Consider the following 530728-nt stretch of genomic DNA (forward strand, 5'->3'; position numbering starts at 1 on the left):
ATTATGACGTCAAGAATTTGGCATTACCCAAAATAGGCCATGTACTAGAAAATCTGAATTGGAAGATTGTCAGAAGCATGCTTGAAGTATTCTTCCGAGAAACCGGCGTACAAATTACTGTGTGTTGCATTAACCCAATGAAATCGTATTCTTCAAAGTCAGTAGATTATTATTTCTCTCTGAGGAGTTCATGCAGAGCTGGAGAGTCCTATAGATTCCGCCATCCTGAGCCTACATATAGAGTTGTTGATCGGGACGCTCAGATCTAAGAGGAGAGCAGTGTTACGAACATGCAATCGGCGTGGCCCATGTAACGGTTGCATCTCGAAAGCGCAAAGAACTTTTCACAGATGTATCGAGCGCGGGAGAGGTCGATCCGTCAAACAACGAATTAGAGGTGGAACTACTCCAGATGATTCTAGAACAATACTTTTGGTATATATATGTAACGATGTTATGAGTAGAATGGAGTTGATAAGATATTTTCGTGCTGTAAACTTATAAATAAATATATTTATATAAATTCGAACCGCTTGTTTTATTTAATCTCGCTACAATTCAAACTCGTTTTTCTTCCTACTTCGCTGAAACAGTGCAGCAGAGAATATTGAGGTCTTTCAGATTATCGCATAAAATTACAGTATCATCAGCATATTATTGATTAGTTCCCCGTTTATTTTATGTCACGTGGTTTGTCTTCTACAACTTGTTTAAATATTTTTTCAGTATATAAATTTAACAATAATGACAAAAAGCATAACTGCCTTACTCGTTTTATTTGAGATTCCATACTGCCAACTAATCTCGATTATCAACTCTGGTTTTTAATACCATTATCTGGTTTTAGTAAACCAGAACAATAACAGAAAGAACCACTAATAAAATTTTAAATAAACGCAAAGCTACAAAGAATATTCAAAATGTTTTCCCTGAAACGTAACAGAATATTCCACTCTTAGCCTCATTGGTTATCGTAGTCATGCGAATATTTCTAGTGTATTTCTTGTTTACATAATTTGTAAAAGTATTTTCAGTTAAATTGAATGAAATGTTTCAGAGAGGTAGCTTTGGTCATGCTTATCAAAAATTCTTATGATACCGAGACATTAATTGTTTCTGAGTTACAGAGCTACAAATGATCGGTTTTTAGTCTATTTTTCAAAATCATTAAGTTGGAAACGTGCAGTCCCACACGTTTAATATGCAACGTCTAAATCTCAATAAACTCTATTACCATTATTATTATACTAACACCCTATGTATTATACAAATATGTATTATTCAAATCAACTTAAAACCGACACTTGGAACATTCGTAACTCAGAAAAAATTAATTTCCCTTGTGGCAGTGAGAAATTTTTATCAGCATGATCAAAGCTACAATGTTTCAGCCAATTTAACTGAAACGGCCCTATACGTGTCCTTCAGTGCTTTACGTGTATTGGTTGATTTGGACTTCGATTTGCCACCAATATCTTTTTTTTAACGTTGCAGGAATTCCGTACTTCTTCAATTATAACTGTGTCATCTGCGATTCTTAAATTATTTATTATTATGCTATTTACTTTTATGCTTGTAAATAATTAACAGATTATTTAGTGCAAAATAGGTTCAAAATATTGTACATACCTCAAATTCCTAATCTGAAATTTAATGACTATCATATACTGCCTAAAGCGGGCGCATTATATCACCCCTTAATGTCTGGCCTTGACCATTATTGTTATTTACGAGTTATCCAACGGCACATTCAAAAACCTAGCTTAATCATCTTCTTACCTTCTCTCCTTTGTTGATAAGGTCGTGTATGCGAAAAGTATTCCTAATTTAGTTCAACAATTTTTTTAAACAAATTATAAAAATCAATTTTTTCGCCCCGGACAAAGTTTTTTTAGGCTTTTTGAATTATTCTGAATCCAAAAAGAGAATCTTGTAATTTTCCTCTAAAGATAATCGTTTTCGTGTTCTAAACAATTTAAAACTGGAATAACCAAAAATGACGATTTTAAAGGCTCAAAATCACAATTTAAAAATATTGCTTAACCGCTTCATTATTAATTTAAAAATAATGTTTTAAAAATAAAATAAGCCCACGCTTTTCATCAGAGCTAATAGAGAAAGATTTGAGCTTAAATTTACGTAATTGATGATTTCAAAGATAATATATTTTGCTTGAATTTTTAAACCTTGAAAATAAACATTTTTGGTTTTTTTCAGTGTTAAATTATTTATAGCTCGAAAACTCTCAAAAAAACTTTTTTTTTCACAAAAACTCGCAAGAGAAAAAATTGTTTAAATCAATTAGGACCACTTTTTGCATGGGTCACCTATTTAACTTTATTCTGAGATATCTCATAAAAGTGACTGTGTCTCATGGACATATTTTTCCGAAGAAACCCGAGCTTTTGCCTTATCTATCTGTATTTTTGTTTTTAATTTAACGTTTGTAGTCTAAATCTCGCGCGCAGTAATATATGGTTAAAGTCCTCATCTGCTCCTCGCAATCTTTGTAAGACTAAATAAATATTACTATAGTATGTTACATCTACATTGATTTTGAGTCTTTCCATCATTATATATCCATTTTGTTTGTGTTTTTATGTGCAAACGGTATATTGTAAGTCTCTTTGTCTAGGATTATATTTGCCACCAAAAAAATAAGCACTGTAGGTTAACCCTGTTCACCAAGGAAATTTGTCCATTTATTCTCATCTATAGTGCCCTGCGATTCAGATTTAATTAATTTTGTTTGTCATTACACTGCGTGACTGTCAAAGAAAATCCTGCCAATGAAGACCATATTCATCGTCCAGTGAGCGTATACTAACGTTTCTAAGACCTCCGACTTGATTTAAATCTGATCCACGCCTGTATACTTCATCACTACCACGCTTGTCCATTTTAGACCCATTTGGTCATAGGTCTCCCATGACTCTTGCCATCTGTCTTATGCGGCTTGCATGCAGTTAATGCTAACACGTTTCAGGTCATCAGTCCATCTAGTTGGTGGGCGTCCTCTGCTCCGTATTGCTTCTTGTCTTGGTTTCCACTCGAGAATACGTTTTGCCCATCGGTTGCCTATTTATTAAACGACGTGCCCTGCCCAATTCCATTTAAGCGACGCGATTTTTTCGATGACGTCTATTGTTTTTGTTTTACGACGTATTTCTTCGTTTAGGATTCGGTCACTTAAAGAGACACCCAACATCTGGCGCCCCATGAGTCTCGCGAAGCTTATTCACTACCTTTTTTGTGAGTGTTAATGCTTCCGCTCCATAAGTGAGTACAGGTAACACACATTGGTCACAGATTTTATTTTTGAAGCATATGGGTAGATACCATTTAAATAAATAGTTTAATTTACCAAACGCTGCCCAGGCTAATCCTATGCGACATAGGAGCTCACATGTCTGGTTATCCCTGCCCAATCGAATTTCATGTCCTAAGTACTTATAGGATGTACTCTGCACAATATCCCTTCCATCAGTAGCAATATTTCCATCAATTTAGCACCACATTAGTCATTATTTGCGTCTTGTTCATATTAATCTTTAGTCCGATCTTCAAGGAAACGTGATATAATTTTTCAAACATTATTATTACATTATCCATACGATCGGCTATAAGAACGATGTCATCTGTAAATCTTAAATGACTGAGCTTCTCTCCATTTATGTTGATACCATGCTCATTTAGATGTACCTTCTTACTTCTTCTTCTTCTTAGTCGTTAACCTGATGCAGGTATCGTGATATCATGAAGCTATTAACTAAATTTCCCAATGTTCCTCCACGTTTTTCTATCCTCTGCCATTCTAGCACATTCTGACAATGGAGCGCCAATGGTAGCAACAATATGGTCCGTGTATCGTGTGGGAGATCTACCTCTATTTCTTTTGCCTTCTACTTTTCCCTGGATGGTAAGTTTTTCAAGACCATTTCTTCGAAGGACATGTCCAAAATAGCTTATTATTTGTTCTGATATTTGTGTTCTTAGTCTTTTCTTTATGTTTAGCTGGTCCAGTATGGATTCATTTGTTCTTCGGGCCACCCATGGTATTCTCAGCATTCGTCTCCAGCAGTACATCTCAAATACATCTATGTTCTTCTGTACCTCCTGCATATACATCTGTACCTTCTTACAAGTATGTTCTAAGAGCGTCGTGAATAGCTTTGGGGAGACGGTGTCGGAGGACACCGGCGGTGTTCGGTGGACGGAGAATTTATTTATTTCTTGTTCAGATAGTCTTACGCTGGCTGTGGCATTTTGGTAGATATATTTGATTATGTTAGTATATCGATGGTCTATTCGGCATTCTGTCAATGCTTTTAACATTTTCTGATGGCTTATTATATCAAATGATTTCTTGTAGTCAACAAATATCAGTGCCAATAGTTTGTTATGTTCTACAGACTTCTCTATCAGGTTCTTTATTACTAGTAAGTGGTCGTTAGTGCTGTATCCCGATCTAAATTCAGCTTATTCTCTAGGCTAATAAAAGTTTAATTTAGCGTCCAGTCTTATTTTAATAATTTTTGTAAAAAGTTTATATATGTGTTTAAGCAGACTGATAGGACGGTAGTGTTTTAGATCTGTTATGTCTTCTTGTTCGAATAATAAAATAATGACTGCATTGTTCCATTGAGAAGGAGTTTTTCCTTGGTAGATGCATTGGGTGAAAAGACCCACAAGACAAATAGACCCACCAAAAGAAAGGATCACTACTTCGACATCGCAAGGGGATTTGCTATTTTTTATTTCTAAAAATGCCGTTTTTTTTTTGTATGGAGTTATTTCTGGCATTAATATTGATCCCTGGTTTGTGATATTGGACAGGGGCTGATCTTGCCTTTCGTCGGTGATCCCATACATTTTGCGATAAAAGGAATCGACAACCTCAAGGATTTTGGTTCTATCAGCAGTAATGTTTCCATCTTTGTTTTTTAATTTTGTACATATTTTTGTGGCCTATGGTGTTCGTATTTTGCCGCAAAACTTTTAAACTTCTGTTTTCTGGAATTATTTCAGTTATTTCTCTTGTATTGTTTTCTCTTACGCCTTTTCGGATTGAGCGCTGGATATCTTCATTCAGTTTCTTCATTGTTGTGTAGTTTAAGACGCAGAATGGTAGGGCAGCACTCCCTTTCCGTTTCTTTTAGAGCCTTCGTTATGCCACCATTTGCTTGATCTACATATTCTATTTCATCTTGCAAGTCTTGTATATGTCTGGTTGGTGTATCTTCATATAGGTCGTTGTTTTCTGGGGAAATCCATTTCTGTTTTCTTGTTTTTAGTATCATCTTTGTTCTTTCCTATTTGACATTTAATAGTATCTTAGCTCGAATTTTAATTTGTGGTCGCTTTCTATTGAAAATTTGTTGTTGAGTACTTCGATGTCTTTAAATATTTTTTTTATGTTTGTTATGATATAATCTATTTCATCTTTGACACTGCCATCTGGGCTGATCCATGTCCATTTACGACAAGGCTTTTTATTAAAAAAATAGTTCATCATAGATAAATTTTCTTGATGTAAGAAGTTTAGCAATCTTTGCCCTCGTACATTGCTTTCGCCATATCCATACTTACCCATTACTACTTATGCATCATCTTGTTTAATCCCTATTTTCGCATTGATGTCGCCCATAATTATTGTGTAATATGGTGGTGTGGTATGTAACGCTGTTTCTAGGTCCTCATAAAATTCTTCAATTTCTTCATCCGAGTGGTTAGTCGTTGGAGCATATGTTTGGAATACCTTAGGATTATATCTTGCATTTAGTTTAAAAATGAGATATACAATCCTGGGGCTTATGCTGATAATTTCAACTATATTTTGTGCTTTCTATGTATAATGAATCATACTCCACGATTTGAAGTGCCTTCTTTATCTATAGAATGAAATACGTGTCCTGATTTAAAAGTAATTTGAGCTTCTCTTCTTCGTCTTATTTCGCTGAGGCTGATGATGTCCCATTTTATTCTTTTCAGCTCTTGCTCCAGTTGCATCATTTTCTGGTCTGATAAAAGAGTTCTAATATTTTATGAAGTGATATGCATTTGTCGCTCTTTTTAGTAGCCTGCTTTTTTCCTGGGATTTTTAGCATCCTCTTCTCCAAACCTGTTCCAATCGCTACTTTGGTTGAGGGTGTTGGAGCCTCTAGAGACCGAGAGCCGTTCAGTAGTTTTTTTTTTTTCATGGAAAATCACTTTTGGGGTTTTAAGCCATTAAAACGTTACGCTTGGCTAGTGCGTGTTGGCGAGTTGGTTTAAAAGTAGAGGGAGAAAAGGGTGGAGATGCGAATGCTTTGGGTTTGGACATGATTTCCTCGGGGATGAAAGGCTAGGAAAATCCATGAGCTCGCGTGGGAAGGTGTGCTAATCCTGAAGTAGATCTATCCCCTGCTAAGATCGCAGATAGGTATCCATCTGCTACCCATACAAATAAATGGCTGCAACCCGCAGCCATAAAATATTTGGCAGCACCATAATCAGTAGAATAACATATCCCCTATTTACCTTCTTTATTGTGCCGCTAATTATTTTGCTATCGTTCCATTTTCCGACTTCTATCACTCATTCCTACATTTTTTAACAATGTCCGTTTATTTTCTCTATTTGTTACTAGTTATTGTGTAAGTAGTGTATTATCTGTGTACTATGTTTATTTCGACTAGGTATTGCCTTTCACTGTATACCATAAACATAGCGTATTTTTTTCTTTTTGCTTCTCTTGCCAAAAAAGCAGTTTATACTATTCCTGTTTCAAGTGCATTCAACAATTTCATACTCTTGCCTGTCCTTTAATTTTATTAATACTTAATTTCCAGTTTAAAATAATACTCTGTATTACTGAAAAATTTAATCCATTTCAACAAATATTCCTTTATTAAAATAAACTGATTTGTAAGTAGTATTTTTGACGTAAACTCAAGGTTTCCCACGCAGTGGAACTACAAAAATCTAATAAATTGCCTTTTCATACATCATCTATATGCATCATTTAAAGTAAGGCTATTTATTTTTATGTTACAGGTAATATTTTGTGTGTTTGACAAGTTGAAACAGCTTTCTGTAAATATTATCACCCACAACTTTTTAATTTTTTATTATATCTAAAGCGCCGTAGACATAGTAAAGAGAAACTTATAAATCTTTTTAAAACATTTTTTGCACAAATTACGAATCTTTAATAAATTATTTTTAAAATAAAAACAACATAAATTGATACAAAAAAGAAGGAAAAAAAGCCTAAAAAAACAGAATGCAAATATTAAATAAAAATACAGTTTGCCAATACTTCTTCGTCCATTTGGTGACTTATCTCGTGCTATTCGTACTATCCTATCCTCTGCCATTCTAGTAATGTGTTCGTTCCATTCCTGTTTCCGTTTTGTTAGCCATCCATTTATGTCTTTTTTATTGCATGCTCTTCTTATGTTTTCTCTTCTCTCCCTATCCAACAGATTTCTTCTCTCCCTTCCCTGATATTCGTCGGAGTATTTTCATTTCTGTTGTTTCTAGTAGTCGTCTCGTTTTAGATGTGTCAGGTTTTGTCTCCGCCGTGTATGTTAATATTGGTCTAATTTCTGCTTTAAGGATTCTTGTTTTTTAGTCTTATCTTAGGTGTTTGTTCTTCCAGATTGTGTCATTAAGAGATCCTGCGATCCAGGGTTACGGATGAAGATCACAACGGCAGACCACGGCGGAGAAGCAAACCTTCGGTACAGTGTGGATAGCGGAAGTGGCAATCCCGTGGTTTTAGGGCTGGTATAGGATCAAGTAGCGTCTGATCCAGAATGGACGGTTGCAAACAGCGTCTGGCTCCAGGTTAGGGGAAGCTGAAATCTAAACTCGCCAACCCGCTCGGCAAGCGTGGCGTTTTAATTGCCATTTATCCTTTAATATATTCATGCATAAATCGAAATATAAAAATATAGTACACCAGGTGGGTAGAGTTTATAACTCAGAATCCCACTCCAATATGGACTGCATTACGGATTCTGAGGAAGGCAGAAGATCGAAATTACATGACAATAATAAACAAATTAATACTCAAAAATATAAAATTGCTACATAAAACATTAAAACCATGAGAACGAACGACCATCTAGAAGAATTAGAGCAGGAACTAGGGGCTATTAAATGGGATATTGTAAGCTTATGTGAAACGAGACTTCAAGGAGAGAAAATGACCATTCTGAGCACACTCTATACCAATATAATTCAGAAGAGAATCACGGCCAATGAAGGGGTGGGGTTTAATGTTCAACCGAAGAATAGAACACGAGATTGTGAAATACTCAGCAGTGTCGGAAAGAGTAATATATCTTGTATTAAAACTGAATAAACGATACAGCTAACAGATAATACACTGCTATGTTCCAACTTCCACTGCGAATGACGAGTCAATAAAACAACCCTACGAAGATATAAAGCGAGCTAAAGACCTAGAAAAAACACAGTATGTTATCCTCACCGGAGATTTTAATACAAAAATAGGGCGGCGAATACCAGGCGATTCAGACTACATAGGAAATTTCGATCTAGGCACAGAAACACCATAGGAGAGACATTAGCAAATTATATAAGCTCCGAAAAAATGTTTTGCCCGAATACGTTATCTAAAATACAAATACAAAGAAAATGAACATGGCGTAGCCCTGACGGCCAGGTTAAAAATGAAATAGATTTTATCCTTTCCAGTGATAGATCAATATGTAAAAACATCGAGGTGCTGAACAAATTTAACACCGGCAGTGACCATAGACTAGTTCGTGCCGATATACGTATTATCGTAAAGAGAAAAAGACGAAAACTATTAACAACAAACCCTTTACCGACGGCAGACATCCTAGCCAGTAATAAAGAGAAATACCAAGAGGAAGTAGCACGGAAACTAGTAGCAAATACCTTTGAGCACAAGAATATAGATGAACTAGCTGAGAAAATAACTAAAGACATACAAACAGCCACTAAGAAACTTGTTTGCAGAATAAGAAAACAAAAAGAAGTTAAACTAAAACCCGAGACTCTAGAACAGACAGAGAAAAGAAGAAGGACGAACAGAGATAACCTGGACTATAAAGCGCTCAACAGAAGCGTTAAGAAAAATATTCGAAAAGACCTCAGAGCTTATAGAACAAACCAGATTCTTGAAACATAGAGAACAATAAGAACACGAAAATAGTAAAAACATGTAAATCCACTGGCAGGAATAAAATCATAAAGATAAAAGACGATTGTAAAACATTGTGCTCACATAAGGAAGAGATCGTTAGAGAAATCTGAAAATTTTATAAGAAGCTGTATACTTCTACTTTTCCAAACTCCGGTATACCAACCAAACCTATCTTAAATGTGGGCTCAGAGGATCTCCCTGAAATAATAACATCAGAAATTAGAGCCGCCCTAAAACAAATGAAAAATGGGGAAACACCAGGAGAAGATAAAATTACTTCAGAGATGCTAAAAATGGGAGGCAATGCATTAGAACAGGCAATGAGAGCATTACTGAATAAATGCCTATTGGAAGGACAAATACCAAAAGCATGGAAAAATGCGGAAGTCATTCTACTTCATAAAAAAGGGGACGCCGCAAATATAGAAAACTACCGACCAGTAAGCTTATTGTCACACCTTTACAAACTACTAACCCAAATAATAACAAATAGATTGACAACTAAGCTACATGTATACCAACCAGTGGAGCAAGCAGCTGCTTTTGGTAAGTTGAGCTTCATTTTAAAAGACAGAAAAATCCCAATACACCTAAAACGAAAAACCTATGACACTTGTATACTACCAGTTGCAACTTATGGATTGGAAACTATGGCAATAATAAGAAAAATGGCAGAACAATTCAGAGTAACTCAACGGGCCATAGAGAGGGCCACGTTAAATATAAGCCTCAGAGACAAAATTCCTAACACCGAAATACGTCGAAGTACTAAAGTAATCGACATCATCGAAAAAATAGCGACATTGAGATAGCAATGGGTAGCACATATAGCAAGACAAGACACCAACAGATGGTCTCATAAAGTGACATTCTGGAGACCTCGACAAGCGTGGGAAGACCCAAAAAGAGATGGATAGACGATATAACAGCTGTAGCTGGAAAGCAGTGTATGAGAATTGCAAAAGATAGAAAAGCGTGGAAGCAATTGGAGGAGGCCTATGTTTAACAATGGATAAATGAAGGCCGAAGAAGAAGAAGAAGAACGGATTTTTACCCAAATACTTAGTGGCTCAAAACATGTACACATATAAGTATTAACCACATTTTGTATCAACCTTGGTCAAAATTTTAAATTTTATGTTTTCTTTAATTAAAGTGGTTATAAGCTTGTAACTATAAGCTACCGGCTTATAAGCTTGATCAATCATGTCACTAAAGCGTTCACTAAGATCATTCATAGAAGAATATATGATAAATGTGAGTCAAATATTGATAGATCGCAGTTTGGCTTTCGGAAAGCACTTGGAACTAGAGAAGCAATTTTCGCTCTCCAGGTGCTTATAAAGCAGTGTAGAGACGTTGATAAGGACGTGTATTTGTGCTTTGTGGATTTTAGAAAAGCATTTGACAATGTCAATCATGAACAATTGATAGATATTCTGCGAAAGACAGGTATTGATGACAAGGACATTCGAATTGTGGCAAACCTATACTGGGGTCAAACAGCAAGAGCAAACATTGGCAACGAACTCACTGAAAGTGTGTAGATCAAAAGAGGTGTCCGTCAGGGGTATATATTATCCCCACTACTATTCAATATTTATTCCGAAGAAATATTTAACAAATGTATGGAAAATGCAAATGAGGGCATAAAAATAAACGGCGAGTTACCGAACAATATAGGATATGCCGACGACACGGTGATCTTTGCCAGTACCATAGACGAATTACAGCAGGTAATGGAAAGAGTTTATTTAGTTAGTGGGGAATACGGCCTGAGCCTCAACTTCAAGAAGACAAAGTGGATGCTGATAAGCAGGAAGCAACAGCCTGCTCGACAGTTACGGATAAGTAACATACTAATTGACAATGTAGAATCTTATGTGTACCTTGGCACCAACGTAAATGCAAAATGGGAACAGGCCACAGAAATTAAGGCGAGAATAGAACGAGCTAGAGCAGTATTTAGCAATATGAAAAAGCTCCTCATAAGCAGGGATTTGTCATTTCCCCTAAAACTACGTCTAGTTAAAGGCTACATTTTTCCGATCTTACTGTATGGTGTGGAGGCCTGGACGCTGACGGAGACGCTCACGAGAAAACTAGAAGCATTCGAAATGTGGGTGTACCGACGCACTCTTCGTATATCCTGGACCGAACATGTCACCAACATAGAGGTAATCCAAAGAATCGGAAAGGAGAAAGAAATCGTGAATACAATTAAACAAAGAAAGCTTGAATATCTAGGCCACATATTGAGACACTGAGACATTGAGGAAGTGGTTCGGGCTCACATCGGTCGAACTATTCAGAAGCGCCGCAAACAAGATCAGAATTGCCATGTTAATAGCCAAAGTTCGCAACGGACAGGGCACTTGAAGAAGAAGAAGAAAGTGGTTATATGCTTTCAGGAAACACTGATGATGGAATATAGATTCCCAAAAAGTTTTGTGATGTAGCCCGATTGGGTGTTTTAATTATATACCTTTTATAAAGGATTTTTAAATAAATTTTTTGTGATATATGGTATACAGCCAGGTACAGGAACTTAGTTTCCTTGTGGATTTTAATTTGTTAGTAGTCGGTTAGATTGGAGAAAAAAGATTGTTTAATCAATGCTGATCAGATTATAATATCCATAAACATCTTCATAAGTGTTTGTAAAATATCAACTAACATTTTTAGTTTTTATTACACTTACTAATAATTACTAAATTATTAATATATTAATATTATGTAAACGTTTTTTATCTTTCTGAATTAAAAAATGTCTTCTCAAAAGTTGGTAGTTTGTCTAAACAACAGCCGAAAAATATCTTGAATTACAAGAATTGTTTTATTTGAACAGTACAAATTCCTAAACGTCTTGACGTGACTATTAAGACACTAAAAGATTTATTGCTGGAAAGTGGTCTAAAAATAATTTTCCCTTCTTACATCTATTCTCATCGTTATTATTGCAGCATTTCCGCAGTTATAAATAACAGGGTTACATTCCATTTCATCTAGGTACCTGTAGAAACTAAAATATATACCTTCGAAAATATTAGTTTATTTTTTAAGAACCAGCTTTAAGCATATTATTGATATGTATTTAAATTTATTGCTGTTATCGTAACAATAATGTATATTTTTTCGTTAAATTCAAATAAACATTTAAATAATATTAGAATGCATGACTAACGAGTAAAACGCTGTATTTGACCCACGATTTTGATTCTAGTAATTGCAAAAATGTGAATTAATAAAAATTATCAAATAAGGTATAAATATTTTAAATATTGTATTTATATTGGATTAAACAATAATTGATTATAATAAACATTAGAATTAGAATTGGATTATAATAAGATTTAGAATTTTACATTTTATATTTATTTTTGACGTTTAAACTTTCACTCCGGAAATCGTTTTCAAAAAAGATTATATAATAGTTGGTATATATTACAATTCAATGAAGGACTAATTAATAGAGAATAGTAATAAATAATAAATATTTAAATAGACTTTTATTACCAACTGCAACATTTCTTGAATTTACTGCAGTTAATATCATGTACTCACATTTGTGTCACATTATTTATTAAAATTAAAATTAATGTATTTTTGTAAGAGCGCATATGTAACTATCTATTTATATTTATACATTTGCTAAATAGTTCTTTGTTTGAATATATATTTTTACGTCTCACGCACAAGGGTGCTACTTTTATGTTAGCTCTACTTCAGTGACTTTTTATGTTTATTTAATATTTAATATGCTTTTTCTTTCTTGTAACCAATATTATATATCATAGGAAAATATCCCGTGTTTTAGCTTTCAGCCAGTAAACTTTAGTGAAGTTGACTTAGCTATTACAGAAATAAAAAATAATAACAGCAAAGATCCTAATAGATTTAACACAAAAATTATTAAAACAATTAGAAATATAATTGTTCAACCTCTAACAACTTTAATAAACCAATCAATATCTTGTAATACTTATCCTTAAGTTTTCAAAACTGCAAAGGTAGTACCTCTGTTTAAGAATAAAGGCTCTATTGATGATTATAACAATTATCGACCCATTTCTTTGTTGCCCATCTTATCGAAAGTTTATGAACGAATTTTAAAAAATCAAATTAATCTACATTTTGAATCTAATAAACTGTTTGCCGTAAACCAGTACGGATTCCGAAAAAATAAAACTTTAGCTATTGATCATTTCACTAGAAATATTTTGGAAGGGTTTGAAAAATATCTTGATACTCTTGCATCGTTTTTAGATCTTACTAAGGCTTTCGATTGTGTCACACATAGTATTCTGCTTAGAAAACTTCCTTATTATAATTTTCATAGTAATGCTATTCAACTAATTGATTCATATCTATCAAATCGTGATCAATATGTTCACTTCAACCAGTGTGATTCTCAAAAACAATATCTGTTGTTTGGTGTCCCTCAAGGCTTGGTTTTTGGTCCAGTATTATTTCTTATCTATAATAATGATCTAGTGTACTCACAAAATGAAACAGTTAACACTGTTTTATTTGCTGATCACACTACTGTCTATGCAAGCTATCACCCTTCTGAATTCGACACCCTTGATTACCAAACATCCGAAAAAAACTTATTTAATTGGTTTTTAACTAACCGTCTCTCTTTGAACAACTCTAAATCACAAAGTGTTAATTTTACTTTAATAAATAACACTTGTGTTGAAAACGTTGCTCTACCACAATGTGTAACCGGAGCGAAGTTTCTGGGGATATATTTGGATGCCGGATTAACCTGGGAACAACAGTTAATAGTTAATAATCGATAGTTAATCTATTGAAAAAGCTTTCCAGACAACTTTTCCTCTTCAAGAACCTTGTACAAGTGACTTCCAGGGAAACTATTTTAACAGCTTATCATAGTACATTTCATTCTCACCTGACATATGCTATTCTCTCCTTGGGTCACTCTTGTCATATTGATAAAGTGTTTGCACAACAAAGAAAGTGTGTTCGTATTATTTCTGGACTCTGTTATAGAGCAGACTGTAGAAACTCCTTTAGATCTTTTAAAATTTTAACTTTACCTTGTGTATACATTATGCAGTGTCTGTTGCACATTATACAAAATCTTAGCAAATATAATGCGCATGTATATTTTCATAATTATCCCACCAGATTTAACAATAACCTTATACCAAAATTTGGCCGACTTGAGACATCCAGAAATGGTTCAAGGTATTTAGCTATAAAATTCTACAACTTAGTGCCAGCTAGAATAAAAGCTCTTAATTTTCACCTGTTTAAGGCAAAAATTAAGATTTACTTTATAGTGAATGCCTTTTTTACACATGAGGAGTATTTTACTACCGATTTTAATTTATTGTAATTGTCAGCAGTATAAGTTAAAACACTGTATCTATGTTTTATGTTTTATATTTATATTTACATATGTGTATATTAACTATATTGACATATATTTTTTTTCCTTTCACTTGTAAAAAATATTTTCTATTCATTTATTACCAATAAACCATCTGTCTATCTATCTATAATGTAAGCTTCCTAAATGAAAATTATTGTTAATATTATTAAAAATAAACTCAACATTCTTTTAGAAAACAACAATAACACCAAATTCAACGACCAAATAAGATACTATGTAAATACCACAACAGTTGTCAATTTATTCAAAAGACATTAAACCCAACGAAAAAGCTTATGCTCTTAAAACGTCCAAATTTTACTATAATCAGCCCATTAGTTTCTAAATTAGGCATAATTAGTACTGTTAAAAAAACGTATAAAGGACTATCAACACATAAAAAAAAAATATGAGGTGATGTTTAAAAGGGAACTCAAAAAAGCACAAAATCAAATGCAAATGTTAGTGAATAAGAACTTAAAGCTATCAAAACTCTAGAAGAAGCTCAGTCCGTAAAGATATTACCAGGTGACAGGGACAACGCAACTGTAATCACGGACAAAATTCACTACCAGACGAAAATCCAAGAATATATAAAATACTACACAAACAAGGAATCAGTAACAGACTTCTATATAAGAACACTAGCACCCCATTACATCAGAACACCACACCTATACGGAGTCCCAAAAATATAAAGAAAACGTAATTCTCTTACCAATTTGCAGCAGCTTGGCTTTCCCTTGCAAAATAGTCAAAGTTTCTCCAAGTTATAATACAGCCATTAGTACATAACGAAATAACAGATATAAAGAATTTACAGCTTTTTCTGCAAAAACTAACAGAAATGGAGTGAAATCTTAATAATATCCTAGTCACTTTTGATATTACCAGCGTTTTCACTAGATAGGGATAATATACTGATAACAAAAACCAACCTGAATGTATCAGCCATAATGGATCTATTAACTGTATGCACAGACAATACCTATTTTGAACTAGATAATGATTACTATAAACAAGATTTTGGATTAACCATGGGCTCTTCATGTTCAACCATTATTTTCAGATATTTTTATGGAGAAATTTGAGTATACCATTATACAAACAGCATTACAAAATTTTATAGTACGGTATAAATAAGCGGCTGATGTGTTCTTCATTTAGCCTCAGGTATCAGACGAAATAAATAAATATAGTTAGCCATATAGGCCAAGTAAGTCACTCGTTAAATTTAGCAAACAAAAGCGCAAAAATAACCAAAATATCATCAAAAACAAATGTAAATTGTAATTTATTATAATCATTTTTGGTTTAATCTATATATATTTGTATTTTTAAGTTTTAGATCGAACGCTCTTTTCAAAATGCTCTATTTTGATAAGAGTTGTCGATGTAAAAACTTTCAATTTTAGATTTGTTTTAAACAGTAATTGGTTAATTTCATACCAAAACAAAATTAAAAACAAAACAATCTACGTTAAAGGAGAAGCTTTAGAGAAAGTACACAGATAAATTTACTTGGGATGTAAGCTAAATAAACAATGGGACCCGAGCCTTAAAATAAAACGACGCATTGAAATAGCCAGAAGCGCTTTCAATAAGAGGTAAACTTTTTCTTCTTTAATTTTCTTTTATGGAAGGTTATAAATCATCATAGCTATGTGAAACCTGTTGACTGCCGCTCTAAATATTTCTATACTATTGCATTTAAACTATTTCCTCAACTTCTTAAGCCAGGATATTCTTCGTCTCCACACCTTTCGCTTTCATCGAATTTTGCCTTGCATAATAAGCTGCAATAATGAGTATATTTACCCTTTCATAACATGGCCTAAGTACTTAAGTTTTCTTTGATATTCGTAGGATTCTTCTGTAACACCAAACTTATTCAGGTGCAATTTTTTAATGTCCAAGCCATTAAAAAGAGTAGTGAATACGTAACACCGAAGCATTCTTAGGCGTAGTTCTAACCTTATATCCCGACAACAAAGAATTTTTTTAAGTTTAGCGAATGATGCACGTGCTATTTCAATACGTGTCTTAATTTCTTTGGTTTGGTCAATATTTGATGTTATCCATGTTTCTAAGTATTTGTAGGTATCCACACTTCTCAAGTATCTTCACAGGTATCCTGAACAATCAATTGGATGTTTGCATCTGATGATTTAGTCATGATCATGCATTTAGTTTTTTCAAATTCATCCTTAGTCCGTATTCATGACAGCATTCATTATGTTGTTGCATTACGTTCTGTAAATCATTGTTGTTATCCGTCATTATTACTGTATCGTCTGCAAAACGCAAGTTATTAAAAACTTCTCCATTGACATACCTTCTATTGAATCTGAGAGGGCTTCTTTAAATACTGCTTCACTGTAGACATTGAGAAGTAGTGGTGACAGCACGCAACCCTGGCGGACTCCTCGCTGTATTTTGATATCTCAGGTGTTCTGGTGGTCAACTTTTATCTCGACAGTTTGATTCCAATATAGATTAGATATAATTTTCATATCATGACTGTCAAGATTTTTGCTTTTTAATATATCTACAAGCTTTTTATGTTAAACCTTTCCAATTCCTTTTCAAAATCTACAAAACATAAGTATATGTCCTGATTCATATTCACGCATCTCTAAGCCAGCGCATTCAAGCCGAACAGATCTTCTATTTCCTTGCATATGTCGGAGATCCACCTTCCTTTTGCCTCTCGAATTTCCTTTCTGATGTTTTATTTTTAAATTTCTGTGTATTTATTCCGGTCTTTTGCTTTATATTTTCTTCATTCTTCAATAAGTTCAAGAATTTCTACTGTCATCAAAGATTTTGTATTTTCCCCAAATGGTTTAATGGTTTCTTTTGCAACTGACACAAGGCTATGTTGAAGTTTTCTCTATTTTTGGTCAATAGTTAGAGTTTCTGCATTATCTTTTTTGACTCTCTATAAGTTTTCGTTTATTTTAAATTTTGTTTCAGCATATGTGTGGTCTTGTTTGAGCCGCCTTGTATCTATGATTTCTTGGAGCTGGGGGTGCTTTACATTCTTAAGTTTCACTCTTATCGACAAAACAACCGGATTGAGGTCAAAGAATATGTTCGCTCCTGGATAAGTTTTGGATGATATTATAGAGTTTATATATCTTTTGTTGGCGGTAATGTAATCTATTTGATTTCTGATTATTTTGTTATTATTGTCAGCTAGTGATCTTTTTGTATATAATCTACATTTAGGAAGTTTGAACAAGGTATTTGCAATTATGACTTCATGATTAATACAGAAATGAAAAAGCCGATCGCCACATTTATTCCTCTTCCCGAGTCCATATCGCCTCATATAATTCGTCACTTCCCCTTGGAAGAAGCATTTTCAGCGTTCAACCTTATCTTAGCTGGTTTATCACAAGGTAGCGTTTTGGGACTCCTCCTGTAACTTATTTTTACTTCAAATATTGCAACAACCAATGAAAGAATAATCGGCACATTTTCGGATGTCATGGTTGTTATGGAAAAAGACGCCGCTTAAAAAACAGCAACACAGAGTTAAAATTATAAGTTGCTATTGACAATTTTGAATGGACCAAGGATTAAAAGGGGATATAATAATTCGAAGTCAGTCGTAGTAAATTTTATGTTACGAAGAAATAAAGATTTCTCTATATCTCTTGGAGGACGTCAGTTTTCTCAAGCAGACTCAAGAAAATATTTCGGTCTCCACTTTAATAAAGGAATAAATTAAAAACATCATGTGAGGGAAAAAACTAAATAGGTTAGGCTCAAAACTAGACAAATGTGTTAGTTAATCGGAAACATTCTAAACTTGGTTATAGTCCAAGGTATAAAAGCTGCTTTATCAGTCTATAATAAAACCAATTTTTTGGGGTTTTATTAAGAGAACAAATGTACTGATAATACAACAAAGTCAAAATAAATTTCTCCGAACGATTACAAAAGCTTACAGCTAAGATTTGTTCATTAAATGGGTAGATGACGTCATCCAAGTATACGTGAAGAACACGAGAGAAAACTTTTCACTCATACCAACGTAAAACTCATTCAACTCCCTGGATAACAAGCAGAAACTTTAAAGATTAAAACGTACCAAGCCATATGAATTTGTTTATATGTATGAACAAGTTTATGCCTAATAATTGTGTATTAAGTTAGATTAAGTCTTATCTTGGAATGTGCATATTAACGCATCAAACCCCAGTGTTAGTTTCAAGTATAATTCAAAAATAGTATTAAATTAATTTTTAATTAACATTATACTAACAATATCCAATAAAGTATGGTTGCCAAAATATATTCTAGCTAACAGAAAACATATATAGGTAGCAGATGTAGGTAGCGACCATAGCGTAGGTAGTATTATGTAAAATAAAATTCCGGAAATTTATTACAGAGGAATTAATTTATTAAACACAACACTAAAATTAACAACCAACTAAATTATAACACTAGCAGAAGAACAACAATCTTTTAGGTCGGGAAGATCATGCACCGACGCTATATTTATAATGAGGCAAGTGCAAGAAAAATTAGTAGAATACAACAAACCGGTATATCTATATTTCGTGGACCTTAAGAAGGCATTTGACCGGATCAAATTTAAAGACGTTATCCACTTACTATACGTAAGAGAGATACCTCTAGGAATAATCAAAACGATCTAAAATATTTACCACAACAACACAATAAAAGCAAAAGTAGAAGAAAAGCTAACCGAAGCTTTTGAAGCTGGCTATGGGATAAGACAGGAAGATTCCCTGAGTCCTCTATTGTTCAACCTGATTATGGATAAAATAATAAACAAATAAGAACTAAAAAAGGATACCAAATGGAAGAAAAACAACTTAAAATAATCTGCATGCAGACGACGCAATACTACTCTCTCAAAGTGAAGATGATTTACAACGTATGCTGCACCAATTTAATATATCCGCCAGAAAATTCGTTAATTTCCCCAAAAAAGACAAAATGCATGGTTACAACAGCAAATTTACTAAGATGTAAATTGGAGCTGGAAGGTCAGATAATAGAACAAGTGATGGAGTTTAAAAATCTAGGCATCACATTATCTATCTACGGAAAGCTCAAAACTGAAGTGGAAGATCAAGCAAATAGAGTAAACAGAGCCGCAGGCTGCCTGAATGAAACAATATGGAGAAATAAAAATATCGGGAAAGAAACGAAAGGCAGAATTTACAAAACAGTCATCAGACTAATAATTACATACGCGGCAGAAACAAGACCTGACACAGACAGGACAAGTAAGGTAAGACACTATGGGACAGACCTAGAAGTACAGATACACGACCTAGATGCAAGGTGGAGAACATCAAGAGTGGAATGCAACGATCATATAAGCCGAATGACAACAAATAAAGTAGTAAAGACAGCAAGAGACAGTTCCCCAATAGGAAGACGATCAGTAGAAAGACCACGAAAACGATGGAACGACCACTTACTGGAGGCACATTGAAAAACAGACAGTCATGTCTATATAAAAAGAAGAAGAAGAAGAAGAAATTCTTGAATAAAGCTCATGTTGATTGAGACTGCCTGAATGACAATTGTGCAAGCCAAAGGAAAAAAAATGTCTTATATTCTCTGATAATAGGGCATGAGGTATATTCTCAGACTCACGACAGTGGCCCAAAAATTAACAAAACAAATGTACTGGCTGATTATTCAGTAGAATAAAAGTCAAAGAAGAAGAAGAATAAATTTATTATATGTTTAAGGTTTGTTAACCAAAAACAATTTCGTTTTTTTTTTAATATTGTTTGTTAAATAGACTTCAATTTCAAAGCCAGATTTAAAATGTCAAATAAAGATTTTATTTTATAGAATGTTGCTTATTTTTAACAGGATATTTAATAAAAAGCATTAAACAAGTGTGGTCAAAAATAAGTAAGTGAACAGTTGAAAGTGTCTTAAAAATATGCATAAAAGATTTAAATAAACAATGGTACCTAATAATCTTATTCGATAAACATTATAAAGTCATATGCAAGGGGAGGTTATGCTCAGGTTAGACGAGAAAAATGCAAAGGCTGGAGGAAGAAGAAAGTATAAAAACACAAATATAGTTTTATAAAATTAATACTATGAAAAAACATATATTTTGCAAATTTCTTGACGGATATTAAAAGGCAAACTTAAGAATAAACGGTTTTATAGAAAAATTTAAATAAATATCTGTCATTTCAATTTTACTACACTTTAGTACTATTTTACTACAATTTATCAAAATTGATAAATATAGATAATAATGTAACCTTGAAGTAAAAAGATAAAACATAATATAATATGAATTTGTTATACGGAAATAGTTAGATCATTATTCATTAATGATAAAACATTGTAAAAATAAAGAGTTATCTACCAAGATGTTTTGGTTTTACGTTTGTTGTGAATATTGTGGAAATATCTTAGACGATAATGCCGCCCTTAGTACAACCCACGAAACCGACAAGTAGATATCAAATTTCTGAAAAAGGTACGAATTCTAACGAATATGTATATCTACTTCATCGTTAAACTTGCATCTCCACAAAAATAGAACAGTAAAAAGCTTATTCAGAGGTATTGGTGTGTCACAGCCCCTCCTTTTATGGGGGCCGTGTGCAAATCAGTTTATAGACTAAGTCTCTCCAACAGCCGGCAGCAGACACTCCGAATAGTGGTTGTAGTGAGGACACTAAGCCCTTATCCACCACACTTACTCGATTCCGAAAAGGTACACCAATTACCAACCTAATTTTCTTTTTTAAATAACGCGAGTGCTTTTACCAACGTTACGAAAATTACAGTGCTGATTGTGCTTTTAGTGTTTACCTGCATGAGCTGCTGCCATATTTGGTATCTGATAATATGAGAGTAGCGCTGGCGCCGCGCCAGGAAAATTATTTTTAACATCACCATCTGTGTTTGTGTAATATTATGCCTTTGGCTGGTGGCCAAGTGACCTACTAGAAGCTGCTTAGTAACCCAAGACTGTGCATAATTTGTGATTAAAAAATCCGCTTTTTTAGTGTGCATTTGTGACCATAGTTTTTTCGCTAGGAAGGCAAATGTTTTTCAATCATAAAAATGTTTTCTTTCTAAACTGTTGCATTTTTAACCAATTTGTTTACATAAAAATCTATTTTTAAAAACAATAGTTAAATCACAAAATAACTTTTATTAATCAAATATAAATTAATGGAGAAATATAATATAATTTCTACAAACATTGTTTATATTTTGATTATTTATTACTTTTTTCAAGCTTTTTGAAATCTTTAGTCACAACAAATACTAAAACAAAATAAAACTGCTTTTACAACTAACAACAACTGTCCATATTTTTAACTCCATTAAATAATTTATCATAACCGTTTTTTTAATTGTAAAAACGTATTGTAATTAATAACTGCATATATGCATAATACGAGTATGATAAATAACAAATCCACATACCTCGAATGCATTAATTATTTTTCGTAAATTTAAATTGTTTAGTTATCTTTTTTTTTAATGTTTTGCGTAAAATAATATCAATCTTTAGATTAATAGATGTTTGCTTTAACTTATTCGATATAAAGTTACGATACTTTTTAAATTTTTTTCTGATTTTAAAATAAATTCAAACTTTAATTTAAAAATAAAATACAGATTTCGTTAAAAAGTTTTTTAACATTTTTTCTCGTTCAGGAAACCTTGACCACAAAAATTCACCACCTTGATTTTTTAGTTTGAACTTTTGCAATTCTTACATATCGTTAATTTAATTTTTCTTACTCCTTACACTTGATTATTCCAACATTCGTTTCAACCTGGTGATAAAACATAAAGTTCTGACGAAGTTTTTTGGCTTCGAGTATCTCTTCTTTCTCCATTTTTCATTTATTATAACACAAAATGGTTTTCCTCTGAATTTAGGTATGTGTTCTGTATCGCTTTTGTTTTAATATTTCATAGATTTCATGATTTATAATTTTCTTTTACATATTTCTTTAGTGTTTATCGTTTTACACTAGTCTGGTATGTGGCTTATAAAATATCTCCAGTTTTTCATACAAAAAAATATATTTTTTTAATATTTCCGTACGTTCATGGACTTGCCTGACTAATTGCAAAAGGCACTAGCTTTTTTGGTCGTAATTTTTTATTCATATTTAATGAATTCAACGTTGAACGTTCTTATCCAATCTTAACTTATGGCAGTTTTATTGGAATCTGCATGACCTCCATAGCATTGCTCTACTGCAATCATCTCCTGTTGTTTGTCCATTGCTGTAATACTGATTCTAGATATTTAAAATTATTACTCTTTACAACGATCTTCTTCTTTTTTTCTTTATATAAGCAATTTTGCTTATTCTAAGACAGGTCATTGCCTTTGTGCAAGATTACAATTCCATTTCTTGCGCGCTCGGCCACCACTTCTTCTACCTTGCTATTTTATTAACTTATGTGTCCGCCATTTTGTTACTGATGTGATTGTTTCATTCTTTTTTCGGCCGAGCGTCCACTCGTTTATACCCTGTATAATCCATTTTGTTATGATCTCGTCACTCATTATTCAGTGTCTCAGCGTATTTCCTGTAATTCTTCTGAGTATTCTCATTTCTGCTGTTTCCATCAAATCTTCTTTTTGATGGGCACCTCATTATTTGTCTTATACTAGCTTTACAGATTCTTTGTTCCCTCTCAATGTTAGTGTATTGAATACGCCATGTAGTGTTATTAAAGAATCTTGCTAATCTATTCTAATCTATTTGCTCTTTGTACTTGATCTCTTACTTCTTTTCCAAAGTCTTTATAGCTGGACAATGTAATCTCAAGGTACTTTATTTTCATTACTGGTACAACACTAACTCTATCGATTTCTAGTTTACGTATTATTGGTTTTTTACTGATTACTATTGTTCCAGTTTGCTGAGTTGAAGTCAACATGTTAAACTAAAGTGAACTAGTCTTTGAAGCCTATCCTTATTTTGGGCTATTAATATTGTATCGTCTGCGTAAAAAAAATTTTAATTTCTTCGTGACGCTTTATCCACTTATTTAAGTATTCACAATCATGTGATTACCAAAGATATCATCTTATTTGTAAAAGTAACTAAGAACTCACTACCTGCCAAGGACCCGAGGTACCCAACCATACGCTTTCTCAAGATCGATGGATACCAAATGATTTTCTTCATTTCCATGTTTTTCAATAGCTGCGTTGATATGCCTTATATAAACCCAAATTTATTTTCGGGTATTTGGCTTTCCGCACGATACGTCTATCCATTATTCTCTCCCATATTTTCATCGCGTGACTAAATAGCTTTATGGTCGTCTAATTAGTGCTTTGGTAAACATCTACTTCATTTTTGGGCAAAGGAACTAACATAGTATTTCTTCATTGATCTGGAATTTTTCGTAGCTCCTTAATCCTATTAAATAAACCTGAAGTCAACTTCTTTCTGTCTTTTGTATTGTTGTTCATACTTCTCCAATATAATTTGTTCCAACTAGTTCAGCTTTCTTTATTGTTTGTAGTCACTTTTTAAGAAACCTCTTGTTATTTTGTTGGCCATTGCTTTTACTTCATTATCAATATATAGTTTTTTCTACTCTTCTGCTTTAGCTTTTTCTACAGCTACTTTCTTTTGGCCCCTTATATTTTGTAGATTTTTATCATACCTCTATGTTAGTTTTATCTTCTTTTTTATTTTTTGTTATACTTCGTTTGACCACGACTAAGTATTTTTACTTTAATTTTTTTTTCTGATGTTATCATATTCTATGCATCAATAAATAGTTGTTTTGTGCTCTTTTTTGCGCCCAAAATAAAACAAATTTTTTAAAACATTGCTGTGCTTTATTCTGTATTGAGTAAATTATCTTTGTATTCAATTCCCAACATTCTGGTCATATAACCTCTGGTTTGTTTGGTCACAGTTTAGGTTAAGTTAGGTTTAATATGAGTGGGCGCTTTACCAACCTTCCACTAGACATTAGCGGCATATTGTGGCTCATCCCTGATAAAAAAGTCCTTTCACCAGGGATAAACAGCCTTTTTAACAAAGTCTGTTATGCTCTTTGAGGCAAGTAACTTGTTGAGAGACCTACGATAATTCGCAGATCATTTCTATTTATATCTAGTAGATATTTGGATCTCTTCTACGAAGGTTCATGTATAAAAATCATCGAATGTTTGAGATTCAGATATGACGTTTATTCATTCCAGTGGTTACGATTCATCCATAATGATTCTTTTGACTGTGCTTCTTGCTGTGTCGAGGTAATGATATGGGCCTATAAATATCTCTCCTTAACAAGTAGGTCCACTTTTTCACTCCCTTCAGTACCAGTATATCCAGGCACCTAGAACAAACTTACTTTCTTACTTTTTCAGATCCGAATCGGATTATAAAAGATAGTTTTAATCCAACTGGAAGTCAATTCGAGTCTATTTCAATAAATTTAATGTCAAATGGCTATCTTTCTAATTTTTATAGATCTTTCCCTGAAGTTCCTCTATATTAGTTTCTGCAGGTACATTTTTGTAGCATAAATTTTTGCTTACAAAGTAGTAAAGTGATTATCTAGGTTTGTATTAGGTATAGCCTTGGTTTTCCTTTGTGTACTTCATCTCCATTGATTTTGGAGCCATCAGCATACCAGCATTGATCTTCCACTAAGAAGTTTCGTTTTATATGACTCCCATTCATCCCTTCATAAAAACAAGATACTAAACGGCTTTTCGAAATTAAATTTAGGTTGAATTGCATCTGGTACCATTTACAACTCTGGATGATTTTTTTTGGTTAAGATTTAAAATAATTGATATTTTGCAATAGACAATTTGTTCTATAGTAGGTATAAACGCCTAGTTATTCTTAATAGTTTTTAAAATAAGGTTCTCGCCCAACCAAGCGTGGTAAAAATCGTTTTTTGTTTAGCTAGTAGTCTACTAATTAACTTTTAATGTTCCCTTAATCATAAAAACCTTTAATATTTTAATTTAATATTTTCTTTAAAATGTAAACAATTATAAATCATATAGTTTAATACAGTTTTCGAACATCTACTTTAATTAATAGTCACGTTTATTTAGAGCAAAGAAAATACTGTTATAATACGTGCTAGGACTCCTAGAAAATGTTAAACAGTTTTTTGGTGAAAAACTAATATATTTGATACCTTACAAGTAGTTGTATTCATTTTTATGTTTTATTGCTTCAGAACGACCATCAACTAAATCAAAATGCCTTTCAAACCAGCAGACAACCCAAAATGCCCAAAATGCGGCAAATCCGTATACGCCGCTGAAGAAAAAGTAGCTGGAGGTTACAAATACCACAAATCCTGCTTCAAATGCGGTAAATATAAATATTTAATTACGTATAAATGGGTAAAACTATGATATTTTATTACTTTCTTCTTAAACATTTATAATGTCGAAAAATATAACTTCTGAATATATCAGTATTTTGACTTTTGTTCTTTTTTTCGAAGTCTATCTAACTTTTTTTATTTCTTAGACCATATTGTATTCTTCATCAACACTATTTATTATCATGTTCTCTATTGACTTGATATTAAAATGTTTAAAAGTTATTTTAAAAGTTTTTCAAAACTAGATCTGATATGAACGATGTCCGAAGAATTACTTAGTATCAAAGAAAGAAGACAATAATTTAGAAGATCTAATAGTTTGGTGTCTAGTTTCGTAGATATATATTTTATCTTCTCTTCTGAATAATGTTCTTTAATTGGTCAACTTTGACCAATTGATTAACTCACAGAATTGAAAGTAAAATATCAACATAAAGAACTATATTTCAAAATAAAAATAAATCCTTACGTAGTCATTTTGTGCAGTAATAATATTAATCTGTTGTTGAAGTACAGACTACCAAGTTTTCAAAAACAGAAAATAAACAAATACGAATATACACTTCAGAAGAGTTTAAATTAAAAGAGCGGTACGACAGGGATGTGTATTGTTGCCACTACTGTTCAACGCAGACTGTGAAGAATTTATTGAAAGAGCTCTCAAGGAAAAATTGAGGTTAATAGAATACCAATTAATAACATTAAATATGAGGACGATATTGTCATGATAGCGGACAACCTTCTTGACCTCCAGAGGCTAATGAACAAAATAGTTTAGTATGGAGAGAACTATTGACTACCAACAAACATCAGGAAAACTTAATTTTTTAGGTTTTCAAAAACCCAAAATAATGATGAAAACCTTGATACTGAGTAATACTTTAAAACAAATAGATACCTACGACTATCTTGGCACAATAATTAATCGCACTCACGATTCCTAAAAACAAATCAAAGTTCGAATAGAAAAAGCACGAACAAACTTACAATAATTATAATATTTATATTAAATACTTGCCACCTTTATTAATTATACTGTTAATATGCTTATTTGCATAGGTATGTGCAATAAAATGCTCGACTCCACCAACGTAACTGAACACGAAGCTGAATTGTACTGCAAAAATTGCCATGGACGTAAATACGGACCCAAAGGCTACGGATTCGGTGGTGGAGCTGGGTGCTTAAGTATGGACGATGGAGCCCAATTTAAGGGGTAAGTACCGCTAAGTTCTGCCCTTTATCTTTTCATATACACCAACACAAATACCATTCGCCCAAGAAGTATACACGTCAAAGAAGTTTTAGTCACGAAGACTGCGAATTGAAGATCAAACTTAAACTGATTTGTATAAAAAAAAAACTTCTTTGATGGACGATACTTCTGAAACAACCATATCTGGAGGCAAAAATCAAAAACAATTCCCATTTTTTCTAATAGTTGCTTATAAATTTAAGTCACATTGCCGTAGACGAAATTGCATAGTAGTTATTTAAAAATATGTATCTAACTGCTTCCCGCCAGCTTTAGACCTCAAAATACTATACAAACACACATTAGCTATGTTATTTATAGTTATTTGAGATCTATAAGACCGGTGGATACTGTAGTTTAAAAAATACTAGGTGCTGGGGAAAGAAACTATTTCGTTTATATATTTTCTTCTGGTGGACTGAGGGCTTTCCTTATCTCTCGTATTCCTTAGTGTTTAAATGTGCTTGTGCTACAAGAATTATTAGTCATATATATCAGAAATATTAGACGAACTCTATCGTAGCCTTGAGAAATAGTTAAACATATATTTTTTTTAATTATTAAAATTTTATTTAGCTGTGTCTCAGTAAAACTTTTTAAACTAAGATACATCGCTTTTATTCAAAAATAGAAACTAAAATTATATTATTTATCTAAAAGTTAGTAAATTTCATCTTTAAACGAACGACGCATTCTGCATCGACGAAAAGACGAAATATAAAAATAACAATAAATTGCAAGACCTGCACATGTTAATGTTTAAATCTAGTTCTTTTTCGGACAGTAGCTTTCGGAAATATAATATACTTTCTATGACACATTGTTTTCGAGTTGTGTTGGCAGTAATTTCAAAATATTGTATTCTGTCGTTGATAATGATTGCAAGAAAAAAATAATTCCATACCACAGTCTACAAACCCCGAAATCAATGTACCATTAATAAATACTAGCCGTGAAAGCCTAGTCTGTTTAACTATATGCTTTCATCGAATTTATAAATATTAATTAAAATTTTTTGTGGCATGATAGAGTCCGTTTAAAGCACTATTTACTTTTCTGATAATATACTGGAACAAAAATATTAAGTAAAGTCAAAAAATAACTGCAGTTTAAGAATGTTATGCAAAATTTATTTGATTACTTTTGGAAAATTGAAAAAAATATTTCACTGACATGACTTTAGAGTATGTATGGAACATTAGTGATTTAAGATTGTTGTAAAAATATTGCTTTTAAGAATTTTAGAAATTTACTTGCAAACATAGCTAGATATACAGATAGGCAAACATAGATAAAGGTAACCACAATCTTGTTTTGGCAGATAAGTAACTTAAATCAGTATCAGTATTAAACAAGTAATGTAAATATTATACCTAGGAATTACACTGTCTAGCTATGGAGACCTGGACAAAGAAGTGAGAGATCCACTAGAAAAAGCAAATAGACTGGCAGGATGCCTCAATAAAACTATATGGCGAAACAGACACATTAACACTGAGATGAAGTCAAGAATTTATAAAGCCAGTGTAAGATCAATAATGATATATACCTCAGAAACAAGACCTAACACAGCAACAACGCAAAGGCTACTGGAAACTGCAGATATAAGAGTACTGAGAAGAATTACAGAAAATACACTATGAGATCGAAAGAGAAGTGAAGACATTAGAAGAAAATGTAACGTACAGTGTATAAATGAATGGACACAAAATAGAAAAAAAAATGGAATAACCACGAAAGCAGAATGGAGGTGACCTGTGTCGTCCAAATAGCAAGAGATATTCACCAATCGGCAGAAGAAGTATCGGGTGATCGCGCAAAAGATTGAGTGACAACCTTATATAGAGGTATTAATCCTCCAATGAACAAGAAATATAATATATATATATATATATATATATATATATATATATATATATATATATATATATATATATATATATATAAAGAAAAAGAAGAAGAAGAAGAAACTCAAACTAAAGAAAATAAAAACAGCCTCCAAAACACCTAGAATTAATCTAAGAAGGCTAAAAGAAGCTGATTTCTGCCAATAGATCAAAGAACAAATACACAAGAAAGTCCAGTAAGTAGAAAGACAAGGACAACTTAACCCTACAGAAAAATGGGGAGAGTTAGAGAAGATCCTAAGGAACATCATACAATGACAACTGAAGGACGATACGTCTCCTAAAAGCGAACAATGGATCACAAAAAATAAAGTCATTGATGTCGAAAAAGAGAAAAGGCGAGAACAAAACGAACAACAATATAAAAACCTAAATAAAACAATCAAACAAAAAATCAAAGAAGCCAAGGAATTGTGGCTATCAGAAAAATATGCAAAAATAGAAAAATTAGCAGAACAATATGACATCTTTATACAGAAAAATTGGAAACATATTATACAAAAACCAGAAAATAATAGAAAATAAAGCAAAAGGAAATTGGAAACATATTGTACAAAAACCAGAAAATAACAATTAAAAGTGCAGAGAAAATAAATAGATAGGAAGAACATATAAAGAAGCTATTTGAAGACGACGAATGAATGGAGACAATAGAACCAAGAGGTAGACATGGATCTACAATTACCAAAGTGGAAATTAAAAAAAGCACTAAAACGTATAAAAAATGGATGAAGCCATCGGACATGATGAAATAGCTACAGAAATCTTAACTATTTTAGAGACTATTAACAGAGAACCACATTGATAAACTATCACACACAACAATGAAATTTATTATACCTGGGAAAATCCGAAAGAATGGCTAATATCTGAATTCATCCCAATATGCAAAAACCCAATTTAATGAAGTGTGAAGAATATAGAACGATCAGCTTGAAGCATGTTTTAAAGGTCTTGCGAGGAATACATGAACGTGACTACAAAACACTAAACGATAGGACAACAGGAATCTAAGTGCGATTTAGAAAAGGCTTAGGCACTAGAAAGACACTATTTACTATACAAATGCTCATAGAATAGTTTCGAGATATCAACTGTGACGTATTCATATCTCTAATTGACTTTGAGAAAGCCTTCGACAAAATACAACACAGAAGGCTGGAAAACATATTACAGAACAGAGAAATATATGATCAGGATATGAGAATCATTACAAATTTATACCTATATAAGAAAACCATAATACGAGTAGACCAACAAAAATCTAAAGAGATACCTAAAAGAAACGGTTTACGACAAGGATGTGTACTATCCCCCTACTTTCAAGTATGTGTTCAGAAAGTGCCCAAATACAAGTACATTGGATGTTAGCTAAATGAACAATGAGACCGCAGCCTGGAAATAAAACGACGCATAGCCAAAAGCGCTTTTAATAAGACAAAAGCAGTATTATGCAATGGATAACTGGGAATATAAATTAGAACTAGGGTATTGAGATGGTACGTATTTTCTACCCTTTTATATGGAGTCTAGAGTGAAGCTTGGATAATTACGGACACAATTAAAATATACTTGCCAGCTTTGAGATGTGGTGTCATCGAAGAATGTGGAAAATATCATGGTTGTACAAGGGAAAATGGAAGGAAAAAGAGCACCAGGTAAACGACGCACATCTTGGTTGCAAAATTTAAAGCACTGGAGTGGAAAAACAACAATAGAACTCTCAGAGCTGCTGCAGATACAGTAAAATATGCCGTGATGATCGCAAATATTCTTTAAACTATGAGGCAAATGAAGAACAAGAAGATAAAGTTATTTTAAGGTATCATTCCGGGCGAATCACACATCTCTTTATTATCATATTTGTTTTGTCAAACTAGTTTTTCTGATAAACCTAAGTTTTCCACTTAAACCCTCATTTTTCTTTTTAATAGACAAGTAAACAAATTATTTATTTGGAAATAAAAAACCATTAAATAAGGCACTTGTTACCATAATATCAACATCCTCATTAACTAAAGGTGCAAAAAGCAAAGAGGTCCTAAATTATGAGAGAATAAATTGCAATATCTGAAGGAAGCATTTCAGCATACCTGCAAGTATAAATAAATTTGAAATTGAGAGCCAAAAATCTTCAATTGATACTATCTCAGAGAAGCAAGAATAAAAATAAAATAGAGAGAACCAAGCATTGGGAATTATGTAACAAGGTCTAACAATTCATCTACATATTTGTATTGACCGAAAGTTACCGTTACGAGTATGTGATTCAGAAATAACGATACATTCCAACTTCAGTAATGTTCTCGATTAATATTTTTTCTATATTTTTGACTTTACTTTATAAAAACAATATAACTATAAGATCCTCTGATTTTATAAAACTAAATAAAAAAATTGTTTTGTATACTGTTTTTGTTAAGTTACGTTATTTTTTGCTATTTGGCTGAAGAGTAAAATTCAGAGAATTTTATAGTTTGCTTATGATGAAAGCCTGTGCTAATACAGCCCCAAGAAGACTTGGACTTGATTTTTATTTGTCTCTTTTTTGCCTCCCTAGACAACAATAATTTTAAGAAGGAATCAATGCGAAGATGGCGGCCAAAACCACACCAACTGTCAGCGGTCGTCAATTCTACCCTTTTCCATCCCCCACTATATACACTAATGTAATATTTTTAGATCTTAAATTACAGACTTAGTTTTAATTTATAAATTTTCGTATGACACGTTATAAATAATAATTCGGTTATTTTGTAATAATTGAATTAAAATAAATCTTATTTAAGACCAGTTTTATGTTTCAAATAACAATATTCAAAGAACAGAATGCTCTAAGAGAACTTAATCTATGTTTATCTTTGCGATCAAAGTGACACACTAACACTACACATTCTTCTTTATTAAAACAGTCTATTTTTTAAAGTTTAGAACAATTCTAGACAAATGAAGACTATATAGACAAAAATTATGGTAATAAATTGATTTACATTAACTGTAGAAATCCAATTTCCATAATATATGGGTACTTACTGAAGATTCATGATTTTTCTTCAGATATTCCGTAAAATTCGACTACTTCATTGCATGTTGGTAGATACCGAATTTTCTGTAAGTTTGTCCTTATTTGTAGCCCTTTCCTTATGTTGTGATGTATAAAGAGAATAATTTCTAAAAGTCCTTTGTAGGGATGATAGGCACTATTTTACTACCATATTTACTGTTTTTAAAGCATTGTTAATTTTCATTTAATTACTTTCTTTCCCAACTATTAATATTCGTATATTTGGGATTTAAAGTTTTATGACAAAACTTTATAAATACAATTCAACTTAAACCCAGACAACCATTTAGTGTGCTAAACCTTACACTTTCTATATTTTCTTAACTTCATGATTAACTGATAAAAACCTAAAAACTGAGAACCTTTTTAACCATTGTTTTAGAAGATATTGTTTACAAGACTTTTATAAAATCACTTCCCACAATATTACTTCCCGCAATACTCTGTTATGTAATATTGATATTAAGAAACTTTTTCGTTTAATTCCATCTTGGAAAGTTGACAAATGCTCTATCGGCTTTTGAAACGGCATTAAATAATAATTTGAGTTATACGCAAATTCTAAGTGTTAGTCTCCTTGACTATAAAAATTCTACCAATTTGCATTTACATTTAGGTTTCAGGAAATTTATCTTTGCTGTAGATTTAATATGTCCCTAATACATTTTGATTTTATTATCTTAATAAGTAAAAGAAGATTAAAATTTTACTACTATCCCTTTAACTAGATTTCAAAATTATTTTTTTTCTGTGCAAGGTTATCATTAGGCTTTAGTATTCAATTCAATCAATTCAAATCACTTTGAATGCCTCTTACAACTATGAATACTATGAATAGACAGTCAAAATAAAAAATGATAAAAGTAAAAAATGTGTGTAGTTAAATAATTAGATTATATTGGTTTTTTTGTGACATTTACAGAACTAATTAGAAAATTTATGTCATGACATAAAAACAGAATAAATCCTAAGAATTGAAATTATTGTGTTGTGGTGTGTTTTCGTTAAGATAAATGTAGTTACCCAAACAACCAAGTAGTATTTGTTAATCATGAGTATTTTAGTTTTTTGTTTATTGTCACAAACCTGCCCTTTTCCTATTCCAAAACTGTGTTGTGGTAGCGTTTATTGTCAATATTGTGAAGACGTTGGAATGTCAAAAACCAAAATTATCAAAAACCAGAAACGGTGAGAACATATTTTTTTAAAATTATCAGCATGGCTGGCAAATTGCTGTACATTGCCTATTAACATGTAGTTACCCTCTTTTCTCCTTCTAACCATATCCTAACCTACTCGTAGTGGGATAAGGAGAGTTCCCTCAATTTTGTTAATGTTGAAGGACAATTATGTATAATAGAAATTCATGTTTTTAATCGAGAAACACAATTCACCTTCTCCTGTTACTTTATTTCAGTTTCTTTAGTTTTCTTTTTCAGCACAGCAGCTTTTAGCAGCACAATCTGCATTTACATAAGTTTGATTTTGATGCTTTTGTTTGTTTTCAGATATTTTGGCTTGTATATAATTTTTTCGCTAAATTTGAATATAAAACTACATTTAAATATATTTAAATAGGAACCAAAGGCAAACCATATACAACGTAATGAATGGGTAATCAACTCATTACCTAAACATTCAATTGTTGCATCTATCTTGAAAAAATCATTGATTTAATGTTAAAATCTTATACAGATATTTGAAGGTTCTTAAAGGTATATGAGAGGAAACTGATGAAAAATCCGTGAAGACGCACAGTTGTTTGCTTTGTTTTTGTTTTAAATAATCTTTCTTCACTTCACTAAAAAATGAAAAAGTCTTCTTTTGCATATAAAATGTTTTTTATGCAGTTTAAAGAAAAATAGTGCAAATAAAAATTGTAGATCTTAAAATGTTCTTCAATTTGCGAGTTTCCTTAAAATATATGAAGAATTCATCAAGATAGTTGCAAAAAACCCTTAATATTGCAGTAATTTAAAATTAGTAATGACTTTGTTTTGTGCATAATAGCATGTAATATAACTACTTAAAATTATGGCTGTTATTAAAGTTTGCTAAATTTAAAGTAAATTTTAAATTAAACTAAAATTTAAAATAAAAAAAAAGGTATAACCCGTTAAAATGAAGGTACTCGTAAAATATAGCCACGGAAAAGTGGAGGGGTGAACTACAAAAATATTATTTAAAGTTACTACCTACTTATCTTCATTAAATGCATTTCTAATACAATGTTGTTAAAAGAAAAAACTATAAAATTAAATAAAAGAAATTAATTTATTTTAATAATTAATAATTATTATTATATTTTTATATCAAAAATATACACTTATCAATAAAATTTAAATATTTCTTACCAAATAATAATAAAATTTGACAACTTTTTTATAAAAAAAAATTAATTAATTATTTATTTTTCCGAGATTTTCCGACAGGTGAAAATAGCACAATTCTTATTATTTTGTAGAGCTACTTCAGTGTAAAAAAAGTGTTCTACGTGCGACAAAATCCAAGATATTGCAAATTTTGCCAGCGTACTTCACTTTGAAGTTACAATAAAAAAAAACGGAGTCATAGTTCTTCAATCCACTTTTCCATGTCGGAAGAGTGCCATCAATTTAACGGAATATAACATTTTACTTTAATTAATATTTAAATGGGAATAAGCCACAATTAAAGGTTAAAATACATTTATTGACGTTTCAATTTCCACTTCGGAAATCGTTCTCAAAATACAAACATTAGTAAATTAAACAAATTTTGTTTTTGTTACTTAGTGAAAAATTCTTCTAATAATTTAATTTTATCTGACTCATCTATATTGACAATTCAGACATACATTATACATTTTAAAGTAGACGACTTTAAAATGATATTGCCAATATTGTTGAGTTGCGTTCCTGGGACGACTTTACTTATAAGATAGTTCATTCGATTACATGAAATCAACTTTAACGTGAGAATATCCGTCAGAAAAAATCATAACATGTAATTCGTCTTTAAAAAGACAAATACATGCCACGATGACAGTAAAATTCTCCCGTTAGTGATTCCATAGTAAATTATGAGGGAAAAACCAGGAAAAAACCTCATAATACTATCCCGACATGGTAAGTATTTGATCTTGCATTTAGTTTACCTTCAATAAATACCAAATTCCGATTTTATATGTTTGTTATTTAAAAAATATAAATGATGTATTCTCTATATGTTACTGACTTACCAATACTGGTATTTTCCTTTTAATAACTTCCTCTTTCAATATGGGTAACCAGATCCTACTACATTCTGCCGAGGAATTCGCGACGCAATTAGTCTCATTTAGCATAATTAGAGCCGCTTCTTTGATTTTTCTCTTTTTACCATCAGTTTCTTTTAGGACTATATTTGAATCATTCCATTGAACCCTATGTTCATTATCCCATGCATGTTTACATATTTGAGATCTATCAAATTCTCTATTTTTAATATAGGATTGATGTTCACTTATTCTAACATTTAATGGCCTTGATGTTTCACCTAAATAAAACTGATCGCATTCACAAGGTATTTTATAAATGCAATTCTTTGTCCTTTCTTGTTCATTGTTAGGTTTGGTTTTGGACAAAATAGATCTCAACGTGTTTGTTGTTTTGAATGTTGTTGAAATGTTGAATTTATTTCCTATCCTTTTAAGCTTTTCCGATAATCCTTTTATGTATGGTATTGTTATAACTCAACAATATTGGCAATATCATTTTAAAATGTATAATGTATGTCTGAATTGTCAATATAGATGAGTCAGATAAAATTAAATTATAAGAAGAACGCCATTAAATGTTAGAATAAGTGAACATCAATCCTATATTAAAAATAGAGAATTTGATAGATCTCAAATATGTAAACATGCATGGGATAATGAACATAGGGTTCAATGGAATGATTCAAATATAGTCCTAAAAGAAACTGATGGTAAAAAGAGAAAAATCAAAGAAGCGGCTCTAATTATGCTAAATGAGACCAATTGCGTCGCGAATTCCTCGGCAGAATGTAGTAGGATCTGGTTACCCATATTGAAAGAGGAAGTTATTAAAAGGAAAATACCAGTATTGGTAAGTCAGTAACATATAGAGAATACATCATTTATATTTTTTAAATAACAAACATATAAAATCGGAATTTGGTATTTATTGAAGGTAAACTAAATGCAAGATCAAATACTTACCATGTCGGGATAGTATTATGAGGTTTTTTCCTGGTTTTTCCCTCATAATTTACTATGGAATCACTAACGGGAGAATTTTACTGTCATCATGGCATGTATTTGTCTTTTTAAAGACGAATTACATGTTATGATTTTTTCTGACGGATATTCTCACGTTAAAGTTGATTTCATGTAATCGAATGAACTATCTTATAAGTAAAGTCGTCCCAGGAACGCAACTCAACAATATTGGCAATATCATTTTAAAGTCGTCTACTTTAAAATGTATAATGTATGTCTGAATTGTCAATATAGATGAGTCAGATAAAATTAAATTATTAGAAGAATTTTTCACTAAGTAACAAAAACAAAATTTGTTTAATTTACTAATGTTTGTATTTTGAGAACGATTTCCGAAGTGGAAATTGAAACGTCAATAAATGTATTTTAACCTTTAATTGTGGCTTATTCCCATTTAAATATTAATTAATTTAAAATGCCACAAGAAAATAGCTTCAGAACAATAATAACATTTTGCTCCTTCACTGTATATGCCTTCTATAAGTTGTATCACAAAATTTAGATTTTAATTTAGAATACTTTCATACTGAACCTTTTAATATTAATAATGTAAGTATGATTTTAAGAATAAAACGCTATGATAATCAAATTGAATGCTCTATCTGGGTGATATTTAGCACACTTTTATAACTTATTTATTCCCATAATTTTAAGTAGCTCTATAACATGTCGTTATGCAGAAAACAAGTTATTAACATTTATAAATTATTACAAAAATAATGGTTGTCTGCAAATATCTCGCTCAATGATTTATATATTTTAATTTGGATACTCTTAAAACTGCATAATTTTTTATGGTCCACAACTTTTATTTAAACCATTTTACTGTAAAATGTATAGGAAACATTTTTTGTAAAATACAACAACAAGGTAAATTTTTTTTCACTTAAGTTACAAAAAAAAAGAAGAAAAACCAGCAGCAAAAACGTCTTCACGGATTTCTGATCAGATACCCTTCATATAGCTTTTAGAAGCTTCAAAATATCTGTATAAAATTTAAACGTGATTTTTTCACAATTTTTTACATTAGGCTGGTCTACCCCCAGTCAGGAAAAAAAAGTTGACAAAATCTTACACAGGTATTTAAAGGTTCTAGAGCTAGAGGGTATATGAGGGGTAGCTGATGACAATTATGTGGTAGTGACGCTAATTATTTTGCTTTGTTTTTTTTATTTAAGAATAGTAAAACTAGTTTAAATAAAAGTTATAAATCATAAACAGTTCTTTTTTATTGAGAGGTTCAAAATTAAAATACGTAAAGAATTAACCGAGATAATTTCAAAAACCCTTTCTGCGCCTTTTAAGAATTGCAAGGCAAACAGACGTTGATAAAGGTGTAATTAGAGAAAATGAGGAATCTAAAATTGCATTCCACAACATATCTCCTTAACTAAGCAAAAGTCCTTAGCGAATTGGTTTCCCGCACTCATAAAGAGTATATCGAAGTAAAAAGGAAAGACAGTTAAGATTTGATTTCACGTAATAGTGCCTCTGTATATCCGCTTATACCTATTTCATCCTAAAAGGAATCTTTGAAGCGACTATTCACATAAGCTCTGAACGTGAAACCAATTGTTCCTGTCGAAAAGGAAGCAGCGATAAAATGGCTTCGGTATAGACGCAATAGCGACATCGACCAATTTGCTATGGATTTTTGCTTAGTTGAGGAGATGTGTTGTGGAATGCAATTTTAGATTCCCCATTTTCTCTAATTACACCTTTATCAACGTCTGTTTGCCTTGCAATTCTTAGAGGGCACAGATTAAAGCAACAATATGGATTTTGGTTTCGTCAAATAGGTTTGCGGTTTGGATTCTGTCGTTTATTTCTTTAGTAACATCGTTGTCAGCTGAGATTACGGCCCCCAGATACTTAAAACGTTGTACTCTTTCGAAATTGAAGGTATTGATCGTCACATTTTGTCCTCTTCTGTCTCTTCGTGTCGTTCTATTTATACACATATATTTCGTCTTCTTTTCAATAATCTTCAGCCCTACTTCACTTGTTGCTCCTTCCACCTTGTTGAAAATGTCTTTCGTGGATAGGATGGAGTCTCCAACGAGACCTATGTCATCTGCATATGCAAGTAATAGCTTGGGACCTTGAACCGATAGCAATTCTGTTTTTATTTCGGCCGACCTCATGGCTTTCTCTAATACAAGGTTAAAAAGTAGTGGAGATAACGCATCACCCTGTTTGAGTCCACTGTTGATTTCAAAGCTCCCAGAGAGTTTATTATTTACACGTACTTTAGATATTCCACCCTCCATACAGACTTTGGTCATCCGAATGAGTTTCTTTGGTATTGAGAACTATGCCATGGCATTTCATACTTGGCTTCTTTCTTGGCTATCATATGCCTGTCGCCTGTCGAAAATCTATGAAAAGATTGTGTGTGGGTCTGTTATACTCCCGTCCCTTTTCTAGAAGTTGTCTCAGCGTGCACAGTTCATCTATGGTTGATCTGTTTGTCCTAAAACCGGCTTGATATTCGCCTAGGACATTTTCAGCATAAGGGATTAGTCTACTAAGAATGATATTTGAGAGGGTTTTATATGCCGTGTTTGGAAGTGAAATTCCTCTATAATTCGCGCATTTTGTTTTGTTCCCTTATAGCATTATATAGCTGCAAGGAATTGTCATTAATTTTCACATTTTTGCGGTACAATACAAAAAATTTATATTAATTCAGTAATTACATCTATGCAATGATAATTTTTCAAGGACTTATCTTTGACCTTAACCACATGTCCACACACTTTCTTCTAGTTGTCTACAGGTACTTTGGCAAATTCTTGGTTCACCAACACTTTTACAGCTCCTAGTTTTAACATGTTGTTTTGCAATTCCATTTTCTTATTTGCGCCCAAACTATATCTATGGGGCTTAAGTCAGAATGATATGATGAAAGATTTAAGGAAATTTGTTCACATTCTTATAGTAACTTGCAAATTTATATTAAATGTAATATTTTTTATGTCCATTGATGATTTTATAGAATTGTGGTTTTAACTTTGATATTACACAGGGAATATTTTTATCAACAAGTATAACGTCCCGCTTTATTAGAAATACTGGTATTTAATCGATTAATTTGTAATAATAATATGAAGCAATATCAATGACAATACGAGATTCTACAGTTAAATTGGGGATTAACTATTTTTTCAACCACTTTTCGTAATTTTCTGCATTAGTTTCATCATGATAATCTCCTGACTTGGCACCTGTTGTAAAAATCAATGAGGCATTTAGTATGAGACCAATTTGCACACTACCGTGTATGATAACGAACCTTCTTTCTTTAAAATGTTTTTAACCAATCCTTTAAAACTATCATCTGACCAGCCATTCAGAGTATTGGATCCTGCATTTACATAGATTTCTGCAACACACAACTGGCTTACCTTCACTTTTGTAGTATTTAGTATTGTACATTCGTAAGATGTAGAGCACAAATGTGCACATAGAGCACTCGTACGCATTTTCAAGCGTTTCAAATCTGCCAGAGTTCCTTTTCGTTTAGCAGGTGTGTTAGCTAGAAACTCTTGTGAATTATTTGAATCTGCGTTTCTAAATAATGGGCGATTTTTAGAGGTATAGAACTTTGAAATAGAATACAACAAAGATGATTTTTTAAATTACATGAAATTGACTTGTTTTAAAAGATAAAGTTTTGGCATTATAATTTAAATATGATTTCTGGCATATGACCAGCACTGCTGGCTTTAACGTAGTCTAATCTAGAGGTTCAATTTTTGATGACGGCAAACGTTGTTCTCCAAGTGGTCAATCGTTTTAAGCTTATCAGCGTTGACTAGCGATTTCACATATCCTCACAAAAAATAGTCTGACGGTGTTAAATCGCACGATCTTGGAGGCCAATTCACGTGTCCGAAATGTCAAACTATGCGGTTACTAAACCTTTCTTTCAATAAATCAATTGTGACACGAGCTGTGTGATATATTGCGCCGTCTTGTGGAAACAACAGCGTCTGCACATTATGGTTGTTCAAATATGGAATCAAAAATTCAGTAATCATGGTTCTATAGCAGTCACCATTGACTGAAACGTTCTGGCCAGCATCATTTTTGATGAAGTACGGACCAATGATTCCACCAGCCCATAAAGCACACCAAAGAGTCAGATTTTTTGGATGTAATGGTGTCTCAACATACACTTGAGGAGTATCTTCACTCCAAATATGGCAGTTTTGTTTATTGGCATCATCATCATTGGTGCTACAGCCCTATAAAAGAGCCTCGACCTTCCCAAGTCTATTACGCCAGTCAGTTCTATCCATTGCCAACTGTTGCCAGTTTGCTGCGCCTGTTTGTCTACCATCCTCATCTACACCATCCCTCCATCTGAGTTTTGGCCTACCCCTACTTTTACTTCCCACAGGTTGCGACATAGGGATTTCTTCTAGGAGGGTTGTTCTGTTGTGATCTTGCCAGATGTCCTGCCCATCTTAGTCTTACTATTTTTATAAAGGATACTACGTCTTTACCACCAAATATATGTTTATATCTGTGATATATCTCGTAGTTGTACCTCCTTCTCTAAACACCATTTTCACAGATGCCACCGAATATTTTTCTCAGGATCCTTCGTTTAAATGTAAGCAGGAGATTTTCATATGCCTTGGAAATGGTCCATATCTCCGACCCATATGTCAACACTGGTTGTATAAGGGTTTTGTATATGGTTATTTTTGTTTTTTGGCTTAAGTTTCTGCTTCTCATATGTCTACTCAGTCCAAAATAGCATTTGTTTGCTAGGATTATTCTTCGCTTGATTTCTTCCGTCATGACGTTCTCTTTGGTGATCAGGGAGCCTAAGTATGTGAATTTGTCCACCACTTCAAAGGTAGAATTATCAACCGTGAATTGGTGGCCGATGTTTCTTGCTCTATTGTTGGGTGTTGATGCCATTATCTTAGTTTTATCTTCATTTACTTGCAGGCCCATATTTTTTGAGGCGTTTGACAAGGTGGTATACATTTCTTCTAGCTTGCGTGTTGTGCGGGCAACTAGGTCGACATCATCTGCATATGCCAAAATTTGGGATGATTTATTAAAAATGTTTCCTCTGTTGTCTATTTGGGCATCTCCGACCGCCTATTCCAGAGCTATGTTGAAAAGGAGACACGCCAGCGCATCTCCCTCTTGCAGCCCAACATGCGTTTCAAATGCCTGTGATTGTTCGCCCTGTATTTCGACTTTGCAAACAACTTTACGCATTGTAGCCTTAACCATATGTTTTTACGTGTTTATTGACATAGCCATTTAATTAAAAGTGAGTTTCTTCGCTAAACAATATTCGCTTATGAAAATCAGGTTCAACGACAATCTCGTTTTGGGCCCATTCACAAAATCAACAGCTTGCTAGGTGATCGTGCAGCTTCAATTCTTGCATAAGTTGGATTTTGTAATCACGCAAACCAAGATCTTTTTAAAAAATCTTCCATAAAGTGAATGGACACATAATATCCAACCGCTGTGCACGATGTCGGATAGGCTGATTCGGATCTTCCTCTATGCTACGCTCTTAATCAGCAACAACTTCTTCTTTTCGCATTATATGACGTCTTTGTGAATGCCTATTATCATTTAGAGTAAACGTGGTGCGAAAACATTTCATAGTTAATCGAATTAATGGCTCTGATGGACGATTATGTTGACCATAAAATGGACGTAGTACGCGATACGTATTTTGAACTGAACCATGATTTTCAAAATAAATTTGCACAATTTGAGAACGTTGTTCAGGTATTAGTCTATGCATGCTGAAATGCCAAACCAAACTTAACATAAATCACTTGACAGCTGTCAAAATGGCCGCCAGTTAAAAAAGTGTTGCCAACTTACATTTCTATACTTCTAAAAAAAACACCCTTTATATTAGCTTATTGAATTATCTTTCTACTATTTGTAGAACTGTGTGTCACTTCATTTGAAACCTTGTCAAACAAACATGCGCTAATGGACTATCTCTTGTAAATTACTAACTTGCAGATCACTTAGGTATAAAAGCTTAAAATTAGTTGGTTTGATTTTTTTTTAAGCCCATACCTCTTGTAGTTCCCATACGTAAATAAATTTTTGTAAATCCCTCTACTTCGTCCAAACAACAAGTGTTTAACATAATTGAACCTGATCCTCTTGTGTAACTTTAATACATTTATATAGAATCCGTAAAATAGAGAGTTATTAAAGAGATATTGGACGTGGTTTTTTAATAAAAGCTACTGTAATTTGACATGTACCTATGCGCAGTTTTGCTTCCTTTGCTAATGTCCTTTATCAAAATAAAGGTCGCATGTATTTAAATTAAATAATGTCTGAAAAACTTTTTTTATTTTCACATATGGCATGTGAATGCGATTTCTCACGGCAAATGAGGTGTCGAAATAGAGCTTATAACCCAAAGATAGTATTAATGGTGAAATTCTGACTTCCGGTTCCAGAGTTGTAATCAGAAGTACTATTTTTCAGTCGTTGAACTAGTACAAGCGATATATTATTCAACGCGCCTTAGCGAGACGAGACAAGCAATATATACTTACGGTATTTATATCACTTGTAATTAAAAAGTTATGGCCCGAAGTTTAGCAACATTACTTAAAATTAGTAAAACTGTATATCAATTGACGAAAAGGTACAACAAGTCTTCAAATATCAATATCCAGTTCTACTTTCGGTTAGAGTGAAAATCTAGGTATATTTACCTGAGTGAAAATCCAAAAAAAATCTTGTATAACATTTTTGTTTGTTTTTTTATGTAAAAATGCGAAAACATGTCGAAACGTCTTTAAAAATCGGCCCTTTCAAGTATCAATTATTAACTTCAACACAATTTTGTGAAAATGTGAAAAAAAAACATATATAGTATAAACTCATAAAGTAATTATTAAAATATGGCACGTTTGAAGCGTTTGATATGTAATAGCATTAAAACACCTGTTCACATTTTTCTTTTTATCGCAATTTTTAATTCAGTTTACTCAACTTTAGAGGTAAAATAATTCCAGTTTCTTATTCAGCGATTTCGAAAAAATAGAAAACAGCTAAAACCATAATACCGTGATCACACTGATGTTTCTATAAGAAATATTTGGAGCTGTTGCACTTGCCTATTTGTGCACAAATAAAATCTCTTGTTGCCACTAAAAAATCATAAAAATAAAATTAAAGCTGAAGGTCTAAATTTAGTAAAGGTTATGGTTATAAAAATGTAATGCATTTCAAAAAGGGGTTCTATTAGCGACAAAATAGAATTTACCATTAACAATAGACAATATTGTTAGGTATAATAAAGTATACACATATCCAAGTGCAATAAAACAATAAATAAAATTATTCTAAGGTTTTTAAAAATGTAATTTTAAATTACAAAAATTACACTGTCCAACAGTGAAATTTCGTCCAATGCGTTATTAGCAGATTTATTAATTTTTTATACAGAAAACACGAAAATAACACAGGTTTGGTATATCACTTACCGGAAGTACTATAACTGGCTTTAAAAAACCCACAAATCGGTGCGAATCATATAGAGAAAACAAAAAACCACACAACAGACTGCTACTTTTTCCTTACCAATGTAAATATGGTATTGTTTGTTTCAATTTGGAGTCCACTATTCGGCCGTTTACATATAAACCTCCAGAGAAATGGACGACTCCAGATGAACCCTTAATTGTGCCAAATACATCGAGTTCTTCTGAAGATACACATGATTTCATTTCAAGGATTTTAGAAGGCGAGTTAAATGACCTTGTATGGGATTTGAAACTGACCAGAGATTAATCTGAACCCTTAGTTTCTCGACTAAGCGGCTGTCATCTTTTACAATCCGACGTAAAAATGATGTAATATAGAAAACGTACTTTGCAGCTTTCATCCTTCTTTTCACAAAGTATGACCATCTAGGATATCGTGTATTACAACACAATGTTAGTGGCTTAATATCTTAACTGGAAAGAGAACGCATGCCCCAGGAAATATCATTTATTCATGAATTCGGTTGGCAAATCTGAATCGATATTAAATTTATAAGAATGTTAACGAAAATCTAGCCTGATTTTATTAAGTATTGTTGCTTCTCATGTGACAAAGAACAGCATTATAAAGTAAAGTATTCTCCTGTAAGCATTACACAAAGTAATATTACCATAATTGATGGATTCGACCGTTACTTGATGGAAATTCATTTTATGTAACAATAAAACACTGAAAACTTTGTTTTCAAAACTTTCACAAAATTTATTTTAAATTCTTATCACTACAGCTGTTTCGGCTAATTGCCTTTCTCAAGTGATCTGTTTTTGGCATGGGTTTACACTTTATAGTCTCTAATGAAATAGGTTGAGGAGGGGAGAACTGTTTGTCTCAAGCTGGTCATACAGAATTATATCTGTGTTTTTTAATTTGTTGATTTCCATAGATTCTAACAAAGATAGCTTAAGGCCTTTATTTTGAATGTGTAGAATTTTAAATTCGTCATTAAAAGAATGATTATGATCTAGAAGGTGAAGTGCGTATGTAGAATCTGTTTTTCTATTATTGAAAGCCCTTTTATGTTCTGCTATTCGTTTATTAAAATTTCTACCTGTTTGACCAATGTAAGTTTTTGGGCAGTCGCCACATTTAAGTTTGTACACACCACTATGTAAGTGTTTTTTATGTTGGCTCTTGTTGTTTTTAATATATTTGCCTAGGTTGTTATTTGTTCTGAAAGCTGGTGTTATTCCTTTCTTTTTTATGTGTTTGGCTATTTTTGTTGATATTTTGCCTGTATATGTAATCGAGCAGAAGGTACTGGGTTTTTTCTCTGGTGGTGGAAATACTAAGTTCAGGGCTTTCTTGTGTAGTTTTTGATTTAACATTTTATTAATTGTTTGTTCGTTGTATCCATTGTTTACTGCTATTTGCTTAATGATATTTAATTCTGTCTCAAAATTGTATTTTGACATAGGAATTGCTGTTAATCTATGTAACATACTATGATAGGCTGCCAGTTTATGTTGTGTGGGATGGGATGATGAATTGTGAATAGTCGTGTCAGTATGGGTAGGTTTATGAAATATGGAGAAGTCATGTTTGTTTTTAAGTCTGGTAATTTTTAAATCTAAAAAATTTATGGATTGATTTTGTTCTGTTTCTATTGTAAATTCAATATGACTATGAAGAGAATTAATATACGATAAAAATTGGTCGAGTTGCCTGTTAGTTCCTGTGAAATATACCAGTACGTCGTCTACGTATCTCCACCAATATAAAAACTGTTTGAATATGGAATGTTTTGAAATCTTTGTCTCTAGATGATCCATAAAAATATCTGATAGCAATGGGCTTAGAGGATTGCCCATTATAAGTCCTGTACTGTTATTTGTATATAATTCATTATTAAATTCAAAGTAGTCCTGGTTTATGCAAACTTCAAGAAGATGTAAAATTTCAGATGTAATGATTGGATTTGTACTATTTTGGTCTAAAAGGTTTTTTACTAGAATAAAAGTTTCTGTAGGAGCCATACTAGGAAAAAGATTTTTTACGTCAAATGAAATTAATCTGGAGTTGTTAGGTAACTGAAAATGTTGTATTTTATTAACTAGTTCTATTGTATTTTTATGGTAAATTTAGGTGAAAATTTAGTGTGTTCTAAAATAATCTCTAACAGTTTTTTTGAAAGTTTATATGACGGAGCTGTATAAAAAGACACTACAGGTTTTATTGGGTGATCCGGTTTGTGTAGTTTAATGAAAGAGTATAATTTAGGAGGCTGTGGGTTCATGATACGGGTACACGTAAACTCATCACCAATTACCATAAATACCCTCGTACATAGTACAAACTGATCACCGCCATAAAAGTGGGGTTTTTAAAATAGACCCTAAGAGATTGGTAAACTGATCACTGGCCTACCTGCACCCCGGATCAGGTATAGACCATAAAATCCCAGCAAACGGCTAGTTTTTGGTAATTTCACAGTATAATCCAAATCCAGATGTCTTAAATGCAACTGCAATTTATTGGTTTTTATTTGGGAATTCCACAAAATTCTATTGATAGCTACCTAAAATCATGCGAAAAGAAAAATTTCTCTTCGTTTGTCCTTGTTTCTTCAACATGGATAGTGAACTGCTAATTGATTACGTCTTGAGCCAACGTGAACAAAAAATAATGATTATCAATAATATCAAATTTCAATTGCGAAAGACTCTAAAAAAATCGAATTGCCTTTTGTGGACTTGTGCGACGAAAGGGTGTAAGGCTAAATGTCATACAACTGGTGAGTAGAAATTTTATACCGTTTTTGTTTAGTTGTTTTGCACTGGTTTTCGCGAATCATCCTGATCAAACACAAAAAAATCAGCGTAATTAAGTTCTTTAAGTTAACTGTATACGATGTTTCTTGTAGGCAAGGCATAATATCACTTTGTTGCTGTAGATTTCTAATTAAATTGTTAAAGTCACACATTGTTATATATATATATATATATATACATATATATATATACATATATATATATATATATACATATATATATATATATATATATATATATATATATATATATTATATATATATATATATATATTATATACAGGGTATCCAATTAAGTCGGCACCATATGTGAAACCTTTTTAATTTTAGTTTTATGAATTTTGTTATATAAAATATTTATGTTACACAAAAAGTTTTGAAGGATCTAAAACCTAGAATACAATGATCAGATATTAAATTTTTCTAGTTGTATACGCGGTTTGTTAAAAAAAAGTCTTAATAAAATTCATGTTGTTTAACGAACCGCGTAAATGACTGAAGAATACTAATATCTGATTCTGATGATTGAAGTTCTATGTAGATCAAATAAATTTTTTTTCATAAAGCTAAAAATAAAAAAAATTTCCATATGGTACCGACTTAATTGGACTCATATATATATATATATATATATATATATATATATATATATATGAAAAAGCGATAAATGCTTGTAGTCAACGCTGATCAGTTAGACTTCAAAACATAACTATTTGGGTGTGCAGCTGAAGATAGGACAAAGAAGTACTCTGTTTAGTCTACCAAGCTTTCGCAAATCTTTATTTGTATCATCAGGGTGCTACAATAAACAAAATAAGTATAAATTACAGAATAAAAATTATTTTGTATCTTACACTAATTGAGGTTAATTGTCATGATGTTTATAAAATGAAATGAACAACTCATCTGACTCCTACAAATAATGGCGAAAACTAACCAAAAAATGTAAAAAAATTGCTTTTAAAAGCACAATTGTGGGATCTTTGTACAAGTCGAAGTTTCCTTCGACTTCAATGCACTAATAGCACACTCAAGTTTTTAGCTTTTCCTATTTTTTAGACATTTTATATTTACTTCCTCTCCAAAATCGTCTATTATTTTTAAGATCAAATTTTTAAGTCAAATAACGCCAAAACAATAAGACTTAGACCGAATATATGCTTAACAAATTATTTCGAGAATTCAATGAGGAATATAAAAATGCAATGAAAATCAAATAACGAAGTTAGGACTACTTCCGATATAAACAAAAATAGCAAATGTTGACAAATATTTTCATTTTAAAGTTCACTATCGAAATCCTATGTAACTAAATTTTTAGATCTCAAATCCATTTAGATTGGCAGATACGTCTAATAGGCCACACCGTGTGACATATTAATATCTCAGTTAAATTTTAAACAACTTGCTTAAAATAATTTCTGATTTTATTAAATTATTACATAAACGAATAGTTTAACAGGTAAGAGGCAATTTTCGCATTAGAAACCAGGCAAAAATCCCGGTGATGAGTTTACCTATCTGCGGTGATGAGTTTACCAATCTCCAAGGATGCCGGTGATCAGTTTACTATATCTCCGAGGGTCTAATAATTTTATGGGGGGCTATATAGTGATGAGTTCGCACACGTCCCATGATACTGAGGTATTTCTGTTCTATTCGATTTACTATTGATTTTGAATTTTAATGCTAGCTTAATTTGTTTTTGATACTTTTCTGTTGGATCTTTGTGTAACGTTTCAATGTTTTGATTATTTAAAAATTCTATTGTTTTGTTATTATATTCTATTTTATCTATAGCAATAGTAGCAGTAATATTGCTTACTTATATCAGAAATGAAAAAATTGCAGCTAGGAAAAAATATACTGAATATTCTTGCTGAATACTGCTGGTAACTAATTAAAGATGTTCCAGAAGCTAACTGTACCTGCAATATGTCAAGAAAGTTTTTTTTTATTATTTTAGTTTATATATTTTTGTAAATTTTTCAACTTTAACACATTTCAATACAACTATACATCTCTAAATAGTAGTACTTAATCAACATACTTTACATATTTAGAACACTCATTTTTATTTCAGAGAGCAACAAAAATATTGATTGTTGTACAGTGTTAATTCAACATTTGGGCTAATCATAGCTGTTTTACTTTTTATATTGCTTATTAACACACTACAAATAATTTCTTAATAATAGCATTTGGCTTACTGATAAAATTAGTACTACTAACTCCTTGTCTTTTCAGCGAGGACGACTTTGTAAAAAGCCGTGCTCCTTTGCTGCCAAGAGCTATCGCTAAAGCTCCTGACGGTGAAGGATGTCCCCGATGTGGAGGCTTCGTCTATGCTGCCGAGCAAATGCTTGCGCGTGGAAGAGTAAGTATTGATACTGTTTGTTAGGTCCCACAATATTTATTGATTAATATTAAAGATAATTAAATAGTAATATTATTTAAAAAACTGAAATTTTAAGAACTCGACAAAATTCAACCTAGATGTTGAAAGAAGAATAATCACAGTTAATGCTAACGCATTCCGATTGATGATTTCATTCATTTTTTGTTAAAGAATATGTGTCAATTAAAAATATTCGACAATAAATGTGAATATATTATGTCGATCAATAATACATGCAATTTTTATTATAAAGCAGCTAACGAAAAAATTTAAGAATAAAAAACCAAATGGTCCTATGATTTTTATTCATCTTGCAAATAAAAAGCATATTATAGAGTACTTTGAGAAGATTTGTAATATGAACCAAATAAAAATGATATACCTAAAATCGTGATACTTGTGAGATGAGATAATAACTAACATTACAATATATTTAGGGTAGGCTGATAAAATGTATGTAATAGTACTGTACAAGAGCTCAGTGTTAAGTACTAACCTTTTTTTCATTATTTAAGATTTAATTTATTGAGGCATTAAAAAAGGAAAATCAAACAAGAAAATTCTATAAAAATCTAAATAGAGCAAGAAAAGAATTTAAACCAAGGATCGGACTATGTAAGGATAAGGAGAGGCATATACTCAATACAAAAGAAGAAGTATTGAAAAGGTGGGTGGAACACTATAAAGAACTGCTTACTACCGAAGTAGAAGATCCAAATCAACCACACCCAGGAGCAAACAACAATACACCATTGGAGCCTCCATCAATTCAGGAAGTACGGGATGCAATAAAACACCTGAAAAATAATAAATCTCCAGGAAGTGATGGTATACCCGCGGAACTTATGAAATGTGGAGGTGCTACTCTGACTAATCATATATATAAAATCATACTGAGAGCCTGGAATGAGGAACAAATCCCAGAAGAGTGGTGTATTGGGATCGTTTGCCCGCTACACAAAAAGGGCGATGAATTAGAATGTAGAAACTATAGGGGAATAACCCTCCTTAATACAGCATACAAAATATTTTCGAGTATTTTATATGGTCGCCTGAGTGAATATTCAGAGAAGCTTCTTGGCGAATATCAAAGTGGTTTTAGGCCTGGTCGGTCAACAACAGACCAGATCTTTGTGCTAAGGCAAATACTGGAAAAAAAAATGAATTTAATATCGACACATACCATCTTTACGTAGATTTTAAATCGGCCTATGATAGTGTCCTAAGAAATAAATTGTATGAAGCCATGGATGAATTCCACAACCCTGATAAACTGATAAGATTGGTTAAGGCTACAATGCGTAAAGTTGTTAGCAAAGTCGAAATACAGGGCGAACAATCACAGGCATTTGAAACGCATGTTGGGCTGCGACAGGGAGATGCGCTGACGTGTCTCCTTTTCAACATAGCTTTGGAAAAGGCGGTCAGGGATGCCCAAATAGACAGCAGAGGAAACATTTTTAATAAATCATCACAAATTTTGGCATATGCAGATGATGTTGATCTAGTTGCCCGCACAACACGCAAGCTAGAAGAAATGTATACCACCTTGTCACACGCCTCAAAAAATATGGGCCTGCAAGTAAATGAAAATAAAACTAAGATAATGGCATCAACACCCAAAAATAGAGCCAGAAACATCGGCCACCAATTGACGGTTGATAATTCTACCTTTGAAGTGGTGGACAAATTCACATACTTAGGCTCCCTGATCACCAAGGAGAACGTCATGACGGAAGAAATCAAGCGAAGAATAATCCTAGCAAACAAATGCTATTTTGGACTGAGTAGACATATGAGAAGCAGAAACATAATCCAAAAAACAAAAATAACCATATACAAAACCCTTATACAACCAGTCTTGACATATGGGTCGGAGGCATGGACTATTTCCAAGGCAGATGAAAATCTCCTGCTTATATTTGAACGAAAGATCCTGAGAAGAATATTTGGTGGCATCTGTGAAAATGATGTTTGGAGAAGGAGGTACAACTACGAGATATATCACAGATATAAACATATATTTGGTGGTAAAGACGTAGTATCCTTTATAAAAATAGGAAGACTAAGATGGGCAGGACATCTGGCAAGATCACAGCAGAACAACCCTCCTAGAAGAATCCTTATGTCACAACCTGTGGGAAGTAGAAAAAGGGGTAGACCAAAACTCAGATGGAGGGATGGTGTAGATGAGGATGGTAGACAAATAGGCTGGCAACAGTTGGCAATGGATAGAACTGACTGGCGTAATAGACTTGGGAAGGTCAAGGCTCTTTTATAGGGTTGTAGCACCAATGATGATGATGATGATTAATTTATAGTGTAGTATTAGTAAAAAACATTGAACATGAATGCGAGTAAAGACTAAACAGAGCCTAATTTTTAATGAAAAAAATTTGAAAGTTAGAACGAGAAAACTTAAAATATCCAGAATATAGGTACTGCTAGTAGATAAATGGATCATTTGGCATCTAACCCCATTTCTAAAACGCCCTACACACGTAATGATTTATTGTACTGCGTGTTTATACTGCAGGTCGTAGAGAAAATCGTAAGGTTTGCAGTACTGTCATTTTCTGTACATACGATGCAACACATATCGTACTACAGTAGTTCACATTTATCGTATTTGTGGTGTTGTTATTAAAAGAGTGAGGATTATGTCATCAAGATTTTCAAAAAGAAAAGTTGCGGCCCTTATAACCGCGGTATTAATTGATGAAGATGATGAAACATCAGTGAAAAAGACAAAAATGGGGTAAACAGTGGTTGTTAATGGATCTTACCTTCTTCAGTTCACGCCTAAAAGATGTTCTTATATTATTTATTTTCTTTTTCATTACATCTTTTGTCCCTTCTGGAAACAGTTCCTGAAATTTCTTAAATAAAATATCATAACTTGAGTTTCTCTTTATTTTATTTGCATATTCTTTTGATTTTACATTCCATAGACAGCTGTTTTGTCTATATATTTCAATAAACTCTTCCCAGAATTTTTTTTGTTTACTGTCCATGATTAATGTTCCAATAACTGGCTATCAACAATAATACTGTCGTAGTCAAGACTCCACACATGTTACAACTTGCGTTCAAACACGATCGTTGTTACGATATTTTATGGAAGCTCCGTACTGCGAACGACACGACTACTACGTACTACGCAGCATCCAATTTGCCTACGCACGTGACGATTTATCGTTACTGCGGCAGTTTTAACCGATGCAGTACTGCATGCAGTTTGATAAATCGTTAGGTGTATAGGCCGTTTAACTGTAATCTCAAAGGTTTTAAAAGCCCACCTGATATCGATAGTACTGGCTTTCGCATAGTTTTAGCGACTACTGTCCAGCTTTTTTGGATCGATACCTTCCTTCAATAGATACTTAAACCTTTTTAATTAACTGATGGTCCTCTTTAGATACTTAATGAGTTTTATGGCGGTTTTCTGATTACTTTTTGAAAGTATCTTTTCGTGTTCGGAGTTTTAGCCTGCAAATGGATCCAGTTCCATAGTTTTAGGATAAATAAGGTCGCGTTGGTTTTTTTTCTTATTTGCATATGGATCCAGTTCCAAAGGTTTAGGATCAATAAGGCCGCGTTGGTTCTCTTCCTTATTTTCTTTAGTTGTTTTTTTGTTGATCTTCTTGTGCCGTATGAGAAATTATTTTGGCAATAATAGTTTTAGTTATGTGGGTTCGGTATTAGTAAATCAGTGAAGAAATAAATAAATGGGTAGATGTAGATTAGAATATGTACCCAATATTCTATAAGTTATTTAACCTCTCTGTACCTGGATATAAGAAGGTCTTCTGTACATAATCTTAATTTAGTTAAAGTGTAGAAGATTTTAAGTAAAGTGTATTTTATATTATTTTACCTTTATTCTTCTAGGTAAGTTGATCTGATTTTTTATTAGCTTGTATTACATGACAATCTAGCACCTATATAACTGTGGCAATGCTTTGTAGCGCCATTCTGCGAGTTTTTTTAAGACATTTCTACACTATCTTTGACTATTTGTGGGTATATTTATTCTCTTATGTAGATCCAGAAGCTTGTTTCGTGTAATCCTTATAGGTAAATCGCTTTTGTATTTGTATAGTTGTAGGTCGAATGCTCAATCTATATAGAGAAATGCTCCCAGCTTCATCTTTTTATTTTTGAAAACGCACTTTATCTCTTGTACGAGTTGACGCAGTATCGTATTTGAAGAGATACCTACTTTATACGCATAATATGTATATTGTCCTTCTTCTTATGAGTCTCTATGCTTTTGGTATGTACCTTAGCTAGCCTCTATTATCATACATATATTTTTGCACAGAAAGTTATTTTTCTTTTGTAGAAGTATTGGATAAATTCCGTTCGGACCCGACGATTTATATGACTCAAATGAGTCTATTGCCTATTTGGTTTTGGTCTGATCTACTTCTTGTTTTGCCATACGCCAGTTTTTTATTAAAATATAAGTTGTGGTCTTCAGTCTAGAGTGTGCCATATGTCTAGTGATACTTATATATATTTAGGGATTCTACAGTATTCACTGCCTTCCCTCGCTCAACCGTTTCCATCTCTCTCTGTTGTTCCATTCTCCATCGTTTAGTCCTCTCTTACTCATGGCGTCGTCTACTTCGTTCCTCCAGGATTTTCGGGGTCGTCCTCTTTTCCTCCTTCCTATGGGGCTCCATTCGGTTATTCTTTTTATCCATCTGCTGTCGCTAGCTCTTCTTACATGTCCATACCACTTTAGTCTTTTTTGTTCTATATATGTTAGTATGTCTGTTTCTATTGATGTTCTTTGCTTTATTTCGTCATTACTTCTCCTATCCATTCTTGTTACTCTGCAGCATCTTCGCAGGCATTCCATCTCTGTTGCTATTATCTTACTGCTGTTTTTCTTGTTTATGATCCAATTTTCGGCCCCATATGTCATAATACTTCGCACTAATGTTTTATAAATCTGCGTTTTTGTCTTCATATTTAGGTGTCTATCCCACCATACTGAGTTAAGTTGTCGGATTGCTGTTCTTGTTTGTCCTAATCTTTGTGTAATTTCTTCCTCTGTTGTTGCCTTTTTCGTGATTATAAACCCCAGGTATTTGAATTTATCCTTTCCTTTGATTGTTACGTTGTCATCAATCTGTAGATCTTCTATGTCTTCTTCACTTGTAGATAGGTACTCTGTTTTCGCTAGGTTAATATCTAGGCCAGCCTTGGTATAATCTTCTTGTAGTTTCTTCATCATGTAGCTGAGGTCGTCTTGGTCTTGTGCAATCACTACTTGATCGTCTGCAAAACTTAACGTATATAGGTATTCGTTCCGTACCGGTACTCCCATGCCTTCGCATTTTCTTTTCCATGTAGTCAAGGCTTTCTCTAAGTATATTTTGAATAGGGTTGGAGATGTGGAACCACCCTGCAGGAGCCCTTTTGTTGTGGTGAAGTGGTAGTGATACTTACTAGTTTTATTTCAGATTGAAGACAGTTCACCTTAAAAAGTTCTTTTAAGGATTATTTACCTTTCTGAGTGTATTCATCTAATTTTTTATGGAATGAAGGTATAATTATACCTAGCGGGAACTTTATATAACCTTGATATTTCTGCATTGTGTTATATTTCCTCCTAATGTTACTGTTACTATCCTAATGAACTATTACTCTTATCAGTTCCTTATTGTATGAAGTCGAGGATTTGTGATAATTGTCCCAATCCCCTAACCTTTTGACGAAACTCTTCTCTGTTAAGGTCGTGGCATATTATCGTGCACGTTGCGTTTCCAGCACATAGCGTTTAGTTTCCGAAAAATATAATTTAAATGGTTTTAAATATGAACAACGCACACTGTCCGGAACATAGTGTTTCAGACACTTAATGTTTCCGTTCAGTATATTCGAAAACAATATTTTACTGATGCCAACGGCTACGTAACGAGTTGTAACCGGTTGGTAAGGATAATATGAATTAGATGTCCGTCATTTTCCGCTTGTTGTTTATTTAGGTATTTGTTTGATTTTGATAAAGAGTATTTAAAAAAATAATTTTTGAGGCTATTTTGTCATTTATGCATGTGTTTTTATTGCTTTGTGACAATTAATCACGGAAGTGATAAACAATTAGGACTTTTGTACCGAAGTGATACCTCTTCTTTTTAAAAATACTTTTTGGTTTGATATGTATGGCTTCGTTAAATGTAGTATTTTGTTTTTTAACTGAAGGTGAAATTAAATTTAAAACATATTTAAACTGAATCCTATTCATTCCAAAATAATTGGTAAACCTATTAATTATTATTAAATTCCTAATTGTTTATCGCTTCCGTGATTAATTGTCACAACGCAATAAAAACACATGCATAAATGGCAAAACAGCCTCGAAAATTATTTTTTTAAATACTCTGTATCAAAATCAAACAAAGACCTAAATAAATAACAAGGGGAAAACGACGGACATCTAATTAACATTATCCTTACAAACCGGTTACGACTCGTTACGTAGCCGTCGGCATCCGTAACATATTGTTTTCGAATACACTGAACGGAAACGTTAATTGTCTGAAACGCTATGATCCAGACAGTGTGCGTTGTTCATATTTAAAAACATTTAAAATATATTTTTCGGAAACGCTATGTGATGGAAACGCAACGTGCACGATAATATGCCACGACCTTTACTCTTATCAGTTCCTTATTGTATGAAGTCGAAGATTTGTGATAATTGCCCTAAATTTTCGATTAATTGTTAACTATTTCTGGTTATACTTCTAGATCTAGTGTATACCTTATCGTTCGTGTAATATTCCTAAACAATATTCCAAGTCAGCATGTTATGCTTCTCAGTCTGTTTTCTTCTGCTTCTTCTTGTTGGTTGCTATACGAAATAGCTGTGTTAAGGTCTTTCTATACCATGCTATCAGGTTAGTAAGCCAGAATATTCTTTTTCATCCTGGGGGTCTTTTCCCTTTAATTTTACCTTGAAAAATGCATTGGAGCAGCTCATACCTGCCTTGGTTTTTCATTATATGTCCCAAGTACTGCAGCTTACGGCCCTTCATGATGTTAACCAAATCCTCGGTTGTGTTCATCCTACGTAGAACTACTTTGTCTGTCCACGGTATCTTCAGGATCCTTCTGTATAATCATTGCTCAAAAGCCTGACGTTTTGATAGATTTTCCGCCTTCAATGTCTACTTTTCTACTCCGTACAGAAGCACTGAGTACACGTAATATTTAAGAAGCCTTATTTTTGTTTCTAGGGTGAGGTCGTGGCTCCTGAGCACAGAGCTCATAGTCTGTTTTACTAGGACTACTCTTATATCACTCTACTTGATAGACTCCTTAATTTATATTTTAAAACAAATATGTCGATGGTCTGAACAAGACACTTCATCTGACACATGCTATTTTTTAGCAGTTCTGGCTACATGAGTCGTGGACATTCCTGTTTGGAGAAACCTAACATAGGATTTGCATAATTTAAGCTAGGAAATGCAATCAATTTATTTTAAAGTAATCATAGATAAAGTCATTAGGGCCTTAAAATCCTTTCAGCACTTCAATTTGTAGCTATCCGATTGCAAACCGACGTATTAGAGAAAGTCAATCAGAAGATAAAGCAGCTTAAGTAAGACAATCGTATTGATAACTCAGAGGTTTCATTTAAAATAAACAATATGCACTATGCTAAACTTGAGTGAGTGAGTATATTTAAATATCTGTTTAAAAAGAGCAAATTTATATTTTGAAAGTTGACGCGTCTCAGCGTTTTTTATAATTTTCTAAAATAAGGACACAAGCAATTCTATTCCATAAGCGGTTTCCACACTGTATGTTTACTATTCATTTTAACTGTAGGAATATATTGTCGGGTAATGTCTAATACTAAAATTAAAGCATTGAATATTAAGGTATAGGTAATACTAATTATTAAATATCTGGAAGTATATATTTAGATTATCATACTACTTAAAGCAATTTAAAAAATATCTACTTGAAATAGTGTTTTTTAGCCGTTCCTTCAAGTATTAATTAACTCGATTTATATACATTAAAAAAATACTATGAAAGAAAACGCATTATAATTTCATTTTGATTTCATAACACTAAATGAAGATAATAATTAAAATAAAATCCAAAACTTTTATAATTTCCCACTTAACTTTGGACAGCAATCAAGACATTGGACACTAACCAATTAACCAACTATTTTCTATATTTAGTCACATATTTATTTATTTACAAATTAAATTTTTTTAACATAAATTTTACATAGGGCTGGCACAAAATATGCTTCCGATGTAACAATTGTGAGAAATGGTTAGATTCAACATCACACTGTGATGGACCAGACGGGATGGTATATTGCAGAGGTACAAAATAGAAATGTTTTTTACATTTCAAGCATGCAGGTCCCATGTAAAGTTTTGAAACTGTACTGTACACTGTTTTATGTTACTTTGCTCCCGTTTTGTTTTTTGATTTTGTTTATTTTTTAAGATTTTGTTAACTTTTATTTAAGGCCTTCCACAAAACTTGCTTCAAATGTGCTGACTGTAACAAAGGTTTGGACTCCGTCAATGTTGCTGAAGGTCCTGACAAGGATATTTACTGTAAAGGTGTGTTTTAGTAACATTTGCATCTATCTCTGGAAATATATTAAGATCAATTTTTGTTTAATAAGTACATTTTTTATTATAAGAACTAAAAAGTAAATATTGGAAGGTTAAAATCAATCAACAAAATAAAATCCATTAATAAAATACCAAAATGGAACATATCATATCCAAGTGACCAAGTATATATTAAAAATCAAGAAAAACATAGCTCCTGGCTCTTACACCAATATATAACTATTGGGCATTCCATCCAACCTTACTAAAATGATAATAATAGAATTAATAAAGCCACTAACAGAAATTAGGAACCAACAGCTTCTTATTAAAATACCTAGGCGGTATCCAGACATCTAACTAGCGTTTTATAAACGATATAACGTTTTAGCCTCTATTTCAGAAGAAATCACTACTTTATTAAAAAACACGAGGTAGAAAGTCTTAACTTTAGACTCTTAGATAACTACAATAAAATTAAAACCATAGTTATTGATCGCCAATAACACTATCCTAAAACACGAGCTACTGCGGGGTGTGAAGTAGTGTCTTCTATGGCATACCTTGGAGCTCTAGTTAACGACACAGGCAGTTGTGAACTTGAAATTCGAAGACCCATGCAACTAGCAAGGGCAGCAATGACTGAACTCTGTGGACTTCAACTCTGGTCTTTTATACACGCTTTAAAAATGTGGACATAAAAACGACTATTTTGAATTTGATGGACGGCTCGCCGCACGAATGTCTTGGTTCTAGATGAAATTAAATCCAGTCAACGTCCCTCTAGTACTTTGTACTCTTAAAAACGTTATCTGGTGATATCCATCGATATGATCACAAAATGTAGCAGTTGGTGGTTCAAGGAAGATTACAGATCAACGTCAACGAGGCAGATCTCCACAGCGCTGAGCATTACGCTTCACAACAAACAGTATATTGAGCTAGTACATGTAACAGATGACCGCGACCAGTAGAGTATCATTATTTAAACTATCTGCGCTTTTGAAGTTCAATAATGCACCACAACACATCGGACAAGATGTTCATGACTGTGATGATGAGCTCCAAATACCAAACTTAGACACATTATCAAAGAAGACATGCCAAAAATAACAATTTAACCACATGTTCTTAGAAATTTCATCCCTAAACTGGGAAGCTGGAAGGGCTGCAAAATAGCCTTCCATAGTTGTTATGACCTCATCATTTAATGAAAAATGCTTTCCACGCATATTTTTTTAAAAAATAACACAGATGAAAGTCGTAAGGGACCAAATTTAGTGAATACGGTAGATGCTTCGACAATTCGAATTTTAATTCATGGATTTTAGCCATTGTCAAAATGCTTATATTACATGATGCAGCATCCTGATAGAAAAAGATTTTTTTTCCACAAACCTACAAACCAAATATAGATTACATAACGATAATGACTTTGAAATAAAAAGAAGAATATAAGCATGCAACGTATGGGCTGGCCTCACTACTAAAGTCATAGTGTACCAGTAAAAATACAAACTTTAAATATATAAAACATTGAACTAGGTCATCTTAACATACGTGACAGAAATACTCGTGTCGTCAAAGGCTAAAATGCCTCTAAACCTCTAAAAATCATACAAACAAGCTGAATTTTGCTGAGAATGCCAAATCTGGATTGTAAAGCCAGAATGATGATGATAAAGCTCTAAGGAGTGGACTAAAAGGTGCATAATGAAAATAAAAAGGATGAGAAAATGATAATTTGATACAATAACCTAACATTGTACATCGTACATTGTACATTAAATCATAGACTTATAACACAAATGGACTGATCGCTGCAGTATATTATCGTTCCTCCAAAGCGACAGAAAAAACTGACGCAAAGCATTTCCTGTATCTCTTTCTAATGGGCCAGGTCTATCGACCACGTGACCTTCCCATTGGTTATTCAGGTCAAGTGGTCAAAAAATCCAGCCCATTAGAAAGAGATGTAGGGACTGCTTTGCGTCAGTTTTTTCTGTCGCACTGGGGGAACGACGCTGTATTGCAACGCTCAGTGTATTTGTAATATATTTCTATTCATTAAACTGACGTGCCAAGGATGGCTAAGCCGAGTAATTCGAATGGAATAAATGTTCTTAATAAAAGTGGCACCAAATTATCCCTAGATAACATCATAAAAGACTTGCAAAACAAGCATTGTCACATAGTGATGACTTGGTTTAAATGGATAAAAATAGAATAAAGTTTTAGAGGAGCCCAGGGCTACCATGAGCTGTATCGGAGACATGAGTCTTGACTAAAATAATAGCCAAATTTCAATAATCAAGAATACAACTTATAAGGCTGATATGTAAGCTTCTTATTGTGTTTTTAAGAATAGTTTAATTAAGTCTCTTTTCTGATTGAGATTTAAGATTATGTTGTTAAAAGTAAAATTAAAATTCTTTAATATCGAGAAGATACTTGGCTATCTATATTATTTTATTATAATACGAGAATATGTCTTTATTAGAACATCTTTTGATCTATATCAATACAAAAGTAAACAAAAATTGATTTTTCTACAATATTTTCTAAATTACCTAAGCACTCTACGTTTTTTAAGTAAATGTTGTGTCTTAGTGTGTTACGGAAAACGATTTGGACCTAAAGGTTACGGATATGGTCAAGGAGGTGGCACTCTTCAGAGCGACTGTTTTGCCGTCAGGTACTTTTTATTGCTTTTCTTAACTTACCAAATCGCTTTAAGAGTGTCGTAGTACATAGCTAATATTATCTAATATATTTGCCGTAATGGTGCTTCAGGTGTATATTACAAAAATAAAAAAGGCAATACGGTGAATAACTGCGGGATAATATATAGCATATTATCGATAATTAATTGTATTTTAAACCATGTTATTAAAAATAGATCAATATTATATTTTGATACGTTAAACGAAATAAAAAAGGGGTTGTATGATATAAAAATTCTAACGAAAGTAAAGTTAAAATTCTACAAGGCTCTATTAGATGTTAACTATGACATATGGGAATAAATATGCTTTGAACTGTTCAAAATTTAGTCCACTTAAAAATAAAGAAGAACTACGAGAAAATGTTTCAGAAAATAATACTTTGATAAATGACTAAAATGATAAAAATAAAATTAATATTAAATATTTAGCGTTATATTGCCTACCACAAAGGGTATTATTTATAGTGGGTTGAAAACTCGGGACAGAAATTGCTGGGCTGGAGATAGGATCAGCAAAACAAAGCGGAACGGAGAGCTGGGTCGTAGGTAAGTGAATAAAAAAGGAACTAGAAAGGAGTAACTACAAACTATTTAAATTTGGACGCCGTTTACAAGAATCTTCCTGCTGGATTGAAAAAAAAGACTTTTCTTTCCTAAAAAATACAAAAGGTTTAGAATCTTTTTAAAGGAAATAATATTACTCTTGGTTTAGGGAGAAACATTGCATATTTATTTTTTTTTTCACCGTAAACAGTTACAAATACAAATAATAATAACGAAATGGAAAAACAACTTACGATGGTGCTATCGGATTACAACACACTCTAGACGTTAGGGACACTATAAGAATTTAAATTATTATTAAATTGAAAATATCTAGATCTTTCACTGGAGCTTACATAACCTTTGTTTTAAATAAAATTAAGGACGCGTTTATTGAGAAAACAGCCCTGGAAAAATGGCTATGTTGCTAACGTCATAGGAAACATTACAAACTACACAATTAAAACTCAAAAAAATAGTTAATAAAAGGTTATTAAAAAGTCCCAAAACGTCCAATAGTTCTAATATTGGTGCCATTTTAAAAAAATATTCGCCTGACGGTACTTTTAAGTTCTGTGTAAAAAATAGGACTTTTTCATTAGTAACCAGTTCAAGCCAAATTAATGTTTTGTTATTATAAAAAACCTATTTCACTTTTATTTGCTCATCAAAATCAGACAACAAAATCCGACTGATCAGTTATGTTATACACTAAGGCGGTGATCCTTAATAAAGCTATACGCGGCCTTACACCGCCTAGAGCGTTACGTCTAAATGCTGTATATTATAATAAATTTAATACTTTATGCGGTCTCTTATTGTATGTCTAAAGCAGCATGTAAGAGCTATACGCGGCTTCAGATGTTGGACTGAACTAAAACTGCCACCATCGAAGTCCGATATCTGAAGTTGCGTACATCAGTTAGCATACAGAGGCGACGTAGGGCGTAATGCTATAGGCGGCGTATGACGTTTGATGGAGACCACCGCTTCTATAAAGCATACACAGGCGACGGATGGCATAACTCTATACGCGGCGTTATGGCTATTATTGGCGATCATCACTTATTATTTAGATTTTGATGCTAGAGCAGTATTGCCAGTATTTTAATGTACAACAATATAAATCTGTAAATTGTACTTCAGGTCAAAGCCAATATAAATAAAAATATGTAATGTACACGACTATCTGATTCAGCGGTACCCGTCAACAAATGCTTAGGATCATATTCTATAAAATTATCTATTGGTATCCTGTTCACTTTTATTTTTGTATTATTATTTTATTAATAATATTGACAAAAATGAAAAACACTATTTAGAGCTATTAAATATTAAATAAGTAACTGCTTTTATAATACTTGGTTTAAAATATGATTAACTAAAACGCAAAAATTGATTTAAATAACCATAATGATTTAAAACGAATGCAAAATAAATTTGTATTATTAATTCATATTAAAAGGTAAAACTACTTTCTTCTTGTAAGGTTATCTTGGGTTATTTTAAAATAAAAAGTAAGTATTAGCCTGTTTTGCCAATTGTTAATTAATATTACAAAAATTCCAAAAAAGTTTTTATGTATATTAGCTAACTTATGTTTTAATATATTTTTACAATCCTACCACAAATCGTTTATGTAGAAGAAACAATAAACATAAGAATAAAGTTATATAATAGACATAACATTATGAAAAGACTATAACAAACCAACCCCTGACGCTGCGCCTCTAGGGGGCGATCTTATTATTATTATTTTCAAACCCCAACATGTGGCAGTGCATCTCTTTCTCATTTGGCAGGTTTAACGACCACGTAAAGTTAATGACCAATGAGACCAAGTCACGTGGTACCGGCCCATTAGAAAGAGATGCAGGGACCGCTTTGGGTCAATTTTCTGTCGCACTAAGGAAACGGGCTGGTATTGCAACCATCAGTCTATCTTGTATTATATGTCTATGAATATGTCTATGTATATAACTTTTAAGATTGTTGACAAGGTTATATGTCAGCAAAATTGAGGTAGATTTACTTTTGCCTACGAGGTTGTAGGCAACAGCCTCATTTGGCTAAAATGTTTTGCCACATAGAAAATTCAAACCCTGATTATCTAATTGTTCAGGATTGTTAATACATGTGCCGTTAATGTTTGTATGTGTGTAGAATATTCCTGTTGAATGAACGTGTATTGTATGTTGCATATGTAATGAGTATGATAGAGAATGATGTGTGTACTGGGTTTCTTATTCTGATATTGTTGGTATATTCTTGTTGGTGACTTTTTCTTTAAGTCTTGGTAACCAAAGCCTTGCTTCATTCTGCTGATGAATTTGCCACACATGTTTCATTGACTTGGATGAAGGCTGCTTCTTTCATTTTTTTCTTTTTTGTGTCTGTTTCTTTCATGACTATTGTTCATCTTTCCATTGTACTTTATGTTCATTGTCCCAGGTATGTCTGCATATCTCTGATCTGTCGAAGTCAGTTTTTGATGTATGTTCCATGGTCATTTATCCTCACACTTAGTAGACTTGCGGTTTCTCCTAATATAATCACCTGTTTATGAACAGGACGGTGAATAAATTTGATTTGAATTTACGCTGTAAATGATATTAGTTACGAAGCAAGAGTGTTGATAACTGAATTGAGTTGGGTGGGGTGATGATGTGACTGGGCATTGAGATAACGGTTTGTATGAGTGGGTTTTCGATACACGGAAAAACAAAAACTGTAAGGTGGGTTTTTCTAAATAAGAACATCAAAGAATGGCAAGCACGCTTTAGACTCAACTTCCATCTGGGACCAATATACATCCCAATACTGGGGTGTATTCCATTCAGGTGGGAGAGGAAGAGATCTAATGTATCTTTACCATGAGGCCAAATGACAAAGGTGTCATCAACGTACCGTAACCAGCAGGTGGGATTGAGATTTGATGAGGAAAGGGCTGTTGTTTCAAAATGTTCCATGTAGATATCAGCTATTACATAAGAGAGAATGGATTCCATTAGGTCACCTTTGATTTAACTATAAAAATGATTTTAGAATGAAAAGTATGTATTAGACATGCAGTTTGTTATAAGAGATAATGTGTCTTAGGGGATTTAATGTTTACTTTCCAAGATCGAAATAGTTTCGTCGATAGGAATGTGAATAAAGATACAATATCAAGACTAACTAGTATATCTGAGGGTAAAATAGAAATGTTTTTCAGAAAATCAATTTACTAAAAAGAGTTTTTGAAAACGGACAAGTGGTTTTCGGCTAATGGTTGTAAGTATAAAGCGAGATGATTTGCCAATTTCTGAGTGGGGCAGTTGTATGTACTGACGATGGGTCTTAGGCAAACATTGGGCTTATGGATTTTTGACAGGCCGTATATCCTTGGAATTTGGGATGATTTTTTCTGGGTATAAGAGATTTTTTGATGTCTGGAGGTAGAGAAGACTTACTTATGATGAATTTGGTCGTTGTTTCTAGATAGGTGGTGGGATCGTTCCAAACAATCCCACCACCGACTAAGAATTTTGGAAATGGATGAAGAACTCCCGACACTGAGGAGTAGGAAGATTGAGACCTCAGTGCCGTTTGACGGTTCTTGTAGTTCTACAGAACACGATACTGGTACGTTACGAGTAAGGAACTCGAACGGAACTGTATACCTTTTGATAATGGCTCCAAAATGGATGCTATTATCAAACGAACAATAAATTCGTATTCGAAACGCCGAATAATAAATTCTCAAAGCGGTTATTTCTGAGAACTTAGTAATTTTCATATATATATATATATATATATATATATATATATATATATATATATATATATATATAAAATTATATATATTTAATATATATATATATATATATATATATATATATATATGATTGTACTACAAAAACTTACAAATAAAGTCACAAATAAAAAACATGAGTTTGGAAAATTAAATTTTTTTTATAAAGCTATCAACTGTGTTTCTTCTACGTAAACAATGTCAAAATCTAATATCCCATAGCAGCACAATCTAAACATTTTAAATATTTTGTATAATACAGCTTGCTATGCTCAGCGCTACGGGCCTCGAGGAATTGGACATGCCGGGGGACTTTTCCTGGGGCTTATGTCAGATGCTTTGGATCTTGAATGGCAGAGGTACATTTTAGAAGTGATTATCACTGTTCTTCGTGTTTTTATATTTGTCGTTTTCACGTGAATGTCGATGTTACCCCTCTGTCACTCACAATAGCAGTCACTTCGATATAAAGCGACTATTTATTACAATAAAGGTACATCACTTTAGGTATCTTCTTTCTTGTATTAAATAGCAGCTTTATATCTGATATGTGACAGCTGTTTTTAATAATACAATCTCCTTACTTTATATTTTGTTTTGAAAACAATGCCTACATCAATAAATAAAAAACCAAAACACAATATAATGATAGAAAGTAAGAACTAACAAAAGCATTTCGCAATGCTCTCTTAATTATACAGGCAGATTATTTAAAATTACAGAAAATTATTTTAATTTATGAAAGTTGATATATTTATGTAGTTCTAGGCTTTATGATTTTATTAAAAGTTGAAAGATAACACTTAAAATTTGTTTTATAGATAAAAGAGTGAAAACTGAGTTTTTTGAATTTTCATACAATCTATTAACTCGATAGTAGCTGTTTTAATGCCGACACGTAGTCACAAAAGATATTTTTTATTTTATTTTGAATTTTGCAATTAAGTTGTCAGATTTTTTATATTTTTATGTAGTAGGAATAGGGAGAATAAAACCCATCAGAATGTCAGAGTGGGAAGAATATAACAAATGCATATTGACGGAAGCAGGACCACATTGCGAAATACATTACAGAGACTTTAGAAGAGATCCAATAGATAAAAACGAAGTACAATCAATCAGCCTGGACGAGATAAGACGAACCTTAAAAGAAATGAAAAATGAGAGCCACAGGACGTGGAATATCCCCATTGAATTAATAAAACTCGGCGGAGTTTTGGCGGAGATCTTTAATAAATGTCTAATCAAACAAGAAAATATTCCAGAAGATTAAAGCTTGGTCCGTATAAGCTCTATCTACAAAAAGGAAACAAAAATAAAAATAAAAATTACAGGGGATAAGCGTTGTTAGCTCATTGGAAGGTTGTACAGTCAGTTGATAAAAGAACGAATCGAAAATCAGTATGAAGAAATTGAAGACCAGAGTGGATTCCGTGCTGGCAGATCTTGTGTTGATAATATATTTATACTTCAACAAATTATACAGAAAAAAACAGCCAGCAATTTATCTACTTATTTAGTGACGAACGCAGGCCTAAGTAATGCATACAATCAACTGCAGAAGACAATGCACAGGGATCAATGCACAAATGGTTCTCATTCTAACGAATGCAGCTTTTGCTTTTATTATTCGCTGTTTAATTTCTGTTGAGTGGTCCCATATATATATATATATATATATATATATATATATATATTTATATATATATATATATATATATATATATATATATTTATATATATATATATATATATATATATATATATATATATATATATATATATATCTTATATTGTATTCATTATATGTCTTATTTTCATACTTTCCTAACTTTCCTACAAGTCGTACAGTGTCGTATAAGTTTTTAATATTACTAAATTTATTATATGGATTTATTTAAAGGATTATTTTTCTGCATGTCTGGTTCTGACCGATATTTGCTTCACAAATCGTCTGTGGTAGCTTTCGCCACAAGTCCAAATGCTCAGTAGCCTTTGGTGAGTCATTTTAAAAGTTACTGTTGTTTGAAGCGACTATTGATTATTCTTTATCTTATATTACATCATTTGAAAGCTTTTTTTTTTTTTGATATCGCAATTCTGTTTAGAGAATCTAAAATCTGTCGTATTTTACAGTTTTCGATAATACGGAATTAATATTGATGCATACATTATAAATTGAACCGTTTGCATGAGTTTTTTTACTTTTGACGGAAGGTCAAACGAATTGGATGGACTGTAACATATACATTATTATTTATCGGAAATAAAGGACATTGTGAGAACACCTTTTTTTTTTAAATTTAAAATTAAGAGATAATGTATCGCATAAATATATTTCTGGCTTTAAAAGACGACCTTGACCTATTTTTTAATTGAAAAGGTCGAACATTTTTTATAAAAGGTTAACTAATAGCATTTTATATAAATACACAAAGATTTTCTGTTATATTAATATTTTCTAGGCCAGATATATTTTAAGATTGTTTACTGGACAATGTTTAAATCTATAGCGGTTTTAGTAACAATCTATTGCGTTACAAGTTGCAATGATTTTGGTGAAGTATTTTGTAGTATCATATTTAGTTATAACTTTTTAAATATTTTTCATTCCCTTCATTCTAACTGTATTAAATGTGCTCAAATTTTTATAACGTATTTTCTCAAAATTTCTGATAAAGTGAAAAATATTTTTTGTGGAAATGTAGGTAATGTGTTTCTTTAAATTGTATTGGATGGCAAATAATATTTGAAAAATATATAAATATACATATTTTAAGAATAATTTTTTAAAAATTAAAGAAAATTTTCTGTAATTCAACCAATTTTAATATTATCTTGAGATCGTGACACTATTTTGTAACCTTCAGAGGTATTTTTAATTACAAACTTTTTTATATAAGAATTAATGAGACCTCTGCTTGATGAAAATTCATTGTTGTTTACAATAAATAAATAAATAACATATTTTTTTCTACTGTATTTACTTCTAATCGTCTACATACTATTTATGTATGATACTGTCTCTCATTCCAGAATTCTGGATCTCTATACCAGTATGTACAGGTCTAGTGGATAGTGTACCATATGCTTTTGGTAGTTTTTGGAAGTCCAAAACTCCTCTTAGAGTTCTTTACTCGCCAAAATGTGTTTACCGCCTGCACTTTAATGCCTCGCTGTCATGCAAGATATGATTGACTGCTTCTCTGCTACAAAGTCTCCATAAAATAGCAATAGTATGCAGGTATCCCTTGACAGGCGCATGTCCAGTAAAAAGTCTATTACGACTATGTACCAATTCTGCTTGTTTTTCGTTTCGTAAAAAACCATTTTGCCATGGTTTTAAATCAGTGAGAGTTATGTTGTATTCGGATAAAGTCTTTTTTCCGATCGGGAATGATGCTCTTACGGCCGGCTGTAGTGGTCTTGTGGTGTTAGTTTTATTTTAGACAGAAAAATGCACCCTAAAGAGTGGTTTCGCGTACTAAAGTGTAATCATAGAATACTCCCCTATGGAAGGAGAGTATATTTATCCGAGGATCCTTGGAGAGAACTTTATGGAGCCCTGACATATCAGCAGTATGTTCCATCTTCTCGCAGTCCATTTTCCATGATTCTTTTGAACCTGATCCTTTACCTGATCAGATAATTGTCTTTGAACGCCGACATGATAACTACTAGAAATTGTTTGGCAGCCATGCCTAGCTCCAGTTTATGCCTTATCGTTCATTTAATCCTGCTTAAACAATATTCCAGATCTGCTTGATATGCCAGGCAATTTTACTAGTATTACGATGCGTTTTCTTGATAGGCTTATTACCTGTTATTTTAAAACAGATGTGTCGATGGTCTGAATACGATACCTCATCTGACATGCCATTTTTTAACAATTATAGTCAGATGAGTCGTGGTCACTAATATATATCAATTACCTTCTTTTATCAGGTGGTAGTGTACAATCTAATTCGAAATTGATAATAAATGGTTATTACAATGTTATAATTGGAAGGATCAATCAAAAAAATTTAAATACGAAAATATCCAGACACTGTATATTTATACTAAAACTATAACAATAGTAAATTATTGATACATAGCTGACCTTTAAAAATATTGTTTGAGATTTTAAATATTTAAAAGAAGATTTAATAACAACAGAATATATTTTGTATAGAGCTATTACATAATACAATGAAAACCAAAATTTTAAGTATAATGTCGAATGGAATATTTTTCATAAATATTATCTCAATTTATTTATCTTATATAAAAACTTTTGTTTAATGTTAAAAGTATATCTTAATATTGCAAGACTAAAAAATATGTCACAATCTCCTGAAAAACCCACACGTACTAAATAAAATTATACAAATACAGCGATCAAGCCCCCAAGACAACTCTTATCGATACCACCAGCATCAAGGCTAAACCCGGTCAAGGTTGTCCTCGTTGCGGTGGGGTAGTGTTCGCTGCTGAAGAGGTCCTCGCCAAGGGACGCCAATGGCATCGCAAATGTTTCAAGTGCAAGGATTGTACCAAGACCTTAGATTCTATCAATGCCTGCGATGGTCCAGATAAAGATGTGTATTGTAAGACCTGTTACGGCAAGAAATGGGGACCGCACGGTTACGGATTCGCTTGTGGATCCGGTTTCTTACAAACTGATGGCCTAACGTAAGTATCAACTCATATTTTATTAACACAATATTTTATTTTCCTTCATCTTTATGCCAAAGTAACTTGTCTAATTAAATATTTTTATATAGAACAATTTATATCTTGTTTAAGTCTATTTTAGTAGATATTTTTCCCTCCCACAGACGTTTCTTGACCATCCTTACAAGATGTTTTGATACCCTGTTGTTCCTCTTAAAATTTAAATATTTCGTTACTCTTCACTTCTATACTTGATTCGGATACCAATGCAAATTGGTATACAATGTTTACTGTTACATAGGCTGACACATACCATTTACCGAAGAAAATCCCTTAATTTATTAAAACAGATTCTCAGAGCGTATCCTGACCCGAATTCTCCTATTAACAAATTTCCTTTTACTAACAACTATGATAATATTCCTGTAGATTTAGTCCATCGTGGATAACAATGACATTGATTAATTAATAATTAATTTCCAATAATACCATTCATCAAAATACCTTACAGGATGTTCCTATCTTCTATAATTCACAGATAAACTCACTAAATTGTTTAATAATTTATCACTTAAAACTGTAGCTGAATTGTTCTCTAAAACTAATATTTCATTATCTTTTTACAACAAATTAATGTTGTTTATTATATACTATACTGCAATTTAAGTCTCAAGATTTAAACTTGTCGTCTCTATAAAGGGAACCTGACTTCTCATATAGGCAACATCAGTATGTCCTAACATTCTTGTGCTTTATCACAACATGCCATTATTATTAAACAGAAAGCAGAAGATCCTATGTACAGCAAAAATCTGTCCAAGAGGCAATTCCTTGAAATGTCTGAAATATTTGCCGTCGATTATCATTTGTACATTATAACTGTGTATAAAAGCTCGTTCTTTCAGCTAGACATAATACATAAAATCCTATTACTTTCTTCATTTTTTATCCTCCAAAACCCCTAAAAAACATTGCACCATAAAGACATGCGTGTGAATTTTTTGAAATTTTAAAATTATTGTAATAATAATAATAATATAAAAACTAAAATATAATAAAAACCAAAAACCTAAAACATACAACATACCTAAAATATTATAAACAAAACAAAATACCTAAAATATTATAAAAACGCCACACAATGGTCAAGTGCTAGATATGGTCCATCTTGCTTTATGGCATGGAAACGTGGACTTTGAAAAAAACATCTATTAACAAACTTGAAGCATTTGAAATGTGGCCATTGAGAAGAATGATGCGCATACCTTGGGTGGATAGAGTTCGAAACGATGACGTCCTTAAGAGAGCCGGCGTGGAAAGAGAACTTTGAATTAATTAAAAAACGCAAGATTGGGCACATATTGAGAGGAGCAAAATATGAAATACCACACTTAATCCTACAAGGGAAGATCGAAGGTAGGAGAGGAGCCGGCCGCAAACAATTATCCTGGTTAAGGAATATTAAAGAATGGACAGGAATACACAATACAGGCGAGCTGTGTCACGCCGCCAAGAACAGAATTCCAGTAATGAGATAGTCGCCTACGCACTGTGGTGTATGGCATGTTAAAAAGAAGAAGAATTATAAAAACAAAAAATTTACGTTTTTTTATGGTACGGTTAGGGAGGGGGGAGGCTAAAATTGCGCCGAGCCTTATTTTTTAATCAGATAGGACTTAAAAATGAAAAAAATTGAGATCTGGGAATGAAAACATTTTGCCTATCTTAACGGGGGGGTACCCTTTGTGATTTTGACATTAGATATTGGGATAATGTGGTACTATTTGAAATTATAAAACTCATTGACACCTGTTTAGTACTTTATACGTTAATTTAAAAAATATTTTGTAATTACGGTTAAGTTGGTTTGTAATTTTATATTCTTCTCTTACTTTATATCACACTGATCACTATTATGTCACTTTTAGTCTGAACAAAACTTTCTTAGAAACCCAATATTGGAAAATTGTACGGAACCATTTTTAAAGACTTTTTACTACCTCTACCTCTTGGAGGTGGGGTGTTATAAAACATCTTGAATTTACAATTAAAAACAATATCATTCATCTAGATAAAAAATATCACATCACTTAAGTTCCACCAAAAAATACACTTTTACAAAATTTCATTGGAATCGGTTGAGTAGTTGCGAGGACTAGCGTAAACTTTTTTCCATACTTCTATGAAACAAACCTAATTATTCCTGTACTGTAACATTATCCTAATGTAGCGGTTTTTTGCTTATTATTAGATGTAATAGTACTTACAATAAATAAAATTAATCGTAAACGAGAATCATCTACTTTTTACTTTAAAATTCTAACGTGAAACCTTTTAAGCAATCGAAAAATAATCGTTTATACTTAAACAGCGAAGAAGAAATTTCTGCTAGCCGACCTTTCTACAACCCAGATACGACCTCGATTAAGGCTCCTCCTGGTCAAGGTTGCCCAAGATGTGGAGGAATGGTTTTCGCCGCCGAGCAACAGCTGGCTAAAGGAACGGTATGTATTTTTCTCGATTAGTGACATTATAGATATGTATAGCTGTTTTAATTTCGCCGATATGAATTTTATCAAATTTGTTCGATGACAAATGGAAAGATATTTAGTTACCAATAAAGGTTTTGTGTTATATTTTCAGATGTGGCACAAGAAATGTTTTAACTGCGCCGAATGTCATCGACCACTCGATTCTGTTCTCGCTTGTGACGGTCCCGACAAGGAAATCCATTGCCGTGCCTGTTATGGAAAACTATTTGGACCCAAAGGATTCGGTTTTGGCCATGCTCCAACTTTGGTATGCTCCGATGGAACTGCTCCCGCAGTTCACGATCCAAGGCCCAACAGTGGACCTAAAGCTGCACCTGGTCAAGGTAAGATTTGGTGAATTATCGAAAAGTCATTGACAAAACTAGAATAGAACTAGGTAATAAGACAAAATTATATATTATTCATGGAATTTACGTAGGGAAAAGTCTTTATAAAAACTAAGTGCATATTTAAGATAACCAATATTTTAGTCGAATACTAAACAAGATTCTTCACGTACATTCTCCAATATTAAATAATTATATATATATATATATATATATATATATATATATATATATATTATATATATATATATATATTATATATATATATATATATATATATATATATATATATATTATATTTGAGTTACTATCTATATCATTGGGTGCTAATTGTTCAACAATAAAATGACACCTCAGTCGTGTAACTATGAAGAGACACTTTAGATGCCAATTTAATTTAATTTAATTAAGCCACAACAATTTAATTGTTGTGGGTTCGACTCAAGTGTCTCAAGTAAATCTGATTTAGCGGGAGTTTTGGATGGGAGTAAATGTTAGCAGAAACGGGGTGAATGGCAGTATGCTGCTAGCGGAGCGGGGAAGCAGAAGGTGGTAGGGATTTTTTTGAGGAAGGAAAGGTCAGTCATGTTTGGTTGAGAGGGTGCCCTATCTGTCATCAAATAAACAAAAGGAACGGCTCTAATAATGCTCCTTAAATCTTATGTGTACTCAGTGCTTTTGTACGGAGTAGAAACGTAGAAACATTGAAGGCGGAAACTCCAGGCTTTTGAGCTATGGTTATAAAGAAGGATCCTGAAGATACCATGGATAGACAAAGTCATCAATGAAGAAGTACTGTGGAGGATGACCACAACCGCGGATTTTTTCAACATCGTGAAGGGCCGTAAGCTGCAGTAATTGTGACATATAATGGGAAATCAAGGCAGATACGAACTACTTCAATGCATTTTGCAAGGTAAAATTGAAGGAAAAAGTGCCCCAGGACGAAGTAGAATATCCTGGCTTGCTAACGCGAGAGCATGGTATAGAAAGACCTCAACACAGCTATTTCGTATAGGAACCAACAAAGTCATCATAGCCAGAATGATCACGAACGTTCGGAACGGACAGGCACCCTAAGAAAAAGAACGGCTGTTGCGTTAGCGTTTTTGGCTTGCAGCTTATTTTATAGTTGCAAGTGGGAATAGGTTGTAGTAGTTTATAGCTAGTGGGAAAGGAATTTTTTAGTATTTCTGGTAAGTATGTGCCCTCTGCGATGGCAAGAAGTTTTGAGGGTCAGCTTAGCTATGTAGTTCAGGCTATTTCTAGTTCCTACTACATATCTCTTGCTGAGAGAATGGATTCTATTTGCTATTGTATACATATTAGCAAGTGGACGGATTAATCTAGAGGAATAGTATGCATGTTTTCTCATACATTTCCGCAGTATTTTCCTCTCGGTGGTTAGCAGTTTCTTGGTTTGCTTATTGTTGAGTGACGCATAGATACAAGCCTTATAGTTTATGAATGTTTTGTAATTATGAATTATTGTTTTGGAACTGGTGCCTGCTTTGTTACCCCATAAAGCACCCAGGAGATTAGCTCTCTTCCTAACTCTATATATTGTGAGTTGGAGATCTGTGTCCCAATTGAGAGTGGCTGAATTACTCTTCCAAGTCGGACACAGAAGAAATATGATCTAGCCTTTCACCTACGAGAGTTATCCGGTTCCCTTCCTCTATTATAGAGTAGGGGGACCTGAATATAATGACTTGGGTTTTGGATGGGTTTAAGGTAACCCTCCATCTATTGCACCAGTTAACTATTTTGTTCAATTGTACCTCTAAAAGTACATGCGGAGAGTAATGCCGTGTCATCGGCAAACAGCAAGACGGTTTTTGACCTGTTCAGACAATGAGAAATCTCACTGTTATAGATTGTGTATAAAATTGGAGTTAAGATTGAGCCCTGTGGTACTCCTGCTATTGGAGTAGATGGCTTTAAAATTTTGTTGGCTACCTTTTCTCGGATCAATTTTGGTACGTCTTGTTTTAAAAGCAAATCTGAACAATGAGAGAGTTTGGCGGGCACAAAAAAAAATTATATTAACTAATCATATTTAGTCAAAGTCAAAAAGTCTATTCCGCTGAAAATTATATTTGTCAGATTAAAAATTGTCTCCTATCGCACAATAGAAACGCAATATAATTTAAATTATTTTAATTTTGATATATCTTAAAGCCACCCCAACCAACATAACTTTGATCTAAGGTTAGGTACCTAAACTTAGCCGAAAATTTACAACCTTAACGTTTATAAAGATAAGTTTATTACTTCCAGGTTGCAGACGTTGTGGATATGCTGTGTATGCTGCTGAACAAATGATTAGCAAGCACGGACAGTGGCATAAGAGGTGTTTCAGCTGTGCTGACTGCAACCGTTCTTTAGATTCTACCATCCTTAATGATGGACCCAATGGAGAAATTTATTGTAGAGGTAAGATAGCCATTATACACTTAATTTGATGGTGGATTTGTTTTTTTTAAGAATTTACCGAATGGTGTTGGCATATGTTTTTTGTAAGGGTTTCGTTCTGTTAAAACATTGTCCTATTTTTTTATTGTGATATTTTATTTATCATTTCTATTACTGTCTTTTCTCGGTATTTTAGTTAACAATTAAATGACAAACATGAACCAAAGGACCAACTTCGTAGGTTATCGCAATAAGTTCTATTCACTCAGCGATTCACTCCTATTTAAAAGTGCGTTCTTACGAGTCTAGTTTAGTTGACCAATTTTAGTTGATAACAAAAGTTAGAAGCAACTTGAATTAATTATTGTTCACATATTTCAATTACTATTGAAGCAACGAGTCGATTTAAAAATGGCGTGCTATTGTGCGTTAATGTGTACATACTGTTGCAGTTTTGTTAAAAAAGAAGAATTGTTAATAATATAAACAAAAGTCGTAACAAACGTTATTTTTGAAAGAGACAGTGGATTTTAAGAAGAAATACATTAGGAGTATCAGAAACATTGTATAAAGAGCTAGCGTTAGAGGATAAAGAAGAAGAGTATAAAAACCATTTGAGAATGTCCGAAGAAAAATTCGACGAAAGTGCTGGCAAAAATGCAGGATGTCATAAAAAAAAACCAATTATGCGACAAGCAATATCGGCAAAATTAAAGCTGCAAATTATTTTGAAGATATTTAGCTACACGAGATTCATTTGCAACGCTTGCTTCATTATCATCATCATAGTCATTACCATCTAGGCATATGTGTTGTGGTTTATCATTGAGCTTTAGCAGCTGCAATAAGCTTCCGTTTACCGAGTACCTAAAAATAACACTTCAAATTTTGTGGAAGGAATATGTAGATACAACAATATACGATATGTCACAAGATTGAATGAGTGTGGATGATTTCATTTACATCTACTATAAAACAATTGCATTTAGTTTTAATTGTCATGGATAGAGGGTACTTTCAAATAGAAAAATTGATAGCTTTTGTCGAACTCGAGATATGAATAAAAACGCATAAACATAAGTAAGTATAGGATTGACTCACCCTTTATTATAACTTAAAATTAAATATTTGAAAGATCATACTTACAAATATCTCATCATTAAAACTTAATGTCCAATTAAATGTTCAAATTGGTTTCCATCGTTGTCCACACCGATGTAATCTTTCGCACGTAGACATGACAGCTGTTTCAATCTAAGCCTTCCAATCTATTTATTTGGATAACTTGCATACAAATATTCACGAACTCGTCTGGAAAAGTGCGCAGGACACCCGTCATGTTGTAATATCATATCTCTTCTTGTTTGTATGGAAATATCTTCCAATAAAACAGGCAACTGATTTTCCAGAAAACCCAAATATGTTTCGCTATTTAAAGTTCTATCAAAGAAATACGGACCTACGATCTTTCCATCAACTATACCACACCAAACATTAAGACTCGATCTACTTTAAACTTGCACCTCATGTATCCAGTGCGGATTTTCTTCAGCCCAATAATGCATATTATGCAGATTAACACCAACCGCACTATTAAACGTAGCCTCGTCTGTCCACAAAATCTTTGACATGATATGCGGTTGTTCTTCTAGCAGACCTAACATCCAATTGCAGTAATCTAACCTTGCATCAAAATCTCTCTCATCTAAAGCTTGATGTGGAGAACTACATGATAAGGATGCAGTCTAAAAAACAAAACAACAAATATTGGTGAAAAAGAAACCATTATATTTACTAAAAATCAAAAAACCTTGAAAAATCCACAAGATAAATCGTGCATAAGTATTTTTACGAAACGGATAAAATTGCCGTTTTTACCGGAATAATAAAATAACAGTTGAATCTAAAGTTTAAAGGGAATTCCAAGTTTCTGACCTAAACGTTTACTTTATAATATGAAAAACCAACCTGTGATGTTTTAAAATCCTTAGAACAGTAGTTTTGGGTATGTTTAATTCTATAGATATTTGCCGACTACTTATATGTGGATTCTGTTGAATTAAAGCAAGAACATTGATTAAATTATCTTCGGTCATACCTCTACTACGTCGTTTAAAACAAGGATGATGAAAACTACCAGTTTCTCTTAATCTGCTTTCCTTTCTTTCAAATACTTATTTGCCATAATGTCTCCTGTCAGGATATGTTACAGAATATATACGTGAGGCAATAGCGGCATTTTGGTGAATCATATAATACAATTCTGCATTTGATATACTCATCACGAATTATTAGTACTGATAATTGATTACTAATTTTACCAATATTAATATCTATTAAAAAAAGTGCAATCTTCAATTCGAATTATAATACAACACTTCTTAACAATGTTTTGACTGCTGTCGATAAATAAACAATATGAACTCTCCGTCAAATTCATTGTCGTAGCCTACTTAGTTTCGAAAAAACTATTTTTAATTATATGAAATAACAATGATCAAAATAGGTATTAACATTAAGATTCTTCTGCTATAAAAAAATTTGAAAGTACCTACTGACTTATTTTTTAATTTAATTTATAATACAGGGTGAGTCAATACTATACTTACTTATGTTTATGCGTTTTTATTCATATCTCGAGTTCGACAAAAGCTATTAACATGAGGTTTGCGCCATTTTGTTATGAATTTAATTCATTTCCATTATAATTTACAATAAATAGGTGTTTCTCTTAAACATTTTGAAGAAACAACAAATTTTAATTTTTTCTATTCGAAAGTACCCTCTACCTACGACAATTAAAACTAAATGCAATTATTTTATAGTAGACGTAAATTAATTTATCCACACTCTTTCTAATGACAATAATTTCGTTAAAATCGGTTGATCCAAACCAAAGATATAGGTATTTATCCACAAATACTTTCCCACTCACCCACACCCTTTATTTGAAAAAATAAAAAAAAGTACTTGAACAACTTTGTGCGAAGTTAAGGCCTTTTTCCAGTTTACTTATTTAACACTTGGTATAATTGGGCATATTTCCCAAAAAACTGGTTTTCAAATTTTTCTTCACAGGTTACGCCCCCTAGCGGTTAACCCAGAAACTTGAAAGTTATTTCCAGCGATTTCTCTTGGCCACTTTTGCTAAGGAATTTTTTCTCCTTAAGTTATAACATGAATAGTTTCTGATATATAGCCGAGAGATCGGCTTATTGGACCACCCGGTACAAAACAGAATATTCTAAGTACATAAGATCTATTTGAGCTGTAGTAACTATAACCAGATGACTTCTGCGAATTATTCCTGCATTTTTGTCTGCAGTTTGATTGATTTGAAATGGAAGATGATAATTATTCTCCGTCCGTGTTGTTTAAGAGTGCTGGTGATAGAGATTGAAAGTCAGAAGTTAAAAACGCTAATGAAGAAATTATGTCATAATTATACTTAAGACGGTGACCGCACCGGTCATTGACGATACTCGGACTGTCTCCCTGATAAGAACTGTAATCCTTTTTTCGTACTATACTCTGAAAGTCTTCTTGGTACGTAAACGCATCCTAAAGAAGCTGAACAGCGATATTTTTGACAAATATGTTAAATTTAGGTCCTCCAAAAGGGGGTTTTGGCGTCAGGCGTTAGCAACCTGGCACATAGAAAAAACCTTAAGGGCTGAAAAACAAAGGGCAAAATGAAAAAAACAAAGATTAATCCCCGGGTGGTAACCCACACCTCTGAAGGAGGGAGCCCCATCGGATACGGGGGGGGCTGTTTTGCTTTAAGTGAAAGAAGCCCAGCTTCAAAACTCAACCAAACAACAACAACAAAAAGAAAGAAAAGCCAAAGAAAACTCGCACTCGGCACATGGAACGTACAAGGATGGCGAACAAAGGACAAAGAGGTGATAGCGGAATTCGAAAGAATGAAACTAGATATAATGATAATGACTTAGACGAAAAAGAAAGGAAACGGTACCGAAAAAATGGGAGAAGTCATTTACTGTTGGAGCGGAATAGATAAGAAAGAAAGGGCAAAAGCAGGAATTGCAATTATACTAAAAAAGAAATGGGAACACGCAATCGAAAACTGGGAACCAATAAACGAAAGAATTGCCAAGCTTAACTTAAAAGTATACGGAAGGCAAATTATCTTACTAGCAGTATACGGTCCAACAGAAGACAGCTCAATTGCAGAAAAAGAACAATTCATAGAACAACTGCAAGAAGAAATCGAAAAGAGAAAGAAGAACCAAGACATAATTATCGCCGGTGACCTAAATGGAAGAACAGGAAGAAAAGAAAACGACAGAACAGTTGGTAGATTTGGAGAAGATATAATGAACGATAACGGGGAGAGATTGATTGAGCTATGCGAAATAAACAACTTAAAGATCACAAACGGCTTCTACAAACATAAAGACATACACAAATACACTTGGACACAAGAAACAAGAAAATTGAGGTCTATTATTGATTATGTTATAAAGCTCGATAAAAATAAAAGACGTAAGAGTAAAGCGAGGCGCAGAATGCGGCACAGATCACAAACTAGTAATCGCTTGGATGGAATTCCCCTTCATATGGACCCAACAGAAACCGACCCAGGGAGAGTCTGACCAAGTTACGGCTCCGGCTACACCTGTCAATACGTGCTCAATACAAGAAAAGAAATTCAAAATCAATTTATTAGAAGAAGACTCAATAAAAGACCTATATAAGCGAAGATTGGACCAAAAGCTAGAAGAGTTTCGGTATGAATCATTAGAACAAACATACGAACACATAAAAACCTGCATGAAGACAGCAGCCCTAGAAGCTCTTGGAGAAGTGGACCAAAAATACACCCAACAAACTACGAAATTAACCGAAGACACACTAACATGCATAAAAGAGAAAAAAGAACTTCATATAAAATACCTGAACACAAAAAACTATGAGGACTTGGAACTATACAGAAAAAAAAATAAAGAAGTGAAAAGAAAAGTAGCAAATGAAAAAAATGAAAGATGGGAAAAAACATGCACAGAGATAAAACAGCACATAGGAGGAACGAGAAATTCAGAGTCATGGCGCATCTTAAAGTCGCTCCAAAGAAATAAGACAGAGAAAATCAAGATCGGTCAAATCAAAGAAAACGAATATACGAAACGAAGAATACTATAAAAAATTGCTAACCGAAGACCGCCCCGAATTCAAACAATCAGAAATAGACGGAATAGAAATCTACACACATGACGAAATCGAATTAAGCCTAGCTGAGGTAAAAAGAACGATCAAAACTTTAAAGAACAAAAAAGCAGAAGGTCCCGGCGGAATACCAAATAAATTGATAAAAAACGGATCGGAAAAGTTATTCCGTATGATACATAAAATGTTTGAGAGAGCACTGAATGGAGAAGACTTACCGGCAGAATGGACCCAAGCATATATGACATCAATATACAAGAAAGGAAATAGAAAAAACTGCGAAAACTATCGGGGAATCAGCATTATATCGTCTATAGGCAGACTGTATGGAAAGACCATAAAGGAAAAATTAGAAATATATATACAAGATAAAATCGGAGAAGACCAGGCAGGTTTCACAGCGGGGAAAGCATGCTTAGATCACATTTACACGGTCGAACAACTAATAGAAAAAAGAATGGCCAAAAATAGATCCGTCCATCTGGCTTTTGTTGATCTTAAGAAGGCATATGACTCAATACCTAGAACCAAGCTATGGGAAGCAATGGAAGACATCGAAGTTCCACGAAGATTAATAAACGCGGTAAAAGCACTCTACAAGAATAACGAAGTAGCTATCAAAACGGACAATAGAATATGCAGGCCATTTAAGACGACAAAGGGACTACTACAGGGTTGCTCCACATCCCCCACCTTGTTCAAAATATTCCTGGAAAAAACCCTGAAACCATGGAAAAGAAAGTGCGAAGGAATGGGTATACCAGTAAGGAACGAATATCTATATACGCTAAGTTTTGCCGACGACCAAATAGTGATCGCACAAGACGAGGATGACCTCAGTTTTATGATGAGAAAACTGAAGCAGGAATATACAAAGAATGGGATGAAAATAAACCTAAAGAAAACTGAATACCTAACAACGGAGAATACAGAAATAAAACAGCTGGAAATAGACGAAGGTAAACAAATCAAAGGAACAGACAAGTATAAGTATTTAGGTTTCATAATATCAAACAAAGGAACAACGGAGGAAGAGATAAAAAATAGACTAGGACAAACAAGAGACTGCATACGAAAATTGAACCCGGTACTATGGGATAAGAACATCAGCATGAAAACAAAGAAAAAAATATATAATACCATGACAAGAAGTATCCTCACTTATGGGTGTGAAAATTGGACAATAAATAAGAAAACCAAAAACAAAATAAGAGCAACAGAGATGGAATTCCTAAGGAGAAGCTGCAGAGTAACAAGAAGAGACAGAATAAATAACATGGAGATTAAGAGGAGAATGGGAATGAACTCCGACATAATAGACTACATCGAACAGAAGAGATTAACCTGGTACGGACATGTCAGAAGAGCAGACCAAAATCGGTGGATAAATAGAATAACAGAGTGGAGCCCGATAGGAAGAAGAAAGAGAGACAGACCCCGAAGATCTTTCAGAGATGAGGTGGACGAAGCAATGAGTAGAAGAAACCTACAGGAAGGGGACTGGCTAAACAGGAAAAATTGGAGAAAACGGTTGAGTGAAGGAATACAGTGAAAACTGTGGAAATCCTTGTATATATATATATGTTAAATTCATTATCCGTATTACTTGTATTTTTTTTGCACTACTTCATTAAGTTTACAAATTGCGTGCTTATATTTGAAATATTATCATTTTTCGTTGGCGATTCTAAAACACTGAAATTATTAATTTACAATTAATTTTATTTATCAGTACTAAAGTAAAATACATAATTTTTTATTTGTTTCAGGTTGCTATGGTAGGAACTTTGGTCCTAGGGGTGTAGGTTTTGGTATGGGCGCTGGAACCCTCACTATGGCTTGATCTAAACACTTTATCAGCAAACTTTCTTAATCAATGCCACCTAAGGGATCAGTGACAATATAGCAGCAATTCGTCCTCCACAGAAATCGTATATTTTGGGTCGTGTTTGAAAACAGGGACAGAAATAAAAAATATTATAAAAAAACAAAAAAAATCGTCAACATCGTGTCCCAAGAGTGAATTCCTTTTTGTGCAAATAGACAGAAGTCTTGAAACATTCCAATGTATATGATTTCTGTTATTTTAAAATATTGGTTAAGACTGTATTCAAAGTCGAGTTGATTTGCAATTATATTTATGCTTTGGAGCGCATATTTTTGACATATTTTTTGAAAGAGATAATTTTTATTCCATTTTTTGAAGAAAGGATGTAAGACGTAGATGGATCGGTTCCAAATGCCAGCGAAAATCCGATTTTTATATTCGTTTCGACCATTTTTATATACACACTAAGTAACATTTTGTAAATAAATCGTTAAAAACTAAAAATAAAACTTTGGATTGGAGCAAGATGGTTGGCGAATATAGAAATTGGTTGAATTTTTGGACGAACGACCAGGGAATCCTGGGATTTTTTTTATATATCTACATCGGCCACGTTGTTGGTCTATCGATAGCTTCGCGCTTTTGCCATATTAATGTTAGTTAAGTTTTCCGCTGATATATTGATTATACCAAAATTTTTGTCTAGTTGTAATTAATAAAGTTTTAATAAAAAGGCATTTGATTTCCTAATTGTTTATTGATGTTTTCCCATTTTGACCCTAGTATAGAAAATGATAACAATTTTTGATAAAAGATAACTAATTAGCTTTACTGATATTGCTCTTCAAATCATTTATTCACTCCGCAAAGTCTATATTTAAAATTTTTTATATAAATTTAATAGAAATTTTCTAACTGTCGAATTTTTGTCAGTAACACCTCCAGCAGGTATGGAGATCACAAAACAAAATATTAGTGTGAAAGTATAATGTTAAAGCAGTTGTTTAAATATTTAATAATCATGTTGTAGTGTGACTGTGGTCAACCGATCAGTATAATGACACAAATCGCTGAAACGTCATTTGTGCCGCAAATCAAATTGAGTAGGCTCAGTACGATATTCTACTCAATAGTCTTAATATCCATTTAAAAAGTATTTAATACAAAATCAGTTGATTTGCGTCATTTTGAAAGAGTTGTGAGTTCTTGTAAAGCGTATAGATCTAATAAACAAAACCAAAAAGTAGAAATCCAAAGATTTCTTGGTTGTCGAAACCAAACTTCAGATTTTTGCTTAAATCTGCGCTTTCTATAAATTACAAGACAAAACAGACGATAAAAGAAAACGACACGACGAATCTAAAATAGCATTTTTACAACGTATCGGTTCATCTAAGCTAAAATCTTTCGTGAAGTGGTTTCTTATACTCATAAAAAACAAATGAAGATAAGTAAAAGTCAGTTAAGATTTAGTTTCACGTAAAGTGCCTTTGCATATACGCTTTTACGTATTTTATCCGAGCAGTAATCATCGGAGCAACTGGTACAGAAGCTCTAAACGTGAAATAAAATCTTTTCTTATCTTTTCTTCTCTTTTCCTTATCTTTATTTACTCTTTATGAATCCCGAGGGTTATGTCGCTATTTTGAAAATAAGCACAATACAACAGTAACTTGACCAATGGAACCAATATGCATCTTTGGAGGAGACAGCCTTCTTTCCTACCTAGACATAACAATTTTACACAACGTGGGTCAACAATAGGAAGTACAAACTGTCAACGCAGTGGAGTCAACACATAACCCAATTGTACTGACCCTGGATGCAGTAGTAAAAAGCTACCTGCAACCCCACAAAAGAAAACATACTAGTAGCCTAACTACAAAAGAGTAGTAAGCGAAACAATAAAAACAATTTCTACAATAAACTCCAAACAACAACTCTAAACTAGAAAAAACCATACAAAACGCCCTAAAGGCCAGAACGATGAAGAAAACAACACCAACCATCAAAAAAAGATTCAGGGACATCAGCAATGAGCTGAAAGAATTTATAACAGAAAAAAAAACGTAAAAAGTAGAAGAGATAAGCGGACAAAGAATTGAAAAGATAAAAAAACTGCTAAAGAACTAAATAGGGAAGCCAAAAAACAACTGATGGTGAACAAAAACTAAAACCGGGACATCTACATCCAGTAGCTAAATCCCAACAAATCTTCTGGAATCTATCACAAATACTAAGGAAATACAAGAAACCAATTGCGACAAAACATGAAGAGAACGTAATAGTATATACTAAAAAAGATAAAGCAGAAGTCATGAAAGACATATTGAAAAGCGAATGTAAAAATAATAACCACCCTCACGAGGACTTCACGAAAAAAATAAAAAGAAGAAGCCGAATTATAAAAAAAAGAAGGAGAGTTATAAGACTTATACATACCTCCCCAGAAGAGATTGAACGTCTGTACAAAATGACGAATGCAAAAAAGGTTCCAGGACCAACTAAATTTAACTAACACAGCTTTAAAAAATCTGTCAGTGAAGGCAATCGTACACTTTACAAACCTAATCAACTACTGAGGTTAAGATACTTTCCTGACAGATGAAAAGAGGCACACATAATAATGATAGGAAAACTGGGAAAAACCAAACATTCTTACAAAACTACTGGTCAATAAGCTTATTACTAGCAATAATCAAAATTGCAGACGTGTTATCTTAGCCAAGTTAAAAGAGGAGTCAAAGAAGGTTGGGATAATAACCAAAGCGCAGTTCGGGTTCAAAAGTGAACATTCATGCATTCTTCCAGTACTGAGACTAGTCAAATACATCTACAAAGGCTTTAATAAGCGGAAATATACAGCATCCTCTTTTTTAGATGTCAGCAAAGCGTTTGACAGAGTCTGGTACGAAGGTTTGCTGTATAAAATAAATGAATAGCGAGGCGATTACATGCCTTCTCTCATCGTACCTGGCCAACAGAAGGTTTAGGTTTCAGATAGGGCCAACCTTATTTGAAGTCGGAACCATGGCGGCTATAGTACCATAGGGAGCGGTGTTGTTGCCATACCTAGACACAATTTTCAAATCGAATACACCAACAAAACCCAGAACAATACTAAGCCTTTATGCTGATAATACTGGAATAGCAGAACCACCTGGCAATAAGATACTTACAAACGGCACTCTACCGGATGCGATCCTGGTGTAGTAAGTAAAAAATAGAACCCGGAGAAAACACAGACCGTAATGTACAAAAAAAGTGTAGGACAACCTAACAATGTACTAACCCTGTTCAAAACTCCAATTGAATGAGCAGATAATGCCAAATACCTTGGCAATACATTAGATAAAAAACTAACAATTACCGAAAATGTTAATCAAACGGTGCACAGGGCCAAGATCCTTAAGAGTTAACTTTCGTCATTAATCGGACGGAAAATCAAATTAAAATTTAAAACTAATATCAAAATGGCAAATATTACAATTCTACCAAGCGCTGAATGTATCTAGAGGTAATCTATATATCTATAAAATCTAAGGTATCTATTTAGGGACTTTCAATAAACAAGAATCCTAAAAACGATGGATAAACGTGCACAAGACATCTTCAAGAACCTCAGGAATCATTCGAGCCGAACACTAAGAGAGTTGACACGCAATGATTCAAATGTGAGGACGGTACATAGACGGACCAGAGAATAGCTAGGTGGATACATGGAGAACCCAGATGACCTATAATAAACGAGATAGCCACTTAGCCACACGACACCCTAACGACGCGGTAAGAGGAGGCCCCAAAAAAACATATAAAGGTTATACTCACAAAAAATAACCTTATCCTCTCCTAATTATTTTTATTTACTAATGTTTATTTTATATAATTGATGAATTCGATCGCTACTTGATGGAAATTCATTTTATGTAACAATCTTATATACTAAAACGCTAAGCCCTTTTCTTGTCCATCACTTTACTTAAAAACAATATTAGATAATTAAAATATTTTTTCGAAATATTATTAGTATTACGTATGAGATTGTCAAGATATACTTTTGGTACAAAAATTCACTTCCGGTTTTGAGATGACCGGAAGTTAAAATTTACTTTAAGTTTTAGACCCCACAATGTATATATGGATCGAAAGGTCTCATCGAGACGAATCTAAATATGTACTTCCGGTTGCGATCCGACACCGGAAGTGACCCGAAACGCGCATAAAACGTCAAGATAGAGCAAATCTGACACCGGATTCGTGATCAGCATGCAAAATTAAATGCTAAATGATATCCGTGTCAACATTTGATGAACTAAAAATTGCATTCCAATTTTGAGGTCGACTTCCGGTTTCGTTTTTATTAGTCAAATCAATAGAGAATTCAACGTAGAGTTCAAAAATGTAAGTTCACGAAATTATCATTTATAGTTTTTAAGTTATTGATAAAAATATTTTTACTTCCGGTCATTGTATATATTGTATATTTTTCTGGCAAAATTAAAATTTCATTTAAAAAACTCGATGTTGAAAATGAAAATTCATAGATTCCATACTATGAAATTTTCATAGATTCTAACAAAGATAGCTTAAGGCCTTTATTTTGAATGTGAAGAATTTGAAATTCGTCATTAAAAGAATGATTATGATCTAGAAGGTGAAGTGCGTATGTAGAATATATTTTTCTATTATTAAAGGCCCTTATATGTTCTGCTATTCGTTTATTAAAATTTCTACCAGTTTGACCGATGTAAGTTTTTGGGCAGTAGCAACATTTAAGTTTTGTATTCACCACTGTGTAAGTGCCTTTTATTTTGGCTCTTGTTGTTTTTAATATATTTGCCTAAGTTGTTTTTTGTTCTGAAAGTTGGTGTTATTCCTTTCTTTTTTATGTGTTCAGCTATTTTTGTTGATATTTTGCCTCTATATGTAATCAAGCAGAAGGTAGGTACTGGGTTTTTTCTCTGGTGGTGGAAATACTAATTTCAGGGCTCTATTGTGTAGTTTTTGATTTAAAATTTTATTAATTGTTTGTTCGTTGTATCCACTGTTTACTGCTATTTGCTTAATGATAGTTAATTCTGCCTCAAAGTTGTATTTTGACATCGGAATTTCTGTTAATCTATGTAACATACTATGATAGGCTGCCAGTTTATGTTGTGTGGGATACGATGATGAATTGTGTATAATCGTGTCAGTATAGGTCGGTAGGTTTATGAAATATGGAGAAGTCATGTTTGTTTTCAAGTCTGATCTTTAAATCTAAAAAAATTATGGATTGATTTTGTTCTGTTTCTATTGTAAATTCAATATTACTATGAAGTGAATTAATATTAATTCACTTTTAATTCAATATTAATTCAGTATTAATTCACAATTAATTAGTATTAATTCACTTTGTATTGTAATAAAAATATCAAGTGAGCACTGTAATTAGGAAGAAAAGCCAAGTTTTATTATTTTTACCCAGGGCATCCAAAGTAACGATCAGTTCATAAGATTCGCCATCGTAAATCACACGTTATAGGGGGGTGGAGGAATAGCTTATGGGTCAGGTAGGTACCACTTCATAATGAAGTGTGACGTGACCGGTTTGATCCTCGGACATGTGGGTCCCACTGTACAATAGTACAAACATATTCCTAGGTTCTGGGTTGAATACGCGCGCGCTTGTGTGTGTGTGTGAGTGTTTGTATGTGTGTGTATGCTTAGAAATCACTTCTCCTTGAACATAATAAAATTCATCTTTTTCTTCTAAATAGTAATCGGTCTCTGAGTTATTAAAAAAATAATATTTTACTACTATTTCTAGTCTATCTTATTAATTATATGTTCGTTGTGTTATGTTATTGGATGTAAATAAAACAGAAATTTATTATGTATTTTAATAATGATTGGCACACATTTTTTTACAACAGAAAGTTATGGCAATATTTGTACAAAAAATATTTTTATAAATATATAAATAAACGTTGAAATTTACAGTAAAATTAACAACCGAATAAATTTAGGAAAGTAAAACAATACAACTACAAATAAGAATAACATCCGAAGACAAATATCCATTAAACTAGTAAGATCTCAACAAGAATCTAAAGTTTGAAATTTTTTATCAAATTTTAATTAAATTTATATTAATTTTTAAAATCTTTTTTCTATATTCTTAAAATTGTATCTTATTTAGGATATTTATCTTCGTATGGTTTTTCGCGAAAGCCAACAGATGCTATATTTTAGTACAAATTTTATTTTAAAATCCTGGTGTAAGACTACGTGTCTCTCTGATATACAAACAAGAAAAAAATATAGTAGGGTAAATCATAAACGAATATTTTTAATTACGAACTTTTCTTAGTTTGAGGTCCAGTAAAAATAAAAACGGCTGCTTTAAGATGTTAACAGATTTTGAAGACAAACAAATTTTCTACAACCCAATTTTAATAATTTATTGAGTAAGTAGAAGAAAAATCATTCCAGATTAATTCACATTATTCTTCTTCTTTATGTGCCGTCTTCTACCGAAGGTTGGCGACCATCAAACGATAGGTTTCTCTGTTTTGTGCCGGATGTATTATGTTCGCAGCTTCTGGTATTTGAAACCATTTTCTCAAGTTTCTCAGCCAGGATTTCTTCTTTCTGCCTAAACCTATTCTACCTTCCATATTGCCTTTCACGATAAGCTGTAGCAGACTGTACTTATCATTACGGAACACATGGCTCAGGTATGACGCTTTCCTCCTGTTAACAGTTGTTAACAATTTCACCCCTTTACCCATTCGTCTTAATACCTCTGTGTTGGTCACTCTGTCTGTCCAAGGTATTATCAGTATGCGTCGATACAGCCACATTTCTAGAGCCGCTAACTTCTTTATAGTTGCTGCTGTTAACGTCCACCCTTCAACTCCGTAAAGTAGCGTAAAGAGTACGTAGCATTTCGTGGCGCGCCATCGGAGGTTAATGCTTAGGTGGCGATTGCTTAAGAGCTTTCTCATTTCGATGAATTTAGGTCTTACTATTTCAATTCGGATTTTAATCTCTACGTCTGGGTCCCACTTATCATTTACTGTATATCTCAGATATTTAAATCGGTGTACTCTTTCAATACGTTCGGCTTCAATATTCAGGTCGATATGTTGAATGTTCTTTTTATTTTTTTCTTCTTCTCTCACATTATTCAGATTTTCAAACTGTTGATTTACACACATCATATGCACATCTGCATACACAAGACTTAAATCATGCGCTGAACGAATATTAGAAGAAAGATTCAGACCAAAGGATTCAGACCAGGAAGATTAACAGTTAATTCCTTATATACACTGGAGCAAATAATTCAAAAATTTAGAGAATACAACAGAGAAATGCGCGTAATACTCATGAATTTCAAGACCGCTTTTGATACAATTAATCGGACGAAAATGATGAAAAAGCTAGAGCATCTTGGAATCTAAGAAAAAATGAGACATATGCTAAGTGAGTCTAAAGAACACCACAGTAAAGATAAATTTCAACGAAACAACTTCTTAGGAGATCAAAGTAAACAAAGGTGTGAAACAAGGTGACTCTATCTCCCCGACGCTATTTAACCTGATACTAGAAGCAATAATAAGGAGAACAAACTTCGTAAATAAAAACATTACACAAGATCAACTCTAACTAATAGTATATTCAGATGATCTAGTCTTAATAGCAAATACGAAGAAGACACTTATAAGAGCAATTAAAAAATTAGATAAAGAAGTAAAGAAAATAGGGCTAGAGATAAATCAGCACAAAACAACATACATTACGATAGGGAAGGACGACACAACAACCCAGAAATATCTAATAACACAGAACCACAAATTTGAAACTGTATCCACCTGTAGCTACTTGGGAGTAGCAGTAGGGGAAAACCAAAAACGAAAGAACAAAGGGCAGAATTCTGAAAGACAAAAACATGTATTATGGAATGAATAGAACCCTGTTGAGAAGCAAGATTCTAAGTAAGAGTTTGAAAAAACTTAAAGAGACGAAAACAATGACGGTTAACAAGAAAGAAGTAGATAGCCTACTAAAATTTGAAAGAAAAATAACGAGAACGTTACTAGGCCCCAATGTAGTAAAAGAAAGTGAAAGAAGAATAAAAACAAATGATGATTTTGAATAAGTATTAAGGGATAAAAATATAACTCGGTTTGAATTCGGTTTCGCCAGGTAGAAATCGTTTGATTTCTCTTTTTGATAAAAATATAGTTAGATACATACAATCTCTTCGCTTAGAATGGATAGGATATATAGAGAGACGCCCACACTTAGATATGCCAAGACGGATAACTAATTGGACACCACTATAGCCCAGGTGTAGAGGAAGGCCTAGAAGAAGATGACTGGATGATGTAGAAGATGATATAAGAAGAACAAATGTTAAAGACTGGAAAGTTCAGTGCAAGGAGGACAGAAAGCAATGGAAAAAAATCACAACAGCAGCAAAGACGCACAGCAAGCTATAAATGACATAGAGGAATAACCCGGCTCGCCCAAGAATAGGATTTTAAACGCCATGGCGTTAGCTATAATCCCTAGGGATTATAAAGCTTAACAAATAAATGAACATGCACATTACAGTCCACCAAATGTTGGAACAGAGAAATTAAATTGGTCAGCATTTACTTGGATGAAAATCCTGTTGAGCATATTAGGAATTGTATAGGTAAATGTGTAAGATCATGTGACACCACCGACAAGTAAAACTCATCTTCATGTTGCGCTTCTGGAGAAGTTGTGTAAAACAATTATTTTAAAATGTTAATTCATAGAATGACTCGGATAACGCTATGTGGTTAACGTTAGAACGTGCAATATCTGGCCTCGCCAAATGGGTTCCTTATGCTTTCGTTTAATTGATAATAGTTTTATATTTATTGTTAAGATTTCTATCATTTTTACATTATATTTAGGTTAAACTGTATAAAATATATTTGATTTATTATAGATATATTTTTTTTAGGAATTGATAAAAATAATAATATTTAATCTAGCGTTAATGTAAATTTGAAAATATCAAATAATACCAATACATACATAAGATCCATGTAGATTCAGAGATTCATATTATTTTGTCATTATAAATAAAAAAGTTATAGTAGTTTATAGTAAAAATTTTCGTTAAGAATAGCTGAATTAATTTGTTTATAAGAGTTTTAAACATAATTGAGCCGTTAACGTTGGCAGTTTGGTTAAGGAAAGTTAAAGAACAATTCAAAACAAACATGACTCCTTTGTAAAGTTTTCTATGTTAATTTTTTTGCAGAGATATTGAAAATTGATTTATGCCCGCGGTTTACGCGCGCCCGCATTCGCTGCGAGCTAATCGTGCGCCTCAGAGCGAGTCTCTTTACGAAATTTGTTATAACTCTGGTTCTAACAATCCGATCAAAGTTTACCAAACGCCATTTTGTTGATTTTTTAAAAGTAACAATTTTCATTTTAGTAAAATTAAATAGCTCCAATAGTTTAGGAGATACAATCATTTAAAGAATTAAATTGATAATAACAAATTATCTGACGGGATTTAAACCTAATATCCTCGAAAAATCGAAGCTACGCACCAAAAAACATAAACAAACGTCAAGAAACCAAGAAACAAAAAAGTGCATAATCAACCCCCCCTTGGCTCCTTGACTATTTAGAATACTGGTAACATCGGCAAAATGTAACAAAAATACTTGTCGCATGCCAGTATATACCATGAGGTCCATATGTATGGAATAAATTCAATTTTAGCGTTATTATGTACTATCTGAAAAAAACCTGAAACAGGTTGATTTTTATTCTTAAATTCACAATTTACAGTATCAAAATATTATCCCCTTCCAGCACCCCCTTTGAATTATAAGCACCCCCTCGAAAATTTTAAATAACAAAGAGGGTCGTGTGATACCTTGATAGAAAGGGATTTTAGTCCTCTGTTCAGCAATATAAAGTTTTTTGAATTTTGTGCTATCATAACTTAGAAAATTGATTTTTACGATTAAATTTAATGTTCAATTTGACAACCATTAATCACTTCTTGACAATAACCGAGGCGATTTTGGAATTCTCGTACATTTTGTATCACCCCGGGGGTTATTTTGTTAGTATCTTCCGTTATCATAACTTTTAAATCAGCAATATTGGAAATAATCAGGTATTTTCGTATCTGTTCTGCTAAACATTAGAGAAAAAACTTTGAAGAGATAATAAAATATTAGTCAAAAAGCCAAATAAACAATTGATATGAATCTAGTAGGCTGCTGTCATTTAGGTATTTAAAGTTACTAAAAGACGGCAGTATAATATTTTTGCGCGTATTAAATTTAATTATGGCTCATTTGTCCGATACTCAAAGAATAGACATTTTAATTATGATTTATTTTGGTAATAAAACAAGAACTCAAAAGAAGGTTTGTGAAATGTTTAATAATAAATACCCTGGTCAAAAAGTTTCGCAGTCTACAGTTAGAAAAATTGAAAAGAAGTTTCGTTATACTGAACATGTAAAAAATGTTGAAAAACAAGGTAGAAATGTTAAATTTACTGATGAAAAAAAGTTAGATGTACTTTTAGAGATTGAGAAAAATACGCATAAGACAACTCGAAAACTGGCCGTCGTCATTGATGTAAGTAAATTTGAGAGTTTTGAGAGAGTCATTTTGAGAGTTTTGCATAAAGAAAAATACTACCCTTACAAGTTCAGTTAGTTCAGGAAATAAATGAAGATGATCCCGATAGAAGGCAAGAATTCTGTGAAATAATGATGGGCAGAATGAACGCAGATTTGCAGTTCATAAACAAAATAGTTTTTCTTTGATGAAGCGACGTTTCATTTAAACTAAACGGTTAACAAACTCAAAGAAAAGCCTTACTGGGTGTATGAGACTCACGCAATATCCTAAAAAAATTAACATTTGGGCTGGTATTAGTAACAATAAAATTATTGGTCCTTATTTTTTTGAGGGCACAGTTGATGGTGAGGTTTATCTAGATTTTTTGATTAACTTTTTAGTGCCTACATTACGAAGATTTTTTCCTGATGTCAATCATCCAAATAAGATAGATCGATCTATTTATTACTAACAAGACAGAGCTCTTCCGCATTTTGCACGTATAGTTAGAAATTATTTAAACGAGGTTTTTCCCAATAGGTGGATTGGAAGACGTGGAACGATCGAATGGCCGGCTAGATCCCCGATTTGACTCCTCTCGATCACTTTTTATGGGGTTATTTAAAATCTAAAGTATATTTTAATAGACCAAACAGTATTGCTGATGTTAAAGTTAGGATAACGGAAGAAATTAACAAAATAACCCCCGAGGTCGTACAAAATGTTGTGCGAGAATTCCAAAATCGCCTCGGCTATTGTCAAGAAGTGAATGGTGGTCATTTTAAACATTTAATTTAATTGAAAATTACAATGAAAAATACATTCTACATATTATGTGACATTATTATCTTTATTCAACCTAAAGTTTTGTGAAAGAGACATTATCAAAATTTTACATCTTCAAAATCAATTTTCTCAGTTATGATTGCACCAAACTTAAAAAATTTACTAAATTGAAACTGAGACTGAAATTGCTTTCTAACAAGGTGCCACACGACCCCCTTTGTTATTTAAAATTTTCGAGGGTGTGCTTATAACTCAAAGGGGGTGCTGGAAGCGGATAATATTTTCATACTGTAAATTGTCAATTTAAAAATAAAAATCGACCTGATTTAGGTTTTTTTCAGATAGTACATAATAACGCCAAAAATGAATTTATTCCATACATATGGACCGCATGGTATAGCTGATTTAGGTAAAGATGAAAACTTTTACATGCGAAAAATAATTTAACTCATAAAAGTAACTATCTGTTAAGAAAGTTATTTTGTAAATTTGTTTTAAAATTAGAAACAATACGTCAGAATTCGCAATAAAAAGTTTCACTTTAGCGTTATTTAAAAAGCTATACCAAGATGTTTAATAATTTTAATGCCACAAGGAGAATTTTTTTATCAAGCAAAAAGTTCTGGGAATTCAAGTTACATTGATTAATTACAATGATAAAATAAACTCCAATATAAAAAAAATCCGTAAAAGTCAAACTAAGAAAAACTTCATCTATATTTATATTATTATGTTTATCGACTTTTACCCTACTAATATCATGTGTGACAATATTTTACGGTATGTGCTCTAGTTGAAAAACTTGTATTAGCTCTTTTTCTCAACTACTATTTTTTTCTAACAGATTTACTTCCAGCGATGGTATTTACATTTACAACAGTGACCTCTTTGGTAAAAAATTAAAGAAGATATAGAAAGCGATATATCATGCCAGCAATGAACAAACATTTATAGGTAATTTCTTTAAACAAATTTACAAACTTTTCCTACCTATTGCTATAAAGTAAATATAAAAAATTTGGTTTTTACTCTTTAGTTCATTTGTTCTTGAGCAATATGAAAAGTTATGAGGAAATAATTAACGACAAGTTTTTAAAATAAGGAAAAAATGTTACTAAAAATGTTTGACTTCATGTTTTACTATGTGGTTTTTATTAAAGTACTAGACTTTCTAACCAAAAAAAGCTACGAGCTGTACTAATACTATACAACGATTTACAATAAATTGTTTGCCGACAAAGCTAAATTTATTAGAAAGATATAGCGAATTAGGAGAACGCGCACATCTGGGCGAAAGAAAACTCTAGGCAAAATTATTTAATGTTCTTAAGGCGCGTACAGACTAGCACACGCATGCGGTGAGAAGCCACGCATATGCGTGCGTATTCAGACCATTTGCGCTCAGAGCATTCTTTGAAATTAGAAATCATCTCATATGTTTGCGTGATCAAGGCGCTCCATCCATTCGTGAAAAAATTTGTGAGGAGCTGCTTAAGGGTAGTGCCGCGTTTGTGGTTATTAGTTCATTAAAAAAGAAAAAGTAAAGAAAAATAGGCGATGGTGGACGACGCATTTATTTAAAAGAAGAACCTCACAAATGAAGCCCGATTTACTAGTAGATTTGGCGTTAGAACCTAATACTAATAAAGACAATTTCAAAATTTTACACGTATGTCAGTAGAAGACTTTGAACGCCTTTTAAATGATATAGGCCCCGTAATAAAGAAAAACAACACAGTCTTAAGAAAAGCCATACCTGTTAAGGAACGTTTACTGATAACATTAAGATTTCTGGCCACAGGGGATTTAATGATGTACCACATTTGTATATTTATACACTTATTTTTATTTTCAACTGGCATCTCAAAAACCTTGGTAGCCCATTTTTGTTTGCAGCATTAAAATTTTGACGAAAAAGTAGAAAAAGTTCGTTAAAACCGCAATGATTTATCTTCCATAACAACCTAAATAACCTATGAAAGTGTCCGAATTGGGACACCCTGTACTTACTGTAAAAACACAATACCTTTGCCTGTACCCACAGACCTCTTGCAGTTGCTCCTTTGAGCTAAGCTACTCATTTTCTTCACAACTGCTGAATTTATATCAAGATTTCTTGAAATCGACTCCCATGCATCTTCTTTTTTTGTTTTTGAATAATAAAACTTATTTTTTGGATCCCATAATATAGTGTTTTCTTCATACAAATCTATTAATTGCAAACATTGTTCATTTGACCACTCCATTTTACACATAAATCAATAAAATGAATAAAACTCAATAAATCCGAACTTGTCTTGCAAATTAAACAAATCTCCACGCTATCCGTCTAAACTGAGCGCGAACGCACACGTATGTTTCTTTGATGTGTGCAAAAAAACCGACACCACTCTGGCTCGCAGCATGTGTGCTCAAGTCATTCGCAAGAAGCAACGCATGCGGCGAGAGGTTACGAAAGCGCCGTCCACATTTACACATGTATGTGTATTCGTGGCTGCTCACCGCATGCGTTTGTAGGTCTGTACGCGCCTTTAAGACGCATTCTTAGAGTACATAGACGTGGTAAATATTCCAATTTGGGTAACCGTGTGGTTTTTGCAGGATGACGCTCGTGCGAATTACAATAAATAAGTAAGGAAATACCTTTTCGTACTACTCTAGACATTGGATTGGAAACAGCCCTGATGCGTGTATTTCTCGGCGAACCGGAGATTCAGATCTAAACCATAAAAACTTTTGCTTCCAAGGTTTATTGGAAATTTATTAGAAATTATGAAAGATCAACAACTGAACAATAGAATCATTAGACCTAGAAATCGATTTTATCAAAAAGCAATTATTTTATAGTTTCAATACCAACCATTCGTAAAATTTACCAACACTGATTATTTTGTTAAGATTTGGCAACCTTGAATAAATTGTAGAAGCGTGGGTAATTGAGTAGCTTCGGTAATCAGTTTGTCGAGTACATTCATAGTGTAGTTGCCTTTCTTTGTGCTGTTAACCGCAAGATCGCAGTTGCTTCGTATTTTTTACGAAAGGTTAGTGTTAACATAAGTTTTTTTATCTTGGTATTATTATTTTCTTTTCTCATTCAAAGACAATTTAATTAAAAAAAGGCTAGAAAATTTAACCCTTAACCCAATTAGAATTGGAATTGGAGGCCGAAAAAATATTAATTGTTGAATTAGATGATGGTAGCCTACAATCAAATGACGAAACTTCTAGTAATTCAGAAAGTGAAGACAGAGTGCAAAATTGTTTCAGCCCGTCTGAATCAGACAACGAGCCTGAATTTTCTGGTGACTAGCACTTCATGTAGAGTTCAATATGAGATTTCTTCTGTGGAAACTAACATTCAACAAGACCATTCATTTTAGCAAATAATAACTCAGCCTCATCAAAACGAAAAAGGTAATGAAGACGTGTGTTTTCAACAAGTTGAGGAGCGAGAAACCAAAAACATTGTGGACGAATCTGAACCGCATACTTCCAATTTGAGTATGAGTCTTAAGAAATGAGTATGAGTCTACTTATAATCTTAGGAATAATCAGAACGATCGAAAATGTCTATCAAAATAACACAATAAAAGTAAAAGTAAAAGAAGAACTAACTGACCATATTGAAGCTGGCAATGGGAGAAAACAAGGAGATTGTTCTATTGTTCAAGCTGATTATGGATAAAATAATAAAAAAAAGTAAGAACTAAAAAAGGATACCAAAAGGAAGAAAAACACCTTTTAAATAATCTGCTATACAGACGACGCAATACTACATTCTCAAAATGAAGATGATTTACAATGTATGCTGCACCAATTAAATATAAATGCCAGAAAATTAAACATGTTAATTTCCTTAAAAAAGACAAAATGCATAGTTATAACAACAAATTTACTAAGATGTAAATTGGAGCTTGAAGGTCAGATAATAGAACAAGTAAAGGAGTTTAAATATCTAGACCTCACATTATCTTGCTACGAAAAGCTAGAAGTAGAAGATCAAGTGGATAGAGCAAACAGAGCCGCAGGCTGCCTAAATGAAACAATACAGAGAAATAAAAATATCGGGAAAGAAATGAAAGGCAGAATTTACAAAACAGTCATCAGATCAATAAAGGCACCGGCCCCTAAAAGCTAATAACTGCTCGACAATAGTTACATACAAATTCCTCCCATATTTCCCGGATAGGGGCAAACCTATCTATATTTTTTCTTTCAGTTCTTGTGGTTTTATCATCGAACTTTAGATTATGTAAAAGAAAATCAAATCTTTCACAACTCATTGTTACTCTATAAACAGAGTCAGACATTTTAGAATCAAACATCTCTCTACTATGAAGAGATCTTTTTGTGCTCCAGAAAATATAATTAGTCCAACAAGAGCATTTAATTCATCTCTTGTTACGAGAAAATTAGTATGTTTAAAAACTTTTAGAAATTTTAGTTAAAACATTTTTAGACTTTAGGCTGATTTGAGTATTGGTGTGCAACAGAATTTTTTCGAACATAGAATCGTTCATTAAACACTGACATATATCTAATGGTATATTAGCATTCCGATGGTATATTGCCTGTCCAGATGGTCCTTAAACAATATGCAAAATATTCCTTTTTGTAGTATATTTTCGAAGATTAGATACAGTACACCAGCTATGACCATTTATAACCACCAATTAGTGGATAACGTCCTTTAAGACTTCTAATGCCATATAACCAATTATGGTATAGATAGGCTTGTCTTAGAGACGCACTTATATTTAATTTTTTGGGTATTTACTTTTAACCCCAATTTTAGTGCAAATAACCTTCCTTAACAAAGCTTTCGTCAGGGACCTGTCAACCGCTAAAATATCGATTTTACCTACATATCCGACGACTTATACAGATTTATCCTACTTATTTCTTTTACAATATCTGTAACTTTTCTTCTTCGAATTTTCCGATTCTCAGGAAGACATTGAGCATTGCTCGTTCGATAGCTCTGTGTTGTTTTGGGTTTGTGCATTGGCCTTTGTCAGTGTCGTACTTTCAAGACCGTACGTGTTGACTGGTAGAATGTTTACAAAGACCTTTAAGATGTATGGGTACTTTTTTATTTTTTGTTATAAAGCCCATCTTTGCGAATGCCGCACATGTTAATTAGCCTTACACCTCTTGCCATTCCTGTTTTTTTTGGTTTTCTTTGTGGAATTTGATAGTATGGCCTAAATATGTCCTCATTAACTTTTTTAATGTGATGGTTATATATCAGTTGCCAGTGTCCCTATATAAAGCCCTATATTTTTAGAATTTTCATTTAATTCTTAAGTATATATATTCAGACAGATCTTCTATATTTTTTTTATTAGAACTATGTCGTGTCCGGACTTCAGATGGTTTAAGTATGAGTCGTAATACTTATTTCTCTCGTGTGCCACTCTAGTTTTTCGAGGACATCTTCGAGTGCTAACGTGAATAAGTAGAATTAAGGTGGTACACAGAACAAAGATAGACTAAGAAAATTATAGAATAAAGACCAACAATGACGAAGAGAAGTGTAAGGTGTCCTTAACAGAGGTATATAGATGACTGAAGAAAGATTGCAGGTAAACAGTGGATATGAATCGCGCAATATGAAAATCAGTGGAAGGAAACGGAAGACGCTTATGTCCAGAAATGGATACATCTAGGCTAAAGAAGAAGAAGATGATACAGATTTATTTAAGGATATATTCACATTAATCTGGAACACTCTAATTGCTTTTGCAAGAACTAGATTGTATGAGTTACTCTTCTTGTCTATTTTTACAATGGAAGGCATTGGAGATCTCGTTCTGGATTCTAACACTACTTTGCTCTAGTTTCGTTATTTGATTAAGCTGAAGCATTATTTGAAATTTTATTGTTGCCTGAAATAGCTTTTTCTATTTAATGAGTAATATGGATGAATGACTTTGAAATGCATAAATATGCAATTGGTATTGAAGTCGACCACTAGTCGAAGATTTGGTCGGTTGTTAATTTATTGGACCGAAAGCCTCAGGGTAGTACACATTTCTTTGTATTAATATCTTAATATTGTTTTACTGAGGTAAGAATGAGGCTAGTGAGCTAATTTCTTCTAAATTATAAGTTTAATCAATGTTTACATAAATGCAAGGAGCGTATTCTTTGATTAAATGATTTTAAAGTTAGACAAAGGCGGACTACGTTGGATATAAATTACAAGTTGAAGATTTTAAATACCATGTATAATCAACATCATCATTCTGATTATACAACCCTGCGTGGGTCCTAGCATTCTCAAGAATTTCTCCCTAGTCGTCTCTATCCATCGTCTTTCTCTGCCAAGAACATATTCCTATATTTCTCATGTCTTCATCGATGTTTTTAAGGAGCCTTGTTCTGCGTCTTCCTCTTCACTGACCCATGGGTCTATCAAGGAGCGTTTTTCTAACTGGGTCATTTTGTTCCATCCGCATTACATGTCCTATCCACCTCAGACGTCCTATCTTAATATGTTTTACGTTATCAGGTTCCTGGTATATCCTATAAAGTTCGAAGTTGTATCGTCTTCTCCACACTCCATTGTCATTCACTGCTGCATAGATTCGCCCCAGTACTTTTTTTTTTCGAAACATCCTAACATGTTTTTTCATTATTTTTTGTTAGAGTCCAGGTCTCTGAACCATATATTAGGACTGGCCGTAGTATTGATTTGTAGAGTTTTATTTTTATATTTCTCGATATAATTGTGGATTTAAAGAGGAGATTGAGCCAAATGTAGTATCTGTTGGCCGTGCAAATTCTGCGGTTTATCTCTTACTTAGTCCTAAGCCTTTCTACCGTTAGGTGTAAGGCTGGTGGGGTTAAGATTTGCACTGTTGTCTCCATGCTATCCGGTCTTGTGTTAGATTTCGTACACTTTCCCATGTCAATCCTTTCTTCTCAACTTCTTTCCTGATTTCGTCTACCCACCTAATTCTTGGTCTTCCTCGTTTGTTTTTCCCTTGCATTCTCGTTTCAAACACTCGTTTTGTTAATCTTTCATTCGACATTCTACACACGTGCCCGAACCATCTTAGTTGCCCCTCTACTATTTTTTCGTTTATTGGTTCTAGTTTTAGGTTTTGTCTGATTGTTTCGTTTCGTATTTTTTCTGTCCTCTTTCTGTTTGCTATTTTCCTCAGGAACCTCATTTCCATAGCATTGACTCGAGATTTTTGTCTCCCAGTCAATGTCCATGAGTCGCTATTATAGATGATTGTAGGTCTAACTACTGATTTAACGACTGCCGTTTTTACCTTCTCTGGTATTTCTTTTTTCCCCAAAAATGTTGTTTTCATAGTGTTAAATAAGCTTCCTGTTCGTCCCATTCTCTCATTTATTTCCATGTCTTGTTTACCGTTTGATTCAATTATTGCTCCTAGGTATTTAAAATGTTCCACTTGTTCTAGTTGTTTTCCGTTTAATTGTATTGCGTGTGTCTTTCTCTTATTTGAAATTATCATTGTTTTTATTTTCTCTGTATTTATTTTCATATTTATGTTTGACAGTTCTTCTTCTAGGATTTCAAGGTTGTTCTGTAGGTCTTCGCTGTTTTCTGCTATCAGGTTTATCTCTGCGGTAGTATTATTTTCAGTGTTAAGGAGCGCTCCCAGGTATACAAATTCTTTCACTCATTCGATGACGTCGTTTTCTATAACAGGTGGCCGTAGGATTTGTGGTTGCGTGCTTATTTTCATAAACTTCGTCCGGTTGGTGTTTATTATTAAATCCATTTTTGTAGCTGATTCTTTTAATGCTACATACGCCTTTCGTACAGCGTTTTCCGTTCTCCCAACAATATTGATATCATCAGCATAGGCCAGGATTTGCACTAATTTATTATATATTGAACCAGTGGTTGTGATTTGCGACATACGTATTATTATCTCCAGATCCAGATTGAACAATATACAGGAGAGAGGGTTTTCCTGGCGCAGCCCGTTATTTGTTTTAAAAGGTTCAGACAGTTCCCACTAAATTTGTACTCCACATTCATTTTTTTCAAGAGTTAGTTTTGTTAAATTTACCAACTGATTTGATATTCCTAGCTCTTTCCTTGCTTTGAACATTTCTCTTCTATTTACAGAGTCGTAGGCTGCTTTGTAGTCTATAAATATGTGATAAGTATCGATGCCATATTGCAGTGTTTTTTCCAAAATTTGTTTCAGGGTGGCAATCTGATGATATGTCGATTTACCACCTCTGAAACCAGCCTGGTATTTTCCTACTATACGTTCTGCATATGGTGCCATACGGTGATATAGTACTGTGAACCATATTTTATACGCTGCATTTAGAGGCATCATTGCTCTGTGGTTAGAGCATTAAAAGATATCTCCTTTTTTGTGTATGGTGCAAAGTATTTCAATATTCCAATCATTGGGGAGTAATTTCTGTATCCATATCTCTTTTATAAGCTGCTGTAATGCCATTATGGTATCATGGCCACCTTCTTTATATAGTTCAGATCATAAAACAATCTGACGACTATATTTATGTTTGACAAATAGATATTATCACAAATGTGGTTGGGAATTTACACAAAAAAGTTAACAACAAACTTTGGCACCAAAGTTATGTATCCTTGCAGAGGAAAATTAGACAAAGGCGGACTACGGATATAAATTGCAAGTTGAAGATTTTAAATAGAATGTATAATAAAAAAAATTAAGAGCAAGGATGGCGGTAATGTAGGCTTTTAAATCGCTCAGTTTTTATGTCATCATATAATTACTATGGAACCATACAAAAATGGGATTAGAGTATGCAATAAAAATTTTTAAACAATACAAGTTTGGTAGGTAAACACCTTTACACAAAGACAAAATACACAGACTTTAGTCTCTTTCATTTTCTTTTATTTTATTTCAGTTTACTTATCGCTTACGACAAAAATATCAAAAGAGAAAATAAAATGTTATATTCTGAATATAACAGGATAATAGAGAACTTCTAAGCATCATATATTTGCAAAAATCCAGCTATGTAATACATTACTAATTTTTTAAAGAGTTTAATAAATTGTATAGAAAGAATTATAGTCCAGTCGTCATAGATTTAGCATCTACAAATCATACGAACAGCAAACACAAAACAAAATACGGCGACAAATTCTTTTAGCAAAAGAAAATTGGTTAAAAAAAATGTGATGAAATAGAAATGATACAAAATAAACAAGACAGCTTTAATTTACACAGGAAAATAAAAGAATTAACTAGAAGACTAGAATACAAACAAAATATACTAGTTGATGAAAAAGGAGACACAGTAATGGATACAGAAAACAAATTGATGGTAAGGCCAACCTATATAGAACAGCTGTTTAACGACAAAAGAGACAAAATAGATAACGAATATTTCGTTGAAGAGACTGGACCAGAAATAACAGAAAGCGAAGTAAAACACACAATTAAAGAAATGAAAACTGGGAAAGCAGTAGGACCAGACGAAATAGAGATAATGAAACAAACGATTATACCAAAGAAATTAGAGTTAGAATAGAAAAGGCTATAAGTACATTCAATAATATGAAACAAATATTATGTTGTACAGACCTCAGCCTAAATCTTAGAAAACGAATACTAAAGTGTTATGTATTTTCTATTCTTTTGTATGGTGTGGAGACATAGATTTTAAATAAACAATGTCTCAATAAATTAGAAGTATTTGAAATGTGGACATATCGAAGAATGCTGAGAATCTCCTGGACAGACAGAATAACCAATGAAGAAGTACCTACTAAAAAGAATAGAGAACAGCAGGGAGATACTTGATTCCATCAAAATAAGAAAACTACAATATCTATCATATTACACGTGGTGACAGATATGAATTTCTAAAACTAATAATGCAGGGAAAGATTCGAGGACAGCTCAGCATAGGTAGAAGAAGAATATCCTGGCTGAGAAACCTCAGAGAATGGTTTGGATGTAGCTTAACTGTACTCTTTCGGGCTGTTGTGTCAGAAGCTAGAATAGCAGTGATGATTGCCAACCTTCGTCGCGGAGATGGCACGAAAAGAAAAAGAAATCATACAAACAAGCTGAATTTTGCTGAGAATGTCAATTTTAAGATCCCAAAAATCGGCTTCCCCCAAAATCCTCTCTCGTAGGGTGGCAAAACGGAAAAAATCGATTTGCCGATAATAAACAATGTTTAAAACTATCTGAGCTACATTTTTTATTTGAAACATTTTTTTCTACGGCGTAGAGATTCTTGGCAAATCTTTTTTTTTTTCGTTTTTCGTCTCCTACGACTGGGGTTTGAGGAGAAGGCGGGGGGTAGGAGTAGTAAACTTTTTTGTGCATTTTTTTGGATCCTACAATTGGCATTCTCAGCAAAATTCAGCTTGTTGGTATGATTTTTATAGGATTAATAGCATTTTCCTCTCTGACTACTAGAATGTTAAATATGAAACATTAAACACTTTCCTAGCGGATAACCATGCATAAATGTTGCCAATATATTTGCTGATTTTTAGTTCAACTACCTAACAAATAATTATAATATGTTTTATGATATTTATAATTATTTTAACGAAATTATATTTTATTATAATTATTATAATAATTATAATATGTTTTATGATATTTATATATTATTTTAACGAGTCTGTTTATAGTCAAGTCTTTTTTTATTAAAAACCAAGTTTTTTAGTCATTTAGATTACAACAATTTACATAAAACTAACACATGTCTATACCAAAATTGTTAATTTTTCGTCATAAATAATTCCTGTCGCCCTATATTTAATTTTTCATATTCATAAACATTATAATATGATATTTACAAATAGTGGCGATATTTTATTGAAAATTTAAGAAATTGACACAGAAAGCTTATTGTGTATTATGTTATATAAAATATCTAGATGGTCAACGATCGTTTAGCTAGAACATACCAAAAAAAAGTTAATCTGATTAACTAAAAGCCTAAATTGCTTTAATACATTACTACGTAATTATTTTTTGATATATAAAACATGTAATCAATAAAATTTTATATTTCATGTCTAGCTATGTTGAGTGGTAATTATGTTTCAAACAAAGGACATGTTTCCTTTGTCGTAGGGTTAATTATTTGATTTACCATAAACAATAGACCGTACTTTACAACTTTGGAATTACCACTAATTAGGTAATGAAATTATGTAATTATAGCAGGAGTAAAGTAATTGGTTTAAACATAAACTTCCCAAATCCTGCGAAATGATTTTTGCGAAGTACTACAGGTCCAGACGCCTCTTAAACGGCCCACAGACGATACTATTGATCGTACATGTTGTAAAACTCAAGTCGATTTGACCGTTTGAACGATTATCGCAAGATGTATTCTGTTGTACGTAAACCAGTCGTACGATGTAGTTGAGTCGTACAGAAGTATGGCATGCTTAAAAATCTGTCGTACAACTCAGTTGGATATTCGATATCTTTTCGAAACGGTAGGTGCCATGGTGATCAACAAACTGAACTAGACTGATCGGTTGATCGCTTGGAACCTTTTCACATCTGTGGACAAAACGTTCTACGATCTGTCTTTAATTTAACTTATTGTACCGATTGGTAGTACAACAAATTGCATCGTCTGTGGGTTGTACTAAAGTCTGACAGAATTTGAAAAAAACTAAGTGTAGTTGGTTTAGCTCGCGTAGCAGTGTTGCGTCGTTCAGAATGGAGAGTCGTGTAAATCTTAATAAAAGTAAAAATTTTGTTGTGAATAAATTATACTATAAATTATTGTTAGTTATTATTGCTTTAACAAAATATGTAACTGAAAATATTCCCCAAAGCTGGTTAAAGTTGACCTTCGTAACTATACCAAAAAAATTTAATGCAAAAACATGCGAAGATTACAAGAATAATTAGCCTAATGAGCCACATACTTAAAACGTTTTTAAAAGTGATACATAACAGAATATATAAAAAATGTGAAGAACAAGTATCATGGACATAATTTGGATTCCACGATACCTTAGGCATCCAAAAAGCTCTATTCGCTATACAAGTGCTTATCCAGAGGTGCAGGGATGTCAACTGTGATCTATATATTTGTTTTATTGACTACAAAAAGGGACGAAAGAGATGAGGTAAGGGGAAAAGACGAGAGGAAAGATGCACCACCAACGATTCTTGAAGTTAAAGATGCAGTTAAAAAACTAGCCAGAAACAAATCACCCTAAATAGATAATCTTTCAGCTGAATTATATAAAGAAGGTGGTCATGATACCATAATGGCATTACAGCAGCTTATAAAAGAAATATGGATACAGAAATCCCTCCCCAATGATTGGAATATTAAAATACTTTGCACCATACAAAAAAAGGCGATATCTTTAAATGCTCTAACCACAGAGGAATAAGGTTTTTAAATGCAGCTTACAAAATATTCTCCACAGTACTATGTCACCGTATGGCACCATATACAGAAAGGATAGTAGAAAAATACCAGGCTGATTTCAGAGGTAAGAAATCGACAATTCATCAGATTGCAACCATGAATCAAATTTTGGAAAAAACACTGGAATATGGCGTTGATACTCATCCCATATTTATAGACTACAAAGCAGCCTACGACTCTGTGAATAGAAGAGAAATGCTCAAAGCAATGAAAGAGCTAGTAATACCAAATCAGTTGGTAAATTTAACAAAACTAACTCTTGAAAAAGTTGAGTGTAGAGAACGAATTCAGGGGGAACTGTCTAAACCTTTTAAAACAAATAACGGGCTGCACCAGGGAGACCCTCTCTCCTGTATAATGTTCAATCTGGCTCTGAAAAAAGTTATCACAAATCACAACCACTAGTTCAATATATAATAAATACGTGCAAATCCTAGCCTATACTGATGATATCAATATTGTTGGGAGAACGGAAAACGATATACGGGAGGCGTATGTGGCATTAAAAGAATCAGCTGCAAAACACCAACAAAACGAAGTATATGAAAATAATTACGCAGCCACAGATCCTTCGAACACTTATTATAGTAAACGACGTCATCAAGGCAGTGAACGAATTTGTATACCTGGAAACGCTCCTTAACACTGAAAATAACACTACCGCAGAGATAAACCACAGAATTTGCAAGGCCAACAGATGCTATTTTGGGCTCAATCTCTCCTCCTTAAATCCACAATTATATCGAGAAATAAAAAAATAAAACTAATATGGTTTAGAGACCTGGACTTTAACAAAAAATAATGAAAACATGTTATGATAATTCGAAAGAAAATATATTAATTAATAATAATATATTAATAACTAATAATTGTATAGAAAGTAGGACATATAATAATACAAATATAAGCAACTTTTAAAAAAACACCTGAATAAAAACTTGTTATTTCACTGCACTATGACATTACACTCTGCTTTCCCATATTTACTAGAGGTCCAAAAGGTATGGTTTTTTTAATGTTATTAATGAAATATTTAGCCGATTTATGGCGAGCAGATTTGAATGGCAAGTTATTCTGATCTAACTGCTGATACCTGTAAATTGTCGTGTATACTATAGTTCGTAACATACCAAGGAGCATTGCAGATCTATCGCGGTACTTGTGATTGGAATTGTTGAAGTTTTTGTATTTTAGAATTTCTTGATGTAGCTCAGATTTTAGTTTTAAGATACCATTAAAGATCAAAGTTTTTTCTCCAGACTAAGATTTGAGTTTCTACTCACGTATGAATAGATATTCCTGTAGATCAAGCTAAATTGAGGGAGGATCTCCAACTCAAAACAAGAGAACGTGAAGTAAATAGCTGGGAAGATTTGGCAGATGTTTTGACAGAAATAGCTGAAGATAAACTGGATAAAAAAGAGAAACATAGAAAAGAATGGATGTCAGATAAAACTTATCTTATCGAAGAAAGAAAACAGCAAAAGAAAGATATTTTGCAAGCAAGAACTGTAGAAGAAAGAGCGAACCGACAACAAGAATATGAAACAATAAATAAAGCAGTTAAAAGAAATACAAGAAGAGACAAAAGAAGGTGGGCTGAAGAACTGGCAAAACAAGTTGAAATAGCTGCACAACACAACAGAACTATGGAGCTATACCAAATTACTAGACGACTAACAAAAAATGTGCTCAACTGTTCAAACATTAGACCTAACACAGGCGAATTACTTACTACAATAAATGACCAAGTAGAGAGATGGAAAGAGCATTTTCAGGAAATGCTATTCACGCCCATGCAAAACGCAGATGAAATTGTTAAAAACCCGCAGAATGTAGACTTGCGTATATCTTGCGAGACCCCATCCAAAACTGAGATAATAACAGCTATCAAATCTCTGAGAAATAACAAGTCTCCGGGAATCGATAACATTGCTGCCGAAATACTTAAAACTGATCCACATCTAACTGCTGAACTTTTGCTCCCCATAATCCGAGAGGTGTGGGAAACAAACCGCATTTCAGCGGGCTGGAATAATAGGCAACAAACTAGTTGGGCAATATAAAGAAACTTCTACGTGATCCTGATTTGGTTTTAAAATAAAAATAACTTAAGCTAGTTTTTATTGTGGTCAAAAGTAACCTTCTCTTTCTTTTTTTGTCATTTTATTATAATGAGTTTGTCATTTTCAACACTCTACACATTTCTATCCCCAGACACCTTTTCTTTATAATCGCATTCCTTATACATGTTTTCCATCTCACAGCTGGTCTTACTTTCTGTCTTTTTTCAGGTTCCCATTTCATTACTTCCTTTGGCGACTTATCGCCTGGCATTCTTTGACAATGACCGTACCATTGTAGTTTGTTTGTAGCTCTGTTTTTTTAATTTTTTTGTTATTAATAATTCTACTTTCATTCTCTGTCCCTTCTGGAAATTTAAAGACATCTTACCATAAAGTTCAATTCGACTGTTTTTATTTTATATTGTATGTTGTTGACACTGGACATACTTCCCCTCCGTATAGGGTTATGTTTTCCACGATGCATTAAAATATGCTTTTTTTGTTTGATTTGGTGAGAGTGTTGTTGCATATTAAGCCATGAATTGCTTTTATAGCTTGTTTTCCCTTGACATGTACATGTGTAATACCGATCCAAAATACTTATGGCACCCTGTCACCTTTTGATAATCTCGTCTTATAAGCTTAAGTTTAAACTTGCAACCTTTCCTTTTATACAGAGCTATTTCATCTTACTTATATTTATCTTTAGACCCCATAATTCTTACCTTATAGTTTTTTATCATATAGGTACATATTCCACGTTGAAATCTATGTTTTCCACATGCCCAATGGAATATTGAAAAGTGTTAATATGTTACTAACTATATACATAATTAAACTTACTGTTTCATTTGATGGATTTTTTAGTACCAAACAAGATATTTATATCATATTCAGGCGACTTCTTAATTTGCACATTATGACGTTTCAATTTCTCTTAAATTTAAAACCTTTGACATATTGTATGTATTTTCACGTTATCCCTTTGTTTAGAAATTATTGTTATGGTTGTGAATACGTATAAGTATGTGTACTTAAAAGTTCCCCTTTTCTTAATAAATTTTGTTTGGGTTAGAATAGTATAAGTTTCTACGAGCGAGCACAGTTCTTTCTTTAACTACTTTATTTAAATAATAAACATGCATAATCATTAAAATGTTATTAGGTTTGACTTATAATTAAAACTAAAAGTGGAAAGATATTCTTATGGGAACTGAACCACCCCCTGTTTCAATTGTCTTTGGCGAACTTATAAGAGAACAAAACCCAATTTGAGTTGTCAGTCAGTTTCTTAAGTCTTTTATCGAAGATGCATTCAGACCTTAATATAGTTTAGTTGTTATCAAGAAATCTCATATTATGATGTGGTATTTCAATATTAAGAGATTCTTTTTTCGTATATTATAAAGTCCCACTGGCAATTAATTTTTACTGGCGCCTAGCACATGAAATGCTGGTTTGGGCCTTTTATGTTGCCGACAACCCTAAAAATATTGAAGGTGTTACACTCTGATTTTTTCGACATCTGGCCCACCTGTTTTGTTCGTATCAGCTTTCTTCGAATGTCAACGAACTTTTACGTGGGTGCAATATTTCATATTAATAATTTGTTTTTTTTTCGGTTTATTAGAGACATTAGGTTTTATAATTAAATTTGCTTATTTTTATTGCCAATAAGCCACGTTTTTTAGAGTACTATTTTAGTTTTTGGTGTATATTACGTTGTATGATTTAGTTATGCAGAAACCACGTAATGTCGTTATTTTTTTAGTATGTTACTAGGTGTAACATGTAATTTTGTAACGTTAATTTTGGTATCGAATTATTATCTACACTTGAGAGCAAAAAAATCGACTCACTTGATTAATAGTAGTTTATGCTTAGTAATTTTATATTGTGTTACTTTGAATTAAAACAACTAATACAAAAAAAATATTGTCTATTATTGAACCTTCAAAAAATAATTGTTTTATGCAAATTGGCAACGTGTAAAATTTGCCTACTTCTGTATGACACAAGGAATGCAACAAATATTGTAACGGGCATGTATTAAGCAATGTAGACCTCTATGAATTTGCTGGTGGTTGTCTTAGCCGCTTTTTAAACGTTGACGTGTGTGTACACTTCAAAGTACAGTAGGTGAATATTTTACAAATGGATACTTCACCAGTGAAGGCAGGCCAAGTAATTGCAATATTACGAGAGGGCTTTAGTTAGAAAACTGTCGCCACTCGCCTACTTATGACGCAGTCTGCAGTCTGAAGGACGTACCGTCGATACCAGGAGAAGACCGGTAGATACAGTAGACGGACAGGTTCGGGTCTGCGATGTGTAATGACACAGAGCGACGATCGATTTATTGTCCTGAGTGCCGTGCGTATTCGGTACGCGACAGGAGTTGAGCTTCAAGAATCCTTGAGGAATGTATGAGGTGTCACCGTCACTCAGTGGATACTTTGCAGAGAACTTAAGGCAGCCAGCTTGACTACCAGATGAGCTAACACAGTGCCCAAATTGAATGCAAGTGAGAAACAAGCTAGACTTCAGTTTGCCGGAGAACATGTCAAATGGGACCTTGGCCAATGGAACAGAGTTTTATTCTCCGATGAGAGTCGAATGTGCTTGTATAACAATGGCAGAAGACGACACGGCTATCGGAGGCCCGACAAACGATTTGCTCAGTGCGACAGTGTCGAAACAGTGAGTTATGGAGGTCGTTCGTGTATTTTTATATCATTAGAAGGAAAAACAGAGCTTGCGTTCGTGCTCAGTGGTAGTCGCGGAGGAGGTTTGACAGCGGATCGTTACATTACGGATATTCTCCAAGAACATGTTATTAGATGAAGAGTGGGAAGCGATTCCTCATAAATCACCCAGAACCGTAATCAGGACCTTAAGAGATCGCATTAAAAGTGTAACATAACTCAAAGAAGAAAATACTCAGTATTAATTTTGATTTTTTATGTTAATTTACTTTTATATTCATTACATAATGACTTTCATTCATAACATAATTTCTTAGATATAGTATTAAGTTATCTTTGTTTTTTTATTTACTTGGTAACTTTAGAAATATTGATATCATTGCTATAAAAATGACTGCTGTTCACGATATTTTAGTTTTAATTTTAAATACTTATATGGATATACACTGGCCTAACAGCGTAGTCAAAAAATATAACTTATTTTGCTTTTGAGTCTAGTTAATCTCTCTGACTTTGATCTGTTATTTCGGCATCATCTATATTCTTACTCACCCCCAATGCCGACTTGAGCAACGTGGTCTTCGCTAACTTTTGGTCTTTCTTTTAACTGAAACTTTTCTCTATTACAGGTGATTGCAATTGCGACAAATCATCTTTGCGATAATAGTCAAAGTATATGTCAGTTTTAGCCTAAGTGCCATTTTGTTTCCTGATTGGTATATTCATTTTTAAGAATAGTATTTAATTAAGTTATTTAAGTCATTTATTAAAGGGGAAGGATCTGATGAGAGGTCAAATATTGTTAATTCCTTCCATGGTAATGAGTGGTTAGGCCATTGGCACATTTTAAAAGCTCATCTTTAGTTTATCGTTAATAAATCGTTAATAATTCAGTTTAGATATCAAAGACATCAAACATCTTATCGATTCTTTCCATTAACTTGTGTACTACTAGTTCTAATTTTTTTTGTATATGTTAAGTAGTTATTGTTTTTATCTTCATGATGAAGTCTCATCTGTTGTAGATATATTTCTATTATATTTTTCTGCAAACAATTTGCAAAGCTGCTAGTTGGTTACTGTTTAACAAATATGCAAAACGGAGTGATTGGCATACGTCTTTTTCACGAAGTGGTGAATTTTCTTTTCTTAACCTTTTTATATACTGAAAATCTCTTTTAGCTAGCAAAATAATATTAGCAAGATGATTTTCCAGTCATTTACACATTAAAACTCTATTATATTGTTTTGTTTTGAACATTTAGATGACAGGTTATCGCATACGAATTTTACACAGCGTGGAGTCCTTGGGCAATAATGTTTACAGTTTTGATATTGGGATAGTTCTCTCTTCGGATGCGTTGGTTCAACTTTGACAATGGACTTAAGTAGTTTCTATTCATCTGGATATTACTATGAAGACATAGGTCTGTATTAAATAGTGGCAGATCTTTTTTTGTTTCGTTTTTTGCTTAATGTTTGAGTGTTTAATGCTTTATGTCTGAGCACTTTTTTAATGGCTTCTCGATCTACTGAAGGTTATATTATAATACGTATGAAAACTACGAATTAGCTGTTTCGTCATATTAGGTATCATACTAAGTATTTGCTCTCGCTAGTGCTTCTGCTATTAATGAATAGGTTTTAGATGAGTAGGCTTGCACTTTAATTTGGTTGTTAGCAACATATTTAAAATATATATTTTACTCTAACATTACTTGTCTTCATACACATTGACCATAATTTGTTACCGCATATATATGTGCTAATAATCTTAAAGTGTAGTTTGTTTGGTGTTTTTTAATTAAGGACGGGAATCGTTACTTTGACATTTCTTTTAATGAACTGATACCTATTCACCATATTTTTTTACAGCATCTGCACCTGGGAAATCTTCTTATGGCTTATCTATTTGAAAATTTGTTAAATGCATACGTAGATATTATTGCGGGTTTCGATTATTTTATGCTGTTTATCTAGTAAATATGGATTTTGGATTTCTTCCAGTTGAAGATGTTCGGGCTGGGCAGGTTCTTCTAATGGATAGATTTATGTCCTCACTAAATCGATAACTAGATGGCTCTTGGTTATCCGTTTATTAATTCATAGTTTCCTACTTAATACAACTAGTAATTTTTAATATAGTTGGATTTATTTTGTTAATATACCTAACTATCAGATTTATATTTATGTTAATAAATTTGTAGTTTTTCCTTACTGTATAATCATTTTAACATTTAACATAAACACTTCTTCCGGTTGTTGTGTTTAAGTTACTAAATATTGAATTGATTACCATACAATAAGGCCGATAAGGTAATTATACTGACTAATCCTTCGATTATTGTTTTCAGTTCGAAAGTTAGAACGAGACCGACCAACATAAAATAAATAAAAAATCCACATTTCGCAGATAAAATTGCTATATAAAAAATTATAATGTCTATTGGTTTGATAGTCATAACGCAAATTCACAAGTTTGTTATATTTTTAAACGAAGAGATCTAGATATTTTATATAGAAATGAGCACGCATTTGATAGTCAAACTGTTGTAAAATTTTCAAAATGTTGCAAGCAAAAAACTATCGAAAATTGTCGTTCGTTTATCGACATCTTTCGATAAATTTGTAAACCATTTTGAACAGCGTCATGCAGTACGTATAAAAAAATTCCAGGCTAAATGTCTATAACCAAGTACTTACTTACATATTATTGTCTATAGTTATTACAATATCCTTAATTTTTGATCAGTTTCTGCCTTTTTTCACTTAAGGCCAAAAGAAATTAGATTACTTGCTATAAGAAAATTAGAAAAATGAGATTTGACATATTTTGCCAGATATTTTGTATTCAATAAATAGGAGAAGGAATTTTAAAGTTCTTAGTTCCTATTAAATAGAATTAAAACTATTAAAAAACATATAAGATTTTGTACTGGACTAACAGCAAAACAATATAACACTTAAATTAGCTTCCTCTTGAGTCTTCGTACAAAGCTTGTGTTTTTATCAGTAATGTTGATATGAGTTTAAAACCATTTACCTCTTTAGTTCTATTATTAGTTTATTTAGTGTACGAAATGTCCCAAATAATAGTGCACACTTACCGAAAAGATCTTATTCCACGCTATAACCAGCAAAACGAAATATGGCATATATTCAATAATTTGATTGCGTCTTAATAAATTATTAAAGTTTTTTATGCAATTACAAACTGCATCTCTTAACACGAGCAAAACAAAGCATTCGTGATCTAATATAAAGCATTTATTCCTCGCGGTTTAAAGTCAGAAACGGTTCACAGCTAATATATCCAAGTAACAGGTAATGATTATCTACAAAGCCAACGAAAACAAGTTGTGCACTCAAAACCTTGCCAGATATGAAGTAGTCGATAATTTTATATAACTGGTTAGTACTTTCGTTAACCAAGAGAACGTATCCAGATAAGAAGAATAGCAATTCCCAACCTTACGAATCTATGCAAAATAATGTTATACCAAATGTACCAAGATCAATCTTATAATGTTGTTCCAATATTCAGTTATGCTTCCAATACCTGAACCATTAGGACTGCAGATAGGAATATATTAGACACATTAGAGATATGGTTTTAAAAACGAATGATTTGAATATCTTGGATAGACATTGGAAGGTACATCAGTTCTTGAGAGTGTCAAAAACTCATGGCGTCTCTTTAACTTCTTATTTACAAGGATAGTAATATTTTTTGGTCATATCACCTGTACTAATAATAACTAGTGACTAATGGTTTTGCAGGATCTACAGACTAGAATAATAAACATTAGATTAATTAAAAATATTTATACTTTAACTGTATATTTTAAACAAATCCTAATATCACATAAATATATTCATCTAGAAAAAAATAAAGATTTAAAACCACAGAGTCTTTCCCAAACTATTAAGACTATTATAAGTGAAAAGGATGATGAAAATAAAAGAATCGTGAAATAGACAAGGTTTAGTGTATAATCTCTTGCAAATACGTAGAAAATGTCATCTAACAAACTGATTAAGAACAAAAGTATAGGTAGCAGGCATGTATAAAAATCCTAAAAATAAACGAAAGTGTTTTGAGGAAAATTTCAAATAACACGTAACAATTTGAATAACAACAATCAACCTGTGCGACTATTAAATATTTCAATAATAATATTTGTTTATGTAGTGGAATTAAAGGTACAAAATAGTCAGACTACGTACAGCCCTCTATGTCAATAAGTACACGTTCTTAAACATGTAGGTGGAAAACAAAAAACAATTAATTTGCAAAGCATCAACTCTTCTAAATGCAATAATACAATGAAGAGCAACGGTAAGATATACCGTTTTAATTTTCTTAATATATATATTTTCGTATCTCACCAACAGCTCTGTGGTCAAAGTGAAGAAATAAGGTTTGTTAAATTAAAAAGCAAATTCCAGTATTTTCTCTATTTATTAATAAATCATCTCATTTCTCCAAATTTCTCGTAAAATAAAGTATGCGTCGTCTGTTCATGACAATCAATTCATTTATACAGAGGAAACGAATGGTGCTGGCTTAATAAACATTTTATTCACACTAAAATTCTTAAGTACAAAGTCACAAAACTGATAAATATTTCTAAACTTTTAAGATGTTAACAATCATTGATATTTTCATCTCTAAAACGAGACTTCGATTAATTACAGCAGCTATGGAACTTTAAAAATCTAGGTATGTACATCTTGCAAAAATTACATTTCCTATTAGAAATGTAAAGGTCATGCCTAAGTTAGAAAATTGGTGTTGTAGGAGACGAATTGAACGAAGCAATTATCTAGAGAGGATAGCTGTCACCATGAAATGATATATGAAAGAATAAATCAAAAGTTTTTCAAGCCCAATTTTCAATAACTAATTCATTAGATGTCTGTAAGTGATATATCGTTTATACCTAGTTTTTCATTATTATAATATCATATAAAGGCAAAATTTTAAACCAAATGTTAAGTACAGGATGTCGGATGAGATCTAGATGATTTAAAGCTAGACTGCTCCGTAAATATAAACCTCCTGCAGTAAAGTGGAGATATCGACAAATTAGAAACATAGTATAGGCGATATTTCTCTGGTAAAATATTTTATTATCTACAGTGATAATTAGAACAGTTATTAATAGAATTATAGTTATTAAGAATATAGTTACTATTTATTCATTTTATTAGACATTATAAAGTTGACAGATGCCTATAATTTTTTGTTAATATGATAGCCCAATATGAGTGATAATAGATCAATAAAAACCAGAGTAGGAAATCCAGAAAATTATAACTAAAGTCTAATTTGACGAAACCAAAGTCATGATAAACCAAACACAATATTCTACCCGTTGTTACATACGTTTACCACATATGCGCGCTGACATATGTATTCTTTATCTAGAGAACAAAAAGTTCCAAACATTAATAGGGGTAGATCTAAAACTGCTCGTGGTATTTGATCTGTAGTCTTTGGGCAAACAAGTAATTATAACAAATCTTACAGTCTAGGTCAATATATAACTGTGTTCCAGGCTAAATTTTTGCTTTGATGGCCTGCATTGGTGAAATCATAGATGGAAACCTCAAAGCAAAAAGCGTTCGTCGCTTTTCATCATTTGTTGTCAGCTCTTACTATCATTGCGAAGAAGAATTCGTCAAGTGTTGTATTATTCATCCATAGACAAATAACGTGAGCTGAGTTTAGACCGTCATGAGACAGGTTAGTTTTACTCTACTGATGACTCGTCGTTGCGATAGTAACCCTGCTCAGTACGAGGAAGTGCAGGTCTGGACTTTTGTTTGAAGTACTTACTCAAGCGGGAAATGGTGCGAAGCTGCCATTCGTGGGATTGTGCCTGAACATCTTTTAGGCTGTATCCTTTCTAGTCAAAGGTAACAACCATATATCTTGGAGTTCCGAAAGTCAAAAGGCTCAAAACAATGTGACTTCACTAAGCAATTGTAGTTCGCTACGATTGTCGCATGAGCCCTTATTTCCGTTGAGATTTTAGGTTTACGGTGAGATCTATTTTTGCCAGTAGACCATATCTTTAGACGGACGAACATGGGTATTATACTGTTTTCGATGTTGGAACTCGGAATTGTCTGTAAACGATGTACGTACCTGACAGTCATTTGTAACTGGTAGAGCAGCTTCCACGCTGCGATCTGTTGAAACTCAGCCCTCAAGTTGAGGATTTGTCTCATCGTTTAGTCAAGACACCTAACTTTTTTACTTACCCCATCAAAACTGACAAGGAACTTCAAAAATCTCCTCAACATCCTAGCACAAGACAAAAGACAATAAAATGTCTTTAACATGGGTGATGGGTCATGAATAGTTGCATGAGAATGCACAAGCAGAACACAAAAAAACTCTCCGAAGATTTATTAAAGCTAAATAAACGAGAGAATAAAAGGGTTTTGGAAATGATGACGGGATATTTTTGTTTAAGAAAACACCTGTCATAGGTAAGGCGAATAAACTATGGTGCAGACAATGCGAAATTAAAGAAGAGACGGCAGTACACATTCTATGTTAACTTTCTTTCATTTCTAAGCTAAATAAAAGTGCCATCAAGTTGTACACAGATGGCTCTAAAACAGCAGAAGATACTAAGACAGGACATGTAAGGTAAAAAGTAGTTTACTTTTAGATGTACTAAACATCCTAAGAAGAATCGGACTAGGTGAGCTAGTCTAATTACTAAGAAATCATTAAAAAAAGCATGAACAGAAGGACGCAATAGATCTTAAAGAACATAATACGACTTTTTTTTTAAAGAAGTAATATTATTAACAAAGAAAATGCATAAAAACAGTAAGCTCGTCTGGATTCTTCTGCTTCTTGATGTGCCTATCCGTTACGAATGTGGGCAATCATCATTGCAATCTTTATCTTATCTGCAGCAGCGCGAAAAAGCTGCACAGATGTTGTATTGAACCAGATTCTGAGGTTCTTTAACCAAGATGTTTTTCTTCTTCCTGGACCTCGTTTTCCAAATATTTTTCCTTGCAGGATGGCTTGAAGGAGATTATACCTGGATTCATTTCACATAATATGTCCGAAGAACTGTAACTTTCGGGATTTGATGGTGGTCAGTACTTCTCGGTTCTTATTCATTCTTCTGAGGACCTCCTCATTTGTGACTCGATCAGTCCACGGGATCTTAAGCATTCTCCGATATAGCCACATCTCAAATGCTTCCAGTTTTCTGCACATATCTTCGTTTAAGGTACACGATTCGACACCATAAAAAAGGACAGAGAAGACGTAACATCGTAGCATTCTTACTTTTGTATCAAAAGAGAGGTTGTGAAGGCCCCCATTCGATTGAAGGTGGATCTGACTTTTCCGATGCGTGCTCTAATCTCCTGGGTGTTGATCCATTCTTCATTTATTATGGTGGCGAGGTAGTTGTAGTGCGTCACTCTTTCTACAGGGGATTGTTTGACGTAAAGTTGACCTTCTGTTATTCTTTTCTTGCTAATTATCATAAGATTTGTCTTCTTAACGTTTATATTGAGTCCATATTGTTGACTGTAATACGTGATTTTGTTCATAAGAACTTGTAGGTCTTCTAAGTTGTCCGCAAATACTATGGTGTCATCTGCATATCTGATGTTGTTTAGCCGGTAACCATTTAGTAGAATACCTTTTTCAGTTTCGTGCAAAGCTGCGATAAATATTCTTTCAGGGTACAGATTGAAGATTAGAGGAGACAAAATACAGCCTTGCCTCACTCCACTCATGATTTTCACATAGTCAGTGTGTTCCTTGTCTGGATAGAATATATAAAAAATACACAATATCTACACACTCATTCCCAAACATACTTGATGTAAAGCATCGGAAAAGAAATAGAAATAAAGAGATGGCATCAGAAAATTTTTAAGTAAAGTGACATTTTGCAAGAATAGATAATTGCTTGCTATTTTATCCTAAAATTGATATATTATAATACGCAATAAACTAAGGTATAACTTGCTTTAAATCATACAAAGCTAGATGGACAAAAGAAGACGCCCAGAAAGAAGTATATCCTTGCTGCACAATCTATGAAAATGGTTCCATTTACTACTGCCATAACATAAACAGCCATGAGAGTATCCGACATACGTAGCAAATAGGTATTACAAACACAAATGTAAATTATATAGAATAGACCAAAATTAAAAACAACTATGACAATTGATCAAAAACTGATCAGTAGGAGCTAAAGCCGATTACAAGTTAATTACTGAAGTTAAAAAATATCTGTGAAGTATATTTTAATGACAGCTACACTCTGGTTAATAAATAAAGAACAACAGCTTGACATAATCAACTAGTAAATTCGACTCCCACAAAACTATTTAAAAAAGCAACTACAACTAACACTTAAATAAAACAAAAAACATTTTTTAAACAAAATTTTCCCCTGTATAACTGAAAACAGATACCGACATACTTTCGATATTTTTTTTGTTTCGTAAATATTATAGATATTTACAATTTACTATAATTTTTTAATAGTTAAAGGAGAAAATATGTTAAGGAGACTATGACTTAAAGGGATGATATTATTCTCGTGGAAAGTACTGTCAGAATGACTTGATGACAGATGAGAATATCTAAATGCTGATATATGTATCTTCGTAATATCTATAACAATTATTACATTTATTTACCTTGTGTAACATCACAAATATGTATGTATACATTGTGACTGGGATATAAATATGGTACCATCTGTTAATCTCAAGACTGGAGTTTAAACAACAAAAAATTGCAAACATTTTTACTGTTTTATAGCTCAGCTCATGCAATATTTAAATCAGACCATTTGTGTTTATAATCAAGGAGAAAATGGTCGTCATTATTATTATTATTTTTTTTTTTTTGGCTTCGACTCAGTCTCTCAACGTGTCACAATATAGTGGTCATTTGTTCGTTAGTAAATGGGGATAACGTAAAAAGATCACTATGTAAACAATAATGTAGGTAACACAGTGTAGTTTTATATATAATCATAAAAAATTAACACAATAAATAAATCAATTGAATTCATCATCACACATCAATGAAAAAGACTCATAGGTATAAAATTTTTTTTCCCAGGAGTCCTAAGATTTAAAAAAAAATATACATATAATATACATCGTTAGAAATTTCATAAGTTTCAGGACAATCGATATAACATTAAAAAGCAGAAGTGTCTTGCTATGAAAGAGCATCATGACATTACTTGCAATATAAGCAAAAATTAAGGGAAGGAAAACAAAAGACTCCAACTAGAGTCCAACTAAAAGACGTAATCCAAATTTTAAAGCAGAAAAACGTTAATAAGAACATAGCAATACTTAGGGCACTTAACCGTCCCAATAAACTAAGAAAAAAACGTAAGATGGACTGACCGAAGAGTAAAACGTGTCCATATAATACAGTTCAATCCAAATGTTAACATAATTAAAAGCAGGATAAGAGAAAGCATAAACGAAATTAACATTGGCTACGGAATAGGAAACTATGCAGCTGATGCAGTAATGATATCAGAAAATGAAAATGACCTCCAGCGCCTACTTAAAAAATTCAATATAACAGGACGCAAGATAAATATGTTAATATCTCACGAAAAGACCCAGTTAATTGTTATACCCAAGAGCCCCATCAGTTACATAATAGAACAAGTCATGATTTGAGAGAACCTAAAGAAAAGATATATTATATGACAGATATACTGCAGAGGAAGTGGAAAAACAAGTCAACAAGGCCAGAATATCGGGATACCATATGGAGGAAAAATATATATGAGCGTAGATAGCAAAATCGGGATATATAAAGCCAGTAAGGCCAGTATTAACATACGCAACGGAAACAAGAGCTAAAACGTCGCTTACAAAAATATTGATGAGAACTACAGAAATGAAAGTGTTGGTGAAGAACCATTAGAGGAATTTTTGTAAGAGATAGAATAACAAATAAGGAGACATTAAGAAAAACTGGAGTCCCAGATGTGGTACGATGGACACGAGCATGATGTCGCAAATTAAGAGATCATGTACACATGATCTCTTACAAAAAGACCACTAGAAGGACTTTCGAAAAGTTGGTATGACAGCTGAATATCAACATCACAAGAGCTGGGATGATTGAATTAACAGGACCATGTCCTACAAAGAGAGGAAGAAAAGAAAGAAACATTGATTGAAAAGTTAATACTATTACTTCTCATTAATCATGAAACAAAATAAAGAGCGAGAGAGAGAGAGAGAGAGAGCGAGAGAGAGATACAAACGAAAAAAAAGTAATAGTAATTATAATTTAATAGAATAGGATTCTTAATGTATGAGAGGTGGATACGAAGAAAGATATTTAACAAAATCTTGGTTATTTGACATTTTTTTAGAATTTTTAAGGTGTTCTAAACGAGTCCACTACTCATGTTGCGTAGGAAATGTCATTTTAAAATAAATAGTAATCAAGCAGCACGGATATGGAACCACTATAATATTTTTTTTCCTAGATCTGGGGAACAATAGAGCATTTTTCATCATTTTTACAAGAATGTATTTGGTAAATTAATTTTCAATGTTTTTCTAGTCATTGGGGAAATTTTAAAAATAATTCCAAGGTTCATTTTGGTCATTTTTGACGCTTTTTGTAGTGGAGGTAGAACGGCTCGTCGGATCGTGACGTATGAAAGGAGCTCAAAAAGTAAATAACGAAGGGTAACATCAAAACGTCTTAACGTACAAGAATGTGCGAGGTGTCATGTAACAGGATTTAGAGAATAAAAAAATCAAAGATCATATGTCATAAAAGCATAAGATATGGGATATATATTATTATATATGGGAGCTAAGTAAAATAATTAGGTATTGGAGTCACTTTCAGTATCCAGTTGGTTTGTGGGTGAAGTTAAAGTTTAGTTACTGCCAGAAATATGATGCAAGACCTAGTAAATCGAATAAATAATGTAGAAGCTGTACAGTGACTATCTAAACGTTCAAAAATGGGAAACATTTTAACGGAGACATATTCAAAATCGATTACTTATTAAAAGAAATACTAAGGCGTGACATAAATACTTGTTACTTCAGGAACGAGTACAATTTAAAAATTACAAAATATATTAATGAAGATAAGAAATATCTCCAATTCTCTAAAATATCATTTTCGAATTTTTTGTAGAATTATTTACGAAAGACTAGACAAGTCAGGACAAAACATTGGTATAACATGCAAAACTGCAGATTCTAGATACTGACAAGACGAAAAGATTACAAGTAAAACAAAGAGATTTAGAAGCGATGTTGACAGGTCTGAATTCGCCATTAGATAAAAGAAAAAGACTTGGAAATTCATAATAGCAGTTCTGGAAGTTTTGTAGGAGATGAAATATTACCATCACCACGCTAGTGAGTAATACTTCAAGCAGCAACGTTGCAGCAAAATTATTGGCGTAAGAAAAGGGCTTTAGAATATTTTTAAAAGGCACAAAAATATAAATAGAAATGTTGTACACCATACGTTGCAAAAAAACAGCGACCTCGAGTCTTATACCAATATTTCGACTTTATCTTTAATAATGTCAACTACTTTCAAAATAGACGTTAACGAACTGTCTCAAAGTGCCAAAAAACATCATGATGTCAAAGAAAGAGTGAATATGACAACACCTATGAAGATTTTATTGAATTATTCATTATTAACCCAAACACCGTTTCGAAAAGCAAATAGTTCTGTCGGATTTAAAATAAATCGTGGTCGGCGCTTCAAACTAGTAAACCAAAATTTCATAATTTTTTTTGTGTATTCCCAAATTCACGCCACTACGTTAAGAGTTTATAATTTATATAATAGATGTTGAAAGATTCATCATACCGCAGAATAAAAAGAATACATTGGTATACAGAAGATCCAAATTCTTATGTTTGATCGAGTTAAAAAAGAATTTGACAGAGTAAGACTTAAGGATTTATACATCTTTTATATAATAAAGAGATCCAGTTGGATAATGTGAAAACAATTAAAAACCTTTATCAAAGCAACATCATCGAACTCAGAATATATGGACAACTTACGGAATCTATTGATACAGGCAATGGAATAAAACAGGAAAAGGAATTCACTAAGTCCTATGCTATTCAATCTAATCGTGGATAAAGTCATAAAGAACGTCAACAAAAGAAGAGAATAGAGAATGCGGAACAATGACATTCAATTTCTCTGTTACACATATGATAAAATATTGATAGCCAAAAACGAAGATAGCTTTCAAAGAGTAGTTCATAGATTTAACACGAGAGAACAACAGTAATCAATAAAGAACCAATAAGATATAAACTTACAAGAAGTGTGATTTTAAGATGAGTGACACTTAATTCAGATTTCGAAACAGATTGGGAATACGGAAAGCTCTTTTTGCCTTAAATGTGTAAATGTAATGATGCAGAGTAATGAATGTTGATTATCAAAAATTGGACTGTTTTAACCATCAAAAAATGATCGGAATTCTGAGAAAAACTGAAATTGACGAACAAGACAGAGTTGCGTCTTATCACCGCTATTATTTAATCTTTTTCTAAACAAGAAAAACAACCATGTAAAGAGGTAAGAAAACCATGTAAACACAAAGCTGACATAGAAGATAATGATATTTACATGTAATAGCTTTAACCACACATATTGTATTTTACTAAACCTTTAAGTAGGTAAAAATATTGATTGATAGTTGTTTATTATCTTCTTTATGTAATGAGAATTATCCACAATTCTAATTCAAAATATGTTCAATTTAAGGTTACGATTTTCAGTTCGAAAATTTTTCTCAAAACCTGTACGAAATGGAAATCAAAACGTTAAAATAAACGTATTTTTAATTCAAATTGTAGTCAAATCCCATTAATAATAGTAGATAACATAAAAGTGCCATAGGAAAATAAGTTCAAAACCATATAAACCTGTTTATACAATATAAATAATAAGTACAGTAGCTAATAAGAAATTTAACAATACAACCACAAAATATAAATATATTATTTTCATAACGCCTTATAACAATCTTTTATTAAATGAATAAAAAGAGATTAATAAACGGTACCACTTTTATTATAAACTTTTCTAATGTCGATTAAACAGGCAGCAGCTAATTTTTTAACATTTCGCTTACTAAAGAAATTGACGATCATAAATAATTAATATTGCTATTGAAAAATATGCACAAAAATATTTAGCTAAAAATAATTGACATCCATCTTTTGCCCACTCTGTACAACTTACTCAGTCCACTACTATTTGTTTTTAGTATTCTATGTTAATTTAAATTAAATTAATAAATGGTAATATTATTCAAATTAGCTGAAACATATTTTAGCTGCCTATAAAATTGAAGATTGAGTGTAATCGGTAACAAAATTACCAATAAAACTTGTTAAGTTAGCTTAAAATAAGTTTTCTACACAAATTTCATTACTGGCTAAAAGCGAATCTTAAGAAAACAGCAAATAAAATAGAGCTGGGTAAAGTAACTACCTCAAAATAGAATTCCGTCGAGTGAAAATATCATGAGATAAAAAGTAAACGGTGCCTAAAGTTCGACAAGGTTAATAAGCAGTCAAGTAATTTGAACAGATAATAGAAGAACATTTTATTATTAATAAAATTGACCAACACAATATTAATAAATATTGTGTTGGTTTTTTTATATTAATTAATGAATATGTAGAACTATCACAAAATAATTTCAAGGGCAGTCATTAAGAACAGTATTTCATTCCACAATATTTAGTCATTAATAGTTTATTTATTTTGGCTATTCATTTGTAAAATATAAAAGATCATCTAGATAGTTTCAGCATCGATTAACAAAAAAAAGTATAACATTTGAGGGGGGGCTCCATCATTGTACTAGATGAATTATTAAGCTAAAACTAATTTAAAGCCAATGTAAGTTGTTATGTTAAAAGTATAAATGAGCTAAAAAGTCGGATCAAAAGGTAGTGGAGTATAGTGAAAGAAAATTAATTATAAATATTGGGAAATTAAATAGGCAATAAAAGACAGGGAAAGGCAGCAGAACCAGATAAAATATTCATAGAAGTAATAAAATTGCTAAATGATGAGCAAATGGATGCACTGTTAGAAATATTCAACAGCATCTATGAGACTGGCGAAATACTGTAGGACTGGCTACAATTTAAATTTGTACCTATGATAAGGAAACCTTAAACAGATCATTCACGTTCTGATTTTTGGTCCGACTAGTGGTCCAATTTCCGCAGTTGGATCTGAAATCGGACCGTGAGTGGGCTCGTTGGATTTGTTGAACAACTAGTGGTATGAGTCGGAACATCTAGAGGGACGACTTGATGATCCGACTTCCGACTGGCGACGAAGTGGGAGCGTGAATGGTGAAGTTGGAAGTCGGATCACAGGTCGGATCGAAAAATTTCCTCAGTCAGTTGACCTTGGCACCTGTTATGTATGAGATTTCTATGAATTACTTTACGCAAAGATCCCTAGTTCACAAATATTTAATAGAAAATAAACTTTCAATTGCACGAAAATTACCCCTATTAAAATACACGATTCTTCATCATCTACTTTTTGTTAGGGCAAATCATTTTCCTTTCTGATCTATTTCGGACACTACCACACAGGTACAATTTCCAACACTCCGGATTGGCTACAGAAAAATTTTCAAAAAACAACGAAAATTAAATCCTAGCTGTACTGAAATTTGAAGTAACTGTTTCTTTCTTTTGTAGTTATTTTCTTGTGTCGTCTTATGCAAATTTACTATTTTAATTGAAAATAAGAATATTAGTTAGAAATTAAATTTATTTGACGTTCTCTCAGCTCCAAACAAAATCTCAATTGGTGCTGTCTGTCCGACATCGCTGAGCAAATAATCCCTAATTCGCAAGTAAATAATAGAAAATAACTTTCAATTTCACGAAAAATTATTATAGTCCTGCAAGTTTCTGGTATCACCTTTCCCAATAGTTGTGGAAATATTTTATAGCTGAACTTCAGATCTGCAAATGACCTTCCAGTGGCCAGAAAGAGTAAAGTTGCTACAAGGCGTTGTTCAGTACACATTCACGCATAACGGTATCTTTTTTGGAAATGAGTAGACCAACTTTTTCCAGCAACAGCGAAAAAGTGAAGTTGTCCATTCTGAGGTAGTTTTTGTAATCATCCTCATCAATGACATTAGGATAACAAGCACAATGCTGCCATTTTCCTCCTCCTAATTATATTTTGCGTAGTGTTTACTCGATAAATTTTTTGGTTAAGCGATGTAAACCGTCGTGAAAACAAACTAGAACTGAAGTTGGACCGCTAGTTGGATAGCAAGTCGGAGCGTCAGTGGAGACGAATATCCAACTAGTAGTCCTACTAAGTAGGACCGCAAGTCGGAACGTGAATGCTCAGCTTTACGCAAACAGTTGTGGCCAGTTCCGAATGATTAGTCTATTAAATCAGGTTCTAAATTACATTTTCCTATGCTTCATTGATTACCAGTAAGCGTTCGACTGTGTTAAATATTCATAGCTAATAAAACTACTACAAGGCAAAACGATAGACCACAATGACTTAATATTCATTAAGAAACCTCTACTTAAATCAAACAGTATTGGTAAGATGTTAGAGAGGGTTGCGTTTTGTCTCCGTTTTTGAAAGAGCACGACATAACAATGGATAGCCAGGAGGTACTACAAAGTCTTATCGACAATATAAATACAGAAGGGGATCAATTTGGTTTAAAAATTAACCCAGATAAAAAGAAAGTAATAGTGGTTAGCAGACATTTTAATATAAACGTGAACAGCAATAATACATATTCAGGGCCGCTTTATCCATTAGGCAATATAGGCAATTGCCTAGGGCGGCAAATTATGAGAGGGTGGCAAACATACCGCACAAAAAAATATTTGTATATAAAAATTAAAATGGAATAACATTTAAGTACATCCATCCATGGAATAGAATTGGGCCATCATTTCTAGAAAAAAAAAAATTGCATTCTCTTAACACTATTCATTGAAAAAGAAAGGAAGTCATAAATTTAGGGATTATTGGAGTGCCGGTAGCATCACAAAGGCGGTGAACCATTTAACACTTCAATGTAAATGTATTTTGCACATTTAGCAGAAACTAAAGACTTGATTTGGTTTGATTTATACTGAAACTTGGAAGTATCATTGTAGATACATGTTTATTATAAACACTATAAGCGAGGAACTAATAATTTTGATAAAAAGAAAAGTAAGACGAACGATTGTTTTCGAATTAAAGCAAGAAAAATACTATTCTATAATAGTTGATTTGTCACCAGTGTCTCATGTTGATCAGGTAGCGTTTTTAATTGGCTATGTTTCTGGTGATGGTATGCCGACTGAAAGATTTATTAAATATATTCCATCTGTTGTCACAAATCTGCTGCTTTGGATTAGACAGTGATTTCAACTTTAGAGAAATGTACCATTGATTTAAGTGATTGTCGCGGCCAGTTTTTTTTTACAAGAATTATATAAATTTTTCTCGGCTTCCACATATTGAAAAGAGTGAACCTATCCAATGAGTAAGTCCAGAGTCCTGCAATGGATCTGGGTTCTGTCGTTAACGAGTACGAAGCTCTTTCAAGTTACTTTACCTCAATCAGAAATAATTTTGCCATTTATGAAGAGGAACCCAAAAAATTGTTCCCAAATAAAACATATAAAGAAATGAGAAAGAGAAAAAGAAAAATTCAATTTGACGAGGGGGCCGATGATGAACTAAACTTTTCAGCTAGTGATGAGATGAAAATCCACACATTGTATATTATAATCGACACTTTAAAAGACCTGAATAGACGTCATCTTATCGACTTATTTATCAACGTTTTCGTGTTATAACAGATTTGGGAAAATTAAACAATGAAGAAATTATTAAAGAAGCTGAAAATCTGATATAAAATTATAAAAACGACCTAGATACATCATTCATACATCAATGTATTCAGTTAAAGGGTCATTTGGACACCACAATAAAATCACCAATTGACATCTGTAAATATTTAAAGAAGAGTAGATTGAAAGATATTTTCCCTAATTTTGACATTCCTTTGCTCATTTATTTGTGCATACCAGTTGCCAACGTGTCCACTGAAAGGTTATTTTCGAAAATTTCAAGAATTAATACTGATTTTCGATCAATTTTAACGCAAGAACGTCTTAACAATTTGTCAATTTTGTCCATCGAAAGTGACGTAACAAATGCTATACATTATGACGACATTATAGATGATTTTGCCAAAGAAAAATCAAGGAAGAAATAAATAAATAAAATAAATGAGGCCCTGTCTCCATTAAGTCTCCAAGTTCAGTTATCCCGGAACCTGTATATTTGAGGACCTTGACTCATACACAAAAATACGTAGCAGAATTGAACAGGAAAACGCAATATCTATGCATATAATAACTCTGCTCAGCAACAAGTATCTTAATTTAATGAACGGTACGGTTTTGCCCAATGATATATTTACTCAGTGCTACTGTATAGAGTGGAGACTCTGGATTAATGTCTAGGAGAAACCTTAAAATTGCCAGGACGATTCATATAATCAATGCCAAGGTATTATGCCGAACAGTGGGAGAAAAATAACTGCTGCAAATAGTAAAGCGAAAAAAAACAGCCTACCTGAGTCACATATTTAGAAATTCCAAATTTTTAAAATTGATTACGGATGAAAAGATTGAAAAAAGAGGCATCAGATGGAAGAAATACTCGTGAATAAAAGACATAAGGGAATGGACTAATCTAGACGCCCATGCACTTTTCAGAGCAGCACAAGATCGAAAAATGTGTGCCAGAATAGTCGCCAACATTCAGTGAATAAGGCACCTTAAGAATAATATAAATTTTAGTAAATCTCAATAAATAATACGTCAAAATACTTCAAAATTTCGTATGTGATTATATATATATATCCTAGATATTTAAGCAATTACTTTAAATCTATCAATAATTTTTTCTGAAAAAAATTTACGTTCAGGTCAAAATATTTTATAAGTTTTCATCACGCGCTGACCGTATTCCTTCGACTTTAAGGAATCATTCTTCTTCTCATGACGCCGTCTCCTTTCGAAGGTTGGCGATCCAAATGGCAATTGTAGTTCTGGAAACTGCTGCACGAAAGATTTCTCGGATGAGCGGTCGAACCAACTACTCAGGACTTTCAGCCACGAGTTCTGGCGTCTTCCTACTGATCTTTTGCCCTGTACTTTTCCTTCCAGTACTACTTACTAACTTGAAGTAATTCATATCTTTCGCCTCTCAACACATGACCCAAGTATTGCATTTTCCTCTCTTTGATTATTCTTAGTAATTTTTTTTGTTTACACATGCGACGAAGTACCTCAACATTAGTAACTCTTTGTACCCACGGAATTCTAAGGAGGGATAAGTGATCAAAAATATAAGCCATTAACGATTTCCAAGCAGGAGCACAGAAGACGTTTCTAAAGTAGGTGCCACAAAATAAAACAAAATATTTTATCTGCAGCTGTAATCGAAATATATAACACGAGTTAAATGGAGCAGAATTTAAAAAGTAAAAAAAGTAGAATATGCGCTACTTTGGCCAGACGCCAAAAATCCAATTTTGACGTCATTGGCGCCAATGTCGGTAAGAGTTGGATCTGCATTACCAGCTGAGCTCGGTCAAAACATGAACCTTAGCCAAGATCGGAACCATTTGTCAACTGAATATCTGGCAGCTGCTGTATTACAGGTTTGATATACAGGGTGTAGTCAGAATTTTTTTTTCATTTGCGACATTTTAGGATTTAAGGAATATGATGATACAAAAAAATTAAAACATGATATCACGCCAGAAAAGCACATCAATTACAATATTATACAGGGTATAGTGAGAAAATTCTTTTCATTTGCGTTATTTTAGGTTTTAACAAATATGATGATATACAGAAACCAAACATGATGTCAGAACAGAAAATCATGGCCCGGCCTCATGTTTGATTTCTGATTTTTAGTGAAGAAATTAAACAGGAAACAGAAAAGCTCCAATACAAAGAAAACTTAATATACAAAAATAATTATTCCGTAATTCTGAAATCTATTTTACTTATAATTTATTTATTAATAGTAGGGACTTCTGTAAGTTGTACAGTACAAAAGGACAATTGGTTTATTTATAAATATTGAGTTAAGACAATTTGCAAAATTAAAAACATACATCGACAAATTCGTTTGATATAATTACATTTATACTATGATATTGTTTTCCTGTTCGACAATGATAACTTCTATTGGAAACATTGAAAACGAGTTAAAAATCGAACCGAAAACACTTCTTACCTGTTCTTACAATATTATTAAACGTCATATATAAAATACTGCAGACCTTTCCGCTTGAGATATTACACAAATCTTGTATTTCCAATTATTTCGTAGCGGAAGGATTTGCAAACGATTCTGCGCAAGTAAGAAGTGATTTCGTTTTTCTTGTTATATGTAACAAACATTTTAATATCGTTAGCAGGCCAAGCTGCACAGTTGGACAATATTTCATTTAGAGTATACTTACAAAACAAGACATTGTCGTAGCCCGTAAGATAAAAGTATCTATGCAGCAGCGTCCCATAAAAATGATACTAGAGGTGTTATATATACTGTCTAACGGGAGTTATTGATATAACCTCCCTGATTACCTCATTAATATTTATTGACAAATTTATTAAAATTGAAGTAGGTACATGGAAACAGGAAAAATACGTATCATACAGATCTTGAAATAATTAATTATTATACTTCATCTTTTAACCGATAACTTTGTTTTAATAAAATACTTTGTTTATACTTCTAACAAAAGTTACAGTCTTTATATATTGCCACCAACATGCTCTTTTATTAAAACAGCAATATTTACTATAATAGCAAAATGTAGATCTAGAAAGAAGTGTTTAAAAACCTAGATGCACCTAGCTTGACTGTTGGTAAAAAATATTCAGAACTGAAAACTATGGTAATGTATGAATTTGAAGGGTAACCTCTTAATAATTCTAGATCCAGATGACGACATAATATAAAGCAACAAAGGGAAACAGAAACTAGTAGAAAAAAATGAGATCTGTAAAATTAATGTTAGCGAAATATAAAAAAAGATATGGACATGGATCGCGAAATCATCAAATACTGGTGTAATCTACAATTATTAAGACAACTAAAAATCCTTTTGAAGAATTATATTGGAGTTAAAGAATCAAAAAGTCAAAAGAATTTAAAGATTCTACCTTTCTAAGATAACCTTGAGCAAAATTGTAGAGTACCACCTATAATACGATGTAATCTAAAAAAAACGGAAATTTTAGGATAGGAAAATGTATAAGGATAAAATAGATTTTTAGGATTTGTTTTGATTTCTCCCCAATAAGTGTATTAATATTTGATTTCATTTTGTTTTATTTATGGATAAACTATTAAAGTTTGTGTTACTTCATCAGGGTAAAGGATAGTTATAAGAGGTTTTTTATATTGTTGTCTTTAAGAATCATTCTTTAACGACAATTAATTGAAATATTAAAATAACAAATTTTATCAGTAAATATCAAAACTATGCCAGTAAAACCAGACCACATAATTACGCTAATTTTACCACAAAGGTAGTTTATTTCACTTTCGTTTGTTTTGTTCGTTGTTTGTAAATAACTGCATTGAATAGAATCATATAGTATCATTTATATAAAATTCGTTGTCAGTTTGATTAGTCATTTTCTTTAGAAGGATCCTTATAGTCTAAGCAATATTGGTCCTTATTTTTTTATTTATTTTTCTTATTATATTAACAAAGAATTAGAAATATTGTCAGAAGGCATCAGAAATTATTAGATGATATAATTTTTTGGAAACTATTGTTTTAAAAATAAAGTTTATAAAAAACATCTAATATTAAAAAATGTGGTTAAACATAGAAAATAATTATGTTCGATGTAGATGCGGCTAAAAAGAGGAACACATTAATTTCATGTCAAAGAAATATAGTTTAATTTAATATATTTAAAATATAAAACAATATAGTGTTTTAATTTTATAGTGTACATGACCTTTAATTACCTATTGCAAGTTTTTCATTTAAATATCTTTATATAAGAAGCTTCTCTTTAGTAACAGTTCTATGAGACAGTGCGCAGAACTTTTGGATATAACATCGTAACAAACGTAAGCTGCCGAAGCGCAATTGGAGACACAATATTCTCCTCTAAACATCTAGGAAGACACTTGAGTTTAGGCAAGCCAAATAATAATAATAATAATATTTCCTTTTCCATTATTTCTTATGAGTCACTGGTATATTGGACCAGTCTTTAGCTCGACAATCTTCCACATTTTCGAGTTGTTTTGCTTTGACTGATTGAAATGGCTATAAAAAGGCTATAAAAAGGCTATAATGTTAAAATAATTGACACAGGCGCAGGCCTAGTGAGTTTAATATTAATTTTTATAATAATATTCATCTTTATATATATATACATATACAGTAGAATCTCACTAATCCTGTACTTATGGGTAACGTCACGTCAAAAAGTCTAACCTCAAAACTAAACTAAGTCAACGTACATACATTTTACCTGCTGTTTTAAGTAAGAAATATTGTAGTTAAAAATGTCACGTAAAAGGAAACATAAGACTCTAACTTTTTGAGATAAAATAAACATTTTAAAGACGTTAGACAATTAAGAAAACATAAGCAAAGTGGAAAAAGAATATAGAATTAGTCGTGCTACTATACACGATCTTAAAAAAAAACAAAAGTTAAAGGACCATGGATATATATCTATATCTGGAAAAATTCTTAAAGCAAAAGAATCGAATTGTATAAAACAATTACTAAGCAAAATGATTTTCGTACCAGTGTTGGGGGACTAGACAAATTTAAAAAGCTGTCGGTTAAAAATATCGGGTAAAACATCGCCGAGTAGAAAAACTGGGTCTTCCTCCCTACAAACTCTGAAAAGAAGAGTGGACTATTTTGGAAACTGTTGCCCGGCAAAACATTTGTATCCTTTAATGTAGCTAACATATCAAGTCGTGCCAAGTAAGTACAGATAGAATTACATTTACGCCGTGCTTAAATGATATTATAACACATAAATTGGATGTGTTAGTGATTGGCAAGCCTTAAAAAGTCACAGAGCTTTTAAAAGCGTTTGTCTACCAGTCTGCTACAAGAAACAAGTTAAGCATTGGGTAATAAGAGAGGTATTTATTGAATAGTCCCACACAGAGTTAGTTCCAGACATGAAGAAGTTTACGAAAAAATCCAGCTTGCCCATAAAAGCTTTACTCGTGGTTGACAATGCTCCAGGCCACCGAAATAAACGAGAACTTAGATCAAGTGATGGAAATATTTAAACCATCTTCCTACCACCAAACTGCATACCTTTAATGCAGTTGATGATGGATCAAAATGTTATCCAAAAGGTAAAGTCCGTTTATTTATATCATCCATATTATTTCTCAGGATAGTGACATAACGTAAAGTCTCAAAAAATTGAATTTGGAAGATGTTGTATTTTCCTTGTCTGACACATGGATCTACGTTTCACAAAAAACAGAAATATGTGATCCTGAGGATTCTCTACTTTTTAAAATTTATCGAAAGAGACTTCGAGACAAGCGAAGAAAATTAAAATTTTTTGTTTGAACGGAACGAAGAAACAGAGCAAAGTGAAACAGTACAAGTAGAAGGAGCCTGGTAGAAATACTGAAACCACCATTTACTACAACCAGTAAGAGTGAAACCAGTTACAGCATTTAATTGTTTTAATATCTGCACACGATTGGATAAAAAAATGACGTATCTGTTCAAGATATTATAATTCTCCAAAACATCAGAAAAAAGGTTTTTTAACAAGAACTACAAGTTGCCCAAAAATAAACCTCAGTTAAGAATTTTGGCAAAATTAATATAATTATTTGAAAGTTATTATTATAGAAAATAGAGTGCTGGATAGAATAAATCCAATTTTTAAAATAAAAATAATCCAATTAACAGCAGGCTAAAACGAGTCAAATTAAATTAATTTAGTCCAAAGCTTATATATACCTACTATATTTATGATTTTTACAAAACGATCATTAAGTAACTGAAAATATTTCTTACAATTTGAGCGTGATATATTCCATACATCCTAAGCCTTTCCATGACCATAATCAATGAGTAAAACCAAAGCAGCAAAATGTTTCTACCCACGTTACAATCTTTTACTATTAAAAGTACGGAACAACGGTAAATTTTGTGACCTAAAATGGATCTTTGTCTAAATCCTTAGAAACCTTTTGGTTTAAAAATATATAAAGAGGCAGAGGCATTTTTAAGCTATCATGCATCGCATTAAAATTTGATATTGATTTTCAACGTTATACCAAAATTCGAAGTTTGACATACATAGAAAACGTTGCTGATACGCTCATCAATTAAAACACGACCCGGTGTGACGCATTAACAGTGACTATCATTAGTTATATTCCTTTACAGCCAACAAATTGTCATAAGACATTCTAGGATCTGTTCGGAAGCCCTGATCGTGCGTAGTAAATAAATGTGAACATACGTGTCATTATTTCATAAAGAAGCATATCCATTAAAACACGAGTTACGTATAAAATGTATCCAATCTATACTTGCTTCTAAAGGGATTACCCAATGTAAAACAATGTACAGTTTTATTTCATATATATATTTTTTTTTAATTTGAATAACTTTACCACCGTGTGAAAGTTCTTTTTTAGTAAAATTCCATAATTTTATAAATTGATATCAAGACACATGATTTTAGCATATTTGAAAAAAGAAACTGCACACCATAAATAAGGCTTAACAGATATTATATATATATATATATATATATATATATATATATATATATATATATATATATATATATATATATATATATATATATATATATATATATATAGAATACCAGGCGGATCTTGGGCAAGGAAGAAGCACAACAGAACAGATCTTCTTGCTAAAATAGACACTAGAGGAAAGCTACTAATACCAAAAATCGACCATGATATTATTTACAGACTTTAAACAAGTATTTGATAAAGGAAAAGGGAGGGAACTGTATAAATCACTTTAGAAGAACAAAAAATAAACAGAAGAATTGTTAGAATGATGCAACTAACACTAGAACAGAATACCAAGTAAAAGTATATATTGAAATATCAGACAAGTTTCTAGTAAATGAAGGAGTAAGTTGATTCACTTTCATTTTTATTCTCTTTAGTCGCATCCTGGAAAATGTGCTGCGAAAATCCAATGTTTATATAAAAGGAATTAAATATCATAAAAAGCATAAATGTCTGGCTGATGCTATAGTAATAGTAGCGAGAAACAAAAAGAAAAAGCCATAAAATTAATGACATAAAACAAAATATATGGAATGCATAGACAAAGAATATGCAAGAGGAAGTATTTAATAGTACAAACAAATAATAATACATATAGATTTGAGGAAGTTGAGAGGCTCAAATATCTAGGAATGATTATAACACGCAAACCAAATATAGAAGCAGAAATCCAAAATAGACTAATATAACCGAGTTTGTTCGTTAATGCATATTAAGAGGTGCCAAATTATTAATCATTGGGTCTTTAGTAACTTATAAACCAGAGACATGAATATTAAATAAAAAATATCAAGAATTGATGCGTATATGGCAATGAAAAGTACTAAGGAAAATATTTGGAAGGAAAATGGAAAACGGCGTTTGAATCAAAAGGATGAATGAAAATCTGAGAGAGTAATAAGAATGACTCTGACTAAGATGGCTAGGACACATACAAAGGATGCCAGAGGGTGGACTACCAAAAATGCTACTGTCAAGTACAACAGGAGGACAGAACAACTTGGAAAATAGATGTAGAAGATGATCTATAAAGCCTGAATGTAACAAATTGGAGGAGTAGGAGGAGAATTGAAGTAACAAGCCATGTGCCTGCTACCAGCGAGCTAGGCTGGACGCGCTAATTATTATTATTTATATATCTGAAAATATATATAGACATATTTATAGAACAAATATAGAATATATATAAAAGAATCGAGGGAACACAATATACGAATTTTGCTCTGTTACTTAGATTACACAAAGGCTTACCTAATAAGAAATCTGTATGAAAAAATTTCAGCCAAAGTTAAAATACATGGAATATATTTAGATGAGTTCAAAATAAAGATTGGGTTGCATGCTATCACCATTATTATATAACATATATTCTAAATATATTATAAGAAAAGTATTAGACAAATGGAAAGGAGGAATCACTATCTGAGGTAGAAAAATCAGTAACCTGCGATAGGCAGATGACACACTTATACTAGTAACGAATGAAATCGAAATTATTTTTATTACCGAACGGCTAAGTTGGATAAGAAAAGAATTCTGGCTTTAGATCAACACCAGAAAAATAAAAATTTTGATTGTATACAGAACAACTAATAATCTATCGCACATACATTAAGTGACATACATTAAGAGACAGATTTGTATACTTGGGCACCTGATAAACAACAACGGTGATTGCTCCTCAGAAATCAAGTGTAGAAAATTAATGAAAATATGGAAAGACCGAACAATAATCAGGAATACTAAGCTCAGGCTGGTCAATGCCCTTATGTTTCCCATTGCTACATACGCAGTTGAAACATGGACTCTAAACAAAATCGATAGGAGTAGGACCGAAGCGTTCGAAATGAAGGTCTATATAAGAGCTCTACGCGTATCTTAGACAAAATCAACCTGTCAATTCTGGAAGAGCTTCATATAAAAGTCAGGTTATTTAAAAAACGTAAACCGATATTACCTAAATTACGTCGGCTACATAGCTAGAAGAACGAGGTCCTTGGCATTATTGATAGAAGAAGAAAAGATAGAAGGCCAAAGACCAAAAGGACGAATTTCAACTCGATGGGCAGACCAAATGAAGATTCTAGAGGGAAAATAACTACATGAAGCCGTCTATATGGCACAGGATCGCAGCCAATAGAGACAGCATGCTAACAATATTCAGAGTGTGACCACACCCTGGCAAGAGCTCAAGCAATGGAGAGGATTTATCTGAAATATAATTTACTAAAAACAAAGGGATGTTTATTGTATGTATAACCATAATAACTGAAATCCTATGGAAAACGAAATTTATAAGTTCAGCTTGAAGTGTACTTACTCTGAATGCATTTGAATGATGGTATAGAAGAAAATAAAGAACACCAAACCGAATTTTACAATTAAAAAAAGAGTTATTGGGCTAGTTTAAAACTTTCTTACATATAAAGCAAGTTTGAATAGTTAAAAAATTATTGAAAACAGCTAATGATAGGCATTGTTTTCTGGAAACCTTATTTCATTACCTATTTCATGATATTAGTTAGAACTGGAGTAATAGTATTTACTGTATAACTGTTCTATATATAGTATATTACTGAAAAATAGAGAAAATATTTCTGTAAATTATGGACAAATTAATCAATTTTTTTTGCTACAACATTCCAATAAATAATAATATCAATGAAAAATAAATCAAATCACTTAAACGTTTACGGATGAGAATATAGTTAAACAGTAATTTATAAATATGGAATTCACAGTAGAGATGTTATTATGACAATAATTGTGTGTTAATAAATATTACAATAATGAATTATTCATTGAAGCAAATTAAGATTGGCAGGGCAGCTTATGTTGAGGTACTATAGGTACTACGGAACCCTTGCCAAATACCACAGCATGAAAAACTATGATGAACCAAATCTCCAATTTCTATATGGTGTAAAAATGGATACAAAGATAAGATCATCTAGTAGAACAGATTCTAAGAAAATGACATAAAAAACGTTTATTTTTATTACTCTATGTTTAAAATGTCGATAACCAATTTTGTTTTATAAAAAGAACATGAAGTAATCTTTATAAAAGTAAGTATAAATTCAGCTTTTTTTGAAATACATTAAACAAAAGTATAAAACCAAACTACGCTATAGTCCTAAGGGAAGTTCTATTATGTATAACAAAATTTACCGTTGTTCTTTGGCCTACTGTACATAAAATACCTCGTATAAAACTATTTTCAGACTGGCCACTTTGCAAAATTCAGGAAATTATTATTATTATTACTATGATTGAGTACCAGCTATTGCACGCAAGTGTCAAGGAATGTAAGACCAGTTTTAAAAATGAGAGGGTTTTCAACCCGTACCTGGTGCCCTCTTGGGGCGACTACCACTTTTGCTACCTTTCGTATTATTGATAAATGGTCCAACACGATGAGTAGCCAATTGAAGATAACTAGACTGTTTAATAATGTCACTGTCATTTGATGAATGTATATTTTGAGACGCCACCATACCGTCGTACCCCACTGCTCGTTGATGACCACCGCAAAGGATATTATAATTGCAGCATAACGTCCCGTCCTACAAAAAGATATAATATTTATTTATTAATTCATAAGAGAAATGAAAATTTTAATATAAAAAATGGAAACTCAATTCATATAGAGTTACGTATGTTCCAATAAATTATATCAGAGTAAATCACAAGGAAAAAACAATGTTTACTTATAAAAAAATTATTTCGATCAGTAACATTATCCAATTTCAGCATTTCATTTCTGATCTGGTACTTTTTCAAGAATTATACAGAGTGAAATATAGTTTAATAATCTTAATCTTTATTAAGATTTTTGTATAGTCTTTTATTCCATTTTGATAATCTTTTAATGGTTTTTATAATGATGTGTGGATGAATATTGAATTAATATCTTAAGGATTTTTGCATAAAACGTTGACAATATTCCAAAGACATTTACAAACCTCTAAGTAAAAGAAAATTGTGGCTAAACTGAGTAAATAAAGGTTAAAAATACAACAAAGAATTTAAAAATAAAAAACAAAAGCAAAATTAGACAAAAAAAAACGAAATTTTTCATCGAAACAACGTTTAGCAAAAATTTAAAAAAAATGTCTGCATAAGATAACCATAATAGATAAATAAATTAAAAAAGATGAATTTTGCAGAACAAAATACTGCAGAAAATGCTGTAAACCCATAAAAATCGCAATACTACAAATAGAAATGAACAAAATGTTTTACTAACAAAACAAACTATGGTGCCCATACACACACGTTGTAGATTGCCAAACGCATTGTATAATTTGATTATAAGTTGGTTTTAGGTCGAGAAGATTATGCACCGATAGTATATTTATAACGAGGCAAGTGCAAGAAAAATCGTTAGAATACAACAAACCGGCTTATCTATGTTTTGTGGACCTTAAGAAGGCACTTACTGGGTTAAATTAAAAGGCGTTATCCACATATTGTACGCAGCAAGAGAGATATCTCTAGGAATAAACCTAGGATTATTATTATTATTATTATTAAAATGATCGAAAATATCTACCAAAACAACACAATAAAAGTAAAAGTAGAAAAAGATCTAATTGATCCCATTGAAGCTGACAATGGGGTAACACAGGGAGATTCCGTGAGTCCTCTATTGTTTAACCTGATTATGGATGAAACAATAAAAAAAGTAAGAACTAAAAACGGATACCAAATGGGAGAAAAACAACTTAAAATGATCTGCTATGCAGACGACGCAATACTACTATCTCAAAGTGAAGATGATTTACAACGTATGCTGTACCAATTTAATATAACCGCTAGAAAATTTAATATGTTACCCAACAAGGACAAAATGCATGGTTATAACAGCAAATTTACTAAGATGTAAATTGAAGCTAGAAGGTCAGATAATAGAACAAGTGATGAAGTTTAAATATCTAGTCATCAATTTATCTAGCTACGGAAAGCTCGAAACTGAAGTGGAAGATTTGTGGTAGGTTGCCTAAATAAAACAATATAGTGAAATTAAAATATCGGGAAAGAAATGAAAGGCAGAATTTCCAAAACAGTCATCAGATCAATAATGACATACGCGGCAGAAACACGACCTACACAGAGAGGACAAAAAGGATGTTAGAAACAGTAAAGATAAAAACACTTAGAAAAATTGATAATAAGACACTATGGGACAGAGCTAGAAGCAAAGATATACGACGTAGATGCAAGGTGGAGAACACTAAGAACTGGAAAGAAATAGAAGAGTAAAATGGAACGATCATATAAGCCGAATGACAACAAATAGAAAAGTAACGACGACAAGAGACGGTACTTCAATGGAAAGACGATCACTAAAAAGACCACGAAAACGATGGAACGGCAACTTACAGGAGGCTCATTGAAAAACAGACAAAGTCATGCATACAAAAAAATAAGAAGAAGAAGATTATCAGAAGATAAGTCGTTTTTGCTGAATAAATCATGACTAAGACAAAGGAAGAAGCAACGAATATAGTTTATCAGAATATTCACTATGGGAAGAGTTTTCGGCCGGTTTTAAATAACCTGAGATTGTAAAGATTCTCCGGTAAGAAACTACCCAATTTAGAAAGATTACGAATAGGTACATAAAATACACGAACATTTTTTGAAGATAAAACTTAGAAACTCATTTTAGAAAATGAAACAACTGATTGGCTGAATGTGAAACAAGATGACAAAATACTAGATAAGTCACAAATTACTCGGGAACATGATACCAGAGATGATTAACACTATAATCACTAATTGGAACTTAGGAATATTCTCATCATCATCGTCCAGCCTCAAGAGTCCACTGCTGAACATAGGCCTCTACCTCATGTTTCCAACCCCGTCTATCTTGCGCCACTCTTATCCAGTTTTTATTGAGTCTTCTTAAATCGTCAGTCCATCTTGTAGGTGGTCGACCGACGCTTCTCTTGTCTTCCCTTGGCCTCCATTCCAATAACCTCATTGTCCATCGCCCATCTGTCATTCTGGCTATGTGTCCTGCCCATCTTCATTGTAGTCTGGCTATCTTCTCGATGATGTCAGTCACTCCGGTTCTTCTCCTGATGTCTTCGTTGGTTATTCTGTCTCGCAGAGTTATTCCTAACATGGACCGCTCCATTCTTCTCTGCGTGACTCTCAGTTTGGTAGCTGCTGCTTTTGTTAAGGTAAGTGTTTCTGCTTCGTACGTCAAGACTGGGAGGACGCACTGATCAAATACCTTTCTCTTTAGGCATGTGGGCAGCTCACTTTTAAAGGTTTCTCTCAGTTTTCCAAATGCTGCCCACCCAAGGCCGATTCTTCTCTTCAGTTCATTAGTCTGGTTATCCCTGCCAATCATAATTTCATGTCCCAGGTATTTATATCTATCTACGAGTTCTATTTCTTTCCCATCAATACTGATGTTCTGGTTGGGTACCAAATTGGTCATGATTTTTGTTTTCGAGATATTTATATTTAAACCTACATTTTCTGTAGCCACAACGAGTTACTGTACCATCTCTCTTGCCATACCTAGATCTTCAGCTATTATAAGTATATCATCGGCGAAACGTAAGTTGTTAAGATATTCTCCATCTATTTTTATTCCCTTTGTTATCCAATCCAAATTCTTAAAAGCATGTTCTAGCACCGTATTAAAAAAGTTTAGGTGATATTGAGTCTCCTTGTCTAACCCCCCGTTCTATTTTTATGCGATTACGCATAAATAAAATACTATTTTATGTAATCTGACAGTGGTTGTTACCTGCAGGTATATTTTGTATAATAATTTAGTATATCTATAATCTAGCCTGCATTCTTTAAGCGCCTGTAATATTTTGCTTAGCTCAACTGTGTCAAAGGCTTTGTGAAAATCGATAAATATTAGAACTAGAGGTTTATTGTATTCCACTGCTTTCTCTATTAGGGTTTTTATACTTTGTAGATGGTCATTTGTTCCGTAACTTTTTCGGAATCCTGCCTGTTCCCTTGGTTGATAAGTCTCTAATTTTCTTTCCATTCTCTTAACTAGTATTCGCGTAAACAACTTATTTGTGTAATAGAATCATAGTAGCGTTGTTCCAGTCTGTTGAAATATTGGCGCTGTGAAGGCAGATATTGAAAAGTTGTTTAATTTTGTCAATTATTACATCCCCTCCAATTATTAGTGCTTCTGATACTATTCCATCTTCACCCGGGGTTCGATTATTTTTCATTTTCTTCAGGGCTTCATTGATTTCTGATTTTGGAATATTCTAATGCACAAATATGAGAATGTTGTAAATAAATCAGAGCTGGTTGAAATCAACAAAACTAATAAAATGTAATCATCATAAGATAATAATAATGCAAAGATTGGAAAAGGAAGCATAATGACCATTTTTGATCAATCAGCTAGATCAAAATAATAGAACAGTCGATGAACCAACCGAATTATGTGGATAATTTAAAGGTAGTTACAAAAATCTAATTTAAACATGTTTGTCCATAAAGAGGTACAATGAAGATGACATTAATTCTGACGATAATCCTGCTATTATTGACATTTTGGTTAGTCTGTAGGAGATCAACAAAGGAGGAAGGAAATCCTAGGAACCTACAGTGGTAGACGTGAATTTATTCTACATAACTATTAAGATCTCTTTATAAGAAAAGTTTGCTAGAAAGACACTAGACTCAAAATTCGATAACATCAATATCATATCATATTATCATCGATGATCAAAAAAAAAGTTAAAGTTCCATAAAAAAAATTCAATATCATGAATATGAAAAAGGTAGGAATTATATGCAAAAGTTAACGAAGCAACAACAACAGCTAAAAACAAAATCTGTAGAAACCAAAAGACATTACGAGACAAGAATAGGCGACAGACAAAATTCTAGAGTTAATAAATCCGCAAATAAAAAAAATATAACTCTATGTCAAGACTATAACACATTAATAAAAATAAAAATAAAGCAAGTCGAAAAAGAATTGACGAAAACGAAATGTGCAAATAAACTAAAATATGTAAATCAGCGGACCGACCTTTTATGAGCTTGACCGTAATATAGAGAAAAAAATGTTTAAAGAAATTTAAGAGAAACCTAATTAAATATGAAAAGAATATGGTAACAAACAACTAAACAATAACAGGACACCGTGTACAGATAGAATCAATGCAAACATTCCAAAATTAATCAGTGAGGTCAACACTGACAACTTAGTAACATTGTATACTACAGTATATAAATCAGCTAGGGTAAGAGTGGCTGAGATAAATATGTATTAATATCAACGAACATGTGACGAGTGCATCGGTCCAGAAAAGTTTGAAGTAAAAAAGGGGATTCATACTACAGATCTGTCTACAAGTTATGGCACAAAAATGAGTGATCAAAAGAAAGATATATGGATAATTATATTTCATTTATATCTGAAGGTTAACTATAATTACTTAACCAAATGCCTCGATGAAACTGGTTTTAATAAGAGAGACAAAATTGACGCTCCTCTCTTGCGGAATCTGGTCATGAATGGGCTGATATCTAGACTTAGCAATAACGGCCATCAAGTGCTGGGCTATGCATATGAAGTAGTCATCTCAGCTCACGGCAAATCTAATAGTATAGTTAAAGATAGAATGCAGCAGGCTCTGGCTATAATTAACAAAAAATACTTCAAATGTAGGGTTTAACATAAGTCGACAGAAGTCCAAAATCATGAAATTGAGCAAAAGGAGAAATTAAGAGGAATTGGGTCCTCTAAGTCTACCGATTCACAACTAAATCTGGTGTATAAAGTACAGTATCTTGAGGTAATATTATAGTCGAGACCTACCTGAAATCAAAAGATAGGACAAATAACCAAGAGAGCGGTAAGGTACTGGTAGCCTGACGAATTCTTGGAAAAATGTGAAATTTAAAACAGACATAAAATATGGGATTTATAATATGGTGGTAAAACTAAAAATTAGTTACTATATATGTTATGTAGTAAATATGTTACTATAAGTGCCCTCCTCAAACTAAGCAAGGTACAAAGACTTGCTTGCCTCGAAATTACAATGGCTATAAGGGTCACACCTACAGCAGTTATGGAGACTCTACTTAGACTTACTCTTACTTATAAGGGGGAAGACGAGAATGGAACATTATAGACTGCGAGAAAACTTGAGCAACGTACCAGGTAGATTAGGACATACCTAGTAATATTATAAATGAAATTAGGGATATCGAATGGATGATGATTTCTAAATCGGCGACAAAAACGTTTGGGAAAATAAAGGTGACACAACTGTCATTAGAGTAACTAAAAATAAGGTAAAATAAACAAAACAGAAAAAAGAAAAATAATACAATGTCATTAAAATATCTATTGGACATAGTTACATAGTTTCATATTATGAGTAAATCTGTGTATTATGTAATAGTGAAGAGAACACTAATTTCGTAGAAGAAAGTGTTGCTTCAAATCACTTCAATGAATTAACGCATTTTTAGAACATACATCATTTGCAGCTTCCATTTTGATATTAAAATTCTCTTTTACATGTTATATTTTTAAGGTATAAAGATCTAACAAAAAAATTGTTGAAAGTAAGAAAGCTAAATTAAAAAATATATAAAAACAACTCGTTTGTTAGGTTTTTATATGAAAACAATTTTGCACCAATATTAATTAAAAAATCTGTGCCGTAATAAATTCAAGGGTGCGTTTGTAGATATAGTGAAATTGTGCAAAATTTCTAATTTTAAAAATGAGTGTGAGTATTAGTTTAAAGGATAATTTTCTATTGATTTAAAAAGTGAATTACTGGTTTAAAAATGCTTAAATACAATTCCTTCGTTTTGACGCATTTTTTGAATATATAATACACATTTATTATTTTTAATAAAATACTAATATGCATTACCCGTAATATATATAAAATACTATTACCCCATTTTTTTAAACTGTGAATACGTAACAGTTGATGTAGTATCTACTATATAGTAGTACGAAGAAGAAGCATAACAAAATACATTTTAATGTGCTGTTGAAAAAGTTGTTGGTTTATGCTTGCTATTAACTTGTCAGCCTTATGCTTATTCTGTAGTACTTTATAGTCCCTATTTTATTACTTTTTTTTATTAGAATCTACAATTATCTTTTAATTCCCGCCAATTCCGTAGTAGTCCAAGGAAATACCTTTAATACAGACCTATAGTAAGAAAACCTTTACGTTCCCTGCAAAAATTTCGGCGATGTCTTTCAATTAATAATAATTTAGTGCGAAAATGTCATTTTTTAATTTTTGCTTACCTTTAAAAGGTCTATTTTTATATTTAAATAAAAACGTTTTATCTGTTAATGTTAATGACCTTCCCATGTGTAACAAGATCACTGATCTGTTTCATTATATATAACCATTATAAATTAAACTCAAAAATTAAGAAATATATTAGTCCAGTCGTCAGAGAGTTGACCTCTAAAAACCATAAGGACAAGCTGAAATTTGCTGAAAATATTAATTTTGGGACTTCAAAACAGATGCAAAAAAGTTTACCACTTTTACCCCCGTGTTTCCCTAAAACCCTCCTCGTAGGGCGGTAAACATGAAAAAAATCGATTTACCAAGAATCCGTACGCCGTACAAAAAATGTTGAAAATAAAAAATGAAGCTGAGAGAATTTTAAACAAAAATGTTTATTAGCACTTTTTATATAGAATAAAACGTTCTCTTAGAAACAAGGCTTGAAGTGACCATCGATTTTAAATGTTAGTCACGTGCGAGCAATCAATGTTCAATAAAATTTGTATCAGCTCGACGGTAAAAATTCGATATCTTTTGATGTAAGTGTCCCATCGACAAAAATCAAGATGCATTTTAAAGATAAAGAGTGCAGCTTGCTCATGCAGTTTTTATATTTTGCCGCGAATAAAATCAGTTTCTACAAAGGTGTTAAATAAATAAACGTGGCGCGATTTTTGCCATTTTTTCTGATTCTTGTGAGATCAATAAAATTAATCACTTTCATTGACTAGTGGTAGTGAAATTTCCATTTTTAAAAATCAATCTTTCAAACATATGACATAAAATTTTCCTTTTAAGTTGTGGCAACAAAGATGAAGCATTTGAAATATGAATAAAAAACGCAGAATTTAATGTTTTACATTTCAAACGATCGCACGTCACGGGAAATGTGTCCAAGAAGACGGTTTTAGGTATAGTTTATAACAGAAATTTGGTTTTTTTGAAAAACGAACTAGTTTAATTAAAAAAAAGTTTTAAACGTTTTACAATGTTTGTTTTTTGAAATTTTATATCCAATGTTTTTTAAGCATATTTCAAATGCCTCACATTTGTTGCCAAAACGCAAAACTGAAATTTCATACTATAGGTTTTAAAGGTTAGGCTCTAGCAATCGAAACTTCATAGTGGCCAGTCAATAAAAGGTATAGATTTAATTGATGCCATGAGAATCATAAAAAATGACAAAAATCGCACCACGTTTGTAGCATTTGCAAATTCTTTGACATATATATTAAAATCCCCTCGTACTTATTAAAAGACGAAGTAATTTTTTTAATTCCTCTTAGCGTCGCCGAATAAAATAAACCATTTTTAGTTGTTTATATATCTTCGGTATTTTTTGATCATAAAACCGCTCGAAATATGCGTTTCAAATAAACATTTATTTAGATCGCTGAGAAGTTTTTGCCGGAAAGATCATTGCTTACTCTCGCTTTGGTCGCTGTCAGAGGCAGTGGCCTACAGTGTGGGTCCAAATTGTTCGTCAAATTTGTATTGTTCTTGTGTTTCTTCCTTTTTTTATTAAAATCTAGTGTGTAGTGGCAGTTAATTGTGCAGTATGTGTAGTTACAAAGGAGGTTTGCAACTAAGTCGGTGTTGAACGGACGTGTGGCAGTTAAGCTGGTCAAAACCGAAGAATTTGTTGAAATTAGTGGAAATTTACTCTCTGTTATTATGGCAGATTAGAAAAGAGTAATCACTATATTGTTAAGTATCTAAGAGATTTGTGCCGTGTACGAGAGTTTTGAAAATGGTTCCAATATTGTAAAAAGCTGCTTATAGGGTGTGTCCAATGTGACGCTGATTTTGTTCCAACCTCACTTTTACTTGTCTCTGGTCGTCTTTCCAGACCAGTTGAAGCAGTCCTTTTTGTTTATGCATAGCAGAAATTCCAGTTTAACCCCAGAAGAGTTAGTGCATTGTTTTTTGTGAAACCAAGGTAACTTTTTTGTTTTAAACTTTCAAAAGAAAAAAAATAAACATTAAAATAATAATTGCTTTCATAATTTAAATAATAAAAATAAAGGTTTTAATAATTAATATTGTAAATCTTAGGGTGTGGCTATGATGTCATTTTAATTGTTCTCGGTTATAAAATCCAATGTTGACATATGACAGCTAGATTCATATTTTTGTGACATTAGCTTGTTTTGTTTTTAGAAAAGGTTAATCTTTATTAATAATTTTATTTAAAAAGATAATTCTTTACTTATAATAATTTTTTATTTGCCACAGTTTATAGCCCATTAACATTTGTAAGTTTTTGTAGCATCTCCCGAGTTTGTAAAAGGATAATGACATGTAAGTTTTCTTTGTTATTTTTGGTATAAATTTTTGTAACTATTTATGTCATATATATTTTGTACCATTTAATATCTGTAACTGTTTGTGGTGAGACACTAATAAATGTTTAATTTATTTCTCTGAACCATTTTGTCTTTTTATTTTAAGAAAGTCTCCTAACCTTTTTTTGTATTCTTTATTTTAGGAAAGAAGAGCCTTTTTTTCCTTTATCCAGCAAGATTAGGATTCTTCGAAGCGGCGTCCTTTTTTAAATAGCTAGAGGTCTTTCTTTTTGTTTTTATTTGCTTATTTGTCCAGGAGATTTATGTAAGTACCCTCTTTTTGTTTCATTTTTGTAGTTGTTTTAATCCAACCCCATTACCATTCAACTTATCCACGACACAGCTCTCCAAACGAACCCTAAGTGCCGTTCGCACAGTTTCGTTTATTTTTCTTGCCCTATCTCTGTCCAGTAACTTCTGTCCCAATTTTCAAACCCCTATAATTAAACCCTGTGGTAGGCAAAATATTACGTTACACGTTTATATATTTAACACCTTTATAAAAACTCAGTTTATTCGCGGCAAAATAAAAAATTCAATATGAAAGCTGCACTCTTTTCCTTTAAAACACATTTTGATTTTTGTCGATGAGACACTTGGATCAAAAGATATCGAATTTTTACCGTTGAGCTGATACAAATTTTATTGAACATTGATTTAGCGCACCTTACTGACATTCAAAATCGACGGTCGCTTCAAGCATTGTTTTTTAAGAGAACAATTTATTTTACACAAAAAATGCTAATAAACATTTTTGTTTAAAATTATCTCAGCTACATTTTTTTTTTGAAACATTTTTTTCTACGGTGTACAGATTCTTGGTAAATCGATTTTTTTTTCGTTTTTACCCCCTTATAAGTGGGATTTCAGGGGGAAGGCCGAGAGTAAAAGTAGTAAAGTTTTTCGCATCTTTTTGGGGTCCTAAAGTTAATATTATCGGCAAAATTCAGCTTGTTCGTATGATTTTCAGAGGTTGAGTGTCATTTTCGTCTCTAACGACTGGAGTATTGTTGCCAAGTGCTCGGTCAGAATGACCAATGAGCATCCTTGGCGCGCATCGCCCCGCGTTCCCTACCAATTTCCAATTTTACCATTGGTCTTTTGGCTTGGAATCTTGTAAACTATTATGTATAAATATTAGTTGAATTCCAAGCCAAAGGCAGTACAGTCTTCACCTCAGTCTCTCCTAGAGCCCTAAAGCCTCTAGGGAGCCGATCAATTGGGCTCTGCTTCAACTTCCTAAGCTAAGATTCTGAGGTTGTCTTTGTATTTTTTACAAATCTGAGTTTTATTTCTAACAACCGTACACATTAGTTGTTCATGTAAGAAACTTATACGAAGTCTTTATCAAGACTTAGTAATAATTAAATCTATAATAAAGGGAAAGAATCAACGAACAACTAAATCAGTGTTTTGTATACTGCATTCACAGCAAATGAATATCATACTTTCTGTATGTTTCCTGCAAATCGATTTGCTATAATCTCTGCAATGGTGTTATGTAAAACGATTTTTTCTTACTGGACAGTATGCACATTTTGGTTTCATTTCTGCTGTTGCTCGCTGTACTTCAACCTTTGCTGTGACATCTGTTATAGTTTGAATCTTTAGACGAAGACTGCAAAATACTATAAATGGCCATCGGTTGTTTTATTTTGGTTACTGAATATTCTGTTTTTAGACAATCGTCAACTCTCCTTTTACGAAATGATAGAGTTTTATGATATCATGTTTATGTTGTTGTCCAGAAAGTGTATCTATAGAACCAATAACGTGGAAGGTTGACCATATCAAAACGTTCTTATTTTTATTAGAAACATAGGACACTAAGAGGCAGTGGTTAACGTCCAAGAATTTTGGAGGTATTTCTCTCTTATTTTTACGGAGAGTATCCAATACAGTTAATGTATGATTTAGAAATAGATTATTGGCAAGATCAACTAAAGTGTAGTAATTTTTCATGGTAATATTTCTTCCTGAATTATCTTTTGGGTATATTAGCCTTTTTACTACACTTTTGGCGTCATTTGGAAATTGAAATGGTCCGTTTGGTTGTTTCACTGCGTAAATTTTTATATTTGCAACTTAAAACATTCTAGCATCCACTAACGCGTTTATTTTAATCCCGTATATTTCGGGCTTATTGGCTATGTATTGCCTAAATTTACACCTACCGCGAAATCCAATAAACATTTATTTAATAGTTGGGTATTCTCCAATTGTGAGTATTATATATATTTTACTTTTTTGTACAAAGCCTTCGAATATCTCTCGAATTGGACCTAAATTATCCTCTTTTAATGTTTCTTGTCTCACTTATAATAAATATAATTGCCTGCAAAAGTGTATGAAAGCGCATTTTCGACATAGTGGCAGAAAAAAAAGCAGGTGCAGTTCCAATATTATACCATAGTTCTTCGGTATTCAAATGATGAGCTTTTTTACACCGTCGTGACACACTAATCCTATGAAGGCACTGATTTCTGTAAAATCTGTAAAATCTTGATAGGACCTTAGCATTTTCTTAAGCCATTGGTTTATGTAGTCGAGAACATGGGAAATAGTTTTATCGGGAAAAAAGAGTTTCCAATACTCTGGCACAGTTTTGCAGTTTTTGACACCTGGCAATTTTGTATTGATATTTTAACAAGTCTTGCCTTTGGACAGTGAAATTCTATTACGTAACCACATAGTTTTTGGTCTTTTCTTAAAACTTTCGGTAAAGCGGTCCAGCTGTTTAAGCTTGTACTTACATCAGATGGTGGAAAAATTTGAACTTGAACTCCACTTATTTCTTCAGTTTTACTTTGAGCTTCAACTTTACTCATTTCCTAAGTTTTTCTTTGAGCACCTCTAAATCTGGCATCTGTTCAATTTTTGGTTCAATATCAATCTCTTCGTACCATAGTAACAATTGCTCTTCTGTTTTTGTATCCATGTTCGATAAAACAAGAAAAAACCACAATATTTTCAATATTTTATGTTAATACAATAGAAAAGCGCTCACTGTTGTCTGTATAAATTTTCTAACAATGTTTCGAACGTCATAATTAACGTGTTAGATTAAATTTAAAACTGGCTCTTTTCAGCCTATCGCACACCCAGAATGAAATAAGTGCTGTTAACACAAGTGGCATGTGGTAGAGAAAACATTCTTAAAAGTGCGCTGTTGCCAATTTTCCGAAAAAATAGTTTTTTTCTAACATGTTCGGTGACCGCGTGACCGCGGGTAGAAGAAAAGATGTTACAGTAAGTGCTATAGTAGACTAGAAGAAGTAATTTCATTATTTATACTTTAAACATGTTATAAAATGATATTAAAATAATCTAATACATTATTACGTTTGCTCCTAACGCCACTTGGTAAGGTGCCACAAGATAAAAAGTTAACTCTGATAAGTTATTACTGTCCATTTGGCTGTTACGTAGATTACCTGTGTTTGAATATTTATACATAAAGTATAAATGCACCGATAATCTCCTTAACGACCAAAGCTACCAATAATATTACTTTTGAAATATGTTTTCATAAAAGTGCAATCTGTAAGTTCTGTATTTACTTGTTTTTAATTCAGCGTACCAAACATCAAATTAAGATAAAATCAGTTTAACATTTTTTAATTTATTTAATAATCTACTGGCCCAAGTTCAGTTCCACACAGTTCTATATTTAAATATATAAATAATAACAAATTACAAAAATAAATGAGATCGCCAATGTGCATAAACATGAATAGTCATAAGGTAAAGTACGAAGTTAGTTTGTAAGATTTAAGAATTGTTTTTCTTGCTGTTTCCTATATTTTTTTATCGCATTCATAGCATCTTATTCTTTAATTCTCATACAAGAATTCTGTTCATAATTTTCATTGTGAATAATTAATACAAACTTTTAATAAAAAGTGAAGTCCTTGTATTTAAGCATTATTTTATGGATGCAGGAAAAATCTTTAAGAATCTTTCATGCCCATTCGACAGTACAAGAAGGTTCGTGGAATATTTCGGAACAAAACATCCATGAGAAACACAACTAAAAAGAGAAAACTATCCCTAATACAGTAGAGAGAAAACAATGCAATGAAAATATAGCAAGGATCTGGTCAGTGAATTTTTTAGTAGTTTTCTGTAGATTCTTGTTCTGTTTATTAAACTTATTTTGTTTTAAAACAAGCATTTCGTTTTTGCAGAATTATAAAATTTTATTGACTTTTCATTTCTTCAGATTATAATTTCATATTATATTTTTTTCTCCAATTAGTTTTTTATTTTTCTTTGTTTCTTTGTTTCCTGAATATATATATATATATATATATATATATATATATATATATATATATATATATATATTATATTATATTATATTATTATATATATATATATATATATATATATATATATATATATATATATATTCATCATCGGCATCATCATTTTTGGCGTATTCTACCGATTATGATGCAGCAGCCTTCCTTACCTGTCGTTTTTCATCTCTGCCCACGATTGTATAATATTCGCTTTTTCGTGCCATGTTGTACCGGCTTGTTTCCTTATGTCATAGTCCAATCTTAAATTTGTACGTCCTCTTGGTTTTTTGATGTCTCTTGGATACCACAGTGTAATTCTAGTGGACCATCTATTGTGAGTTCTTCTCGTTAAACGTTTCGCCTTGTTACCGCTGTTACCTTGGTATATTTATATATACAGGGATTCTACAGTATTCACTGCCTTCCCTCGCTCAACCGTTTCCATCTCTCTCTGTTGTCCCATTCTCCATCGTTTAGGCCTCTTTTACTCATGGCGTCGTCTACTTCGTTCCTCTAGGATTTTCGGGATTGTCCTCTTTTCCTCCTTCCTATGTGGCTCCATTCGGTTACTCTCTTTATCAATCTGCCTACGCTAGTTCTTCTTACATGTCCATACCACTTTAGTCTTTTTTGTTCTATATATGTTAGTATGCCTGTTTCTATGGATGTTCTCTGCTTTATTTCGTCATTACTTCTCCTATCCATTCTTGTTACTCTGCAGCATCTTCGCAGGCATTCCATCTCTGTTGCTACTATGTTACTGCTGTTTTTCTTATTTATGATCCAATTTTCAGCCCTATATGTCATAATACTTCGCACTAATGTTTTATAAATCTGTGTTTTTGCCTTCATATTTAGGTGTCTATCCCACCATACTGAGTTAAGTTGTCGGATTGCTGTTCTTGTTTGTCCTAATCTTTGTGTAATTTCTTCCTTTGTTGTTGCCTTTTTCGTGATTATAAACCCCAAGTGTTTGAATTTATACTTTCCTTTGATTGTTACGTTGTCATCAATCTGTAGATCTTCTATGTCTTCTTCACTTGTAGATAGGTACTCTGTTTTCGTGAGGTTAATATCTAGGCCAGCTTTGGTATATTCTTCATGTAGTTTCTTTATCATGTAGCTGAGGTCGTCTTGATCTTGTGCAATCACTACTTGATCGTCTGCAAAGCTTAACGTATATAGGTATTCGTTCCGTACCAGTACTCTCATGCCTTCGCATTTTCTGTTCCATGTAGTCAAGGCTCTCTCTAAGTATATTTTGAATAGGGTTGGCGATGTGGAACAACCCTGCAGGAGCCCTTTTGTTGTGGTAAAGTCTCCTATGATTCTTGTTCCCATTTTAATGGACATTTTATTTTCTTTATACAGAGTTTTTGTAGCTTCGATGGTTTTCTGTCACCTTGGTTTTCTGTTTAATTCAATCTATTCTTTTTTGATCTATCTTCATTATACCTAGCATGCATCGCTACACTGACCTTTGAGTAACTTTGATTTTCACTATTATCTCGTTCTTTAGTGTCCAAGTTACGCAACCGTATGTCATTATTGGTAGTATACACTGATCGAATGCTTTTTTCTTCAGGTTAAGTGGCATTTTAGATTTAAATATAACTGAATTTCTATCAAAACCAAAATATTTCCCAGCCAGTTTCATTCTTTTGTTGATTTTTGATCCCGAAAGCTACCCAGTTCAGGGCATACGGAGAGTCAGGGTCATAATTTGAAGGGTTTATTAAATAAATATATTTTTTTATTTTGTAACAAATTTGAAAATATCATTTCAATGTGTTTTCATTAGCTTGATACTGTGTTAATAAAATTCACATATAATCTATAAAAACTGCTTTTTGTATAAAATCCACAATTTTTTTCTCAAACTAAATAAAAACGTATTCATATCTAACGATTCGTTAGGAATGCTCGAAAACTCTTTCTTTTTTTCTATATTTCTTGGCAATAATTAAAGTCTTTTTCTGATTTACGATATTTTGATCTATTGTTACCGATTCATGGCTGTGATATATCTTGAAAGGTAGATTACCAAGTGTTCGTACGTCTCTTCAGCGGGCATTCTATGCAAACTGTCCAACTGGTTTTTCTTTTGACGCAATTTTGGGTAGTCTGTCTCTTTTCATTCTCTTCACTTGACTATACTATTATCGTCACGGTCATTGTGACATCTGTTTTCATTATCTTAACATTCAATGTTGCAAAAAAACCATTAAACACTGTAATTTTGCAATGTACTACAAAGAACATTGTTTGAAACTAAAAGGCAAACTGTCAACTAGAAGCATTATTTTCTGCAGGCTTGTAAACTAAATATGGGCTGCTGATCCTTCCTCTTTTATAACATCGATGTTTGCTAGTACGGGAAGCATCCGAACACGCTATACACGTACATGTAGATGTAGCTATCAACGATCAAGCAAGAATCATCAGTTGGTGTTTGAGACCCACACCCATTCATAAGCTGTACTCTATCGTGGGTATCAGTCCCCGTGATATCCGAAGAGAAGTAGCTAGAGTGGTGTGAAAAAAACAAACTCTAAATTTGCGACATCCACTCCACGATTACCAGTCTACCACACGGATACCCAAATCGAAGAAAAGCTTTATAACTAGAATAACCGCCATCTGAATCCTCGAGAGAAATTTTTGTCTGGTAGCCATCTTACTTACTCTGTATGGAGGACTGAGAAACCTTGCACTAAACACAATTTACTGAACGCAACTGATACGGCTATTCAAACCATTATTTTCTGGATGAACTCGATTTAATTGTTTGAACTGGACACGTAAAGTGAGTAAGGTTAAATTGAAAAAAATAACGGAACTAACAGTCTTCTATCCCTTATAAAAGTTTGTCTGTAATATTATCTGGGATGAGCTTTTACTTATAAAATGAGTCCTTTGTTTATTATATCTGTTCTGTGCATCCTCAGCTATCCCGTCACCTAAAAAATGCTCACTGTCTTTATTCCTTTGTAGTCAAAAACTGTTTTTGCTCTACTATCAACTGTATAAAAAATAATTATATTCATCGAAGATAATTCGATCTTATAAATCACTACATGCTATCTACTGCACCAAATACAAACCTACTCATACTTTTTAGAGAATTTCAGATTGACTGAGTTAGAGGCCAATTAGAGAAAAATGTCTACTTAAATCTAATAATGGCATGCAAAAGCGTACACAACTATAGAGTGCTCGGTAGTACAACAAATTTAATCAAAATTTTGTTTAGGTTTCTCTGTCACAAAATAACTTAATTAAATAAAAATTAAAACCTTTAAACCAAAAATAAAACGAAAATTTAGTTATTTTCTTATTTTTAAAATATTTCTTGATACATTTAAAAAACATTTTAAATTTTGTTTGTTTAGACCATTATTTTGAACCAACTTGTGCCTTACAAATAAGGTCACTATGTAAAATTTTCTTATTTATTTAAAAAACCAGTCATTTTTTTTATTATTACTTTCTAAAAGACTTTTAGATTTAAATATCACACAATTTACATCTGTCGCTCGTTTGTAATTTTGCTTATAGATCAGTCAGTAAAAAAACCAACGATTTTACGTAACAAGTTTTAAAAGGTTATGAGGGGTAGTTTATGACAAATCCGTGGAGACGTACGGCCTATTTTGCTTTGTTTTTTTTTTGTAGAATGACACATAATATAATGAAATTGTGGCAATTAATGAGTTATTAAAGTAAGCTATATTTTAACCAGATCGGCCAAATAGTTAGTAGATAGCGCTTATTTAAACAAATAAACTTGCCCAAACAGTGACTCTAAATCGCAATCGATCGCAATCGATTCCATGAGGCTTTAATTTTAAGAGATATCAAAAAAACTTTAATATTTTATGATAATTATTGTTATTAAAAAATTTGTTTGAAAAGGGGCTGGCTTTTTTTAAAAGAACCTATGACCAATAGGAACTAAGATAGCATTTTTTTTCATTCAATCATATTAAAAGATTATAATTGAAGATTTAAATTTTAGTATCCAATTTATGGATGGCATATACAGAGAAAGTGTAAATAAGTTATAACCCGTTAATGTGATTGTACTCGTAAAATACCGCCACACAACTTTCGAGCTCTGTTTTTTTAGAATGGAACTTCAAATTGAAGCACGCTGGAAAAATTGGCAATATCTTTGCTTCTATGACACGCGTACCTCTCATTTTTGTTTAAATTGGGGTAGCCCGGAAAAATAATAAGAACTGGACTATGTGCCTCTCTCGGAAAAATCGTAAAATTCCGGAGAATAAACAAATCAATTTTTTTCATAGTAAATTTTACAAGAAATATTAAAATTTTATTAATTAATGTATTATATATATATATATATATATATATATATATATATATATATATGTATATATATATTCAATAGTCTTCCGAGTCGAACCGCGTCCATTATCATTGCGCAGAGCTTTCGACATCCTCTTTGATATCTTCTTTAGGGCTTCTGAGGTCTCAGTCTCCCGAAGTCTTTTACTCGGAAGCCCTAAAGAATATATATAATATAGATATATATATAATATATATATATATATATATATATAATATATATATATATATATATATATATATATATATATATATATATATATTAATTTTCATGCCACAGTGTTTATGAAATTTTATATGTGTATTCGGCAGGTCTAAGAATAGGTTTTTATCTATTTTTCATACCCCTACTGAGGGGTAATTTTTAATCGTGTTTTACATAGCTATATATAAAAAAACAAAACATAAAAGTTTTTGTGCTAGAGAATCTGTTAGTGTCAAAAACGTGTTATTCAATTTGGTCTAATTTTCTACGTTACAGGCAAAACAGGCACTACTAGAGGTGTGTATGTTGTTTTGTGTTACAAAGTTTATACTGTTAGTTCATTAGAGACCTTTATTATATAGGACAGTGACAGAAAATACGCGACTTTCTCGTTATTTAAATACACTGAAACAAATATCGATATTTTTAAAATTAATAGACTCACTAAAAATCTAGAATAAGAAATTAAAAATATATTTTATAGATTTAAGCTACAGGATGATGTACTAAATAAAATAGGATTTAAATAGAAATACAAAGACAAGAATTTATATTGTTCAAATAGTAAGATTATTTTCTTTTGGCAATTTTTCTGGATACTTATGCTTAAACTCAAATTTATTTAAAATTTATTTAATATGCAATGCTGTTTTTGATTTTCATAGAAAACAGTCAACTTGTCATTGACTCAGACTAGGCGGTATCTGCTATAAAACACAACCATTTGGATTGATCGTGTAGATTCTATTTTTTGCTTAAATCTCTTTAAACTATAAGAAATGATAACTTTACTAGGCGGACACTTAAAAAAATGTGCAAATTTGTTTTATTAAACAATTTGTAAAAAAAATTTAAAAATTCAATTTTTTTCTATTTTTCTTTGCTATATCTCAGCAGCTGTGTATTTAAGAAAAATTGTATGTGAACCAAAAAGTTTCGCAATTAAATTTGCTACAAAATAATATACATTGCAAATAATAAAAAAATATTTTTATTGAAAAATTAGCAAAAAGCATTAAAAAAGGGTCAACAATCAATTATTTTTTCAATAATCTTCTTTAATTATCTTAAAGCCACATAGAATCTTTAAAATTTATACAGAAAATATATTTAGAAATAATAACACAGAAAATAGTTTTGGTATAAAAACTCTACACAAAATTTCAGCACAATCGATCAAGTAGTTTTATCAAAATAATTTTGCAATTTAAATTTTTGAGAAAAATTAATAATTTTTAAAATTATGCAGAGCCAACAAAAAGAGGTTTTAATATTTAAAATGATATTTAAAATATAAAAGGGCATTCATGCTTTTGAATAAAATTCGAACCCTTAAAATTCGTTGAATAGAAGAGCCTAGGGATTTTTTTAAACTGTACAATTTTTAAGATAATAAGCAAATAGAATAATTTTGTCAATTTCCAATTAACATTTTTTTTTCTAAACTTACATCGAAAATTCCGCGAAGAAAATATTGATTAAAGTCTTAAATTATAATAGATATCATAGTTGTCACTTATAAAATTATTTAATTTCTTGTCTTTTGTAGGTATATTTTTGTATTTAACACAAATAAAATTATATTTTTTGCATTTAAATAGTTTCAAAAATGACTCAATAAGTAATCAGTCCGGGATTTAATAAATTAACTTATTTAACGATTTTTTGTTTATTTAAAAAAAAATTCTCTTTTTGTTTAAATAACTTAAAACTATAAAAATATACAGAAAAAAAAACACAATAAAAACACCATTTTTTACTAAAGATTTTTTTTATTTTTATTTCTGTAGACTAAAAAATAAACGAAATATAAATGTTTAAAGGTTTTATTCGCATGCGTTTAGTACCATCTTCAAAACCTTTCAGCCCAATTTTCTTTATAACGGAGGACTTAACAACAATATAATAATATACATTTTATAAACAATTTATAGCTTTTGAAACTACAAAGTGGAGTATATTTAATTTTTTTTCTTTTTTTATTTAAAAAAAAAAAGATTTGCACTGAAAGGGCTTAAAGATTGTACTAAACTCATGCGAATACAACCTTTAACGATCAAGTTGGTTTAGTTTTTAGTATATAAACATAAAAATAAATTTAAACCTTTAATAAAAAAAAGTTGTTATTTTCTATTTTTATATTTTTTCTGTATATTTTTTAGTTGTTGAGATATTTTGAAAACAGGGATTTTGACAAATTCCGAAAAAAGTGTTTTTAATTTAAACTCGGATTTTGTCTAAATTAAAGCTTTTAAGCCAGTTAAATTTCCAGAATATAATATCTGTATACAAATTTAGTAAACTGTAAATGAACAACGAATAGTTTTAATCAGGGTAGTTTTGGCGGGGGTATGATTTTTACTTTTTATGTCACAAAAAATATAAGCGGACTTTATTTCAGTTATGACTTAGCTTAATTTTCGTGCAAATTCGTGCAAATTACTTATACCGGTAGTGATTTTATTAAATTATTAAAGGTTATTTTTAAGATCTCTGAAAAAGTTTTTATAAGTTTTACATGAAAAATTTACTCTTTTCCTGGTTATACAACATCATATGTTTGGATTTTTGTATTCGATGAAAAAAGTCTATTTTTGAACTTTATTATTATCTAGTTTACGGTAATAATAAAAAACAAGTCTTTTTATTTTATTCATTTAATATTTTTGAAGTTTTCTCGATAAATTTTGAATTTTTGTACTTTTTCGTAAAAACCCGTTTAAAAATAAACTTTTTTGACATGTAATTTGTGAAGTTTCAGTCATGAATAATTCCAAACATATCGACTTCTCGAAAAAACTCTAAGGAACATTTTTGTCTTGAAATTTACTATTCTAGCGACTACCACGATTTTTTTTATTAACTATTTCCACCTCTGAGTTGGCATGGTATCCACCTTCCGAAAGAAAAGCACATATGTGCATAGATGTTTGAGGTACTTTCTACCTACTGTTAAAATTTCAAGAAAATTCTTGTTTATAAAAAGAATTCGGAGCAGAAAACCGTCATATCATGGAATAATTTTCCAGCATTTAAAACTTTTTTGCCGCTTTGCATAATTTTAAAAATTAAATTAATTAACTTTGATTAATAAAAATTTGGATTGCAACATTATTTTGCAAAAATACTTGATCTGCTTGATATTTTCTGGGCAAGGTTTCATGTTGCTTTTAAATACCTGAACAAAATTATTGAAGAAACATTGATTTTTCACCCTTTTTAATTGCTTTTTGCCAATTTTTCAACAATAATTTGAATTTCAAATTAATTTTTTCTTGTAGGAAATTTAATAGCAAGGCTGAGATATAGCAACAAAAAAAAAGAAACAAATTTATTTCTTCTAATTTTGGTTTTGGAAAAACAAATTGTTTAATAAAAAGGTTAGCTCACAATTAAATTATCATCCACAAGGAAACTAAGTTCCAGTAGCTGGCTGTATACCATGTATCATAAAATTTTTTTAAGTAAAAATCCTTTATAAAAGATATACAGGGTGTTTCAAAAAAAGGTAACCCCGTCTCTAGGGTAGGTAAAAAACTGTAAAATAGTAAAAGTAAAATAGTAAATTATTAAAAAATTTTTGTAACAAAAATTTTTGTTTTGTTTTCAAGATATAGGGCGTTGAAGAAAAAAAATTTTACGGACTTTTTACGATTTTGTCGAAACTACTGGCAACATTGTAATGAAATTTTATACGAATATATTTTGGAAGCTTATACATCCCATGCATTTGTTTTTATATCTGATTCTCATAGAGGGCGCTAGTTACACAGATCGTACTAAGTATTAGACAATATAACTTTTTTAAGAGTATATTTATTAATCAAAATTTCAACTTAAACATCATTCAATTTTACACGAAAAGGGTAATCTTGGTAAAACTCGATACTGTGTACCGTTTTCGGAATATTTTAATTTGAAAAATTATGAAGTAATAATTGATGCTGGTAGTAATGATAAAGTTCTAATAGGTATACCACTATTTTCTCCAAGTGTGTCATGGAAATCTGACATTTATTATTATACAATAATAATTATTAAATAATTATTAGTTTTAGTTATTTATTAAACAATAATTAGAGTTTTAAAACCGTGTTATTTGTAAAATCAAATCAAAATGTACTCAAATGTTGAATACACTGACATTTTATTAACCTTATGCGAATGTTTAGGATGTTCTAGTGCAGCTGTGACACGTTATGCAGAAAAGTTTCCTAGAAGAAACTTACCAAGTAAAAAAACATTTATAGCCGTTGAACGACGTTGTCGAGAAACTGGGAATGTGATACCAAATAAAATAAATTCTGGTAGACCAAGAACAATTAATAAAGAAAATAATATTTTTTTAATTTACCTGATCAAGATCTAACAGTAAGCGTAAGGAATATAGCAAGACAAACAAATACTTCTTCTTCAAGTACTTGGCGGATACTGAAAGAACAGCAATTACATTCTTATCATTACAGACAAGTACAAGAGCTCGTGCCAGATGATCTACCGGTTAGAGTATATTTTTGTGAAACATTGCAACAAAGGACAGCCCACAATCCAAATTTTTTAAAATGCATTCTTTTTACGGACGAGGCCACCTTTACGCGACAAGGTATTTTTAACTCCCATAATGCACACTACTGATGTGATGAGAATCCACGAGTCAAAAGAGTATCACATTACCAACACTCATTTAAAGTTAATGTTTGTTCAGCAACTTTAGGTAACACATTAATAGGTTATCATATTCTACCTGGAAATTTAAATGGTGATATGTATCTTGATTTTTTAAACAATTCATTATTCGAGATATTAGAAGATTTAACGCTAAACGAGCGAAGATCTTTATTTTTTCGACACAGAAGGTGTCGCAATTGATTGAGTAATCATTTTCCGAATCGATGGATTGGTAGAGGTGCAGAAGCTCCGATTCATTTACCTCCTCGGTCATGCGATTTTAACCCTTTCGACTACGCAGTTTGGTCGTATATTAGGGAAAAAGTCAACGTCAATTTAATGACATCATAGCTGATCCCCTACCGTTTAGAAGGTTAATGGAATATTTAGAAAAAAGAATAGACTTGTGTATTCGCAAAAGCAGAGGGCATTTTGAACACTTACTGTAATTGAATTTTATTTTATGTTCTTAGTCATTAATTTAATTTTCTTCTTGTGAGTTTTGTTTAATTACTAACTATTTTATACCAGCATCAATTATTAATTCATAATTTTCAAATCAAAATATTCCGAAAACGGTACACAGTATCGAGTTTTACCAAGAGTGCCTTTTTCGTGTAAAATTGAATGATGTTTAAGTTTACTTAAAATTTTGATTAATAATTATACTCTTAAAAAAGTTATATTGACTAATACTTAGTAAGATCCGTGTAACTAGCGCCCTCTATGAGAATCAGATATAAAAACAAATTCGTGGGATGTATCAGCTTCCAAAACATATTCGTATAAAATTTCATTACAATGTTGCCAGTAGTTTCGGCAAAATCGTAAAAAATGCGTAATTTTTTTTTCTTCAACGCCCTGTATCTTGAAAACGGATGGCGTTACAAAAATTTTTTACTAAGCAAACCCCAATTATTTTTGAGTTTTTTACTTACCCTAGAGACGGGGTTACCTTTTTTTGAAACACCCTGTATATAAATTAAAAACCCAAATGAGCTATGTCATGAAGACCGTGTTCCATCCATGGTTTCCGAAAACGTTTTGTCTTCATGACAGCCCGTTTGGGTTTTTAATGTATATATACCTTTTATAAAGGGTTTTTACTTAAATTTTTTAATTAAATTAGCATTTCTAATATTTTAAAGCGATTAAAGTAAAAAATTAGGATCATATACGATTTACCCAACCCGAAACAGATACCACTTGGACTAATAGTTTGCTGTGGCAAACTAAAATCAGTTTAAAATTGTAATTCTGCTAAAGAAGAAATTTCATTGAAATATGACAAATTGGCTGTAATCTGTGAAAATTAAAAACAATGTTGTGTTTTATATTACAATATTGAACAGTGAAATCATGTAACCACCAATTGGTGGATAATTGCTTAATTTAATCATTTATTAACCAAAAGATTTTATTAAACCATATGTTCTATATTGAACTCAACGTTTTATTGAACTAACAATATTAAACTTATCGCCGACTCGAACTTATCGTTCAAGTATAGAGTGTAGTTAGGAGTGTGAGAGAGTGATTACCGATGCACACAACACGCGACATTGCTCACCAGTTCTGCGCAGTACGGCACCTGTAAGGGAATCCAGTGTTAATTGTTAGTAACGCCTAGCTTAGTTTCATTCTAGCCTAGCAAGCCAGCCTAAGCTCTATGCGGATAGGCTAGCCATGCCTTACAATGTGGAAGAAAGCGTTAAAAGTATCGTGTAAAATTTTAATGAAAAATTTAAGGCAACGTTTATTAGCTATTGCCTATTATCTAAATTATGAATATTATGTCTTTAGACTACTTATAAAGATATATTTATATAAAAATAGAATTAACATAAAAATAGTTGTTTTAGCGCTTGAACTTTGGTGAAAATATCTAAACAGCGCAAGAATTTTTTTTCGTTAATTTTGACTACTACTTGTAGCGCGTAGAAGGAGTCTTGTTTAGACCATCAATATATCTGTTTTGATATAACAGGTAATAAGCCTATCAAGAAAACTTATCTCGCAAAGCTTGCAAAACAAACTAGGAAGTATATCACGCAGACCTGGAATATTGTTTAGGCATGGTTAAAGGGACGATCAGGCATCTACATTTCAAGTGGTTGTCACGTCAGTGTTCTAAGACAATTATACAAAGATGGTCAGGAATTTTCCCAGTCTCCAGGTCGTAGATCTCTCTAACATTATCTTTTGAGCTACCTCAAGCAATGTTGATTTCAGCCTTCCTCGCTTTTTTTCGCTCAGGTGGCTGCAAATCTACTATTAATTTCGGTAGGCGATGATTTGTCATTTTCTGTCCATGTTCGTACCAAATCAGCTGTTTTTGCTTTATTTCTTCTACGATAGTGGTTGTTCTCTTTATGATTTGTCGTTTTCTTTTATTTGTTACGATTATTTTCGGTATATCTGCCGATCTGCGCCAAAAATCCATTTTCAGAGCAAGAAGTCTTTGTTCTATTCTCTTTATGTGTTACCGGGTTTCGCATCCATAAAGTACAACGTTTTTACAAATGTTGTTATATAGCTGTATCTTTTTCTGTTTAGAGATAGTTTTTGACAAAATTAGTGAATTTGGTACGCCTATCTTTTTTCCATTTTATGATTCGTTCTTCGATTTCTGTTTCAGTACATCTATCTCTTTTCATCGTTACCTTCAAATAGATATATACAAAACATGACGAAATTACATTTCCATCTTCTAAGTTTAGTTCATCGTTTTCCTCTCCTATGCACATGTATTTCGTTTTTGTAGAGTTAACATTTATTCCTGTATTAATCACTTTGTCATGAATTGCAGATCTTCCTGGTCCTTTGCGATGACTACTTGCTGATCCGTCAAATGAAGCGTATATATATATATATAGTTGTTTAATGGTATACAGAAAAATAACCTGGTAGAAACAACCTTCCAAATCAAAGGACAGCAGTCAGACGAACATTTTATTTCGCCAAAAAATCAGGTAAGTGGGGCAATTATCCCAAAATCTGAGTAAATATATAACACAGAAGAGGAAAACTGAATCGTGTAGAAAGCACTGCAAGGAGATAGAACAGACCCCATAAAGTTCTCTCAAGGGATCCTTAGATAAATATTTCCTCATTCCAAAAGGAGTCAATTGAATACACTCAGGGTGCCCTGTCCGAAGTCTAAAACTAAACTGATACCACTAGGCACATAACAGCAGACTGGACTGGATTCGTTTTAGAAAAATCTGGTGTGTGGCGTAAGAAGCAGTAAACCGGGAGAATATTAAATAATCAAACTCATTTGGGCCATATAAATTACCAAGTCTGGACGTAATTTATGTAATACTTCTACAAAACGGAAATAACCTTTTGTACAAATAAAAATAAATGATACTACAGGCTAGCTTTGGACTGTAATATATACCAAAAGTACAGAGACTCATAAGAGTGGCTTTTATACTCAAACCTGGGTGGCAAAACCGGATAGAACAAAAATAAGGCACTGAGGCCGATAAGTCTGATTTTATACTGGAGTCATTTAAACTTAAGACTTCAGAAAAATATGCTCGATAGGCATATTTAAGATAATGTATAAGTAGAAAGTCCGATACATCAGGGGCAGTATGTACCGTACTGAGCAGGACTCTACTAAAAAAGCGTTGCACCATCTCGTACAGAGGATCGACTACATTCTGTATTCCAGAAAAGAGGTGATGTTGGGTGTATTTCTCGATATAGAGGGAGCATTCGCAACACCTACGGATCAATTTCAAGGCCAATTCATTTAAGACGAATATATTTATGAAACAAGCTACAGATAGATATACTGAATACTGAGAAGCTTTGTAATATACGCAACAGTACTGAGGGAGACAGGGTCAAGTAGCCGGAGGCGGCTCCCAATGGGATTAGTATTTGCTCCCTTGTAGAATCTGGTCAAATGGGCTGATAGCTGGACTCATATCCCATGAACAGGCATCATATCCCAGAAATTCATCAGAAGGAAAAAATTTAAAAGGATTGGGTCCTTTAGGTCTAAATCTGCGGAGCTGTCTGAACTGCAGACACAGGCACTTAGACTACAGTCTAACGCAGGTGCTTACCGGACACGGAAGCTTTCGTGTCATAAAGCCATAAAGGCAGAGCGGATAGTTACCTGTACTGTGTGGTTTCGGACACTGTATCACATACCCTTTTGGAGTGTGTCAGATGGGTAAAAGAAATAAATGAGGTAGATAGAGTATTTTAGTCAGTGAGAGAGATTTTAGAGAAGATAATGACGGATGAGCGGTGTTAGATGCATTTCTAGCAGGTATCGAGAAGGCAGAACTGAGCCCGCAGAGGCATTAAAAAAGAATGGTTGACAATACAGGGGTAAGATAGTAGGTGAAGCAGAAATGGCGGCAGCATAAGGGAGCGACAGGTAATTGAAATGGGGTGAGCGTCGACTGTCGTGAGACTGAAACAACGACGGTCGAGATGTATATATGTATGTATGCAGAGAAATAAAAGCGCAGTAGAAAATATAGATAGGCAGATGCGGACATAGAGGCCGCATAAGTGCGAGAGACGAAAGCTGATGGCTGAAATTACGAGGGCGAGCGACTGCGAATCGGGCAAAAAAGAAAATTGTGCGAAGTTATGTTCTTACGGATGGTTCTGCCCCGATGCCCAAGTATAAGAGGGGTGGCGTATAGCTGCTCCCAGCCATATAGGAGTTACAAAGGACAGGAAAGTCCAACTCAGGGTCAAGCTGGTTAAAGTGACTCTGAAGGTGTATTTCTTTTAGTTTAGGAATCTGCTTGCATATTCCCCACCTAGTGATGAAAAAAAAAAGATAACCTAAAACAGTCAATCATATCTTGTATGACTGCGTGCCATCAGATGGCATAAACTCGTTGAAAACTACCAAAAACATATGATCCCCATATAGTAGACCAGTATCATCTTGTACAGAGTCCTGGAATGTGTATCATGAAGAAATGGAAGATATACGATAAGCCAACTGGCTGAAGTACGACCAGTTTACAACAGACTGCTTGAGTGGTTTACCCAGCAAAATAAAGAGTGCACAATAATAAATAAAAATAATTAATTCAAAAAATTAAACAAAAGTATGTATTGAACTATAGCTTCAGCAATGGTTTTTAGACGAATGTCACAACAATCTGAATGGATTTTCACACGATACACAAATCAATTTCTTGGATTTGAACAACCAGATATCATGGCAGAGAAACCCCTATACGTTGTTTTGAAGCTATTTTCTTGTGGCATTTTAAAGTAAGTAAAGTTGGGAATAAGCCACAATTAAAGGTTTATTAATGTTAATAAAGTACATGTAATGGATAATTAGTTCCTTGCTGCCTGTAAAACGGTGTAAAAAGTAGTTTTAAACCAGGTGAGCTATACATAATTCATTTTAACAGAATTTTTAATTGATATTTAACAATTCTGCTTGACCAGAAACATTCAATATAATATCAAATGGTTCTAACATGATAAGTTTCCTTGTCGGTCCACGAGAGCATCCTTGGCTTTAAGTACGTGATCTTACATAACATTTAGCTTCATCCCATTATCATTCACCTGATTTATCATCCCGAATCTTAATGGGAAACACATTGAATGCATTTTTTATTTTTATTTTTATTTATCATCTTTTAATTTTTCATTAAAATTTATTACACTAGAGTTTTATGTGTAGAAAGTTCAACGATTAAATTATGTACAATAAAAGTTTGTATTATACGAGCTTACTCCGCATGTTTATTAAGGCCTTTATAAAAATACCTATATGTACTATAGTTCGCTCTATATACAGTTCTATAGATGTTTATCTTTAAAATTTTTAGACTTTAATGATATAAATATAGTATCAACTTGCAGATCAATAACTAATAACTTATTTAAAGTTATTAGTTTAAAATCGTAAAAAAGTTTCGCTTTCAAGGTTGTTATTTATTTGGATGTTTGATAATTGGCGATGGAAAAAAATTTATAGAAAATATTAGAGAATTATTTAAGTCATATAGAGGTAATGCTTGAACAGGAAGACAGGAAAAATCTTAACTAAAATTAAAATGGCACGTGATATTATTACACGCTCTACACGTATATAATAAATTAAAAGTTGGAAATTTGGTGTAAAGTATATTGCCTTACTTTTTCTGTGTGTGTCTTTGGCTTCGACCACTAGCTCTTGTTTCTTCTTTGTGTGTCGTGCTTGTTTCCAAGCGTTAGCTATCGTCGTATTAACAAGCTGATAAAATATTTCTGTATCAGCAGCTAGATGAAACAATTCCTTGACCGGTTGACCTATCCATTGTCTAATCTAACGAAGCCAGGACAGTTGTTTTCTTCCGAACCTGCGTTTTTCTTCGATTTTGCCCTGAATGATTAACCGGAGTAAGCGATATTTAGGTCCTCTCATTATATGGCCGAAATATTGGACCTTTCTTATTTTGATTCTTGCTTTTCTGCATGGTCTCTAGCACACGTTCGTTAGATATGTATCCTGTCTACGGGATTCTGAGCATGCGATGGTAACATTACAACTCAAACGCTTCTAATTTGTTAAGATTTTCTATTTTTGTTATCCAGGTTTCACATCCCTAGAACAAAGCGGACCAGACGTAGGTCACTTCAATACTCTTAGACGTGTGGTCAATCACAGGCTTCTACTGCACAGTACACAACGCCAGTTAATTAAGCTTTTTCGTGTAAGTTCTATTCTGGTTGAAATTTCCTCGTTACTTTCAACCCTGCAGTCAATCCAACTACCCAGATATCTAAAGAGTTCCACCCTTTTCAAGATTTTGTTGTCTTATTTTAGTACTGAGTCGTCGATATTAATTTTTCCGACCATTATCCATTTTGTTTTCTTTGCGTTGATTGTTAAGCCCTTTTCAGTGCATTCGTTGTTTACAGCGTTCAACAGGGTTTGAATTTCTTCTAGACTCTCTGCCATTATAGCGGTGTCCAGTCAGTCAGTCAAGTCCAAAAACTGGTCCAGTGTTGGCATTAAACAACATAGGTGACATAATATATCTCTGTCTGACACCGCACTTAATAGTAACTTAAGCTAAATATTCTTTATCCACCTTAATATCAGCGGTCTGATTGTAGTAAAGATTTTTGAGCAATCTAATATCATACGTGTTCAGACCAACTCCGTCCAAGCATTGAAATAGTAGTGTATGGGGTACTCTCTATTAAAGGCTTACTCAAAATCTATAAAATACAAGTAAATATATTTTCTAAACTCAATGCTGTTTTGTAAGAGTATTCACAGGCAAAGAAGTGCCTTCAGAGTACCCATACCATTTCAGAAACCAAACTGCTCAACTGATCAACAGTTATCCCCTCAAAAAGTTTATAATATATGCGAAAATGCAACATTTTTATACAAATTTTGAGCGTGTGACTCATTAAACTGAAAAGTCGATAGTCGCTACACTGTCTGGCCCTTATTTTCTTGGGAATAGTTAAAAATATTGATTCTGACTAGTTGTCTGGTAATTTACCGCTACTTTATATCTTGTTACAGAAGGAGATAGTAATTGCAATACTTTCATCAGCTATAGTTGAAACAATTCTGCAGGTATTTCGTTAGGACCAGGAGCCTTCCTTCGTTTCGCTTGGACGATGGCCTTCTGAACTCTTGAAGTTAGAAACGGTGGGCCAGCATTTTGGTTAGATGGTATTTCTTGGTAGACTCTTTGGTAATCCTTAAATAATTGTATAATAATCATATAATTTTTTCATTTAATACAGCGCTCTTTAATATTACTTAAAATTCTACACCCAGAGTCTTGTAATATATTTTGCCTGTAAATTCTGATTAACTCCTCTAGTTTTTTATGCAAATAGAAGCTGTTATGTCGTTACTCTAGTTTCTCAATTTTTAAACAGAATTTTTGTAGCCATCGGTCTTTGGCTACTTTAATTGTATTTCGAATTTCTTTTTGTATTTCATTGTATTTTTCTCTGTATGGATTTGTACTGCCTCTCAACGTCTATTAGATCTAAGATAAGATGTCTTGTGTCATCCAGTCATTTTTAAATGTTGGTTGTCTTAAAATATTTTCTCGAGATGCAGTGATTATTGTTGTTTTCATTTGTTCGCAGCAATCATCTACCTTGTTTAGATCTTCTAGTCTAACTTTGTGGAACTTATTGTTAATTTCTTTAGAAACCTTATTAAGAGTGAAAGAGATTGAGAGTGGATAGGTCTTAGAGCGTATCCATTGATATTTCTAGAGAATTTATAATTTTACAGACTCTTTTTAGCCTGACTGTAATTGTAGAGCACACTAGAGTATGGTCTGATCGAATATTTGCACCTGGGTAAGTCTTGATCAGATTGAAACCAATTGAAACCTATTCAAGTTGCAAACGCAAAAGCGCCAATTGAAACCTAACCAAATTGCAAACGCAAAAGCGCCAATTGAAACCTAAATAAAATTTAGGGGTGGTATATGGAGAAGGAGATGATCAATTAGAGAAGAACTAGCAAAGAAGTTATAATAAAAAGAATGGCTTAGCTCAAAAGAACACAGAGACACAAAACCTCAAGCACGAATTCGGGCTAGCCTCACTACACTAGAATTTGGCTTTGAGATAAGGGGAAAAGAGATCTTTTAACCAAAAGAATACAATATAATAATGCACCGGAAAATCTGGAACTATAAAAGGGGTAAGATAAGAGAATATACGGAGATGCCTAGGAAAATACTAAAATGGGCGCCAGCTAATTTCTGAAGGAAATTAACAAAAAAAATAAATGAAGTTATGAACAACAAGGAATAAAGTACTATTGATTTAATACCCTGTAATAATGTTTAAAAACCGAAAAGACACTATTGACCTTGTTCTGCTATATTATAACTGTAAGCAGGAACTGAAATAAAAGCAAAACTATTTGTAACAAATATATTTATAATATTAACAACTAACAAAACTCACCTATATATATATATATATATATATATATATATATATATATATATATATATATATATATATATATATATAGAAAATATAATTACATTAGGAGGCTCTGTTTGCAATGAACGTTCTCTCACAGAGATGCTTAGACATGAACCAAGAAATTTACACCTGCTTTATTGATTTCGAAAAGGCCTTTGACAAAGTACAACATGAACCACTAAGACAAATTCTAATAAAGAAAAATATAGACAGCCGAGATATTCGAATTATATGCAACCTATATTGGAATCAAACAGCAAATGTGAAGGTTGAGGGTAGGCTAACAGAAGAAATTCAAATCCGTCGAGGAGTCCGGCAGGGATGCATCTTGTCGCCACTTTTATTTAATCTGTATAGTGAAGCTATTTGTGAACAAGCACTCGAGGAAGAAGATCTTGGTCTGATAATAAATGGTGAGACGATCAACAATATAAGGTATGCTGACGATACGGTTCTCCTAACGGGAACGCTAGTAGAACTACAACATCTCGTTCAAAGTCTCAATATATACTGTAACAGTTACGGCTTGAAAATTAATTTGAAAAAAACTAAATTTATGGTAATCACGAAAACAAAGAACATCAGAGCTAATCTTGTAATAGACAATACAACGATTGAGCGGATGTCCTGTTATAAATATCTAGGTGCTTGGATCACAGACGATACTGATCAAACAAAAGAGATTAGATGTAGAATAGAAATCGCTAGATCAGTCTTTAATAGAATGCGCAAACTCTTTTGCAATCGTGATATCAATATAAAGTTACGAATACGAATGCTGCGGTGTTATGTCTTTTCTACCCTGTTGTATGGAGTAGAGGCTTGGACACTAAAACAGTTGACCACAAAAAATATCGAAGCTTTCGAGATGTGGTGCTATAGGCGCATTCTCAGAATATCATGGATGGACCGCGTCACTAACACGCAAGTACTCCAAACTTTAGACCAAAGATGCGAAATTCTAAATGAGATAAAAACTAGAAAGATGGAATACTTGGGGCACATTGTGAGAGGTGAAAAGAACGAACTTTTAAGAAATATCATGCAGGGCAAAATTAAGGGCAAAAGAAGTGTGGGAAGAAGAAAAATATCGTGGCTTCGTAATCTACGTGAATGGTTCGGGTGTAATTCGATTGAACTTTTTAGGCGCGCTGCTAACAAAGTCGCAGTGGCCATGATGATTTCCAATCTCCGCTAGGAGTGGCACGAGAAGAAGAAGAAGAAGTCTTCATCAATTTTAAGCAGTTTGTAAATCGTTCATTGACTGTTATATAATCAATTTGATTTCTTACAATATTGTCTCCTCGATCACTTGGAGACTTTTAAGTATAATAGTCTACATTTTGGTAGACAAAACCATTTATTTACAATTACAAATTTTTTCTCTTGGCAGAACTGCACCAACCGTTCTACTTTGTAACATTAAGAGAACTTTCTGATTCCACTTTTGCATTGAAGGGTATGTTCGTTTTTTTTTGGTTTTTTTGTTGTCATCGCTAATTCTTCTGATACAATTGGCAGAATGTTTTAATTACGATATTTTCTTTGACTGTAGTTGGTACGTAAAATTGTATTATATTTATATTCACTGGGAATGCAGCTGATTGAACTAGCATTACCCGATCTGATAATGGGACAGATTTTCTTACGGACTTTGCAAACCATTTTTTTATATCACCGCTACACCGTTTATCCCAGAGTAATATATATGCTTGAGTACTGTCCGTTGTTTGGTCACCTTGTTTCGCACAGTTCTAATACAGAGATATTGAGTCTGAGCATTTAAAGTAAGAGGTTTCTAGGCTTTCCTGTTTCATTTAATATTTTAACAGTCCAGGTGTATATTTTAATTCTTTTATGTTTATTTAATTTTAGTAAATTTTATAGGAATTTCGTTCATTGGCAAACTGGGAAGCCCTATGATCTTCTTCTATTGGAACTTGAGGTTCAAATCGATAATTAGTAACTGTTGTTTCGTCGCTATTGCTTGACATGACGATTGTTTTTACAATATCCTTAGGGGTCTTTAATAATAGTGGTTTTCCGTTGTCTTCCATATCTCCATGCCGTTGGCCGTTTATCGGCTTATTCGCCTTTTGGGACTATTTGTTATTCCAGGGTCAAGGGGGGCCCTTATTCTCACATCAGTTTGTCGACTTGAAGCTGGTGACTAATAAGAGAGAGACTGAGTATCCCGGCAGACAGTCGGTAATGTAAATGGGAGTTACCACTAGCTAAAGAAACATAATATAGATAGAAATTGGTGGCATTCATGCTTTCTGCTGCATAATACGCAGCCCTCTATACAAAGCAAAATAGAAGGTATTTGAGAAGATAAGGGTATTTCCAAATATCTAATAAACGTTAGTATTTATAGAATCTGAAATAATTTAACGGGAAATATAAATATGTAAGTGCAAATGAAACTTATCCACCCAGACGAACCCTAGTAGCGACACTAGAAGGAAATAGGAGTAAAGGTAGATCAAGACTGAGATGGAGGGATAGTGTGGAAAAAGACGTGAGGAAGATCGGAGCAGCAAACTGGCAACGGTTGGCAATGAAAATAAACGTCTGGCGAAGTAGACCTGGGAAGGTCGAGCCTCAACTAGGGCTGTAGCATCACTAATGATCATGATGATAAATATATAAGTATTAAAGAGTAAGTGAAAGGGAAATTAAAAGAAACACAAGCAAATAAAGCAAGTGACAAAACAAATTACCTATAAATGGTAATATATTAAAGCATAACTGATATTTTATAAGTTTTTACAAAAGATAATATTTAAATATTTAACTTTCCGTATATGACAGAAGTATACAAATAATTATAAGAGATTTATAATAAAAAAAAGCATGTAGAAGGAATAAACAAGGAACAACCACAATTTATGTATCTAAAAAATAATAATTGCCGAGCAAAAAGTAAAGATTCCATACAGAATTCCTAATCCAGAAAATTTTTTAAGAAAACTTCACAGGAGGCAGACTTTTTGGATTTGTTCTACTACAAGTCGAAATATTTAAGTGTGTTTATTTGTTAATTTGAATTTGATTGTGATTTATTTGTTTATTAATTGATGTTTAATACAAAATATTTTAAAATCATTACCTCTGTTTATTTAGTTATTAATTATCAAGAGTACGTAGTTTATACATAGTTTATACAAACGATATTTGAAAATCAATAAGTGGCATACTTTAAGGCTCCTTCCACATTTATACAAAAATTGTTAAAATAAAAGTATTAGGAAACATGAATGTTATGAAATGAAAGAGGGACAACACAAAGGCACTATTTGTCTGCAATCTAATGCAATCAAGCCACATCTTAAAATACCACTGTACCTTCCTGTTGATTTTTTATAAACAAGACAAAACAGACCAGTCAGTTCAGTCGTTTAGTTGATAAGAGAAAACACAAAAACAATACCAACTGTAATAAATAAACTATATGGCACCAACCTTACAATTGCAAGTAGTGCAACTGTCTTTGGGGTCTGAAAACTGCGACCCCGACTGGTAGATGCGACCTCTATAGGAGCATGATTGGCCTGAGGCCGAGGAGTTCCCTGTAGGCAGGGAACAAGGGTTATCTTCACAATGGCCGCAGCAATCTTCTGGATTCTTCACTGGGTTGTCACAAAACGTCGGTGGACACCTTGGAAAGAACAAAAAAACTTAAGAACGTATATTTATCCACATTCATACATAATATCATTGACACCTTTACCAACTAAAAAGTTGTTTCAAAATATTTGAAATACTGACCTACATGTCTAACAATATATTTTTTATTGAAATAGATCATTAATTATTTCGCTTTCAACTAAACATATAAATTACGATGTTTTTTTAAATCTTACCAGAAGATATTATAAAGATTTTTGAAATTTTAAAAAATATCTTTAGTACCTAATATTATCTTTTAATCTAAACTAATTTCGATGTCCTAGGCCTGCGAGGTTCATTGTTCACTGTAATTAAATTAACAGTATTAATCATGGTGTACTAATCTATATATTTATTTAACCCTTTACGTTTGCAGGAACTGAAGCAGTGCTACAGCGGATCTTAATGGCCACAGTCTTATGGATCATAAACAATAATTGAGGTAAGCCTTAAGTGGTCTAATGTTTTATGTAGTTATTGTAATCTTAAACAATTAGATGTTAAATACAGTAGAACCTCGTTAAATTAAAGTCCAAGTACACAATTAAAGTCCAACGCAAAATACTCTGGATTATAAAGTTTTTTATTTATCAAGAATTTATGTCAGATAGGGGGGGAGTAATGCATGCACAGGTTACACAAAAATTAAATTTTATTTAATGTTTAACTAGTCCAACAGCAGCTATGTAGGCTCTATTAAGCCTGCCTCCCTTGCATTTGACATTATAGGGACAAGCAAGATTGGGAGCCCACAGGGTAAACAATGACTGAAACTTTGCACTGAAGGGACAGGGCATATAAGTATTACAAGGGCGGTTAAGAAGAACATTTTTAATTAGAAACCAGATCATATGCTAAAAAAAACACAATTTTAAGAATTTATATAGGATGACTATTCCAGATAGAAATGTATGGAGAAACAAGGAGTACCGTAACCAACAAGGTAAGATTTGGTATACAGATGGATCCAAAACTACAGAAGGTGTGAGGGCAGGAATATACTCCAATAATCCAAGAATTAGTAAAAGCTTTGGCTTGGAGAGGAACGTTTTTCAAGCGGAGTGAAGCGGATTTATGCGATTGTGCAATGTGCAAAAGGAAATAATGAGAAAATGCTCTTGAAAAAGAGTAGAACCAAATATTGGCTGACAATCAAGCGGCACTAAAGGCACTAGCGTGTGAAGCAGTGACGTCTAAGCTGGTTTGGGACTGCATCAAAGAACTGAATGAACTGGTAGACCGGAACAAGGTTAAACTTGTCTGGATACCAAGACATCAGTGCATCGGAGGTAACTAAAAATCAGATCAACTCGCAAAAAAAAACGAGCGAAACAAACGAACCGGCTGTCTTTCTGGGAGTACCAAAGGCAGCAGTTTATAAGGCTGTAAAGTACTAGATCAGAGAGAGTTATGAGCGATATTGTGAGAGAATCCCGAAACAAACACATGGAAAAATCTTTATTGCCCATTTACATCTTATTACGCCGTCTCCTTCTAAAGGTTGGCGACCCAAATAACAATTGTAGCTTAGGAAACTGCTGCACGAAAGATTTCTGTGGATGAGCGGTCAAACCATCTCCTGACAAGGAACAAGAATCTGTAAACATGTATGATACGACTGCGAGGTGCTGGACCATAAAAGATAAAAAATGTATGGGCAACCAAAATTAGACCCTAATATTTTTAGGACACACCAAGCAAAAGACCTGTACAAACTTCTACAGTGATATCGCAGATCTTTTGGATAAGACGGGTCTAGGAAAAAAAAGTTTAAGCAACTGAAAAAATTTATCCTAAAAATATTATAGAACCTTTTGCTTCATTCATCGATACGCTCGCATATAGAATTTGTAGCTTAAACAAAATTATTTTATTTATCACCTTCAATATCCGCTGTTACTAATTCATCATCGCAAGTGACGAAGTCTTGAAAAGTAATGTTTGACCCAGATGTGTGCTTATTCCATTCGGCAGGCGTTTTATTGTGTTCTCCTTGAATGATCTTTTGAGATTCTGGAGATAAACCACAGGCTTTAAATCAATTATTTATTGCAAGGATTGTCACGTTTCGCTAAACTTCCTAAACCATCCTCATTTTTTGAAGAATCCTCATAAGAGGAATGGAATTTGCTCCACATCAATTATTGATATTAAACTTAAATTTATCTTTCATATAACATTTTCTTATAACAACCAGGTATGTTTATTTCTAAGTTATATAGTAACTTGATAATACAGTTATCAAGTTGCACAGGTGTTGAAGAAAGAAAAAACAACTTTTTCAAATAATTGTATTTTAAAAACCAAAAGTTTATTTTGTATAAAATTTGAACACAGAAAATTTAGCATTTGAAAAAGTTGTTAAAAAATGTTTAGCTAAAAATATTAAAAATTGTCCATTGTTTCCTGCACTTCTCCTCGTCCAGTCTTTTTTCTCTAAGAAAAATATTTCGGTGCAGGTTCATATGAATTCAAAAATTCGAAAATTTTCTTATAGTTTATGCAGGGAACTAAGAAAAAATAAGATTTGAAGTTTTGAAATAAGTTTAAATGAATTTTTGTATAATATTTTTTAGCGTTTTTCTCGTTTTTAAAATATTTTTTTTGTACAAAGCAAGAACGAGTCGACCGATTGAAAATCCCTTTCTTTAGTCACAAAACAATAGTATAAAGATGAACTGTGTAAAGTTTCACCAAAATCGGTAGATTCGTACTCCAAAAATCATGCTTACCGCATGGAAAACCAAATTTTCGAGGAAAACGCGTTTAAAGTTTTTAAACTGACCGCGCGGTCGGCACGTGGCCAGGGTGCATGTACTGACCGCGCGGTATTCACATACCGCGTAATACCTCCATAAGTCCGGTAATCTTGCTCAAAATAAGTTCAAATTTGGTGTAAATACTCTTGATTTTTGAAAATACAAGACTAAGACCGTTAAGACAATAGTAAACAATCTGTTCTTTTTATATTACCTCATGGGCCAGCAATCTATTTCGCCATGCTGACATTCGCACGTTTGACACTGAAATGACCACTTATCACCGTGCTTCAGTATGACCCCAGAGAGTTCTTGATGGCGACAAGAATGCTTGGAGTTGCATTGTGGACAACAGGGGTTCTCGTCCATGTATGGCAGACTGCAATTGCACCTAAATCAAATAAATTAACTTTGGTAAATTTTTCCCAATATATTTTTTAGTCTAGATTGTAATATATTTATTTTAATATTTTGGAAATATGAAGTTAAATGTGTCGATTTTCGTATATTTTGGAAATATGTACAATCTTATAGAGTCATTAAAGATTTACTTAATAATGATTTATATCCATTAATATCCATATATTTTAAATTAATATAAAGCCTTGGTTAGTTGATACAGCGCAAGGAATGCGCACACAGACTATCAAGGTATACTATAGATTTTTGGACCCAGTAAACTTCGTTGTATAATTGGTTGTATGACAGTGACAGAGGTTATTGTAGTTTTAACGGTAAAATTACAATTTCAACGGTAGAATTAGAATTTCAACGGTAGTACAATTGTGTGTACTTTTTAGGAAAATACGTGTTTAGGGGATATTGTAGATGCTAATAGTCAGAAAAATATAAAATCCAGATATTTTGCCAAAAATACAAAAAAAAGTCAACATTAGATCAAATATCAACGGTGAGAAAATTGTAATTGAAAATCCGATAAGAAATAAATCAGTTTAAGTTTTGGGCCACATTGAAATGGAACCTACCTCGAGCTTAAAAAAAGGTATATGTCTCAGGAGTTTACAAACTAGATGAGGATGATTCTGTTCGGCGTTTAGAGTTATGTGACATCATCACTAAACGAATTATTGACAATCGTAATAATATTTTAATATTTTCTTTTTAATGATTACTCCTTTTACCAAAATTGTAGCTAAAAGTTAACCGTTATATTTGGCGTTATTATATCTAAAACAATCTGAAAATATTTCATAAGGCACCTACTAAAAATCCAGAAAAAACTTAACGTTTGGGCAGAAATTTTTAGGTATCATATTGTTGGGCCATTCTTTTTATCTGAAACCTTAAATGGCAAAATGTATCTAAAGTGGTTGTAGAATGGCATTTATCTCTTTTAAACAGCTCTGTAATTCAGCAAAATACTGAGATCCTGAAGAAAACCAAAGATGGGGTTTACGGGAAATACCTCCCGTATTTCCCAGTACCTGCGAGACAATTTTCAAAACAAGATTTTAAGAATGAGTCAGACAGAGAGAAACTACTGAATATCTGCACGTTTATCAGATTTGGGGAGGTGTCTACTTTGAAAAAATTTGACATTACTGCATGGAGGTTTTTGGAGGTCCTTTCGAATATCTATTAAAATGAATAGATTTCACAAACACACACACACACACACACACACACACACATACACTCACACATACATAAGGTAACCTTTATCATGGAGACCTCTCATAAAGAAAATATCGTCCGCTCCACCAGCCAATCACTGTCAGAAATGTTCGCGCCAACCCCCACGTCAATTTTCACGCCTATCCCCACGCTAACCCCCCAGCCGCCAACCTTCATCCAAACCACGTCGCCATCGACAGTATAAATGAACCGTCCTCTGTTCTCAGTACCAGTAATGCGTTGGTTAGTTATCAGTGTAGTAGTGTCTGGGAGCTCGGGAAACTGAGACCACGAAAGCCCTGAAAAAGACATCATAAAGGATGTCGAAAGCTCGGCGCAATGATAATCGGCCCGGTTTAACCCGGAAGACTGTTGGATTTAATATTAATTCTTGTAAAAGTATTAGCTCTAGGTTCACAAATATATATATATATATATATATATATATATATATATATATATATATACATATATATATATAGATATATATATATATATATATATATATATATACATATATATATATATATATATATATATATATATATAGATATAGATATATATATATATATATACATATATATATAGATATATATATATATATATATATATATATATATATTATATACATATATATATATATATATATATATATATATATATATATATAATATATAATATATTTATATTTATATTTAAAAAATCACTTACTTGATTGATTCGCATGTCATAACACCCCTTTCGCATTTACATTCTCGACAGGGATGGTCTCTCGGTGAAGTGATCATGCCGTGAGGTATTTCCCTATCTTCGAACATACAACTTAACTTACAGTTAGGTCTGTTGGGAGAACATTCACACCGAAACCCTCCGTCTGTATTTAGACATTGAGCTGAAGGGTGGCACGTGTGAAGATCACTATTACATTCATTAATATCTAAAAACAAAACAGCACATCAGTTCAAGTAAAAAACAAATATTATAAAGTTTTATAATTTCAGAGTATAGCTGATGTGCTTAGTCGATGTTTAACAAAAAAATATGAAAACATTTATTAAAATACGTATGAAAATACTAATATGAATAATAAGTCAAATAATAGGGTTACTTAACCATTACCAGAAATTTTTTAATGAAATAATTATAATAGCTTGAGCTAAGACACTAAATCACTTACCTTTACAAATTATTCCTAAATTATTGTCTTTAGAAGGATTCTGATATCCGTTTTTACATTCACAGTAATACCAGCCTATCATATTTACACACATTGAAGTATTTGTACATCTATGCGTATCTGTAGCGCATTCGTCCAAGTCCAGCTCGCAGCTGTGGCCCGTGTAGCCATTGGGACACGTGCATTTGCCTGGACTACTGCAAATGCCTCCGTTGAGGCATTTTTGTCTACAAATGGCTAAAAATAATAAAACCAAATTAATGTTTAAACTTATTATCACAATACTTGGAAGGACCAAAATAGTAATATTAATAATAAGAGTATCTACTAACACAATGCTCTAAACAATATCATAGAGCCTCAACAGAATGGACGCGCTAAGGGTTCCATGGGTTGCAAAGAACAACTTATCATCGACTTTGTCATTTCTAACAAGGCATACATGCATGAATGGCTTATAGATATATTAAAAATATATAAAGTCGATGATAATATAGTGACCTTTTTAAGGCATACAATGACATATTAAAAGACTAAAATTCACCTCAAAAATTTCTGGTAAAAATAAGATCAAAACGGAAATTATCGCAATCAACCGCGGTCTCTTCCAGGGAGACTCGTTGAGCCCATTGTGATTCTGTTTAGCGATGAACCCCTTATCCGAACTATGGAACTCGACTGACTCAGGTTTTAGCATTAAAAACAACAATACTGTAGTGGCGAAACTTAATCATTTGTTGTATATAGATGATTTGAAATTAATGGCCTCCACTTGAAACCACATAGATCAGATGCTGAAAACTGTAAAAACTTTCTCTACCTAGAAGATGATATTAGTATGCACTTCGATCTAGATAAGTGCCATATTGAAAACACCTCTGCATGGGCGGCATATCAATGGAATCAGCCAGAACAATGTTAACAGTACAACGTCAAACTATTAGTTGACAGCAAGTAGGGTATTTCCCAAAACAGAACATTTCCTACTAACTATTTAGGATCAGGCAATCCCAACAAAACGTAAAAAACTGCATGACTCACTAAGACAGAAACTACATCAAGAGATAACTCAAAAACTTTAAAGTGTTTAAACCAACGATGCCCTGTACGTTGCCCATTACTAACTCTCGCAGGGTTATCAGGTCTACTGATTTTTTAGTATATCTACTGATATCATTTTTAATTTACTGATTTACTTGAACACTATATCGATCTACTAAAAAATATGTAATGATAAAATTATGTTCAAAAATTGATCATTATGTCAGTGTTCAATTATAAATTAAAAAATTCCATTTATTGATATATATGTTCATTATTCTCAATCTACTGAAGAAATAAAATATGACCTGGCAACCTTTCTGGTGCCGGTTTGGCTTCAGTCAATTCCATAGGATTACGTTTTCCCTCTCTTTTCTTGTCTAAGATACTCACAGATAAACCAGTGTCACATAATGAACCGGATCATATGTTAGTAATGGACTAACTTGATAAACAATACTAATTGATGTAATGCTACCCTAGCAACAACAATCATCATGTTAAATAACACGGCTATATTGCCAAGTGAAGAGATTCCCACAGGCAAAAGACCACTCGGACGTCCCAGAATACGATGGAAAGATAACATCCAAGCAGATCTCCGGAAAATGAATATTCCATTTGACCCTAGGTTGATGGAAGACCGAACAAATTGGAAAAAAGTTGTACAGTCAGCCAAGACCCACCAGGGTTGTAGCGCTACGTGATGATGATGATATTGCCAAGTACATAGATCTTGAACTATGAATAAGAAGAAAACAAATAATGTAAAATATTCAGAAAATATTTATTATTCGCTCTACTACTCGTGTCATTCCAAGGAACCTTCCAGAGAACAAAAAATATATGTGCTTTTGTGAACACGTCTATAAGACCATGCAGAAAGTGGTACTGCTATCAATATCCAGATGGTATGAAAATTTTTGGAATGTACTCCGGCATACCACGTTACCTAGGGCTACAAACGCGGGAAAAAACCCTCCTAGAGCTTAATTTCTGTGATACCACAGGTGCCTAAGATGTAATTAAGAATTACTTACGTTGACAAGAATACCCATCGCCGGTGTAGCCTTGCTTGCACACGCAATGGTAACTTCCTTGAGTATTAATGCATTCAGCATTTACATCACAGTTATGTTCTCCCGTGCTACATTCGTCCAATTCGGCGCAATTGAACTTGTCTATCCTTCTGTAGCCAGAAAGGCATTCGCACACGTACGAGCCGGGAGTGTTGACACATCTTGTGTTCTGGTGACAGTGGTGACCGTAGAGGCCGCCTTCTTGTTGGCATTCGTCGATATCTAAATGTAAATAAGGTACATAATTAAACGTACATATATAAAATATAGTTGTGTAAAAAAATTAAAAATATTTACAAATGACAGAAAGAATGAGTTATAAAAATGAATAAAGAAAATATTTTTGAGCTAAAGAAAAATAGAAAAGCAAACACATAATTCTTCTTGTTGCCACATTTTCCTAAATTTCGTTTCTGATCTTGTCTTTTCTTGTTATTCCTTCCATTAAACGCTCCATACTGCTCTGTGATATACTTAGTTTTGAGTCATCGGATTTTGTTAGGGACAGTATTTTCGCACCGTATGTCATTAGTGACATACTCACTGATTAAATACTTTCCGCTTCCGATTAATCAATATGGTACCGTCTTTAAATACGTTTTTAAGAGCTTTATATTTGCTGCCTATCCATGTGCTCATCATCATCATCAACACCTCACCTGTTTGGTTATCCTCGCATATTCTAATTTAGTGTTCAAGGTATATATATATATATATATATATATATATATATATATATATATATATACGAAGCAGAACTTGGTGATAAATATATATATATATATATATATATATATATATATATATATATTTATCACCAAGTTCTGCTTCGTCTTCCTGACACCAAGTGGTTACTTGGCATGAGGTTTATCATGTGTTTTGTTATGGAAATATTTATTTTTAAACCGATTTCTCCTGCAGGCTCTTTCCAGTTCTTCTAACATAGTGTTAATTTCGCCAGGTTATGGTCATCTCCTATCAAAACAATATCATCAGCATAACTCAGGTGATGCAGCCTTTTTCCGTTGACACTTATCCCATTATGATCCCAATTAAGGGATAAGAGCACTTTGTAGGTCAGTTATAAAAAGCTATCTATCGATATTGTCTCTTAGAGCTTCGTCAAAGTAATTTATTAGTTTTTCTAAATATTAAATTAAATTTAGTTATATAATTTTCAAGTTATCCAGTTATTCCATGATGTGGTGCCGCTCCAGTGGGAAATATATTTCTGATTCGGTTTCTTTACGGGTTTCTGTTCAAAAATGTTTCCTTTAAATACATCTGAAGGGCGCGGGTGAAATTTTTGGGCAGACATTTTTTAAATAAATTCCAAAACTTTTTTTGTCCCCAAAAATATATTCTTTAATTTTTAAAGTTATTTTAAACAAAAGAGGTCTCCTGTTATTTTTCTCTAAAGTTCATCTAGTTGAAGAGATTTAATATCTGAAAAATGTGAAAATACGTATTTTCGAGGCTGGAAAACTCATGTGTAAATTATTACTTTTGAGGTTACCCAGTGCCTAAATTCAAGTATAAATATTTAATTTTAAGATTCCGAAGAGTAATAGAGGGTTATTTCAATTTAGATCTTTGTTTTTTAATTGTTAATTATGGAGGTCGACTCGATTTTTAAGCCGCCGGCGCCGCTCACGCCGCACTATATGGGGCGTCTCTGTCACACTTATAATATGTACTTATACGAAAAATTACCAACAGATACTTGATTCATTAATTTATTTGTAATTTGTTATTAACATTGTTTTTTTAATAATTTATTTATTTATTAAATTAGTTATCTTCTGTACAATAATTATCTTGTGTAATTATTATTAGATTTTTAACTAAAATAATACCTTTTGAAGTTTATTATGTACTATAATTTTCACTTTCAATTCACGGCAAAAGTCAATTATGTTTAAATAATTTCTGACCAAAACTTCGCCCGGCACCCTTCAGATTTGTTTAAAGGGACATTTTTGGACAGGAATCCCCAAAGAAACCGAATTCGAAATATATTTACTACGCGGGCGGCCTCACAACGTGGAACCTTAAAAACTAAAATCATTTTATGTTCATTTTTGTATATCTACACTACGAAAATATTCGAAAAAAAAAACATAAACTATATACATTTATAGCATACCAATACATGTTTTGCCATCTCCTTGAAAACCCTGGTCACATTGGCAAGCGTAAGTTGTTTGTAAGTTAAGGCAAGAAGCATTAGCATGACAATAGTTTCCTTTGGCGCAGTAGTCAATACCTGTTAGAAATGAAAATTGCAAAGACACCACTGTTAGTTATGAAGTTAGTAAAAGCATAGAAAGAAAATGAACGTGATTTCCGATCGAATCATTCAAAAAAAACTTTTTATAAAGTCAAGTAATTTATTTTGTCAGTCATATATAAAAACGACGACTCGAATTCACTTCACTGCACTTAATCTAATATATCGATGGTTCAAACCTTGGCTAGAAAAAAAGGCTAACGTTATAGTATAACATCTAAGTAGATCTGCTACTTATACTAAAATACGCTGATGTATAGAATCGATCTATGGATGAGTAGTATGGCAAGAGATAGGAGCTTGTGGTACGGTGTTACTCACTTCATAGATCACTACCTATTATAGAAGTAATAACATTTACGTGCAAAATTAAGCTTTATAATATATCTTACACTTTATAAGTTTTTTTTGAATGATCCATCGTTAATCTAATATTAGTTATTAAAGATTACTAATGAAATATTTGAGTATATTATTAAAAAGAATTCTCATATAGTTAGTTTTATTATTGCTGGTTGTGTATTTTAGAATACAACTAAAGTATTAAATAATAAATTTACATTAAAAATGATGTAGTAGAATTGGGATCAGTGTATGTAAAAATGAAAGGTACAATAAAGTAATATATTAAAATAATAATGTTTAATAGTAGATTTGTTTATATTTTAACAGTAAAAATTCTTTTAAGGCACTAAACACCTTCTCATGTTCTGTGCTTAGTTACTCATTTGGTATTGTTAAGTAGATAAAAATAGACAGAATATCTTAAGCGAAAAGTACCACGACTTCTCACAAAGGCACAACAAATTATTCTTGTAGTGCAGTATAATTAACGGTGGTATCTAGTAGAAAGAGCTGAGATAAATAAAGGGGATCAATTAGAAAAAAAAATACCAAATTTAAGATTTTATTGTCAGAAACAAGCTGAAAAATTTTTTTATGTCGCGCAGTATGCGCTGTAGGTGACATGATATCGTTTAAACGGTGGGAACGAAAACTGCACATAGACTATCTTTCTAAAGAAGAAAAAATACGTATTTGGATGGGTAAACCTCTGCATGGGCGAATCCCCAATAAAATTAGCCAAGACTAACTCTACAATACAGCGTCGAACTATTTGTTGACATTAGTAAAGATTTTACCTGAAACAGAAAATTCCCTACCCGCCATTTAGAATCAGGTTATACAAATCAAAAATAACCTAAAATATATCATCAAATATAATCAGTTACAAAACGACAAATGTCCATATGGACTTAAAACCATTCAACATCTTACCGGGGGTACCAGGCATTTCCTGCATCTGACAAGACGGACAGCAACATATCTCTTATTATCTCTTTTATTAATGGCACATAATAAACCAGAGCTAATACCTAATAAACGAAATCAACAAAAACACCAATTCATGTATAATCTACGTAATAAATAGAAAAAAAAAGATCACTTATCATTCTCCCTACTACTGCGGTTATTTCGGAAAACCTAGAAAATATAAAACAGCTGGATCTGAGTGACTTTCTCCCTACTAGCTTGATTAAAATATTTCTAGAAGTGGCAAAATCTTTAAAATATTTGTAATATAAAACCGAATAAATAAAATTGAATAAAGTGTTATGCAGATAATGAGCTTAACAAAATATTAAAGGTAATGAAAGAAAAAAAGAAAGAATAAAAAGCACTGATGGATTCGACCGTTACTTGATGGAAATTCATTTCATATAACAATAAAACATGTGGAAATTTTTTTTCAAAACTTCCCCACAATTAATTATAATATCTTATCACTACAGTTGTTTCGCCAGAGAGCCTTTCTCAAGTGATCTATTTTTGGTATGTGTTTACCCTTTATAGTCTTTAACTAAATAGGTTGGGGAGGGGAGAACTGTTTGTCTCAAGTTGGTCGATCAGAATTAGGTCTGTATTCTTTGTTGATTTCCATAGATTCTAATAAAGAGAACATAAGGCATTTATTTTGGATGTGAAAAATTTGAAATTTGTCATTAAAAGAATGATTTTCATTAAAAAATGAAAGAAAAATCGACGATATGCAAAATGGCCAAAACATCGAAGCTATGGTCGAAAATGACACGTATAAATATCTAGAAGTAAAGCAAGCGCGAAAAATTGACCATAAACAAATGAAAATCGAATTAACATGAGAGTTCATACGAAGAGTAAAACAACTACTCCGATCATATCTTAATAGTAAAAATTTGTTTAAGGCATTGAACACCTACGCATTTTTCGCACTTAGCTACTCATTTAGAATCATTAAGTGGACTAAATCGGATATAGAAACTCTTCAGCGAAAAGTACGAACACACCTCACAAAGGCACAAAAACACTGGAGTCATCCCGAAGAACCTCCTAGAAAACATAAAAAAGCTGGATCTAAATAAACATCTATATAAGATCATGCAGAAAGCTGTGCTACTTTCGACGTCCAGATGCGTGCGGAAATTTTTGGGAGATACACCAACGTATCGTAAATCTTGAATGACGTGCACGCATTTTTATATGAAAAATACTATATATACTTGCATTTCGAAATTATGACATATTGAAGCATTTCAGGGGTTACTAGATACAGAATTTAGCTCTTGCGATCAATAGATACAGAATATAATACTTCGTTGTATCGGTTTATCAAGCTGTTATCTTATCTGTATTAAATAACTTTTTTCTTAATATTCAAATGTTTTCAAAACAATACTACAGCGATGTTTTACATCTGCAGGATGTCCCGAAACGGCTACAATATTGGTGTTTTTTTAACTATAACTATTTAAAAAAATGTACCTATTTTATATGAGATTAAATTAAATATTAAAGATTGTAAATTATAAACGTAATTTTTTATTTTAAAGCAAAAGATATCGATATGAGAACTCTTTTCATATTACTGTTTTTTTTTTATCAGAGTATATTGTATTACACTCAGTTGAAACAAATAATGTACCTGGACAAAACATGCAACATTGATCAGTTACGTTGAACTGCTCTTCGGGAGGACAATTTAATTTTGGACACGCTGTAGCTGGATTTATTCTATTGCACTTCATATTTCCGTCATTGCAAGCGCATTCGGTGCACTTCTTTATCGTGACCACCTCCCCATGGTCATAAAACACTCCAAGAAACATGCATTCCTCTAAAACATAAATATGTTATTTGTAGAGAATGTAGCAGTAGATAAAAAGTTTATTCACAAATGGTTAAATGTATTTAAATAACAATAATCTAAAAGTAAAAATTGAATAAGTAATAAACGGATTAAATAAATTGGAATCAAAAAAATAAAGAGAAGTAAACAACAATTTTGGCAAAAAAATGTAAATATAGAAATAGCTTAATGAAAAGCTTAAAAGCAAGGGAGGCATAGAAAAGATACTTTAATAATTGATTATAATATGATAAAATCGTTAAAGCTTTAGAAGCTTTGGTGAAACTTGAGAAAAGAAATACCCAACACAAAGTAAAAATAAACAAAGAAACCAAAAAATGTATTGAGGAGAAGAAAATTCTATATATGAAAAGTATGGGCACCCAATCCCCAGAAGACACACAGAAGTACAAAGAGAAAAACAGAGAAGTAAAACGAAGAAGGGCAAAAGAAAAGAATAAAGAATGGGAAGAAACATGTGCACAAATTGAACAATATATTGGAGAAACAAGGAATTCGGAATCCTGGAAAATACTGAAATCTTTAAGGAAGAATAACAACGAAAAGGTCCAAATAAAATACATATCAGAAAAAGAGTGGAAAGACTACTATAAAGAACTACAGAAAACCGCCCAGATTTGATAGAGACAGACACAGAACATGAACAACAACAAAATCAGAATGAAGAACAAATTAAGATAACAATAATCATGGTAAAGAATGCCATAAAGACTTTAAAGAACAAAAAATACAAACAAACAACAAGAACAAACTACACAGAATTATACACGAAATGTTCAGTAACGCTATAAACCTGAACGAAATACCAGAAGAATGGTCCAAAGCATATATAACCTCGATACATAAAAAGGAAGATAAGAAGAAATGCGGAAACTACAGAGGCATCAGAGTGATAGCATGTATGGGCAGGTTATATGGAAAAATACTGAAGGAAAAACTGGAAAAATCTATCTCAAATAAAATCGGAGAAGATGAGGCGGGTTCACGGCAGGAAGATCTTGCATAGACCACATTTATACACTCCAACAATTAATTGAAAAAAAAATGGCAAAAAATAGACCAGTATACATGGCCTTCATAGATTTAAAAAGCATATGACACGGTCCCCAGAAAATAACTATGGAACACGATGAAGGAAATCGTAATAACTCAGAGGTTAATAGAAGCCGTAAAAAACCTTTACAACAACAACAAGTTAAGAGTTAAAACCGGCAATAAATACTCCAACGAATTTAAGACCATAAAAGGCTTATTGCAGGGATGCTCTACATCTCCGACACTGTTCAAGATATTCCCCGAACAAATATTAAAATCATGGAAAAGGAAATGTGAAGGCATGGGAATACCAATCCGGGACAACTTCTTGTACACATTAAGCTTTGCAGATGACCAAGTGGTAACGGCTCAAGATGAAGAAGATCTGTGCTATATGCTCCGAAAATTAGAAAAGGAATACACAAAAAATGGACTGGAAATAAATCTAGAAAAGACCTAATATTTAACAACAGAGCAAGAACCAGTGAGAAACTTGGAAATGGACGATAATAGGGAAGTTAACGGCACTGACAAATTCAAATATTTAGGATTTATACTCTTAAAAAATTGAACCACCGAGCAAGAAATAACCAGCAGATTAGCACAGACAAGGACATGTATTAAAAAAATGAACGGGGTATTGTGGGATAGACAGATTACCAGAAATACAAAGAAAAGAATTTATAACACCTTGGTACGCAGTATAGTGACCTATGGAGCAAAGAATTGAATAATAAATATACGAAACAGGTCCAAAATCACAGCAACTGAAATGGAGTTCATGAGAAGAAGCTGCAGAGTGACAAAAATGGATCGCATCAGAAATGAGGAGATAAAACGAAGAATGACAGTAGAACAAGACATACTCAGCTACATCGAAGAAAAACGTTTAATTTGGTATGGACATGTGAGAAGAACAGATCATACAAGGTGGATAACAAAGATTTTGGATTGGAGCCCAATAGGAAGGAGGAAAAGAGGTAGACCGCGAAGATCATGAAGGGATGAAGTGGACGAGGCCATGGAAAGACGAGACCTTAGAGATAGAGAATGGCAGAACAGAAAGGACTGGAGACGTTGGCTGAAAGAAAGAAGGCGGCGACAGCTGTAAAAATCCTTTCGTAGATAGATAGAAAATCGTTAAAGAAAGTATAGAGGAACAGATGCGAACTTCAAAAGAATATAGTGGTTTTCGTCCCGGACGCTCATGTACTGACATGAAACATACATGAAACAATAGCATTTAACGCTGAATTGCACATTGTGTCCGTGGACCTTCGAAGCGCCTATGACAGGGTCCTTTTAAGCAACCTGTAAAAAGCAATGAAAAATCACGGAATAGATTCATTGTCATCATTCTGACTTTACAACTCTGCGTGGGTCCTGGCCTCCTCAACAATTTCTCTCCAGTCGTCCCTATCCATCGCCTTTCTCCGCCAAGCACGTATTCCCATATTTCTCATGTCTTTATTGATGTTATCAAGGAACTTTGTTGTGGGTCTTTCTCTTCTTTCCTGACCAAGGGGTCTATGGAGTCTATACCTACATAAATTTCGTAAAATCACTTGAAGAAGAATTAGTGTGGAATAAAAATCGGACACAACTACTTAGAAGATTTTAAAGTCATAAAAGACTTCGATTAGGATACTGCCTGTTACCAACCTTATTTTAACTTTATATAATTGAAACACTAAAAAACTGAAACAAGAAATATGGACAGATGGGAGTAAAAATTGAAGACAACTGTATCCATAGCCTTTTGTTTGCCGATAATCAATTAATTTTAGCAAAAGACAAAGGCGACATCGTCTACGTGATAAAAAAGATAATAGAAAAATTTAGAAGCTAGAGTTTGGAAACTAATTATGATTAAATGCAATACATGGCAATTGGAAACATCGAAGAAGACCTGGAGATAAATAATAATTTAATAAAACAAACAAATGAATATAAATACTTAAGGTTAACTTTAAAAAAATGCAGGATCAGATGCAATGGATATAATAAATAAAACGAAAAAACGAAAGACAATAACTTGACAATGACACTCGATTATTATGAAGGGGCGATATTACAAACTAAAATAAACACCAAATCTTTAAAACAATAGTGGAAAGCTGCTCACTTTATGGTTCAGAGGCGTCGGTGACAAAAAAAAAATAATCGAGAAGAAAATAAATGCAATGAAAATTATGATTTAGAAAAGAATGTGCAGATTAATACTAATGGACAAAATGATAAATGAATTAGTTAAAGAAATAATGAGTGTAAATGACGTACTCTGGTAAGATAGACGAGACACGAATACTGTTGAGAACTTGGAAATATAAACCAAATATAAGAAGGAAAAGAGGACGTCCTAAATTACAGTGAAACGGACAAATAAAGACGGCAATGGAAATAGAGACCACTGAAGACAATATACATAACAGAAAGATATTGTGATTGAGATGAATATGCTGTGTAAAGCCACGGATAAGTAAGTAAGTAGTAAGCGGACTAATATAAACAGACGGATTAAAACAAACATCACCCTCGCAGTGCTGTAGAAAGTGCAGCATTAGGACTTATAGATATTAAGTAAAAATAGCAAATAGACTGGCAGGATGCCTTAATAACACTATATGACGAAAGAGACACATTAAAACTGAGGTGAAGTTAAGAATTTGAAAAGCCAGTGTAAGACCGATAAATGACATATGCCTAATAAACAAGACCCAAAACAGCCACAACACACAGGCTATTGGAAACGGCAGAGATGAGAGTACTAGGAAGAATTACAGGAAATACGCTAAGAGACCGAAAGTGAAGTAAAGAAATTAGAAGAAAATATATCGTACAGTGTATAAACGAATAGACACTAAATAGAAAAAAAGAATGGAATAAGCACATATAAGCAGAATGTGGGGGACCCGTGTCGTCAAAATAGCAAAAGATAAGTCACCAATCGATAGAAGAAGTATCGGACGACCGCGCAAAAGATGCAGTGATAACCTTTAATAGAGGTATTAATCCGCCAATGAACGAGCAGAATTGCTTATAAAGAGGAATAAGAAGAAAAACAAGTAAAGCAATTAGAAATACAGGTCTCTAGTTTGCAAACTTATTTTTAGAACCAATAGAAGACATTTACTTTACCTCGCGCAATTTGCTAAGTATATGACACAACAACTCTTAAACTTAGTAATCCAAAACTTTTCACAGACCATCTAAAATAAGAACAAGAAATACGCATCTGTTGACATTAGGAAAGACGTTTCTTTATGCAAACGGAATATTTTTTAGCTACCATTCAGAATCAGTTAATTTCAATACAAACCAACACAAAACGTATCATTGAACCTAAGGTGGTTCTTAGATCTTAATTCATCCAAAATTTTGCAGACAAACGTAAAGAAAACTCATTAACTAGAGATTTAGGCAATCTTCGTCAAGCCCCAAACAAAATTCCTCATCAATTCCATGAAAAAGGTATGAGTCTTTTAAAAACTAATTTAAATCACAATGAATTGCACACAGAACATAAGTAAGTTAAAAGAAGTAAAAAAGAATTTTTCCAACAATAAGCTCCAACCACAGTTTTGGCAGGTCTAAGAGAACCCCTAGGAATTCAATACATGAGACCACCGAATCTCGCTCTTGCTATCCGATATATTTAGGAAAAAAATTATATTAGATATCTCCAAAAATCTCATAATTATTCCTTATCATCTTCTAACAAATCATCTGCCACTTCACAAACGCACAATTCAACTCATACACCTACACCTACACGATGGCAGCCTGATGTGCTCAGGCCGGAATGGCCACAGCCATTCTTTAGGCCAAATTAAATGCCTTTGCAACAACAGCCATTTAACAATAGTCCAAGGGGGGCATTCCAACTCCCGAGTTTCCAACAAAATCAACAAATCACTCCATATGTACAAAATTTCAGAGCTAACCACCCAATTTTCATAAACCAGTTCCATCTCAATTATATAAGCCAACACCTATGAGCGTATCCACATGCCAAACCGGCTTTAATAGACCTCAATATCAAAGAAACTTCTACTTTCAACAAACAGCCAGCCCTTAATTCACCATAGAAGAGCTCTTTAATATTGAACAACTAGAGAAATTACAAAAAAGGTATATACAATGACAATACCCAGATTACTCTTATTATGAACAAGAAAGCCAAGAATATGAGAAATAAGACGTAAATTTTCAGAGATTTCAAGAATAAAAAGAAGAAACGTAGTTGAATTGTATTCCTATGCTAACCAAAGAGAGCTTCCTTACGTTAAAATTCAAAATTTCCATCTTAAACTTCTTATTGATACAAGAACTTTCCTTAATCCTGATATAGCCAATAAATTCTACAGAAATATTATTAAATATAAACCATTTATATTTACATCAATTCTACAGAATCATTCACAAGATTATGGTGTAGAAATTTCAATTTTTCCTGAATTTAACTCAGAGATTAACTTAAAATTTTATTTGATATTTGATGGTCTTATCGGCCTCGAAAATCTCAAACTTCTGAAAGCAAATCTTGATTTTACCCAAGCTACTCTTTGCTAGTAAAAGAAGCATCAGGTACAATCGCCATCCCAACACAAGAAGTCGAAGGTGCCATCCTAAATGAAACTCTCACCGTCGCATGTAATCCACTGGCCTGAACCGAGTTAATTAATAACACCGATGAATATATTCAAGTAGCATTAACTGATCCCATCAAAAGCCAACCAATAAATCTCCAAGAATATCATTTATACACATCAGATATCATACCTACCGAAGACAATAATCTAAGAGAAATTGATCCTCTCCTTAGAACCGATCATAATCAAGAAAAAGAATCTCACCTAAGACGACTATGCAGGAAGTTGGCAAAAATATTTGATCATCCAGACGATCCGTTAACATTTACTAACCAAATAAAGCACCATATATGAACCAGAGATAAAGTTCCAGTTTATACCGCGGATTTCATCAAATTGAAGTGACCAAAGAAGATATTAAGATGACTTCATTTAATGTTCAAAATTGCCACTATGAAGACCTGAGAAATATCTATATAAGAATGTGGTACTGCTCACGACGTATATATGTGTCACACATTTCTGGAAGATACTCCAACGTACTAGGACCTCGATAATATAGAAACAGTATATAGCTGCTAACGTTCAAAAAAAACAAAGTATTTGCGAATGTATACGTATATCATTGATTTTACCATTGTTCATAATAGTTTAATTAATTTGTTTAATATAAGGATTGTCTAACTTAACCTAATTATTAAAAATTATTTTACCTGATAGTCCCGTTGCTTTTCTTTCAAATTTAAACTAAAGTATAAATACATAAATAAAACTTACTTAAACAACTCGGACAACATTCCCCACTCTTATTTACTGGATGTTTACAACTTATCTTAGGACATTCCACATGCTGACACTTTACTTCACCATGCTAAAATAAAAATCAAAGCAGTAATTTTAATTAGAGTACATCGAATAGATAGTATGATAAACAGACACAAAATTAAAAAATTACTGTTTTTAGTATTAAAATTTTTACGCTTTATAAACCTCAGAAGTGCTTTTGATTGTATTTCAATAAAGGATTTAGCTGTTGCGAAATATATGACATATGACATGAAATTATGAATAAAAATGAAATGCTTCCTTTAAAAATTAAATGCAAGTAAGTATAATTAGAAAAATTACGTAGAAGAAAGTAAAAATTCTAGCAATCTAAAGTTGTAAAATTTAAAGTGTCTTTCTGATCCTATTGTTATTTAATATAGAAATAAATGAAGCAATACAAAAGTATGGCAATGTAAATATTGTTTTTTTATTTATTTAAAATGCTATTAAAAGTTTTAATACACTTACCACACACGAACACAAATCACAGCCAGTTTGCCATTTTGCTCCATCTTCATAAACGGAATCATTATAATGGCAAGATTTATGACAATCACATTCTTCTACTTTAGTTATACGACTTTCAGCTTGCACTAACTATAAAATAAATAAAACCAGTTTATAATATGTATAACATAATCTAGATCAAAAGTAATGTTAAAAAGATACTTATAAATTGTTTAGAGCCCATATGCTACAGGATCTGGTAAAAATTTAAAGAATTTAAATAAAAACGATCTTAAGCTCAATACCTTTTTGATACTGTCAAATTCGTAGAAATATGTACATGTGAAATACTAGACGAAACATTAAGTCAATACATAGGATAGTTTGAGAAAAAAACTTAAAATACAATATGTCCGTTGAAACTTTGTATAAGTATTACATGATTCACGAATTATTTGTTATATCACGTCTCTTTTCTACTGAACTTAAAATCATGAAATTTAAACGGTTGTGAACGCACTCAAGGAAAGATAAGAGGAGAAAAGAGTATAGAAAGAAGCAGAGTGTCATGATTGAAAAATGTAAGAGACTGGTTTAGATGCAGTTTAATAGAACTCTTCAGAGCAGCGTAAGATACAGTGAAGATAGTGATGATAATATTCAACCTGAGATTGGGAGACGGAACTTAAAAAAGAAAAATCGCTCAGTACGAATGTCTTATCTTTTATTAAGAAGATTGTTTACTTAAAAGTCACCACAGGCAAACCGGGCACATTGTTAGAAATCATATAGGTTTTATAACAATAAACAAACGATTCCATACCATTGATATCGAAAGGGACTGGATCAACGTAAGGAACGCTATACTCAACGGTACGAAAGAAGTGATTGGTTACTGAGAACAAAAGAAGAACGAGTAGATCACCGGCGATATATTACATCATTGTACAGAAAGAGAGGAAATAAGAATATTCCGAACAATATAAAGAACTAGATCGAACCATCAGCAGAAAGATAAAAATGGCTAATTAGAAATGGTTACGAGAAAAATATCAATATATATATATATATATATATATATATATATATATATATATATATATATATATATATATATATATATATATGTATAGATATATAGCTTGGGTATATATAATAGCTAGAACTAAGACACAATGGCTTTTACATTAATAAAAAGAGCAAAGAGTTTACTTATACTTATACAAGAAAAGACAGATTCAAGGTAAGTAGATGATAACAACAAACTTATTCTAGACAAAAAAGAACAGTTACAGTTACAGAATTAAAAACATTTGTTTACAGAATGTAGTCATGTAACGAGCACTCTTAAACTGAAAGGACCACAGATATTAAAAAGTGAGTTGATGAACGCTACAGATCAAATAAAAGATAAAAAATCAATAGGTTAAGATAAAATATTAGTTTGTAATGAGAACCATCTTAATGTCATATTAAAACTTCAATAAGATATATGATACTGCTAAAATTCCCTCGGACTGGTTAAAGTATACATTTTTGACACTTCCCAAGAAATCCAGTTCTAGCACGTGCAATGAATATCGCCTTAATGAATAAGTTTAATAAATTACACCATTAAAGTATTATCCATTCGATAAAACGAATAAAATTAGAGCAAAGTATAAGTAAAACACAATTCGACTTTTGACAGGCAACCAATTTGAATTTAAGATCAACAGAAAAAAACCTACATTTTTGGTAATTAATAATAAAGAGACCAATATTTATATTATAATTGCAAGAGGAGTCTTACAATTATTATACAAAAAACCGACTAGGTACTTAGTTGCAGGAGAAAAACCAGAAAGTCTACAAATTAAAATGGGAACTATAAAATCTATTGAAACCTTTAAATACTTGGAAGGCCAAATAACATCAACATCAGAGAGTAACGAAGAAATACATTATAAAATTGGTCAAGCAAGATTAGCTACTGGACAGCTACACGGACTATTGTGGAATAATAAAATAAAAAATGAAAATAAAAGAAGAATTTATAAAACAATAATTGAAAGTATTGGGTTTTACGCTGCTGAACTCTGGGAAATAAATTACAGAATGAAACAGATACCTGCAAATAATTTTTAAAAATAGATGGCCAAAAAAGATAGAAAAATAAACTCCGCCCACTAGAAGAACAGGAGGTAGACCATGACGGTCATGGAGAGAAGATGTCGAAGATGAAATGACCGCCAGAGATTGAAAAACTGAAGATTGCTTCGACAGAAAACGCTGGAAATTAGGATGCGAGAAACTATAGATATTTATATTTATAAACAGTGTACAAAATAAATTTAAAGAGCACAGAATATAATAAATAAAAATTGAAAATAATCAATATCGGTAAGAAGTAAAGAATAAAGACAAAAACATTTTAATTGAGTAGGGGGCTCTTGATCATACTTTCTAAGAAAACTGATTCATAACGACAATCTACACTACAGTGCTTCAACGAATTAGTATAATATTGAAACGAAAAAAATATATGACAAGATGTCGCGATACACCAAACAGATGTGAAATACCGAAAATATTTTATTTAGAATATATTCATGAATGGATATTTCATTAAAGTAAATAGATATGACATATGAAAAACAAATATTCAGTATTTAAACAAATAATGCATTGCTTTTTAGTGTCATCCACAGCTTGGTGGCCAAGACACTAGCCTTCTAAGCCAAAGCACACGAAATCAATTATCGGCACCAACAACGGCATTTTTATTTTTAATCACGTCACGTAAAGCCGCCGGTCCCCCTGCGCTAATGCACTGACACTATAAACCTAACACAGGGTTAAAGATTGGGGCCGGAACAACCCGAAAGGATCTTCCTGGGAAAAATGACACGCGATATTATTATTATATTATTCCTTTTTAAAAATGAACAGGGTGCATTAATATAAAAATTTAATTTAAAAATAATAAATATTATGTCCTTAGCTACTTCATGTACGGTTATACTCATGTACAATTAAATAAAACCGGCAACATGTTCCAAAGATGCACAATACTGTTTATGCTAGAGAATTAAATAGTCACGAGCGCGTGGAACCTTTCACGATACGAAGCGGTAGCTGCCAGTGAAACCCGCAACATTAGATGTTTTACATTAACCCTTAACTGGAGACGTGCCGTCTGACAGACTACAGCATAAAGACTTTTGAACACCCTGTACAAATAACTCCGCCCATCGGCACATCACTTCATCTATTCTTTATATTATTCGTTGACTATTAGTGACCCGACTTAGGTAAAGAAACACGCATATTTGAAAAAGTTATAACCGAGAATCAGTTTTAGTTAGTCCCGTATTTGTTACAATCATTGCCGGTCTATCAAAAAAAATCCGTTTTACCGAAGCTGATTTTGAAGATACAGCTTTGAAGTGGTTTGACGAATTAGACAGTGACGCTAGTGATGTTGATCAAGTACAAGATTATGTTTATTTAGAATCTGATAGCATATAAATAGCATCTGATAGCATAAATGCATACATACTACACCAAAGTTAGAAAAATAATTCTAAAATTCAAGAAAAATCTGCTTTTGCTAAAATATTAGCAAAACAATTAGTAGAAGGTCATATGAAGCGAAAAATGGGTAATTTTCATGTACCGCAGCTAATTCGTGCTAGTATAGCGAGTATTCTTGGAATTCCTGAGAATAACCAAGTAGATGATAACGAGCCATTAGTACTAGAGAAGCAAAAAATATGTTATTTGTGACCTCGCAAGAAGAACCGTATGACAAAATATCTTTGTGGTCGATGAAGAAAACCTGTGTGTCTTCAGTGTACGAAACCAATTTCTACCAATTGTATGTAACTTTTACAGTTGTTGGACATTTTTTTCCACATCAAAATAATTACGCGAGTTAATTTTTACGTAATTCAGTATCTGTTGGTGCCTTTCATATAAAAAACTTACTTGATGTATATTTATTTTTTCACTGTAATGAAAATTAAAAAATGTAACTGTCACGAACTGTAAATGATTAGCTGTTAGAAAGTCATAGTTATTTTTTTATTTTCTGACAATATTTTGAGTTTCTTTACTGTGTTCAATTGCAAATACAAACAGCTTTTAGAGTACTATTAAATATATTAAAAAAGTTTGTAAGTTTAGTTCGTATCCCCTCTCCTACATTGTAGTTTGTCAGACGGCATGTTTCTCTGTGTGTATTAAAATAGGGTCTCTCCAGTTAAGGGTTAAAACGCTGGTTTATATAGTTAAAAGAAATTAAAAAACAACATAACCAACAAAAGAAAATAGATTGTTCCAAATTTTCACCAGATTCTTGTATCTTGTAGTTAAAAATTTCGTTTATGCTTTTAGGGCTTAGAGTACTGTACGCATTATTTATGTGAATTACATGGTAGTCCATATACCCTTTCGGAAAGTTCCTGAAGATGCCTTGTTAGCTCCTGAACGGTATTCTGCAACAAGACGAATTGGCCGCAGGTGGGACACATCGAATCCACGTGCGGGCATGACGACAGATAACCGTGGGGGCCTCGAATTAGTTTCAGTTCATCTAGAATACCCTAAAACAATAAAATATATAATTTTATCTAATCAGCGTAGAATTACTAAGGTTGTGTCATTCATAAAAAGTATACATTATAGTACCAATAATTATATATTTTTTGGTTGGGTTTAATTGTAAGATATTAAGTTACGTATTTTTAATTAAAATTGTAGTTAATTTCCATTAAAGATAGTAAATAATATTAACACTTAGTATAATGTAATACTCTTATTTAAGTTTTTAAAAATTCACTTACATTTACATTTACTTACAAACATTAACATCATAGTTTTTATTACAATGCCAACACGAACGCATTTGAAATATGCTTATTTCTTTATATATACTGATGAAAATAAGCTGATAATACCCCAAATATAGCGATAATATCAGAGCCACTCGCATTTTTTGAAATAAAACAAATATAATGAGAGCGGATATTATTTGCGTTTATGGGTAAATAAAAATAAAAGAATTTGGAATCAGCTTAGGTAATTATTTCAAAGAAACTTTAATAGCTACGAACCACGAAAATAAAAGGTATCTGTAGATGGTGGGTGGAGTCCAAGAATGAGCAACTTCCTGCGTAGACGATCTTTTCGTGTTAAAGCGATTGATAAAAACGTTTTCGTAAGGGTTGAAATTGAATATAATTGGGCAGTTAGAATAGATACGTGATAAGTAGTAATATCATCTTTAGTAATTTAAATATTCAATTTTAATATAGCAATATTTTCCATACCATTGCGATCTCACGCAACATCATTATTTTCTATTTGGTGTAGGATATCTGTATAATTTTTTCAATATCGATTGGACAAGAATAAAAACGGTGGGTTTGCAATGCGTTGATGCAGTTTTTTTATAAATTATTCTACAATATTTGATTACCATTTAGAGATGTTTAATTATTTTATTCATGTTAAAGAGTTACAATGATTAGAATATTTGGGTTACTTGTCCAAAGCAAATTTATTTATACATAAATAAATTTATTAACTAATTTTGTGCTATATTGGTTAAATTTTGACTAAAAGTGGCTGGAAGTTTATATACAACCATGCACATGTACTCATAGACAATATTAATTGAAACTTAATTGTAATTATTGTAACTTAACTTTAAAAAAAAATATTCATTATGCAATTCATTGTCAGGATATAAAAAATGTACTATATGTATATATATACAGAGTGGCCCAAAAGTCTGTAAACGACCAATTATCTCGTAAATTACTAGTTTACAAAATTTGAGGTACACTTATTTTGGGATACGGAGATTCCATATTTGATATTTGCAATGTTGTCAGATTTGCCGTTTCTCTTATATTATTAGTAACTTTGGTTTTTCAAATTCATCACTCTGTATATTCAGTCATTATTGGAATCTTATATTCAATACGAGTTCAACCATATGTTGTGATTGAGATATTACGCCTTTACATAACTAAGAAAGTTGCTTTGCTATAAGACTGTCGAAGAGCTTAGGGATTGCAGATTGTATACAAATGCTACGATAATTTTCAACATTGTCTTTCTGGCCATTTTTAAATATAGGAACAACATAACTTTCTTTCCATGAAGAAGGAAACACAGAGGTTTCCAGAGATCTAATGAACAATATAACAATGTACAATAATAAACAACAATAATAAACAATATAACAATATACAAACCATATGTAACACCTAGGATTTTATGTAGTTTGGAAGCTCTTAAATACATAAAACAGTGCAAAATATGTAAAGTTCTGCAAGATAAAATGGTTCTTATCGAAAAAAAAACGAATTACTATCCTAATGATGAGAGGGTACGGTGACAGAAAAAGATCTTATTGTGAAGTAGCCAACTTGTTCAATGATACTTTCCCAAACCGTACTCCTATTCATAAGGCGACGGTACAAAAAATTGTCAAGCGATTTGAGGAATCTGGAGAAGTAAAAGATAGATACCGATCAGGTAGACCGAAAAGAGTTATGAATGACAACAAAACTTTAGATATATTACAAAGCTTTGTTGAAGATCCACAACATCCTCAGGGAGGGTTGCACAATGATGTAGGTCTTTCTTCAGTCTTACGTACGTAAAAATAAATTTAAACCATACAAAATTAACTTATTGCAAGAATTAAAAGAAGATGACTTCGATCGTAGAGTAGAGTTTACTGAGGTAATGATGGATAAAATTGAAAATGATGAAAATTTTTTTGGTGTTAATGTTCGGCATTATGTAGATGAGATATTTCCCGTACGATGGATTGGTAGACGAGGTAGAATTGAATGGCCTTCACGTTCACCTGATTTCAATCCTAAAGATTATTTTTATTGGGGATACTTGAAAACTTCAGTTTACAAAACTAAACAAGCAAATCTTGCAGAGCTAAGGCAGCGAATTATCGATGAATCTCGAATAATTTTTAGACAATCATGGAGAACTGTCAACTCACAAATGGAGCACATTTTGAATACTTGACAAAGTAACCATTATGTTATGAGATAATTATGCGTTGCCAGACTTCTGTTTTATGTATTTAAGACCTTCCAGACTACATAAAATCATAAGTGTTACATATGGTTAAACTCGTATTGAATATGAGATTCTAATAATGACTGAATATACAGGGTGATGAATTTGAAAAACCAAAGTTAACCCTTCAGTAGTCGCTAGGAATTTTTGAAAATTAGTAGTCGCGCGCAGTCGAAACGACCGTTTGGTCTTTTACTTCTTAGTTTGTGTTAATAAAAGTATTTGGAACCAGTTTAAGTAAAAGACGATTTTATTAAGGTTTAATAAGTAGAGTAACATATTACAAAATAATATAAAAAGTAAACTAATGTTAAAAACACTGAACAGAACATTAAAAAAACTATTTTCTACTCCGATAAAAAAAGGAAACTTTTAGTTAATCCGAATAAGTTCAGTTTGGTACTCTTCGCATACTGCACGTGTATGTTCTCTGCATAAAAACTTTTTACATTTACAGCAGGAAACAGTCGTTTTCCGATTCTTTTTACGGTCGCAAAAGTAGCATCTACCATGTACTCCTTCATTCGTTGGAGTGCCGTCTGTGTTAGGAATATTACATATGGCCTTAATACGTAACTTCAGATCTTTATTTAAATTGTCTACTGTTGCTCGGACCCGTAGATGTTCATCCATAAGAGAAAATGCTAAATGCTTCAAAAATTTTCTTCTAAGCATTTTATCATCAGCAAGGTTGTTACTTGCATGAATCACTAGCGAATTAATGCCTGCGATATTTAGTCTGGTGTTAAAAATTACCATGGGCCAACGTCTTGTTTTTCGCGAAACATCATAAGAGGAGCATAGCTGATCAACGACGTCAACCCCGCTTTTTGTTTTGTTATAAAACGTCAGAATTTCTGGTTTATAATGTTCAAATGTTTCTCTATCTATAGCGTCGTCATCATGTAGACTTGAAACAAGCAATACAACTTTCTTCTTTTTGGGGACATATGACACTAAGGTACATGTATCGCTAAAGGCGAACATACTTGATTTTAGAGGACAAGATCCTTGAAGTAATTCAGGGGCAGTTTCCTTTTGTTCTTTCTAATGGTCCCCACAACAGTCAATCCAAATTCTTTTTTTAAAACATCTATTAGAGGTATGCTAATGAATCAATTATCTAGAGTAATGTTGCGCCCAGAATTCTTTATTGGCGCACCCATTCTTTTTACAACTTCTTTCGGGGAATTGTCTACAGTAAATGGGCCATCTGGTTGACGACCCACATAAACCACCATATTTATGGTATAATACATTTCAGCATCACATAAACTAAAAATTTTGAGCCCATACTTTGAGCGTTTGCTTGGAATATATTGTATCCAAGGGCAAATGTCCTAAAAATCCAGAAAGCATTTCATCGCATGTTAAATTTTGCGAAGAGTTATATCCCGATTTACACATTTCTACGAATTTGTAAAAAAATACTCGGATGGCGGCCATCTTATCCAGTCTCCTACGTTCTTCACGATCGACCTTATCATCAAATCTAATGCATCTTAGAAGAAACCGAAATCGGGATAAGGACATAACTAGTCTAAATAATTCAACACCTTCGCCATTAGTTTGCCACATATCTTCTATATTCAGGTGATGGGCTTTATATTTCCCTGCCAAATATAAAAGGCCTATAAGAGCGCGAATTTCAGATGGGTTTGTAAGCTTTGCATCCCTCTTCCTAGAGAAATTGCTTGCTATACTTTTAATGTATTTATTAGTGCATACAATGAAATAACTCCATATTTCATAAATGTCTTTTAACTTTTTCGTAAACCTATTAGTCCCAGGTGATTATTTTACTAAATTAGGCTTGCTCATACGTACCCTTTTGTTTTTTCTTTGACGCTTTCTCCACACTGTACCATCTTTTCCCCTAAAGACACTTTCTTCTTGTACATTATTCAGTAAAACTTCTCCTATTTCCTCTAAATCGTGTTTTTGTTCGCTTTCCGAATCTTACGACCTCTCATCAATAACTTATAGTATAATATTTAAAAAAAACTAGCATTTATACATACCTTAAGGTGATAAGAAACACAATAAAACGATTTATAAAAACTTTTTAGCTGACTAGACGCGCGCGGAAATTATGACCTTTGCGCTGTAACTCCTAATCAACAAACCTCCCGCTACTCTGATTTAGTACTGAGGCTCCTTGTATCGAATGAGTAAGCTACTGAAGGCCGTGGTTGCCAAATGTAATTTTTTTCCGAAATATTAGCAATTTTTAATACGTGCGGTCTTTTTGACCATGTAGCGACTAGTTAAGGGTTAATAATAATATAAGAGAAACGGCAAATCTGGCAACATTGCAAATATTAAATATTGAATCTTTGTATCCCAAAATAGGTGTACCTCAAAATTTGTACAATTATGAAACTCTATTTGTTCTAGGTCTCAATATTTCGTCACGATTTTGTGATTTCTTCAGGAGAAAACTGTAAATTTATTATAATAAATATTATATGTAAAAAAGTGAATATTTCAATATTTACAACTAAGAGTAAAAATTTAAATTTTTTTAACATATCTACATAAATGACATTTTGTTTGATTTTAATTTATTTAGGAGTTATGGTAATAGCAATATTTTATAGAGTTTATTCCCATTGTACAATTTTTAGGGAATAAGTTAAAATACACAATTATTATGACAGAATTATAAAGTGGAAAGATGGAATTAATAGTAGAGAATTGAGAAAGAATCAGGAACATGGTAAATTGATCTATAAAATGTAATTGATGGTACGTAGTCAGTTATTGTAATACTGATGGAATAAAACTGATTAGAAATGGAATAAAATTGTAGGTAGAGTTACTAGAGGATTACTGAGTTTGTTTTTAAAGGTTAAGATCTATCATATCATATATTGTTTAGTATGTTGCAGTAGATATTACTTAAATGGTTGGTGTCTGTCTTATAATTGATAGGATCTATAGAAAACTCTTTCAAATTCAGCATAATTTTTTGTACAATCTTAATCACTATTTTCTTTTTAAAACAATATTATTGTTTTCTGATTATATTTCCAATATATCTTTATTTAAACAAACAACAATAAGTAACATCGAATAATAAAACCATTGGTACTACTGAAATAATGACACTTGATTTAAAAATTTATTTGAAGTCACAGAAACTTTAACGTCCAAAATATTCACGAATTTATTGTCACAGAAATTGATTAATAAATTCATTAATTTCGTCGTGAATTTATTGTTGGTGTGAAGCCCGCATTGGCAGATAAAGACCCCAAACTTGAACGGAACAATACCCCTCTTGATAATGGCTCCAAAATAGACGCAGAAACGTCGACTTTTAAATTCTAAACGCGGGTCACCCCGAGAACTTAATAATTTTCATATATATATATATATATATATATATATATATATTATAAATATAAATATTTAATTTTGTTTATCCTTTAAAAATTTTTTTAGATGTTAAAAAACTTACCTTAAAATAACTTTGGCTAACCCCTTGTCCAATCCACAGATGCGGCGGCTTAGGGAAACTCTTATCCTGCATAACTGGTTTTAACATCCTCTTAAATAACGATCTACAATCTACTAAAACTTCGACTTGCAAGCCGCTTATCGAAACAGCGACTTTGTGCCAGTTGTCGTCGGCCAAGTAGTATGGAAACGTTTCAACGTACACTTTGGACCCGTTTGTATAATATAACCTAAGCTGATTGTGTCTTCCGCTGGATTGGAGTTCTAGAGAGCTACAAACATCAAAAGCGAATTTAGGTGATCGATTTTCATTGAGAATAGTTTAGTGAACTGGTGGTTTTTTTAATCTGCCGGTTTATTGGAACGAGTCCATTTTAATTTTAAATTGTTGGAAAACCTCTGGTTTATTGAAAATCGAAAAGCGCATTATAAATAATCTATGCTAATACATGTTTATATTATATCAAGTACAGTATTTAGGAGAAAATGTATAGATTTAAGATGTTTTTCAAGTATTTTACAAAACAAGTAAAACAAATGATAATTTATTAATAAAATTACATGCAATTTAATAACTTTAAAAAAAAGAAAAGATCGAAATAGATATGTCTTAAAATATATTGAAGTGTATAACAGTTTAAGATTGTGGAATATTTAGAGCAATTTTCAAAATTACTTTTTATGTCTAGATAACCTAGGATTTAACAGTAATTACTATTTTAATAGAAATCGTTCTCCTTAAAAAAAAAAACGATTTCCGAAGTGGAAATTGAAACGTCAATAAACTTCTTTTTAACTTCAATTGTGGCTCATTCCCATTAAAATAGTAATTGCTTTAAGATACCACAAGAAAATAGCTTCAGAACAATATTAAATAACAGTAATGCTACTCTCTAATGAGTTGAATAGTTCAATTCAATTTCTTTATGTTTATGTTCTTTATTCTGGCGTCACTGTCGGTAAGCGTTGAATCTGCATTACCTGCCAAGCAAGAACCTGTCAACTGTCAGTTCTTCTTTTGTGCGTAGCTAATGACAAGAAAGTCCCGTCCACAACAAAGACCGGTACGCCAACGCGGGGGATATGACAGACATATTTTGCTGTATACTGTATTTTATCTACGACGAACACTGTTCGAAAAGCTGTTCGCTGAATCGCAGCTGTATTGTAAGCTCTTACAGGTTTAATTCTGATCTTGGTACGTTATGGTACTCCCCTTCGTCTATAAAGGAGGTGTGTGTGTTTTTCTATCAAAGGTCGCTTTTTTGCGATTTGTTGTATAGTAAAGAGATTGCCAACACAGAACCTTCCAGATTTGAAACCACTTTGGCCTTCACTTTTTTTTGTGGCGGTACTATTTCAATCCTTTTTGTTATTTCAATAACTTGTTTAATTCTTTTAAGTAATGCTACTCTCTAGTTGAATAGTTCAATTTAATTTCTTTATGTTTATTATCGACTGTGTACAATTACGAAAAAATTATGCGTACAGTACACGTAATCCATGATAATAATGGATTCTGCAAGCTGACTAGCAAAATTATTGGGCAGTGAATTTGTGCACCATAATAATAAATTTTAATTCCTCTTTTCGACAATTAATATTTTTAATAATATTTTTTATTTCATATTTGTGATTTTGAGCACTTTATCGATTGTGGAGTGCTTATTCCGCCGGAGCCGGTTAAAATATCATTATATATTGTAATATAATAAAGCAGAGGATAAGGCGCTTAATACAGATGGTCAAAGTCCATTCTGGCGTCACTGTCGGTAAGCGTTGAATCTGCATTACCTGCCGAGCATGAACCTTGGCCAAGACCGGAACCATTTGTCAACTGGCCATTCTTCTTCGTCTGTAAACTGTCAATTCCTTTTCGTCTATCAACTGTCAGTTCTTCTTTTGTGCGTAGCTAAGAGAACAAGAGATTGCCAACACAGAACCTCCCAGATTTGAAACCACTTTGGCCTTCACTTTTTTTTGTGGCGGTACTATTTCAAACCTATTTGTTGTTTCAATAACTTGTTTAATTCTTTTAAGTAGAAGTATCTCAAACAATTTCGATATTGCCGGAACCAGAGTTTCTTCATCCTCCTGACATATATTGCTTTTGGCCCAATTTTTATTTTTCATTAGTTTATTGGACAGAAAGTGAATAATCAGTCTTTTTAGTTTTTTAGTAGCTGTTTATAAGTAATAACCAGCACTAAAAATTTATGTTAATAACTCTTTGGAATAAAAATTAATTAAATAATTATTTATTGTAAGATTGTCCTTTTCAGCTGTTAACTTGCTGTTCTTAGTTTAGTTATATTTTGAGGAGCCCTTGTTGCCATATTCTCATCAGCTTTCTTTTCGCTGTTAGTGTATTTTTTACTTTAGTTGATTAGTCATTATGGCATTATTTTCATTTTTACTGATCTCACCACTTACGGTAGTACTATGGGTAAATGATCGAAAATCATGTCTCAAAAATCGTCAATGTCTAGGAAACTATATGAAGTGTTCTTAATGATAAAACTATAAGGTCAGGAACATTGTTTTTATCTGTAGGCCAATATTTTCGGCTACAAATTAATATTGATTTATACCTGTTTTATCTTAGAGTTTCAGTGTGTATTCTTTTTACTGAAGTCTCCTCCCATAATTAATCACAATACTAAGTCAATGGCATGACTTAGAGAGAAATATGTATCTTTGGAAAAGTTATAATAGAAGATTAATTTGGGCTAGTCTGTTATATAGGACATTTTTGCCTAATAAAATAACAAAACTTGGATCTGGTATCTATGGATTTAGAGAAGAGTACACAACGGTGTCTTATGTGATACGGAAAATAAAATCTATGACAATAATAACATCAATGAACGATAAACCAATCAACAAGTGATCCTATGTAGAGTCCCACGATAATATATTATAATAACAATAGAGGATCTATAAATTATGTGGTCTTGCTTGATGTATTTGATGTCAAATGTCAAAAATCTTGAAATATCTATTTTTGTAATAGTGTGAGAAAAATAATTAGTAAAAAATCAAGTAGAACAGAAGATAAGTGCTAATGTAGCTCATATATTTGGAATTTGCCATTTTGAAATAATCAGATAATAACGAGCCACTAATAATACAGAAGGCAAAAAATATGGTAGTTATATCTTTGGAAGAAAAACAGAATAGCAAAATATCTTTGTAGCCGACGATACAAAGAATAAAACCTAATTTCTTCTACTTTCTTCTTTATTTTATGTAAATCACCTATTCAAATGTCATCCACGTGCATTATTGTTCAGATTCTCGCCCCACCTTTTTCGGGCTCGGCCTATACTTCTCCATCCCGTTGACGATACAATTACCTTAAGCAATTTTCATCGTTCTTCTTCATTCTGTTCTACTAATATGTTTCTTAACTCTTTTGTTGTCTACCTCACATGTACTTTTTATGTTTTCACTTGTTTACTTGTCTAAAGGAATCTTTCCAGCTATGTCATGAAGTACCTTTATTTCTGTTGTTTTTAGCAATATTTTAGATTTTGTTTCGATATTATATTCTTGACTAAACTTAGCCTAAACGCCAATAATTGTATGACACTATATTATTTAATTGTTTAGACAGCCAGTTATTTTTGTTGCTTTCGTTGTTTGTTTCCTTACTTCTGCTTGAACGTCCCCATAGCCTATTAGCCTGAGTATTTAAACCAAATATCTTTAATCGAGTGGACTAGCGTTTGACGTAACTTTAACATATATTGAACATCTTTTTGAAAAGCAATATAAATATATATTGTATGTATATATATTTTTATTATTTATTTTAAACCAAAATGATACGATGTATTTTTCTTTCCTGGACAAAAAGGTGTATAAACAATGAAATTTGTACTAAATAGATACGTGAACAAATAATTCCCAATTTAAAAGAGCCATCATTAATTGTGATGGGTAATGCTCCATACCACAGTGTGTTTTTAGAAAAGCAACCTTCCGCTATTTCAACTACAATGGAAATTATTACCTGGTTGACAACACACAAGATCAAGTATGAGGCAAAGCTCACAAAACCTGACTTATTACAAATTGCAAAAATGAACAGAAAAGAGAATGTGTATATAACTGACGAGCTACTAAGTAAACACGGCCATGATGTGTTTTTTTTTTGCTTAAACTATCGTCATACAGCCAGACACAAAAGGACTAAGACAGTCATCATTATAATTATCTACCTAAATGCCCTATCAAAATAAAAGATTACATCTATATTAGGAGAACAGGGACACACTCTTCTCGCCTAGAAACCTATCAAGGCATTTATTTATATAAGACACCACAACACTAGGTCACGGAGAGGAGGAGGTTATACAAATAATTTAAAACAAAGGTAACAAGATTAACTAAATAATTTTTAGAGAATTATAATGATAATTTGGCCATGAAGTGTTGAGACTACCTCTTTATCACTGCTAATTCAACGCTATTGAATTAATTTGTGTAAACTGCAAGTCATATTACAATAAGCGTATTGGTAAAGATGGACATTCTGATAGTGCTGGTGTTAATATGTGTAAAGAGGCACTAAACCAATGTAACAAAGAAATTTATGAAAAATGTGTGAGACATACACATGGATTAAAAAAAAGTGGTCGAGAAAAAACATGGTTGACAAAAACATTCAACCAATTATAATAGACACTAGTAATATGAGTAGCTCAGTTTCTGACAGTGAAAAAATCTTAAATTTATGATGGTATACGATGTTTTAATAAATATTTAGAATAAATATTTTTTTACCCAGCTCAAAAAATTTCTATTTTTCTATTAATGATACATATGTAGATTTCTTTATTTAAATTTTGTTTTATAACATTACAGCTGACGTCTCTACATTTTTGAAGCAATACCTGCACGCTAAATAAAGCTTCCTTCGTACCAGCGGCGTTCACAAATCCAAACTGATTGGGCGCAATGTGTTCCTCGCATTTGCGATAAATTGTTTTGTGGATGACTTTTAAAAACAGCTTCAGTAGATGGCTCACTAGGCTTATGGTCCTATAGTCTTTACAAACTTTTGCTCCTTGTTTTTTTGGGCAATGTTACGAACTCCGATTTGAGTCACTCTACTGGTATTTTTTCTGCCTTATATATTTCATTAAATATTTCATTTATTATTTTTGTTTGTTCTGCATCTAATAGCTTCAGCAGTTCCGCAGGAATCTCATCAAGTCCCGGTGCCTTTCCATCCTTCATTTGTTTGACGGCTGCCTCATGATATGTTTTTAATGTTGTTAACAGCTCTTTTTGTATTTACATTCTTAATAAAACGTCCTGATTAGTAACGTGATCGATGTAAGATTCCTAGGAGTCGACAAAGGCACATTTCGAAAACCTTAGTTTTTCTGCAAGTAGTGTCTGTGAAAGTCCATGACTCAACTCCTTACAACAGTATAGGAAAGATACAACATCATTAATTATATACCTTTTATAAAGGATTTTAAATAATTTTTTTATATAACATCGTAGTAACCTGATTTTTATAAGTATTGATAAATTATGACGGTTAAAAAGCTTAGCTATTTTTAAAATTCAGATTTCGCTTTCTCTATCCTATATTTGATTTCTAGGGAATAGTCCCAATTTTCATTGGCGTTAGTACCTAGGTATGTGTATGCTTTTACTCTTTCTATTCATTGATCCTCCACACAGATTCGTTTAAATTGCTATTCCTTCTTAGATATACATTTTGTTTTTTTTTTTAATGTTAAGTGAAATATCATATCTCTGACCTACTTCTGTGATTAATATTTATTAATTCCAGGAGAGCTTCATCACTGTCAGCGAATACCACCGTATCGTCCGCGTATTTTATATTAATGATACATTCTCCGTTAATTCGAATTCCAGCTTCAACATCCTCTACTGCTTCTTGACAGATTTTCTCAGGGTATATGTTGAACATTAGAAGTGATAGTATAATATATCCCTGTCGGACCTCACATTTGATTCCAGTAAATATTGCTAATAAACATCGCAATTTACGTCTCGAAATAGCACTTGTATGCTAAAGAAAGCCTGTCACGTACCCACTGCATTCCGATACTGCATGCAGTTTAAAGCTATATTCTTTTTTGTATGATTTTAGAAATAACTTTAAAAAGATCGCTCATTAAGCTAATGGTCCGGAAATCACTGCAGAATACAGATTTTGTTTTCTTCGGTAAAGCAATAAACGTCGCTTCAGCCATGTTCTTGGTTTTTTTTTTATTTACAAATTCGCATCAACTCGAAGGTTATTAGCGAGAATCAGATTTACAATATTAAATGTATTATATATTAACAAAATTAATAGCTTTTAAGTAGTTTAACATATTTGTGAATGAACAATTTGCACCAAGTGCTTTCTCTAAGTTTATTGAGATACCATAATTGATTCTTGCTGTGGAGAAAACTGGACATTCTACAACAACATGTTTCACCGAGAGTTTAACGTTACACTGCTTACATTTTGGTTCGGATTCTTTAGTAATTAAGAACTTGTGCGTGGCACTGGTATGACCTAATCTAAGACGAGTTATTGTCACTTGATCCTTTCTTTTAGTGGGGAAACATCTCCATGGTCTAATGTCCGGTTTAATATTCCGAAGATTGGACACTGAAAATTCCCACCGGTTTTGCCACTCACTTAGGATCCGCGATTTGATAACACTTGAAACATCACTAGCTATCACGTATTTCACAATAATAGGGTCAGCTGAATTGACAGGTTCACGCGCACACTTATCTGCTTCTTTATTACCTCTAATACCATTATGTGATGGGATCCAAATAAAGATTACCTCCTTATTACAATTTTCTATCTCTATCATATTTTGATTTTGTTTAAAATTGATCTCTTGTAAACATACAAAATCTGGATTTTATTCTGAAAGAATGATCTGTAGCATATGTAGGTAAATTATTGTAATAGCCGTTGATATTCCACTGTATTAATTTATTGAACTCTATTTTATTAAATAAATTTATTTAATGATTGGTTTGTGAGCAGTCACTGTCTGTATCGGATACTAGGTCGTGTGGGATTTGCATCTCTAAGTGTTTTAGAAGAATTTTTCTTAATTTGGTATTTCGTGTCTTTGTAGATCTATCTTGAGTATAGGGATATATTTTGCTTAACATATCGATGAGATCTGTAAACTTGTTTGTATAATTTTCAACGGTAGTAAGTGGATCGGGTGAATGCTTTATGTTGTCGAATAGGTCTTTTATCTGAACATAGTTTAAAATAAATGGTGGTAACTGCTGGTTTATAAATGCTTTTAGAGATTTACCTTTATTTTGTTTTTTCTATTAAATGGTATTTCTGCTGGACTGGTAAACTTCGGTTTATTAGAGGGACTTAAGGTATCGTCAATAGTTATTTTTGAACTGTTCTGTGAAGATTCAATTTTCATATGTAAGGTAGTTGTTTCGTTCGCAGTTTGTTTTATATTTAGTTGATTTTCTGTAGTTCGGGTGTCTGTTTGAAGTAGATGTCGGTGTGATGGTTGATATTTCTGGAGGGCTACATGTTGAGATTTCTTCTGCTGTGGTTGGAGAAGTAGGATTTGGGTTTAGATTGATAAGGTTTTTGCAGTTAGTTGCCGTATACCCATTTTGTTTACAGTTGTAACACGTTAGGTTGCCGCTTAATAAAAAGATTCTATATGAAGTATTATCGTATTTCCACTCCACGTCGTATTTCCACTGATTCCGTCGTCTTCCATTAGTTGCAGAATATTGTCATTTATCCAACTTACCTCTTCTCTTTGTTTCTATTATATATTCTTTACTGATCTTGTTTGAGGTTTTACATATATTCTGGTTTAATTCTTTTGTATTATATGTTTACTCCATGTGACTTCGCTTCTCTGAAAGAAATCCTGCGACTGTCTTTTTTGTTTCCTTACATTTTAGTCTTTTCATATCCCATTTTTTGTTACTATTGTTTTTTGTAACTTTCTTAAATTTAATCCTAAATTTAACAACAACAGGAACATGATCTTACGATATGTCAGCACCATATATTTGCTAATATTTAATAAAAACAATTTATTTCTAAATGTTACGGTTCAAATATTTATTTACTGTGAATGTTATTGGACAACCTATAGGTCTCTAAAAATTGGAAAATCCCGTTCATAAATGTATAGCCAGTTTTCCAAATGCAATAAATGAAATAAAAGGGAAGTTTAAAAAGATCAATATACAATACTAGTGTCAAAAAAATAGCTTAGAGCGTTTACGAATATTTACCGATAAATGTCTGCCTAATAATGATACCTTTTAACATAAAACCTAAAAAACTACAGATATACACATATTTATAGTGTAGTGGAGGAAATATATAAAAATATATAATACTGGAAGAGACTATCCAGAATATTTCAAAGAAACGTGTTGTCATGGTTATGGGAGACTTTAATGAAAAGATCGGTGAGTCAGTCAACGAAGATAACTTGTTGGTTGATGTAAATAAAGCAACTAACTCAACAGAATACTACCATGAAAACATTTTTGTATCAGAAAATACCAATAAATATTTAAATGCAACTTATTATGCATTTGAATGTTATAATTATTCAAATTTTCGACTATTTGGAGTCAGTGGGTACAATATTTATATTTTTCGTATATTTTGAATATACTTAGCAACAGATTACATATAATTGAAATTAGTGTACGGGAAAACCAATAAGCTGCTGACAAGTTTGTAGAACGATCAGAACCATTGAACAATTGTGGCGACTACCCACTAGAAGTAAAATACCGATTACAAATAATCCAAAAGAGGCCATAGAAACATTACTTTAATCAAAGCATAAAAGACAAGAACAATATGACACAAAGACAAATTAGATACTCAGAGGTTTATAAACTGGGTGATAAATTTAGTAAGGAAATAAATTCAAGACTTATCCCATTTTCAAAGTCTCCTCTACAGTAATAGAGAATAAGGAAATCAACAATATTATTAATAAGGAAAGGGGGGAATTAGTAACCCTTCATAGTAACCAAACCAAAATGTATAATATTTGAAGTCTTTGATAAAAATTGAATTAAAAAATGAAGTGTGGGACACTCACAAATTTTCTGTGGGAGAGTTGATTTAGACATAAGTAAAATAGTAAATATTTTTTTCTTTTTGCTGAAATATGGTGCTGCAATTCTAAGCAAACCTTGGTTTTATCACTTGGCCGTAGTAGATCTAGTATAGGGTGTAAACAAGTAGTTCGGTTCAGTAAGTAAAATGTTTAATAATATTCAAATTAAAATTTTTGTAAGTAAGTGTATAAAATCGAGAAGCTACTTGCCGGGTGAACCAAAACAATAAACTCACATGAGTTTATTGTTTTGTCACACAGGAATATAAATACATATTAGCAAAATAAGATGAATCTTTATTGTTGGCGATACTTGACTATGTAGATTTTTTAATGGTATGTTGTGGTAGGATAACATTAACGCGGGTCGAAATATGTAAATAGTTTGGAAGAGAATTAATTGTTCAAATTTCAAATGATGTCATTTCTTCTTCCTGTTGTTGGAATCAAACATCACAACAAGAACAATTTGATTAACCTAGTTGTTAGCCAAAAATTTATAAAAGTGGGACAAATTCCAGATGAATACATTTAAATAACTGGAAAAAAAGTCAAAACACTCAAATTGTAAACATAAATATATTATTTACGAAAATCAATCAGGGATTATTATAAAATCTATTAACGTCTCTGTAGAGTAAATTATAAACCATGTATAAATGCAATATTTAAATTTTAAATAAATATATCTAGTTCTTTTAGCGGATACTGTTAGTTTTGGCAAAAACCTTTTAAAGAAAGAAATTCGCTCGATACCTATATTAGTTCTATATTTTTTTCTGATATTAAGTTGTAATAATTTTAGTCTCCTTACGTGCAGCATCTTATTATAAAATAATGACATACTAAGTTTGATATTCTAACAACTTATTTAAGAGTATAGTTCTTACCTATTAACACCGTGCGAAAATGAAATGATGGTTCCGGGGTTCCCAGGGACTTGTTTTAACATAGCAACGATTGTGAATTCTGTAGAAGAAATTAAAAAGTCGGAAGCCTGCCTAAAAGCTGATGGAGGTAATCTAAGATCTCGATTGTCACCTGCAATCAAAATAAAATGATGGAATATTTACACTTTTTTAATATGAAAAAAAAAACATAATAAAATATACTTGCTTTTAATTAGCATATTAGTAAATCTATACATTATTAAAATGACACTGACTCATTTAAACGGAGTTAAAATTGACATGACGAATTTTCTTTTGTTTTTTTTTTCATAAGTCATGACATGTACGTTGATTACGTATATGACATTCTTCTTCATTGAAAATGAACGTCTTCTTTGTATAAAATATTAGCTAATATTTCGAACTAATTTCTTTTTAAAAAGTACATGTTCTTGCTTAATGAATTTCATTATGAGTCTTTTTTTTATTATATATGTTTATTTACAATCTACATCATTACAGAGTATTAAGTAAATGTGTTACAGGTTTTGCGCGTGAAGGAGAGACTTCCAATGATGTCTCACCTTATTCTATTTTGGTTTAGTTTTGAAGTAGGTCTTAGGGCCAGGTTCTATCTGGTCTTCTTGTGGCTGGACCATTGTTGAATAGTTCCCTTTTATGGTGAATGGTAAGTTCATTTTGTGACTCCGTGGCTTGATGGATTTCTTCTCTGATGAAAGGAATCTTAAGTCGTAGTGAAGTGTTTGATTATTTATGTACCATGGTGCATCCACTATCGATCTTAGCACTTTAGGCTGAGACCTTTGGATATTATTCAGCTAAGTTGGCTTTGCACAGCCCCATAGGTGTAGTCCGTAGAACCAGATAGGTTTGAGTATGGCTTTGTATAGAAGAATTTTGTTTTGGATGTTAAGTTTTGATTTACGTCCAAGAAGCCAATACATTTGCCGGAATTTTAAGTCGAGCTGCCTTCTTTTGGTCTGGATATGTTTCTTCCAAGTGAGACGTTGGTCAAGATGGAGGCCAAGGTATCTAGCGTCTGTTACTGTTGGTATTCTCACATTTTCCATCCTTACAGGTGGGCATATGTTGTGACGGTTGGTAAATGTTATTTGAGCTGATTTTGTTTTATTTACTTCTGTTCTCCATTTTGTATACCAATCACTGAGTATGTTCAGATGATGTTGCAGGTTTGGTGAGGCTTGTATAGGATCTTCATTTACAGCTAGTATTGCTACGTCGTCAGCAAAGGAAGCGATTGTAGTATTATTAGTCTCTGGTATATCGGCTGTGTAGAGTGAGAAAAGCAGCGGCCCTAGAACACTACCCTGCGGGACTCCGGAGTTGATAGGGCAGAGGTTGGATTGTTGGTCTTTGAATTTTACAGAGAAATATCTATTTGATATATAGGATTTAAGTAGGATGAAATAGTTACTGGATAGTGCTATTTTTACTTTGTAAAGCAGACCTCTGTGCCAGACTTTGTCAAACGCTTGTGAAATGTCTAGAAATACAACGTTGCAGTATTTCTTTTCTTCAAGACTTTTTTATATTTCATTTAACATTCGATGAACTTGTTGGGTAGTGGAGTGATTTTCCCGAAAACCAAACTGTTAGCAAAGTAACGGTCTTGCGAGGAAGTTGTTTTAGTACTTGTGGCCGAGATTAAATCATAACCTGGGGCCTTTCGTGAGTTGAGTTTGTTTATTTCTTGCCTGACTTCTATAGGAGTAAAATTTCTGATTGGGAGGGACATTTGACATGCTGCGCTAATTAGTTCTTCGATTTCTTCATCGGGGTCTACTGGCTTTGTTTGAAATACGTTTGTAAGATGTTCAGCAAAGACGTCCGCTTTTTATTTGTTGGAACAGGCCCATTCGCCATTTGGATTACGGATGAGAGGAACAGTTGTGTATGGTTTCTTAAGCTTCTTAGTCGCCTTCCATAACGTCTAATCATTTGCTGTAAGATTTGTAATGTAATGTTCGAAGGTTTCGTTGTTTGCGGCTTTAATGGCTACTCCAAGTTGCCTACGTAGTCTATTGAATATATGTAGGTCTATGTTGTTTCTAGATCTTTGCCAAGTTCTCCTTGCACGACGTTTTTCAACAATGAGTTGGCGAATGTGCAGAGGAACATTTGTGGTATGTGTTAATTATGAGTCTGTAAGGATTTTTGTGATTTGTCTTTCAAGCACCAAGATATCGGCTATCAAAATTTGATTGTTTTGTGTTTAAAATTGGTACAACCAAATACTAACTTTTTTAAATATTTGCTTAATCGGCTATAAAAAAAAATAGGTTTTGAGGTATAAAAAAATCTACTCATAGTTTTGGTTATTTTAGGCTATGGTGGGCTATAGTAAGGCTTGTAGGGAAAAGTTAGATATATTTGATTAAGTTAGCTTTGGTTAGCTTTGGTTGACACCAACAAATTTTTATAGTTTTTTGAAAATTCTTGTCCATCCATCTCTGTCCTGGCCTAATTAACAGACAGCAAAAACGCATACTATCAAAAAACTTTTGAAGCAGGTTGTACAGGAGAAAATAAAACAGGGTATAGACGCTTCAGAAGAGAGGAAAAGCGTAACCATCAACCATAAAGTACAAGTTTATTTGATAAAAATAAAACAAGAAAATATTACAAATCCCTAAATAGTGGCTGACAAGAATTTAAGCCTAGAATGAAAAGTTGTAGTGATATTTATAAATGGTGAAAGTTCTGTTCTGGCGATCACCTCTACTTAGATTATGTTGAGGTAGCGACAAAATAGAAAATGAACCAAATCTACATCAACAACTACACAATGAAGCATCAACAAAAGAAAAATTGTTAAATACCATTCAAAAACTTAAAATTATATTACCTCAGAAATTAAAGAAATCTGCTTTGAAATGTATAAGGAAGATGGTGTCCATCTTGTGGCAGTAATCCATAAACTGATAGTACTTATACGACAGATCAAATTGATACCAATGTGGTTTTACTGTCGGAGAAGTCAAATATACCTACATTAAATGCACGCACATACGCAAATTTAAGAAAAGTCGCTAAAATATAATATAGATACACACTATCTCATCGTCGACTTCAAAACAGCCTATAACAGTGTTACAAAAGTTGCACTAAATATTGTTCTGAAGCTATTTTCTTGTGGCATTTTAAATTAATTACTATTTAAATGGGAATAAACCACAATTAAAGGTTAAAATACGTTAAAATGTTTGTATTTTGAGAACGATTTCCGAAGTGGAAATTAAAACGTCAATAAACGTATTTTAACCTTTACTTGTGGTTTATTCCCATTTAAATAGTAATTAAGAATTGCACTATATAATTTAATATTATACTTTGGGATCCCACCTAAGTTGCAAATGTAAATGTTAGGCTGTTGCGTTATAATTCAAGAAGAAAACTCTACGTTCTCTAATATTAACAATGGTTTGGAGGTCCTTGCTGGATATAATACGATTACGCCGATTTTACCTGAGGTTAAACCTTTTTACCAGCTAAAGGCACAATTGCGCCGAACTAACTCAGAATGTTCCTAATTCCTGGGTATGATCGCGCCACCTCCCGTAGCGACTTAATATCATAATGAGATTTTTTTAGAAGCTTTTATTTCCATGTTTAAGTTTTTGAACCTATATTGTGTACAGCCAGCTTCCGGTTATTATTCTTTTTAAGCGAATACTTGGTACTTCAAGGTGCCAAGTACCTCGGTGTTTTGAGGTTTAAGGTATAATTGTCGAGAGGTTATAAAAATGTAGTTCTAAAAGATGGGTAAACATACTGTATATATCAAACACATTTTTCATCTCTAAAATAATAAGACTGGATTGTATTAGTTTGTCCAAACTACTTCAGAAGATTAATTAAGTCATAGATTCTGTGATTTACTAATGCTATTTATAAACTGTCTCTTTACGCTCGAGTCCCAACAAGCAGTACACGAAGAGCAAATGACAGATAGGTTAATTTATCTGTTATTTTCTTTACAAACTTTTTTAAAAGCTAGTTTTTTGTTTTTTTTTTATTTTCATTGAATATCTAGTATATAATATGAAGTATGATTTTTATTGTTTATGAATTTCATTCTTGATAAAATACGCCAGTATCTAAATGACGTATTTGCTTAAAAATTTGGATGTAGGTTCCTCTTAAGCTTTACTTTACTTCTTGAGCCCAGGGTTCATTTTAATTATGAGGTGAAAGCCACGCCTTCTCGGTTCCATAGAATTTTTTTATTCAGTTTAAGTCAATAATTTTTGAATTATTTGCGAGTGAAAATATTCATTAAAAAAATATGATTTTAAACTGTTAAAAAATAATTCAAAAAGTAAATATTTTTTAGACAAAAAATAATCTTAACAAAAATGTTGCTTATAAAAAAAACAAAAGAAATAGTGTATTTATTAAGTATGTAGACCCAGACGAAGCAGAGTTGTAGCTTAAAAAAACAGTTTCTTATTTGTCAAATTTCAAATCGAATATTTCAAGGTGAAATAACCAAAAAATAAAGCACTATTCGCAAAAACCTCATTAAAATCATTTTATAATGTTTCATAAAAGCTATATTTTTGTGTTTTAAAAAAGTTTCTAGCATCGAATCTAAGCGACACGTTAAAAATAACGTTTGTATCTTTTTTCTGTTAAAAAAATCGTGAAAATTTAGATAATTAACATCCCACATGAAATTTTTGTTTAGAGTGAAATTTCAGTTTAGAGTGCTTTTTTGAAAAAATTGTAAAAGAAAGTTTTTGAAATTTGGCAAATTTTTTTTTTTTCAAAACATTTTAAAAATTATTAGTAATATGAAAAATCTCAAGGGGTAAAGAAATTTAGGTTTTGCTTTTCTGAGCATTTTATTTTTATTTCAGACAAAAATTGTTTACAATATCTGTTTAAAGTTTGCATATACTCATGATTAGTGACTCGTTCAAGCCCTTTCAACTACAAACCTTTTAAATATAAGTGTTTAACAAAATTAAGCAAAAAGATCCTCTTGCCCCTAAAATAACCTACGAAATCGTTTTTTGACCATTAGTTTTTGGTTATGAGTAAATAATCAATCACAAGTTTTAGAAGATATTAGAACACGTATACTGGAGCATTGTAAGATATACATAATGTGCTATTAAGGCACAGACATACTTTCTTCCATCCTTACAAACTAATAAGGGTTATTTTTTGTTGAAAAAAAAAATTTTGATTAAAAAAATTATTGTATTTATAGTTGCAATGAAAATAGAAAATACTACAACCATTCAAATTTATTTGCAAGGTGTGGTTTTATAAGAAAATAAATGATGTAGGGAAAATTGTAAATTAAAAATTGAAAAATGTATAGATAAATAATTCCAAATTGCTTGAATTTACAACTATACGATATTTTTCTAATCGGGTAGTTTTCACCGCTAAAAAATAAAAGTCAACTGACGGCACAAGTCTAGTTTTAAAGTGTAGGCTAAGTACAACCTAAATCGAAATCTATAATACAAGTCAGTGAAGATAAGGTATTCGATAACATTGTTTTAATTATAACTATCCTATAAGGTGGAATTTAGGGGTTAAACTGTGATTAATATCTTATATATCTTAACTTATGTTATTTATTGTTAATTGACATTGAACAACATGGGAATAAAATGTGAAGTGATGGGTAAGTAGAACCTGAATCTAAATTTTCATGCAATTCGGTGATGACACGAAAAATTACACGGTATCAATGTATTGCACGTTTATTTACTGGCCTAAAAGTAAAATTTTAATGTTAATAGAAATCATAATTTCATACTACATATTGTTTTTTTCTGAAGCTATTTTCTTGTGGCATTTACTCTTTAAACTCGAAAAAAACCACAATTTCTACTTTAGAAATCATTCTTAAAATCCAAAGTGGAAATTAAAACGTCAAAATGAACTTATTTTAAAGTAAAATTGTGACTAGATTCTAGCAATATGAATAATTGTACATTAGGTAATATTACAATTTTCCTTTAAATATGTCGAGGAATATGTAGGAATTTCTAGTGTATGGAACTCAAAAAGAAGTGCTGGCTATTTATGACTATGGTCATACTTACTATTACGTATAAACCACTAGTATGGTAGTCAAGATCAAAAGACCATTAGAAAGAAGTTAAATAAGCTTCAAAAATAAGTATGCTTAAACATAACAAAAGCAATGTCAACTACCCCAATCACCACCATTGTTGAGGTCTTACTTTAGCTTCCTCTCTTACATATCTGGATACTCGATGGAGTAGGAATGGCGGTTGTTAACAAAACACCGGTTTTCGGTTATGCCGGTTTTTTTTTTACTTGCGGTTTAACCTAGCGGTTATAACCGGTCAAAAACACCGGTTAGTTAAAAAACCGGTGTTTGGTTTTTTTTTTAATATTACCAATACCCAATAAGTTACAATGTTACATTTACATTGCACGTTAGTTTGCGGTATTTCATTCGAAACGATATAAATATTATCGATATCGATAATATCAAAAGAATTTATCCATACCAAGATAATCAATCCATATAATATAAACAGCAACTTTTTACTAGCAAATTTTGCATCCTGTTGGAGCTATAGTTCCGAATTACAATCTAGCAAAGATAATGCAAGTCAGGAATAAAAATTTTAATAAAATTATTTGTAAAAAAAACAAGTTTTAATTAACCAGTTTTATTTTAATGAATATATTTATTTATCATTCAGTATATTATAGAGTAAATATAATAGGATCGGTAAAACATATAAGTAAAATTATTAATTTAAATAAAAAAAGTGACAAATAGGTTACAAGGTTACAAATAGGGCACATCATATAAAATATGATTTGGTATTATGCTTTCTAGTATTTTTAATAAATCCTATTGAGAAAAACTCGTTCATATATATGTTGGTTGTTTAAGAGGCTTTTCTTATCCTACACCATATCGTTCAATAATGACACTAGTCTCTCTGATGCCACTTCTTTTGCTCTAAAAGCCAAGCCTGGTATACAGGTTCTGCTCTGCTCTCAAAACATAAATGATCCACTCAATCTCGGCAGCAAAGGCTGCTACAGGTAAAAAGTGAGTTTATTGTGTAAAGAACTTTTAATCTGTGTTTACAGAAAACCTGAGCTGGAACCACTGTTCGTCTACTTTAGGTCGTGAAAAGACAAAATAGGGTTTGATTTTAAACTCACTTTAACCCCTTTAGTCTGTAAAGAGAAAGTTCTTAAACTTCGGCAAGGTACCTACGTCCTGAGTTCTGCGCCTAAATTGACCGATTCGTAAATATTTTTTTAAACCTTGGGTCCATTTGTTTAGCATGGCAGAGCAGAGGGTTTTGTAAAAGCTTGGTGCCTCTTTCTTAAAGGCTAGTTACAAGTTTTTGGCATCGCCTTTGGGATTTACTATGTTTTGAGGAGATCTTTTCTAACGACTTTTCAATGATAATCACAATGGAGATTACAAGGTTCGCAGTATTGTACTGGGAACCTAAAATCTCACTTGTGGTCTTATCGACAAGCAATCAACGACTTACATTTCCATTAATTAATTTTATGTCTGTACCAGAAAGCCTTGCTAGTACTGTTATAATTAAGGGATCAGCAAATATTGTAACTATGTAAGGGGGCATTAGTGCTAACTTTTGAATGTAGAATGTAGTAGACGGGATTCCAACTAGTTAGTACGGATTGTACTAAAAGTTTTTTATACCGCATCGTTTACATCCTCTAGGCCATCTGTAACAACTAAATTTATTATTTGTGCAAAACAATGCAGGTTTTTGCCTCTCCGAGCAACTTTCTCACTTTAACCACCATGTTTTTGCTGTTATATGGTTTGGCAGATATAATCCCCAGTATAACTTTCCCGAAGGCATCGAACCTTTAAGATCATTGTATCAAGACTATTATTTTCTTGAGGATCTGCTCTTAATCAGTTTAAACCGGTAAGTTTTTCCCACCCCTAGGATGAAAAAGGGGGTAAAGGTAGGAATATACAGAAGGCAGAAAATACGCTAGTAAGTCGGCCAAAAGAATACCGGGATTAAATCAGAAATAACACCAGATGAAATTCAACCTAAAAATAAATTAGAAACTTCATTTACCATCGTTTGTCAGGAATAGATAAATGGGAGTCGAAAAAAAATGATAAACCTTAAACGTTAAATAGCATAAATTTTCATACGTTTATAACATTTTATAACCGGAGCATTTTACCAACGCAAAAATATTGAGAGCAATAGGCACAAAAAAAACAGATTTGAAATATTGTAAAATAAAGAAACGTCTTGTATTTTAGCTACTTGTTGGGAGGTTTACGATGATTTATACCAAGTTTTATACTTCAATTTAAAATAAAATGAAAAAAGAAGGGAAAAAGATGTTGGTTATGGTTATAGTTACACAATATCCAAGACTGGTGTGAAACTTTTAACACAATCCATATTTGTCTCCAGGTAAAATAACATCCTCATATTGTTAAAGCCCAACATGTCATCTTAATCTGGTACTTTAGTGCGTGTATTTTGGTTAACAGAAGCCTACAGATAGTAGGTTACAGATTAGTGTAATTAGGTCACCAAAATAAGAAATTCGGTTATGTCACCTAGTTCATTTAAATCACAAAGGTTTCTACGGCATCCAGATTCAAGAACAACAGTGTAATAGCATGCAAAATTGTTATTCCATCTTATTCTGTGGCTGTTTTTTTTTTTCATTTTTATGACAGATAGAACGAGTTTACTTTTATATGACACTAAATAATCAGTATCTATTATAATATTTGTATATACAAAAATCTGTGTTAAACTAAATAAATTGGTGCAGCGAATGATCTATGTAGACACAAATAATAACGGCAAATTAATTGCTTTTATGGTATATTTATGCCCAGTTGCACCAACAGACTGTAAATCAACTGATTTGCTAACCGTCAATTCGACGATTTAAATCAACGATCAATAGTTATTTTTCAAACGAGTTGCACCATTCTAAAAAACTATTGGTTTATAAACCGACAATTTATACGTGACAACATTGCATGAGTACAGATTATTTTGATTATTTCATTCGAATCGGAGTGTAATCTGTCAAAAAGATTGTCAACAAAGAAAGTTTTGTAAGGAACATTGAACCAAAGTATATAGACGTTTATCTATCATAATCTTATATTATATACATATCTTATATTTGGTAACATAATATGCATTATATCTTCCAAATCGTCAGAAGATGAACTCGACGACGACGATGATGATAAATCCATTTTTTTAAATTTTAATCTATAATACTTTAAATAAAATCTTTGCTAAAACACTTTAATAATATAAACAGTGTAAAAGTGAGGTTAAAAACAGTCGATTTTTTAAATAACCGTAGAAAATCGGTTGGTTACTTTTGACAGATCAAAAACAGTCGGTTCCAATCGAGTAATGGTTGGTGCAACATATTCTAAAATAAACGGGCAATCCAAATCAAAAAATCAATCGTTTATTTGTTGGTGCAACTGGACATTAATCTCTTATTTTTTGCCTTACACTAAATTAAATTGCCTTACACTAACGTCAGAATACGACAAATATAAATAGATTAGTGTGGCACAAAAATTAAATTATTCCGTTTTCCGAATGAATTTTTCTCACCTGATAAATGAAAAGTTGCCAGTATATATCAATATTTAAAGTAATCTATATTAGTTATACAGGTATGTTCTACAAGAAAGCAATTAAACAAAAATTAGATACCTTTAATAAATGTTATGAGTACTCCCCTGAAAATTTTCGGCCTTTTCTTCTCACTAGCTCCAATTGCAAAAGCCCCATAATATAAATTCATTTGATATTGACCTTTATTCAAGTTTAACAATTGTGCCAATAATTCTCAAAGTTGAGAGCAGTCACCAGATATGTAGCGTTACTATAGATCTGTCTGGAAAATTACAGATTTGGTCCATGTATGTACAGAGCCAAAAATGAATGAAACTGGAGAATGTCCAACTTCATCATAAAGTGTTATGTATAAATCTATTACTTGTTTTTTCTCTGTTGCTGTAGTTTGCTAAATCAGGACCACAACTTAAAAATATACTGTAAATTATAAACATGTGTAAATCATAATGCGTAATTCTGGCGGAGGCGAATTCGCCAAAAGTTTGACTAATTCAACATTTTGGTGAATACCCTTCCGTTAAAAATAGTTATTTAGGAATTTGTGTTTTTAATGACTGTGCTGAGTTTTTATTTCTCTTACATTTTCGTGTTTTTTTGGTCTAACTATATCATTACACAGAAACTTTTTATTATACTTCATTCGTTACTTAGTCCATCTTATTATTCTTGAATCTGACACGCTGTAATCCAATTTTGAATTCTTTAAAAATTTTTCATAGGCTCTGTACAGATCTTAATTATTATGTTTTTATTAGCGGTTTTATTAAATGTAACCTTATTTAATGGTTATAATGATGTATTTTTTTGACTTTATTTGAAAATTTTCGAAATTGCCCGTTGTCTTCTTATCGTATTCTCTTGGTGTTAACGATTTGCTAGATCAGGATATAAATTTACCGAAGTTGATAAGACAATATTTTGTTAAACACTTATAGTATTGTTAAATGAATGCGTATTTTCACTCAAATTGCCGTCAATAAGAGATAATCTATAGTCTGATTACGAGCACTAACAACTAAATGTTCGGACAAACGAAAATTTATTGAAAATGTTCATCTTCACGATCTTTCTTATTGAATCTAAGAACGAGATCAATAATACATTAAACTCTATCATTAATAACAAAATATTGAAATAGCTTGGTCTTTATAAATTTTAAATAGCAGCCTAGGCGGCAAAATATACGAAAATGTCGCGTAACATCGTGACAACTAAATGTACGGACAATTCAAAAAATTACTATTTTAATATGGAATTACATCGTCACGAATCTTTCACCCGCAGCAATCCTATCTGGCATTGTTCGTACGAAGGATTTACATAAGTCAGGGTTAAAACAATCCCATAATTCACCTAATTTACGGTTTAAATCGACGACTGTTCTCTTGGGATCATTACGCAATTTTTGTTTCATCCTATGCCACAATGTCTTGATAACATTAAGGTTAATAACATTAAGGTATGGACTGTTCGAAAGACATGAGAAGACTTTATTGTTTCCAAACCGGTTTTTAGTTGTTTTAGCTGTATGACATGCAGCATGGTCCTGCTAGAATATAAAATTCAATTCCTGGCAGAGATTTTTAGCACCTGGTACAAGACTATTTTTTAAAAATGTTTGATACTTTGCTACGCTAATTGTGCCTTGTCCACCTCATATCTTCCTAGACCCGCTGATGACATGCAGCTCCAAATCATAATTCGTTTGGGAAACTTTATAATTCTTTTGAGGCAATCTTTATGGAATGCTTCATTTTGACTTCTGATAATCCATTTTCGACAGTCTTCCACAGCAAATTTTGATTCGTCACTGAATATTACTCTAAACCAGTCATCAACGGTCCATGTAAACTTGGCTAATGGCTTGAATTGGGCTAGATCGAAGATTTCATAGACCGTTGTTGACTGAATCATATTCAGTGACGAATCGAAAATTGATGTCTGCGTGAGACTCTCGAAAACTGGTTATCAGAAATAAAAATGAAGCATTCCATAAAGATTGCCTCAAAAGAAATGTAGAGTTTATAAAGAATCTAGAAAGATATATGGTGGTAGAAGGCACAATTAACGCAGCAAAGTATCAAGAAATTTTGAAAAATAGTCTTGTACCAAGTGCTCACGATCTCTACAGGTCTTAAATTTTATATTCCAGCAGGAGGGTGCTACTTGCCATACAACTAAGACAACTAAAAAATGGTTTAAAGACAATAACATTAAAGTCCTCTCATGGCTTTCGAACAGTCATAAGATGAAGCAAGTATTGCGTAATGATCCCCAGAGAACCGTCGCCGATTTGAAGAGTAAATTAGGTAAATTATGGGATAGTTTTGACCCTGACTTATGTAAATCCTTAGTACAAACAATGCCAGACAGGATTGCCCCGGTTGTAAAGATGCGTGGCAAAATAACCCCATATTAAAGTAGTAATTTCTTAAATTGTCCAAATATTTTCGTTTATTTTACCGCCAACGCTGCAATTTAAAGTTTGTAGAGGCCAAACCATTTTAAAATTTTGTTATTAATAATAGAGTTTAATCTATTTTTGATCCAGTTCTTTGGTTTAATAAGCAAAGTTGCGAAGATGCACGTTTTCGATAAATTTTCGTTTGTCCGAACATTTAGATGTTAGGGCTCATATAAATCTACTAGTATTCGCAATTTTTACGAGTATCATATTGGAAAGGATAAAAGTGCACTCGTCTAAAAAACATGTAATTGGATTACACTATTGTCTTGACAAGATTTAATTATTTGTTAACAGTAAAAACTTTTTTGATAAAAGTTTTCTTCTTTAAGCTCCTAAATTAGTATGGTTTTGTAGGAATAGATTCCCTTCCCACTTGAAATGTGTATTATTTTCCGTGAACTGAAATTTAAATTTATATCAGTATGTAGTACGTTGAAAAGTCATTTTTGTCTATCTCTTATACCTAAGATTATAAAACTTCTTTATTGGCGTAAACATTACCCTTGGTTTTAGTGTAAAAGTCGAAAGTGTTCCTGAAATATCTGATTAACTATGTTGCGGTCTTTGTCTTGCACAAGTATTTATGCTGGGTGGTTACCTTTATATCTCTATTAGATATCTGTTTTAAATTATATTTTTTTATTCAGTTTCATTTTTTTATTTATCATATGGATACATTACAGTTTTTCACAAATTCAACACATTTTCAATACTTTTAATAAGCACATACAATTTACTTTGGAGATTAAAAGTGACTGTTCGATATCATTTCTAGACACAAAATTAATAAGAACTGAACAAAACAAAATAATGATAGTATGGTATCAAAAGCCAACACAATTTGGAAGATATTTAAACTATTTTTTAAATCACCCTATTTATCCAAAGTTTAATACAGTAGGTAATTGAAATGAAAAATAAAGTAAGGCATATTAGTGACGAAAAGTTTATGAACAGAAACTTAAACTTGCTAGTAAACATTTTAAAAAATAATGGATGTCCAAATCATATGATCAAAAAACTGTTATTTAACTCGAACATTTTTGACGGTCCTACTGATATTGAAACAGTACATTCAATTCAATATAAAAATTGCTATCGATCAAGCATTGAACCAATTCCGTGACTAGATTATTTAAACAATTTAATTATATAAATATTGTTAAATATAATGAATTAGAAAACGGACAACTGTTTCCAAAAGCAAAAGACAAGACTCCAACTCTTTATAAAACTAATGTTATCTGCAAGTTGCCTTGTTCGGATTGCCAGAGTTGCTATGGCGGTCAAACTTCACAATGGCTCAAACAGAGAATAGCACAACACAAAAGTGACTCTACAAAAAAGAAAAATATGTGTGCGGCAGTTGACCACCATTTAAAAACTGGGCACCATTGTAATTACCCAAATAGATAAAAACAAGACAGTTAACCAATATCTATTGGAATATGCTAAATAATTTAAATTAGTTTTACTATAAAAACAATAAAACATTTTAACAATCCTGTACATTTTTACCCTGTATAAAATTGACTATTTCTATTGTTTGTTAAATATGCACTTTTTTTGCTTTTTGTATTTACCAAGAAATGGGGGGAGGGGCTAGCTGAGGCAGCCTGTAAAAAAATAACTGCAATATTTACTACAGTGGACATCCTACCCGATACGATTTTTGTAATCAATTTCAAAGCTATTGATCAAAGGATATGTCGAATAAGACTTAAAGGGAAGTTCGGTAATATTAGCATTATTAGCGCCCATGCTCCAATGGAAGAAAAAGAGGATGATGAAAAAGACATGTTCTATGAAGCACTAGAAATAATAGCAGGAGACTTAATGCCAAAGTCGGAAGGGAGAATATATTTTCGCCCACCATCGGAAAAGAGAGCCTACACGTAGACACTAATGATAACGGTCTCAGAATCATAAACTTTGCGATGTCTAAGAACATGGTGAAAATTGAACTTAACATAAAGAAAACCAAATTTATGACAATTAGTAAAAACCAATACTAAACGCACCAATTTACATCTACATATCTAGGCACCAATTTAAATAGCCAATGGGACCACTCAACAGAAATTAAACAGCGAATAATAAAAGCAAAAGCAGCATTCGTTAGAATGAGAACTATTTTCAACAGTCGAGACATCATTAAAAACAAAATGCCGTCTATTGAACTGCTACATATTCACAGTTCTGCTCTACGGAATGGAAGCATGGACACTGACTGTTGCATCTATGAATCGGCTCGAAGCTTTCGAAATGTGGTGTTATAGGCGCATCTTACGTATATCCTGGGTTGACAGAGTTACTAATGTGGAGGTCCTGCGTAGAATGGAAAGAATGTGAAATTCTCATGACCGTCAAAACTAAAAAGTTGGAATATCTAGGACATGTAATGAGAAATCAAGAACGTTACGGCCTTCTCCAGCTGATTCTCCAAGGGAAAGTAAATGGTAAGAGAGGACCGGGAAGAAGACGCATTTCTTGGCTTCAAAATTTACGAAAGTGGTATAACACGACTACCACTGAACTGTTCCGCGCTGCAATAAACAAAGTAAAGATAGCCGTGATGATCGCCAACATCCGGAACGGATAGGCACTTTAAGAAGAAGAAGAAGAACATGGTAATACCTGGGACACGATTTCCTCATGAAGATATACAAGGGAACTTGGAAATCTCCTGATATTAACCAAATAGATCATATAATCATCGATGTAAGACACTGCTCTAACTTATTAGATGTTAGGTCTTTTAAAGGAGCAAACATATATAGTGATCACTATTTAGTTAAAGCACGATATAAAGAAAGAATATCCAATTTAAAAAAGGAGATCGGGAAAAGGAGAAAAAATCGACATTAATAAACTAAAAGATCCCGACATTAGGAATGTATACAAACAGTAAATAGAAGATCAAATAAGGACAAAAAAAACTTAGAAGAAGAAGACATTAACCATCTATGCGCAAATATACGAGAAATTGTGTTACAGAAATCGGTTGAAATATTAACATTGAAATAAATACAGTCAAGAACCCTAGCCGTGCCGTTGTTTATATAACAATTCAAAATTGACAATTATATTTTTTGATAGATTTAATCAATCAATGTTTTCAAAAGTGAAATTTAAAACAAATTAGTTAAATTGGGAATCTTCCAGCGTTCTGTGTTTCTATATTTTTTGCTGTTATATTTATTATATTAATTTTTTGATGTTTCTTTGCAATAACAACATTGTAATGCTACAGATCTTTTAAAGGTAAGATCATTTACTTAATTGTTTTTCATATTAGATGTATCGCTAATAACACTCTTTTAGATGAACTGATGATGCTTATTGAACAATAGGCGAAACGTCTTCAATAAATAGATAAAGTAGCACAACTCTTGTCTTTTTTATCTCCAAATTGACCGAAAACATCCCATTTACTTACGAGTGCACATTTTTTTATATTAAATTAAACGGTCATATACCTTAAAGATATATATATATATATATATATATATATATATATATATATATATATATATATATATATATATATATATATATATATATATATATATATATATACAAAATACCTAAATCACCTACCAATTATCAGTTTTTTATAAATACTCAATTGAACTAAACTCGTAATAAAACTAATTTTAGGCCACAAACATTGAACTAAAAATACTTTAGAAATAAAAAGATCATTATTTCAGTTTATTACTCTGGCATATTTTATCCTTCCCACGTAATTACACAATAAACAATTTACTGACTCTACGGTAAATAATATAAAATTTTCATTAAACGATCGTTTATACTTTGCTCCAGTAAGAATCCTACTGTATTATTAATCCCTAACGCAACATCTGGGATATTAACAAGTATATGAAAATAATTTGTTTACTTTTAGCGGGTAATAATATTGTCACATTCTAACAGATTCCTTCAATATTAACCTTATAAAGCGTTATTGGGGTTGTGATCCTCTAATGTAACTAGACCAAAGCGGTTTGTATCGATTTTGCGGTCATTTATGCTATTTTATACTTGATTGACACCTCTCAAAGCTCTTTAGGAAACTCAAAGGCGTACTAAAAATCACTATACGTAGATTGTTATTTTGTATATTTCCAGTAGTAATTTTTTTAGGATGATTATATTTATTAAAAAGTCTACAATAAATTTTTTTTTTTTTTTTTATTTAAACAAATATACCCGCATCAACCACTAAGGGTTATTAGCGGGGGGACATACACAAACAGTAAGATACATATTGTTGCATAAAAAAAAAATATTTTTTACAATCTGGTATATAGTTTAGTCATTTTAAGATAACTTAATAAAGACTGTAAATTTGACGTTAGTATACTTTTTAAATTATCACTAAGGGCACACGCGATTCTTTCGTTCTGGTACACTGGACACTCAACAATTATATGTTTCACTGACAACTGAGTATTGCACTTGGTACACAACGGAGCAGCCTCCTGGTTGAAGATATGCTTGTGTGTAAGGAAAGTATGTCCTATTCGGAGTCGGTTAATGATGACTTGGTCTTTTCTATTATTTGGTAAGATGAGTTTGGTTCCTACTTGACTTAGACATTCTTTGAGTTTATTAGCAGTGTGATCCCAAGTAGTTTGCCACGCTCTGTATACGTGGGCTTTGATATTTACTTTGTGATCAGTCCAAGGCATTTGATTTATGATAGCAATACTTTGGTCGGTGGTTGCATTGCTTGCCAGAGAGTCCACTTCCTCATTACCACTTATTCCCATATGGGAAGGTACCCAGATAAAGGAAATATCTTTTTGTTGAGTCTGTAGATAAGATAACTCTTCTTTGATCTTGAGAAGTATGGCGTGAGTTGTATATAGCTGTTTTATTCCAAGTAATGAGCTCATTGAATCGGTGATGATAACAAATTTGCTTTCATTGATAGAACAACATTTTTTCACGGCCTGATGAATTGCCGTAAGTTCTCCGGTATATATACAACAATTTGTTGGGATTCGTATGGTAGACTTGACGTTTTCGTAGATGTAGGCTGCAGCATATCCTTCATGACATTTGGAAGCATCAGTGAAGATTTGATGGGTTGTTGGGTATTTGGATATTACATTTTTATAAGCTTGCTGTATAAGGAAAGGATGTGTGGAATGTTTCGGGAGTTCTTTTAAAGACGTGTCTATTTTTGGATGTTTAATCATCCAAGGAGGAACATTTACATGAATAGGCATAGTAAGACTGAACTGTTCTAAATTAAGACCAATACGTTTTATTCGTTCGGGAAATGGTAGTTTTTTTATTGCAATGTTTCTGTAAAGATCGGACGTTATATTTGTTCTGCAAAGTATTGTTGAGTAGGTTACGTTGCTGTTGTTTGCTGAAATTCTGGCAACGTAATTTAGTGATAGGAGTTGCCTTCGTTGGCTTAAGGACAGTTCATTAGCCAAAACTTGTAAGCTACTTACTGGACTAGTTCTTGTGGCACCTAAAACTAATCTCAAGCACATATTTTGAATGTAGTCAAGTTTTTTTAAAGATGTTTTGTTAGCAGTATCGTAGCATAAACAGCCGTAGTCTAGTTTACTTCGTATTAGTGATCTATATAGAGTAAGTAAGGTTGTTGTATCTGCCCCCCAAGAGGTATTTGACAGCATCTTTAGTAGATTAATTCTGGATTGGCAAGAACGTTGCAGATTGGTGATGTGGGTTTCCCAGTTTAAGTTACGTTCAAAAGAAAGTCCTAAGAAATTTATTTCTTCTGCTTGTTTCAAAACAACTCCATTTAGTGTTAATTGAACATTAGGATAATTTTTTCTTTTGCTAAAAATTAAATAACGTGTCTTTTCACTAGAGAATATAAAACCCGTGTTTTGCGACCAGCTTTCAATTGTGTGTAAGGTAGTTTGCAGTATATGTGTTCCCAGAGTTAGATTGTTTGTTCTTAGATAAATGACTAAGTCATCTGCATATAGGCTAGTAAATACAGGTAGTTTTATTTGATGTATAATACTATTTATTGCAACTAGAAAAAGAGTAGGACTTAGAGTAGATCCTTGTGGAGTGCCGTTTTGAAGTACTCGTCTGGAGGATGTAAATCCATTGGTTCTGACTCGAAAAGTTCGTGTTTCTAGAAAATTCTTAATAAAGGACAACATGTGCCCTTGAACATCCCATTCTTGAAGTGTTTTTAGTATAAGATGTCTCCATGTTGTGTCAAACGCTTTTCTTATGTCAAAAAACACGGCAATAAGTTTTTGGTTGTGCAGAAAGGATTCATGTATACTTGATTCAAGTGTTATTAGATTGTCTGTTGTGGATCTACCCGTACGAAATCCACTTTGTCTGATACTTATTAGGTTATTGTTTTCGAGGTACCATTTAAGACGATAATTAAGGATTTTTTCTAAAAGTTTGCAGGTACAACACGTAAGTGATATTGGACGATAGGAATTTGGATCGTCTTTTGGTTTATTATATTTAAGGATTGGAATTATAGTTGCTTGCGACCATAGATCAGGAAAGTCATGATGAATAAAAATATTATTAAAAATATCAACTAATATTAGCTTTGCATTCAGAGGAAGATTTCGTAAGAAAAGAGGGTGGATATCATCAGGTCCTGGACTCGAATTTTTAGCACTTAAACAAAATTCTAATTCTTGAAGACTTACTGGTTTGTTTATTGGATTGCCACTCTCTGTGATTTGTATATTTGAAGACTCCGTTAGTTTTTTGTGCTCTAGAAAGGAAAGGCTGTAATTAGAATCACTAGAATTACGTTCATATATATCTGCTAGTATTTCTGGAATATCTTCTTTGTTTGAATGCATTTGGTTATTATATGATAGAGTATCTATACCTCGAAAGTATTTTGTACCTTTTATTCTACGGACTTTGTTCCATATGTTGCCTAAGGGAGTGGAAGGATTTATTGAAGAAACGTACTTTTTCCAACTTTCTCGTTTTGCTTTTTTGATTAATTGTCTGCTTTGAGCTCTGAGATTTTTAAACCTTAAAAGGTTTTCGATAGTTTTATGTTTCTTGTAAACGTTAAAAGCGTGTTTAGACAAAGTGAGTGCTTGTGCAATTTCGTTATTCCACCAAGGAACTGGCTGCCTTTGACTCGATTTTGTTTTTCCCACTGCGATTGTTGCTGCAGAAATAATAATGTTATTAAATATTTCCAGGTTTTGGTTTGCGTTATTGGTTAAATTATATTTGTTTGTTTGTTCTTCTATCAGTGTTCGATATAAATTCCAGTCAGCTGACTTTATTTTCCATGTCTGGTGAATTGGAAAAGTTGATTTATCATTAGTGTTTATGGTTATCGTGATAGGGAAGTGATCACTATCATATAAATACCCCAATGTGTCCCAATATAATAAAGGAGCTAGCGACGGACTGCATAAAGAGAGATCTATGGCAGAAAATGTACCATTGTATGAATTGAACCTAGTAGATTTGCCAGTGTTTAGTAAGACTAAATTTAAATTATCAATGAGATTATTTAGGAGATTGCCACATTTGTCGGTTTTGTTACTTCCCCAAGTACTGTTGTGACAGTTAAAATCGCCTAATATTATTTTTGGGTGTGGAATTTGGTTTAAAACATTGCTTAGTTCAGTTATGTCTAAATCAGTAGGATGAGGTAAGTATACATTGCAAATATTGATTTTCATTTTGTGGGTGACTGACACTGCAACTATTTCGAGATTTGTTTGTAGTTGTATTTCAGTTGACTCTATGTCATCCCTTACAAAAATTGCTGTTCCGCCGCTTGAGTGATCTGCAACTCGGTTTCTTAGAAAAGGAACATAATTTTTTAATGTCACACTTTGGTGCTTGAAATGGGTCTCTTCTAGGCATATGACTAAAGGAAGATATTCGTGTATAAGAAGCTTAATGGATTCTATATGTGTAAAATAACCGTTGGGGTTCCACTGTAATATGAATGTGCTGGCCATTAACTCTTTATGTGTTAACTATTTATTGTTGAGAACTTGATTCTTGGTCAGTTTCGTCAGTAGAAGAAGGACTGTTGAAAAGCAGTTTCTTCTTCAATCTGGTGATATTGTTTTTTAAAGTTTTATTTTGTATTTGGGAATATATAAAGTTTAAAATTTCTTTTATTTCTTGGCTTTCATTTGAATAATTTTTAACAATGACTTCAGGATGTTTTGAGTGAAGGGAATTTGCCAGAAAATCACATATTTCATGAAAAGTAAGTGTAAAGGAAGGGTTTCTATTTTCAATTTTTTCTTTAATTTGATTTAGAATAATTGAAATATCTTCTTGGGTTTTAGGCTTTTTCTTAGGTTTTTGAGTATCGGGAGGAGGTAGGTCATTTTCAAGAATTTCAGGAGAGGATATTTGTCTTTTAGTTGCAGGAGTAATTTTAGTGCTTTTTCTATCGCTTTCAATTACTAAGGAATTATCTTGGAATATTTTTGGTTGATTCAAGATTTGTAATTCATTGTTTGTTTGTGAGGAAGTGGTTTGGTCTTTTGTAGCTGATGCGTGATTTTGTATGGTATTGGGTTCTGGTTCCATTAATGTTTCGGTATCTTCTTGGTATTGGTTTAGTGGTTGATCTTGTAGCTGATTATATTTTTCATTGGTAGAGTTATGTATATTCACGTGGTGGTCAGTTTCCATTTGATTAATTGAGTTGCTTGATGATGATAAAGAAGGACAGTCAGAATCTTGATGTCCGACAATCTTGCATCTGGAGCAGTTTAAACCATCTATGGAAATGTATAGTCGATATGATGTATTGTCGAATGAGATTAGAAATGAGTCAGGAATTGATGCATTTTCTAAAGGACTTATGAACATTTGCCTCCTAAAGCTGAGTACGTGGCTGTATTCTGAGTCTTGCATGCCTACTCGTAGAAACGTCATATTGGAGGCGGATTTTATACCCATAGTTTTTAAGTGCTCTTCAATTAAGCTATTAGGTATAGTAGGACATACATTAGATATGATGAGTCTCTGGGCGGGGGTTATAAGTCTTCTTACTTCAATCTGGTTACCATCAATATTTATATATTTGTGGGAGCTAAGAAATTGATCAACTACATATTTAGAGGAGAGGTAGATGCAGATGCGGTTGTTTGATATTTTGGATGCCCAAACAACATTTTTGGGCTGTACTATTGATCCAACAGCTTTTATATATTCGAAAACTTTTATTCCTTGTATGGTTGAAAGTATAATACCTTGGTCTTTTGAAGGATATTTGAAACTATTTAATGCATTGGAGTAAGATATATGTGACGTAGTGGGTATATTTCGTGAGGTAGCAGCTGATTCCGGTTCATCCATCTTCCCGCTGAGAATTTACGTACATTGGCACAGAGGATCTAAAGCCGGACTTGGCCACTTAATAAAATTAAACAGCAGCCTAGCCTAATTACTTGTTAGTAGCAAGAACCAGCAAAAAGTTGTTGTCAATAATCGATAAGTTGAATTGAAATCGATAAAATATTTTGCCTTTTAAACTTCTGATTTTAAGGTTATTAATAATGCAGTTTTGTACTCACAGAATTCTACGATTTTCAGTACACTGTCACATTTAACTTTGAACAGGATTTTGATTTTAATATTATTCACTATTTACACGTTCAGAACTAAAGAAATAATAGTTTAAATATTTAAATTTTTAAGAGAAACTTTGAAATGCGTCTAAACACTTTGACAGTTTTTTGACAATACAATAAATTTAATTTAAAAAATAACCAGATTTGAAATACCTTCGCTCAAACCGTTCCTATGTATTTTTGAAGTAACATTAAACTTAACTAATTATATTAGGAATCCAAGTTGAATTCTAAGTTATCTATGGAAAAATGAAAAATGTCAAATGAATGTCAAAATCGGAATACATATTAAGTTAGAACTCTTTCAACAATACTCAATATTAATTAATAATAAAGTCTTTTTCACAGTTTCATTTAGTAAAACTGTTTAAAAACTAAGTATTGTGTGAATTTCGGCAGTAAAAAGGTAGTAAACTTATTGGAGAAAATCTTTATAGTGCTACCTTCAAGTCAACCGAGTAAACGTTATTGGAGTACCAAAAATCACTTCATATTATTTATATTAATATTAATATAATCTATAACGTTCCGAAGAGATAGATATAAATCCAGTTTTGGATCAAAATCCATACCGGTTTTCGAACCGGTGATAGGGCCGGACTTATAATTAATCAACCATGACTTCGAATAAAACTATGAATACTACTCAAACTTCATCTCACGTCTCATATTCCAGTGTTGTTAACACATATAAAGATCCAACAAAAGAACAAGCTATAATAATTTCCAGTATTGGTTGTTGGTTCACTAGTTGGTCCACGTAACGTATCCTTCGCTTCCAGAATTGCCAACAATAGAATATGTCTATATCTATTATCTAAAAATGCAGTCGATTCACTACTACATTCCCACAAATATGTTAATATAAAAGAAACTCAATTAGAAATAAGAAGACTTATCTCTCCAGCTCAAAGACTAGTCATATCAAATGCTTGTCCTACTGTTCCAAACTCGTTAGTTGAACAAGAACTACATCAGATGGGTATAAACTCCGTCTCAAAAATGACTTTTCTAAGAGTAGGTATACCTGAAAGCGAATACAATCATGTCTTAAGTTTAAGAAGGCAAATATTTATTAAACCTTTAGACAATATCTATTCCTGATTCTTTCATTATCTCTTATGATAATACCAATTATCGTTTATACCTTTCTATAGAAGGATTTAACTGTACAAAATGCAAGACTATTGGTCATCAGGAAGCTGAATGCTCTAACCAAGCAAACCCCACTACTTCTAATGTATACTCAGAAACTTCTCAAAACATATTACCTACACTAAATACATCTAATAACCAAACACAACTACAAAGTTCTGACAAAGCTAATTCATCCACTGCTAGTGCACACCCAGAAACTTTTCAAAACACAGTAATTACAATAAAATCCTTTAATAACCAAATAGAGCAAATTATGGAAACTGACAATAACCTGACAGGATCCATAAGTAATAAAAGTGAAACATCTTCCTTAAAAACTCCAACATCATCAACCTCAAACAACATCAGAAATCCTACTCCAGTAGAAAAACCACAAAATCCAATTAATACAAACGTCTCTAATCAACTAAAAAGGTTCATCTTATCTTCTTCAGACACTAACGAAAATACCCCACAGACCGATTAACAGATATTTACTTCTCCTGTAGTAAGCAAACCAAAAAAAAAGTCAAAAAAGTCAACCAGAAATTCCCGCAAAGAACTTTTACTTTCACTAGAGTCAATTAAAGACAAAATAGAAAACAGATCACCACCGTTTATCCTAAATTATAATGAAATATGTGACTCTCTAGAAAATACAATATATGCCAAACACCCTAAAATAATTTCAAAAGTTTACTCGAATGAAAATACCGAGCTAATTGAGATCCTTAATTTTGTTCACGTTTATACCCACAATTCAAAATTAAAAAATAATATTACTAGATTAAAAAAGAAACTAAAGCCCAATAATATTTCTTCCACAGAAGAAACAGATGAACAATTATCTCAGGCAGAATCCTAACATGTCCAATTACTTTATTTTACAGTGGAATCTTAATGGGTTTCATACCCATTTGGAACAGTTAAAACTATTAATATCTGAATTATGCCCAAAGATCTTATGTCTTCAAGAAACTCATTTTAAACAAGTTAATATAAATCTTAGAAATTATCAATGTTTTCCAAAAAACAGAGTAGCACAACAGGCCAGTAGCGGAGTAGCTATCTTCATGCTCTAACCCACTGACTGTGAAACACATCCTGCTTGATTTTCCTCAATTCAAGGAAAAAAGAAGATCCCACGGATTCACAGATGATGATCTCAAGACAGTTCTCACCAAAAAAATTTCGACAGCGTTAAGCAATTTAAAAGACATCAAGTTATTCAATTTTATTTAATGTAATATTTCATGAATTTGTTATATCCACTAATAACCCTGCGCGGTTGATGTGGTTTTGTATTTAAATAAAAAAAAAGTTATCTATGACTTTATTATTTTTTTATTAGAATTATCACAATTGTATACTTTTCTGTTTATTTATAATTCTTCTTTTACTGCATGTTTTTTAAAAGGGGAATATCCCAAAGCAAAAAGAAAAAAAATAAATATTGTTGTGCTTTTTTGGCCTACATAGTTGTTTATTCTCCACCCTTTTCTAAGGCAAAATTTTATATATATATATATATATATATATATATATATATATATATATATATATATATATAAATATATATATATATATATATATATATATATATATATATATATATATATATATATATATATATATATATATATATATATATATATATATATATATATATATATATATATATATATTCAATAGTCTTCCGAGTCGCACCGCGTTTATTATCATTGCGCAGAGCTTTGGACATCCTCTTTGATATTTTCTTCAAGGCTTCCGAGGTCTCAGTCTTCCGAAGTCTTTTACTCGGAAGCCCTAAAGAAGACATAAAAGAGGATATCGAAAGCTTGGCGCAATGGTAACCGACGCAGTTCAACCGGAAAGACTATTGAGTTTAATGTTAATTCTTTTAATAGTATTAATCTTAGTTTTAGATTTAATGATACTAACCGCAGAAATCTTTAATAGGCAAGGCAAGGCAGTAATAGAAGCTTTAACTAACCAAGGCATTGACAAACCGTACATAGAGACTTCAGAAAATATATACAGACAAGCAGTAGCTAAGGTAAAAATTTATGAAAATAATCGAGAATCTATAGAAAATATATTCAACAAAATGAACATGCAGAATAAAGGCCTATCCATGGATGGAAAATACTTCAGCCATCTAAGATTTGCTATGGTGGAATTTCAAATGCCGCTTCATCTTGTTCAACTAACGGAACTTACACTCACAGGAGTAGAGAGTGTAGTCAGAATCCAAAACGACTTTTCCAGACCCATTGTAAAAATGGACTGAGACAGGGAGATGGACTGTCGTGTCTCTTATTTAACCTTACACTAGAAAAAGTAATTCGAAAATGGCATATTAATACGAATGGCACCATCTTTAATAAATCTGTACAAGTGGTCGGGTATGCAGATGACATAGACATTATTGCTAGGTCCACAGAAACTCTGATCGAAGCATTTCGATCACTAAGGGCGTCTGCGCTTAGAATGGGATTAAAAATAAACGCACAGAAAACCAAGTATATGTATTGTACTAGATCAGGTAACCAGATACCTAGACTATTAATTGATGATTTGGAACTGGAAGGTGTGGACACCTTCGTCTACCTGGGCTTGCTGCTGACCAAAGACAACAATGTCAGCGAAAAAATTAAAAGAAGAATAGTGCTTGCCAATAAGTGCTATTATGGCTTGAGGAAACATATGGCCCCAAAACTACCCAACAAAATTAAAGTTACCATATATAAAACACTAATAAGGACAGTGTTAACATACGGATCTGAAACGTGGTCACTTACACAGAACGACCAAGAATTGCTTAAACGTTTCGAGAGAAAAATTCTAAGAAAAATATATGGAGGAATCCAAGAACAGGGTTTGTGGCGTAGGCGCTACAACTTTGAGTTATATAGAAGTTTTGGAGAACCTGACGTTGTAAAATATATTAAATTAGCACGCCTTCGATGGGTAGGACATGTAATTAGGCGAGATGAAGATGCAACGATCAGAAAAATTTTCGACCGAAGAGGACCAGTGGGAAGACCAGCCAGACGAAGACCAAAACTTAGGTATCAAGATAACATAGAGGATGATATAAAATCCATCGGAGTAAAAGCATGAAGAAGAGTTGCCAGAGACAGGGGCGAATGGAAGATTGTTCTGAAGAAGCCTTTGGCTCATAACGAGCTGTAATGCCACTGATGATGATCTAAGATTTGCAGACGACATTGTTTTGATTGCTAATAATTCTGCAGACTACAGGCGACTTATAAGTAGAGAACTACAAGAACTTATAAGCGACCTAAATGCGGCTAGTAATAAAGTTGGCTTAAAAATGAACTTGACAAAAACAAAAAAACTAGTACAAGCTAGTGGATGTCCAGGATATAATTAAAAACAACACTGCACTTAAAACAGTAAACGAGTATGTATACCTTATACCTAGTACAGTTAATACATAAATCTGGTTCCATACCAGAAATCAACAGATGAATGAAACTGTCGTGGGAATCTTTTGGTAAAAATGAAGTTATATTCAAATCTAGGATACCACTCCACCTTAAGAAAAAATATTCGATTAATGTATACCACCAATCATGACACACGGCTTCGAAATTTGGACACTAAAGAAAGAGATAATATCGAAACTCAAAGTCACTCAAAGTTTAATGGAGCGATACTAGTAGAGCGATCAGACAGAAAACAAAAGTCACTGATGTAATCCACAGAATTAAATCTTAAAAATGGCAGTGGGCAGGACACTTAGCGAGAAGAACTGATGATAGATGGTCCAATAGAATTACACTGTAGCATTCAAGAGGCGTCAAAACACCACGTAGACATCCAAATTTAAGATGGAACTATGACTCAAGTAAACAAGCCGGTACAACATGGTACAGAATAGCGAATATTAGACAATCGTGGTTAAAATTGAAGAACGACTATGTACGGAAGGCTGAACCATAATAGTAAAATACGCTGAGAATGATGATGATGATGATAAAATGGTAAGTATGTTTACTTAGATACACATATAAATTAAAAGACTAAGTAAATATACAATCACTTAAATTATGTGACAATGCCACCAAAAAATCGAGACTTCAAATGCTCCGCGATCGGTTCACAGCGATTGATCTACCTTAATCTGCCATTATTGCAATGTTGCTAATTTTAATAGCATGGCTTCTAAAGTAAAAGTGGCTCTACTGTACAAGCCGTTCTTCAAATATTCAAGAAAAATATATATTGATTAGAGATTTGTAATAATTTACTCATAGTTCTTATTTTTTTTTTTAATTAATTTCGCATATTAACTAATTATTTAGTTTCTATAAATGGTGTGAAATTAAAAAATATATGAATTTTTTTATGGTTTTTTTTTTCAATTATGCTTGAATTGAAAAACAGAATAAGTAATACCCTCATTTAAGTAGTTCTAATAAAACTGTAATATTATTATCAGTATTTAAAAATAAACTCCCTTTAGAAGATCTTTTCGTACATCTCTGAGTTGATGTTTCCGACGTACACCCTTTAATTTATCACTTTGGAGTGGAGCGATCCTCGAAAATGTGGATCAATGGACTGGATTCATGACAGTTTTTGCGGTTGAGTAAGCATTTCCTTTAAACTTAAACGGCCGAGAGAAAAGGGCAAATCATGAAATATTTAATTAGAGCAAAATCTCTATATTTTTATTATTAAAGGAACTGTCGTCATTAAAGATTCTGACATGATGAATTTAAATTTATTAGATATATATATATATATATATATATATATATATAATATATTATTTGAATATATATATATATATATATATATATATATAAATATATATTTCATTAAATATTACTGGTTATAAATTACAGGAGGAAAATAGAAGAGTAGAATGGTAATTAGTGCTTGTAAAGAACGAGATAAATTAAAGACTACAAAAATTGCAGGTGATTGTAATACGTTCTGTAGCAAGGCTTTATGGGCAAATAATGGTTCTTCTTTTTCTTGTAGGACATGATCTTGACTATTTTATCATCCCAGCTCTTGTAATGTTGATATGCAGTGTCTTGTATGTAGGTCTTGATAGTGGCCTCCTGTTTGTATTGGGTTTGTGCTATCGACATGATTGCTTCATGTGCGGCGTCGTGCATGTGTCTATCTCACTGCATCCTAGGCTCCAGTTTCTCTTAACTTACCCTAATTCCTTATTCTATCTCCGAGAGAAATTATTTTTATGGTTCTTAATAATTTCATTTCTGCAGTTTTTATCAATCTTTTCTATGTCACGTTTCAGCACTTATTTCCGCTGCGTATGGTATTACTGGCCTTGCACATGCTTTATATATATATATATATATATTTATTTTAACGACCGTTAATCCAATATACATAAGGAATAAATAATATTACTATAATAAACTCCTAATCTTTTCAATAATGTTACCTAAAGTAAAAATTAAATTAAATTAATATCATACTGTTGGAAGTGTGATCTTATGATCTTGTTAGTTTTCGGCAAATACTTATTTGTTACATAAGTGTTTTGCATACTTTTTAAATTATATGTACAATAACCACATCGTCTTTTGCTGTGCTATGTTTGAATCAAATTGTAAACTGTATTTAGTTTCAATTGATTGTTTATACAACTTAATTAATTAATGTCCAGTAACTTAAACTTCTTTACATTTTACACCACTGACTGCTACATGTCTTTTTGAGGTAACACATTTATATTGACTTTTCAATGGATGTTTGGTTTTTCATATTGTGCTTTTTAGATGAACTGATAATGCTTTCTGATTAGAGAGCGAAACGTCTTCAAATAAATGGATAAGGTAGCCAACTTCTTTTTCTTTTTTCTCCACCTTTTGACCGAAAAACGCACCACTCTTCGAGTGATCCTTATATATATATATATATATATATATATATATATATATATATATATAGATATATATATATATATATATATATATATATATATATATAGATATATATATATATATATATATATATATATATATATATATATATATATCCGAATTTGGCTATCTAAGCTTATATATATATATATATATATATATATATATATATATATATATATATATATATATATATATATATATATATATATATATATGTCTCTTCATATAATATCGCTCAAGTATCAGAATATTTTGGCTAACTTGTTGACTTGTTTTTTCACTTTTTCTGAAGTTTATCTATCAGACAATACATCTATTTCGAGGAAGTTACAATTCATGACATGTTCTATTATGTGTTCGTTAGTCGTTAGTTTACATCGGATGGGACTATTAGCTGCAGCCATTGACTGGGTCTTTTCGTGAGATGTTGAAATATTTTGCTGTTATATTGAATCTGTCAAGTAGGCGACGGAGGTCATCTTTATTTTCATTTATCATTACTGGATCATTCGCATAGCAGAGGATTCTCACTTAGTTTTATTTACGTTTTCTATTATCTTGTCCATCATCATGTTAAAAGAATTTGGATCTCCCTGTCTGAATCCTGCCGATACGTTTACTTCTTGGGTAAGTCCATGTTCAGTTTTTATTTTTGTTTTATTGTTACTATTAAGTTCTCTGACAATTTTCTGCTTCGTTATTTAGATTACGTTTTTCAGTTGGACTCTATCAAACTCTTTTATGAGATTCACAAAGCACAGAAAAAGGAGTTTGTTGAACTCTGTGAATTTCTCTACTAGATACCCTAGTATAAAATAGTATGAACAAGTAATTTACTATTAAACGGCTTATAGAGAACCACATAGAAAGAAGGTGAACTGTCTATTTGACCTGTGTCGTCCTTGAGAAAGCCTACAATACCCTACCATTAAATATTTTATGGTTTTGCATAAAAACAATGGTGTCAGTAAAGGTGTAAAAGCCCTATACTTAGGATGAATCAGCACAGTCAAAGTAGATACGATGACGTTTAAAAAATTTTGGATTAATAAAGGCTTAATACAGCGATGTTCCTTAGTGCAGCTATTGTTTAAAATATGACTGGAACAAGCACTTAAAAAAAGGTGACGGAAATGTGGCAAAAACAGGAATAACGGTGGGTAATGACACAATATGCTTTCTTCTGTCCGCGGATGATCAAGTATTAATAGCTGCTAATAATGACAACTTAAGCTATATGCTAAGGAAACTGAGGAATATGGGAAATGTGTAAGATCTCGTTACTGCAAAATTTATTATTAGCAAGAATTATTAGCAAGGAAAACAACTGGAGCAAATCTGTATGTGAACCAAATGAGAATTGAACGTGTCTCACAGTACAACCACTTGGGAACTATAATCAATAAGTCGTGGGACAATACTCAAGAGATTAAAAGTCGCATCGGAAAGGCAAAAAGTGCATTCTTGACTATAAGCTCTGTGTGCAAGTGCCATGACCTCAGCCTAGAAACAAAAATAAGACACTTTAAATCATCATGTTAAAAGAATTTGGATCTCCCTGTCTGAATCCTGCCGATACGTTTACTTCTTGGGTAAGTCCATGTTCAGTTTTTATTTTTGTTTTATTGTTACTATTAAGTTCTCTGACAATTTTCTGCTTCGTTATTTAGATTACGTTTTTCAGTTGGACTCTATCAAACTCTTTTATGAGATTCACAAAGCACAGGAAAAGGAGTTTGTTGAACTCTGTGAATTTCTCTACTAGATACCCTAGTATAAAATAGTATGAACAAGTAATTTACTATTAAACGGCTTATAGAGAACCACATAGAAAGAAGGTGAACTGTCTATTTGACCTGTGTCGTCCTTGAGAAAGCCTACAATACCCTACCATTAAATATTTTATGGTTTTGCATAAAAACAATGGTGTCAGTAAAGGTGTAAAAGCCCTATACTTAGGATGAATCAGCACAGTCAAAGTAGATACGATGACGTTTAAAAAATTTTGGATTAATAAAGGCTTAATACAGCGATGTTCCTTAGTGCAGCTATTGTTTAAAATATGACTGGAACAAGCACTTAAAAAAAGGTGACGGAAATGTGGCAAAAACAGGAATAACGGTGGGTAATGACACAATATGCTTTCTTCTGTCCGCGGATGATCAAGTATTAATAGCTGCTAATAATGACAACTTAAGCTATATGCTAAGGAAACTGAGGAATATGGGAAATGTGTAAGATCTCGTTACTGCAAAATTTATTATTAGCAAGAATTATTAGCAAGGAAAACAACTGGAGCAAATCTGTATGTGAACCAAATGAGAATTGAACGTGTCTCACAGTACAACCACTTGGGAACTATAATCAATAAGTCGTGGGACAATACTCAAGAGATTAAAAGTCGCATCGGAAAGGCAAAAAGTGCATTCTTGACTATAAGCTCTGTGTGCAAGTGCCATGACCTCAGCCTAGAAACAAAAATAAGACACTTTAAATGTTACGTGTACTCAGTGCTTCTGTACGGAGTAGAAACGTAGACATTTAAGGCGGAAACTCTATTAAATCTATGGTTATACAGAAGGATCTTGAAGATACCGTGGATAGACACAATCACCAATGAAGAAGTACTACGGAGGATGAACACAACCGCGTATTTGGTCAACATCGTGAAGGGCCATAAGCTGCAGTATTTGAGACATATAATGAGAAATCAAGGCAGATATAAGCTAATCTAATGCATTTTGTAAGGTAAAATTGAAGGAAAAAGGGCCGAGGAAAAAAAGTATTATCCTGGCTTGCTAAACTGAGCATGGTATAGAAAGACCTCAACACAGCTATTTCATATAGCAACCAACAAAGTCATCATAGCCAGAATGATCGCCAACGTTCGGAACGGGCAGGCATCCTAAGAAGAAGATTGCTCATCCTTTAAACTTTGGGCGAATGAGAGAGAAAACGGCATCCGATTACCCTCGACATGGCGACCTCTCATAAAGAAAGTATATCCGTTCCACTCTTCAATCAACATCCATCCATCAGAAATGTTCGCGCCAACCCTTTCCACGCCAACATCTACCCAAACCACATTATCGTCGGCGGTATAAATAAACCGTTCGCTATTTGCCATAGCAGTAATTCATTGATTAGTGACGAGTGTAGTAGTGTCTGGGGGCTCGGGAGACTAAGACCTCGAAAGCCCTGAAGAAGACATCGTAGAGGACGTCGAAAATTTGGCGCAGTGATAATAAACGCGGTTTAACCCGGAATACCTGTTGAGTTTAATATTAATTCTTGTAATAGTATTAATCGTTGCTGTAGGTTTAATTGTAATAACCGCGGAAATCTGTAGCAAACTCAACAACAGAAAATAACAGGCTTTGGTTATCAATACTGAAATTTATAAACACATAAAAATTAAAATTTTATATAAAGCCGAGGGAACAACATTACCCTTAGAATTTCAACTCAAAACAAGTCTATTTGCCTATAAGATCGAGGCCAACTATCAAATTGGCTATCACAAAGCGCCATTTAATAAATATTATAAATTAACATAATTCCCTAATTCAAAAAACTGTTTTGAAAACGAATTTCGGATTGGAAATCGAAATGTCATAATCAAATGTAAAATGGAATTTTCATTACCATCAATTGTTTTAGAATTTTACATAAATATAATATTTTACTTAAATTTAATCGTTATTTAATCATTTTATTTTTTTTTACTTTTGTAATACAATTGTGATCCTATAATGTATAGAATATAAAAAGATATAGTCTTTCTTACATTGTACACATACATATTAAAAATATATACTAAACTTTTTTGTGTTTTCAATAAAAATTACCTTCTAATACATAGGCCAACCTTGTATGCGTGAAGGTGTTGATCAGGTCGAGGGGGGCCGGACTGTCTATCCTTTCCACTCCCAACCAACTCTTGTTGTATTCTCCCAGAGCAACCAGCAGGTCTATGGATTGATTCGGAATGTAAAATGGTTTAGTCGGGTCAAATCCAGTTGCTGAAACAAATAAATGGTATAATTTAATAATAAAAATGTATGATAGAATAATAAATATAAATTATTGTCGTATTAAAATAAATTATATCGCATAGGGAATATACTAATTCCTAGAGTCAGGGTTTCTAAGTATAAAGCTTATGATAAATAATAAAGGCAGGCATATTTCTATTTATAGGTGAACAAAATATGCAAAAATAAGTCTTTTGACACCAATTTTTTATGCTTTTTTTCTTTTTTTTTATTTTAATGCGTTTTTTGAATTTTCTGCATATTTTTTTGGCAGTTAACAAAACGGCGTTTAGTTAACTTAGATCCGATTATCAGAACCAAATTTATAACAAATTTCATGAAAAACAATTACAAAATAGGCATTCGATGGGGCGTTTTCTAAATATAACTCAGCTTTAATAAGTACGAAAAACATCCAACCAAATTTTATTTTAAAGCTAATTGTTTTAGCGTTAAAATTAACTTTGCAAATGACTTTATCTTTATTAATAAAAAATTTCTAATAATTAAACATTAAAAAGTTCACTAAAAAGTTGGAAAGTAATTTGTTTATAATAAACTTAAATAAAATTAAGCTATAAATTTTGAAAATCTGGCTAATAGAAGTTATAGAGCAATTTAAAACAAACATTTTAAGCTTTAGTAAATATTTCCATGTTAATTTTTGACCATGGTATGAACTTTTAATAACGCACTCTAAGACACACAATCAGCTCACAGCGAATAAAAACCAATATATACGTAAAATCCATGTAGATTCAGTTTATAATTTTTGTAAAGTTATAGCAGATTATAATTAAATTTTTCGTAAAGAGTGGTGAATTGATTTGTTTATAAGAGTTTTAAACAAAATTGAGCCATAAACGTTGGCAGTTTGGTTAATGGAAGTTATAGAACAATTCAAAACGAACATTTAAAGCTTTGGTAAATGTTTCTATGATAATTTTTTACCGAGATACTGAAAATTTATCAAGCTGACCGTCCGCCTAAGTACGCGCTTATAACGAGGCGCCGACCCTCGCTCGGACCATAGGATGGTATCATGTTATCATCACCAGGTAAAATAAATGCATTATTTTAAAAATGATAGCGTTAACTGTCAAAGCGCAGCATCCAGTCTCGAGCCAGGTATCGGACTATAGACTTGGACTATAGTATTTTTTCGACCCTCGACCCTAGTACTCTACGATCTACACTACGAGACGCCGACCACCGACCCTCGCTCCGACTATCGTATCGATCGCCAGGTAAAATAAATGCATTATTTTAAATGCGAGCGTTCACTGTCACTGCTATGATCTAGGCGAGGATACGATGCGATGGTCTCCGTTATGAACGCACCCTAAGAGCGCGTTATTAAAAGTTCCATATCTTGGTCAAAAATTAATATAGAAACGTTTACCAAACCTTAAACTATTCATTTTGAGTTGTTCTATAACCAGATTTTAAAAGTTTTTAGCTTAATTTTGTTTGAATTTATAAAAATGTTTAAAGTTAAATTGTTATAAATTGTTTATTAATTAAAATAAAGTAATTATTTAAACTTTTTAAGGGTAAAACAGCTTAATTTTGTTTAAATTTCTTAAAAACAAATCACTTTGCAACTTTTTAATGAAACTTTTAATGAATAATTGTTACAACTTTTTTTTGTTAACAAAGAAGTAATTATGCAAAGTTTTTAAGGCTAAAAAAATTATCTTTCAATTGAAGAGTTTGGGAAAGTTAATCGCACGTATAAAAGCTGAGTTCTTCTTTTAAAAGCCCATAGAATGCCAATTTTGCAAATATATATATATATATATATATATATATATATATATATATATATATATATATATACATATATATATATATATATATATATACATATATATATATATATATATATATATATATATATATACATATATATTTTATATATAGTTATATATATATATATATATATATATATATATATATATATATATATATATATATATATATATATATATATATAACCCATATACATATTAGTATAAGGAATTACCATTATATTTTTGTATTAGAAATATATAAACAACTAGGCAACTATACCAGATAACATCACATTGAAGCTGGTTTTTTAAAACACACTTCTTATTATAAAGCTAACTACGGTTGTATCGATTTTATCCTAGACTTTTATACTATATTTTGGTGTCAATTGATATTGTATAGAGTGATTCATTTAGAGGTAGTTTTTTTGGTAGGGATTTGATTGGAGATGGTGCATGCAATACTGTCAAAGTGACATTTAGCTTTTGTTTAGTATTGTTTGTTATTTCATGATGGAAATACTTAGCCCGGCACAGCGTCTAGAAATTATTAGGTTGTATTTTGAAAATGGGAGTTCTGTGAGGAATGTGTTTCGTGCGCGTAGAGCAATTTATGGTCCACATAATCGGCCTGCCAAATGTACAATTGGCTTTACGATTAGTAAGTTTGAAACCCAGTTTTTATTATTGGATTGGATTTTCGAGAAAAATTTTGTTTTCAGATGAGGCCAATTTTCGGCTTAATGGGCACCTTAATAAACAAAGTAACAGTATTTGGGATGATAAATAATGATGAAGAGGTTCAAGAGTTGCCATTACACCTTGAAAAAACAACAAGATGGCGCCACTTGCCGTACAGCTCGTGAAAGCATGGCTTCGCTGCGAGAACGATTCGGTGAACAAATTATTGCAATCTTTGGACCAATGAATTGGCCGCTTAAATCCTGTGACATCTGACATCTAGACCCTTTTTTTGGGGCTACCTAAGTCCAAAGTCTACATGAATAAACCAAACACGATTGAGGCATTAGAGGCCAATATTACTCGAGTCATTTGTGAAATACCAATCGAAATGCTGGAACGAGTTATCGAGAATTGGAACTTCAGAATGAACCAACTTAATCGTAGTCATGTTTTTTCTTGTTGAAAAAAGTACCTCTAAATGAATCACCCTTTATATTGCTGACTACCTTTTATATTTTTTATATTTTTATATAACTGACTGTTGACTATATATATTCTTATTACTACGTTTAAGAAATTTTTTTGGTTGTATACATATTGGCTTACATACATCATCTATTTCAGCCTTTATTTTCTTTAGGGCCTGATGATGCTATATAACTTGTAAACAGTGGAACCGCCCAATCGCTCTTAATAAATGTCTACAACTTAAGACGGTTGTCAGTATAAGACCCTAGTCTCTAACATTGAGCAAAATAATTAATTTAGAACACTTGGAATATAGCCCTTATTAAAGGTAATTCAAATAGTCTCTTAGTAGTTTACCATATAAAATATTATCTATCTATGTATAAAGGTAACATGGTTTATCTATTGCATGTCATAAAAAATAAAGCTAACATGATTTTCACCATGTTGTCATTGTTTTTTCTCAACCTAAAATTAGTAAGATTTGGCTTACGAAACGAAGGAAAAATTAAAAAGGATGTAGAGCGGTGATATAGAGATAATACTGTATACACAGATATCATCAATATCATTTAAACGTAATCTTAATTATATAAATTGACGAAATAAAGTGAAAACAAAGACGTTCCGACACTGGGTCTAATTAGCCAGTTAGGCATCACCCGAGAATTATAGAGTGGATTATATTTAAACAGCAAAACACAATGTAACACACCAAATTTTACAAAACATTATTTTGTAAACGTTGTCGTGATATATATTGGATAATAAACTGAACTGAAATGACAAGTTTAGTCTATCCGGCAAATGAGATTAAAATCCATTAATTCTCAATGTTTATGTAGTAATTTGGAACTGTGCCAAATGCTGTTAAATCAAGCTGATACTTTACCTGTACAACCATAATTTCAAATTTTCATGACTCCTTTCCAAAATACTAGGCAGTTATTTTATAAAATTAAAAATTCACAAAAATATGATTTGAAATCTACAATTTCTTCTTTTTCTGACAAATAATTAAAAAATATAGTGTTTAATATATGACATATCAATTTTTTGTTTTATTTAAAAACTAAATAGCAAAGAATAGGTATAAATTATGCTTCTGTTCAGCTTGGTTGTGATTGGTTGAATAATGCTGTGTCTTACATGACACTTTACATTACACTTCTTAAAAATAACTTTGTTTAACACCAACTTGTTTACAATACTAGAATACAATACCAAATATAAACTTTAAAATACTATTGTTATTGAATTGTCAACTTTCTCTGTAGCAGCAGTTACAATCTACATAGGGTATGTGATAGACAACATTAGTATGTTAAATAGAGGTTAATGGAGTTTTGGTCTTCGAAAACAACTGTTCTACAGTTCTGGTGTTTTTTAGGGCTATTGTGACGGGTAAGTGTCTGAAGAGTTTCGTGAGTTTATTAGTGATTTGTGGAAAGTACGGGAGAGAAACGTATTTTGTGGATTGTTCTGGGGTGGTTAGTTTTCCACACAATATCTTTAAAAAAAACCGGAACTATGGAAAAGTTGTTTTCGAAGACCAAAATTCCGTTGACCCCTTTTGAACATACTAATATTGTCTATCACATACCCTATTCAGAGTGTAACTCATGCTACATTGGCCAGACCAGAAGCTTTCTTCAAGCTCCTCTACCTTCTCATAAAAGCGACATTAGCATGTAGAATACTTCTTGTACCTTAGCACAACATGCCATCTTAACCAAACATGAAATCGACTTTAGTAACTTCAAAATACTGGCCAAACAACTAAATTATCATGAGAGAACCCTTCTAGAAATGTGCCATATTCTTAAATATCACATCACATCCATCTCCATATCCAAGCTCAACTAATAGTCGGATATATTCCGCCATTCACAAGCTCCCTTCTAGCAAATTGTTCCACGAAATCCGTATATTTTTTTTACCAATTCCTTTCCAACAATTTCGCTCAGGTACAATCACCCACTAAGAAATAGAATAAAGACATGTGCTAATGCTTCTATTTTCTATACAAGCGAGACACAGTCCCTTTTTAGTTGTCACCACAAGAAAACCAAATGAAGCCGTCGGTAAAATTTATATTCACCGGAAAAATAGAGTAATGAATTTTAGTGTTTTGTAGTTAGTTATGTTTTTTATTAAGATATTTGCTCTATATGTTGAATAGCTTTACAGTTTCTTTAACATCCGAAAGACTACAAATTATTTTGTAAGTATAGTAATCTAATATTGTAGGCGTTTACTTATAACCTTTTTCATTATAGTTGTAGTGAACTTAAGCTTTTAAAAATTAAAAAATAAAGCAAATCGTATTTAATAAACCAATGAAGTAGCTGACTTCTCTTTATTTTGTATTCAGACAGTCGTAGTCCTTGGTGCAAATCAGCCCTAACGTTATTGTACCAAATAAGTCGAAACGAAATATCTCTTATCCAAAACCAAATAAAAAAAGGTTTGTCAGCGCCGGACTTAGACAGACGGGGCAAGCGTAACAAGAGGCATACTAATTTCGATCAAGATGTAAAAAAATATATTACGGAATATTGCTTCGTTTCCTTCTGGGTTGTCTCATTATTCTAGAGCTAAAAATCCTATCAAAAATATTTATCACCGTTGTTGTCGGTACCTAAAATATATAAGCTTTATATTGAGTAATGCAGACTAGACCAAGTTTCTATGCAGACCAACCAAGACAAATTTTTAGTCAAAGAGTCCATGTACATATTTATTTATGAAAATGAGTTAAATGTATCCATTGGACAACCTAAGAGTGATGCATGTAAAAAATGTGATAGTAAGAAATGTTCAGAAGACTATGATGATTTTTATAAATCTGCATTGAGTCTCAAAAAGCTGACAGGGAAAGTGCCAATGTTGCAGATGTTGTATATGATAATATGTTTCTGCAACAGACTATACTATTGCCTCGTTTTTTCACATCAAAAGCTTTTTATAAAAGACAGATATGATTTTACAACCTCGGCCTGCATATAATTAAAAAAAAAATACCACAATATGCCGTTCAAGACACTGGACATTCAACGTTATAGGTCTACCCCTAAGACAAACAAAACTATGTGTGTTATATCCCCAAAGTTTTTAGTTCTATGGGTAAACATGAAGATTGGCAGCTTATCTGCAGAGAAAAAAGAAGACATCAAACGGATGGTATTACGAAGCAATTTTGCAAGGCAATTAAAAAGGGTAGCGTCTTACATTCTTACATGTTTGTGTTCTATATTTGCATTGACTAACAGAACGAAATTTTGATTTGTTTTAAATAAAATATAGCTTTAAAGTGTTACTTTGGTTTATGTTCTGATTTACACATAGCGCCATGTACTTGTTTTCATGTAGCCTACAACATAATAAGTTGGTGGTCAAAGGTGCTATGTACATATTTTTATTTTTTTAAGAGTAAAATGTATATTTTCGAAAAATGTTTGCTTTCGAGAACTTTCGATATCTAAAATATTGTAGATTCAAAATTTGAGTCTTTTGAACATGTTATTTTGAAAATGCAATAAACTTTAAGCTAGGTTATTTGTAACATAGCACCTTTACCTTTTAAGCCCGTCAATTAGAATTAATAAAGATGAAATAAGATCAAACTCTACAAAAAATATAAGTCTACACTAAAAAAGACTGATTGTCCAATTATTTCCATTTTCGGAATAACGTACTTAAGCTAATCATTTTATTTCACTTTAAAATTCGTGAAATCCAAACACCCATCAGTATTAACTAATTAGCATCTAATTACTAAAAAGAAAAAGTACAAATTTTGTACTTTTATTTATGTTTCCAATTAATACGTATTTAATTGCGGCTCGCGAAAAATTTTAAGTTTTGAAAAATGGCTCATAATATCAAGGCGCTTGGCCACCCCTGCAATGGAATACCTAAGCATCATCTTTAGATGTGTACATAAAAATATGTTTACTCCTTACCAAATAGTCAATTCTTTTTAATTTTTATACGTGAATGTTTTGTGCGTTATTAAATTGTTTCTATTATTCGTAGTTCATGATATAACTGTATATAATTTGCTGTAATAATATGTACATACTTTATCCGAGGTAACCATGATATAAATCGTTTCACAACTAGGTTGAAAAGGAAGAGATTCTCAGTATGTTTTATTCGAGGACTGGTAGCTATATTGTGTGGTTGCAGTTTTATATCTATCACATGCAACATGTTGCCAGACGATTTATTAGCAGAATCTAGTAAATTCGCCAAGAACTATGTTTAAAATTTGTTTGTCTCTAAAAAGACATAGACATGTAATGAGGAGATTTATGAAGGTCGGCGTATTAATGAGATTAATTATTCATTTTATACTAAAATAAAAATAGAGATATGGTTATATTAAAAGAAATATATTTAAGAGAAAAGAAACTACTCATAGCAATGTAGTAGAATTTATACCCCAACTTCATGAAAATTTTAGAACAGGTACCAGAATTGCTACGACCACGTTTCTCTTTGTTTTTAATTGCTTCAGTATACGTATCAAATATTAAACAAAGGTGACAGAAGTAAGTGCTCCATCTATAGAGGAATAAGTAGTGTAACAAACTCTGTCTTAGATTTTACAATAAGCTTATAAAAGACCGAATACAGAATCAACGTACGTATAAGGAGGAGCAAAGTGATTTCCGTGTAGGAAGATCTCGACAAACTCTTTGTTTAAAAATACTATTAACCAACTGCCAGGAATATAAGTTCTTGCGTGCGAGCCAGAAATTTAAAACAAACAAAATATTGGAAATATCTGAAAAAAGTTTATGATAGCATATTACTACTATAATGACACTGATCAATAATAACTTCACTACTATTGATCATGATTTTGTATATTGATCATTGTTTACTATTGATATTGATTATTGATTAGTGTAGTAGTGTCTGGGGGCTCGGGAGATTGAGACTTCGGAAGTTCTGAAGAAGACATAAGAGAGGATGTCAAAAGCTAGGCGCAAATGAAAACCAATGCTGTTTAACCTGGAAGACTGGTGTGTTTAATTACACCTAGTGCTAAGATTTATATTATTATAAAAATTAATATTAAACTCACCAGTCTTTCGGGTCGAACTGCGTTGATTTTCATTGAGCCGAGCTTTCGACATCCTTTCTGATGTCTTTTTCAGGGCTTCCGAGGTCTCAGTCTCTCGAGCCCCCAGATACTACTAGACTGATCAATAACAACTTCACTACTATTGATCATTCTTGTGTTCATTGATCATTGTTTACTATTGATATTAATTATTGATTAGTGTAGTAGTGTCTGGGGGCATGGGAGATTGAGACTTAGGAAGTCCTGAAGAAGACATAAGAGAGGATGTCGAAAGCTACGTGCAAATTAAAATCAATGCGGTTTAACCCGGAAGACTGGTGAGTTTAATATTAATTTTTATAATAGTATTAATCTTAGCTCTAGGTTTAATTGTACCAACCGCGGAAATATTTCGGTACAATATATAAATATATATATAATATAATAATAATATATATATATATATATATGTATATATATATATATATATATATATATATATATGTATATATATATATATATATATATATATATATATATATATATATATATATATATATATGTATATATATATATATATATATATATATATATATATATATATATATATATATATATGTATATATATATATATATATATATATATATATATATATATATATATATATATATATGTGCGACTGTCTATATAAATTCGTCTTTAAAAAGACAACCATATACCATGATGCCAGTAAAATTCCCCTGTTAATGATTCCATCATAGTACATCATGAGGGAAAAACCAGAAAAAAAAACCTCCTAATACTATCCCGATATGGTGAGTATTTGGTCTTACATTTAGTTTGCTCTGTGTAAAAACTTTATAGCAGCATTTCAGGAGGATATTTCCAAGTCAAAAGATAGATAAATTTAACTGGTGCAAGAAATGTGATTTATGTAAATGTAGAAGAGGTTCAAGATCAAAAATGTTTGATAAAACGGCAGAATATCTTTTCGGATAGCCTTTTAAACGAATTGCGATAGATATTTTTTGTCCACTTCCAATGATAGGGACACGAAACAAGCCCTTGATGGTTTCAATGAACTATTTTTTAAAATAATCTGAAATTGCACATATTCGTAATCAAAAAGCTTACATAATACAACTCTTATAAAGACATGGAGTTCCTTTAGAGATACATTCAAATCAAGGCTGAAATTGTGAATTAGAATTATGGCAAAAAGATAATGATTAAGAAAACTCGCACTCTCCCTCTGTAATCAGATGGAATGACCAAAAGATATAATAGAACTATTTTTTTCAATTTTCGATAATAATTAAAAAGATTGGATTGGCATAATTTATTTCCTCTATTTCTGCTAGCCTACAGATGTTCCGAATATGAAGTATTATTCTCCATCCGTGATGATCACCGGAAGAAAATAAAGCTTCTTCATGAGCTTACTTTGGAAGATTGTCTCCCTTGTGAAGATGAAAGTTCATCGAAAATTTGAAAAATAATGCCAATGCCAGGTCTACACATGCATGCTACCGAAACATTTTTCGAAACAGGTGACCCAGTATGGTTACACAATCCAAAACGTAAGAAAGGACTTTGTCCAAAACTTTCACAATACTGGAAGGACCTACAACATCCTGCAGAAAATAAATTATCTAAGCTACCGCATCTAGTTTTCGGCTAGAAGTAAACCCAAAGTAGTTCACATCCAGAGATTTGCTCCATACCATCAAACTGATCCACTATGTTGGCTTCAGTTGGTCCCGGATAGCCCAGTTATTTGAGGCAAATAACTATATAAGAAGGAGCAGGGATGCAAGAGTTCTGTTTTGGAAGATATATTCCATATATAAAAAGTCCTATGATGAAAATGAAAAACGAAAACTAGAATATTCTAGACGTCATAGAAATATCATAAAATGTCTTCTAAGGTTTGGAAGATCAGAAAATGTATATAATCTGAAAGTTGACAGTACAAGTAGTTCAAGTAGTAGTACAAGATTGAAAGGTGGATCAATCAAGGTGAAACAGAAAAATTGCATAAAACCATTCCATTAATTGAAGGACTAAGGGGAATTAGTTAAGAAACCAAAAGATAAATCCCCAGTTAAAGGAAGATCCACTGAAAGACCTTAAAAATGGTAAGCAGATATTTTCTAAAGTCAAGGAATAACCAGAAGAATGATCAGGGATATATAAATATAAAGAACAGCAAAGTCCGTGTCAGACGGTCAAATATTTGATCAAACTAGTTTGAGCAAACTGACGTAATGACTCAGTTCATTCATAATTAAAGTTTGTTCAAATTTTAAAAATCTACCTGTCACACGATCATTCAAATTTGATCAAATTGACGTATGTTGATGAAATTAATCGTCTTTTTTGCCTATGTTTTAGTTGCTTGTGCTTTAATTACAATTCAATTTTTTTATCCACAATAAAAATAAAAAGACTAAAAGGATTTTTTTATAATAATGTGCATGCTCGAGATTAACAGCTTCTTTCTCGATATAAATCAATTATGTAGAAACTTATTCCAGTCTCCAAGAAATTTTAAAATTTTATTTTTATTTTATAACAAAATAGAAAGACAAATAAACCACAAATTATCAACCAAAGAAAAAAAGAAAATGAATTTCATGTTATGCCTAACTGCTGATTTTCATTTGTCTCAAATATTTCTCGATCGATCAAAATTAAAGTTTGATCAAACTGACCTTGACAAATAGAAGATCAAACTCAGCATGTGACATCATATGCTGTCAATTTTTTGGTTTGGTCAAACTAGTTTGATCAAATATTTGACCGTCTGACACGGACATAAGACTAAGAGAAGTAAGAATCAGAAGAATAAGGAAAAAAGAGCTTCATGTTTAGTTTGTATCATCTAAATCTCTGATTCATTTTATAGGATTACAATGTTTGTAAACGAGCAAACCCAACCCTGTCATATAATGATTGATGTTTCGAGATCAACGGAATTCCTCAGTTGTTCTCTTTAAACCTGCAACTTGCGGCGTCCTAAGAAGTAACAATAGACGCCGTTCCGCAATTTCAGCACAATTTCAGCGTGCTTTTGTTACCCGCTATAATAGCATAGCAACTATTATTTGAGAGCTCCAAAGCAATGGTGGCGTTACTGAAAAGTAATTGATTATTTAGTATGCATTTGGGGCAATATTTTGTGCCCTCTCCGCTTAAATTCTTTCGAGCATAAAAGATCTATTCGATATAATGCGGGGGAATGTTAGATATTTTAGAACCTGTCGAGGGTTACGACTTGCAGGAATTTATGTTTATGGTAAAATGTTTTGGATTTAACTTTAAATGTGGACTCTACATTTTTGCAAGCGTATATTTTACTGACAGCTAATCAATAAAAATATAAAATATATTGCATAGTATTAATACGATTTATAATTTAGTTAAACTAATTGTTTTATAATTGATTTTATTCTCATTTTTTCTACTGATCCTTACCGTAAAGTGCTTTTAGATATCAAATTAAAATTATGAATATCTACTTTCCGGTGTTTTAAAAATATTATAATGCAAAAATTGAAATAGGAAACAAAATTGACCTAAAATCGGGCCTCAGAAATAAATAGATCTGACGTTAAAATATAACTAAAATAAAAAAATAAAGTAGTGTGAGAACTATAGATATCTCCAAGGAATAATAAATAAAAAGGGAACCGATGGACAGAAAATTTGTAAAAAATATCACTAGAGAGAAGATCGTTAATATGTGTTCAATCAAAAAATTTATCAATTGTATTTATTTAATTAAACCATACCCATATCCCTGCCGTGTCTGGGTTAAGAACATCCCCATATATTGTGTATTCAGATCTAAACTGATATATATGGTACGCTCAAACTCCGAATTCGGATAATTGTCTGAAATTTTTACTCACTTCGCGATGTGGACAACATGAATTACCCACGTCGCGGAGTGGGCATTTTATTTGGACATTGGCCGAAGTGAAATACCCAGAATGTGTTGTGGGTAAACGAAATTACTCAATTGCTGAAATGAACACGTTCACCTGAGATTGAGGAAAACCATAATACCATTAACAAAACCATTAACCAAACAAATTAAACAAATTTTGTTTTTTGTTACGTGGTGAAAAATTCTTTTAATAACTTAATTTTATCTGACTCAGTCATATTGACAATTTAGACATAAATATATATATATATATATATATATATATATATATATATATATATATATAATACATTTTAAAGTAGACGACTTTAAAATAATATTGCCAATATTGCCGAGTTGTGTCCCTAGGACGACTTTATTGTACATAAAATCAACTTTAACTTGAGAATATCCATCAGAAAAATCATAGCATGTGATTCGCCTTTAAAAAGACAACAACGTGCAATAATGACAGTCAAATTCTCCTGTTAGTGATTCCATAGTAAATCTTGAGAAAAAAACCTGGGAAAAAACCTCATAATACTATCCCGACACGGTAAGTATTTGGTCTTACATTTAGTTTACTCTCAATAAACACAAAACTCTGATTTTATATGTATGTTATTTACAAAACATAAATGATGTATCCTTCGATATGTTACTGATTTACTAATAGCGGTACAGTTCGTCCCAAACCCTTCTTTCAGTGCGTCATAGTTGATCGAATTCTCTCTAACGCTTTAAGCTAGAAGTGACAGAAAAAACGTGAGTCTGTAATTATTATAAGTAGAACTTAGAAAATTATATATCGTTCACGGGTATTTGCATATTAAAGCGAATTCTACTTACCGATATACAATTGGTAGATATCCAATTAATGATGCGCATAAATATGATTTGACATGGCAGATGATCTCGATCGTGACAATGTCAACTGATAAAATGATAATTGTCATTCCAGGTTAGTATTATCAGACATTTTATAGTGAAAATTTAATTTTGTATTTATTGTCATAAATATATTTTAAATATGCCGAGATATACCGAGAAAAAACAAAGACTAAGATTAAAATTATTAAATTATTTTCAATTAAAAAAAGAGGCTGGGACAACTTCATTACCAGTTTCTGGCGTTCGTGAAGTAAGTTTTAAATTATTCTAAAAAATATTAATAGTATTTTAAATACTCTACATTTTAGTGTGTTGCCGAGGCGTTAGGAGTTTCGTTACCAACAGTAAGACGATTGGCAAAATGAAGGCATTCAAGCAGATGCTAGCTATTCTGTGGCAATGAGTACTTCAGTATGTGATAATCTAGCACTTTCATTAACCAATAAATATGAACATGTTATTAGAACTCGAATGTTTAGTAAAGTTTTGTATCAAAATATAGTTTGCCATAACCTACTGAAATATCACTAGCGTCTTTACATTTTTTCTTGTTCATTTTAGGCCAACATGTTACCCTCCATACCCTTCAAGAAAAACTGAAGGACATAGTTCTCTGAGACTACTAGACTATATCAAATCAAAAATATCTAATATAACAATCACATGAGGCATATAAAAGACTACAATTTTTAAAAGTATACAAAAAAATCAACATGATTTACACCCGTTACAACCTGTTTTCTTGGATGAGACCTGGATATATAGCAAGGGAGGATTCTGCAAGAGTTGGCAAGATAGCAGCATTAATGCTGCTAGAAAGGACCGGAGAAGGTGTACGATATATTGTAATCCATTATAAAAATGAATTTATTGATAATTGCAGTCTAATTTTCAAAAGTGGAAAAAAACTGGAGATTATCATGATTTGATGAATGCAAAAAATTGTAAAAAATGGTTTGAATACCAACTTTTGCCAAATTTAGAAAAACCGTCTTTAATAATTATGGACAATGCACCTTACCACTCCAGTATAGTGGAAAAAATACCAAATTCAAGTTGGACTAAACACTCTAGTAGAATGGTTAAAAGGGGGATATACGTGTTTCAATAACCATGATGAAACTTGAATTATTGGAGATGGTTAAAAAACATTTACCAGATAAAGTTTTCAAGTCTGTATTAAGAGATATTTAATAAATAAGGTTATATTTGTTTTATTCTACATATTAGATGTACTGGCATTTCAACATGGTCATAGAGTATTGAGATTGCCTCCATAGTATTGCCAGTTTAACCCAAATAAGAATGTTTGCAGAGACTAAAAGATATTATGATGCAAAAATAAGTTCTGCAGCATTAGAACAGGTAATTCCAGTGTACTAAAATTCGTAGACAATAATTGGATAATAATTGTGGTTCAATTTGAGGTTACACCAGAAAAATGGTAGGAATATGTAAGACATGCAGAAGATATCACAAATGAATACTGGAAGATAGCCAAAAAAATAATTGATGCCAGCCACATATCTCCTATAATTATTGATGTTAACGAATCAAATACTAAAACAGATTGTGGATTCAGGAATGATATTGAGAAAATATCTAAAACTATTACCGTTATGGATATTTATATGTATTTAAATGGTTCTTTTTAGAACCACGACATTTTCTTGAAATGTAAGATATAATTAATGCCAGCTACATATTCCCTGTAATCATTGATTTTAATTAATCAGATTCTGAATCGGATTGTGGATTGTTTGAAATATAATATTCATTTTCGTTATTCATAAAAAAAGGAGGTAAACTTACATTCGGTATCTTGTTTTTTAACTAAACTCCATTAACACTATTTCATCTGCATACCGGAACTGGTAGATTAACTTAAAAATCAACTGCTTCACTATTTAAACTATTTTCACTAGTTAATGATAAATCTTCACAAAATTAAACTATTGGCTGCCACAGAAACTTATCGGAAAATTACTTATCCGAATATGAATGATTTCAATCGATGCTATTTTATCGCATGAATGTTTGCCTTGATGCCTTGATGCCTTGCAATTGCCAGTAAAATTTTTTATCTCGCAGTCAACTCTTAAAAGATTCTAGAAAGAAGCGTTATTTTAAATAAACAAATATTCCAATTCCATAGTGTTTGTAATAAATAATCACCACTTTCCTTAGAATGTATAGAATAGGAATTATGACTGCCGTTCCAATATAATGCGCAATTAAAATTTATATACAGGACGGGACCTCTAATAATATGAAAATTAAAAAAAAAATATGAATTGTTTTATTTATTCCATATTTAAAAAAAAAACCTTTTCACATTTAGCCGATTACGATCTTGCAACTGTCAGGTTTAACTAAAATATCATGCAATAATTCTAGACATTCTTAAAATCCTATATGACGTCAAAATTAGAGACGCACTGAAAGAAGGGACAGACTGTATTTTCTTTTTATTGACTTCCTCTTTTAATATGGGTAACCACAACCGACTGCATTCTGCCAAGGAATTTGCGACGCGATTGCTCCCATTCCCATTTAGCATAACTAAAGCCACTTCTTTGATTTTTTTCTTTTTACAATATGTTTCTTTTATTTCTATACCTGCATCGTCCCATTGAACACTATGTTCATTTTTCCATGCGTATTTACATATTTGAGATTTATTAAATTCTCTATTTTTAATATAAGTAGGCAGTCCGATAAGTACTTAGCCTCATCGTCCAATGGCACCATCTCAAAAAGGAAATCTACTATTGTGTAATACATTCTCGTAGATGGCTAATGATAAAATTTCAGCCGAATCGGACTCGCAGTTGTTTTGACTTTTGGAAGGGAAATCGCCCAGGAAGACCAAAAAGCTCTTGGACGCTTTGTACAATGACTCTTCTCCTTTGATGGTAACTATCAAAAGTTGGTTTAACGAGTTTCAACATGGTTGCACGTCGGTTTTTAACAAGCCACGCCTCTTAGCGTCAAAAATGGCTACCACGAAGAATAACGTGACAAAAATCCACGATCTCGTATTGACAGACCGCCGACTGAAGATACCCGAGATAGCTGGGATAGTAGGCATTTCAAAAAACCTCGTATGTCATATACTGCATAAAATTTTGGGCATTGCGTTTTCTCACTCCGGCTAACAATCGCAACCATGAGACCACTTGAGGTGTTAGACGCTAATTTAAGCGTAATTCGAAAAAGTTTCTACTTGGTTTCGTAAACGTCAATATAACATGGATTTACTGGTACGCACCAGAGACTAACGAACAGTCAAAAGAGTGGACAGCACCCGGCAGAAGAAGGAGGAGACAGTCCTATCGACCGGAAAGATGATGGCTAACATTTTCTGGGATTCATGGTGATCTACATTGACTACCTGAAGAAGGGCAAAACGGTCACAGGGTTTTACTACGCTAAACTGTTATGCCGATTCGATGTCGAACTGCAGAAAAGACGACCCCATTTGGCAAAGAAAAAAGTGCTCTTTCACCATGACAACGCCCTGGCTTTTTCCTCCGCTGTCGCCATGACGAAATTGGTTAAATTGGGCTACGAACTGTTGTCCCTTCCACCGTATTTTCCATATTTGGTCTTGTGCGACTTCTTTTTGTTTCTAAACTTAAAAAAGGCACACTAAGTTTTGTAAACATTAAACTTCAAACTCTTCGATTTTATTTAATTTTCTAATACCGGATCTAAGTCTCTCACCCACATAAACAACAATATATAAAATAGGTTACATTTTTAATATCGTGATAAGCTACAACATAACAGACTACAATAAAAACAATTTATTTTTCAGATAACTTCTAATTAGGTACTTTATTTGGCATTTGGCAAATAAATATTATTTAAAAATTAGAACAACTAATATCTTTGGCAATTTTGTAAAAAAATTAATCGTAATATTAATTATACTAATATCTAATTAATATTAGATAGTATTGTTAATTAAACGTATCGAAACGAAAATCAAGATATATAAATCGACAATAAGACCGAAAATGACGTACACAGCGGAAACAGCGGAGCAGATACGGCGAAAACACAAAGACTACTGGAAACAACAGAAATGAAAGTCCTACGAAAAATAACAAACCAAACTCTAAAAGACAGAGTAAGAAGTGAGGAAATACGAGCGAGATGTGGTATAGAGGAAATAAACGCGTAAACCAAAAGAAGAAAAGTGAAATGGAATCAACACATCGAAAGAATGACAGAAAATAGAATAGTACGAATAGCAAAAGACAAATCGCCAAATGGAAGAAGATCATTGGGACGGCCGAGGAAAGGATGGTCAGACAACGTCAATTGAGGCTAAAAACCGAAGTAAAACAGGCATTTTGTCTATTTATAAAGTAGGAAGAAGAAGAAGAAGAAGAATTAAACGTATCGTTTCAAAAACAACAAATGATTTACTCAGTAGATTGACTTGTTAGTTGGTAGTTCAGTTCAGTCCTTTCCTGTTTGGCGTAGTTACCCTAGCTGACAAATAGTGTAACTTCTAGTCTAACCTTTTATACAGATAGATAAATATGTCTATAAAAGCCAAATATATATGGCACAAGAGCACAATTCGTCAAACGATCCTTGTATGAATCGGTATCATTAGAGTCTTATAACGCGTTATTTCTGCATAACCTTACGTTGTCAGAGACTCAGATATATACAAATACAAACAAAGAACGGCCAGCGAATGTCCCCCACCTGTAGTGCTAGCTGCAATTGGGCGAAAAATTAAATCAATAAATTAAATTTTAAATCAAATCTTCAAAGCAAAAATTATGAAAAGTTTCTTAAAAAACGTTTTAAATTTGTTCTAAAAAAATTTTAAACAATTTGAGAAACTAACTTTAACATTAACATAAACAAATAGTAATTCCTGTATTATTATATGAAATTTTTAAAATGTATACCTCCAAAATGTTCTAAATTTTCCCTTGTATTTGAATCGAAGTAAAGTGATTCAATCATCTACAACACATTATGTACCTAACCTCGTTTTGCTCGGTTTCCAATGGGCTATTTCGCAATGTTCCGAGTTCAGGAACCTGTAGCCCATTAAGGGAAACACGGCAACTCTAACCGGGTTTTCAGGACGTTTATAAAAATATCTCAAAGACAGTAATTAATGAGCTCTCTTCTGCCATTAAAAAGCCATTTATGGAATTTGTAGCAGCTATTGCGAAGACAGGATGGAATTTTATGTGTTTGTCACACTGGTTGTATGGATAATTTTGTTATTCATTTAGAAATATGAATATGTTTGTATATTATATTTGTCTAAGTAATCTATTTAGTGATATAATTGAATAATTTGGTTAAATGCCGAAAACAACTGATATAGACTAGTAGGAGTGTAAAAAAGAGTTTTATATAATAATGATATGATTTAAAAATGGATAGATAAATAATTGGTAGTCATGATTATCATAGTTAAATATTATGTTTGTATACGATTTAGCCACAAGTAATTGTAATGATAATTTTTTATTCCATGGAAGTATTACATTGTTTATGCCTTAGCGTCCATTTATTAGAGGACGCTATTTTATTTTTATTGATGGGTTGGGAGGATAAATATAAGCTTTATATATATTATAAGTTTATATTATATATAATATATATATATATTATATTTAATATAAAGTTTATATTATATATATTATATTTATATTATAAGTTTACGCTTGTGAGGTCGCCACCCTTTTCCCCCGGCCTTCATCTTGCATAAAGGGGGGAGGAAAGGAAAGTTTTCACACTACATCTCGTAAACTAGCAACCTGACAAAAAAGTTTATCAGGCATTATTTGTAACATTACAATAAAATGACATCAAAGCAGTATCATAGAGGGTTTTACGTAGAATAAGTTTTACTACAAATTTGTTAAATTCCAATAACTTTGCTAGATTTTACAGCGCTTCGAAGTTGGCAAGCACTATCAAAATAACTGTAAAAGTTAAGTTACACATTTTAAAGTTCTCCGCGAATTTTTGTGATTTTAGAAGTCCTAAACACAGTTTACAGTAACATTCCATTACTATAGTTTAATACATATACTTACTACTAGTTTAGTCGTAGTCATGGCATAGGGCAGCAGCTTTGTCATTACAGAATCAGAGCGGTAGAGAAAATCTCTTTACCAGTCTGATACTGAATAATCACAGGCGGTAATTATGATTGAGGGCGGAGCAAACCCTCACTTACTGACCAGCGGCTTCGGGCAGATGAGTTGGTAAGTGGGAGGGCACTCTTTTGTCCTGAGGTTGAGAAATCGATCTCAAAAGCGGATGAACCAAGATCAACGGCATAAGGATGCAGAAGTCAAGGTGAATCCACTGCATTATAGATCCCTAAGGATTCTCAAGAACAACCACAAATGGACGTAAATCACACAGTGGCCCCGAGTGCCCGGCGTCCCTTTAATGGGACAGGGGTGTGAAGAATCCCCGGGCGGAAAAACTAATTTAGTGTAAACGATTTAAAACGCATAGCAACGTGGAATATAAGAACACTTTATGAAGCAGGAAAATTAACAACAGTCATGCTAGAAATGGAGAGATTAGACATACAAGTATTGGGCCTTTCCGAAGTGCGATATCCAAATTCTGGAAACTATACCAAGGATAGTAATACTATTTTTTACTCAGGCAAAAGCACTGGAGAACACAGCCATGGTGTTGGTATTATTATCAACAATAATTTAAAAGAGTTTGTGACAAATGTCATTCCCTTTAACGAACGTATGATGCTACTTCAGCTGAAAGCCAAACCTCTAAACATAAATCTAATTCAAGTGTATGCTCTAACATCCGATAGCAATGATGCTGAGGTCGAAAAATTCTACGCGGACTTGGAGCTGTTAACAAAAAACATAAAGAAGCGGGAGGTAAAAATAATTATGGGCGACTTTAATGCTAAATTCGGTCGAGGAAAAACTGGAAATAGAGTAGGAAATTTTGGGTTGGGTAAAAGACACGAAAGAGGTAGTAGACTAGTCCAGTACTGCCAGGAGAAAGAATCAGTCATAACAAATACGTACTGCGACCTACCCTCACAAAGATTATACACGTGGACTTCTTCAAAAGATAACACCAACAATATAATCAGAAACCAAATAGATTTTATAACGATTGTGCAAAAACCTATCCAAGCGCAGATGCAGATACGGACCATAATCTATTACTAGCAAACGTCAACATTAAACCCAGAAAACCAGAGAAAAAACTTAAAACCACTAAAATAAACATCAAAAACTTAAAAGACGACAACTTTCGACAGCAACTAACCGCAGAGATAAATAAATCAACTGAAGGAAGCGTGGAATGGACAGATATGAAAAAAGCCATACTAAAAGCGATAAAAGAGGTCATAGGCGAAGAAGAGAAAACCGCTAAAAAAGACTGGATGACACCGGAAATAGTTGAGCTAATAACTGAAAAAATAAAGATAAAAATAAATATAAAACCATAATATATGAAGTCAGAAATGCTAAGGAGGAATGGATGAACAAGGAATGCCAGGAACTTGAAGAACTCAGTAACAAACATGACACCTCAAACTAACATAAAAAAATGGAAGAACTTACAGGCAACACCAGCCAAAGAAGAACACATAACAAAAGATAATAATGAAGGAATACTTACTGAAGAGAGCAAAATAAAGGAAATAAAGGAAATAAAGGAATATATAATCCATCTGTTCCATGACGAGAGAGAAAATGAACAAGATATAGGTCAAGAAGAACAATACCTACAAATTTTACCCTCAGAAGTAAAGAATGCCCTACACAATGCAAAACAAGGAAAAGCACCGGGTCCTGATCAAATTCCAGTTGAACTGTTAAAAGCCTTAGACGATGGTAATATAAAGAGACTCACCCGAATTCTCAACCGCATATATGTGGAGTGCAATATCCCAGAGGAATGGCTTAAAGCGATATTTTTACGTCTACCAAAAAACAACAATCCTGAATCATGTAATGACTATAGATTGATAACCTTAATGTGCCACCCTTTAAAGATTCTCTTAAAAATTGTTCAAAACCGAATTTATAAGAAATGTGAGGAGCAGATAGATCAAACGCAATTTGGGTTCAGGGGAGGCAGAGGCAGCAATAGAGGCATTATTTGCGTTGTCGGTAGGTACTCTTGCAGAAATGTCGGGAATATAACAAGAGTGCATATGTGTGCTTCATAGATTTTAGGAAGGCCTTTGACCGAGTGCAGCATATGAAGTTAATAGATGAATTAAAAAACATCAATTTAGACAAAAAAGACATTGAGTTTATTAAGGCTATATACTGGAACCAGAAAGCAGTAGTTAAGGTGAACGATATAGAAACAAATAATATACCGATTGCGAGAGGGGTCAGGCAAGGATGCGTCTTGTCTCCGACGCTTTTCAACGTGTACTCGCAGGTCATATTCAGAAAAGCCCTATGGGAAAGAAAAGAGGGAATAAGAATTGGTGGAGAAATCGTAAACACCATGAGATTTGCAGATGACATGGTAATTATGGCTGAGAGTATAGAAGAACTACAAACTTTACTAGATGCAATAAATAGTGAATGCATTTAAATGGGACTTGAATCAACACAGATAAGACCAAATTTATGATAGTATCAAGGAGTCCAATAAATAATGAACAACTAACCCTTCGTGGACAGCGAATAGAGAGAGTGACAAAATATAAATATCTGGTAGCTTACATCAAGACAGAATTAGATCCAGACCAAGAGATCAGGGTACAAATAGAAATGGCAAGGGCAGCGTTCTTAAAATTCAAGCGATTGTTCTGTGACAAAAATCTGAATACTGCACTGAGACAGGTTTGTTGAATGTTACATCTGGTTCCAACTATTGTACGGGGTAGAAACATGGACGTTAAAAGCGCAAATAGTTAAGAAGCTTGAAGCCTTTAAACTTTGGATATACCGGAGAATGTTGAGAATTCCATGGACTGCCAGGGTCACCAATGAGGAAGTGCTGAGAAGGATGGGTCGAGACAAAAGAGTGTTGAGAACAATAAAAATACGCAAGACTGCATACCTTGGGCACATACTGAGAAATGATAAATATAGTCTTCTGCAGGTCATCATGGAGGGTAGAGTCGATGGCAAAAAGGGAAAAGGTAGAAAGAGGAAGTCATGGCTGCGAAATATTCGAAATTGAACAAACATGACTGTAGATGAATTATTCCACGTTGCAAAAGACAGAGAAACTTTTAAAAATATGGTCGCCAACCTCCTTTAAGGGGGACGGCATAGAAAGAAGAAGAAGTTTAGTCGTCGAAGCGATCGGTTAAAATAAATTAGACTTGGGCTGATTATACCAAACACATTTATTCGGTGTTGTTGATTTTTTCTTTTTTCATTTTGTTTTTGAAAGTTCAAAATTATTTGAGTGATGGATTTCCATCCAGTACGCTAGAAAACTCGATAAGTAGTCTTAATAATATTAATAATTTAAAAACAGATAAACAAATTAACCCACCAAATTCTAATGAGCCAGAAAAAAGCAGACTTGTATATTTATATGATAAAACTGATTTAGGGCCATTTCACATTTTTATTGAAAACAATGATACAAATTTTACAGGCAAATTAAATGCAGTTAAGGTGAAATATTATTAACCTTACACCCAAAAATTGATAATGATATTAAAAAATTTATTCAATTGGACTCAACCGGTTTAGGATAACATGGAAAAACTATGCTGGTGCAAATATCTTAATTACTTCTAAATTGCTTATTCCAAAAAGTCTAATCGCCTATATTCCGAAATTTCAATTATTTAAATTAGTTGTAGTTAGGGATATAGAATCAGATATATCGGAAGAATATCTTAAATATAAAATAAAATAATTTGATCACCATTGTAAATTCTCGGTGGATTATGTGAAAAGAATAAAGAGAAAAATAGTAACAGATGATGATAAAGTAGTTTTTAACCTTACAAAATCGCTAATTGTATAATTTAAATGTCAAAGCATAACAAAATATATCGCAGTTAACCATGTTTTACATAATGTAGAAAAATACCAGCAAAAAGTAATTATTTGCTACTGTTATAGGTGGACACACGTGAAGTTGGCGGGGTTCTTGAATACTCGCCATCTGAAATAAGAGGTATTTTTCAAGGGTTTTCAAGCTGTATTTCGTAAAATAGCAACTCTACTGAAAATTTTATCAGACATTATTTGATGTAAAATGAAAAATAAAAAAGTTATTAAAAAAATACCTAAAAATTTTTGAACAAATTTCGGCCTTGACTTTTTTCTATTCATTTTACAATAAAATGATGTCAAAGCAATGTTATAGAGGGTTTTGCAACGAATAATTTTCACCACAAATTGTTATCATTCAAAAGCACTAATGGATAGAGATAAAGTTTAATAACTAATAAGTAAGAGCACCATACCAACATTATTTCAAGATAAATTTCTTGGTAATGAAAAGAACAAAACTTATAAACCTTCTCAAAGCTGCTCTATCAGAAATAAGTTTTAGTGTCGACCAGGCTAAATCTGATGCAGGTATAGTCATTATCCGTTCTGTGCTTGCTGCATTTCAAGCCTATGATTCCGTGACAGTCGCAGCAGAGGACATTGATATTCTTGACTTGCTCACGGCATTAGGAAGGGAGCAGTCCAATGTTATGTGTTCAAAGTGTCCAATTTTTTAAACCTTTAAAAGGTGTAAGTCGCATCAGTTATATTATCTTTTAAGTTTTATAGATGGCGACGTCATTGCAGAGAATTTTCTCTTTTTTTGGTGCTTTTTTAGGATGCGACACAACATTACTAGCTTACAAGATCGGCAAAATTAAATTTATGAAAATATTAAAGAAACATCGTGAGTTAGATAATGGAACAGTAATATTTCTCAGTGAAAAAGCCGAGCCATATTTGCCCACTGTCGTTGACGACCGTTTCGTCGTCTTTTTATATGATGGAAATAAAGATGATTCTCGTACATCATGAGATACAAACAATTCGCCAAGGCAGTGACCAAAATTACATTTAACTTACCGTCGCTTGCGCCAACACAAGATGCAGCTCGTTTACACAGTGTTAGAATTTATCACCAGGAAACACTGCGATCCTGAAGATTGAGGCTGAAAAAATTTGAATACCAATCAAAACTTTCAAAACTCCAGCAAACCCAAACTTCTGAAAATAATTTTCTACATATGCAAGGAATATTGCTCTGATGTATTTTTATTGTAAAATGACCACAAAAAAAGACTAAAAAGAAAAATTGTTCAAAAATTTTTAGGTATTCTTGTTAATAACTTTTTATTTTCCATTTAACGGTAAAAGTAATAGGAATAAAGTTGTAGACAATTTAATTTGCCACAAATAATGTTATTAGTTACGAGATCATTATCATCATTATCATTCAGCCTTCATTTATCACGTCCACTGCTGGGCATAGGGCTCCCTTAAACTCCTCCATTCTTTACGATTTCGTGCTCTTTGTTGCCAATTTTTGGGATACGCCTGATGTCCTAAGCCACGTGTAGGTGGTCTTCCTCTACTACGTTTGTCTGCTCTTTGCCTCCAATTTGTAATTTTGCTTGTCCATCTTGAGTCGTGCATTCTCGCTACATGGCCTGCTCAGTTCCATTTCAGTTCCGCTATGCGTTCCACAACATCAGCAATACTCGTCGTTCTTTTCGAAAAAAAAAAGTTTACGAGATACAGAGAATCCAAAAAAATTAATGAATTTAAAAAAGTAAAAGGGCAACAAGAGTACGGCGTATTTTCCCATGTAAAATCCCATAAGACAAGTGGTGAAGGCGCGACGGTTCATCGGATCGTGACGTGTGGGGTATCGCCGCTAAGGGGAGGGTGTGACGAATACGTTAACACTTTGTGTAAAGTACAAAAAAACAAAGACTAAGACATTCTCAAAACGGCACTATACATTGGTCCGATCTTTGCGAATGAGAGCTTGTTGGAAAGAGGAGGAAATATCAAATATTTTCACACAAAAAAAAACAAAGGTTTCTTATGGGATTTTACATAGTAAAATACGCCGAACTCTTGTTGCCCTTTTACTTAAGCAAAGTCAAAATAAGTCCCATTATTTTTGTTTAGAACTTTTTTATTTTTAATTTTAAGATAAAAAGTACAAGATATAAAGTTGTAGAAAATTTAATTTGCTACAAATAATGTTTCACAAAATTTTTCGTAGGGTTACTAATTAACGAGATACAGCGTGAAAACCCTTTGCACCCTTTTTCCAAGATGCTGGCTGGAGGACAAGGGTGGCGATCACACAAACTTAAACTTAGCCCCCTTTCAGACGAGGATACTGTATCCGAGATACGCGTATCCGAGACGCAGATATTACATAGACTCAAATGGAGCTTTTCACACGAGACGCGCGAGAGATACAGTATGCGAGATACCGAATTCAGTATCTCGGACTTTCCTGTCGCCGACGACTGAATGCGTATCCCAGATACAGAAGAAACATTACGTTAAATGAACGCTTTCAGACACGAATACTTTTGCACCACATTCCATAGACGCGCGATTTTCTGTCGAATAATTGTGAATGAGCAATGAAAGAAAGACGGTGTTTTCTGAATATAGTTAAATAATGGAGCGTACTGTATTTGATAGTGACAAATTTATTTGTTTGGTACAATCAAATCCCTGTCTATGGGATACTGGGTCGAAAATTCTAAGCGACAATTTTGAGGCCATGACTGCAGTACAGCAAAATGAATATGGTAAGAAATAAACATGTTTTTATTATAAATACATAGTAGAATAGTTTAATATTTTGTTTCATGCGTATACAGTTTAGTTTTAAAAGTTTGCTTTTAAGCAAAAATTGGAGATAAGTACACATATTTATTTTAAATTTAAGTCATAGACTTTAACTTTAAAAAGTCATAGGAAGCCGTTCTTTTGATGAAATAATTCTACGCATAGTTGTGTCTTTTTTACTCAATTGAATTTCCAAAATTTTGTGAAGTTCTTCAAATGACTTCACAGACATTCGAAAATAATTAAAAAACTTCGATGGATCTTGCAATAAATCTTGATACAGCAAACTATACGTTCCCTTGGTTTCTCTTAATTCTACAATAGGATGAACCCACAAATTACGTCGTCTTTTCAGTTTCTTTTTCTTTTTATTTAATATGTACCACAGCATAACACACTCTTCTACATCCATAATCCAAAAATATAACCGCACTGCACTGCTACTATTTTCATACTGACGAGCATGCCCGTGAATCCGATACAGCCGCCATCGAAAATTCTGTATCTCGCATACAGTATCTCGGATACAGTATCCTCGTCTGAAAGGGGGCTTAAGCTTATATAAGTCACTCTATTAATCAAAAAAGAAAAATTTCGTCCTTTCAAAAATATAATCTTAATGTAACTTTTCAGTGGACTAATAACATTAACTAACTAATGTTGGACGATTTGATTTTTACTCCAGAAATGGTTTTCAAATATTATTTTAAAAAATTACGGCTAAGGAAACGGTTGGATTTTTTAAATGTTTAATTAATTTTTGTTTCTTATTATTACCCTTTGGATTTTGTTTGTTTAAAAGTTTTTTCTTTCAGTTTTTGTTGTACTTTCCGCCTTTTTATATTTTTGATTCAGCAGTGCCTTACTTTGTTGTTTTTTGTACATTGTTGAAAATGTTCATGATGTTTTTTTATTATAAATGATTTTTCGTCTTATATGGAAATAGATAAAGCAATAAAATAATTTTAGATACACATAATATTTATATATTTTTTTAGATTTTATATACATTTTTTTTAATTTTTGCCAAAAAATGACCCATTCAGTTTCTTATTGCTTAAAAGGTATAATCAAAGTAAAATCGCGATAATAGGGCCGCAGTCTATCGCTATAAGCCCTTAGGGCGGTCTGCAAGATGCGGCGGAAATCAATAACAAGAAAGCCCTGGTCGTGTTCCACTATACTATTATTTGACGAAGTTCTATGCTCTAGTTTGGTGGATGTGTATCTGCCGACGTTGCACTTTTATAACTTCGACAGCGAGCGATTGGTTTTCATCAAGAGTAGAGGATTTTTTTTAGAAACTTCGTTATGAGAATAAATCACAAATTCTTCATGTATTCTTTACTTGATTTCGAGATCAAAATCTGATGTCTGAATATTTTTTATTATACAAACTATTTCTTGTGTATTTATTCCTTTAAATATTTACTTAAACAAATACACTATATTTTAAGACCATATACTTAAAAATGTGTTATTATTTATCTGTAAAATTTTTAGTGCAGGTGGGACAGTTAAGATTAAAGCATGATATAAATTTATCAACCATTTCTTTCCATTTTGTGTATAAAAGCGAAGCTTCTATTCTGGCGTTGTACTACTTTTTTCTCTATAGTAAACTGGTGAGGTAAATGTCACGGAACTAGCGCCACAAGATGACGTGGTCACGGATAGCCTCACAAAATAACAGTTCTTCACATCGATCAGATCGATATATTTATTCTAAGAAGGTTTAAATTAAAAACTAAAAACTTGAGAAAATACAGACATTAAATGAGAAGTAAAAAATTAAACGAATATCTGTCAATAAAAGAGTCGAATCGCAACGATTGTCAAAATTTAAACGTCATAAATGTCATTTATATTTATATCATTTTTTAATAAATCATTTAAACCATCTGTTTAATTTTTTATGACATTTCTCGCTTTAAATAATTTCATATAAATACAATTATTATTTTTAAACATATTCAGTTTATAAAATAATTAAATTTACTATTAAATGATAGTTAATTCTATTTTATTATTAATTTAATATTTCGTCTGAACTTTACAGATTTGTCAGAAGTAAATAACGTATGCTTTGTTAATACGTTACCACGTGGCGTTAGACGCAAACGTTGCAAACAACGCAAAGTTATTTTAATATGTTACAACTTTTTTTAAAATGTAGATGATAAATAAATAATAAATAAATTTATTGAATTTTAAAAATACTACACTTGAGTGCAAAACAATCGACTCAAAAGCGATATTTAAGATAACACTTTCTGTTTCAATGTAAAAAGTATGAAAATAAAAAGATGTAATGTGCTAACAATAACTGAACTTACAAAAACTGCTATTGCATTATTTGGAAGACGCATATTAAAAACATTATGCAATACGAACAGAGTTTCCTAAATATTCATCATTGGAACTAACGCAAGAAAGATGTTATGAACAGAGAAGTCATCAATTACAAAATTAATTTCTTTATTTTTCAATATTTGATATTACCACGCCTACTTTTAATTACACTTTCTAATCAATTTCGCATATCTCGAATGAGTTTTCTAATAAATTCTTGAGGCATTGCTTACCATTCATCATTAAGCGCAGCTCTCAATTCCATTATGCTCCTTGGTGCATGATTTCTGTCCCGTATCCTTCGTGGGCTTACCGACGTATATTACGTATATCCTGGACTGAGCACGTGACCAACGAAGAGGTACTACGCCGGATAGGTAAAGAGAGAGAGGTAGGAATAAGTATAAAGAAAAGAAAGTTGGAATACTTGGGTCACGTTATGAGACATAATAAATATAGAGTACTACAACTGATCGTTCAAGGGAAAATAGACAGCAGAAGGGGTCCAGGGAGGAGAAGACACTCGTGGCTCCAAAACTTGCGGCAATGGTTCGGATTGTCATCTGCTGAACTATTCAGATCGGCCGTAAACAAAGTCAGAGTAGCCATGTTGATTGCCAACGTTCGGAACGGACAGGGCACATGAAGAAGAAGATCCTTCGTTTAAGCTCATACCAAACATGCTCTATTGGATTTATCTCTGAGCTCAACGTAGGCCAATTTATTTTAGGTATAACGATCTCAGTCAGATAGGTGGTGGTGAATCGTACGGTATAGCATCATGCATTATCGCACAGTAAAATAAAGGCATCACCAATAAATCTTGCGTATGTAACCACATGTTCCTCTAAAATGTCTATGTTGTAACGATCCGCCGTTAAACCTCCTCCAGGTTTATCCACCAGGCATAAAAACTTACTCGGTTTTCCCATCCATGGAAATGTCTGCCCAAAACATACAAGACACAATTTCTCGTATATAACATTAAACAAATCGCTCTCCTGGCTTTCTATAGACTCGACGCCTTTTGTCGTTGCCATGTAGCAGATTCTACTTTCATCGGAGAATAATACCTGAGTCCATTGCTAGTCGTCCCAATCCAGATATTCGCGAGCAAATTCTAATCGTCTTTGCTTCTGGGTAGCAGTTAGCTTGGGACCCTTTTTGGTGTCAGGTTGGCTGCCTCCAGTCTCTTTCTGACTGTCCAAATGCTGCTAACCACACCTCGGACCTCTCTAAGCTCTTCTTTAAGTCCCAAATGTCGATTTCTTAGAGTTTTCGATACAAGACATCGATCATCTCTCTCCACTGTTATTCGTTTACGGCCTCCTCCTTGTCGACGGACATAATCACCAGTATCTTGCTACCGACATTACACTCGGGACACAGCACATTGGCTTAAATTTAGTCGATTTGCCACGGCTCTCTGGCTCAGGTCTTCTCTCAATAATGCTACTGCTTGAGTTGTTTTGAGGGATGTGGTATCCATTTGTTATGCAGTTTCGAACTTAATTGACTGATGTAGTAGTGGGTTGCTATAGAAACTGATGCATACGATGTTAACCGAACGCGTTGAGTCATTGCGTGTAGATTTTTATGATTATACACTAAATATTTTTAAATTTACACTTTTTAAATTGAAACAGGAGACGTATTTTCGCAAAATAATTTTGAGTCGATTATTTTGCACAAAGTGTATTTAAATTTTAAAACTACAACAAACACAGTATAAAGCTTCGCACTAATCTACTGTACCGCCTACTGTAACATCTTTTTTTCCAAGCTGTAGAGCTGATATAGAAAAGATTTGAAACACAGAATATCTTGATTAATGATCAAAGTAGTTTCCGTATGGAAAGATCTATTATACGACAAAGATAGTGTCGACTGTAAAATATGTAAAATGGGAACATAAACACAATATCATAAATTTGGAAACCAAAATGAAGAGCTACATATTTATTTGTTGTATGTTTGGATGTGTTATTTATGTTTTATAGGATTTAGGTATAAGGGAACCAATTTTTCAGTGCTTCAAAAATGTTAACTGTGATATATACATATTGTCCTGTTTTTACTTGAAACTCTAGCAAGAGAAGTACATGGGTTTTATTAAAAACATAGTTTAACGGTTAACCCCACTTTATTAATAATCACTAAAAATTATTTCACTTCCTTAATCGGTTAACAGGATCGCTTTTGTATTAATCCCCACTCTCCGGAAACAGGGATGTTTAAATGTCTTAAATTTATTTTTCTTCAATGTTCTCTCATGCTCTGGGGGGCGAATACTAATATAACTTTCTTAATTCTTCTAAAATCAAGAAGAATCTTTAACTTTATTTCATATAACAATATGACTATATATACAATATATATATATATATATATATATATATATATATATATATATATATATATATATATATATATATATATATATATATAAACAGGATGTAGCAAAAAGGTAGGTCATAAACTAAATTACGTATTCTAGGACCAAAAATATACCTCAGTACAAATTTGCACATAAAAAAAGTTCGAAAACTACTTCGAGTATCTTTAAAAAAAATAACAGTGAAATTTGTAGACCCAATAAAAATTTTATGAGAGTTTTATTTCCATAAACTCCTTCAAATGTTTCTATAAGTTCCAATTAAATTATTATTGTGATACCATTAGTTAACCACAATGTTGTTTGTAAAACTGTTTTGCCTCTTTGTACTTTTTCGATAAGATAGTTCTTATCGAGAGGCGGCTTCTTTTTAATAGATTAAAAATTCCTGAATACCTAACAAAATTTAAAATATAAATAAATTTTCATATTATTACCAGGTCTCTATATTCTTACTTAACCATTTACAAATATGTGGTGGATTCCAAATGTTCAAAATGACTCCATTTTCTTGAATAAACATATTCGACACCATTTTAGAAGGGAAAATCAAATATTTTGGAAAATCATAGGCTTCTGACAAAATCGATTTGCAGCTTCCATGATTCTATTTTTTAGTTGTTGTTCGTTTATAATTGGTACGGAATATACGTACCTCTTCATAAAACCCCAGAAGCAAAAGTCACTTTAGTTAAGATCTGCACCTCTTCCAAACGAAAATATATTCGTTTATTATGGTAATGGGCTGGAGCGCTATCATGTAAAAACCACGTCTCTTTCCTGACTGCGAGATTGAGCTCGTTTAAGTACTCTGGTAATACGTTCTGTAGAAAGTGTAAATAATGTTGAATGTTTAAATTGTTTGGAAAAAATACTGGCCCTATTAGGTTATTATCCACAATTCCTATCCAAACATTGATTGTAAAATTTCTTTGACAATGACAGGCCTTTTTGCGTGGGGGTTTTCTTCGGCCCAGATGTGCGTGTTATGATGGTTTGTAATGCCATTTTTGTTAAAGGCAGCTTCGTCAGTAAACAAAATATAATTAATAAAATTTACATTATGTGTGTTTACCGTTTAAAACCAATCGCAAAATAATATTCTTTAAGGATAAACTTCACCCAGTAATTCTTGAACGGGTGTTAAGTGATAAGGATGAAACTGCTGTTTCTTGAATCTTTTCCAAATCATCATGTGAGAAACATCTAATTGCGCCTCTACTACTCTTGTACTACTTCCAAGGATTTCTTCAATTGCTTCCAAAATCTCTTCATCGTTTGTATCTACTTTTGGTCTACCATTATTACCAACAAATTGCGGTCGCAATGTGCCTCTCTCTCGTAAACGACGATCAATGGAAAGAAAACTAATCATCTGCCTGGTGTATTTCGATTAAACGCCTTGCAGCTGCTGCACTATTCTCTTGGCATTCACCTATAATTACCAAATTACCAATAATTATCTAAAACCCCAATTTGGCCTGCTCAAACTTACCCAGAATTAAATGCATATCTGCCATTTCTGAAAACGTGTGCACCATTGTAATAGAAACTTTAGTTTTTCTTAATAATCTTAAATATACAACAATTTAAATATTTATTACTGACAATAAGTATTGCTGATGCTATTATTTAATACATAGTAACCATAGCAACAAGTGTTCTACAGCCGACTAGTGAATTTTTAAAACATAATAAAAAAGTAGCCCCATCTCAATAAAAACTGGCTTATAAAAAAAGTACTAAGAAACAACAAAGTTTTAAAAACATTGTGTTTAACTAATGGTATTACAATATTAATTTAATTGGAACGTTTACAAACATTTGAAGGGTTTTAGGGGAACAAAACCTTCATAAAATTGTTATCTTCTTATTCTCATGGCGCCGTCTTCTTTCGAAGGTTGGTGATCTAAATGGCAATTGTAGTTTTGGAAACTGCTGCGCGAAAGATCGCTCCTCAGGTCTTTCAGCCACGAGTTCCGGCGCCTTCCTACTGATCCTTTGCCCTGTACTTTTCCTTCCAGTATAAAATTTTTATGGGATGTACAAATTTCACTGTTATTTTTTTAAAGATACTCCCGCCATAAGACTGCTACATGTCCATTTTCAATATAAAATCTCTAACAGTTTTCGACATTTGGAACTTCATAGAGTTTTAACTTTTTTATGTGCATATTTGTACTACTAAGTTAGGTTTATTTGAACTACTTTTGGTCTCAGAACACGCGATTTAATTCATGACCTACCTTTTTGTTGCACCCTGTAACAGATATATTATATATAGACCGAAATAAGAAAAAAATTGAACAACAGATGATATATTCAACCTGAGCCAAACCACAAACATAAACGAAAAATGGCAAGAATTGAAAAGCAAAATAAATAAAACAACAAGTGAAGTAAAGTAAGTACTGATACGATCAAGACTCTAAAATAAAGAGAACAATTAAAAATTTCAACCAGTCCAGAATGACATGGATCAACAATTTATCAGAACAAAACTGGGAAGAACACAACACAACAATTGCTAGAAACAAAGCCAACGTAACATATAAAAATATAAAAATGACTGGTGAAATAAAAAGCTAGAGGATACTGAAAAAGACAGAAAAAATCATAAAATAAAACAATTTTACAAAAAAGTCAGAGCAACAAAAAATACGCCCAACTTTAAAACAAAAGAACTAAAAACAAAAAGGAGAAATTATATTTGAAGACAAAGAGATCAGCAGAATATGGAAAGAATAATACTATTCACTACGGGGGAAATACACTGTGATGAAGAAGTAAATGGTACAAGATAACGACGAAAGAGAAATTCCCAAAGACGGAGAGAAAAGAGGAAAAGGTGAAATAGCAGTAAAACTAATAAAATACGGAAGAAGAGAATTACATAAAGAAAAAAGTTAAATATGGACACAAAACACACTACCACATGATTGGAACAGAGATGTTATAGTCTTTATCCATAAAAAAGAAGATCGGGAGAAGTGCGAGAATTACAGAGCAATAACCCTATTAAATACCAATACCACATACAAAATTCTAGCAAACATATTAAACATGAGACATAAATTATACACTGAACAATTATAATTGGGAGAATATCAGAACGGGTTCAAACCAGGGAGATTGACAATAAATCAATACATACAGCGCAGCAAATAATTCAAAAATCGAGAGGATACAACATAAAATGCACATAATAGATATCAACAGATTTTCAGAATAGATTTCAAGAGCGTTTATGATACAATTAATCGGACGAAAATTATGGAAGAGCTAGAGCATCTTGAAATCCCAGAAGAGTTAATACATGCTAATAGTGAGTGTAAAAAATATCACAGCAAAGATAAGTTCCAACGAAACAACTTCTAAGAAGATCAGAGTAAATAAAGGCATGAAACAAGGTGACTATCTCCCCGATACTGTTTAATCTAATATTAGAAGCAATAATAAGAAATACAAACTTCGTAAACAAAAACATTATTACAGATCAACTTTTAGTAACAGCATATACAAATGATCTAGTCAGCATAGCATACTTATATGAAGATGGCACATAAGAGCAATTAAAAAATTAGATAAGCAAGTAAAGGCAATAGAGCTAGGCTAGATAGGGAAGAGTGACACTCTTAGTTACTTGGAAATATCAATAGGGAAAACTGGAAAAGAGAGACCAGAAGAAAAGAACTCTGAAAGGCAAAAAATTTATAGAATGAATATAAACCTGTTGAGAAGCAAGACTCTAGTAAGAGAACGAAGATTACCCTATATAAGACCTGTCGTTACATACGGGATAGAAACAACGACGATTAACAAGGAAAAGGAAGGTACTGGGCCCCAATCTAACAAGACGGAGAAAAAAGGATAAAAACAAATGCTGAAATTGAAAAAGAACTTAAGGAAGAAAATGTAGTCAGATATATAAAATCTCTTTGCTTAGAATGGATAGCGCATATACAGACACGTCCACACACAGATGAATAATTGAATTGAATCAGAAAAATAACTAACTGGACACCACTATGGCCCAGGTGAAGAGGAAGGCCTAGAAGAAGATTGTTGGATAAAGTAGAAGATGATATAAGAACAATTAATGTTAAAGACTGAAAAGTTCAGTGCAGTGACAGGAATAAATGGAACAGAGTCATGACAAGAGCAAAGACACAAAGCAAGCTATAAAAAACATAAAAGGAATAATCCACCTCACCCAAGAATTTTGAACGCCAGAGCGTTAGCTATAATTCCTAGAGATTGTAAAGCTTAATAATGATGATCAAATAAAGTCCAATTTGTATTCAGAACAAGACTCGGAACGATGGAAGCACTTTTCAGTTTGCCAATTCTAATGCAGCAAGCCAAGGGTGTGATTTGCGGTGTGTTTGCATGTTTAAATGATTTTTAGAAGACATTTGATAAAGTACCACAAGGTAAACTGATTAATATCCTAAAAACATCAGGACTCGATGGATATAAACTGATCTGAAAGCTATATCTACAACAAATAGCAACAGTGCGATTCGAAAATGAACTGTCCGAGATCTTTACACTACTTGTTCGGAATAGAATTTTGACAGGGTTGCATACTGTCACCAGCACTATTTAACGTAAACTCTCGTTTACGTTATCGTTAGTAAGACCATCAATAATAACGCCCAAATTACAATGAACGGTACACTGCTAGAAAGAGTGGAGAAAATGCTATCTGTAATGCAATATTAATTTCACCTGCGATCATAAAAAACTCATTGTCTCCAAGTAAGAGATGTAGTTCTTTTAAAATCCTTCCCCTTTAAATTTAATGTCTGTTTCGTCCTACCGTTTTTAAGTGTTTTCTGTGTGTTTTCTGTGTGTCTTAAAGTGTCTCAATTTTAAATTTTAACTTTATAATTTGGACTTTACAACAATTTGCCACATATTGTAACATAACTTTATCAAAGAAATTTGATAATTACAAGCTGATCTAATTGCACACCCACACAATTTGTACATCTATTCTTATTCATTGTCTCACAACTGTCACCTTCCAAAACAAAAATAAAAATCTCAATAAATAACACACATTTCATAAATATACCTCCAAAATAAATATAAATAACTTTAAAGAACTTAATGGTATAGAACATTACTTTCATCAAACAAACAATTACATTTACCTATCTCTACTTCATTGGATAAAATCTGTCATCTCAAGAACTTCCCCGTTTACTGTTAAACAATTACAATAGTTGACTTGAGTTCTCCAATCAACAATACAAGATAGTTTGGACCATGTTCTTTCAACCATCAATTAATAGAGTACCGGCATGTAAGTAATGTTTTATTTATTTGTTTATTTATTAATTCATTATAGTTTAATAGACTATTTCACCAATTTGTGGGTCTTACCTTGTCTGCTTAAACATTTTATTCATTTTTAGAAACCACATACATGTAATATTGGCATAATTACTGTAATTTATATAATTTATATCACCTATCTTTGTTTTACCTTTATTAGACAACAACCTAATATGGGTTTATTCTTTTTAGCATTTAATTAACTTTGTATCGTGACCTGAAGATGCTTTGTATATTGTAGAAAGCGAAACCGGTCGTCTGATAGTTAAATTAAATTGATTGTGAGTAAGTCTAATTTATTATTTCTTTTACCTTTTGAAATGGACTCACACAAGCAACACATTCATGATAAGGATAATGTATTTTATTTTTTTTTATTTATTGAATAAATATCCTAATTCATAAATAAAGGTTTCATAAATTACTGTTTCTTAAATAATTAAACTTTGATCAAATGAAAGGCAGATATCGAGCACAGTTTTATTAATTAAATCTTGCCCAAGTACTTCCGCTTCCTAGATCATCTTCAGGGGCATTTCGTCAATAAAGATGCTCTAGGAAGCGAAAGTACTTAGGCAAGATTTAATTAATAAAACTGTGCCCGAGATCTGCCTTTCATTTGATCAAACTTCATTTATTCGAGCATTCAATCTTATATCAATTTCGTAAATAATTGTTGTGTAACAAACAACACACAACAATATTTGTATTGTAACGAAACTGGTGTTCTTTTAAAAATAAGCACTTGTAATTACTTATTACTAATTGCAAATTTATATTTTCGTCAGTTTATCAAAATTTTCAATTAGACTAGCTAAACAGCGGTCAAGGAATTTGCTCTTTTTTCTAATTTTCCTTTTTAGGGAAGAAGACAAATAAAAATCTCAATAGTGAAAGCGAACCTTAAATATTTTGCACAGTATATTTAAAACAATATTTGATTATAAAACTTAATTTAGTCATAGCTTAATTTTTTCGAACTAAATGCGACATTTGTTCAAAATCGATATCAACAACGAACGATATATACCTGGAGTCGACTATATAAAGTGTGTTTTCCTGTAGGCCTTATTTCTTTTTTTTTTTTTAATTTGGCCCAGTTTCCGATCACCCAACATATTTTATCCTCACCTGTAGCACATTTGGGATCAATCCCAATATCAATAATCCATAAATATACCACTCCCTGCGGCTCAATTGACAACCTAATAGCTCTATTAATTATAATAAATCGTTCTAATAGTTAAAACAAAACCCAAAAATAAAACAACAAAACCATGTTCCAGACGTTAGGATGCTCGGTCATTTTCAGCAGTTTGTTATTAATTAACCGTTTTTTTGTCGGATACTGTTCGTGTTTGTTTATTTGACAGTTTTTGGCAGAGAGTTAAACGGCGGAACGACTTAATTTATTAACGGAGTTGTCAACGACGAGACCCACCAGGTGGGCATCTATCCTCGTCTGACTTTTTCTTTTCTGGCTGTATTTAGACCAGGTTCATAAAGACAGTGGCTTTTAGTTAAAATAAAATAAATGAATGAGATGAATTGTTGTAATTAACATTTTTTATGTAGGGTAAAGTGGCACAGTATATTAAAATGATTGTGAAATAGTTTTTTTTGAATATTATTAATCTATTTTTTCAAGAGTCTTTCTACCTCTTGATTTTTTAATATTTTTGTGTTCGTATTATTTTATTTTTTTAAATACTATAACATTGGGAACACACTCTTTTTTCACCGTATCATCATCCAGCTTGAAAGCTTAAATAAACTATCTTGTTTTGTAACGTTAACAAAAAACGTCGGAAACAAAACAAATTATTTTCTGGCATAAATTTATTTATAGCGAAGGTAGACATCGAAACAGTAAGGAAGGCTGTAATGACCCTAAAGAATGGTAAATCCGCTGGACCTGAGGGAATCTATGCTGAAATGCTTAAGAATGGAACTCATAAACTATTTGAAATATTAACTTATGTGATCAATCAGTGTCTAAATGGACACCCAGTACCAGAACAATGGAGAACGGCATACATGTCCTCAATACACAAAAAGGGGGACAAAAGGAATTGTAATAATTATAGAGGTATATCGGTAACCAGCACCCTGAGCAGACTGTATGGACGAATTTTGAGAAATATGATCGAGGAAGAATATAAGCACAGTGAAGAGGAAGAACAAAGCGGGTTCCGTGCAGGAAGGTCGTGCACCGATAACGTATTTTGTTTTAAACAAATAATAGAAAAAAGATCGGCTAAGAATCTAGAAACTCATATTACTTTTGTAGACCTGCAAAAAGCATATGACAACATCCCCTTAACAAAACTGTGGACAACGTTGAAAAGATCTAACATCAACCACACATTGATAAATGCTGTACGAGAACCATATAGAGACTCAAAGGCACAGATAAAAACAGGAAAATATCTAACGGAAGAATTCCTGGTTACAAAAGGCTTGCGACAGGGATGCTGTATCTCACCAACCTTATTCAAGATATATGTTGCAGCGGCATTGGAAAGATGGAAACGAAAGGTACATAGGATGGGTATAGAGCTTAGCAATGAATGTATATATACACTCCAGTTTGCTGATGACCAGGTAGTGCTAGCGACCGACAGGGAAGACATGCAGTACATGCTAAGAAAACTGATAAAAGAATATAACGACTGGGGAATGAATGTCAATACAACAAAAACCAAATATCTTTGTATTGGAAACGAGTCAGATAACATAGACCTCGAAAACGGACAACATATTTCCTGCTGTCAGAGCTATGACTACTTGGGTGTTGCCTTTGACAATACAGGAACTGATACACGGGAAATAGAAAAACGAATCACTCAAGCAAAGAAAGTCTTAGGATGTCTCAATGGTATACTTTGGAGTAAAGAGATAACGAAAGGAAGAAAATTTAATATATATGAGACCATGATTAAAACTACTCTTCTTTATGGCGCTGGAACATGGAGAATTAGTGAAAAGAACAAAAAGCGAATAGAAGCAGTAGAGATGGATGCAATGAGAAGATCTTTAGGTATTTCCAGACGAGACCGAATCAGAAATGATGTAATAAAACAACGTATGGGAATAGAAGGAAATATAACTCAAGATATAAAGAAAAAACAATTAAGGTGGTATGGGCATGTTCAACGGATGCCAGCATCAAGACTCCCCAAAATAGTAATAGAATGGCAACCGATAGGTCGACGGAAAAGAGGAAAACCCAGATTAGAATGGCAACACGGCGTAAACAAGTCCATGAGCGAAAGAAATTTAACAACAAACGACTGCGAAGATGGGAAGAGATGGTGTTTAGGTATCGAACAACGTCGAAAGACGTTCTAAACCGATGTATATATATATATATATAAATTTATTTTATCTGCCATTTTAAAATGGCAACTTAGACATGTTATGTACATACTAAGTCAAAGACTTTAAAGTGGTATTGTCATATGATTAATAGCTTAAGAATCCTTAAGCGGGTTACACATTATATAGAGTACACTTATAGAGGATTATTTTTAAAATTATTTAATAGTACATAAACATTATTTAAAACATCAAAAACCTGTCAAAGTGTTTAGATGCATTTCAAAGCTTCTCTTGAATGTTTAAATATCCAAAGGATTCTTTCTAGTTCTGAACGTGTAAATACTGAATAGTGATAAAATCAAAAGCTATTCATTTACATATTAGTCTTCATCGAGTACAAGTCGCAAGTTAATAGCAATTTAATACGAGTTTTTATCAGCTTTCATGCACAAAAATGTGATTGCAAAAAGTACGTTGCAGACTGTGATCGGAGCTTAAATTTACTTTAATTTAACCTATTCCTAATTTATCCAGTTGTTTGTGATTTTGGTAACCAGGATCATAACAATATGTCAAACCAAACTTCACATACAAATAATACTGACGCATCCAGATCTTATGCAGCTGCTACCTCTGAAAGTTACCTCCACCTGCTGTGCCTTCTTGAGACCAGGCAATTATCATGCCTTCTCTGCCCAATACTCTACTGTTTATTATATTAATGTATTGTATTGTTGCTCCCAAAAACGTACACTTCGTATCTAGAATCTCCCATCCTCGTATCTGTATTTACTTATCTTCTTCAACGCAAGTTGACAATCTTCTGCGCTACGACTTATTTCACCTACCAAAAGAATATTAATTTCTAATATAAGCCCATCCATTCCTCACCCTATAATTGAAAAAGCACTCCAGGATCTAGGATTAACACCTACCTCTCCTGTTTTTTATGTTCTATGTAGATCAACTGATGATGAATGCGCTCATGTTTTAAGTTTTTGAAGCGTAACTGATATTTTACCCAACAGTTATAATTTTTTTCTGCAAACATCGACTACCATTTCTTCTGAAAAACTAATTCACAGAATATTTATTTTATTTGAATAACTAGAATGCTTTCTTTGCAAACAGGTTGGACATACTGCAGAGTCATGTCCCAATATCCAAAATAGTATCCCTTCCCACGACCTCCCTTCAATTTATATCGACTCATCAAATATGGAACAATCATCTAGTGTCATTTTAACCGACAGTAATACAATTCTTAATATTCCTAATTAATCCTTCATAGAAACAACTACACCTTCCTCCCGTCCCATGCTTACTAACAAAAAAATTTACGAAAAAAGGCCTCGTTCTACTGGCAGTACACTCGACTCACCTCAGTTCCTATCACCCACTAATACTTCTCCTCCAATGCCTAATCCAATGCCTTTACTTGAATTATATCCAACTAGCAAATAAAAACCTGCCAAAAAGAAATCAAGATAATCTAAATCAACTTATTATGACTGTCACTCTATTAATCAAGAATCTCTCTTCATTATTAATAAACTTTACGAAGATGCACCAGAAACGTTTTCACTCAATATAACCCAAATTACTGTATTCCTCGAAAATTCCTTTGGCACCAACGACCCTCTAACTTAAGCCAGTAAATTTACCAATTTACCACTGACGTAGCCTCGTTAATGAAAGATCTCCCAATCTATACTAAGTTAAAAAAAGATCATTAAAAAAATTATATAACACGTCTGTTTAATAAAATTAAGCTAAAGCTTTATCCCGATCAAAAAGAATTCACAGAACAACTGCTCACTTACGATAGTAACACAAGTGACTCCTATGTTCCTTCTCAATAGCTTTACTCTCCTTTCTGCTACATTATTTTTAAAATTAATACTATTCAGTCTAATACATTAGAATTGCGATGGATTTTATCCTCGCCTAGAAAGAATTTAAAAGATAATTTCCTCTCACAATCCCGACATCTATTGCCTTTAGGAAACAAATTTTAAAATCGACCATCAAAGCAAACTCCGTAATTTTTCTAAAAACAAAGGTATTAAAAACATCTTAAATTGTGTAGACACTTTTCTGTTAAATACTGGAATTAATACCCATTTTAATATCTATTTAGGATCGTTTTCAGCCATTAATCTTAGCTTTTGTGGCTCCAAAATTGCACCTTCCCTCTTCTAGGATGTTTCTGATGACCTACATTATAGAAACTACATCCATATCATCATACCCAACTCCTCCAATAAGCAAACCATTACTAGAAGTTTCTGAAATGTTAAAACGCTGATTGGTCAAAATTTAATTCTAAAACCAAAACATTATTATCTTCCTTAGCTATTACAGAGGATAATAACATTACTCTAAATTTGTTTAACGAATGCTTACTTACTGCTGCCGAATCACATATCGGTAAAAGAACCATGTCCTCTACTAACAAAATGGTACGCTGATTGTAATACTGCCATCCGTTTATCTAAGAAGGCTTTAAATAAATATCGGCGAAAGAAAAACAAAAGGAAAAAAACAAAATCTTTTTATAAACAAATAACTTAAAGCCAAAACCAAATTCATTATTAAACAAAGCAAAAGATCTTCATGGCAAAATTACACTTTCTTCCTAACACCCACTGTAAACCCCACTCAACTACGGAAAAAAATTTCTAAAATGCAAGGCAGTAAAACTAACCTTAAGGTTTCTCCTCTCATCTTCAACAACACAGTTATCTCTGACAGCCAATTAATTTCCGACACATTCGCTAATTATTTTAAAGACAAATTCAATAAAAGTATTATGACTTCCCCTTCCAGTCTCTTACACACTGAATCTTTCTCCACCTTCTTTTCAACTCCACACGATGTCACGTTTATGAACGCCCATTTTACCCTACATGAACTTAAATTTGACTTGTCTTCGTGTAGAAAGACTGCTGGTCCCGATGATATCCCTTATATATTTAAAAAAAATATACGTCATCGGTCTACTCTTGATAACCTGGTTCTTTTTCAAACACACATTTACAAACTTTATTTGACATTGAAGAGGCATTTGATTTAATCTCCAGAAAAGCAATAATTGACAAACTCTCCTACTATAATTTAGATGGTAATATTCTCTCATTTGTAAAAAACTTTCCAACTGGAAGAACCTTTAAAGTCCTTGCCAATAGTAAAGTTTATCATTCTCTTCCTTAAACTCAGGGTGTCCCTCAAGGATCTGTAATAAATTCGACTCTATTTATTCTCGCAATTAACGAAATTTGCCGGTCCTTTCCTGCTCATATCAAATATATTTAAAACACTGATGACCTAATCATTTACTGTCATAATAAATCTGTTCCCATCACATGTAAATTTATATAAAGTGCAGTAAATCTACTTCAAGATAGATCTAACGAACTAGGGTTATCACTATCTCAGAGCAAAACTAAATTAATAAAATTTTTTAGAAGGACCTTCACTAACTTTCCCCAAATTTTATTTAACAATTCTTGACTAATATGTTGTTAATCAATGTAAAACTCTCGGTTTGATATTCAACTCCAGATTAAATTAGAAGAATCACATCTCCGAACTTAAAGCCAATTATTTTAAAAGGCTGAACGTTCTTAAAAGCCTCAGTTATCTTAGAAACTACATTATTAAGAGTCTACAGATTTCTTATTCGATCTAAGCTCGACTACGGTAGCTTAATCTATTCTTTTGCCTCTCGACCTGACATAGATTCATTAAACTATGTTTACAATAGCGCGTTCCGTCTATGTCTAGGTGCTTTTCGCTCCAGTGCTATCGACAGCATGTACCGTAAATCCAATGAACCTTCTCTCACCCTAAGATGACAATATCTTCTACTTTCATATGCTGCATCAACATTCGCAAATCCCTTTAATCCAGTTCATTCCCTAATTACCACAATACAGTCTTTTTCCAATAACAACATCCAACACCTTAGCATAAAACCTATTTCTCAATTAATTTCTCCACTACTTAAAAAATTGACCTTTCTCACCTGATCATCTCGGTTACACGTAATATGCAGCGTTTACACAATTGAACTATATAGTATTCTGTTGACTTTTAAATGCATCTCCCATCAAAACAGACATTTTGCCATTTCTTCAGATTCCCTTTCATTTATCCATTCAATCAAAATAATTTTTACCGACTACCCATTAGTTAAAAATATTTATGACTTAAACCAAAATCTCTTTGCTCACGATATAACAATCTCTCTCATTGGCTGCCTTTTCATACTGGAATTTCTAGTAATGAAACAGCAGATCATTTTGGCAAAAAAGCTCATTTTGCCAACCATAGTACTGGAGACACGCCAATTCAACTAGCTAACGATCTCAAACTTGTTTTCAAAAAGTCAGTAGAGCATGCTTGGCAAAACTTATGTCAAAAGAGCAGAACAGGTCTTCATGAACTTCAACCGTTCATTGGTCATCTCTCCTTGGACTTCTTAACTAAAAGCAAAGAATGGGTTTATAGGAAGACTCCGAATCAACCACACAAAACTTACCCATGGTTTCTTGATGTCCTCAAGAAGTCGTCCAACTTGCCACGATTATAATTTTTACCTGACTGTAAATTGCCAGAAACCCTACAGAGATCACAAAAACTGTAGAGTTTCTAAAAACCGCTCTTAACTCTATCACAAGGTTTAACCTAATAGACATTAGTTCCTCCTCCTCAGTCCTAATCCCTTTTGGGATGTGGTGACACCATCAGGCCTTTACTTTAATCAGGATTTTTTTTTTATCTACCCAACGGCTTGGAGATTTTCCCCTAGGTCTCTTTCCTTCAACTCTACCCTCGACTATCAGTTTTCCCATCGTGCCTGTTCTTCTAGCAATGTGTCCAAAATACTGCAAATATCTATGTTGTATTTGTTTAAGCAATCTATCCTTTACTTTAAGTTGTTCTAATATCGATACGTTAGTGCGATGATCACTTCAGGATATTCTCAACATGCGGCGGTATACCCACATTTCAAAAGGGTCCAGTTTATTTTTATCCGCTTTCTTTAAGGTCCACGTTTCGGATGCATATGTCGCTATGGGAAAAATGAGCTCCCTTACCAGCCTTGATTTTGTGTGTATTGTTATGCTAGAATTTTTCCAAATTGCTACCAGTTTTATCATTAGTTAAGACAGACAGACAGACATTAGTTAAAGTGATATAATTATTATTTATTTTCCGAAAACGTTACAGTTTTTAAAAACCGCTTAACTCTAAGATTTAACCTAATAGACATTAGTTAAAGTAATATAATTATTATTTGTTTTCATTATTTATGATATATTTAATATTATTGTTCCTGTACCAGTGGCCATAGTTCAAGAGAGAACATTTTACTTCTTCTTCTTCAGATACCATCTCCGTTACGGAGGTTGGCAATCATCATAGCTATTTTAATTTTTGAGGCAGTAGCTCTAAAAAGTTGTTTTGAGCTGCATCCAAACCATTCTCTCAGGTTCTTGAGCCATGAAATTCGTCTTCTTCCGATGCTTCTTCTTTCATCTATCTTTCCTTGCATTATGAGTCGCAGGATGCCATACTTCTCGCCCCGCATCACATACTGTCCGAGATACTGTAGCTTTCTTTCTTTAATAGTTAGTTCAACTTCCTTCTCTTTATCTATTCTTCTCAGTACTTCATTGTTCGTAACTCTATCTACCCAGAAAATCCTCATAATTCTTCTATAGGTCTACATTTCAAAGGCGTTAAGTCGTCTCATTATGTATAGATTTAACGTCCATGATTCCACTTCATAGTATAGTACACTGTATACGTAACATTTTGTTAGGCGTACTTTAAGAGCTAATGTTAAATCTTTGCCACATAGGACCTTTTTCATTTTCATAAAATTAGAACGTGCTTTTTCGATTTCGACTTTGATTTCTGCAGTGTAGTCATTATTTTCTGTTATAAGTGTTCCTAAGTAAGTGTACTTTTTACTCTTTCGTTCTGCTGGCCTTCTACTGTCAAGATTTCGTTAGTATTATGGTTGTTTTTACAAATTTTCATAAACTTCGTCTTTTTGATATTGAGCGAGAGTCCGTACTCCCTACTACACATTACTTTTTTACTTATGAATCTTTCCAGGTCTTGTAAACTATCGGCTATTATTACTGTATCATCTGCATATCTGATGTTGTTAACTAAGACTCAATTTACTCTTATGTCGACTGTTTCATCTTCCAGAGTTTCTCGAATTACCTCTTCAGAATAAGCGTTAAATAATAGAGGTGATAGTATGCAGCCTTGCCTGACTCCTCTCTTTATTTCCATTTCTTCCGATGTCTCTTTTTCAATTCGTACTATTGCTCGCTAATTGTAATAAAGGTTTGTGATTAGCCTTAAATCTCTTTCATCTAGGTTTTTATTTTTTAAAATTTTCACGAGTCGGTCATGTTTTACTTTATCAAACGCTTTATTGTAGTCTATAAAACAGACGTAAAGAGGACGGTTAACATCCAAACATCTCTGCGTCAGCACGTTGAAGGAGAATAGTGCCTCTCTGGTACCCAGACCATTGCGGAACCCATATTGTGTGTCACTAACATTTTACTAGGCGGGTATATTTATTTTTTGGTTTTCTAACAGCTGTTTTATTATTTGGTTTATTTTAGATTGTTAATATAGTCAAGAGTTGCTAGTTACCACTTAGTGAATAGTATTTCCTATTAAAATATGTTTTCAATTATAAAAACAGGTAATGCATACTCTTAAATATTTGTTGGTCATTAAGTGTAGGTAAAGTACAATAAACCCCGGTCAATATTTCATTAGCGCATTTCGTGTGCAGGAAAAATTATAGACATAGTTAAGGGTTTGTAATAGTGTTTGTCGACAACGGTAATAACATAGTAAGGGAAATTAAGGTTAAGTTAGAAAGCACATATAAATTTTTAAATTTTACAGAATGGAACAAAAATAAGAAAGATATTTATATTATTTTAACCAAAAAAATTCGCACGAAAGGTATCTTAAACTTAATAAAAAGCAAGTGATTGGGGGAAGTTAAATTTTATTATTTTTATTATTTTATCAAAATTATTATTTACAATTCAACCCCCTACCATTATCAATAAATTAATGAAGTTATTTATTTATGAGCTACCCTTATGTGAAATACGAACCTCGCAAATATTTGCAGTAGGGCAACAATGACTGGAGATGCGGTCGAAAAAAAACATGGGAGTTTGTATAAAATATTATATTGTTTATATATTACGGGCTTCAGATCCTTATGCGTAGCTGGTTAGGTAAAACAACACAACGCAACAAACGATAACATAGTTGCAAAAATCGCAAAGAGCTACTGGCATGAAAATCACGATACACGAAAATCGATCTAAGGTTAATATATGCTCAATATTTAAAATCCTGCACCTGACTGGACCTGATCACAAAATACATTACAGCTAACAGAAATACAAGGAAATCTAACGTATGATAAGAGCAATAATTAAAACCACAAAGAAAACTGCATAAAAGAACGCTGTGAAGAATTGGAATCACTAGAAAAAAGGAATGACAGCTTTGGACTACATAAAAAGGTTAAATAAATTTCTAGTATATACAAGGAATAAGATGAGACTCGCCTAAAGAATGATCAAGCACACTACATACATATCCAGCAAGAACTAGCTAAAATCTGGACAGACTATGCTTTGTCCCTCTTTAATTATAATAGACCGAATATGCCAACTACTAACTTACCCACTGAAAATTTATCCAGCCCTTCAATTATACGTGCCGAGGTGGAGTACGCTACAAAAGTAGCAAAACTGGGCAAGGCCTCTGTACGGGTTGGTATTACTAGGAAAGTCATAAAACTGTTAGAAGATGACGATATCGACATGCTGGTAACAATTTTCAATGCCATATATAACACCGGCCACATTTTTGTGGATTGTCTTGATTCATAATGATCCCTAAATCACAAAAAGTGGCAAAACGCAAAGACCACAGACTGATTATTTTAATGAGTCATTTGCTCAAAGTATTTCTTCGCATCCTTCACACAAAAATGTCCAAAAAGCTGGAAGAGCTAAGCGGCGAGACACAATTTGGGTTCAAGAGCACACTGGGTACACGTTAAGCAGCTTTCTGCTTAAATACGCTTATACAAAACTGCATTGATCAACTAAAGGATATACTAATTCAAAAACCTATAAAAGGTTGAGCGTGGCTTAAAGGAAGCAAAGGAAGCAAGACAGAAGCAGATGGAGAAGTTTAGTCAAAAAATTCAGTGAAAAAATAACTCAAAGTGATAAAAATATAACATTTTACATTGGGAATACCAGGCTTATTGTCCACTATTTATTATTACCTCTGTGATATTGCTAGTAATCTTCTAAATGTCTACTTAGGATCTTAGGACGTTCTTTGTTATCAAGTAAAAATAATATTTTCTTGAATTCATATCATCATCATTCTCTTTGCCTTTATCCCTATGCGGAGTCGGCTTCATATATATTCAGTCGGCATCTATCTTGGGTCATATCAATACTAATACCCTTTACCGACGTGTCCTGCCTCTTCTTTAATTTTTGAGCAATTCTTCATATTGGGTGTTTAAGGTCTCTATGTTGAACATGACCAAACCATCTTAACCTATGCTCTCTTATCTTGGCAACAATTGGTGCCACCCCTAGATTTCCCCTAATATACCCATTCCCAATTTTATCTTTTTTAGTCTTTACACTCATCCATCTAAGCATTCTCGTTCCGCCATATACATTCGTTGTTCCTCTTTCTTTTTAACTGCCCAACATTTAGCTCCGTACATCATAGCTGGTCTTAGGGCTGTTTTATAGAATTTTCCTTTCAGCTTCATTGGAGTTTTTCTGTCACACAACATACCACTCGCTTCCTTCCACTTCATCCATACAACCCTAATTCTACTACATGCATCTTCATCTATTCCCCCGTTACTCTGTATCACCGATCCTAGGTACTTAAATTTATTACTTTTCACAATCATTTTACCATCCAAATATATCATTTTATTTGTACTAACTCCATCTTTAAATGAACATTCCAAATACTCTGTTTTGTCCTACTAAGTGATAAGCCTTTTTTCTCAAGAGCTTGTCTCCAGTGTTCCAGTTTTTGTTCTAAGTCACTTTCACTATTTCCTACTACACTACATCATCATCATACATTAAGCTACGGAATATTACCCTGTAGTTTCGCTGTTATTTGATCCAGAACTAATGAGAATAAATAAGGACTTAGCATTAGCACCGAGCCTTGGTGCGATGCTACTTTCATATGAAATTTATCAGTCTCTTCCACACCTGTTCTAACACTAGTTGTTACCCCCTCATATATGTCTCTCACAATCTTTACATATTCACCGGGGACTCCTTTCCTTTTGAGTGTCCACCACAGAATCTCCAGAGGCACTCTATCATATGCTGTCTCAAGATCAATGAATACCATATAAGCGTTTGTTTCTTTATTCCTGTATTTTTCCATTAACTGCCTTATATTTTCTTGAATTCATATACGTATACAGTAATTACATTTCACACTGTATCACCTTTGGAAACTGTTTTCTTGTAGCATGTCTTAAGTTTAACATTATATTTATATGGGACTAAACTATGGGACTAAACCACAGTTGATTGTAATGAAAATTACAGTTTATAATTGTTTTTGTCGTTTCGATTTCCATTCAGAAACCGTTATCAAAAAGATTATTTTAAAATAAGTAGAGTAATAAAAGGCGTAAATCCTAAATAAAATAAATTTTTGTAAACTTTACACAAACATTTTCTATAATTTTTTAAAAAATTAACTACTACATGGATGTTAGGATGTAGATTGATATCCAAAACTATTGTTATTACGGACCTGGATCCATTTCAAAGGGATTGGTCTATGATGACAAGCAGAATACTGAAGTTCTGAAAGTCAATTAGAAATATTAAAACGAACTACTAATGATTAGGAAAAAAGAAATATTAAAAAGTTTCCTTTTATGGTTTTAAATTACTACCAATACACTGTGCGTTTGTGCGATTAAGAAATCGATGTTAGTTCTCCATTACATAACTTTTTACTAAAACTCGTAGGCGTCTAGACTTTAATGAAATGAGTTTAAAAATTATTATGTTTTAAAAGTCATTTTTATAGCGTAGCAATTTGCTGATCTTTTTCATAATATTAAAAATAATAATAATAATTGCGTTTATTGTCCAACAGAATCCATTTATAGGACAAAATACAATACTAAAGTGACATGAAATATTAATAATTCATAAGTACTAACTAAATAACACATTTTTCGAGTATTTTACCTTAACATAAAGAAACTACTCAATCACCTAGGTAGATCTCAGCCATCCTAGTAAGCTGCTTTAAACTGCAGTGAAATATATCGCAGTAAGCACTTAAGGAATTATAATAGTTGCACATGAGAAATAGAGGAGAATTTAACATAAGATTAGTTCTAGCTTGTGTATTTCTGAATGTAATCGAATTTCTCACTTGATAAGATGGAACGTTAAAATTTATTTGTCGAAGAATATCAGGGCAGTCAATGAGATTATGTAGTAGCTTGTACAGGAATATTAGGGAGGCATTAATTCGTTTAGATTCTAATGATACTACGTCCAAACCGCTACACAACTCACTATTACTGATGCCCCTCTTGGGATATATGCCATTAATTTTGAAAGACAAAATTTTTTAAAATTTACGCTGCACCTGCTCTATAATTTGGATATGTACATCATAAAAAGGTGACCAAATGACAGAGGCATATTCCTGTTTACAGCGTACAAAGGTGTAATAAAGTAATTTAATTGCCTTAGTATTAGTGAGATTTCGACTATTTCTAATTATGAATCCATAAGATTTAAGTGCTTCTTTAACCTTTAAATTAACATGTTCAACAAAGGTGAGTTTATAATCAAATATAACTCTAAGGTCTTTAATTTTATTCAAACGTTCAAGTTCATTGCCGTCGATAATATAAGGATGGTATATATTAGACTATTTCCTAGAATTACTAACTACTTTGCACTTATTGGCATTAAGATTCAAATGATTTGCATTACACTATTCATGTACACGATTCAGTTCACTCTGCAAAAAATGACAATCATTAAGGTCCGCTTATCAATGAATAAATCTTTAAATCATCGGCATAACATAAACATGATGCAGAAATTGATTTACACATATCGTTAATAAATAACAAGAATAATAATGGACCAAGATTAAAACCTTGTGGAACCCCTGAAGAAGCTAGGTACTTTTCCGATTTGTAACCATTATAAGCAACAAACTGCGCTCTATTTGACAAGTAAGACCACATAACAGTCACGGCATCCTCAGAAAGACTAAAGAGACACAATTTAGAAAGTAATACGCCGTGGTGAATTCTGTCGAACGCCTTCGTAATGTCAGTATATATGACGTCAACTTGACTTCTATTATCTAGGGCTGCTGAGATATATTGTGTGACCATTAATAAGTTTGTCGCAGTGGACCGATTGGAGACAAAACCATGTTGATATTGAGACAGCTGATTACGAGTGCGTGAGTAAATACGATTATACAAAACTATTTCAAAGACTTTCGATAGATTGCAGATAATGCAAATTGGTTTGTAGTTTTCTACCTGACCCTTTTCACCAGTTTTGAATATTGGGCATACTTTTGACTCCTTCCAGAGACACGGATATTCCTTGTTAAGAAGATATAAATTAAAAATTTTCAATAGTGGCACAGTTAAGGCATCTATGCAATCCTTAACCAAAAAGGATGGAATATTATCAGGTCCACACGTCATTTTGTCTTTCAATTTCTTACTAGCAAAAATTATCTCAGACTCCAACATTGGATAAAAATTTAAGTAATCTGCGTTAACTGAGGAAGAGTGAGCCTTAAAATTAATATCTGATGACAGAAAAACACTCTTGAAAAATTCTGCAAACACATTCACAACATTTTGTGGGTCGGAGGTAGTAATGTTATTATATTTCATCATACCAGGAATTCTTGAACTATTATTTTTCGAATTTACGTACGACCAAAACTTCTTGGAGTTGATGGATAATGCAATTTGGATATTCTCGACATATACATTGTAGGCCAAACTGATTTTTGATTTGACAAGGTATCTTAACCGTTGAAACTCAAGCAAATCACATTTGATGTTGTGAATGATATCAGCATCGAACCAGGGTGGGTATTTATGGCTAAAGTTTTTGTAAACTGGAATATACTTATTAAACACAGAAAAAATCTTATCATAGAAGTTATTTAAAGTTTCATTAACGTCATTAGAAGTATCCAGAGAGTTCCAATCCGTTTCATACAGTTCTCGATATAAAGCAGGAAAATTTGTTTTTTTAAAGTTGTAAGTTAATTGCTCCAAACCATACCAGGCTCTTTTACAAATATATCAGTTTGTTTTTATAATTTTTATGGAAGTCCAGTCATGTATTTATACTTTTTTACTAGCTTAAGTTTTATTTCATTTTGTAAAGTTCAAAACCAATATAGTAAACCTGATCTTAAATGCAGCTGGTATAAATATTTTATTTGGCAATAGAATACGTTTCAAATGTCCAATTCCCAGGGTCGGACAAGCTAACTCAGGAAAGAAGTGCATTTAAACTATAGCCCAACCAGAGCTGACTAGATGACTACTGACTACAAACTAAAGGAAAGGTTCTTCCAGAATAACTCCTTGACATTATTCGCATGATGAAAATATTTAAACCTGGAAAAATTAACTACCTATGCCCATTAAACATTACAGGGACTAAAAAGATTAAAATGATTTAGGTTAAAGCCGGATATACATCGGTAAAACTACATAGTATTGAACCAAGAAAATTTCAAAAACTATAGGCCAGTAAATTAACGTGAAGTACGGCGATACCGTGTAATTTTGCGTGTCACCATAGAATTGCATAAAAATTTGTTTGATGTATTAGTTTCTACTTACCCTCGACTTCATTTTTGGACTTGTGCTGCTGGTTGCTTTTTATTTTTTAGAGGTAAAAATTATCCCTATTATAAAAAAAGTCGTATAATTGTAAATTCAAGCAATTTGAAATTATTTAATTAAAAAGTGACATTAAATTGCGAAGAAATTCGAATAGTTGTAGTATTTAGTTGTCATTGAAACTGTAAATAAAATAATGTTATGAATTTATTTTTATTTAACCTAAAAATAACCCTTATTAGTTTTTAAGAATGGATGAAAGTATTTATGTGCCCTAATAGCACATTATGTGTATAACGCTGCAGCACAATGCTTCAGTATACTTGTTTTGATATCTTTTTCATTGTGATTAGTTTTTTACTCATAACTCGGTTAGCTTTTAAGCTATGAAGTGCTTAAAAAACAATTTTTTAGGTTTTTTATGGGCAATAAGATCGTTTAATATATACTTCGAAGAGGTATATACACTATCACATGAAAACTGTACAGAAGGAATCAAGAAAAATGGTAAAAATATAAATACCATTACGCATACACATTACGCGATACAGTCAATATCGTTGAAAGTGCGAAAGACCTGCAGACGCTACTAAACACATTTTGTGATACTGAGGAACAGTTTGGTTTAACAATAAACATAAAAAAAGCAAAAAACCATGGTTATCAGTAAGAGGGGTAAAGTGGTAACAAAGATCCAGATAAAAAATGAAAATATTGAACACTTGGACAAAATGAAGTACTTGGGAGTCTTGATTAGTAAAGATCTAAATCCAAAATTAGAAATTCGATCAAGAATAGACCAATTAAAAGCAGCCTTTTTGACTATAAGGAAATTTCTGAGTAACCAAAGACTTAATATGTAAATTCGATATGAGATGATCAAATGTTATATCCACTCTATTCTTTTTTATGGTGGGGAAGCTTGGACTGTTAATGTTGACTTAATGAGAAGGCTGGAAACTTTTGAGATGTGGATTCTTAAAAGAATTTTAAAAATACCATTGACCGATCATATTCCGAACGAAATTGTTTTGCACAGAATGGGAAGAGACAGAGAACTTTTGACCACCATTAAAAGGAGAAAGGCAGCCTATTTGGGGCGCATACTTAAATGAGAAGTACTAGTTGTTGCAGCTGATTATGAAGGGTAAAATCGAAGGAAAAAGTGTTCCTGGTAGACGACAAATATCCCGGCTGAAAAACATTCGCGACTGGAGAGGGTTGAACACACACACGATTTTAAGAACAGCAGCAGATAGAGACGAATTTGCAATGGTTAGAGCCATCCTTCATTAGTGGAATTGGAACTAGAAAAAAAGATCACTTAAATTCATTTTTTTTAAACTATTTTAAAGTAACAAAATTTCAAAAATTTTCTTTTACTATAAAATCAATTTTTTTTCAAAAATAAGCAGTTTAAACCCATTTAATTTACAGATCTTATAAACAACATATAAATAAAGTAAATTGAGAAGCGGTAAGGATTAATTTCTTTTAGGATACTAATTGGGGGTGATTTTCACGATGTTTTTATCAAAAAAAGGGACCAACTTTATTTTGAGCGCAACTCGCTTGGGTTTGATGCTAGAAACAAAAAAAAAACAACAAAAATAAAACTTCTTTTAAATACTATAAAAATGTTTTGATGAGTTTTCCCCAAAAAGTGCTTTTTTGGTTATCTCAAGTTGAGATATTCGATTTTAAATTTGAAAAATAAGAACCTACTATTCATCAACTACAACCCTGCTTACATACATCAATTCTTTTATTTTTTATAAAATACATTTTTCCAAAAATATTTTTTTTTTGGTAAAGTACTGACTTTTTGAGTTATTTCACACATCCAAAAACGTGTTTTTTTTCTTTAAAAAATAATTATTATCACCTTATTTAAGTAAATAATCTAAATCCAAATTTTTAAGCAAATCGGTCGTGACGAGGAAAATCACACTCCACAATGATCATTAAAGCTCGGATTTATAGGCAACAAAAATTGAAGAAAAAGGCGCCTATATAGGCAAAGATTTTTATTAAAAAAGGCAGGAATATTAACATTTAGGGAAAATATAAGCAATAAAGTAATATAACTTATTATTTATTGTACAAAGTGAATTAACGTAATATTAACTTAAGGCAGGTATATTTACACATCATAATCATAACATTAGTATAAATAAACTAGTAACTAAATAATTGTAAATTAATAATTAAACATTGTAACCACTTAAAATTTTATCATTAATAGAAACAACTAAATGTTTTTCAATATTTTCGGTCTTAAAACTATGTCTTCGATCACTTAAAATTAATTTGTACATTGAAAACGAAGGTTCGACATCGACAGATGTAATTGGAGAATATTTCAGAGCGGATAATAAATCTGGCATAATTTGAAATTCCTCGGAAAATGTCCCATTCAAAACTTTAGCAACATTAGATAAAAACGAAAAACCTTCATTCTTGTCGAAAACATATTTCATTTTTTTTTAAATTAATTGACCGTTACTTCCAGGTGCCGATTTAATTTTCGTATCTATTAATTTTACTGACTCACATAAATTTATCTCTTGTTTTTCTAATGAGGTAATTGTGGTAACTATTAATTTATAATTGTCATTGGTATAAGCGAGTTCCTGTTTCAATTTGGGATTTTTTAATATTTTTTTTGCTTCTCGAATGGCTTCGGAAATATCATCATCAAATTCTGACATAACTAATTCTATTTCATTGCAGTGTTCAAAGTAAAAAAAACTGCTTCGAGCCAGGTTCCCCACCTTGTAATTACTGGTTTAGGTGGCAAAGGGACACCGGGAAGTCTTTCTTTATATATTTTCACCCTTAACGGAGCCTTTACAAAAACTTTTTTCATAAAATTTATAAAATTATTTACCAACGGTATATCTGTTTTTCTTATTTCTTCAGAAATTCTATTTACCCCGTGGGCTACACAAGTGCAATGAATTAAATTAGGATAAAAAATCTTTAAATTAACAGCAGCTTTTAACATATATTATGCCGCAGCATCTGAAAGCATTTAAACTATTTTATTCACTGGTATAGCGTTGGGTAAAAAGAGGTTTGTTAAACTATCTTGTATAAATCGACTTATTGTTAAATTGTTTGTTTTTTTCAATTCTTTAACGGCAACTAATAAGGTTTTCTCGCAAAGTTTTCGTTCAAAATTCCAATCATTAAATTAGCTATATACCTGCCGCATACATCTGTCGTTTCATCCACGATAATATACAAAAAATTTCCCTCTAACTCCCGCTTAATTTTGAAATACATTCCACATAACATTTTTCCACAGTATGTTTTCTCAATGTACTCTCGTCCGGTAAGGATTTATTAAGAATATTTTTCGAAAAAGCATTTAAAACTAGGGTTATTAACTTTATATAGAGGAATGTTGGTTGCAATCATCATCTGGCATAAATCAAATTTAAATGCGTCTTCCTCCTTTTTTTTGAACTGCTTAAACTAACCCGCAGAGATATTTAGGCTAACTTAGAGGAATTTAATTTTTTAAATTACGTTTATGAAGTGGGGTTCCACAATGCTGATCAATAAATTATTTTTTTCTACTTGAAATCTGAGAATTTAAAAAAAATTATTAGAATTCTAAAACCGCTTTAGAATTTAGTTATGTTGTGGGACGAGAAAAAAAGAGAAAAATAAAACTTACCGATTTGCCGCATGGTTTACAAAATGCTCCTTCTCCTTCTAGCGAAAGTTACAAATAAGGTGCGATCCATAGCCTTAATTTAGATGTCATCTTTTCACACAAATGTCTATAACGTTTTAAAACGTGTTCTTTGCTTTTCGGTATACGCAACAAAACTAACTAGGATATAGCAATTTGTGACTAAACTCTGATACAGTAACCGACTGTACAACTGATAATAAACTAATAAAGCATAGGGATTTCCAAATACTTAACCCTTAAGTCTAAATCAGGTACATTTTCCTTGATATCTGTTTAATAAACAATCCATTGATATTTTATTATTGACCCAAAATTTTTTATAGAATGGTTTAGTAATAGTATAATATCATGGGGTAGTACCATGAAATTTTAAAAAAGGCACAAATAGGCGGAATTTACGATAAAAAGGCAAATAGTGGGCAAAAAACAATTATAATTGGCAAAATAGGCATAAAAGGCATTTGCCTATAATCCGAGCTTTAATGATCATTTACTGGCTTATTGCTCATTTTAATTAGAGATATAGGCTAAAAGGGCTGAAGTACTGTGAAAATTAAGCAAGAATCAACTGTGAATATCATTAGAATTCATTGCAGGAAATGCGCGAGTCAAGGCTCAACTTCACACAAATAAGCTGTTTATTGTAGACTCTACCGTATGTAGACCTTATTTTGCGTAGCTGCGTGACACTACCCCACATCGGCAAACACTTTTGGAGTTGGAGCTTTTTGGAACATTAAACGGCTATTACTCAGGCTTGCGCAAAGCACAAATTTACGCTTCGGCTATACATTTGGATGACCCGTCGCGCAGATATTTTTAAGATCATAGCCGTTTGAAAATACACAACCTCTAAATATTTACTAGATTTGTACAAGCTGTTACAGGGTTCCAGAATCCTGGAACAGGTATCATGAATAATGCAAGATTCAAAATAATTTAATTGACTACAATACGACTGGTTTATAACAGGATTCTTACGGATAAAAGTTCCAGACACGTTTGGTATTTTACCTGTATCAAGTATAAGAAGAGACTAGATTTATTTTCATTTATTTTTAATTCAAACCAATTACTTATACATTTAAGAAAAGAGCAATCCTTGTTTCTTGTCTCCTGTCTTGTAATTTATCTTTCTTTTTTTTTTCGTACATTTTTTCAACATTTTCCAAATTTTAAGTCTTTCTACTTGGATTATTTATTGTAAATTATTTTTCATTCCTCTGACTTCTAATACAAGTCTATACCTAGACTTGCGTGATGCTTGTAAAAATTATCTGAAAATGTTCTGAAAAGTAATTCGATCAGCCAGTTACTTGTTGTTCAATGTCAGTCTTTAGCTGCCTTAGTCTTTTTGATTATCTTATGTGCTAAGCGTCTTTTTTAATGTTGTTTATTGTCTTACTGGACCTATAACCTGCTGGAATGCTTCCCGGCGGTAGCTACATGAAACACTTCCTCGACCATTCGACCTTTTTATAGTCTAATGTTATGGAGCCAAGAGGGTTGTTTCCTTCCGACTTAGCATTATCCTTCTATTTATCCCTAAATGACCAACTGGTGTAAGCGATAAGCGATATGTAGGTCCCCTCATTAATGACCGAAGCCTTGATCTTTCTGATGTTGAAAATGTTAATCAATTCTCGTTCTTTGTGCATGGTTTCTAGCAGATGTTCGCTGGATATGTGTACTGTCGATAGGATTTTGAGCATGCGACGGTAACATAACAATTCGAACGCTTCAATCTATTTAGATTTTTGACTTTTGTTGTCCACGTTTCACATCCATAAAGCAAAGTAGGCAGACATAGTACTTTAGGACTCTTGACGCGCGTTCAATGAAAGACTCCTATTGAATAGTAGAGAACGCTAGCTAATGTAGTTTTTTCCAGTCAGTTCTTTGTGGTTAAAATTTTCTCGTCACTTTTAACCGTGCAGTCAATCTAACTTCCCAGATAATAAAATGTTCCAGCCCGTCCACGGATTTTATGTAGTTTCCGAGTACCGAGTTATCAGTTATAATTTTTCTGGTCACCATTCGTTTTGTTTTCTTTAAGTTGATGGCTAAACCCTTTTATTACATTCGTTGTTTACTAAGTTTAACAGAGTTTAAAGGTTTTCTACATCTCTTGCCATTATGGCGGTATCATATGCGTAACTGATATTAATAATTTCACCACTGACTTAACACGTTTGTTATGATTGTTTAGCGCTATTTCAAACACTGACATCAGATTGTACCTAGATAGATTTTTGTACAATCTGATGTCGTGCGTATACAGACCGACTAAGTCTAATCATTAAAATAGTACTATGTAAGGGAATAAACCACAATTGATTGTAATTACAATTAAAATTTACCTAAAAATTTGACGTTTCGATTTCCATTCCATTGTACTTAAATAAATTAATAAACAATTTTGTCAACAAACGGTGTATAACTGTCAAGATTCTTGACAAGGTTATGTCATGTCACAAAATTGAAGGTTGATTTACTTTCAGCCACTGTTATAGATAACAGCCACATTTGACTGAAAAATCTGATCTATAAAATATCTTAGTGTTCGGTATTGGGAAAATGTGCTCTAACGTTTTATGTGTGTAGAATGTTCCTTTAGTTAACGTGTGTTGTATGTTGCATATGTATGATATATGATAGAGGTTGACGTGTATACAGAGTTTCTTATTCCGCTATTGCTGGTATATTCTTGTTCCGGACTTCTTTTTTAGTATTGGCAAAAATTGTTGGTTCACCAAGACAATGCATTGTGTCATAAGTAAATGAAAACAATGGCACAAATGCACAAATTGTGAACTGAATTGCTTCCGCATCCACCGTATAGTCCAAATCTGACTCCCAGCCACTACCACCTTTTTTTCTTATCTTAAAAAAAACGCGTGTGGCATTGGGTAGTGCCGACAGAAGTGAATAATTTTTATATCTGCTTATTACTGAATTTTTAATATTGTTTTATAATCACACCACACATTTATGTACTTTAAAATTGAAAAATTTAAATTTAAAAATTTGAAAATTTTGTTTAAAGATTGTAGTAATTTTGAAGATTTGATAAATATAATATAAAGTTTATTCATCACTAACATTCTCATTATTATCTTGTGTTTGTCTTTAATTACTTTATTTTTATTACCATTATATTTCATTATAATGGATTTAAAAAAAAAATAAATTTCTCTTCGGCATGGAATCGAATTCCAGTCATTCACGTGAAAATGAAAAAAAAAATAAACAAACATGAAGAGATAGACACGGTTTTAGTAATGTCAATTCAAAGGAATATACGTAACATATACATAACGACTTATTAAAAATAGGTTAGAACATTGGCTGAAAAAAAAATCAGTTATTACCAACAGTTCAGTATGCATTCAGAAGAGGACGCTCGACTCAAGAAGATACAGCATCATTGGTTACTGATGTACAATTAGCATTTACTCGAAACAATTCAGTATCCTGCTTATTTTAGACATTAAGTGAGCTTATGATGTTAATCTTAAATTACTAACAGATAAATTATATGCCATAGGAATTCCAGAAGGGGTTATTGCGAATTTAATGAAATTTTACGGAGATAGAAAAGTGTATATAAAAATCAATGGAATGATAGGTATGCCTAAATCAACATCAGTTGGATTGCCACAAGGAAGCATCCTTAGTTCATTAATATTTATGTTATATACTGCGGATGTTACCAGTTCTGTTACTGAAGAAACCAGATTACTTCAATACGCAGATGACTTTTGCATTTATACGTAAAATAAGTCAATCGAAGCTTTCATAAATGAAAGAATGGAAAGAAATGGATTCTGAATCTCTCAAGAAATATCAGTCATGTGTTTATTTACAAGAAGATGATATCAGCTACCAAATTATTATAGGACCATTGACATTTCCATACAAAACATCAGTTAAATACCTTGTCATAATCTTAAATTAGAAGCTTTCTTCACTATCACTAATCTTCTACAGAGCGCTAATACATTCAGTAATGGACTCTATGCATGTATCTCATATGGAATTGCAAGTTTGACTCAACTGGAGATATTGGAAAAAATAAAAAATAAGTGTTTACGACTTTGTCTTGGATGTTTAAAAAGCACACCAACAAATGTTTTAGAAATCGAAGCAGCAGAGCCTCCCTTGTATATTAGACGATAATTTTTGTGTGATGTTTTTATGTCAAAACTCCTAGCACAAAAAAGATCTGACAAAATGCAGGAACTCAATTCCAAAATAAATAGTTATTTCTGGCAACGTAAAAATCATCCAAAAGTGATAAACAGTTATCAGACCTAATTCAATTTAGTAGCGAGTTTTACAGAAATGACATTCTTCTCTCCTATAATTGTGCTTATAACCTATTAGAATTACATATCCCTTACTATTATCTAAATATTGAATCACAAATACATTTAATATAAATACGTTTATTAACCAAACAATTCTAAAAAAGATGGCCCGAATCAGATTGTATCTATACAGACGGATCCAAATTTGACGAATCTACTTGATGCGCTTTTTACCATTCAAATTAAAATATATGCAAAAAATTCAAACTCTCAAATCAAATGTCTATTTACACAGCAGAGCTCATCGCAATTATTCAGGCTTTGAGGCATATTAATGCCCATCACAAGAGTAAGTTTGTTATATTAACAGATAGCAAAAGTTCGGTAGACACAATAATACAAACTAAATTATCAAGCTCTTCATCAGTAGTGATTATAAGAATTTTAGAAGCGGTCCAGTTACTTACAAATAAAGATAAACAAATTTCTTTGGTTTGGATTAAGGTCCAATATGGAATTAACGAAAATGAAATAGTGGATAGACTAGCAAAGGATGCTACTACAACAGGGGAAACGTTTGAAGAACCATTAATGCCAGTGACTGATTTACGACAATGATTTAAGAAAAAACAAATGGACCACAGTGGCAACAGGAATATGACATCTCACAGGTATAAGATTTCATGATATCCAACCAAAAATTCATAGAAAACCGTGGTTTTACGGTATTACAAATCGGCACTTCATTAAGTTTATATCTATCCCACAAAATTAAACTAGGATTGGTCAATTCTCAAAACTGCACTTGCGGAGAATTGGGTACATTAGAACATGTGATTTTCGATTGTGCAAACTTCCAGATGCTAAACCAAACGTTATACAAAAATCTACAAACAGGAGCTACTCCCCCTACCCCCCAATTTAATTGCCATTCTATGTCACGTAATATAAATTTTACATAATTGTTTATAAACATCTAAAAAATATGAAAATTGATATTTAAAAAAAAACAAACAAAAATAAATACAAAATTTAAAAATAAATAAAAAAAATTAAAAAAAAATAATAAAAAACATTAAAAAAAGAATAAGAATAAAATAATTATATACAATAAAAAAATTTTTTAAAAAATAGATATAAAAAAAATACATATATAAAAAACAAAACACAAAGAGGGCTTAAACCTCAGAGGTGTTGAATCGGGTTTAGGTCTTAGCGCTGTGGGAAAAAATATATTTACATATAGTTAGTATTAGTATTTAGTTTAAGCATTTATTATTAGTATTTATTAAAATATAATGCATCTCAGCTAAAGCTAGGAGATTGTATCTATGGAAATGATAATTTTAATAAAATTTTAAGCTGGCCAAGTGTATATGTTTATATTATGTATATTACTGTATACCGCAAGATTTCTGTACGCGTCTCAATATTACGCGTTAGGCTATGGCTCCACGAGCGACAGATTGTCGCTAGCAGTAGCAGTAAAATGTAGCTTGATAAATGAAAACAACAGCAGTGATACTGCTGTTGTCGCTTCGGTCGCTTCGTTTCGAGACCGAGACGCATCGTCAAGGTCGTGTCGCGTTCGAATAGATCCGGACCTACTTTTTAGCAGTAATTTGCAGCGCGTTTGTGGCTCCACTAGCAGTAATTTGTCGTTTGTAGCGGTAATTGACATTTAATTGGATATTTTTGTTCTTGTTTGTTTATTTCTCTGTGTTTGTTAAGTTGTTTCTTTGTTTTTATAAATTACTTTAAAGTTTTTTTATACAATTTTGTGTCTCAAATCATAACAAAAAATTATAAGTTCTAAGAAAGAAATGAATCCAATATTTTCTTTATCGGTATTCTAGATAACAAAAATCAATGGATGGTTTTTTTTCAATCCCAATTAACCGTATCAAACTGTACTTTATAATAGATGCCATTATTAAACAAGAAAAAGTTGAATAGAGAGAATAAACAGTTTTTATTAATTTCCCGAAAACCTATTTTTTGGATTTCCTTCTTCGAACTGGTGATTCATTTCTATATAAGTGGTTGTCTAATCATGTCATATAAATAAAATTTTAATAATTATTGTTTATAGTAAAATTTTATTATCCTTCAGTACTAATCTTTCGTTTTCGATAGCTTGGCGTGATTCATAAATAAAAGAATGCAACAAAGCAGATTTTATGTCGCATCAGAATTTTTTAAATTATTGTAACATAAAAAAGCAAGTTAGATATTGGAAAAGGAAGATTCATTACATAAACCCAATATGATAAATGAATATAATCGATATATGGGAGCCGTCGATCTACTTGATAATTCAGTAGCTAATTACAGAATACGCAGAGGTAAGAAGTGGTGGCGGCCCTTTTTTATTCTAATGAAAGTTAAATAGTTAAATATTTTGTTTTTTTTTTATTTTTAGGTAGATACATGTATAGGATTATAAAATATGTAATTTCAAATCTTACTTTAAGGTAGGTAATTGCTAATTTTTCTTCTAGGCTTAGGCTATCACGCATTAATGTATCCTATTTTCGTATGACATCTTCTATTTCACATAATAAAAAATTAAAAGAAGACACTGACATCCTGTAATATTCAAAAAACTTGTCAGGATATTCTTTTAATTTGTTGTGTTAAAGAAAAAATTTTCCCTCTGTCTGTCTAGGCACTAGAACAGTGTGAATAAACCATTTCCGTTGTTTTTTAACCCTACGTCGACGGCACAATGCCAATATTAAAGCAACTTTTTGTTAAAATGAAAGATTATCCATACTATATTATTGTATTATCGGTGTGAATTTATTTTACATATTTATTTATTTATTTATTTTATCTGCTATATACACGAACATTATATAAACGGACAAGATACCACTGATTGTAGCTGCGTCATATTAACGCTCATGGAGCCACTACAAGACCAAAACGCGGTGATATGCGCGCTGTAAACTGTCGCTCGTGGAGCCATGATTTTACTGCTTTACTGCCGCCGTAATTTTACTGCTACTGCTAGCGACAATCTGTCGCTCGTGGAGCCATAGCCTTATACTAAATTTTATTTCGGTCGTAATTTCGCAAAAAATGCTTCGTGGCAAGAGATATCGCTCTGATAAGTAATCTTCGAAACTGAAGACTATTTTGGAGGCAAAAATAAATCATTAGGGCGGAAAAATCATAAAATAGTTTGCAATTTTGATGATTGTATCGGCGCTAAAGGAGATTATTTTGATGAATAAAGGATAGCTTTTGCAAAGAAATGTTGTTTTACTAGTTAGACCCGGTACATATTATCCGATGTAATATGCAGACAAAAATAACTAATTGGACATATTTGGCAGAGGAAGGCCTACAAGAGGATGGCTAGACAACGTAGAAGACATAATGACAATGAATATTAATGAATGGAAAGGATAATACAAAGAAATGAAAAAACATAACAGGAACAAAATACACAAAAATTAATAAATGATAAACAGAAATAATCCAACTTGCCACAAAATAGGATATTCATAACGCCCTAACGTTAGTCATAATATGCAGGGATTTACAAGGCTTCGATGGTGATTAAAGATGTTTTGTCGCATTGTCTTATAAAATAAGCGATTACTTTGCTATTGCCTTTGTATAAAGAACAAATTTATTATCTTATCTATTTCTAAACATGTAAACTTGCCATAGCAACATAAAAAGCAAAAAGACGGTTTTATTTATGTCACTAATTATTAATGTACTTCTTAAAACCGATCGATTTATCATTACGGCACGTGAAAAATGACCGTATAGCCACGTTCAATCGCTCTAATCACACGTCAGTTTTATCCGTCTAGCCCATGTTAATGAAAGTGTTGGTAAAGCGGATAAAAATACATTAACTGCTGCAACGGCTACACGCAACCCTCCCTAGAGACTATTCCTGGAATAAGGTTATTTTCTGAGGGAATCACACAAAATGGCATTCACCTGACTTACATAATTATATAGTTTTCGCAAACATTTTGTAGTTATATAAACAGATTAGTACACGAATGTCGTTTGCGTGAAAGGAAAGGTATATTTTTTTAATTTTAATATTGTGTTCAAACCTAATTAAACACTGCAAAATTTGTAGAATAATAGTATTAGTAATGCTTTAAAATATGTAACAAAATAAATTAAATAACCGACAGTTATTTATTATATATAAAATAAAACAAAATTAAATTGTTTAATTGCATACGAACAATAGGTTAACCAAAAAAACCCTAACGAAAAGGAAAAACGATTGCTGAACGGTAGAGTGGTTTTTAAGCCAAATTGGTGAGCAGTTATTATTGGGTTAGCTGGTAAAAATTCTTCTTTGTAGTTTTCTCTTAAATATTATAAAAAATAGAGTTATGAGGCTCATAGGTCGGTACGAAGTTGTTTCGGTAGGTGAATTTCCAGGTTTAGGAATCATTAATACTTCAGCGTACTTTCGTTAGGTTGAGAAATAGAAAAGATTAAGCATTCGGTTGAAAAGAGTTGTTAGGAGTACTATAGCTGTCCTCGGTAGATGTTTTAGGATTTCTCCAGAGAAACTTATTTTTTTGTCGTCCATATTGTCTAGTGGTGTGAAAATATATTCGAAATGTTCAGCGAGAGTTCAGTTTTTTTTGTTTTAGCCTAATTACAATCAATTTGTCAATAATTTTCGAGATTAATGTGAAAATTTTAGGAAAAATGTGTTTTCCGTACCTTTTTATTCCAGTAATAAAACCGCTGATATGATTTTTTTCAAACCCCTATTTCTTAGTCTATCTGGAGTATTCGCCAACTAATCCAATATTTATAATAAAACAAATAATTGTTTATTTGTTGTTTGAGGATTACGCAATTCATAAATATTTAATAAAGCAAATTATTAGATTAGCTTTATATTAATGAAAATCCCAACGTTTCTGTTGTTACCCCCGGTATCGATTTTGGGAAATTCAATTCGGACAAGTGTTACCGATGACCTCTGAAACCTAAATGGTCTGTGGCACGGAAAGTAAATAAGATATTTATCTGTCCTCTATAAATAATAGCGATTTGGAATAGAGGCTAATACAAACTTTTTTTATTTCCAGGTTTGGGAATATCGATACAGAAAAGTGGTGTAGCATGTAAATGGCTTGGTAAATAAATTGATTGGTATGTGCGGACGTTGACATTTTTCTAATACGAAGTAATAGCCAACATAAATAACTTGGATATTAATAATATATGGAAGAATTAATAATTTTCTTTGACAAACGGGTTAGTTTTCCGTACACACTGTACGAGGAAAAAATTATTTCTTATAACGTTTCGTATTATATACAAGACAAATCTAAATTATTTTATAAAATTCTTAAAACGGCTATAAGTTAGTATAATAAATGTTACTTCCTTATATTTTTTTAGAAACTTTAATGGCTGATTTGGCTATATATTGATTAAATAATCTTAAAATAATAAACATTTTTTTCAGAAAACATTAAAGGCTAATGAGAGACTTGGAAAAACTAGATATTAAATAATACATTAATAAAGAATGGTAAAGTTTAAAATACAGTACAGTACCAAAGTTAACTAACAAAGTAATTAAAAGAAAAAAGGAATCGTAAAAAAAGGAGAAATATGAGGATATGGTGCGAAGATTAAGGAAAAACCCACTAAAGCAGATACAACATATAAATAATAACTGCACTCAGAAAGTAACAGGTAAATTTAAATTCCATTCTTCTTTCGGGAAGTCCTGACATATTCAGTCGATCTACATATCCACACCATCTTAACTGTTTCTGTTCAACGTGTTCCACGATTGTCTTTTGTGTCCCAATGATTTCTTTTATTTGTTTATTTCCAACTCGTCGTGATATTCTACTTTAACTCCACCTTAAATGTATTTATTTTAGCTGTTAATTATTTTTGGTAAAATTTTGGCTTTTATATACAGGGTGGGCGGAAAGTTCCTGTATATAATAATAATAATGTTTCAACACCGCGGCAATATTTGTTGGCATTGCGGCGCATGTGCGCATCGTCAAGGGCACCTGGATAGTCACTCAGACAAATAACTGTTAAATCATGAATGTGTTGCTTGTGTGAGTCCATTTCAAAAGGTAAAAGAAATAATAAATTAGACTTACTCACAATCAATTTAATTTAACTATCAGACGACCGGTTTCGCTTTCTACAATATGCAAAGCATCTTCAGGTCACGATACAAAGTTAAATTAATGCTGAAAACAATAAACCCATATTAGGGTGTTGTCTAATAAAGGTAAAACAAAGATAGGTGATATAAATTATGTAAATTACAGTAATTATGCCAATATTACATGTCTGTGGTTTTTAAAAACGAATAAAATGTTTAAGCAGACAAGGTAAGACCCAAAAATTGGTAAAATAGTCTATTAAACTGTAATGAAATAATAAATAAACAAATAAATAAATAAATAAGTAACGTTTTATTTATTTGATTATTTATTATTTCATTACAGTTTAATAGACTATTTTACCAATTTGTGGGTCTTACCTTGTCTGCTTAAACATTTTATTCGTTTTTAAAACCCACAGACATGTAATATTGGCATAATTACTGTAATTTATATAATTTATATCACCTATCTTTGTTTTACCTTTATTAGATAACACCCTAATATGGGTTTATTATTTTCAGCATTAATTTAACTTTGTATCGTGACCTGAAGATGCTTTGCATATTGTAGAAAGCGAAACCGGTCGTCTGATAGTTAAATTAAATTGATTGTGAGTAAGTCTAATTTATTATTTCTTTTACCTTTTTTAAATAACTGTTAGTTGCGACGCTAACCTTGTGAGTTAGATGTGATGGTGGACACGCTAAGTGTGTTTACAATTGAAGGGTGGGTACAACAAAGTCGTCATAACAATAAAGCAATGGACGACATTATAAATGAATTTGTTGTCCATTTTAAAAAACCATCACCATCAATACCAACTCTGCTGTCGTAAGAGATGAAGGCTTTCTCATTGGGAACCGTTCTCAACGCACCAATAAGTGAAGAGCAGTCCAGAAGAAACTTGTGCCAATATTGAGAAATCCATTGAACGTGAACCGTTAAAGTTGACGCTAAAACGCTCTGGCGAGTTTGGTATTCCACGGTTAACAATGTAAGATCACATGCGAAAGGATTTTAAAATGGAGGCTTCCGGTCACTATCTGGTAATAAGTTGAGTGATAATGACATGGACCGCCGAGTGCATGAATGCTAATTACTGCTTTGACGCTTTCCGAGAGAATACGACAAGCAAAATGTTATGTGTTCACTGATGAGTGTGCGATTTATGCAGTTCTTGGAATATTTATTTTTTGGGTAAAGAACAACCCTCATTTGCTTAAGGAAGTGTCAAACAACCTGCCTCATATCATGATATGGTCTGGAATGACTTCAACTTATCTGCTTACGCCATATTTTTTTTGAAGGCTCCGTAACTCAACACACTCATCTGCAGATGATCAACGAGTGATTACTGCTGCAATTAAGAGCTCAGGGAACTGCTGACAATGTTTATTTTTAACGAGATGGTACTCCACCCCATTTTGCTCTTGCTGTCCGCAACTGCCTGAATGAAACTGTCCTACCAATGCCTCGGCCTTCAAGAAGTCCAGATTTGACAACGCCGGACAGCGCACTGTGGGGTTTAGTTCATTCATTCAACGCCTACACCGACAATGTGTTGGTACGCAAGTTTCATCAAGGGTGCCGATGACGCACGAGTATTAGCGGTAGTATTTCGTTACTAAATTAATCATCACGAGCTTAAGCACCTCAGTTGAGATCTGTTTACGGCAGAATCAATTTGTATATGTCTATAACTTTAAATTATTTTTACAAAATAAGAAATTGAGTATGGTTATCAGATTGAGGTTCGTCGAATGTTATGTATGGTCGCAACTGCTATATGGGGTAGAAGTTTTTACTCTTAAAGCCCAATCCGTAAAAAAATAGAGGCATTCGAAATGTAGCTATATAGGCGTATACTAAAAATTCTTTAGACTGTAAAAGTCTTAGACGACGACGTGTTAAGACGAATTGGACATGGCAAAAAGCTTATTAACACAATTAAAATAAAAAAAAACATCGTATCTGGGCCACATACTTTAAAACGATAAATACTCTCTTCTACACGTCATCATGCAAGGAAGAGTAGAGGGAAGAAAGGAGAAATCTTGGCTGAGGAATATCAGAGATTGGACTAACCTTTGTGTTGAACAGATATTTTACGTTGCAAAAGATAGGAAAGCGATTAAACAAGTGATCGCCAAACTTCGTTAAAAAACGGCACAATAAGAAGATCTCCGTCCACGGTTCTGGTTTAAAAGTTGCAATAGTATTGAAATGGCAAATAATTTTAGTCTAGGCGGGACTATCTAACTCAACAAGGCCAAGAATTCGAAATTCTAAAAACCTAGCTAAGGAGGAAATGCTTGCATAAGTATTCTGTTCAATGTCAGATGATGAACCATTTGAAGATTCCAGTAGTAAGTGGAGTGGTGCTAAACATTTGGCCGAAGAATTTGCAAAAGACATCCTTGAACCAAAAATCAAAAATATGGTTCCTTAAGAACCGCAACTACTTCAGACAACTTTGCAATGGGCAGATAATCTACCTAATCTTACAAGGATCCAGTTCAACCAAACTTGAACGTGGCCTCCTGAATGTTAACCGAGGGACTACTTTTATCTTCAAGCTACGAAACGATTTTTATTGTTAAATATGTCTTCAATAACGATGCAAATTCAATCCAAGATCTCAATCAAGGTTAAATCGCTAAAAACCGGTTAATAGGCGAGAAATGTCCCAGTAAAGGTCTGACCGGTTATACAATCTACCGACAAGAAAGTTCATGAGTAGAAATATATTCATGATTTATAATTTACACAGTTCGACTAATATAACAAAATGTCAGACATTTGTAGTCCTACGAAAAACCTGTGTATTGATGTATCTATGTTATGGCAAGGCAGGTTTCTGTTTCGTCAATAAATAAAAAATAAAAAGCATAAATATGGCTTGAAATTTTACTTTCTAACAGAAAGCAACTTTATCAGGCTGAGATGTATACTGGAGTATGTGATGATATGGGAGGAAAAGGACACAATGCCAATGTTGTACTTTACCTCATGAGTAATTACCTTGATAAATGCCATAGCTTATATATGGATAATTTTTATAATATGACAGTTGCTATAGAGGAGTACCTACTATACGGGAACTGTAGGATCGGGACGAAAAGATACACCGGTTGAACTAGGTAAGGTGAACCTGAAAACAAGTTTATGAAGGAGGTCTATGTGTAGGAAAAACAAACTAGAATTAGTTTATATTTCTACTGAGCATTCTAATACCATGATAATAGTAGTGACCTCCAAGTCTGGAAATATAAAAATTGAATGGACACAGATTACAAATATATGTTGGGCATTTCTCTCCAGATCAGATGCTGTCGTATTATCCATCGCATAGAAAAACCACTCGTTGTTACAAAAAGTTAGTATGCACATGATACAAATAATGCTGTACAATACGTACATGTTGCATAATAAATATTCGGTACTAAAGATGTCATTTTTGGATTTTCGACAATCGATCATAGAAGTTTTGTTGCTGGATGACGACATTAACCAACAGGAAACAAACCATGCTAATGAAAAACAAGATCCAGAGCTACACCTTCCATCGAAGTACCCAACGGGTGAAAATGGAATGAAACTGCGAAAAAGATGTCGTTGGTGCTCGAAGTTGGGAATTCGCAGAGATTCTATGTCTTATTAAAGAAAATGTCCAGACTCACCAGAGCTATGTTTAGAGCCTTGTTTTGGGGCATACCATAGTAGTCTACAGTGATAATGATTTCTATTTTCCTTTGGTTATTTCAGGTTAGGTTTTAACGTTGGCGATTTTTTTTGCAAAATGCTATAAAGGAATATTTTTTAATTTTTGATCACTTGTAAATAAACTTTTTTTATGATTTTTAAAATATAATATCTGCTATTTTTACATATATAGTAAACACAGTTAGGAGGATTTTATTGATATTTCAATCCTGATGACACAGGTGAGTCAGTGGGCACTAGTGTCTAGAAACTCATAGAGAGTGCTCACGACGCAACATATGCCACAGAAGTTTTAAAGCAAAAAGGCAAAAAATGAGCACATTACCATTCCTCAGCATAAGAAGAGGCAGTATTAAGTCTTTAAGTACGTGGTACCAGCCATGTGGTTTTTGTTCAAGATGGGCAGCGAGCGTGTTAAAGAGGAGATTAGAAAACGAATTTTATTTAAAAAACTATTAATTGAATTAATAATATTTGTGACTTTTTGACTAGCAACCTATTATCAATGTATTTTCCTAATTTTAAATGTAAACGGATAACCAAAAAAAGCAAAAACACATATATCACAAAAAGTGATGGAATCGATGAAAGATGGGCAAAAATTAACTCTAATATCTTAGCCTTGACGTAAAAGAAGAAGAAGCCTCGAAGAACTCCATGGTTGTTTACAGAAGTGAAGTAAAATGTAAAGAAAAGAAAAAAGATTACCTGAAATGTATGTCAACCAAATAACAAAAGGCATACCATAATTACAAGATAATTAGAAACGAAAACCATGCACTTGTAAGAAAACTATAAAAAAGGTCACTGGGAACGTGTTTCGAAAGAAATGGAAGATGATTTTTACGGTCTGCAAAAGAAAATATGGTGCTTCATAAGAGGTCAAAGAGCGGAGGTAAACGAACCTATAGAACTAAAACATATAGAAAAGGATACATGAATTTGCAGAGTTCTATTGGATACAAGCTCTATACAGAGGAAGAACAAATCACGCTAGAATCGGAAACACAAGAAATTGCCACAAATGAATAACTTAATATAAACGTATAGGAAGTTTGAAAAATTCTTGAAAAGCTAAAGAACAGAAAAGCAGCAAGTAAAGACGGAATACCAAACAAATTCCTGAAATATTGTGGAGCAGCATTGACAGAACAATTCACAACTTACATTAATTAATAAAATTATAAAACACAATAAAATACCAGAAGAATGGAGAACCAGCAAACTAAATACTATTCAAAAAAGGAGATAAAACAGTCAGAAAACTACAGAGGTGTAAACTTGATAAATACTCCGCTTAAACTTACAACTAAAATTTTACAAATGATAATAAATCAGAGAATCAGAGAAGTTTAGCAGATGAACAACAGGGTTTTTGTAGTGGAAGATCGTGTAATATTAATCACTAATGTATAGTAGTCCAGCATTTCTGTGTTTGATTGACCTAAAGAAATCGTTTGACAAAATAGCACTCAAAGATGTTATCCATCTTCTGTATTATAGAGAAGCTCCCCTAAATATTATAAAAACTATCGAAAACATCTACCAAAACAACAAAATGGAAGTCAGAATAAATGGACAAATTACAGAACCTGTAGAAATGGGCAACGGAATACGAAAAGAGGATGGATTGAGCACCATGCTTTTTAATTTAATGATGGATGAAATCATCAAAAGCCTTAACAAAGGAAGAGGATACAGAATGAGAAACAAAGAAGTAAAAATACTCAGACTGTACTCAGAAATAAAAATACTTTTACGCAGACGAAGCAATATTGATAGCCCAAGATGGAGATAGTCTGCAAAGACTGGTCCACAGATTTAACATAAGAGCAAACGAATTTAATATGACAATCTTATCTCAGAAAACTAAAACAATAGTAGTCAGCAAAGAACCAACCAGATGTTAATAAGAAATTGATGGCGTCAGTATTGAACAAGTAATGGAAATAAAATACCTGGCAATTACACCGTCCAGCTACGAAGACCTGGACAAAGAAGTAAAAGATCAAGTACAAAAAGCAAATAGACTGGCAGGATGCCTTAATAACACTATATGGCGAAACAGACACATTAACACTGATATAAAGTCATGAATTTATAAAGCCAGTATAACACCAATAATGACATATGACTCAGAAACAAGACCCGACACAGCCACAACGTAAAGGCTACTGAAAACCGCACAGATGAGAGTACTGAAAAGAATTACAGGAAATACGCGAGAGATCGAAAGAGAAGCGAAGATATTAGATAAAAATGTAACATACAGTGTATAAATGAATAGCGACAAAATAAAAAAAAAATAATGGAAAATAGCGAGAGATAAGTCACCAATCGAAAAAAAAAATTTCGGACAACGTTCCATAGAGGTATTAGTCCGCCAGTGAACAAGTAGAATTACTTATAAAGAGGAAGAGAAAGAAAAGAAGAAGAATTTTAAATGTATGTATAAATATTAGTTTGATTAACTGAGTTATGAACGTAGTGATCCTGCAGTGGACCTTAGACGATTACTTCTTCTTCTGGTTCCTATCCGTTTAGGATGTTGGAAATCATATTGGCAATCATGACCTTGCTCGTTGCGGCTCGAAACAGCTCCGTTGAGGTTTTCTTAAACCATGTTCTTAAATTCCGCAGCCATGATATTCTCTTTCTGCCGGGTCCTCGCTTACCTTTGACTTTATCTTGCAATATAGACTGCAGCAGGGAGTAACGGTGCTGATTTCTCATAACGTGTCCCAGATATTGCAATTTTATGCGTTTGATCGTAAACACAATCTCTGGTTCCTTCTTCATTTTTTCTAGAACTTCCTTGTTCGTGATCCTTGCTGTCCATGATATTCTCAGCATTCTTCTATAAAGCCACATCTCAAATGCTTCAAGTTTTTTAATAGTGGTGTCTGTAAGCGTCCATGCCTCCGCCCCGTACAACAACACAGAGAAAACATAGCATCTCAAATGTCTCATTTTTGTATCTAGGGATATGTTGTGACTTTTGAAGATGGTGCTCATTTTGTTAAAGACCGTTCTTGCCTTTCCTATGCGGCACTTTATTTCCTGTACATTGCTCCACTGTTCGTTTATACTAGTTCCCAGGTAGCAATACTGTTTTACTCGCTCTATCTGCGTCCCATTAATGTATAGATGAGCCCCATTTATATTCTCCTTGCTGATAATCATTTGTTTCGTTTTGTGGGTATTAATGTTTAGTCCGTACTGTTGACTGTACTCGTTTATTCTGTCCATTAGCCTCTGAAGTCCCTCTAAACTATCTGCTATCACCATGGTGTCGTCGGCATATCTAACATTGTTTACTCTTTCACCATTTAGAAGGATGCCTTCGTCTATTTCGTAAAGAGCCTCGTTTTAGACGATTACAGATTATATCAATTAGGTATAATTTTTATTCCAGGAATATTTTTAAAACGTTTCTGGATTGAAAATTAAATCTAAGTTTTATTACAACTAATTGTGTAAATTACTTTCAAAACTATTATAAAACTCGTATGTGGGTATAAAACCCTTACCGATTTACTTATGTACGGAGCGTAAATTGATATAATATGGAGTTTACTGTTTTCCAGATTCAATGTCGATTTTGGGATACTGTGGGGTGTATCACATAATTAAATTGTGAGACAATTTCACGTACATAGGGTTCGAGAATTGTCAAGAGGGTGGCGTGAGGAATGTTTGATTAAATAATAAAACGGATACAAGTACGTTGTTGAGAAACATTGACGACGTTCTAAGTTTAACGTACAAGAAATTGGTATTATTAATATTTAGGTGGCTATTCCATGACACATTAGTTTATCACACATTCTCTTTTACGGGTTTGCTAGCGTTAGGCTGCATTTTCAAGACAACAGGAAAACGTTTTATAGATCGATAGATTCTTTTAAACATTTAAATCCACATTTATTTTTAATATGATAATTTATGTTATAAATTTTGTTTACAATTGTACCGTGTGCAATTTTTATATTTTAGAAAAAATTATGAAAGGAACTGCACGCACTGGTAAGGCGTGTATTATTCATAAAAATCATTTAATTAATGATGGATTACAAAAAAAAACATAGTAAGAAGAGAGATCAAATATAGTATTTTTCATATAAAAATGCGTGCACGTCATTCAAGATTTATGACGTCAGAACCCCACAGCGTTGCCAAAACATCAGAATAGTTAGTAAGTGAGGAATTTTTAAAATGTCAACTATTTGTCAAACTATTATATTAACAGTAAATACACTTAGTTTTAAGATTACTGCAACACACTTAAATACATAAGAAAACATTTTAAATACAAAATTATATATTCTAAATTTTAAACTTACCACTTTTAGAGCATTAATAGTATAAACGTCCCGCCATTATTTCTTGTTCAAAATAATCTATCTTATATGAAAGCCTATCAGCTTTCTACAGACTATTTAGTTGTTTTGGCATAGCACAATCACAATACACAACAATAATTAGTTTTTAACGCTATTAATCTAAATTTAATATGTATTTATAAATTCAATTTATTAATATATAATATATTATGATCAAATTGTGTAAGAAATCAAAACATAAACAAAATTCTTACTCCAAAAAAGCGGCAACACTTTAAACAATTTTGCCACACGCTTAACTGTCAAAAAAATTTAAGTATTTTTGTACCAGTTGCGTACAATTGTCTAATATATTTAATTAAAATTATTTTTTTGTGGAATATTAGACTTAAAGAGTTATTTCATAAAATTTATATTATTAATAGTAACAAATGTTTTTGGTTATTTAATCAATATAATTTTAAAATTACCAATATAATGATTGATTACATTTTTCTGATTATTATACCATGTTGACGCCTATGAAAGATCGAGCAGTTCCGTAGGGGTTTCGTATTATTAGCTGTGTTAGGAAAATTTGAACTCTAACGTTGACGTTCTGGAAATTTTAAATATTAGTGACGTCACTTTATATAAATTGTGACGTGCACGCATTTTTATATGAAAAATACTATACCTTACTATATCTATCTAACGTCTGCTTCTTCAAAATTTTACCGACATGAATTGTTTTAATGCCAGTACTTTCAACAAATACAAAAAACAGCCTAGTTTTAATGGAATGCGACTATATGAAACAAAAACAAAAGAAGTCCCAAGGAAAGAGTATGGAACTATAACAAATTCGTAGTGTGAAACAAGAACACACCGTCAGTTATACTTTAAAGTCACTCGTTTGCGTATAGAGCACGGAAGAATAACTCATGGTTCCCTTATCTCTTAATTAAACAGCCTTTATTTGAATATTGTAACTGTGGTATACAGTACATTCATATACAAATCTCTCAGTAATATAAATTGAGGTAAGTGTGGCAACTGCGCTTTCTCGAGACTATACCAATATCCCACGACATTAAGAGATAGCCTACAATTACTCTGACAAGAAATTAAAAAATTTGACCAATACATGTAATACGATATTCGAATTGTACTAGGTGTAAATCAAATACGCCGTTTACTAATAAAAAAATCAAAATATTATCGGTTCACAATATTTTGATAGCTTTCGGTCCATTTTAATGGGTAATATGCGGTCTTTTTCAATGATCCCAAAATCCACCTCCTGCTCCTAAAAATTCTCAGATCTATCAATTTATAATAGCCGGCGTCGGAAAAAACTTATCTCTAAAAAACATCGAGGATAATTTATCCGAACTTTAATTTCCTTACACAAAAGTAATTCGCATAATAGCCCGCTCCACTAATCAACCCACCTCCTATATTAGAGTTTTCACAAACTCTGAACTTAAGTTCGCCGAAGCACTTTCGAGCGGTATTAAGATCGAGGGTGAACGGTTAAATTGTGAGATCCCAAGATCTGGCAACTCCGTCCCGATTCGGTCGAAATACTGCTCGAAATGTAGTAACAGCGGACATTTCAACAACGAATGCTCCGAAAAATCCTATACATGTCCATATTGCGGACAAAATCACAGGTCATCTGCATGCCCCAAGATATCCGAACATAAATTCCCGAACTGTAGCGGCTCCCATCCCGCCTTCTCACCAAGATGCCCACACCGAAACATATTTCCCAACAACTACGATCAAACCCAACCAGTATATACTCCTAAACAAATCCCTTCATATGACCTTTCCTCTGATATGAAATCCCTAATCCACTTCATATCCATGACCCTATTCAACGTCTTCCCTGAAAAGAGAAGCGCAATCATCCGAGTTATTAACCAAATTTCCAATTCACTATATGGGTATGCCATTACCACTCCCCACTTCAATAACCGTATAAACCAAACATGTACCCAACTCCGCACCTAAATACACATGCACACCTATACACACAAACAGAAATACATACACTTATCATTTACACATTACACTTTACCAACACGCTCAGACCAACACAATTCATAAACATAGAAACTCATCCAACATACTATATACAAACCAAACACATACACCACACAAGTGAGCATCACACACACTCCTTAAGAGTCGAATAAAATTAAAAATGACAGGGAGAGATTGGTTTTCTGTGGTTTCCCAATCTGCATAATGATACCTGATCCTAGGTGAGGACACAGCCACAGCTATCCTCCACGCGATTTTCCAAACAAACCAATAAAGACCAAACAATCTGAAAGGAACCGTTTTTCCATGGAACTTGTACTTAGTGGTGGACTTGGTTCACACGGCTCCCAGCTGCTTCTTCTTGTCGGTCGCGGATACAATCCTTCTGACACTCCTGCCTACAGCGGCGGCACCCGGTCTTAGTCCTCACACGAACCTACCAAGCTATAAGCACCAATTAATAAATATATTAAAAACCATCCTTGAAGAAGCACAAAGCTTAAACAAGGTTAAAATGCGTCAGTCAGTCAATGAGCCAGCTGTAACAACAAACGAATTCTCGATACGTTTTATTAAATTAATAATTGGTCATCACAACCTATGCGAATTCGTAATTATTTACTATTTATCAGTGGATTTTCATAAAGAAATTTTAAAAGTCTTGTATTGAAATTTGAATTTATTTGAGAAATTTTCTTTCTAACTATTTTTTATTTATAACTATTTATATTCTAGGCCAAGTAGCAGACCATTTAGTCTTAGTACTGGTACGTAACCCTTTTTGTTTTCTGGTCAGGATTTGAACAATCCATTCACTAGATCACTCACAGTGAAGTCGAGGCTGCTTGGGAATCTGACCCACGATTTTATTCTAGTCGTAAATACGCCTTTTATGTATTTTTAATTGCCTGTGATTTAAAATTAACGTTACCATACCTAACATTTTTAGCACAAATAAAGTAAATCCGTTCTTAACCGTCTTGGATAAAAAATATATTAAAACAATAAAACTATTTATGTTAAACATTAAACTTTTTACTTAAAGCTTGGTTTATATATCATCAGAATTCCGAGAACTCATTGAGTATTCTGACTCGTTGGCGCCAATCCCTACTATTACAGATTTAATATCATTTTCTATTATACCATCCAGCTTCCGCATTTTTTCTTCTATTTTCAATACATGGCCAATAGCGTTCTTTTAATTTGTAGGATGTAAGCAATATATACTGCTTTGTAATAGGCGCTGAACATTGCGAATTAATTCAATTGGATTCAACTCGCAATGGTAAGGTAAAAGTCTCAAAATACTAATGAAATTAAGTCTTTACATTAAATCAACAGCATATTGACGATATCTACCACGATGCTCCTTGTTTATTGTCATAAGTTCCGCTTTGACTATATCCTCTGTAAATGAAATACATTTTTCTCGTATCCAACTCTGCATGATAGATTTTCTATCAATAATCATTGTAATGCGTTTAACAAGGCGGCTGTGGTAAGATGTATTATCCAATACTATGACAGAGTTACTATCTGCACGCTGGAGAATGTTCGCGAACCACTTCTGGAAACATATGGCGTTCATGTCTTCATGATAATCTCCAGTTTTCTCCGATATAAAAACAAGAACACCATATTGCAGAAAACCAGTATCGCTACCAATATGAGTTACAGTTAGAAGCTGGCCCTTTCCTGACGGCGCTCGCAATCTTGTCAATAAACATTCAACAAAGGCTTGTTATGCGTTTGTTACTGTTCTATCTTGCCAAACTTTGGCGACTGTATGTCCGGCGTTAACTAAATTCTCGTAGAGGTAATGAATTTCGTTTTGTCGCACGATATTTATGAATTAAGCGTAGATAATTACGTCGCCATGATATAATTTCCTCCTTATCTGTTAACATGTAATTCCGGCATCGTTTTGTGTATCGAAAGTTAAGATCTTATAATGCTTTTCATAATAATTTACGTAGATTTGAGAGTTAGAGCCCTATTTTCAAAGAAAAATTACTGTATAGTTCTACGGAGGATTTTTTGGGCTTCACCCAACTAAACAGGTTTCGTCAGCTCTGATTTTCAGCTGAAGGCTTAAAATCATTTGTTCGTTTTTTCTCACGCACAATACGTTCAACGTTTGCCACTTCTACTCCGGTTAAAAAAGAAAAGCGACTAACAGCTTCCGTTGAAGGTTGTGTTTTGGGTAGGATAGGGAAGGTATTGCCATCGGTACTATAGTGTACGATTGGTTTTGTAAAGTGAGTAGTAAGAACATTCCATTGTCTTTACTGATAATAAAAAAAGATCTTTATAGGCGGCAAAACAATTCAATTTGAATTTTAAAGATTACAATGGTTGGCTTGACAAGTTTTGCTTAAGACATAACATTAAATTTAAAGCAATTTCTGGAGAAGCTGCAAATGTTAACCTTGACGACGTTTCAGAGTGGCAAAGAAAACTGCCAATTTAAAGTAGCTATTTACCTGAAAATAACTATAACGCTGGCGAGACTGGTCTGTATTATCGAATCTTACCAAGTAAAACTTTTACATTTCGTAATGAAAAGTGCAATGAAAAGTGGGGGTAAATCTGATGAGGAAAGGCTAACCGTATTATTGTGTGCATATTTAAATGAAGAAAAAAAAACCTTTGGTGATTGGTAAAAGTAAAAATCCTTGATGTATAAAAAAAATTTTATGTTGATAAACTCCAAGTCGACTAGAAATAAACAAGAAGGCCTGGATGAGAAGAGATATCATGACAGATTAGCTGCAGAAATTTTACAGAAAAATGCAAAGTCAAAAAAGAAAAATTCTCTTATTCCTAGACAACGCAACATTCCGGCCATATATTAAGTTATATAACGTATCGATTATATTTTTGTCGATTCACTATTAAAGATATTATCGAAATCATCCCAAGGATAGTGTGAAATTGATGAGCCTCGTTTTATTTTTTTTTTTTGTCATTACCGACCATTGTTTTAATATTTTGCTAATAAGAATGTATGGGGGATGTGCAGAGAATACTAATAACTATTTTTATATAAAATTCTATGTAATAATAAAAATTTTAAGTCCAAAATCAAAAATAAAATTATTAATTTAGCCCCAAACTACGGTATATCAAAAATGACTACTTATAGAAAATATTTTGTATAGTATTTTGACAATGATAAAAATAAACTAGTAACAAATAAAAAGAGCGCGTGGCACTTGGGGAGTGCCAACAGAAGTGAATACTCCTTATAGGGCGTTATTACTATGTGTGTTAATGAAATTTTACGTCTGCTTATTACAATTGTATAATTTTTTAAAATTTGTTTATTATTATATAGAATTCATTTTATTTAATTTAGTTTTGTTTAATTTTATATAGTTTTATATAATTTTATTTAATTTTATTTAATTTTGTTTGTATTAATTAATTATGTTTGATTTTATTTAATTTGTTTAATATTATTTAACTTTATTTAATTTATTTATTTTAAATTAATGTTATTTACTTTTAATTTTATTTTATTTTATTTTGGTAAAATTTTGACGTTTGTAAACGTCATTTTATTTTTATATTAAGTGTATATGTAAATGTATGTAAATCTTGCCTTACAATTATTACAGTAAAATTTATTTTTAGCAAAGTTGCGAAAAACATAATTGAATGTCCGCCCCGAATAAGGTTGTAACCCTCAATATTTGTGAATCGATGTTATTAGCGGAATAAGGTTATAATCATCATTTCTGTTATACTGGTATACAATTGATTGCAAAAAATCACCTCATTTTATGTTCATGAGAGCATTCAAGTCGAGCCGCGGCGGATAAGGTTGTAACATTATTAGAAATATTAGACATGGCGGATAAAGAATGTGTTTTTGTGAGAGTGGCCACATAAAAACAATTAAATAAGTTTTGAAAAAGAAAAATTAGGCTTAGTGAGTGGAAGGACAATAAAAGAAAAACCCTACGAGACACTGGGAAGCAATATATTTCCTGTTGTTCTTAAAAAAGTACCTCCAGTAAACGTAAGTACAGAAAATTGTATGTATTTCTTAATGTTTATGTAACTAAATAGCTTTACATATATAGATTAGGAAAACAAGGTTAATATAGGTCATTTTTTAAATATGTTAACACTACTGGAGCGTGTCAAACTATTCATTAAAACCCTTGCATAAAAATGTGTTTATTCCTAATTAAAAGCAACTTTTAATTTTTAATTAACTATAAAAAAATAAATTTTAATTCAAAAATAAGCAAACTGAAATTTTGTTGGCAACTGTGTTTTGCTTCAATGCGTTTTTTGTTGCAAGCTAGAACTTGTCGCTGTAAGTATGGGAGTAACGAAATTAACTTGGAGCAAAAATAATTGCTTTTTAAATAATTCTACAGTGTTAGCTACGATAGACAAACAATGTTGTTACGCCAATATATGAATTTATTAGATGTAAAAAAACGATTACCTCAAAAAACCCCTAAAACCACTAAACAAAGAACGAAAAATAATAAAGTGAACGAGAATATTAAAAACTATAAACTAAATGACCAAAAAGTCGCGGCCATGTTCAAAAGTAAAATAGAAGAAAAACTAGCCAAATTAACGAATGCACATAGTACTGACAACTTACAGGAAACTTGGAAACAATTTAAAGAAACCATCGTGACGACAGCAAAAGAAACGTGTGGAATAAACCATGTAAACAGAAATAAGAAACAAACACGATGGTGGGATGATGAATTAAAAGCCCAAATAAAATATAAAAAACAGAAATGGAAAATATACTTAAACAAGAAAACAGAAAATAGTTACGAAGAATATAAACGACAAAGAAAGGTGGTGAAAGAAATGGTACTGAAGAAAGCTTGGGATGAGTTTGGAATGAAGATGGAGGCAGATAGTCGTGGTAACCAAAAATTGTTTTACAAGGCACTAAAGACGCTAAGAAAAGGTAAAGAAGCAACGATGAAACAGGTGAAACGTAAAGACGGCACACTGATTATCAGACCAAATGAGATTATGGAAAGATGGAGACAATACTTCAGCGAACTCCTAACACCAAGACAACCGAAAGAAGAAACTGTAATGATAGAAGTAGAAGGAGAACATGGACAAGAAAATGATATTCAAATAGAAGAAGTCAAAGAAGCAATTAATAATACAAAGAGAGGTAAATCAGCTGGTGATGACAAAATCACTGCTGAAATGGTAAAGACAATGGGACCGAAAGGAGTTGAATTTTTAACCAAAATTATGAACATGGCTTGGAACCGATGTACAGTCCCCAAAGATTGGAGAATTGGCATAATACTACCAATCTTTAAGAAAGGAGACCCAAGTTCTTGTGAAAATTATAGAGGAATTAGTCTACTCAGTATCGTCTCCAAAATATATGAAAGCATCCTAGAAAAGAAATTAAGACACATCGTTGAACCACATCTGGATGAAGTACAAAGTGGGTTTAGGAAGAAGCAGTTTGGAAAAGTCTGCAAAATAGAAATATTGACCATCAACTAACAGGTGCTATCAAAAGTCTGTATCAAAATAACAAGAGTTATGTACGTAAAGATAACTTGGAATCAGAGATGTTTGCAATAAACGAGGGTCTAAGACAAGGAGGTGTTATGAGCCCCACACTGTTCATATTGATTATTGACGACATAATTAAGGAAACAAAAGCAAGTATACACAAAGTACATATCGGATATAGTAAACTACGACCGGTTGGTATAGCTGAGTGTGCATTCGCAGATGATCTCATGTTATGCGCTTCCAACGAGAGAGACCTCCAGAAAAATATAAATAGATGGAATAATGAGCTGGCAATTAGAAACATGAAGATTAATGTTAAGAAAACCAAGGTGATGCTAATAGCGAAAACTAACCTAAATGTTAACATAGAAATTAACCAACAACTCATAGAACAAGTAGATGCATTCAAATACATAGGGGTTACAATAGACAGAGAAGGTACCATGCAGAATGAAATAACAGAAAGAATAAGTAGTGCTTCAAAAGTGTACCATAATCTTAATAGAGCATTCATAGGTAAACCTGAAATCAGCAGAAGAACCAAAATGACAGTTTATAAGACAGTATTCCGACCAATCTTGATATATGGAAGCGAGAGCTGGGTTCTAACAAAGCAATTAAAAGGCAAGATACAAGCCATTGATATGAAATATCTAAGACGAGTCAAAGAAATAACACGACGAGACAAAATAAGAAATGAAGATGCTAGAGAAGAACTGGGCATAGAATCTATACTACACGCTATTGAAACACAACAAATAAAATGGTTTGGTCATCTGTGCCGAATGAGCGACAACCGACACGTTAAGCAAGTCTGGAAGGCTAAAGTGAAAAAGTTTAAAACCAGAGGCAGACCACGGAAAACCTGGGATAACGAAGTAGGGCAGATTTTGAAAAGTAGGGGAATGGAATGGTCAGAAGCTCAAAATAAGGCAAAAAACAAGAAAGAATGGACAAAATTCGTGCACAGAATAGAATAGAAAAAAAAAATCTGTATTTTCATTGGATTTGAGATGTAATGTATATCTGTACTCGTATTTGTATTTACCTCACACCTTAGGGTAGAGAGGTGTTCGATTATATATATATATATATATATATATATATATATATATATATATATATATATATATACATATATATATATATATATATATATATATATATATATATATATATATATATATATATATATATATAAAACGATATGCTCCTGAAGGTGAATCGTGACGAAAGTGTTCGTTTACTTATACGTTGCCTGTTGCAAGCACAAATATACGTATATGTATGTCAAAAAACTCTATCTCCACATTAAAAGTTAGGCCCAGACGTATCCAAAAATTGCAAGAAAAATTTAAAATTAACCAAACATTTTCTGATCAAAGAGGAAAACATAAAAATGGACCACATGCGATCTCCGTTGTAGTAAAAGTAGCTGTAAGAGAGTACTTAAAATCTTTTTCAAAATAAGTGAGCCCCTAGTCCAGAAATAACACTCAAAAGCTTATTTCGCATCCAAACCTATCCATAAACAACATGTATCTACTTTTTAAAGCAAAATTTTCCAATTTTCGTTGCAGTGAAAATCTCTACCGATACGTATTGAATTCCGAATTCAACTTGAGATTTAGCACACCTACATGGGACACCTGCGCTCGATGCGATAAGATTTATGTTGAGCTTGTATGTGCCAAATCTGAGACTGAAATGCAGATACTTCAAATTGAAAGTAAGCTACACCACGCAAAAGCAGAACAAGCAGGATATAGAATTAATTCAAAATAAGCCCAATATTATTGTTCTATGTACAGATCTACAGCAGGTACTGTTTTGACCGACGTAAAACATTCTAACATATTATACCAACGTTAATATTCATGTCATAATCAAGCAATCCACAATATGGGTACAAACGAGGGTTTTATGTGTCTGTGGCATGAAATTTTAGCAAAAAGAGGTTCAGCTGAAATAACATCCTGCCTATGGAAGTATATTATAAGTATATTATAGTTATACCACTAACTTAAAGCCCATAGGAAAAACAAAATTAATTGTTTGGTCAGACCGATGTATAGGTCAAAATAAGAATTGACGTAGTATTGTATTTAACAGTATCTGGTCACTATAAGATATTTTACATCTGTGGAGCAAAAGTTTTTAATTAGCGGACACAGCTTCTTGTCCTGCGATAGGGATTTCGCTCTTATTGAACGTAAGAAAAAAACAGCAACAGCAATGCAAGACCCTCTAAGCCATTTATTGTGTGTTTTTTTGAGAGCACTGATTTTAAAGACTTAATTATAGTGGAGTCAGCTTTACTAAAAAACAAGACTTAAATAACTGAAGCGATATGGTACAAAATTACCAGTGATCATCCTACAAATCTATTACGTGGAGAAAGCTACAATGTATTGCGACCTTAGACTTCCCATCTCCTGACTAAAAAAGAAAGAGGAGTTAAAAATCGTTTTTGCCACCAGTTGCCATTCCAATTGAAAGTCTTCCTGTCTTGTATAAGAATCCTTTGCTAGTAAAGGAAAGAAAAAGAACTTAGTGGATATGTGTGCTTATATTCCTAATCCAGAATATAGGGAATTTTATTTAAACCTTACTTGAACGGAAAATTAAAAATGTATTATCTTTGTTAATAATGTAAGTTTATATAAATAAATATAGGTATAGGTGTTCCTTGAAAAATAAATATCGTTTTCTTAACCAGCAGTTATACATATGTCTTATTTCCTTATTTCCTTACATTCTTATATTTCCACACAATATGTCAAAAGGCACCAATGCATTTTGATGAATTTCAGTGATGTTACAACTTTGTTCCACTAAACTGATTTTCTATCGCCGTATATAGCCTTAAGTTTTTTATATACAGTGTGTAAAAGCCAAATGGAATAAATTCATTATTTAGGTTACTGTACATTTTTATAAAAAAATCCCGAAACACGTCAAATTTAAATTATAACTTGACATATTTTCACGTAAAAATGCAACCCCTACCTTCAACCCCCTTAGAATGACAGGTACAACCCCCAATTTTTAAAATAGGAAGTATAGGCTTGTGATATATCGTTTGAAAGGTCTTTTCATTCTCCATTCAAAAATGTTGTCGCTTTCAAGTTTATTAAGATTAATTAAGATAAAATAAATGTGGTTACCGAAATTCGCTACAATACAATCAAAAACTAAAATGTAATGCAAAACGTTATAAAATGTAGAACACGAAAAAAAAACTAAGAATGTTAATGAAGTAAATGTTCAAAATGTTCACCGCGAACGTCTTAGCAACATCCTAATCTCAAATAAAACTGTCTTCTAACATTATTTAACATAACAGGCGTGATCAACCTAATCGCAAGCGTTATTCGTTCTTTTAAGTCATTTAAATCAGAAGGTTTAGTTTTGTACACATGGCTCTTCACATATCCCCATAAAAAGAAATTTAATAATGTAAGATCAGGTAATCGCGCTGGCCATTCAATCGATCCTCGCCTCCCTATCCACTGATTGGGAAATATTGTATCGAGGTACTGCCAGACATTAAGTTGGTAATGTGGTGGTGCTCCATCCTGCTGAAACCATATCGTATTCGCTAGAACTTGAGGGTTTCCTGGATCAGGATATAAATTTGCCAACGTTGGAATGACATCATTTTGCAGTAGTGAAAAATAATTGTTGCCATTCAAGTTGCCCTCAATGAAAAAGGGACCAATGGTATTGTTTCTTACAATCCCTGCCCAAACATTAACCTTTTGAGGGTATTGAGTGTGTTCGTCTCTCATCCAGTGAGGATTTTCCGTGGCCCAGTAGCGGCAATTTTGCCGATTAGCATGACCGTTAAGTGAAAAAGTACACTCATCAGAAAACATAACGTCTTCTAATTGGATAATATTGTTATTCAACATGTCCATCATTTGCTCACAAAAAAAAAGTTCTCCTATCAAAATCGTCTTCCATGAGCTTCTGAGTAGGTATCATCTTACAGGGATGCAATTTATTTTCTTTTAATATGTTTACTATCGATGTAAGGCTAGCATTGAATGTGGTAGATGCCTGTCTACTCGATGTATGTGGATTTTCCTGAAACTCAAGCAACACATCTAATTTGAGTTCATCACTCAGTGCATTGGCAGCTGCTTTTTTTATCTGCCTTACATGACCAAACTCGCGAAACTGCTTCTTTATTTTACTTATTGTTCCTTGGGATATAGGCGGTAAATTAGGAAATTTCTCATGAAATAGGCGAGTTACTTCCTGTTGTGTTCGGGTGTTATCTCCGTAACCAATCATTTGTAAAACTGTTATTTGATGCATTTCCGTTAATCTAACCATTTTTCAGAATTGAATTGAACGAACTTTTTACTTAAATTAAAATACTGACAACTTAAATAAAACAATTTACTAATGCGTGTTAAAATAGCGTTGCCACGGAAATTCTTTAAAGTTTTTTAATGGTTACCATCTAAAAACCACATTGCTATGGTTTTTGTTCACTTTCTCATTATCAAGACCTAAACGGGAAATAAGTTTTGAGTATTTTAGCGAATTTCGGTAACCACATGATTTTAATTTATTTTATCTTAATTAATCTTAATAAACTTGAACGCGACAACATTTTTAAATAGACAATGAAAAGACCTCTCAAACGATATATCACAAGTCTATACTTCCTATTTTAAAAATTGGGGGTTGTACCTGTCATTCTAAGGGGGTTGAAGGTAGGGGTTGCATTTTCACGTTAAAGAATGTCAAGTTATAATTTAAATTTGACGTGTTTCGGGATTTTTTATAAATATGTACAGTAATCTAAATAATGAATTTATTCCATTTGGCCTTTACCCACTGTATAAAAGTTTATGCTATATTATCCTGTCATAAATCTTTTTGTTTTTCTTATCCAATAATAAAAAGTACATTATTGATAAATTTGATTACAAATGAAAAAAACGTTTCCTGTCAAACACTTTTTTGTGGGTTAAATTATTCGGGACGGCCATTCAATTATTGATGAAGTAGTAAAATTTCCAAGTAAGGATATTTGAATCATTAATTTTTAGAATAAATTAAAATAGCCATAAATCCGCCGTATTGTTTCAAGAACAAAATATGATTAAAATGTTAAATGTTGGTAGTTTAGATTTCTTTCCTAGGTGGCGTAGTTACCTACCGGACAAACAGTGACTTGTCCTAGTCTTTTATATAGATAGATAAATGTGAAGTGAAAATTAAAACTTCAAAATAAACGTAATATAAACTGAAATTGTGGTTAATTCCCAATAAAGTTCTGAAATAATACTAAAATTTCACAAGAAAATGGCTTCGGAACAACTTACTGTTTGAATTTTCAATTTTCATTTCAAATTTTATAATATTGAAACCCTTTGTAAATTTTAGCTTTCAAAGGTTAAATTTAGATTTTATTATTTATAGAAAATTCCTCGATCTGTAAAAATTTGTATGACTGTCTTGATAATTCAGTTTAATCCTAGTGCATCCCTAAAAGAAAATATCCAATAAAATATGTCAGCGAGCATTCACCCTAATCTCGATAATACCGATTTGTTGTAAGTCAAACTTATAACATCGGCAATGTTGCGCAACCACGTGCTTGTATCTATTTTATTCTCTAATCAAATAGGTATTCCTCACGCAATCCCCTTGACAATTCTTGAACCCTGTCTAAGTGAAAGTTCATTACGATGCTGAGAGGAGACAAATATCGGGGATCACGTTTTGGCCAATATACGGAAATTACGAAGCAATGGAACGTACCGAAGAATAGAGAAGAATAGAGGGTCTGCTTATCGGCGAGGTCACGAGCTGGGATGAATAGAAAGAGATGGGTTTCGACAGAACCGTCTTGGTTTTAGTTTGGTAGACCAAAATGTTAGAATTGTTTGTCTAAACGATAATTCCGTCGTGTTATTTACTCATAACGAACAATTTTTTATATATTATATGGGACTTTAAAATTTTCGGTATATTTGTCGATTTATCCGATTACACGAATAACTAATACACAAATTACTGACACTAAATAAGTTGTTAAAATGCTAATAGTGACACTTTCTGTATTCTTTGTTTTATTTTAGAGGACTATCAACTATGAGATATGTGCTGCTCTTATATTTTATGACTTGCATGCTTGTCGCTGATGTTAATATGTGGTATTTCAAATTTTTAAATAAAATATCATACAGTATAACCCAAAATAAACAGTACTGAACTTGTAATTATTTTGACACTTTATAATATGTTCTAAATGAGCTTCTCCTCTCTCAAGACAGACTTCATATCGATATTCCAGATTACTCGTAATGTTATAGAATAAAAGTTGTCTTATGTCCGCGAAGAAGTCTCCAACGGCATCCTTATACTCATGGATTTTTTGTGGTGCCCGCTTAAAAACGGCAGTTTTAGCCATGCCCCAAAAGACGTAGTTGACGTAGATCAGGGATAAAGCGTATTAAAATTTGTATGTACCTCTGTTGATTAAGTGTGACTTGTCTACCATTTTCTTCGATAAAGTATGGATCAATAATTCCGTGTCCCGAAACTGCACACCAGACACTCATTTTGCGCTATGTAAAGGAACTTCTTGAACTTCATCTAGTCTGGCAAAGTCCAGAAATCGATTTGTGCGACGATTTACATGGCTGACAAATGAAAATGTCTGAAAACCATACATTTTTCAAAAATTCATGATTGTCATACTGTAATGCAAATTCAAGAATTCTGGTACAATATTCCACTATATTGTGATAATCTCTGGGATGTAATTGTTAATGTATCTGAATCATATACGAAAATCTCATTCAAGATTCTTTGCAAGGAAGTTCGTTTTAAGTCGCTGTTTCTTGTCTGGCTGGATTTCGGATTTTCCAAGATTCGCTCAAAAACGCGTTCATGGTTATCGTTGGTGTTAACTGTCCTGGGACGCCCTGAGTTTCCTTTTCGTTGGCACAATACATTACCCGTACTTCTAAACTTTCAAAATTACAGCATTAATTGAAGAACGTTTATTAAACCGTTGTGTGAATTGATCACACACGTACTGCAGACTTGCACTATTACGTCGGCCGAATATTGCTCCACAAGAAACACTTTCTCCTCTGTACTTAACACTATTTTTAACAATTAGGCCCTAATAATTAATTGTTTGAGGATTACTTAACAGGTCTATACTAGTTAATTTGAATATGACAGAGTGCAGAAAGAGACATCTATGTTTCAGTTTCAGTACTGTTTATTTTGGGTAATACTGTACTTAATGTATGATATTATATACAAAGATTATGATGAATAAATGAATTGTAACTGTAATTTAACTTACAATTCGATTTATTTACGCTTCTATTTATGTCTATATTTAATAATAATAATATATGCAATTACTACGACACTACCAGGACCGTGGCATGTATTATTTTTTTTCCATTCCCTTTTGTGAGTTGCTTTTCTTTCCTAGTTCGTTACATTAAGTGGTTCCATAGGTTTTTTAATTTCATTGCTCCGTCTTGATCTCGGTCTTCCTTTTCGCTTTTTGCCAATGTATTAGATAGTATAATTCTGGGAATTCTACATAAAACCATTCTCTGAACATGGCCCAAATCTTATCTTATTATTTGCGCCTTCATTACTGCTAATATGTTAGGTTCTTGATAGAGCTCAAGTAGCTCGTTCTTGTTTTTGTTTTAATTTATTCATTTAAGCGTTTCTCTCAAAAAATTTTGTACAGATTTTTAGCTCCCTTGCCAATAACCAATAAGAAATACGGTCTAAAACTCAATTGTAAAAAGACAAAAGTAATGAATATTAGTAAGAACATTAATATAAACGCCCAAATTGCAATAAAGAATACACCTTTAGAAAGAGTGGAAAAAATAGGCTATTTGGGCTACAATATTATGTATATCTAGGATTTTAGCTACGAAATGAAAAAACTCGAAACTTGAAAAAGTCAGAAGCTCTTTTAACGGTCTTAGGAAGATTCTTTGGAACTTATCTCTAAGTATTAATATACTCATAAGAATTCTTAGATGTTACGTCGCTATAATATAGGGTTATAGTATCCTTTACGGAGTAGAAAGTCTTACAGAATATCTAACATAACTATTTTCCAGAGGCTAAAAAAAGACAAAGAAATTATTAACACCTTAAAGAACATAAAATTGGCTTACTTCGGCCACATCATGCGTAACGATAAATACCGACTTCTACAGTTGATTCTACAAGGCAAGATTGAGGGCAAGAGAGGCCTCGGACGTAGACGTACATCTTGGCTGGCCAATCTTAGGAAATGGACTGGTCTAACATCAACTAGTTTTTAAACAAGTGTCAAGTAGTTTTTAAAAAAGTATATTTGTTGGTCCCATTTGAGAAAACAAAGGTCATTTTCAAATGGATGTACAGGTGCTTTATCAATACTTAGAAGGTTTTTTTGTCTGATTTTTCTATAAGGCAAATTTTCATGTTTTTTAAAAACTATAATAATTTTTAATTATTTACTTACAAATAATTGATGCAGAATGAAGTACTGTTACCATTATATTGGTAATATTACTAACTTATGCCACTTAGTATATTTTTGCTTCTTAACAATCTACTCAATCTTAACTCAAATCTTTTAACTTGTTCAAATTTATATTGTGTCTCCCTTTGTTGTTGTCATTGTTATGTATGGCCTTCAAACGAATTGCTTATTTGTCCATTCCATAAACTTTGTTTTTGCTTTCTTAATATACAATCATTTGATTGCTGCCGTCTCTTCGACGTTAATAACTGTTTCAGTTCCATTTTGCTTCTAGCCAGATTTTCAAGTCGTCTGTCTGTATATACTTATAACAAACAAAATGTTAATTATGGATTTTTATTTAAAAGTTTTTAAAATATAATGAAGTATCTGTGTTTTTATAAATAAAAGAGCTAAGAAATTACTTAAACTAAATACTAGAACAGAAAATATGGACCTCTTACAACAAGATCATATTCCAAAGAAAAATAGATAATCGATTGCAAGAACTATTATGAAACAGGATTGAACACAGCTCAAGGACAATCCAGAATAGTTGCGCCCTAAGAGTGTTAAACAAATAGGTAGTGCTACATCAGCAAAACGACGATACTTAATCATGGATATTGCTACGGTAAATGAAATCGGTAATTCATTATCACCCATTATGAAATTTGCACGAGTTCATTTTAAAGAAAGAATGCTGTTTGGTGGACCGGTAAGATGCATTGACACAACAAATCAATCGGGTTAGTCCAACGAAGAGTATTTCTTGAAACTTTTGGACCATGTTATAAATGTCCTTATGAAAAGCTCAAAACGCTTAAGAGAGCGTTTACTATTAATACTTAATAACCATGAGACATATTCCTCTTCAACGTTATATGACAAAGCATCTGATCGCAGCAAAGCAAAAAACCTTTGATATTTACAGTGTGGCTGAGTTTAGGTACTGCTTGCCCAAAAACTTTCACTTAACATATTTTACTCAACCTCTCTCTCTCGATCTCTTATTAGCCATTTTGGTGACTTTATGGCTGTCTTACAAAACGTATTTTAGAGTGGAGACCGAGGCAAGGAGCAATACAGAGCAAAGGACGCCCACCAACTGGATGGACTGACGACTTGAAGCGTGTTAGCAATAACTGGATGCAAGTTGCACAAGACAGAGACAGATGAAAAGAGCTGAGGGAGACCTATGTCCAGCAGTGTACGTATACAGGTTAATGATGATGATTATGATGGCTGTCTTATTTAGCTAAGAGCTAGTGATTGATCTTTTTTGTAGTTTCCGGAAATCTCGGAAAATCCCGGAAAATCAACATATATTTTTTTTTTCCAGGGGGGTGAAAATTATGTTATCATTATTAATACTGCGACAGACTATTTCAGCCAAATTAAAAAAAGTAAGTTTTTACGGTGAATTTCAAATGGACTTAATTTTTCCCAGGTTTCTTATATTTACCGGCCAGTGAAAGTGCAGTTATTCATATTTCGACGAGCTACCCCAGATTAAAAAAAAGAGGCTTCTAGCTGCAGTGGTAGCCTATATAATGTAAATTTTTCCTACGAGTTTTAATTTGAAGTTCCGATCTCGAAAAAAAACTGAGCTGAAACAGTTATTACCTCCACTTTCCTATGTTACCTTCGTTTCGAAGGGCTGTAAGTTGCGAAAAATTGGATGAATTTTATAGCTATAAGTTTCAATATAAAGTTTAAATTTTCATTCAAAATTTGTGCAAATTTTACTTCTTAATATTTTAAACAATAGAGATATGATTTTTTTAAAAATAGTCCCCTACTGGTCATAGAAGGTTTTTTTTAATGTGAGTTTTTTTACCAGCTATCCAATGCATGTACGTACAAGTCTGTAGCTTGAAAAATAAGTTGTTACAATTGTTTATAAGTAAAAAACATACCCCTTTTTCAAACGTTTATTTTATAAATAATTTCAATGAAAACACAATATGCATTTGACTTCTGAGATAGTTTGTCTTAAAGAATCCTATGAAATTTGCTAAATGTGTCTAGCTTCATTACTAGAGCAAGGTCAATAGTTCAAATATTTGGCCTCAGGGATAAATAAATTAAATAACTTTTAAATTATTTGACAGATCGGGGGGAAATTTTGCACAAATTTAAAAGGTGGTAATTCCTCGATGTTCAAATGTATTATTAACATTTTATTTTGTTGATAAAAAAATATTAAAATTTAAAAATTAGTGCAAAAAACCTGCTTTTTTGAAAATATCTCCGTAAATTATTTATCAATTTTAATTTAAAAAACGGGAAAATAAAGATACTCTTGATATAAAAAAATGATATAAATATTGTTTATGTAAAATATAAGGGAAAAAACTTTTAGACAAAAAATCTAATGATGACCATGAATTATTTACGTTAAAAAAAACGAAATACGAGTAGTTTTTCATCAATTCGTCATCTAGTAAACCCCACCTATATCTCAAAAGCTTCAGATATCTACGAAAACTTTTTCGACCTTTTTTTTTAACCAGACTAAGCTAAAGCGATACTACACGCAAATGCAAATAAGATGAACAAAATATTAATCGTGACAGATTCTATGTCATCGCTTCAAATAATCAGGAAAATATACACGCAGCATCCATTAGCTCAACTAATAAAGGAAGAAATAAATAAATTGCATACTAGAGATATAAGCATCAAGTTTCTCTCATCAACAGACAAAAATGCCAAAGAAGGTATAAACGACAACAGTATCTCCATATTACCCTAATCTGTAAGTATGGATCTAAAAAGCTATTTCATAAAGCACCTGTTCGAGAACTGAAACAATAAATGGAAATCCACAACGTCAAAGCTTCAGGAGATAAAAAATAAGATTGGACCACGGCAACCACCCGAGGTATCCAGACAAAACCAAAATATTTATTTCCCGTTTAGGTCTTGATATACCCAGTTTTCTCATGAACATTTGTTTAAGAAAGAAGAACGCCAAATTTGTGATGAATGCTGTTTACCCCGTACGGTAAAACATGTGCTAGTGGAAGAGTGCGAAAATGTCACAGAATTAAATACCATTTACCAAACAATCTTAAAGACATTTAAAATTCAAAAAACACTATAGATAACCTAATTTTGTGTTTAAAAGACTTTAAATTACCAAGCAAACTGTGTTTAACTGTTACCGTTCTGCTAATAACCTTATTAGGTTAAAGGGGGTTTTTTGTAAATAAAAACAACTTAGTTTATCACGATGTAATAATTTAACCAAAAAAATTAAAATGAGTTCGTTTAAAACTTATAGTACAACTAATCGTATAATTAATAAATGATCTATTTGCAATATATTTAATAAAATTCATTTTTTTGTAGCGTACAAGAAGATGAATTATTGCCCCTTAGAGGAAAGTAAGTTCCGGTTCTGTAAAGTTTGATGGGCGCCCATGTGACTAGAAAGACGCCGAAATGAATATCCCGACGGACGCCATCCAGACTAGCAGCACAGGCTAGCGGGCATTGTCACAGATATTTATCAGAAAAGGATCGACTTTCTCAGTTAGGCGGAGAGGATTTTGGGGTCGTCGCGTGTTGCATCACGTTGTGTGTGACGTCCGTTAATGAAATTTTTCTGGCCAAGGGAGTTTCCAGTCTAGTCAGGTGTTTTCGGCATGTTCAGTCAAATCCTAACCTGACACAAGATACATATTTTTTACGTGAAAAGTAGGAAACCAATTATTTTATTACATTTAGGTAGGCATTATAAAAAATTAACAAGTATTCTGTTAAACATGAGATTTATTGCTTGCAAAATATGTTTTATAATATAGAATATAAATAGAATATAGAATATATATATACAGTTGACGATGGACAAAATAAGATAATTTTTCTTAATTAAAAAAAGAATAAATACAGAGACTTCTTTGTATTGAACATTTTCAGCAAATATGAGTATCATACAATGGTATCCAATGAAAAAATACGAAGAGAGAAATTAAAATGTATCAACTAAGAAATTAACTGTAACAGAAGTTCCAATATTGACTATAAAAATAGTAGAATGAACGTTTACTTCTTTTTCTTTTTATTCTATTGCTGAGAGTCTATCAGCAATAGATACCTTTATTGCTGATAGTCTTTTTCAAAGAATTCTCTCGAGTTCAGGTTGTTAAACAGAACAACTTAGAATGGGATCCTACAAGATTCACAAGGAATAATACGAGGAAAATAACAATATCATACATAACAGGATTATCGGAAAAACTTAAAATGATAGAAAATAGATTCAACATTCTAACATCATTCAAAACAACAAATACATTGGGATCTATAAATCCGTAAACTAATTTTTGAAAACAAGTTTTCAAAAACCAACCAAGTCAAATCTGAACTGTCTTTTCTTTTTACATTGAGATCTATAATTTATCCAGAACTAAACCTAACAATTAATAAGAAAAAACAAATAATTGTATTTATAAAATATCTTGTGAATGCGAACAATTTTATTTAGGTGCAACATTAAGACCAATATATGTTGGAATAAGCGAACATCATTAGACTATCGAGCTAATGTCTAAATGAAACAATAAACCCAAATAAAAATATCGGGAAAGAAATGAAAGGCGGAATTTTCAAAAGGGTCATTAGCCCAATAATGAAATGCACGGCAGAACCACGACCCGATACAGACTGAACAAAAAGAATGCTAAAGACAGCAGACATGAAACCCCTTGCTAAATAGGGATAGAGCTAAAAGTACAGATATATGATGGAGATGCAAAGTGGGGAACATCACGGACTGGGTAGGAAAGATAAGAGTAGAATCGAAAGATCATATAAGCCGAATAGCAACAAATAGAGTAGAAAAACTGGCGAGAGGCGGTTCTCCAATAGGAAGATCAGTGGGAAGACCACTAAAACGATGAAACGAAAACTTACTGGAGGCACATTAAAAACAGAGTCATGTTTACAAAAAAAGAAGAACAACAAACTTTAAAACAAGCAGTAGAAGAAATGAACAAAGGAATTCTTGTGAACGGAGAAAGATTCAGCAACGTCAGATATGCTGTGCGTATATTAAATATATTGGATTGTAGAATCTACAATGGAGATAGATGCTGTAGAGATAAAATACCGGATGGCAAAGGCCAGGCATTTGTTAAAATCAACATTTTTAAGATCAAACCCCTCTACAAACAACAAAATGTCGGCTGCTTAAATCCTCCATAGCTTTTGAGATGTGGTGCTATCGTTAAATACTGTGAATCTCATAAATTAATGGTGTGACGGATCTTGAAGTTCTCCGTAGAATATAAAAATAATGAGAAGTGTTTGTCACAAAAAAAGTAAATTGAGTATTTTGAAGATATTTTGAGAAATATTGGGAAATATAGTTTAGTTTAGGTGGTTATGGGGGATAGGTGTTTGGTAAGAGAGGCCTAAAAAGATGACGTATTTTCTGGCTTTATAACCTAAGAACTTGGAAACTTGAAAAGTCTATATCTTCAGTATCCGGAAGGGATAGGTAATACAGGATGAAAAGGATATGTTACAGTTATGTACAGTTATATGTTACAGAAAAGTCAGGTGGGCCATCAATAAATTCCAGCCATACAAATCACCTGGAATGGACGGGATTTATCCAGCCTTGCTACAGAAGGGACAGGATGTGATCATCCCGCATCTAACAAAGATCTTCAAAGCTAGTTTGGCATGGAGATATATTCCAACCGCATGGCGAAGGGTGAAAGTCACATATATCCCCAAGGTTGGTAGGGTAATGGACCAGACCCCCAAGTCATACAGACCAATAAGTCTATCCTCTTTCATAGCAAAAACGCTGGAAAGATTGATAGACAGGTATATTAGGGACGACGTGCTGATGGAGAATCCACTTAGCGATCGCCACTATGCATACCAGCCAGGAAAGTCAACTGACTTGGCGCTGGATGATCTTATCAGACTGCTCTCAAAGTCGCTAGATGACAAGGAGATAGCGGTGGCGACGTTTCTGGACGTGGAGGGAGCGTTTAATAACGTCTCCTTCGAGTCTGTAACGGACGCGCTTAAAAGAAGAGGAGTTCCTGCCTTCATATGCGAGTGGACAAAGGCGACCTTAACAAACAGGATCATTGTGTCCTCGCTAGGTGAAGCCACTATTAAAGCGAAGGCAGGAAGCGGCTGCCCACAAGGAGGAGTTTTATCCCCATTACTGTGGGCTACGCTTATGGACGACCTACTTAATACACTGTCTAGGGAGGGTTTTTACTGTCTGGGTTATGCGGACGATTTGGTAATTGTAGTCCGAGGACGCTTTACCAAAATAATTTCGGAGAGACTTCAAGTCGCTCTGAGGATGGTGGACAGCTGGTGTGAGGAAGAAGGCCTGAAGGTTAACCCTAAAAAAACATCTGTTGTTCCCTTCACCAGAAAAAGAGCACTGCAAGGCTTACAGCCACTAGTGCTCAAGGGAGTAGAAATCCCATTCACAAGTCAGGCCAAGTACTTAGGTGTAATATTCGACCAGAGGCTGACATGGAATGCACACATTCAGAAAGTCAGACAGAAGGCCACTATGGCCCTGAACACATGTAGACGAATGTGTGGTAAGAATTTGGGGTTAAATCCTAAAATGAACCTCTGGTTATACACAAGGGTTAGAAGGCCCATGATAACTTATGGTTCAGTGGCGTGGTGAAACAAAACGCAACAGTCCGGGGCGATTCGATTGCTCAGTAGCACACAAAGGCTTGCATGCTTGAGTGTTACAGGAGCCATGAGAACAGCCCCAACGGACGCGCTAGAAGTTCTGCTAAACCTACCACTTCTGCATATATACATACAGAGTGAAGCCAGATCAACAGTACATCAGTTGATCCAAGGCCAAGCTCCAATAAGTATGATGCAGGGAGCTGATAACTTAAGGCTATACCAGGACATAAAGGCAGACCCCGTTCTAGGAATGCCTGTAGACCGAATGGTTACGAGGTATAGTTTTAACAAAAATTTTCAAATTACAATACCAAAAAGAGAGGACTGGGAAACTGGTCCGCCGCTAACAGCAAACTCAATATGGTATACGGACGGCTCCAAAACGGATACAGGTACGGGGGCTGGAATATATGGCATAAAACCAAGGACGGAAGTCCGGGTATGTCTAGGAACATACGCGACCGTATTTCAAGCCGAATTAGCTGCTATACACAGGTGCGCTATGGAACTAATCGGCCGAAATGTAGATAACGACTCCATTGTTATCTATTCGGATAGTCAAGCGGCTCTAAAGGCTCTCAATTCGGTACAGGTCGATTTATGGCTGGTATGGAACTGTTTGGATGTCCTCTCTCACTTGGGAAGTCAAAACAGGTTGACACTTGCCTGGGTGCCGGGACATAAGGGTCATCGTGGCAACGAGAAGGCCGATGAATTGGCCCGAGAAGGCGCATCTACGCCACTGGTTGGTCCGGAACCCTTCTTTGGAATCGCAAATACGATAAAAAGGGCAGCCATACACAAATGGGTGCAACAGAAGTCTCTTGAGTGGTGGAACAACTCACCAGGACAGAGGCAGGCCAAACAGTTCATCAAAGGACATTCGGCTAAATTTACAGCAGACTTACTTTCGCACAGACGCAGGACTGTCAGAATGATAGTGGGTCTGCTCACTGGGCACTGTAGACTCAATAGACACTTGAGTCTCATAGGCCTGACAGAAGAGGACACCTGTCGTTTCTGTCTGGAAGAAGAGGAAACCGCTCTACACGTTCTGTGCCATTGCGAAGGTCTCGCACGAATGCGGTTTCTAGAACTCGGAGAGGAAAAACCGGAAGCACCAGGCTACATGAAAAGGCCACTATCAAGGCTGTTGAGTCTCATTAAGAGGACCAAGCTAGATGAAGTGCTTTAAAATAAGGGGGAAACACAATAGATCTGCAAAGGTCGCAGTGTATCAGGCTCTATTGACCGCCCCATTTTCTACATTCTACATATGTTACAGTTTCCCAACTGTTCATAAACATTAGACGGTGCGACTATAATTGTGTCAAAAGTTCCTAGAGTGATAATATACCCACCTCTAGATTTAGTATTTGGGGTACATATATTCAAAATGTATTTTTCCTTTTCTTGTTTGCGCCGAGTGAAGACTTTTTATTTCATTTCAGCAGCATCGCTTTATTTATTCGTATTTTTTTTTCATGTTGTCCGAATTGTTTAAGATACAAAGAATTTTTAGGAGCCCCACCATTTTTGTTTTGTTCGTTTCAGAATTTTCTTTTTGCTTACAAAAGCTTTGTTCGTTGAATCGTATAATGTCATACTTTATCTTTTCTCTTATTTATTGTAGTTCTGCTGTATCATAATTTCTTCAATAGTCCATTCGTTGGACGATGAACAGAGAAGAAAAAATCATTCATATAGAGACAAAGACGTGAGATTTAGGGAAAAACTGCAAGGTAGTCATGAACATTTATTTAAGAAACTTTGGGAGTTGGGCTCATTCGACCTTTAAAACAGTTATCTCTTTGGGAGTATCAGAGTAAAAAATAAGAATAGATTGTACAAAAAAAAACAAAAAAAAAACATTTCTAGAAGAAAATATACTGCTGAATATTTGGTTAATGTAGGAGATAAGGAGATTAAAGTATGCAAGACTGAATTCCTAAGCATTTATGGTCTTCAAAAATCTCGTGAAAGAATTGAAAATATTTTTAGAATAAAGTCAAACAAAGCTATGGTTTCTATTTCTATATGAGAGGTAAGCACAAAAACAGACCCAATAAACTTTCAGAGGAACAGATTCAGTCAGTAAAAATTCATATTGAATATATTTCTAAATACCAAAGTCACTACAGCAGAGCCAAAAATATGAAGAAGGAATATCTGAACTACGATATAACAATTACAGGACTGTATACAGATTTTTTTATTCCCTGGTGTAGAGAACTGAATACTACGATAGTTAAAGATAGTGCATACAAAAAAATATTTTATACTGAATATAACATAGGGTTTAAGCTACCTAGATCTGATACTTGCAAGACTTATGATGAGAAGATCATTAAAATAAAGACAGCAAAAGACGCTAATAAGACAGATCAAGAAAAAGAGTTAACTAGTTTATTGAATTTACACAAAGCTCGTGCTGATGCAATGCAAACTTTGCTAAAAACTGAAAAAATGGAATGTATTACAAATAAGTCAAAATTAGTAATCTCGTTTGACATATAGCAAAGTATCTTCTTCTTTGTCAACCATTTTCCATCCACTCCTGAATGTAGGTCTCTCCCAATTGCTTCCATCTTTCTCTATCTTGGGCCAATCTAATCCACTGTTTGCCTGCCACTGTTCTTATGTCATCTACCCATCTTTTTAGCAAAGTATGCCTCTGCCAAAATTACCCACTGGTCCTGCGTTTAACTGTAGAAAAACTGTAGACTTTATAACTTAGGAATTCACGACTGTACCAACGACAAAAGATACATATACTTATAGACCGAAGATCAAGCTAAGCGCGGAGCGGATAAGGTTACTTCTGTTGTGATGAAATCTTTAGAGAATAAGTCTGGTTAGTGATCATTCTATTATGCCATCAGACGCGATTTTGCTCAAATTGAGAAACGCCAGAGAAACCGTGCACCAGTTATTTACTCGCCAGAAGGTTGGGTAGATATTATTATGAAAGCAAATAAAAAGAATCTTTTTGTTGTTACGCAGATGACACAGAACGATTTTTACAGTTTTGAACCTCTTCTAAATAATGTGTTCTTCTAAATAATATATACGCACATTTTCCTCACAAGCAGTGCTTAGATTTTGCTGGAACATACAGCTTTCGACTTAAATTACAAAATGTTGGGTCATTTTTTGTCAAAGATAGTGTCAATGGAAAATATCGAGCAGTTAGTGTCATAAGAAAAGGCAGACCTGTAACAGTAGAGTTTTGTCAAACATTCAAAAAAAAAATACAAAGAGCCTTTGACAATTGCAAAAAATAAAATAAAAAATTTAAAAAGCTTATTATCTTATATTCCGCCGATTTACCATACTTTTTATAATCACCTAAAAGAAGCTACTGACGATGATAACGAAGAAGTGGAAATTGTAGATATGTAATTTTATTATTTTTTTCCATATATTGTTATGATTTTCTAAATCGAAGAACATAAATTTTTATATTTTTATCTATATGCGTTGTTTTCTGTGAAATAATAAATGTTAATGCATTTTATTGACTAACACAATAAAATAATTAGAGTTATGGTTTTCTAAAGTTTTCTCAATATTTTTAACCTTAATATCTCAGCTTTCTTATTTTGTGGCTTGCCATTATGCTGTCATAAGGTCTTCATATATTTAAATGTTTTTGTTTGCCGTATGCATTCTTATGGATTTTATGTATACTAAAATAATTCAATCCGAATCAGAATTGGATATTGCATGCAAAATTAATTTGTTCAATGTGTAGGTGGATTTGTTTTTAAATAAATAGTATTGATGTTATATATCTGAATATCTTTTTCACTATTATTTCAACCGCCTACTTCCAGCATACACCTGATCAATTATTTATACGTAGTCACATATTTTATTTTATCGTCATATTGAAGTTTTACTTAGATATTTTGAATATGTTTAACATTCGTTAAAGGTGCAGTTTATCTTTTTACATTTAACAGATCTTGCATATTAAAAATAATTTTAATATCTTCATTTTCCATCTTAGAGCATGTGCCGTAGTCAGCCATTTTATTATTCTTTCGTTGTAAATGTAACAACTTTTCTAATTATTTATTATTTAGATAATATTTATCCGCATAAATATGCGTAGGGGTAGGAGTGGAAAACTTTTTTGCACCTATTTTGGGGTCCTAAAATCGACATTCTCAGCAAAATTCAACTTTATTGTATGATTTTTAGAGGTCCAGTGGCATTTTCGTCTTTGAAGACTGAAGTAATAGTTATTATTATGCATATTATCGGGCGCATGTTAATATTAACGAAAAAGTTTAGTTTGGAGATCTCCTTTTTTCCTAGATGATTCCTAATCGTGTTCCAAGACTGTATGATTTTGACAATTACATAATAACTATCAATCATGTTTCCAATTTTTTCGACTTTTTTACTCTTTCACAGTTCTATAAACTCCTCCTCTTCAAATTTACTATTAATTAAATTGATTAAAATTAGCCCGTCGCGTCGGTTCCAGAAACATATAGTAAACAATGATTTTATAGCGAATAAAGCAATAAAACTAATTCATTTTAATTTATGCCACAGCTTTAAATTACAGATTTAATCAAAAATTAATTAATTTTAGAATAATTTTAATTGTTACCTAAGTTACTCTTAAAAATATTTTAATATTATATAGGTTTATTGCTTATTAGAAATTAACATAGTTTAAGTAATTTTAATTTATTACATATACATACAACTTCATACAGATTTACAGTCGCATTTTAAAAATATCATCCAAATGTCTTGGCAAGATCACTGGAATAAAATCCCTTCCAAGCTTCGTGACATCCATCCCAGCGTTAAAAAGCTCGAGTTTCCTTCCATGACACGAAAAAATAAAATCTTAATTCGCCGACTTAGAATCGACCATACAAGACTAACTCATAAACATTTAATGACTTCCCAAGATCCACCTACATGCACACACTGTGGTAATATTCTATCTGTTAAACATATTCTCGTAGCTGTCCCCACTTTAACAACGAAAGAAAAAATAATCTTTTGAGTCAAAACCTTCAAAATATTCTCAGTTCGCCAGATCAATTCCAAAACCTTACTAATTTCCTCTATGAAACCAAGCTTTACCAGGATATTTAGAAAAAGAAACGTAGTTTAGAATTTGATAATTAATAATTGTACCAATATTTAATGTATTTCTTTATTAAATGTAATATTACTGTATATTCTTGTAATTTAATGTAATAAAATTGTACCTGTGCCAGTGACCTACGCTGTCGAGACACGTAAAGCTAAATAAAAAAAAAAATTATTTTTATCTCGTTAAGAAACTGTTTTAAACGTCTCTCCTAAAGATATATTTAAGTGTTATCTAAAAGAAAATACCATCTAGAAAAGTTGTTTGTGAATTTGTTTTTGTAAAATATCCCTACGCGGTATACTTATAGGTAAATCAATACTTAAGATAAATATTACATTGTAAGGAGTGGAAAAACAAGGGGATATAATATCTTTGTTGAGTCACTTATTTTTATCTTACATTCATGTATATAACCAAATATTAGATTTGAAACTTTATGATGTCTTTAAATACTATTGCTACCTGTTCTAAAAGTTTATTAATTAAAAACACTTAAACTGTTGTCTTCCATCTTTCCGAAATATCCTTTTAAGCAGGTAGTTGGAGATAATTTATTAACAAATTTAATTAACATGTGCTTCTCACAGGCTTCCTTGCATAAAATGCCAGTCACAGGACACCTGCATAAAATCGGACGGTTTCATTAATGAAATTAACAAGAACAACAAGACCAGAGTTATAGTGCCAACAGAGGAAACAGAATGCATAGAACTAAAAGGAGGAATCCGCCAAGGAGACTCGCTCAGCCCATTGTTATTCAATATGGTGATGAATCAAATAATTCACGAAGTAAGAAAACGACACGGATATCACATGGGAGCGCATAAAATCACGATACTATGCTATGCCGATGATGCAGTACTAATTGTTGATAACGGAGATGACCTACAAAGGCAGCTCCACACCTTCAATATCACAGCAAACAAACTTAATATGAGAATATCAGTAGAAAAAACTAAATGCATAGTGATCAGTAAAGAGCCGCGTAGATGCAAACTAGAAATAGACGGCAAAATTGTAGAAGTAATGAAATTCAATTACCTAGGAGTAAAGATCACTAGTGACAGGGATATAAGAACAGAGACCACAAGGCAAGCATCAAAAGCGGCAAGAGTAAGTGGTTGCCTCCGAGAAACCATTCTTCTTCTTTAAGTTCCATCTTCTATCGAAGGTTGGAAATCATCATGGCTATGCGGACTCTGTTGACTGCCGCTCTAAAAACATCTGCACTACTGCATTCAAACCATTCTCTTAAGTTCTTAAGCCAGGATATTCTTCGACTTCCCACATTTTGCTTTCCTCGGATTTTGCCTTACATAATAAGTTGTAATAATGCGTATTTTTGCCCTCTCATCACATGTCCTAAGTACTCAAGTTTTCGTCTTTTGATAGTTAATATTATTTCCGCCTCATTTCCTATCCTTCTAGTTACTTCCACGTTTGACATTCTTTGAATTCATGATATACGTAGGATTCTTCTGTAACACCAAAATTCAAAGGCGGTCGACTTATTCAGATGGACTTGTTTTAGTGTCCACGCTTCCAAGCCATAAAGAAGAGTAGAGAACACGTAACATCGAAGCATTCTCAGGCGTAGTTCTAACCTTATATCCCGACAACAAAGAAACTTTTCAAGTTTAATGAATGATGCACGTGTTATTTCAATGCGTGTCCTAATTTCTTTGGTTTGGTCTACATCCATGTTCCTAAGTATTTATAGTTATTATTACTCTCAATTGCAGTATCTTCAATAGTCAGTTGAATTTTTGCATGTGCAGATTTAGTCATGATCATGCATTTAGTTTTCTTTAAATTTATCTTCAGTTAGTACTCATGACAACGTTCATTAAGGCGTTGCATTACGTTCTGTAAATCATTGTTGTTATCCGTCATTATTACTGTATCTTCTGCAAAACGTAAGTTATGCAACACTTCTCCATTGATAGATATACTTTCTATTGAGTTTGAGAGCGCTTTTTGAAATACCGCTTCACTGTAGACATTGAAAAGTAGTGGGGACAGCACGCAACCCAGGCGGACTCCTCTCTGTATTTTGATATTTTGGGTGTACTAGTTGTCAACTCTTACCTTGGCAGTTTGATTCCAATATAAATTAGATATAATTTTCATATCACGACTGTCAATATTTTTGCTTTTTAATATATCTACAAGCTTTTTATGTTGAACCTTATCAAATGCCTTTTCAAAGTCTACAAAACATAAGTACATGTCCTGATTCATGTCCATGCATCTCTGAGCCAGCACATTCACTCCGAACAAAGAATCTCTTGTACTTATACCATTTCTAAAGCCAAATTGTGTGTCAATAATTTCATATTCAAGAGTTTTAACAATTCTGCTGTGAATTATTTTCAAAAATGTTTTAAGTGTGTGACACATTCAAGCTATTGTCCTGTGTTATGAGCAAGTTGTTGCACTTGGCTTTTTGGGAATTGCTACCTGCTGAAAAGTCGATTGCAGCCATTGTCTGTGGATTGTGGCAGTCTGATATATTAGATTAAAGAGTTCAACCATTACATCAATAATATCTTTGGTCATCTTTGATGGTCATCATAGCTTTACCTTATGTTGTGTTTTTGATGGCATAGATGAATAATATCCCCTTTATCATTTTTAAAGATATTCGTTCTTGTACGTTTTCTAGAACCTGCCATTTCTTTTTTTTGTGTAAATTAAAGCTATCATACTTTTTATCCAGATCTTCTATATCCTTGCATCTGTCAGAGAGCCACCTCTCTTTTGTCTCTCGAATTTTCTTTCTGATGTTTCTCTGAATTTCTTTGTATTTATTTAGGTCTTTTGCTTTATGTTTTCTTCGTTCTTCCATAAGTTCAAGAAGTTCTACTGTCATCCAAGGTTTTGTTTTTTCTCCAAGTGTTTTGAGGGTTTCTTTTCCAACTGACACAAGGGCATGTTAAATTTTTCCCCATTTTTTGTCAATAGTTAGAGTTTCCGCATTATCTTCTTTGACTTTCCTTAAGTTCTCATTTATTTTAAATTTCGTTTCGGCATATGTGTTGTCTTAGACGTCTGTTTTAGACGTCTTGTATCCATGATTTTCTTGGTGCTAGGGCTGTTGACCTTCTTTAGTTTCACTCTCATCGACAAAACAACCGGGTTGTGATCGGAGTATATGTCCGCTCCTGTATAAGTTTTAGATGATATTATAGAATTTCTATATCTTCTGTTGACGATAATATAATCTATTTGATTTCTGACTATTTTGTTGTTATTGTCAGCTGGTGACCGAGAAACCATATGGAAAAACAAATATCTGACCACGGAAAGCAAAATGAAAGTATACAAGATAACAGTAAAACCAATCCTAATATATGGAGAGCGGAGACAAGGACCGATACAAGAAAGACGAAACAACAAATCAACAATATCGAAATGAGAGTATTAAGATCAATAGCGGGCACATCATTAAGAGACAGAAAAACCAACAGAAGTATACGCGAACAATGCAAAATTCAAAATATTAACAGGTGGATAAAAGCAAAAAAAAACTGGAACGAACGTAAACCGAATGGGACCAGATAGATTAGCGAACATCTGTAAAAACAGCAAGCATAAGACCCGTTGGAAGGCCGCCAAAAAGGTGGAAAGATAATGTACAGTCAACATCAACTGAAACAGAATAAGAGGCAGACAAACAGGAGTAATCCTAGTCGCATGAAGAAGAAGAAGAAGAAGGTTTAATGGAGACTTGAGCTGCAGACTCTGTAGCAGAGAACCAGTCAACCAAATCTTGCATGTCTGCGAGGTATTAGATCGAAAGCGGCAATCACTTTTTGAAGACAAACAAGTGACTCCAAAAATATATAGTACTCATTCAATGGACCTGTATAAGCCTGTACAGGATTCCAGACTCCTGGAATTGGTATTATAAAGGCATGGAACTTTCTCTTCAACTTTTTAAAATTGCGAGGCGAGCTTTTGTAAAGATGCAAAGGATTCTTACTAATCGTGATCTTGATATTAAATTAGGGATAAGAGTGTTAAAATGTTACGTTTTATTTACTGTGTTGTATGAGATAAAAAGCTGGACATTAAAAGAAATTCAAGATAACCGACCATTTGCGAGAAGAATAGGGGTAGAATGCACTACCGGCAAGCGGGAATACGCCATGTTTTATTAGCAAGCCACAGGATTTCGACCAACCAAGACGAATCGGGGCCACACTAAACATAATCAGAACAAACTGAGGCAGGTTCTATTCACTTTTCAGGTGGGAAAAATTGTTTATAAAACTAAATATTGTAATTTACTGCTTGTAATATATTGTCCTCTTTGTTTTTATGCCAAACTTATCTATGATGTAGCCATATGCTAATTAAAATAATTAAATTAGGATTTTTTTATTTTCGTGTATTAATATACATTAATTTAATTTTGTTAAGTTGGAGATCGATGCACAAGTCTATGTATATTGCGATTTTAAAGATCCTCAGTTTTACTCGCGGCTCGTAGGTGCTGATGGACTAGCGAGCAAAATAATTGTGTTTGAATGAAAATTGAAATAACAATCTTACTCCGTGTCTGACGTTTTCTGTTATTTCGATATAATAGCACACCGGGAAATAATAAAAAAATAATCAAAAACGCTTTAGAATTTGGGTTATAGAATTGTTAGTAGAACCACTTGATTACAAAAATTATCCGATTTTGTCTGAAAAATTATACAATGAATTTTTGTCTTTAGTGGTACCTATAATACATAACACAATAATGCTAAAAGCTATTTTTATTCATGAACACCTACAATAGATACCTACCTATACAGATAGATGCTTGGTTTAAGGTAAAACCTAAAGAAGTTTACAGTAAGGTATGTGCAGGTAATAACGCCATCTTGGTAATATCGCCAACTCGTGATTTCTCAGAGAGTATGTGAGAGTACTAAATAATACATGGCAAAATGGATATGTTTCTCATAGTATCATAAATCACGTGATCATGTTTGCGATTACCTTAGATTTCACAGCGGTGTTTAGGAGAGTTGAGTATCAGTGTGCGGTGTAGAAGCAGTACCGTTTATAATTTTACATCTTGGGTGTTTATTAGATTGGAGCAGCGTTATTGATGAGTAATATTATTTGATTTCAGTGATTTTTACTTTGTTTCCTAAGGAATAAAATAATGCATTCAGATTTTTAAGATAGTTTTGCTTATCTTCGAAAACCAAATTACAAACAATTTATGTGCATATCAGTAATATCGTTAAGTCCAATGGATTGTAATAACGCCTTAGAATTGTCAGATTCATTACCTGCTGATAGAATTGTAATGATGGCACCTAAAAGCAGCATAACAATTAAGACTTTTAAAGATTTCTTTCGCCATTTTGAGGAGTATAAATCAGCTAGCAACTGTCTATTAATTTTTGATGGTGCTTTTTTTATCTCGAATATTTTATCGTTCAAGAAGCAAATAAGCTTCACACTATCCTATATTGCTTGCCCAGTAATATAACACATGACCTCCAGCGCATGAAAAAGGCTGTTTGTAGATCCTTCGAGCACTTCCGGCGTGATGAGGTTTTAAAATACTGGACTCAAAACAGAGATCGCTCAATAACAAAGCAACGCCGCTGTCAATAGTAGAGCACAACTTGTAACAAAAGATCTGTTCGACACCGATAAAACCAATACCACCCATAAGAAACCCAATTCCTAAAGTATCTTCGAAAGAAAGGTTCTTCAAGTACCAAGGAAAAAAAAGTAAATTTCATGTAACCTTCTGGCTAAGGTCTAGTGTTAGGGTTTTCAGGTCGCGCAATCGCCCCTAACATGACTTAACGACTACTTTCGTAGCCGGGACCGACGGCTTTACGTGCCCTCTGAAGCACGGTGGCAGCTCAGTTAAATTAAAAATTGAAAATTTTGTCGGTGTCGGGATACGAACCCGGGCCCTCCAACTTGTTAAGCCAGTAATATAACCACTGAGCTAAGTACCAAGGAAAACTGGTTTTGCAAGGCGTATAACGAGGATAGAGTAGCCGATATGAGATTATGCAGCGTTTGTTTGTGTTACTTTTATGAGGACTGCTTGAACTTACAAAAGAAGACACTGTTCAATCATATATTTGCCCTTATTGTCCTTAAAATACTTACTTATTGTTATGTTTCGGCAAATATATCATTTTGAAGTATAACGTTCAATTGTTAGACCGTATTGCATTCGAAATAATAGGTTGGCGATATTGCCAACAAGGGTTGGAAATATCGCCAAAGATGATTTTTTTTTAATATCCCAAAAATACCCAACTTATTATTTTAGTAGTTTATACGTAATTTCAAGTAGTTCATTGAATGGCTCAAGTGGTGACATTTTTTTAATATGATCCACTATCCAACAAGAAAATTCTAAACCTTAGCTTGGCGATATTACCTTCAGATACCCCTTTTGCCTCTTTAAAATCTAGGTAAATTTTGAGAAGGATTATTTCAGAGTTATTATTTTACAGAGCCATAAAAACGCGGTTTTACATGACGAGCCAAGTAAAAACTATGACATATTTACTCTCCTGTCGATTATGACCTTTAGATTTATACACTGTGTGTCAGCCAAATGGAATAAATTAGCTTATAAATAAATGAGGGAGTATTCGAAAAACGGTCGAACACGTCGATTAGTATTTATAGTTGAGCATTTTTTTCCATAAAAACTTTTTATACGGGGTGTATCAGATAACGGTGGTCAATACCAACTTGCTTATTTTAAATAGAACATCCTATATATTAATTAATTTTTAGATTCCTCAGATCATTTTAGACATTTTTTGAATACAATGTCCTATACCTATCTTTGACTGTTTCAAAAATATTAAGTAAAATCCAAAAATTCACATTTAGAAAAGAAAATTATCTATTTGCCGAAAGTCCCTACAACATATTCAAAAACTTCTAAATAATACAAATCTAAAGAATAATGTCAATGTAAGAGATGTCCAAAATGCTCCCCACGAATGTCTTGGCAACACCCTAACCGTGAATAGAAATTTCTTCTAACGTTACTCAACATCTTTAGATGTGATCGATCTAATCGCAAGCGTTATTCGTCTTCGTAAGTCAGTGGGTTTAGTTTTGTATACAATATTTTTCACAGATCCCCATAAGAAAAGGTCTAATGGTGTCAAATCGGGGGATCGTGGTGGCCATTCCATCGATCCTCGCCTCCCTAGCCACCGATTTGGAAATATTTGGTTGAGATACTGCAGACATGGATTTGGTAGTGGGTTGGTACTCCAAATTATTGAAACGATATCATATTCGCTGGAATTTGTGAGTTTCCTGGATCAGGATGAAAGTTGGCCAACGTTGGCACTACATTATTTTGGAGCAATGCTAAATAATTGTCGCCATTCAAATTGCCATCTATGAAAAAGGGACCTATGATCTGGTCTTCAGTAATTCCTGCCCACACGTTAACCTTCTCAGGGTATTCAGTATTGCCTTCTCTCATCCAGTGGGGATTTTCCCTGAACCAATAGCGGTAATTTTGTCGATTAGCATGGCCGTAAAGAGTAAAAGTGCACTCATCAGAAAACAAAACATGTTCTAATTAGATCACATTGCTGTCTAACATTGCCCTCATTTGTTCACAACGTTCACATACGTGATCCTGTCAAAATCATCTTGCATGAGCTCCTGAGTGTGTATAATTTTATAGGGATACATTTTGTTTTCTAGTAATATTCGAATAACCGATGAATAGCTAATTTGAAAAAAGCCAGTGGTAGTGACTTTTGACAAATAAATAATTTTCTTTTCTAAATGTGAATTTTTGCATTTTACTAAATTTTTCCGAAACAGTTAAAGATAGGTATAGGACATTGTATTCAAAAAATGTCTAAAATGATCTGAGGAATCTAAAAACTAATTAATATACAGGGTGTTTTATTTAAAATAAGCAAGTTGGTATTGACCACGGTTATCTGATACACCCTGTATAAAAAGTTTTTATGGAAAAAAATGCGCAACTATAAATGCTAATCGATGTGCGACCATTTTTTTGAATACTCTTTTATTTATTTATAAGCTAATTTATTCCATTTGGCTGACACACAGTGTATACCCTGCAGTATAAACATATTGTGTATGCGTGTATTCTTATATTAAATTAAAGCACTGCACTCATAATCATATTTAATGATAAACATTTCCATGTACGTAACACTTAATACGTTATACTTCAAACGAATAGCTCTTTCATGTCCAACTTCATTTGTGATTGAAATACGTCGAAATAATTATTAACATTCATGTTTAATTGATTGTCTGTCAGTTTTATGTAAACACATCAAAACTATCCACCTAAACACGCCTTGTGAAAAGCGGAAGTGACGCAATTTTCCAATATTTACTATTTTTCCAGAACGTCTGCATGTTTTCATTCTAAATAAATTACAATTGTTCTAATATTACGATAAACATACAGACGACATTGGTATTGATGTATTGATGATAATTTGGTATTTTATTGTGTTACTTTAATAATAACAAGCTTTTATATTAATTAGAAACTGGAACAATCAAAGTTAATGTACATAATTACAAACACAAGTTTTTATATTTTATTTGTCTGCTTGATAACGTGTATCTTTTTATGACCTAGCCAACCTGTTGACTGCCTGATGACATCCCTGCCTTCCCTGCCAGTGCTGACAACCTAAGCTATATCATACACACATCATGTTCGTTATCTGTGATTTTCCGGGGTCGTCAGCGAAACGAATGTTATTTATCGAGTACCCGTTAACGTTTATACTACACCCAGAGCCTCTTCAAAAACATTCTCCACGTAAAGGTTGAACAGAACTAGAGACCAAATACACTTGAGTCGTAGCCCATTAAAATTTGATTTTTATATCATTTGATTCAGTGGTTTTCCTAAAAATAAATTATCCCGACAGAACTGTGACAAAAAATCAGTTATTTCTGCAGCTTCATCTGCCCTGGACATAGTTACATCAACATCATCAACCAGCACTAGGTTGGCAATACTACCAGGTGCATTACAATAGTGTTGGACTGAAACAAATTGTGGTATATACACATACCAGACACAACCTGTAGGGCTTCAACTTCAGATACTGTGGTACCTGTGTGATGGATATTCTTCAGTTATTTGATCTAAGGTTTTACAAAATATGGAATATTTGTCAAATATATATGTTGTTGGAAAATATGCTGTTTCTATAATAAACCGATTTTCACCTTCAGTTACCGAGACAAAAAGTTGTTCTATTGGCTGGTTAACTGTTAAAGATCTACTGCTTAAGCTCTTATAAACTGCAATAAGGACTCTACCACCTCTTGAGAATGAACTTGTTTCCGTGAAGCGATCAGTTCTATGTATGTTAAGATCAAACAACTGCAGCTCTTCATCAGCATAAGTGCATGTCAACCAACTCTAGTTAAATATGATAATTCTGTAATGAGAATAGGATACATTCATAAATAAACTATCGAACTTAGTTCTTAGACCTCCTACATTTTGAAAATAAATCCACAGTTCAGGTGAAGACTGTGTTAGGTTTTTGACATTTGACAGTATTCGAGAGCTATTTAAGTACATAATAAATAAGTATTGTTTGCCTTTTCTCTTTATTTCCTTTTACTCATGATAGTGATTAATGCAGTTCTCTGGTATAGGGTGAGATCTGAATCGATTAAAATTTTTAATGATCTCTCAATATTTTGTCTATTTCTGAGTATTAAAAGATAGTCCTGATAGTTACGAAGGACAATTATGAATGAACAATATATATTTTTTTTATTTCGTGCAGCCTTAACAATATTAATGGGTGTGTTCGTTAATCCAGGTAAGAGGGATCTTGCTTTGTTTAAATCGTCATCCTCACCATACCTAGGCATATTAAAAATCATATTGTTGGATCTTTTCTGTCTCTTGATCATTTCACTTAACACTAATTGGTCTGTTGTGTTTTGTTTCATGGGACTAGTTGTTTGCGGCACTCTTATATCTTTTAGACTGGATATTTCAGATCGAATTTTAGATTTAAGTTGCCTGAAAAGAACCATTCAAAGAGTCCAGCTCACTTCGAAGGGACTTTATTTGTTCTATCATGTCTATGACATGTTTAGTAATATTCTTTATGTATGCAACTTCGTTCTTCAAAACATCTACTCGTACTGAGAGCCCAATCAAAATCTTAATTTTAGGAGTACAATCCTTGCACGTATATGGTAATATTCTACTTGGCATCACTATTGCTCTGATTTGTGTAGCACTTACATTGAAACAATTTCTACACAATGCCAACTTGCAATAATCGCTAGGAAAACCAAAGACATCGGTGAAAGACTTTGGTTCCTTAAAAATGCATGATTTATTATCATGCATCATGCATTATCATGCATGCAAATAATGCATATATATGCATCCTTTTACTGTATTATTTTCCTCTTAGGGCAATAAGACTTTATTTTGATGAAAGGGTTCTTTATACTTGGTCGTGATCATCAAATCTGTGAGGTGAGTACGATCTGGTAAAAGTTAAGGGAGATTTAACTCCTGACATCAGGCGAAATCATAATCTGCATCTCAGGCTTTCATTAATATCTGCATACTATCCATTCCTAAACTTCGCAGTGAGGAAAAGGTTTTTACTTAGTAAAATAAGTAAGGCCACAATCTAAAAGAGGTTCGACAGCGGGCACTAGAGTCTATCCGAACGCTACACATATAGACGTACGATATACACCAACAATCTTTTAGATCTGATTGCGAAAGGAAGAAAGAGTCTACCAGACTAAACGACCAATTCATCTACAATTTTAAATATCTTTCCTGTATGGATAAAATTGGTAAAGTATTGCTATACTTCCGTTTTAATAACTTAATTGTGTTAATTGTGTTAATTTAATTTATCCAACAAAAAAAAAATGGTTGAGTTTACCGAAAGTACAAGCTGATTATAGCCGCAAATGTCAAACATGGAACAAAAAATTTCGGTTAAGCAGTGTTGGCATGTTTTTATAATGTAGATGCTGTATGCTTCAAATATAAAAAGATAAAGCTTTAGAAAAGTATATTTTGTTTATATTATGTTATGAATTCTGCAATTTTTGATTTTTATAAAACAAGACTGAGTAAATATTTGTTTCTTTGTAGATTAATTGCAGTTAATTATTAAAATTTTTTTTAGCAATTACCCTTTGATAGATTAGGGGATAGATTTAGCAATCGTCAAATCAGCAGTTGCCAGATTACAACAGATGTTTGCAATTAATCTCGAAAGAGGCAAATATTTACTCGTTATTACCTTATATAAATTAAAAATTACAAAATTCATAAAATAGTATAATCAAAATTTACTTTTTAAAAGCTTTATCTCTTTATATTTGAAGTATACAACATATATGCATTATAAAAACATGCCAACACTGCCAAACCGAAATATTTTTGACATTTGCGGCTATATTCAGCTTGTACTTTCGGTAAACTCAACCAAAAAAAATATTCCTTAAGTATTTTAAAATAAGAAATATATTTTGACTTACCTAATACATATACGTAAACGGTATTAAAAAATACATACCTGCAAAAAATAAAACCGCATTAAAATTGATATTCTAAACTTATTAAATATATTATATTACATTTTAAAAGGTTAAAATCAAAACTCTAATAGAACTATTGGTAAATGGAATTTTTATTCTAACCGAGTAAGAAATTCGCAACCAGAAAGGATGAATTATAAACAAATAAATAAAAAAAAAAGTTAGTTTTAAAAATAAGTATGTTACATCGAATTATTATTTATATTTCCAGCATTTAAATAAAACCCTTCAATGCCCACTATGATCATATGGTCATAGTTAAATGCTCCAATTTACCCCACTTATTACACACCATCGACCCTACCATAAATTATCTCTGATTGTTACATTGAAATTTGAAACAAAGTATGCTGTGTTACGGTACTTTGTAATCATATGCATCGCTACGGTACCGTCAGCGCTTCGTACACACGCATCCCCACCACAAGTTTCTCATCCATCGATGTGCGCTAGAGGAGAGGGAAGTATGGCGCTATGGTATTGATCTAGTAGCAGTTCTGTACCCGGTCTTGGAGTATTGATCTGAGACATACCTATTTTCTCCTGTGTCTAAGTACTGATTAAGTACCGTCCGTTCCTCGCCGGGTCAAGTGTTGATTGGCCCGTTTCATCTCGATTTCTTCGACCCGTTCCCTATGGTCTGTACATATTAACGCACCGTAATTGGTATTTGGATTTTATTATTCATTAGTTGTATTTTATTTTTCGCAGATATTAAACAGTGGATCATATCGCCGTCGATGTCGTATATTTAGTCGTCGCCAGGATTGGCATTTTAATTTTTATTCTATATATTACCTAGGATCTAATTTTATTTTGTTATTTAATTATTTCGAATACATTTTTATTTAATTTAAACCTGTGTTTTATTGAGTCTGCTGTCTAAAAGAGCTACCCTCCACAACTTCTCGAAAACTGTGTTAAAATAATAATTATGAAAGTAACATGTTTTGGTTAAAATAGTTTTTATCTTAAGGTATGTTGGTGAATTTATAAAAATATGGACATTCGTTTGGAGTAAGAATTTTTGTTACTATAAACCTAGTAGATTATTTTATTATTATCTAGAATTCGTATCAGGAACATGTTACTTTATATGATTATACTAATTGTAGTATAAGGTAATGTAGATAGATGTTTTGTGCATTATATTTGTATGTGATCATACGGTTGCGCTGGTCGTTATAGTTAGTTATAGTTATAGTCATCTTTTCAAAAATATAGGTATAAGGAACGTTAGCATTTCTCATTACAGGCGTTGTTTTACTTTACATGAAGATTTGGATATGATGTATAAAAAATCATAAGATGAAATATCTATTTATGCTATATAATATATATATATATATATATATATATATATATATATATATATATATATATATATATATATATATATATGATTCTAACAGACCTTTCTGGTTTAACGGACGAGGATTCTGCGGATATGGATGATGCAGGTGTGATAGATAACTTTTAAACAGGAATAGTTTTTTTCTACCAATTAACGAATTGATAAAATATCTCACAAAGTATCTTCATCTAGAGACCAAATATTGTTGGAAAAAAATTAGATTTCGGGAGATTTAAAATATACTGATTAAAACTTTCCTACACCAAGATAAGCTGAATTTGAAGAGTTCTTGCCATTTCAAATATTTAAACTTTTTATTAATGACGAACTGAATAAAAAGAAAGTTGCAAGAAACCAGGAAATACATCTTTTATTTGTGGATCTCACAAAAGCATATGACACGATTCCTTTGAGAAAGCTGTGGCAGTCTCTTGAACGATCTTCATTAAATAGCACGATCATCGCCGCAGTCAAACAATTATACAATAAAGCATCATCAAAAATCAAACTAAACAGCACCTTATCAGAAGAATTTCCAGTAACAAAAGGCTTACGACAAGGATGCTGCCTCTCTCCAATACTATTTAAGATCTATTTAAATGAAGCACTAAAACACTGGAGAAGATCATGTTCAGGAATGGGGATCCACCTTGACGACGATACAACATTATACACTCTACATTTTGCGGACGACCAAGTAGTAGTGGCAGCAGACAAGGAAGATTTAGAATTCATGACGAGACGGTTGTTTAAAACATATGAAGAATGGGGCCTCTCTGTAAATAGAAACAAAACGCAATACTTATGCATCGGGAATGAAGTAGAAGATCTAATGGTCAACGAACATGATACAATCAAGAACTGTGAGGAATATATATATTTGGGAACAACAATCAACAAGAGTGGGTGCACCGAAAAAGAGATAGAGCAAAGAATCGTGAAAGGAAAAAGGGTGATAGGATGCCTAAACCCGATGCTATGGTCAAAAGAACTATCAAATCAAAGAAAGCATCTCCTCTTTAACTCCATCTTTAAAAGTATAGTGCTCTATGGATGCGAAACATGGCAACTCACTAAATCCCTTGAGCGACGCCTACTTGCATTGGAAATGGACTTCTGGAGAAGATCAGCTAGAAAATCAAGGCTTGATAGAATACAAAATGACCATATCAGAAATATAATGGGAGTCAAGTCAACCATCATTGACGAAATTCAAAGGAGACAACTGATCTGGTATGGTCATGTGAAAAGAATGGACGACGACAGGCTGCCAAACCAAATTTTAAAATGGACGCCAAGGGAAAGAAGGAAGAGAGGAAGGCCAAAACAATCCTGGCTGGGCGGCATTCAGAAGGCATATAAACGCTATAAAAAACCGGAAAAAAAAAATTAATGACGATATATTATCTTTATTAGTTTAACAAATATGCTTCTTCTTCTTCTTCATGTGCCATCTCCTCTAAGAAGGTTGGCAACCATCATGCCAATTAACACTTTCGATACCGCTGCTCTGAAGAGGTCAGCAGAAGTGGAGTTAAACCAAACTCTCAAATTGTTTAACCAGAAAATGCGTCTTCTTCCGGGACTCCTACCCTGTATTGTTCCTTGCATTATTAATTGCAACAAGTTATAATGCTCGCCCCTCATGACATGTCCCGGATATTGCGGTTTTCTGACTTTAATTGTATTTAAAACCTCTTTATTTTTTCCCATTCTTCAACAACAAATATGCTACTTTTCTCAATTATTCCGATCCAACCGTAAGCAGTAATAAAATAAAGTGCACTTGAGAGAATGGCTCAAGTGAACTTTATGCTTCTTTTTGGCTATGTATTTTTACTTGAAAAACAGTATTTTTGGGATTCTAGTAAACTCAAATCACTTAAGTACGACAAGCTATGAAACGGAATCGATTTTTACATATAATAAGGTTCCTACACTGTGTAGATTGCACTAAGGTCGATCCCGTCGATAAGTTGTGAAAATTACGTCCATTGATAAAAAACTTGAAGACAAGTTTTGCAATAAAAATATGAACTATGGCGAGTCATGGTAAAATACTAGGGCCGTCATAGTTGTAAACAATATATTAAAGCAAAACCGATACGCTTTGGGTATAATATTTTGTATTTGAATAATGAATTGAGCTATTTACTAATTTTACAATATATCAGAGTCAAGGTCCAAAAGTTGATAAATTATACAATTCGAAATTTCTTTCGTCAACAGAACTACAAAAAAATTACAATTTTTTTCTAGATAGTCTCTCTCATCATGCAATTTTAAGCCATGTCACAGGAAAAAAGAAATTATTATAAAATCTATTCATGCTCGTCGTCTTGTCATTACACGGAGAGAATAAAGTCTTATCCCCTCTATCAAGTCGTTGATTTTAAAGATAAAACAAAATCGCCAGGACACATAGAATTTTAAACTTGTTCTAATGTCTAATGGTATTAAAGTTTCGGTCTTCCAAAGAACCCCATCAGACCAAACTTAAAATTTATGTGTTTAAAATGTTCTCCAGTCACCTGTTGGCAATAATATAACCTATTTTTAGTTGCTTACCCAACATGTAACATTTTTCTATTTATGTTGTTACGTATTGGTCTGGTATACCTTGTACTTACCTCACCGCACAAAAAAATCTAATGGAGTGAGTTCTTGTAATCTCGGTGGCTATTTTATGGGTCCACGTCGTCCAGTACATCGTTCGGGAAACCATTTAAACCTTGTTTAAATAATTCCGGATCCTGCGTGTATAATGAGACGAAGCACTATCATAAAATAATGTCCTGGTGAAAACCTTGTGAGTTATTCGTGATTGTGTCGGTTATTGCAGTTATTATTTCTTTCTCCAAAATAAAGTATTTTTGCCATTTTTACCTGTACATAAATATAACTTTTTCGGGAAATTGTGTATTATCCTTAAGAAACAAACCAGGATTTGTATCATCACATCAAGTAAGAACAACTTTAAAATAATATTGCCAATATTGTATACACTAAAATCATCAGAAATAGGAAGCGATCATAAATTGGGATTGTGCAAAATTCGAATAAAAACACATAATATGTGATAACAAAACACCAAAATATACCACAAAGATAAAAGTCAAAAACTTACAGGATGACTCCGCAAGATATCTGTTCCAAAAAAGAATAATCGGAAAAAGCAGAAATCACAGAAAGTGATGGAGTCGAAAAAAGCTAGGCAAAAATTAAGACCAATATCTTAACCTTGGCCAAGGAAGTTTTTGGCTAAAGAAATATAAATAAAAATAGACCATTCCCAAGACTAAGAACTCCATGGTTTTGGACAGAAGTAAAGGAAAAATGTAAAGAAAATGCTTACCTGAAATACATGTTAAAATTAATCACTGGGAAGGCTTTTCGAAAGAAATGGAACATTATTTTTATGGTCTACAAAAGGAAATATGGCGCTATATAAAAGGTCAAAGAACGGAGGTAAAGAAACTAATAGAACCAAAACACATAGAAAAGGATACATGGATTGACTACCTAAAAAACTCTATGCAGAGGAGGAACAAACGACACTAGAACCAGAATCATTAGAAATTACAACAAATGAAGAACTTAATATCAATAAACTTTGAAAAATATCGAGCACAATTTTAATAATCAAATCTTGCCCAAGCACTTTCGCTTTTTAGAGCATCATCAGTGGCATTTCGTCAAATTTGGGCTATCCAGCAAGCGCAGAATGTAATAAACATGAAATTAAACATAAATTGTATATAATACTACACTAAAACAAGGACAACCCGTTTAAAATTATTCTACGCTACATTCTTGTCGGTAACAGGAGAGAGAATAATTATTTGTCCTTGTTTTAGTATAGTGTTATGTACAATTTATGTTTAATTTCATGTTTATTACATTCCGCGCTTGCTGGATAGCCCAAATTTGACGAAATGACCCTGATGATGCTGTAGAAAGCGAAAGTACTTGGGCAAGATTTGATTATTAAAATTGTGCTCGATATTTGCCTTTAATTTTTCAAAGTTCATTTATTCGAGCATTCAACCTTATGTCAATTTAATATAAATATACAGGGAATTCGTAAAATACTTGAAAAACTGAAGAACAGAAAAGCAGCAGTTAAAGACGGGATACCAAACGAATTATTGAAATATTGTATAGCAGCAGTCACAGAACAATTAAAAACATTAATTAATAAAATTATAAAACACAATAAAATACCGAAAGAATAAAGAACGAGCGAATTAATTCTTCTATTTAAAAACCGCGATAAACAACAGTCAGAAAACACAGATATAAACTTGTTAAATAATACCCAAAAACTTATAACTAAAATCTTACAAGAACTAATTAATCAAAGGATATGTTTAGTAGATGAACAGCAGGATTTTAGTACTGGAAGATCATGTAAAGATGCAATATTCGTCATAAAGCAAATTACTGAGAAATCACTAAAGTATAATTGACCAGCATTTCTGTGTGTGATTAAAATAAAGAAGATGGATTGTATAATTCAAAATTATGTTTGAAATGCTTCGAATTTAACCAAATGTACTTTTATGTAGGTTATAAATGAAGAAGAATAAGACAAAGCAGAAGGCTTCAAATCTATAAGTCGAAACGACAAAAAAAAATTATTTTATTAGTATCAAAATTATTGTTTCTCGATATACAACTATGTATTTCTGTGTCTGATTGACTTAAAGAAAGAATTTGACAGAGTAAAAGATGTAATCCATCTTCTATATAATAGAGACGTTCTGAAACGAAGTAACAACCTTCCATAGAGGTACTAATCCGCTAATAAACAAGCAGAATTGCTTATAAAGAGGAAGAAGAAGAAGGAGAAAAATGAGAATTTGAAATTAAGAACATAAATAATCAAATTATTAGCAATACAAGCAATTATGTTAAAATAAGAGACTTGGAAAATACGTTATATTAATTCAATAGCAAAACCCATAATACAACACAAAACAGGGTTAACATACTCTTGGAATCCGCTTAATATGTAACTGGAATTTCTAACAGAAAGCTAGTTCGACGCTTTTAGGTCTCATATAAAACTGTCTAGAAGTTTTTACGAGAGATAACATACATTTTTGAATCAGAAATGATTACGATGTACATATTTACAACTCAAAAGAAAGCAGAAATATGAGACATTGTCATTTTGGGGAAAATCTCTAGATTATACTGCACTTTTCAGTACTCAAAAATAAAAATACGAAATAAGATGGTTTGTATAAATCAAAATTATGTTTAAAATGCTTCGAATATAACCAAATGTACTTTTATGTAGGTTATAAATGAAGAAGAAAAGGACAAAGCAGAAGGTTTTAAATTTATAAATCTGAACGCCAAATAAATAATTTATTTTATTAATATTAAAATTATTGTTTCTCGATATACAACAGTCTGTACATACTCGGAAATATTTCTGTGTCTGATTAACTTGAAGAAAGTATTTGACAGAATAAGACTCAAAGATGTAATTTATCTTCTGTATAATTGAGAAATTCCCCTAAATATCATAAAAACTATTGAACATATTTACAAAAACAACAAAATGGAAGTAAGAATAGATAGAAAACTTACAAAACCTATAGACATAGTCAGCGGAATAAGACAGGGAAACTTATTGAAACGTATGCTCTTCAATTTAATCATGAATAATATCATCAAAAGTGTCAACAAAGTGATACAGAATGAAAAACATAAAAGTAAAAATACTCTGTCACGTAGACGATGCAGTGTTGTTAGCTTAGGATGAAGATCTGCAACGACTAGTCCCACAGATTGAACATGAGAGCAAAATAATTTAATATGACAATCTCAAATTAGAAAACTAAAATAATAGTAATCAACAAAGAACCAATCAGATGTAAAGTAGAAATCGGTGGCATCAGTACTAAGCAAGTAATGAAAATAAAATACCTTGGAATAACACTGTCCAAATATGAATGGAGACCTGGATAAAGAAGTGGGAGATCAAGTACAAAAAAGCAAATAGACTGACAGGGTGAATCAATAACACTATATGGCAAAACAGACATACTAACACTGAGATGAAGACAAGAATTTATAAAGCCAGTGTAGGACCAATAATGACATATCCATCATAAACAAAACCCGACACAAAGCCACAATACAAAGACTACTGGAAACAGCAAAGAAGAAAGTACTAATAAGAATTACAACAAATACGCTGAGAAATCTAAAGAGGAGTGAAGACATTTTTTTGGATCATTATGAACAAAAAAAGGTCTGTTGTAACTTTTCTATTAATTCGATCGTTTTCGATTATTACTCTTCGAATTATAAATAAGTTAAAACTGAAAAAAAGCATAATGACGATTTTCAAGGCTCAAAAAATAAGTAAAAAATATTTTAAAAATCATCAAGTACCTAAATTTAAGTTCAAGCATTCTTCTATCAGCTCCCGATTAAAAATTCTGGGCTTATTTTATTTAAAACATCGTTTTTTAAATGTTAATGAAGTGCCTATGACATTTCGGGCGCTCATTTGTAAAATAAGGAATTCAAAAAAGCACAAATTTGGGCCATAGATCTTGTTTCTCGTTCTGTCATAAGGCCTTCATTGATGATTTAATAACAATATTTTAAAATAAAATAAGCTCATAATACTTATTTGGAAATGACAGAAGAAGGTTTGAACTTAAAGTTAGGTTCTAAGTGAATTAAAAAATAAAAATTTTTACTTTTGTTTTTGATCCTTGAAGATCGTAACTTTGCCTTTTTTATTTTTAAATTGCTTTTAATAACTCGAAAACGATTTAGTTTACATAAAAATTACAACGGACCTACTTGCTTCAAAATTATCAATAAAATTCCAAAAAAATTGTTCGGGTCAAATAAATACATAAATTGTTTAAAAAATTTGAACAATCTTTGCCTGGACGACCTCTTGAACATTATTTTGGTGTATCTTATTCTTCTTCTTTACTAGCTTCACAACTCGGGGTGAGTCTTCGCCTGATCCACTATCGCCCTCCATCCTCTACGATCTTGCACTTCTATTTCCCATTGTTGTACCCCAATTCTAGATAAATCGGCTTCAATTATCCTTCCATCTTTTTCTCGGTCGGCGTACTGATCTTCTACCATCTGGTCTTTCAAAAAAAAACTGTCTTTAACACTATGCCATCCTCTGATCGTACCACGTGACCTGCCCTTATTATTCTGTTTGCCTTGATATGTCTAACTATGTTTTCAGTTCCATACAGAGTCACCAATTCAGCATTGCGGCGTCTTCCCAGACTACCTGTTTCCTCCTCGAGCTGTGAAAACACCTCTCTCACGTCTCTTCTAGAATTCGTGACTGCATCTATATCATCAGCAAAGGCCAGTAACAGTTTTGATCCTTGATCAGCAAATCCTCCTGTCAGCTCAGACGATATTTTACTTATTGCATATTCTAAAGCAAAATTAAACAGCAACGGTGACAAGGGGTCCCCCTGCCTAACTTCTTAATTTATACCAATGGCATCGATGTTCTGCTTCCTATCTTTACTTGCGCATATGAGTCTGTCACGCACATTTGCATTAATTCAACAAATTTTCTTGGTATTCCCATTTTTAACATTGCTATCCACAATTTACTTCTTTTTATGGAATCATATGCTTGCTGGAAATCTATGAAAATTTGGTGTACATCGCGGTTGAGTTCCCAGTTTTTCTCTAATATTTGTCGGATGGTACATATCTGATCTATAGTTGACCTTCCAGCACGAAAACCGCATTGGTAGTCGCCTAGAATATCTTCCGAATATGGTGTCAGTCTCTTTAGCAAGATAATTGATAATACTTTATATAATGTGCTAATAAGCGGTATGCCTTTATAGTTTTGGGGTATGCCTTATATATGGAAATTATAACGCTTCCATTCCATTCTTTAGGCATTTTCTGTTGTTGCCATACTCTCAGAATGATGTCATACAATTTTTGGTGTGAAAGGTTTCCTCCTTTTTTAACAACTCTCCATTTATGCCATCATTTCCTGGTGCTTTATGGTCTTTTAGAGACGCGATCACATTCTTTACTTCCTCAAGTGTTGGTACTGGTATTTCGATATCTGCAGAATGAAACGTAATATCTGCTTCCTCCGTCTCACTTTCAATATTTAGTAAATTCCGAAACTACTCCTTCCATCGTTCGACGATTTCCGTTTCTATTATAATAAGTTCACCTGCTTCATTTCTCATAGGCTGTGTTACTCCAACACTTGCACCTTTTCTGACTGACTTCACTTTACTAAAGAATTTCCTTATTTGATTCCTCTCGCCACTTTTGTCCATTTCCCGGATTTGCTGTTCTAGGTAACTCTTCTTTTTAGTTCTGAATAGTCGCCTTGTTTGTCCTCTTGTTCTGTTAAAATTTGCTTTGTTCTCAGCTGTGGGATCTTGTAGCATTTTTAATCTTTTTTTCATTTTTATTTCCAGAATTTCCTCGCATGCTTTGTCAAACCATTTCCGTTTTGGACGAGTGCTCTTTTTTCCAATGGTTTCCTTGGCTGCTTGTTCTATAACTGATGCCACTTGCGGTCGTGCTTGTTCTAACTCTACATTATGCTCCTTCTCTCCTAGCAATTGGAATCTGTTGCTTATTGCCACTTGATAATCCAGTTCTTTATTTGGTGTTTGTAGGGCTTCTATGTTCCATATTTCTCTTTTTTCTTGTTGTTTCAGTTTCTTTATTGATAATCGCGTTCTTGACTTAGATTTCAACAGAAAGTGATCGCTGTCGCTGTCAGCTCCTCTCATACTTCGCGAATTAATAATGCTGCTAGAGTGTCTTACGTCAATGAGGACATGATCTATTTGATTTCGTGTTCTTCCATCATTTGAAGCCCATGTGACCTTGTAAATGTCTTTTTTCTCCAATTGGGTGGATTTAACGATCATGTTATTAGATATTTCGAATTGTGCTAGCCGGTGTCCATTATCATTTGTTGTGTCTTATGTGTATCTTATGAAAGTGATTAATTAAAAAAATCTCATCGGAATATTTTTCCTAACAAACCCGTGCTTGTCGCCTTGTCTACTTAAAATAAACTGTTATTTGTATATATTTTTTAATATCAATACTACATCATACGCATATATTGAGTGATTCATTATTTTTCTCCACTTTGATAATCTACTGTTTATTGTCTTAAAAGTTTAGCTTATACATTGAGCAGAAGAGACTTATTAGTCTGTAGTCATCAGATGTAATTAATTTTTCAAAATATTATAAAATCGTCTTTTTCTATTTCGTAATATATATATATATATATATATATATATATATATATATATATATATATATATATATATATATATATGATATTTTCGGTGAATTTCCCTAATTTCTTATACCGAGATGGTAAGTATTTTGTCTAATATTTAGTTTATTCTCAAATATCACCAAACTCTGATTTTATATGTATATTATTTAAAAACATAAATGTATCCTCGATATGTTACTGACTTACGTATTTATTTTCCTTATAATAACTTCCTCGTTTAATATGGGTAACCAGATCCTACTGTATTCTGCCGAGGAATTGATCTCAATTATACGTACCTATGTGAAAAAATCCCAACAAATATTGACATTTATTAAAATTTTGTAATTTATTAATAACATACATAATTGATTTTAAAATATATTGTGTATTATTGTTGTTACAAAATTTTAATAAATGTCAATATTTGTTAAGATTTTTTCGCATAAGTACATATATCTATCTATATAAAATGATATAATGACAAGAAAGACTGGTAAAAGTAGGAGAACTACTGACCCTATTGGAGCTGGCAATGGGTTAAGACAGGGAGATTCCCTGCATCCTCTATTATTCCACCTGATTATGGATGAAATAATAAACAAGTAAGAACTAAAAAACGATACCAAATGGAAGAAAAAATTCTTAAAATAATCTACTATGCAGACGACGCAATACTACTGTCTCAAAGAGAAGATGATTCACACAAAGTATGCTGTACCAATTTAATATAACCGTTAAAAAATTTGTACAGCATGTTACAGCAAAACATGTTAATTTTCCCAAAAACGAAAAAATGCATGGTTATGACAGCAAATTTACAGATGCAAAGATGTAAATTGAAGAAAGAAGGTCAGATAATAAAACAAAAGTAGTCTAGTTTAAACACCTAGGCATCACATTATCTAGCTACGGAAAGCTTTAAACAGAAGTGGAAGCTCAAGTAAATAGAGCAAACAGAGCCACAGATTGCCCGAATGTAACAATATGGAGAAATAAAAATATAAACAGAGTCATGTCTTTATATAAAGAAGAAGAAGAAAAAGAGGATACAGTAAAGAAAATGATTATAAGAGTTAGAAGAGTACCAGATCATACTTTATACTTACTTGGCTTACATGCAAGAAGTTCATTATTTTATAAATTTAATGAGTGACTGTAGATGGCAATTGATTGGATCAACCGTCGCAAGTGCCACAGAGACGCACCATGTAGTGTGACGCGCATAATTAACAATTAAAAAACAACTATCTAAATTAAAATAAGTGTCAATTGCTCTTAAAAATCTTAAAACTTAATATTTAAACGTCAATTTAGGCACTTGAAACTGAAAAATAATAATTTAAATATGAATTTTCTGGTTGTCTCGAAAATGAGTATTTTCACATTTTTCAGATTTTCAATCGCTTATAATTCCAACCTGTCAACTTTAGAGAAAAACTACAACAAACCTTTTTGTCTAAAATAAAACAAAAATACACAAATGTTTTCCGGATTATAGAAGCTGATTTTTGAAATATATTTAAATAAATTGTTTAAATTTCTGCACAAAAATTTTGCCCGCCACCCTTTAGATTAATCTAAAGGGGACATTTTTGAATAAGAATGGGTAAAAACCGAATCAGAAACATTGTTCTTACGGGAGTGGTCTCACAACCTAGAGTATTAAAGCAGAACGTGCTGAATTGCTTTCAAATTATTTTTTTTTAAGTTACCGACACATATATGTTAACCTTATGTTGTAGGTTGTCATAAAAAAGTTTAAAAACGATCAATATCGTTAAGCGGAGAGTGAAGACACGCACTTTATAATAAAATTATGCAAATTTCAAATATTCCAATTTATCCACTAGCAAACTATGTTTTATAAGTTTTAAATGTCACTTTAGATTCTGAACTGTACTATTAAAAATTGCATAATTACTTTAACATGATACAATATTATTCATTTGAATAGCATTCGTTTTTTAGTTCTTTGTTATTAGGGGTTTGGACTGTAATTTTTTATTTATTTTGTATGCTATTGTTTGTATTCTATTTTATTAGGGAAATATCTCTTTTTTTTTAAATTTTTTGGTTTATTAGCATTTGAAGCATAATAAAATATTCTTCATATGTATACATAACTTAAACAAGAGATATGAACAGGTTTTTTTTTCGTTTTTTTTAGCAAAGGCCTTGGAATTGCTTTTAATAAAACACAAATAAAACTTTTCCTGTATTTTTTGTTTCTTTTTACGGTTTCACATGAAGCAATGTTAGTTTTTTACGGAGAAACTGATCTATTATTCAAACAATTAGAACCCGTACAAACCAGTTCTACTTTTCATTTCGGTACATTCAGTCACGAACATTCAACATAGGTTTTATAGATTATCGACCCAATAACGGGGGGTTGGAACGAGTGCGAGCGGAAAGAGGACGCGGGGTTATAGCCCCTTTAAAATTTAAACCTAGCTATATGTTAGAAACAATGTTTTAAATTGTGATTATAATATGAAGTTATTGATCAAAGGTAGTAAAATGTGTTTGATATATTCCCTTGTAATAATTTTTTCAATGTTTAACAGTTTATTTAAATTTGGCATATCTAACCCCAAATTTATTAAGTTCGGCTAATGGATTAAGTCCACAGTCAAAAGAAACCAACAGCACACACACACAACCCCAAATTTAATTTATAAGCAAGATTTGTTATCTGAAATCTGAAAAACATTCGGTTTATAATTGGTTCGTTAGTATAAAGAACAATTGTATCTAAAATCTCTTGATTAAATAAAAGGGACCATGTTTCTAGTGAACTCTACATTACAATCTTCTTTTTTTGACCTTGCGTAAGGACTCCTCTATGTCGGACCCCAGCCCGTGACTCTTTAGCCCAACTGCAGAGAAAAATATGTGTATAAATATGCTTTATTAAATTTGACCTAATAGTTTATGCAAACTTGACGATTGAATGTCCAAAAATGTCAATTTTTCGCCATTTTTATTTTTGTAAAAATTGTTTTGATGATAAAAATGAGACTTCGTAAGGTCCGATCAGTCAATTTCTTTTTGAGATACGTTAAATTGTTTATGAAAATTCTTAAATGTTTATAAATTTTGCAAGGTCAGAAGTTAAAAAAAAGATGGAGTAATTACTATTTAAATGAGAATAAGCAACAATTAAAGGTTAGAGTAAGTTAATTGATGTTTCAATTTCCACTTCGGAAATCGTTCCCAAAATACAAACATTAGTAAATTAAACAAATTTTGTTTTTTTGTTACTTGGTGAAAAATTCTTCTAATAATTTAGTTTTATCTGACTTATGTATATTGACAATTCAGACATACATTATACATTTTAAAGTAGACGACTTTAAAATGATATTGCCAATATTATTGAGTTGCGTTCCTGGGACGACTTTGGTTGTAAGATAGTTACATGAAATCACATGAAATTAACTTTAACTGGAAAATATCCGTCAGAAAAAATCATAGCATGTAATTCGTCTTTAAACAGACAACCACATGCCATGATGACAGTAAAATTCTCCTGTTAGTGATTCCATAGTAAATTATGAGGGAACAACCAGGAAAAAAAACTTCACAATACTATCCCGTCATGGTAAGTATTTGGTCGTACATTTAGTTTACTTTCAATAAACACCAAATTCTGATTTTATATGTTTGTTATTTAAAAAAACATAAATGGTGTATCCTCGATATGTTACTGACTTACTAATACTGGTATTTTCCTTTGAATAACTTCCTCTTTTAATATGGGTAACCAGATCCTACTACATTCTGCCGAGGAATTTGCGACACAATTGGTCTCATTTAGCATAATTAAAGCCGCTTCTTTTATTTTTCTCTTTTTACCATCTGTTTCTTTTAGGACTATACTTGAATTATTCCATTTAACCCTATGTTGATTATCCCATGCGTGTTTACATATTTGAGATCTATCAAATTCTCTATTTTTAATATAAGATTGATGTTCACTTATTCTAACATTTAATGGCCTTGATGTTTCACCTAAATAAAACTGATCGCATTCACAAGATATTTTATAAATACAATTCTTTGTCCTTTCTTGTTCATTGTTAGGTTTGGTTTTAAACAAAATAGATCTTAATGTGTTTGTTGTTTTGAATGTTGTTGAATTGTTGAATTTATTTCCTATCCTTTTAAGTTTTTCTGATAATCGTTTTATTTATGGTATTGTTACCCTCCTCGTATTATTCCTTGTGTATGCTGTAGGATCTCGTTCTAAGTTGTTCTGTTCTATTCGGTCGATTGTTAAAAATTCCTTATTTATAAACGTTAAAGGATAATGATTTTTTAATAAAACAAATGTTAACAAATGTTTTTCCTCCAAAAACGAATTTTCGTTAGAATAAGTAACTTTGGCTCTATCATATAACGGTTTATTGATTCCCCTTGTAATATTAATATTGTGGTTTGATTTAAAATTTAAATATCTGTTGGTGTGTGTTGAGTTTCTATACACCTCAGTCTCATATAAAGTATCGTTCTTAGAGATTAAAACATCCAGGAAAGGTAGTATGTTATTATATTTCTTTTCTATGATAAATTTTTAAAAACATAAAAATTTTCTGTTTTCTATTTTATATATAATACTTATAGCTACAATCATATAATCTATATATGTATAATAATATATATGTATTGATATGATATGGAAGAAATAAAAATGTTTAAAGAAAATAATTTACAAGTTATATATTAGATATTAAAAGTAGTTGGTTATTTTAATAAGTTATATACTAGAGAATTTTATAAAAATTATTTATGTGAGGGCATTTTTAAGAAATTAGCATATAATAATTGCAAAAAGTTGTATTTTAATGTTGTAAATATATTTAAGTGAGCCATGTGATTAGGCAACCAGATATACATACTCTCGAAGTGACATATAGAAATTAAAAATTATTACGAATATAAAGTGGGGTTATAATAAAATGTTAGTTTAAAATGTTTAATTCATATAAGTTACTGATTTAATTGTATATTCTGATCTGAAAAGCCTAAATGTCAACAAAATTATTAATAGAAAAGTATGGAATTCTCTAGATCACCGGAGATGGCCTTGTTTGCGAAATGGTTTGTTCCAGAAAATTCAGACATGTATTTAATAGAACAAATGGAACATGATTTCTTACCAGATGGTTCTGGAACATCCAAAAAGATATAAATACCCGGTGATTTGGATTCAGAAAGTCAGTCAGTCAGAAAGTTTAGTAAGAAAGTCCATTCAGTTGGTCAATCAGTTATGAGTTTTTTAGTATGAAAATTAGTTAGAGGCAGTCAATCAGTTACAATTGTTCAATATAGTGAGTTAAATCAATATTAAGAAACAGTATAAAGAAAATAATATTGAAGATTAAAAATTATGTTATGTATAAATGATGATAATGGAAGAAGTATTAATTGAATATTAAAATTAAATGATATTTTGGTGATTGGATATTGATATATTGAAAAGAAGAATAAATATAAATGCTGTTTGCTGGTTTGCTTGGTGGTTTATAAATGCTGTGAAGAAAAATATCTTAAATTGGTGGAAGCTGATAATTGAAAAAAGTAATTTCATAAAAACAAGGATAACCGAAGCTGAGAAGAAGACATTTGAGTGGTGATTATAATCTATATAGTAGAAAACAGTTCATTTAGGCATTCAGTGACAGAAAGGTACACAATTTTGTTAATATAATTTAGTTAGTGTCATAACAATTTGAATTTTGAAGATAGTTTGTTTAAATTTTACATTGTCTATAGAATTTAATTAGTTTCATAAGAATTCCAATTTAAAGATAGTTTATTTTAAATTTACATTGGCTAGGTTAGACATATATGTGTGTTTCATAATAGATATAATAAAGATAATTTAAAAAAGTACTTACAAACTAATTCTTTGAGAACCGCGATAAAAACCCTATATTATTAAAAAATACTCATTGCTCATCATTCAAACAAACAATACATCATAACAGTATATATATATATATATATATATATATATATATATATATATATATATATATATATATATATATTATGTTTTCTCCTCAAACTCGAATAACAGCTCTTATCCTTTCTGGCATAGACTAGATCAAAGCAGCGATCTTGTTTTGCGGTATATATTCCCACTCGTTTACCAGCTTCGGTTCGAATGGTATGACAGTATCAAACTCACTATAATTGTGCCTAACTACGCTCACCAAGTTGTTCCACAAATTCTCTATTAGGTTAATGTCTGGAGTTCTAGAAGGCCTTCTAGGCGAATAAAAACATATATAAAGGTTTGTATTTTTACCTTGGCTATGTGTAACTAAGCATTATCCTTCATTTAAAAATTTTTACCTATATAAAGTGCCATGTGTTTTTCTAGACATTCTTTAATGTACCTATCCTCATTAAGGCCAACTCCCTTTAACATAACAAGATTTGTATGTGCTTCCAAAGAAATGCCGCCGATACCATTATACCGCTATCAACACCAGTACTCTAGCAGAAATGCAACATTGGGCATAGCGTTCTCTAGTCATTCTCAAAATTCTTTGGCGAATATCAAGTGAATATCTAGTTAAACTTGACCCGCCTGAAAATATAATGTTTCTCTAAATCTTCCATATTACAGTCTGCATGAACACGAGAGAATTCCAAGCGTTGTATTGATGAACTGCCTCCAATAAAGGGAATATAGCAGGTACATAAAATAATAAATATTTTAGTAATTTTAGTAAAGCTAGTAATCTACGTATTATCCAGAGATTTCAAAACAAAGTACTGAGACACAATGTTGATGCTCCTTGGTAAATCCGTAACAGCAACCTCCACCAGGACCTGGGTGTGGAAACTGTGATCAAAATAATCAAGAGAACAGCAGCAAGTCACGAGCAGAGGCTGCATAGTCATGTGAATGTCGAGGCAATCCAGCTTCTTGACAACACTGAACTAAAGAAAAGGCTCATAGGGACAAAAACATTTGAGTTAGTGTAAATTTGTAACAGTTTAGTGTAAAAAACAGAGTTCAGTGTTGTGAAGTTATTGCATGTTAGTTGTAGTGCATTCGTTGATAGATAAAATAAGAGTAAGCCATATGGTAAGCCCTTAGATTTAAGTATTTGCTGTTTATTAAGTTAGGTCGGAAAATAACAGATAATTGGTCATTTGTGACCAGATAGTAGTATACAAACACACAGTGTTATATTAAAAAAGTTAAGTTCCCCTACTTTAAAGCAATAAATAAGGTATTAAAATATTTTTTAAGCAAATATTTTTATTTTTACATAAAAATATAATCGATCATAAAGGTAATTCGTATAGAATTAGGGATTTTTCTTTTAATAAAAAAGTCCTGGCCGTGCAAAATTTAAAAACTTTTTAATTTTTATAAATAATTAAACGTATCTCGAAAACGAATTTACCGCTCGGATCTTGCGAAGTCTCAGTCGATTTTTATTTAAAAAACCTGTAATATAGTGATTTTTGCATACAAAAAAAAAAGAATTTTCAAGAAGCTATTTCAAAAACCAAAAATGTGACATTTTCTGTATCTTTAATCATTAATTTTACATAAACTGTTGGGTCAAATTTATTGTAATACAGATCAAATTAAAGCTTTTTTATGTACTTTTATAATATTGTACACATTTTAACAAAAAATGTTGATTTGATACAATAAAAAATAAGTAAAAACACCGCTTTTTGCACCTTAAAAGTGACATAAAAAAACTTTAAACAACACTTTGGAGTTGCACGCACTTTGAGGGTACTTGAAGCATTGCCCTTTATAACGCTGTGCTGGTTTCAAAATTCACTAATTAATACTTAAATTCATTTATTTTTGTATCTACAGCTTTGATTACTTTAGTGAAAATACTAATAGCTATAAATATCTTGGTGTGGGCATTACAAACGATACTCGGAATGTAAAATAAATAACTAGAATTGGATAAAGTGATTCAGCAATCAGTCAACTGAGTAGTATTTTCTGAAATGACCACATCACTGAGACCACAAAAATTAGGATATACAAATGTATGATAGAAAGCTTTAGAGCTTTTGACAATAAATAAAAAAGGTGCATCCAAAATAAAAGCAATAAAAATAAATAATTGACGTAGATATTTCTAACTTCTACAAAAGATATAAGAATAAAAATATTGAATATGCCCACACGATCAGAGAACGTGTGGGCATAGACATTGACCTCCTGGAAACTAAAGAATGTAAAATGCTATAATAATATGACCATGAAAATATGCATGATTAATAAGGGCCAAAAGGAATGTTACAGAGAACCACAAACTACACGAAGAGGGGAAGATCAAGAAGATCGTGGAGACAAAAAGTAAACGGTCAATAGAAGATAAAGATATACAAGCAGATGACTGGAAGAATCACAGGCGTTGGAAGCTGGCTCAGAGCTATAAAGGTGTTTTCTGTTTTAATTTCCATATTTCCACATATTTTACCAATTGAAATTTGTTCGTTTAAATATAAAACTTTCCGTATCCAGTCCTGTTGGGTAGCCAAGTTTAAAGCCATATATTTAGTTGTTTTGATGGGTTCATAAACACTAAACTAACATCTATGAATACCTGATTAACATTCAACATTGCGATAGAATTCAAAACATGCAAAATTAGATTTCTTTGAAATACCTAAAGTAATCAAACACTTGCGTACATGCTAGGATAATTTATTTACTTTTGGTTTGGTTTTCGAAATAATACCCGTTTTATATGATCGTAAAATAGCGATAAAATAGTTATATCTCAATATTAACACTTAACTAAATTCTTCTGTTAAAAATACCTTCTCCATTTACTAAAAATTGGTGAAATCAGTGAACTTTGTTTATTTTTATATACTTTATACACTGAGCTAATAATTTATATAATAATCTTCAATCATTCTGTGATTACTTAGAGTCCAACGATATATCACAATGTTAGCAAATATTTTAACACGTTTAGTAGAAAAAATAATAACATATTGTTTCGATATTTTATTAAAAATAAAAAAATTAATATATGGAAGGAATAATATACAAGCTTTATGTAACACTATTTCGAGAAATATAAATTGAAGTTACTTAATGGAACAGATTAATTGCAAGTTCAAAGTGTCTATATGCGGGTAAATGGGCCGCATGGCTGGCAGAACCAGATGCCCAAAATACAGAAGAAGCGAAAAAGATAAGCACGAAACTTCTAATGTTATAAACGATAATTTGTATAAAATGTTTTAAAATTTAATACAGAAGTGGGAATGTTTTCTTTTAATATCGATTTTCTTAACTTCCTAATTCTTTTCATCTATTTAAAGTGGTATTTTCGTTCATAAATTCATTTATATTGTTTAAATCTATGTTGGGACGAGTGCATATTGATATCATTTCATATTTGTAGTTGATAATTTTTTATATATTTCTTATAATATTCGTTTTAAATTGTTTTTATACATAACCTCTATCCACATGTTTTTAACCTTATTAATTGTATATGTATGTAGAATATTTTATTTAATTTAAATATTTTATTTTAATAATAATTATATTCATTTAGTTTTTTCCATCCGCTAAGTATTTTATTTTTAAAAACTTTAAAAACGATGAGGCTTCCTGCTCCACACAAGGAACAAACTGCAGTAATATACTGCTACTGTTGGATAAGTCAACGCTTGCCTGAAACGATTTCAGCTTACATCAAACATTTATCTACATTCAACTAACTGCAGTTATTACTATATTTAGCTGCATGAAGCCAATAAGTTATTTTTTTCCATAGCTAATATTAAAGTGTTGCTATAACAACTGTTTTGAGTAGATAAAGTATCACTTTAACCGCAAGGGTAGATAAAGTGACACTTTTTGTTTTAACTTTTTTTTATTCAATAAAATTTACAAATTCAAACACATTAAGGATTAAAAACAACTGAAAGTTTACAATTAACATTATTAAAAATATCTATTTTTGGAGCATCACAACTTGTACTCGTTTGCTTAAACACTTGATTCGAGGTACTGGATTGATTTTATATTGGATACAGAGTAATTCATATCCCTAGCAACGGAGCAACACAATTGCGATTTTTGTGCTAAAAATTACAATTTTCTTTGAAATTCTATTTTTCACCTGAACTTGAAGTCTTGCTATAGAAAAAAATGTTGTATTGCACACGACGATAAAATCGCATTATCTTCTCGAACATAATTAGCGTCTCGACTGACGTCTCGACGCTAAAAAACGCTCTCAAAGTTAAAGTACAATTTTATCGTCTTGTACAATAAATAACTATTTTTAACTACATGAAGCCAATAATACATTTTACCATAAGTATTATTTTTACATTTTGTACAGGTTTAAGCAGGATTTTTTTTTTATTAATATTAAAATTCATTTTTAACGTATAATACATATGATTAGTTAATATTATCTTTTATTTGCCCCTGCCATTTTTCTTTGTTCAGATTTGAATTAAAGATAGGGCGTATCCACATCTAAAAGACTAGACCTAGTTAAATTTAAAAAAATGGAATTTTATTGTTACAAACTACTAGCGAGGAACTACCAGGAATAAATCTAAAGGACTTTCAAATGAAATAGTGAATTAACCAAATTTGACGTTTGTTTAATTCAACCTGCTTTTTTTATAATAAAAATTCGGGCATTTTAAAGTAGATTTAATATATATATATATATATATATATATATATATATATATATATATATATATATATATATATATATATATATATATATATATATATACCCGGTATTTAGGCGGCACACGCCCTTCCGGTAGGGATCTATGGAGGAGTATCACCGAGCCGCAAGCCCTTATCTCTTGCCGTACTGCTCCACCATAGGCCGATCAGATACCAGCATATTCCAGACTAAGCCGCAGATTCATTTAGAATTTTAAACTGCTGCGTTAGCCTTTTTGTTTTCTGTTCACCGAGCTGGGGATTGAACTGACATCTCTCGCATTGAAGCGAAGGAGAAGCCAGCCGCCCAGCCCGCTTGGCTATCCGATAGACAAAGTAGATTTAATACTATTTGTATATCTGGAGGTAAGTATCAAAGCGAGAGGATAAATTGTTCTGATTAGAGAGAGTACACATAAAACAGATAATTAAGTGTGTTGCGCAAAATAATTGGGTCTTTTCTGAAAGTCCTCGGTTGTGTACCAGTCGTGTGTACTCGGTACTGCAGCCAATTGGTTAATTGTACATCTTTTATTACCTATTATATATAAGTCCTTTAAATTTGGACAGACCTGCTATGAATAAACTCTGTCATCACCTAATAAACCTTTTATTTAACCCTGTTATACTTAAGACTCTTGCATTAAGTCGATATCTAATCCTCCCTTAGCGCAATAAATTCTACGAAAGCTACCTTACCGTGCTGAAGGTTCGCCTCTAGGAACCTGATTGAAGCCATTGAGACCGATTTTGGACAGAAACTCAATCCGCGACCTTGGTCATGCTGGTTTCCTCTACATTTTTTTAATGGATTAAGAAAAGTCACTCATTTCTAAGTTGTCTTGTGTCAATTTTATTTTTACCAGTTGGGACAAAATGGTGTCATTAATGAAAGTGCGTACGTAACATATTAAGTTCAGACTTTACCAGCTCTCTGGGATATCGCTTAGGCAAGTTTCCTGCGCCTTGTATCGCAGGTAATAAGTCGGTTGTGGTATGGTTGTCTGGTGATTTGTCAATTGTGCATGGTGCATATGTGCATGTGTGTATATGTGTGCTTTTTTTGTATGTGTAAGTGTGAATCATATTCAGTCAACAGATCTAAAGTAAATAACATAGCTATATCATGTTTTCAGTTGATTCGCGAAAATTTATTTGGTAGTACCTTATTCATATCTCTCCAAGGTCTTATATACATATCGGACCTTTTCTAGTAGCCATTGGTCATGCCAAGGAATGACAACTTTTCCACTCAGTCTGTTCTGTATTTAGTGAAAGTTAGGCGTGAAAGCCAGTGACAAGGTAAAGAGTTGGTCTTAGACCTTTAAATGGTCGGCATGATTAAATATAAATATCTTTCTTTCTGATCACCGTTTCACAAAAAGTCTGCAAGATTTAAGAAGATGAGAACGTTAGCGACCATTGTGTGACTTGTTGTTTAATGAGACTGCTCAGTGTATGAAAATAGAGCAGAAAGATCTTTCAAGAAATGAACCGATATTGTCACTGCATGGAAGATATTATGCGTCAACACAGAAAAAAATATTGTACACATGGTAGGCGATGTACAGATAATGGACAAAAGTAGAGGAGAGGCTACAAGGAAAATTAAAGTGCAAATATGATATACAGACAAGGCTGTGAAAGAAGGTAAGTGAAAACATGAAGGCTAACTTTTATTCCAATGGTGATGGAAAGGATCGGGGACGGCCATCTGTGATAGACCACAAATGCTTGTGGGAGGAAATAGAGCTCTTACAAAATGAAGAACGATAGAACATTGGAAAGATTTTTGAACGAACTTAAAATAAACTCTCTTATGGTGCAACCTGGCTGAAGATATTAAAGCCGCCAAAACTAAATAGGTTACTACCTGTAATAAAAATAGTATTTGTAGAGGTATGTGTAAATTTGTTTATGTATCTGAATGCAATATATTGTCGTATGGGATTTTCTAAGAGTGTAAAACTAATAAAGGCTTGATATAATTAAAAAGGAAACAAATAAGAAATATATGTGTACCACTATATTGGCTAAAGGTGATGGCCAAGATGTTTGAAGACTGGTAGAGTGAGAGCCTTATCTGAAGTTACATCTATACTATACCCAGTTATAAAGGTTTCAGTACCATTTAATATAGTTGTTAAGATATTTATTTAAAATCTGCTTTGTTTTAATTTACATATTGTTATCTCTATATTAACTTTTACTTGGCTGAATTTTCCAGCAAATTAGCAATAAACTTTGTTAATGGGTAGCAGTATTTATTTATTACTCTTCCAAATCCTGCCATCTCATAGATGATAAATAAACAATTCATTTAAGTTTACATAAAGACTATACGAGGTAAGTGGTAGGAAAGGATGACTATTTCTTTTCTTTAGTATATGATAAGTGTATTAAGTGTTTAATTTCTTTAATATATTTCATTGTTCAGAAAATATTTAAAGTATTTTTTTTTTTAGTTATGTTAAATAATTCGTGTAATATCTAGGACCCTCTAAGTTTTCCTTATCTTAGTTAATTACAGAAAATATAAGGGGACACCCTTCTCATTTAGTACCATTTATTTTTTTATTGGCTACATCTTTTTTGATTTATTTATGTAAATATTTTTAAGCATCCCAGGTATGAGAATCTTAGCCACTTCTCAAAGCTTGCCGTTCTGTAATATAGACACCTAGCAGCCGTAAGCATTGTGTACTACTCTAAACTTGGATTTAGTTTGTTTTCACGTTTAGAGCATCTGTAAATATCCGCTCCGAAGATTCCTTTTAGGATGAAATGCGTAGATATAAGCGGATATATGGAGGCACTATACGTGAAATCAAATCTTAACTGTCTTAACTGTAACGTTAAGTTATAAAGATTAATATATCTTTTAAGTTTAAAATTTTTTAAAGATTAATATATCTTTGTTGGTAGGGCAGCAAACACTAAGCGATTTAGAGATCAGAATAGACTGATGCTGCCATGCTGCCAAAGGAGCTCAGAGGTGAGTGAATTTATCTTTCTTGTTAAATTATATCAGGTCGACTGCCACTATAAGAACAAAAAGTATTGCCTAGGTCCAACTGACCACCAAGTCTTAGTCTATCAGTACAGCTCCATTGCACTTAGTCGTTCAGAGCCGGCGTTAAACTATAGATCCCGCATATATGTTTACACTTAGTCATCCACACCACAGATATATGCTGAGTACAATTGTATTGTAAAAAATTATATATGAGCCTAGGTTCAATAAAACAGTTTTTTTTTATTTAAATATTTTATAAAGTTAGGTCATACTTTAAATTAATTATCAAACGTCAAAAATATAAATTTTGAGAAAGATATTCTTGGGTAATACTCATTTAAAATAATAAAAATATTCAGTGCTTTAAAAATTACGAATTTAAGTGAAATAATAAAAGTGTTCTAACCTACGATTTACGGAATATTTAAATTTTATCAATAGTTTATTTCGTTAATGGCGGAGAAAACGCCTTAATTCTAAAATAAAATCATACTAAATTCTATATTTTGGTGAATTCACAAGGCAAATCCATGATATACACCAGAAAGCACTCCCATTGTCTTATCGTTGTGTTCCTATTTACTATGTGTGCTTAATTTCTTAGGACGATAGCATTACAACGTGACAATAATTCTTCCTGAAGGGGAATTTATTGTCAGACAGTGCGTCTCCAACACCGACGCATTTTACCACTTGTTTCCGACAGACGCGTCGCATTCAGACGACGACGACGACGACGACGGGCTAAAAATAGATCAATGTCGTTCGTGTACCGATATTTAATCGAAAATCTAGATTCTTATTTCTTGATTTTTGGTTTTTAGTCTAAGCTACATCGGTCAAAATGTTTTTATATTTGTTTTTAATTTCATTAAATATAGGAAGTTGTTACCGTTAAACAACTGTTAAATTCTAAGCATTTAAAAGCTATTTAATAGTTATTTATTTACCAAGGGCATTAATTAAATCTTATTGCCTGATGGCGACTATCTTACAAACACGAAGTTCTCTGGTCCAAGAGTTTTTAAGTCGCCCTAGGGTAAACACATCTATTAATACAAAAGTTTGTATGCATCGTAATTACCGTATTACCGATATACTACGGTATAGTTCGCTATCGTATTACAATCTAAATATTATTTTAAATTCAGAAAATTTATCATAGTATAGTAGCCAATACCTTCGTTAGGGTAATAATGCCAAACATAAATAGTAAAAATGTAGGGAAGTTTTGAAATTCCCGACGAAATGGCAAAAAAGGAGAAAAAGCAACACAAAACTTTCTACCGAAGATATCGAGAGACGCATAAGACACAAAATACAACAAATTACTAAACTGGATGGCAGAAAACTATGTAGAACATATTAATGAAACTGTGCTGCTTGCATACTTCGGCGATGTCGTTGAAACATTATCTCCAAGTTCCTTATGGTCCAAATATTCAATGATAAAGATGACTTTAATGGTAAACAAGAATACTAACATTGCTAATTACCATAAGTTAAGCAAATATTTAAAGCAAGAGTCAAAAGGGTATCAATAAAAAAAATCTAAAGTTATGTCTAGAGATGTTTTCAAATTTATTCATGAAGCAACGAATGAGACGTTTTTAATGAACAAATTTGCATTAATATTTGGTGTATTTGGTAAATGTCGACGACAAGAACTGGTGAACAAGCTAATCAGTTTTTGTGGTAAACGTACCGGAGATAAAAATCGATAAAAGGCGAGTTTTTGGCATTATTCGCGAAGACAAAATAAACAGTTAAAACCTAATAAGACTCTTGATTACATTTGATTGCATGTCTTTAAGGTCACGTGGTTGTTAAGAAAAAAGATTTTTTCCGACCTATTGACGAAGGTTATTGTACTGTAAATCCAGTTGGAAAAAATATATTTGGAAAAATCCCCTTTGTCATGGCAAAATATCTGAGTTTGAGCAATCCTGACAAGTATACAGGTCACTGCCTGCGTCGAACAGCGACAACTACGCTGTGACGTCATTACAATGAAAAAAATTAAATGGATCAGGATGTGAAGTCTAGGTTAGATGAAAGGGTTTTTAATCCCAAATTTAACTTAAAGGGTAAAAAATTAAATAAGTACCTACGCTAAACTTTTAATTTAATAAAAAGAGAAATCAAACAATTTCTACCTAGCGAAACCGAATTATGTTTTAATTATGTTTTAATTTAATGTTTATTTTCAATAATAATCAATAACATTCAAAATGTAAACTAATTTTATAGGTGTTAAAAATGACCTCATTCTGCTTCACAGAAGAGTGATAACACAGGAGATCTTGGAGGCCATTGGATGGGTTCCTTAGTTCCAGTCCAGTTTCTAAATAAACGTTTTGTGTTTCCTTGAAAAGAAAGCAGAATTTAGAGCTGGACGATCCGGAATATATCATTTATTCTTTTTTCCTGAATAATAGATAAAAGTATGCGGAAAAGAAAGGAAGCTCACCTTGTGTACGTGAATCTCAGAAAATCATAGCATTTTTTAACAAAATCTTTAAGAATCACTCATTTTTAAGAAACGAACATGAATAGTACCTTTATAAAAGGTGTCCAGAAACTGTTACAAAACAACACCGCCAGAATAAAGTTAAAAGATTCGTTTTTACAAGGTTTATAGATTAGCTAAGGACTAAAGCAAGGTTGTTATTTGTCACGGATTAGACATTTGGAAACGAAAATGTAAAAATATGGGTATAACTAACTCTTAATAATACAACGGCTTACACATTATGCTTTGCAGATGGACAACATGCAATCTTATATAGTTAGATGCCATTTGGAAACACTTCATAGTGAGTACGTTAACAAGCCGTGAGAATTCTTTAAATTGAGATGAAAATGAGTTTTCAAAAAAACTTTTTTTGTGAACAAAAAGTTTTTTGCCATTTACAAAATATCGTATAAAATATCCATATGTAAAAAAGTTCACACCACTAGTGATTACCTTAGACTGCTAGCTGCGATGAAGATTGTAGCAACTATATTTGGATTCGATTCAGCTTATCGAGGCAACAGATACTAACAAAGACGCTTATTCAATTGCCTACTTCCGTTTTTGTGATGGTATATCGGCAGTAAGAAAACTACTTTTTTAAAAACCTATAAAACTCAAAGTAACTGTACTTTCTTTAATATTTTAAATATTTTTATTATAGAAGTAAACAATGAGTAAAATAATTGCATTGGAATACGCATAGATGATGTTCGTTCGATGTCTGGAAAATTCCAAAGTTTACAAGCACTTGTAAAACAAAAATCTTCGCTATGTGTCTGAACCCATTGCATGATCTGCAAAGAGGATCTGACTTTTAATAAAATGAGTCCTGGTCTCAACACTGTACTAATAATGATTGTGACTGTACTAATAATGATGTAGTAAATTATATAAATATGAGATCCCTAATATCAAGAATCTTTAATGCACTTTGCAAAGATATCTGTGCAGAACATTCAACATTGCTATTTTACTGGGAGGCCAGATAGTTATTGCATGCGAAATTTTTCCAACGTGCTTATCACTTAAAAAAAATTAAAGAATCTAGAAAAAACCGCCGTGAAGCTAAAAAGTTTCGGGATGATTAATGTGTCATAAAATTTAGTTACTTAATCGACATATTCAAGAGATTAAATACTTTGAATCTCCAACTGCAATGAGCAAACGCACATTTTGGATATGAGTGATAAGGTTAGTGATATTTGTAGAAATTAGGAGCTGTGAGAAAGAAACAAAAACTAGAAATATTTGCAAATGTAAATGAGTGTGTCAAAAGAAACAAGAAAGAAGAACAGTGTGTAAAAGTGTGGCAATAGATCATTTAACGATGTTAACCTTGGATCAACTTAGTCACAAATGCAATCTCTCCTCCATGGACAACCCGTCTACTGACCATTGACCTAACACTAAGAAAGTACCCCAAATCAAATACAAACTCGATAATTAAACATCTGTTTGCAGAAATCATATCCCATTACCCCAACTACTTACAAATCGTTACCGACGCCTCTAAAACCCCAGCTGGACATGCTGCTGCTTACTATTCTGATAAAGAAAACTCCTACAGCATACACTTACCTACAAATTGTAGTATACTCACATAAGAGATCACAGCTATATTAAAAGCCTTAACTCTTTTCAAAACGAGTAACACGATGAAGTGCGTCATCATTACAGATTCACTTAATGCGATATTGAAACTAAAGCAAATTTATACAACAAATCCCATTATATAAGCAATATAAATGAATTAGAAATACTTCATTTCATGGGAAAGGGCACAGCTATCATTTGGATACCATTGCACACTAGAATCTAGGGAAATGAAAAAGCAGATCAACTAGCAACTACAATACATATTAACCTAGAATATACTACAAAAATTACAAAATATCCTTACAGTAACATGAAACAACTGATTAACGTTCATCACAATAATATTTGGCAAAATTGCCAAATATATGCAATATGCCCAATTGAGCATATAAGTCGTCGGTAATTATAAACGGTTTAAGAATTGGTCATACTGCTGTCACACACAAGTTTTTAATCAGTAACGATCCACCACCAAGTTGCTACAATTCCACTACATTGACAGTGAAACACTTCCTGCTTGACTGCCCATTTTTCCAAAATCAAAGAAAAATGCATGGAATTTCAGACGATCTCAAATCCATCCTAATAGATAAAAATTTAAATGTATTATATTATTTAAGAGATATAAAATTATATTATACTATTTGATGTACATAATCATATTAAAACTATTGTGTTTGTCATCCTACTTATAACCCTGCGTGGTTGATGTGGAATAAGTGTAAGAAAATAAAAAAAACGATGTTAACCTGTAGAATATCTGTGCTAAAACACTATTGGAATCTGAAGTTTGAAGGGTTTTAAAAACTTCGACTCAAATATAGTTTCGCTCAATTTTTTTAAGATACTTTGAATCTTTCCATGTACCATGTAAGAGACTACACCTCAATTTTTGTTCAGCTTTAACAGCTGCTTGATGATTTTCTATAACCACTCTAAAGAGCTTCTCAAAATCAAACTTAACTGTCATAGTCTCAACTAGTTAGTCTAAAGATAACAAAGGAACTTTTTCCTGCCTTATCACTTAATATTGTTAAGGGGGAGGCTTAGTGTTGCCAGAAAAGTTGTTATGAGGTATTCTAGAGTTGCCTCTGTAATTTTTCAGTATATTTGTTTAGATGTTGGACTCGGATATTTTTGAGGAGGTTGTTGTAAAAAAGGTAAAAAATGAATCTATTATTTTTAATAAAATTTTGTATATATACAATCGGGTTAAAACGTTCTCCGTCATCTTTCAATTTCCAGTAACCATTTCTTTCTCTTTTCCCACAATTGGACGTCTGTTTCTCTTTCCCTAATCTCTATGTCACTACCTTCTCTCTAACTTAGTCTAGAACAGTTTTCTGTTCTTCCTTTTTTCTTGTGGTATTCAATGTAATGTCTGTTTATGTAAACGATCTTGACTCATTCTCTGTACGTGATCATACCATCTTAGTTGATTTATTATAATGTCTTCCGCTAATATATGCCCGACATTCATATTTTTCTAAAACTGTTATTCCTAACTCTATGTAATCTTTATTTACTAGTACCACGTCTCCAACAATCCATTTTGGTCGCCTCTTAGGTTTTAATAGTTCTATCTTTCAGCGGTAACATTACACTTCTATAAGTTATTATACTTTATATGATGCTGGTATGTATTGTGTTTATTTTCGTAAGTTATATTTCTATCCCATAATATGCTATTTAGCTGCCTTATTGTTCTTTCCTTCATTCGTCCATAATTCACAATATACGTGACCAGTGCATGTAATATAAATATCAATTTTGTAGATTGTTTTATTTCTTGTTGATATTTCTTGAGTGTCATGTATTACGTTTTGTCAATGTTTACCTCTAAGCCCCTACAAGTTTTTTGTATTCTATTACCATTCGAATCATATATTTTAGTATCCTCATAATCCTGCGCAAACACAGTTCATCTCCAAAAGTTTTAACAAATGTCGCATTTCTTCTTCATCTTTAGGTATTTTTGAAAATAGTTTCTTTATATTATCTTCGAAATCATGGTCGACTTCGAAATCATCTTTGAAATCATGGTCGACTGTGCACTTGTTGATACTTTACCATTATCTAATACTCACTAACGTTCAGCTAAAAATCTATCGACAGTTTCGTATCAATTTATTGCCGTAAAGTTTACGTAAATATTTTATTATAATGAAATGCGTCATAGTTACACAAAACTTAAACATTTTGGCACCGCGACTTGACTAAAACTTACAGGAACCTCCAACAGTCATCGTTACAGTCAAAACTTCTCGTAGAAACGGTAGTCCGCAAGGATGTTTGATGTCCTTTGTAAATAACAGGAACCAGATAAAAGAAATATTGGTTAGGTGTTGTACAATGTACGTGGCCGGGTGACGCTAGTTTACCTTTGACGTAGCGGGCAGCCTTTGAGTGGAGAATAAATTCACCTATTCTCGGTAATTTTTAAGGTCTGTAATTAATTTCTATATAAGGGCTCTAGGCCTAGAGTCTAGGCACTAACAATACGCTGCTCGCTCTAAGAGAATTAGTAGTCAAAATTTTTAACGTTTAATATAGGTGGTATTTTATTAATGAAACATAAGGGTAGCGGGCGCCATAAAAATTGTACCACTAAATACTGAAAGGATAAAGCAACATCACCTTTTACCTTTTAATAAACCTTTTAATAGTTTGATAATAAATTACTTAACAGTGAAATGTTAATTTTCGGTATTATTTATACTGTATAATACTATAAGACGTGTAGAATAATAGAATAAAATATTTCTAAAAAATGTACAATCGAAATATTAAAAACTATTTTAAAAAAATGATTACTCGCTTAAGATATGTTTGTACATTTTATCGCATTTATTCAAAGAACTACACTGTCAATACTGTCGCAAATCGCAATCGATTTTTCTCTTAAATTCTGCGGTTATCTTATGAGTCATACACTGAAAATATATACAAAAAAAGAATACAAAATGTGTCCACCTATATTGCAAGGTAGTATCAACTTCCATATTAATTTCCGTTCTGCTGTGTAAGCTTAAACCTAAACATATACAGGAATGGATCAATTGCACAGGAATTTATTCGATATTTTCGAAACAAATATTATTTTCTATTTTCTATATCATAAACTATTTCTGAAATTGACGGTCACTTAATAAAAATTTATGTTCAATAATAGAACATAAAATAAAATTAATCAACAGTTCCTTAGGGTAAAAGAGCGAGGGAGGGTAAAAGCCAAAGTTCAGAAATATATAGGATGATTTGTGACACATATACATATATGCCCAAAAGTGTACATAGATCATACCGATAATATTTTTAAAAAACAGATCACGGAGCAGAAAGCTATTTTCATTAATAGAAAAAACAATTGCACCTACAGCTTTAAAATTTTACGTAAAAGGGGAAAACATATTGGAATTTCTTTTTATTTCTATTTCTATAAATCAAGTTCATAAATAACTGCAGCAGAAACTATATACTAAGAGGTACAAGGAACATGCGAGCAGATACTCAAATTAATATGACACAACAAACCCAACCTGAGTTAACATTTTCTCAAATAGCTAACAAAAATCAAATACAGTGTAGCTCCAATATTCAAATAATATCACCGACTAACCAACCTAAGAGCAACTTAGTTAAGTTCGAACGAATGATGAAAAAACTCATGTAGCAAGTGAGCACAATGTTTAATTCACTCACTTGTCATTTGGAACATCAATAGCCTTCACCAATGGGACAAAGAACTTAAAATATTCATATATCATTAAAATATTGATATATTGATGATCTCTGAGACACACTACACACAAAAAAAATACTAAATGCGGATTTCTAATTATAAGTTGTGTTATACAAAACACCTCGATACTGCGGCACAGATAAAATTAAAAATGACAAAAGGAAAAGATAAAATAATTCCAGAAAAGTGCATATACTAGTTATCCAAATAAACAAAGACTTAAGCGCTAAAAGATATTGCTTAACAGCTTTCCTTGACGTATCTCAGCCATTTGATAAGGTTTGGCACACAGGACTGCAAATAAAACTGAATAAGCTTCAATCCTATCCTTATTTCCAGTTTTTAAAATTCTACCTGGAAAATAGACACTTATTGAGAAACAAGGAACCGAGTAAAATTGCTACGTATTAAAATATAACGCAACATTTGTGATGGTTAGTTAGAAACTAATTCATATACACTATTCATCCATAGAAACTAAATGATTGACTAACTTTTAATTAACTTTTTTATTTTATAAAAATTATGTTCTGTCTTGTAGCATCTTAAAGCAATTACTATTGTTATTGAGAATAAGCCACAATTTAAGTTAAAAATAAGTTTATTGACGTTTCAATTTTCATTTCACAAAACTATTTGTATTTTGAGAACGATTTACGAAGTGCATATTAAAACGTCAATAAACTTTTTTTAAACCTAAATTGTAGCTTTTTCCCAATTAAAATATTAATTGCAATAAAAATCATGTTTACATATTTTAAATAAACGGTTGCGTGTAGTTGATTCTGTCCTTAGTACAATATAGCACGTCTCTTTTTCGACATTGCGCGACCCCTCTCAAGTTGTTTCACTTTTACCAAACAGCTGTTCGGAAAATGGCCTTTATCCAAACTCATTTAACAGATCATTTCACCTCACATGAGTCGCAATTAGAGACACAATTAATGGTTTTGGTTCGGCTGATTAACAGAGAGTGTTTGGCAAATGATCCTTCATCTGATAATAATGAAATATATATTCAGAAAAAATGAAAATATATTGTATTCCCTCACTTTATTATCTACATAAAATGTACGTAAATTAATTCTTTTAATTTTCTTTTCTTTTTTTTTTATGGCCTTGTCATAGCCAATTGCATAAACTATTTTGTGATTTGTATTTACAGATCTACTTACAATAAAAATTTCGAGTTAGTAGTGAATATACTAAAAAATGGAATTGCTACGAGCATGATATAAATTTACCTCTATTATTTATAGACTTCCATCAAACTTTTGACTTATGACGTCATAACAGACGAGGGAAATACATAAACTATCAATATACATAGAAGTAGGAGTTCGACAATGTGACAGCCTGTCTACAACACTTTTTAACAGAGTACTGAACGAAGCGATTAAAAAACTGGAATTAACAAAATGATCATACAAAGCTCTGCACAAATTATAAGATACGCTGACGACATGGTAATAGCCACAAAAAATAAAAAAAAAGCTTATAATAGTAACTGATGACTCTGATAAAAGAAGTGAAACTTGAGGACTTAAAATAAATGAAGAAAAGACGAATTATATGCTAATCTCAAGGAAAAATTTTAACATAAATAATATATATATATATATATATATATATATATATATATATATATATATATATACCTGAACAATGTATATTCCAAAAAGTAGGGAGTTTTAAGTATCTAGGTGTAATAAAAGACAGCTCAAACGAGAGGAGAGCAAAGGTAACTAATAGAGAATCTAGAGGACGAACAAAATGCAGATGTGAAGATCACTTCAGAAAAGATATCAAAGGAATGAAAAAACCTAACTAAAGAACAAGAATAAAAAATAGAAGATAACTCATAATTTGTTTGCCCTTTTTAATATTTTCAATATTATAAAACAAATATTATGTTGTAGAGACCTCAGCCTAAATCTTAGAAAACTAGTACTAAAGTGTTATGTATTTTCTGTTCTTTTGTATGGTGTGAAGACAGGAACTTTAAATAAACAATGTCTCAATAAATTGGAAGCATTTGAAAGGTGGACATATCGAAGAATGCTGAGAATCTCCTGGACAGACAGAATAAAGAACTAAGAAGAATAGAAAATAGCAGGGTGGTACTAGATTCTATCAAAATAAAAAAACTACAATATGTGGGCCATATAACACGTGGTGACAGATATGAATTCCGAAAACTAATAATGCAGGGAAAGATTCAAGGAAAGCGCAGCATAGGTTGAAGAAGAATGTCCTGGCTATGAAACCTCAGAGAATGGTTTGGATACAGCTCAACTGAACTATTTCGGGCTGTAGTGTCAAAAGTTAGAATAGCAGTAATGATTGCCAACCTTCGTCGCGGAGACGGCACGTAAAGAAGAAGAAGAATATGACCCGAGAGCCGATAAATCTATATCTGATGCACGTAAAATATTGTTGTTTATATTTTCTCCGCTTGATAATGCATTCTTGGCCAAGGCATCTGCTATTACCTTGCCCTTTATCCCGAAATGGCTTTTGATCCAATCAATAATAACTTCTCTTCCGAGTTTTGAAACCTCGTAATACAATTTTAAAATTGGGTTAATTGCTTGGATTTATTTGTTAAATGTATTCGTTCTACTGTACTTTTAGTATTACACAGTCCTTCATTTTCTTTGTCAAAACATGATAGAGAGCAAACTCTAATGCCAGAATTTCGGCTGTGTAGATGGTGGCTTCATCAGGTAACTTATTGTGAATATGATAATATACAAAATGATTAGGTCATATCTTCTTAATTTTTATATTAAACATCGACCGTGGACATAATCAAGAAATTAATTCTTAATTTTTATTGAGAACACTACACTGGGCTTTTCAATATAAAGTGCTGGAAGATGACCCTAATATAAAACCTCTTTATATTTTGAAAGACTTCTGTAGCTTTTCGCCCGAAGTGGAGATTTTTTCTCAAGCCAGTATTTTTTAGTCAAATCTAAGATAGGTAAATCGTGTCTATCTTTGAGAAATAATGGGATTTTACTAATGGTACGAGTTACACATTTGTCGGTGAGGTACTGCTTCCGCCAATGTAATGGAGGTTCAACGGCTTTAAATTCCATTGCATTTATTGATGTAAATAGATTTAAAAAACCCAAAGCACAGGTTGACATTTATTTTCCCGTATCTCAATTTTTGTTTAATGTGTGTTCGATGTGTTTCCTTACAAGTGACAGTTATAATCAAAAATTGGTCGTGTCATAGATCGATAAAACTAAACTAATGTTGGGATATGCATCCCAGTTTGTTTTACAGTTTTAATTTTAGTAATTAGTAAATATGTTTTAGTTTCAATAATATGGTGTGATTAATTTATAACTACTCTTGTAATACTTATTTATTTTTATAGTCAGTAGTAAATTCTTACTCTTAAATTAAACACAACCAAAAAAATTAATTACACAAACAAAATATTTGCGTTTTACTGAAGCAATCTATCTTGACCGCAGACAGGAATTTATGTATGACTAGTAACACACGAAAGTGTATCATGTTGAAAACTATGCGATTATATGACAAGAGCTATAAATCTTTCAAAAGAAAACTTAAATTTACAGAAGAATAAACAACTTCTAAGCAGAGGTATTTCACTTAAGTGATATGAATCTCTTATGAAGATTTAAGACAGACGGGAATAAAAATTAAAGATATTTTTAATAGATGATATAACATGGATATACAGTGTGTACACGAATGGGGTTCTCAAGAGAAGAAACTTTTTTATTTTAGCGAAAAAGTCATTCTTTATAAACAGTTTTGCTGATAATAAAACGCCATAAAATGACATACATACATAATCGTTACGATTTCGATTTCATATTTTAGGTTTTTATTGACACGATAAATATTCTCTTTCACATGTCATCATACAAGGAAGAATAAAGGGATTGAATGATTTTTGTATGTATTTAAAACTTATTTATACTTCTTGATTTTTTAAGCTTTCTCTGTTTCCTGTTGCATGGTAAATATATGGTCTTGTATGTTATGTCCTTTTCTGAATTTGCTTTATAAGTCCTCAAGTTTATGCTCTATTTCTATCAACAATGTTTACTACACCCTGGGGTGAAGCTTCTGTAATGGCCTTTTAATATAACTTACTATTTTTAATGGGAATTAATCATAAGTAAATAATTTGGCCTAAACTAAACCTTAAATTAACCTATCTATTTAAACATATGATCGATTTACAGCGAATATCAAATTATCGACAAAGCAACCATAAGTGGAAGATTGTAGATATTCCAAATGTGCCCACATAGAAGAATGATAGACATTTTTTGGACTGTCAGAGTATGTATTGGGTTCAACGAATAAGGAAACCGAAATTGTTATTAAGAAGAAGAAAATATAAAATTAGAATATTGTTAATAATCAAAGGTAAAATTTAAGATAAGCGTGGTGGAGGTAGAAGACGATTGCGCAAAAGATGAAGTGACAATATTGCATAGAAGTATTAAACGGCCATTGAACAAACAGAATTGTCTACGCAAAAAAATAACAAGAATAAAAATGAAATACGGTAGTAAGTAGCATGGACAATCTACAGTCATCATTATCATCCAGCCTTTAAAATCCACTATTGAACACATGCCTCTTCCTCGTGTTTCCAACCCCGTCTATCTTTTGCCACTCTCATCCAGTTTTTATTTTGTCTTCTTAAATCGTCAGCCAACGTGTAGGTGATCGACCGACGCGTCGCTTGCCTTCACTTGGTCTCCATTCCAATAATCTCTTTGTCTATCGCCCATCCGTCATTCTCATCCAGTTTTTATTTTGTCTTCTTAAATCGTCAGTCCGTCGTGTAGGTGATCGAACGACGCTTCTCTTGTCTTCCCTTGGTCTCCACTAATCTTTTTGTCCATCGCCCATCCGTCATTCTAGCTATGTATCCTGCCCATCTTCATTGTAGTCTGGCTATTCTTTCGATAACGTCAGTCATCTTGGTTCTTCTTCTGACCTCTTCGTTTTTTATTTTGTCTCGCAGAGTTATTCCTAGCATGGATCGCTCCATTCTTCTCTGTGTAACTCTTAGTTTGGTAGCCGAGGCTTTATTTAAAGTAAGTGTTTCTGCTCCGTGTGTCAACACTGGGAGGACGCATTGATCAAATACTTTTCTTTTCAGGTATGTGGGCAGCTTACTTTTAAAAGTTTCTCTCAGTTCTCTATATGCTGCCCACACAGTACCAATTCTTCTCTTTAGTTTATGGGTCTAATTATCCTTGTAAATTATAATTTCATGTTTTAGATATTTATATTGATCTACGAGTTCTACTTTTTACAGACCAATACTGATGTTCTCGTTGAATACCAAATTTGTCATTGTTTTTGTTTTTGGAGATGTTTATATTTAACCTACATTTTTTGTAGTCACAACGAGTTCCTGTACCATCTCTCTTGCCATTCCTTAGTCCTCAACTATTATGACTATATCATAGGCGAAATATAAGTTATTTAGATATAAAAAAATCCACAAGGAAAATAATTCCTGCAGCTGGCTGTATACCACGTATTTAGATATACTCCATCTATTTTTATTCCGTTTGTCAGCCAATCCAAATTCTTAAAAGCCAATGTTCCAGTACAGAATTAAAAATTTTAGGTGACATTGTCTCCCTGTCTAATCCCACACTCTATTTTAATGCGATTACTATTAGTATGTAATTTGCACAGTGGTTGTTGCCTGTAGGTATATATTGTATAATAAGTTTGTATACCTGCCTGCATTCTAGCCTGCATTCTTTAAACGCCTGTAGTATTTTGCTTAGCTCAAGTATGTCAAAAGCTTTGTGAAAATCGACAAATATTAGCACTAGAGGTTTATTGTATTCCACTACTTTCTCTATTAGAGTTTTTATGCTTTGTAGATGGTCATTAGTTCCGTTACTTTTTTGGAATCGTGCCTTTTCTCTAATGGTTGATAAGTCTCTAATTTTCTTTCCATGTTTTAACCATTATTCGCATAAACAACTTATATATTTGGCTGAGGAGGCTAATCGGTCTGTAATTCTCTAAATTTGCTTTATCTCCTGCTTTAAGTTGGAATAAATCCTGTTGGAATATTGGCGTTGTGAAGCCAGATATTGAAATGTAGTTTAATTTTTTTTAAGTAATAGATCTCCTCGAGTTTTTATTGCTTCTAAAACTATTTCCATCTTCGCCTGAGGTGCGATTATTTTTCATTTCCTTCAGGGCCGCATTGATTTCTGATTTTGTTATATCGGGCATTCAATCTGATCCTTGGTTTAGTATCCCAGTTTTTACTGTAATTAGAGATTGCGTATTGTTATCTTTTTCTCTTGATCTGCGTAAAACTCTTTGACCATTGGTAATATTTTATATCTGTTCGTAGTTACTTCTCCATCTCTGTTTCTTAGTTTGTTTATTTCTATTTTTTTCATTTGCAGGCTCTTTCTCAAAACTTCCATGTACTTATTTTCTTTATTGCTTGTTTATTTTTTTTACTTTATAGTTTCTTATGTCTTTTCTTATTGCCTTTGTAATTATTTTATTTTTTTTTGTTTAGTGCTTCTTTGCTTATACTATTATCTCCTTTCATCTATCGACTTTTTTTTTGCGCAATGATTAGTTTGAACCTGTTGCATTGTGTTGACTATTTGTTTGTTTAATTAATGTCTGATGTTGTGTCTTACAATGAGTTTTCATAATATACTATTTGTGATATGTCACAATCTATAGTAATGTGACGATATAGGCCTACATGGCACGTTGTGTTAATTTATTTAGTAGTTTTACTATCTAGTTTTAATTGATTAGTAACTACAATCTTTTTAAATAAAGGAATTAAGGAAAGAGCATACGAAATGACAATCATATCAAGTCAAGTCCAGTCATGAGATATTCGTATATTTTAGACCCACCAAAAATACAACAAACTTTCAAAACTACAGAAATAAAATTCTTGCAAGAAATTACTTAGAAGAAAGGCCTTGTAATGTTATAATGTAGCAATCTAGTAAACCATGTAGAGAAAATAATAAATTTGTAACTGCTAATTAGATTAAACGGTAGGAAACAAAAATACTTTTAAACTTTACGATTAAAAAAATTTGATATATTATGAAGAGACTTTTTTTATTGTGCCAACCTCTACTTTTTAATGACAGAGTTTGTGTCATTGAAAAATTGTACTTTTGCATAAATTATTTTTGAATTAAATATTTTTTCCATATTTTTAAGATCAATAGTCCAACTTCGGAACCGTTTAATCATTATCAAGAATTGCCACCTAACAAAAACCTTTATAGGTCGCAGTTTTAAATTTCTTTGCTTGTCAGCGGTGCTGACGTTAAGTTCCCAGTAAATTTACACCTTTGAAATATGTCGAAAATGCAGAAAGGTGTAATTTGTTGAGGTTGATCGTTCTGGAACAGTTCAGGCGCTGTGATTTGAATTAAATGTAACCTTTTTTCATACCAACCTCGTGATCACTGTCGATTTAGTGAATACAGCTAAAAGTATAGTTTTCAGTATACGCAAATATTTTAAAGCTAAAAAAGTCAGCTGTTAAAATAAATAAAAATTAAATATTTTTAACTAACAAGAAAAGAAACTTTAAAAGCATTTTGGTAAAGTCTCTTAACAACTACCTCACAAATTTGCCATTGATTGAATATGGTTCAAGGTTATGAGAATATGGGTTTCTTAAATTTTATAAAATTATTTATTATTTTGATTACATCCGGCCAATAAAAATAAAATTGTATACATGCATTCATCAAAATCGTCTCTATGAACCGGTACATTATAATTAGTAACTGTGACTTGGTATACCAAAGTTATATTTTATGATCTTTTGGTACTTTCTTTCCAGGAAATTATACAAATTCGTATATATAAGTAAAACTTTGCAAAATGGACATATTTTATCGGTTATTCGAGGTAGATGGGACCGTGACTACCTCGGATACGGAAAAAACTCGGCCAACACCAAGATTGGTTGTACAGATAGAAAAACACGTAAATAACGATAACTGTGGTTATTTTAATGACTATAAACTAATGCAGTATTGTAGATAAAATCATTTGCCTTATTACCCTATTTAATATTATCATTTACCTGATTTAGCCATACGGCTCACACTCCCTCTAAGGGGAAAATTCACTCATCCCAGATACCTACGGTATCAAAAGGATTGAGCTCTGGTGGGACTCTTTCCATGTTATCGAGTCCTAGGTGACTTGGTATGTCGGTGTATCTCCCAAAAATTTTCGTACGCATCTGGACGTCGAAAGTAACACAGCTTTCTGCATAATCTTATATAGATGTTCGTTTAGACCCAGCTTTTTTATGTTTTCTAGGAGGCTCTTCGGGATGACTCCAGTGGTAGAAAGAATAATGGGTATCGTCTGGGTACTTTCCATTCTCCATTGTCTCCTGAATTGTATTTCTAGATCTCTGTACTTGGCGATCTTTTCGTTGTATTTAACACGTAAATTATTGGTGTTGGGTATCGCCACATCAATAAGTGTTGTTTGCCTAGTAATTTTATTAACTAGTATGAGATCGGGTCTATTATGGGCCACTGGTTGGTCTGTAAGCACAGTGCGGTACCAGTATAGCTTGTAGTTGTCATTTTCAAGCATTCTATCAGGGACGTATTGATAATAAGGAAGATGGTCGGTTTGGAGAAGTCCCAGTTTGTCAGCTAGTTCTTGGTGGATAATCTTTCCTACTGAGTCATGGCGTTCTTTATAATCAGTACCGACAAATGCCTGGCAGCCACCGGTAAGATGTTGGATGGTTTCTTGGGCTTGGCATCCATATCGGCATTTGTCATTTTGGACTTGAGGATCTTTAACAATATATTTCAGGTAATTTTTAGTTGGAATAACCTGATCCTGAATGGCAAGTAGGAAACCCTCAGTCTCGGGAAACATATTTCCTGATGTCAACCAATAGTTCGACGCTGTATTGTCGACATATTCTTGGCTGATCTCATTGAGATGTCGCCCATGCAGAGGTTTACTCATCCAGGTGCGCATTTTGTCTTGTTTAGTCAGGTGGTTTATGCGCATTTCTTGTTCCCTCAGTTTAAGCGGCGTCGTATCATCTACTGCGCAAATTGCTCGATGTAAAGTAGATGTCTCAGCCTGTACCTGAAAATAAGTTCTTAAATTAGCAATTTGTTTATCCAATTGCTCACCTATATCCATAAGTCCTCTTCCCCCTTGATACCGCGGTAATGTTGTTCTCTCTACTGCACTGCGTGGGTGATGTTTTTGCGCCTTTGTGAGAAGTGTTCTTACTTTCCGCTGAAGACCCTCTATATCTGTTTTTGACCACTTTATAATACCAAATGAGTAGCTCAGCGCGGAACAGGCGTACGTATTTAATGCCTTAAACAAATTTTTACTATTAAGATATGACCGATTTAGTTGTCTTACTCTTCGTACGAACTCCGAAGTTAGTTCAGTTTTCATTTGTTTATGGTCAATTTTCCGCGCTTGTTTTACTCCGAGATATTTGTACATATCATTTTCACCCATTGCCTCGATGTTTTGGCCATCTTGCATATCGAAACCTCCGGGCTGAATCTTTCCTCTGACTATATTTAGTATACGGCACTTGTCTAGTCCAAAATTCATACTGATATCATTTGAGAAATTTTCTACAGTTTTTAGCATCTCATCTAGGTGGTTTCGAGTGGAAGCCATTAATTTTAAATCATCCATATACAACAGATGATTAAGCTTCGCTACAACAGTGTTGTTATTTTTGATGCTAAAACCTGAGTCAGTAGAGTTCAGCAGCTGAGATAGTGGGTTCATTGCTAGGCAGAACCAAAGTGGACTCAACGAGTCCCCCTGGAAAAGCCCCCGGTTAATAGGGATATTTTCAGTTTCGATATTAATTTCACCCGGTATTTGAAGGTGAATTTTAGTCTTCCACTCTGCCATTATATTCTTCAAAAAGGTCACGAGATTATCATCGACTTTATATATTTTCAATATATCTATAAGCCATTCATGCGGCACTGAATCAAAAGCCTTCTTGTAGTCAATGAAGGCAGTAAAAAGGTTTCTTTTTTTGGTGTATGCCTGGTTAGAAATGACTGAGTCGATAATAAGTTGTTCTTTGCAGCCCATGGAGCCCTTAGCGCATCCTTTCTGTTGAGGCTCTATGATATTGTTCAGAGCACAATGTTGGTAGATACGCCGGGCCACACAGGATGTGACCAATTTGGTCATTTGGTCATTTACCTTATTACTATAATATCACTGTTGAAAAAAGTCTTTGTTTGATTTTTAAGTAAGCTTTATTCCACTTTTTGAGGCGGCGATGTTGCGCCAACGTTCAAAATGAAGGACGTCTACTGAAGTCGATTATTCTTGCTGCTCGATGTATGCGAGAGTTGCTTCAAGGGCCTTTAACCCATCAGAATGAGAAATCTTTTGAGTTATTTCATCTGTATCTTCTTCTTCTTCATGGTTGATGTTTATAACTAGATCGACAATTGCGTCATCTGTCAGTTCCATTTCTTTATCTTCATTCGTCCAATCGATGATGTCTTGGTTTCCAATTGGCTAGGTTGGCTATAGTATTAACTTCACAGTCATCAGTCTCTTTTAAATATCCAGTGTTTTGTTTTCTAGGCAGATTTTTGTTTTTTAGGTAGGCATCAATGACTGGTACAAAGTCATTAAAAAACTAGTTCTTAAAAATGCTATAGTCCATCCATGCATTTCGTTGGTTTTTATAGGTTTTGAGTTAGCAATTTACTTGGATATTTTTGAATCCCCTTGGATTTTGAATTTTCCTATTAAAAGAGGTCTTAATTTTAATAAAACAGAAGCATTGTTGTAGATCATGATTGTGACTCGCTTTTTGCTTTTCTTGTAACTTGATGCAATTCTTTTATTTTTAGCGGCTATTGTTTTCGAAGGAAACATTTTAGTCAGTCCATCTTTAAGGATAATGTCTTGTTATTTTAAATAAAATGTTCCAATTTCAGTTGAGTCAGCAGAAAGTTTTTCGCCACAAAGGTTTAATAGTCGAATACCATATTTATTCTTCCATGAGCCAATCCATTCCTCACTAGCACAAAAATTTTCTTCTCTATTTATAAACTTCTTGTGAAATGCAATTGATTTTACTTGGAGTGTTGGACCACTTATCGGGCTGTTCAATCCTCTCATTTGCGAAAACCACAAAAACAACCCCTCAGAAGTTTTTTCATGGTCTTCTTTCTTCATGGTCTTCTGCGTCAATCCGGTTGACTCACTGTTCAATTTCATTCCGTTTACGCTTTCAATCTTCAACAGTTACTTCTTCAACACCTAAATCTGAAGCAACCTTCTTTATTGATTCATCCTTGTCCAACTCACTCTGATTAACGTAGGAACAATAATTGTAGACAAAATACGACACAGAAATTTCGGGAACCAATTTCTGAAAGTTCCGGCTTGACCTAACAGATAACTGTTCGTAATTGTGACTCGCCAGCTACAACTTTTGCCTCGGTTAACCAAGGGGCTCGGAGAACCTATAGACTCGGATAATCGTCAGTCTACTGTACTCTAAAGGAAGAACACAGTGATGTTGACTTGGCCGTGCATAATTTACCAACCTTTATAAAATGTATGTTTAGCTCAATATAAAAGCCTTATATATTGGTGTTTAGGATAGCATGGTTCGGGAATATTCAACCTCGAGACAATAATTACCAAATAAGAATATATATATATATATATATATATATATATATATATATATATATATATATATATATATATATGAAAATTACTAAGTTCTCGGGAAGAACCGCGTTGAGAATTTGTTACTCGACGTTTCGGTACCCATTTTGGAGCCATTATCAAGAGTGATACAGTTCCGTTCGAGTTCGGGGTCTCAATCTGCCTACTCCCCTCACTCGTGACGTGCCAGTATCTTGTTCCGTATAAATACGAGAACCGTCAAACGGCACTGAGGTCTAAATCTGCCTACTTTTCCTGCTGTCCCTCCATTGTTGTCGGTCCTGAGCAGCTATTTCCCATTGCTGTATTTCCATTTTGCGTAGATCACTGGCTACTGCGTCCTTCCATCACTTTCTTGGGAGACCAACTGACCTTCTGCCATCCGGCCTTTCCCAGAATGTGGCGTTCAGGAGTCTTTCGTCACTCGATCTTAGTACGTGGCCCGTCCATCTTATTCGGTTTGCTTTAATGTAGCGTACTATGTTTTCATCTCCACATGCTGTCTTGAGTTATCATTGTGTCTTCTTCTCCATTCTCCTGTTGTCTCTTCTCTGCAAGGCCCATAGATAGTCCGCAGTATCTTTCTTTCCAGTACCAGTAATTTTGTCGTTTTCCGCTGGTTCACAGTCCATGTCTCGCTTCCATACGTTATTGTGGGACGGACTATTGTCTTGTACACTCTTATTTTTGCTGATATGGAAAGTATTTTGATTTAAGTACGGTCATTAATGTGTAATATGCCCTTTTTCCTGCAATGATCCTGGCTGCCACTTCCTTTTCATATTTATTTTCAGATGTTATGATCGCTCCCAGGTACTTGAATTCTTTGATGACTTTAAAGTTGTATTCATTGATTGCTACGTTTTGTCTAAACCTTGGTCTTGGGTTCTTCGTAACCACCATGTATTTGGCTGCATTGTATTCGTGAATTGTATTCGTGATATTTATATTTGTATACATACTCTTAATTGATCTGATCATATAATATTGGTTACCCCCTCTTTTTTTTTCATAATTTAGGAAATACACATACATCTTGTTTTAAAAAGGGTTATACATTTTGGCGGTTATACACTCCTTGTAACACAATTCTTAAATAAGCTTTTTTTGCAAACGATTTTCATAGTGGAAATCGAAACATGAGATGTGTTTTCAATTACTGCATTTTCCAATTAGTGTATCTCTGTTTAAGATAATAGTATTTGAATTTTTAAAATATAAACATTGGCCTAAGTATTGCTGATTTATGAAAATATCACATTACATAAGATCTTCCAATAAATTAGTTCCAAAAACGCAACTCAAAAATATCGACAATATCATTTTAAAATCATCTACAATATACCGTCGGAATTTTTAATATTAAGAGTTATATAATAAACTAAAATTACATATAGTTACAGGCAAGATATCGACAAAAATAGCCAAACACATAAAAAAGAAAGGAATAACAACAGGCTTTAGAACAAACAACAACTTAGGCAAATATATTAAAAACAACAAGAGCCAAAATAAAAACCACTTACACAGTGTTGTATACAAACTTAAATGTAGCGACTGCCCTAAAAGTTACATCGGTTAAACTGGTAGAACTTTTATCAAACGTATAGCAGAACATAAAAGAATTCAATTCAATTCAATTCAATAATAGAAAAACAGACTCTACGTACGCACTTCACCTTCTAGACCATAATCATTCTTTTAATGACGAATTTCAAATTCTTTTCATTCAAAATAAAGTCCTTAAGCTATTTTATTAGAATCTATCGAAATCAACAAATTAAAAAATAAAGTGTAAACACATACCAAAAATAGATCACTTGGGAAAGGCATTCTGGCCGAAACAGCTGTAGTGATAATAATTTAAAATAAAATTTGTACAAATGTTGAAAACAAAAGGTTTTAGTGTTTTATTGTCAGATAAAATGAATTTATATCAAATAACGGTCGAATCCATCACCTATAAATAAAATTATTAATTCGTTAATCCACAATTACAAAAATTAAAATATATGTACAGTTTGATCTAGGATGTATTTAATAGAATAACGAAGTTTGGACATACATATTATTCGTCATTTTGACACGTTACAGTCGGAGACTGTCACAATAACAACAGACATGTCCTCGTCTATACGGATGACCTGATTATCTTAGCCCGTGGGAACTGAAACGGCACAATTAGATATAGAATGCAACAGTCTCTGGCGGTAGTTACAGAATAGACTTCAAACTAAGAGCTTAATGTAAGCATCCAGAAGCCCAAAATCATAAAATTTACCTAAAGGACAAATTCAGAAGGATAAGGTTATCTCAAGGGTACAAATTTAAATCTGGTGATTAAAGTAAAGTACTTTGGTAGCACTAAACACAAGCTTTACTTGTAACCAGAAGATAGAACGAATAGCCATGAGAGCTGTGACTATTTTTATAATAGCTAGAAAAAAGTGAGGTTTAAATATGGTATATCGAATTTATAACATGGTACTAAAACCAACAACAACTGTCATTATCAAAGTAAGTACACTACAAAGACTTGTTTGCCTTGAAATTACAAAGGCGCTGAGGAGTACACTAACAACAGCTGTAAAGGCCCTACCCCCCTTTTCACATTAGTACACGGGGGAAAGGGGTAAAAGGCGATCAGCTACAAAATACTACTATCCAGAGTCGGTCTTAGGAGTGTCAAAAAATATTGTCGGTAATGGGAAAAACACAACATAACTCCTAGTAGGAAAGTGTGTACACAGGCACAAACCTTGTAAAACCTACATTTGCAAACTGTCTAAATTTTATTGTTAATTTTATTATTTTAATTTTCATTTGCTTAGTCAGGTCAGGTTCTAAAAATTTTAATTAATTTAATTTAAAATTTTAATTATTTAAATCAAGCATTCTTAAAGATTTTCCTACCAAGAAACATATGGATGGCATCCTCCATGCTTAAGGACAAAAAGCAATTTCAACTAGACTTTTTATATCTTTTGTGGTTATGAATATTACAGCGGACACCATTTTTATTTTATCTTCCCATTTGAAGAAACTAATCGTTAAGTGAGGGGAGCGAGATTACTCCCTACAAGTACCCTAACGAGCAATTAATTTCCTTAAACTATTATTTCTAAAAACAACATTCATTATGGATTAGCATCCCATCGTGCTAATACCAGTTATCTCATCTTTCTTGTAAACGTAACGTTGTTTATGGCACCCCTAAGTTTCTCGTTCAAAAATGTCACAATACCTATATCCATTTATAGTTTCTGTATAAATTAGAATATGTAAAATAGGTTTTTTCTAATTCTAAAGTATACGTTAAAATCACATGAATCTTAATGTCGTATTTATATAGCAGCGTGAAGATTTTTATTAGATGAATAATAAGCGTTGTTTATTAAAAACGCCACTTTTTTGATAATTTGGCTTCACTAGGCCACATGCTTCTGTTTTAAAATAATAATATTTCCTCTAACTTTCGATATCCAATATTTTTTTGTAAACGCGCTTCTAAGTATTCCTGCAAAATAGATGTTTGTTCAGTATTTTTTTATGGTTATTTAGTTTCATTGTTGTCATTTTTCACATTTTAGGTGTTTTCTGTTTCTTCTTGATTTATAAAGGGGTTTTGATCAAACATCGTTGTAGTTATAGAAAACGTCCCGTTGTTTAACTATGTTACCCGTTGTTATAATATTAACAGGTATCGTTTACAATATTTATTTTCTGTTGATTTCTTTATTGACTGGCCACCCTGATTATTTACTATTTACTATCCATGTTGTCAATAAAATTCAAATTATTGTATCTTGACGCCTTGAAATAGAATATCAATAGAATCAGAAACACTACAAATTGGATTATCGCATTTAATTGAATGTTGACTAATTTTATTAGAAAATCCTTGCACATGTGCAAAATGCATTTTATAAGGTGAAAACAGTGCAACTTTTATAAATAAATTTGGGTTAATTTTATAGATAATTGTTTAATTATATGTTTTTTAGTTGATTTTTATATTGCATATGATTTGAATTCCACATTTCTGTGTACATAGAATTGTAGAATCTCGGATGTGAGACTAACTTTTTATTTCGATATTGGTTTTAAGGACTTTGGCATAAACCAAAGGAATCTCAATACCATTTAACTTGTTTTTAGGGGGTCAGCTTTTCCAGTTACATTTCTCCCTAAGTTTCTTTCTTGTGCCATACCAATATTAATTCCTTACACAGTATACTACCAGATCTTTGGTCTCTCTCTCTCTCTCTCTCTCTCTCTCTCTCTCTCTCTCTCTCTCTCATACTCGTTCCAGGAACTGTAAACGTAATTGTTGGTATTGGGTTATTACTAGTTCGCTGTTTGAACATGCTTTAACCGTCTTAACCTATGCTGTTTCATTTTTCTATCAATTGCTGCCACATGCAGACTTCCCCTAATATATCCGTTCTTATTTAACATGTATTGTAAGGCCACTCATCCCTCTGAATATTATTATTTCAGACACATGTATTCGCGCCTAGTTCTTTATAACTGTCCTAGATTCTGTATCGTACACCACACCAGTTTTATAGAATTTTATTTTCAATTACCTAATACCATTTAAAACTGCTCGGGTTGTAAATTGATACTGGCCATCTTCTTCTTTAGGTGCCGTCTCTAATGTAATTTGGCGATGACTTCTGCAAATTTGTCTCTATCATGTGCTTGTCTTATTATGGTTTGGAGTATTTTTGTAATGCCTTTGTTCGCGACCACCATGGCAATTTGTACTTTACACACTGCTGAAAGTACTTTTATATGTCTTTATTCTGGACAAAACTTTCCATCAGATGTTCTAAACTTACGATCCTTAACAAACTTAATACACAAAGAAGCTGCAGAATGAGGACTAAGACTCGTAAAAAAAAGAAAATTTACCAAAAATAGAGTGAACAGCAGAAAGTTCCATTACGCCGCAGTAGTTCATACGCGGCCAAGCGCCATCGTGCACAGTTTTTTCTTTCAAAATTAACCGCCGACATTGCACTGGCTAAAAAAGACAAAGATTTAGCAAACAAGTCACGCACAACAATATGGAGAATACCTAATGAAATGAACTTTGTTTTTTGCAAACGAGGAGTAAAGTCTACCGTGATAGAATGGCCCGATATTCTGAAATGGAGGCGTGAGATTAAAAAATTTCGTTAGCATGGATACACCGTCGTTTATTTGGATGAAACTTGGTTGAATGTCGGATATACTGTTTGTAAAGAATGAAAGGACCTCTTAGTGACTTCAGCCAGGGATGTGTTTATTAAGGGTTGTCAACAGGCCTAAAACAGCCGACACAAAAAGGCCCTCGTTTTGTTGTAGTAAATGCGGGTAGTGAATTGAGCTTTTGTGGAATGTGCTGCTTTTAGGTTTTTAGCTAAAAAACTCAACGGACTATCATGATGAGATGGACGGTCCTATATTTGACCAATGGTTTAAGGAAAAGCTGCTTTCCATTCTTTCCGAGAAAACTGTTATTGTGGTCGCCTCGTACCATTCGAAGAGAGAAAAAGTGATTCCGATACAAGCGTTTAATAAAGATCAGAATAAAACATGGTCACTGGAGAAAGATATCTTTTTTTAAGAAGATTATTTAAAATCAGAGCTTTTAAAAGTCGTAAATACATTCAAAGAAGAATATATAAAATATAAAATCGACAAGATGTATAAAGAGAAAAATATTGTCATTCTGAGACTACCTCCATACCATTGGAAGTTGAATCCAATTGAAAAGGTGTTGAGTCAATTTAAAAGACATATTGCCTCACACAATATAGAGTTTAATACCGCTCCAATGGAACAATTAATTAAAAATGAATTCGGTGTAATAACAGTGGATAACTGGAAAACTATTGTAAATTTGCTATTAAGAAAGAGCAAAAATTTTGGGTTATTGACAGGTTGATAAACGATATTATTCCTGCGGTACTAAATGGAACGGTTGACAGTGATAGAGATAACAGCGATAGCGATGACAGTAATAGCGATGACAGTAATAGCCATTATAGAGAAGATGAGAATGATGTTAGTATGCAGTGAGTAAATTATGTGATAGTGTGAAAATCGGCGGACACAAAGTGCCAAATCCGAAAAGTGTGTGATGTCGGGCAAAAGGTCAATATTAGGTAATAGTGCAAAAAATTTTAAATAATATAAACTATATCTGTCTCCTAGAGAAACAAATATTTATATTGCATTATTCTACATTCAACTATACGTATCCGCTTATTAGGGAAATTACGTTAACTACATTTACATAGTGCTGAATACGGCTCTGATTAGAATGACTCGTATATCGGCAGTCTAGTAGCAATACGTGCCTAAGAGTTTTAGCAACACTGATCTGCATGAACCAAACGTTCCGTTCTTAAACTAAAATAAAGTATAGAACACGACATTTCGGGGGTCGCCTGCAAAATAGCCGTAAAAACAATAAAGACGGAAATTCCTTATAGTTTGGAGGAAAATACAAGATGAGAGGTAGCAACGAACCTGTTTCCTTCTAGGGACAAAGTGAAAATAAAGCAAACCACGTTAGGAGAGACACCAATAGCTTTCACAGTGGACGAGTTAATAGAGACAGAAGAAACTTTAAAGCCCAAAAGGGACCGATTCCAGGTGGGATAACACCGGAGTAAATGAAAATAATAATCAAACATAAACCAAAAGTTTGATTTCCTGTCTGTAATGATTTGTTAAAGAGAAAAAATTTCCACATAAACTAAAATTAGCAGACCTGGTACTATTATAAAATTCGGGAGGAGAAAAATTTGTTTAGACCAATTTACGTGCTGTATCCTTGAGAAAAAAATCAGAAATATTCATAAAAACAGATTTTAAATGGCGCTGGAAGAAGGTAAATAAATATCGAAACAACAAATTTGTTTCCAAAAGGATTCCATAAAGGTAATTAATATACAGTATTTGTGAATACAGATTCCATAATAAACAGTATTTGTGAATACACTGGAAACACATGTTTTGTCTGTACTCATATATTATTTCCACTATTTGTTATGTATTTTGATAAGTAGAATTTAAATTGTGTAATCAAAGATAGTCCACATAAAGTTTCCTATAAAAATTCTACTTTGTTTTTATTTTTATGTATTTTTTCAAAGTTGAAAATAAAAGTTTACCCCAAAAATAATTTATTAAGTGAAAAGTTTTTCACTTAAGTTATATTTAAGTAACATATATATATATATATATATATATATATATATATATATATATATATATATATATATATATATATGTGTTACTACTATTTATATATATATATATATATATATACCTTACTGATCCGGCAATTTGCGTATAGCCTTAGAAGTAAATAATGTGTCTAAAACGCTATTAGAAAAAAATACCCACATATTATATATGAAAAAAGTTGAATCAATTGAATGGTTTCTGATAAACAATAGTTCTATTTTTTTGCGTTGCATAAATATACAACGATAACGGTTTTCTGACGCGCGAATAATTGTCGTGCGCTTAACATGGAAACTCTAAATTAATTCCGCAAACCTCCAAGCTTGAGTTTGTGATTTGTTTATTGTCATTGCAAAAGCCAAATGCAGGAAAATTGTAAACGTTTAAAAACAGATGATACATTTGTTGGAATCATCAGTATACGCGGGATCAAGATCCTCTCTTTTTGCTGTTTTGCTGCTCCTTTTGTGAATGGGACAGCTGAAATCGCAAAAGTCATTATTAAAAGGAATTATGGCCGAAATCCCTTAAAGCTAGTAAGGAAAATGGTAGACACACGCCTTTGGTCCTTTTGCCTTAAAGTCTTTGATAGAAGAGCTGAGAAGACCGCAGCTTTAGCAAAGATAATGACAAATATGGGTGGCACAGTTTATACAGAGAAGATGTATTTATAAATAGTACTTAAGTAGAAGTAAGCAGGAGAAAGTAGCGAAGAAAAAAATACATGGAAATGATAATCAGGGCGCAAAGAAAACATCCACTAAGGGTAGTAAGTCACCTCAACAAATACTGTATAAGCAATGGCATGGATTGTACTAATCCAATAATTGGTAAAGGAGAGGGTGACTATGTACAATAAACTAACGAGAGATTTAAAGGAGATCAGGTATGCAAGAAAAAAAATAGTTTAAGACAGTAGGAAAGGGAGGATGGTCCGAAGAAAGAACTAAAGCAAATTGGTCAAGGACGATTATCCCCAACAGAGAACCCTGGATTCATTATAATATAAAAAGACCAAGATCCACTGGTAATGTGTGGAATGGAGCATGGATCAGAACGTTGTGTTGCTGCTTGCATTCAATTCATCTAGGAAACGAAAGAACTAGTACAAAAATAGGAAGTTCCATACCAGAAAATATAATAACGAAAGGAATAACCAGCAAAGAATACTTTAACGTAACGGTAAGGATTAGTGAAATTATAAAAAAGAAAGTAGAATATGAGGGGATGCTACATAATAGCTAAAACTAAAAGAATAGAAGGAATTGAATGTATAGGACAAAAGCGACATACTCGACGTTACACCCTATAAGCGTACTCCCGAATATGCTGCAAGAAATAGAGGCGTTTAGTTTTTAAAGTAATGTTGGCATATTTCCCCTCAAGTACTTGAAGTCCCACACTACCTATAGCGAAAGAACAAGCGCAAGAGTAAGCATGAGCGTCACCTCTAAAAAAAAATAAGCAAACTCGTACTACAGATTATAAAATTTTATTAAAAATGATTATGATTGGTAAATACTGGAGTAATTTTGATAATCGATTATTTGTTCCATTTCAGCTTTACGTGGGAAGTATTTCCATATAACTTTTTTGACGATTTTCATAACCATTTTAAAGAAATTTTCATAATTTAAAAATAATGTTGCACAATTAGTGAATTTCTTAATTTATTTTTATTTTTATATGATTTTTTATAATTAACAGGTCCTCCCTACATTTATTTAATACTCCTTTACATTTAATTTCATTATGTGCATCGTTCTTATAATCTTCTACATCTTTAGTGCTTAGGTATTAAGTAACAATATTATTCCATTACACATCGGTCTCCATTTTCTTTTTTTTTTCCTACTGGTTATCTACTTTTTGTGACTATAAAATCTGTTCTTGTTATATTATCGTATAGAATCTTTATTTCTTCGCGTCTGTTCTTCTTTTCCACCAAATTTTTATATTGATTGAATAAAATTTTTAAATAGTTTCTTGGTAAATACTCTAGTAAATATTTCGCAGTGATGCAAATAAGTGCTATTTTATATCGTGTCTCAAATACGAATTAAAAAGGTCAATTTAATCGTTATTTATTTGACATTTCCCAAGTAATATTCCGAAACGATTCGATTGTTTATCGATAAACTGTTTATTACTGCTTACCGCCTGAAATACCAACAGCGATGTCTCAGCGACAAAGCAGGAACTCAAAGGGATCAAAAAGGGAGCGGTTACATAATATTATTTATTTTAATTTATTCCCCTGTAGACGCAAAGGCAATAAAATAGCAACGAGTTTTAAATATTACAAGAGAAGAATATAAAAAAACGCATATAGAAAATTGTTACTTCACAAGTATTGGTGCATCTTATAAATCTGAAATCATTTTTATTAATGAAAATTTAAAATTCTCACTTCTGTTAAACATATACATATAATACAAATATTTAAAAAAAAAGTGCTGAGAAACTATAATTTAATTCACTAAAAGTTATACGGCGAAGACTTCACCAACATGTGAACATCGAGACCATCCAGCTTCTCGACAACACAAACCTTATAAGAAGAGTCAAGAGGAAGAAGCCTTTTGAGTTGGTACATAAATAATGTTAAAAGCACAGCATTGTGCGACTTGACGTAGTTCGTTCGTACCTAAGAAATACTACTAAGTGCGTTCTTATTTTATATAACCCTTGTAGTAAAATGAAAGTTATAACAGATCTACGCATTGATCAAATGTGATCAGATTGTATCAATAATAACCGCCCTCGCTTCTTATATATTTTGCATGTATCTTCACTCTATTAAAAGTGACAGAATAAATATTTTAGAATTTTTTTGTGCTCCACGATATCCATAACGACTATACCACATCAGTTTACACAAAGCGTAAGACATAAATAACTGATGACAGCTGGACTGTGATTCAAGGCAGATAAGAACATAAAACTAGATTTGGAACAAACGATGAGTACAGAGCGTTCTTGAAAGGAATAAAAAGGCAATGTCGGAAAGAAAAAACGGATTAGATCTTCCAAATATCCAGAGAAATAAAAGAACACGGTTGTCGGAATGAACTGAGAGATTTATTTCAAAAGATCAAACTTCTTGATGGTTTAAACCTAAAATGCGATCTGTGATGGATAAGAAAGGTAATCTAAGGACCAATACTGACAAAATATTGGAAACATGGCGAAACTATTGTAGCGATTTATATAGAATTAACGAGACTCCAGCAGAAAATCTATGCCCGTTCAACTACCCTAGAAATAAATCCCTAGGAATTGACACAATACCAGCAGAAATTCTGTAGTCAAGTTGTAATGTATTAAAAAAAATAAAAAAATATCGGGTGGGTCTGAAACATCGTTATATAATACTTCATCTGAAATTACAAATTATTTAAATAATATATCCCAGAAAATCATTATGCACCGTTTAGGGATCTGCAACATGAAAAGAACTACTGCACCCCTAAATACAGAAAATGGAATCGTATACACCGAAGAAGACAAAGCGAAAATGCTAAAAGACACGCTTGAATCGGCATGTTAGAACCACTACCATCCCTACTAAGATCTAGATTTCACAGAAGAAGTAGAAAGAAGAGGAAGAATTTTAAAAAGAAGAAAGGGCAGAATAGTTATTATGCAAACCTATGCAAATTTATGATGATGACCAACGCAAAGAAAGGACCGGAAAACATCACAACCAGAGCGCTCAAGAACCTTCCAGCGAAAGTGATAGTATATTATAACCAATATTATCAATAATATGCTAAAATTGAGATATTTCCGAGTTAAGTGGAAAGAGGCTCTTGTTATGATGATAAGAAAAACCAAAACCAAACAGAACCTTTCCACAAAATTACAGGCCTATAAGCTTATTAATAAGTATATAAGATACTAGGAAGTTAAGAGGAATCAATTGCAATAGGAACAGTTTGAATTCAGAAGAGAAAACTCATGCGAACTATAACTACTGCGATTAATTGAATACATAACGAAGGGTTTCAATGAAAAGCTGTATACAGCTGCTGCCTTTCTAGATGTCAGTAAAGCCTTTGGCATAGTATAGCATGAAGGCTTGCTGTAGCTAACAGGAGGTTCCGATTCCGGATAGGCTGAACTCTGTCGGCAGTTGGAATCATGGAGGCCAGAGTGCCACAGGGAGCGATTGTGTGGTCTTATCTGCACACCATCTACACAGTTGACACTCCAATCGATCCCAGTTCGTTATTGAGTTTGTAAGACGACACAGTAATATCAGCATGTAGTAAAGATCCAGACCTAGCTACAAGTCACCTACAAAGAGCTCTAAATCACATACAAACCTAGTGCATAAGGTGTAAAGTAGCAATAAACTCGGAAAAAATACAGGCCATCATTGTGTGCATTGTGTGCCATACCAGCATAGAATAGGCAGACCAAATAGAGATTTAACGTTACTTAACACTCCAACAGAATAGACCAGCCTAGCTAAATACCTAGGCACAATGCTTGACAAAAAGATGACGTTTAGAGAACATGTAAACCAAACGGTCTACAAAGCCAAGGCATTAAAGAGTCAACTCTCTTCGCTAATAGGCCGGAAAGGTAAGCTTAGGTTCAAAACAAAGATCAGACTTGCAGACAGCAATATCCTGCCAACATTAGAGTATGCCTCTGCAGCATGGGGACAGACATGCAAATCAAAGAGGAAAAAGATCCAAACAGTCCAAAACTCCATAATCAGGGAAGCACTGGGAACACCAAAATACGTACCGTTAAGGTACGAAGATCCTATGAACAATGGACAAGAGATCATACGAGATTTTCAACTACCTCAGAAATCATCCCAACAGAATATTAAGAGAGTTAATAAACTATGATGCAAACCTAAGGACGGTGCACAGACGGCCCAAACAACAACCAGCAGGATATAAAGTGGACCAGCAGGATCTAAAAATACTAAGATAGCCATGCAATAGTCAACACAAGTGGTGAAAGAAGGTCCCAAATAAAAAACTTCAGAACAATATTCACAGAGTGTGTGATGGAAATATACACCTGGGAATGCACACCCCACCCCACGCACACGTTTTAGCATTTAAGTAAACATATACACGGGGTGTGTGAAAGCACTATATATGGGAGTGCACACCCCATAGTTAAGGATAAAAAAATACCTTCAGTCATCGCACTAAATTATCTGTACAAGTTCGACTAAATATCGATGTTTTCACCAAAACTAAATGAATAAGTATAAAAGACCTATTAGACCTTTTTACAAAGCCGCCTAACTGTAGGCTTTTATGACAGGTTATATAAAGACCATATCGCGGAACCTGAACATCGAGACCATATGCGACAAACATGGGATTGGTGGCTAGACCACTCGGATGCCGAGCAGACGAAGAGAACAAAATTTATTTTGCCAAATCGGCTGCTGAGTGACCGAGCACAGACCAAGTTCGGACATAGAGTCATCAACTTAGGTGGGTGGCCCTCTGTTCGAAACACACATCTTTTTTAGGAAATCAAGTCCCGAAGTCATGCTAGAGTAACTTCTATATAGAATCAGTAATGTATTAAGGAACAAAAGCTGATATGTGTGCTACCCCTACAGTCTACAGTCATGAAAAACAGGTGTTCCATTACCCAGGTCACCCGAAGTAACTTTCAAGATCATAAGCCTCCCCACGTAAGTCACACGTTGGGGAGGGATGAAGGTGATACCTATCTGACCCCCAAGCCTGGGGGTCAGATAGGTATCACTTCACAGTAAGGTGAGACCGATTTAATCTTCGGACATGTGGATGCCACTGTACAATGGTATACACATGTTCCTAGGGGCTGGGTTGATCACTATGTGTGTGTGTGTGTATGTGTGTGTGTGTAGGTGTGTGTGTTTGACATGAAAACAAAAATAACCCCTTTTCGAAAATTCTTTTAGATATTATATCATTATATAATGATTACTACAAAATGGCTTTTTCTGGCAAGAGAAATTGACTCTCTGGAAAATTTATTTAGTTTTAAAAACAACGATATCAATATTTCAAGGTACAAAAAATATTTGTGAAAACGCTCTTCTAATAACTGTGTAGCTAATAATTCGAATGTTTTTGCAAGAAGAAATGTTAAGCAATAAATTACTTTTAACAAGATGTATTTAGCTGCAAATTTAATAAAAGTTATAATTTACGTATTATTTGTAATAAAATGTAGTTTTTATTTTTAAGCCGCTCATGGCATTAAAATTTTGGAAGCTTGTCATAAAAATGAGCTTTACAACATTCAAATTTTCGACATTAAAGATTTTGGATCAGTAATACTAGTGGCAGTTAGTAATAGAAACACAAAAAACAAGACATTTTAGAATTACTTTTTGCAAGTAACTTTTGTAATGTTTAAAAGAGGTACTACGCTCGGAGATCTTTAGATATTTCTTTCTAGAAACTTTGATTAATTACTTAAATTTTTAAGCTTAAAAAATATATAATAATATACTAGCCACTATTTTCGCCCCAACGAGAACATGATTAAATACAAGTGGGAATATTACATGAAAAATAAATGGATAAGGGAAGCTTTCTCTACTATCAATAAGATACATTAAACATTCATTGCAAAATCGAATAAACATATCAAATAAATTAGTTTTTTTAATTGTTAAATTGAATATATTATATCAGTAAATATTCCCCTAACCTCCAATTCCCTCTGCTAAATAACTTGTCTAATTTATTTTTGATTCGTACTTTTTGGTCGTATAGAAAATACAGTATGTTGCACGATTAAAACGAGGGCTCGATCTATTCGCGGTTATTCACGTTTGGTGTTGCTCACCTTCGTAATCTTTCACTTAAATCGGATTTTCATTCTAACCTTGTTACAGAATATAATATATATCCATTTAAAATTGGTGAATTTTTCATTATTGCCACATATAAAAATAGGAGACGAGCAATTTAAATAAAAAAAAATATGTAAAAGCAAAATAGGAAATATATTCCATAAAGTATTTAATATAATAATAATAAAAATTATTATTTTCGTAATCAAATCCCCTTAAAATATAAATCGGTGCGACTTTGTTTAATTACTGATTGATCACTGATGTCTAGATTTCAGAATTAGTATTGAAGGTCGTCGTTTTTCAGCACGTATGCTGGAATGTTCGTGAAAATTTAAACTGAGGTAGGTCATTATGAGGTTTATCAAAGGAAAGCTGGAAAGCCGGAATTGGATAACATCCAAGGAACATACCGGTAATTATGCGGTCGTTATCACATGATTAGCGATATACATATAGTTTAGAAAATCAAATATATAACGGCATTTTTGTTTGAACTTAGATTTTGATTAATAACTACACGCAAACATCACAAGCTATTATGATTATAATTAAATGTTATAGGTTAATGTGTGGTTTTTACGCCTAACTGATCACGACGCTACAAATTGAAAAATTATAAGTAGACCAGGATTTGACGGTAAAAATATAGAAAACCTCTGAATTTTATTACATGCATCGATTTGATTGAAATTTTGACAGTAGTTAAAAAATAGTTCAAGGATCAAAATCTACCCTAATGCAATGTGTGCTTTTGCACTTTCTTAATTTTCCGTTTTTGTGAAATTTTGGCTGTAGTATTTTGGTAACTTTTTCGAAGAATTTATTATAATATATTTTTCTGTTTCTTGTATACGTTTTACTGTAACTTAAAAATCTTTTTCAAATTAATTTTTCAGATTGAATTCTGCAAAAAGTTTAGCTCGGGATTCAATCTTTCTGGCTCAGCTACCATTTGAATTTTTTATTAGAGGTTTGTGCGTAACGAGATTTTTTTGTCAGTGCTATAGTCCTATGTCAATTCGCGAAGGTAAAGTCCAAATGATACATTTGTATTTTTTTTTTGTTTTCTCTTCTAAGTTTTTGCATCGCCTTGCTTAGTTGTTTTATGGGGTGGATATATCTGCTGTGTTGCCATCTTCATCTTAGCTTTTTATTTTCTGACATTATATATCTTTTTGACAATCTCTTCCTTCTATTGGAGTTGAAGGGGATGGTAAATAGCATCATGCTTTCTTGGATCTCTTTTATAATAGTTCTACTCCAGAGTCAAGTTGTTCGATTGTTTTAACGTCATAGAAAAGTTAATCATTGCTCCCAGTCCTCGTTTAAAGCTTTCCCAATCAGTCCTTCTGTTTTCTTGCCTAGGAGATAGCTCTTCTTGTATCGCTTCTTTACTGACTGTTAGAAAGATGGAAACATGATCAGAATTCATATCCCATGGTATTTTGTTCAAAAGCCAGTAAGTTGGCTTTCCAACGAAATTTAAATTAAATTTGTTCTCCTATAGAAGCACAAAAGTTTATAAATGAAAATATAAATCTTAGAAAAGCACCTGGGGTTCCCCAGGGTTCCCCCAGATAAATACTGACTGGAATAATTGCGGGGTGGATTGAGTAGCTTTGCGGTAACCATATACGGTCTCAAGTCCGGATAAAATGTGGAGGTTGATTGGCAAGGTTAGCAACCTACCAATCGTAAAAATTTATATTGCTCAAAGAAACAATGTACAGCCTCTGAACAAGATTGATACTATGAAGATGACCACGGCACGAAATAAGGATAAGCGAAAAATATCCAAAACTCAAATAAGAATAGACATTTGTGCTTTACAGGAAACAAAAAAGAAAGGAAAAGAGCAATCAAAATAAGGTGAATACATACTAATCTACAATAGAGTAGCAACCGAAAACAGGACCAAAGAAGGTACAGCCTTACTAATACACCAAAGATGTCATAATCACCTCAAAGACTGCCAATACATATCAGAAAGGATTATAACAGCAAAAATAGGAATGGAGAATAGAAACATTATCGAAATATAAGGTCCAGAAAACAATAAGCCTCAAACAACAAGAAACACGTTTTATGAGGAATTGCAACAAGTAGTAGATCAAGTAAGAGAGAAGTTGATAACATTGGGGGATTTTAACTTTGGATTAGGCAATCAAGTAATACCCGGAATTAAGCAAAAACATAACGAGAATTTTAAAAACTAAAATGGAGAACTGATTATTATCTTCTGCATGACTAACGAGCTTAGAATAAAACACATTTTTTGACAAAGACAACACAAATATACATTTAATAATGTATATATCTATAGTAGGCATCACATTATCTAGCTATGGAAAGATCAAAACGGAAGTGAAAGATCAAGTGAATAGAGCAAATAGAGACGCGGTTTCCTTGAATGAAACCATATGGAGAAATAAAAATATCGGGAAAGAAATGAAAGGTAGAACTTACAAGAGCCATCAAAGCATTATTGATATACGCGACAGAAACACGACCTGACACAAAATGGACAAAAAGGATGTTAAAAACAGCAGAGATGAAAACACTTTGATGGTAAGAAACTATGGGACAGATCTAAAAGTACAGATATACTACGTAGATACAAGGTGCAAAACATCAAGAACTGAGTAAGAAATAGAGGAGTAGAATTAGGCGATCATATAAGCCAAATGACAAAAAATGGAGTAGTAAAGACAGTAGAAGACGGTTCCCCAATATGACGACGATCAGTAGGAAGACTACGAAAACGATGGAACTATAACTTACTGGAGGCTCATTAAAAAGCAGTCTTATGTCTAAACAATGTTGGCAAAACACACATGGTTTTCTGGATTTGTGCTTGACTTTTTTTCTATAAGTTATTTCAAGCAGACTATATTATCATTACTTCTTCTTTTACGAAAACCGGCGTGTTATTCTTCCTCTTATTCTTGTTCTTAATTAGGTTTCTAATTAATCGTTCGTACAGACGGCTAAACGAACTAGTCACTGATATTTCTCTATAGCTCACTTACTTAAGTTTATCTTTTGTCTATTTAACAGCTTCTTTCCATTTGGCAAGACGAGTTCTTTCTGGTGTATCTTGCAAATGTGTCGATTTGGCCAGAAAACGTTTTCTCGATTTGAGTCTTCTTACGGTAAACTAGCAATAGTGGAGTGAATGTCGCAAATCTAGAGTTTGTTTCTTTCGTTCGACATTTTTGGCTAATTCTCTTCAGATATCAAGTATAGCGGTACCTATAATATTGTAGAGCTTATGCATGGATGTGTGTCTCAAACATCTACTGATGATTCTTGCTGATTCATTGAGAGCTATATTTACCTGTCTAGCGTGTGCTGATGTTTCTCGTAGTGACTAGACATATTTGACAACAGAAATAAAGACTGCTAGCGTCGACGTTTTAAGTGTGGAAGGAAGTGTAGGTATTAATCTCTTGGCTTTTCTGATCCCACATTTCTCTTGTTGCGAGAAAAGAAGAGAAATTACTAATGTATCACAGATTGTAAAAATATACTGGGAAATTGAACAAATTCCAAAGAGATATTTGATAAAATCTGAGAAAGAAAAGGAAAGAGTTACCGAACAATATTAACCAATATGTTGCGTTAACGAATGTGGGATATTTTTAATAATACATAAGGAGGAAAATATGTATTTCTTAACCAACAATATGAATAAAATCATTCCACGGAAACAATAAAAAGGTAGGAGAAAAGATGACAAAATACCTGTTACTTTTTATATTTAAATCAATTTATTTACCAAAATAGCTTTTGTTTATCACATTTAGTAATATAAAAGGTGTAGAAACCTAATTACGGTTTAATTATTAAAAGAGGGTGGTAGCATATTATCTTCATAAACTAATTAAAGTTTTAATTGAATTGTTGAAAAGAGCAAGGGACAGAAAACTTAATTAAAATATTAAGTAATCAAGATTGTTGGCATTTTAAGGAATTCTTGAAATGTTTCAATTGTTAGGGGTAGGGTAGAAAATGGGACAAATTCATTTAAGACTTTTGTTTGAGAACTTTGGTTTATGGTATAATTTGTTTAATTAATTTCTGAAGGATTTTACTAAAATATATTTTTTTTATATACACAAAAAGCTCATTTTAAGTTAAAATTATAATGATTTGTATTTGTTTTTTACTAAAAACTTCCTTAACTTTTGAGTCCATATCATCCCCATTAATCTACAATTCTTTTTCATACATCTTCTCAGAGAAAAGAATTTTCTTTTCTCTGATATTTCTTTTTTTTCCTTGATAAGATACAAGAACCAGGAAAAGCCAAAAAATGACCAAGCAATTGACGAGTGATATTCTAGCTGAACTGATCAATAACAGATAAACATTTCATTTTAAAGGTTTATAACTGAAAATCGCAAAATAGTCTCCTTTTGAATGGAAAATCGGATATATATTACCAATTTTTTAATAGGTTATCGAAAATATTGTTGTAACTGGATTATTTGTTTATCGTTGTAACAGACTTATTTGCGTATCACTAGATTTGATAATCCCAGTCAACTGTCTTTGACGTTTAAATTTTTCTTTAATAATGACATTCTAAAATTTTCAATTTTCAATTTTTAAAGCGAAGCTTGGATAGCACCTTTATATTACTTTTTTCTCTATAGTAAAATGCTTGAGCGGGAGTCATGGACCTAGCGCCACGAGAAGCAGACACGGTTAGTGTCACAAAATAGCGGTTTTTTCCCTGGTCTTTTTCAATGGTCAATTTCTGGTTTTTTTCTTCTAAAAATGCACTCAACTTTTAAACTATCATCATTCTGGTTTTGCAACACTGAGTGGGTCCTAGCTTCTTTAAGAATTTCTCCCCAGTCATCCCTATCCATCGCTGTCCTCCACCAAGCACGTATTCCTCTATTTCTCATGTCTTCATCTATGTTATCAAGGAACCTTGTTCTGGGTCTTCATCTTCTTATCTGACCAATGGGTGTTTCAAGGAGCGTTTTTCTAGCTGGGTCATTTTGTTCCATCCGCATTACATGCCCTATCCACCTCAGACGTCCTATCTTAATATGTCTTACGTTATCTGGTTCCTGGTATATTCTATAAAGTTTGAAGTTTGCCTTAGAACTTTTCTTTCGAAACATCCTAACATATTTTCATTACCTTTTGTTAGAGTCCAGGTCTCTGCGGTTTATCTCTGTGGTAGTATTATTTTCAGTGTTAAGGAACACTCTCAGGTATACAAATTCGTTCACTGCTTCAATGACGTCGTTTTTTATAACAAATGGTTGTAAGATTTGTTGTTGCTTGCTTATTTTTATATACTTTGTTTTGTTTGTGTTTATTATTAAACCCATTTTTGTAGCTGATTCTTTTAGTGCTACATATGCCTCTCTTACTGCGTTTTCCGTTCTCCCAACAATATTGATATCATTAGCATAAGCAAGGATTTGCACTGATTTATTATATATTGAACCAATGGTTGTGATTTGTGACATACGTATTACTTTTTCTATAGCCAAATTGAACAGTATAGGGAGGGTCTCCCTGGCGCAGGCCGTTATTTGTTTTAAAAGGTCCAGACAGTTCCCGCTGAATTCGTACTCTACATTCAACTTTTTCAAGAGTTACTTTTGTTAAATTTACCAGCTGATTTGGTATTCCTAGCACTTTCATTGCTTTGAACACTTCTCTTTTATTCACAGAATCGTATGCTGCTTTGTAGTCTATAAATAGGTAATGAGTATCTATGCCACATTCCAGTGTTTTTTCTAAAATTTGTTTCAGGGTTGCAATCTGATGAATTGTCGATTTACTACCTCTGAATCCAGCCTGGTATTTTTCTACTATCCGTGCTGCAACTTTTGAACTAACTTATGCTTATATTATTCTTTATAGATAATGTAGAAAATAGAGTCTGACGATGGATGAGCAGTATGGTGAAAACTTACTGCTTGGTAAAGCTCATTCACTGATCGGTACCGAAAGATGTTCACCATCTGTCCGCACTGAAAAATGCAGTAGTCAGTATCATCATCATCACTACAGCGGTACGGTCCTTCAGGGGCCTCGAAGTTCTCAAGCTTTTTGTACCATTCTGCTCTGTTCCTTGCTTGGTTTTTTCAGTTGGCAACACCGATCTTCTCAGCATCCTATGTTACCCCATCTATACACCTTAGCTTTGGTCTGCCCCGTCTTTTTATTCCCACCGGCTGCGAATTTTATGTAAAAATTCTTTTATAAAAGGTATATAATTAAAAAGACCCTTTTAGGTTACATCAGACATTAAGTCCATCATTAGTGCGTTTACATTGAATAAGTATTACCACTTTAGTGAAGAAAAACGTAAGGAATAAATTTTGACTAGGGTTAAAGCAATGTAGTTAAGGTTAGGTGTGCATGGGTGAAGCCACTAAATATGTATATGTGGGTAAAAAACCCTTTAAATTATATTAAATTTGGAATTTAATTCATCTTTTGTAATAAATTCGTATGATGTTAAAGTTTTAAACAGATATGCTGCACGGCAACGCAAGATTCCCAATTGGGGGATGCTGACCCTGAGACGAATGTCTTGACGAACGACGATTTATTATTGGATCATTTATTGAGATACCCTTTTCCCATCTTCAAGCTCTCCTCTCATAATATGCTCCCCATATACATTAAATAATGATGGAGACAGTATACATCCTGGTCTGGCACCTTGCTCTGGATGGAATTCGTTTGAGAGTGTATCAAGCATTTGAACTGTTCCAGTAGTGTTTTCGTATAGTTCAGTAATAAGCGAAATTAATTAAGTGTTGTGGGACGTCTAGTTGCCATTAGACTCTGTCGAACGCTTTGAGATAATCTATAAAACAAATGTTTAGTGGAATATTGAATTCACTAGTTTTTTCTATTTTTCTTTTATGTTCAGAAGGTGTTCTCGAGTAACTTTACCTTTGGGAAATCCAGTTTGCTCTTGGGGTATTTCTCTTTGTACAAATGTTTTTAGTTACTCATTTATTATGTGTAGATGTTACTGGCATATGAGATAAAGGATGGTTCTATAATTGTGGTATTTATGGAAGCTGCTTTTTTATGTATTGTCGTTATTGTAGATTTTGTCCAATCGTCAGGCCATTGCTTGTAATGCCATATTTCGTTACAGAGCAAGTGAAGCAATTTTATTCCGGTTTCTTCTATGGCTTTGAGCATTTCAATAATGATAATAGTAACAGAGACAAAAAAAACATGTCAAGAACGGAGACTAGTGTTGGCAAGACCGACGGTAGAATTTTGTGGAGCAAATATTACTAGGGAGACCCACCCTGTATAGGAATAAAAACATCGAGAGTAGTGATGACCGTATCTTATTGTATATATTGCTTGTTTGTTCCGTAATTTCGTTTACCTATAATTGTATGTCTAGTATATGTACTTTCACAAATACACTTTTTTTTATAAAAAATCAAGTTCTCGCGTACTTAAATCTTTTTCTGTAATGAGATTTTATTTAAATATACTTTAAATTACTTTATAATCCTAAGTAGCTTGCTCTCTTATATTTATCGTAACAGGTCATTTACATCAACCATTCATAAAGTGCGAGTAGTAATTTCATAATGGGAATAAAAATGAAATTATCCAAATCAGCAAAAACACACATGTAATACTACCTGTTTATGTATGTTATTAAAAAGATTACGAAACCATTTACAACCTGTGATCGATAATTTGCTTTATGGTGTATTATTTTATCGAGCATTTATATTATTTATGTAGTTTTATGTTCCAAATTTTGGTGTATATCTTCAAAAGAATAACCAACTTAATTTAATTATAATGTATTTTACATAATACGTTATAAATAATATTTGATATTTTGCTGTTAAATACAATAATTACAGAAATGATATATTATTTCACTCTTTAATCGTATAATTCGCGGGTGTACGGGAAAAAAGTTTTAAGTCATGTTCTACTCAATATTGGGCTACTTATCTCAGAAATCAGATTTTAAAGTTCTCCTTTACTTATGGGAATAATGGAATAACTTATTATTCATGTATGAATCTTCTTTTTCTTCTAATAGCGCTACAAGCCTTTGTGAGTCTTGGCCTGCTTAACAACGTTCTTCCATTTTGTCCTATCGGGTACTTTCCTTCGTCACTACTCATAGGCGTGGCCAGGTTTTTTTAGTGTAGGTTCAAATGCTGAAAATTGCGCCCCCTAATGTATTTTTAAAATTTCCAACAATATTATTTTCTTGTAGGAAAAACAGTTTACATTTTTTTCAAAAACCGGTAAGATAGTTTTGAAACAAATTCAGATTTCTGCTTTAATCTGGAGCCTTCTAAAAATTGCAAGGTATAGCCAGACGTTGATAAAGATGTTAATAGAGACATGGGGAATCTAAAATTTGCATTCCACGACATGTCTCCTCAACTAAGCAGAAATCCTTAACGAATTTGTTTCTTGTACTCATACAGAGTAGATCCGAATAAAATGAAAAAGACAGAAAAGATTTGATTTCACGTTCAAAGCGTCTATGTATCTGTTGATACGTATTTCAACTTAATAAGTCTCATCAAAACAGTTATTCATAGCCGTTCTTAACGTGAAAAATAATCTTCTCTGTCTTATTAGGAAGCAACAATAAAATGGCTTCGTTATGGACGCAATAGCGACATCTGATAGAAAAATCGGTAAGATAGTTTCGAAACAAATTCAGATTTCTGCTTTAATCTGCTTTTTAGAAGGCTCCAGAAGCCATTTTATTGTTGCTTCCTAATAAGACGGAGAAGATTATTTTTCACGTTAAGAACGGCTATGAATAACTGTTCTGATAAGACTTATTAAGTCGAAATACGTATCAACAGATACATAGACGCTTTGAACGTGAAATCAAATCTTTTCTGTCTTTTTCATTTTTTTCAAAAGCATTTGAAAGTAAAGTAAGTACAGTAAATTTTTGAAACTAGTTACATTTGTTTTTATATTAAATTATTGCGTGAGCATAAGAAAAATATAGGTAGCCACACTCACATATATAAAACATACGTTAAAACTTCAGATTGACATTAAAAATTTATTATAACAACACATTACAATACTATTCGACGCTGGAATCGTACGATTTTTTAAAATTAATTGACTACACTATCTTTATCTATATTTAGAGCAAGCTCTTGTTTAACAAAAGGCATTATGAAATATTCCAAACAGTCTTGTAGTATTGTCGATCGAAATATCGATTTTATTATGCTCAGCGTAGAAAATGTTCCCCCACAATTACAACTTACAGGAATTGTGGCAAAATTTATCATTAGTTGTTTAAACACTGAAAACATCGATTTTTTATTATGCTAAAACATCCGATTGAGCCAGTCGAGTGCTTTTGAAGGTGGAAATGTTTTGCTTTTTCTTGTTTTTAAAAGTCTTAGTTCAGTTTCTAATTCTGAAGAATTCAAATCAAAATGTTCTAAGGTGTATTTTAAATCTTGATTACCTATACTCTTATTATATTTAATGACATAATTTTGTCTAGTGCATAATTTTTTTTATACCTGGTCACATTTATCTTTTAATGACTAAATCATTCGGTCTAAAAGCATATAAAATAGAAAGAGTTTCACTTCTTTTTTGTCGTTGGCTAAATGCATTTCCAGCATTATTATCTAATCTAGTATAAACTTTATCTTTTTTCGGAGTAGGAATGGCAATTTAAAGCTTATCACAGGTGTATTTTACTTTGAATTAAATATCAAATATAGATGATTAGATCCTTAATTCTTCCAAAACAAGCGCTAAGTTTGAAACCTCTTCTATAGCTTAACACATATCTATGACTGGTCATTGAAATAATTTGTTAATTTTGACAACCATTGGATTTAATTTGATGTAGTATCCTTCTACCGTAACTCAAGCTTTTACACCAGTTTTATCATCAACTGTCTCTTCAATAGCTTCTGTAATTGCTTCAAGCTAATTTTTGACCACAGCAACTGCCCAACAAGCTCAATGTGTTTCAGATAAAGATTTCAAAGTTTTTAACATGTAAATTATATACGACATTTACAATCTCTTCAAAAATAGCATGCCTTTTTGGACTACCTTCAATAAAAGAATAAAACAATTGTGTTACACCAACAAAATCGAAAATCTTTGGCTACCAATGGAATTAAATAATATTCGTATTTTTATGTGTAAAAGTATCTTAGAGTGACTGAAAAATTATTGGATTGGATATATGAAGAACTAAGAAGGGTTGCAAGGAAAATATGTAGAAGAAAAAAGAGAGAAATGTTAAACAGAAAAATACTACACATTACAGACTATAATAACAGAAGAGAGACTCGGGAATGTTAAAAATGATAAAAACGGAACAATTATTAGCGAGAAAAAGAAGTGATGAAAAGGTGAAAGAAACATTTTCGAGTACTCTTAAACCCAGAAAAAAAAAACAAAACTAAGAAGAAGAAATAATTCATCACACAGCAGAACAATTAGTTGAGAAACCAACATTAAAAAAAACTATGTAAGTCATAAAACATCTGAAAAATATCAAAGCGCCTAGCACAGATAGAACACTAGAAGTCGTCCCAGACTCTGCGAAAATTATAGGGGCACAATAGTGTTAAAACTCGCGTACAAGATATCAAGAATTATATACAGTCATCTTGAATCAAAAATAATTGGTGAACACCAATGAGGGTTTTACCAATGGTAAAAACCATGAACCAAGTTCATGGTATTTACAAAAGCACAAAACATCAAAGTTAAGCTAGTAGTAGATAATACAGAAATTGAACAAATATCTTCGACAAATACCTTGGAGCGTGGATCACAGACGATACTAATCAGACAAAAGAAATAAGATGCCGCATTGCAATTGCACGGTCAACTTTTAATAGAATGAGAAAACTTTTTTGTAATCGCGATATCAATATATCGCTCCGAATAAGAATGCTTCGATGTTATATTTTCTCTACCCTTTTGTATGGGATTGAAGCTTGGCACTTAAAAAATCCAACATTAAAAACCTAGAAGCATTCGAAATGTGGTGTTACCGACGTATTTTGAAAATATCATGGATGGATCGCAAAAGAAACGAACAAGTTCTCGAACAACTAGGAAAACAATGCGAAGTTGTGCGAACAATCTCGTAGCTACGCAATCGCCGTGAATGGTTTGGATGCAGTTCAATTGAACTATTTAGGCGCATAACCAACAAAATTATAATTGCCAGGATGATTTCCAATCTCCGATAGGAGCGGAACTTGAAGAAGAAGAAGAAGAATGAATCTATAAACCAAATACATATGTTAAGAGGTATATATGAAAAATGTGCTAAATATAAAATACTAATTTACAGCTTGTATATTGATTTCACAGGCGTTTGATGGAGTAGATATACAAATGATGTTAAAACAGCTATTCATGTTAGGATTACAGAAAAAAATAGTTAAACTTATACAAATGACCTTGGAGGATTCCAAGACCATGGTGAGAATAGATAGAGATATGACAGAGGCATTTTATATTGAAAATGGAGTTAGGCAAGGGGATGTCTTATCAAAAACACTTTTAAATCTAGCGTTCTATATCAGAATTCTATATTCTGTAGAATATAGAATATAGTGTGACAATAAACTTGTCACACAGCTTGCAGTAAAGAATGATTTTGATAGTCTGAATCTATACGATGTAGGACATGAAATAAAAACTTTTCAAGTTTGAGCAATATTTTGAGTATATCACTATCTTATAATATGTATATTTTTGTTTTAAATTCCAGAAATTCCATCCTTACTTAACGAAATTCGAAAGATTATTGACTTTGACCGCTTTGGTGACTCTGATGATTCTATTGCAGATCTAGACATTACATTAGAATAAGAATCTGAAGGTGCTTCTGGGAAGAAAAATAGAAATTAAAGATTAAAGGGTATATTAAAAGGAGAAACGAGAATTACTCGAAAAGAAAGACAGCTTAATCGTACACTACTACACCAATACGCAACTGCCAACAATAAAACTGTAGCTACGTATTATGAGGTTGTTAAAAAAAATCAGAAATAGTAAGTTATCAAGTAAACATATTGAAAGAAGACAGAACACAATTTTTTTTAATATTGGAATATTATCGATTAATATATAAGAGTGTCATATATCGCGGAGGTGCTGGAAATCAAAGGTTAAAAAGCCTCAGTTTTAGAACAACCGTAAACTCCAAAAGACATGACAGGAAAAATACACAAGTCTGTTTTATGGCTAATTTTGGTGAGATGGCTAGATTTATTGAAACTTTCAATAAAAAGAAATTAGTAGCCAAATCAGAAATAGTACCATTATAGCGTCAACGAGAAAGTGCATCAGCCAATAAAAAAATCGAACAGACATTGAGAATTTTTGTGCTCATATTCTCTCTATTCCGACTTATGAAATTCCCTACACAAGAAGAGGTTCCAAGCAAAGATATATACCATCCCATGTAACTTTATGCTGATTACAAACTGAAATTTCCTCTACATCCCATATCACGATTTATATCTGAATGAATATGTGTCAAAAAAGTGCGACCAATTGAACATGCAGATTTTTCTAAGCGATATGATTCCCCATGTCTTTTCAATTCACTATCTGTTTGTCTTGAAAATTGTAGAAGGCACAAATTTAGGTATTAATCTGAATTTGGTTTTGAACACTTAGAAATCTTCGGTTATTTAAGTTTATGTTTTTATTCTCAGATGGCGCCTGTTGCGTCCGTAAGAAGTTATGCCATGACGGAAAAGATTTGATTTAACGTTTAGAGTTTCTACACCAGTCGCTCTGATGAGTTCTGTAAAGGCGATATACGTATAAACGAATAGTGGAGACACTATACACGAAATCAAATCTTAATCCTTTCTATATTTTTATAATTTGTTTAAAAATTCTTATAAAATTGGTTGCCATGGAAAATTTTTGGAAAACTTTTAATAAGTACCATATTGGCTTCATAATCTATCGATTAAAACAAGTTTCAGCTTGTGGGTATTATATTAACAATACAATAATTATGAAGCAGATATTACATCACCATCAATCTTCACGTTTTGATATCATCATAAATTTTATTTCTACTCAGTTAACGGTAAGTTGGATTGTTCACTGGAGTATTATAAAAAGAATAATATTTTTTCCACTAATAAAAAGTAGCTTATATGTTTTACAACATAATTTTTTTTCAGTGCGATTAAATTTGAGACACCGTAGAGTTTTGAAGTCGAAGGATATTTCGCCAGCATTTGCTCTCCTTACTTATTACACAGTATTACATCTTAATGGCGTTTCTCTGTTGGGGTAGTATATGAATTACGGATTACAAGAGAATAGAGTTGGAACAAGGTTTCAAGCAGGGATATTAATTTTTTGTAGCAACTCTGAATGTACAGGACCGGTGTTTATTTTAAGTACAATGAAATATATTCTTTGTACAGTCATTAAACGCTGATATTAAGGCAGCAATATGGATAGTATTGAGCATATAATTTATGGTAAAAACGTAAAAACTTATTATATATAGAGTGTAGAGGAATTTTAGCAACTTCGCCGTAGCTGGTGCCCAGACTGGTTAAAAAAGGAGGAAGGTGAATGGTTACTGGATGGGTCACGGTGGAAGTAGCTATATAAGTGGCTTCTGTTATTAAATGCCAAGCAACGACTTAGTGGACATACGTCAATGAAACTAATTAATCATTCCAGCGATATGATAAGTAAAAGCAGGTCTCCACTGCCTCAAATCTGAAATCCCTTTGCTTAGGTATGGTAACTCTAACAGAAAAGTCCTTGTCTTTCCAGGATGGAAGTTAGGGGTGGAGCTAACAACCATATCCTGTAATATTAAACATTACGAAAATTTAAAGGTTTTCAACCGGGTAGAACCCACGATGACGACCTGGCAAGAATATGGACAAAAATTTAAAATTATATACTTGGAATTCTACTACAAAATCTAGGTCATGTCGAGGTGTAAATTTAGACTCTGATCACTATCTAGTAGAAATAAAACTAAGAGCAAATATATAAAATGTGAAAAAGAAAAAAAGCAATAAAATAGAGAGATACGGTGTGGAAAATAGCAGTAGCATCGCAATTGCTATGCAAAACTCAACAACTACCTCAAAATACATGCATGCATATAACAAGCATCTCGATTTAACTACATCCAAGCCATCATCTGAAGCCAACAACTACGCCATTTACGTTCAACAAGTAATCTAATTGTACGAAGCCATAAGTATCATTTTTAATTTGTACGGTTCTAGGCAGGATTTGCCAGCCAAAAATTTTATATTGGACATATCGATTCATTAAAGCCTATGCTGACGTATGCGGCCATTGTGTGGTGGTTCCGGGCTAGACTGGCTTCACCTAAGCTGGCCCAGCTGACTCACCCCTAGCGGTTGGCATCTCAGGAGCCATAAGGATCTCTCCCACAGCGGCTCTAGAGGCTTTGCTGGATTTACCTCCTCTACATCTTATTGTAGAGCACGAAGCCGTGATGACAGCCTATCGTCTTTTCTCTGGATAGTGGTTGTGAATTAATGATCAGTTGGGCATTGTGATATCTGGAGACAAGCTCTCGATTGTTATACTGTGTGCTCTATGCAGCATGGCCCCTCAATTTAAGTTCTCATCCTCCTTCTTGGCTCAATTTCCTGACCGGAATGAGTATATGGAACGAGAACCTGCACTAATTCGTCAAAGCTGGCTCATCTAGTGCACAAATGCATTCAGATTGAATGAGTGGGCAGGGGCTGCAGAATATGGGAACAAAATCGGATTTGAATCTGGCTGGCTTCTCAGCTCCCCCGAATCAGTTTTTCAGGCCAATATATTTGCGATCCTGATATGTGCTCAGGAGATAATAGATAGAGCTTGCTCAGTCAGGAGTATTTCTATCTGCTCTGACAGTCAAGCGATGCTAAGGGTTTTGGAAGTCAGCTCTAAGCTGGTTCCTGAGTGAAGTAAGCACTTGCTGATGTTGCGCGGACCAATAGGGTTAATTTGGTATGGGTACCGGGATACACAGGCGTGAAAGATATCCTCTGGAAGTGCCCGGCACTGGTGCATCAGAGGTGGCAGATCCTGGGTTCGGTCCTTATGCTACTGAGCCAAATAAGGGAGTTACCCTTAAAGAGACTTGTGGCTTTCTGTTAGGCCACAAGATTACTAAATGATTAGACGTTTAGAACGGCAGGAAGGGCTCGAAAGGGATCGAAACAATTTTTAACTGGTTGCCTTTGTATAGTGTTACTTTTTATGTAAATTTATGTTTATAACATTCATTGATGTGCTGGATGGCCAAAAATGTTGAGAAAGTAAGTCTAAAACGGTATTTAAAAAGTTTTTATCAACCGTCAACTTCAAGTTTTTTGGAGTTTCTACTTAAAAAATTGCTACTTTTGTCTCTTACTCAAAAAAACGTTTCTTTGCTTATTTCATATGCCCCCGAAGATGCTCTAAGACCAAAAGTACTTGGGCAAGATTTGATAAATAACTGAGAACGATATCTGCCTTTTATTTGTTAAAAAAAAATAATAAAGTCAAAAGGATTAAGATGAGCCAGCTATATCACAAAACGAGATCACCAACTTGTCGCTAGGTTGGTGTAGGTAAATGCGATAGCAAGCTAGCATTGCTGCAGATTTATGTACATTAAATGAAGAGTATGGATAGTGAGATACCGCAATAAGTGAAAGCAAAGTGTAAAGTTAGCGAAGATCCATTCCGAGTTGTAGCGCGAGACAGATATTTTCACTGGTGGCAGATCTTAAGAGGGGATGAGATTTTACTTTCGGTTTTTTTTTTATTTCTTTATTTGATTGTATAACTCTTTAAAAGAGTGAGGTGAGTGAGTGAGATGAGTGATTGAGGTGAGTGAGTGAGTAAGGTAAGTAAGTGAAGTGAGTGACTGAAGTGAGTGATTGAAGTGAGTGATTGAGATGACTGAGTGAGTGAGTAAGGTGAATCAGCTTGCTGAGTAAGTGAGATGAGTGATTGATGTGAGTAAGCACTTACATAGAAATTGGAATAAGTTAGTGTCAAGTTCTCATAATTAGGCACTCGCGGTAGATAACAATAGTAATACTAGAGTGAATAAAATGGCTGCAGACGCAACAAAAAAAAGGCAGGAGCAAAATGATGCTCTAGATATTTTAGTTGGAATCACGTCGCTATATGAGCCTGGAATGGACAATACTGTGTGAGTATAAAAAAATAGGCTTTTTTTTAAACTCGTTTTTCTCGAAGTAGTTTTTTTTTAAATGGGCGTTACTTGGTCGCATCGTCAAAATATTTTTAATTTTGTTATTATAATTCATTTTACAACATCCAATTAGTCAAATTTTAACAAAAAAATTTCGAATATTCAAAAAATTCGTGTTTTTTTTTAATTCTAAAATTTTAAAAAACGATAAAATGAACTATATCTCGATGTTGTAACCTAGGTAAACTTATAACTAACAAAATATTTTTCGTTTTGTCAAGAGATTATCCAGTTGTAAACTAGAAAGAACGTAAAGTAACTTTATTTAATTAGCTGTCATTTTCTTAATGTTTAATATTTTTGTGCCAAAATTTCAGATAATACTCTTGAAATGTTGTACTATAATGTTCTATTCTTATAAATAAATTTATATGAAATAATTTTCAAAAAAAAAATTTAAGGTATGTTCAAAATATTGAAAATCAATGCTACACCCCGCCCGTCTTTAAACCCTGACCAGCGACATGTTAGTAAAAGATTCTACTTTTGAACAAACTACCCATTGTTTAAGCTAAATACATATACTTAATTGACCATATACTCATCTCAAAAAGATGGGCAACAGACATAACTAATGTCAGAACGTATCGCGGGGCGAACTCTGACTCAGATCACTATCTTGTAGGGGCAAAATTACGGCAGAAAATAGCGACAGTAGCAAAAGGGAAAAATATTCAAATCAAAAAATGGAATGTCGAAGGATTCAAAAGCGCAACAAAAAGACAAGATTACAGAAATGCTCTCCAAATAAAACTCAACCGAACTAGAGGGGAAGATACTGCAGAGGAGGAATGGAGACAATTAAAAACAATTATAACGGAGTCAGCAGAGGAAACTGTCGGAAAAGCCAAAAGGCAAAGAAATGTGGATTGGTATGATGATGAATGCAGAACTGCAGTAGAGGAAAAAAGGCAAGCTAGCCTTAACCAACTTCAAAGAAATACAAGAAATAGCAGTGAGATTTATAACGAAAAAAGAATACAAGCGACTAGAATATGCAGAAGAAAGAAAAGAGAGGCTATGAAAAAACAAGTACAAGAAATCGTAAAGCATAACAACAGACGCGAAAGCAGAAAATTCTATAAATGCATAAAAGAAAGCACACAGTCATTTAGACCAAAACTAACGATATGCAAAGACATGGACGGAGAACTACTAACAGAGAAGCAAAAAATTATAATGAGATGGAAACAATATTTCGAAGAAAATCTAAATGCAGACAACGAAAATGATAAGAACGAGACAATATATTATACGGCGGAGCTGCACATCGAAAATCCAAGTTATGAAGAAGTAGTTCAGATAATAAATAAACTAAAAAATAATAAAGCACCATGAACGGACGGAATTTCGGCAGAATTATTAAAGCATGGAGGATCCGAACTCTGGGAAAGAATCCATTACCTAATAACATTAATATGGACGAAGGAGAAAATGCCAGAGGAATGGACAGTTGGCCTCATACAGCCAATATATATAAAAGGAGATAAGAGGGAATGCCAGAATTATAGGCCAATTACATTGCTAAATGTAATATACAAAATTCTTTCTGGTATAATCTACAATAGATTATTAGAATACTCCGAAAATATAATTGGTGATTATCAAAATGGATTCAGACCAAATAGAGCCACTACAGATAACATATTCATACTAAGAACGATACAAGAAAAAGCTTATGAATACGACATAGACCTATATAATATGTATATAGACTTTAAACAAGCTTTTGATAGTGTGAAAAGAGACAAAATGCTGGAAGACCTTTGTAATCTAGGTATACCTAAGAAATACATCAGCCTCATAAAAATGACATTGCAGGGTTCAAAAGCCGCAGTCAGAGTAGATGGAGAACTGACTCCCTTGTTTAACATCAACATGGGAGTAAGACAGGGAGATGCCCTATCAACCATGCTATTCAACCTAGTTCTTGAGGCAGTCATCAGAAAAACCAATATAACCGGCCATATAAACACCAAATCAGTACAAATTACTGCATATGCAGACGATGTAGCCATCATTAGTAGGAATAAGCCACGACTAATGGAAGTGTTCAAACAAATTGATCCTGAAGCAAGAAAAAGAGGTCTCAAAATAAACGAAGCAAAAACGAAGTATATGACAGTCAAAAGAATAACTGACAATGAAAATAATATTACAATAGACAACTATACTATCGAACGAGTGGATGCCTTTACATATCTCGGCACAGAAATCAATCAGAATAACTCCGTAAGTAGCGAAATTAATGCACGTATTTCCAGCGGGAATCGTACATACTATGCTAATAAAAGATTGATGACATCGAAATTATTAGACAAAAGAACCAAAATGACTATCTACAGAACACTGATTAGGCCCGTAGTAACCTATGGATGTGAAACTTGGGTAATGACGAAAAAAGATGAAGCCCAACTCAGGACATTCGAGAGAAAAATACTGAGAAAAGTATATGGCCCGGTACAAGAGGAAGATGGCACATGGAGAATCAGGAGAAACGACGAGGTTAATGAGTTAAATGAAGGTTATGACATTGTAAGATTTGTAAGAAGTCAAAGACTGTCATGGCTGGGACATGTGCAGAGACAAAACAATGCAAAAACAACAAAGAAAATGTTACAATGGAAGCCCATAGGAAGGCGAAAAAAAGGAAGGCCCAGAACGAGATGGTTGGATGACGTGGAAGACGACCTGAAAACAATGAACATAAGACAATGGAGAAGAAGGGCACAAGAGAGATCTGAATGGAAGGACATAGCCAGACAGGCAAAGACCCATCCAGGGTTATGATGCCAAAAGAAGAAGAAGAACATATACTTAATGGTTTACGAAATAGTTAGACGTGGCTTTAGTACATTTCATACTTTAAACCTTACGTAAATTAATAAATAAATACACATTTTAAATTCTGTTAGTGAATACGATAAAATACAGCTGGCAGACACTGTTTTCCTAAATAAATAAATATACAACAATACCAAGTATTACACAAAATTAAGTAGTGCACTAGTATGAATATATTATAAGAAACCAAATTATATAGGTAATTTAAGTAAATAAAAGTTAAGAATTCTATAAAAGCGGCACTGTGCGATTTTTCCTCCCCATTTGGCATTATATGTACGTCTTCGGAGAAGTTGCAATCAGCTCGGTATTGTTATTCAGGAAAATATCTGCGTAATCTTTCCAGAATTGAAAAGAATTTTCTTTACAACCTTGAAATGCAAGTAATTTCGAATTTTCCTTTAATAATTACGAAAAGTGTCCTGCCGAGTCGACCTTTAGATTTCAAAGGCAAGAGGATAATGGGAAGGGCACAGCAGTTCAACAATCTGCCATTTGAGAAAAAGGAAACGGGGATAATAGAAAAGAGGTCATCACTTATGATGAAAAGATTAGGAAAAAGAAAAAATGTATTTTTTATTTTAGTAATTGTTTAGCAATTGAAACTTAACGAATGGTTTACATACAACATTATCCAGGATTGGAGAATTCCTAGTCCAAGAGTTATTAAAGGAGATTTTTAATAATAAAGATTGTTAAAAAACTGGTTTTCAAAATAAATCTAAAATAGAACAGAATAGATATATGCTTTATTTTCACAGAATATTGTACAATTTTGTGGGCAAAGCTTGCAAAAAGTCAAAAAAATAACAGTAACAATTAAAATTTACTAAAATTACATAAATTGTCAATATCACAAAATAAAAGATAATAAAATATACAATCCAATGCAAAATTTAACCAAATTGCAAATTGCATAATAAAACCTTACGAATAAGTTTAAGTTGCTGCATGTGATACCCAAATATGTATGAGAAAATACTTTAGTTTCTTGTACCTAAACGTACTCTAATTTCTTAGTTATTCGTTAAGAAATTTTTTCATTGAATAATATGGTCTTTCAGATAGATAGGCTTTTGTCAATTTACGGAACTTAAGGAAAGAAGTTGAAGATTTAAGTTGCAAGCACAGCAAAGCTTGAATTTCTAGTGGAGTAGCCATAATTAGGTCTTGCTGGAAAAACATGGAGGTGTTTACGAATTAAGCAAACACTAAAATATATAAAGAGGGAAGAGTTAAAAGCCCGTGATTTTTTAAGTAGCTTCTGCAATGTGTTACTCTTCTTCTTCTTAGGGTAAATATCCGTTCCGAAAGTTGGCGGTCATTCTGGCTATGACGACTTTGTTGGTTACTATACGAAATAGCTGTGTTGAGGTCTTCCTATACCATGCTCTCAGGTTAGCAAGCCAGGATATTCTTCTTCGTCCTGAGGCCCTTTTTCCTTCAATTTTACCTTGCAAAATGCAAGGCAAATTCGATCTCAGTGTTACTCTACTTAGGCCAAAAAGATACCTTATTGCTCTTTTTTGTAATTTAAAAATAACATCAGATTGGGCGGTTGTACTAGAACCCCAAAAAGAAAGACCATATCGAAGATGAGACTCGAACAAAGAAAAATATGTTATTTTTGAAGATGCTAAATTGATTTCCTTCGAAACAGATCTTATTGCATAGCAGACTGAGGCTACTTACTTAACAAATCGATATGAGGGGACCATTTAAGGTTGCTGTCTATAAAAATACCAAGAAATTTTACAAAATCAACCAACCTGATCTGGCTATTATTAAGAAGCAAGGGTTGAAGAGCTCCTTTATAGGATAATGCTACTGTCTTATCCACGGCTAAAGAGGGTAAATTAGAGTCGGACCAGGTTTTTATTTTAAGTAAATCAGAAGTTATAATTGCACGAAGAGTTGCAATATTAGAGTTTCTCCAGGTAATACTGGTATCATCAGCAAAAACAAATATTGTTCCATCGATTTTTATGTTAGTGATGTCATTTATAAAGATAAGGAAACATAGAGGACCCAGTACTGAACCTTGTGGTACTCCATATACAATGCTTTTGTGACTAGAGTCAGTATCATTTGCTCTAACTAGTTGTTTCCTATTCCTTAAGTAAGATTGGAACCAATTCAAAGAAATACCTAGAATTCCGTAAAAATTTAGATTTTTTATCAAAATGTGATTTAAATAATCAAAAGCTTTTGCATAGTCACAAAAACAGTGGCAGTATAAAGATTATTGTTTAGTGCTTGATAGACCTCATATAGTACAGAAAACATAGCATCGCTGGTACATTTATGAGATAAAAAGTCGAACTGACTTTAGATAAAATGTTGTTTTCAACGAGAAAGGACATAAGTCGGGCTTTTATAAGTCTCTCAATAATTTTGGATATGACCGGTAGTAAGGCAATAGGTCTATAGTTGCAGACATTCGATTTTTCATCTTATAAAGAGGAATAATAATGGCTCTCGTTAGGCACTCTGAAAATATACCTTTTTTAAAGGAATCGTTAATTAGTGAGACCAGGAGTTCCAACACATTTTTTGGGAGATTTAAGAAAATTTTTATGGATAGTCCATCAGTACTACAGGAAGATTTGCTTTTGATACTATTGATTGTTTGGAGCAGTTCAGATTTATCACTGGTCTTATAAAGAATGAATTCGAGACACTTTTTTGAATTGGGGAGATAGGAAATAGGATCTTCTTTTAGCCAAATAGTTGATGTTATATTTTTACTCACATTAACGAAGTATTCATTTAGATTTTCAGGGTTTGGACGAGAAAATGTTTGAGCTGTGTTAATTTTTTTTTTTTCGAAGATCGTTGATTATGGACCAAGTTTCTCTTGCTTTTTAGAGCTTTAGGAAAGCTCTAAACATTTTACGAGCTTCTCAGACGATTCTGATAGTACATTTTTTTTAGCTATTTTGTTAAGTTGTAGATATGTTCGTCTTTACTTGGAGCTATATTCAGTGACAAAGACGTTGGTAGTAACTTTCTTGATGTAAGAATAGAATGACTTTAATTATAGAGTGTCTATGAAAACTTTTTAGCAAAATATTAATTATCACGATACTTCTGCAACATTAAGTTTATCGTAAATAGTTTTTCTTAAATCTGCTCTGGTGCATTTCTAAAACCAAACTGCATTGTTCGAAATTTAGTTCACGAAAACTAGTAAAGGTTTTTCTTTTTTAAAAAAGGTTAAGACTTGCTAGATATTTTGGATATTAAACGAATTGAAATTAATTAACTAAACTAAACGAAATGGGAAAAATCTTTCGTTGGTATAGCAAGAAATAAGGCAAACAATAAGAAATAAATAATAACATCGGACTAGGTCGAACGGATAAAACGTAACCACTACGAACAAAGGTGTCCTCAAAATTTCAAGGTTTTTATACATAAACCTTCAAAGAAGAGATCCAAAGATTTATTAGATATGAATAGGAATAATCCGCAAATTATCTTGTCTTTTGCTCTAAAAATTCGCAAAAATAAAGACGTTCTTTCTAATAACATCATTATGTCTTTATTTTTATTAATAAATATGAAATGTTCAGGGTAGGTTAGGTTCAGTATGAGTAGGCGCTTAATCACCTTTCCACTTGACCTAAGAGGTCTATTGTGGCTTATTCCTATGTCAAGGTTGTCCCTTCAGCCCATCCTTTTTAACAATCTATTATGGCCTGAGTTCCTATCTAAGATCCAAAGGTCCAGTTAGAGACTACGTCTCTGGACCAGTGACCCTCGTTGAGATTTAACGTTGCCATGAACTAAATTTACTTGGAATTTTAACATCCTATAAAGTTATCAGCAACAATGTAATTTAAAACTAATTTAATAACATTCAAAGGGTTTTCACCCATATATTTAGTAGCTTTAAACATCTATACATAGTAGAAGCACTGAATATAAAATATTTATTCAGAAAATGTTCTTTAATTTAGCCCGAAAGGGTTCTTATAAACAAACCTTTTATAAAAAAATATTGAATAAAAAAAATGTATTTCAAAAAAAGAGTAATCTGGTTGTACTATATATAGAAAATGCCAGAAATTAAACAAACTATGAAAAAATAAGAAAAGTGGATGGCCAAAAAGGCAATGGCAAAATACCGTAAAAGGATATCTACAGAGAATTGGTGTAGAACATTAACAGATAGTAGCAGAAAACAGATCCAAATGGAAGGGCAAGTTGAGAGATTGAGTGGTTTAAAACTATGTCTTAAGTTTTGCGGTTGCCTTCACATGCTTCATTATTTTTTTTTTTTTATTTTTAAACTGTTTTTTAACATCGAACATTAATTTTCGTTTATAAAACTAAAAAGTACTATTTTTAAAGTTAAATTACGTTAAGTTTATATACTAATTCCTATTGTTTATCTTCTTTCTTCTTGTTTTCTGTTGTTATGTTGATTTTACATCTTTGACCTTGCATGCATTCGATTTTGTCTCTGCCTGGTGGAGTCTTTCCAGCTTTATACGAAGTATCTAGATCTTGGTTGTTTTCAGTAATATTTTGGTTTTTGCTGTATCTGGTACAGTTTCTGCAATATATGCTATGATTACAGCTGTCCGCATTCTCATAATTTCCCTTAACATCGCCAAAGCCTGATATTTATATACCTAGGGGAGAGGCTGGAACAGTGGCCAGTCAGGTACAGAGGCCACTTTTAAATAATTTGTTGTTGTTTTATAGATACAGACGCCCCATCTAGTACAAACGCTAACAATTTTAGTCACAGTAGTGGCTTACTACGCTTGACCCCTGCACCATCGTTTCCAGACCCATTTTGTATACGAACCTGTTGAGAGGTGTGTTGTGTAGAAGTAGCAATTAAGTTTATATATCTTTTCAACCAATAATAATATACATATTAAATATTCTGTATGTTTTGTGGTACACAGTATACTATTTAAAACTTGCAGGTGATGCAAATTATGATCTATCTGCAAAGTAGTAGATTTTAGGTTATGCCTCCTAAACAATGAGCTATTGGTACAGTGGTCACATACTTATGCAGGAACATTGGCCACTGCTTTTGACAAAAAAAAGTGGTGGCCACTGTTTCTACATACGTTTGTAAAAACCAGAGGTCATTGTTCTTTCTGCAAAAAATATCAAAAATAATTTTGTTTCAGATAGTAATATGCCACGGAAAGTACCAAAAAATCTCGGTATTGGAAAAACTACAGATGAAAATATGAGAAAAGCGATTTATCATGTTTGGGAAGGTGGATTATCACAAAAGGCTGCTGCTTTAACATACGACATTCCACGCACTACGTTTAGGATATATTTTAAAAAGTGCAACGAAAATAAAAATAATATAGATTGGACTTCAGCTGTTCTTGAGGGAGCTCCAAGATTGACCTCAAATTATGGTATTAATCAAATTTTGCTTTAACCGAGGAAAAAGAACTGAGTAATTATTTACAGACGATGACCAAGCTTCATCATGGTCTCAATCCGAAAGGTTCCAGACAACTAGCTTATGATTTGGCAATTGCTAACAGGAAAAAAATACCAACTTCATGGAAAGAAAATAAGATGGCAGGCAAGTTTTATGAAACAAAATTCAGAATTATCATTACGATCAGCAGAATCAACTTCACTAGGTAGGGCAATGGGGTTTAATCGACCAGTCGTTGCAAATTTTTTAGTAATCTTAAGAAGATTTATGAAAAATATACATTAAAACCTAGTCAGGTATACAATGTTGACGAAACAGCACTTACAACTGTGCAAGATACAGGAAAAGTAATAGCCAAAAGGGACAGTAACAAGTAGGCCATATAGTTCAAATGAAAGAGGCACTTTGGTAACCATGTGCAATGCAATAAACGCTATAGGTAATTCGATTCCGCCGTTTTTAGTGTTCCCTAGGAAATTGTTTAAAGATTATATGGTTAAAAATACACCTCCAGGCTCCCGGAGATGTGCTGCACCATCTGGATGGATGACAGCAGCCATTTGGGTATTTGATTTTTGGTCTCGCCCGCATTTTCATTTTTATTTTGCTGGGGCTGCCAAGTTGTTGGGGCATTTGTCGTTTATTATGTCCTGCAGTAGTATGTTTGTTTTGTTCCTTAATATATTAATCTTAAATTTAATAATATGATTGTCCATTTTTTTGCTTATATTTAATATATCAATCAGTCTGCTCAATAGTCAGATTCAGTACATGTATGCATATAAAAAAGTTCATTAAAGAATATAAGGAAGAAAACGAAAATGCATGTAAGCTTATAGTAACAACAACTTTAAAAATAATTCTCCAAGTCTTTGTGGTCTGATCTTCATTAATTGATTAGACATGCTAATGCACATGAACAAGAAAATACTCTAATAAATAAACTCTTTTTGCTTTCTGCTTTCTTTCTTCACTTTTGGTTTAAATAGTAATTAATTAAATATTCTCTTACAGTTCATATTTTGGCATGAAATAACACTATTTAAAGCACATTACACCCGATTTACGAGAATTTAAAAATATACAACTTTTATATAAGAATTTCTAGTACACTGCTAGCCAGTGAGAGTGTCTGTGTTTTATAAATAAATCGCTACATTTTATTATTGCAGTTGACTGAATGTAATGCCAAATCTTTTTCAAATTGTAAATATTGAAGTGAGCAATGTCTAGACGGTGGGAAAGCACAAAAATTAAAATTTTGTTATAATAAAGGAAACCGTTATTCATCAAATATAAATATTTATAAAGATAATTATATATATATATATATATATATATATATATATATATATATATATATATATATATATATATATATATATATATCCAATAATAAAAAATAAGTACGACAGTAAATTAAATTACAAAATGTAGTTCACAAAGACACTTGTGAGAGGGACGTTTTGTATATACATCCATACACATAATTAATTCATTTAAAATAAAATTAATGATCTTACAACCATAGAAAAAATTACAAAGAATAAGTTACAAGAATTTGCAGCTATCAATATGATAGAAGTAAACCATAAATAAGATCAGTTCTGGAAGTTTGATTGATCCTTGATTTATTACTGACGTTTGTTTTTTACATATTTACTTGGTTTTTCTTCCAATTTATGGTATAGTTAAAATTTTTGCATAAAATTCTTCTACCACTTGTAGTAATTTGTCTCTGTTGGTTCTCTATTTGCCCATATTTGTTTTCTAGCTTTGAGAGATTTTTTTACCTTTTTGTCATCTTTCTTCATAAGACATTTACGCTTTTGTTTTAATCTATTGTTTAATTTTGAAAGAAAAGAAAAAAAAAGTTGAAAAGTTTTTTATCCAAATACGAACAACATGAGCAATAAAAATATGTACAAAATAAGAAACAAAGATGGGAACATTACTACGGATAGAACCAAAATCCTTGAGGTTGTCGAATCATTTTATCTCGAAATTTATGAGAGCACCAACGAAAGGCAAGATCATGCCCAAAATCACAAACCAGGAATCAGAATTAATGCCAGAAATAACTCCATTCGAAATGAAAACTAAACTAACTAAACTTTTAGAAACGAAAAATAACAAATCCCCTGGCGATGACGGAGTAGTGATTGAGGATCAAACTAGGTGGAAATAAAAGTATTCAGGCTTTGGCCATTCACCAAATGCATCTACCAAGGAAAAACTCATTTTCAATGAAACGATGCAATCATTGTTTTATTACACAAGCCAGAAGACATAACAAATCTAAAAAACTACTGTCCTCCCATCAGTTTTCTCTCACACATATATAAACTTTTCACAAAAATTATCAAGACAAGACTGGGCGCTATTTTAGACTTCTATCAGCCTAGAGAACAAAGCTGGATTTAGATCGGGATACAGAACTAACGACCACTTATTAGTGATAAAGAACCTAACAGAGAAGTCTGCAGAATACAACAAACCATTGGTACTGATATTCGTGCACTACGAGAAAGCATTCAATACCATAAGCCATCAGAAAATGTTAAAAGCATTGATAGAATGCCGAATAGACCATCGCTACACTAACATAATCGAATATATCTAATAAAATGCGACAGCTAGTTTAAGACTATCTAAATAAGAAACAAATAAATTCTGTATATAGCGAGGAGTACGACAAGGAGACACCGTCTCAACAAAGTTATTCACGACGCTTTTAGAATATACTTGCTAGAAGGCAGATCTGATTGAGCATGGTATCAACATAAATGGAGGGACGCACTCTCATTGGAGATTTGCAGATAACATCGTCCTTATAGCCGATCATATGGATGATGCAATAATAATGTTTGAAAAATTAGACTAAAGATTACTTTGAACAAGACGCTAATAATGACTAATCTCATGCTAAATCGAAATATTGCTGTTGATGGAAGGCATATTATGCAGACTGCATTGTTTAAGTACTTAGAACATAAAATTGACATGAAGGGCTATGTCGTAGAACTATAGAGCTATAAAACGTCGTAGAACAAAAACAACATACGCCATCGAAAAGATCGCGTCGCTAAAATGAAATTGGGCAGGACACGTCGATAGATTATCAGACAACCGATGGACAAAACGTATTGTCGAGTATAGACCAAGACAAGAAGCACTACAGAGTAGAGAACGCCCATCAACCAGATGGTCTGGACCTTAAGCGTGTTAGCAGTGCCTAGATGCAAGCCGCACAAGACAGAGACAGATGGAAAGAGCTGAGTGAGACCTATATCTAGCAGTGAACGCATAAAGGTTGTTGATGATGCTGATGATTAACAAAACACTAAATAATCATAGATACGGTTGTGTAATAGAAATAAATGTAGGAGAACTTACAGGAAGATAATATTCAATTAAATTAAAATTTTTATTTGTCAAACGTGCATAGACTCCGAGAATTTTCTTCACAATAGCGTTTTTCTTCAAAACTTGTTTCAACTAACTTTTATTAAGGTTTCGATCGATACAAACGCCGAATTGTTCCAGGAAATTTTTACTACATACAATAAATGTTTTGAAAATACATTTTCGAATCAAACATAAAAACATATTTTTATTTGTCGCATTTTTTTGAATAGCTGTTGTGATTGCTCGTTGCCATGCCCTTCGAGCGTAATTTAGATTATTATATTCTTTCCATTATTAGCAATTATCCTTTTCTGTGATTTGTTACCTTGAAGATCCCCATGGGAGGGCTGTTCGCAGCTTCGTAAATACCAACCGTCTCTAGTAAAATGATTATATCAAGTAATAACAAGTTCAATACTGAATAAATTGGAAGGGTCAAGGTACCTAACGGCTGCAGAGTGGGATTAGCCAACTTGTGCTAATCGATATGGTATATCGGATACTTTTGGCTGCATGCAAAAGTCCAGTATTTTACGAAACTTTAAATCGAGGAAGTAACGGGACACGGAAATCTCGTGGAGTTTTGCAGCAACGACGACCTTCAAATATTTTTAGACACTAACAGTCTTACATTGAATTCAGTCTTTTAATACACTAAATTCAATAGTATATATTTATAGAAAACAATAAAAGTATGTAACAGCGATCAATTTTTTTTTGAGGTTTAACACAAGTTTTTTGTATATTTTCGCTAATTCATTTTAAGTTTGTGCTTGTAATTAGCATTATCGGTATACTTACTAATGTTTTTTTTTTAATTACTAGCTCAAAATTCTACAGAAAAGATTAAAATAATCTAATTGAAGCGATTTCCCATAATCCGAGAAAATTATGAGGTGATTATTAAGTCGTTAAAGTATTATTAAATTAAATCTTAATGACAAATTTGCTACATATTCTGACTATATAAACACTGTAGTTACCCTAACACACATTTATTCGCTCTTTGATTTTTGATAAAAAGGTCAAAATGTCATTCCAGACCAAACAAACTAAATTATCGGACGAAAAGCGTTTTTAAATTATTTTTCACCATAAAAACGACAAATCTAGTCTCGAAATAGCATTTGCAGTAAACTGTAATCAATCTACAGTAATTAGAGTAATTAAGAAGTATGATGAACAAGGAAAAATCGACGACAGACCGCGTAGTGGCCGACCAAAGAAAACTTCTGCTCGGGATGAAGTTGCGTTAAGAAGAGCGCGTCTGGCAGACAGAAGCCTTAATTCCACCCAATTGACAAAGCTGTGGTCTAAATCTACAGGTGTAAGCGTGTGCACTTCCACTGTGAGAAAAAGACTGCTTAGTTTTGGACTTAGAGGATGTAAGGCACGGAAGAAAACCACTGCTTTCAGAAAAGCAAGGATTGCACCGTTTGAAATGGGCCAAGGAACATCGAATCTGGACAGCAGAGCAGTGGCAGAGTGTACTGTTGATGAATCCACTTTGAATATTAATAACATGCCTACGTCAGAAGATTTCCTGGTGAATAATTTTCTCCAAAATGTGTTCTTCCCACAATTAAACATCCAACCTCCGTTATGATATGGGGTTGCATGTCCGCTCGAGGAGTCGGTCGCCTACACGTTGTCTCTGGGATGATGAATGCTACCAAATACATTAAGGTACTACAGAATAAGATGCTGCGTAGTGGAAAAGGCCTGTCTGGAGAAGAAAAATTTATTTTTCAGGATGATAATGCTCCTTGCCATAGAGCAAAATTGGTTAAAGCTTGGATGGAGAGTAATGAAATTGATAGAATGGACTGGCCAGCGCAATCCCCGGACGTCAATCCCATCGAAAATTTGTGGCAAAGGATATCAAACATTATTTCCAAAAGCAAACCTACAAATAAAACGAAATTAATCAAATCTCTAATCCACGCTTGGCTTCACTGTATTTCCATGGAACTGCAAAAATTAATATAAATTCCATGCCCAAAAGATGTGAACTAGTTATTAAAAACAAGGGCTGATCAATTAAATATTAAAATTAGTTTAAATTACTTAAACGTGATGTACAATATAGTCTTGATGTACTCGTAAATAGCCAAATTTTTGTAATATTGAATAAAAAATTTTCCGAACTACATTTCTTTTTATTAATTAAAATTTTTGCTGTGTTTCCATTTTATAATAGTGTGTTTAAGTGCTTGTTTGATGTAGATAGTAAATGGTTAAAAAATATTTAAGGTAAATGCCTTAAACTTCTATTTTCATGTATTTGGTAAGGTGATGCAGGACTTTTTAACAACACTGTATATATATATACATATATATATATATATATATATATATATATATATATATATATATATATATATATATATATTTATATATATATACATATATATATATATATATATATATATATATATATATATATGTATATATGCATTTATATAAAATTAACGAAAAATAAAACTAATAAACACTTAACCATACTATGCTTGAAAAAAGTTGAATCAAGTTAATGCTTTCTAATAAAAATATCTTTGATACACTGATATTATTCATTACCCTTTTCACAGTCAGTCTCGTTTCATTGCACAGTCGAGGTTGGTTAATGTTACGCAGCATCAGTTTGTTATTATACATATATAGACTTTTCACAAAAATTATCAAAAAAAGATTGGACGCTAAGTTAGAATTCTATCAGCCTAGAGAACAATCATGTTTTGAACGTAAGAATCACCAGTCATCCGTCCAATCACTTCCACAAGAGCGGTGCGTCCCCCAAGCTAATATCTCCTCAAAGCGTTGTGCCACCACCTCCATAACTAACGGTCTGGGCGAGATTTCAGGTGGCAAATCGTTCTCCAACTCTTCTGTGGGCCTGTGATTTGGACCATCTGGCTTCCAAAATAGGATTCTGGTCTTATCAGTGAAAAGAACATTTTTCCAGTTGTCGATATTCCACTGAATGTGTGTTTTTGCAAATTTTAAACGAGCTTATGATTTTGGAGAAGATGTGGAACTTTGAGAGGGCGTTTAGGCTTTAAGTTTGCTTCTTTTAATCTTCGGCTAACTGTTTTAAACTCACAATAACATGTCTAACATTTAGTAGCTCATTTCTGAGATTATCGATGTCAATGAGCGATTTCATAGATCGACTTCTTCTGAGACGTCGTGCGATATCTTATTGTGTATATTCTTCCTCGTACCAAATTACAATATGTACTGCTTAGGCTTCAACGCAGTGTAGAATTGGTATCAGACTTGTTTTAAACTTAATTAACTCAAAACAATATTTAATTAAACTTAATAAATTAAACTAAAAATAACCGAATTACTATGGTTTTCTGTTTAATAAAGCGCCATTAACAAAGTACTAGATAATAAACGTTACTGCAGCGGAGTATTCCTCGACATTAGCCAAGCTTTTGACAACGTCTGGAATCTTGGGCTTATTTATAAAATCAAGCATATCTTTCCACCAGCCTACTTCAATATCTTGAGGTTGTAGCAAAGTAAGGGAACCTTGCAAACTATAGCACAAAAAAATCTGATTATCATACTATTTGCTCTAAAGCAGAGTTTCCCAAATGGTGGGTCACGACCCGGTACCGGGCCACGAAGGCAAAATGCTAGGTTGCCTTGCCTCGCTGTTTCACAACTTGGTTTTTAAGGTTGCGCTCTAACTAACGCTACCACATGCACAAAATTACAAATTTCCGTTGCTTCTTTTATTCCATTCTGTTTAAGCTTAGTGCTAAGCTAGACAGCGCGTATTTTTCATGCATATTGATTATTTTGAATTTGATGATGGATAAATTTATTATAAAACAAAGTACGAGTTCTAAGATCGACAATTATATACAGTCGAATAATGTCCATCCAGATGCAGGTATGAGTCGTAATTACAAACCACCGCTCGATGCGCAGTCTACAACAGTCACAAAAAAGAAGAAGGAGTCTTGGACCCGACAATATTCTGAAATTTGCTTACAGTTAGATTTTATAAAGGGTACTGATGATACACCATTATGTGCTATTTGTTGTGCTGCACTTTCAAATGAGTCCATGAAACCTTTAAAATTGAAGCGTCACTTGCAATTAAAGCATCAGGAATAAATGGATAAGCCAATAATTTTTTTTAAAAATAAAAGAGAGAATTTATAGCTACCAAAAAGTGTAAAAAGAATTTTTCTCAGAACGCTTAATCTGAAAACCTTCTACTGGCTTCTTATGAAATATCAAAATTAATTTCTGAAACCGGTTATCCTTACACAATTGCCAAAAAATTAATAGTTCCAGCAATAAAAGTAGTAACATCTCAGATATGTTATAAAAAGCAGGAAAAGCAAGTGAATTCGCTGCTGGCTCTATCCTCTATCAAATAATACAGTGAAGCGTAGGATTGTGGAGATGGCAGATAATATTGAAGAAACTATTATAGGTCACTTAAAGGAGTGTAACTATTTTTCCTTGCAAGTTGATGAAAGTACAAACATATCAGATAATGCTAATCTAATGTGTTTTGTAAGATACGATTTTGAAAATACTATTCACGAAGAATTTCCATTTTGTAAATCTCTGTCAACAAGAACAACGACTGAAGAAATATTTAATCTGATTGATAGCTACATTAATGACAATAAAATTGAATGGAATAAATGTATGGGACTAAGTAGCGATGAAGCACAGGCAACGGCAGGCGCTCGTACTGGACTTTTTCCGAGGATCAAAGCCGTAACATCAGAATATGTTTGGGTACATCGAAGCATCCACAGACCTGTCTATGCAAGAGTGTGTAAAATTTATAAACTTCATAAAATCTTGTCTACTGAACTTAAGAGTATTTTCTGCTTTGTGCAAAAAAAAATGGGAAGTAAACATGAACATCTTCTTTTACACTGCAAAGTGCGTTGACTATCAAAAGAGAATGTTTTAAAAAGACTTGAATTTAATTGAAGGAAGAAAATTAGAACAACATCCACCAACAGCTAGGATGCAATATTTGAATTTAAAGACAGTGTTCATGATGTTAATAGGTTAATCAAGGTAGCCTATCTTTGTGATATTTTTGACTTCTTGAACAGTTTAAATATGACATTAAAAGGTAGCAATGTAAGTGTTTTTAAAGTAGAAGAGAATATGGAAGTATAAAAAATAGTATAGTAACGTGAATAATTTATTGACGGATGAGATTTTAGCGGCTTTCAAGAAACACCTGCGAGGACTGGAGGCAAATCTGAAGGAATATCCCTCCCCCTGTCCAACCACAGCAACAAAGCATGGATAAGGAATCCATTTACAATGAACGTAGAATCCGAGAGGCAGGACTTCCGGATTTAGATATAGAGTCAGTAATTGAACTTTCGTGTAATAGGGCACTCAAAGACATATTTGACAAAATATCGTTGATTTTTGGGGCCAATAGTATCCAGTATTAGCAGAAAAAGCGACAAAGCTCCTTTTTGATAAGACCGATAAGTGTCAGACAGGGTTTTCAACGCAGGTTTTCTTCAAAGATAATATAGGAACCGTTTGGAAGTCGAACGGAACCTGAGGATAAAATTAACATCTTTTCCTCAAAACGTGAAGTTTTTAATTAACCAGAAACAACTGCATACTTCTCATTAATAAAGTATTTGATTTTTATTTTGTTTTTTTTTACATTTTTGTTTGAGCTAATGAATCTTCATTAAAATATATAAAACTATAATAAATATTTAAATATGTTTTCTTGTACATACACCAGGATATGCAAAAAAATTGGTGGGCAACGAAGGATAAGCACAAATTTAACCGGGCCACGAAAAAATAAGTTTGGAAAACGCTGCTCTAGAGTTACCATAAGGTAGCGTTCTAGGCCCAATACCTTATGTATTATGTACCTCAGATATAGCAATAATACAAAATACGGTAACGGGAACATTCTCTGATGACACAGCATTTATTTCATGTTACGAAAACTAACAAATTAGTGATTTCTTATAGTCTTATTTTATTCTTTCCCATGCAGTTTTAATTTTTAAAAACTCGTACAATATGCTTTATATAATTTATGAATTCTTTTATTGATCTTTCGATTCTCATTTTTCTTCGTTATCAAAATTATTAGTTAATTAAAATATTTCACTTCTTTAAACGTATGGTTTCAACATTTCATAATTGGTATTACTAATCTTAATTTTAATCTTACGAATCTTAATATAATTTTAATTTCTTTTTTACTTCTTAAACCTACTTTTTAATTGCAGACGCGATCACTTGTATCATATTTTTATTTACTCATCCTTTTACATATACACTTTATATCTTAAATTATTTAATCAAGTCCCAATACAAAAACCAATGCAGCTAAATTATCTCCTGATCTTACTCTTTTTTATATTTAATTTTTTTTTTTTTCGTTCACCATTATCCCACTTTTATTATTACATTGTTTTCTTGCATCGTAATTTTTTTCATATACCTTATTTTTTGTACCAAACCAACAAAAAATAGAAAAGCATAAACTCTGGAAGAATCCAAAAACTTACAAACTAGTCCACAGTCAAAAGAAACCAACAGCACACACACATTCCCAAAAAGGATTTCCAGCATATTAAGTAAGAATTGATGCGACAGTACTACTCTACCAAAAGTAATCCCAAATAGATAATTACAAAAACAAACGTCTTTCCCAAAAAATTTTGATGGTCACAAAACTTCTCCAACGGGGACAAAGACAACAGTAATATCCAAGAACTACCTAGACAAAACAAAACTTATCGATGTAGCTCCATATGCTTCTCAGAAGTTGGCTCATGAATGGTTTTTATGTTGATATACGCGAAAAAAAAAGCTGTAATATCAAAAAAAAAATTTCTTAAAAGAAACCGAGTGATAATTTTTTAAGTGAAAGCCAAAATCAACGATAAACACTTTTGGGATCGAAGCGAAATCCACAGTGGTTTTAAGGTCAACATTTAACATATTACGTGACCAAATTCTAGTACATAGGACCTGTATTTTTTATAAATATCACCGGTATAGCCAAGAAAAATATTTAAACTCTCCGTAAGAAATCTACTGCCTTTTATACAGAGCACGGGACTTCTTGGGAGTTTAATGAAAGTACAAGGTTTGGTACAAAGGTGCCAGAGACAAGTAGTATATAGTTTAAAAAAAAAAGAAGATACTCTTTAACATATATTAGTATATGCAGTAAAAAGAAAACCATGATATATTGGGTATTAAGACCATTGGAACTTGACACGACCGAGCCTTTACTGATGAGAATGAGAAAACCTTTAAGAAATCTTTAACTTTTTGTTATTTGCGATAAAAACAAATACACCAGTCATGACAATAAATAGCTTATTATATTATCAAATATTTCGTAGGTACTCAATCAAAAAGCAGCATAGTTTCTTATCAGAGACTGTCTAAATGTCCCCTGAACACGAAACCGAGAATATTTTTCGAGACGGAAGCTATTACAATAAATTTTCCACCACGACATGATATCACTACTGAAATATTATTGATTCAAGGGAAACTGAATGAGATAACAGAATTCGAATGAGCCACTTTTAACTTTTCCAATTTTATTTATTTAAAAAAAGTGGGGTGAAGACGAGAAATCATCCAATCAGCACTCCATGTCAATGGAAAAATAATATGAATAACAAGAAAAAATATAAATAATTGAAGTGATGGGTATTTGATATAAAAATAAAGCAGATATAAAATAAAAGTAAAATAAAGACAAATGAAGTAGAATTACAGAGAATTTTAGGAAATAAATAAGAATAATATGTATACGAAAAAAAGTAGAGTGGCATATTATTCGACACTCAGTATCAAGATGTATGTCAAATGAAAGCACTCAATTCGCAGATCAACCAATCAGATCACTAATTTCATAATGGTGCTCATTTTCCTACTGGGAATTTTTTTATTTTAAAAAAGATCTCTAGTTTATTGGTGTCGCATAGCAAATTTGTTAAATTTTTAGATTAAAGAAACGGTTTTAGTAGATATATGATGTGGTCTAAAATAATATTGTTTATTAATATTTTTATAAGTAGGCCATAGATAGAAAAACCATTACCTTGACGACGTTTCGGAAAAGTCACACTTGCCATTTTTAAGTCAGATTAGTTCTGCTTTTTCCTGATGTTCGAGGAGAACTGATTCCTAGGTCGCTGCACGCTCTGTGCAGCTACAAGGTATTTAAACAGGACCTAAAAATCAGTTCTCCTCGAACATCAGGAAAAAGCACAACTAACTCGACTTGACAATGGCAAGTGTGAGTTTGCTGAAACGTCGTCAAAACAAATGATTTTCTAAAAACCAAAACTATTCATCGCGGAGTCAAACCAGAAAAACCACAGAAATCATCACTTCATCACATCAGCACTAGCACTTAATTTCTACCCACACCAACTTATTTAAAACGATTTCTAATCTCAACTGCATACTTTACCACTGTATATTTTACAATAACAATAATAACAACAAAACTAACATGGTAAAGAAAAACTATATGGCTATTCCCTGTGTAAAAGGTTTATCAAAACAACTTTTTGATAGAAAAGATAGTTTAGACAGAAAAACAATTTTCTGTCTAAACATAACATTACAGTTGCTCATAAAAGACACAATCTTTTGAAAAAGAATTTTTCAATACTAAAAACAAAAACCCACATCGCATGTGTTATATGAAATTCCCTGCTCGAATTGCGATGGAGTTTATATTGGACAAACCAGTAAACTACTTTACTCAAAAATACTTTCTCACAAATATGACAAAAAAACTCAACCGCCCTCACAAAACATGAAAACGAAAAGAATATAGAACATATATATTTATATATAATATATATATATATATATATATATATATATATATATATATGTATATGGATATAGATATATATAGATATATATATATATATATATATATATATATATATATATATATATATGTATATAGATATATATATATATATATATATATATATATATATATATATATCTATAGAGCAGGATTATATCCATGTCCGTATCCCTGAGAAATTATTGATTTTTATGTTTGGAATTTAGTTAGGTCGACTTTCTTTGACACTCGGAATATTGTATTAAAATACATCATCATAATTATCCTATAGAAAATTTGTTTAATACTTCCATAAACGTTGGCATTAAAAATTTCATCACCCTAAATTACCGTCGAAAGTGATCATAATTCAATCAATATCAACATTACATCAGCCGATGTAACTTCACTTCTTAGTAAATTTCTTCATTGACGAGGAATTCAGCCCAGACACATGCTCAATTCATGTCGAAGATAATTGGCATCCACTTCGATTTTTTGCACACTATACGTCTGAACATTTTACGATGGTATGATTTTACGGATCAGAAATGTTTGGAATATTCGAATAAATGAACTAATTTTGAAGACAGGTCAGCATTTGCCCAGTACATAGGAAAACATTTTCAAATATATTAACGTAATAAATAATATCAAATTCAATAAAAGCAATATTTTTAAAGGTCTAAGAAGTTTTAAAAATGTATTTTTATTAATATTGTTATAATTTTAATCCAGATTTAGACATATGGCTCACACTCCCTCTAAGGACAAAATTCACTCATCCCAGATAACTACGGTATCAAAAGGATGGAGCTCTGGTTAGGTCTTATTGAGATGTTGATTTAGATCCAGCTATTTTATGTCGTCTAGGAGGTTTTTGGGGAAAACCCTAGTAGTGGATAGAATAATACGTACTGTCTGGATACTTTTCATTCTCCATTGTCTCCTAATTTGTATTTCTAGATCTCTGTACTTGGTGATCTTTTCGTTGTCACGAACATGCAAATTATTGATGTTAGGTATCGCCACATCAATAGTATTTTCTAAGTTTATTAACTAGTATGAGATCCGGTCTATTATGTGTCACTGGTTGGTTTGTGAGCACAGTGGGGTCCCAGTATAAATTGTAGTTGTCATTTTTAAATATTCTGTCAGGTACGTATTGATAGCAAGGAAGATGGTCGGTTTGGAGGAGTCCTAGTTTGTCAGCTAGTTCTTGGTGGATAATCTTTCTTACTTAGTCATGGCTTTCTTTATAATCAGTACTGACAAACGCCTGTCAGTCACCGGTAAGATGTTGGATGATTTCTTGGGCTTGGTATTCATATCGGCATTTGTCATTTTGGACTAGAGGATCTTTAACCATATCTTCTTCTTAGAGTGCCATATCCCTACGGAACGTCGGCGACTACCATGCTTATAATATTGTTATACTGATCTCGGTCTTGCGCTACGTGTAGCAATTGGTCCGCTGTCAAACCTGTCCACTGCCGCAAATTCCTCAACCAAGAGAGTTTCTTCCGTCCTATCCATTTCTTTCCTTCGATTTTACCGTTGAGAATTAGCCGAAGGAACTCATATCTTGGTCCTCTGATTATATATCCAAGATATTCCAGTTTACGCCTCTTAATAATATTTAATAGAGTTCGTTGATGTCCCATTCTTCAAAGAACTTCTTCATTTCTGGTTCGAAGAAGTTTAACCATATATTTCAGGTAATTTTTAGTTGGAATAACCTGATTCTGAATGGCAAGTAGGAAACCCTCCGTCTCGGGAAACATCTTTCCTGATGTCAACCAATAGTTCGACGCTGTATTGTCGACACATTATTGGCTGATCTTATTGAAATGTCGCCCATGCAGAGGTTTACTCATCCAGGTGCACATTTTTAATATTCAATTTTCAATATTATTAATATTATTATTAAAATTAAAGTATTGATAGCAATTACTAAAAGAGAGTTAAATATATATATATAAAGGTCCCCTTTTAATTTATATTTATCTCACACCATGCTGATGTAGTAATGATTTTTTAATACTTTAATGGTTACATCTTTGATAATGTCATACCAAATTTATTATATTAAGAGGTTTAATACTACTATACTATCTCTTCATTTTTCAATTATATTCATTTTTAAACATTTTTCATTTTTTTTATTATTTTGTGCTTCTAGTTGTATATTTTCATATCCTTAATAGATATTATGTCCCTTTCCTATCGTGTTAGCCATCAATCGTTTATTTTTAGATTGCTAACTGCTTTTATTGATCTCTGATCTGATAAATATTTTTTTTATTATTTTGTGCTTCTAGTTGTATATTTTCATATCCTTAATAGATATTATGTCCCTTCCCTATCGTGTTAGCCATCAATCGTTTATTTTTAGATTGCTAACTGCTTTTATTGATCTCTATCCTGAGCAACATACTTCCAATTTGTTCCGGCTATTCTTTTTATGTCGTCCACCCATCTCATCTCATCTCATCTGTAGTCTTTCTTTTGGGCGTCTACCTTTGTAAGGTCTTCAATGTTGTATTGTGGTGTTCCAACTTTGGTCTTTTTTTTAACAGTGTGACCTGCAAAGCTCCGTTTGAATTTGACGATTTTTGTTGTGGCTAGTTTAATAATATTTGACTTGTTTAGGGTCCAGGTTTGACATCCGTATGTCATGGTAGGAAGGATGCACCGGTTGAACACTTTGCTCCTTAAGTATTGAAGTATTTTGCGGTTCTTAAGTATCCAACTGAGTTTTTCAAATCCTGCCCAGAATTTGGCCTATGTAGATATATTCCTGGACTTGTTCTCTTACTTCCATTTATAGTTATACGTCTGGGGTCGTCTTCGTTTGTCATTGTTTTTGTTTTTGTCATATTCATTTTTAGGCCGACGTATTGGGAACTATCTGCGAGCATCATAATTTATAATTCCTTGAATGTGCTTGCTGTAATGTCGTCAGCGAGTCTAAGGTGGTCTAACTTACCTCTTAATGGGAATGGGATTTGTATTTTTGTCTAGTTGTACTATCATAGTTGCGTTTTCATGTATATTGTGTATTAGTTGCCTATATCTCGAATCAATTCTATAATTATTAATAGCTTGTTTTATAGCCCACACATAATTGATATTATCAATTACCTTTTCATAGTCTACGAAGGCAAGAAATACAGGTAGTTAGTACTCATTTGCCTTCTCTATCAGTGTTCTCATCGTCAGCAGATAGTCTGATGTACTATATCGTTTGCGATAGCCCTTGGTTCAACCGGTTGGTAATTATCCATTTTGTAAGTGAACCAATTGTTAATTATTATAATAAACAGTTTGTTTATTTGACTGACCAACGAGATAGGTATATAATTCTTTAGGTCACATTTGTCCCCTTTTTGTGTACAAGTATTACTAGACTCTCATTCCAGTCTTTGGTGATTTTGATATTATTTGCACGATTGCTAAGCTCTTGCCTTTCTGATACTTTTGGATAGCTTATACATTATTTCCACTAAATAATTAACAATATTTTTCATTCCAATGGTTTTTGCAGGTGTGTATTAACTCACATAACATATCTCTACTTTAAATTAATATGGAACATACTTATATATGTCGCAAATAAATGGCCATTGTTTTTTTTTTTCAAAGTGGTTTCAGGCAAGGAAGCATATTATCACCTATCCCATTTAATATGTGTTCCGAATAAAGTATCCAAGAAGCGCTAGAAGGAAAAACAATAGGCATAAAAATGAATAGAAAACCTATCAAGAATTTAAAATACGCTGATGATACGGTACTGATTACGAAATTTTTGGAAGATCGACAACAACTAGTAAATCGAGATGTGGAACGCAGTGAAGAACAAAGTCTAACTCTAAATGCGAAAAAAACTCAATTTATGGTGATTACTAAATTACAACAATGACAAGAGAGCCTAATAATCCACGGAAAACAAATAAAACAAGTCAGAAATTTAAATATTTAGAATCAATAATTAACGACAATAATAACTATAACGTATGTCCCAAAAGTTTTGGCACAAAATTCATTAGCTTTAATTTTAACAAAAATAAACTAATATCAAGTTGCCTTTGGAAACAATCTGTCGAATATTCGAGAAGACATTTCAAGCAGAACCATGTCAGAACCAGCGGAAATACCATGTCTGAATCTCCCAAAAAGTGGAAAACCACGTGCATTTACTGCACAGAGGTCAAGAAAATTGGTGAGAAGAGCAAAAACCCAGATTGTAATGTCAACGAGGAGATTATCTCATCAATACAGATCTTCTAAGAATACGTATCGTTGGAATTGAGAAGAAGTGGTCTTAAGACCATTGGTTGGATTTATGTCGAAAAAAACATAGGGCCCAAATACTCTCGAGCTCAACTCTTTGGTTTACCAATATATTGTCAACTGAGGCGGGTACACGTTGCCAATAAAAAATCAATATTTTAGATAACGAAAAAAATTTCACTTTAGAGTAATTCTGAAATGAAGGAAATTGTTAGAGTTTATACAGACAACGTAGAGGAATATCCTGAAAATGTAAGGTACAAATGTAATGCAAAATTTGCAGATAAAATCCTTGGTTGGTTAGCAATTTCTAGCAGGTGTGTAACCAGACCTTTTGTGGCAAGAGTGAGTGGTGGAGCTTTGAATATTCAGAGCTATATTAATAACTGCCTTTCCAAATTGCCATGCACTTAGTCAAAAGATACCCAAAATTAGGTTCGATATAACCACATACCTTTTGTCCCCAAAAACAATAATCTTCCAAACTTAGCACAGACTCGCTAAGTAGAGGATTTTTGGGATGTATTGCGCAGGAAAGTTTATCATGAATGATAGTAAACCCAAGATGAAAACAATTAAGACGAAGAAATTGATCTGAATTCCGTCCAGGACCTCATGAGAGACATTTAAAGAAATTTGCGATAATAATAAAATACATAATTCGATAGTATAGTTTTGTTAAATATTGAGTTGGAATTTACGATAACTAGTTAGTTTTTAAATAAATTTTAGCATAAAAAATCCGATAAATATTTTGTGCCAAGCCTTTTAGGACATACGTTATTGAAGAAATCAAATCAAGAATTGGACAAGCAAGGTAAGCATGTTACAAAATAAAAAATGTGTTATGTAACAGATTTGTCGATGACTTTTGAGGTGTTAGTTTTCTGTGTGCTGTTGTATAGAGTGGAGGCATAAACAATAAAGAAACAGACCACCGATAGATTAGAGGCTTTCGAAATATGGACTTACAGAAAAATGCTTAGAATAATCCGGTTGGGCATAGTTACAAACGAAGTAGTATAGGAAAGGAATAGAAAACAAAAAGTTTAAAACACTATCAAAATTACAAAGTTGGAATATTTGGGCTATGTTATGAAAGGTGAGCGCTATGAAAAGCTACAGATGATAATACAGGGCAAAATTAAACGACGAAGAAGTCGAGGTAGAAGACACGTATCTTGACTAAACAATCCAAAAACGTGGTGCAACTGCAGTTTCAGACAACTATTTACAGTAGCGGCATCGAAGATTAGAATCGCTATGATGTAATCGCACGTAAAGAACAAGAAGAAGAAGAATTGTTGGAAATAATAGTTGTTTGTTTTTTGTTCTTTTGTTTTTTTTTTGTATGTCTTTACCCCGTACTAATGAGTTTGGCTCACTTGTCATAATTACTCCTGTACTACTTCTTGCAGTAGTTTTTTGTCGTTGCCACCTTCTGTAATTGGAACTCGCGGGTAAATCGTGTCCTATAAAGTCGATTGCCATTATATTTAGTTTTGTCTCTATTCATTTTAAGATCCCACTTTTTACATTGTCCTCGAGTTTTCGAACCATATGTGTTTCGAAAATGCTGGAAAAGTCAATGTCCTTAGTAAGAAAGGGTAGATACGGTCCTGTTTAAGGATGAGGCAATACGAGTGGAATTTGAAAGATTCACTAACGATGTCGCGGCTTCCCAGAAGAATTTGAAGATATTTTAATGGTTACCGCCTTTTGTTTTGCCGAAACTGGGCCAATTAAAATCGACATTTTATTATTTATTGAATAGTGTATTCTAAAGGTTGTTGTTCCTAGTAACTAATAAAAAATTGGTGGGACGGTTTCTAGAATTAGAATTAGCTAAAAGTCATAAAAAAGATAATATCTAATATCGTAAAAATGCGGCTTACAACAAAGTTATTAGGTAAAATATCTGTTGTTTTATTTCAAAAGTACTGTTGGAAAATTACGGTTGAAATGTATTTTTAAAATTTTAAGTTAAATACTGTTTTTACTAGTATACTAAAATTTAAATAATTACTCTTAAGTCAAATACTTATTGTACAGACGTGTATAGAATATCATATCAGCACTAATTTTTCTGAATGGCTTCGCAGAAGACTGACGCAAGTACATTCATTGTACTAAGGAGCCAAGAAATCTTTCTAGGAAACCAGAACCAAAAAAATCTTTATGATCTCATATACCTAATCAACTGCCTTTTCATATTAACCGAATTTCTAAATTAATATTATATATCTGTATACTGAGAGACTAAAAAGAGTAAATTTATAAAAAGAAAGCAGCATAAAAATTTTTGATGAATAGAAAAAGACCAATATAGACTTATTCTTGGTTTGACTTATTTTTTTAACACACTTTGATGCATCCAGGAGATAGCGCCATGCTTTTCCATTCCCAGCCAGATATCTCAGTTCGCTAAAGTCTTCCTAATGCTTTGTACTTCCTTGTCAATTATCCTTCTCCAAGTATCTCAAGATCTACATCGTCTTCTTACCTGTTCTCATTCTCATTTTTCGTCATTTGGAAATTCTAGCCCAAAGCTTTATTTTTAATAGTACCATCTAACACTTAGAGTCATTTACGCCACCAAACGTTAATGATTCACCTAAGGAATGTATTTCGAGAGATGTATCTATTCCTCAAGATGTTGTTAAGCCAAACAAATTCAGCGTTTGTCTTTCAAATGTGATCTTTAATATCCTCGAGGATTCCCCTATTCAAATCGATTGCTTCTATCATCTCTTCTCTAATATCTAAGAGCTGGTATATATTGGTTGTATTATCTCCTTGTTCTAAAAGTCGTAAAAACTGCAGCTTCTACTTCCTGTTTTAATGTCTTAAATTTAAATTTCATATCGATAAACATTTGTTCTAAAAGTCCTAAAAACTGCAGCTTCTACTTCCCGTTTTAATGTCTTAAATTTAAATTTCATATCGATAAACCTTTGCATTGTGAGACAAATATCATCTGTTAATTCGAGGTCCTGCAGATGACTGGTTAAATCGCATTGAGTTTCTCTACTTCAGTTTTTTATGTCCGAACTAATAAGTTTGTAAAATATTGTAGTCTTGTTGGACTTCGGGATTATTGGTGATAGCATTTGACAGCTTTTCTCGATGTAAAACACGATAGTTGGTACGATCGAAAGCTTTCTTAAAATCTATAAAATCTCTATACACGTATATACATTTGCTCCAAAATTTCCGTGCCTTTAGAGTCTACTAGGTAAATCATTAAAAAACCCATGAAATTGAAGACGACGACCTAAAGTATATATTGTACCGAAAACAATTACCTTGTTTATTTAAAGCTTTGGCAAAATACTTCATCAACCATAACTTTATGTGAAGGGGAGGGAAAAAAAGTAATTTTTTTGTCCCGGTATAAGTCTCTCTCTGAGTGTTCATTCTTTCTTAACGTAATATAAAACTATCCCACTTGCACAAAAAACATAGATAGATACAGTTAATCTAGACTGCTGACTCAAAAGCGTGGATAAGATTTTAAAGTCTCCACAGAGCTGCCGCTATCTCACATGCTTTTTAATTTTTATGAAAAATCTTGACGCCATGGAATCAAACCAAATTCAAATTTAGAATCAACGTACCCGTATTAGCTAAGGACACTTATTAAATTCAAAACACCCAAAATCATGCTGGCCTGTATTATAAGAATATCTGAAAAAAAATTTGCATTGATCCCAGGAAATCAGATGTATATATTGAATGTTTTTTTATTTAAATATTTTTAGTTAAACTCTAGTAAAGTTCAAATAGTGTTAGGAGCAAAAAGTTAACATAATAAACGGTTAAACTAAAACTTAAAAAAAATGGAGCCTGATCACCTGAGACCAAAAATTGCAGGCATGGAGATAGTGAGAGTAATAAAGCACAACCAGTACTATATTTTTAGACCAACTTTCACTAAAAGTTAAGATAGCAATCAACAGAACATTGAAATCATTTTTGCTAGATTAGATAACATCTAGATATTCTCCATACACAAACCAACATATCAAGAGCTCTCCTTTAACAACCCACTAGATGATAAACCTGTAATTATTATTGGTGACTTTAATATACAGCACATCCTAAGGTTATAGAGAATCCAGTAGAGATGCAGAAAGAATGGAAAGCGGGTCTCTAAATAACGGACTTACACACATCCATGACTTCGAAGCAACCACCATCCTTCAATAGTGGAAGATGGAAAAGAGGATACAATCATAGACCTAATATTTGTTAGTAATTATATTACTAAACAAGACAAAACAGTCAAAAGATTCTTAACACAATATCAAGTTGACCAATACCAACTAAAAGAAATTTTTAGAGAAATTCGATGAATACAAAATATTAATGGAATCAGACCGTACAAACTATCAATTAAGAATCAAAGGCCATTCCGAGGCAATGTAGAATCAACTATATTTCTGAAATGACTGAGAACAACTGTAAACTGTATGAAAACTACTGCAACTTATATGATGAGAACCCCATATCTCCAACGACGACTGAAGAAATTCTGGTAGAAATTTGCTTTGGCAAATGTCCCCGACATTCACTATGCCCTTTTTACATTAAGAAATTCTTCCAGAGCGGCCACTTAAGCGTGTTTTTACTTTGGCTTTGGATCTGTCATGTTTTAGAAGCTGCTCTGCTAAAGGAACTAGAAAACTTTATTTGGAATATCATGTTTTGGTTGGAACTTCATGTATAGATGTTTTTACTTTACGAGACCAGACTAATCGTCATTTGGATCTGATTTCTCCTCCTCTTCGTTTTTAGAATTTATCCTTTTGAGATCTCTTTTAAAATCTCCATCTTGTGAAGAATATTCTTGTTAATCTGATCCTTCATGAGACTTACCGTTACTGGAAAGATATTCGTTAGAATCTGAGCCAGAAAAAGGTTCCTCTGATTCTGCCAAGTCTTTTAGCTCTTCGGCGATGTTTTTTAATTCTTTTTGTGTTAAACGTCTGGCCATAATTCAGGAACTGCAAAGAGTAGAACTGTTGTCACTATTTAGAGTCGGCAAAACTACGTTGTACAACCTATTCCAATTTTTAGAAAATTTGAGGTTGTATAATCGACTTGTTGGTTGGATAACATAAAGAAATGTTTAGTTATACGGTTATATTTGATTAAAGTGAATTTAGGGGACAAATAGACACCACTACAACTTTTTTAAATATCGTGGGACATATAGGTCCCCACAGTACCGAAAGGGCTAAAAAGAGGTCGGTACTGTAAAAAATTCAATCAAGAATGGTCAAAATGATCAAAAATGGAAAAGAGATGAATAATTTCCATGGTCATATAGTTAATATGATAATTTGATGATAGCTGTCTTGTTTCACATTCATTTTTATTTTTAGTCGTTGTAAAAAAACTCAATTTTGACTTCGTGCGAAGTGGACTCAGAAAAAGCTTTTTGAATATTACTAAAGTTGAAATTAGTTGAAACGTTGTTTAGAGCTTTACCTAAAAATTTTATTATATTTTAATATTTTATTATATTATCATTTAATATTTTCGAAGATAATATGACCTTATTCATCGAAATTATAACCGATAATTTCATCTTTAAAGTTTGCGCCTCTAATAAAAATAACTCTCTATATTATATAAGAAGAAAAAAACGCTAGCCTTTCGACTATATCACATTACTAGCCCATAATAAACATACTACTTAAACATTTGTATGTAAAAATCATTCATGTTTACACCAAAAACGCTTTAGTCCACGTTGTGAGACCGCTCCCGTAGGAAAAATGTTTCTGATTCGGTTTTTTTAGGATTCTTGTTCAAAAATGTCCCCTTTAAACAAATCTGAAGGGTGCCAGGCAAAATTTATGCGCAGAAGGTGTTTAAACAATTTAAACAAAGTACAAAAATCACCTTTTTTGCTCCGAAAAACATTTTTTGTGACATTTAAAAAAAAGGTCTCCTGTCATTTTTCACTAAAGTTAGCAGTTTTCCTGTTATAAGCGATTTTTAATATGTGAAAATGCGAAAATACACATTGAAAGAGCCTCAATTTAAGATTTTGAAGAGCGATAGGAGCTTATTTCAATTTAGACTGTTGTTTTTAAATTATTAGAACGGCGGCGCGCCGCACTATTTGTTGCGTCCCTGTCGCACTAATACATATTATACGTACTTACGTGTAAAAAACCCAACAAATATTGACATTTAATAAAATTTTGTAATTTATTAATAACATAGTTGATTTTTAAATTTATTTGTACTATTGTTACAAAATTTTAATAAATGTCGTAAGTACGTATAATATTATGTATAAGAGCGACAGATACGCACGATATAGTGCGGCGCGTCACCGCCGCGGCGGCTTAAACATCGGGTAGACGCGCATAATTAACTAAATTGAAATAAGCTTCGATTGCTCTTCAGAAACTGAATGTTTAAACATCAATTTAGATACTTGGCAACCTCAAAAATAATAATTTATATATGAATTTTCAAGCCTTAAAATGTGTATTTTCGAGTTTTTCAGATTTTAAATCTCATATAACTCGAAAACTGTCAACTTTAAAAAAAATACAAAAAGCTTTTTTTATTTAAAATGACACAAAACGTTTTTTCGAAGCAAAAAAGGTTATTTTTTGAGTTTGTTTAAAAAAATTGTTAAAACAATTTCTGCCTAAAAATCTCTCACTAATCCGCAAAGAAACCGAATGAGAAGCATTTTTCATACAGGAGCATTCTCTCAAAGCTTATACTCTAGAAGTACTTAATTTTTTAATACGGCAGGTAACTATGCGAGTCGGGGTTTTCGTGAGTTTTCACAAGATTACTGGTGGCCACTGTTCCTACATACGTTTGTAAAAAGCAGTGGTCATCGTTTTTTCTGTAAAAAATATCAAAAATAATTTTGTTTTAGATAGTAATATGCCACGGAAAATACCAAAAAATCCCGGTATTTGAAAAACTACAGATGGAAATACGAGAAAAGCGATTTATGATGTTTGGGAAAGTGGATTATCACAAAAGGCTGCTGCTTTAACATACGACATTCCACGCACTACGTTTAGGAGATATTTTAAAAAGTGCAACGAAAATAAAAATAATATAGAGTGGACTTCAGATGTTCTTGAGGGAGCTCCAATATTGACCCCAGATTATGGTATCAATCAAATTTTTTCTTTAACCGAGGAAAAAGAACTGAGTAATTATTTACAGACGATGACCAAGCTTCATCATGGTCTCAATCCGAAAGGTGCCAGACAACTAGCTTATGATTTGGCAATTGCTAACAGGAAAAAAATACCAACTTCATGAAAAGAAAACAAGATGGCAGGCAAGTTTTGGTTTACAAGTTTTATGAAACGAAATTCAGAATTATCATTACGATCAGCAGAAGCAACATCACTAGGTAAGGCAATGGGGATTAATCGACCAGCACAATGTTGACGAAACAGCGCTAACAACTGTGCAAGATACAGGAAAAGTAATAACCAAAAAGGAACAGAATCAAGTAGACCATATAGTTTCAAATGAAAGAAGCACCTTGGTAACCATGTGCAATGCAATAAACGCTATAGGTAATTCGATTCCGCCGTTTTTAATGTTCCCTAGGAAATTTTTTAAAGATTATATAGTTAAAAACGCACCTCCAGGGTCCCAGGGGTGTGCTGCACCATCTGAATGGATGACAGTTGAATTATTTGAACAGTGGATGATACATTTTGAAACATACTAATCCTACAAAGGAATCTTCCATTTTACTAATCATGGACAATCATGAGAGCCATGTTTCTTTAGCATCTATTAAATTTTCAAAAGAAAATAATATAATCTTGTTGACTTTGCCGCCACATACTAGTCATCGCCTTCAGCCACTAGACAAAGCTGTATTTGGTCCTCTGAAAAAGTATTACTCACATGTTTGTCAAAATTGGTTATTGAAAAATTCTGGAAAGAGAATAACAATTTACGACATAGCAGAGATTTTGAGCGACGCTTATCCACTTGCTTTTTGTCCCAAAAATGTGGTATCAGCTTTTAAAGCTACTGGGGTATTTTCATTCAATGATAACATTTTTAATGACGATGATTTTATGGCTTCAACTGTAACAGACATGCCAAACATACATTAAGAAGGACAACAACCAAATAATTCAAATGTTAGCGATGTACCACAAATGGACATTCAGTTCATTTCAACATCAACTTGTCCAGATAAAATACCAGAAACAAATCAGAAACATCCATCGGAAATAACAACTGAAAAGAAAACTGTTTCTTATGAAGCGATGGTAACTTCCAAGAACACACCCGAAAATCGATTTATTTCCCCTGTATTACTACAACCATACCCTAAAGCTAACTTATTGCCATTAAAAAAAACAAAGGAAAAAGAAGACTACTGAAATTTTAACTGATACACCAATTTGTAAAAGAATAGAAGCGGAAACAGCAGAAAGAATATCAAGGCAAAGTAGAGTGAAGAGAGCCAAGACAACAGTAAAAAGAAAAATTGATAGTTCAAACAAGTCGAATAGAAGTAACGCAAAGAAGAACAAAACCATACCCAGTGATGACAGTAACAGTGATATTGAATTGTCTGATGTTGTGGATAACGACGATGTCAGTCTATTTTCAGAAGTAGATGAAATTTCTGACGAAGACATATCCTCACGAATGGTGCAAGTGAATTCATTTGTTCTCGTGAGGTTTCAAACAAAGAAAACTTTAAAATTTTATGTTGCACAAGTTACAGAAGTTTTTCAAGAAGTTTTTCTTCTGGTCAAGAATACAATGTAAATTTTCTAAGGCGTCACAGAATACAGGTTTCATTTCTTATAGTTACAGAGTCTGCGACAATTACAAAAGAAGATGTTGAACTCATTTTAACCCAACCAAAAAGTGCTAGAGCAACACAAGGAACAGCAAATTTGCTTACTTTTAAAGCGGATTCATCATCTTATAATATTTGTTAAAGAATAATATTACTTTTCTTTTTTATGAATATTATAAATAAAAATACAAGAATTGCAAGTAATGGCCACTGTACCTTACCTTTGTGGCCACTGTACCATCTAGTTTGGTACAGTGACTACATTTTTTGAAAAAAACAAAATTAGTTACTCCTGCATAACCTTTCTTTGGGATTACAGAGTACATTTTTAATTTACCAAGTGCTTTGACGTTGTTTAAGTTGATACTCATTAATATATTATGATTTATATTAAAGTTATCTTAAATTTACTCGAAAGGTGGCCACTGTATTAGCCTCTCTCCTAGTGCTAATTGCTCGTACATAAATTTACAACTATTTACATTTTAACTTTTTGACTAAATAGCTAAGTGCTAAAGCCACAAAAAAAACATTTTAACTTTTATTAACCAGCTAATTTAATATTTTCTACATAAACAGGTCCTGTTAACAGTGACACCAAGTTTTGTAAAATAACGGCTCCTTTTTATTTATGCAATAAATACCAATAATTTTATAACTATTTTTTTTTTGTCTTTTTATCGGCAACTGCAGCTATTTCATAAAATCTATGTACAGTAAAAAGCGCGTAGAGAAAAGCTTGTGCAGCAACTGTTTATCAAAAAAGTAAACATAGTAAAATAAGAAAGCAGAAGAAAGAAATCTTTTGGATAAAAACAAAATGGAAAAGAAATATTAAAAATTTTATCGTGCCCTTTCTAATAAGGATGACCTCAGAAATGTTGATCGCATGATTTTACGTAGGTGTCTAACTCCATTCAATAAAATACAAACAATATGCTTCTCTGTTCTTTTTTTCTATATATTTTTAGTCAATCAGACCGCACCTACAAATCTCTCCGCGCGCCATGTATCTTTTCTTTCAAAATTTTGCCAACATTTAACATGTGTCCTGATGATGTAACGATATTCCCGCTTGTAGCAAACACAGGTGTTTTCAGTTTTCTTGCAAATTAGTGCTATAATTTATGGAGTATAAACATAAGCTATTTATAGATAATAGGTAAATTTTGGTGAGTATTTAAAGATTGTAACTGTAATTTTATTTTATCGACAGGTCGATAGGTTGAGTCCCACCCAACTCTAAATCCTACATATAATTTAGTTTTTTCAACTAAATTATTAAAGGAAAATATAGTGTGATATTAGAGTACGATAAGGGTGTATTTTGTTTCTTAAATTTAATATATATCTGCAAGAATAAATATATAGAAAAGGACAGGGATAATTTAAATCGGAAGAGCGCGATATTGTGAGACGTCAGTTATTATTTTGTCAAAATGAAGAAAACAATAATCTATCTAAATAATAAATTATTCTTTTTTATAAAAAAAGTAGATAGTACGAGATCCAACTGCAAGATTACTACGTTCATAAAGTAGTTATCAAACTCACATTTTTACATACATTTAAGAATAGGAGAATATATTCATAACATGTTGCCAGTAAAAAAGTAGTCGGAAATAGTTTTAATTCAAATATTGGTAATTAAAACATGACGGTATTAGATTTTTATTTCGATGCAGGGCAGCGGCAAGCCGCTTATAGGTATTTCAACCTCTTTAGGTCTCATCAGAGCGGCATATGCTGCTGCTCTGAATCGAAACCAAATTTATCCCGTCGTAGGACAATAATTATCGAAATAATTATTTACAGACGTAACAACGCCATCTAATAACAATAAGAGAAACCATAAGATTTCCTACTTGGCGAAACTGAATTCAAATCTTTACCCCTGTGCTTTCTACAAGTTGCAAAGCAGACAGGCGTTGTTATATCTGTAAATAAATATTTCGAGAATTATTGTCCTACGACGGGATAGATTTTGTTTCGATTCAGAGCAGCAGCATATGCCGCTCTGATGAGACCTAAAGAGGTTGAAATACGCATAAGCGGCTTGCCGCTGCCCTGCATCGAAATAAAAATCTAATACCGTCATGTTTTATTTCTTTACTCTGTTTGTAGTACCAGAAACTGAATTCACTACGAATTTTGACAATGATGAACGGCATGTGGAATGCATATTTTAGATACCCTTGCCGACTAATTCATCAATCTGTCTGCTTTGTAACTTGTAGAAAGCACAGTGGTAAAGATTTGAATTCAGTTTCGCCAAGTAGGAAATCTTATGATTTCTCTTGTTGTTAATGGTAATTAATTTTTGAACAAAAATATACGCTGCCTATGACGTATGTTTTTTATATCAAATTAAAGGGATTTTTTTAAGGTGATGAAAATGGACGCAAATTGGAGTTGCAAGCTGTTAAAAACGCGAGGTATCAAATAAAGTTAAATAGAGCTAGCGCACAACGCCCCTAGTTTGACATGGCTAGTGTCAGTTGTGTGAGTTTTTAAAGCATGAGATAATAAATAGTGTTAATACTTATTATCACTTGCTAAACCAATGTTATTGCGCGCTAACTCTATTTTACTTTATCTTTGATACCTCACGTCGATTAACAGAACTACCGGTTACACGAAATCCCGACTTATCTCATTAAGACTAGATTGAAATGCCTAAACAATCACGTTTTGTCCTTTCTATGAAGTAAATACGAGTTTAATAAACGGTTAGAGAAAAATGAATCTGTAACCAAGTTGTCCAATGAATACAAAGTTGGTAAGCTGGTAAGACGGATATAAAAAACAAAAGACGAGCATAAGTAATTTTATGTCCCAGCTTGATTTTTTTGACAGATTCACGTAAAACCATTGAAGGCGTAAAACGATTGACCTTGACTCAAACATGCTGAGTATAAGTGGTTTACCCAAAAGAGTTTCCGGGGAAAACCTATTTCTAGTCCGATTCTGTGTGAAAAAGCAGTTAAATTCAACGAAAAACTCGGAGGGCTGCCAAATGTTTAAGCAAGCACAGGCTGGTTAAAAGGACCAAGATGAGATATGGCATTCGTAAACTTCAAATACACAAAGAAAAACTTCAAGCTCACTAGAGCATCTTCAGGGACATTTCGTCAATTTTGGGCTATCCACCCATCCCAGAATGTCATAGACATAAAATTAAACATACAGTTGAACATAACACTACACTAAACAAGGACAAACAGTTTAAAATTATTTAAAAAGTCGAAGCTAGGTACATTCTGTTCGGCAACAGGAGAGAGAATGAGGTCATTCTGTCTTCTGTTAAAATCCTAGTACAAAGTCGATGGGAGAGAGTAACACGACTCTACCTGACAGTTGACAACTTAGAAAAAGTTAATAGATTTATCTATTTAGGAGATACTTTGCTATGAGCCCGATATTTAAATAAATATAATCCGATCGATAGTGAGCTATGGATGTAAAACTTGGGTGTTAACTCAAAAATCTGTAAACCGGATAGACATATTTGCGAGAACGGTACTGAGACGAATACTAGGCCCTATAAATGGGAACATTAGGTGGCAATTTTAAAATATATAATATATAAAAAATTTTAAAATATTTTAAAATACTAATTCTAAATAAAAATATTAAAGATAATTATAATATCCGCAAGAGAAAAATCACGAAGATTGTAAAATAAATGTCTAAATGATATTCATAGAGTCTGAAGTATGTCCTGCTTTTCCTTATATTTCAAATTATTTACATTTTACCGGTCTTTTATATTTAATTTATGTTTTGTAGCAATATCTATTTTGATATTGCTACAAAATGATTTGATATCTTCTATAATCGAAGAATCATATATTTCTTTAATTAATTTTACAAATTACTAATTAATTTTCAAACCACGTTTTCACAGAAAGTAACTTGTGATGACTTCTTAGTGCAAGATATGGCATCGAGGTATACTTACCGTTAATTGTTTAACTTTCGAAGTTGTTCATTACAGTAATGGAACAACGTTGCCATATGATGTATCGTTAAAATAAGATCCACACAAGTCCCCTGGCTTTGTCTCGCTATGACGTCATGCGCAAAGTCGATTAAAATTAGAACGGCAAGTGAGCATACCTTTTTTGTTACAGTATCATGGTAGTTAGTAATATATCAGTGCTCTATAAAAACGAAAATAAAATAACCGAAGTAATCTTTCCTTTAAACACCGGCAAATAAATTCATAGGCGTCCTATAAACAATTTTCGTGATATATAAAACATTTAATTGTGATACAGGATGAACGACAATATACAAACCATAAAGGACATAGACAATCCGTTCCTGAAGTCAAATAAAGTAAGCAGATGAGAAAATCAACTTCAGAAGAAAATTTCATAATAAATTTCTTAGCAATGAAAAGAACAAAACAAACATAATAGACCTTTTCAAAACTGTTCTATCAGAAGTTGATTTCAGTGTCGATAAGGCTGAATCTGATACATATATAGTCATCATCCGTTCTGCGCTTGCTGTATTCCAAGCCTATGATTCTGTGACAGGGCGAACAATCACAGGCATTTGAAACGCATGTTGGGCTGCGACAGGGAGATGCGCTGGCGTGTCTCCTTTTCAATATAGCTTTGGAAAAGGCGGTCAGGGATGCCCAAATAGACAGCAGAGGAAACATTTTTAATAAATCATCCCAAATTTTGGCATATGCAGATGATGTTGATCTAGTTGCCCGCACAACACGCAAGCTAGAAAAAATGTATACCACCTTGTCACACGCCTCAAAAAATATGGGCCTGCAAGTAAATGAAAATAAAACTAAGATAATGGCATTAACACCCAACAATAGAGCCAGAAACATCGGCCACCAATTCACGGTTGATAATTCTACCTTTGAAGTGGTGGACAAATTCACATACTTAGGCTCCCTGATCACCAAGGAGAACGTCATGACGGAAGAAATCAAGCGAAGAATAATCCTAGCAAACAAATGCTATTTTGGACTGAGTAGACATATGAGAAGCAGAAACTTAAGCCAAAAAACAAAAATAACCATATACAAAACCCTTATACAACCAGTGTTGACATATGGGTCGGAGGCATGGACCATTTCCAAGGCAGATGAAAATCTCCTGCTTATATTTGAACGAAGGATCCTGAGAAGAATATTTGGTGGCATCTGTGAAAATGGTGTTTGGAGAAGGAGGTACAACTACGAGATATATCACAGATATAAACATATATTTGGTGGTAAAGACGTAGTATATTTTATAAAAATAGGAAGACTAAGATGGGCAGGACATCTGGCAAGATCACAGCAGAACAACCCTCCTAGAAGAATCCTTATGTCACAACCTGTGGGAAGTAGAAAAAGGGGTAGACCAAAACTCAGATGAAGGGATGGTGTAGATGAGGATGGTAGACAAATAGGCGCAGCAAACTGGCAACAGTTGGCAATGGATAGAACTGACTGGCGTAATAGACTTGGGAAGGTCGAGGCTCTTTTATAGGGCTGTAGCACCAATGATGATGATAATATATAAAAACCACCTTTACCTCAGTATGTCCGCCTACAGCGTTTTCAACGGGCAGGCCAAGTATTTAGGCCAAGGCTTCCAAAAAAAACTGTTGAATGCATGAATGCAGGGAAGAGACCTATTGAAAGACTGAGAAAGCGATGGGATGATGATGTGGACGAAGATGCTAGAAATCTCCTTGGCAGTCGATGGTGGAGGAGAATGGCTACAGGCCGTAACGGATGGAGAGGTTTGATGAGGGAGACAAGGGCTTGAGTTGGGCTGTAGTGCCATAGGATAGACGGTATTGGAGGATTTCGTCCAAATCGATGATAAAGACATGCTAAGCTAAATACTAGACAAGAGACACAAACATAAACAACCCGTTTTCAAAAAATGTTTACTATGATGCTATGTATATTGCTATACATAGCATAGTTTAGTAGATACTCCTAGAATAAAACGGAAGAATAGGTAGAAAGTTAAGAAAAAATACAAAATCCTTGAGATACTTGGTTTCAGCAGACAAATTGCAAAATACTGATATATATGTTTCAAATTTATCAACAAATATGGACGAACAAGAATTCGTAGACTTAAGGAAAAAGTGTAGATTGCTTACGAGGACCTACGCACAGGAAAATTTAAAATGAGTACATATTTATCGGAAGGGAATGGTGTACATACATACATAACAATCAAAACAGTGAATCTTTTTAGACGGTTATATAATTGCAAAAGTCAAAGAATTAAAGCAGAAAGGACAAACTTTCTAATTAAGGGTGAATTGGTCCGTTCATATAAGCCAAAATTATAGAAAAAACATAAGCTGAAATTAAAAATGGGATGTGGCACTCCAGTAGTGACCAAGGAGGGAAAGCATAGCTTTTTTATCGTATTAACACACCTATAGGTATAAAATCTGTGCTTCAAGCGATCTGTCCTTACAGTTGTTTTAGTCGTTCGTCTTTTTTATCACACCTCTGCGCGATTCACCGCTCCGTCCGTAGCTCGCTATAAGAAAGTTATGCTCCCAAAAATGAAACAAATCTTGACTTCCTCTTGACTAGAGGTCAAAAAATAAGTATAGTAAAAGAAGCAAAACATAAAAGATTTGTAATAGCGAAGAATTTATTTGATTCAAAAATACTTAATACATTCTATGTCTAATTTTAGAGTTTCAACAGAATCTACAGCAAGAGTGCTAAAAAATATGTCAATTAAAAATGTGCAGATATATAACAGACATCCTGAAGATGTAACTCGAATAAATATGAGAACTCCAAAAGTAATCGAATGAAGTATTTTCTTTAGTAAATTGACGATACTTTAGGAACAGGCAGCAGAAATTAGAGATAGAAAGACAAAGTATAAAGTAGCATATATTGAGTCAGAAATATCGTTTAACGAATTTTTTTTGTTTCGCCGCTGGTAGAACAAAATTAAATAGAACACCTACAAATAAACGAAACTGACACAAAAAATAGTATAAAGACACATGGCATTCGTCGATTTAAAAAAGGTGTATGATCCGATTCCCAGAAAACAATTATGTATGTGAATCCGTAAAAAATCTAGTCAACAACAACGGGGTACGAGTTAAAATCAATAATAAATTCTCGAACAAATTTAACACCACAGAAGGTTTACTGCAGGGATGCTCTACATGTCCGACGCTGTTTAAGATATTCCTAGAAAAAATATTAAATGGGAATACCAATCCGAGACGAATTCTTGTGCACATTAAGTTATGTAGATGATCAAGTGTTAACGGCTTAAGATAAAAAAGATATGTCCTATATGCTCCAAAAGCAAGAAAAGGAGTACACAAAAAATGGACTAGAAATAAACCTAGAAACGACCGGATACTTAACAACGGAACAAGAACCAGTGAGAAACATGGAAATTGACAAAGATAGGAAAATTAACGGCACTGAAAAATTAAATTACTTACGATTCATTATCTCAAAGAATGGAACCGCTGACAAGGAGATAACGAGTAGGTTAGCACAGACAAGAACATGTATCAAACTAATGGACGGGGTATTATAAGATAGGTAGATTACCAGAATTACAAAGAAGATATAATATAATACCTTGGAATGTAGTGTAATGACTTACGAAGCAAGGAATTGGGTAATAAACAAACGAAACAGGTGCAAAATTACAGCAACTTAAATGGAGTTGATCAGGGTTGGATCAGATCTAAAATGAGGAGATCAAAAGTAGAATGGCAGTAGAACAAGACATACTTAGTTACATTGAATAAAAAACGTTTAATTTGGTATGGACACGTGAGAAGAGTAGATCAGGACTGGAGAGGCAATAAGAACTTTATTTTATAAATATATATATATATATATATATATATATATATATATATATATATATATATATATATATATATATATATAGGAAAAGTATGTGTGAAAAATGTATTAAAAAGAAAATTGCTGGTGAATTCGAACTGATGTAAAATAAGGTCAAAAAATGTTTATCTAAAAAAGAGTCAAAGATAAAAAAGTAAAACAATAAATCAGTTAATAAGTAATTGCCAGGAGGTACTAAGTACAGTCATATAATACTAATAAAAAGGGTAAAACCAATAAAAAAAATTATCGAATCATGTAGAGCTGGACGAATAGATTGGGTCATGTGATATACATTAAAAAATACAAAAAAAATATACTAGAATATAACCGAATATCCAAGAAATTTTCTACAAAGGTTTATAAATTATTGATGAAGATAGTCATAACATATAAAGTTATTATTATAAGAAACTGCATTAAATGAAAATTTTATGATCTAATCATAAATGACACAGTAGGAACAATAAAAGGCTTTAACATTAATGGATTTTAAGTTTTAATATCATGAAAGCAAAAGAATTTTAAAAAGACATATATACATACATTAAAAAAAAATATCAGTAACAGAACAAATAAATATAAAATAAAGAATTTGAAAAAGATGCCAAGAATAGAAATTTTTGAAAGAAATATAAAAAAAAATTGCCTTCTCATATAGGAATTGAGGAATTGAAGGTAACGAAGTTGTAGATAAACTGGCTAAAAACGCACCAACTAACCCGATGTCCGAAGAAAGTAATATATTGGTACAAAACGATTTAAAACCATACTTAAAACAAATAATAATTCAAAAATGGCAACAAACTTGGAACAACACTCCATCAAGGCTATACGAAGTCAACAAACATTCTCATCTTTGGAAACCAAAAACAAAAGACAGGAGAGAGCAAGTGATACTTACCCGTCTCCGTATCGGCCATACACGACTTACTCATGACTATTTATTACAGCGCAAAAATAAACCAGTGTGTGAAGTGTGCAACAGTGTTCTAACGGTAACACATTTTTTAATACAGTGTCCAAAATATAATGGTGAACGACTCAAATATAACATACCCAACTCCCTAAGAGATGCCCTAGAAGAAAATACAGACACCCGAAAAATATTTTCCTATCTTAAAGACTGCCAACTTCTTCAAAAGATCTAAAATGTACATTGTAAACACAAAGATATTATTAATATTATTATTGTAAACTAATGTATATTTTACTTATTGTATCTATATTGTATTAATCTAAATACGCTAATGACCCTTCGTGGTTGATGCGTTAATAAAATAAAAAAAAAATATTTGAAAGAAGTAACCTGTTACCAAAAATGTTTGTGCCGGCGCACGGGCGCAGACACAGAAAATTTGAATCAACTACGATTCTAATAGTAAGAAAGAAGACGGGAAAGATAAAATGAAAATATCTCATTAAAAGAAGAAAATTTTTACATTAGGAAGAAGAAAAATTCTGTTATTTAGAATTATTTATCATATAGGTCAGACATAAATATTTCAGAATTAACCAAGAGGATGTTATCTAATGTGAGAGAAACGCGTGCAGGTGTACCAGAGGGAAGTGTATTGGGACCAGTCCACTAGTAACGTGCTGACTTTTTAGCAAAAGTTGTTGCTACATTTGCTGTTGGTGACAATAGCCATATTTGCTGTTCGTGACAATCAACCGAGAAATTGCAGACTGAGATTGTTGTAATATAAAAGTAGAAAAAGAAATAGCGCATTAGACTTAGTGAGTTGAAATCTGTACATGTCGATTTCACCAATAATATAATTGAACATTGACTTTTGAAGAAACCACATTTGAAAAAAAAAATCTAGAACTTAAGTTCATCGGAGTGAAAAAAAAATTTAAAATAAATAACAGGACGGCATACTTACCAACAGATTGTAAGTCTAGAAAAAGAAAGGACATTACTAACTGACCCACAGAATTTAGTAAATGAACTAGCTGGTTCATATAAAAAATTCTCATTCAACCACAATTACAGTAACGGGTTCCTAACTTACAAACAACAGGAGGAGGCAGTACCTATTACAATTTCGGACGAATTTAACCCTATCAATACACTTCTTAGTTATGATGAGTTTCAAGAAGCACTTAATGTTATAAAAGATATATAAGCAGGTCCACATGACATACCAATACAATTATTAAAAAATATCCCATAGAAGCAAACGAGTTTCTACTCTAAATTTTTAATATTATTTGGTTACAAAATCATTTATAATATTCAACGATATAAAGATAAATTACAACCAGAATCATATCGTCTTATATGTTCTTCATGTAAACTTATGGAAAAAATAGTCAACAAAATTATAAATCTGGAAAACGCTATTCGCGAAGCTTTTAAAAATAATCAAAAGTGTGTGGCAATTTACTTTGACATGACTAAAGCACTTGATACAGTATGGAAACACCGTATACTGAACATCCTAAAAAAGTTGGGTGATCAAGGAAATATTTTGGCATACATAAACAATTGTTTAACTCAAAAAACGTAACTCCGGGCGAATGGTGCTATATTTTATCTTAGATAACAACAGAATAGAACAAGAAAGAACAGAAAAAGAGAACATTTCTACACTCTAGGTATTCTTCTTCTTCTTCTTCTTTTTATATAGACATGACTCTGTCTGTTTTTCAATGTGCCTCCAGTAAGTTGTCATTCCATCGTTTGCGTGGTCTTCCTACTGATCGTCTTCCTATTGGGGAACCGTCTCTTGCCGTCTTTACTACTCTATTTGTTGTCATTCGGCTTATATGATCGTTCCATTCTACTCTTCTATTTTTTACCCAGTTTTTGATGTTCTCCACCTTGCATCTATGTCGTATATTTGTACTTCTAGCTCTGTCCCATAGTGTCTTACCATCAATTTTTCTAAGTGTTTTCATCTTTGCTGTTTCTAACATCCTTTTTGTTCTCTCTGTGTCAGGTCTTGTTTCTGCCGCGTATGTCATTATTGGTCTGATGACTGTTTTGTAAATTCTGCCTTTCGTTTCTTTCCCGATATTTTTATTTCTCCATATTGTTTCGTTTAGGCAGCCTGCCGCCCTGTTTGCTCTATTCACTTGATCTTCCACTTCGGTTTCGCTAGATAATGTGATGCCTAGATATTTAAACTCCATCACTTGTTCTATTGCACTGCCTGGGGTGATTGCGGGGTGGATTGAGTAGCTCTGCGGTTACTACAGCCGGTCCCAAGCCCGGATAAAATGTGGAGGGTGATTGGCAAGGTTAGCAACCTACCAATCGTAAAAACAAATACTGCTCAAAGAAACAATGTACTCTAGGTATTCAGACCAAAGAAAAAAATTATTTTCCGTTTACGACTTGGACATACTTAGTTTTCTCAATAACGTTTATTTAAAAAAGAAGAACGCCCAATTTGTGGTAAGTGCGGTTCACTCCTTACAGTAGGTACAACATGTTCTAGTGGAAAAGTGCAAAAAGTTTACTCGTTACAGAATCTTAAAGCCATTTTAAATTCAAAAAATACTGTTGATAACCTATTTTTGATTTTAAAAGACTTTAATTTATCAAGAAAAGTGTAATTAATTGTTCTTCTTCTTTAAGTGCCATCTCCGCGACGAAGGTTGGCAATCATCAAGGCTATTCCGACCTTCGAGGCAGCTGCTCTGAACAATTACCTTGAGCTACAACCAAACCACTCTCTCAGGTTCTTCAACCAGGAAACGCGTCTTCTTCCTACGGTTCTCCTACCCTCTACTTTTCCTTGAATTATGAGTCTCAAGATGTTGTATCTTTCGCCTCTCATCACATGTCCGAGATATTGCAATTTCCTTTCTTTTATTGTATTTTCCATTTCCCTCTCTGCCTATTCTCCTTAACACTTCTGTATTCGTGATTCTATCTTTCCATGGAATCCTTAACAATCTTCTAAATGTCCACATTTCAAATGTGGACATGGTTTAATGTCCCTGATTCAGCTCCATAGTAGAGTACACTGTGTACATAGCATTTAATTAGCCTTATTCTGAGCGCCAATGTCAGATCTTTGCTGCATAAAATTTTTTTCATTTTCACGAACTGACTCTCATTTCTGCAGTAAAATCGTTAGTTTTTGTGATTATCGTTCCCAAGTAAGTATATCTTTTTACTCTCTCAATCTGCTGGCCGCCTACCGTTAATATTTCGTTTGTATTGTTGTTCTTGCTAAATAATTGTTACCATTCCGCTAATAACTTTATAGATTAAGGCGGGTTTTTTGTAAATAAAGAAGAACTTATGTAGAAAAATGTATTGGTTTATGGGTAGATAAGTCACTCTTTCGACGTGTCTAATAAGCTTTCCTGTATCAGCTAGTGTTTAAAAATCAGTTCCTGGATTTTAATACCTTTAAGTTAAATGGTATTTAATTATGAGGCTGTGCTAGAACAGGCAACAGAAATATCATACAAAAACATCAGAATAAAATACTTGAATATATAGTTGACGCCTATCGGTATATTCGCAATGGCAATGTAAACAAGGACTTGGAGGTGTAAGCCGTCAATGAGGTGACCAGAAAGCAAGAGGCCTTAAACATGAGTTTAACCAGCATAGATACTTGGATATTCTGCAGCTACTGATTAACACAAATGTGTTATCCATGTGGTACTAGACGTTTAAAAAAAAACTAATCCAAGTATAGTACATTAAATTGTGGTAACATTTATTTATTATAATAGATTAGGTTCGACCCCATCACAGAAAGTGATAGAGTAGAAGAAAGCTGGGCAAAAATTAAGTCTAATATCTCAGCCTCGGCCAAGGAAGTTCTTGGTAAATAAAAATAAACGTTCCCAAGGAGAAGAACTCCATGGTTTTGTACAGAAGTGAAGGAAAAATGTAAAGAAAAGAAAAAAGCTTACCTAAAATACATGTCAACCAAAACACAAGAGGCATACCATAATTACAAGACAATTAGAAAAGAAACACATGTACTTGTAAGAAAAATAAAAAATGATCACTGGGAACGCTTTTCGAAAGAAGTGGAACATGATTTTTATGGTCTGCAAAAGGAAATATGGCGCATACTATATAAAAATAGAACCAAAATACATAGAAAAGAATACGTGGCTTCACTACCTAAAAAAACTCTATGCAGAGGAAGAACAAACGAAGCTAGAACCGGAAACACCAGATATTACCACAAATAAACAACTTAATATAAATGTACATTAAGTTTGGAAAATACTTGAAAACCTGATGAACAGAAAAGCAGCAAAGACGGGATACCAAACGAATTACTGGAATATTGTGGAGCAGCAATTACAGAACAATTAACAACATTAATTAATAACATTATAAAACACAATGAAATGCCGGAAGAATGGAGAACAAGCGAACTAGTTCTACTATTTAAAAAAGAAAATAAAAAACACAGAAAACTACAGAGGTATAAACTTGTTAAATACTACGCTAAAACTTACTACTAAAATTTTACAAGTGCTAATAAATCAGAGGATAAGTTTAGCAGATCAACAAGAGGGTTTTCGTAGTGGAAGATCGTGTACAGATGCAATATTCGTTATAAAACAAACTACTGAGAAATCACTAGAGTAAATAGATCAGCACTTCTGTGTCTGATTAACCTATAAAAAGCATTTGACAGAGTAAGACTCAAAAATGTAACCCATCTTCTGTATAATAGACACATTAACAGCGAGATGAAGTCAAGCATTTCTAAAGCCAGTATAAGACCAATAATGACATATGCTTCAGAAACAAGACCTGACACAGACACAACGCAAAGGCTACTGGAAACGGCAGAGATGAGAGTACTGAGAAGAATTACAGGAGATTCGCTGAAAGATCGAAAGAGAAGTGAAGACATTAGAAGAAAATGTAAAGTACAGTGTACAAATGAATAGACACAAAATAGAGAAAAAGAATGGAATAACCACATAAGCAGAATGGAGGAGACCCGTGTCGTCAAAATAGCAAGAGATAGGTCACCAATCGGCAGAAGAGTTATCGGACGACCGCGCAAAAGATGGGGTGACAACCTTCTATAGAGGTATTAATCCGCCAATGAACAAGCAGAATTGATTATAAAGAGAAAGAACAAGAAGAAGAAGAAGGTTAGGTTAGGTTAAATTTTTTTCATCTCAAAGATAAAGAGGTAACAAAAAGAATAGAGAAAGAAATAAACAATAGATTGGGAAGATTCACGACGGTGAACCTATGTAGATAAGAAATGGGAGAATAGCATTGGAAAAGCAGAAAATGAAAAGAGAGAACATTTGGTTGATACGGACTGCAAAAGTATCCTAGCACAAAGGAACAACGCAAAAAATGGAAAATATTAGAAGTAATACAGAAAAAAGTAAAGAGTATTATAAAACCAAAAGAAGCGAAACTAAATTCTTGCCTGCATAGAGATCATACAGCCAAAAAAAAACAGAAAACTACTGGAAAAACAACAAGAAATAAGAGAAGACAACTATGTCCAAAAAGAAGTTAGAAATTTTTATCAACGAGTAAAAAAGACAAGAGTGACACAAAATAAAATGTTTTACAGATGGTATATGAATAAAATAAAGATGGTATGTTACTTGGAGTCAAGATATAAAAATTAAATAGATGGGCAAAGTATTTTGATGAATTATTAAAAGATAAAGGCCAAACAGAAACAGAAATACAACAACGAATACAAGAAACAGAACAACGACAAATACAAGAACCGACAGAAAAGGACGTAATAAAAGTAATAAGCGATCTAAAAAGTAGTAAAATTGCAGAAGAAAGTGGAGTACCAGCAGAAATATTAAAAGTAGGAGGAGATATACTGCAGAAAAAGATAGCATGACTTATTATAAAAATATGGGCAAACGAAAAAATGCCAGAGCACGTAGCACTCATCTGTCCAATTCAGGAGAAAGGTGATAAAACTGGCAGTGAAACTTACAGAGGAATCACACTATTAGAGGTGTATAAAGTATCAGATAAGTAAGAATAAAACTCAATGCCGACAAGACTTTAAAACAGTAAATTATAATAAACTGCATTAAATGAAAATTTTACAATCGAATAATAAATGGCACAGTAGGAACAACAAAAGGCTTTAAAAGATATATAAAGTATTAGCAAAAAGTATAAGAAGTAGAACAAAAACCTACGAAACAGATATAATAGGAAAATACCAGGCTGGTTTCAGACAGGGAAGAAAAACATTCGATCAAATTTTTATGCTAAAGTTTTTACAAAACAACAGCTATAGACAAAATCTAGGTTAGCATAATATATTTTTTATTGATTTTAAAGAGGCCTTTGACTTCATCTCACAAAACGGACTAAATTACTAGGAATATCAGACTGACGAGATTAGTTAAAATGACGGTAACAAAATGCAGTCAATAAAGTCATGATACAAGGAAGTCTTTCAAATCCGTTTATCGTCAATAGAGGATCAAAACAGGGAGACCCACTGTCGACAGACTTATTTAATCTAGTTCTATAAAAAATAATAAGAGGAGCCAAGATCCAGATAAGCAGCAAGAGTCTTAATAAAAGACAACAATGCATAGGTTTCGCAGATGACTTAGTATTTCTGACACGTTTAAAAATAGAAATGGATCACTCTAAGAACGAATAAGCGAGCGAGTATAAATTTGAGAAGGTAACAGAATATGAGTACCAGGAAGTAACAGTTACAAATAGAGAAGGCGAAGAGAAAGAAATATATATACACTTGTTAAAAGGTGGCAACGCAGTAGGATCATTAAAAGCAATGTTGAGGACAAAAAACGTGTCCAAGGCAGCCAAGATTCGAACTTATGGAACAATATTGAGACGAAAAGTGTTGTATGCGTGTGAAACTTGGACAATGAATCAGAAAGAAGAAAAAGAGTTAAAGATTTGGGAGAGAAAAGTCTTGAGAAAAGTTTTGGGTTGGATAAAGGAGGCTAACAGGGAATGGCTTAGAAGAATAAACCAGGAGCAAATGGAAATTTATAAGAAACCCAAAATAACACAGAAAATCACAGAAAGGTAGATAGTTGGGACATGTTTTACGAATGCCAAAAAAAAAGCAACGTCCCAATAGTTCTGCAAGCAGGAGAACAAGGGAAGAAATTAAGAGGGAAGCCACGATGAAAGTGGTTTAATGTCGTCCGCACCGACATAGGAGCAATGGGAACAAGAAACTGGAAAGAACAATAAAATTTTTGAATTCCTGATTGATCCTGAAAGGCCAGATTGTACCGTAAGATAAATGTACCGAATGTCATTTAATTAAAGAAATACAAAATTACGAAAAAAATAACATTATATTAAAAAATAGTTGAAACAAGTAGAGGAAAAATATAAGGCAATACTAAAAATTCACAAAACTAGAGGAATTTTTGAATATCACGAAGAATTTTTGGATCGATTTAGAATGCATATCGTACATGAAATATAAAAATGAACTATAAACTTCTAATATCCTAATGTAACTATTTTCTTGTGCCAACTGAAAGCACAATTTTACTTTAAAATAAGTTTATTTTGACGCTTCGAGTTCCACTTCGAAAATCGTTCTCAAAATACTCAAAATAAGAACGATTTTCGAAATGGAAACCGAAACGTCAAGATAAACTTATTTTAAAGTAAAATTGTGGCTTATTCCCTATAAAAATAGTAAATTATAATAGGCTATTCTATATCTGTCAACTTCTAGACATATTATCCTAGGAGCCACTAGCATTAGAGAATAGAGTACTTGCAAGAATATGCTAAAACGGTATAATTTTGTCTAATTGCAGCAAGAAAAGAAAAAAAAAGATATTTAAAAAAACCATCAAAAAATGATTTAATATAAAATTGATTTATTATTATCTAATCACTGACAGCTAATAAATTTGGTCAGTTCTTTTTATATATTCTGTTACTGCCTCTATAAGATTCAGTATTTACAAGACAATCACTGTAATATTTTGATATTTATCTTTTAAGGGTAAAAAGGTTTAAAAATAAGTGTTATGTTATATACATTTTTGACAACAGCTGATAAAATGAAGTGTACACGATTTTGCCAAAAATTTATTTTCCCATTAAAATATTAATTTAGTTTTTAATCTTTTTTCTAAATGCGTTATAAGCTATTGAAAACAAAATAGCAGTTATTTAATTCAAGTTATACTTGCAAAAATATTTAATTTTGAAATAAAACAAAATTTAAACAAATTTGGATAAAATATTTTTATAAAATACGTAATCCAGTTAAAAAATAATTTATTGTTAGTAGTTTTCATATATTTATTACAAAAAATATTTTCTGAGTATCTGATGAAATTTGAACAATTGCAGGATTTTTTTTTAAGAATACAAACAGGAATTACGGCAAAAGAAAATCCTGTTAAGACGAAAGGAAGATAAAGTGAAATAGGTCCTTACCTGAGGCTAGCCACAGCAGGGTGGTCCAAGCCGTTATCAAAAAGGCCATGGCCTATTTCCGTGGCCCACAAAAAAAATTGGTTAGCCCGAGGGAGAACCCCCGGTCGTACGGCCCATTTTTTCGGGCCGCAGCAGCACACACACGCACGATACTGACAAGTGACAATCGGAACCCCCTATGCAACACTCTTACACACCTCTCTTACGGCTATACGGGGCTAGTCGGCGAAATTTCAATCGTGTCTAACGTCTCTGTTGGCAACACACATGGTTACTGGATGAAATTTACTAAAATTGAGGAAAGCGCACGCATCTCTTTCGCCGCCAGCTTGATCGACACTACTGAAAGCGCTGAAACGCGGCGCGCCGTGAAAAATAGGCGATAGGGGTCGTTATACGAGTTACGGTATTTCGGAACTGTTACGTTACTGAAAAAATGGTAAGAAAACTGATGCAACTTCGTAAATCCTTGTTTTTCCTTCTAATGGAAAAGTGCTACAGAGTTCATCTAAGGTCTCATTTGCAACATTCCTGCTGAAAAATTATAAATACTTTGGTGTTTTTAGTAGGTACAGGTACTAATTCCTAGATTTTTACGTAACAGAAAGTTCAAGTTCTTAAGTACGTAGATATAAAGGTATAATAATATAATCTTATCCTAGGATGTTTTGTATCTACGTAACTAAAATATCAAATTATGAGTACGAATGGTGTGTATGCATCATTTTATTTTCCGGTACTTTTCTCATAGCTTCCCCATGAAAAAAACTTATATCTTAACTATTTTTAATATTCTCAAATGTTAAGCCTTTCTTGGTTAAGCCTAGTCTGTATATATTTAACGTATTATGATAGGCCTGTTTTTGATTTTTCGGCCTATGTAAAACGTTTGTCGGTTTTGCTTAAATCGAGTAATGTTATTGTACTCATGTTCGCACAGTCGAGTTTTTCAAACATGAGTATTATCGACGACCTTAGCTTGCTTTCCTTTTTTTTTTTGTTCGTCTTTTATTAATAATTTCAGTATATGTTACTCAAGGTTGCGATAAACTTGTCCAAGATAGACCGTTTTTTCTCTTTTATTTTTTAATAGTAGTTCTCGATCTTTCCCATTTTTTCCAAAAACTTCTACATTTGGTTATATGTTCTGTTCATGAAATTTCTAGAATTCTTATAAACTTTCTTAGTTCAAACGATTCAAATTTGTTAGATGTAAACTAAGTCCGTGTTTCTACACCATATATCATAACTGGCTGGATAGGCTTTAAAATACAGTACTTTTCAGATAAAACTTTTCCACCCTAAATAACTTTTAAAATTGTAATTTTTAGGAAAACCGGAAAAACACGTCAATTAATATTTGAAGGGGGAGACATTATGTATTCTCCTTCTATTAGACATGGAATTTTTAATAAAACACATCACAATAGATATGCAACTCGTAAATATGTGATTGAACTGATGTAGAAATTCAAAACAACAGGGCGAGTTTGCAATACAAAACATAACCGACAGGGACTCATAAATAACGAAGCAATCCAAGTAGCCGTTTTAGGGCAAGTTAACTTAGAGGCTGAGCAATCACAGTCACTGTCAACAATAAGCAGAGCAATCGCTGTTTCACGTTCTTTAGCCTTCCGAATCTTCCATAAAGTTGAGTTCCGTCAATTCAAAATTAAATTGGTATAACCAAAATATAATTAGTGTATTTTTTTATACAATAGTTAAATAAAGATTTTGATCGAATTTTCCGAATTAACGACACAATGCATCATTAAATTCACAATTGTTAAGAAATATCTGCTTTTCCAATGAATACTCATTTTCATTAAATACCTTGGTGAATAGACATAATTGCCGATACTGAGCTGAGAGTAAACCACATACTGTTTGTGAATTTCACACACAGTATCCTCAAAAGTTAAACTTATGGTATGGTATCTTAGGGGAACACATTATCGGACCCTTTTATATCACTGGAAACTTAAATGGTGCATCGTATCTTGAGTTACTTAGGCAAGTGATTGATCGTATTAGAAACATAGTAGAAAATAATAATAACCTTTTTGAAGATTTGGTTGTATTTCACTATGATGAAGCTCCTCCACACTTTGCTCTGTACGTGCGACAATTTTTAAACGTAACTTTTCCCGCTCGTTGGATAGGTAAAAGAGGACAGATGATGGATTGGTTACCTAGGTCACTGGATTTAACACCCCTAGACTTCTTCTTATGGGGGTGTTTAAAAACAAAAATGTATGCTACTTAACTAGAATCTCTGGATGATTTGTGACAAAGAATACAGGATGAATGTCGACAATTAAATGCAGACGTGGTAAGCAATGTCAAAGAAGAATTTTAAAATAGATTGTACTATTGTATGAAATGAATGCTAAACTACATTCATGTTACATATTCCCAATTGTCAACAGAAGCACGTGAAAGCCAAACAGGGTCGTACTGATGTGTATCATATGATTTTTAAAAATATTTACTTTTGAAACTATTAGTGTAAGAATTTCTTGAAATTTAATCATTAAATCACAATTAAACTAAACTCTAAAAAATAACACGACCAGTAAATAACTTAACAATAACTATAACATAAATATAACACAATATATTAACTTAAAAATCAACACGACACAATTTGAATTTAAACATGCTGGCAAGTTTGGATCTGTACATGAGAATCTGTCTGGCTTAAGGCAATAAATTATATTTAATAGCCTCTTGACGAATGAGACCGCGAATATCAACACGTGCGTTTGTTGACAGATGGGAATTTGCTAAACGAATGAACTTTAGTCACTTTGAACAATTATTGTAAATACTTTTGATAGTGAAATGTTCATTCTAAATGTAATAGAATTGTTAAAAAAATAATTTTTTTCAATCCAGTTTTCTCCATTTTGTAATTATTTTTCTAACAAGGTAATTACTTTAAGCATTATGTGTTATACATTTTTGAAATTAATACAAAGAGGAGAATCCAATTATCAAATTAAAAAAGGTAATAATAAAAAATTCAGATAGTAATTGACGTGTTTTTCCGCTTTTCCTAAAAATTAGTTCAAAATTTATTAAAGGTGAATAGTTATATCTGAAAAGCACTGTATATCTTGTGTTTAAGTTCAGGGCCGAATTACAAGTAAATTAACAATCGTTTAAATGTTGCTATGGATTGTTAAATTCGCATTCTAACTTCACAATCAGGATCAAGGTTCTTGATAATTTTGGTGGTGCATTTGATGTTGTTAGAAGCGCCATCACTATTGTTTTTGCCAACGTTAATTTCCATGCAAAATTGATCTTGTTTCTACAATTTGATTAAGTAGGCATTTAAGTACTTCTGGATTGTATCATCCGCGTGACGTATGTGTTCCGTATATTTTAAACCGTGTTACTGATAAGATAAAGGCTTTAAGCAGGTTGTTTTTCAAAGGTGCTAGTTCTGAACTAGTATTATTAATGCTTCTTACTTCCAGTACAATTTATCAATAGGTTATATATCTTGTTCAACTAATCCCATTATTTATAGTTATCAATGACCGCAATATAATTAACTTGATCAAATGTTTTTTATCCTAATCTTTGAAACAGGCATAGAAGGAGTTCTTTTCATATCTCCACATTTCTAAATAATATACTCTAAATAATATTTCTCTTGGTATTAAGCCCTCCCTATTTTTTTTTATTTTATCGATAACAGCATCAACCACTGTGGGTTATTAGCTGTAACTATAATTAATATATATTAGGTTCTCAATTAGGTCTTCTTCTTCTTCTTTTCTTCTTCTTAGCCTTCTGTTGTCCATGTTTGGACATAGGCCTCTCCCAACTCCTTCCATCGGTCTCTATCCTGAGCAACATATTTCCAATTTGTTCCGGCTATTCTTTTAATATCATCAACCCATCTCATCTGTGGCCTTCCTCTTGGTCGTTTACTTTCGTAAGGTCTCCAATATTGTATTGTAGTATTCCAACGTTGGTTTTTTTGTGTAGCAGTGTGGCCCGCGAAGCTCCATTTAAGTTTGGCAATTTTTGTTTCTATGTCCTCGACGTTTGTTTTGGATCTTACCCAGTCGTTCCTCTTTTTATCTGACAGTCGTATACCTAACATTGCTCTTTCCATTGTTCTTTCTGTTGTGGCTAGTTTATTCATGTTTGCCGTGGTTAATGTTTGCCTTGGTTAGGGTCCAGGTTTGACATCCATATGTCATGATAGGAAGGATGCATTGGTTGAACACTTTGATCCTCAAGTATTGGGGTATTTTGCGGTTCTTAAGTATCCTACTAAGTTTCCCAAATCCTGCCCATGCTAGTCTTGTTCTTCTAGTAATTTCCGCACTTTGGTTCTCTTTGTCAAGTGTCAGGATTTGGCCTAGGTAGATATATTCATGGATTTGTTCTATCTCACTGCCATTTATAGTTATACGTCTGGGGTCATCTGTGTTTGTCATTAATTTGGTTTTTTTCATATTCATTTTTAGGCCGACGTATTGGGAGCTAGCTGCTAGTTCCGCCATCATAATTTGCAGTTCCTCGAATGTGCTCGCTATAATCACTATGTCGTCAGCGAATCTGAGGTGGTTTAACTTGTTGCCATTAACGTTAATGCCATGGGTTGACCAATTTGTAGTTTTGAAGACTTCTTCTAGGACCAGGTTGAAAAGTTTTGGCGATATTACATCTCCTTGTCTCACTCCTCTCTTAATGGGAATGGGATTTGTATTTTCGTCTAGTTGTACTATCATAGTTGCATTTTCATATATATTATGTATTAGATGCCTATATCTCGATTAGGTAAGAATGTCATATTCTACAATTAGTACATAGATTTACACAAAACATTAACAGTTACAGTTTGTTTAAAACATCAATATCTTTCAAGTAATTAAACATATTTATAAATTTACGATGTACTCCTAAGACTTTTTTTTATTTTCCAAGTAAAGATTTGAAATCTGTCCTGTTTGGACAATAATCAAATTTGATAATTCAAACAGAGAAATTAACATGAGCGAAGAATACCTGCCAGTGCTGGTACTTTTCTTATTACATTTAACTAAAATTAATATTTAAAAAAAAATTCTTATATTCTAAACAATTTACTTATGAAATCTATCTGGTAAGTCCAAGGGTTTGTGTCTCTTAAGTCTTCTCACCTCCCTGCTGTTGTCCAGTAGGCTTACCGCAAGTTGAATGTTATAGGTCCAGATGGGTTATAGAATTATTTTATACACCACTAATTTCTTTTCTAGTGATAGTTCAGATCTTCTTCCAAGTAGCCAGTAAACTTGTCTTCATTTTAATCCAAGTTGTTTTCGTTTATTGAAGATGTGGTTTCTCCAAGTACGTCGTCTATCAAGATGAATACCGCGGTATTTTGCAATATTGATTTGTATTATCGGATTGATTATTTAGTTGTACAGGTGGACAACTAAAGTACTAGTGGAGTTGATTTACTTTCATTAAACTTGATTCGCCATTTTCTTAACCACATCTGAATGGTGTTTAAGTGAACTTATAACCTTCTAGATGCTTCGATTGAATTTGTATGCCTGAGAGGATGACGGTGTCATCAGCAAATGTTGCCAATGAACACTGATCAGAAGTGGGTAGGTCGGCCGTGAATAATAGATATAAAAGTGGTACGCCAGAGTTTATAGGTATCAATGCTGTTACTAGCTTACCGTATTTTATCTGGAATTATCTGTCTGTGATTTGAATATCCTATGTGTTTAAGAAGACTGCAAAACAATAGCGGTTTTCCGCCAAATCCTGGTTTATAATATTTACAACTCTGTGCGTTTCGTCAACTGCAACGTGTTTTGTCGAAAACCAAATTGGTAGTCAGGAACTAAGTAGTTTTCTCCTAGGAAAGAACTCAATTTCTTTATTAATAATTTCTCAAGAATTTTAGCAAAAATTGGTAATAAACTAATGGGTCAATATGAAATTACTGATTCTTAAGGTTTGCCTATTTTATGAATTAAAATAACTTGAGCCACTTTCCATTGTGAAGGAAAATATCCTAATCTTAGTACCGCATTGTACGTTTGTGTTAATATATTAACTGAGACTAACCTAAGACTGCTTTTAAATTGTTAGGTACCTATTGAGTCTTTTTGTCTTTCACTAATATATTTAGGACTGTTTTTTAAGATATGTGTAACATTAATGTCGCAGTTACAAAAATCCTAAATTTGGACGATGTGATTTGGAGATTAGGTAGCTATGAGTTATTATGCTATGATCTGTACGTTAACGGGTACAAAAACAAACGGCTGGCGATTTAAGTTTATTTCGCAACAAGATTCGGTTGAGAACTTTGCGATGTATAGAATTAATTGTGAAAGATTCTTTTTCCATTAATTTTTCACTTTTTCTTTAAGGAACGATTTGTAGTCGGAAACAGACATTAAGTTTACTAACACTGAAAAGACACAGTATATTGCTTCTCTGGCATGAAAATCTGCTTTTTCGTTTCCTTGAAATCCAATGTGTGATGGAACTCATATAAAGTATACTTGCTACCTCGCGTTGTATTGTTAAATCGTATGTAATGCACTAAAAGTGCGGTAATTATGACAGATTTTGAAATATTTTGAGAACCAATATGAATGAGGGTTGCAGAATTGAGGATAGTTCGCGCTGTGGTAGATAGACAGGAGAAGGGTAAATCCCCCCCCCCCTCCCGAAGAAGGTTCAAAATGAAGGAAAACCTATTATTACTTATGCCTCTTATGTAGATTGGGTTTATCTTTTATATGTCTTTTGGTTGGTGCTTTAATGGATATTCCCTCTCCCCAAGGTAAATATCTAGATCTGCCACTGATAGTTCCCCACATAATACTGCAAGTGAAAGATAATTTAAACTGCAATACTATGCTCTGAGCTATAAATGCTGATCTCACACCATCAATAGTTTTAAATGAATCTGTATTGATACGAGAGTGATCTGGGAAAGAAGCAAGCATGTTGTAAAAGAATTGAATAATTTTTGCTTTAGAGTTAGATCTAAAATTAGATCACATATTGCAGGAGGAAAGGTCCACGGACGTCGTGTGTATGTATTTGTTCGATCAAAAAATTTTGAGAATTGAATATTATTAAGAGAGATAGAGGTATCTTCTGATTCTCTCGTAAAAGGAAGAATTCGCCCTTTTTTTGTTTATATAAGTTTTTTTAAACATTTAGCGAAAGTTTGATGGAAAGTGAGATGCGATTTTATCGTATATATGAAAGATGCGTGTGTTAATAACAAGTACATTCTTCTGAAATTTAAAAGTGTAACATTGTAAACTTTTAATGGAGCTGGTACAGAATGCTCCTGTAGCTATTCTTAATGCTGAATTTTGTATGACTTCTAGTTGAACAAGAAGTGTCTTCTTTGCGAATGAGTATACAACTGATCCATAATCGAGTTTTGATCGTACTAGTAATTTGTAAATAGGAATCAAACTTTTAAAATTTTAGCCCCAATTACAATTGCACAGTTCTCGCATTAAATTGAGACCATATTGCCAAGATTGCTTAAAAAAAGTGTTCCGCATAAGTTATTTTGTTATGTTATATGGAACTATAACTGAAGATCTGGATTTGTAGAGTGCCGTTTTTTTTTTAATAAAATATATTTGGTTTTGGAGAATTGCATTCCCACTGCCGACCAGTTTTTAAGGTGATTTAATCCACATTGTAAGTTTTTTTGTATAGAAAGAATATTTTTTTTCTCTTGAATATATAACTAAATGATCAGCATATAATCTCGCCTTAACAAGTTTTCCAAAATTTTGTTATCGCTACTAAGAATAGTGTTGACCTAATAACATATCCTTAAGGTGTTCCATTTGTTTGGTCTTTAGTGCTCAATATTTTACCATTTATCTTAACTTTAAATTGTCTCTTGTTAAGAGTTAAGTTGTTTCTTACTTAAGTATAATTCACATTTATGACTTTATCTGTTTTTTGCTATTTTAAATAGAATTTTTAGCACTTAGACTAATTAAACTTATTAATCTAAATTCACTACATTGTTTAACACTTTTTTTAGTAAGAGAGTAAATAAAAACGTTAGCGAATCATTAAAGATTTTGTATTAGAATACCCGATCGTACTTTTGAATTGGGGGGGGGCAGTAGGGTTTATTTTCAATATATTAAATATAGTTTTAAGATTTTTTTTTAACTGTTTAAGATAAATTTTTATAACATTAGTGTATTATAGTACAACATTTCAAGAGTATTATTAAAAATTTTGGTACAAAAATATTAAAAATTGAGCAAATGCCAGCTAATTTTCGAAGATGAAAAAAAAGTCCGCGTGTGAAAACCGGCTGATGTGACAACTACCGGTACGTGAGTGTATACAACAGTAATATTGGTAAGCTTTTTTATATAAACTTAATTTATCTGTTGTTAGTATAACATTTAATTAATTCTTCTAATTATTTAAACCAGCCCTATTGACACAGTCCTAAAACTCTTAAATTATTTTAGTAATTTCGCATTTGCACATGCCTTTAATGTACATATGTCATTATAATATAGACATCTCTATCGCATTTATTGAAATCAGAAAACTTTCTTCCTGACAGAATTATATTAATCTATCTCACCTTTTGTTGCGTTCACTATGGTCCTATTTATCATCTATCTATTCAGTCTGCATATCCATTTCAAACTTTCACATTTAATTTCCCCATAATCGTAGTAACTTTAATACCTTTGGTAATCTTAAGAAGCTGATTTAGACTGGCGAATGTAAGAGAAAGTAAGAATTGAAACAAATCGGTTAAACATGCAAAAATAGAACTGCGTCTTTAAATTGGAATACGCAGATGAGTAGGTTAGGTCAATGGATGTATAGTACCTATATTAAGTAATGTTAACTTAGGACTTGGTATCGGCTTGGTAAAGGTGTTAATATGCCACAAAACATCCTAAATGGGCTGCACTTGTTCTATTAATCTATTAAGCTACATTATGATGGTCTCTTTAATCACTACCAGAGTAGTATAAAGTTATCTTGTTATGCTATTGTCTTCCATTTATAGGCCAAAAAACTTCACATACAATGTTTAATTTTAATCTTAACATTTTAATTTTATTTTTATATAATTCCAGAACTTACATTGACATTCACATTTGTATAACTCTCATTTTTCCGAGTTTATGTTTTTTTTTCTATCCATGTAGATTACTGAGCTTACTTTCCACCTTTAGCTGTTATTGGGACTGATAACATGAATGCTAAGCTAGGCAATCCAGATAGAAATTTATTTAGGCGAAATTGTCCAGATACAATGATGTGGTAAATATCAATGACAATCTAATGATTAATTTTTTGCTCCTACATTGAATTATACATCAATAACACGTATTTTTCTTACAAAAAAAAAACAACAGTAGTACACATATTTATCTCCTTCATATACCATTTCCTTTCAGGACGTTGGTTACCATTATAGCTATCTTAATTTTATTCACTGCTACCCTAAATAGCATGCTTGTATCAATACCATTTTAATCTCGCAAGTTCTTTAACCATAAAATATTTCTTCGTCCTGGACTGCGTTTGCCTGCTATTTTCCCATATATTACTATTTTGTAACAACCTATATTTGGGTCCTCTAATTACATGTCCAAAGTACTCGAGCTTTCTCTTCTTCATGCTTTTTATAATCTCAGTAGTCTAAACTGAGACGTTCTAGTATTGTGCAATTTAGAATCTTCTCCGCCCAAGAAACTTTTAAAATTCTTTTACAGTACCACTTTTCAAATATCTCAATGCGATTTAGATCACTTTTATTCATAGTCCAAGACGCTATTATAAAGTAAGACACTTTTAGGTCTCTGTTACATAATACCTTGGATATCTTTTCAAAAGCAGCTCAGACCTGCTCAATTCTGGATCTAATTTCACCGCGACTCTTTGTGCCCTTAGAAATGGCATGAAAAATTAGAAACTAACCCAATGTCGGCAGCATGTGAAGCATTGGGACCAGAACAGTAAATATAAATAACAAGAACTCCAACAAGACGCCTTAGTTTCTACAGGCAAAGGTAAGTAAGGCAAGGTAATTAATGAAATGCCAAGAAAAACAGTAATTCCTCATTGGAGCTATCGCTCCAACTTTTAGAGTGAGTGTGGTAAGAATGAAGTAGGTTTCGTCCATGTTTATTATTGGTCGATTCTCTTCTCTATATTTTTTAATATCTCGTAGAAAGTTTCTTCTTAATTGTTAGTATTCCGGTTTTTTCATTCAAAGTTTTCTATTATTTTTTGTTTTTCTCCAACGAAACCATACGTTCTTCATGCCTTTTCTGAAAGATTCATGCGATATATTGTAGTTGTATTCAGTTACAAATTTTTCTGTGTATTCGTCGTAGAGTTGGAACCATTTTTTCGGTAGTACAAAATTTAATTATAAATCGACGAAGCACCCCTTTGTCGCGCACTTATCCCACTTAGATTTTTAAGCTAAATTGTTTCTTTTTTTTATTTGGAGTACAAAATGATGATGCCGTACCTTCCTCGATGCACTTTATTTCCCTCGAAATTGCTTTTATGGTTGTTAAATCTACACATGTTTCTGTTTCAAAACGTTTCTGCACTTGTTTTAACCATATTAGATAATGACACGTTGTCCCTAGCTTATTTAATTTAAATTTTATTTCACCTCACTGTCACTGTATTTCAAGAAAACTCGACTTACAAATCGAGTTGTTTACTTTTACTAATATATTTCCGGCAATTTTACTGAGCATCAAGTGGGCGGGGCTATTGTAAGATTTCGAAAGTCGTTTCTAGATTTGAGTAATATCAACATTATTTCCAATCTCTATTACAGTCAAAGAGCTACATTATAAATAGATGAAAAAAACAGGAGATATAGAAAAAAAGGAAAAAAAGAAAGAGGTTTGTCAGGGTTGTGTGCTCTCACCAATCCTTTCTAACATATACTCGGAAGATATTTAAATAAAGCCTTGGATGGTTAGAATTATGGTATTAAAATTAATAATCTGAGATATGCAGATAATACAGTTATTATATTCTAATCGCTACAAGACCTACAGCCGCGTATAAATGTAATTGTGAAAGCTAATGAAGAGTATGGACTCTCATTAAACACAAACAAAACTGCTTTATGCTTATGAAAAAAATCGGCACGGATCACCAGAAATAAATACATAGTAATAGCCAACCGATTGATAAAGACATAAAATAGAATTATATAAGTACTTTTTAACGAAAATGCGAAGTTATAAGAAATAAAGGTCAGAATTAAAAAGGCCCGGAGTACATTTATGAAAATGATTCAAGTATTTTGTAGTCGAGATATAAATCTAAAATTACTTCTTACTTCTTATAAGATGCTATGTACTATGAGTAATACGGCATGGAATCGTGGACACTAAAAGAGAACGACATTAAGAAAATAGAAGATTTTGTATATATAACAACTAACCAATCTTTTAGCCAAATATAACATAACAGTGGCTCATACAGGCAATAACCTTTCAATAAATAATTTTTCACCAAACTAAAGACAAATACTCTAAAACTCAAAAAATCACAGGTTGCTTACGAGATACCATGTACTAACTGTGAAGGTGTCTATATTGGACAAACCGGTCAACTTTTTCAATCCAGAATTCATTCCCACAAATATAACAAGAATAACATCACTACGCTCACATAGCATGAGCATGACATGAAGCATACATTTGACTTCGAAACTATCAATATTATAAAAACTAAGCCAAACAAAAAGAAGAGGAAGATATACGAATTAATAGTAATAAAAAGAAACACTAACGCAATCAATGACAAAAAAGATACAAAAAATCTAACTAAAATATATTTTAATGTGATTTAAATAATAATAAATATAACACCATAAAAAATTCTTAAAATTATAACAATTTTTCACTTTACCTCTTTATAAACACCAACGATACGCCCATGTAATTATAATTAATATAATTATATATTAATGACAGTAAATAATGAGATATCAGACATTTAGCCAATGAGATATCAGACAAAATTTAGCAGAAAAATAGGGAAGAGAAGACATTCCTGGCTAAAAAGTGAAAATTCTGCGTGAATGGTTTAATATAAATAATATCCATCTATTTAGAAGCTCGATCTTTTTTTTATTTTACAAAATAGTCGCATCAACCTCTGAGATTATTAGCGACATATATACATTTATATAAGATAATTTATTTACAAATGTTAGATTTTGTTAAATGTAGCACTCTACAAGTACATGTGAACACTTAGTGGGATATTACCGTTTTCACATAAAGTGGGATTAGTGTGACCAATTATGTGTCCGTGGGTAAGTCGAGTATGTCCTAGACGAAGACGAGTAACAATGATTTGGTAAGTTCTGTTGGGAATTTTAGATTTCCACGGTTTTACGAACGTTTTCACTTCGCGAAGTTTTGAAGTTGAACTGTCCCACTGGTTTTGCCACAGATTTTCGACTTTCACTTTAATAAATGATTTTAAATCGTTAAGAACTACATCTCTCACTTCACTCGCGGTTTCACTGTTGCTGGCTTGTTGGGCTGTACGCTGTACGATCCGCTTCTTCATTTCCTTGGAGGCCAATGTGTGAAGGAACCCATAGGAATTGTACAGTATAGTTATTGTTTTGAATGGTAGCTAGTCGTTTTTTGATTAGAAGGGCAATTGGATGCTTCGTGTATAGTTGGTTAATGGTGTTGATGGAAGTGAGGGAATCGGTAATTATAAGAGCATTAGATATATTGCTGGAGTTAATATGAACGAGAGCTTAATAGATGGCATATAGCTCGCCAGTATGTGTACAGCTTAGGGATGGCAGTTTATACTCAAGTGTATTATTTGGAGTAATGACAGCTGCCCCAACTCCAGTAGATGTTTTAGAAGCGTCTGTGTATATATGATAGGATTTAGAAAATTTTGTTAGTTTGTTGATGAAAGTATGTTTTATTATGGAGTGTGGAGTATCGTTCTTTCTGAAGATATTTAAGGATGTATCGGATTGAGAAATGCTTAGAAGCTCGATCTCGAAGGTACGAATAGTTTTGATAATGGCCAACCTTCGGAACGGAGACGGTACTTAAAGAAAAAGAAGTCTGCTAGTATATCCAGTATATTGTTGTTCTCTTCAGTAATAGTCTCATTCAGTATTTCTTTTCGGCAATACATCCAGAAAAAAAGTTTTTTTTTTATTTTAAAAAAAGGTAATATTGGACAAGCCTTTTCTCATTAATGAGACGGTTTTACTGAAATGAAAAAATATATCCAATATGTGCGTTCCTCCAAATTAAGTATATAATATCTTCTTCTTCTTATCCAAATGTTTTTTATTCTGCGACACTCTTAGTAATTGTTGATCATTCATGCCCGTCCAAGTTCTCCTATTGCGAAGACATGACATGGTTCTTCTACCTGGTTCTCCTCGGCCCACTATCTTCCATTCAATTATTAATTGTAGTAGGTTATATTTGTCCTTTCTCATTATTGTGGCCTAGGTACGAGGTCTTTCTTTTCTTAATCGTTGTTATAAGTTCTAACTCTCTATTTATGGTATTAAATACTGTTCGATTCTTAATGTGTTGTGGCCATGATATTCTGAGCATTCTGCGATAAAGCCATATCTCAAAGGTTTCTAGCCGTCTCATTTGACTCTAATTCGGATGTCTAAGCTTAGTTTTCGGTTATAGATAATTTGTTTTCATTTATTGTACATGTTCCTAGCCTATTCTATTCGTGTTTTTATTTCTATATCTGGATCCCACTTATCATTTGATACTACTCCTAAGTATCTGAATTGGTAAACTTGTTCTAATTAATTGTTATTTAGATCAATGCGACAATTTTCATCGGTTTTGTTAATCAACATTACTTTAGATTCTTGAAGATATATTATGTCCCATTGCTTCACTTACATACTCTGTCTAGTATATTTTGTAAGTCTTTCAAATATATAATATATTATCACTTAAAAGAATAGTTCTAAAGTTAATTAAAATAATACAGTTTCCTACAGTTTTTTTATAAAGAATGATTTTCGATACTCTGTGTACTCGTATAAGAATGTAAAAGGATGAGAGAAAATATTTCTGTTTTAAACTATTTCAGTATGAAAACCGTTAAAAAAAATCGAATTTTATTAATTACATTTTTTAATCCAAAATCAGTTAGTAGTGCTAACGGCAAAAAACGTGGAAATTCACACGAACCGTAGACCGAAAGTTTATTTGAAGGCACCGCGACGCTTTGCCGGTGCCGCGTCATGGATCTCTGCGCAGCTCCGTAGGTTGTTGTGTGCGGTGTTTTTGGTAGAGATGGAACGAGGTGTTACGAAAGAATGGAATATTACAATAGAATTAAATAGTTGTCTTCGTTATGAATGAACGTAATATGTAATATTCTAATTTATAATATGTAATTTTTATTTGAAAAATTAATTTAAATAATATGTCATAAATCGTTAGAGAAATTTTTTATCGACATTTGCTCGCCGTTAATATTCAATTTGTCTATGCAATTGGACTATTCTATTCGTCTGTCTAACTCTTACATTTCTTTTATTTATATTGAATTTAATATATAATCTTTATACTGAAAGAATACATTCATACGCTTTTTGAAGATGATAGATCTTGTTCTCAACCATCCACGAATGATCAAATAAATGAAAAAGGTCCAAAAATAACAAAAGAAGAATTTATTTATGCAATTAAAGCTCAAAAGAACGGAAAAGCCACAGGTCCAGACAATATTAATGTCGAAATACTTAAATTAATTGCAGACAATAAAAGTAAAAGCCTCGACTTAATAACAACACTCTTCAATAAGATATTATGACACAAATAAAACACCATCAGACTGGCTAAAATCAACATTCGTAACATTACCAAAAAAATACAATTAAGCATGACGTCTCATGTTCTTAAAACTTTTCTTAGAATCATTCATACAAGAATTTACAAGAAGTGTGAGTTTCAGATGAGTGACACTCAAGTCGGATTTCGAAATGGATTGGGAACATGAAAAGCTCATTTTGCCTTAAATGTGTTAACACAACGATGCAGAGACATGAATGGAGATGTATATGTATGTTTTATTGATTAAGTATCTAAAAGCATTTGACTACGTTAACCATCAAAAGATGATCTAAATTCTGAGAACAACTGGAATTGACGAAAGAGACTTGCGAATTATCTCAGAGCTATATTGGCACCAAACGGCAAAAATTGAAATAGGGCACACAACATCCGAAGATATACGCATCCGACGAGAAGTGCGACAAGGTTGCGTCTTATCACCACTATTATTTAATCTGTATTCGGAATCTATATTTAGAAAAGCATTAGATGAGGTTCAAGGTGGAATCAAGATTAACGGAACCAACATAGACAACATCAGGTACGCTGATGATACCATCCTAATAGCAAGCAACGCACAAGAACTACAAAATATAATAAATACGGTAGTTGGTCATAGAGAAATGTTCGGTTTACATCTAAATGTTTCATTCTAGTATTTTCAAAGATACCAACAAACGTACATTTGTATGCTAAGGGACAAATAATAGAACAGGCAACTTCCATAAATTATTTGGAAGCAAATATCAACAGCCAGTGAAAAAAGCCAAAAAACGAAATCCAGTCAAGAATCGAACAAACGAGGAAAACAATCATGAACATGAAAACATTTTTTACAAGATCACACCTTAGTCTATATCTCAGAATTCAAATGATTGGATGTTACGTCCTCTCTGTTTTTCCTGAATGGCTGTGAAAGTTGGACAATTTACTCTGAAACAGAAAAAATAATAGATGCCTTTAAAATGTATATATACAAGCGGATGCTGAGAATTCCATGGATACAAAAATATACCAATAGTGAGGTACTTCGGCGTGTGAGTAAACAAAAAGAATTACTCAACATATTCAAAGAGAAAAAAATACAATACTTGGGTCATGTATTGAGAGGTGAAAGACATGAACTACTCCAAATCATATTGGAAGGTAAATTTCAGGGCAAAAAATCAGTTGGAAGACGCCAGAACTCGTGACTGAAAGACCGGAGGAGATGATTTGACCGCTCATCCACAGAAATTTTTCGTGCAGCAGTTTCCAAAGCTACAATTGCCATTTGGATAGCCAACCTTCGCAATAAGAAGAAGATATTGTATTTAAATGGATCCATAGTAATATTCTTCTTCTTTTTCTTCCCCTTTATATATAGACATGACTAAGTCTGTTTTTCAATGTGCCTCTAGTAAGTTGTCGTTCCATCGTTTTCGTAGTCTTCCTACTGATCGTCCTCCTATTGGGGAACCGTCTCTTGCCGTCTGCACTACTCTATTTGTTGTCATTTGGCTTATATGATCGTTCCATTCTACTCTTATATTTCTTACCCAGTTCTTGATGTTCTCCACCTTGCATCTACGTCGTATATCTGTACTTCTAGCTCTGTCCCATAGTGTCTTACCATCAATTTTTCATCTCTGCTGTTTCTAACATCCTTTTTGTCCTCTCTGTGTCAGGTCTTGTTTCTGCCGCGTATGTCATTATTGGTCTGACGACTGTTTTGTAAATTCTGTCTTTCGTTTCTTTCCCGATATTTTTATTTCTCCATATTGTTTCATTTCGGCAGCCTGCGGCTCTATTTGCTCTATTCACTTGATCTTCCACTTCAGTTTCGAGCTTTCCGTAGCTAGATAATGTGATGCCTAGATATTTAAACTCCAACACTTGTTCTATCTGACCTTCCAGCTCCAATTTATATCTTAGTAAATTTGCTGTTGTAACCCTGGATTTTGTCTTTTTTGGGAAAATTAACATATTAAATTTTCTGGCGGTTATATTAAATTGGTGCAGCATACGTTGTAAATCATCTTCACTTTGAGAGAGAAGTATTGCGTCGTCTGCATAGCAGATTATTTTAAGTTGTTTTTCTCCCATTTGGTATCCTTTTTTAGTTCTTAGTTTTATTAATATTATTATTTCATACATAATCAGATTGAACAATAGAGGACTCAGGGAATCTCCCTGTGTTGTTTTGGTAGATATTTTCGATCGTTTTGATTATTCCTAGAGGTATCTCTCTTGTGTACAATAAGTGGATAACGTCTTTAAATTTGACCTGGTCAAATGCCTTCTTACGGTCCACGAAACATATATATGCCGGTTTTTTGTATTCTAATGATTTCTTTTGCACTTACCTCATTATAAATATAGCGTCAGTGTATGATCTTCCCAACTTAAAACCTTGTTGTTCTTCTGCTAGTGTTATAATTTCGTTCAGTTTATTTGTTATCACTCTGGTTGTTAATTTTAGTGTTGTGTTTAATAAATTAATTCCTCTGTAATTTTCCGGGACCGATTTATCTCCCTTTTTGAAGAGAGGTATCAGGATGCTTGATCTCCATTCTTGAGGAATTCTGTTTTGTTCTATTATTTTTTTGATTAGTCTTAATAGCTGTCTGGTCGGATCTGGTGCTCCGTACTTTAGGAGTTCGTTCGGTATTCTGTCCTCTCCTGGTGATTTCTATTTTTTAATTTCCTTAATGCTTTCTTTACCTCTTCCTCCTCAATATTTATTTCTTCGTTTGTCGTCACCTCTGGTGTTGGTGGTTCATTATCATCACATTTAGCAAATAGGGATCGAAAGTAGTCGACCCATGTTTCCTTCTGAATATGTTTAGTTTTTATTAGTTCGTTCATCTCGTTTCTTTGTCTTCTGATCATTTTCCATATTTCTTTTTGTGTTCCATAGACATAGAAGTCGTATTCCATCTGTTTTGAGAAACTCTGCCAGTGTTCCTTTTTTATTTGTCTAACTAAAGTATTCGTTTCATTTCTGATTCGTTTATAGTAGGTGTGTGCCTGTTGTGTTTGTTGTGTTCTGTATTGTGAAAAGGCTTTCTTCTTTTCTTTACATTTTGTCTTCACTTCCTCTCCAAACCATGGTGTTTTCTTTTTTGATACGTTAGTGTTCGTTTCCTCTACTTCGTCTACTTTCCTCTCTCCAAGTGATTCTGTTGCTGCTTTAATTATGTTATTTTTGAGTTTTTCCCAGCTTTCCTCGATGTTATCGTTTTCTAATATTTCATTCTCAGCGATTTTCTCTGATCTTCTTTTCCTTCGACTTTGATTTTTGTTTGTATTGGCGTCGCTCTCCTGGGTGGGAAGTATTTCAGAATTATTCTTATTTTACATAATACTAGGCTATAGTTGCTACCTACATCCGCTGAGTTGAGGCATCTTACGTCGATTATTTTCGATTGATGTATATCTTTGTTGGTTATAACATAATCTATCATAGATCTTTGTCTACGGGTGTTATTAAATGTATATTTGTGTTGGTCTTTGTGGTCAAAAAATGTGCTTAGTTTGTTATTCGTGCATAAGTTGATCATCAGTTCTCCATTTTCGTTTTTAACAATAGGGGCATGCTTCTCCGCCTCATAAAGTAATATACTATTATTCAATCATTATAAGATTTTTTAATTCTGGAAAATCCTATTCGGAAATCGCGAATATGTTGCAATTGTCACGCTATAGTGTAAGAACTATAGTCAGAAAGATACAAAACTACAGCTTCGGTTGTCACAAAACCTAGAAATGTACGAAAAAGTAAAATAACCGAAGCAGATCGAAGAGCGTTATAGTGAAAAATAGACGAGGAAATTATATGGAGTTAAGCGTTTTATGGAGTAACGTTATTGGAAGACACGTTTCTAGATAAACATGTCACTGAGAGGCCCACAAATTAGGAGTTGGTACTTAAAAATTAAGTTTTATAGTTGAAAAAATTAGTACGAATTGTTTTTAAAGAATTTCATTATATTTTAGGCTAAGGAAAAGCCACTTTTAACATTACAACAAAAGAAAAATAGACTAAGATGGTCAAAAGAGCAAGATTGGACTCAGTCACAATGGGATTCAATACAATGGAGTGATGAGTCCCGATTTGAAGTGTGTGTTGGAGACAGTATCAGTCGCGTCATTCGCAGGAAAAATGAAGCTTTACACACCGACTGTCTGAAGAAAAAAGTCAAATTTCCTGCATATGTCATTATCTGGGGCAGCATGTCATCTATAGTTGTGGGAAAGTTACATTTTATTGATCGGGTTGTAAACTCAGACAAATATTTGAATATTTCAGAAGAATCTCTTTTAACGATTATGAAACACCGTTTAACATCAGCGGAAGATTTTGTCTTCCACCAGGACGGCACAGGTTGTCATAACTCAAAAAAAGAGTTTAAAATGGATTGAATATCATGGCATATTACTTCTGGAATGGGTTTTAACAGTCCTGGCTTGTCCCTGATAGAGACTTTGTGGCGCGAAATGAAAAAAAGCTTTAAGAAAACATCCTGCCAGGTCCGTCAACGATTTGAAGGAAAAATTATAAGAAATATGGGATTCGTTTACAAGAGAATTTTGTCAGAACTTGGAAAAAACTATGCCTCGAAGAATTGTGGATGTCATTAAAAATAAAGGGGATATAACTCAGTCGTAAACTTTCACATTTTTTTTTGTTACTATTACATATTCTATGCGCTTTTTTTAATTTATTATTATTCTGTTTAATCAATAGTTTTTATTACGTTATAAAATATTTTCTATAATTAGGAAATTCAAAAATGTTGTTCGTTGCATTAAAACTTCTAAAAATTACGCTGCGCTTTTATTTTTGTTCTATAAAATTTAATTTTCTTATCAATCTAACGTTAGGCCAACTAATATGGGAAGGGGTTCCTATAAGTCCCTATCAAAGGATATTAAATGTTTGTTATTTTGTTATTATTTAAACTTGATATTTGTGCTTAATACTTTAGTTCAATATCATACAATTGAATAGACTACTTCGATACTCTTATTCCCTTACGTCACTACTTTGGGGATTGAACCCAGATTTAACAAGATTACATATTTTATGTGCAATATATATCCAGGTATTTTTCTTATGCTCCTAATTCGTAGCTTTCATGGCGGTATTTTATAGAGGTCACACAAGTAGGCTAAATCAAAATTTTATAACTTCCTAAAAAAATCGTGAGGGAGATAACTGTTGGAACAATTATACGATGTAGTCCTTTTCACTAAAGACTAAAATATAGCACAGTTCTAATTAAAAAATATTTTTGCTTTGAATTAGTTTTCTGTCTTTAAACGGTTGTTACCGAATTTTGTAATATTTTAAGGTTAAACATCAATCATCCATCATTTAAGGTAAAGTTTATTAATTCATATTTTCAGACTAGTTAATTTGTATCAAATATCGTATAGTATTATCTATTTCGTCTTTTTTCACTTCTAGTCATAACTTCCAAACATTACATATAATCAATTTTATGGTTGCATATATAAGGAAAATTATCTATAATTTTTAAATGTCTTCTTAAGATTATGTTAAAATATGAAGATTTAGATATATATAAATCTTATCTGTATAGTAGATAGGTTACTAACATAGATACTGAAGGCATACATTAAAACAAAGGATTTTGTGTTTTGAGTCTTCTTATTATTCCAGTGGAAACTTCAACATTCACATAACTATGGAAACTCTGTTCGTGACTTGTTGTTATCTTTTTAGTTGCTTTCCCTTTGCTCATGTCCAGATGGAAATTACTTTTACATACACACCAGAGAGCATCAACGATACGTCATACTATTTTATCAAATCTCTGGATTGCATCCATACTATAAGCTTTGCGCAGTCCCAGTGTTGACTACCATATATCAATAGTAATTTTATTTTGGTTTGTAAACTAGTAACATAAATGGACAATTTAGATCTTCCAATCATCCAATATATTTTTTGTATCGAATACCAAGATTTATTTTTCTAATGTTGAATATGTTGCATGTGTGATTCCGTTTCAAATAGGTTAAAGAGAAATAAGAATAAGACTTACTCACAATCAATTTATTCTACCATCAACGACCGGTTTCGCATACTATAATTTGCTATGCATCTTCAGGTTAACGGTACATGGTAAACCAAATGCTGAAAATATAATAACCCTTATTAGGGTGCTGTCTGATCAAGAATATATAGCAATTATGCCAATATTATATGTGTGTGATTATTAAGTATAATTTTAAATTGATTAAATTAATTGAAAAATGATTTAGTAAAATTGAAATTAAATAAATATTACTTACATCCCGATACAAGGATTATTATTAAATGTTTGAGAAAACATAGAATAAAAATAAGTATGGTAAACTGGTGACAGGTGATCATCGGTTTTACTGCAACTATTTAACGAATAAAAGGGATAGTTCTTGAGGGAAAAGGATATTAACAACTAGACTAGGAATGTAGGTATTATGTAAATTAACTTTGATCAGATAAAAGGCATATATCGAGCACAGTTTAATTAAATCTTGCCCAAGTACTTTCGATCCCTAGATCATCTTCATGGGCATCTGAAATAAGCCAAGAAACGTTTTTTTATAACCAAAGAAATTGATTAACTTCGATAAAAACTCGAAGTTTATGGTTGATAAAGAGTTTTTATGTGATTAACGTTTATAGACTTACTTCGTCAATTGCGGCCTATCCGACAAGAACAAATGTCATAAACATATAAATGTACATCACACTACACTACAAAAAAACAAACAAACACTTTAAAATTACTTAAGAAAGGCTACATTACTTGCAGAAGCCGGAGACAGAATGGCTCCCGATCTAACGGAAATGTTGGGATGACATGTGACAAATGACAGCTTGGATGAGCAGTCACAATCATAGATATGTGATCTGCACCTTTTTACAATTCTATGAAACTAAGTATTGACCAAAAGTCCAACTGACACTACTATAGGAGGTCAGTGATGAAATATAAAATTATATAGATTATTTTAAGTAAATTGAATAATCCAGATCTCACACTCAAACCTGTCTGTAATAATTAAGGTGTTAGTTTGAGGGCAACTGAAGTCGACGTAAAGTAAGAATGCAAGAAAAGGACTAAACAATATATTAGACACTGGGTAGTTGACTACAATAAAATGGTCTACCAAGCACTATCTGTAATGTAGAAAGGAAGAGATCTGACTATGTAATTAAAATACTAAAAATTGAAAATCAAAATTGAAAGCAAAGTATATAAATGGGGTGTAATCCAAGTAGTTCAGTTGAACCCATAGTCAATGGTATAACTATAAAATTAATTTGGATGTGCTCAGTGCAGGAAGTCTAAACAGTCGAGTTGGGTCCCCTACGAGGTGAAGCTGTAATAAAGCTTTTAAAAATAGGTTTAAATTTAGTACAATTTAAATTAATTTGAGTATTGAGACAGTGAGAGTTTTCATTTGTTTCCCTTGTAATCTCCAAATCTTCCAATAAATCCAACTCCATATAGTTTTTGTTTCTACTAATGTCATGTAAGATAGATGAACCAGTGTTGATGTTAAAATTGTGTTTACTGGATAATAAGTGTTGACCAAAACTTGAAGAGTTTGGTCTTTTCAAATGTTCTGAAACTCTAGTGGATAACTTTCTAATGGTTCTACCTACATAAGAGGCATCACAATCATCACATTTTAATTTGTAAATACCACTTTTGTCAAGTGTGTTCATCCTATCTTTGGTGTTGATTAAGAAGGAACCTAAGGTGTTGTGTGACTTGAAGGAAATTTTAATGTTATCAATTGTAGAAGTAAAAAGTTTAGATATTTTATTGGAAATGCTGCTAATGTAAGTGAAGGAGAAATATCTGGTGTTATTTCTCCTTCACTTACATTAGCAGCATTTCCAATAAAATATCTAAACTTTTTACTTCTACAATTAATAACATTAAAATTTCCTTCAAGTCACACAACACCTTAGGTTCCTTCTTAATCAACACCAAAGATAGGATGAACACACTTGACAAAAGTGGTATTTACAAATTAAAATGTGATGATTGTGATGCCTCTTATGTAGGTAGAACCATTAGAAAGTTATTCACTAGAGTTTCAGAACATTTGAAAAGACCAAACTCTTCAAGTTTTGGTCAACACTTATTATCCAGTAAACACAATTTTAACATCAACACTGGTTCATCTATCTTACATAACATTAGTAGAAACAAAAACTATATGGAGTTGGATTTATTGGAAGATTTGGAGATTACAAGGGAAACAAATGAAAACTCTCACTGTCTTAATACTCAAATTAATTTAAATTGTACTAAATTTAAACCTATTTTTAAAAACTTTATTACAGCTTCACCTCGTAGGGGACCCAGCTCGACTGTTTAGACTTCCTGCACTGAGCACATCCATATTAATTTTATAGTTATACCATTGACTGTGGGTTCAACTGAACTACTTGGATTACACCCCATTTATATACTTTGCTTTCAATTTTGATTTTCAATTTTTAGTATTTTAATTACATAGTCAGATCTCTTCCTTTCTACATTACAGATAGTGCTTGGTAGACCATTTTATTGTAGTCAACTACCCACGGTCTAATATATTGTTTAGTCCTTTTCTTGCATTCTTACTTTACGTCGACTTCAGTTGCCCTCAAACTAACACCTTAATTATTACAGACAGGTTTGAGTGTGAGATCTGGATTATTCAATTTACTTAAAATAATCTATATAATTTTATATTTCATCAGTGACCTCCTATAGTAGTGTCAGTTGGACTTTTGGTCAATACTTAGTTTCATAGAATTGTAAAAAGGTGCAGATCACATATCTATGATTGTGACTGCTCATCCAAGCTGTCATTTGTCACATGTCATCCCAACATTTCCGTTAGATCGGGAGCCATTCTGTCTCCGGCTTCTGCAAGTAATGTAGCCTTTCTTAAGTTATTTTAAAGTGTTTGTTTGTTTTTTTGTAGTGTAGTGTGATGTACATTTATATGTTTATGACATTTTGTTCTTGTCGGATAGGCCGCAATTGACGAAGTAAGTCTATAAACGTTAATCACATAAAAACTCTTTATCAACCATAAACTTCGAGTTTTTATCGAAGTTAATCAATTTCTTTGGTTATAAACGTTTCTTGGCTTATTTCAGATGCCCCTGAAGATGATCTAGGGATCGAAAGTACTTGGGCAAGATTTAATTAAACTGTGCTCGATATATGCCTTTTATCTGATCAAAGTTCATTTATTAGAGCATTCAACCTTATATTTATTATGTAAATTGTTTGTTGAAAAATAAATATAGTGTTATATTATTTAAAAGGTATTTATATTTATTGAAGAGAGAGGAAGAGAAGTGGAGGGATCAATTATCAGAGAGATCTATCATCTGAACAACTATTAAACCGGAAAAAAAAAGCTAACATGGCGAGGAGAACTACTACAGAATCAAAGTACTTGGGTAAAATTGGGCCACACTCGCACATTTAAGGGTCACTGCGAAGATACAGAGGCAAAGGCAAACTAACTGAAAGAAGTTCTTTTCTTCTTGTTCTTCTTTTTATATAGGTATGACTCTGTTTGTTTTTCAATGTGCCTCGAGTATGTTTCTATTGATTGTCTTTTTATTGGGGAACCGTCTTTTGCCATCTTTACTACTCTATTTGTTATCATTCGGCTTATATGATCGTCCCATTCTACCTTCTATTTCTTATCTAGTTCTTGATGTTCTCCACCTTGCATATACGTCGTATATCTGTACTTCTAGTTCTGTCCCATAATGTCTTACCATCAATTTTTCTAAGTGTTTTTATCTCTGCTGTTTCTAACATCCTTTTTGTCCTCTCTGTATCAGGAAAGTTGTGGAAGAAGTTGTGGACCTTAATCAACTATGCTAAAATATCTCTCATAGCTTTGTGTTTCTCTTTAGTTTTACAGCTCCGCTCACACTCGTCATGTTGATCATGATATAAATCAAAAGGTCCAAATATTATTCAGAATGCAAGAAGCAAGAAAATCATCCAAGCCATTCCATGTTTGGCCAAGCACCCACAAGATTGAAATCGCGTAGAAGCTTTAGGATTCTATCGAAACCACCGCTGAGAGACGTCATCTACAGCTCTAGTGATTACAACTTTAATGAAAGGGATGGCTACAGACCATAAATTACTCTACACTACATGGAGCTCTCTAAATAAACTCAGAACTAACACTTCACAGTATATGTCAAATTTAAAACGGTGGGACTGCACAGAAGGTGACAAGTGCAACTACGGTGAAGTGCGAAATTCCGAACATCTATTGGTTTGCACAGATTTGAACTAGGCATACACTCGCTTTGGCCTAATGGCAGCTAACGACAGGGCTATGGAAATTTAAAGAAATGACCCAGACCCGGGAATTATGTAATATTTTCACATTAGTCTTTCTAAGATTATTTCTTTATATTTGTCGCTTATTGTAAGTATTTTTTATAAATTATTACAATATATCCAATTATTTACTGGAATATAAAATTAGTATTTACTACAAAAATGGAACAAAATCGTCAATAAACCTAATGTTTCGAAATTAAATGCTATTTATTTATTGACAAAATAATAACCTAGCTTATAGTTTTTCTATGTAATGAGAGAAATAAAAGAAAATGGTTACCTTAAATATTTTATACTCGTATTAGTATAACCTTAGTAAATCCAATAATTATAGCAATACTTGTACTTGGACTGTTATTTTCATTTGTTAACTAGTATTTTATTTTATTTACGGTGTAGGCATTTGTTGGTAGATTATTTAAAATTTAAAAATGGTACAGAGTATTATCGAATATTAAAATAAATTGTTCACTTAAACTTAACAGTTTTTCTTTCACCAATTTTACAAGCATCTCTTATTGTCGTGATATTTTAATTTTGAAGAAAAGTGTAGATTGGCTCTCTCAATAAAACAATTTTTTCACCTCAATGAAATATATTTATTTTTCTCATTATCGGTATCATATCGACTCATTCAGCAAATACTATACCAACTCAATTTTTGGCATTTTTGAGTTACACCCCTAAAGAATTAGATTACCGTGATGTCTTTCAACGAACAAAGTTCTAAGTTAATTTCACCATATTTAGGCAACCAATTTGCACTTCGATATTGTACTAAGAATTACATCTTTATATTTTCCAACGAAAACTATCCTATATTAAGTAAGTATAGCCTTCATCGGCATTCCAAAAGGAAGTGTCGTTGTCTCAGGAGTTATGTACAGTTTTCACATATTGAGGTTAAGTAAAGTAGAATAGAGGGTGCATTTGTATAAATATAAATAAGTATCCAGAATATACTCAAGAGGCCAGTTCATAGTAAATTTAATGAGGACCGCTAACAAGCGAGACACCTCTTGTTAACAGGTTGGTATATTTGTAATATATATAGAAACACGAATTATTTATATCTTTTTTGAGAAACAATTTGTGACAACCTGGACTTAATTACAACCAGATAAGTTATGGTTAATAATATCGAAGCGTCTAGGGGTTTGTTTTAATATAAATAAGTAAAGGTTCATAATATAAATAAGTAAAGGTTCAAGAATATTTAAAGAAGCGCTACATAATTTGGAATGGGGCGTGAAAGTTAATGGAATTCTGATAAATACAATCAAATATGCAGACGATACAGTTATTTTAAGTGATGACATGAATGGATTACAATGCCTTTTAAATCCCATTGATACAGTGGGAAGAGAGTTTGGCCTAAACATAAACTGTTCAAAAACAAAACACATGGTGTTTAGCCGTTTAGCACATCAAGATGCACGATTATATGTTGATGGTCATATAATTCAAAGAGTGTCCAGTTTTAATTATCTTGGTTCCCATATTACTGAACAACTAGATCCAGATCAAGAGATAAAACGTAGAATCGAGATAGTCCGCTTGACATTTTTAAAAATGAAGTCATTCTTCTGTAATGATAACTTGCAACTTCAACTTCGAAAGCGCATGCTTAAATGCTACATTTGGTCAGTCCTCTTATATGGTGTCGAAGCATGGACATTAAAAATATCCACCATTAATCGTCTGGAGGCCTTTGAAATGTGGCTGCACAGACGTATACTAAAAATTCCATGGACGGCAATGCTGACAAATGTGGCAGTCCTTGAGAGAGCAAATGCTGCTCGCGAGCTGCTTGATAACATCAAATGTAGAAAGATGGCCTATTTTGGACACGTAGTAAGGGGAGACCGATATAATATTCTTCAACTTATTATGATGGGTAAAATCGAAGGACGCAGAGGAATTGGTAGAAAGCAGGCCTCTTGGTTGAAGAATATCAGGGAGTGGACAGGAATGAGGAAAGCTGAGCAACTCTTTAGAATAGCTCAAGACAGAGACAGTTTCGCCATGTTAATTTCCAACGTCAAGGGGACTTGATAGGGCACGTTAAGAAGAAGAAAGGATCATAATATAAGATGCATTCTTTTGTTTTCAGAAATATAACGAACGAATACAGTTAACCAAAATTTTAAGGTCAATACTGCAAGCTTTTCATGCAAGTTCAGATAATGACTCAAATTATTTACCTTTAATAGAAGATAATAAGAAAATTTCATATAATAATACAGAGAAAAATGAGGAACAAATAAGTAAAAATAAGAACAGGAAAAATAATACTAAAGTAAAAGTGGGTAGACAACGAGAAAAAAATAAGAAGAATGAATTAATGTATAATAATGTTGGATAATCATATGTTTATTAGATTGCTTCCATCAGGAGTTCCATAGAGTGGAACTCTAGGGGTAGTTTACCCCCTGCATGGGGTTAATTCACTCGAACTCACTGAATACTCATAATTACTTTATTGGTTTTCTAAGTACAATAATAGAGAGAGTACCCAGTTGACGAATGACAACACTAGCTTCGACTGTTCACTCTTAATTCTTAATTCTTAATGATCTACTCCCGTTATTTTCCAGCTATTTAACTCACGTACGTTTTTGTATATATTCATGTATTACTAATATAATTTGTACACAATATTAAATAAGCTTTTGATTACATTGAAAATTTCACTAGGTCAGCGCCAGCGCCAAATCGAATCAAAGCAATTATCGAATCGAATCGATTATCGATTATTGAATTAAATCAAAATACAACAAAATAGAATAAAATAACATAAAATAAAATAAAATACAACAAAATAAAATAAAATACAATCGAATCGGAATTGAATCGATCATCGAATCAGAATTGAATCGAATCGAATCAAATATCGAATATAATCAAATGTGAATGGAATGGAATAAAATAAAATAAATTAAAGTAAATTAAAATCATCGCTCCTTGGATAGACGACACAAGAAAGCTGTGCTTCCTATCCCCGGTCACTCCCGGAGTTCCACATTCCGTTAGTTAATAAGTATGTCGTGAAATAATTATATTAGTTACCTAATAACGATTTTTGAAAACAATATTTTTTTGTGTTTGCCAAAAATGATGGCAAATTATTTAATTCTATAACTAGAAAACAAACTAAGTATGCTTGTATTGTATATGATTATAAAAAACAATAAATGAATTGTTATGTTGTCATTTTTAAATGTTTACATATTTATAAATTTAATAAACAATATTGTTTACTATTAAATCCACCTTGCAATAAAGTACTAGTTTAATGCCATAAGCTTTTTACCTGTGGCTAAGTACGATCCTGGCATTTGTCAGATTCGTCAATAATTACATGAAATAATTCTCGAAACATCTAATACATTATATGACGTCATAATTAATGACGCACTGAAAGAAAGCTCTGAAAAGAACCATAGACGTATCGATTATCATTTTACACGAGATATAATTACCAAATGCATTTGCTATATTTATATAACATGTAGCCCATAGAATAGAACATTTTTGTACTAGATTTCTACTAAGAGCCAGCGCTTCACCACAAACATCATTGTCCCTATTGTCATTCAAAATTGGAGCACTTCGTTGTGCATGACTGTCGGCTGAAAATGGACTGTCCTCTGGTCCACCGCCTATTATCCTATTGCCTCCACTGTTGGGAAATTTGTGCAAGAATGAGTGGTGTTTTTTTATTACATAGGTACAGAACTGAGACAAAGTACAATTAACCATTAAATAGGAATATCCTAGACAATTCATACAAAACTTCGATCGTTTAACAAAAGACAACTTATTATTGCAATATGAGAATTTATTGAAATGCCTCAAAGTTAGACTAGGTTTACGATTTACCACCGTTATATGAAACGAGGCCTATATACCCTGCTTTTTCTAAAGAGATTTATTCCTCTTTTTAACATTTAAATTCTCTAGGTGAGAACATTTTTCATCTATCAAATTAAGATATTCAATAAGAGAATTTATTCTTTCGGTTTTTCTTTCAAATTCTATAAACCTACGTGTACCAAAATGTAAATGTCTATCAATAAAATTAATCAAAATTAATTGCATTAGTTCTGAGGCCAAGAGACGTAAATTTTTTATAGCTTGCAACGTATTTTTATCTGAATATAAAATTCACGTACTTGAACGTGGCTTTCATTACTATTAAGAGACTTGATGTCGAGTAATTCGTTTAAAAAGTATGCTTATGTTTTATGATAGTATGCTTATTTGAATATCTATCTTTCCGAGTTTTCAAAGCTATTTTATAGTTATCATTCGACAAAGTTATATTATTAATCATTTTAAGAGCCGAGAAGAGTTTGCATAAATAAAACGTTGTTTATCGGTAATCATGATGATAAGGGCGGAAAATAAATCGAAAAAGTTAGGTCATTTACTGAGATTACCAGAGAAACATTGAATAGAAATATTGGGTAATACACTAGAGGAAAAGTCCATTCTTATAATTGACTAGTATTTGAGTTGAATCTAGTTCCGGTGTATGCTTTAGAGTTGTTCTTCTCAGCTAAACGAGCTGATATCTCAGGAAACAAATCCTCCTGAGGAGATCTGTCCACATAATATGTGTTAGGAGTATCAATACCTACTGTATCTTGATTTGCCGAGAATTATTGAAGGCATCTTTTAACACTGACATTTTATTTTCCATAACAAACAAATTAGTTTCTGAGTTTAAGTTATTATCAACCCATGTCTGAATTCAGGTCATAGTCGTTTTCGCGGATCTGTAATTGACCGTTTTAGTATCCATTCTTAAAGTTTATAGAAGTGCTTTAGAATAAATGTGTTAATTAACAAGACAAAAGAATAATAAAATTAGGGAAAAAAATAAATAGGATCTTTAATGATTTAAATCAATAGCAAAATAATCAAATTACCTAAAATCTAATCAGATGCGGCTCAAATGATCATGTTGGGATCTTGCAATCAGACTCCACGTGTATGAAATTATTAAACACTCTCAGGTTCTATCGGTGCTAGTTCTACTGATAAAAGATAAAAGATAATTAGCTGTGTATTAAGGTTCCAACGGGACTGCTTCCTAGAAGGCTTAAATCTAGCCAAATAACTATAAAAGATAAAAGTCATTTTAACACATTAATTCTAAATAAAAACTTAAAATTATACGTAAATACCGGGTGTTTTTTAAAGGTATAGAAATGTAAGTTAGCAATACTGTTTTAACTGGCGGCCATTTTGACAGCTATTAAGTGATTTATGTTTAGTTTGGTTTGGCATTTCAGCATGAATAGACTTGACAACTGAATAACGCTTCTAAATTGTGCAAATTTATTTTGAAAATTATGGTTTTGTTCAAAATATGTATCGCGCATGGCGTCCATTTTATGATCAACATAATAGTCCACCAAAGCAATTAATTCGATTAACCATAGAACGTTTTTACATCAAGTTTACTCTAAATGATAATACTCATCCACAGAGATGTCGTACAGTGCGTACAGAAGAAGTTGTTGCTGCTGTAGAGCATAACATAGAGGAAGACCCGAATCAGTCTCTCCATCATCGTGCACAGCAGCAGTTTTTGCGCAAAGATCTTGGTTTGCGCACTTACAAAATCCAACTGGTGTAGGAATTGAAGCTACACGATCATCTAGCAATGTTTAGATGCGGAGAAGGGACCCAAAACGAAATTGCCATTGGTCCTGATTTTCATAAGTGAATTTTGTTGAGCGACGAAGCTCACTTTTGGTTAAATACCAAGTCAACAAACAAAACTATTTGAAGTGACGATAATCTTTTAGTGTATGTTCATAAACCATTACATCTAGAACAACAGACTGTTCGGTGTGCTTTACGGGTTAGTAGAATCATTGGTCTGTATTTCTTCAAAAACGGTGCTGGCCAGAAGGTTACAGTCTATGAAAACCGCTATAGAGCCATGATTATTGACTTTTTCATTCCTCAATTGAACAGTTATGATGTGCAGGAGCTGTGGTTTCAACAAGACGGTGCAACATTTTGCACAGCTCGTGCCACAATTGATTTATTAAAGGAAACGTTTGGTAACCGCATAGTTTCACGTTTCGGACCCGTGAAGGGGCCTCCAAGATCGTGCGATTGAACACCGCTAGACCATTTTTCTGTGGGAATATGTTAAGTGGCTAGTCTACGCCGATAAGCCTGAAACGATTAACTACTTGGAGAACAACATTTGCTGTGTTCGATATACGGCCATAAACGTTGGAAAAAGTCATCAACACCTGGACCTCCAGATTAGACTACTTTAGAGCCAGCCGGTGCGGTCATGTGTCAGAAATCATATTTAAATTATAATGCCAAAAGATTAATTTTCAAATAAAGGCAATTCCATGTCAATTTAAAAAAATCGTCTTTTTTTTTTAATTCCATTTCAAAGTTTTATACCTCTAAAAAAACGCCCTTTATGTATGAAAGTTAATTAATACTACGAAATATTACTAAAGTCATATGATTTGGTCATATAGTCAAATTTCCATGTTTACACTGTGTGATTTGTCATATGTTTTTGTGATAAACACTGTCATGCGGCTCGTCATAGCTTGTCACAGAAGAATAGGGCGGTACCTATTCCGCAAGGTAAAATCATATGATTTTCGGTAATAATACCGGTTACACCAACATGTTTAAATATCCCGCCTTAATCTTATGTCAATTCAGCGACATTCCCTTATCAAGAGACAACATATTTTATTTATTAATTTTTTGTTTGTTGGATTGATATTGAGCCTATTGTCTAATCTGTGCTATTGTGTCGTATTTTTCTTTTATTAATTATTTAGTTTATTTTATTCTTAGTTTAGCCCTTTTTAGTCATCTTAGTCATAATTTTAGTTTAGTTTCTTTATTAATTATTTTTAATTTAGTATAATATCAACACTAAATTTAATATACCCCGTCCACTATTTCTTCCCAAGAGCCACCTACGAGCCCAAAGGCGTCTGATCTTTTCTTCTTACTATTAGCTGTACGCAGTTGTCGGCGTATTATTATTAAAAGTCCGGAAGCCAATGCAAACAAATATTTATTTTCCATTATAATAGTTTAAAAATCTAATAGTTGTTACCTATACCACAGAATAAATAACAATCAGAATGCCCACTCTCAGATGCCGCCTATGAAGTTTGTTAGCACGCGAACGCCATATTTTAGACGGAAATATAGACTCGAATTGAGAAATTCGTGACAAGCTACGACAGAACTGTAATTTAAATTTTTAGAGATTAACAATTTAGTACATTTGAAATAATTTAATCCATTTTTCAACTAAAAGTACGAATAAAATAGTGCTTATTATGTCTGTAGTTGCCGTAAATAAATTAAACCGGGTTAATTTGTCTATGCACACCAGATAAAATGTTACTGAACAGCACTGGTTCCGACTAAAACATGGCTGATTCCGTCTGCGCGAACGAGATGGGCGTACTTATTTTTTTAAGCAGAGTGGGCATTCTGATTGTTTATTATTATGTGCCTATACTGTGTCTAATATCTCTATGACCACAAACAAAAGAAAAATCAGTAAAACCTGATTGTCACTAATATCATAAGTCATAACTTATCATTCAGTGTAAACATGATTTTTTAAAACATCATAGAAACGAGGAATCATAACAAATCTTGTAGTAGATAAAATCATGTAGTAAAGTCGACTTAATACTACAACTAATGTATGGACATGCATGGACACTAAAACTATGATATTGTATCTATATACTATTTCTCGCACTAGTAAAGTGTCATCATTTCCCTCTTCAGGCCTTTACCGGGAATATTATATGAGCTCATAAGATAAACGCCTCATAAGGCTTTAAGTCGAACGTTAATCTCTCAAAATATTTATTAAAATAAATATTATCTACTTGTGTCACAAAAGCCATAAGTAATGTTACATTTGGGGACTGAAGTTGTGTTGCAGAGTGCACTAAGTGTGTCTTAGAACACATACTTTAACAATGCTACAAAAACATAGCCTATTCCCTGACCGAAAGATTACCGGAATAAGCAATTAGATTAAACGAAAAAAAATTAAAACAATAGGAATTGAAGGAGCCGTAATAAGATATGAACCTGGAACATAAAAACATAATGGCATTTTGAGCCTGTCAAGCTCAGGAAACCCTTTAAATATATAAATGGGCTGGATTAATCTTAAACAATAAAACCAACAAATGTGTCACAAATTGTATTCACATATCAGAGCATTGTGTTTACGATCAAACGCATAAAATTGCAATTTCTGAGACACGTTATGAGAAATCAACACCGTTACTCTCTGCTGCAGTCTATATTGCAAGGTAAAGTCAAAGTTAAGCGGGGACCCGGTAGAAGGAGAATATCATGGCTGCGGAATTTAAGAACATGGTTTAAGAAAACCTCAACGGAGCTGTTTCGAGCCGCAGCGAGCAAGGTCATGATTGCCAATATGATTTCCAACATTCGAAACGGATAGGAACCAGAAGAAGTATATCAGAGCATATCATATTAGTCCAGTCGTCAGAGATTTGACCTCTAAAAATCATACGAACAATCTGAATTTCGCCGAGAATATCAATTTGGGCACGCCAAAAAAGATGCAAAAAGTTTACCACTTTCACCCAAGGCTTTTCACCAAAACCCCCCTCACCAAAGGGTAAAAACTCAAAAAAAAAAACGATTTACCAAGAACCTGTACGCTAGAAAAAATGTTTTAAATAAAAATGTAGCTGACATAATTTTAAAAAAAAAACGCACACAAACATTTTTTCTGTAGAATAAACTGTTCTCTCAGAAACAACACTTGAAGCGACCGGCGATTTTGAATGGCAGTGGCGCGTGCGAAATCAATGTTAAATAAAATGTGTATCAAGTCGACGGTAAAAATTTGATATCTTTTCATCAGAGTGTACTATCGACATAAATCAAAATGCATTTTAAAGGTGAGGAACAGAACTTTCTTGTAAAATTGTTGTATTTTACCAAAAATAAAATGAGTTTCTATAAACCTGTTCGATAAAAAAACGTTGCGCGATTCTTGCCATTTTTTACAATTCTCGTGAGATAAATTAAATTTATCCCTTTAATTAACCGGTCATAGTGAAATTTCGATTTTTAGAGACCAATCTTCAAAACCTATACAATGCAGAATTTATACTTTCATATTACAAACGATCGCACTTCATGGGAAATGCCTTCAAGAAGATGAGTTTGAGTATAATTTGAAGCAAGAGAATAGGTAGTTTTGAAAAACGAACTAATATGATTAACATTGGCTGTTTTAAATCTTTTAGATCATTGGTAATGCGAAAGTTTAAATTCAGCGTTTTTAAGCCTATTTCAAATGACTCAGATTTGTTGCCAAAACCCAAAACTAAAATTTCATGTTACAGGTTTTACAGATTAATCCTCAACTGGAGAGATCCTATTTTAATATACACAGAGAGACATGCCGTCTGACAGACTACAATGTAGGAGAGGGGATAAGAACTAAACTTACAAACTTTTTTGATATATTTAATAGTACTATAAAAGCTGTTTGTATTTGCAATTGAACACAGTAAAGAAACTCAAAATATTGTCAGAGTATAAAAAAATAACTACGACTCTCTAACAGCTAATCATTTACAGTTCGTGACGGTCACATTTTCTACTTTTCATTACAGTGAAAAAATAAATATACAACAAGTAAGTTTTTTTATATGAAAGGCACTAACACATACTGCATTACGTAAAAATTATCTCGCGAAATTATTTTGATGTTGAAAAAAATGTCCAGCAACTGTAAAAGTTACATACAATCGGTACAAATTGGTTTCGTACACTGAAGACACATAGGTTTTCTACATCGGCCACAAAGGTATTTTGTCATACGGTTCTTCTTGCGAGGGCACAAATAACATATTTTTCGCTTCTCTAGTACTAATGGCTCGTTATCATCTACTTGGTTATTCTCAGGAATTCCAAGAATACTCGCTATACTAACATGAATTAGCCGCGGTACGTGAAAATTACGCATTCTTCGCTTCATATGATCTTCTACTAATTGTTTTGCTAATATTTTAGCAAAAGCAGATTTTTCTTGAATTTTAGAATTGTTTTTTTAACTTTGGTGCAGTATGTACCGTTCGCGTCATAAAAAACTGGTACAACTCTTATTACCGAAAATCATGTTTTTCAAGTTGTGTAAGTTGATCTTGTCACATGTGTCATTCTAATTTCTAGGGCACTGTTGCCAGTTCAACGAAAATATTATATGAAATCAGCTAAAAGCAGGGCTGTGTGACAGACCGCCAGTTTTGAGTATTCTAAACACTAAAACATCGAGCATTCTCGATCAGTCAGTCACATTAAATTTGTTTAAACATGCATCCTAAAAAATTCTCATATTAATTTTGTAATTTTTCATTATCTCAATTAAGTACTCATACCTTGATTTGTGTTTTCTTATAATTTATGAAAATATTTCAATTCAAATATAGTGATAGATAAAATCAATCTAGACATAACTTTAAATTATTATAATAAAACATTACAGTGAGGTATTGGATCTGTCACTTTATAATCTACGTAGGATAAAGTATAATGTTAGTTTTTGTTAATGTTATCGTTCATATAATAAATAATAAATTAATTTTGGTAGTTGGCCTGTGACTAAACTTATTGATACAAAATACAGTTCGTGTTCGCTAGGTAATTGAAGTAAAAAATTAGATACAGTAGATGCGTTCCAATGTTCCCTGTGCCAATAATCTAGGTTTAAAGATCCTTCAAATATTTTGGATATTAGCTGAACCCTATCTCTGGTTATTAAATTTATTAAATACGGTTTTTTATTGTTAATGATAAAAATAATACCTATCTAATAATAACTTTTTTTTTTTAATTAGATTTAGTGCAATTCCGTTATCTGTGATGGCAACAGCGAATTAATTCACGAACCACTGTATCCAGTCTGAACCCAGGTTTACATTGGGGAAAAAAGTGTACCAGTTTTATATGACGGGAAGTGTACTTCAAAGCTGTATCGTCAAAATCAGTATAGGTAAAACGGATTTTTTTTTGATATACCGGCCATGATTGTACCAAATACGCGACGTTTTCAATGAAACAAAATGTAACCTGAACCGAGACGTGCCGTCTAACAGACTAAGTAAAACTGATTTTCGGTTATAACTTTTCCAAATATGCGTATTTCTTTACCAGTCGGGTCACTAATAGTCAAGGAATAATATAAAGAATATATGAAGTGATGTGCCGATGGGCGGAGGTATTTGTACAGGGTGTTAAAAATTCTTTATGCTGTAGTCTGTCAGACGGCACGTCTCCAGTTAAGGGTTTTAAGCTCCAGTTATCGAAACTCCACAGTGGGCGGTTAATAAAAGGGATAATTGTATTGATCTCATGAGAATCATAAAAATTGGAAAAATCGCGTCTCTTTTATTTATTTAACGCCTTTATAAAAACTAAGTTTATTTACGGCAAAATACAAAAAATTTATAAGAAAGTTGCGCTCTTCACCTTTAAAATGCATTTTAATTTTTGTCGATAACACACTCTAATCAAAAGATATTGAGTTTTTACCGTCGACTTAATACAAATTTTATTGTACATTGATTTTACGCGACCTGACATTAAAAATCACCGATCGCTTCAAGCGTTGTTTCTGAGACAACGGTTCATTCTACGTAAAAAATGTTAATAAACATTTTTGTTCAAAATTATATTGGTTACATTTTTTATTTGAAAAATTTTTTTCTATGGCGTACAGATTCTTGGTAATTCGTTTTTTTTTTGGTTTTCCCCCCTCTAAGAGGAAGTTTTAGGAGAAAGCCCGAGAGTAAAAGTGGTAAACTTTTTTGTATTTTTTTTTTTCATAAAGTATCTAACATAATTCAACTGTACGCAGCTACAGCCTACAAACTAGAATTTAAAATACAAGAGTTCTACAATAATCTAAGAAATTTTCTTAAACTTTCCAAAAGAACTTAAGAGTCATAATTTGAATGCGAAAATTGATAACACTAACAACGCGTGAAGAATTTGTATGATCGTTCGGTTTCGGGGAGTGCAACGAACGTGACGATCAACTCGTAGAATTCGCAACGGAAAAGCAATTTGTAGTTACAAATACTTTTTTTATCTTATCCTAAAAAGTTGTATACGTGGAAATCTCCACAAGATAACACATTCTAAGAAATCACAACAATAAATTCAACAATTCTATAAAAAAAGTTTAACAATCAGGTATTAAAAACATTAAATCCAAAATTATATACGCAAGACTCTAACTAGACACAAGATAGTGGACACTGTAGAAGAAAAATTTAAAATACTAATTGAAGTTGATGAGACTATACTAGAACAAGATATGAAATGACCAAAAAAAACAAGTAAGAAAGTAAGTAAGGATGACAGATGAAATTCCAGTTATGATGGAAAGGAAAATTATGACGAAGTTCCAGTTATAATATTCCTCTTTTCCTTCTTCAGGCCTTTACCGGAAATATTATATGAGCTCCTAACATATATGCCCTTGCCTTATCTGCTGGGTTCATGGGTGTCACTTGCCTAATTATATGCAAGTATAATTACAAATCAGGCAGTGCTGGAAAGATTGAATATTGAACCCCAAATTATATAATATGCTATAAAGAAGAAAAAACTCGAATTGCTTTTCAACGTGTCTAGAGGTATAGAAGCATAGATAGTTGGACGAAAAAGCATGGGACGTGGAACAATTTTTTGGCTGCGAAACATTCGTGGATGGTTCGGAATGAGATCGGTCTAATTATTCCGTTCAGCAGTTTTAAAAGTACAAATAGTCATGTTGATCAGACACCTTTAAGGGAGATGATAAGTCCAAGAAGAAGACCAATATCAAGACGTTACTTCAGCTAAAAGGCGAGATAAAATATTAACAGTACTTGAATTGAACTTAAATCAATACTTTGGAAGATTTTTTAAGGGTTGTTTTAAATAATTGATTACTCATTCCGATTTTATCAAGGCTTTATATCACACGATTTAACTTGCATATGGTAAATACGGTCACTTGTAGATTTAACGAATGTTGGAATCATTAAGACTCGATTTTTATTGTCGTCATGGTCCGTAGAACTTGTTACCACCTGTGTAGAGTATACACCAACCACCGCAATTGGTCATTGGTAGCGTTACAAGATATATAATAAAATTACAACGGATTGATGAATACAAAACATATTTTTGTGTATATGGTTAAAATTATAATTACAGAATATATAAACAGCTTAAAGTACGCAAGTTTTACGCAAAATATCTGTTAAAAATATTTAATTATCTTTAATTTATTAATAAGCAGGAGATTGCGAAAAAAATTAATATGTTTGCTCGAAAATATGCCGATCAGTAGAACGTTCAATCGTTTTTAGTATTTCTGACCACACTTTTATAGTATAGTCCGTCCCAAACCTTTCTTTCAGTGCGTCATAGTTGATCGAATTCCCTCTAACGCATTAAGCTAGAAGTGACAGAAAAAAACGTGAGTCTGTGATTATTATACATAGAACTTAAAAATTATGTATCGTCCACGGGTATTTGCATATTAAAGCGAATTCTACTTACGGATGTATAATTGGTTAGAGTTTAGAATACGCTAAATAGATATCCAATCAATGATGCGCATAAATATAATTTGACGCAGTGGTCTCGATAGTGACAGTACTTTCACAATGTCAACTGATAAAACGATAATTGTCATTCCAGGTTAGTATTTTCAGACATTTTACAGTGAAAATTTAATTTTGTATTTATTGTCATAAAAATATTTTAAATCTGCCTAGATATACCGAGAAGGAACAAAGACTAATATTAAAATTATTAAATTATTTTTAATTAGAAAAACAGGCTGGGGCAACTTTATAACCAGTTTCTGCCGTTCATTAACCAATAACTATGAACATGTTATTAGAACTCGTGTATACAGAATGTTTAGTGAAGGTTTGTATCAAAATATAGTTTGCCATAACCTACTGAAATATCATGTTACCTAGTAACATGTTACCCTTCATACCAAAAATACCAAATTCAAGTTGGACTAAGCACTCTTTAGTAGAATGGTTAAAAGGGAGACATATACGTGTTTCAACAACCATGATGAAACTTGAATTTATTGGAGATGGTAAATCTTAGCTAATTAAGCACTTTCCTTGAAATGTATAGAATATTAATATTTGACAAACTGCCGTTCCAATATAATGCGCCATAAAAATTTATATACAGGGCGGGACCTTTAATATGTAAATTAAAAAACAATTTTGAATTGTTAAAGTTTTTATTCTATATTAAAAAAAATAACCTTTTCACATTTAACCGATTACGATCCTGCAACTGTCAGATTTAACTAAAATGTCATGCAATAATTCTCGACATTCTTAAAATCCCATATGACGTCAAAATTAATGACGCACTGAAAGAAGGGTTTGGGACAGACTGTAGACTGTAGCCATTATTATGCAAGTAGTGCAAAATACTTTTTATTTAGATAAGGAATAGATAATATATGAGTGTGTACCGTTTGCGTCATAAAAAACTTGTACAACTCTTATAACCGAAAATCGTGTTTTTCAAGTTGTGTCAGTTGATCTTGTCACATGTGTCATTCTAATTTCTAGGGCAACGTTGCCAGTTCAACGAAAATATTAGATCAAAACAGCTAAAAGCAGGGCTGTGTGACAGACTACAAGTTTTTAGTGTACTAAAAACTAAAACATTATCGAGCATTCTCGATCAGTCAGTCAAAAATTCTCCTATTAATTTTGTAATTTTTTATCATCTCAATCAAGTACCCATGCCTACATTGATTCGTGTTTTATTATAATTTATGAAACTATTCAAAAATAATGATAGATAATAAATCTAGACATGACTTTAAATTATTATGTTTAATTGATTGATTATACTGATTGCTTCTGTTGTGGTGTAAAAGTTTGTTTTTTTGCTGCAGTTCGGTATCTAAGACGCTATGCTTTAATTCTGCGCCAGTTGTTGTCTTTCTTCCCGGAAACTGTGACATAATTCTTGCAGTTTTTGCATCTTCAAATGGATTCTCTTCTAATGCCTCCAAAGTCGTACGATCTTCATGAGCGGTAGATATTTTTGGTCTTCCGGAGCCTTGCTTTCTTTCGAGAGTTTCTCGTTATCCCCATCATTTATTAATATTAAAAAACTGTTGTTCTACTTACGTTAAAATGGTTTGCTACGGCAGATAGTGACCAACCATCTTCTAATTTTGTTACAATTCTTGCTTTTAGTTCTTTGCTAGCATGTGGAGCCATTTTTTGAGGTTGAACAGAATAAGTTATCTAACAAATTTTAAAATTTGGCAGTGACAGTGACAGTATGTAAATAATAAGTATTTATCCTTCAAAATACACTGCTCAATTTTCTACAAAATACGCTTGCTGTACATTACATAAAAAGCAATAATTCAATATTAAGTTTTAACTGATTAAATTTTAATATTAATTATGTACGATTATAATTTTATGTTGTATTTTGATTTGTTATAGGTTGCAGAGTTAACAATTAAATTATTTTTTTATTAATTGTAGAAACGTTTTACTTGCTGGAATAACAATTAAAATTATTGTGGACGATTGTACACAATGGTTATGGTACAGAGATGCAGGGATGTCGGACATCCAGTTTATATGTATTTTATTGACTTTGAGAAGGCCTTTGGTCGAGTGAAAAATACTGAAATGATAGCCTTCAGCAGGTAGGTAATGATGATAAAACCTACGCATTATTAAAAATCTTTACTGGCATCAACGTGCAAACATCAGGATTGGCCGGGACACCTCTGAAGAGGGCAGGGCTGCATTTTGTCCCCGCTACTATTTAACATCTATTCTGAGTTCGTTTTCAATAAAGCAGTGGATAATGTTCAATGTGGTATAAAAATGAATGGCGTCAATATTAATAATTTGAGATATGTGGATGACACAGAGTTAATTGCAAGCAATTACGAAGAACTTCAACATCTAATTAATAGGATTACCAAAACGTGTGATGAATATGGCCTTAAGCTAAACACCGCAAAGACAAAGGTGATGGTCGTCAGTAAAACGCCAATACAACCGGAAGTGGTAACAGCTTATGGTGAACAACTGGAGAGCACTAACAGTATCACTTACCTTGGTTGTAATCTAAATGAGAACTGGGACATGAGCAAAGAAATTAGAATACGGGTAGAGAAGGCCAGAGCTGCATTCTTTAAGATGAAGAAACTGTTATGTGGAAACAATATTACTTTAAGTCTGAAAATTAGATTAGTGAGATGTTATGTGTTCTCTACTCTTTTGTATGGTGTCGAAGGTTGGACTTTGACGGATACACTTCTCAAGAAACTGAAAGCCTTTGAAATCTGGGTGTATCAGAGAATTCTACGAATAAGTTGGGTGGATAGAGTTCGTAACGAAGCTGTTTTGCATCGGATGGGAAAAGTTACGGACGTCGTCAAAACAGTTTAAAAATCGCAAACTTGAATATTTTGGCCATGTTATGCGCCACCCAGAGAGATATAATATACTCCATTTAATAATACAAGGCAAGGTAGACGAAAGAAGAGGGCCAGGTCGAAGAAGAACGTCATGGCTTAGAAACCTGAGAGATTGGTTTAACAGATCCTCTGCATCTCTTTTCCGAGCTGCCGTCAACAAAATTACTATAGCCAATTTGATAGCCAACGCTCGATAATCGACCTCGGCACATGAAGAAGAAGAAGGACGATTGTAACTCAGCGGCAATATACTGCCATTCTACACCAAACCTCACGAGTCATTCACCGTGGATTGGAGAGCACGTAAAGCCTTTGGTCCCCTGGGCTAGTGTGCATTGACCCTAGCTACTTAAAACAGGGTGAAAGTTGCAATTGGCGCCGAAACCTAACCGAAAGGATCTCATTGGCAAAAATGCAATACGGTGTTAATATTAAAATTATTTATTTTCATGAAGATAGATATCTTTTAGCTTTGTTTTTTCTTATGGAGCTATCTATGTAGTCCTCAGTCATTATCATCATCATCAGTGGTACAGCCCTAGACCTTCCCCAGTATATTTCACCAGTTCATCTCATCCTCGTCCACACCGTCTCTCGATCTCTATCACCATCCTTACCAATCCAGATAGGTAAACTTATTTACTATCTTACAATTATAGTGATCCATGCTAAAGCTTTGTTCGGTATTTCTAAGTTCTCTGTTATTTGGAGTCGATGCAAACATTTCGGTTTTTTTTTTCTCGTTTATTTTAATGCCCATATTTTGTGCATCCGTTAAGAAGATGGAAACCACCTTTTTAAGTTGGCATGTGGTTGTGCGATCAAAACCAAATCATTAGCGTAAGTCATAATCTGCATTGACTTATTAAAGATTGTTCTCCTATTGTATAACTCGGCATCTCTTATAGTCTTTTCTAACAGAAATTGAAGAGAAGGCACGCCAGCACGTCTTCCTGCCGTAAACCCGCATATGTTTCAAAGGCTTACGTCAAATTTTAAAGGCTTGTATTTGCACTCTGCAAATCGCTTTACTCATAGTTTTTTTTACAGTTCTTATTAATTTATGGGGAATGTTAAGTTTATTCATGGCTTCATAAAATGTACATCTGGACGTTATCATATGCTGACTTAAAGTCCACAAAGAAATGAACCGTATCAATAGTAAATTCATTGGTTTTTTTTTTAAGATTGATATAGCACAAAAATCTAGTCAGTTACTGTGATTTACACAATAGCCACCTGGCCTACTACCGCTGTGGTATTCATCAGGTAGTTCTTCCACGTACCTACTTAAACGGCTGAATAAAATGTTTAAGAATATTTTCCAAATTGTGTTTAGAAAAGATATACCCCTATAATTAAATATAATCCCAACAAATCTCCCTTTTTTACAGTGAACATATGATTCCTATACACCATTCCTCTGGTATTTATTTTTCTTCCCAGATTATTACGCTGTGAATTTGATGTATAATTGTGTTGTTAGTTTTGAGATGTGTAATTATAACCAAAGACCGGATGGAGTGAGGAGAATAGGTAGGCCCAGAGCACGATTTAAGGACCAGGTGGAAGACAACTTACGAGTGTTAAGAGTACGAAATTGGAAAAAAAAGGTGAAGGATAGAAAGGAAAGCTTAATCTAGAATAGGCCCATGGATTGTCGGAGCCAATGATGATAATGTCACTGCGTCTTTTACTTCCAATATTGAAGGAGGTTGTACGTGGATGTTATTTCTTGGACTCTGGGGTGACGTATTATTTTCCACTTCGGTACCAAGTAGTTCCTTGAACAGATCAACACATCTGCTTTATACTGCATCACTGGTACTAATTATATATCCACTTTTGTTCATTCACCTTGCCCCTTTATTAATTAAAGCTCTTGCATAGTCTGATTTTACAAGTTCCGCTTTTTTCTTCGATGCACGTGTTTTTTCGTCTTCCTCAGTTCTTTTTACGTTTGCTCCTTATAGTCCAGTCGTCAGAGAGTTGACCTCTAAAAATCATACGAACAAGCTGAATTTTGCAGAGAATAATAACTTTGGAACCACAAAAAAAAGCAAAGAGGTTTAACACTTTTACCCCCGGGCTTCCCCCTAATACTCCCCTCGCAGGAGTGTAAAAACACAAAAAAATCGATTTACCAAGAATCTGTACACCGTAGAAAAAAATATTTCAAATAAAAAATGTAGCTGAGATAATTTTAAACAAAAATGTTTATAAGCATTTTTTGTGTAGAACGAACTGTTCCTTAGAAACAACGTTTGAAGCGACCATCGATTTTGCATGTCAGTTACTTGCGCGAAATCAATGTTCAATAAAATGTGTAGCTCGACGGTAAAAATTCGATATCTTTTGATACAAGTGATCTATCGACAAAAATGAAGATGCGTTTACTTAAAAGGTAAAGATTTTAGCTTTCGTATGCAGTTTTTGTATTTTGCCGCAAATAAACTTAGATTTTATACAAGTGTTAAATAAATAAACGCGATAAATGGAGCGATTTTTGACATTTTTTATGATTCTCATGAGATCAATATAATCTATCCCTTTCATTGTCTGGTCACTATAGAGTTTCGATACTTTCTGACCAACCACACCATATATGACCAAGTACTGGCCAAAAACATCTCAACGTATGGCACGCAAATTGAAAAAGTATATACCTATAAGTTGAAAGTGAACTGACTGAGGATATCCAGATTCGCCGTGGGGTATGCCACGGCTGTATTTCACCATTGTTGTTTAATTTATACAATGAAGCCATCTCAGAATTAGCTTTGGCCGAATACAATGAGGGCCTAGTAATAAACGGTGAGTCACTTAATAACATAAGATAAGCTGACGATACCGTCCTTCTGGAGGGAACACTAGAAGAACTGCAATATCTTGCTCAACAACTAAATATATATTGCAACAATTATGGACTAAAAATAAATTTGAAGAAAATCAAGTTTATGATATTTACAAAAGCACAAAACATCAAAGTAAAGTTAGTAATAGACAACACAGAAATTAAACAAATATCTTCATACAAATATCTTGTAGCATGGATCACAGA

General features: G+C 32.6%; 2 protein-coding genes across 9 annotated transcripts; one reads left to right on the forward strand and one right to left on the reverse strand.

Moving 5' to 3' along the window:
* Positions 1–21163: 21163 nt before the first annotated feature.
* LOC140439894 (muscle LIM protein 1-like) lies at positions 21164–82560 on the forward strand. 7 transcript variants are annotated; one of them, XM_072530063.1, is made up of 11 exons: positions 21164–21324; positions 25809–25945; positions 27021–27177; positions 49029–49158; positions 57449–57545; positions 65109–65205; positions 69224–69520; positions 71874–72006; positions 72146–72377; positions 74661–74816; positions 81752–82560. In XM_072530063.1, the coding sequence occupies exons 2-11, from the start codon at positions 25831–25833 to the stop codon at positions 81823–81825; spliced, it is 1488 nt and encodes a 495-aa protein (XP_072386164.1). In that variant the 5' UTR covers positions 21164–21324; positions 25809–25830; the 3' UTR covers positions 81826–82560. The 7 variants fall into 7 exon arrangements, 6 of the variants coding, with proteins under 6 accessions (XP_072386164.1, XP_072386165.1, XP_072386167.1 ...); XM_072530064.1 differs by lacking the exons at positions 57449–57545; positions 65109–65205 and adding exons at positions 57695–57791; positions 60396–60480; XM_072530065.1 differs by lacking the exons at positions 21164–21324; positions 25809–25945; positions 57449–57545 and adding exons at positions 57695–57791; positions 60396–60480 and having other exon boundaries at positions 27036–27177.
* A 54809-nt stretch (positions 82561–137369) lies between these two features.
* Positions 137370–486118, reverse strand: LOC140438361 (protein kinase C-binding protein NELL2a-like). Of its 2 annotated transcripts, XM_072528034.1 has the most exons (15): positions 485816–486118; positions 246511–246684; positions 213829–213979; positions 203806–204076; positions 197678–197833; positions 193269–193397; positions 192750–192843; positions 186121–186312; positions 183015–183134; positions 180830–181090; positions 178749–178985; positions 178283–178508; positions 176151–176327; positions 172971–173166; positions 137370–137922 (listed from the first exon to the last, which is right to left on the reverse strand). In XM_072528034.1, the coding sequence occupies exons 1-15, from the start codon at positions 485862–485864 to the stop codon at positions 137695–137697; spliced, it is 2661 nt and encodes an 886-aa protein (XP_072384135.1). In that variant the 5' UTR covers positions 485865–486118; the 3' UTR covers positions 137370–137694. The 2 variants fall into 2 exon arrangements, with proteins under 2 accessions (XP_072384135.1, XP_072384136.1); XM_072528035.1 differs by lacking the exon at positions 183015–183134.
* Between the last annotated feature and the right edge of the window lie 44610 nt (positions 486119–530728).

Source organism: Diabrotica undecimpunctata, chromosome 4 (genome assembly GCF_040954645.1).
Source record: "Diabrotica undecimpunctata isolate CICGRU chromosome 4, icDiaUnde3, whole genome shotgun sequence".
NCBI lineage: Eukaryota > Metazoa > Arthropoda > Insecta > Coleoptera > Chrysomelidae > Diabrotica > Diabrotica undecimpunctata.

What these genes read in the sequence shown, in the direction of transcription:
- LOC140439894 (XM_072530063.1), top strand. Translation starts at nt 25,831, where the DNA reads ATGCCTTTCAAACCAGCAGACAACCCAAAATGCCCAAAATGCGGCAAA. An exon ending in CGGGATGGTATATTGCAGAG is followed by an intron (nt 57,546 to 65,108) that starts GTACAAAATAGA and finishes TGTATAATACAG; the next exon opens with CTTGCTATGCTCAGCGCTAC. An exon ending in AACAGCTGGCTAAAGGAACG is followed by an intron (nt 72,007 to 72,145) that starts GTATGTATTTTT and finishes TTATATTTTCAG; the next exon opens with ATGTGGCACAAGAAATGTTT.
- LOC140438361 (XM_072528034.1), bottom strand. Translation starts at nt 485,864, where the DNA reads ATGGCCTTTTTGATAACGGCTTGGACCACCCTGCTGTGGCTAGCCTCA. An exon ending in TTTTCGCACGGTGTTAATAG is followed by an intron (nt 204,077 to 213,828) that starts GTAAGAACTATA and finishes TGATGTTTGTAG; the next exon opens with CTCTCTAGAACTCCAATCCA. An exon ending in TTTAGGAATAATTTGTAAAG is followed by an intron (nt 178,509 to 178,748) that starts GTAAGTGATTTA and finishes TTTTGTTTTTAG; the next exon opens with ATATTAATGAATGTAATAGT.